This window comes from Rousettus aegyptiacus, unplaced genomic scaffold (genome assembly GCF_014176215.1).
Source record: "Rousettus aegyptiacus isolate mRouAeg1 unplaced genomic scaffold, mRouAeg1.p scaffold_m13_p_2, whole genome shotgun sequence".
Classification (NCBI taxonomy): Eukaryota; Metazoa; Chordata; class Mammalia; order Chiroptera; family Pteropodidae; genus Rousettus; species Rousettus aegyptiacus.
This window is the reverse complement of record NW_023416295.1, coordinates 141,999,953-142,569,723: the sequence shown is the minus strand read 5'-3', so window position 1 is coordinate 142,569,723 and position 569,771 is coordinate 141,999,953. Positions and strand designations below refer to the sequence as shown.

The 569,771-nt window shown below is 34.7% G+C and overlaps 2 protein-coding genes and 1 pseudogene across 19 annotated transcripts; 1 reads left to right on the top strand and 2 right to left on the bottom strand.

Moving 5' to 3' along the window:
- Positions 1 to 99,604: 99,604 nt before the first annotated feature.
- On the bottom strand, positions 99,605 to 110,477 carry PTHLH (parathyroid hormone like hormone). 3 transcript variants are annotated; one of them, XM_016132512.2, is made up of 4 exons: positions 110,229 to 110,477; positions 109,594 to 109,716; positions 103,585 to 104,007; positions 99,605 to 100,084 (listed from the first exon to the last, which is right to left on the bottom strand). In XM_016132512.2, the coding sequence occupies exons 2-4, from the start codon at positions 109,692 to 109,694 to the stop codon at positions 100,075 to 100,077; spliced, it is 534 nt and encodes a 177-aa protein (XP_015987998.2). In that variant the 5' UTR covers positions 109,695 to 109,716; positions 110,229 to 110,477; the 3' UTR covers positions 99,605 to 100,074. The 3 variants fall into 3 exon arrangements, with proteins under 3 accessions (XP_015987998.2, XP_015987997.2, XP_015987996.2); XM_016132511.2 differs by lacking the exon at positions 110,229 to 110,477 and adding an exon at positions 109,889 to 110,215; XM_016132510.2 differs by lacking the exons at positions 99,605 to 100,084; positions 110,229 to 110,477 and adding exons at positions 100,867 to 102,320; positions 109,889 to 110,215.
- A 182,069-nt stretch (positions 110,478 to 292,546) lies between these two features.
- On the top strand, positions 292,547 to 556,009 carry CCDC91 (coiled-coil domain containing 91). Of its 16 annotated transcripts, none has more exons than XM_036236755.1 (14): positions 292,547 to 292,741; positions 297,482 to 297,550; positions 340,560 to 340,602; positions 342,737 to 342,815; positions 371,042 to 371,202; positions 371,987 to 372,122; positions 372,865 to 372,969; positions 421,477 to 421,554; positions 441,622 to 441,729; positions 477,510 to 477,602; positions 477,690 to 477,758; positions 480,151 to 480,327; positions 502,899 to 503,012; positions 554,953 to 556,009. In XM_036236755.1, the coding sequence occupies exons 3-14, from the start codon at positions 340,577 to 340,579 to the stop codon at positions 555,061 to 555,063; spliced, it is 1,257 nt and encodes a 418-aa protein (XP_036092648.1). In that variant the 5' UTR covers positions 292,547 to 292,741; positions 297,482 to 297,550; positions 340,560 to 340,576; the 3' UTR covers positions 555,064 to 556,009. The 16 variants fall into 16 exon arrangements, with proteins under 16 accessions (XP_036092648.1, XP_036092638.1, XP_036092647.1 ...); XM_036236745.1 differs by having other exon boundaries at positions 371,042 to 371,208; positions 371,919 to 372,122; XM_036236754.1 differs by lacking the exon at positions 297,482 to 297,550.
- On the bottom strand, positions 347,898 to 348,013 carry LOC118613961 (annotated as a pseudogene).
- Positions 556,010 to 569,771: the final 13,762 nt, after the last annotated feature.

Here is a 569,771-nt window from a genome sequence, read left to right as displayed (position 1 = left end):
TTGAGTGGCAGCAAGATCTCTGCACCCAAAAGGAGTTGAGGCTTGTTACATATAGCCATGTGGCATGGTCTGACAAGGTGGGCTTGCAGCCACGTGGCATGTGCTTGTTAAGAGCTGTATAACCCAAAGCAGCAAACAACTTAATGGGCCAACTTGTCTATGCAAGATGATTATTTTCAAGTGATACAGACCCACTCCTGCCAGAGTGAACTGGCAGTCGGCTTGCTCTGTAAGATGGCATCAGTCACGTGAAGTACCAGGAATCATTTCACCTAATGATGAGGTAATCATTGTGGACAGTGGGGTGGAGGGGAAGCTCCAGCTCAACCACATGGAATGGAATCATCTCAGATAACAGGAGTTCTCAGATTCAGTAAGGCAGCGGTCCCCAACCTTTTTGGCACCAAGGCCCAGTGCTCCTGTGAGAATCTAATTCCAGACGATCTAATTCCTGAAGAAAATGGTGTCAACTGTTGAACCTCCAAAAGATCATCTGAACAACCTATTGATTGAGCAGAGCAAAGTTTGTTGTGTTTACTACAGTAAGAGAGGGCACCGCTTTGAAAGAGTCTTCATTGTCTTGCAAGGGGGAAGTTAGGTTTTGAGGCCTGGGCTGAGAGATTTTAAAACAGGTCTCAAGACTGAACTGAACTTATGATATAAGAGCTTTGGGCACAGTACTGTGTGGGCACAGTGTGGTGAGAGTGTTGAATGAGTCAGCTGTTAGTCTTGGTAAGTAAGCTGATTAGTTGGTGCATAGTGTAATGGAAGATAAAGCCTTATGAAAATACTTGTTCCTAGATACAGTTTCAGCTGTATCTCTCTCAGGCACATATATTTGTCTGACACAATAGTTCTTATGTACATTTCTTCTTCCTGTTCTGGATTGAAGTTTCCTTGATGATAAAAAGTTTTACCTTTTTATCGTCCTAAGTCAGGGTATACAGCAAAGCCTTGTACATGGTAGATTCTTAACATATTTGTTGAATTTGGAAGGTTTTGAAGCCTCTGTGGGTTTTCTAAAAAAGAAATGTAGGTTTTTGGTTTATGCAGCCGTAAAATTTCCTTATAGGAAATAACATAATATTTTCTCGATGAACAAGTTTTAGTAGGGAAACCTTGCAGTGTATTTTTCTATCAATGTACATCACCTGTCAAGCAGGTGGGAGAGGTTTCAGCTTCTGGTTGGGGCTGGACGGGAAATTTGCCTGCAAACAGGAGTGATGCCAGTGCCTCGGACCTCAGGAGCATTGCAGGTAAATGGGGATTGAGCTCTATCATTTCCTATTAGGGCCTGAGCGGTGTTATCATTGTCAGTTATGGAACTGTTCTTTTTACAAAATGCGTTGAATGTCTGGTAACATACAGTTACCAGAATTTGAATACCAAATGGAAAGAGAAGTAGAAAAATTAGAAGGATGTTCTTTCCCGAAACTCTGCTGGGTCAGTGACAGGGGGCCAGTTTCTAGACTGCGATCTGACCCTCTGTGGGCCTGGGAAGGGCTCCCCAAAAGGAAAGGAAGTCCACAGAGCAGAGAGAGCACCCTCATGTCACTTCCAGTTGGTGGATTTTGAGGTGGTGCTGGGTGGAAGCACAAGAAGTCAGAGGCGAAAGATCTAGAAAGAGACACGCTGATGTGAATGGTTTGTGATTGAAGGTGATTTTTCTCATAAAATCTGGTGTAGATGTATATGTTTGCCTGCTGGTCTTATTTTACCAAATTTTCTGCAGGTGAAGCCATGTCCTTTTGAAAGTCCAGGGGGGACTATTTTAGTTTTCCAAGGCTGCTGTAACAAAGTATCGCAAAGGGAATGACTTAAAACAGAAACATATTGTCTAATAGTTCTGGAGGGTAGAAGTCAAAAATCAGGGTTTCAAGGCCATGCTGTTTCTGAAACCTGTAGGGCAGTCCTTCCTTGCCTCTTCCTAGCTTGTGGTTTGGTAGCAGTTTGGTGTTCCTTGGCATATAGCTGCATCATTTCAGTCTCTCTCTTAGTCATCACGTGATGTTCTTGAGTGCATCTGTCTGCACATGGCTGCCTTCTTAGAAGGACACCACTCTTACTAGATTAGGAGCCCACCCCTACTCGAATATGGCATGATCTTAACTCATCGCATCTGCAACAACCTTGCTTCCAAATAAGGTCATCTTTGTTGGTACCGGGGATTAGAACTTCAACATATCTTTTTCTGGGGGTTGGGAGGGGAGGGCGGGGGACACAATTTAACTCATAATAAGTACTAGATTTTATTTTAAAGACTGTTAAAAATTTTTTGATATTTACTACATAATGCCATTCATTGAGAAGGGGTACATTGCATGACCTGAGGACTGCTCCTCTCAAATCCTCACCTCAGCAAAATGCAAGATCTTTTAATAATTATGACTCTAAAAGAATGGGATACATTAGTCTTATACTGTTAAACATGCTTCGATTTCTATTTTTAAAGGTGTCTTTTTTAGTTGAGTGCATGAGTTACCAGGTTTTTGTGTCAGTAAATGATGTTTATGAATTTAATGCCATCAGGGTACAGTGTCCCACAAAGGTTAATTTCTGCCACCCTTAGATACCTGGAAGGTATCTATCAGTCAAATTTTTTTTAAAGCACCAGACACTGGCTCTAACTAATTGGGGGGAAAAAAAAAAGAAGGAAAAAATTACTCAAAAGATATGGGTTAACTCAGTATTTAAAAGGAAATCCAAAGCAGAAACTGTGGCAGCCCCGGCAGTTGTGAACTCAAGGACAATCTCTTCAAGGTACCACTGATTAGATAAATGAACTCTAGTCAACTGAAGGCCTTGTGTCATCAGCTCAGAATGGAAATTCAAGGAGAAAGCATCCTAACTGTCCAGCTGGGGTCCTGCACCCACCCTTAGGACAGAGCAGAGAACCTTGATGGAAGGTCCCATCAAGACTCGCACCCAATGTGGGAGGTGACGCTCGGAGCAAAGCCAACGGGGAAGCCGTGCAGGAAAGGCAGTGCTGCCCCCATCCCAGGAACCATCCGACGCACTCATCTTGTTTCCGAATCCCAGAGTCATGGTAAACCTCCCGTGGTGGCACTCGTGGGCAAGGGAAGTCGCCAGAGGTCTGAACCATAACTGTTTTAAGAAAATATCAACAGCAGATCCATAATCAGGGCTTTAGCATATAGATATCATACAAAAGTGGCTGATTTGCTCAGCTCTCTCATCTGAATAGCCACTAAGGGGAGACAGAACAGCTGGGGAGGATTGATCAACACTATTTTTTATTATCGTCACTGGATATTGTACAGCCCAAACTCTTGACTACTCCATAATCCTTCAGAGACATTGACTTGGAACACACTTTAACCAAAAGTGCCTAATTATGATAGAACATTCTGATCTTTTTTCCATCTGGTTGATGTCCACAGGAATTCGACCTATTCCTACCACCTTAGTCTGGGCCACATGATAACGTTCATGGGTCCTTGGCACTTTTAAAGTGCCTTCATGAGCCCCTTTTATTCATAACAAATATTAAAAGTTGCATTTTATGACTGTGTTGCCATAAAGACATAATCCGTGATGGATTCATTGTATATTCCTGTTTTCCTTCTGATTTTAAAAGAATGAAGCCATATTTTTTTTCTGGGCCTCTAAAAGCACTGGGCCTACAGTGCCTTGCAGATAATTCAGCCCTGTGCTTGATCAGTCTGAGACACGCTCACCTTGTCACCCTGCCTCAGTATTGCTCCCTGAGGGATCCAGAATGCCATACCCAGAGGTCTCGTTCCCAAAGGCTGAAGTCAGACAGCCTGGCCACTTTCACTAGCTGGTGACCTGGATTTTACTCTTGAATTTGTGGCATGCTAGTAATAATACCAACTACTTCATTGGTTTCTTATGAAGTTACCTAAGAAAAGGTCTGTAAACACTTCTCACAGAATCTCACTTATAGTAGATAATTCCATACACAACAGCTGTGCTTATTTCTTGTGACCTCCATTGCTAGGTTATAAATACAATAACCCAGGAGAAGGTGCACCTGGAGAAAATTCAGTTGATTATTTAATGGCTTGACCTTTCCATGACCCGATGCACCTGCAGAAGGAGATTTGATGAGGAAACCTGGGTGGATCCCACGTACTCAAAGCCATTATTCTAAAACAGCTCACGCTGGGGAAGTAGAGGAGGTTGCCTCATGTACATTTTGTTGGAAGAGATGCTGGAATGAAGGGAGCTGAAGCAGCAAATGAAACTCTCGTGTTTCCTAGGATTGTCGGTGTCATTGCTGTGTTCCGGTTCAGGTAGGCACATCGAGCTGTTTTGTGAAAGAGGAGCTAATGCTCCTGGTACAGATTCCTGTTTATGGAGAAGGGATGCTACTTTCTGGCTAGCTATGACCTCCGGGCTAAATGGATGGGTAAATGGCCAGCCCCTCTGCTGTGGCAGATTCATGCAGTGATTCTGTGTCCCTAGAACCTAAAGAAAAAGGCATGGTCTGTGTGTTTTCCCAGCTCCATTTTCAGAGAGGTGAAATGGTGTTTTCTAGTAGTGCTGATGTTTATTTGTTCTGACGAATCTTCTGGTCTGTTATGGGTCTTGAAATTTAGCCATCTTCAGAGGCAACTTTGTAAAGTGGAGTTTTACCGGGAATTGTTGCATTGCTCCAAAATAGTTCTCATCATGGTGCCTGCCCAGGAGTCTCTGTAAAGTGTGGAGGTTATTGTTTCTTTGGCATAATCACCCTCTATTTCCTTCTGACTTTTGTAAAGTTGTTCAAGCTCTGCTGCTTAAGGAGTGGGGCGAATCTTACTGAGAGGAGGCTGGAATGTAACACCAGCTGCTGTGAATTCTGTGTAAAGCGAAACCTGGTATCATACACCCATTATCCCTCTTAGATCCTGACCCATCTAACACATAGAAAAGCCCAAGTAAAGAAAATTTTAATGTTGGTAGAAAAACCTGGAAAAAAGTTACCATGGGATTAGGTTTGTCTGCATGCAACAGAAACTCTAAAATGATAGAACCTTAAATAAGATAGATTTTAATTTTCCTCTGTTGGAACAAGCCTGGAGACAGGCAGTCCAGGGCCGGTATAGCCAGGGGGATGCTGAGCTGGCCTGCTTATTAGCATTTCTTCCAAACTCGATGTTCAGAGATGTCACGTTGGTAACTCAGAGTTGTCACGTTGGTAACTCAGAGTTGACCGGGGTGGAGTATTTACATCACAGAAATTGGCAAAAGCTACACATCAGGGTTTTTCCCTCCAGAGAGCCTGTTGTTTAACAGCACGCCACTGGTATAGCTCTCTACAGCATTAGGGACCCAAGCTCGCTCTATCCCACCATTCCTCCATCCTCGTACGTGGCTCCTATTCTTAAGGTCGTTCTTGTACAAAATTGCTGCAGACGTTCCAGCCATTTTCCGTTTAGAAAAAAAGAAGTGCAGCTCGCTGCCAGCATTGATTTAATTTTACATAAACACACTCTTTGAAGCCGAAGCAAATCTGACTGGTTTTCAATGTGAAAATAAAATATAAAAACTGTTCTTAGAGTTATTTCTAAGCAGAACTTCTCTAATCCTAATGCAACAGAAATATATACATAAATCGAATTCATCAAATGAATCTTTGGCTAACAACTGTTCAAGAACAATGTTAACATCATGCACAGGAATGCTATGTTTTCTAGGATTGATAATTACTATCAAAATAATTACTATATTTTGTAAATGGAAATACCACTACTCAAAACAGAATGCTATAAATAGAATGATGTCATTTGTTTCTGTAGATCAGGAGTCTGGGCATGGCTTAGTTAGGTTCTTCATTTAGGGACTCACAAAGCAAAGGCAAGATGTTGTCTGGGCTGCATTCTTACCTGAGGACTTGGCTGGAGAAGGATCTGCTTCTAAGGTCAGTCAAATTGTTAGTAGAATTCATTTTCTTATGGTTATAGGACTGAAAATCCTGGCTTATTGTTGGCTCAGCTTTTAGAGGCCATCCTCAGCTCCTTGCCATGTGTGCTTCCCAACATGGTCCTATAATTCTCTTGGCCTGGAAGCTTTAATAAGTCTCCCCACTCACACCCCACACAGATCTATTCATATCCTATACTTTCCTGGCCTAGGTCCTTTCAGCTTTGCAAAATCAAAACCAATTATATCATCACCAAATACCATCTCCCTTTCTTAACTACTTCACATTTATTGCCAGTGTAGGGTGATGGACAATCGCAGTCACTAACCACTATTTAGTTCTCCCTTTCCTCCTCTTTGCCTCGGTATTCCTGCTACATACACCTGCATGCTCACACACCTCACAACGCAGAGATACATATATCCTTTCCCTCTTGTAGGGATCCAGAAAGCTAAATTTATCTCTGTTCCATAAGCTGGAGGTCTGTAGCCAAGTAGCTCTCTAAGCTGTCTTTCTGCTGTTCTAGTTGTTTTACTAAGAGAACCACACAAGGGGAAGATACCCTGCCCCACTCAGTTGTGCAGGAGAGGAAGGGACAGAGTGTATCCAGAGAAGGGGAGGGAACTTTGTCCGCTGTGCTCCTCCAGCTGAGAGCCTGCCCTCAGTGTGTCTTTGCCATGTGTCCCTCTTTGTGTTGGAGTGAAGAGAGCAAGGGGGTGGCCAAAGGAGGACTTATTTCTTAAAGCTCATGTTTTGGGATTTCGTTTAGTCACAGGGTCCCTCTCCTCTTCATGTGATGAAATCTCCTTTAACTAGAACTATTATTCTAACTGCATTTACCAGGATGTTTTGGATTGTAAGAAAAACTCAAAATGAGCTGGTCTAAATAATAAAGGGAATAATTAAATAGAAGGTCAAAGAGAAGTCTAAGGACAGACTTTAGTTAAGAATGTATCCAGCAGCTTAACAATATCAACAAGTATTAAGTTTCCTCAGTGGTTTTAAGATGGCACATCCAGTGGGAAAAAGATCGTCTTTGTCAATGTATTTCCTGTATAAGTTCTGGGATTTACTCTGTTTGGACTGGCTTTGGTAACACTGAACTGATATTGTGTTGGGGGACAGAGGAGTGTGGAATGGGCTGATGGCTTTAGCAAAGGTCACTTCTCTACTTATTTCTTCAAAGCCAGCCAGGCAGAGAGAGAACCTCTAGAATGAGTCTTAGCAAGACAGAAGTGTACATAGTGTAACATAATCACAGAAGTGACATTTCATCACTTTGGTCATATTCTACTGTCTAGAAGCAAGTCAAGGTCCCGTTCACACTTAAGGAGAAAGAATTACACATGAGTGGCAACCAGAAGGTGGGGATCATTGGGGGTCACCTTAGAGTCTCTCTGCCATTCTGGGTCTCTGTGTGCCTAGTTCTAGATCATGGCTGATCTAAGCTAGCTGTGGTAGCTGTTTCCTGCTTTCTAGAGCAATCTCCCTTGCTGTAAGGAGGGGTCATATGAATCAGGTGTGACAATGTCAACTAAGCAGAGTCTCCTGAGAGATTCTGGGAAATCTTGGTCTCTTCTGACAAATGGGAAGGGACACAGATGACACTACTTTTTCTCCTTTTTAAGGCTTGAGTTTGTATGTGATAACTGAATTACAACAGCACAGGACCATGCGTGAGAGGCCAAGAGAATCACAGTGATATCAGCCTTAGCACTAATGAGTGAGCTGCTGAACTAATACTAGTAATACCTATAATCTTCTTTGTATGTCTGAATAGTTTTAATTTGTTTTAGCCACCATAGTATGTTTTGTGTTACTTGATGCCAAAAGCATTCCTAACTAATATAAATAGCCATGATTTTTCCACTGTCAGCCCTGAGTAATTATGTTTCTAACTAAAGCAGATAATTTTGAGGATATCCGCCAATCCTGGAATCTCTGTTCTATGACTGAACATTTTGGCATGTGGAAAGGACTAGCTTGGCCCTGGTTGTAGATGGTTGGACCAGGAATGCACTCTTGACCAAAGCTGGACCAATCAGATTCTTTTCTGCATTTAAATTGAGAGATGTAAAAATAGGCTACTGAGAGCTGAGTCGCATTAATTCCAGAGATTTGAAGTAAAGGTTTGTGAACATCTGTGGCTGAGGTCCTGGAACTTAGGTTCTAGCCCTTCCTGATGGATAGTTGTTCAATTTTTGATTGGATTCCCTGAAAGACATCTGTATCCTCATACTCAATTTCTCTTTGCTTGAGCAAGATAGATTCTAGTATTTATAAGGAGTATCTCATGGAGCCCTTAGCAATATGACTTTCATTTCTTTCTTGAGCCATATTCCCTGCACTCATCTTCAGTTATACCATTATATTCTCAGCAAAGTCTTTCCTGAACCCAACAGGGCAAGACAGTTGGTGTCTCTCCATTACACCTGTACATCGCCTATTATTACCTGACTTAGAAAGTAAACACTGTCTTTTTGTTTTTATATTTCCAGAATATAGCATAGTCGGCACATAATAGGTACTCAGGAAATGTTTTTTTGAGGAATGTAGACATAGGGGTATGAGTTTCTGTTAAAATAACAGTATGAACAGCCATGGGAGAATTGAAATGCATGGGATTCTGTGCTTCTGGAGGGTAGAGAACATGTTTTATTTAGCCTAGCATAGTATTTGACACATAATAGGTATTTAGTAAAAGTTTGATGAATTACCCTGCATTGTTTTTCAGCGAATGCTGAGTATCCCTATGGGGGTGGAGCATAAGAGCTGTGTGTGAGTGTGTAGGAGGCGATGGTGGGTGGGGGGCATAGTGGAGAGGAGATAAAGATAGAGATAAAAAGGGTCATAATATAAAAGGCTTTGCACACAAGGCTAGGGTTTTTGACTTTAATATACAACAAAGAAAAATAAAAGTATTTTATGCGTAATTGTAATTGGAGCAAGGGTAGGTTGACTAATTTATGAGCATCTAAATAATTCAGAAAATAAATATCACGGCTGAACTAGAGTGGTAGTAGTAGAAATAGAAATGCCAGCTCTCAAAAACATATTGTTAAATGATAAGTAATTTTGTGATCCAGATGTTAAATATTTGGTAGTTTTAAATTGGCCATAGTGAAATATTTACACCACAGAAATTGGCAAGCGCTACAAATTAGGGCTTTAAAAAAATCTCAATTTTTTTGGAAGCTATTTTAGCAGCACACCACTGAGAAAGATTTCAGAGAGACATTTGGGCAGAACTGACAGAACTTGATGATCATTTGGGGTGGGAGTGGGGATGGAAAGTTGTTAAAGATGATTCTGAAGTTTCTTATCTGAGTGGGAACACCAGTGGGAGACTCAGTTTTGGAGAAAAAATGATGAATGTGATTTGAGGTACAGCACATCAATGTGGCTCATCCAAAAAAGAAATTGAGGCCTGTGTTAGATGCTCAGATCTGTTTGACCTAGTCTGTAAATTTGGAATCAGTTATATAGAAATTGTTGAAGCTTTGTGAGTGGATACATTTTCCAAAGATGAGAATCAGAGGGAGAGACTAAGGCAACAGAGAGAACATTGTGAGCACCTTAACTCAAGGGGCAGGCAGGGGCAGCGGGCAGTTGAAGAAGGCCCTGAGAAGTCAAGCGATATCTCTATAGAACAGAAGCACATCTTCATTTTCAAGTCCTCATTTTCGTTTCTGCTGGACATTTGCTTGATCTTTGGCTCTCTTTTTGGATCTCAGTTTCCAGAAATATTGTCTATACTGATAGTCTCAAGCCTATTAGACTCAACACTCACTTTTTATTGAGTTTTGTAATGTTCCCTTTGCTACTTTGTGATGTAGTTTATAAATAATATGGCTTTCCTACACACTCGTTAAAAATCTATATTACGCCCTGGTGGTAAGAGAAATAAAAGGAAAATAATTTATGATGAACATATGTTCATCATTATGTAAATGTTTGGGCACAACTGTAAGAAAAGCGACAATGATATAATCAGATGTTTGTACCTTCAAGGACTCACCATGCATGGAACAGCTACAAATAGAGACTGATTAAGGTGTGTTATACCAGTGACTTAAATACCTGTGGTGGCCTTGCCATTGGTGGTGTGGATTTCCAGAATAGTAAACAGGTTTGGCAAGACTTTGAGTGAAAAAAAAGAACAAGTTTCTTTTGATTTACACAGTAGTTACATTCCTGAGAAATTCAGTGTACTACTTAATTACTATGCAAAAATTACTTGATGCCTACCTGTAAAATGAACTTAGATTCTAGGCAAGAAAATTTTTAAGTAGAATTTTTTTTTTACCTCTGAACGCCTTTGGAGCACAGATTTCATGGGATGCTGATAATTCATTGTATAATACTGGTAGGGTTATTGCAGAATATCTAACATCAGAACTACCACACACTAAATGTGGGAAATGGAACCAGAACACCCCTCCAGGTTCCCAAATGCCCTCTAGGGGGAAGTACTGTCTCTGTTGAGAATCTCTGGTCCTACTCAGTGCTCAATGGTTTTGGTGCTCAAAAGGCAGAGAAGAGATGGCATTAACCATGGTGTGTGCAGACACTTTCCATCTCTGGGGACCTTGGGAAGATGGATCTGTGAATCATCCTGGGTAAGAAGACTAGACAAAGGTTTGTAACTTGGGAGACGATTCGTTCCTTCAAAAATTAAGAGCCTTTGGTAGAGACAGTGTGAATTTGAGTTTAAAACACTCTTTTAAAAAATTATATAAAAAAAAATGCCCGATTATTATTTAAGTCCATCGACCCCTCCTCTGCCCATACACAGAGCTAAGAGGGCAGCAAAGGCACTTACTGAAGATGTCTCTCCTAACTTTTTCTCCTTCATTTAGCAAAACTTGAGAACACTGAAAAACATAATACTCTAATTCCTGTCATTACTTTTCTTATATGTGTTTTAATATTTTAAGACAGAGTTTCAAATAGGGATTCCAGAGTTGTTATCTCGACGAGGTAGCCAAGTCCCGCAGGTTGCTGTCCATAGTGTAGAGGAGGGCTGGAAATGTCTGCACAATTCCCTGTCACCCCTTCTCTCTCACCCTCCTTACCAATGAATTCCTTCCTCTCTCCCAAAGTTCAAAACTGTCAGCCCCAACTTAGCGGCAGCTCTGGAGAGAGGGCGGCAGCAGCTGTAGCCTTTTGTAAACCACCTCCTTCTCCGAGTCTTAGTTTCACAAACACATCCTTCCACGGCTGCCACAGACACGTTGCTTCTTGGCATCTAAAGAATGCGTTTTAGTGCTCCTCAGTGTTAATTAAGTATCTCAGATATTAAAGTAGTTTGCTGAGGTTGCTGATGACCTAGCGCTGAGATGATCTGGTAACTCAGGGGTTCCCACCCTCACCTTCTACATTTTCAAATTAAAGCACTGGGTATACACAGGAGTTGTCCAGAGGAACAAATGCCATTCATGACACATGACCACTTATGAGTAGGTCCTGCTTCATTTAATTATGAATTAATCTGAAAAGGAGACATAGTTGAATAACTTTGAATAGGTATCTTTGAAAAGAGGTACATTGCTGATGGTTAGGTAATATTTTGTCTATAGGGTTAAATATTTGAGGGAAACACTTCTTATTTTCTGATATTAATGTCATGCTTTCCTTTACTTTGGAACAAAGAGAATTATTTTACTCCAAGACAAAAAACTGTGGTTCTGCCTTCACTATTTATCACTGTGCAGTGGGGTTCCTTTTAGGGTACTAGCAGCATTTCATGAATGCCCCTTTTAGAATGCTAAATTGGCACGCCTGTGTCACTTATCAACTGCTTTTGGTCTTGCCACCACAGTTACCTAACACCTAACTCCTTAATCATGTGATTGTCTTCCTAATCAGATATATTGTGAAGGGCAGCACTTCTCAATAATGTACAGTTCACTTGGGCATCCTTGTGGAAATGCAGATTCTGATTCAGTTGGTTGAGATGGAGCCTGAGATTCTGCTTTTCTAATAAGCTCCTATTAATGCAGATGATGTGGGTCAGAGAACCATGCTTTTGAGTAGAAAGGTGGAATGAAGGATTGTTAGGTGAGGCTAAAATAAAAGGTTACCTTTTAGAGAGCTAGAAGCCACCCTGGCAAATAAGATACGAGGAAGAGGTGAGAAGAAAAGTGTATTATGTATTTATGTGATTGAATGTATAAGATATGTATGAATATATAAAATATTACTGTTTAAAAATGGCATTAATAGATATTTTGCAAAAATATTCAAAAAGGAAGTATGAGGCCATTTAGGGATATTTTATTGTTAATCTTTAACATTTGATGCATCATAGCTTAAAATGAGCTAAAATATATAATATACTTGGTAGAGTGGTGTATTTTAAGCACAGTATAAGCATCATAATGATTATTATTTTCTGCTGGTTTTAAGATTCAAAGATCTAGGAATTATAATGGAAAGGAGTTTCTTAGAGAAGAAATTGTTGTGATTGGTCAAAGACAGTCATGGGGATAGTCACCAGGAGATGGACAACTCAAAAGTTGTTCTGCCTCTGGATAGACCATGTAAGACTGAGGAGGGACTGGGAAGTAAGATCTTTCTGAGAGTTTGCAGGATGTGGCTTAGCTACAGCAGTAGAGGATATAGTGGCTTCCAACCTCAGTCACATTTGCAGTCTGAGACTCTCCTGACAACCGAAACTCCAATTATTAAAAAAAAAAAAAAAAAAAGGTAAAATTTGCCTCTTAAAAATAGAAAAAGCAAAACCAAGGTTAGATTCAGCAATAATCAGCAGTCATTGAATTTTAGTGAGAAAGACACTAAATTATAGCATACGAAAGGATTTCTCTTTGATGTAAATTAGATTAGTTCTTATGCTTATTTAAGAAGTTATTTTTTACAAAATAGCCTAATTAAGTGGGATTTGGTATTGTAAATGAGATTTTTTATACCACCTGGTTTTATTATTCTCTTGCCTCTTTTAAATTATAAAGTCTTGTGTTTCAGTGGAGCTCATGGTCTTTAATTAAAGCTCATATTACTGACTTTTATAAACTTAAATGTTTATCAGTTCCTGGGGAAAGCTTAATAGTTATTCAGCGAAACCATTAATATACAAAGCACTACCATCCACCTAGTGGTAAAGGTCTAAATTGCAAGCATTGTGCTTAAGTCAAGAGACTTCAAACCGCTTTTGAGGAGTTAGCTGGATAAATCCAAGCCTGTGTAACCACAGGGTCATGTGTGGTCATCTATGGCTCTATTATTATTACGGGGTTCACCAGATCTAAAGAAACATGGGCTACTCACACATTGCCTTTGAGGTTGAAGTTAATACAACTCTCGGAAAAGTTTGCTGCTTGCTTATTCTCTTCTTAAGAATTCACTAATATGTTAGACATCTGTGTATATGGGACAAAATAGATAATACTCTAAATATCATAACTGTACTCAAAATCATGTAGTACTTTCCCAAATTCTTGACTAGAATGGAAGAAATGAAATAAGTTTTTAAAAGCTAAATTCCTACCAATAGAGCTTTTTAAAACTGAAGTGAAAAAAATCATAGTAAAAGTCATACATACGAGGCTCACAGAATGTTTTACACCATTTTTATTCTTGCTAATTGCTTCTTATTGTGAGTCAGTGTAATATAATAGAAAAGGCACTGGTAATGTACAAACTTGGGGGCTTTGGCAAGCTTTCTGAGCCTCAGTTTCTTCATCTTTAAAATTGGACAATATAGAACATGTATACTGTTATGACATTGAATAACAAATGTAAAGCAATGACTACAGTGTGATCATAGTCTGGTTTAGGGAGCAGTAGTGAAAGTCATAAGTTTTTCCTTAGTTTTTGTATGTTTGCGAGGAGTCGGGCACCTCCAGGAACATGGTATCCCCCAACAGCACCTGGGCTCATGAGCTCAGCATTGAGTCAGAGGAAAGGAGGTTGCTTTCTGATTCATGGTTCCACTTCCTGAGGTTCCTTAGTCATCTGAACCGGTCCAGACAAGGCTTCCCCTACTGAGAAATGTTCATACTCTCTCTTGAGTCAAATTACATTATTTACTGATACTCCTGCATAGATGTAAATGGTGTTTGTGTATTGGTGCATCATGTGGCCAAGGTAACACACATGTTCTTCCAGAGCTGGCTTTTATTTTTTTTGGAGAGGGTTATGAATAGCCACAGAGAACTGGAAACCATCTTTCAGCTGGAGGAGCAGCGGAAGTTGGTGATAGGTGGAGCAGAAGCTGACTAACTTGCAAGGCAACTTCTGGAGAGGCACTCCATCGCCTCTGGGTTTGCCACCTGGACAGTGAAAGCCAAGCTTCCGGGGTTGCTGCCCTGCCGTTGGTGACGGGTGGCTTACAGAGTGATTGCCAAACATTAGCATTTCAATAATAATGATCACCACAATTATTATTGTCAGCACGATATAATTGGGGGTGGTGAATAACTTGAATTTTGCAAATTTTGATTTATGATTTGAGTGAAACGATTGCATATATACAAGAGTTATAACTAAACATATCTTTGTTTTAAAAAATGATGCACAAACCTTCCCTTCTGCTTATTGAAATGATCCATGCTCAAGGTAGAATATTTGCTAAATGCACAGCCTAATGAAAGTCAGCCACAGTAAGGCCATAGGCCATAGGATGCCCCGGACGGTCCCAGTTCAATTGGCACCTCCTTTCTCTCTCAAAAGTGCTCCTTTTGGATGATAGCTTATGTGTTTACTCTCTCCTATGACTCCCTCCCAGATCACTGCCATGCACTTGTTGATCAGTGTTTATACATTCATTTTCCTAACAAGAGATTCATAGCAGAGTGATGAAGGGTCCGATAAACTGGCTCTGGAGTTTGCTTAGGTCACTTACTAACTCCGTGAGTTTAAGCAAACTTTTTTTTAATGCAATTTTTTCCTCATTATTAAAAATGCATCAAATAATGAAATGTGGTAAATAATTTCTAACAGTATAAAAGATTGCAAAATGCCTTCCACTCCACCTCTACCTTTGTCCCCAGAGACTGTCATCTTCAATGGATCAGTTACCTTTTTGTGCCTCCCATCTGTAAAATGGGCATTACAAGCTCAGCTCATCTCACATGTACTCATCTACACTGACCTTATGTGCCCAGCACAGGTCCTGATGTATAGTAAGTACTAACAAATGGTTATTCATATTATGATTCCTGGCATGCTCTTTTGTAGCCTGCTTATTTTCACTTAGCAAGTATACAGAATGGTTTCTTAACCTCATTTGTAATAAACAAAAATCCCCCAGTAAATATGGAAATGTGAGGTTTCTGAGGGCCCTCTATTCAAATGTTGTTCTTAAGCAAATATTACCAGGCTCAATAAGCATAGAAATGGAACCATCATCTCCCTGCTAGAAACTGGTCCTTCCAGGTGGGGTCTGGGGCAGTCTGGGTGTGTGGGAGGCAGTGGGGTGGAACATTTACACTGCTGTTTGTGGTGTACCTGTTCAGTCATAAACAGAGAGCTTTAGTTTCCATCTGGCTCCTCTCACTGGCACTAGACACATTAAAAAAAGAGTAATGAAAAAGAAAGACATCTAACTGCTCCAGGGATGGGATCAAAAACAAATTTGGTCCCAAGATCCCAGGTTCTAATGTGGTCAGAATGAGGCAGGGACAGAGTTTTCTAAAATAAAAGAACCCAAGGAGGTGTATTTTGACTGTGAAGAAGATTAGTTCTTGTCAGCAATCAGTGACGAGTGCTACTCACTCTGTAGTCAAAACATCCCACTGAAACTGGGGATTGCTGACAAGAATGTCCTCTCTTTCCTGTCTCTCTATTTAGTTACAGTCAGTTACAGCTTGTTTTGTCACAGTCAGGCACTAGGGAGATTTTTCAGTTATCCTTAGTAGAATGGAAACTTTGGTTCACAGAATTTACTCTATTTAGGCTCTTCCAGCCCCCTGTCTCTCCTCTACCAGGCTCCACCCTGACTGGCCGTCTCACTGGGTTTGAAAACCCTTTGCTGAGGTTGGGGATTCGGAGTTGGAGCCTTGATAATTAGAATACGGATGCCTTGCTTTCACTCATTTCTGTGTCTTCTTGGACTCTTTTAAAGTGGATTAAAATTCGGTCTTCCCCTTACCCTCAGGTGGGGAATATGCAAACTAATAAACACTAGCATTTTTCTCCCTCAATTTATAGAGCAGTTCTGGTACCAAATGTATATCAATAGGAATTTATGCAGAAGCCATTCTTGGCACATTGTTAAAAGTAAAACATTTTTACCTACCTGAAGACTAATAGGATTTAGGTCTGTGCTTTCTCTAGAGATGATACATTGACTCTAGAGAGCATATTGGTATGTTTGTCTTTTACACATATACATAGGGTAACATGTAGCAAATGGGTCTTAATTATTATATTTTGTCTTTTAGTAAAATTCCCCTTTGGATAACAAACCCTTTTAACCTATATTTGTTGTTTGTAACTATATTAATGTAACACTTTAAAAAAGTTTTCTGTATTAGCTATCTATATTTCTTATCTATTACTGCATAACAAATTTGAAACTTAGCTTAAAGCAACAATTATTATTTATACACTTTCTGAGATTCAGGGATTTGGCAGCAACTTAGCTGGGTGATTTTGTCTCAGAATCTCTCATGAGGTTTCAGTCATGATGTCGGCTTTGGCTACAGTTGTCTAAAAAAGACTAGATTGAAGACTTCACTTGCAAGCTCGTTCACGTGACTGTTGGCCAGTGGTTTTGGTTTTTCACCATTTTGGCCTCTCCCTGAGGGCTATTCATGACTTGGAAGTTGGATTTCCCCAGAGTAAATGATCTGAGAGAGAGAGAGAGAGCAAGACAGAGGCCACAGCGTCCTTTATAAGCTAATCTCAGAAGTGATATAACACCACTTCTACCATATTCTATTGGTCACACACAGCAGTTCTGGTAAAGTGTAGAAGAGATTGACTATACATGGGTGTGAATCATGGGGTGCCATCTTGGAGGTTGGCTGCTGCAATCCTTCCTCTGGGTCATAATGATTCACATCCTTTCCACATGCAAAATACACACCCCTTCTCAAGGTCCTCCAAAGTCTCATCCCATTATAGCATCAGCTCAAAGTCTAGAATATTGTCATCTAAATCAGGTCTGGGTTCAGATGAGGCCTGTCAGGTGTAGTTTTCTATGCAGAGTTCATTGAGTATTCTCTCTCTCTCTCTTCAGACCTGTGGACTAAAAGTTCTCTGCCCCACACACTCAATGTGCAATGTTTCGAAAGACATAGGATAGCCACCATAGATATTTCTGCTCAAAAAATGGGGAAAGTGGGAGGCACATAGGAGTCCTTAGCAGTCCTGATCCAGCTGGGTGAACTTGAAAGTTCCTTGATTAGGATTCAGTCATACTCCTGATGATGAGTTCTACATTGTTCTTGGCTCTACCTCTTGGACTGCTGGTTCTGCCCTCAGAATCATCCTCCTTCTTTCATGAAAATTTTCATGAAATTTGCATGAAATATTTGCAGCTGAGTATTTTTCTCAAGCTGCTTCTTGTTAGTAGAATTTTTGGGGTTCAATGTCCTATTTTCATTTTGTCCTGTTACTTTTTAGCCGAAACTGAAATTGTTTTTAAAACATTTTATTGGCCTTTGTGAATCCTTTTGGGATTTACTCCATTAGATAAAAACTCATAAATCCCTTTGAGAGGAGCTCTTCTTTAAGCTTCTACTGAGGGACAGAGTCCCTATACATCTTAAAAGTGCTGTTTAAACAAATCTGAGTCAAATTCTTAAAACCTTTACAGGGCTTTTAGTCTAAATGGATAACACCCTTAGGCACAATGTTTTCTTGGAAGTGAGTGTCCTATATTTGGCTTAAAAGCCCTTTCTAAAATTTATCATTGTTTGCCATCTGGAAGGGCTGAGAATGTTCAAAACCATTGTTTTTCATGGTTTCTTTGTGTGTTCAATTGAACAGTCTTTCATATAACAGTTTTATCTCCTATAAGCAGCAAGCAGAAACCAATACCACTTTAACACTCCAGTTGGCAATATCATCAGCTAGATCACCTGGTTCACTGGGCACATTTTCTACTTCCCCTGTAACTGCAGGTAAAAGTGTTGCTAAGCTTTCTGCCACTACGTAATGACACTCTCATTTTGTTCCCAGTAAGATTTTCCTCGATTTCCTTTAAGCCCTCACTGAGAGTTCCGCAAAGTCCAAAACTATATGAACAGTGTAGTCAAGACGTTTTCACTAACACTCTTCAAAATCCATACTGCATTTCCAAGTTCCACCCACTGCTCAATTCCAAAGCTGTTCCCACATTTTAGGTTTTCGTTATGGTACTCCACTTCTAAGTAACAAAACCTTTACAATAGTTATTCCGGATGAACGTGTTTATTCCCAATTCCAGACTGGGAAATGAAGACTCAGGGATTGTGTCTTGCTGAAGGTCACACAGTCAATATGTTGAAGAGGCATGACTTAAACCTAAGAATAATCAACCCAAGGTGTATCTTTTTTTCCATTCACTATTATGCTCTTTTTGAAGGAAAAAAGGCAAACAGAATTTATAAACAACTTGGTATTTTGAAGTCTTGACAGGAATATCTAATTACACCATTCTAGGCACCATTTAAGTGTATTTTATTATTTCGTATTATCTAGTGCAGAGACTCTGAGTCTAGAGATGGCCTCATTTTATAAATGAATAAATTGAGAATTCTCAGGATAAGTACCAGCTAAGAAGTAGTAGAGTCAGGATTTAAACAAGGTTCCATTGATTTCCAAATACTTTCTTTCAATTGTCCACCCGTGAACATCTTGCTTTATTCATTCACATTCGAACAGAGTCAAAGTTATTACATTTACTAAGGAGGGACAAACTGGGATTAACTGTGTGACCTTAAATTCTCTGTGCTTGGGTTTTCTCATCCTTAAAAAGGGAAGTGGTAGTTCTCCCACAGGAGTATTGTCATGATCGAGTGAGGCAATGCATGTAAAGCTTAGCGATGTCCATCTTTCTATAAGCTTTTTGTAAATGTCCTTGTATTTACTCGGTACTCAGATTTTCATTTGAGCCCCAGTACTGACTGGTGACCTCAATCATTCAAGGCCCTGCTTCAGATCTTCAAAACAAAGATGGAAGTGATCCATTCTGGATATCACTAAGATTTGACAAAAAAAAAAAAAAAAAAAAATGAGTGAGTTGCCTGACACGTATTGAGTTCCTTAGCAGTAAGTTATTCCAGAGGCCTGGCCTTCTATATCACCATCGCAGAGGGTATGAAAGAACCTCATTCTGAGTCTGTAATGCCCCTTTGGCTCCAGCCAGGAGCCCGCGCTTCATTAAAAACTGTGAGCTGTGCCAATTTGTCTGGGGCTTTATGAGGTAGATGAAAGGGGGCCACGGAAGAGACTATCGGTTCCACCTGGCTTGGGTTGCGTGTTTGCCCCCAGACTCGTGTGGTGAAATGAGGGCACCAGCTCACCCACTTCGCTTCAGACTGGGCTACCCTCAAGGGCCAGGGCATTGATCTTGCCCCAAGGCTTGGAATGCGCCTCCAGCCGTATCCCCAGGCCTCGTGAGGCTCTGCAGTTGGCCTCACACTCTCGCAGGTTTATTCCTGGTGGCAACTGGTCTCACAAGGTAGGAAAGTATGAATTTGGAGCTTTGCGGTCATTTTTATGTAACAATGTTTTAATACATAAGATGTTGGAGTCAAGCTTTCTATGCTTTCCAAACGGTGTCTGTATTTTGATTTTTAATGTGCTCCTGAACAAGGCTGTCTGCCAGCACAGGCCAAATCTGGTTAAGAAGGGCTCCTGTACCTGGAAGGGGTCCCTTGAGAAAGCACTTCAAGTCATTTATCCAGTGCTGGCTGGTTTTGCTCTTGGCTTGGAGACTGTCAACTTTCCACCAGACCTGCCGCATAGTAGAGCACATCCTCTCTGAGAGGGCGAGAGAGCCAAGGAGGGAGCAGGTTGTAGGAATGACGGCTATAAAGCAGATGTTATTAGTGGGCATTGGGTGAGGTTGGGAGGCTGAGTACAGTAGCTTTATTTCAGCCTCCAAGGTGGGCCACAGGACTGTGGTCTAGAAGGAAAGCTGCTCCCATTTGGCTGAGCCTGGCATCCTGAGAATCCCCAGGCGAAGAAACACTTCTGCCTGGTATATAAATTCAGAGCTCAGGTCTGGAAGGAGTGATGTTGATGAAATGCAACATTTGGGGCACAGCCTTGAAAGCTGTCAAAAAGATATCTGTCGAGAGCTAAGAGCAAGGACTTTAAATGTCTCATGACCACCCAGGAAAAACTTTTGCTCTGATTATTCTTAAAGTGATAAGCCTGATTTAAAAAAAATAAATAAAAAATAAAAACGAGAAAATCAATTGGTGGAAACTGGTTTTCTGTCATTAGATCATTAGGTGGCGCTCAGCTGTGTGAATTATACATGTTGCTGGGTCTGGTGACAGGAAGCTCATTTGTCATTCGGGTTAGGATATATGCCCCACATTTGATACATGGAACTCTAGGTCTTCTGTCACTCTCATGTCTTCATTCTGAAAGGGAATCTAGTTCCCCCTGACCCACTTAGCGTCTGGAGAGACTCACTTAACATTTGGTGATAGAATTGGATGCCCACTGGAAGACTGAACACTTGCCTGGTAATTTGTATTTGGATTTCTTTTTTTTTTCCCCCTCTCAGAGGGAAAGATGTTCCTCATGGATTTATCTGTTGTGCAAATTGAATTAAAGATAATTATTTGACTTTGAATTTGACCAGCTGTAGATAACTTTGCTCCATATCACCAGGGGATCTGAACTTATTCTGAGTACTTTCTGACCAACCTCTTGGGTTAAAGCCCTTTCCTGAGACCTCACCTTGTTGTAGTCTCCCTCCTACCCCCTTAAGAAGATTCTAGTAAAATTCTCTGATGGTTATTTATAGAATCGGAAATAATGAAATGGAATAAAATGCGCAGAGACCAAACTTGTCTTAGAGTTGTATTTGAGCATTTCAAATTAAAATTATATGGGAGTGTATGTATAATGACCAACAAAACAGATAATCCCCAGAGATATTTATGCACTGTGCTGCATAGAATATACCACAGATGAAGATGTTTCTCATGGATTTGTCTGTTGTGCAAAATTGCCTTTCCAAAAATTAATTATATTTGTGATTCTTTGCCATGTTTTTGACCTCATGAAAATCAGGACCAGTTTATGAGGCTCCATTTTGTCTTTAAGGCCAGTGCATGGAAGGGAACTCTGTGAAATGGTATAACTAATTAGGCTAGATGGGGTGTTTGATTTGGAGAGGGTTAAAAGAAAATAGTTCCCACTTTCTATACCTTCTCAAGAAGAAGCTCAGCTGTTGTGTGCCAAAGCCTAAATGTGTAAAACGGGAAACACGGAGGCAGACTGGAAGCTTGGGCACATCCATTGTAAGTATTTTTAACCTCCCAGACTTGAAGTGTGTGGTGTCAAATCACGGATGCATTGCTCTCTGCAGTCATTCAGTAGTCCTTTATTTTCCTATTTAGTGTTGTCGGTATTCAAAATGGTTTCTCTTTTTTGTTGTGATTTGTGAAGAAACCTTATTAATTTCAGGTTTTTGTTGGTTCAAACTGAGGAGTGGACAGTTGACCCTTCCAAATATAAGTAGTGGAGATTAGCCTAGTACAATTAAGGTGGGAATTTAACATAGAGTTGCAGCATTGAACCCAGAACATTAGACATAAAGTTCAGCCTAGGAAAAAAAACTGTGAGCCCAGGATAGATGGTCTTTGGCTTCTTTATCCCTCCTTTCTGCATTGTTTCTCTCTCACTGAGTACAGTCTGTGCTCTCTCTCTCTGTCCTGCCACCATCTGAAACACAAGCCCACACAGAGTAGTGATTAAATGCGCTTTCCCTCCTAGGGGCTTCAGAGGTAGAGTTTTGAGTACAGAGAACAGGGCTTAGCTCCAGAAGTGAATGTCTAATGAATGACTTTGATTTTTGTGGTATTTGAGTAACGTAGGTCATTTGAAGTGCAGACGTTTACAGTAACCCCTAAAATCCACTACGAAATTTTCCACTCAGATCATTTATATACCACCTGACTCAAAGAGCTTCATAAGTTTCTCAGTGTGACATAAAGGTAGAGAATAGATTTACAGGTTCCCTCACTACTGAGCATGGAGGAAATTGAGGAACAGAGTTTAAAGAGACTTCAGGAAGAGAGACTAGAAACCACCAGTTTTTAAGCTTTTTTTCTATAGTGCGACCTCAACATAGGCTTGACGATTTCTAGGAAGTAGAGCTCAGACTCTATTGGATGAAAATTTTAGTGATATGTTGGCAAATTAATATTGAGTGATGATCACTGTCCACCTCTCTATACTCTCATTATGGTTACAAGAATTTTGAATTACTGCTTTCCCTAAGTAATTATAATCAGATTATCATATATTTTTTCTTTAAAATTTATATTCTGAGAATTCCTGATTATATTAGATATTTATACCAGATACAAACTGATATTTGTAAATTAGCTGTTGAAAAATTATTGTATTATGGATAAATGTGAACATTTCAAAAAATATTTTTTTACTAAACTGAAAACCAGTATGTAGAACATTTTGAATTTTTTTTTTTCAAAATAGGATTAACATTATCTATTTTTAGTATTCCAGTAGTCTGGTATACTGTACTATTTTTAAGTGCCAAGTCATCACATTTTACTTGGTGTAGTACTGTTATTATTTATAATATCTGAAATATGAATGAGTTATTTTTCAAATCAAGAGCAATGACTCAGTTTTTCAGTTGAAATGAAGACAATATGATGCACAGTCTACAAGTCTAGACAGATCTGTTCTGTGTAAGATGCTGTAAGCAACTGTATTGTGGTATTGCAAGCTTTTACTGTAAGAATATTTATTTTTGTTCAAAGATTTTTTGAACCAGTGGGATATGAACAAAAGTACTGAACTCTGAACAATATAAAATGAAGATGAAACAAGCCATAAATGCATTCTTTGAAATAAAAACTATAGGTTCCTATCAATAAAAGGTAGCTTGTGCAAAATAAAACTTCAAAAAGATCTCCTCAAAATTGTTAAACAAGAGATGGTATTATCTGAAAATATAAGAACTAAAGGAAAATATTAGAAATTGGCTCATAATTATTTTCTTACCAGTCATCAGATTATTAGAAGCTGAAAAAAGCTTATTTCAGCAGCTGGAAAATTTTATGTTAAAATTTTTGTGTTATTTAAAGATGGCACTCTTTGCTTTTTTGAATCTAGCATTTAAAAATATTAAATAATATTTCTTAACTTATTCTTATTCCTTACATATTTTCATTGTCATGTTAGTGACTGTTTTTGAACATTATTTTTATGAATATTATTTGTAAGCATTTTATTTTAGAAAGACAATGTATACTTAATGTTCACATTTATATAAATAATTTTTTACTGGAGATAATTTTAGCTGTACATATTTTATTTGAATGTATTATATAGTTTCACTGACATTTTATATGAAATTGTTTAAATTAAAAACACTTGGCATTAAGTAAAATGAGTATAATATGGCCTTGTCATTTTGCCCCATATTGCAATCCATTTCAATTTCTATTCAGAAATATACCAATTTTAATTTTTAAAAAGATGTTCAATTCCAGAATTATTTCATGCCTAATCCACTACCCAAATAATTTATATTCAAAGTTTAAAAAGATAGCTCTCAGTACAATATGTTCAAAGCATTTTTATCATCATCATATTATAGATTTGAAAACTGAGAGCTGTGTGATAAGTGTGATGCTACTGGTCACATTTATGCAATTATTGGTGTAATTTAACAGTTTATAGCTGCTGTTTCATAAAAATTCATTAGTGCTCATGACATTCTTCCGACTAATTCTAGCGGATTGAAAAAGTTAATTTAAATTTTTATTGATCTACGGGTGATTTAAAAACCAAATAATGTTTAATGGCTTGTTTTTCTTTGTCCTTGTCTCCCTAGAATTTTGAATTCTTTTTTGTGTATTTTTTAGCATTAACCTTATATTTCAGTCTTTTGATTTATCAGTTTTATATATTACATTTACTGGTTCCTCCAGTGCAGTCTACTCAGCCAAGTCGTATGCTATGGCTATTTTTTCCTTTTGTACAACTTTTTGTTCTACCTGGAGGTAATATTATTATAGTGGCTTAATTGTTTTCTAAGGACATCTGACAATCTTCCCATAACGTCCAACAGTTTCATAAAAAGCTTACTATATTTTTCTGCACAGTTAAAGCTGTCGGATACATTCTTCCATTCCTCTCATAATCACCTTCAGGGGAGGGAAGGATCTGAAGCATTGTCTGTTTACTTGGCAGAATATCACTCCTACCTTTCTCTGTGCTTCATGTCTGATCTTTCTGATTTCGTTTCTCTAGGGGAAACATTGCCCGAGAGAAAACCCTCTGTCTCTATGGGGTTGGTGAGTTACCACAACATGTAGGGTGGGAGTGGGCCCCAAGGCCCAAGTCTTCCTCATACAGACTTTCAGGCAGGTCTCTTCAATGCCTTGGCCTCATCTCTACCAGGTGCCCTGAGTTCTGGAGTTTTCCAGGATTTGCTTCTCAAAGCCATATATCCCCTCCACGCCCCCATTTCAGGTGCTGAGTTTGACCTCCGTCCTCTTAATTTACAGTTCTGTCATTTGTTACTGTTTTGATTCAGGGCTGTAAATGGTTTTAATTTCATCAAAAATACATAGTACTTTTTGTTTTATATTTTACCTGTTTTGAGATGATTTTTGAGAGGGGATTGGAGCTATCTTTGCTCTTCTAACTTGGAACTGGGTACCTCTTACAGATTTTTTAGAAGGCTATGTTTTTATTTTCTGGCTAGCAGTCTATGGCATAATGGTCCAAACGGTCTTCCACCCACAGGGATAAAATGCCTTTATTTTCAGGAGATGTTTTGATTAGGGCTCTTTGGTAGTAAACAACAGAGACCAGGTTTGGTTAACTTAAGCTCAGAAAATCCAAGGACAAGCTGAGAGGCCAGGTCTCAAAAAGGGTAGAGATCAGGGAAGCGCTAAGCATCTAAGTAGCAAGAGCTAGTGGGAAGTTTCTCCACTGGGCTGTTTTGAGAGGGTTGCACCTCACTATTCCTCTTCTTTTGGTACTTCAGAGCCAAATTCCAAAGAGAGAGAATCTGATTGTTCAAATTGAAATCACATGCCCCTTTTTGAGGATTCTTAGCCAAAAGAAAGGGGCAGGAATATTGGCAGGCAAAACAAAGCAAATAAATAAATAGATGTTTACCCAGGCGATAATTTTATAGGATTGGAAAGGTTAATGGAAGCTGGCTTTGCTTTTTTGAGATATTTCAGGCAAAATTCTCCTTGTGATGTGCCAATGCTACTGGCAGGTCACTTTTTATTACAATGTACCTGGCTGGTACAGGCTGTACACTTAGAGACAGAGTGCACTTGCCACCAAAAACTCATCTGAATTCTCTTAAATAGGACTTTTGAAATGGTTTCCATAGGATGTTTTGGGCTAGAATTCCTTGGAGTGGAATTAAAAAATCTTTCTAGGAAGAAAGTGACTTATTTATTTATTTTTCACTCAAGTTTGAACAGTTGTTTTTTTTTTTTTCCCTAGTCAGAGGCCCTGACGTAATCATGTAGTTTTCAGTGGGGAGAAAGTTTAGTTCTTTACTTCAGTTTCCTGTGAGGACTCAGGGTCAAACCTCTCAGATTTGCAGGGCAGTCAACAGGGCAATTTATGACCCATAGCTTCAGGAGTCAGCTTGACTCAAGTATTTGAGACAGGGAAGAACAATCAAATGTGTTTTCCTAAGTCCTTCTCTTTACAGATCAAATAGTAATCTTCATAGCCAAGCACCCATCTAAAATAACATCAATATTTCAGTCTCGAGGGGCAAACCAGTCTCAAAGTTTGTGAATTGTCAGCATAATTAAACCAAGACTCTGGCATAGCATAAAGACATTTCCCAGAAACTTAAGGCCCCAGAGAAGAGTTATGTCAAACAGATAGAGTAGTTTCAGATTTCTTGAGAAAAGGAAAATTACAGTAATATTTATAAGGGGAATCTTTACAAATCCAATGTTTTCCTAAAGTCATCAGTTCTCTGACTTCAGCATAAGAGTTCTTTTGAATAAATAATCTGGAGTTAGTGTGAATTTTTGGTGTTTGGAAAATTTATTAGCAAAGCAAACCTCAGAAACATTGCCCTCTTCTGGAATTACTGTTAAATATCTTTTCTGCAGGGCATAATAATACTATATAGATATAATAAGGTAATATATAGGTAATAAGTCCTTTTTCTAAATCTTGCCATTCAAATGAACATGTTTCAGTCAACTAGAAGTTGCCATGCAAATAGAAATATCACATTGGAAATGCTGGCAAAATTCGGGCCTGAGAATCGTAATACATGCTGACAAATTTAGTTGTTTTCAAAAGACTTGGCTATTTGCAAATTGCTGTAAAACAGCACTTAGTTCAAACAATCCATGGTGCCATCCTCATTTTCCAGAAGAGGATGTTGAACGAGAAAGGGAATATGAGAAAGGAGTATTGACTCTAAAGAGAGAACATGGCAGGCACTAAAATGACTTCAGTTTTTTGTTCTGACTGGATGTGAAAGTGGTACCTTAACCTCTACTTCTAAGAAGATAGAAATTGCATAAGATAATGTGGGCTGAAAGTAGTAGACGAAATTGAGCAAGGAACAAAAACAGATTGATAGTTGGGGAGGTTACCCAGTTAGCAAATTGTCTTACACACTTATAAGGATGATGTGAAATGATTTTTTTTTTCCTTTCTGGCATTTTAGAAGACAATGGCATTGAAATGGGATTTGGTCACTCTTGTCAGCTAAGTGACTACAAGAAGGAGGGTAATTATCTTGCATCACAACCAGCTGGAACAAAGCACCTTGCCTGTCGAGCTATAAAAAGTCCTTCGCAGGGAATTTGTCCTTTTCTGATGGTAGCCTCAACAATTTCATGATGACAGGATGAAGTCTGACAACTTCTAGATTTAAACAAATTCAAGTGAATTTTTCCTTCAACATTATCATGCTTTTATCTTTACTATCTCCTATTTAGTTCAATGAATATCTTTTGAGCACCTCCAACATTTTCGTTTTACTAACCCTAGTGTTAATATCAATGTTTCTAGAATATTTATAATAATGAATTTCTTGTGAAACATAGCAGGCAGGTCATTAATCCCTTTAAAGTACAATTTAATGCAATGCTTCATGACAGGAAGTGAGCAGGATAATAAAAACCTTTACTACTTAAAACCACACTTAATATTTTTATGGCCTAGTTGGCCTGACAAAATATTCTCTGTGAGTCATCACTTCAAAGTGAGGTCCTGGAGACTTATTAAAGACATAACAGCAGGTCTCATGTCCATTGTATAAAGCCCCCACAAACTTGAACTGCTCAGGCAAGACTTTTAAGTAAGAAAAAATGCAGCAGAGGGACACTGTGAAATGTCCTTGTGTATCTCACAGTATAGAAAATCATGTGACCGGGTGCCTGTATTTTAAATCTTTCAATTATATTTCTGACAGCTTAGCCTTGTATAGTTTTACATTTACTTATAACTGACCACATTCTGACTAAAGAGGCCATAAAGCCATACATGGTTCTATCTAGCTTGTTTAGAGTTGAAATAATCTGTCAAGTTCATTAAGATAAAGATTTAACTTGGACCCATTTGCGAAGTGTGGGTTGAGAGGAGAACCAGTTTGCAATGAACCAACCATTGCTCCAATCTCTGCAGACAGCCCTCCTACCACTTTTAAATCAAAATAAAAGCAAGAAGGGGAATGTAGAAGTCTCTTTGGCTTGTATATAGGACTTTCTAATTTTACTGCCACTATTATTAACGATAATATTTTAGACAGTCTCTTACAAAGTTCTCAGGGTTAGAAGTCCCCAGAGTTTACACTGATACCCTTGATAATGTTCTAAAGTGTCCACAATCAGAAATATTTTCTGTCTACTTATGTAAATCTTATAATGTGCAAGCCACTTCCCCCTCTCTTTAGATTTCAAAAGAAATGGATTCACTTATAATTTAAATATTATTTATTGAGCATGCTCCATGCACCAGACACTATCCAAGCTCAGGAGAGTCTGCAGGAGTCAGAGAGTGTCCTTGACCTCGTGGAGCTTCCATCCTCCTGAATGTTGTCTTAAATAGTATATTCCTTCTTACCATTGAATATAACCATCCAGTAGCCTCTGGTGCCCATTTGCAACCTTTCAAATTCCTCAAAGGAAGCTACTTATTAAAATTAAATGATTATCATCTGGCTTGTATATCCTCTCTCCACAACTTTTCAATCTCTTTTCTCCACTCTCTGCTATCCCAAATGTGTACATGGGGATAGCAGAGAGTTTTCATTCTCCAAATACCCTAAAGAAGAAAAAGTAGAAGGAAAACAAATACACAAAACTCACCGCAAGAGGTGCTTGGGGATGTTATTCATCCTATCTCTTTAGCAATAGAAGCATTTTGAAAACTGGAGCTAGACCTATTTTTAAGACCTACCAGGTTCGTTCTTTCATTCATTCATTCATTCACTCATCCATTCATTCAGTAATTAAAACTATTTATTTCTAGAAATGTCTAAACTGTAGAAAAGAGAAAACACTCACTTATACTCTTCCCCGCCTGATTAACCACAGTTAACATCTTGTTGTAATTACTTCCAGTCTTGTAAGCATTTAACGTGGAGTGTAAGAACAACCCTAAATAACAAGTGCTAACCCTGTTTAACAGCACTTAACCCAATAACAGTACTCATTAGGTGCTTAATTGTATTCATTTACTAAGAAGCAGAATGAATGTTTTTCGTGGAAGTATCTAAAAACATTTCTCTGAGATGCGGCTGAATGATTTGCTGTAGCTCTCATTGCAAAGTCCTCATATCCCAAGGCCCACTTTAGTGTCCTCACCACACTGTCACAAAGCTTGTCTGTGTACATACAAGTATGACCCGGCAATGGCTCTTCTGTTATCTACAAAATATTTGGGTGTGGGTTTGGCAGTTGGACTCAACTCAAAGGCTCTTGTGAATGCAGACTTAACCGCAAATGATTAAACACACACACACACACACACACACACACACACACACACGCATGCTCGTGCGCATACACACTTCTCTAACACACACACACATTCCATTGGCTAAAATAATTACAAAATGTTTAAAATAAATCAATTTTGACAGTGACTGCCCCTGGGGGAGGGGTAGCAAGTTACATTGGGAACTGACCCAATTTCTTTTCAAGTCATGTATCCACTGGCTGGGAGGAATTCCCAGCAAGCCTCTCCCATTTATTTGATCCCTTGGCAGCTTTATTTTAGAGATTGAGTGTGTCTGAGTTCAGTCCTTGATAAGTGACACAGAGAGAGAGGATTTTGGGGCTGCTTACACTTGCAGGGAAAGGGCTATTTTCCTGCCTGGGTTAGGGTTGTGGTAGGGTGTTAAGAAGGTCAGATTAGCTCCAGGTGCAGCTTGTTTTATTCCTTGCATTTCCATCTCAGCTCTGAACCAAGTATAGGACCAGACATGTTTGGTTTGCCCTCCCTGCTGCTCAAGTGGGAGATCAAGCTAGTGGAGCCGATGGGGCTGAAGGCAGTGAGAATTCTGATCTGAAGCCCTTGTTTGACTCTAGGCCAAGTATTTCAAACAGCAGGCCATTCATAGCCGGGGAAACCCTTGCTAGACCTGCTGGACACACCACACAACCACATATGGCTCAGCTCATGTCAACAGAACTGATAACCAAATTGGGCTTCTCGGCTTCCTGTTCCTGGTAGCCTTGCCAACCCGCTGTCCTCCAAGTCCCAATTAACAGGCGGCTATGCTAGAGCCATGAGGTGGGAGCTGAGGGTTTGTTTACCACATAGTTAACAGGCAAATACAACTTAATCACAAGGAAAACAGCTTTTATGAGAATCATCTTGAAGTCCTTCTATGGCCATAGTAAACCATCTAGAAAGCCAAAACCTAGAGTTCCCTCTGATTTCATTGCTTTTTTGGGTGGTGGTGGGGGGGTGGGGGTGGGTAGTAGAAACAGGTGGAGAGGCTTAGGGTTTTGCTTTTTGACAGATTACAGCCAGCAGGCTAAGTGAAAGTGTCTCCATATTCTTAAGTCCTCTCCAAGTGATCACCCTATGTGATCCTTCTGTGAGATGCAGGTTGCTTTGGAAAGAAACACAAGGTTGGAAAATAAAATATATTAATCAAAGACCACGGAGCACCAGGCAATTTTCACACATTTTTCCTGTCCTTATTCCATCACTGTGTGGAGGAGCCTTGTGTTATTCTCTTTTACAAAGGAGAAAAGCAGGACTGGGCGGGGTGAGCCTCTTCTGCAGATTACATAGTTTAAGTGCAAAAGTGTGGTTTGAACCCAGGTCAGGTGGGCTCTAAATTCAATTTCTTTATACTCTACCTCTTCTTCAATCTGTATTTTAGCTTTGAGCCAACTAGTCATTAGTCACAGAATGCTAGGCAAATCACTTAATAGCTTAGCATCAATTTCTTTATCAGTAAAATGTGGGAGAATCAGATTTGATAATGTGAAGTTGTAAAATATTATAGCAAGCCCAGGAGTATTACTCACATTGAAGAAAGGAGCTCTCTCGGGCCGGGAAATGGCCTCTTGGAGACACAACTTATTACTGCGAGACCGATTGGTTGAAAATGAAGAGTGTGGATATTTTATATGAAATTCTGACTTTTTAAATTAGTAAACATTTTATTAAATATCAAGAATATGTTTAAAGACATAGAGTACTTATGAATAGGAATAATGTCTGTCTTTAGAGTTTATAATATAATCTGTGGGAAATCAAATTTAAGTGTTCAAAAGAATGAGTCATGTGGGGGTTGGTTTGCAGAAATTCTTAGTTTCTCACTCTGCATCCATTCTCCTCTTTCTCTTTCTTAATAGGACCTTGGTTTTGTTCCTTTATTCTCTCACCTGCACACTGACACCATTCCTGGGTCCAGATACAGAGGTAATGTGAGGAGAGGTTTGCTGGGGTTTCTGGGGAAGTTCTGGGAGAGTTGGAATTTCAGCCCAGGTTGGAAGAAATCATTTCTCAAACCATGTGATCCATACCTACTGAAGTTTTATATATAGGTTTAAATCTCCTTCCCATATGAACAGTTATTTCTGTCTCCTTTTTAACTATATGAATAGAATTGTATTAATATTGTCACTTAAGATAATTTTTTAGCCTTATCAAAACATGAGAATACAAAGAAGGTCATGGTCTTGCAATTAGATTTTTTTTGGTTTTAATGAAGTAACATGCATAACCCCAAAGATGAATACCTTTACAGAGATGAGAGTCTATTTGATTAAGGGCAAAATGGGTGAGACTAGAGATTATTACCATGGGAGTTCTGAGATGAGAGCTTTGGAAGAATTGGGAGTGAGAAGGAAAGTCTTAATTGGGGTCTTGAAGAATGATTAGGATTTGTATAGTTGAAGAGTCAAGAAATATCTTTTTAGAATCAAGAAAGGAAAACAGCTCAAGAAAAATTACAAAGGTAGGAACAAGGAAGGTATTTCTGGAGAGTTGACTGCATTTTGGAAGATTGATTAGGTAGGGCCTTGAATAATGCATTAAGGAATGTAGATTTTTAACTCTGGCATTGGGGATCCATTGGAAGTTTCTGAGTGGGGACTTACATGATGAAACCATTGTCTTAGGTAAAATAATCTGAGGATATTGGGTGTTAATAGTTCCCCCAAAGAATATCAGTGTTATGCGCTGTTAATTACCTACATCATAATTTCTTTTAGGTTTGGGGTAATTGTTTTTCCAGGTCACTTGTGCTTTTGGAGCTGAGCATTCTGGCTAAGTCTAGTGATCATTTGCTCGTTTCTATTTCTCACTTTTTCTTACTTTATTTGTCTCTGCCTCTGCACATCTCCATAACACACCCACTGCTGGCTACACACACACACACACACACACACACACACACACACACACATCCCATGCTCCCTCCTTTCTCCTCTCTGTCAAACAGACTTGCTTCTCCTTATTGTTATTCACACCCTCATTTCCCTTGTTCTTTATTTTTCAAAAGGATCCTAAGAAAGCTCTGGAATTAATTTATCATTCTAATATTCTGTTTATTGAAAGCCTACTTTGTGCCAGCTGCTATGGTAGCTTCTGGGACACCAAGGTAAGATGTGGTACCTATCCTTTAGTGTCAGTATAGTGGGGAAGATGAAAATATACATGGTTATAGTACAACGTGAAAAGAATTCCATCGAGAAGTATGAACAAGAAGTAAAGCAGTAGTAACATCAGGCAGAGTTATTTTGATAGAAGGGACAGGTAGAGCCTGCTTTCCTTTGGGTGCTTCAAGGTTTCAACAACTCTGGCTCTGTAGTACAATTTATTCCTCAGGGATCTTCATCATCTTACTACCCTCAGCATCACCCTCAGCATCTATTGGTCTCCTGCATCGATTATACCATCTGATCATCCTGAAGGGAAGCAGATAGCAAGATACATTTCTGTTGCAGAGCAAGAGTCAACTCCCATGACAATACAGGGACTGCCACTCAGTGCCATTTCTGGAGTCCAGCGGTCTGTGGGCATGCTAGAATAGCTCCTCTGAAGTGGAGCCCAAGTAGATGTACTTTACGCCAGAGGCACAATCCTTGGTGGGGCTCTTTGGATTTGAGAGAGAACCTGTGCCACATTTGGATGTGTGGCTTACAACTATTTAGCAACTTTGAATGAAACAGAAAAGTTCTTTAGCTAGGCCATGGTACAGTACAAGCAGCCCTGTCACTTGACCCTTCTCCCTACACTGGATATCTGAGTATCAAGATGATGGAATGGTCAACCCTGTAGGAGGGTGACAGCAGGGACCCAAGTGATTTGAGCCATGCTTTCTTTAGTAAGTAACTTTTTCCTCTTGAGAAATAGCTTTAGGCCAGCTATTGAGATAGTAGGTCACCTTGCAGTTTGAGCTACCCTTTATGAGATGATCTTACTATCAGTTAGATGTACTGGAAGTATTCCATCAAATGGAGGTTCTATATGCAGGAATGGGCTTGAGCAAACTCTGAAGACAAAAGTAAGTAGCATTTGCAGGTTCTCATACTCATTGTGTGCCTGCTGCTGTCACATGGAAATCACTCCTCTAATCCAACCTCTAATTTTATGGTCTCCTAGGACCAGTTGGCTGAGGAGAAAATAATGTATATTTGTCTTTTTAGGCATCTTTATGCTGGCTGCAGGCAGAAGTAGACTGTTGAGGTATAGTAGTCCCACTGAGGCATGTCTCTTAAGGAAAGTGGGGAAGGAAGATGCTGAAATTCTCCCGGGAAGGAGGGAGTATTGAACAGTGTATCCTGAATTTGTCTGGAAGGATAGATGGCTTGAAGGAACTATCTGTGATGGTTAGGGAGGAAGGGAGGGCCGATGAACAGAGGTTGTTGATTTGACCAGACGGCAAGAAATTTGAAATGTTCAAGACTAGGGATTTATAGGCAGGAGTGATAGGAAAGATATTTAACAACCAGTGTTGTATATGGTAGAGACTTCAGCAGCCATGATCAGCCATACAAAGAAAATTCTAGAGAAAATCACCAGTGGTGAGCTGCCACAGTCTCAGGGGCCCAAGATGGGTGCCAGGCATTTACCCGCTAAGATGCCAGTTTCCCACCAGCAGCACCCTCCCCTGGCACCTGGCCCTGCTCTGTGGAGGGATGTATGCAGGGCTGAGGGCCACTCTGAGGAGCTGTGATGACCTGGCTATAGGGCCAGTAGCCTGGCAGGGGCCAGGGTAAGGCATTTCACTTGGTGTTGACCTAGGGCTTCTGGGATGGGGGAAATTAGGGCAAGGTATAGGGAGTGAGTGTGCTGGTGGCTCACAGTGGGTGCTATTTACCAACCAGTATGGAAATATTTTAATATTTTAATAATTCATCTAGATCTACTGGTATGTATTAGCTGAGTAGGAGCCCTAGGAAGAAGGATGTGAATGGATCTCTTGGAATAGGACCAGAGAGTGAGATCCATGTAAATGTTCTAAAACAAAAACAACAAAAACAAAAACAAAACAAAAAACCACCCTCAACTATTGAGCTGCTCTTAATAACCTGGTGAATCAAATGATCAATACTGTTATCAGTCAGCATCTCTTACCATTTCTAGTGCCAGTCCTATGGGCTCCTGAACAAAGTAGCCATAGACATAGTGATGGAGGCTAAGAATGGGTTATGGATTCAACAAAACGATCTTCCCTTCTGAGGGCAGAACTACTTATGCTGCCTTTGAACACTGAAGTTGACAGCATCAGAAACCAACCCTAAGTCTCTTAACTGAGGGAACCATCTGACTGGGAATTATGCCAGACTCTGACGTTGGCCAAGCTCATGTCTGCTGCACTAACACCTAAAGTAGGCCCAGTGGTGCAGTGAGGAATAAAAACACAAAAGCCTGTCACTGTGGTACAAAAAGAAAATTCCTTTATGAAGATAAGATAGGCTCTTGAGTGCTAAATGAGAACTGCCCCCAATACTGACTTTTGGGCAGGCACCTTTAAGAAGAATAAGTATCCTTCAGTATCTTGCCTGTGTCCACAGCACAGAGTGTGCTAGTTTAGTAGAAAAGTAATATCAAGTGAGAACAAGTTACTTGCTAATGTCAAACCTGAACCATCTCTACTGATCTGGCTTAACTCAGATTGATTCCAACATAGAAAGGGCAATAATTTGTCCTCACTGGAATAATCACTTATTCTGGATTTAGATTTGCTTCCATGGCTCATTATGTTTCTGGTACCACCCTTCAATTTACTTAATGCCTTATACACTGTCATGGTATCCCACATGACATTGCTTTTGACCAAGAAACTCACTCTACAGTGAAAGAAAGAAGACAGTGATTACTTGTCTTTTAATGATCCCTTTTACTCACACAGCAGCTTGGGCACAATTCCTTATGGGGTTGGGGGTTATTTCACAGGTTGTAGGATATATCCTGAGCCTGCTGGGCCAGTCTTGGGGTTCAAAGTTTGACAAGAGTGGCAACCGGGACTCATGTTTAAGGTACATTCACTTTAGCTCATCACTGCACTATCCACCAAGCATTGGTCTCAAAGGGTATGAATAAAATCAAGTATAGTGTGAATGGAGCAGCTCCTTGAAAAAGGGGCCATACCAGCATTCAAGGGTAAGCCATGCTATCATGTAAGAATTTCTTGGTGCTTTACAGTTACCACGGCCCACATTCTGTTTCTTATAACCTTAGCAGGTCCATGCAGGCCTAGCCATGACATACAAAAATATCTATTGAGCTGTTTATCCCATAGGTCAGGAAAACTAAGAGATGGAATTGGGAGTGGTGCTTTTCACTCTCATACCTAATAATCAACTTGAAAAATTTATGCATCTTGTTCTTGAAACTTTCCATTTTGCTCATTTAGAAGTTTTGTCACATATGGAAAAGACACTTTCATCAGGTGGTGCAAGTTGAACACTACACACTCTATGGACCATGAGCTTTGATGTACTACTATTAGATTCAGTACTAGTGTGACTTCAGGTTGTCTCCCTTTCCAGAGAGTCTGAATATCATTGAATGTAAATGTAGGAACAGTTGACTTATGTTAAAAGCACTGTTTTTGTAAAAGCACTATTTTATGTAAAAGCACTATTTTTGTTTTTGGTAGTTTAAAAATATAAAGTTCTATTTTCATTGACAGTTGTCATTTTTTTAGCAGCTACCCAGCATATAAATTCATGTTTTATTTTCTTCACGAAGCTTGATGGGAAGCTGAGTTCCATTACAAGGTTGAGAAAGGTACCTGCTTGTTGCTCTGACTCCTCTGGCAGTCAGAGGCTAGTAATGTGACCTCACATGGCAGCCAGTCAGACACATTCACTCACAGGGTATTTAATCTGGACCAAGTGATACAAATAAAAAGGATAGTAGGAAATTTATTCTGGAGGTAGCAGCAATGCCAGTAATATCCAGCTCGTGTGAGAGACAGTGATAGAGGAACCAGCAGCAGTGCCTGGTGCTCAAGGTTGTCTTGGATGCCAGCTACAGTGTCTAGTAATTTGCTGGAAGAGGTAGCTGTTCTCCATGGACTGGCTTGCTAGAATGGTTTTGGTTGTGGTTTTGGCTGCCTGGCCTCTCTTCATATCCTGCCTGTTTTCTGAGTTTGATTCTCCAGCCTTCCCTGAGATTCAGGAGCTCCCCAATATTCTCTCAGTAAATTATTTTGCTTCTTAAATTACCTAGAGTTGGTTTATGTTATTTGCAAGAAAGAACCTTCACTTGGAAGAGGGTAGAGAAAAAGATGAGGGTGGAGAGGTGAATTAGAATCAAGTCGTCAGGAGTTTTGCATAATTATTAAGAGGTTTGGGCTTTGTCCTGAAGGCAAAGGAAACTCACTCAAAAAAATTAAGGGGAGAAAATATTATCAGATGAGGGTTTTAAATGATCAGTTTGGTAGCAGCGTGTAGGATAGACTAGAGAGAGGGAGAAAATGAAGGTGTGGGGAACAATTAGGATATTGCAATAATTTTGGTAACAGAAGATGACATAGAAAAATCACAGTAGTAGAGTAGCTGTAGAGGGTAGGATGGATTAAAAGATGTTTAGGAAATAGACTATCCAGTAATTGATGACTGGATTCGTAGAAAATGGAGAGTGAAGATTTAAGATGACTCCAAAGTTTCTAGTAACTGAAGAGATGGATAGTGATGCCTTTGACTAAGGAAGGACGGGGAAAAATGGGTTTGAGGGAGAAGAGAATTTAAGGCATGTTGAGTTTGAGAAGCTCTTCTCCAGGTAGAGATACCCATTAAGCAGGTAGAGGCAGAGAACAGGAATTTAGCAGAGAATTACAGACCGCAGAAGCAGATTTGAGAGTCATTGTTGTATTGTTAGTCGATGCCAAGAAAGTAGAGGAGATTCTCAGGGAGAGAAAAAAAATACTAACCTAAAAAAATTTGAAGATCCTAAATGGATATGACTTACTCATTGATTATGACTTTATATATGATGCTCAAAGTATCCACAGGGTCTTCTCATGAATTTTGTGGGCTCTAGTTGCTTTTGAATGCCCACCAGGGCCCACCATATCTCCTCCTCTGATTCTTCCTGACCCTCTTGCTGGCCTCATAAATTATGTGCATGCAAATCTGGCTTTCAGTGAGGCAGGCCAAGTGGGGCAGGGTGTTAATGTATCAATCAGCAATGAAGGATGAGCATTGAAAGATGAATACTACAGATTCCTCACTCCTCATCTGGAATGTCTTTGAGGCACATTTCACCCCACAACCCAGAGTTACCCAGCAGGGCTGACCCTCAGTTTCCCACAGTGGTGAACTGCTTGATTACACACTATTAACTCTGGGCACTTCTCTGTCCTCTTCCCATTCCCCGCTGGCACTTCTTGGGATCACCTCCCAAATAAACTACTTACATGCAAATCCTTGTCTCAAGATCTGCTTCTGGGAGAATCCAAAATAAGGTAAGCTTCCTGTTCTTTCTGGTCTCCTGAGGGTGAACTTTTTGAAATATATAAACTGCTTATATCCTTTCTCATCTGCTGCTATACTTTCTGTCTTATCCTATGCCATATTCCCCCAATGCTATCTGTATGTAATCTTTCAAAACAGACATGGAAATATAAATAAACCTTGACCTAGAAGACACAAAGGGATAATAGACACCTGGATAAAAAGTCCCTCATCTATTCTAGGAAACAGGTGTAATGATAATCGCATTTTGTATTTACTAAAATCTTTCCATCCAAGGAGTTCAAAGTGTTTCTTATGAATCCCCCATGGTAAGAGCAGGACTGGCTTCTAGTACAGCTGTAAATTATGAAAAGCATAAATTATGTGAAGCTAGGTTTTAGAAACCATTCTGTTTCTTCAAGAGGCCTTCTCTACTCCCTTGTACCCTGACACTCGGGCCTCTTCCTGTTGCCCTATTTCTCTTTTCACTCTTACTTCATTTCCTCCCATACTGACTCGTGCTTAACTGTCTTTCAACCAATATCAGCTTAAGGGGTGATTATTATTATTATTAATGTGGTATAATTTTCTCAGGAATATTTTCATTTCAATAAGACACATTTACAAAATGAAAATCCAAAGAAATGAAATTGAAGGATCATAGGCAAATAAGAATTTTTAGTCAAAGATAATATTAAGCCATTCAGTAATCTATATGATCTCAAACTAATTGACTGGAAACTTTCAAAAGGAAAAACATGGGTCCATGGAGCTCCATTTCTGTTTCAGAGACAAGTTTAAAAAACTAAAATGGAAACAGAAATGATGAGGTTCCATTTAAAAAGTTCTATACGTTTGATTATCAAGAGTTATAAGTGTGTGTTTTAGTTTAAGCTTTCTTGGGTATTTCTTGAGTGCAAGACACTCCTGAGAGGCAGAGAGAATAGAATGTGAACTAATGAACATGTTTCCTGTCTTTGTGAAGCTTACTTGTGATATCTTCTCTTTATCTCTGGGTTGAAGAATGAAGATGTCATCTCTCAAAATGAGCTCCAAAATTGGCCAAAGAATATGGTGGGACTCTTGATCCAATTGGAATTTAGGTTGTCTGATAGTTAAATACTGCACTTCCAATTAGGAGGGTCTTAAAAAGGCATCTTTTTTTTTTTTTTTCTTAAACTCCACACTCAGGAAGAAAGAGAATAGTACTCATAGAGCATAGAAAAGGCACTCCCTTCCACAACTTCTTTTCAAAAATAATGGTGATGAGAGGATAGAAAATTCTCCCCAATAGTGTCTCGCTTAAAAGATGTGTTCCACCAAAGAAAGGTAATGATTGAAAAATAGCACCAATATATTGTTATTCTCTCTTCCTTCCAAATATGAAACATCAACTTCAGGGGGAAAAAAAATGTTATGCCAGTAACTTAGCAACACAAACAAGCAACTTCAAACCGAAAAGGAATTTCCCTGCCTGAGGGATGAGAGCTCCCTCTTTGCTGGGTATAGTCAGGTCTTTCTGTTAGAGACCACTGTTAAAGACCACTGTTAAACGCTACCTCTCAAGACTGTGGAACAAATGCTTTGTTAGTCCAATTCCCCAGAATGTACTCAGCAGAAGGCTTATTTTCAAAAGGTTTAAAGGCTGGAGAAGCAGCCACCCTGTGTTGGGGCTTTCTACACCCCCAGGCCTTCCCTGACCAGATTGATTCAAACTCTATAAAAAAAAATATATAATTTTTTTTTCCGGCAACCATAACAGCTATTTCCATAAAGAGGTCCAGATGTTTAATTTTTCCAAAAGAAATTTTAACAAAAACAAAATAAAAGTAACTGAGGAAGGATCATTTTTCCATTGACTTCTTAACCCAAGTGGGACTGGTTAGGCCAGTTAAAACCACAGATTCACTTCCCCTAAGCACTCATCCTTTCGTCTCTCTTAGTTTCTGCCTCCACACAGGTGCCTTCCCAGAATGCCTCTGGCCAGGCGCTTGCAGCCGCTGTATTTAATTATAAGAAGCTGTTTTTCAGGGGCCATCTGTGGACAGCCGTAGATTGTCACACTTTTTCTCCAGTGCTCTGGACGTAATAATAAGTAGTACATGGTTTCATCAGCTTGAGCTACATTTTCCTAAGTCAGTTAGGAAATCCCCTCATCCTGTGGCCTGTCAAAACAAACACAGACTCAGAAAGAACAGTTTTTCAAATAGGCATTGACCCATTTGTATCTCCCAAAGTAAGAAGGGTCAGTTTGGGGAGATGAGAATTAATTGGGTTAAGAGATCAGAGTAGGAAGCGGTCATTTAAAATAACATCAATCCAGCCATAAAGTCATGCCTTAGAGTTTTCATTTCTCTCCCAAGCAATTTTGATGTCTGGCCTTAGAAGGAGTCTCTCCTCCTGAAGATTCTAAACTTTCTTATGATTTTTGTTAGGATTAATTTCTGTGAGAACAGTAGAGGTTGCAGGCCTCTCTCTGAGCAGTAGGACACTTGAATATCTACCTGGACCTTTCTGCCATCCAGCACCGTGAAAATAAGAGATGCCTGTGGGTGTCCCATAGCTTGTTTGGTTAATGCAATGGCTCATAACTAAAATGCCAGTTTAACCACCAGTTTGTTTTGCTGGTGTTTGGTTTATACATAAACATGAGTGGGAAGGGACCAACATTTTTTTTTTAAGTATAAATTTTATTTTTATTACTGCTGCTTTGTTTTTTATTTCAAAGGAATGGCATGGACTCAGGGTACAACAGCTGTACTCAGACCAGCTGGAAGTCCCCTGATTTTGAACTTCTATTTCTTAAAAAGGGGTTATGTGTTGAACATTCAAGTGCTGTTAACCATCTCTATTTTATTTGCCCTACAGCTCCTTGTAGAGCAGAATCCAAGACCACCTCCTGCTAAGACAGATGGAAAGGGTTGGGACTGAAGAACTGCGAAGACAATTTAGAGAAGATGGGCTGCTACCCTTAGACTCTGCTCACTTGTTTTTATTATCCAGGGGCACGTTGAAGTTTTGTTTCTGTGTCCTACCTGTCCTCTCACTAGCTCATAGATTACATCCCCGAGGAATATAGTTTTGGTCCAGCCCGGCTTGTTGTCCTAATATGTTGTATGTATCAGAGGTGAAAATGGAGCAATTAGGACTGTAATACACACAAAGTAGATACTTAGTAAGTACTGACTGACTTACATTTTGGGTCACAAAATGATATAAATAATGAATGAGTGTTCCCAAGAAAAATACCCTCAGTCTCTACATTATTTCCCAAGGCCATTCAATGTTTTTCGAAAAGATCAGATACACAGGCCTAACCATCAAAATTTAACCCCAAGGCGGACCTGGAACAAGACGAGTTTGGGGAGCATTGAATTCTCTTCTTTATTTTGTGTTCATTAATTTTTTTTAATGTAAGATCTTTTATCAATTAAAATCCTGAGTCTTTTGAGTGACAGTGGACATTTAGTGATAAACTGTGGTTTATGAGGGTAAATTTGAACCCAGATGAAATAACTTAGTAACATTTTAGAAGATAAATTTTTCCAAATGATCTCATCATTTCTCCCAGACAAGGGGGAATTGAGCCTGATGTGTAGTTCCTGTGATCCAGAATGGTTTCCTACTGGGAAATCTGGCCTGTGCCAAGCATATTTTTTGGCCATATGTTATAGATGTGGAGTGAAAGGGGTTAAGGAAACCAATCCAATATGCAGCATCTTAGGCAGAAGACAAAGCTGAGGCTGACTTTCCAAATAAGTTGTTCATTTGAAGGGCCTGGGAAGTCAGTGAAAAAGATCTGTGCATAGGATAATAAGATGAAAACTGTGAGATCAGGCTACAGTGAAAGTCCAAAACAGAGACTAAGTGGCAAAGTTGAGAAATAGCCTGAATGGTGAGAAGGTAATGGCAGCAACTTTTTATGGGGTGGTAGTGGTTTTGGGTGTGGCCCCGGAGAGAGCTATTAAATGCCCGAACTTGGTGTGAACACATCTTAAATTTGTTTCTAGGAAAAACAGATTGGAAAATCAATTAACTTAGAATTGTGGGAAGATGAAAACAATGAGCAGGATCAAAAGAACAAGGGAAATAGAATACAGTTAGAAGGCTCATCCCACTGGAGTGAAAACATCTCATAGAAGGCAAGTGATTTTGTAGGAGCACAATCAAGTTTCCAGAATAAATAATTTCTAGTCTCCTATCAGTGCGCATAAGCGTAAGGCATAATCCTGAGTTAGTTGGAAGGAGTAGCAGTATTAGCAGCCTGAATGTAAGCTATTCAATAATTGCCCTGGAGGGGAAAGACTTGAATTTTTATTTTATTTTTATAGAGTTTTTCTCTAAGTTACTAAATGTAAACTGTATTCAAGATACTGGACACAGGAGGCATAGCGACCCAAATACCACTTTGTCTAATTTATGGTGAGCGATGATGCCTTGTAGGCAGGGCCCAGAAATGTGTTGCTTCAAGGTTGCATTTATGACAAGTTTCTGTATTTATAATGTCTATTGTTTCTGATATAAACAGTTTATTAATTTCAAATTATCCTACTCACCAGCACTTTTAATATAAATCTAAATCTGTTCCTTAAAAATGCATGTTTTACCTAAATTTATTCTCTCTCTATATATGTATGTGTGTGTATATAGAGAGAAAGAATAAATTTAAATGTGAATGAAAATCTCTTTCTGGTTAGAAATATACATGCTATTAAAAAAAACCTGCAAGTAATACAAAGGTATACATACTTAAAATTTTTCACTAATTATCTCCACACAAGATGATAATCATCATAGTTTGGGTCAATAAATGTCCACAGGACACCTATTATAGGTCAGGCTCTGGGCCAAGCTAGGGGCATAAAACAATGAATAGGGCATAGCTGCTCTCCTAAGGAAGTCACCATTCAGAACTGGTTTTCAACCGAAGGTTCTTATTGGAGTCATTTAGAAGTCTATTTAAAAATACAAACAACTCTGTTCCCCTAGAATACTGATAAGAATCCTTGATGAATACACCAAGCTAAGAATTACTTAGCTTTAGAGTGCCAAGAACACTTTCTTATCAAGTTTTACATACATGAGTGGTTTCTAGTACCCTACAGAGTTTTACAACTCTTATAACTGTGGCTATTGAAAAGTCTTGGAATGGCATGAGTTTGCCTATGTGAATGGCAAGTCAAAAACAGTAACGTCATTATTCTAGTGAGGTGGTAATGTTTTCATGTCTATTGTTCACTTACGGGGGCAGTGATCAGCATGAGTGTCATATGTAGGAAGAAAAGTTAATAAAGACCTGTATACACATTAAAATAATAATTTTAATAAACTATTATGAATAGTTTACATGTTTATGGGATTATATAATGAACTCTAATCTCTTTAAAGACTAAATTATTCATCTTTACTAGAGACCACTAACTTTTCTTGAATCTTATTTACAGTCCTTATAGGCAATTAACTATGTATAATATTACAGAGCAGTTGGAACATTTTACATGCTACTTTGGATTCTCATTCATTCATTTATTCATTCAACAAACATTATTTTGCATGCATCATATGCTAGGTACCATACCAGATGCTGAAGAAACAGACATGCTTCCTGCCTCTCAGCGCTTATTGTCTAGCAGCAAACAGACAATTAAGCAGTGTCTAATGGTGAAGTATAATGAAAGGACAAGGTGCTGGGAGGACATTTAGAAGGAGTCACTGTCTGGTCCTGTGTGGTGGGCAGAAAATATCCATGAGGAAATAACTTTTCACAGGAGATCTAAAGAATACAGGGTGTGGAGGGTGAGTTACGGAGGAGACAGTGTGTTCCACTTTGAGAGGAAATAGCTTCTGCAAAGGCCCAGAGGCGAGCGGTAACTCGATATACACACAAGAGGCAGAAAGAAGTACAGAAGTTCAGTAGGACTGGTTTGTAGAATGTGAAGTGGTAGATAGTAGCCTCATCCTGAAGAACCTGACTGGGCTGTTACTTTTGATTTTAAGAAAAATAAAAAAGCTATTGAAGGGTTTTAAACAGTGCAGTGACTTACTCATATTTCTGTTTTGGAAAGATCTTTGACTGCAGGGTAGAGAACGAGTTAGAGAAACACTCAACTGGACACAAGAGACCAGTTAAAAGTGTTGTCGCCGAAATTTAGATGAGAGATGCTGATCTTCCCCGCCAGCCATTAGCAGACTACAGCCTATGGGCCAGATCTGGCTTGCTTGCCTGTTCATTTGCTTGCAGATTTCTATGGCTGCTTTGGAGTTGAGAGAGAGACTGTTTGTCCCACAAAGCCTCAGATATTTATGATCTGGCCTTTTTCAGGGAGAGTGTGGTGACCCCTGGACTCCCCAAAGGTGATGGCAGTGGGGAGAACTCATAGAAATGAGAGTTATTTAAGCAGGTATACTCAATAGAAGTTGATGACCAATTGGGTGTGGCTTGCACAGCTGGGTGGATGAGAGTGCCATTTTCTGCGGTTGCTATTGTGGAATGATGTGTCTATGTATCCATCTATGTATGCACATGTGTGTGTGTGGCAGCTTCATCTTTGAGGAAAGTTAGAATTTATAATGTACTTTTGCTGAAAAATGGCTTTGGTGAGCTGTAGTGTATAACAATTTTTATGTACTTAAATACATGGAGGTCATTTTCAATATTTCTTCATAACTTCAAAAGGTGTAAGAGTTGTATTTTACATATTAAGTAAGGTGCATTAAGGAAAGAGGGTTTTGATTCTCTGTATATACAGTCAGTCTAAATATCTAACACAATTCTTATTTGATCTCAGAGGTCTTGTTAGGAAACAGGACATTTAAGTGAAACTAAAGCCTGCTCCTTTATCTTCTTCCCTGAAACCAACTGAGAGAGTTTCCTGTATTGGGAAGGATTTCACTCTGCAAGCTAGTGATTTATGATTCTGTTAGTTGCATCTGTTTCTTTTGCTTGCAGCCAATTCATGTTGGTTTTATAGAAATATAAGTGCAGCAGGAGAAGAAACATTGAAAAGACAGAAGAAGGAAGACTTCAGGATACGGTAAGGGTGAGAAGAATTTAGGAAAACAGAAGCTATCTGGATCTGAGAGAGGAAAAGGGCTGCTCAAAATACAAAGACCAGAAAGGTAAAGAAATAAGAGAAGAAGCGGACGAAAAGGTTTTGCAAAACTTTGTTGAACCGGGCCTGAATCCAGTCCAAATTGACCCCTGATCTCATCCAAGTACTGTCCGGCCCCTTTACAGTTTGTAAGATGTGATGGAACCGCAGGCCAAAGTGGTGTGGCCGGAGGCCATGGGCCTTGGGGAAGCATCTTGCCAGTGGGGCGATGTGGGAAGACAGAGTGCCGAGCTGGCTAAACGCTGGTCTCTAATGCTATGTAATGAAGGCTAAGTGACAGACGGATATCCACTTAACTGCTGATTCCATCTCTCCACACCCTGTTATCATCCTTTGACTGCTTTGAAGGCAAATTTTGCCAGAAAATATGTTTTAGCTTACTTGATTGTTTTTGGTTCTCAGTCATTAAACAGTTTCCTTTTTCCTCTTAGTGGATGTCAAGGTAAAAGCTTGATACAGTGCCATTCCGGAACTGTTCATCTTATCATCCTCCAGAAATTTCAGATGGTGTTTGAGGAGACTGCCAATAGGGAGCATTGACTCTGAAGACAAGGAGGTGATTTCCATATGGGGAGGCCATTTGAAGCCTGAGAGGCTTTTGTGTGTGTGTGGGGGGGGGGGGGTGTGATATTACAGAGCCACTGGGCACAAATGGCTTATCTGTGTGATCACTTGTCTTTCTTCGCGGGTAAGCTAGTGTTGCACTTGTTCCAATAATTTTGGCTTCTGTACTCTTGCTTCTGGGGGCTCAATAAATCTTCGGCCATTGGGGCTTGAGATTAGAGGGTTCCAAGAAATACAGGAAGCAATTGGTAGCTCAGAAGCTAAAAATTAGAAATAAATCCCTTCTCATGAACTCTCACACTTGTAGAAGAAGAAAAAATCTCTCTTTTCCAAAACAAAACAGAAACACCTCCACTTTGGGTTATTTTTTCCTTATTTATGGCCTTTTAAACATTGACTTTGTCTAACCCATGTAAATACAATCAAAATTAGAGAGAACTCTGGAAATCAAGAGCCAGGATATTCATATGCAGTCTTTAGGAAATTGCAGATAATTTCGAGGGATTCCATGCTGTGTAGGAAGAAACAAAAACAGAAACAGGCCAGAGAGTGGGAGCCTGGATGAGTGGTGGGTTTCCTGAGTCCACAGCCTCATTTTCCATCACTGTGAGACACAACCCCCATGTCAGTGAGAAGAATGCATCGAAGGCAAATGATCGAGATATTTTTCTAATAAGTTTCATTTGCTACTATGTTGAGCTCGGCCACCTTATGCCCTTTATTCTTTCTTTGCCTTTCTCTCTGCCTCCTCTTTTTTTCTGTCCTGTTGATTGAGTATTATTATAAGTCCAGCCTGAGTAAGTGTGGGGATTATAGCTATGCATCAGCAGACATGCCTTTATGGAACCTACTATTTACACTTCTGGAAATTTTTTTCTTATGTTCTTAATTCTTAAAAATGCTCTGTGTATAATGTCTCCTAATTAGATTAGTATTTCTTTGTGAATTATTATTTATTTTTTATGTGTACAGAGTGTATCCAGAGTAAACATTACAAAAAAAATAGCTGCCATAATAATGTTGATACTTCTCATAATATATAAATTTGAAATCTATGGAAAGTTCATTATAAGTAAAAATTGCTATCATATCAGGTCAACATAAAATTTTTTATTTAATATTATACAATGTGGAGATGCTTTGAGTAGTTTCCAAAATTCTTGGAGGACTGTCCAAAAAGTTTTGTTTGTGAAGGTTTGTCTTTCAGGGGTTCCAGCTGCAGAGGTTGTCAGCCCAAGGGGAGCTTACCAAGAGAGTCCTCCATCTTGGAGAAAGGAAAGCACAATTTCTGGGCGACACCCTGTCTATTTTAAATCATCGAAGAAGGGAAAAATATTTGTCTCCAAGACTGTAATTTTCCAGATGACGCCATATTGTTGCACAGTTGCCATACCATGAGAAAGAGCATTCTTGTGGTTTCTGTACTGAAAATCCTGTAGGAATGAGATTTCTGGCATCTCTTCATAATGAATCCAGGCAAGTATAGGGAAGAGAAAGGCCAACCAGATAGAGTTTGTGGTCTTTCGGCATTTTAGAAAAGTTCGTTTAATGCAGCATTTTTTTTTTTTTTTAGGACTTCTCAGTGTGTGAGGTGTTGAGTGGGATGGATGATGACGAGTAGGGGGCGGAAATATTAGTCCAGGTCAAATCCAAAAGCAGTGGTCTGGTCAGACATCCAGACTTTCATGTGATTATTCTCTCATAAAAATAATTTTGAACCTCCAATTTTGTCTTTTAGTACATGTATAAATATCTCTCTTCAAAATTAAATTTTGATAGCTAGGGACTACAACTAAGTATGCATTCTAATAAAAATAAGTGACTTCGATGAGTAGATAGGTTTTCAATAGTTCTTCAGATGGAGTTTGGTTCCTATGAAAACCTGCTTTCTGGATCTCAGCCGAATGTCATGTTTAAGTCAGTAATGCCCTGGTTTAAAAAAAAAAAAATTATGCAGAATTCTTTTTTTTTTAATAGGAAAATCAGAATAATTTTTAAAACTCTGGCATCATTTCATCCAAGTAACATTTTTTCTCTTTAATTTAGAAAATTACTTTACCTTCGAATAACACATTTTAGAAAAAATACTTATGTGAAGATTTTTCCTCTCAGGTGAAGACATTGATAAGGCAGTCACAATGTCTTAAAAGGTTGTTTAACACCAAAGCATATAAATACTTTGAGAGTAATACTTTTGGAATTAGGAAACATTTCCTGGGCATTTCTAACACCGAAGTGTAGAACCGAATTGATCTAATCAAACAACTGAATTACGAATGAGTTAAATCTCATTCATGGCAGTCTGTATGCCTTTTTGCCAAGTGTTCTTCAAATACAACTTCTCTCTTTCTGTCTCTCCCCTATCTCATTTTCTGTCCATCTCTCTTTCCTTCCTCCTCCTCTCTCCCGCCCTCCCCTTCGTCTCTCTTGATGGCGATTCACTAGCAGAAAAATAGAAACAACCCAAGCCCAGGCCCCAAGCTTGCTCTGCTTTCCTGCTCCACGCTGCTGTGGGTAGGTTGGGGAGATAATGAGCTTGGCCCCAAGGGGAGGGCGTGGAGAGAGCATATGGTTTCTCTGGCAGTTATGGGGAGCAGTGTTGACAGGCTTGGGAGACAGCCGAGGTCTGAGTCTCTTGTGCCAGTAGGAGGACCGCAGTGACTGACGCAAAGCTCTGGACAGCAACAGTGAAGGAGGGGGCCTTGGGAGTCTCTGGAAGGTCTGGGTTTAATGTGTAGCTAAACTGCTCAAGAAAATAACCTTTAAATGGAAAAATCCCTCTTTTTGTGCTACGGAGAGTAGTCTCTATCTTTTAGGCTATTCTTTGTAAATGAGAAAACGGTTGATTCCTTTCACTAGTATCATTAATGTAACTAAGGAGTTTTAAATGCCAAGAAGAGATCCTTTGCTGAGTCGTAACTTTTATTAGATTGATAGAAGAGGGAGGATGTTTACAGCTAGATCCTAGCTGTCATTTGAAAAATGTGGATATTTCTATAGCTATGGAGAGAAAAATGGCAAATTAAGAAGTAAAGGTATTAAACAGCTGGGGAAATGGAACCTGAGACTGTACTGCAGGGTTTTCACGCATAAATTAAGAAAGAGACTTCTGTTTTTGAGAAATAGTGACTTACCTAGGCTCTTCCAGGTAAGTTCTACCCTGAGGCTCTTGAGTAGGCTCTTCATCTGCTGCATGACTGTTGGAGAAAAGGCTGTCAGCAGCCGAGTTTCCTTCTAGAAGAAAGTGGCTCTTAGGGTGTCTCTAAGCAAAAGTAAGTTAGAAACTACTATTTAGTGATGCCATAATGCTGTGGCCTGACACCTGGCACTTTAAAGAGCCAGTGGGAAGAAGAGGTAGGTAAGGGGACTTTTCATGGGAAACTTTTGGTTCCCTCACGGGCCAATCAGGGTTACACACCATAGTCCATTCACGCTATGGGTCACTAAAGATAATTTGCTCCATCCTGTTTTCATTGTGCCACTTATTCTGCCTGTTCTGCTTTTTTCTTGGGTTATTATAAACCTGGAAGACAGATTCTCACAAAAAACTAAGAGAAAGGCAGCCAGAGACGAGGCAGAGGTTATTGTGTTTAGAATCATGGTCGGATTCCTTTAAGCCTCTGCCTGATTTTCTTTTGGGTTGGCCTGTTTCCTTTAATATCCTGGACAATATAATTATTTGCATGGCTGGTCAGAAAGAAATGGCAGACTTCAATAAAAGTACTACTTCAATTAAACTCACAGAAAGAAATAAGAGAGTATCACAATTATAAGTCATCTATTTGCCAGCTGGGCGAGCATATGTGCTATCTCTGCCTGTTGGCCATCCAAAGAGTTTTCAAGGATTAACAAGAAGAGTTAGTGAGAAGATCTGTGGTCACAGAGGAATTTGCTACATATCTTGTGGGCTTTTCTGGAACTAGGTTTGTTTTAGGGGAAAATGTGAGACTGGATCAATGCCACTTGCGGAATCTTGATACCTTGATCTCAGCTACATCTACAGGCCTGAATTTAAACCTATGTCAGATTGGACGTCGCTTCTGATGACAGCTTGACCAAAATATTATGAAATAATGGAAGAAAAAGTACAACTTAATGATAGAGAATTAGCCTCTGAATTTCTGGTTCACCTCTCAAAATGGAAAAACTAAGTACAATAGTTAATGATCTTTTTGTAGCTTGCAGGAGCAAAATCGTGAATGCAGTTTTACTCACTGCAATTTTGATGCAAAGATTTAAAAAAGTTATAATAAAAAAGCAACAACTAAAATTACGTATTACAGATAGTCTTTTTGATTCCTAGAAGTATTGATGTGGTCTTGGAATGTATCACATTTTCTTGAAATTGCTAAATTTCCAGGAAAGAGTCATCTCTTTCTGGGAAGGTCGGGTGCTGCATAATGTGGGATTTGACAAGGGTAGATCAATTCGTTAAGATTTAACAATCTGTGCTCATTTAACAAACAAAAAATGGCAAATTATGCAGAGTTTTCATTATAGTTATTAGAGTTAAAAAGCAGTCCCATTTTGCACCTGTGCACAGATTTTCTCCTTCGGGGGGGGGGGGTGGTGCTGATATGTTTGTTTCTAAACAATTTCATTCATTTCCTTAAGTTGAAAAGAAAAAAAGTCCAATATTGAAAAATTAGCTTCCTCATGTGACCTTTCACAAGCTGAAGAATATGCAAGGATTTAATTATAATGGACTGGGGAAAAATCGAGCCCTCCTTCTGTTACAGTGCAATTAAGTACCTGTCAAACTCAGGCAGCCCTTAATTTTCCTCGAGTGAAAGTACTTGATGAACTTAATATTAATTCTACCCTCTGGCTTTCTTTATGAAAGCCCTATAATTAGAAATAGAGGTTAATCCAAACTTAAAAGTTTTTTTTCTTCTTTTTTCTTTTCTGGAAACATTTTTACTTTGACAAAAGCTGTAAAATTTTGTACTTAGCATTAGGCAGAGCAACATCAGTTTTAATCAGCACCGAAGAGCAGACATTTTCGGAGCTGTGATTGCAGAGATGGGAGGGGATGCATATTATTAGCAGTTGTTATCCATGACCTTGCTTCTCAGATTTGGTCCAGGCACCAGCAGCTTTGGCCTCGCCTGGGAACTTGTTAGAAAAGCAGAACAGGTCTTGCTCCAGACCCACTGAATCAGCAGTTGCAAGTTGTTAAGAACTCCAGATGCCTTGAATGCATATTAATGAGTAAGAAACTGGTTTGTAATGCTGACTTGTTGTAGAAAAGATGAACTTCGAAGAAAATAAGTTCACTTTGTTCTTAGGTGAAGAAAAGTTTATAAGTTAAAGCGCAGTCAGTTTTATTTCTTGGATCTTAAAATCTAGGCAATTAGTGTTGCCAAAAGAAATTTTTGAAGCTTGCTCCTACCTCCAAGGGTTCTCATGGAAATGGCTTTGATTTAGATTCTGAAATATCTTTTATTGTTTCCTGATCTGGAGAAGGAGTGAAATTGCTGGTCCACAGGGCAGATCTGGCTCTTGGTTATATTTCTCACAGGAAATGTAATTTCCATGCAAGGGTGTCTGACTGAAAGTAGTTGCTCAGTAAGTATTTTTTGAATGAATCATTGAATACATTCAGGTCATAGCTAGTTTTGTAAAACAAAATTCACATAAGGCACCCTGTCCTTGACTCCCTGTCTCTTTCCTAGGCTACCAAAATATTTGTGAATACCTCCATTGCAGTGCCCGTTGTTTTGTGATAATTTAGTTTTTTACTCTCTCCTATCATATCATGAATTATCTGAAGTAGTCTGTGTTTCCCAGAGTCTTTTACAGGGCTGAGAATGTTCACTTACTCAAAAATGTGTATTTTTAAAATTGTGGTTAAATATGTGTAACATAATATTTACTGTTTTAGCCATTTTCAAGTATATGTTAAAATATACATTTCGAGCATACGTAAGTAGCATGAAGTACATTCACATCGTTCTGCATCTATCCCTGTTATCCATTCATAGGACTTTTTTTTTTTAACCTCGCTAAATCCCCATGTCCACTAAATAACTTCCCAATATCTTTTTCCCCCAGCCTTGACAGCCACCACTCTATTTTCTGTCTCTCTGAATTTTACTACTTTAGGTACCTCCTATAAGGCTCATACTCGAAGAATCACACAGGATTTCTCCTTTCGCAACTGGCTTATTTTCCTTAATATAACCTTCTCAAGGTTCATCCATGTCGTAACATGGATCAGAATTTCTTTCCTTTTGAAGGTGAATAATATGTATTTCATTGTGTTTATATACCACATTTTGTTTATCCATTCATCTGTCAGTGGACACTTGGATTGCTTCCCCCTTTTGGCTACTGTGAATAATGCTGCTATGAACATGAGTGTACAAATATCTGGTTGAGGCTATGCTTTCAATTCTTTTGGGAATGTACTCATTGGAGACATGCCTATTCAAATCCTTTGCCCATTTAAAAAATTTTTTGTCGCGTTGTAGAAGTATATACATATTATATATATAATGTATAATACATATATCCAGAACATGTATGTATGTATATATGTATATATATATATATATATATATATATATATATATATATATACTGGATGTGAATTAATAAATATATACATGTGTATATATAGTCTAGATATTAATCCCTTATCAAATATGTGATTTGCAAATATTTTCTCCTATTCCATGGGTTGCCTTTTCATTCTATTGATAGTGTTTTTGATGCACATAAGTTTTTATGTTGATGTAATCCAATTTATTCGTTTTTGTTATCTGTACATTTGATGTCATATCCAAGAAATCACTGCCAAATTCAACTTTTCTCCTGTTTTTTCCTGAGTTTTATGTCTTACATTTAGGTCTTCGATCCATTTAGACTTACTTTTAGAGTATGTATTTTGACTTAATTTTTGGTATATGATGTAGGGGTCGAATTTCATTCTTTCATTCTATGGATATCCAGTTTTCTCAGTACCACTATCCTTTCCCCATTGAAAGGCCTTTGTACCCTTGGCAAAATCATTTGACTATATATATGAAGGTTTATTTTAGGATCTTTATTCAATTGGTTTATATATCTGTTTATGCCAATACCATACTGTTTTGATTTCTGTAACTTTGCAGTAAATTTTGAAATCAGGAAATACAAGACCTCTAAGTTTCTTGTTTTTCAATATTGCTTTAGCTATTTGAGGTCCCTTGAAATTCCATATGAATTTTAAGATGATTTTCTCATTTCTTTAGAAAAATATCATTGGGATTTTTATAGGTCAACAATGTTTTTTGAATGCATGCACGAATGAATTAAAGAACAAATTTTAAAAGCTACTTACTCCTAAAATCTAGTTAAGAAAAGAATGTTAGTTACAAAAAGACCTTTAACAAAGATGACCTAAATAATGTGGGATATTTCTCCATGAAAAAGATACATTTTTCTCTACAAGTAAAATTTTGTTTAGATTTATCTTCCTATTTCTATTTTTCAAAAGGATTTGACACAAATCACAATAAAAGAATAAAAGTTGAGTGATTTAAAAAGGTGGTAGAGAAGAAATTAAATGGGAGGAAGGGACAACCATCCTATTTTGTGCATTAAGGTTAGTTTTAAGTTTCCTGGCAGCTGAGCAAAGAGGCAATGTAGCATTTCAATACGAAAGAAGAGCTAATCATCTCTTGTTTATCAAGAGAGAAATTGTGAGTGCATGCCTTTTATCTCCACCGTTCTACTTGTGCCAGCCCTGATGGCTGTGTGCGTGCGCGCGCGCGTAGTTTTTTTCACTTACTATGGACAACACTATATGTATTGTTCTGTAATTTGCTTTATTCAGTTAATATATAGCTTGGACATCTTTATCTTTGTATAGTCACATATATAGATATACATAAAAATTAAAGAGTAAAAAATATTATATGAGTATAGCATACTGTACAACATTCATGTTGTTTTACAGTTTTGTTCTTACTGTTTTCTCTGAACATCTTTGCATGTATAGTTTTAAGTCTGTGTGTGACAGCTGTCTTAGGGTAAATTCCTAGAAATAGAATTGCTGATTCATAGAATAAACACATATAAGATTTTTATTTATATTGCCAAACCACCCTCTGAAACATTGCATCAGTTTATACTCAGTCAGTAGTATACAAGAGTGTCAGTTTCTTTAAACTGCTGCCAATATTGGAGCTCATCAAATGTTTAAACTTTGCCAATTTGTTGGACAAAAAATTGTATTTTATAAATTTGATTTGTATATTGTAATTATAATTATGGCCGGGCATTCTTTTGTTCTTTTTTGGTCTTTTTATAACTTCTTTAGTGAACTATCTGGTTTTCTTTACCCATTTATATATTAGGTTGTTTACTATTTTTTTCTTTTTCTTTTTTTTTAATTTGTAAGGTCCATTTATAAAGGAAATGAATTTTTTGTCATAAATGTTACAATTTGTCTTGATGGTTTGTTTTTTTCAGCTTTCCATACTGCTCATTTAGGATTTGGCTATTTTTTGTCTGTTAAGTGAGATACCATTCATCTACTTGGTTTTAGATTCTAACTTATTTTTTATATTCTTCCTATTTGTACCAATTTATATACCTTCCCAGATTTGTTTATCTCCACATATCCTTTGAATATGACCTCATGCATAGTGTTTCAAACTCTAGGGAAATTTAATTCAGGATAGAACTTATTACTTTGCAATTGTTTTACCTGCAGCTTCTACGCTACAATTTAAATAATAATTATTATAAGTAAATAAAATGTTCAGTATTTGTTTCAAAGTTATGCCTTGTGTCCAGAGGAAGAACTTCTTTTAAAAAGTAAGTCTTGGTGCCATATTGAAATACAATAGTGAATTGTTTGTTTTTCCTCTAAAAGATTCCTGTGGAAATCTTCATAGATAAATATGAAGATACATACTGGTAAAGAGAGACAAATACACATATCATGGACACAGAGCCCAATTTTTGCTAGCATTCACATCACAAATTAAATGATGAATGGGAAAGGTGGAAAAAGGTAATGAAAGCACCATTCTTGTGCTGGACACTCTACCAGGCTATGCTGTGACGTTAGGTATATGGTTAAGTGTGTTCATGAACAAAAGTTATATATGCATACAATTTTTTTTTGAGGATAGGGAGGCTTCAAGAACCTACTCAAAGAAAAAGTGTTTTCCACAGCCAGTGAAAGTCACTTACGTGTTCACAAATGCATACTTTCCTTCAAGGACGCAGGAGAAGCCTTGAAAGAGCTAGACATTTTCTCTTTCAACTGTCACAAGCTAGTACTTTATTTTTGACAGAGAAATTGTGTTCTTCCTATATAATCCCTATGTCCATGAACGTACTTTTTCAATTTCTTATAAAAACAGAATATATCTATCTTTTCTTCAAATTAATGAAAATGTTATTTTCCTTCTTTTGCCCTTGAGTTGTCCAGTTTGGGAAATGACTTAATCTGGTGTTTTATTTTTATTTTAAAAATTTTGAGCATGCTGAATATGCCTTATTTTTATAATAGTCTTCACTCCTGAATCAATAAGACGTGGGTATTTTGTCCATAGTCGGGCATTAAAAAGTGGACTTTTACATTGTATGTAAAATTCTGGTGTGATATTTTAGCACTGTTTCATCAATGCTCGATAATTTAACCTATTTATTTCAATTTACAGTCTATTTTTCTGATTTAAAGAAAAATAGGAGCTTTTTCTGAGTTAGTTATGAAAAGAAAAGAAATGACATAAAAAATCTTCAGAAGACCTTAAGAGAACGGGACAATGTTCAGGTCAGTAGTGAATGAGAATTCCTAGTGTTCTGTGCTATTAGTGCTATTGTAAATTGTATAAATTTTAGCCCCGTTCTTTAAATGTAGATGTTTATGCACATGATACTTCTTAATATACTTGTTGATACTATTAGTTTCCAGGCAAATTTGGAAATTGAAAACTCCAAAAGCTAATTTAAAAGCTGGTGATAAAGCCAGAATTACAATCCTCCAACCCCAAATTCTAAACCTTTCCTATGAAAATGTTAAAACATTTTCAGGTGTGTCAGAATCATAGACTTCGAAGTGGGAAGCAGTTTCAGAGACCATCTAGTTTAATTTTTTCATTTCCTAAGAAATAAAACTTAGGTTCAAAAAAGTTTTAGTGGTTTTGCTAAGGGATAGTTAAGGCTAAAACACATTTCTCTGTGAACACATGTCTCCAGACAGGTGTTCTGTCTGCTGGTCCACTGTCCCTGAAATGTTCTGCATTAGTTGTACAATGCATGATATAAAATGAACAGTTGAGGTTAAATCCATACGTATTACTGTGAAATATTTCCCCCTGGAGTTATAATACCCTGTTCCAGTGGGAAAATTTCTTTTTAAAAACGTCTTAAAATCTAAATAAAGCATAGGCTTTAGTTCACAATAATGTATCAGCACTCACTGGGTCATTAGTTGTGACAAATCTATCACACGTAAGATCTTAACAAGAAAACTGGTCAGAGGATCTAAGGGAACCCTCTGTACCATCTTTGGAACTTTCCTATAAATCTAAAACTATTGTAAAATTAGAAGTCTATTGTAAAAATAAGTTTGATATCTTACTAAAATATTAGTGTGAAATCTTTATTTTTTTTATTAAGAGTTTACCGAGGAAGTGCTTTAGATGAATGTGAAGATGACCAGTAAAGAGGCGCTAAGTAGGCAATAGTGAAAGTGTTCATTTTCCTTCTCTTCTCAAGGAGTGTGTAGTCACAGGAGGTCTGGGTAACGGTGTTGGAAATGATTAAAAAATATTAGAGCAAGAGAGAGCCTTTCCAAATCGAATAGGCATTATGCTATGAAATAATACGTTAACTATTTTTCATCTTTAAAGCATAGAGATTGGGGAAATTCAAATATATTGATCCCTTTTGTTGTATCATTTATTTGAGAAGATTACATTGATGTAGATTATTTGATTTTATATTTGATTTATGGATAAGATCTAAATTATTTTTTTTTCAGTTTTTCTCCCCTAAACATTTAGAGTCCTTTCGTAATTTGAGATTTTTCAGGTGGTTCTTGCGATGTGTGGAAGTGGTTAGAGTAGCAGGGACAGTTAGTTATCCATCCATGAGTTGCAGGTTTTCTGCTACAAACGTCCCCAGGAAGCACGGTCCATTTATAAGATCAGTTGCTGTCATTTCGTTTTCATCTCCACCCTCTCCCCCTATGCACAGTTCTACGCCATGTTTACAGCTTTAAAAATATTTTAAAACATGGATTAATGTATATTTAGAATTCGAATACATCTTAGAGTAAGCATATGGCTTTATTTGTTTTTAACTGGTTCAAGTTCCTAACTGTGCCAAACAGTACAACCCGCCTTTCTTGTTTATCTCCTTGAATGATGTTTTTACTCCATCACTTCCCCAGAGCAAGCTACAGCATTACATACATGAGTGTTGTTTTTCATGTGACACTGGCTGTCAATACAGACTCTGAAATCATCAGCAACTTCCCCCTTTATGTTGTGGCAAAGGAAAATGTGAGTGGGAATGGATTTTCAGTCGCTTGCTCATATGTTGTACTTCATTCATGCATATTATGGCCTGAGAGACTGAAAACGTAGCGCAGGCTTTGTCAACATTGTGTGTGTGTGTATGTGTGTGTATGTATGTGTAAGTGTGTAGTGTGTGTGTGTGTGTTTTCTGGGGATTCATCATCTGCCTCTCTCTAAATGGATGAAAATACTTTGCTTCCTAATTCTAGGTATCCTACTTCCAGACTTAGGGGACCATCTGGAATGGACGTTACTTATATCAGACTAAAGTTTAAACTTAGTTTTAAACTACAGGATGGCTTGATCCCTGATAAATGATTTAGGTGTCCTACATATTCTGGAAAATGTAGGATATATATTAAAGGGACCAGGATCTGATTCACAGGGTTATTTATTTAACCATTTAAAAAATATTTCTTAAGCATTTTCTTAGGAACTCAGTGACTGATTTTGCGTGTTTAATAGTGTAGCCTCACAGATACTGTATTTGTGCTGATACCTTCTATTTGTTTGCCCCTTCACCCTTCTTTCTCTATACCTGAGCCCTGGGGGGCTGAACTGTATAGACTTACAAAGAAGGGCTTTTGCATTCTCTGGCCTTTCATTATGTTGGCCAATGAAATGCACCAGCAAGAGACTAGAGGGAGGGAGGAGAGTGAGGTGAAGTGTGTATTTCCCAGTTTTCCCCTTTGAGGGGAATTGCTGCTCCTGTTAGGCAGCCCCCTCCACACAGACTTCCCACTGTGTGATGCTTCAGGCTTGGGGCTTGGGGCTAACAGGTGTAGCCATTACCATCCCTGAGGTACTGCGCTGTCCTCCACGCTTTTGCTGCATGCTGGCCGATTGGCCTTTGTAGTAGGTCCCTTTTATTGACTCTCCTCAAATTGTACCTATTTCCTGCCAGATCCCTGGGAAGAATCTGATGATGATGATGATTACTGACATGGTAATAATAACTAATACTGAGCTTATACCACAGTTTAGGGATTATGACTTTTATATATTTTATTTAATTGTTTCCAAAACCCAAATAAGGTAAATGTTACTACCTTAATTTTGACAAATAAAGAAACTGAATTTTGGATAGATTACGCAGTTTCTCCAAGTCCGTACAGTGAATAAAAGGCAGAACCAAGTCCTATGGCTTGCAAGTCCATGTTGAGAACTGTCCCAGCTCTCTTCTTCATACGCCTGTGTGTTGCAGCTCTCCATCACTGTCACCCACACGCAGCCAGAGCAGGGCTGGCCATCACCCTCTGTTACAGCTCACAGCTCAGCACCAGGAACCTGCTATATTATATTTAGTCTTGAGATATGAAAATAAGAACATACAATTACTTTTGTTAATTATCATAACTTCTGGATTTTAAGCCATGGGACAAAATTATAGAAGACACCTTGATCATCATGACAAATTTAATTACATGGCTAATCAGTAACTATAAGGGCTCTTTTCCCCCTCTAAAATCAACACAGTTAGAAGAAATGGCCTGGTTCTAACCGTAAACATAAATCCAAGTATTAAATTGGCACACATTGGCTTGCATTTCACAGACTCAGGTGACGTTGGTAATCAGCATCCGATCTGCTACCGCAGTGTGTGACGGTGTCATCTTTCCCAGCAGAGGATTCGCCCAGGTGTCAATTTCCGTAATCTCATCCTATCCAATACTGTTCTCTAGACAGATGGACAGACGTTTTAAATGGTCACACACACACCTCCTTGTAGAAATTCAAACACTCTAGAAAATAAGGGTTATTTGTTACATGCTGGTGTAGCTTTGGCTCTTATAGATCATTCACACAGTTAAAACATTATTTAATCTTTAATATAGATTTGGACTCATTTAATCACACGTACCACTAATATTTACCCTTGTGAATGTGCATTCAAGTTTTTTTCCATTTTATTTTTTCTCTTTCTCCTCTCCTTTTTAAAATGTATTTCAATTCTAGGCTAAAACCTTCTGGGAAATCTCTTTGTTGTATTTCAGGAGCCTGGGTGCGTGAGCTGAGAGATTTGTTTTTTTACGTCTTTTAAATGGTTCTCTTCATGTTTAATTTGATTCATCAGTTATCTTTTGAATTCTACCGCAGGCATAAGTGGACATGGAAAGCAAAAGGATACAGAAGTCAGAACTCTGACACTAAAAACCAATTTTACCTATTGTACTATGAGTAATGTTCATTGAACATGAATGCTCTCTGGTTAGCTGGGTCATCTATTGACCTCGTATATTTTCTTAACTTTGTTAAAATGGCGTTATCTCCCATGACATTGGTGCTAATGAAAATATCAGACAATGAGTTTGGTAGAAAAGGGAGAAATATTTGGTAAGATGAATCATTCACAGAAAGGTGGGAAAAGTCCTCTCTCCCTTTATAGAGTCTGCTGACCAATGTCACCACAGCAAATTTAATTAAAAAAACAAAACAATGACAGTAATCAAAGAAGTCTCCTCTCTCTGGTTAAGAGTCATTCTGTGGGATCATTTCTCCCTGTACCATCTCCTCACTCATCTGTTACAGTTCTCTGTGTATCTGATTGATATTCAGCTTTCCCTCTTTATATCTTAATTAAACATAAATGAGTGAACATACTGTAGAGACCGGCTATCCTCGACTCCTTTTTACTCTTTTTTTTTTTCTCCTTTTTACTACTTGCTGCTTTTCAGTGCTACAGTCCTCAAGTTTATTCGCCCAAGTCACAGTTGGAGGTAATTTCTAAATAAAATTAACATTAGACTTTTGGCTTTCCAATAAGTTATTTTCCATTTTCCCTGGTGCTTTTCCCTCTGCCTGCCCCATCTTCATGTACAGTTTAGGTTTGATTTTTAAGGTTCATATTGGATGTTACTCCTTTGGGTTTTTTCCTTGGCCTTTTCAAAGGCAGGAAAGAATTTCTCACCTCTGGAGTTCTACTCTGCTGCAGGTAAAGAATTTAACAGCTATGGGGGTGATAATTAGAGCCAGTAATAATTTGACTGAACTACCCTAGGCACTAAATTGTACAGCAGATCTCTCTTTCATGTCGTAAGATGGTTATTTAGTTCTCTACGTATGTGGTTTAAATGATCCGCATTGCCTCATCGATAAGGCAGTTGAGTCCAGGACATGCAAGCGAACATTGCCCATATGGATTTATGTGAGCAAGCCTCAAAACTTATTTTGAAAAAATTTAAAAATGTGTTCCTTATTAAATATTGTGATGAAAGAGTGATTCAGAAGTTGGTGATCTGTTTTGCCTCTCATGTTTTAGGAGGAGGTGGGGACCCTTTGGCTGCTTGGGTTGGGCAGTAGCACTCACCAAAAAGTTACCAGGAAGAACACAGCCCTGGGTTCTACCGGCCCAAGACAGAAGCCTTAGGATCTTTCCTTAGTTTCTCCCTTTCTCCCACTCTCATATTCATTGAGATGTCTGTTCATTGTGGCCTCCTTTTTCATTCCTACAGCCATTACCTGAATACAGGTCTCATCATCTATTGATTAGGTTAATTATTGCACAGGAGTTTTGGCTGATCAACCTAGCTTTTCCGGCCGCAAGGAATAGAGTTATTTTTTAAAGTACAAATTTGGTCTTGTCTCCAACTCTTCCTGAAAACCCCCACATGCCGGCATGTGCATACATGCATCTTAACGTTCTTCTACTGCTTCTCTTCTTCAGTAGTGCACAGAGCCCCTATGGGAATATTTGTCCACCTGTTCCTCTCCCCAGACCCACGAGGGAAGTGACTTGCTCTCAATATCAATGGCGGAGAGGAGAAGAGAGAGAGGAAGTGTGTGGCAAAACTATGACCTGTGTGTAAAAACCTAGAGTACAATTTTGATACACCTCTTAAGGGGGAGGGTGAGAGAGGGCACGTTACCCCCAGCTCCCTGAGAACAAAGGCTCTAAGGTACCAGAAGGAGAGAGACCCTCGAACTCTATTCACCAAAACTCTGAATCACACCAGACAAAAATCTCTTTTTTGAAATACCTTCCTAAGTGCTAAGGAGCAAAGTAAAAGCTGTTTGATCCTTACTAGGCGTTTTGTGAGCTGTCCCTAGCTGGCCTCTCAAGCCTCACACTCATGTTCTCTCTCCAGCCACATGGAACTTACAGTAGCATCTCAAGCACCATGATCTTTTCTCTCCCTGTGCTCTTGGCTTTCACACACACTTTCCCCCTCACCTGAAATCTCTTCCCTCTTCTGATTAATTCTCACACGTCCTTCTAGTCTGGGTGGGGCGTCCATCCTATAAGTTTGTACTTCCCCATACCTTGGCACTTACTACACAATTTTAATTGCTTCGCAGCTTGCCTGTCTCAGCCTCTAGGGAGATATCTATATGTGTGATTGATACACACACACACATATATATACACATACATTTAGATTTTAAAACAAATATTGAGAGGATTAACCAATTAATTTTTTTTTTATCTGTAAGGAATAGGAGAGAATCAGTGGAGGAAAAAGGTATAGAAACCAGGCTTCTTTGAATATCCTTATTTTGTTTATTTTACTTTAAAACTTTAAACTGTTTTATATAATTACAAAACAAAATTAAATTAAAAAAGCATCCCTACACAGTAAGATTAAATGAAACAAAATTAAACTCACAGTGTATTCTGTTGTTGGCAGAAAGGAACTGTATTGCTTCAACCCAGTAATCTGACCAATACATCCCTAGTGGGCTATACCCATAGCAGAGGGAAGAACAAAAACCTTTCTATAAATAGTTTTCAAGAATCATATCATTTACCTGAAACAGTTATGTGTCTTTTATGGGGAAAAAACAAATGAGTAATTCTATGATGCTCTAAATTTCCAGGATTCTTGACTTAGGAGATACAAGGATAAATGAAAATACTCCTGGATTTAAATTAGAAGTATCAGTTGAATTCATGAGGAATTTTATCTTAAAAGATTTTTCTAGTTTTGTCCACTTAACTAAAAACGGTAGCTAATTTGTTAGCAACAAACACCCTCTGTACCCAGATTGTGGTTTCAAAATACCATTTCCCACTAAAACGAAACTCAGCCCCTCGTAGAAATGGCTATATCTAAGTCCTGGGGTAGGCAAAGTACAAAAATGAGCCTAGAACATTTCATTCTATCAGAAAGAATGGATGGAAGCTGTGGTATAATCTAAAATAAACATTTCATCTTTGTCCCTGGTTCCTGGTACAGAGATCCTGTGGTGGCTGGAGATTAAGTTCATTCACCAATGGCTAATGACTTAGTCAATCATACTCACATAAGGAAACTTAAAAACTCTGAATGGAGAGGCTGAGGGAGCTTTTGGGTTGGGAGGAGGGCATGCCCAGAGAGGGCATGAAAGCTCTGCACCACCCCTACCCCCCCACCCCCCACTCCCTGCCCTTTTATCTCTTTATCTGGTGGTTGTTCATCTGGATCCTTCATAATATTATGAGATAGACAGAAATTTGAATGCTACCGAAGGTCTGGTTCTCTGGAAAGCAGACTCTGAGACGCTAGGTAAGCGTGCAGGGAATTTACTAGGGAGTGCTCCTGGGATCGACACCTGTGGCGGAAGGGAAAGCAGCAGGATTGGGCAGAGGGAGCTGGGCTGAGATGTGGTTACAGCAAGTCCTCTGCCAAGCCCACAGGGGGCACTGCAGCTGCAGCGGCTCCTCGGAGTAGTCCTAAATTGGGGCGAGGGGTGTGGACCTTTAACCCTGCATTCACCAATCACTGGAAGGCGGCTGCTGGTGGTTGGGGGAGGTGGGGGGGTGGGAGGGGTAAGTGGGGGGGGGGGGTGGTAGTGGGGGTAGGTGTGTGGGGCGGAGTGGTGTGAGACCTTGAGGGAAAAGGCTAAAAAGCTGAGGGCTGCAGCCCGAGGAATAAGTCCTTCAAACCCTGAAGGGAGAGCTGAGCACAGTCTCCACCTCAAATGCTGGCGGGAGGTTTGATGCCGTTAGAAAGTTACTTTTAATTTTCCTTTAGGTGTGATGATTTTATTATGGTTATGTTTTAAAAATGAGTCCTTATATTTTAGAAATAGAGACTGAAGTATTTACTCATGAAATGATATCACAGATGGGATTTACTTCAAAGTAATATAGGGAGGGGGAGGATGTGGGAGTACAAATGAAATATGAGTTGATAATTGTTAAACTTTGGTGATGGATATATGGGCTTCATTATACTATTCTCTCTACTTTTGTATATTTTGACTTTCTGGAATTACAAAAAGTAGAACCATGATGATACATTTAAAAAATCATTTATAAAACAAATGTCAGTTGAAAGCTGACAGTTCTATGAATAGAATTTAATGCTTGTCTTAGTATTATTTCTTTCTACATAAAATGTTAGATGAAGATCTATATTATATTTTCATTTCACAGAGACAGTAGTAAGGAAATACAATGAGAGGGATAAATTTAGGTTCGAGTGAAGGACAATGAAGGTTTGAAAAGAAGTAGGGAATAAAAGGTTATTAAATATCAGATTACCAGAAAAAGTACTGTGGGCATCTTAAGAGTGGAACAGATGTGCATCTTTCTGAGAAGACTTGCTTGAAATCTGGCTGAAGGCAAGCAGGGGAATTGTAGCCAGTTCTGACTGTCTTTCATATTGTAGAATGTAGCTGTGCTCCCCAACCCCTTTCAACACATGGTAATTATTTCTCCCCTTCAAAGGAAAAAAATGGCTTTTATGTGCTCCCTGAATAAAAGGTAATTTTTGTTTTTGGTAATAAAATTATTTGTACATCCGGTTTAAGAACCTATGATAAATAAAGCCAGGTCAAAAATAACAGAGTTAACATCCAAGTGTTATATTTTTAAAGTGAAAATTCTTACATATAGCATATTTCCTGACTGTGCTGTATCTAATTTCTGTTTTAGTTCCTGTGCTCATTGTTAGAAGTGAGTCATAGGAGCTGCAGATAATGTTACCTTGAGCTCTATTCTATTATTATGATTCAGCAGGAAGCTGTGTGTGGGGGGCAGGGCGGGGGGGAGAGGGTGTGTTTAAGACACTGAAAAGCATTTGGGAAAAAAAGCTGAAGCTTATGGTTCACATCACTGTTTCAGTGGCACAATAAGGTGAATTTGTGGATGCCACGTGCATCATTAACAATTGGGAAATATACCACGTGGCCCAAGCTTCATGCCGTTCCGCATGGGGGACTTGTCTTCACACTAAAAGGATAAAAGAACATCTGTTCCTGGCAGCTTTGGCCTCCCTAGGGCCTAATTTGGCCCTCTCTGTTTGGACCCGATTCCTACGAAAATGGGATGTGGGCCCTGCATCCTCTAATTAATCTTGCTGTATTTCTTTCTCTCTGCATGGCTGCTTTTCTTCTAACCTTCACTTTGGGTCCTTGTGTCAGATGTTGTGCCAAGATAAGTTGACAGAACCTATTGGTAGGCCAGGAGAAAATCCAAAGGTCCCATGGGTTTTCTGAAACATTAAGGTTTTAGACAGCGCTAAGAAGAATAAAAGCAGAATATTAATGCTAATGCTTTAGAAATCTCCTCTGCACCAAGCATTGCTAATATTTCATTGCCATCATTATGAATACCTTGGTCATTCATTAATGGGGAGGTTTGTTCTCTCTAAGGCACGAATATATGAGGCTACATTCCACCAAAAGAGGCTCCTCACTCAGAAATGGGCCAGGAAGTACTGTGCGAGCAGGCGGTGTCTGGTCCTTTGTGGTGCTTTTGCCACTCTGATCCTTCTTTCCCTCCTTTGGTTCTTCATTCTTCTTTCTGCCATTTTCCTCTCTTTCACATTCTTTCCTCTGCCCACTTTCTCTTGTCGCATCATCTTTTGCCCACCACGCTTCAGTCACCTACAAGGCTACCCAAAGCCAAAGTGTCAAGTCAGAGGATTTGTCTTGAATCCACTTTCTTTCCCCTTTATATTCTTCCTGTCTGTCAGAAATGCTTTCCTCATCCTCCTTCCTATAGCAGCTTCCTGGCAGGTGAGGGGCTGCTGGACTCATGGGAACATTGAGACATAAATAACAATGCTGAGTTCATCCTCAGTGACATTTGGGTTTTAATAATTGACCCATTGCTTCCATTGTCACACTTCACTTTTCTTATCCATCCTTCCTACCTTTTCTTCTCTTCCTTCTTTCTTCCAGTTGTTTTTGCATTACCATTTCTACTAACTCTTGTCACCCAGTACCTGCCTGAGCAGTTTCTTCTCACTTTTGCCCACCACATGCTCCTAGCTCTTGTTTTCTTGCAACCTCACCCCTGCCAGAGTGCCAGGCAGCTCATCGCCTCTCCAGCATATCTTCCTTTGACCTTCATGGCATCCCGATGTCTGTCAGCTTTAAAAAAATGTATGCCTGACTAAAAGGAATAGGAGTATTTGCTTCCTTGTAACTAGTTTTTCAGCTACTTAGAACTCCCAAATCAACAGCAATGGCAAAAACAACAACAATATGATGTGCTTGCAGTAGAATGATATCAGTACAGCTCCTTAAAGACCACAGCCATCTAAGGACGGGAAAAAGAGCTGAATTATTTAGGGTTTTTGGTCATAAGAAAAGAGAGACACATCCCAGAAGGGAATTTATTGAAAGAATCTGCATTCGTTCAAAGGCAAAATGAAACAAAGGAACCAGGAAAGAGACAAGAATACGGGCAACTCTGAGGATCTGGGCAGCAGGAACTAAGGCACAATCTCCTTGAGGCACTGCAGCCTGATAAAACACCGTCAGCCATTTCCCATAATCCTTGATTCACTCTGCTCAAGATGCAAATGCTGAAGGAAGACAAAAAGATGAGCCACGCTCGGGTCATGGGCCCACCCTTGCACTGGTGAGAAGTGGCCGAGTGACAGGAGGGTGGTGTTTAAGCCCCATGATGGAAGCCCAAGCAGTAGGTATCTGGAAGCAGAAGAGCATTCTCCAAAGCAGCATCATGGAGCTGTGATCAAAAGAAGAGGCACTGGATGCTGAGTGGGCAAAACCCACAAGTGGCCACCAGGGTTGAGAAATAAATAGATTCATGTGAGGACAAGTAGATTCCATCATATTCTACAAATCATTTTGCTAAAGTCTGGTGGGAGTAGTGCCCCCCTTCTCCCATTCCCATACTTTTTTTAAATACAGAAAACCGAGATCCTAGGGTTAGTGTTCAAGTTTAGGCTATCAAGCGGATTCATCGATTAAGAATAGCAAACATAATACAGCCCTATGAGTAAGTCTATGCTAAGTACTTTCCATGTATTAATTAATTCAGTCTCCGCAACAACCCAAAGAGGTAGGCATTATTAGCAACTTCATTTTACAAAAGAGTAAACTGAGGCCCAGAGAAGTTAAGTAGCTTACCCAAGACTACACAGGCGGTACTATATACAGCAGAGTAAGGATTCATACCCAGGCAATGTGGGTTAGTCTGTGCTCTTATCCATCATGCTATCTACCTCTGAATCTGCATAAAACAAAATATTTAAAGAAAATTGGGGCCTCTGATAGTCTCTTTCAATAGTGTTGGAGAGAGGAAGCAACAGGGACAAAGATATTTTAAGTGATAGTTAATAATCCCTCCTATATGGACCCAACATGGGCATTTTGTCAACAAACACCTGTTCCCATTCAAGTGTACCACACCGAGACGGAGATCACTGACATGTGCAGACACATACTCACGGCCTGGGAAGCCAGCTACATGGTTTTATTTCCTAAGGGTAGTTATTCGAAAGTACGGGTTGTTTTATTTTTAGTTTCCTTCAGATTATACCCCAGAGCACATCTCTTCACTGTCTCTCTCAGACACTCCTCTGCTTTTCAAAAAGAGAAACACTGAACCTTCTCTCCTCCACACTAAAAGGCCTTTGTCCGAAACCACACATGTCGATTTTAAACAGAAAAATAATATTAAAGCACAGTGCTTCCTTTATGTGCCTCATGCAGCTTTCTGAGTTCCTGTGTCCCTGGATTTATGATGTGCTCTACACTTTCCACATTCTCAGTGCTGTTTTCCCACATTTGAAGGAGAAATGATCAAGAGATTTGTGCTAGAGTAAATTTATTCTGTCTTGAGCTGGGTGAAGTTTCCAAATTCACCACAGCATGGAAAATATAAATGTTGTAAGCATCGTGCTTCCTTCCCAGACAGGGGAACCCTGGGCCCACAGCAGAAATGAACATTGCATTCCTGTAATCACTCTTCTGCTCAGAGCTGTTTGGCTTTCCCAAACTCAGTGAGAGAAACCTGACCAGATTTCATGCCCCTGCTGCTCAGTTTCACAAGAGAGATGAAAATCTTCTGTGTCCTTTTTAACTCCCCCACTCTTCTGCGAGGTGAGAGAACCATGAGCTTGAGGGGCTGAACATGGAGCAAGGTCTTGGGACAGGACACTGGGGTGAGCGATAGAGTATGCGAGGTAGAAATTCATTTTCACCTTTCAAGAAATTAAACTGTTGACTTTCAGTCAGAGGTATTATCTATTTAAGAATGAGAAGTTTAGGCAAGGGGAACAGGAGTTTGGGAATAATGGTTTGCTGGGTGGAATTTCCTCCCAGTGTGTCTGCATATCTACTTTACTTTTTGCTTACTTTTGGATGTAAACCGTCCACTTACTCTTGTCACGTCAGAAGCCTTCCTAATCCAGTGGACTTGGCTCCTTAGTGACCAGAGGAGGTCAGTCATGGGGTTGGGTTGTGAATCAGTGGATATCTTAATTTTCAGAGTTAGGCAGACATATCAGCTATGTCCTTGTCGATGTCTTGAGTCAGGCAACTCCCACTACATCCTCCCCCTCCGCCCACCATCATAAAGCTTTTTTAAACTATGAATTTGGTTAGGTCCCATGGCCCCAGTTTTTAAGCTCTTCATGCTTTGCTTATTTCCTCCTTGCCCCTTTATTATAAAATAATCACTCATTCCATAGCCTTTTCTTTTTTCTTTTTCTTTCTTTTTTTTAAATCTAACTGGTAAGACAGCACTTCAAGTGCAGATGATATTCTGCCTTTTGGCTATCTGCTCAGTAAGACTAAGAATACCTGTGATCAAAAACTAGAGACAAATGAGAGAACAGCATTAGAAATCAATGGAGGAAGATATTGGCTGATCAATAAGGGATGCTGAAACTAATGATTACTCTTGTGGAAAAAAATAACAAGACCTTTGCTTTTTACCATCTTAAAATCTCAATTGCAGGCTTAAGATCTAAATGGGAAAAATCCAACATTTAAAACTTTAGAACAATAACATTTTTAAAGAAGACTTTCTTTGAAAGAGCACAAAAAACTACACACCACAAGCAACACTTCCGATAAGGGCCTAATATCCAAAATATACAAAGAACACATACAACTTAATAACAACAACAAAAAACCCCCCACAAATGATACGATCAAAAAATGGGCAGAGGACTTGAACAGACACTTCTCCCTAAAGGATACACAAATGACCAACATATATGAAAAGATGCTCAACATCGCTAGCTATTAGGGAAATGCAAATCAAAACCACAATGAGATACCATCTCATATCCATTAGAATGGCTATAATCAATAAGACAAGTAATAACAAATGTTAGGATGTGGAGAAATAGGAACCCTCATACACTGCTGGTGGGACTGCAAATTGGTACGGCCACTATGGAAAACAGTATGGAGATTCCTCAAAAAACTAAGGATTGATCTACCATATGATCCAGCAATCCCACTGCTGGGTATTTACCCCAAAGACTTGAAAACCTATATCCCAAAAGATATTTGTACACTGATGTTTATAGCAGCATTATTCACAGTAGCCAGGACATGGAAGCAACCAAAGTGTCCTACAATAGATGATTGGCTAAAGAAGCTGTAGTACATATATATAATGAAATATTACTCAGCCATAAGAAGAGATGAAATACTGCCATTTGCGACAACATGGATGGACCTCGAGATAATCATGCTAAGTGAAATAAGCCAGATGGAAAAAGTAGAAAATCACATGATATCACTTATATGTGGGATATAAACCTAAAAGCAACAAATGAACAGGACAAACAAACAGAAACTCATGGACATGGACTATAGACTAGTAGTTACCAGAGGGTAGGAAGTGGGAGGATGGGGAAGGTAGATGGGGTAAAAGGGGTCAAATACGTGGTGACAGAAATCTATGGGAGGTGAACACACAGTGTAAATATATATATGCCTTGTTAAAGTGTACAGCTGAAACTTATTGGATTTTGTTAACCAATGTCACTATAAAAAAAAACAAAAAACACAAAAACTACACACCAAGATGGAAAACTTGATATCTGACTATATTAAATTTAAATTTCTGTAAAACAAAGGTAAGTAAACTAATTGGGAAGATAAGCAATAGACTGGGGAAGGATATTTGCAATACACACACACATTCACACACACAAATACAACTAAAAGCAGAGACCTTTCATTGTCTCCTGACATGGATGCTATTTTTCTTCCTTAGCTTTCTTTTCTCCAGCCAGGCTGGCCTCCCTGCTATTTATGGAGCTCCCCCCCCCCCCCAGGTACTCTCCCACCTCAGGGTCTTTGCTGTAGCTGTTCTGACTACCTGGAATGCCCTCGCCCCAGGTATCTCCTTGGCTAATACCCTTACTCTCCAAATCTTTGCTCAATTCTCAGCAAGCCCTACCCTGACCATCCTATTTAACTCAGCAAACTGTCTAATCCCTTCACTCTGCTTCTTTATTCCATAGCACTTATGTTTTATTATTTATGCTTAATATGTGTTTATTATGTTTATTACGTTTCCTTCCATTAGAATCAAAGTTCGTGGAGGCAAGGATCTTTTTCTTTTTTTGTTCTCTGATGTATCCTAATTTCCTAGATCAGTGACTGGCACAATCACTTAAAATACTTTTACGAATCAAAAATATTTGGATGAGTAAATGAACGATCATTGTTGGAAGTCAGAGCTTACCAATCCTCTGTCACAACCCTCTGATGTGTCACTAATACGTTACAGATGTGCTGAGATATTGATACCCTTAACCCTTGGAGCAGCTGGTCAGGGTGTGGGGCAGCAGCAGAACTGGACAATGACATCCTGCTACAAATAGCCTTCTCCGTTTATCCCAGTGTCCCTTGCAGTATTGCATTTGTTAAGTGTGTCAGGACATTGAAAAGTTGAGGAAGCACTGTGATGGCTCAGTGGTGCCTTGTCTTGTAAAAACAGATCTCCTCTGCACTTTTCACCTGCTTAGGTAGAATGCCTGTGTCCCACCCTGGGAGTGTCCCTGTATTTCGACATCAGTATTCCCCAAGCTCAATCAAACATTAACTCAGTAACAATAAAATATTGGTTTTAAACAGGTGATTTCATGACATAAATTGCATAGTTTAGAACATGGAGAATGTATGTTAAACGATTAGAAAATTAATAAATATATATCAAGAGAGTGGGAGGACTATATAAAAATGTTAAAATTATTGGCGATGGTCGTAGAGAGTGGTGGTGAGAAAACTGGGAGGTCCGAAAGATGTAGGTAACGAATTTAATCCTAAAATTATGCCCGATTGCTTTGAGAGGGAGGAAGTGGGATGATGGGAGGCCTTTCCGACAAAGAGCTCACAGTCTGGGGATCTGCTTCCCAACATATTCCTTCTGAGCACTCCCCTGTTTTATCATAAAGAAAACTTCTAGCAACACCTCTAGGTTAATCCTAACCTGATTATAATAATGAAGGTCATGGTTCCAGATTTCTCCACAAGAGTTTTCTTAAAAAAAAAAAAAAATCACTGCATGACATATGCAAGGTCTCAGCTGCTGAGTGAGTGAGTATTCAACCAGAGCTATAAAAGACTGAGAGGCAATGGGCCAGAGATTGAGGCTCAAGACCAGAAGAGCCAGGGGAAGCCTGGGAGGAAAGCTCAGGGCCAGACAAGGCAGTTGGCTGGATTTGGGAGTGCCCAGAATCTGGCAAGCATGATAAAACTTGGAGCCAGAAGTTAGGCAGAAGCCAGGAATCTCTGGGTTCATGAGGTGAAGTCTAAATGGGTGAGAGAGAATTAGGAACAAGACAGCAGGAACCAACAGCAGGGATGTCTTGAAACCAAGACAACTACTTCTGCCAAGAAGCCTCATACATTCCTCTTGCCAAGGCAAAATGCAGGATCTGGAACAGCGTTCCCAGGACTGCATCTGGGAGAGGGTGAGGAGGTTAACATGGCCCAATGGCCAGCATGGAGCTACAGCCAAGGGAAGGTTCTGACGTTTAGCCTCTCTCTCTGGAAGGGCGACCTTGCCCTTCCCCTTTTTCTAGATCTTAGGCAGTATTAAAGAATGAAAGTGACATGTACTGTGATGACCTGTTAGGAATTTTAGGGACAGTCATTTTAAGGATTCCATCTCTTAATGGAAGTGGCCCTGTTTTTGTTTTTCTTCTGGCATCTCTCATGTTACCCTAGTCCCTTTGAACCCCACCGTTCACCTAGAAACGTTGGGACAGACAGATGAGGAAGTCAAACATGAGGATGTATAATCTCTGAGGTCCCTTCAAGAGTAGGGTCATGACCAGAAGAGTCACAATGGTCATCTTTGAGGAAGGTTGGTAATGTCAAAATGGGGAGAGTTCAGGATGGGGCACACCCAGGATCTAACCATCATACAAAGAGCCTCAGTTCTACATTTGTGATTTTAAGAATTAATGCTCATCAATTGATGTAATAAACATGATTCCTGACTCCATTTATCTAACAAATATTTGTTGGGTACCTGCTGTGTGCCAGACCTGTGCTGCTCTCTACCAACATTAACCTGACTCTACTGACCAGCCCCGGATATCCTTATTTTGTTATTGAACTCCTTTCTCTTTTTACTTGACACTTTGCTCTCTGAATGGAGTTTGCTATAACTTTATTTATGTTTCTCTTACCTGCTGCATATTTTTTCTGGTATCTGAATTTCCAAGCATTCTGTAGGCATTTAGAAGATGTCTGTTAGGCTTTTGCATGTTTTTATGCTATTACATATTCCAGAGCCATACAGAAAGAGAGTCACAATGAAGAGGAAAACTCAAGAAGTGAGCAGTCACAATATAGCCTTTATCTTTCTATCCAGTCCCAAACATGGTAAAACTTGGTATTCTAGGCCCTGTAAGCCATGTAACTATGTCATTTAGTTACGTGGTTGAGCACTGGGAACAGATGTGTTGGACAGTGTAGGTTTGATTTAGCAAAAGGCGAATGGAGAGATTAGTTGATAATAATGATGATAATTACATTAATAATAATAATTTGGAAGCCACTATATCATGGTCACAGAGGAGAACACAGACTGTGAAGCCAAGAAGACATGTGTTTAAATACCACCCATGACACTACCTATGTAATTCTGACCAAGTTACTTAGCTTTTTGGGCTTTAGTTCCTTCATCTTTGATGTAAAAATAAGAATATCTATTTCACAGTGAGGTTTGCTTAGAAGATTAAATTAACAAGGTATTGTATTTAAAGTGTCTAGAGGACAAATCCTGGTTGTGATGCAAAATAAATGCTTAATAATTATAGACAATAGTAGCTGCTGTGTATTGAGAGCTTATGAAATGCTAGATGCTGTAGCGGGCACAGTAATGTTTTCTCATTTACTATCACCTGTGAGTAAGAATTATCTCTATTTTATTTTGTTTGTTTGTTTGTTTATTTGTTATGGTGACATTGGTTAACGAAATCCAGTAATTTTAAGGTGTACAATTCAACACTAAGGCATATATATTGCATTGTGTGTTCACCATCTCTAATTAGATTTATTTCTGAATTATCCCCATTTTAGTGCTGAGGAGTCAGAGGCTTGGAGAAGTTAGATAAATTACTCAAGTTCACATATCTGATAAGAGATCTGGGCCAGGTAAGTAAGAAAAAGAGAAGCAAATTAATATTTATGGAAAGCTTAATGTATACTAGGTACTTTACTTGATGCATAGCAAGTATTAACTCATTGAATCATTATAATAACCCTAGGAAATAGAGGTCATCATCTCAATTTATAGGAAGAAATTGCAGTTTCTCAAGGTAGTGCAGATAGATGCCTATATGTGAAGCGTCAGGAGTTCAGCCTAGATCTGGCCATCCCCAAAGCTTAAGATCTTTTCATCTGCATATGAGGGAGGAAAGTTAGGGATCTGGGTTTTGTTCACCATTAGACAAAGTCTGGGTTTTTAGAATTAAAAAGAAATGGTTAATTTTAGGAATGGAGAACAGATTTGGATCATGGTTTTCAAACTAATGAATATTTTGAAATCCATATCTCCTCTGATGGTTTATATTGCCTTCATTCTCAGTCACCCCAACTGAATTCCAGTAAAAACAGAAGCTAGCTGGTCTCTTTCCTGGTGGATTAAACTTTGTGCACCTAGCCATTTAGAGAATCAATTGTCTCTGGCTTGTGAGGTCCAGGCAAATGTGTCAAATCACTCAGGGTAGAGGTCTTCAGATTGGACACAGGACCAAGCTTTAAGAATGGCAAAGAAATCTACTTTATTTTATGAAACAAAATATTGCTTTTTAGAAATAAAGCGAAACTAAACAAAAAGTAAAGGAATTGAAACTCAGGTCTGAAGAAGCCACTGACTCTGCAAGGTGCCAGTTTAGCTCACTCTATTTCTAGGAACCTTCAGAACCTTCTAGGGCAAGTCTGTAGACTAGGGAGATTGGACTGTTAAGGAAAGTAGATAGAGAAAGTGGAGTCTTCTCCACGTGGTGCACTGTGGCAAAAAGCAGGAGGGTGAGGAGGATGGGAGACAAACAAATACTCTTGGAAAGTCTTTGTCTAGTTTCCTTTCATGTCTGTCACAGTGACAGGACTGGATTCGTTGGTATGTTTAGAGGAAGGGGGTCCTACACTCCAGCTCTGTGCTGGGTACTTTATTTTTATTTATTCAACATTCAATAAATATTGAGTGCCCATTTTAGGGTGGATAGGAGGATACAGCAGTGAGTAAGTAATCAAAGTCACTGCCCACCTAGGGCTTAAATTCTAATGGAAGGTACATGTTCAAGTAATTAAACTAAATAAGTAAATAACAATATTTTAGAAGATAATTTTTTAAATTTATTTTTTTATGGTGACCAGTTAATGAAATCTAAGTTTCAGCTTATACTTTAACAGTAAGGCATATATATATATATATATATATATATATATATATATATATATATATATATATATATATTTATATGTATGTGTTCTTATTTATACTTATATTTATATGTTCATCTCTCATAGTTAGATTTTTTTTCTGTCACCACATACTTGACCTCCTTTACCCTGTCTACCTCCCCTCTTCCTCCATAGAAGGTAATTTTTATGGAGAAAAAGTTAAAAATACCGTGGGAATTGGGGGTGCTGACATAATCATTCCAAGAGGAAAGTATTTTTATTATATTAATATTTCAGGTGAGGAAACTGAGGCCAATAGGAGTTACTTTAAAAAATTTTTTCAATTACAGTTGACCTACAATATTACATTAGTTTCAGATGTACAACATAGTGATTATACATTTATATAACTTATGAAGTGATCACCCCAATAAGTCTAGTACCCTCCTGACATCACACAAAGTGATTATAATATTGTTGACTACATTCCTTATGTGGGGCCATACAACTGAGAGCTTCAACTGTAAATCAGGTCTGTTTGAGAGAAATTCAGTTTCTTTTTTTAAAGGTGCCAACTTTTTATTCAATGTAAAATATATTTTTTAAAAAAATACTACCTGTTACCATCATTCTATAAAATAAATGATTAAAATGAAAATATTTAACTGTTTATTGCTCATTCTTTTCTTTATTGCCCTCTGCCTTAGCTGTATATTGAATAAAAGGAAGACTGAAAAGTGCAAGGTGATCTCATATTTAGTTGCTATTGCTAATTGCCTGGTTGGCAGTTACAGAATTTTTCAGCATGTAGTAATGGAGAATTTACGTAGACTCTGTCTGAGATTCAGTTAAGAAATCCTCTTTCCCCTGTAAGGAGCAAAGATGTTTTTGAGATTAGCATCTCAGCCTTAGAGCTGAAGATGGGCCAGAATGAAAATTAAAAAAAAAAAAAAAAACTTTTAAGAAGGTAATTTGTGCTCCCACTGTGTGCAAAGCCACCAGAGAGCTTGCATTAAGTTTTGAAGTTTGCTGTTGACAACCATTGTTCCCGGTCTGCAGCAGCCTGCTTCCAGCATTGTGGTAATCATTTGATCTTTTATTAAAGAAAATTCTTCCAAAAATATTAATTTAAAAATTAATGTCAACACTTTCTGACATTCCATCCCTGAATGCCGAAGAAGAAAAAAATTTTAGAGTTTTTTAATAATCTTGGTAAATATTATTTGAACTTTGCTTCAAGCCAAAACAAGTTTCATGGGGTAAAAAAAAAAAATCCTTTCTTCGGCCATGGGCAATAAATTTGCCCAGGAGAGCCTGGAAGCAAGAAATTGAGCTTGCTAAATACTAAGTGGGCATTCATGCTCGCGGACACCATGATTTTCAGAGACATTGATTCCACTCCTCTAAAATAAGAAATGTTTTCAAGAAAACCTTCGATTCTTGTCCATCATCGTTTTATCTCTTGAGTGGATGTGTGGATATACCCCAGGGCCTTTAAAAATAAATATATATTCATGGTTAATAAAAAAAGGCCTCTGACTGAACACATTATTCAGTGTTCTTCATGTTTGGTGGAAAGCAGAAAGAAATAGGCTAATGATTCACTCAAAAACCAAATATCTCTCTCCAAGATCAAGGTTTTTTAAGGTTTGAGGACAGTGTGTGTATATGTGTCTGTGTTTGCCTGTGTTGTGGGTACACGTGTGTGTAAAGAGAAAAGTGTGTTAGCTAAACTTTCCCTCCTTTCCTGTAAATGAAGCTTTTTTTTTTTTTTTCATTTCTTTTCACTGTTGCTTATTAGGAAGATATCTCAAGGATTGAAGTAGGAGAGTGGATACCAAATGGTTCTTTCCCATTGAGAGCGTGTGTTTCCTACTTCTGTTGAGTAATTGCTTGAGTCAGTGGAGGAGAAGGGAAGACAGAGAAACAAAAGCAAGGAAGAAGGGAGGAAAAGAGAGCAGAAAAGTGGGAGAGGGTCCTAAGGAATCTGGATGCCTCAGAGGTAAAGAGAAGAATGAAAACTGCCTAAGGAACTAGAGAGTAATGCTCTCAGCCCCAGGCTCCACATAAAACCTATACCAAGAAAATAAGGTTGGAGTAGTGAAATAAATTTAGCTCAGTGATATTACCTGGTGATGGAAAAAACAAGCAACTTTTGTTTTCTCACATTAATAGAAGCTAAATCTATTCACTATAAAGCATGAGATGAGAAATCATTTAGCCTTGGCTGCCATCCTACTCGGCTGCTCCCTAGCTGGGAGACTTGGCCAAGCCTCTCGTAATAACATGCTGACAGTAATATTACTTTTCATTCCTAACTCATAGATAGAGTTGCCTGGAGGATCAAATGAAATACTTCATTACATATTCGTTCATTCATTCAACAAGGTTTATCAAGCACCTACTATGAAAAAATGGACAAACTACTATCTCATGAAGCTTATATTCTTATGAAGTATGATATTCTAGGTATAGTCTACATATATTTAAGTGTATATAGTTAAGTATATATTGTAAATGTATATATTATAATATATGAACAGATATACACACACATACCATTCAGTATATAATATACAAATCATTTTCTGTAAAAATCTACAAAAATAGTTATTATGCCATTCTCACATGTGGATCACATACTACATATATGTTTGTATACATGTGTGCATTAGAAGTTTAACTGGGCAGCCTTTGCGGATGGTTGGCATGACACCTCCCAGACAGTTGGTTCATTCCAGCTTCTCTCTATTCATTTAGGTTTTCCAACACAAAACTGGTGCTGCTGGAAAAAGAACACCTTAAAAGAAGAGTGGGAACGTTTGCAGGCATTCCCAAACCGAGGATATTAACTGCTTAAGTTGTTTTGAACAGACCATTAACCCCCAGCGGGTTCATTACTCTGAGATGCACTGAGTGGCACGTGGTAGACTGCTTTATTTTAGCTGGAACAATATGTCACCTATCTTAAAGATAAATCACTGCTGCAGTTGTGAATATCTAAATGTAATGCATGGAGGATTTTCTTTCGCAAAGTTTCTGGAAAAAGGTTAAGATTCTCTTCTAGCTTTTCCGCCTCCCATCCTTTCCCATTTTTCAGATAATTAACCATGAGATGGGGATAGTCAAAGTCAGGGTTAATGGAAGTTTATCTACCTCCAGAATAGTCACCCTGGACCCCAACTGGTGCCATCTGTTGAGAGGGTTGAGATTGGGGATGGGGGAAATGATAATGTTAGGGATGGAAATTTGTCAAATATAAAATAGGTCTGTAATTTCTTTTTACTTCTATTTTATAGAAAGAATCACAGTTAAAGATCTTATAAAAGTGATTGCTTAAATCACTCAGTTTGGTAGACACTGATGACTCGCTCTCTTCTCATTTACATGGGGAAAAATCTCAAAAGCAATCTGGTGACTGCCAGAGGGGAGGGAGTTGAGGGGCTGGGAGAATGGGGTGAAGGGTTAAAGAAGTACAAATTAATAGTTGATAGATGGTCTTAGGGATGGAGAGCATGGTACAGGGAATGCAGTCAGCATTAATGTAAGGGTTAGGTGGAGAGCCAGAGGAGAGAAAGAGCAATTAGGGGATCATTTTATGAACTATATAAATGTCTAACCAATGTACTGTATATTTGAAAGTATAATAAAGTAAAACTAAAAAAAGTGATTGCTTAAGAGAGATGTTCTTACAATCATTCATTTGCCACCTTCTATTCCTGGAAGTTGTGTGGCCACGTGGTATTTGTTGCACGACCTCATAGATTTCTTCTCTGAAAGCACCTTTCTACTCATCAAATTTCCACTATCACACCTCTCCCTCGACACCAGAGAGAAAAAAATCAACACGTACAGTTGTAGGAACAGAATGAATTAAATGAAGTACAGCATTGACTTTATTTCATTCAGTTTAATTCCATCTACATTACTGCTACTAATTGTGAGAATAATCTGTACCACTTAGAGATGCTCGCTGTGTGCCAGAGATTTGTTAATTGCTTTATGCGCGTTATTTTAATTAGTTGCTCCAACAACCCCAAGAAGTAGATTTGAGTAGTACTCCCATTTTACAATGGAGGGAACAAGCTTAAAGAATTGAGTGTCTTGTCCAAATCACCCAGCTGGAGATTGCCAGAGTCAGGATTCTAAGTCATGACTTAATTCCATGTCTTAATCACTCAGCCATTCCGCCTTGCATAAAATTTATCTTCAGCCTCTTGCCTGGCACCACATGACTCTTCTGCCTCTCTTTCCTTTTACTCCACTCTCCACTTCCAGTCCTTTACTCCAATCAGGTAGTTAAAGAAGCCAAATGGCAACATTAAATTAACAACAACAACCTAGGGGGTGGCTCCATAGTGTAGTGTTCAGCACATCTGCTTTACACACAGAAGGTCCTGGGGTTGTGCTCCAGGTGGAGCCACAGACCATTCCCCAGTGCGGCCTCCAGCGTGCGGGAGGAGACGCCCTGCCTTCTGAGATCCTGTTCTTAAGGGAGATGGCAACAACCATAGGTCAGAGCTAGAAGTAGAGGGAGGGGAGGAATTAAAAAGGCAGGAAAGAAAACAACCTAAAAAAGTAAAATCTAAAAACACACAGAACATTTTTTCTTTTCTATGTTTGGAAACATATGTGTTGTTTTTATAATAGCTTATGAATGGATCCTGCCTTCTAGTAGTCTCTACCAAACCTAGTGTGGGTTCAAATGATAACATTTCTTGGACATATTCAAAGCAAATTTCAGGCATAACAGAGAGCTTGCATTTTATTTGAGGGCTGGTTTCTAAAGGCTGTGCCCTTGCCAACAATGGCACTGTAAGATGATTACAAGCCGTCATTGGTCCATGGCAAGCAAACCTTGCTGCTCCCCAAGAATATCTGAAAGACTTGCATGAAGAAACTTTCAAACTTGATAAAATGAAGTAGAAAACAAGGAGGTAAGTTCGCAAGAATGAAAAGAACAAATACAAATAACTCTGAAGGAAAGCAATAAAGTTCCCTAGAGAAAACTCTCAGTGCTTATGTGTAGCATTTTGAGTATTTTTCCTAACGCAGTAACTCCATTGGGTTGGAGTGCTTCAGCTTGTTCCATTGGGTTGGGGTGGTCTAAGAAAGGGAAGGGTTCTATGTTTCAAAGTTGGATGGGGTTGTAAAAAGCATGGCTCCAGCTAAGGGAACAAGCAAAACCAACGTGGGTTTATAATGCGCTAATCCTGCATGTAGACCCTGTCCGGATGTCAGGCCTGAATTAAATTATGGTGGAAAATTTTGTTCTGGTCACTTCACTGCAGCTCATATGTGAGACATTTAAAGTGTATGTCTGGAAGATGTATTGGGACTATTACTAGGTTTTTCTTTTTTTTTCTTTTTTTGGTGAATATATAAAATCTATTTATAAAACACTAATACGTAATATTTTGCCAGTAATGTACATAATACCCACTAAACTGGAGCTGAGACATGGTATTATACTCTTTATGAGCACTTTCCCCTCATAGGCTCAGCCAAAGTTCTCTCTACAAGTACACAGTCATCTCCAGGTCCAACATCCGAGCTTGCTCCTCCTTGCCTGCCTCTTTGCTTTTGCTAACCTAACCTCCGGTTTTGATTCTTGCCTTGCTCTCTACCTTGGTGTTTATGCTTTGGCTTGTCTTCTGCTTTCTGAGCTATCTTCTCTTACAGAAAACATTTCAGTTACCATTTGCTCTGTGCCTTGCAGTTGAAGATCACCTCTACCCATTCCCAACATCAGATAAAGTTCTTTAGACTCAAACCTAAAGTAGAAACCTGGTCCTTCTCCCTGCTCAAATAGGGGAAGAAACCGTACCATTACACAATGCTTAACATGAGTAGTGTATGTAAAAAACCTGTGTATTGATGTATACCCAATTTTCACCTGTTCCTTACCTACAAATTCAGGATAGTAATCCTCTTACTCCCTAAAATCACTGATAGAGTTCTCTTTCCTTTCTTCCCCTTCATATTCCCTTTCCATTCCTACCTCATTATGAATTCCATTCACTTAGAACTCCTCTGAAGGGATGTCTGGTGTTGTGCCTTGTGTTTTTGAAGGGGAAAAAGTGTGAAAAACAGTTTCTTTCAAATGCAGCCCCCGCAGTGGTGGACTTTCTACACCAGGGGCAGGTGAGTGTACATACTATGTGCCTGAGAACCAGTATGTCCACGCATGCTCGAGTGTTAAAGAATTGTTCTAATGTATTGAGTCATCACCAGTAATAATAGTCCACTTCAAATGTGCCCTTCTTACCGATCCACACAGAGGGTGCTGAAGATTGTTTCCAAGTAGCTTCTGGCACTTCTCGTTGTATTCAACAGCTGGCACCCCCTTTCTCTCCTTTCATGTATCTTTTTCTTCTCATTCGTTTCGCCTCCTCTCCATCCGTTTTTCCTTCCTTCACTAGTTTTCATCTTTTCTCCTTTCCCTTCCATGCCTCCCTTTCTATTGATGGCTCTCTGGTTTGGAGAGGTTCCAGTGGTCTTCTATCTAGACCTGTGCCATCCACTACAGAAGCCACAATCCCCGTGTGGCTGTGGAGCACTGGACACATGGCTAGTTGGGACTGAGATGAGTCGTAAGTGTGAAGTGCCCACTAGATTTCAAAGATTTAGTATGAAAAAAGAATAAAAAACATATTGTTCATAACTTTTATAATGATTATATGTTGAAATGACAACATTTTACATATATTGGGTTAAATAATATATACTAAAATCTAATTTTGTCTATTTCTGTTTACTGTTTAAAATGTAACTACCAGAAAATTTAAAATTTTCTATATGTGCCTCGTTTTATTTCTATTATAAAGTGCTGATTTGTACAGTATGGGTGGAGGTAGTTCTGGGGGGACTAGGAGAGGGAGCCATATATGTGTAAGAGAACAGGTTGCATTGCCCCGTCACTGGCAAATGGCATAAATTTACAGAACACTTCTTTTGTCTTATATAGACTTAGAGCTGGAAAACGATGCAACATTACTCTCTAAAATAGTGTCTTCACTTTTAAGTTTTGGAAGAGGGGTAAATACATATCCACTACAATGTGTTCTCATTCTGTCTTTGGCATGTTCCCACACCTCCGAAGATTTTGTTGAGCTCTACTCACTGTAGTATACATTAGGAGAGCAATAGAAACATTGCTTTTCCTAAACAGCGTATATCTCCCCACTGCCTTGGGTTTTATATTGTCCATTCCCTGGGAATATTTCTTCTAAATCAAAACTAAAACAATTGGACACAATGACAGTTAGTGGCTCTTTTTTAAGTTGCAGCTGCTTTGACAAGGCAAAAAGTATCAAATTGTAAATCTATGGGGTGATAGACCAACGATAAACCAGTATGGAGAAAAAAATACGGCTAGATTGACAGAAATTTCAGTTTTTCTTAAAAATCTAGAGTCCTAGAGCAAAGTCATTAAAATTTAAATGTAAAGATTCTCAGAAATAAACTTTGTAAAAATTGAGATATTCAAATGTTTTTCTTTGCCCTTGTCTCTCGAGGTGAACTAGGCAAGCCACAGAATTTCCCTCTCTTGCGCTGTATGTTTATTTTAAACTTTTATTTAGTTCTTTAAATGGAGGTAATACTGTTCTATTTAAGGAGAACAGTGCATTGAGAAAAATAAACCATTAACAATAGCATTTCAAGGAGGAAGGAAATGTTAGCTAAGTAGAAATGTAAGCAATGAACCATAAAAATTAAATTTATTCTCTGAAAAAGCAAGTTTGTAAACTACTAATCTAGAATAATAAGTGGGTAAGAATCCAAAACAGAGAGAGAGAGTGTATGTGTATGTGTGTGTGTGTGTGGTAGGTGGAGTGATGAAGGTGGTTAATAAGGGACACTAGACCTATCAGGTGTTAACAGATTTACAGAAACATAATCAAAACATTGTGGACCTTCAAGGACATGAAGGTCACTGGAACAAATAAATGGCTCAGAAATTAGTCAACGATATTTCAGTGGAGAAAGAATTGTCTTTTCAGCCAATGCTGCTGTGACAATTGAATATAAATGTGCAAAAGAATAAAGTTGGACATCTACCTCACACCATATATAAAAATTAACTCAAAATGAAATTTAGATCTAAATGTAAGAACTAAAACTATAGAATTCTTAGAAAACATAGGAATAATCTTTGTCACCTTGGATAAGGCAATAGTTTTTAGAAATGACACCAAAGCACAAGCAACTAAAGGAAAAAGTAGATAAATTGGTCTTCATCAAACTGAAAATACCCCAAACTGTTGTGCTTCAAAGGACATCATTAAGAAGGTAAAAAGAAAACCTACAGATTGGGAGAATATATTGGCAAATCATATATCAGATAAGGACTTGTGTCCAGAATATGTAAATAAATCTTATGAGTAAAGTACAAAAAGACAACATGATTAAAAATTAGAGGATTTACATAGACATTTCTCCAAAGAAGATAAACAAATGGCCGATAAGCACATGAAAAGATGTTCAATGTCATTAAATCATTACTGAAATACAAATCTAAACCACAATTAAACACTACTTCGCACCCACTTGCATAGCTATAATAAAGAGACAGTGACAAATGATGAAGATGTGGAGAAATGGGAATCTTATACATTACTGGTGGGAATGTAAAATGATGCAATTGTTTTGGTATATAGTTTGGCAATTTTTAAAAAAGTTAAACAGAGTTACCGTACGAAACAACCCATATACCCATCAATGAATAAATGGAAAAACAAAGGTGATCTATCCATACACTACAATATTTTTCAGCCATAAAATGTAATAATGAAGTATTAATACATGTGAAACTATGGATGAACCTTGAAAATAAGTGAAAGAAATCAGTCATAAAAGGTCACATTTTGTATAATTCTACTTATAAGAAATATCCAGAATAGGCAGATTTTCATAGAGACAGAATGTAGGTAGATTAGTGGTTGCCAGAGGCTGAGAGAAGAGGAGGATCGAAGTGACTGCTGACGAGGGGGTGGTTTCTTTTGAGGGTGACGAAAACGCTCTGGAATTGGGTTGTGATGGTTGCACAACTCTGTGAATATACAAAAACCGCTGAATTGTACACTTTATTGAAAATCATGTCTCAATAATTTGTTATTAAAAATTCATAAATTTAATATATAATGGAGGCATTATAGGAACAGTGAGGAAGAGAAATATTCAATAAATGGTATTGGGGCTATCTACAATTTTGAAAAAGTAATTTACATCTATACTGTGCTTCAAATTAAGTTTCAGAGAGATTAAGTACTAAAATCGAATCAGAAAAAGCAAACAAAAAGGTAAAAATAAATATTTATCAGATATCAATTTGTATGCTTAGAAATAATAGAAGAAACCACAATTTAAATGATCAACATAAACATGACCACATTAAAAATAAATATGTAAAAATTAAGAGCTACATGTTGTAAATAAGAAAAACAACAATAAAAAGGACACTAGACTGTCAAAGAACATATTGTAAATAATATGACTAAACGGTAAATATATTTTAGAAAAGCTTAAATAATTTGATCACATTTAAAATAAAAATAGAGCCGAGGATACAAGTAGATAACTCACAAAAGAGAAAGTCACACAATTCAAGGCAGGATAAAAGTTATGTAATAACTTTTTCTTTGACTGAAAAGGTTATCTGCTGTGATCATTCAGAGGAGGGAAATAGTAAGGGGTAGTATAAGCAGAATGTGGGAAAATATTTGTTCATACATGTAATCCGATACTTCAATAATTTCCCTTTCTCCCTCTATCAAATTAGCAAACATAATTCTTAAAGATGGTGTGAAGAAGAGGAGCAAGCAGTGTGTTCTCATACATAAACAAGCAACGTGGTCTCATGAAATCACTCCTGGCTTGGGAGTCAGACAGAAATAACACCAAATGATAACTGTCATAAGCTATCATTAGCTGGGTAACTAATACAGTCTCTTAATCTATATTATTAATTACAAACTGGTGATAATTACTACCTGGTAGCATCAATATGACAATTAATGATATTATGTGTAAAAAAATCTAGCTGAGTACTTGGCACGCAGCAAGTGTTCAATAAACAGTAACTACTATAATGTTACTGTTGGTTATATAATTTAATAAGAAAAAAATATTGCAGTAAGTATCAAGAACCATAAAATGTTCTTGATATTAACTGATCTAGTAATTTTCTGGCAATATTTTCTAATAATCATTAAGAATGGGATAAAAAGCTATATGTACAAAACTATTTTATGGCATTATTTTGAATAGGAAGTAATGTCCTATGATAGAGGGATGGTTAAGTAAATTATGATGCTACCACTTACTGGGTGGAAGGATAATGTGGCTGCCACAAAGAATAATTGTGAAGATAATGTAGCTTCCTTTAAAAGAAAATTGATACTTGTATGCACCAGAGGACACAATCAACAAGTGAAAAGGTAGCCTGTGGAATGGGAGAAAATATTTGCAAATCACGTAATAATCATAATCCTGAAAAAGGATTAACACCCATAATATAAAAAGAACTACACCTCATCATCAGCAACAACAAAACCCCCATATAACCCAATTAAAAAATGGACAAATAATATGAAGAGACATTTCTCCAAAGATGACATATAGATGACCAACAAACGTATGAAAAGATGCTCATCATCACTAATTATTAGAGAAATGCAAATCAAAACCACAATGAGATACCACCTCACACACATTCAGACAGCTACTGTAAATCGATCTGAAACTAGACTAAAACAAGTGTTGGCGAGGATGTGGAGAACCCTGGTTCATTGTTGGTGGAAAAGTAAAATGGTGTAGCTGCTATGGAAAACAGCATAGAGGTTCCTCAAAAATTATGACCCAGCTATTCTGGTTCTGGGTACATAACCAAAAGAACTAAAAGCCGAATTTCAGATATTTGCACTTTCATATTTGTTGCAGCATTATTCACAATAGCTAAGATTTGAAATTAACCTAAATGTCCATTGATGGATGAATGGATAAAAAAATGTGATATACACACACATACATATACATATACATATAGACACAATAGAACATTACTCAGCTTTAAAACAGAAGAAATTTCTGTCACATGCTACAATGTGGATGAACACTGAGGACATTATTTTAAGTGAAATATGCCAGTCACAAAAAGGCAAATGCTAAATGGTTCTACTTATATAAAGTCTCTAAAGTTAGTCAAATTCATAGAAACGGAGTAAAATGATAGTTGCCAGTGTCTGTGGGGAGAGAGAAATAAGGAGTCGTTTAAAAAGTACAGAGTTTCAGTTTTTTAAGATGAAAAAGTTCAGGAGATCTGTTATACAACAATGTGAATGTATTTAATACTAGTGAACTCCACAGTTCAAATGGTTAAGATGGTAAATTTTATGCCACGAGGTTTTCACCACAATTAATACAAATTTTTAAAAGACTCAATAAATATGATCGAGTGCTTTTCACTGTGCTGGGTTGCTGCCGCCTGTGGGAGTGTAACTTCGGAGGGGTAAAGGCCAGATGGATCATGCAGGGACATTTGGGCAGAACAAGGAGAAGCCACTGGAAATTTTAAAGCAGGGAAATAGAATGATTCCATTTATATTTTGACAATAGCAGTCTTGCTACAGTGTGGAAAATGGATTAGACACATATAAAGATGCATGTTCACTACAACTACGCAAAAACATCCATATGACAGAAAAAACTAAAAGGAATAAGCTTATAGGTGACTCTTTTCCTTCATTAAAGTGAAATCTTGTTCTGTTTTTTCTAACCCATAAAAAAGAGTAGCAGGCAAAGCTATGTAATTTGAAGTTTATAACAGAAGGAGAAGCTTTTTAAATTCATTTCTATACCTTTCTCTCCTGGCTTATTCCTCTAAGTCATGCCAAGTAAAGTTTATTTCTTGGGCCGAGTGTCTCCTGTGCTGCCACCTAGTGGTAACTCCCAGGCTGTCAACGGAATTTATGATAACGCCAGGAACATTTTGTTTTATGTTAAATAATCACAACACGATCTAGGAATATGGTTCAAATTATTGTAGTAAATAACTTTAAAATATGTCTCTTCAATATTAGTCTTGATTGCAAGTGGTTGGAGGATGGACCTTGTGATCTTTTCAAACCTCTTCCAGCTCTCATTTATGTGGTTTAAATTGGAAGGGAAAAAAAAAAAAAAAACTTTTGAAACTGAAAATTTTATATTAACATGGCATAACTCACCATAAGAAATTCTGTTGGCTTGGGATTTTAAAAAATTTAATATTTAATAATGAAAAGACACTAGAGGTTTTATAAAAGAGTGATGATCTTTAGACATAGATATGGCTAAATTTTTTAAGTTCACAAATTCAATATTTTCTTTGCTAATTTGTTATTTTGCAATAAGAAACTTTCTAAATTAGATGATCAGATAATCCACAGGGACCAAAAATGGTACATTTAATTTAAAAGTATATAACATTCTAATATAAGAAAATCTGTAATGCTTGCTAATTAACAAATCTTAAATAAATATGATATAAAATAAGGCTTTTATCCCATAACTTGAAACTATTTTGTAATTAATGGGAAATATTAATATTTTTCAGAAATAAAAATAGACCATACACATCAAATCAATGTCAGATATTTCAAAATCTTATGCATCTAGAATTTTTCCCTTTGTTTTTCCTTTTTACTTATTGATTGTAAAGACTAGCAAAATTTTCTACTTTTTAAATTCTCAAATGATGTTCAAACTTATGAACAAATTCATATTTTATGAAAAACAGAGAAGGACTTTGAACTCAGATTGCCTGCTTCCAGTTCCAACTATGGCCTTTCTAGGTCCCTGTTTCTTGGACCAATGAGCCTAACAGTCCTCATCTGCAAAATGGGATAAAAACCCTATCAAGTTATAGAGGTTTTGAAAGATTAAATGAAATAATGCATACAAGGCACTTATAGCGCCAGGTACATAAGAAATGCTCAAATAATCTTAGCTAAAATTATTATAAGTGAAGAGAATCTATGCTAATGAAATTGGTGTAATAATTATCAAAGCACCATTACTCAAATTTAATCTCTCACCAGATCAGCGGTGTGTGATTTCTTTAAAGTGTGTGTGTGTGTGTGTGTGTGTGTGTGTAAAATGATTGACATCTACCTCTAATAATTTTTATTTAGGAGTTGGTATTTTGAAGAAGTGTTGAACACATATAAATGTCAGAATCTGTTCTTCCTTAGATATTGCTTTTGTACAGAGTGTTCAGAATAGAAACAAGAAATTGAGTTTGATCCAGTGTAAGACCTATTGTAAAGTTTAAGTTAAAAAGATATGTGTAAATCAAATTTTTCATAAAGTTTATACTTACTACAAAGTATTTAAAATCATTTCCTATACATCTATACCTGTTAAATAAAATTTTAATAACTCTTGAATTAACCATTTTTTTGGTTGAAATTTAACAATTCTTTTAATAAACAAGCCTTCTAAATACCAACTTAGGTTTTCTAAAGCATTGATTGCTGCCCACTAGATTGTTTAACTGGGGAAACAGAACAATCGAAGAATCTTTTATGATATGCTGTACCAGAAGAAAAGTTTATGTACAAATTAAGTACAAAAATCAGAGGGAGATAGAGAATAGCTCAGAATCAGGAGCAGAGTGAGGAAGTCATGTATGGAATGTTCCAGAAAGTGGTATGTTAGCGAAATTCTGGAATGTTGGAGAGACTGTCATGGACTGAGTGAAACTTTGACCCAGAGTCAGCCTGGTCAGAATAGGCTTGATGGATAGCAAAGATGATGTCTCTGCAGGACCCTGAGAACAGGGATGAGTGGTCAAGGTATCCAAGCAGGGGAGATGCAATGGGCAGAAATTCAGAATCTGACATACATATGGTGTCATTTGGCCAAAGGTTTGGGTGGTGCCTCTCCTAAACAGCAGAGTTGATTCAAGTTTTCTGACCTAGACTCAGTGCTCCTGAAGTCAGGGATGCACAGCTTATGGAGAGAGTTGCTGTGTTCCACTCATTTAGCCAACATATGTTTATTTAGCTTATTATGTAGCAGAAGCCATTCTACACACTAAGGAACGTCACATAGTCCTTGACTTAAGTTGCTTGGTGAGTTGCTTTATCTTTCTAAGCCTCAGGTCCCTTATCCATGAAAGGGAGACACTAACAAAGCCTATTTCATTTGCGTTATTATTTGATTTACATGATACGCCAGCCTAGTTCTCAGCATAATTTTGGCTCATGGGAAGTACACAGTTTTAGCTACTGGGAGGAAAACACAGGTATGGGATATATGAGTAATAGTCCAGTTATGGGGAAGCCAAAGAAGAAGCAATAGAAGATGCAACATAAGACAAGACCCAAAGAAGTTAGCTTGATAAAAGAGTAGAGGAGAAGTAGCTAGTTCTGGAGACGTCTAGAGGTAAATGAATAAAAGGCATGTTGAGTGAACTCAAAATAACAGATAAATGAGCATAAAATGGAGTCTGGGGTGATTGGCATGGCTTTGATTATGTGAGATCATATATGTTATAAAGTTCTTCAAACTCGCCAGGCATACCTGCCTCACAGGCATAGGCCCGATGTTCTCTCTACCTGGAATGCTGTTCCTCCAGATACGCACACGCCTCTTTCCCTTACTTCCTTCAGGCCTTTGCTCAGCTGTCTCCATGTCGGAGAGGTCTTCCTTGACCACCCTTTATAAAATGGGGTTTATGCAGTACAAGGCACTGGTAAGATACATAGATTCGGGAGTCAACTGCTGTGACTGGCATCCTAGCTCTGCCCCTTTCCTGTAGCAGGTTACTTAACCTCTTTCTGTTTTGTTTTCCACATGTGTAAAATGTGAATGATGATAGTACTGATGCAGAGGGTGTCATAAAGATTGAAAAGAAGATTACAATTATTCCAAATAATAATTGATACATGCAGTAGAGGCCATTCCACAGGTAAAGTCACGATCACTTTTGCTCTTCTCAATGCTTTTGGGAAACTGCTAGAACCGAGAGCTCCATGAGGGGGGTGGTTTTTTGTTTTGTAGTTAGGAAATATATAAGCACATCAAAAATATATATAGAATTATATGGTGAATACCTATTCACTCACCACCAGCTTAAGAACTAAAGTGTTACCAGTACAATTGAAGTATCTTATTTGGGTTTTGATTTGTTATTGTCTTACATCAGCTTCTTCCCAGTGAGTCACTTGGAAGGTGCTTTTGTGGTGTCATGTGGGGAAAAGGTGAGGGGATCAGATTCAAATTAGTTTGCAAAGTACCGTGGTTTAGTAATATCAAATAAAGCTATTTTCTGTAGGATTATTCAAAGCCTCCCAAATTGAACACAGGACACCCTTTTTATGCCACGTTTTTGGGAATATGTTTCATGTGAAATATTTTTAGAAATAGGAATCTGTGTTATACTACAGCATCAACTCCAAAAGGACTAGTAATCTGATCATTTTCTCGTTTTTCAAAGAGGATGGATTAACTTTAAAAACTGAGTTAAAAATAGGGCTTAATGATTAGAAATCTTGTTGCCAAGATCAGAGCTAAATGGGCAGTTCGACTTTGATAACCAGAGAGGACTCTATGGCCTGATTATTTACATTCCATTTTTCTCCATAGTCTTGGTATTTTTTTCTATCTACATTTAGCCTGGTCTTAATATTTTATTATATTTAATTGTCATTGTATGCCATGTGTTATTATAATCTCTCTCAAATCCCTTGTAGAACAAGGCATAGAATAAATTCGTTAAACTCAAATGAAGTATACCTAATTGTCTTCACCCCCAAATGCTAAATTTCACAATGCTGATTTAATGACTGTTGAACATTTATTTTGTTTCTTTCTGAATTTAACATTGATTAAGGCTGATATTAGGCCATTTGTATTGACGTAAGCCAAAAGCTGGACTATAGCCACACCATATTTATAAATTCAATCATTTTAAGATCATGTTGTGGTAGAAGTCAAGGTCAGTGATGATCTGATGGATTGGAAGATGGGTGGGAAAAAGTTTTTGGAGCAGTTGGTCCTTGAGCTGTGATTTAAACAGGAGAAACTTGTGGTTTAGTGGTTGTTCCATAGATATGGAAAAATTCAAGCAAAGGCTCACAGCCAGGAGAGGAAGACCAGTGGAAGGAACCACATGACAGTAAATTTAGTTGGTCTGGAAGGTGAAGGCTAGGTTAGAGTGGGAGATGAAAATAGAAAACGGGTTAAGCTAGGAGAAACTTTTGAAAGAAATACTTGAAAATTTGTGTTTGACTCAAAGTCTAACAGGAAATCAATATAAGGTTACAATTCATTAGGAGATATGGTCAAAATGATGAACAAGGGCAAGCCAAAGAGAAAGGGAGTGGCTTAAGAAATTGTAGCTTTATGAGCATAATTTGGATACTAGTAAACCTTTATTACCAAGTCTTTTTTGAAAACAAGTAAACTATTTGTTGAATGGGGAATGAACGAATGGTTATGCCAATAGGGGTAGGTAACTCAGCTTATAGAACTCAAATAACAAGATAACTTTCTAATCAGGAGGGTGGTTTCCTATGGGAAAGTCAAGAGGAACAATGAGGACAACAACAACAATAACAGTGTATATCTACACACACACACACACACACACGCACACACACTTTTTTTGTATTAGGCACTGCTCTGACAAATCTACAGTAAAGAGATGAGGTAAACAACATCTTTTCCAGTAGGGAAATTAAAATCTAGAGGTAACCATACTCACTCGATAAATTCTTACTGCATAGTACACCTCATGCTGGCCAGGCTATGCCATGTGCTAGGGGTGGAACAAAGGAGACAGTTCTCATGGAGTTTACAGTCTATTGGGATATAGAGAAATTGATGGGTAAATAAAATACACTGTAAAAAGAATGGCTAGCTTTGGCTGCCTGTACTTTCCCTACAGGCTTCTAGCTGTGCAGGGTGTTAAAACATCACTGAATGGAGCACGTTGTGTTTCCTAAACTCAGGGAAGTATGACTGTGATTGAAGGAGCATTTTGATAAGCAAGGGGCTTATCCATTAATAACAATAATGGATCAGTAAATTGCACTGTAAGCAGGCAGAGGCTGGTTATCTTCAGGGTTTTTCTTTTGCTTAACTGCAAGTGCGGATCTGTTGCTGTGGCAGAACTATTCACAGGCAACAGAAGAGAAACCAACTGCTGGCTACCTCAGCAGTTTTCCCCTCTCTGCTCTTTTCCCACAAAGCATACGGCTTCTCCTCTATATAAATAAAATACTTATTGATTCGAAGAGGTGCCTGTTGTTGATTCATTTTTCTTGATCTTGATTCCATTCTGCATTGTGATATAGGTGCATATGAGTGGGGCGCCGTGGTGGTTAATTTTATGTGACAACTTGGCTGGGCTATGAGGTTCCCGCATACTGTCTGTGAGAGTGCTTTTGGATAAGACTAACATTTGAATCGGTAGATTGAGTAAAGCAGATTGCCCTCCCCAGTGTGGGTGGGCCTCATCCAATCTATTGACAGCCTGAATAAAATAAAAGTCTGAGTAAGAAAGAATTCTTTCTCTTTGCTTGACTGTGTTCGATTTGGGATATTGGTCTTCTCCTGCCTTCAGTCTTGGACTAGAACTCACACTGTTAGCTTTCCTGGTTCCCAGGCCTTCGATCTCAGATTAGAGTTGCACCATCAGTTCTCTTGGGTCCCTAGGTTGCTGACTGTAGGTCTGAGACTTCGTTTCCATAATCATGTCATTCTACATAGTAAATCTCTCTCTCTGAGATCAGAAAAGTCAGGCCTATTTTTTCAGAACCCTTTTGGATCCAAGTGACAGAACCTAATCAAACTAGTTTAAGAAAAAGATTGCTCCTCCTCTATCCCCTCCCTCACCTCTGACCCCATATAACTAAAAACCTTAGGAATCTGGGGCACAAACCATGGTTTCGGGGTTATCTCTTTTTCTCTCTTGGTTTTGCATCTCTTTGTAACTTGTCTTATTTACCTCCTATATTGGACGTCTTCCTTCATACAGCTGGGAGTGAGGAAGATGATGAACACAAGAAAAATGTAGATATTTTTCTTACAACTCAAGACTGCAAAGGAAGTAAGAGCATCGTTCTCATAATGCTCAGTAGAAAGTCCAGTGAGAAAATCTGATTGGCAATTTTTGTTTATGTGCCCATCCATAAACCAGTCATTATGGTCAGAGATAATAAAGTTCTCTGTTTGACTAAGTTTGGGTCATTTGCCTACTTGGTGGACTAGAAGTTTGTGTTAACGCTCCTGTTTCCTCCTAAAACAAATGGAATGGGGAGAGGGTAAATCCTTCATATGGAAGATACTGGTGTTACGAGATAATCTTTTTAAAATGATAACTCTCGTAATGATATATAAATGAACATGTGTTAAAGATTTATTCTACTCATTAGTCAATGAGAGGACCAGACAGATGTTATAACATATTCAAAATAAATTTATCAGGGATACTGAAATAAATGTGCAAATGGAGGCAAAATTATTTTTCCAAGGGTTGGGAAAGAAGTCGATTGGACCTCTACTCCAAAGGACAAAATTATTATAGACAAGAATTATTTTGCCTCACTATCGGTTACCTACAATTCACACAACTATAAAACTCCCACAGAATCTGATAACCCAGAGGAGTTGCCTTTAGAACCTAGTTGCATAGTTTTCAACTGGAAGCACAAATATTTTCCCTACACTGGGCAGACAAGCAACATGTGTTCATTAAACAAGGGTTGCAGTATTAGAAGGGGAAATAGTTCTCCTTTGGATTCCAGGTGGTACCAGCAGAAAGCTTACTTAAGTTCATTGCAGTGGGTAACCTATTTGTTCCTTGAAATAGGGACTTTGCCTCAGTTGTCTCTGTGTCCTCTGGCCCTAACATGTGCGAAATGTTTATTAAGTGTGTGGAATGAATGTTGATAGGCCACCTGCTGTGTGGACTTCCTCTGGAAAAATAGAAAAGCATCCTGACCTTTATGTCTCTAACAGCTATTTCTAGAGCTCCTAGATCTCAGTTAGCAGAAGAGCCGTGAATTTTATTACTACAAAGTACATTGCATGTACTTAAAACATTAGAAGTTTGAGTTTTTATTATAGATTGCCCAAGGCTGACTTTGGTTTATCTCAGATATTGTTTCTGTAGTAGTTGGTAACACCAAAGAAGTGCGAGAGATTACTACTATTATTGCCATGGTAACTACAGTAACAGATAGTAGAAACCATCTGGGATTTGCTTTAAGCTACAGTCTATTTTGAATACAATGAAATGCAACTTCCAACTCAGATGAATAAAATGTTTCCAGGGGATCCCATCATTGCCAAATAACAAGATACAGATTTACTAGCCAATAGGCTGCTGCTAGGCTAACCCTCAAAGAAAAACAAACTAATAGAAAACCATGGCTAAAACACATACAGAATAAGATGAAATAAAGAGCTGTGGATTCAGCATGACATCAAGAAAGACCAAGTAGTATGTGAACTGCTACCCCAACGATTAAATCAGGTTAATGTAGTCTGTTTTGACATTTATTTTTCAAGCTAATTGCCTCTTGATTGTGACACTATAGGAGGAAGTGACATCAGGACAGTCAGACTACCAGCATGATACTCAATCCATGAGCGAAGATATAATTTAATCTCCCTTTAGGTTCACAGGGTAGCCTTCATTGCTTACACATATGAATCTCTGTGATTCTTGGAAAATGTGGGACAAGGAGAACTGTAAGGAAAACTATAGCCAATTGGAGGGACACGGTCTAATAGTCTAGCACAGTAAAAGGTAAAAATATCTTTTTTTCCCTTATTTGGTGAGTCAATAAAGTGTGTGCAGCCATTACCCTAAGACTTGTGTGTTCCTTTGGGCAATAAAATATATATTTAGTTGTATATTGCTTTAAAAAATTCTCTCAGTATAAAATGGAAAGACAACTTTGAGCAGGGCAGGATTCCTCATAATTACATTGAAAGCTATAAAAATGGAAGAATACATAATTGACGGAAAACGGCAGGGATTTTCAGGCTCAAGGGAAATGTGGGAGGAATTCGAAAGGCTCCAAGTCAAGCCAGCACGTCCAGGAGCTGGTGTGTTATCTTTACCTTGGAGCTAATTTTTTAAAAAGAGTTTTACACTCTTTATTAGTTAAAAGAAAATTTGAAATATTTTTCAATTAGTTGGCATTCAGTATTCTATTAGTTTCAGATGTGCAGCCTAATGGCCAGACATCTGTATAATTTAGGAAGTGATGCTCCCAGATAAGTCTAGTGCCCATGTGATGCCATACACAGTTATTACAATGTTATTGACTGTGTTTCCCATGCTGCACCCTCCGCTCCTGTGACTATTTTGTAACTGTCAATTTGTACTTCTCAATCCTTTCAAACCCCCTCACCCAACCCCACAGGGTGATTTCTAAATGGAAAGAAGCTGCAACTAAAGTCAGGCCTGGCTCATTCTTCCCATAGCGCCCTCCCATGATGAATGGCATTCATCTTCCCCAAATCAAATTGATCTCAATGGAAACCTTTTCTGTCTTCTTTTGCGTGCAGTTTAAAATAAATAAATAAATAACCGAAAAAGCAACCCGGAGGTGAAAACCCGTTGACAATAAATGATGGGCACACTCATTGTTCTGCACCTGTGTGGGCAGCGTGTCCACAGAGTGGGCACACACATCTGTTAGCTGGAGAAATAATTAACTGCTGAAATTATTTCTGACTGTTAAATGAAGGAGTAAAACCGCTCTGCCATGGGCCAAGTGTTCACACAGAAAATGAGCATTCTCCAGCGGAGCGGGGGCAGGGAGAGCGAGACCTGGAAAAACTGAATATTGGAGTTTTGGAGCAGGTTGAGAGGTAACAGGAGGGAAAAGATTTCATCTCTGAGGTGGTCCAATTTTAAATATGTTTTAGCCTTCTTACAGAAAGTGGCTCTCTGTATACGTTTACACACCCGCCTGCCAGCCAGCGCTCCCTCGCCCTCCTCTGCCACCTTCCTTTTAAAGCAACAGCTGCTTATTCATAGGACTGTGCAAACACCTGGGCTTCTTGGCTCTGTGTGTGTATGTGTGCACGTGCGTGTGTGTGCGTGTCTGTGAGAGAGAGAGAACGCGCGTGCGCAAGTGAGCACACGCTTTATGAGCTTTGTGTAGTCAGCCTTAGAAGATACCATGAAGGACAGAAGCTGGCAACATATTCTCATGGGAGAGTAGAGGGTGGAACAAAACAGGATTGTCTCAGACCTATGATTTCACTGAACTCACTTAAAGCAAGGCAAAATAGTTTTGTTTAAATGACATTTATTCTGAACCAAACTTTGCTGTGACAATTGTAGCTGTGGCCCGTGGAGTACAGATGCGGGAGGCAGATAAGGCTCGCCTTGAGCCCTGTCTCTGTTATGTGACCAGCTGTGTTATCTTGGGCAAATTTCTAATCTGTCTAAAACAAAGCCACATCATCTGTAGAATGAAGACAAATAATATCTACCTCACAGGGTATTTGTAAAGATTAAATGAGAGTGCAAATTAGATTAGTGCGATATGTATATAATAAGCTCAGAAAACAATAACTATCAACTATTATATGTGGGCTTGGTGTTATGCTAACTTATTCTTTTGATGTGTTAGTCGTTATAATGTTATCAAATGTTATGGAATAAAATTTACAGTTCTTTAGGAAGAGGCAAATTAAGAATTTCTTATTGTCGTCTGAAGAAGAAAAAAATTGTCCTTGAGAAAACATGCCTGCTTTCTAATTTTTTTTTGTTTATAGATAACCACTGCATGACTCTTCAATATGTTGTTTTGTATTCTACAGTGACTCAAAGGTTCTATTAAACTCATGACGAATGAAAGAATGATGTGAGTAGAGAATTACTGAATCTAGCATGGCATGATTTATCATTGCATTTATTTTGTAGAACAGGATACTCAACAGAGCCACTTCCCAGCAGTTATTAAATGACAATCCAGTGAGCTTTGACCGTCAGTTACCTTGCTCACATGAAAGACGGGTGAACGATTTTGCTTTTCAGACCCCAAAGCAATGCAGAGTTGGCAAAAAGTACAAGTCGCCATTAAAACAAATCTATTTTTCAAGGGCGACACATTTTGTATTTATCTCAATTTGTAAATGTCTTCTGGTTTAGAGAAAAACGTAAGGAAATTCCTGGGAAGATGCTTTAAAATTTAATTAAGATGCAGTTTGAAAACATATCCCTGTGCTTTGCACTTGTAAATATGAGCATATCAGGAACTTCCACAGAGATGTAAATGTTCTCTGATGTTGGGTAGCTCAGGCTGGGAACTGTGTATATTAATCTTCTGACAATATAGCAGTGTGCCTCTTTTGCACAACTGGGCCCTGTGGGTAACTTCTGTGCAGTGTATTCATAGGAAGAAAACCTGATATTTTAAATTCTCCTCCCTTCCTTTGGGAGATTGCTGCATACTCAACACAAACTCTTGCTTCTTTTACTTACAGGACTGGAAAAATTTCTATTAAACCAGAGTCTGAAAAACAAAGGGCAGTATGGTGAGCAGCTGATTACTTGGAGCTGTTATTCTCCAAGCTTCTTGTTATTGGAATAAGAGAATGGCCTGGCATGGGAGTCTGAAATGCTCAAAACACTGATCCATCTCCTACCTCTGGCAGACTTTTTGCTTAACTCTGCTTTTCAGTTGATTCATCCAGGAACTGAAAGAATTCCATTTAAATTCCATTCAGTGAATATTTATGGTGCACCTGCTATGTACTAATACTAGTGTTGGATGGTACATAGTAAATAAGAGAAAGTTCTTGCCCTTAAGACATTCACAAAATAATTAGGGGAGTAACACTGGCAACTTGGAAGGAATAGCACTTCTCTTAAGGAGTTAACCCCAGGATACATGATAATATAACCCATTGAAGTAATACCTTTAGCCTTTGGAATCTTAGTAGCTATTAGTATTTACCTCCTGTGAAATGTTTGAATCATTGAGAGTAACTTACCATGTGGCAGTGTTTTGCTTACTATAGAATCTTTGATATGAGTCTTGTGCTAAACACATTCTAGATTACTAAATAAAGGGAAGTGCTTGGAATGTCTTTTATCCTTTATTTAAGGAAGGATTGGTGGCGCTGCTGGGATCACTTCTTGGGAACACTTAGAACTCTCAGTAAAAGTACACACTGTTTACAGAAGATAAACCCTCTAAGCTTCAACATATTGTTTCTGTCCACAGCTGGTTCTGTTTTTTTCATGGACTTTGTGGCTAGAGGGGGAAAACAGCAATTAAACTCTAGGATACTCTAGAATTAAACTCTAGATTATCCTAAAGTTGATATCTTGTGATGAATGTATTTCAAAATTTCTTACAAAGAGCATTAACTGTGTTCTTTAAGCACTAATGCACATTTATTAAGCCACATTTCAGTATTTAATGAATTGCCTGTAAAATTGCAGTTGTACTTGATTTTGTTCTTTTTGTTGGGTTCATGATATAGTGTATTAGAAAGAGCTTTTTTATTTTAAAAAGGTTGATTCTCTTTGTCCTTGTATGGTAGATACAAAAATTTTAATAGTTGCTTTGTTCAACTGGTACTCAGAATGGGTAATGGAAAGTTAAAACTGACTTCTTAATCGTCAAGGTATATGATTATGCTTTCTCCCAAGAAAAGCTTCAGTATCTCCATATTTCTCTGATGCTGCCTGCATTCCAAACTAATTTTTGTAACAAGGAAGGGAGATGCCAAAATCGACTTTAAAATTTTTCAGGACCAATAATGTCAGCATTGATCTTGGTTCATAACTTCACGTTGCCCTAAATATGTTTGCCGCATTGTAAGCAGGAGGCTTTAGAATCCTCCTGTTTTACAAAGATGGCTGAGAAAATACAGAAGAAAGCAATGGGGGTTTCACACTTAAGTATCACTACTTATCTTTTGGAATTGGACTCCACAATAGCCTTCAATATATATTAGGTGTAATGAAATACCAAACTTCTGTCTGAATAAAATTTGAGGGAAGTAGTGGCAAGTTAGCAGATTACATTTTATTTTCTTAAAATTCCAGAATACTTAGCCCAACTTAGCTTTATTTAAATTGTTACTGCTTTATAAACATTACTTAAGTCAAGATGAACCATAGTCATTTAGACTGCGATTTGCTAAGGGTTTATTTACATTTAAACACATTATCTTACATCATGTATTTCAGTATTTCTTTTATAGAAAATGACAATGACATAAAAATGACAAATTTTCCAAAGTTATTTTGCTTCCTTCATCTTTCCAGTCTACTCCTTTTTCTGTGATTTTACTCTTTATCATTGCTAGAAGACTTAGGGTATGACTAAAGGCAATAATTGTATTAATAATACTTTGGTGAGAACTGGTAACTATTAAGCCCCACATTCCTTTGCCCCCTTTTTCTTTTCAGGGATGGGCTATTTGTGAAGAAAAACTTAAAAGATGGCTTGAATATGATGCTTCCTTGCCCTAATATATAAATATTTATTAAGCTAGTATTTAAAAAACATTTGTTTTTCATGTGAAAACTTGGGATTTGGTGTAATCTCATGATTTAGAATTTCAGATAGGGTCTTGCAAAATGTGGTTATATATTTTTAAGGTACTCTAGAGTCGGTGCTTTATACATGTTTAGTATATAAAGGTTTACTGTATTGGCCTTCTGAATATTCCTTAGGTATAAAAACCATCTCCAAAAAATTCATAAGTGAGGCTAAGAACAAATTCTCATATTTCTTACCATCACGGGTTCAGAATTATCAGAAAATAGAAAGATGGGTCTGATTTTGAAGGCTATAGGACTCAAGTAAAAATATGAATAAATTCCATATTCCTTCCCAGAACATTACCGTATTCACATCCAACTCAGACTAATCACTCCCTGTTTTTTTTTTCCTTTTTAAAACTATTGATAGACTTTTGTATTATTTCATAGTTTCTCGACAACAGTGTTTAGTTGTTTTAGGTATATGCATGTATAGTCTACCCACTGGAATGAGTGAGTCTTAAGGGCAGTTAAAACATTTTACTTTTTGTGCATTACCCAAACATCTGACAGGTATCTAACATGATATCAGGCATAAACAGAATACTTCCTAAATATGTGCTTGCTTGATTCATAGACTTTTTGTTTCATTGTGCTGTGTTTTTCTGATGTGTCTTAAGCTGAAGATAGTTAAAGAAAAAAATTTCTGTAGAAGGAAAGGTGCATGTATTTCATCTGAACATAGAGGTAGGAGCAAGTAGGATGATACTCAAAATGGAAAAGAGATCGCATATGGTGTTACCCCCATGCTATTTGCAACCGTAGTCCCCGGAACTGTGATATCACAGGAAAGCAATCTTCACCTTCCAAGGCTTTTTGAGTTGTCACATACCTCCCTGAGTCTCTCTTCTTTCTCTGGTAGGAAATGATAACAGGTAAAATTCTCAAGTAGCTCTTTTATGCTTATTATTGTTTCAAATAAGAGCAAGCTCTCTCACATTAAACTTTACATCGGTTAAAATTACCCTTGTCCTTAAAGTTCCTGATCTGTTTCTCTCCCTTTTTTTTCCCCCCTCCAGTTCTGGTTGACTCTCTGGATTGTTTTATTAATCTTTCTCCTGATTTCTCTCTCTCTTTTTTCTGCTTTCTTCTATCTTCACTTCAAATTGGATGTACTTCATAAAGTGGTATCTAAATAGTTCAGCCATTCTATTGAATTGAACTTAGATATTAGATAAAATACATTTTAAGTGATTTTTAACTAAAAGCCAAAGTGAAAATGTTGAAATATGTACCAATGTAAATTTATTAAACTTAAGACCATATGAAATACAGTTTAAAAAATTACATTGTATTCCACCTACTAGACATCTTAAAGGATGTAATTCACCTTTGAGTCATGATGTAATTTAGATTATATTTTATTAGACGTTCTTTACAAATTTAAAATACTGCTCTTTTACATGCACAGAGGAAAATCAGTTTGGATAATTATATTTAGGCATTCATTAAGATCGACCACAAAATAAAGACACTTTATTGTGTCATTTATCAACATACTTGATATGTATATCTAAAGTGCATTATGTTACAAAAAAATATAGAAATTCAGCAGCACCAAGATACATTTACAAAATAAATACATCAGTTGACAAAATAAATTATGGTAAATGTGATAATAATAATTGGATTAGCCTTGGAAAAAATATTCACAATGACCAATGTGCAGTTTCATAGAGCAATGAGGGAGACAGTTTTATTCCAATGCATTTACAGTATTTACAGATAATAAATATTTCTAATACTTCCCATATGTTCACTATTACAGAATCCTGTAATATGTCCTCTGAAGGTCTTTGCAAAAATTTCAATGCTTCCTGAAAAGAGAAGGAAGGAAAAGAAGAAAATAGGTTAATTATCCTTACAAACGAAGAGACTAAAATAAAGTATATAAATTAGGAAACATAGAATTACAATAGAAAGAGATCCGGGGGACTTCTTGTAAATATCTTTTACAAGAGGTTCCTACGGGATCCACCTGACTCTCTAGAACCTCTGCTACAGAATAGTTAATCTGATCAAATGGTCAATGTAGCCCAGCAAGAAGAAGGCTTGCATTTCTAAGTATACTCTGTCAGATAAAAGAGACCCTGTGAGAATTTTCCAAAGCTGCCAATTGGCAAGTTGGAGATGAGAAAAGACATATTTGAGAAGTTGGAAATAAGGCTCGGTTGTGCAATCCATCATCAAATACACCTTGTTTAGAAGTTTATTCCCCAGTGATGCCTGATGTACGTGATCTATGGGTCGTTTGTTTTTCCAGGTTCTCATTTCGCCAGTCTATTGCTAAGATAAAGGGTAGCCTAAAGTGTGTGAGTTGGGGATAAATGTTGGAAGGATGCATAATTAAACAGAGTATGTTTGGTTGCTGATTTAATGATACCTTTCATTTTCTTAATTGTCCTTAAACACTAATAAATGAAACTATCATTGGATTTTAGTTTTTGAAGCCAAAATTAAGATCCAATTACTTCTCACTCTGCTGGGTTTTTTTTTTTTTTTAATGGATCTTGCATTAGAAATTGGGAAAGGCCAATTTTAAATTAGAAAACAAAGGATCAATGGATTTAAAGGTGTAAAATAACACAACCAAGGAGAGAATGAATAGTATTTGAACAATTATTTTCTGAGAAGGAAAGAAAGAAAAAAGGAATAGATAAGAACCAAGGAAAAAATCATTTAATTATATTTCATGCTGCCCCACCAGCTTGCTCATTATCCTTCTTTCTGAGACTTTAACAAAGGGGTGTATTGGAATAGCCAAGCAAAAAATATAACATGGCCTAAAAGTATGTGTGTATGTTTATTACACGTGTGTATGATGTTTTAGAGTATTAGCTCTTCTGAAACGCTTGTATATTGTTTTTAAATAAATATTTACCAAGGCAAAATATATAGTCTCAACGAAATGAGTCCAACTGTATCTGGACATCTCATTTGCAACATGAAAAATTCCAAAGTGTAATTTCCAAAATTTAAAGCTATATATTTCACACCGAATGGTTTAAAAGAGAATCCTGACAGTTTTACTCTAGTAGCTTCTGTTTAGAACTACTATATATATTAGAATAAAGTTCATGCTTGTCATATCATCGGACCTCTCAGATCATCATATAATAATGCAAAGAGACTAAAGAGAACATTAATAAAAGTTTGGTTGCTTATAAAACTATAAAATAGTTATTCTGAAAAGATTTTATTTGTATTACACAAGTTGCATGGCCCCATATGTTCTCATCAACACACTTCTAAATTTCCCCACTCTTCCGTGCGCCTCTGCTGGGTTGTACTGGGAGAGTGCCAACATCTGGCTGCCAAACAAACAGTGCTTTCCATGAACGCTCCTCACAACCAGGGAATAGAGAGGAGAAGCAGAAACATTCTATTTCTTTCAGTCCTAGGTCTGGATTTGATTAGGCCACTGCCTAATTTTCACTAGATCTACTTTAACTTAGGGAAGCTTTGGATTAATAATTGGTGAGTGCTGATTTTTCATTAATTCTCCAGATACTTAAGCGCACTGAAAATTTTAAATGAATAAAATCCATACAAATTATGTATACTTCATACTTATGTTCTCTCTCTCTCAAAGAGAGAACAGATTAAAAATAGGTCTGGCAATAGAGTCCTTGCATTCATTATAAATAAATACAGTTAGGATCATACCTTAAAATACACTGACTATCTGCACTGAGCCAAAATTCATAAGGTTTATTACCCCTTATAGAGCCATTAAATACTTGCAGAATAGGACGTTCACTGTACTAGAGATTGCTCTAGTGCCATTGCCCATCGATTTCTGGAGCTGTACTACTTATCCAATATAATTATTTTATATGCTATTTAATGATGAGTTTTGTCAACTTAAAGAGACAAGTGATAGTAAATAGGTTCAAACTCCCCTTTGAAACATCACTCTGTAATCTTATTTCTAGTCAGAGGAGAGAACTGGAGAAGTAACAGAGGACTCCTTAAATAATGAGATCATTAGCTGCATGTGACGCATTCTTGTGTGGTTTTCCTCTTTCTTTCAAACCCCACAGAAGTGCTGTACTGAAAAGTAAAAAACAAAAAAGATCCTATCAGTGGAAATGCATAGATCAAGAGGCAGCACTAAAACGACACTGGTATAAGTGTCAGGAAATAGGGAAGTAATTACAGTCTGAGGACTACCTATCCCAGTTCCCAGGACTGCTCAGGTCCTTTAACCATGGAATGAATATCTTGTTTTTCTAGTTCAAACACCAGTACAGATAGATGGAATGAACAACCAGAATTATATATAAAAGCACCAAACAAGAAGTGAAAATTTATTGAGCATTTAGTATGTAACAGACATTTAACTCATGTATTCTCATTTAATCTTCACCCAACCCAATGAAGTTGGTACGATTATTATCTTCATTTCAGAGAAGGGAAAAGTGAATCTTAGACCAAGTAATGTGTCCAAGGTTGTGAACTTTAAAGTTCAGACCCAAAATTTGAACCTAAGGTATTTGTCTCCAAAGTCTGTGAATGTCATTACTACCTGCATCTGTGAGCTAAAGATAAACAGGCTCCATAAATGTGAAGTTTTATTATTCCTACTGCAATGCCCTAGAAAAATTACTTCAACTTGCCTGGGGACAAAAATATACATGAGAAAAACATATCCTTCTCAAGCCATTACTTAATAATTTTCAGAAATCATGATTTTTCTCATTAGCAAGTAGACACTAGAGTTAAATTTACTTAAATAAATTTAAAGTGTGCTTTTAAAATTTTTAATTTATTAAATTAAATCTATTTAAATTAAATATTTAAATACATTTACTTAAATAAAAATGTGAACAGCTGAGAACTGTTTATGGTAAGATATTGTTCTCTATTTGTAGATCATATCAAAGCCTTCTATGTTCTCCCCTGAAGTGAAAAAAAAAAAAAAAAAAAAGCTAAGAAATGAAAAATGATCAAGAAAGTTTGCCAAGGTGTGAGAGTGGGGGAATCACAAATCCACTTCTCTAGCCAATGATGAAGGTGGTCACTAGCTTCAGAAGGGTAAATAAGAAGTGAAATTATTTAGTGGAGGACTAAAGGATTGGCGTTGGGGCCTATAACAGAAGAGAAAGAGAAACAGCTTATTAAACCCCTGTGTGTGTTGAGAGAGTAAGAGGACAGAGCTTTAAGTCAGTCAATCTTGTGAGTCAACCTGGTTTTGTAATCTTTAAGGAGGGATTGATAGGGGGTTGGAAAAGTTGGTCCAAGCTAAGGCTGTAGTGAAGCTACACAACCCTGGCTACAGGGCCACGGACAGGCTCTGGGCCAGGAAGCCAATTACCGGAAATTGAGCTCCAGCGAAGTTCCGGAGATGTCAGACAGATGGTCCCCTTCTAGCCCACTCCCAGCCACGCCAGAGTTTAGCCAGGCCGATCGAGTCCGCCGTTTCTTCTTTTCCTGCTCCTTACGTTTACCAGGCTTGCCTTTCTTTTTCTTGCCGGGTGTCTTCAGTGGCTGCTCTTTGTATGTCTCCACCTTGTTGGTTTCCTGAGTTAGGCATCTGCCCTCATCGTCAGACCCAAATCGGACGGGGTGGTTCTTCGTGTTGGGAGCAGGCTTGGAGTTGGGGGAAACCTCCGAGGTAGTTCTGATTTCAGCTGTGTGGATTTCTGCAATCAGGTGGTGAAGGAAGAATCGTCGCCGTAAGTCTTGGATAGACTTTCCCTTGTCATGGAGGAGCTGATGCTCAGACACAGCTCTTTTGCTTTAATGAAAAAATAGCAGGAGAGAAGGAAAACAATGAAAGTTTAGTTGTTGGTACAGACCACAAAGATATAAGGAAAGCCCTTTAGTTTTCTAGTTGGTCTTATAAAGGGCACAAGCTGGAAGAGGAGCAAGCTCTCTGAGCAGGGAAGGGGAGATAGTGGGAAGGGCCATTAGCAGGCTCTAGCCTAGAGTCCCAGTTCTGCCACTCACTAGATCTGTGTCCTTGGTGACAACACAAACATTCTTGGGCCTAGTGGGGCCTACTTGCTTAAGAGGAATGGGTCAGATTCAGTGTTTTCTATGCTCCCTTCTCAATTTAAATATGATTCAGTTATTCTCAGAAATGGACAGAAACCACTAAATTGCTTTTCACGTTTTTCAGAGTTGTACTGGGGAAATAAATTCAGAAGTCCTAGCCTGGGAAATAAAAAGGAGGCTGCTTCTGCCTGAGTATTCATCCAAGGTGTGCGTGTTTATGTGTGTGCACACATGCCCACGTGCCCACACACACACACACATACACACACACAAACACACACTGCTCCGCCATTAAGAAAATAATACTGAATCTGAAGGAACAGCAAGCTGTAAAAGTAAAAGCAAACAAAGACTGAAGGATAAGGTGAGCAGTGAAGCCTGTCTAGGAAACCACCTAACAGACTGAATTTCAACACATTAGTCTACAGGCTACCAAGAACTTATATTGGAAGGCCAACTGTCAGAGAGAGCATGCATAATTTTCTGTAAAGTAGTGGGTGGTCTTTTTTAAAATGGGTTTCTTTATGTGTTTAGGTGAGATCATTCTATTTCTTCTGTACAACTTTTTTAAAAAAAATTTAAAATTTCAGAGGGTATTATCCTTAGTACTTAAGATATTCACTTTTTCTACTTATTCTTTGTCTTAAAACTATCTCTAGGGATAGAAATAAAATGACTTTTCTATTTAAACAACACGTAAAAATACAGTGAAAAAGAATAAATGGATTTGCTATCAATCATTTCAGATGATGCTCTGACTGTTGCTTAAATGTCCATGCATGAATTCTTTCATTAGTTTATGCGTACGATATTAACCATGTTTAAAGATTATATACATTAATCAGTCAGGCCTATTTCAACTCTGCCAATTTCTACCACTGAAAACCCTCCAAAGTGGCTCATTTTCAAAAGTATCTGAGGATATTTCATGGGGCAATACCATGCATTCTTATTTCCCTGACACAATGTTATCCAGGTTCTGTATTGCTTTCACCATTACAACTTCTTTAACTCCTCAGAGAAAGATGACAATAATAAGTGGCATTATCCTCATTTTATAGTTGGGGAAAGTAAGATTCAGAGAGATCGAATGCCTCTCCCTTGCCCACACGATGAAACCAGAAACCAGGCAGAACCAGTGCCTCACAAATGAGTTCTGATTCTAAAACCAAGATTGCTTTCACCTTCCTCAACCCTTTCTTCTGCTGAAGTTGAAGTGTATGTTGAGAAAACCAGAAAGGAAAGACACAGAGTAAAAAGCCTGTGGTGGGAACCATGACAATTAGCAAATGGACAGCAGTCTATCAGTTTCCTTGAAGACCAAGCTTATTGCCCCAAAGAGTCCATTTTCATCACCAAAATAAAGAACTAGGATACCTAAAGTTTGAATTATTACTGAGGGAATGAGAGATTGTCTAGTTATACTTTGAATCAAAGAACGGTAAAACACGAAAGAACGGTAACTATTTCCCTGGATCTTATAGCTGGAATGCCAGCTTCCTTTTAGTATTTTAGTTTGTGGACTGACTTTAAGCCATGTAGCTTGTTCAAAAAAGACATGACTTAATGGAAAGGAATTTAACAGGAGCCTGGTTTAAATGAGGCATGAAGGAGTCTCTCTTCCTTTTTAAAGGTGCCACATGTGACTAGATTAAAATTCACTTACTTTGCGGCAATACTTAGTATTCTGGAAACTTAGTAATCTACAAATTTGCGGCTTTTGTACAATATATTTATGTCCTTTAATGACATTTTAAAAGAATGGGACTGATATAATTGCATATTTCATAAGCACTGCAGTTTAATAAGTATCTTTTAGCAAAATGTCACATTAAAAAGTTCTTAACCAGTGATCATTTATAATATTTGGGGATTTTATTTTTTTCTCAATTCCTGGCAGATATCCACCCCCATCTGTATTGCCCTCCAAACATATAAAAAGCCCATTCTAGCTTAACCTGAAGCCAAAACTTTTAATGGTTGGTCTGTTCTAATCAAGCGACATTGCTCATGCCCCCTCTGACTGGCATATATGCCTCTCATGTTGGCCAGCCTGTCAACAGTGAGTCACAGTGCCTTCTTAACTCAAGCACTGCATTTTCCCAGGATGGTTCTCATGGGAAAAGGAGTGATCTTTCTATCTTATGGCACAACTTTGTCCATTTTAAAATAGTTCATCTCTTGTGATGTACAAACATCCTCTCTGCTTTTTAAGGGTAATTGCTAATATATTTAAAAACATGGATTTTTAAAATGCCAAATCCGAAATGCTATTTCATAATTTCCTTAATAGTTCAAGGCTTCTGCATTTAAACTATTGTGAAAAATGAATTTCTGATTGGGCAACTGCATTAGATGATCAGGAACATTATAGCATCTTTATTGTCAACAGGGAATAAGGTCCATAGAGTGTTCTCTTTATTTTCAGCATAAAACATGAACAGATTCAAGGATAGATAATGAGCATGTACAAACTATATATACACAGGTAATAAGTATTAAATTCAAATTAAGGTAGCTTTCAATTTAGATAATTCTGAAATATTAAAGTTGTAAATATGGCCTCAATAATAGACCATTGCTCTATATGTCTGTAAACATTATGACACAATGGTTCATGTGGCATTTATTACATACTTAAGCTCCAACATAGTAAAACAAGTATGTTATGTTCATGGTCTCCTTGGATTATCGTAAAAGGAATTGCAAAAATGTGGGGGAAATGATTAACATAGATAACTCTAAATTCAGTCAAAATATAGTTCTATCTTAAGGAAAAATCATTCTTAAGATAGTTTTCAGAGAAGATTAAATTTCTAACGATCTATCAAGGAACACAGGGAACAAACAGTGATAGAAATTCCTTTCAGCACAGGAAGAAGCAACATGCTTATGCTGATGCTAGGCTCCTAAGGAAGGAGCCTGGGTTTGAGAAGAAAAGTTCTGTGGTCCACAGAAGAGTCAGGGTTAGGGTGTTAGAGTTAAGATGACTCACCAGAAGTCTCTTCCAACCCAAATGACTCAGTAGAAAGTTATACTTTTCAGTAAGTAGAATAGCCCCAGTCTGGCTCCCCAACAAATCAGCCAATGATGTTTTAGGTTTCTGAATCTGCTTGGGTTCCCCCTCTAACTTAAACACAAATGTTGCCACCTGCCACAAGCCATGTTCATCTGGACAAGAACACTCAATCACATGTCCCACCTTCCAACTTATTCATGCTCTAGCTTCTTTTGGACTCGCGGGTCCAAAAGATTCACAAATCTGTATTGCCTCTTTTGCATGGCTTGATGGTTTTCTTCTTGCAGCAGTTTCCTCTCCTTTAAAAGTTAGCTCCTAGTTAGAAAAACATCTAAAGCACTTCCCCTGATACTTGGTGTAGAAAATAATTGGAGAGCGACATGGTTTGATTATGTGTTAAAGTTTCTTTCAAGAACCTAGGTCGATTTAGCATAATAGTAGAGTAATATTTTGTTTTACTGTTACTTGGCAGTAATGACTTATTTTTTAAAACTCCATTTTGCTACAGTGATTTGATGAGACATCTTCATCTACTGATAATTTCAGCCTCCATGAAAAACCATAGCTGTGAAGTGATGCTCTATTAGCCATTAACTATAAGAATGTTTTGTGGTAGTTTTATAACCATCTGTTGAGTGTGCATGTTTAACTACAATATTATATTTCACCCACAAACAAAACTATAACACTCTTTGGCTGCTAAATGGTTTTTTGATGTGTATTTTGCAAGGTGCAACAAAGAAAGAGTTAAAAATAGCCTTTACGACAATTGCTACATTTTTATGCATTACTGCGGATTTAATCATGGTCCATTTACTGTTTCTCAAAAGAGAAAACAGGTATTTCTTAAGCAACTTTCAAGAAAAATTTGGCTGTGTTCCAAGACAGTATTTCTTGGCCAAATAAATACAGCATTTAAGCATACTTTAAAAAATTCAGTCTTCATCTATATTTATATATGAATTTTAAATAATTGAATTTAATGCAAGTCTCAAAATGAGCAAAAAGTCTGAAGACAATTTTCAGAAATACATTAGCAATATGTTGATTTGAAGGGTACAATGCAGCTTTATCTTTAGTACAATGTTCTACACAATTTGCCTAAGGAAATTCATAATAGATTTTCATTTTAGTGCCAAGGCTCAAACATGTCTAAAGTAATTTCATTTAAAGATTTTCTGCTCTAATAATAGACCAAGGGCACATATAAAACTGTTGCCTTTTTGTACACCCTTGGGAAATTATAAGGAAGCACCATGGATTTGATTGTAAATATTAGATATTGCTATTTTTATTGTTAGAGTAAAAATTCTACTTAATTCCTTCTCCAGAGTCAAACTCTTCTCAGTTCTCAAACTTTATGGTTTTCTTCTCATCCTGAACACCGAGTCTGCAGCTTAAAGATCACCCGAAGACAGTGTTTCACACATTAATGAATTGCTGGGTCCAATGAATTAGGAAGATAGCATTACTCTATCACTCTTCCACCTTTTCTGTCACACAACACAGTGCTCTTTATCTGGTGTGCTTGAATGTACCATTACTTTTAAAGTCAAAATTATCCTTAAAAGAATCACTAAATGATAATTCCAAAATATAAGTTTTCAGTCTACAATGCAGACGTGGTTCCAGATTAAAGAACTGTTAGCCATAATTCCAAAGGAAAAAAGTTTCCACACTGATATTCATTTGGAATCAAGCTCTCCAGCGTTCCTGAACGGTATCAATACCAAAATTGGAATTGTGCCATTGCAAACTTGTTACTACTTTCTTATATAATATGCCTTTATTATATAATGTAGTCCCATTTTATATGCTTAAAATTATGTCACGCACAATAATTAGATGTAAGTTTTTTGCTTTTCACACACCAATTGCCACCCACATTTAGTATGTATACAAGCGCATACAGACATATGTTCCCTGGATCCCTGTGCTTCCTCCGAGTTCTCTAACTCTCTTGGAATCCTCAGGGTTTCAAAACCTTCCTAGGTCCTGAAAGTAACCGTTTTCTTTCACTAGAGGCAGATCTTTGCCTAGAAGAGGTTCTGTAAAAAATGCTCCCTCTTATGGAAACTCACATAAAATTGTCCCTTGCCTGTGTTCCCTGGAGGTTCAACCAGTTCTCCCGCCGGGTTTGAGGACTTGGGCCCAGCCCCCGGCAGGTAGCCGGATCTCCCCGCTCTCTAACCCGGGCGAGGAGCATCAGTGACCGCTCCGAGCCCTCGGCAGCGCCCCAGCCTGGCGGCCTCTCCCAGTGGCCTCCCCAGCCCTTTCCCGGCGCCGTGGGGAGGACGGGGCACTTACAGCCTGCGGCCGAGCTCCTCCACCGATCGCCCGCAGGAGGGCACCGAATAGCTCAGCAGGAACATCGCGACGCTCCACTGCTGAACCAGCCTCCGCAGCATCGTATCCTCTCGATCTCTGGACCTGCGACAGAGTGGAAAGGGGCCCGAAGTGTCAGTTCAGAATCTCCATCTCCCCGAACTACCCCGCGCCCCCTTTTAGCCTGCTTTCAAATAGCCTCTTCAACATCAAGGGCATCTCCCAAGTTGCAAAGAAAAAAAAAAAAAAACTTTCTCTGAAGCCTCTCAGCACTTACTTATTTAGGAACCAGCTACTCCAACTGTGCTTTTGCCAAGCCACACAGGCAAAAGGGACCAAAAAGGGGAAGAAACTCAGAGACGCTTTCTCTGAAATAATAACCAAAATGAAATGGTTTTATATATGCATCAATGATGAGCAGCGTGTTTACGCGTCTCCCACAGCAATGTCTAATCAGTCTGGCCGGGCGTTCTCCTGTGTTCGTGGAGCAGGGCTAACCCACTCCTAAAAAGAAGAAAGTTTCCTCCTCCGAAGTCAGCTTCTTTGCAAACTAGGCCGTCTTGTTCCAGATCCACTTGTAGGGAGACCCACATATATATACATAGCTGTCTGTCTACCTCCTCTGGTGGGCTGGTTGCTTCCGGAAAGTTGATTCCACACACCCTGAGAACAAGTTTCAAGTGCGTGTGTCGTCGATCAGGAGGGCCAGGTGGCAGCGAGGGCGGGCTAATAGCGGCGCGGAGGGGCGGTGGCAGCTGGGCTTCACGGGCGGGGAGGCATGCTGGCCGGCGGCGCAGGTTGGAGGCGAGTTGAAAGCCGAGCAGAGGAATGTTCACACGCTCCCAGGCAAACCTGCGGGAGAAGTGAGAGAGTCGCAAAGAGGTGGCGCCCAAGGAACGCGCGCTGGGCGAGCGAGGACGCGGGCGCGCGGGGGGTGGGGACGGCGACGCGCGGCCAGAGCGAGACCCGCCGGCCGGAGCGAGCGGAGGGGAGCCCAGAGCTGGAAATGCACAGCAAGCAAAGGAGCTCCCCGCCTCCTGTCCTGCCACCCCCGACGTTGCCCCGAGCTCCGCCGAGCCCCACCCCGAAGCGCCAGCCCTGCCTCGCCATCCTGGAGTCGGGGGCGTGGGCGGATTCACTCGCCCCGGATGAGTCTCGCCGACCCGGGACTGCCCGGCGGATCTGCTAGCCGAGGTCCCCGAGGGCGTGCGGACTGCCCGGGGCGGCCACAGTCCCCAGCACGCCGGAGTAGCCTCCGCGGGCCAGGCGCGCAGCTTCCCGGGCTGCCGGGGCGGACGGGCAAGGAGGAGGCCAAGAAGCCGGGGCCAGACGGCGCGGGTGCCTGGGATCCTCTGCGGGGAGGTCGCGGGCAGTGGACCCTGGCTTTAAGGAGCCCTCAGCCCTTGTGGGCATTTGGGGAGCGAGATGGGAACCCTCTTTTCTGGTCTTTTCCTGGGACAAGCTAAGTGGGGGAGAAATGGCTACGAAGGGGGAGATTCTTTGCTTAGAAGAGGAGAAAACGGTTTCAGACTTCAGGTCGAGATTACATTTTTTGCTGTCTCAGAACAGCTGAGGACATCTGGAGCAGGTCCAAGAAAACCCGCGCACATGACGGAGACTCGCTTTTGAATTGCAGAGGGGAACTGACACTATCGGGGAACGCACGCGGCCCTTTCGCCCATCAACGCGCGCCTGACCCACCCTTTCCCGGATAACCTACTCTGTTGCCCCCTCGCCCCCTAGTCCCTGGCTACATATTATAGAATGATTGTATCTGTGTCACTTTCGCCCTCGGATGCAGCCAAACTAGCGTTGTATGCTGCTTTTGTCTCGGAGAAGTAAAAGGAAAGCGGGGGGTTCTTCCCAAAGCTATTGGGCGGGGAAGAAAGACTGCTCTGAATTACTGGGCAGTATCATCTAGAAAGGATTGCAGCGGATTTAAACGCCTGCTCAGTGGGCTCCTCTATCTTTCTGAAATGAGCGCGGTGATTGGGAACTATTAAGGGATGTTTGTCTTCTAGATAGACACTCCTACTGGTAGATTTCATTACTCTGAAAGGTTAGTGCGATGTGGAGATCTCGGATCATTAAGGGAAGGTGATTTATCAAGCCTGGCTTTCTGGCTGATGCTCCACGGATTTACCAAGGGTGGGCGAAATAGCGCCCTCTCACCGACCCTCGTTCATCTCGGTTCCCTTTCCCCCTCTTTTAACTGCAGCTAGCCACCAGTTCACGTTTACTGCTTAGTTTGGGTTGGGAGGGGGTGGTTCACCTCATTCTCAGAAGCTGCTGTTTCTCTCACTTGATTACTTAAATCTCCATACTTTAAAAAACTTGGCTTCCTCCCACTAAAAAATATCTCTGGGAATTTCCACAATTTCCCTTGAAAGTTTAAGAATTTCTAAATGTTAGATGTTTGCATGGCATGAAAAGACAAAGTAACAGTACTCAAAAATGTCAACCTCTGAACCTCTAACACTTTCTGATTTATAGTAAATTTCCAAAAAGGCGCAGGAGCTTTAATGTAATTATTAGATCTGAAGTGGAAAAGCTGTTAAAAAGTAAATCACAGATGAGCCATTTAATACTTGCAAGTTGTTTAACATTGAAATGATAATATTTGCTTACACACACACACACACACACACACACACACACACACACACACACACACCCAAATGTCCTTAGCTGAGTTTCAAACTACCCAGACTTTAGAAAGTCAGCCCTCCCCAAATAAAGGTTAAAACACAAATCAGATTGAAAATATTGAATCACTTATACTGTTAGTAAATTTATTATACTCCCAGAACATTATAAAGACTGGCATCAATATAGACTGCTTTGATTTATGTTGCTTTTTTGACTAATTAAACACAATCGACCACCTCCACTCCTTCCCTTCTTTCTCCCCTATCTCCACTTTTCTGGTGTTAATGGCAAAACATCTATCAAATATTTTAAGAATTTCTTCTTCTCCACAAAATGAGAAAATATAGACACAGTAAAGACAAATAGTCTTTATATAGTTGGAATGCTGATGTTTCTTTATCATTTATTATTTTACCTTTTCCTTGATTTACAGTTTTCTCTGCTTTTCTAGCCAAAAGAGGGAGATCTTCTCAGCAGTCTCTTCCAAAAGTAATTTTATTTTGTTCTTTAAAAAGTAAAATAAAGTCTTATAGGAATTAAAAACTTCCTGTAAGGAGTCTTTTTCTGTTCCCACCAAAAACAATTATTAGAAAGCTAGAAAACAGGTCCCCCTTCTAATCTGTCTTGTTAATTACTTTCAGCAGAAATTCTCCTCAATATATACCCAAGACTCTGACTTTTTGAAAAGGATATTTTCTGACATCAAAATTTACTTCCCAATATAACTGAGTAACCACCATGATAATACTGAGGACATTTGAATGGGAATGAGATGACTTCACACTAGAAGACCCCCTGCCCTTTCTTTTTGGTTTAGTAATAGAACAATTGCCAATAGAAGCTGAATGTTTGCTTAGGCCCGGCTATCACATAAATGCACTTTAGCAAATAGAAGGATTTAAAGGCCTGTCTTTAATCTGAAGTATTCCATGTGAAGACAGATTAGCATTGTGAAATTTACACTTACATGAATTTATAGTCCAATTTTAAAAAAGATTTTCTAAAATTTTAAGTGCACCTTTAAAATTCATGTTTAAATATTCAGTTGATGCATATCTCTATGGATATCTCCTCTTGTAATTGAGAAAAAAAATTCTAGTATTTATGTTTAGCTTTTTCATCTTTCTTTTTTCTTCATCAGCCAAAACAACAAGAAAATAAGCATACAAACTAAAAAAAAGTACATATAGCACTTTAAACAGTGCACCTGGGCTCAGAAATTCCCTTATCTTATTACCAATGTGCATCCAGATTTAACATTTGCTAATCTGTAGCTAGCTCCAAGCGATCTCCCAAACAACTAAGTCATCTCTTTTCTCAACTTTTTCTTTGTTTATATAGAGAAGTTTGCATAATTAGCTCTAGTAAAGTTATTGTTTAATTCCATTACAATGTCATTCAAATCACTTGCTTGGACTAAGATTTGAGAGGAGGCTGACCTCAAGTTAACAAAATAGAGGTGCAATGCCTGTGAATCCCAGGTAGGCATAGGAAACGGTGTGTTTCATTATTAAATCTCTGTAGTTAGATGAGGATAAGACTTGAACTGGGGCTGTCTCCTCCAGGAACAAGACTGAGTTCTGACATCTGGAGGAACTGCCTTAGGGAGAAGCATCCAGACATGCATCTATCTGTCTATTGGAAAAGTGGGTCTCATACCAGCCTTACCTTTCCCTACTTCCTGGACAATGTTCAGCTAGCTTTCCCTAAATAGGGCCAGAACATTTAGCAGTGAGGCAGTTTTTCCAGAGGGGCCTAAGGCAACCTGAGATGAAAAGGTCTTTAGAAAACATGTCTCCAAGGGCCAATTCTCTAAGTTCAAGCACTTGTACCCCTCTGAAACCCATCACTATCAAAACACATTGGAGGGGTAGTCTTCTGGCTAGGGATGGAGTGAGTGCATTCATGTGCATGTGCGTGCGTGTGTGCGTGTGTGCGTGCGTGCGTGTGTGCGTGCGTGCGTGTGTGTGTGTGTGTGTGTGTGTGTGTGAAAGAGGGAAAATGGATGTGTGGTTCAGGAGCTGGATCTCCTGGACTGATGCCCACAAATGCCCTTGGCTGGGTCGAGTTCTTAGCTTCCTGAAAAAGGCAACTCTGGACTTGTGCGAGACCACAGGGAGAGTTTCAGGTCCCACCTGGCTCAGACGACAACTCCTCAACCTGAAACTGATCTTGGGCGGTGCCACACGGCCTTCTTGGCTGACGTCCCAGCTCCCCTGTGAGCGGAATCGTCCTTTCTTAAAATCTGAGCCCTGGATGTCTGAAAGAGGCTTCTCCCAGAGTCGCTGGGCCTTGGGAAGCTGTTACTTTCCTAAGACCATCCTCGGCCCCTGCAAACTCAGCCAGTTCACAGTCTGTTCCTAAGGCACCACCGGGACTAGGGTGCCCATCTTCTCAGGCAAAAAGACATCCAGACACACACGTGGATGAAGCGTAGTGTCTTTTTTTTTTTTTTTTTTGCATTGTGCTTCTGATTACTGTGTCTGCAAGCCCTGCCTGCCCCTTCCCAGGGTTCGTGTGGGAAATAAGGCCGCGGGAAAGCAAATGTGAAAAGCTTCACGCTCCCTCTCTGGGGTCTCCTGGACTCGTCGCGCGTCTGCCGCAGGAAGGAGAGCCGTGCGTCTCTTAGGGAAAGGGTCCTGGGGGTCTAAGGTTTCCAGTTCTAGCTACGTTCTTCAGATTGTCTCTAGGCTTCTCTTTTTACTAATCTGCCCCCACCCCACGCCCCATTGCTGCAAAGAACCCGTTCTGTCCTGAGAAGTAGAATCGAGGCCTTTGCGCTCCGCCCCATCCTGCCGGATTGAGTGAGCGGTTTTGCACCCGGTAGAGTCAAAGTCGCAGGCCCAGCTTGCTCCCTCCTCACGGGTGGGGCCCTGCTTCTGGCTGCAGGCTAAAGGAAGCTTCGGGAACAGTGTGACCTGAGGACAGGGTCCGAGGGCGCGAGCGAACTTCCTCTGAGCGGGGCTCTCCCCTTCCTTCTCCCTCCTGGTCAGTCTATGACTCATATGTGACATAAGTCCCTGGCAGACGGTGACAATAAGTTCCCAGTGTGGGTTGGGGGGGAGGGGGCAGAAGGGTGGGGCAGACGTTCGGCTCCCGGCCCTGTCGGGATCCCGGTCGCGGGACTGAGTAGGGTGTACTGGGACGACCCCTCCTCCCAGAGCCTGGGGGATCTTCTCTCCCAGCCTGCGGCCCTCAGGCCGGTGCGGATCGCGCTGTCGGAGCCTCAGACCTCATCTGTTTTATTTCATTTAACACGATCGGCAAAGCCAAGGCGGGGTGATGGGCGGCGCGGGCAAGGAGAGGAAATGAAGGGACGTGGAACAGTTTTCTTTGCCAATTTGCAGTCTAATTCTTAGAATTCCGTGGCACCTTGAAGACTGATGTGAGTGAGGGCAAGGAGACGCTTATTAACTCCTTAAGACCGCTCTCTCTTTATAGCTGCTCAGTGGTTGCAGTGGGTCATTGGGGGGAAGGCATGGTGGCGGGAGCAGGGAGGGGGGACGAGCGTGTAGACCGTGGAACACATGGCATCTCTCTAGGGTACAAAAATCAACCTCGTTGGTGGCTCCAGAGGAGTTTGCGAACCGCGCGGAGTTGGCTGGGGGAAGCCAGTGAGCTGTCCATGGTGGTTAAGACTCCTTAATGCGCGTGCTCCGGCTGTGCTGGCTGCCGAGCACCCCGCACCCCGCACCCCGCACCCCGCACCGCTGGGGGCCGCAACATCTTCTAGCCTGAGCCTGCCAGCGACCGAGCTTGAGTTCGCTCGGCACCAGGCTGGACGTGTTCGTCTGCGGGACATGGTCTCGCAGAAGCAGAATTCCTGAGACAGATGGAAAAAACTTCCGAGTCAAATTGTGGGTTTCCTATCAGCTCCTTCATGAAATTGTCTTTCTCCCGCAGGCAATATCTCACGTGCTTTAAGAAAAGTCCGTCCGTCCAGTCCGGTCGCCTACCTCCCTTCTCTATTTTAAGGCTCTGTTCTCTAATGTGGGAGAAGCAAGTTGATCTTGCTATGCTTCTCATTTGTTAAAAGCACCTACGAACCGAACTGCGAGCGTGGCATCGCTACTTTGCCTTTCAAATTATCATATTTTACCTTTTGTCTTTTGCCATCTCCATCTGAATAACGAATTCCCTTAAATACTACGAAATATTGTTCACATTTATAACTCTTATTTGTGTTTTGCGCCTTTATTTATGAGATGATATCTAATTAACATCTAGTACATAATAGAAACTTTCACACAGTTCTGTACAAGAAAGGCATCGGATTGGAATGCGTCAATACTTGCTGCTTTGACTCTTCTTTTTTATAGTGGTGTGGTACCTAAAAAAAAGCGTGTGTGTGTATTTATAAACAACTTTTAAAATGCTTGATAAAAATAAAGAGTTATGATTCAAAATTTTCATAGCTTTTCTCTCAGTTTTGGGGTCTATAAAATAATTAAAAGAGAAAAATGGAATATTTCTATATATTCTTCTAAATATTTTCCCAAGTCAATAAAATTAATATAAAACATTTTACTTTTCCCTCTCACTGACTCTAAATGAATGAAATGAGGCTTGAATGTGTACCTAGTTCCCTGAAAAGTATGAAATGCTTTATAATAATATTTTATTATTTTGCAAGTAGAAGTTTAGTTTTGTCCTATGGATTATTTTCTCTCATTTCTATGGAAGGAAAAAATTAAAATGATATAAATTAATTTTATTCTTTTATCCTTTCTCTGTTCATATATCTTAGGGAATTTCTCCCTCCTCCCCACCACCTTGGGAGCTTAGCATTTTTCACTCTTCCATGGTGATACCAATAGAAAAATTCCTCTTTAAAGTGAATCTAATTTTCTTCCATTTCTTTATTTAAAAGATTAGTTTTATCCAGCAGTGTGTTTATTAGTTTTAAAGTTCTCATCCATTTATCCATTATATTCCATAAATTTATGAGGAAGAATATTAATCCTTCCCACCAGCAGCTCAGTTAAAGCTACTAGACTGTTTTTTTCTGCTTTCAAGAGGTAAGCATCCAATTAGTATAATTGTCTATGAGCTAAAAAAAATTCTATTGGTCTCTTGTTTGTACTCTGCTTACCTTCACAGTGTGCACAACATTGCTATGAGCCCAGGGTAGATCTTCTGGATATATCTGTGGAATCAAATTGAATTGCAGTGCTTTCTATTTGTCTCCTTACTTTTGAGAAATGAAAGCATAGTTTAAATTATTTTAGGTCTGTTTTCAAAATCTTTATGTAAAGCTCTTTGATCTGGGAACCTTTCATAAAGCATATTCTTTTAAAAAATTGTGCTGGATTTGGGTGGCATCTGTGTCTTATTCAGTCTCAAAAGGCTCTTTTATATGTTTGCTGCATGGTGTTACATACTCTCCTAAATATATTTCTCCATTTCATTTGTGTTTCACTTCCCAGAGACTGGTAAATGAGGGGAGGAATGCATCATAATATACTGAGATCAATTATTATGTGGGAAGTACGTAAGAAAATTTAAACTGACCTTAGCAGAATTTTGTTGCTCTTTGCTCTTTTACTTCCCATCCTGTTAAACTGTTAATTATACACAGAACTATCAAGAGACTTCTAATGGTTAAAAATGAAGAAAGCTGGTATTTGTGGAAAGAATAATATTTTTTTTTGTCTTGTAAATATAGGTCACATTCTTTGTAAAGTTGTTCTTAATAAGCAAAAACGTACGTCTTTATCAGTTAAATTGCTCTTTAAAAGACCTATGATAACCTTAAATGAAGCAGCAACTCAAGTGTGATTGCTATGGTTCCAAAACCCCCTCGTTTGAAAAGAGTTTCATTGTTGAAGTGCACCAGGATGTACTTTTAGGTCTATAATACACAGTCTGGGCATCATAACCACATATTTCCCTCATCTCCTTCCAAAGAGACACAGGATTAAGGAGTGTCTGAGGATTTGCAGGATAAGGGCTGTATAAGTGCAGTGAGTACAGATCTCTAAGATCTTCCCCAGACTTTTAAAGTTGAGAAGGTAGTTTGTTTGCTGAGTAGTGCAAAGTGTCTCCAGGTCTATCGCTAGAACTGCTAACATAATTAAAGATTTTATTTGGAGCCTGAAAGAAGGTACTTTTATTCCCTCCAGCACGGGCAGGCCAAGTTCATGTCCAAACTCTAATACCTTGGGTTGATTTTAGCTAACAAGACCATTGGTCCTCTTGTTGCACACCCAAAACTTGAAAGCCAAATATTATATTAGGCTATGATACTTCCCAGTCCTGAGGAGGTTGACATGTCCTAAATGTATAAGCAGCCACTATTATTTAAAGATAGATTACATTCTGGTAAGAGATTCATTATTCCTAGGTCAAATTGAGAAAACTAATAACCATAGAATACCACCAAACACACAACAAATTTCTTTTAAAAATCAATATTTCCCACTAACCTTATATGCAAACATTCTTTATCCCATTTAACACAATGAGGTTAATGGAAATTCTTGAACATTAATTACGGCACTGAAAGGACTTTAATAACATTTCTGCTAAAAATAAACTGGAGGCAGAGTAGTGCCCTGGATTCATGATTGCTTACATCTGGTTTCTATTTCTGTGAGTTTCATTTGGTTCTCAGAGAGTTCATTCACAGTCATCACAGGTTTAGCTTCCTGTTCTTCAATGGGAGAACTTGTCTTGATGACCCTATATTTTTCATCTGAATGCTGCACTTTTCTACATTAGGAGATGTGGAAAAGAAGAATAAAAAACACACACTAATCCAAGCAAACTGAAACCTGAACATCTTTCAGTACCTGACTTATCTATCCAGAATGCAGTGGTAAATAACAGTGATGAAATCACTTCATCTTAGACCCTTATAGAATGAGGTAGGAGAGAAAGAGAAAATAGAAGAAAGGAAGGAAGAGAAGGAAAGATGGAATGTAAGGAAAAAAGAAAGCAGAAGAATAGAAGAAAGAAAGAATTAAAGGAAGGGCTCTTTGTCAATAAGAGGCCTCATGCCCACCTCATCATACTTACCATTGCTCATGACATGGAACGTATTTTTCTTTCTTAGCATGTTAACTTTCAGAACTTTTCCAAAGGAGATGAGCTGTACTGGCTGATATTTGAAATCAATCTCTTAAACTCCTTCTCACACTTAGAGAAAGAGGGGCAGGATGTCATAGAGCCTTAGTCCCTGATGAACTGGACTTGGGCGGACACTAAAGTTTAAATCTAGCTTATAAGTTATCTTATAAAATATCTTTTTTCACCTTCTAAAACTTCCTATGTTTTCCTCTGTGTAAGCAACACCTGCTCCTCTTTGGAGATGACTGTTTATATTTATTTATTTATTTATTTATTTATTTATTTATTTATCTATCTATTTATTTATTTATGTCTAAAGTTCCTATCGAGTCCACACTCCAAAGTTTCATGAAACCTATTCTTTTAACCTTACCATATGATTTTCCTAAATTCCCTACCTGCTGATATCACAGAAATCAAGTCTCTAAAATATCTTGGAAGCTATCCATATTTAATAACTATAATTACAAATATTATTGCACTCCTTTACCAAGGATTGCAATGACTTCAAATTGTATTATTTCATTCACAACAGATTGCTGCATTACTTTTCCCAAGTAGGGAATCACTACTAGAACTGAGATTTGAATTTGGTTTTGTCTAATACTACATCAAAGCTCTAGTATGATGCAGGCTCAGGATGCCACATCTCACACCCATTGATCTGTTAGGGTTGATTTGGCTGACATGGTTGACTAGGTAACTGCTGTCTTCTCTCATGCATTCATGTGGGTTCCTGAAAGCTATGTACTTAGTTGAAGAGATTGAGAAAAACTGAACATCTTCACCAGGAAGCACACCATAGGGTCTCTAACTCTACAGATCAAAATAAAAAGAGAAGTGTACTCTTTTCTGCTGAATGTATGATGTTATTACCACATTATAGAAATCGTCCAAGAATAAGCTTTATCTGATGGTCTTATGTCAAAATTTATTGAGATTCTACTTTATGCTAAGTTCTATTCTTGGAACTTTAAAAAAAGCCACAAACTTTGGATTATTGCCCTAGTGCCCATGACAGTGCCTCAACAGCATTAGTTTTTCTCCTTCTTTTCAAAATCATAGTTGGAGTTGCCCATCTCAGCTTTTATTAAGGGATATAGTATATTTTTGATACATCCATGTGAAAAAAAAGGTATGTGTATTCTGGGAAATTGCTATCAAATATACTTTCATTTAAGCAATTGATTACCCACTGTGTTTGAGCCCTGTATTAAAAAAAAAAAAAGCTATTCACCATGATTATATTTTTTCCTTCATTGCTGGCTACATTCTTTACTTTTTTGTTGTAAGTTACTTTAAATGTCTTTCAGAAGTAAGCAGGTAAAAAAAAACTAATATGAGGTTGAGATGTGAGGTATGAGGGCTATTTTCAGAAAATATAGAGTCTGTTCATTTGTTCATTTAGTGATTAAAGAAATATTTCTTGAAAGCCTCCTAGGCTAAGTATGGTGCTAAATGCTGAGTTACACTGATGATGTGGAATTGCAGTCTTTTCAGAACTTTGAATCTCTTAATTCTTGTTTACTAAATATTTGACTAATGTTATATATATATATTCAAATTTTGACATACTAAAAATTTTACTGGCATCATTTATTGTCTGTCTCCTACTACTGGAATGTAAGCAAAATCTGTGAAGGCCAAGATTTTTGTCTGTTTTTGTTGTATTTCCGGATCCTAGAGCAGTGCTTCAATTATGGTAGAAAGCTGATAAATATCTCAAATGATGCAAGAATAAATGAATGTCAAAAGGTGCAATTATTTTCCCTCTTCATACACATCCTAGCACATGTACATATATGCATATTTCTTTGATAAGACAGATTTCTACCCTGAGTTGACATTTTTCATGATTGCCACATATTCATTATTATCTTATATCAATAAACTAAAGGAAATGAATGAAAATAATATAAGGTTAAACATAAAAATCTTTAAAAATATCATATGTAATAATAAGTTAGACTTGCCCAGAAACGAATTATTTTTACTATCAAAGGCAAGTCCTATTTTCATTCCTGTGTGCATTCATTTTACCTCTCAATTTATAACACAATTTAAATAGTCTCTGTTATCAGATCATGCAGCCAAAGCAGAGAAAGTTATTTCGCCACACCCCAGTAAGAATTCCTGCTAATGGGAAAGGCTGACTGTTATCCTTTAGGTGGTTCTACCATAGCCAAATCATTAATCAATCAAAGATTTACGTATGTTGAATTTCTCTTTTTTTTCTTCTGTAAGTAAATACATTTTATTGTCATTGCAGATGAATTGGGCAGAATAATGTCATACCTGAGTCAGTTTCCCACTCCTTTCCCTGACCACTACATTCAACTGTATAATAATGCCAATGAATGCATTTTTCAGTTATTTTTTAAAACCACATTTTCCCCTCAAATGACCTGTTGTAGCTGTGGTTTAAGTGCTACATTTTCCTTACAATTGCTCTGAGCAATAACCTTCTACTTCACCATAGAGTTATGAGCTTAATGTATTTGCTTTGGTAATTCAGAAGAATGCAGAATTATATTAAAAACCTAAAATAAATTTGATCTACAAATCCTATCTCTTAGAATCCTGTCTATTACTTTTCATTTTGATTTTTCAGACATCTGTGACTGCCTGAAAACTTATCGAGTTCTTTTTCAGTTCTGTCAAGAAAGGCTATTTATTGCATAGCCGATAGTTTAAAACCTAAAATGCAAGCAACATTATATTGCCTGTTAAAATCACATCATTGGATAGGACTTGATAATCATAGTTGCTGTCTTGTTTAGTCATCATAGATCTTGGCCTAGAGTTCCTGGCAAGAATGGTGTTTGAATGGGGCCTATCTCAAGGTCTAATAGAAGCTGTTGGAAGAATAAAAGTTGGCAACATTTTCAGCAGAGAGCCAAGGGGAGTGGAAATTACTTTCATGTTATAAACTGGAGATAATAGAGCATGACTTTAAGTGTTGCTTTTAAAAGGAACATCAGACCCCCTATGTGTCATGCTCTTGATTTAAAGGATGAAGCTCAAATCATTAGAGCATTAGTAAATACATAAATAGTGAAAATCAGGGGAAAGTTGAGTGCTTTAACAATTTCAGTGGAGAATATTTCCTGGTATCACTCAGCCAGCCTTCAGCTCATTGAACTTTCCAAGACTCCTTGAGAATATTGCTCATTCAGTAGGTTCTTTCAAATACTCCTCAAAGAAACATCACTGTACATTAAGTCAAAGGTAAAGCCTCAGGGCTCTATGTAAAGGATGGAGCACCTAAACTGCAGCTTTTGGCTTCCAATTTTTGCTACATCTGTTTAGCCAATGAAGACTATATTTATCTATGTTTAGTCATGAATGTATATTGGCAATGTGGATAGTGAAAAGAGTGAGCCAAAGACATAGATTTTAGTCCTGTCTCTTCCTTTTACCATCTAGGTTTATAAACATAAAAAAGGAATAGAACCTCTCAAAATCAGATTTTGTTCACCTGTGAAATGGGGATAGTGTTAGCACATATTTCACAAGGCTGCCGTGATCAAATGAAATAATCCTTCATGGTTGCAAAACCTTGTTGAGAGAGTTAATTAAATGTATATATTACATTTGACCATTAATCTATACAGAAATACATAGCTCTTAGTCTAAATAATTCCCTCCTCAGGCATTCAGATGAGCATTTGAGAACACATTGGGACACTTAGATAATGAAAATGATCTTAAGATTGAGACTTTGTTTGGCTTTATATTCTCTAAATGCTTTCCTTCCTTTACCTGGTAAATATGGGAATTGTGTAAACTAGTTCAGGAAACACCATCCTCCTTGATTCTCAGCATTAATACCATACTGAATATCTTTTAAATCAAGGGTAGCTAATTGATTTGTAACAGGGGTTGGTCTTTTTCATTAGCTGCTATTATTGAAGCATCTTTGTTTGGATAGCTATTTTAGCTGTGGCTAGTACAATCCCTGTGGCATCCTATGAATCAGCAGTGTTCGTTTTGGGGGAGAGTCAGTGTGACTCTTTGGGTAACCATGATATCTACTGACATTTTAGATACAACAACAAACTTTGAGGCTTGAGTCAGAATAGAGAGATAAGAATTGGAAACCAAGGAATAAGAACTAAAGGGCATGAAACAGCATATTTGGAAAGTACACTGCTACAAGGAAAGGGGGAAAACTCAGACTTTAACTGGGGAGATTAAATAAGGGAGCAGGATGGTAAAGAGAAAAAGGGGAGAAACCTCAAATAATACAGAGAATTTCATTTAAACTATTTGTGTGTACATTTGTTAAAATTTTCATATTCTGTCATAGGGAAATTTTCAGCCCACTGGTTCTTAGAAGTAAGGATCCACCCAATGGGTGATGTTGATAGAACATGGATTAGTAAGGTCTGATGGAGGTCTGAATTTCTACAGATAATGCTTGTCCGAATCAGGGACTATAATTTTTTCTTACTTAAGCCTTCATCATGACCATAAATAGCATGAGATTTCCAGCATGAAGGTCCCTGCTTTGGGTAGATATTTGTGATTGGAGTCACAGAGAAAAAAGTATCCTGAAGCCAAAGCAATTTTGCTAATGTACACAGGTTGGATATGAATCACAACCTAAGCTGGAGTCTTAATTCTCCTTATCATAAAAGTTTCTGTTAAGTTTGGAAATAATTAATGTGATTAACAATCCAATTCATTATTTATTTATTGAATTGAGTTCCTATTCTATGAGATTAGTTCTATAGGATATATAAATATGAAAAAGACATCATCTATTCCCTTGTGTGTAAGGGGAGATTAGGCATATATAAAATAATTAAGCCCTCCATTTTTCTCCTTCTATATCTGAGGATTAACTTGAATAAAGACAACCATATACAAATATCATTTCTTCAATAAGAAAGAAAGGGCATATAAAATCCTCAACCCTCTTTTGATGGTACCAGGATTCTGAAGGAGCAGAAAAGAGCCCATTGCCATAGCACAATAATGCTTATTCCTAAAGTAGAGGGAACAACCTTGTCACTATGAGTATTCTTTCATCAATAATGATTAGAGTGTACAATTTCTAAGAAAGAGTAATATTTTAGAATGATTTACTAGAAATCATTGGTAACCTAATATCATTTCTCAAACATTCTTCCTCCTTTTTAATAGGACCCAAATTTTACTTAGGCAGCTACTCCTCTCTATATGACCACAGTCTTTGGAGATAGGCAGGCCCCACACATGACCCTCAGCCCTAAAGGTGGGTCCTGGATAGTCTAAATCAATCGTGGGGGCCTTATCCCTTTGTAGTGATTGGTTAGGTATAGGCATGTGATTTAATTCTGTTCAATAAAGTCTCGATGGAGGAATACTGGGAAGAGTTTCTTTGTTACTAAGAAAAATAGAGTCATCTCTACCTTATGTAGACAGTTTTATTTGGATAGGGTACCAGGATCTGTGGCAACCATTTGCTCTTGGTCTGATGATGAAGCTAACCCACGGAGGAAGGCAGACCCAAGAGGGTCTTAGAGAAGCAGAGTCAAGATCATTTATGTGATATCTGGAGATTCACCTACCTATGAAATTTGTGTTAGGAGAGATAATCAATGGCATAAATATTAAGCCACTTTGAGTTGAGTTTTCTGTTATTTGCAGCTGAGAAATTTCTAACAGATATAGTTACTTTGTGAAGGAACCAGGGGATTCATAGCTCTCACTGGTGTTCTGTAGTTTGGGTTAACCCATCGTCACCCTTGCCAATACCTATAGCCCATCTTTCTCCCAGACACCGTGAGATTGAACAGAGGTGAGGTCAGTGTTGAACTAACTGAAGCCCAGGAAATACCTTGAGATGGAGAACTCATAAAGCAACCAAATATCAGACTTTATCCTGTGGAAGTTGTGAAGTTTTCCTGAAGTAGGAGTTGGAGTTGGTTGCTCTGGGAGATCTGAGAGGTGTGATGTACATGGGAATCTAAGTTTTAAAGTACTTTCCCTGTGTGAGACAGTGAAGTTCAAATTAGCTAAAATTACATCTTTCATTCCTCCCTTCTGAGACTACTTATTATAGTTCCTTGGTAAAGTACTTCAAATATGTGTCATAGTCTTATGTGTTAGCCTGGTGGAAACTGTAGGATAGGTGATTAGGGGTTGAGGTATTTGCTTCATTTTATGGCCTTTTAGGTACTTCTACCAATTTTTTCATTGGATGGACTATAACATGTTATAATAATGGAGAGTAACCCACAATTTTGGGGGAGATAGAACGTACTTAATTTTTTAAAACATTTTTTTCTAACATACACATCCCTCTAAAACTGGACTGCATATCACAATCGCTGTCAGTAGAGTGGCGGTTATGATGTTGCTGTTGTTGCCTGTTCACATGCATCACCACTCATAGAATTGGCTCCCATGGTTTAGAAAAAAATCATAGAGACAATAGTGGAGCACTCTTTTAAGTAACGCTGCATCACTAACAGTCCTGATGGCATAAAGGCTGATGTTATGTGACAAAACATGGACATGGTTGATCCTGAGTCTGGAAGTCATTCAGAAAAATCAGACTGTGAATGTGAATAATAACCAACATGCTTTATGGAAAATACTATGTCTACATATCTAACAAGTTTTTCTATAAGTATAAAAGTTCGAAGTTATGAGACTACATCGTATCATAGCTTTATTGGCAGCATTAAAAATTATTTTGGAGGTGTGAGAAGTAATGGTGCACCTTTAGTTAATAATTTCTAGATTCAGTGAAAGACGGTATCTTGAAGCTCAGATCCCAAGAAGAACCAGAGGCTTCTTCTACAGTTGTCAGAAGATTCTTTCTCCTGAGCAGAGTCACCTCTTAGGTTGCTCTTTCTTAAAGCAATGCATCAAGTGGGTATTCCTGATTGTTTACACTGAATCTTATGACTCCATCCTTGCTTTAAGGGAATCTGGAGTGACTTCTAATTTCTGAGGTGAGGTGAGGAGATAAAACTCAGGACACAAGATTATCTGATATTGTAGAAAATTAGCCATGTTTCAATAAAAAAAATTACATTTGAGATGGACTTTAAAGGTTAGATATATTCTAACTAGTCGGGATGAGTGGTGAAGATGTTCTTAGCAGAAAAATTAATGTAGAGGCAGGAAATCATTGCCTGTGATTGGGGAAAAGGAAAGAGTGTTGCACATTAGTGGAGGTTAGTACATCAGAGCTTGGTAACGGAAGGTCTTGGGTTTCAGGTTTAGGAGTTTGTGTGTATTTTAAGGGCCAGATGGAACTATTAGCATAGGAAAGTGGAAGATGCCGTGGTTACTTTAATTCTTAAATAATTTATGAACTCCAGGATTGGTTAAGTATAATTCTGGAAACTTAGAAGTGATCTGCATTTAAACTTATTTTTTTCTTTGCATATAGATTTTCTAAGGTACTGAAAAATATATACTTAATTAGATACCTCAGCTTCTAGGCAACTTTCTTTATAAAATGCTCACATTGTCTGATCATTTTTTTAAAAAACAGTCATTGTGGGATTTGGTATGGACGTGGGGTCTATCACTTATCCATTCCTCTATCCTTTCTTCCACCCTCTAGCAAGAGAATTTGAGGTGGTTTGAGGTTTGTAAGAAAGATCGGAAGACACATGCTCAAGTATACCAGTCTTCAATATTGAATGAGTGTCGACAGAACAATTTTTCCCTTTTCTCTTTGTTCTTTTTTCTCTTGGCCTTCACACTATAATTCTTATTTCACAGTATAAAAACTGCAAGTGACATACCATTGTGATAGGAACTGCTCATAGATAAAAGGTTATATCTAAGCTTGAAAGGGCTGAATTCAATCTTTTCAAGAAGAGCTGCCTTATACATTCTCGTTACCACCTTAGCTTTCTATGAAGGAGGCACTGGGAGAAGTGATAAATCACAAGGTATTTGTTATCAGTAAATCATGTGGTTGATGCCTCTGTAGCTATTTGTAATTTTTCTGCTTGTATTTTCAAAAACAAGCCACTACAGATAAAATTTATTATGTGCCTTTTCTTCTTTTAAAAAAATACCTCTAATGGCAACTACTGACTCTTAGACTATGACATAAAAAGCTGATGTGATTAGCAATCACTATGCCATGCATTGTTTTTTTGTTATGTAGTTTGCTGCTACTTGCATGATCTCCTGACTCTTTTGCTTCCAGGGTCACTCATTGTATCAGTTAGCTTTCATTATAGACAAACTCCCTAAAACATAGCGATTTAAAACAACAAACACTTATTAGTGTACATGAGCTATGAGTCAATTTGGTGCTTCTGCTGATCTAAGGTAGACAGTTGAATAGCTAGGCTCACTCATGTTTGTAGTCAGCTGGAGACTTGACTGGAGACTGAATGTGAGTGAGGATGGCCTCCTTTGCATGTCTGGTGGTTGCTTCACTGTTTTTAGAGAAAATGAGGATGACCAGGCCACATACCTCTCACCATCCAACAATCTGAAAGCTGTTAGGCCTGTGGAGGCCTTCGTGCAAAACTCTTGGGTTACACCCTCCTTTGTTCTATCTATAATGGTGAGCCACAAGGCCAGCCCAAAGTTAAGGGGTGGGGAAATAGAGTCTACATCTTGATGGAGGAACTACAAAGTATTGTGGCCATTTTTGCCATTTATCACAGTCATTTTCTCTTATAGCATGTCCTCCTTTATAGTTTTCCAGTTGTAAAATCTATGCTATGTAGTTACATTTCCTTATTCACCTGGCTTATGGCTGAGAATCATCTCTCTGGTTATAGATTGGAAATTTTACTGTCTTGCCTTCTCCTTAAACATTCAAACAAGCATACCCTGACCCAGTAGGTTTGGGTAGTGGAAAGAGCACTAAGCTCTTGGTTTTATTGTAATATGTCAAGAGGTAATTGAAAGAGTTCTTGCAAGTAAAGCCTCTGCCACAATTTTAGAATTGCTCTGAGCAAGTTCACCTAGTTGCAGTGGAGAGGGCCCTCCAGTCACCAGATCAGCATCCTAGCTGCTTCCCTTTAGAGAAAGATTGTCTTTTCCTAATTCACACATGGGCAATATATAGGGCAATGGCATCCTGACTAAAAGTTCTCTGAGCCCCAATTTCATAAGCTGCAAATTAAGTTGGGAAAACTCTTAATACGACACTCTTTCATGATAAAGATTTTCAACAAATTAGATATAGAAGGAATTTACTTTAATATAATAAAGAGTATACATGATAAGTCCTTAGCTAATATGATATTCAATGGTGAACAGCTTAAATTTTTTTCACTAAGATCAGGAATAATGCAAAGATGCCCATTCTTACCACTTCTATTTGACATAGTACTGGAAGTCCTAGCCAGAGCAAACAGGCAACAAAAAGAAATTAAAGTAATCTAAATTGGAAGGAAGAAGAAAAAGAATCTCTGCTTGCAGATGATATGATCTTGTAGGTAGAAAACTCTAAGGGCTTAGAAATAAACAAACTTAAACCAAGGAAGTGAAAGACTTGTATAGTGCAAGCTAAAAAACATTGATGAAAGAAGTTAAATAAGGCACAAATAAGTGAAAAGACATTATGTGTTCATGGATTGAAAGGCTTCATACTGTTTAAATGTCTGTACTACCCAAAGTGATATACAGATTCAGTGCAATTTCTACCAAAATCCCCATGACATTTTCTAGAGGGATAGAAAAAAATTTCATAGGGAACCACAAAAGGCTCATTTAGCCAAAGTAGTCTTTAGCAAAAAGAACTAAACTGGTGGTGTCATACTTCATGGTTTCAAAGTATATTACAGAGCAGTAGTAATTAACATAGGCTGTTACTGGCACATGGACATATAGACCAATGTAATATAATTGAGATCCCAGAAATAAACCCATGCATACACAGCCAGCTGATCTTTGACATGGGAACCAAGAACATACAACGATTTAAAAATACCCTTTTCAATAAATAGTATTGGAAAAATTGGATATCCACATGAAAAATATGAAACTGGGCCCCTATATAGTACACAAAAATCAACTCAAAATAGATTAAAGATTTAAAAATAAGACTTGAAACTATAAAACTATTAGAAGGAAAGCTTTATGATGCTGGTCCTGACAATTACTTTTTTGATATGACACCAAAATACAAGCAATAAAAGCAAAAATAGACAAGTGGGATCACATCAGACTAAAAACTTTTGCACAGCCAGGAGACAATCAATAAAGTGAAAAGGAAACCTATAGGGAGATAATATTTTTAAACCACATTTGATAAAGGGTTAATTTCTAAAATATATAAGGCATTCCTAAACTCAATAGCTAAATAAATAAATGGCTAGAAAGATAATCCAATTAAAAATTAGGCAAAGGACCTGAGGGACATTTCTCTGAATAACATATACAAATAACCAACAGATATAGGACAAGATGATTGACATCACTAATCATCAGGAAAATGTAAATCAAAACCACAATGAGATAGTGCCTAATACCTGTTGGGATGGTTATTACAAAAAAAAAAAGTGTTGATAAGGATGTGAATAAATTGAAACTATTGTACACTTTTGATGGGAATGTATAATAGAGTGCAGTCAGCAAGGAAAACAGCATAGTGGTTCCTTAAAAAAAATAAAATACAATTACCATGTATTTTATTTCTGGGTACATATCCAAAAGAATTGAAATCAGTATTTTGAAGAGATATCTGCACTTCCATGTTTATTGCAGTCTTATTCACATAGTGAAGATACAGACATAACCTAAAATTCCACCTACAGATTAATGAATAATGCTGTATACATGCAATGGAATATTATTCAGCCTTTAAAAAGAAGGAAGCTCTACCATATGCGATAACATAGAGGAACTCGGAGAACATTGTGCTAAGTGAAATAAGCCAATCACAGAAGGAAAAATGCTACATGATTCCACCTATGTAAGGTATCTAAACTAGTCAAACTTGTAGAAAAAGAAAATAAAATGGTAGTTGCCAAGGATTGGGCGTTGGGGAAAATGGGGAGTTGCTCTTCAATGGGTATATAGTTTCAGTTATGTAAGATGAATGAGTTCTAGAGATCTGTTGGACAACTTGGTGCTTGTACTTAACACTTAAGTACTTAAGTGCTTGTACTGTGCACTTAAAAAATTGTTGAGAGGATATATCTCATGTTCTTACCACAATAATAATACTAAAAACCCTTCTTTTTCCATCCTCATCATAAGGTTGTCATGGGGATCCAATGATACAATTCCCATGAAATCTTTGAAAAATTATATAGTGTAGTAAAAACTTCTCGGTTGCTATTTTAACACTGTTTAATACCAACAGACAGCTTTTGGTTTTAAAATCTCCCAGTAATGACCATGCTGTTTGTCATTTTAAGGATCACTCATCATGACTAATGAAACTATTCAGGAGACTATATAATGTGTTAATTGCCATTATTCAACCAAAAAACTATTTGCTAAGTTTCTATTGTGTATTCAGTAACATTCTAAACACTGTGGGAAATAAAAATATTAGATGAACATTATTCTTGTCTTTAATCATTTTAAAATCTATTTAGGAAAATGAAACCATCTCATACAAAACTATTAGCAAGGAATGAAGTAGTAAAGAACCAGGAAATAAGCAGTTTTAGAGCCCATCTCAAGTTCAGTGGAGAAGAAGATGTCGGAGGTGTGAGTGCTTTTGGAAACAGTGGGACCTCAGAGAGGAAGAGCTGGCTAACTGGAGAGGAGAAAAGCAATTACAATTGCTAATGGCTATTTTATTGGTACCATCCTGCTTTTTAGGCTCTCCAAAACCATAAGAATCTTCCTGATTTAGTTGTAAGTCATGAGGCAGTGTGTTTGTGTCAATCATTAGACAGAATTCCTTCTCTAACTTGGAAAGAATTTTCTCCCTACATGTAAGGTTTTCTTGGTGCAGGCTTGTGCATGACCTTGGCCCTTTTTAAATTATAAAATGTTTTATAGAAACTTTACAGCCAGCATAATATTTGACAGGAGGATATATCTGATCTTGATGATAATCATCAGAAATCTACATTGTTTTTATTATGCTTTCAGAAGATATGCATTACTAGATTCACCCAGAGATACATATCAATCAGCAACCAAATTAATTTACATCCTCATTTCATAGTGTTTCTTTCTTTTTCCTTCAACAGTTCCTTAATGCAGTGTTTCCCAAAGTGTGATCTGTGGGCCACCCACACCAAAATCCAATAGCTGGTAAAAAATTAGGTTCCAGAAGCCCATCTGGGCCCTCCTGAATCAGGAGGGCTCAAGAATCTACATTTGTATGAGCCTTTTGCACATCAATGATTAATAATCATGCCTAATGCTTGCTAAACTTATAAAAATTTTGTTGTTCCCTCCATCTCGGCCTTCCAATCAAATCAGATTTCTGATATTCGAATCTTGGCATCAGTGTTTTTAAACCTCCAAGACAATTCCAATATGCAGTCAAGGTTGATGACCATTGGCTTACCTTTCAAGCTTTAATGTGCACATGAACCACATGCTGATCTTATTAAAATGTGATTCTGATTTAGGAAGTCTGGAGTAACGCCTTAAATTCTGCATATCCAATAAGTTCCCAGATGATGCAGCTGCTGCTGGTCTATGGACCACAATTTGAGTATTAAGAGCTTAGAGAAAAATACATTTTATTGTTTAGTTACCTCATTCTTCATTGGTACAATTTTCCACACAACTTATATACAATTGAAGCTAATTCTATATTAACTAATATATGGCAAAGCAAAAACTGTGTTTCAAAGGTTCCTTTTGTTAGCTTTTCATAAAAATAGTATTTCTTTTAAACTTCACACACTAGCCTCCATCCCATCTCAAACATATATTCTCTATTACATCATCATGTGTTTTTTTTTTTCTTCATAGGACTTACTGACTGAAATTCCTGTTGACTTATTTATTTCATTTTTGATTTGTCTGTCTCCCCAGTCTACCCCACCACCATGTAGGCCACATAAGGGTAAGGGCCTAGTTTATCCTGTTCACAGCTAGAAGCCTGGTGTCTAGAACAATGCCTTTTAGGTGATGCATGATTTACAAATATTGTGGAAGTAATGAGTGGTAGTCTAAAATTACCTGGAGAAGAATCAGAATCTATCAGGTGTTTGTTTAAAATGCTAATTTTGGGGTTCCAAATTAGAATATCTGTCTCAATAGTTTTGGTATGGGCTTTAAAGACTCTAGATTGAGAAACAAAGTCCTAAAGTGTATGTTCCTTTCTCGATTGATTGAATTTTCTCAGATAATAGCAATGGATCAGCTATAGCTATTAGAACTCCTTAATTCTTTTGGAAAGGGACTATTTCACAAATATAGAGTATATTTAACTCAGCTTATGAGCTAGGGTAGATCTCAATGCTCTCAAACCATGAGCACCATATCAAACTGCACCCCAGATCTACTGACACAATATTTTTGGGTATCAAAGTAAAATTCATTTCCTATAAGAACTCCAGGTGATTCTGATAAGTATTCAATTTTGTGCAGCATCAGATTGTGAGGGACTTATTATTAGCACAGATGGAACACAAAGCGAGCATTAATGTTGCTTCTCCAGATGCATATACACAAAAGCCTTTGAAAAACATGCAGTTTCTGACAGAAATACTTTCGGGGCAAGCAATAATAAAAAAAAATGATTAACAGATTAAACAATGGGTGCTTTTTCTCTCTCATAACAAGAAATTTGAAGTCAGGTGTTTGCCGGCACTGGGTCAGTAGCTCTGCAGTGCCATCCAGAATTCAGATGGTTTCTGCCTTTATCTTCTACCATCCTCTTATGCTTGCTTTCTTCCTCATGCTTGTAACTTTGTTTGCATGTAGCCAACACAGCTTCAGTCATCACGTTTGCATTTAAATCAAGATGTAGAGCAAAGGGCTCATCTTTTTATCTACAAAGAAAACTGTTTTCCAGGAGCTCTCTCACAAGACTTCTTTTTTTTCCCTCTTGGCCTGAACTTGGCATTCTACTCTAGCAGCAAAGAAGTCTGGGGATGTGAGTAGATAGCGCTCCAGAACATAGCTGGAGGTGGCCAGTGAGAAGGCTTTGGGAAAGGTTTTTAAGTAGCCAAGGAACAGCATCTGCCACACATGCCTCTTGTGGGAACACTGTTCAGCCCATGGTGGTGTCTAGGAGGGATACGTCTACCCTCATTTGCTCCCTTCTGTCTATGCTTTTATAGGCTTATATTTTTATTTGCCCAGAGAGTTTTCCCCAAGTGACTCATTCTCACTTCCAAATTATATTTTTAAGTGAGCTATAGTTGACATATAACTTTATATTAGTTTTAGCTGTACAACATAATGATTTGATATTTGTGTATATTGCAAAAATATATTTGATATTTGTATATATTGAATATAACAGTAAGTCTAGTTATTATCCATCACCTCATATAGTTACAATTTTTTTTTCTTGTGATGAGAACTTTTAAGATCCACTCTCTTAGTAACTTTCAGTATACTGTATATTAACTGTATACTGTATATTAACTGTAGTCTCCATGCTGTCCATTACCTCCCCGGGGAGGTGCTCCAGGGCAGGCTAAGGTCTGCCACTGCTTATGTCCTACCTGGGGCCACCTGGTAGGAACTAAAAAGTGATCTGTGGTTGGTAGCTGCCTGTGCTGAGTTTAGAGGTACCTGTGAGTGGTTATGCTGTGAATGGAGGACAGCTGCCACTAGTGCCAGGCTTGGGGCTATTAACAAGGTGTACAGGGCACGCCGAGGCCAATCACTGCTTGTCTGAGGTTTGTAGACTTTTGAGAGATTTTAGGAAAGTCTGCAAAGAGGGATCAGGCTGGCTGCTTCTGTGGATTAGTCTCCCAAAGAAGATTGGATAGGCATGTAAATTGGGTGGAGCAGGGTCTTTGAGAGTAACCAGGGTAGGTTGAGAACAATGTTCACTAAGTTAATGGAGATTTAGATTTGGCTCCCATCTGCTCCTCTAGGCTGTATGGGAGGAGGGCTCAAGAAAGGAACAATGACGCTCGCTGGCTGGCTCTTTGGTCTCAGAGAAAGCTGCCGCTTCAGCACTCGTCCTGGAGCCAGATATTTCAGTTCCTTTCTGTTTGTCCCTGGCACCTTTTAAGCCGCTTTCCTTTCTCTGGAGCTTAGGGCGAGTGTTTGTGGGGAGTGAGTCTGTGCTTGGGCCGTTGAAGAGGATGCCTAGGTCTGCAGCAGCCCTCCCTCTCACCTAGACTGAGTCCCTGCTGATTTTCGAAGCCAGCTGGAAGTTAAGTAACTTGCCCAAGGTCACATGGCTTGTGAGTAGCAGAGTGGGATTCAGATACAGGCAATTTGGTTCTCCAGTTCACGCTGTTAACCATAATAATACAGTGTATTTTCTTCCACATGTACTTAAAGTCCACTTACTGAAAAAACATAAATTAGCCAAATAAAGTTGGGCTTCATCAGTTGCTTCAGGAGGGAAAAGCACATGAAGGGACTAGTTAGGCACATCAGAAGGGAAGATCAATGAAGGGTACTTAAAGGATTTGGGGGGCAGGAGTTAGTTAGGGGAAGGTCTTAGCAGAGATAGCTCAAGAATTTGTAACTAGGTGAGTTACTAGAACATTTAGTGTTTTCATCTTTAGAACACATGATTCTACATGAAATTGTTATTAGAGCAATTGGGCCTGAGCTGGAATAAGAGAATTTGAGCTTGTTTTCATGTCATATTTTGGTACAGTTTGTCTGTTTTGTAAGTCATGTAGTTTTGCTAGTTTGGATTTATGTTTCAGTTTATAGTACCTTCCTTACTAGCTAGCTGCCGGCAGGGTCGTTTTTCATCTGTAACTTTCCCCTTCTGATCATTTTTCAGTCTCGGTGGAAGGATAGGCCATTATCTTTCAAGGAACTGATGAATGAAGATCCATGGCACTATTCAGTTATTTGTACTTATGTGTCGAGTGTTTGCAATCTTAGGTGATAGGCCTTCTAATTCTTTTTGTTGGATAATTATTTGTGGAACCTTCTGAAGCAAAAGTGGCTCTGGGGTTATTTACACTTAGTGACCGTGGCACAGAAACACTGAGACAAGAAATTAAGTGAAACATGATCCATATGTCCCTAAGGCTACTTAAATCTTTTAATAACCAAATGCTTTTTTCTTTGATTTGATATAGGTAGTTCAACTTTGTTAGAATCTGGAAGATGAGTCCTATTTCTAGTAATAGTTGGGAATATGGCTATCAGGAGTACCATGGTTAAAAAATAAGAGTGTCTACTAATAATTTAAATTCTTAAACCAGCAGAGTAGGAAGAAAATAATCAAAGGATAAAGAACAAAAACTTGCAATGAAGCATGTGACTTTGGGAATCTGGGGTCTTGGGCTTAAACCATCTACTTCACATTATCTTCTGTTTCTGGAGCAAAGTATCCCAGCGATTCTTGACTCAGTCATAAATGAATGTCCAAAGTGATGAGGGCAATGATATCCATTGATTTATTCTCTCTAGTATCATTGGTCCTTTACTGATATTCTTTAGATGTCCCCCCTCCCCAAAATCTCATTTCCCTAATATTTCAATCAGTATTAGTAACAATACTTTTTTTTTTTTTTTGGCTGAGAGAGGGGAACTCCCATCACAAATACCAAAAAAAAGTTCTGAGTTCATGTTCTGTGTACTTTAGGACAGAACTACATGAGTGCAAATGCATAACTGCCTATTTGAATATGTAACATAAAAGGGCATTTCATCATTAATTTCCCCTAAAACACTCTTGCACCTGCAGAGTTTCTTAAGGTTCTTTTTAGTTTTTTCTTTAGGGAGAGTATCTTGAAATACAGGGACTCTTAAGCACCCAGAGGCCAACAACTGCAGATGTCTGCCTGAAGGCAAAGATTTGATTGGATTGATGAAACCAGCATGGTATGTCCTAACAAAACAGTGATCTACAGAGATTACGATGCTTAAAGTAGTTTTAGTTCTAAACATATGCAAACTCTATGACTGCAAAAGGGATGGGAGGTTCTGTAAGGAAAGTATGGAATGATTTCCAAATGTGTACCATTAAGAACTAGAATTTTGGTTGACATTAAGGATTTGTTTTACATACATTAATTCTATGTTGTTGGACATAGTAAGAGAATCTGCAATAGTCTCAAATACAGCTTAAATAGAGGAGGAAAGAAGGTTCTTTATTGCCATGCATTTGAGATCTGTGTTATTGTTAATAATCCAACGTGGGACTCTTGGAACTTTTCCCAGAATTTAAACTAAGTATTAGTTTTTAAAATAAAACTGGTATCAACATTTACTTTTTAAAAATCTCTAAAAGCTTTTTGGCTACCTAAAATATATCAAAGCACAATATTTGGAATAAGAATGATTAAATAAATTTCCTTTGATTAATAAATTATCTTCCATGTAAAACAAAAGAAGAAAGCAAAACTGTTTTCTTAAGGTTAAATCAGCCAAGAAGCTTGTTTTAAAACTATTGGGTTTGCCTATCCCTGATTATTCTTTTCTGATTCACATAGAGGCCTATACTATTGCTAACAAACCTAATCATTTTGCTAAATTACTACAGTCACCCTGCTCCAAGTTAGATTCTTTATGGTACTACATAAAAATTAAACATTTAGCAGACTTAGTCACACCATATAATTGCAAAAGTTCTTAAGTCTAGGTCAACTTGAGCAAGTTTGTTCTTGATTTATGTGCTACCTCCTAAAATATGTCAAGGTATTTATCTGTTTTCAGAATATACCTTTCCTTTCACTGAGGAAAAGTGAGGCAAAAAGAGGTTGTGACTGGTGATTGCACACTTACCTAAGATAATATTTTGGTCATACCAATTTAAAAAGTTTACTCTTAGGATCTCTTATTATTTGCACATATTATCTCAAATATGTTCTAAATTATTTTCTTTCTTCTTTGAGCCTAAGAGCTATGAGGCCAAAACTTTCTACTCCTCTGACTCGCTAAATGCAGGCAATTGGGTGAAAAAGCCCCTTTAAATGCTGGGTCGAGCACACCAGGTATAATTCTCAGACTTCTCTAGATCTAAGGGTTATTCTCAAAAATTTCCAGACTCATGCTATAAAGTTTTCAGAAATATTTATTGGAAAAAGTATTCAAACTTTGTGCCAGCTATCACATAATCTGTCCTACCTTTTAAACTGTATACTTAGAAGCCATCATGCAGTTCAGAATAGTAGGGTGATACAATATAGAGCTGATAGATGATTGTTCGTGTTATTTAGCTTCAGGAGAACTTAGAAGTATCTCATATTGGAAGTCAAATTTTTTGTTGTTGTTGATTTCTAACATTATTTCAAACATATTTATTCAGCTATTGTCAATAGTGATTTCATTTCTGTTAACTCCAGATAATAAATATATATCTACCCAATAAATAAATCAGCATATTCAGAAAGAACTCTATTTTTAAAAAAACTTGATGTATTCTCTCAGATCTTGAAACTGATAAAATGTCCCATCATTAAAGTCAAAGATGCAAATTGAGATAATTAAATAATAATTCGAGGCTCTCTTTTCTCTTTTTGCTGTATTGATCAGCTGTTATTTCTCTGTGAGATAGAGTGGGACTGCCGTTTGCTCCTTCATTGTGCCTTGAGTTGAGAAGAAGCCAATTTTAGAAGGAAGGATGAGCTGATTAGATCACTTTTAAACCAGTGAAGAGAACATGTACCCTGCTCATCTCCCCAGAATATTAGAAAAGTCAGTCTCATATATGACTCACTCTTACCCATAGCGCTTTCATACCAACCCTGAAAACGAAACTAAGAAAATTTAAGAGTTAACTGCATATAACCAGTTGAAGCCATAAGTGGACTAAGTGTTCTTTAGGAATAGACAAAGCCTTTTTTTCCCCTGAATGTTTGATTACTGAGCAACCAGAAACAGAATGTTGTCAAGCTAGCTTTGAATAGTAGACTTGAAAAGCTTTAATTAGGATTTCGAGAAAATTGTTTTTTTAGCTTTATTTTTAAGTATGAATAATGATCTGACCAAATGGATCTGCCATGGAAGCAGCCTTTCACAAAGTCCCAGGAAATTTAGTGAGATGAACCTAACCCCCACCCATCTGCCATCCTCTTGTCTCCCCATTTTAGTGTACCCTCCACTTTTCTGCCAGAGTTATCTATTTAAAATTTCAATCTAACCATGCTATTTTTTGGCTTAAAAGTCTTTGCTGGGTCCTTAGAGGAAATGGGGTACGAAGTAAAGGGTAGAAGGGTAGAAAATAAAGTCCTATCTCCTCAGCTAGGAACTCATAATCTGGTCCCAAAGTTTCCAGACTCTTCTCTTCTGACCCAGTTTGTCCTCAGCCATGCTAAGCTTTTTACTTTCTCTTGAACAAGTTGACTGTTCTGCATGATTCTTTTTACTTGGAATGCCCTCTCCCCAGCAAGATCTATGTATTCCAGATAGCATTTCCTCTGAGGAGTCTGTCTCTCATTCTGATCAGGAAGAAGAAACAATGCCCTGATTCTGAACTTGTCACATAGCACTTTCGATAGTTAGTTATATATTCACGAGTCTGCCCTACCAAGTTGTGAATTCCTTAATTGAAAGGATAGTTTATTATCCAACTTTATTCTCTCAGTTTTTTTTTTTTTTGTACAGATGTGGTACATAACAAATATTCAAGAATTGTTGAATTTCAGAGTGTTTGTTGAACAAATGTGGGCAGAACATGATATAAATGTGTGATAATAATTTTAAAATAATGACTGATTTATTTTTGATTCCCATTACTTAGTCTGCTAGAGAAGTGATATCCAATATAAATATAATGTAAGCCACAGATGCAAGCCACATACATAATTTAAAATTTTCTAGTAGCCATGATAAAAAAGTAAAAAGAAACAGGTAAAATTGATTTTAGTAGTATTTTTTATTTAACCGAATCTAGCCAAGATATTATCATTTTTACATGGTATTAATAGAAAAGTGATTAATGAAATATTTTGCATTTTAAAAACTCTTTGAAACGCAGAATATATTTTTTACAACTCAATTTGGACTGGCCACATTCCAAGTACTCAGTAGCCTCATATAGCTTGCAGGTACCATATTGAATGGCACAACTCTAGAGATTTCTACTTCAATTTGGGAAGTTGCTGGGTGCTCTATAATAAATGCTTCAAGGGAGGCATGATAAATCAGAATGAGAGAAACAAAAATGTTTTTCCCTGACTTTTGAATTTCAAAAGTCTAGTCCTTTCAGAAAATGGAAAACTTCATGCAGAGGAAATAAAATAGATTTTGGGAGAAAGCTGATGACGCAAAAAGGAGGCTTCCCACAGAATTCTCCCACAAGTACACACACGAACAAAGAGTCCTGAGACCGGGGAGTGAGGGAAAACGTAAGGGAAAGCAGAAAGTGACCACTTGGTATAGGTCCTTGAGAAAGAAAGGTTTGTGCCTCTCTCTGTCAGGTTCACAGTAGGAGGAAAACTGAAATTTAATTGGTTTTGGAAATTTGAGAGTAGTGGAGGCCTGAGTTTCCTTTCTCAGGAAGAGCTTAGGGAGATGGCAAGTAGAAAAGCTGCTACGTAGTGTGTTCAGACTGGTGAACTTGAGATGGCCTCAAAGAATTTCCACGTGCCCTGGAGCTTTATAGTTACTGCCATGTACCCAAGAGTAGGTCAGACATGGTGATGGCATTTAATAGGCCCATTGAATTTCCTGTAAGAGAAGCAGAAGGATCCCTTGCCTCAGAAAGAGAGAAGCGTGGATATTAGCAGGGAGAGACATAAATAGACACATATAAACGGATATATACAGATGGACAGACAGATGGACTAAAAGCGTAGACGTGGTGGAGCCTTGTGGATAGGAAGGGAGAACAAGTGAGCAGTGACCTATATGGACGTGGAGTCAAAAACCAGATAGAAACAGTATAGCTGGCAAATGTCACCATGGAAAGGTGATGACTCTGATAAAGTGACACCTCTCTTAGGTTTTGGTTCCACATGAGACTTCCTGAAAATTAGACACAACTCCAGGGAGAGAACGACAGGCCAAAATTGACTGAGCTTAAGTTTCCCCTACCTGAAGCATGAGGATTTGTAATTAAAATTAAGTTATAAAAAATTATAGGAAGCTACATCTGAACCAGCTGATTTTGTGGACTGAGATTCATGACCACTATGTATAGGATTCTGGACTCCTGTCAACATGACCATATATTTTTAATAGGTTTTAGAATATAATCTTATTCTCACCTGTAAATATTTTTATTCAGGAAAGACTTAAAGTCACAAAAAGAATCTGAAAAATGTTTTCAGCTGTGCATTGTCATTAACTGTAACTAACTAAATGTCTACTAGATTCAGAGCATCTAAAAATTGGAAGACATGCCTCTGCATGTACTCAATAAAGGAGATTAAACTATAGATGGTCTTGAGTGTTGAGAAATAGGGACTTGGGGAAATTAATAATTGTCTCTATTGCTCTAGAGAGGTGTTGGCCATGAAGAGATGCCATCTTTCTTCAGCGCTTCAGTGTACCTGTTGCTCTTGCTACTTTGCTTCAGGAGTCATTGGCGAGAAATGAGAGGAAAATCCAAACTGTATGAAAATGAGAATCAGTTGTAAATTTCTTATAAGGAAGGAACTAGAGATTATTGGGCCTGAATTCAGAGGGAGTAGCTGAAAGCCCTTTCTATATATGTAAATCTGTGTTTTTTCTAGCTATTATGGGAGGTTAGATGTTGAGAGTTGGGGAAGAATGCAGATTAAGTGTAGATTAAGGTTAGAATATATTTAGAACCAATATTTTATGAGGTGTGACATAAACTCTAAAATTATGTTAGTCTCCAAAGACTTATGTCATATATGTTTGACATGTTCTCTTCTAAAACGGAAATAACGAAAAGCTCACTAGTTACAGAGTAAAGACCTTTAACCCACCACTTCTGGAAAAACTTTGATTCTAATCTTCCTGGAAGTTCACCTGACCCAATTTGTCATGAAGAAATAGAGATTCAAAACTTCCCAACAAGCTCAGAAAAGTGCACGAGAATTAGCAGGGAAGTGGCAAATTGAGGACATTCTGAGAAAAACTGCTTCAAAAGATGTGATTTCTCTGAGAATTAAATATATTACAAATGTTTAAAAGAGCTAGAAAAAGAGAGACTAAATTATCAAGAAAAGAATTGTCCCTAAATAATGGAATGCACTTTGCCTCACAGGACTTGCTTTCTCATTTCTACTGTTTCCCTAGGAAAGCCCATCTCCCACTCCTGTCCTCATGCCTTCAGGAGCTCGTTAAAGACTCTTTTTTTCTTTTTTCCTTAGATGAGATAAAGGAGAAGAGAACATAAGTGTTCACTTATGGAATGGGACAGAGGAATGCAGAATAGTAGACTGGCATTTTTCTTATTTTCCCATCAGAAATCTTTCAACAGATCTGGTTTAGTGATTACTGCTTGTGCTGGGAATGACAACTGTTCTCTGCTGTTTCTTGTTTCTTAAAAAGTGAAATAGTAATTTCAGTTTTTCTCAAACATTTCTTAAAAGCCAGTAGAGGAAAGTTTGGAAGCTAGAGTCTAAACAAGCACAGAACATTCCTGAAGATGTTCATTCTGTACCCATGTCAATATTCTCTCCCTGGAATTCAGTGATTTTTATGTTGTAGCAGTTGTTGTATTAACAGTGATAGTAATAGAAGTAAGTGGAGTATTGAATATTTATTGAGAGTTGATTAGATGTCAAGCACTGTAGCAAGCACTTAAACCTGGAACATCTAATTTGATTTTCATTATAACTATTATTATTTCATTTTTAGAGATGAAAAGACTGAGGCTTAGGGAGGTTAAATAACTTTACCAAAGTCACATAGATAGCAAAATGGCAGAGTGAAGAGGCAGTGCTTGAACCTGTGTTGTCTTTTATCCTGAACTGTAATACTGAGTGCCTGCTGCAACTAGGACTGGGTATATAATTGGCAGGGCCTATTGCAAAATAAAAATGTGGGGCCCCTAGTTAAAAAATTATTAAGAAAATCAAGATGGCAACATAGAGCATTAAACCAAATTTAGGGCCTGGTGTGACAGCACAGATCCCAGGCCCATGAAGCTGGTCCTGACTGCATCCTAAATTCTGAAAATACAAATATAAATAATATATAGTTCATGTCCTTAAGGGGCTACATTTTAGTCAGGAAAACAGACATATGGTCAGAGAATTGTTAGGTAAGATAAAGCTACAGGTGTCAAACACAGAGTACCTACCACTTACCCTGGGGCTTGAGACAATGCTTAGTAATTATTGTTTGTAGTTAACACAGTAATGGAATGACCTCTCTTGGCTAGCCTTTCTTTTTTCTCTCTTTCTTTCCTTCTCTGCTTGAGAAATATGACACAAGAGACTGAGAAATCAAGATAAAATGTGGCCTTATGACTGATAAACTGATGGAGAAGCAGCTTCAGGTGTGTGGCTGAATGGGCTTGCTCTGACACTACTCCAGCTACTCGGACCCAGGTTCTGCTGGATGATTGGTAGACCCACAGCCTATCCATGTAGGGAGACTTGCTCCACATAGCCTATTGCACATGGGGAGCAGAACAGATCCTTTCTGTAAGTGGCAGATCCAACAGAAGTTCTCAGGGTCTTCCGAAGGAGCAGAACTATGAGTGAGTGGGGCAAGCTGTCAGCAGTATTGTTCAGTGAGGTCCCTTTTAATGGAATCTCAGGGAGAGCAAAATGAGCATCTCTTCCAGCAGGTCTTATAATTTTTGTTTTAGGGTAGATTGACTCACATTTTAATCTGAGTACCAGATCATTATATTTTGGCATTTTGCAAGCCTATCAAGCAAAATGGGGGTGTATTTTACTAGATCTCATGATTTTTCTTATAATTCTATGATTTTTGAGAAATGGGAAAAGAGTCTGCAATCAGAATATCATTCTCCCAATTTCTTCAATCCTCAAGGAGTAAAGGATCTTCTCTCTAGATAGTGAGAAGCTTCTAGTTTATCCTTTTAAAGGCAAAAGTTTCTATTTTAGTGTTCTCAGTTAGATTAGAGAATAACAATGTTTAATAAATTGAGATTGTTTTGAGTGGTGATAAGTGGAGGCAGATCCTAAAGCCTTCTTTGTTAGAGATGTTTATTATACTAATAAATAGGAAATTGAAAACAAAGAAATGCTTTAAAAAATTGGCCTCCGTAGCGGGCTTTCTTTCCCTTCTCTTTCTAAAGTGATTTTATGAAAATGTTTCATTTTTATTTATTTGTTTACTAATGGTGTGAGAAAATTCCAAGGATAGTTTCGTGTGTGTGTGTGTGCGCTTGTGTATGTTTGTGCGTGCGCACGCGCGTGTTTGCGTGTATCTAGGACAGTGTCTTTCAAAGTGTGATTCTTGGACCAACTGTACCAGAATCCCTAGGGAAACATTAAAAATGTATATTCCTCGATTCCAGCATATTAAATCTGCAGATATCTACATCTATACCATACTCTTTAGGCGAATCTCTTGCAAAATAAGTATCAGAGGCCAATAAATCCATTTAAAATGACCTATCTCTACAATATTCAGTGATTGTGGTAGATGTGAAGTGGATGTAGAGCTAATCATAATGTAAGAGTTCAAAAGAGGAAGTACTCACTTGGGGCAGGGAGGATGTATGAGGCTTTGAGCAGAGGGAGGAAATAGAATTGAGCAGCGGGGAGGAAAGATATTTCAAATGGGAGAGTGGACAGACACTGGCGAAAGTCCTTTTCGGGAGACAGGAGATCTGTATTTCATTTGTGATTGGGGTGGGAGATAGAGTCAGGGAACATATGAATCACTGATCTCTTTTGTAGTTTTCTTCTTTCTAACATAGAGTGGAAAATAGTCACTCTCTCATGGACCTGCACAGTAGTCACTCACCTACATAGCTGATATATGGAGAAAGAAATGATAGATGTAGATGCTATCTAGGGAGAAAGGTACTACAATAAAGATGTTTACTGATTGCATGGAGAGAGAGAGAGAGGCCAGGCTTCATAATATCCATGACATGTTGATCATAAATTCTCATATGTTTGCAAGACCAAAGGAAATGAATGAATACATTTATCAGCCTTCTTTGAAGCCAAAATTTGGGTCTTTCAATAGTTTCTAATTTGGGGATCTAATTTTATTATTAATCTGCATCCCATGCTGACTCTCCTAATAAATCTTTACTCGTGTCCCCCCACCTGCAGCTGGAGCCCCTTTGCCTGGGAAATCAGAGCCAAGCCGGGGCCTGTCCAAGCCGATCTGTAAATCAATAAGCTGAAGGCTGGTAAAGTAAACCCATAAACCAGGAATTTGTTTTAGAAACACATTTTAAAGTGTATTTACAGGATTCTCTGACTCCCCCCATTTCATATTTTGCAGTTAGGGTGAACACTTTTTCTATTTAAGTTTATAGTATCATTAAAAAGAGAAGGGGTAAACCCACAATGAGAACTGTGTTTTTATTTTAATGTTATCTTTAAATATAACACATTATTAAATTTCTACAGACTGCGGTGTTGTTTTATTTATTTTCACGCTACATCGTGAGCCCAGAACTGAGCTCTAGCCACAAAGACTTATGAAGAATCTTAGCGCAGGAACACTGGGGTGGCCACTGATACTCAAGTTGGCATAACGAGCACCTGCACAGCTGCCCGGGGGTCGTCTTACTCCACCTGTCCCAAGCATCTTTTTTTATTCTCTTTTTTTCTTCTTTTTCTTCTTTTTATGTTTATTGGGGATGGAGAGGGGATGACATTTATTTGCTCTGTACTCCCAGGGATATAAGAAGAGAGTAGGATGAGAGTACCTCTTTCGATCCTGAGTGACTCAAGAAACCCTAAAAGGTATCTAATATTTGGATCCATACAAGACTTTTTCCACCATTTGATTCTGTCCCAGGGTCCTTTGAGACCAGATACACATTCAGTTTTCCCTTCCAAGGGCTGCCTTCACTGAATTTTACTCCCACCTCTACTTCTAGAAGTGCCAATACTTTGAGGTGAGTGTAGAGTAGTGGAAGGTAGAAAAAAGAATCAGAGGTTGGAGAACATGGGCAGCACATCTTTCAATAAAAGGAGAGACCTGTTTATTAAGATTTGAGTCTTCCAGGTGAATCATTCTGACTGTTGAGCTGCTGTGGTCAGCGGCAGTTCTGGCCTTAGGCAGAATTATGGTAAAAGAGGCGTTTGTTTGAGTATCCTCTATGTTGCTTTAGACACTCCCTGCTCTCCAGAGTTCTCTGTATTCTGTAATGTCTTTTCTTTCTGGCAGACATACTAAGAGATCTTATAGCCAACTAACTCAATGACATTTGCCTCGGATTCTATGATTTCCTGCCTTGAATGTTTCTCCTTAATGGCTGCAAGCCTCTTTTATTCCCCTATAACTTACAAGGCATATACCACACACTTAAGCATATCACTTAGTAAGTGCTGTGTAAGTATTTGTTCATTGAGAATAAGGTTTTGTTTGTTTGTTTGTTTTAAACCAAAGAATAAACTTTCTTATGGTGAGATTTTAGTTACTGTGACATGATGATGTACGATATTTTTCGGAAATAGAAACTTCTTTACACTTCCAGTAACATATGTGGTGCTCTTATAGGCTGTGGAAAACTAGAAGCTTCTCAGAGCTCTACAGATGTCTGTCAATGGCAGTAGCAAATATGAGGCCTAAAGATTAGGTGGAAAGTAAGGGGCAGGGAGTAGAGGGAATTTCAGGTCTTCTAAAGGTATCTGAATTTCTTCTTAAATCTGTTAAAAACTTCCTTCTTACTATCCAAAAAGAAACACCTTGCTTGGGATCAGAAAATTTATGAATATCTGTGGTCTTAGCCATCTGGACTGGTGAAAAGAAGCAGATACGTGAGACCTAATTAATAACAGCACATATCCCATTATTTAATTATATTAATTCTTCTTGGAAAAATATGACCTTTTTAATAATTTTTATACCACACTCTAAAATATTTGTTCAAGTGTCATAGTTTTTAAATCCTAATTAGTATAATTAATTATTAGCCAATTTTTCCATTGTTGAAGTATTATTTTGATTGCCAGCTAAAATAACTATTTTAATTTGCATCACAAAACTTTTAAGTGGTTAGGTAAAATATAAAAACATCACAAAATTTCCCTTGAGATACACTGGATACATATTGGAATAATTTTTATTCCTCTCAGTAAAAAGATGGAGAATTTGGCTCTTCTATTAATTCTTACCTCAGTAGATAGTTTTGCACAAGGGTAATTGCCATAACACAAATTATTTTTCTTTATTTTTTAAATATTTCTTTTTAAAAAAATTTTTAAATTTTATTTATTTATTATTTTCTTTTTTATTTTTTAGGCGAAGCAACCCTTGGTTGACCTCACAGATTGCAAGGACCTTGTCAGCTTACAATCCCTTATTTTATTTTTTTATTTTTTATATCTCCCAACCAAGTACTAACTAGGCCCGACCCTGCTTAGCTTCCAAGATCAGATGGGATCAGGCTTGTTCAGGGTAGCATGGCCATAGACACAAACTATTTTTCTCATTTTATAAGGGGCAGTTTTTAGTTCAGAGTTCATTCCAGTGTTATTTCTGCTTTATAAAATGCATAAGAAATAGAGCTGGAGCTCTTTGGAAATTTCCATATGGTATAGTAGTTATTTTCTCAAAAATTTGTGGAGTCTTATATGTCACTGCTGGAGAGAAAATGCTATTTTATAAGCTAGAATTATTAAATATATTTTTGTAGGTATGGGATGTTAATTAAAAAACTGAAGAATTTTAATTTTTAGTTATTTTCCATGGTTTCTAGGTTAAATTTCAATTTACAGATGGTTCCTGACTTATGATGGCTTGTCTTATAATTTTTTCTTAATTTATGATGGTGCAAAAGCAATATGAATTCTGTAGAAAACTACACTCGAGTTTTGATCTTTTCCTGGGCTAGCTTTAAGTGATATGATACTTTCTTGTGAAGCTGGGCATTATAAAATCGGCTTTTTATTAGATGACTTTACCTAAATGTAGGCTAATGTAAGGCACATTTAAGGTAGGCTAGGCTAAGCTATGATGTTCAACAGGTTAGGTGTATTAAATATGTTTTCAACTTAACAATATTTTCAACTTATGATAGGTTTATTGGGATGTAACCCCAGTGTACGTCAAAGGGCATCTGTACAAGAAGTTCCTTGTTTTGATTTGTAGCTCTTCATGGAATGGAACATGTTTTAATTAGAAAGAGGAAAAGTAGGTCAAGTTAAATAAGAGTCAACAATGCCTGATTCAAAGCCTTGAGGCCAATTTATCCCACTGTGCCTCTCATTCCTATCATCCTTTGCCAAGATTCAACTGCGGGACTTATCGTCTATCTCCTAAATGCACAACCTGATGTGGCACTGTGTTTTTTCCTCCTGACTCATTCTATTCCCACTGTGTCTTCTGGAAACCCATTTAGTATATACCAAAATGAATAAATCTTATTTTTTTTTCTCTTAGCAGTACCCTCATGAAGTGTTTTGTGGGGTGAATGCTCTGATGAGCTCGCTCAGAGGCTGGGTCTCCTGAACCTGTGGACAAATTAATACCCCAAGAGAACAGGGTCAGAACTAAATTGCTCTGGATAAGAGCCATGCAAGAGAAATATCTAGGAACAGAGAATGAGACTTAAAAGCTGGTGACCCGATAAGTGACTTGAAAACTTATCTAATGAGGATTTTTGGAAAGAAATGCTATAGTACTGAGTGACATATCTACCCATGCTCAATCTCAAATTCTTAAGCAAACTTTGTATGTTTATATGATGCTCTCTGTAATAGTTTTTCTTTGGTGGGAGAAGGTGAAGAAGTACAGAATATTACTTCAGATCTGACATGAGTCAAAAAATAAAGTTGATCTAATGTTCCCACTAATTCTCTCTTCTTGATCCCAGAAAATTTCTTGAAAAAATGGTCTTCTGTCTCTACCACTCTAGTTTGCTTGATGTCCTCTCCCTGGTCAACTTAACCCCTGCCCATGCCTTGAACTACTATTAATAGCTGTAGATGATTCTCAAGGTTGTTCTCTAATCCATTCTTCTCTCCAGAACTTCAGGCTTATATATCCATTTCTACTTGGATGTTATGTAGGCCTGAACTTCATGGTCAGACTTCTAGGTTCCTCATCAAAGTCAACATGTCAACTGTGAACTCTGTCTTCTCTTTTTTCTTAAATCTCTGCCTCTCAGGCTTTCTGCAACCTACTGTTACCAGTATTAAGTAAACATTCAAAGCTAAACATCATACTAGACTCCTTCTTCAACTACCCTATTCAATTATGAAACCTTATTGAATTTATCTTCACTGCCTTGATTTAGTGCCTTATGATTTCTCACTTAGAAAACTTGCATGAAATTTATGACTCTATTTCTTAAAGGATAGCTTTTGTGTTTGTATTTACCACTAGTCTGTGAGTTTTTGATGGCAATGACTGTCTTTTCATTTCTTTCTTTGGCTCTTTCTCTAGAGGCTAGCACTTAATATAGTGCATCAGTTATCTATTGCTACACAACAAACCACCCCAGAACTTGGAGGCTACAGACATGCTCATGATTCTGTGGGTCAACAAAATGTGCAGGGCTCATCTGCTATGTCTGGTCTCTGCACTACAGGGTATTGGCCAAGCTCATTCATGCATTTATGGTCAGCTGGCACATCAGCTGGGGACTGGCTAGTCTTATTTGGCTTCATGTACATGTCTGGCAGTTGACCAGGGCTGCTGGCTTGGGTATCTTGTTTCTCTGCCACATGGCTTCTCATCTTTAAGGTGGCTCACCTAGACTGCCTTTTACAGCAGTCTCAGAGCAACAAGACGAGGAGAGATGAAGCTGCAAGGTCTCTTGAGGTCTAGACTTTGAAGTTGTTTAATGTCACATCTGCTCATTTTTATAAAGTTAAAGCAAGTGCCAAGGCCAGTCCAGATTTGATGGGTGGGGAAAAAAACACTATCTCCTGACAGGACAAACAACAAAGTTACACTACATGCACATGCACAGAGGAAGGAATGATTCATTGGGGCCACACACCACTTCTGGCACATAGTTAAGCTTCACAAATAACCGTAGAATAAGTCTACTGGATGTCTGGGTGGTTTGGCAGATAGAAGGATGAAGGAAAGGCAGTACCGTGTGGCAGCTAGAACACTGCATTAGAATCCTGGTCCCGATATTGCTTATCACTAATGACTTGACCCTGGGCAAGCTGCTTTACCGGTCCCATGTTTTCTCACCTCTACAGTAAAGGTAGGGGACTAGAGGTAATCTAAGGCCTTCACTGAACTGTTCATTATTAGGTAGCTGTTAATATTATTATGCCATAAGTAGTAATAGTTGCTTACTACTTGCTTTCTCAAGATTGCTTGATTCATTCTTGGGTGCATATTGTTAAGGAAAAATCATGTTGGTGCTCATTTCATGGTAACATCCCAAATGGTGTTTCTATTGTTAGTCAGCCAGCTAGAAGCAAGGACATGCCCATAATAGGCATTCTCTCAGCTATATATTTTTTTGTATTAGTGGTTCCTTTGAAATGACTATCAAGACTTTCCATTTAACATTAAAAATGTAATTCCTGTTTTTGAAATACAATGTAGAATCTATGGGCTTCCTCTTTGTTCATCCCTCTTAATGAAAGCAGTTGGGAAAATATTGTTGGGTACTTAGAAAAGATTAGATTTGCTTAGAATTGTGCTTACTTTGCAAAATATATTCTTTCAACTCTTTTCAACTTTGACTCGTTTGGTATAAATCAAATAAGACATGTCAACCTGTGAGTCTGCTAAAGTTTAATTGCCAGGTATCAAGAAAATTATTTCCTTTGCACACTGAAAATAATATTTAATCTTTCAAACCCCTGAAAGATCTTCAGATTATACAGTAAGACAGAGTTGAATTATATAAATATTGTTTGGGTTTTACTTTTCCAATTCCTTCTTTGATATGAAATAGTGTAATGTGGTATTGATATTTTTCAATTTTCTATTCAATATCGATTCATACCAATGGCGGTGGGATTAATGGGGAGGGTAAAAAGCAGGGGCGATAATAGTTCTACGTGTTCAAGATCATTGTTATTTGCCTTAGTTCATTCAGAAAGTTAGTCTTTTGATATCTTACTGGAAATAGTCTCTTTTTACATGTTTTCAGGCTAGTTTTATTTAAATGACATTTCTCTTAAAGGAAGCTACATGGAAAGCGGTGTTAATAATCCTTGATAGAGAATCAGATACAATGAATTCACATGTACTCATTTTAGCTGAGTCTAAGAGCTGTGTTAAAATGAACAACCTGGTTCGGTTCTGTAAGTGGAATTGCTTATAAAATGAACAACTGAGTTATGTGAGTCTTGCTTTTAGTGAATGATGAAACAGCTAAAAATACAAAGCATTGAAATGGTGCAAGAAGGATTAAAGTATGGGTCACATCCTGAGAGAAAAAGGGCTATGGAGGAGGAAGGGGGCGGTAGCATGGAAGGGAACCGGGTAATGTTCAGCTGGAAGCAGAGATGCCATGTGGTTCAGCTGGCCATGAATACTTGCAGTACATCCTGTGCCGAGGTAGCTACTGTTGTTACAAGTTTAAAATAAAAAGACATCATGGGTAAGTAATGCAGTAGAGTTAAATGTAAGGGTGTAAGGTCTTTTTGTGGGAAGGGAGGGGAGGTGAAGGTTGAGAGTAAAGGAGTTAACTTTAATTAGCATTTGAATGGTTTTTCTAGACAGCTAATGGCATCTGCCTAATTCCTTGAATAATGTCTTTGTATTATGTATGACTAACTTATTATGTGGTAATCTTTTTTTTATTTATTTATAATCATTCTATTTCCAAAATGGATCGAAAAAGATTATACTAAAAGTCACAGATGTAATAAACCCCTCATACCATTAACAGAAGAGTAAAAGGTAAGAATTAACTATTAATAGCTCTATAAGTGGAGGAAGATAATTATATTAGAAACAAATGGCTGATGGCTGAGGAAGTTACTACAGCTCTAAACTTCTAATTGGTTAAGACAGGAAGTTTTGATACCTTGAAAAAAACCCCTTTCTTTTCCTCCAAATAATCTTATGAGCTATTTAGATCATTTTTTTTTTTTTGGAACGAATATAAGCAATTTAATAACCACATTAAAGAAAATATGAGAAATAATTTTTAAAAATCTAATCCCATCACTCTCACAGAACCATTAACGTCTACTTTTTAAATACTAACTTCTAGCTTTTGTCCTTATGGGAACACATTTTAATAGTAGGGCAGTCACACAGGATTTTGCTTTCAGGTTTTTTCCCCATAATGGCTAAATATTCTTTAGGCTTCATGGATGACTGCACATTATCGTTTTTAGATTGTGAAAGAGTCAATCCTGTTGTTGCCCTTTTCTTCACCATTTCAGTTTTGTGGACCTTGTTTCTCATATTTTACTATTGTAAAGAATGCCTCCACGTATATAACCCTTTCCCTCTTCTGTTGAATTATTTCTTTATTCAGTCAACAAATATGTATTGATAATTTTTTATGTGTGCCAGTAACTTGCTGTGCACTGGGGGCACAGAGATAAATATTTTAAACTACAGAGGAAAGGTGCATAACTGCCTGGGCAAGGAGACGCAAGGGAAAGCTTCACAGTGAATGCGATATTCGGATAGTCCTTACGAATAATTAAAAAAACAGTGCTTGCCAAATTTTCTTCCAGATATGTTTTATCAAATTATGTCAGTATTGTAAAAACTTTCTTTCCCACATTTTCAAAAACAATACTGGTATTTGCGTTGTTATAAAATTCAAAAATATTTTAGAATATTTAAATTTTACCTCAGTTTTCCATAGGTTACTTAGATTATAGTGAGGATAATATAGTATCTATTTAGATTCCGTTCATGGTCTTCATGCTTTCACTTAAGACCATGAACAGAATCTAAATAGATACTATATTATCCGCAGGACGAGGCAGAACAAAATGAGATTTTGGAGTTCTATTTATAAGATAGCTTTGTCACTTATTAGTGATGTAAGCCTGGGTAAATTACTTAATCGTGCTAAGCTACAGTTTTACTAACAGCAAAATTAGAATAACAGTTCTTTATCTTGCATGATTATAGAAACAATTAAATGAGAGAATGAATAAAGCATCTGGACTATAATAGGTGTTTTAGGATGAGCTGTTATTGCTCATTGGAATATTGATGTTCTCATAGGATTCAGGAGTTCTTTATACAAATTAACCCCATGCCCTATTGGCTGTAAATAACTGCCCCAACATGTTGCTCTTCTATTTTTACTTTACAGTATATATAGAAATTTAATGTTTGACATAGAAAATATTCCTTAGACTTTTATACAAAGTTTTCTACAATCAAAACTACTGTCTCAAGGCATGAGAGTTCAACATGGCTAGTGTTTTCTTTTCAGTACCTAAAATCATAGATTCCCCAAGTAGGTTACAGTAGATCTGCAGCTTGTTGAGATAGGTTTTTAAGATGAAACCACACATTTGATGTGCCATCAATGAAATCATAAAGATATTATTTACAGAATCATTCATGTTGACACTTTATTCATTATATATTTACTTGTCATAGAGCATTATAGGAAAAGGTAAATAATACTTAGAACTGTCTCTATTATAGTCTAAAACTTTAAACAAAAATTCTGGGCAGTTGCAATGTCTAACTTCCATAGTCTATAAACTTAAATTCTATTTTTGACATGATTTTGAATTTTTTTTTATGATTTTGAATTTTATTATGATGAACAATAAAGGAAGAGTAACCCATTTAAAATTAGTGTTTTGTTAATGGAAGAAAACTCTTTTGCTGTCTGATCTTATCAATTTATCCAGCCTCAACTCACACATTTTTAAAATTTATACAGTTCTTAAATCTGAAGAGCTTTTTCTATCTGATATAACTTAGCATGTGAGACTTTATACCTATAATAAACTTTCAATTTTTAGAGGTCTGAACACTTTCTTATCCTTGTAGATCCAACATAAATACAAAAATATCTCTAAAACCTCCAAGCATCATTGCTGACTGTCTCCCTTGATCATATCTGGGGTTTTTATGTACTTTCACTGTTGACTGTGTCTGGGAGGCAGTATTCATCAGTTTTGGAACAAGAACTTTTAAATTAGACATGGGCTTGAGTTCTTGTTCCTCCATTTACTAGCCATATAGCCTTATAGCAAATTAAGTGACCTCACTATGTCTCAGTTTTCTCATCTGTGCAATGGAGATAAAATAGAACCTCTTAAAGTTATGGTGAAAAATAAATGAGATGATGCATGTTAAAAGTCTATTAGTCTATTTTATGACACATAATAGAGATAATGCATATGTTGGTTACTTTTTGTTTATATAACTATTCCCCGCCCCACCCCCTGCCCTGTTATCTATAACTTCATAACAATCTGGGTGCAGCTAAGTCGGGTGCTTGTTCCACAAGGTTTCTTATAAGACTGCACTTAAGATACCAGCTGGGGCTGCAGTCATTTTAAGCCTCAACTGGGGAGGTTATACTTCCAAGCTCACTAATGTGACTGTTGGCAGGTATTAGGTCCTTGCTGCTGTTGGCCGGAGACATCAGTTTCTTGTCACATGGGCCACTCCATAGGGCAGCTCACAATATAGCAGTTAGAACATCTTTCACAGAGAGCCCATGAGAGAATGAGAGAGGATACCCAAGACATGAGTTAATCTTTTTTTTTTTTTTTTTGATAATTTAATCTTGGAAGTAATAGCCCATCGTTTTTTATTTATTCTGTTTGTTAGAAGTGAGTCACTAGGTCCAGCCCACACTCAAGGAGGCAAGGAAATGATACAGAGCTGTGAATACCAGGAGGAGGAGATCACTGGGGCCAACCTCAGAAGCTGTATAGCTCAAGGGGGGCTACAGCTTATGAATTTTTGTGTTTTTAGGTTCAATGCCTGATACGGTATCTGGCTCAATAAATCCTTACCCCTATGGCTAAGAACTTTTCTGACTTCTGGAAAGTATGAGACAGTCTTATTTATCAGCTGCCCAAACTTTGCTTTTGTCGTTCCTCTTTAAGGGACTAGCTATTACCAAAGCATGACACCCACGACGAGTGGAAGGATGTTGGTGGCACTGTCCACACCTTCGTAATGGGAGAGATGGAGTGAGAGATAGCATGCATGAAGAGAGATTGAAAAAAATGGGAGAAATTTACACATACCAGTTATTTATATAAAAAAGTGTCATAGTGTATTCCCTCTTTAGACCATGGAAAGAAGAGAATGAACTCTGTGTTCCTTCTAAAAATTATTAGATGTTGCTGCCTTTTAGAGAAAGAGAAATCAAATTATAATTAACCAATTAAGACAAATATTTTTTATGATACAGCACCTGATTGTACATCTGATTGTAACCATGGTTGGTGTTGATCAACCACTTTCCAGGTGGCTAAATAAATTCCTAACATGCCAGGCTCCTGGGATGAACCTTCCTCAGAGAAGCCTTGGATTTATGACTCCATAGAAGGAAACTTGTTTCATCTGTTCTTCAGTGTGAAGGGATGCTGATGGAAAGATGGTACTTCGCAGCCAGCTACTTATTTTCTTTATTTTAGTCTTCCTACAGGGTAACCACAAAGTCAGGCTGCTTAAAAACTATCCATGTGCTCCCCTTCAGTCTCAAATTTAAAATTTTCACCATGTTCTTTTGAATATATTCTTCCACATTGATGGCTAGAAGTTATTAAAGCAATGTCTGATAGATATTTTTAAATATTCAACCACCGATAAATAGAATTGAGGAATTATTTTCTTTCACAATCTTAGCCATAGAAATGGTACAGAATAGATCCCTAATTAATGACAGCTACTGTCATAATATTATTACATTACTCTTCTCAAAATTATCTTTGCATGTGATTGTTTCACAGCAGCTAATGATTATGCCATTTTATTTCTGTATTTATATGGACAGAGAATCCCAGAATAATAAGCAGTAGGCCTATGAAAGCCCCTCATTCAAAGGGCCACCCCGCATGGGGTGCAGGCCTTTTTTTCTGTCCATTATTGTTTTCTTCTCTAAACATAGGCTCTCGTCCTTCTGCTAGACTAGCCACTGATGGATTAGAGAACTTCTTACCATCCATCTTACTCTACAATTTCACAGTGGTATTCTTTGCTCCTCCAGTGGAATAACTTTAGATGTGGGGCTGCTAAGACTACTCCTTCCTCTTTGGAATCATGAGGCAACTATTTCCATTCATCTACTTATCCATACATTTGTATATTAATTCATTATTTTAAACAAAAAAGGTAGAGTTCCTGGTAAAGAGTTTGCAGTCTAGTAGGGGTGATGAGACCTGAGCAAAACTACGATGCAGAGCAGGATGGGAGAGACGGTGTGAGGGAGGAGTGTGCCCTTAGGGTTTGGTAGAGGGCAGGCCACTGTTGCTTAAAGAGATTGGAAAGGGCTTTGCAGAGAATGAGTGATGGAGAAGATTTGACAGATTGAAACGATAAAGAAGAGATGAAGATTAGCGGGACTAAGCCATTAACAGAAGATGACAAGGGGTCCAGTTCGATTGGAAGCAAGGAATGGCGGAAAGAGCACTAGGTGTGGCACGTGGAGACTAGGTTCGTGTCTCAGGCCTTCTGGGTGAAGAATGAAACAAAGTGAGATTGTTTCTGTCACAGAACTGTTGTGAGAATCAAATAAGGTAATGAGCATATCATGACAAGATAATTTTAAATATTAATTGATATCCACCCCACCCCCATCAGTAATTTCCTACTCCTGCCCCCTTCTCCCTGCAGCGGCTTGTCCTGCTTCTTACCTCAGGGTAAGGATGTGGCACAGCATGAAGGAGACAAAAAAGGAGCTTCTTCCTGTTTCAAAATTCTACACCCTTAAAGGAGTGAAAAAGACGATGAAATCGTTTAAATTGTTGAGTCTAATGAACATTAGGACCGTCCAGATGATTACCTGGATTCCCCCCGGGAGAGGTGGTGAGGCACTAGTTCTAGATAGCAGGGCTCATCACATGGCCTTTTGACAGGTGAACTATCAAGCCCAAGAGAAGAGGAGGCCACAGAGCTTTCAAAGGAATAGCTTTGTAGTGACTTGGTGAACAGAGCCCCACAAAGAATCCTACACTCAAACAGAGCAAGGAAGCTACAGAATGATGATGCTGCTCCATAAGGTGACAAAGGGTGGCACCTGAAGTGGTCAGGAGATAAGAACTAGGGCTGTCTCATGGCTGAGCTGGGGGATCAATGCATGAAGGTCCATAGATAACTCCAGAAGGACAGAGCACATGGACGACCAGGTATATTCCCTGACCCCACAATAGCTTGACAATGTGTGAACTCTTGGATCTCCCATGCAACTCTTGAGAAAAAGTGGTTCCAGCTAAACTAATAATTACATTTCTGTAGCCCCCAAGAAATAAGAATTCAAAATAGAAATAAATTTGTTATAGGCATAACAACTAAATATAACATTTTCCTTACCCATCAAGGTTGTGGGCTGAGCTGTATATTCATTATAGTAAATTTGAAAACTAAATCGACATGCAATGCTAAGAACTGAAACAAAAACGAAGCTGGGAAGCCATGTGTGAACTAGAGTGTGACCTGCCCTGGAATAGCATCTGCGAAGGCTCGGAAATGGAGCCTGGCTATCGGGTTCCTTAATTCCCTGTTCTCAGCCTCACTACAGTAAAAACTGGCACAGCTGTTCTGGTTGTAAAGGGCAGCAATCTAGGGCAGTATTCCCAGAAGCTTCCCGTGCTTCCAAATCAACTACATAAAATAGCTAGTGTTCTAAATATCAGGCATGTTGATATTGACAACCACAGCAAATTCAGTGCCAATAGTTTTTATCTTTGCAGCAGATGGTGGCCTGTTTGTGAAACAGCACTTCACAGAGCAAGGATGCCCTTCGACATTTAGAATAGCTGAGCCCACTTATAATTCTTAAAATCAGAGGAAGCATCGGGCTCTGAGCAAACCTTCAGGGCAACTTAACTATTAGCACCAGCTACCCTGTGGAAGATCATCATTCCATATCTGGCATTTTCCTCCACTTCATAGCTGAGCGTTGTTCATTGGTTCAATTCATTAATATTTTTTGAACACCCTCTTGGCCAGAGAGCATGATAAGGGCTGGTGATACCACAGTCAAAAGGCAGGACATCTTTCCTCAAAAAACTTAAATAACAACAACAACACATTAGTAACAATAAACCATAAGGCAAGTAGTAGTATAACCCTCATTGTACAGATAAAGGAACTTATATTCAGATAAGTTCAGGAACTAACCCAAGGTTACATAGCCAGAAAAAGACAGATCAGAATCCAGATCATCTGGATCCAAAGTGCATGATCTCTACCTAGCATCTAATGAAGAATGAAGATGGTTAGAAGACAGAGTGATGGGAGCTCTGATAGGGTGCTATGTAAGAACTTGGAAGGGCCCCTTATTTGTCACAGAAAGGCAAGGCAGGATTCCTAGAGGAAGTCATGTGTAACAGAAGGATTGTCAAACTGAGCATCTAAACCAGAAGATTTGCTCTGAGTCCCAGGTCATAGATGTTAGGATTTGTTCTTCAGTCTCCTATCTACAAAATTTATATTCAAAGCATATATTTTGTCATATTTTTCTTCTGTGGAACAAGGATAGTTGCTTTTTCTGGAGTCCTAGATGCTTTATTATCCCTCTCTGTAAAAATAAAAATGGAATATTCCTGATCACTGGCTGTGGATACTACCTAATGTGTGAGGCAGTATCCATAGCCAGTGGGCAGGGGGCAAAATGGCCAGGGTCAGCTGGTCTTGCTGGCAGCACTATGGCCATGGTCGTCCAGCCCCCATCCTGTGCTATAACCTCTTGTCCTGAACAAGACTGAGCCGGAGGACCAGCCGTCAGTGGCAGCCAGCATCCAGAAGCGTCATGAGATGAGTCTGTGTGAGGCCATGCTGACCCTGCCTAACCCATGGCCAGTAAGTGACCTCACTGAGCATCTATGAGGACTTGAGACACAGTGAAGGAGGAAGCTTGTGAGGCAGTAAATAACCATTACTGACTTGCTTCTGAAAGGGAGGAAAAGGAGAGCCTCTGTTGTAAAGTAAAATTTGACACAAAAAACCGATGCTCTCACCTTATAGTCTTAAACCTTTGAAAATTCCCAGAAGTTCCACTCACTATTTCATCTTTTCTAATTAGATCTGCATTTCCTCAGGCATCAGAATTAAAGGTAACTAAGACCAGTTTTTTAGTTATATTTTCAACATCATTTAGCTATAAATGTTCCAACATATTTCAGAAATTACCATATGTATTTATTTTTAAAGTATATTTATAAGATAAAGGTTTAAATATACATCTAATATTTTGAGGCCAATAATTCTATAATAAAATCATTTTATTTATTGAAAATATACTGTGTTTCAGCTACATGTGCATCAAATACATTCTGGAAAGAAGATAGCCTGGGAATCTTACCACCATTTGTAATTTTTCTTTGGAAAATATTAGAAATTAAAGTAACCACTTTATAATCAAATTTTAATACAGTAAGTAGGGAATGGCATGCATTTTAAAATGATTGTGATTTCCATTAGTCTTTTTTTTAGGTATATATGATAGGTAATCCAATAATATGTACCAAATTGTCAATCGTTCTTTCTCTGTAGCTATGGATAAAAAGTGGAGTATCTGGAGCTCTCTAGAAGTTAACAGAGTTGTTTAATGCTCAGAGAGCAATGGGCCACCCTCTGGGCTTTTGCGGCTTGCTTATGATGTTTGAAAGCAGCCTGCCAGGAACAAAACAGGCAATATTTGTGTAATTGTGAACAGATCCTTTATAGCTGAGATAATCTATACAAGGAAAGAAGCTGCCTTTATTCTTTATAATGGAAACAGGATTTCATTTACTTGCTCTGTAACTACCCGTTAAGGCTGTGTGTCCTGTGTATAGCTCTGTGCTCCACTGAGCAAATGGTCATAAAGGGATAAATCACTAATTAGTAAAGTCTTCTTCCCAAACTAGTGACACGAGACAGGTAGCACAGTAACCTGTTATTAATGTCTGTGCAACTTGGGTTAGGCAGAGTACTCTGAGAAGAACAAGGTGTGGTAGAGAAAAGTGGACATCAGGGAGGCAGGTTCCAGAACTTCTACCCTTTACAAATTGCATGGCCTTGGCCTAGTCTCTTACCTTTTAAGAAGTAGGTTTTCTGGGCCTATAAAATACACCAGAGCAGGGTTTTTAAACTGAAGTGACTGGTAAAATTTGATGGCTGAGAACAGATCAGAATTAGCCTGTCTGAGCTCAAGCCTGGATGTCACTTGATAGCTCTGTGACTTTCTGCAAATCACTTATCCCACCCAACATCTCAGTTTTCGTAAAATGGGATAAATATGAGTGTTAAATGAGTTAATATTTGGAGCCTGGCACACAATAAACTCTATAGAGAAATGTTCCCTATTATGGTTACTGTTGTGTTTTCTGGAACCCAGTCCTGATTTGAATATCATATTAAAGTGTATTTTTGATTGTTAAAAATAACATGCAAACAAAAATATGTTACATGTGACAATGATAAACTTTTAATTTGTGCTACCAGTTTTATGTTTTTTTTTCTATGTAGACACTGGGACAAAGTTTTTCCTGGCAGATCCTGTGACTGCATTAATGTCGATTGAGAATGCTACTGTTTCTGAAATCCAGGCCCGCACATGTACCCCCAGTGCAGAATTGTATAGGATACTGCACTATCATGGTGCATGTGCAGAACCTCAGTTAAATGACAAGAAAGCCAGCCAGGTCCAGGCATGTTTGTGAGCAAACGGACTTCTTGCATGTCATGTTGTAATGCATATGCTATGACAGAGAGTTTTTATATTTTGGATGCTTCTGATAGGACTTTCATGTTTGTCATAAAAATGTATTAGATATTGTTAGTGATTTGACACTGAAACAAACATTCTGCTTTGGTTCTTATAAGCTTTGGATCAGTTGAGTTAGAAAGAATCCTGAGCTCCTAAAGATGACTATTAAATAGCAAACTATCATTCAAAAGTTCTGTGAATCAGAACTTACTCAATGCTGTGAAATCACAACAAATTGAGAAATAAACTGGATTTTGAGGCTCATGTGAAATGAAACTATTACCCTCAATATTTTTACTCTCTTTTGTGTTTAGTAAAATAACCTCAAATTTTTTTGATTGGCTTAATAATAAATTAATATTATGAATTTTTACTTATAAAAACATTTATATTGGCAAAACAGAGTTTTTCTTATTTTATAATAGGGTGACCACTGTCTTGGTTGGCCTGGGACTTTCCCAGTGTTAGTATTCAATGTCTTTCATCCAAAAAACACTTCATTGTTCTGGTTAAACTGCAATGTCTAATATATAGACAGCTGGTCACCCTGTCTATGTATCAGAACTATGTAAGATTTAGTTTTTAAAAAGGATTCTGTGGCTAAAATAGTTTTAAAATCATTGTGATAGATGATCTAGTACGATAAACAAATAGTTTGTTACCAAACCTTGGCAAGAACTGGACAAAAAGTAAATCCCATCTCTAATTCTAAAAAGCTGATACTCTCTTTGTAAATTAACTAAAAACTTTTTAGTAGAAATCATTCTGAATATTTCACACCACTCTATGCTTAAGCATCATTGTTCTGAGCATAAATTCACACTATTTGATCATAAATATGAAAGATGAACAAGATGAGCCAGAAAAGAATCTTTATTAATATCTTGGTTACACCTTAGAGATGGTTAGTTAAAAAGGGAAATCCCTCATGTCCAATTACTTTCTTGCGATTCGCTTTATTTCTCATTGAAGCTAAATGCAAAGAAAATATTATGTTAATTACAGTTTGTAGTAAGTTAGGCTCCAGATGACTAAGGCTTTGTTTTGTTTAAACTAATCTCTAGGGCGAATTAACATTAACGATTCCATGAATGGACAAAGTTCATGTGGTCTGTTACCTCTGGATAATCTCAAGGAAAAATACTTTAAGAGCCCAGTAACTTTCTCATCCCCAGAAGGATTTGTGGTGGGAGAAATGCTTGACACCCCTGCCCCTCATGTCCACACCAGCTGCTTATAAGGCAAAAGGTAGCATCTAGTCAGTCAGCTAATGTCCTTTATATGATCCTGTTCACATATATTTGACTCTTCACCTACCTTTCTTAAATTGTTTTATTTCAGTGGTTACTATCTTAGCTCTGAATCAGGAAACTCATTTCCTGCCTACCCACTCCTCACCCTTTTTTTCTGGAAGGATGCTAAAAGATAATCCAGCCCACTTCTGTTAAAGTAAAAATAATGGCATGATGGCAGTGGGTCTGGTGCTGTCACGTCAAATCAGGTGAAACACCCTTGATGATTTTGGCAAGGTGTGTTCTCTCCCACCTTTAATCTGTCTCCCTAAATGTTACTAGAAGACTTTTTAGGTTGTAAAGAGAAATTCTTGCCTTGTACTACTTAAGAATTACATTCTATTTGGGGGGGGGGGAGGAGGGGTGAGGGGCGTGTATCTCTGCATCTGCCTATTGTCTTTAAATATATTTAGGAACAAGGAATCTTTTTTTGGTGAATTACACATTCATGTCATCATTTTGGGTAGATTCTACATTTTAATCTCTCTTTTTTTGGTTTGTGATGAACATCTGAAAGTTCTATAAATGATGACAAATGAGCATTGCATTCAAGCCCTTTCCTTAGTGTTCATTGCTGTCAGCATTTTCATGGATCTGCATCATCACTCTGACTCACCAGCTGAATAATCTATTCTGTCTGTTCCCCCCCCCCCCATCTTTCCAACAACCTACTTAGGACTGTTTTAAGTGATTCCAAGACTCATTGTATACTCTATGGAGAAAGCACTTTTGTGAAATTCCTGAATTGTCTCTGAGCTGTGGATTTGAACAATGTATATGTAGTTTATATGTGGATTTAAATATATGAATTTAAGTGACTGATCTACAGATTAATATAAAAATATAATATTTAAATGATTGATCAATAAATTAATATAAAAATGGCTAGCTTCATTTTTTTATGGCTTGTAATTCAGCTATTGGGAGGATCATGACATACGTAGAAGAACTGCTATGTTACCTAAGGTTACATTGCTTACTACGTAGAGCTTGATCACAGATAATAATAAAAAAAAAACCCTCCTGTTTACTGAACATAAACACGTATAGATACTGTTTTATGTACTTTATATTTATTATTCACTTTATCCTTACAGTACTGTTGAGGTGGGTACTTTTATTGCTCCTCCAGAATATAGGCAAGTCTTCCCAGCTGGCCAGCTGTTGAACTAGAGTCACTAAATGTCCCAGTTTGCTCAGAACTGAGGGGGCTTTGAAGAAATGGGACTTTCACTTCTAAAATCAGAAGAGTCTCTGACAAACAAGGACAAATTGGTCTCACTCTTGGTACGACCAGGAATGAAGCCCAGAAAGTGGGCCCCAGAGAGTGCACTGCCTGCCCACTAAAAAGAGAAGCAGGGAAGCCTTGTCAGTGGAGATGCTACCAAGTCCACCCTAATATTTATGGCTTAGTCAAGTTCTTGAATATTTTCTTTAGGAAAAAGCTGAGACATGCCCATTGCAAACTGTGACTTGGCAGGGTGTAATTTCTAAAATCTCTTCTCTTGTTTTCCTACCATACCAACCTGATTCCTGAAGCTTAGTGTTTCCAAGCACCACTTTATCCCACATAAGGAGAGATCTTTTCTAAAGTTACTCTGCATGGTAGAGCTCTGCTGTATCAGGCAGAACATTCTGGTTATATGTGACTTTAATCTCTTGGTTTACATGATTAAGCGTGCAGAAAACTCAAGGGTTTTCTCTCAAATCTCTAAAAGAGGAGGGCCAACATGCTTACTTTCTTTTCAAAGTGTTGTTCCTCCTTGAATGCTGAACTTTGGAGTTCATCTTTTCTTTCCAAAGGAGGGTGCCCTGTACAGAACTTAAAAACCCAACCTTTGCCTGAAGATCTCCCTTGCCAAGGTTGCTGGGAGTTCCAGGGGCAACCCTTTACTTTTAGGAAGAACTAATTGTGGAAAAGCTTTTTCTTATATTGTGCTAAGATTTGTTCATCTGAAAAACTATTGATTTATTCTCCCGGTTTCTTCAGCAGCTAGCGAAAACTACTTCTTTTTCAGATACGTGAAGGCAGATTGAATGTCTCCCTTTAAAGTTTTTTTCTCCTCCAGACTAAAGATCGCAGTTCTTTCATTTATTCTCCCATGCCAGTGGTTTTCATGTGTTTTTTTTTTTTCAAATGAAATCTTAGAGAGATAAAGGGTGAAAGAAGTGATTAATTAGTGTATAATTATTTTATAAGTTTACGTTCATAATATTTCTTTACTATAAAGTCAGTTAAAGATAGTAATGAGATAACATTAAAAACCAAAATAGTGAGAGAGGCTTATAAAACATTGCTGCAAATTTGCATCAGCATCTAATTATAGTCTATAGAAAGGTAATCTTGAGTCACAAATAGTATCAGTTTTTAAAATCTGTTCTTGCAATCTGAGGGTTCTTTTTCAACTGATGCAAATGTTTGAAAGAAGAGCAACAGTACAATTTTGTTTGAAAATTTAACTGCTAATAATACGTATTAACCGCTTCCTTTTCTCAAGAAGCACACATATGTCAAATAGAAGGCTGACAATATGCGCCAAAACCATCTCTAACATGACATCACCACAACTTGACAGATCATGGTAGTCTCTTCTTTCTGTACTATTGATTATTACGTATACCATGACATGGACACACACTGAAAGGATGTGCTGGAGCCATGTCTGACATTTATTTGAATGCAGCACATTTGTACACAACTCTCTGTACAAAAATAATATACTCATAACTTTGTACAAAGTAGATATATGCAGGATGGTCATTTGGTTGGGGCTTCTGAGTGATTTTTATTCTCTTATTTTCTGCATTTTTGGAATGTTTTATAATAAGGATGTGATACATCAACTTCAAGAAATTATATATTTCTTCTTTTTAGTTATCAATATACACATGGTCTCAGTACTCTAATAATATAAAAATAATTGTACAACAAGAAACCACAGAGAAATCGCTGATATAATTATGGACTGAGAATTTGGAAATGGTCCTACCACTTTTAGGTTTTCTTATAAGAGTATGTCATTTTTTGACAATTCATTAATCTTTACTTAATGGGATAAAATTAAAGAATTATTACAAAACATAGATATTTTGTTCAGGACTGCATTAAAAAAAGATTAGTGCAAACTTGCAGCATTTCTGATAATGTTTACAGGTAATTAAAACATGCAGAATGATGTGAATAAAAGCTTCATTCTGAGCACTATATGATGATGATGTAACATGGCAGTGCAAGTTAATGGAATGAGGACTGCAATGGGTCGAATTTTGATATCTAATATATTCAAGTACTTTTATTAGAGCTTAGAAATATTTAAAATATAATTCAAGGTAAAATTCATATTAAGAACTTCAAAATATTATTATATAACCCATTTTGAAAACTCATTATCTGTCAATATAGTTTAAAAGATCTATTGTATCAAACGACCTGAATTATATTTGATACTCCTAGACATAATTTTAGGTTATGGAGTATATTATCTAGGGCTATAACAAAGTTCCACAGACTGGGTGGCTTAAACAGTACAAATCATTTTCTCACAGTTCTGGAATGTAGAAGTCCAAGATTAAGATGTTGGCAGGGTTGGTTTCTCCTGAGGCCTTTCTCCTTGGCTTGTAGAGGTCTGCCTTCTTGCATGTCCACACGGTCTTCCCTCCATTCGTGTGTCTGTGTCCAAATTTCCTCTTCATACAAGGACATCAGTCATGTTGGATTAGGGGTCACTCTAATGATCTAATTTTAACTTAATCACCTCTTTAAAGCCTCTATTTTCAAATATTATCACATTCTGAGATACTAGGGTTCAGGGCTTCATCATGCGAATTTTGCAGGGGACATGATTCAGCCCATATCATGAAGTCTTCATAATTTTCTATATTCTCATTATAGAAACTTCTTCCCTTCACAGAAAGCAATATACAACTTCTCAATTTTTATTTAGTTATGTATTTGTGTATAGATACATTTATAGAAGTAAAATGAACATGTATTTATGCATCATTTATTCAGCACTCATAGAAATTTGTTAAACATCTTTAAAGAACCATTTGACATTTTAAGAAAAAAACTGTTTTGGGAGTTCTGGAATGACTTCACCTTTGGCTATTTGCAATTATCACATGGGCTTGTGTAAACCAACCAGTATCAAGTTAAAAGAAAATCAGATCAATGGTTAGAAAAATCAAAACAGATGCTCATTAGATTCGTCTAAGTCTGAATTAACTCCACCTTTCAAATTTTGTGGGAATTGTGTTTAACATCTGCAGAACAAAGCAAATACATTTAATTCACCACAGCCTCGAGTTTATAGTTCAAATTTGGCCTCTCTGATCTATTATATTTGTGCTAAAAAGCTAAGGAAGTAAGTTATAAAAACAGAAAAACTAGAAATATTAATTTTTCTAGTCCAAGATAATCATCCTCCTTAGGTTTCAGTTTGTGTAATGGGGAAGTTTCTGGTATTCAAATGGAATACTGTTCATTCTCAACTTACAAACTAGCTATGTTCCAAAAATTCATTTGGAAGTCAGTTATTAGGCACTCTCAAGAAATTTTCCCATAGAAATAATGTTATTTATGATGATTATACTCCTAGGCCAGCCTATAAAACTCTATTTAACTCCCATCACACAAAGTATGATATTGATAGTATAGCGCTATGAAACCTCCTTACCAACTAAAATACTGCCTTGATGGAAAAAGAAATAGTGTCATGAGGATAATATATATTTTTAAATCTATCAGTGTGCTTTTCTTGTTTCTATTTCTCTCTAATTTGCCAGAGGCATCCATTTGTATCAGGGGGGTTTAGAATTGTTACCGCAGGAATGCAGAGTCTGTATTCAGCTTTCGACAACTAGAATAGAATTTTTGAGACTATTGTCTTGAAATCTAGAATTGATCCAGAAAGGAAGGATTTTTAAATTTCTTAACCACTCATTATACAGCCACATGTCTACAAAGAATTAGATCTTCAAGGTACTATAAGCCAGGGCTAGAGAGACCTCAGAATGCTATGAAAGAGGTACTATTTCTGCAGGAAGGGTGGAGTACAGAGTAGGAGAGACAGACAGGAGAGAGGGCAAGTTGTTAGGTTTAGATGTTAAAGACCAAGGAGGAATTTAGATGGATTAAAGCAAAAGCCAGGAGAAGGGAGGCCGTTTCACTCCAGTCTCTGTTATGAACACCAACAAGGAGACAACTATGCAAGGCAGCCTGCCACAATGTGAGACAACCATCACTGGTCCTTGATCAACAGTCCCTCAGCAAACTCCAGCATGACTGTTTCAGGGACTTGATCCAACGTTTTGTGGTGGAGAGTAGTGAAAACCGAGGAGCTGGTCACAGAAGGCACAAAGTTACTGTCACTTGAAAAAAATGTATCCTATTTGTTTTACTTCATTTCACCCCACCCCCAGGAGAATGGGAACTTAGGGTATTAGATTAGTTACATGAAATAAAGAAACTTTATTTTCTTTGCATATCTCATAAAATTCATACATTTATAAATCATTTATTATTTTAAAAGTACCTACTGTGTCCTAAACCTCAAATTATCTTTAAAAGAGTCCTATGAGATAAAGATTATACCCTTATGACTGAGGAAATTGAAGCGATTGTGCCCCAAATTATATACCTTCTGAAGGGGAGAGTTGGGATTTGAATTAAGATGGGTCACTCTCTGAAATTCATGCTCTTTCAAAGAATTCTGAGTTATAGTTTAGAGTATTCGGATCACATATTCCCTTTATTTCCTTTTTTTTTTTTTTTTTTTTTCTAGGCTGGGCAAAAAGGGTGGCCTTGGATGATAGCTCTCAGGGCCTGGGGCTAGGAATGGATGAAGGTCAAGGTATATAGAGTGAAGGGTAATGCTGAGTAAACCAAAGAAACCAAGCCCACAGGGTGATGTAATTTCGCAGTGATGTTTCTTGGTTCTAGGCTGCTTTCGAGTTGCCTTCATTATCTTTTCAGAGAGTCACTAACCTGCTTCTTTTTTCCACTGCCACTGCCTGACCAGGGCCTCTCTCTTCTGTTATTCTCTACATTCATAAATTCATTTTCCTTAATCTGCTTCTGCAGTGTGGCAGTGTCTCGTAGTGTATATGATGTCACAGGACAATTTGATGTATCTTCCTGGAGATTCAATTTTACTTAATGATAATTGAAACATTTAAAATATTTCCATAAGGTACCTATATAAGAAGCGAGAAAAGGTGACTTAGAAATTTTAAGGTATAGTACAAAGCTGCCAGTGAGTACTGCTTTGGGCTAAAACCTAGACGCCTGGGGTATGCACTTAATTAACTTTGCTGTTTACGATAGTGTACTTGGATGGAACTTAGAGAATAAGTGTGTTAAAGGAAGCATTTTTGATGTTTTTTTAGAGTCTTTTCTGCTAAGAATAGTAAGCAAGCCAGGCTTCTCCCCAGAAAAGCAGCTAGGGCAAGGATTTATCCCAGGAAAACAAAATATAGAGGAAGGGTGACCAAAAAAAAAAAAATAGGAAAGAAAATTAAACAATAATTTTAAAAGCTTAGCACTTACTTACCAAGAATAATTAGCTAAAATCGGAAGCTACCAGATGGCTCAGCCTTGTTATTAAATCCCATCTGGGAGCCATATTATGAATTGGGTTGCTTATTTGAGGAAGCTCTGTCCTCATGTCAGTCTCCCTGCTCGACTTCAGAACTACCGACGAAGACTGATCCCTCCATCCCCCTGGGTCCTAGATCTCATCCTTTCTCCTCCTCTACCCACCTCCTACCCAACCTGGTTTGCTTAAAAAGGTTTGTCAAGAGAGGCTAAATTTAGGACTTTGTAATACAAAAAGAAATTAAGCCGTTAAGTTATTCAGCTTTCACATGAATGATGGCTTATCTTGATTATTTCTGGATGGTTAGGGAAAATGGTCTGGGGAAGAAGAGTAGTGGGTGTGGGAAGGTGGTAAATAAAATGGAGGCCACGGTAATAATACTTTAACAGAATTGTGGTGGGAGGGTAACAAGAACAAAGTGGCTTTGTGTGGGTTTACACACCCTTCCTCACTCTCTCCCCTTCTTTGGCAGACCTTCTGCACTCATAGGGTGGAAGTGGACAGTTTATAGATGATCGCTCAGCCAGACAGCCATGTTGGGATGACTATGTGAAGTGACACATGGTAGGTGATTGTTACTATTAGATCTTCCTCCAACTCATATAGGGCGTGAATCCTATTATGGATCTACCATATATTAATTTGTCTTCATTTAAATCAGGATTCTGGGAATTCTGAAAAATTGATAACTCCTACAGTTTTAGGCCCTACATTGCCTGAAATAGGCAAGCACCTGTTGCATTCTTGCCTATATCATCTCTCTCTCTCTCTCTTTTTTTTTTTTCTGATTACAGCATATACATTGTGGTTCAGAGAACAGCCTCACTCCCATGGGTTTTAGCCTTGCTGGTATAGTCACACAAAGTATTTTGATCTTCCTTGGCCAACAAAAATGACCAGTAGCACCTGCTTCCTGGAGCCAAAGAGATACCCTGGCTCCTGTGGATTCTGAAATCTGATTTTTCAATTTCCATTTTCATTCTCAGGATTATTCATATTTTTCTGATAAATTTTTATCATTGCTTATGTTAGCTAGATTTCCTCCATTGGTATGTTTGGATGTCCCCTTTGCTCAGAATCTGCTCTAGAATCTTTGAGGCTATTCATATAGGAGATATCAATGTGAGTGTTTTAATGTAGTTGGAAAAATGAGCAGCCAGACATTGCCCCCAATCTCTAAAACAGTTATTTCTGTTCTAAATAGAAGGAGATGAGCTATTCATTGCCTAAGGTGAGGTGTATTTCTTTTGCTAAAAAGATGATATACATAGTCAAGTGTATGGACTGAGTTCAAATCCTGCCTCTGCAACTTACTATGTGTGTGAGCTTGGGAAAGTTAATTAATTTCTCTCTGCCTCTGTGGGATTGGTAATAGTATGTACCAGAAAGGCTGTTGTAGAGAGTATATGAGAAGACATGACAAGTGCTGGGGACAGGATCTGGCACATAGTATAGCAGTCAATAAAATACCAGCTCTTGTTATTTAAATAAAAATTGCTTTAACTTGGAATTTTTTAAAAATTAAAAAGGTTAAATACTTCTAATGACTCATCAGAAAATTAATGTGCAAGCTAGTTTGAAATATTAATTATTATATTTGTGAGCATCTTATTCTCTCTGTCAGATTATAAACTCTCCTCAAGCAAGTCCTCAATGTTGTAAGAAGACACATGGGCCTGTGTCTTACACATGTATCAGTCATCCAGTTATATTTGCTGAATGAATTAGTTTAAATCTCTCACTTTAATATCATCATGTGCTACAAATGGAAGACACAGAGGAGCAGAGCATGGTCCCTGCTGACAAGAAGTTTGGTGGGGAAGACACACACACGTATAATGGTAACACAAATTAGACTTGGCACAAGCCACCATGGACATTTGTTCACTCATTCTTTCATCACAATTGATTATTCAGCAAATGTTTGTTTAGTGCTGAGTTGGCACAAGGCATTGTGCTAGGAATGGGATATGTTGGTGAAGAAGAGGGATGAAGTCCTGGATGTACTTTCTAGATGTTAAGTGTTATGAGAGTACAGATAAGGGAGTCCTCAATTCTGGCTTTGGTGTCAGAGAAGGGGTCCCAGAGCGCTGGCATTGATATGTAGAATTCCTGCCACCAGGAGAAAGGAGGAAAGGGCATTTCAGGAAGGAAGAGCAGTCCACAGTGGTGTGAGAAGGTACAACATCTTCAAGAAGCAGTTAACAGCTTGGCGTTGCTAGTGCTCAGGATATTTGGAAAGAGCTCCCATGAGGTTCTTGAAGTTCAAGAAACTGTGTTTTTTGATCTCTGTAGTGTCAGCGTTTACTGCAGTGCCCAACAGATATAGAGGTTTAATGTATTTGTTGAATAAATGGTTGAAGTGGGGATTGGAAGTAGATTTGGGTGAAAAAATGAGATGTAGATTGTGAAGTTCCGAGAGTGACATGCTAAGGCATTTGGATTTGTTCTGAAGCCACTAGAGGGTAATGACTGTTTTGTGTAGGGAAGAAAAACAATCACATGAATGAAAATACAGAGAGGAAGACAACTGGATGATATTTACACAAACTTCAACTTTGGAGCTGTTGAAAAGAGAAATGAGCCATTCTGCAAATATGTGGGTTGTATGTCTTACACGCTGAAAATATTAAAGTGAAGATTAGCCATTTGCTGGGGACAAGGTATATAAGATTCACTTACTCCACTGAGTAGGAGTTTGGATCCAATGGCATTTTTTCACACCACACTAAAGACTTCAGTTAGCTTCTGAAGAACTAACTCTTTTCTTAGATCCACTGGCAACTCATTACTCTGTCATGTTATGCACCTTTCTGATCTAATCAGGAGGCATTGATCTTTTTAAAGAGCAGTGTCCTTTAAAAATAACATAACTAATGAATTTAAGGAAGAGTTAGATAACAGATCCTCCCTTTATTTTTTTGCAAATTAATAGAAATGCCAATAACTGTTGGATGCTATATGTAGGCAGTGAAATTGGGTAATTTTTTCAAGATACCAGGAAGCAGAGTGACTTTAACTCCAAGGATGACACTTTTGTATCAGGATCCTTGAGTGAGGTCTGGCCAGATAGATGGATGGGACAATGAGCTTTATTGTGCTTTATTGTTAAGCCTTTTTATGCCTCACCTATGTAGGGCCTAGCCCAGAAACTCTGAGGATGAGGGACTAGCAGTGGTGATAACTGTTTTAAGTTCCCCTTCTTTTTCTCTCTCATCCTAATTTCTCTTTCTTCCAATTAACAATAAAACTCAGAGAAAATCCTCAAGAATCTCTCTTCTCCACATGCCTTTTCTTTGTCCTAGCAAGATGTCATTGTAGATATTTGCTTTTCACAGAAGGTACAGCATGCCAAAAATATCTCATAAGTAGAGCTGAGGCAAACCACATGGTTTGTTCAGAACAGAAATGTAGCTCCAATGCAGAGCTCCCTTTCTAGAATAGAAAGGCATCTTATGTTGATGTATTCGTTTACTGGGAAATTGTGAAAATTAATATCAATTCCCTGTTACAACTTTTCTGTATTTAAAAATTGTATGAAAAGAAACACGCATCAATGGTAGAAAAGGTAAATAGCAATGAAAACTGATTCAATACAGATTGGAAAATAACCTCCAAAACATTCTTTTTCTAATTTACTTTCATTTATAATGTTGAATAAGAGATAGACAAATGCGAAAATAGAAACAAATTTTGCAGCATTCAATTTAAAACTAAAATAACACTTGTTTTCCAAGATAAATCCTTCGATTTTACCATTATGTATAATATACAAAAACTGAATAGTATATAAAAATTGTAGCTTTAGAAATTATCCAATCTGGATTAATTCAGAAGAACCATACTATATGATTATGAATACATGTCTCTTGGTCTAAAGTGCTATGTTAACGGAAGGCTTAATGCAGATGTTATTATCTTTTTGGCTAAGATTTTTCTTTAAATGGATTATTTAGGTCTGTGTTGGCGGTACTTCCAAACTGATTAATGTCACAACGAAAACTGTAAAGTGTGGCAATTCAAGACTCACAGGAGTCCTAGTTTAAAACTGTGGCCTCAGTTGTTGCCTTCTTGTTTGAGAGTAAAGAAGAAGTCAATGTAGTCCACTCCAGAGCTTTATGTCCTCTTTGCCTCTTTTGTGGTCCACTACCCCTAAGCTGTTCCCCACCCCTTTCCCACTCCCTGGGCAGGAGGAAGGCTCCTCTTGGAACAATCCTCACAAGAATTCCCTTCCCAGGGTGCACTGCTTTCTACCTTGGCCACATTCTTATTCTTGCAAGAGCATGCTGGCTTTATTCCTCTTTAGGCTGAGAGCCTTGTCTCATCACCAAGCAACCTGGTAAACCAATGTGATCATGAGTGTTCATATGTCATCCTCCCAAGTAACTGTATTGGCATTTTAACATGTACCTCCTGGAAACTTGTCTTAACTCTGAAGAGTGACTAATGGAGGTGGAGGGAGGGTGCTCAGCATCAGTCACTGTGGGAAGATATTTTGGATTGAAAGCCTTCAAAACTAATGTTTCTGTCTCTTTTACCTAGTTTTAGACCTATTATTGACCAAAACCAGCCTGAAAAGGAAGCTTCTATACTAGAAAATATACCTTCTCATAACTTTTCTGTATCTTTGGTCTTTCCATAGAGAAAGTTTATCCACTATCATTCTCAACTTTTATGATGGTGGTTATACCTCGCCTTCTGTCTACCACAAAAAGGATTTACTAACCAACTTATTGAATAGGTGTCAACTTATAACCAGCTGGGGTAACTGCTTTTCATTAACATTCTGGGATAGCTTTATGTTAGGCTTTTAATGAAATAAAACAAAAACAAAAACAAAAACCAGCCTCTGATTACCTATCTCCTGGTTTAACTCTTCCACCTTAGATGGATTTTTCCTGGGGTTTTATTAAAATTGTTTCAGTTGTATGACAGCTGATAATTCTAGTTTGTGGGAAGGAATTAAGTGGCTTATGTTGTACCTTGGCAGTAATACATTGGGAAATAAAAGCAGACTCAAAGCACTGTGATTAATCTAGGAAAATGAACCCTCCTTCCCCAGTGGGTATGCCTTCCGCTTTGGCAGACCAGTTCCTGATGCCAGAACCTGATCTTAGGGATTTTTTTTTTTCTCCTTTTGTTGTTGTTGTCTTGGAAGAATGAACTAAGCACTACAGTCATGGCAATTTTCCTGTATTGAATTAGGGTTGTGCCTTCATTCTTTCTGAGCTCCCTTTGATCTGGATGTTTTGGCTGCCCTTGGGGTAAGGGCTGAGCAGCTGCAATATACTGAACAATGCTATGTGGGATGCTACCTGTTCCTATGCCTCCTTGCTCACTCTTCCTGGAATATGAATGTACACTTAGATGGGACTCATGCTCATAAGCTGGCTATGACAAAAAAGACGTTGTCATCAAAGAGCAGTGCACCATAAGCCTGAGCAGCCTGGTAATTTGGATTGCAGCTGCTATAGTTACAGCTAAATTTTGCCAGATGACATGAGAACAACTGAGTTAAAATAAATTGACTAGTGCCCATGAGCCCATAATTCTTGCTGAGAATAATGGATGACATAAGGGATGCTATTTATAGACTCGAAATGATAAAATTTCAGTGGTACCATCATCTCTTCTATAAATGTGGTACTTCCTTAATTCATTTCTGTTGTTAATATGTATTCTTTGCAAATCTTCATATAAATTATAATAAATAGAAAGGTCAGTTCTTAAGAGAGCAACATTGCATGCCATACCAGGAGACTTAGAGATTAGCTGAGCTTCTGTTTAGGAAATAACTTGGTAGGTTGGAAAACAGACACCAAGGGTTTCATGAATAGGTCATCAGCATTAATTCAACACAGCCAGTGGTGGGTAAATGTCACTACCCATATGGCTTGAGTCTTTTGCAGATGCCTTTTACTTCTGGCCTTATGAAGCAAGTATGTATTGGCTGTGCTGTAGTACCAAGTTTGAGAGGAATAGAAAGGGAAAGGCTAACTTTCATCCTGGTAATCTAGCTTCCTTACCTTCATATTTATTATATGATTTAAGAATTACATTTGCATCATTAGATTTTTATCATCACCCCTTTACAGGTGAAAGAAAGATAGCCCAAAGGGATAAAGCAACATGCCCAAGTTCATATAGCCACATGGCACAGACACAGTCAAATTTAAAGTCTCCAGATGCCTACCCCTGTTTTGGTCCAAATCAAGGAGGATAGTGTTGTTGTTGTTTTTTCCCAACTCCAAACTTTTCGACTTGTGGGTTGATCCAAATCCTTGAAAATCCTGGTGCTATTCCCAGGAATCTATAAATCCATTGGTATACTAAACATGCCTGTGGCTTAAAAACATCTTCTACATATATGCACTGTTATTTTTCAAATATATATAGATGCTCTTATGGTTAATTAAAATAGAAATTTATTTAAATGTTTCTTAATACGTTTGTAGTAGCATCTGATTATATATTTTCCTAAACAACACACACCAAATGTACAACCACAATAGTGGGAGAGGGGATAACGTGTTTGTGCCTATTTTTTAAAATAAAAAGTGGTCTTCATATGCAACAGTATTGAGAGTTCTGATCTTGTGTGAGAATGCTAGAATTAGATATTAGTTTATTTTGTTGCATTTTTTTTCTCTTTGTTGCTCATACTAGTGAATTATATACTGCAAGGAAGAAATTGCATTTTATTTATCTTCCTTCCATATAAGCTCCCTGCCTCCCAAACAACAGCAAGTCAGTCATTCCACAGTGTGGGAGAAGAACTGGGGTACAGACAATAAAAGAGAAGATTCTCCATGTCCATTGTTAGCGACTAGAAACGTCTGCTGGAGAAAAAAGATGCCAGACAAAAATTCACAGTGCCTTTCAACATTCTAATCACCAAATGTCTTCATACCTGAGCATCAAGTCCCACCCTGCAACCTCTGCTCACAAACAGAAAAAAGAGGACAGGCCCAACAGTGATGCAAACAAATAAATGGAAATTCAATGGGTGTGGAAACAAATTATTTATAAATATGCATCTATGTGACATGGTGATACTGGTTTTCCTAAATCGAAGTTTTATAACTTGTCCACATTGGGCAGTCATAAAGGGGGGAAAAAAGCAAATATTAGAAGGCCAAAGAGATTTCTCTTCAAAAAGGCATCTAACTTTTTGAAGCCAAGAACTCTGTATAGTAATTTAGGTGTGTTGTATTGGAAAAGAATGGGAGAAACCTGCTACACCCAGAAATCAGCTTAAACCACGCCTAAGAACACCTACAGATATAAAAGTCATTGGGAAAGTCTCCATGGAAAACAAGACAGCGTTCTCCAAGGCTGTTGGGGAAAATAGTCATACTTTATTTGGATATCACTTCAAATCCATAAGTGCGTGAGAGGGAGAAAACTAGTCAACCAAGCTTGGCACCAATCACTGACCTTGGGTTTAAACTACTTTCCAACCTCAGGCCTCTTTTTACTTGAATGTCACTCTAATTTAAACCTGCTTCCTCTATGATGTGAGTTTTCTTATCTCAACACACTATTTCACTGGACGTTGACTTTCAGCAAAAAAAAAAAAGAAAAGAAAAGAAAAAGAAAAGGCAGAGTGGTTTGTTCCTCTACTTCTGGTATAACTCTAGAAAGCCTGAAAGTTCTTTTGGAAAATTCAGACACAAGAACTTTGGTCCTTTAAAAACATTTCTCATTTGTTTTCCTTTAAGAGCAGGATTTTGTCTGTCTTGCTCACTGCTAAATCCTCAGCATTTAGAAGACTTGCCAGGCCCTGGCATATAGTAGGTACTCAATAAATATTTGTTGAGTGGATGAATGAATCTCTGGCAACAGTTGTTAGGCTGGGCTGACTACCACTGGCATCCTCCTCAGCTGCAGAAAGGATAACTAATTGCTACCGCCGCTTGATTTATGTTAGCCTTTCATCGTGAACACTGTCATTTTGCCCCTTTGCCAGGGATCAAATTAGGTGAGATTAATTAATCAAATACTTATTAAGTGAATATTATGTTTCTGATATTAGGCTCCCATGAGTTTTATGTCTAGTATCTTGCTTTGGTGGGCTTGAAGAGCCACCCTAGAGAAATTTGAATTTTGTTCTATACTGAAAACATTTGTGTAGAATAAAAATGTTTTAATAATTTTCTTTTTGTATTTAACTGTATTATTCAAATAAAACCATCACATCAATTATGGATGACTTAATTTATTCTTATACATTGTTATATTTTCTAAGTTATTATATCATGGGTATAATTTTCTAATCAGTAAAAAAAGTGAAAACATTTACCCACCCTACCTGACACTTCAAATACATTGTAGCATTTAGAAGACACCACCTAACTTTCTTTCTTGAGAGTCTGAATATCTGGCTGTACAGAAGGGAAATAAAACAGCATGCCTTGTGAATGAATGCGAGAACTGTGATCATTTCAGCAATTGGTGTGAATTGTCATCTATAACAGTTGTTTTGGCTTCCAAACTTGTCAGGGTCTATGGCCACACTGGCCATTCTGGTAAAATTAAAAATGCTGTATTTTATAGAAATTTTAGGTTCTAGAGAAAACACCTGAGACCAGATAAAGTGCAATACCCAGCTATATAATAGAGCATAGTTCCAAGGAATCATGGTATGAGTGAAAGCAGTGGGGGTTCTGGGAGTATGCATTTAAATCTTAACTTTTTAATTTACTGCCCTGTGGCGTTAGGGCAATTTAGTTACTTTAGATTAAATGTAATCATCTGAAGAGAAGACAGCTATACCCTTACAAAATGTGTATTGTAAGTAATAAGACTTGAAAGTCAAAATTACTCCTTGATCCATGGGCTGTGGAATGGATACTGTGTTAGCAGGCATGAAAACGTGAATCTCGTTGAACATCTCCATCACAGCTCTTGGATGACCAGGTGCATTATCAATGAGAAGTAATATTTTGATAGGAATATTTTTATCCTGAGCAGTAATTCTCAACAGTGGGCTTAAAATATTCAGGAAATCATGTTGTAAACAGATGTGCTGTCCTTCAGGCTCTCTTGTTCTATTTAGAGAGAACAGGCAGAGTAGATTCAGCATAATTCTTAAGGGCCCTAGAATTTTCAGAATAGTAAATGAGCATTGGCTTCAAGTTAAAGTCACCAGCTGCATTAGTCCCTAAAAGGAGAGTCAGCCTTTCCTTTGAAGCTTTGAAGCAAGGCATTGACTTCTCTCTAACTATGAAAGAGCATTTCTTTCAATAGAAGGCTGTTTCATCTACATTGAAAATCTATTGTTTAGTGTAGTGTATCTTCTGGATAACTTGCTGCAGCTTCTATATCAGCAGTTGCTGCTTCACCTTGTGCTTTTGTGTTACAGAGACGGCTTCTTTCTTTAAACCTCATGAACTAACCTTGATCGTTTCACACTCTTCTCTGCAACTTCCTCACGTCTCTCAGTCTTCTCAGAATTGAAGAGAGTTAGGGCCTTGCTCTGTATTGGGCTTTGGCTTAAGCCAGGATTGCTGTGGTTGGTTTGATCTCTTATCCAGACCACTAAAACTTTCTCCATATTAGCAATAAGGCTGTTTTACTTTCTTATCATTCATGTGTTCACTGGAGTAGCATGTTTAATTTCCTTCAAGAACTTTTCCTTTGTATCTGCGACCTGGCTATTTGGCACACGGAGCCTAGCTTTTGGCCTATCTTAGCTTTCAACATGCCTTCTTCACTAAGCTTAATCATTTCTAGATTTTGATTTAAAGTGAGAGACATGTAACTCTTCCTTTCCCTTGAACACTTAGAAGCTATTGTAGAATTATGAATTGTCCTAGCTTTGTTGTATCTCAGGGAAGAGGGAGAGAAATGGGAAACAGCCAGTCAGTGAAGCAGGTAGAACACATAGAACATTTAAGTTTATCATCTTATATGGGCACGGTTTGTGGAACCCCAAAACAATTACAATAGTAAATCACAACCCCTAGTCACACATCTCCATATTAATATGATAATAATGAAAAAGTTTGAAATACTGTGAGAATTACCAAAATTCGATGCAAGACATGATGTGAGCAAATGCTGTTGGAAAAATGGCACTGATGGACTTTGCTCAATGCAGGTTTCTAGCCTCAGACCTTCAATTTGAGAAAAATAAACTTCTGTGAAGCACAATAAAATGAGGTATGCCTGTATCCTAAAATCTCTGCCTTTATTTAAGAACTTAAAAACCAGTACTTGAAAGCTTACTAAGGTATTTTGAAGCCTTATCTATATGTATGTGAAAGAGATTCTATGCCAGTTTAAAAGGTATACATTAGTTTATTTCTCTTCAAGAATTATTATGAACTTTTAATTACAGGAGAAGGACCAGCTCTCACCCCTACTTGTCAGAGGTGGAGATACCTTAAAAAACTTGATAATATTGCTCCCTCTGCCCAAAGAAATGCAAAAGAAAAGGTCAGTTAACTTTATTTCTGATTAGATACATTTATTTCTGCTCTTTAGCCCATTGAGATGATGATAAATGGATGAAAATTAGGTACATTTATTCCTATTCTTTTGAGTGATGAAAAATGGACAAAAATTTGCAAATATTTTAGTAAGCTAAGAACAAGGACCTGAACTCGATTTCTCCCTTATTTAGATTTAATGCAGAAGAGAATAAAGGATATTACAGAGACAAGGGGATCAAGAGAATAAATCTAGTGTGTTAAAAATAAAAGTTTTTGAGAGACTTCAATCAAGGGGACAATTGTTTAAAATAAGATTTTCTAAATTACAAATGATTTAAAAATAAAATTTCTCAATTTTAGTACCCTTGAAGTTTTTAAATATGTTGGCATTTGTTTTGTTCCTGAGAATCTGAACCCTTTTCAGTTAGGGTAGAGATTACTATGGTTGAAGCATATGACCTAGACTCAGCCATCTGATTGTAGAGCCACATGGGACTCTGAATTTGGAGAGAGTGGTGCAAACAGATCAATATGGTTCAGAAATTATTCCCAGGGCAGCTGTTGCTGTTGTCTAGTGTAGTGGTGTCCGGCTGTGGTCATGGTGGATGTGTCCATGGCAATCTTCTACACAAATTTTTTTCATGTGAATTAATCCATGGTTCCAATCTTCCTTGGTTTTAACCTTTCCCCCCTAAGCTTTTGTTCTCTAGCCCTTCAGTTGATTGTATGATCTAAATTATAGATCTAATTTCTTTTCTGCTTAAATAAATCAGAATGTATTTCCATTGCTTGCAACCAAGACCTGTTTGGAAACATATTGGTTTTTAAAAATTACACTTACATTCAACTTTTCAAGAATACACGTCTTGCGAGGAAAGATATGCCTATGTTTTAAGTATTGAGGGGAGAAAAAGGAATGTATTGGACAGAATTAAGTGAAGTTCATTTGTAGAGACTTCCCAGAAATATGTTTTAAAAGGTTTTGGAAGGCACCAATAAATATAGGCAAGCTTGGAGAAGGAGGGAAGGCAGGGCAGGGGTTAGGCATATCAGTTAAATCTAGTTTGGTGGCTCATGAAGATCTGGACATTCTTTAAAAGAAGCTATTCTTTAAAGAGAGAAATAGATCTTCAGTCTGACTGGTTGGGCGCCATTTCCTATCCAACTCTTATTGCAGTAACCGCACCAACTACCAGTCACTTTCAAACCTTCTATTCCGGGGGAACACAATGGAGAAGGCGGAAGTTGGCCAACTCAAAGAAACACCTGGAGAACAACAACATCTTTTTTCAATTATGCTTTTGACTTGGACAGGGAGTGGAAATTTCACTGAGGGCTCAACAGGTGATCTCCTTTGGGCTATGAACAAAGGCCACATGCTCATGCTACTAGTTAAGCTACCTGTTTTTGTGCCTCAGCCAAACATAATATACTGCCTATCTGAATAGAAGACAATGAGTCATGCAGCCTCAGAAACTCACTTTTGTGAGAGGATGTGTATCTGTGCCTGTGTGTGTAATCTGCCCATGACCACAAAATACTATTACTAGCTTTCTGAAAGGTAATTATGTGTCAGGTCCCTAAGGGCTTGGGAGAATCCTTCAAAACTGCTAGGAGAAATGATAAAGTATCAGCTTGTAGTGCCACTGGTGAATGAGAATTTCTGTAGCTCACTAAAAAATTGGACTCTCCTGGCCTCTTCAATACATATAGCCACCTGGAGAGCACTAGGCTTACTTCCTCCTTGTCTTTGTTTTGTGGTCCTCAGTAGCTGTCAATACCTTGAGTCAAGCTTGTTAGGACTGGTAACAAAAGATTTTTGTTTGAATCTTAAGATTTTTCAGATATAGAAATGGCAACCTCAAGTGATGACAGGGTACGCAATTGCTGTTGAAAGTCGACAGGAAACTTAAAGAGCATACACTAGAGTCTTTGCCTTCCTGTTTCTCTTACTACATATCCTGTTAATGGGGGGATGAAAGCTTTGAAGTCAGGGCATTCAGGAGTGTTTAAGCATACAATAGGCTCTGTGTTTAAGAAATTGGTTAGCTCTCTTACTCTGTTAACTTTTTTTAACTTTTTAATTTGTTATAATTTCAACATTATAGAAAGTTGCAAGAAATAGCACAAGGAACTCATATATACCCTTTATTCAGATTCATTGATTATTAACATTTTTTCCTATTTGGTTTATCATTTTCTCTATGTCTCTGTATGTACCTATCTCTACATATATATGGAAAGTAATAAATACATACATATCTCTCTATAGAAAAAAATAAATTTGAAGGCATTGTGCCTCTTTATGCCTAAATATTTCAGTGTTGTAGAACAATAACCTATGTTATATAACCGTAGTACAATTATCAAGTTCAGGAAAGTTAACACTTACATTAAACTTTTATCTCATATACTATCCATATTCCAGTTTTTACTTGTAAAGTATTCTTTATAGCATTTTCCCCACATAGTCCACAGTCCAGTCCAAGATCATGTATAGCACTTACTTTTCTTGTCTCTTTAGCCTCTTTCAATATGTAATAGTTTTTCAGGCTTTCTTTATTTTGCTCGACTTTGATATAGCTGAAGACTGTATTATTCATAGAAGTAGGGTGCCCCTGCTTTTGTCCTCTTAACTGCTCTAATTCTTCTCATTGGTAAGTGTCTGCAAAATATTTCAACCACTGACTTTTTGGCTTCCTTATCTCTATAGTCTTTCTGATTTCCTATCTCATTCCTCTCTTCATCCTGTAATCAGGTTTTCTGCACTCCTTATAGAAAGAGAGAATACAATAGCAGGCTACAAAACAGTCTCTGCGCTTAGTGTACACTTAACTGTCTTACTCTCTTTTAATCTGTCAAATGACTTAAAGGTACCTCTTTCTTTAAAGTACAGAAGTTTCTGAAGAAAGCCTAGTATAGTTATGTACAGCAGCTTAGATTTCTCTATGACAACTAAAGATTGGGCCCATTTGGAAAGATTTCAGCAATTAGTCATGTCAGAGATGTGTGTTCCAAAAATTATTTAGGGATTTGAATTCAATTGGGATAAATTCTTAAAAATCAGGTAAATGCAACCATCCAGATGTTCTCAATCTTCTCACTTCTTTACACTGAATAAAGCAAGTCTTCTGACTTGTTTCCCATGCGTTTTCTCCTCAAGCAATTTATCTTCTTGGAAACACTTGAGAGAAGGGGCAGCTCATCTCATCAGGGTCCAAATCATTGGTACCTGGCATTCCCTATCCTCGCTCCATGTGCAATAGTGACTCTGGCAATTGGTTCTTGACAATACACAAGATCAACTCACCACGCCAAGGTGAGTAAACAGGAGAAGCCTTCATAGAGATAAACTCTTAATAATTACCCCTGTTTATATGAAATTTACGTGAGGTCAAGATGTTCAGAGTCAAGTAAAAACTTCAGCATTCACCGTGGTCTCCGTGAGAACTGGGACTCAGTATTTTGTGTAGGGAGCCCTGATTTCTAACTAAGGCCTAAACTTTCTGGGTAGTTTGGGAAAGTTACTTTTCCCCTTAATTTCTTCCTTTGTAAAATGGGAATAATTATTTCACAGAGATTATGAAACTTCTAGATAAGTGGTAGCAAGCATAGCAGTCATAAATATTCAGTCAGAGCTATGATCATTTATGAGGTTTTCTGTGAACCTCTGACCCTGTTTCACACAAAAGGTGCCTTACTAATAGAGCAATATTCACTTCAATTTATTTAAAGCAACCTCTAAAAGAGTTTAAGATGGACAATGTCTCTAGGTTTTGCTGTCAAACAACCTGAATTAAGCAGCATTATTCAATGTACAGACTGACATTGTGATGAAAGTGGCATTTGTGGTGGCTGATAAAAAGATGAGACTTAACGAGTGCTCTGAAATGTAGCAGAGCTTTGTCTGGGCTTGATATAGATTGTCTTCTGCTTTCCCCATCCCTCAAATGCAGAGTCTTGGTTGCACTGCACATGGTGGAAGGGCACATATGTGCATCCATGTTATATACACACACTTCATAAGTCATGTACCAAATATTGCCATTCATTCCCTCATTGCTTCTCCTTTCAACTGCCCCACCCCTGCCTCCACTTGTCTGCCTCTCCTGAACTCTCCCTCTCCCATAAGCCAGCTTTTCTAGTAGCAACCCTGTGTGGACTTTATCATCCTTTCCTTCTCTCCAATAAACTATGTCCAGCTCTGGTCTTAGCCCTGAAGAATCTTCTTCCAGGTGACAGCCACCTAAACTGATAAACTAACTTGTTCTAATGAGATAAAGAACACTATTGGCTTTATGTTTCCCCTTCTCTTGCTTTATTTCACAGAAATCTTCTTGCCGTCAGTGCCATAAAGTACCATGGCAGACCAATAAAAAAATGCTTTTGGCAGATGAAACTTTCTTTTGCCTTTAAATCACACTGTTTAGGTTGTTAGTTTGTAAGGAACAAGCTCCAGGTCACTGCATGTGTTTGCTGATTAAGGAAGCATTCTGACTAAAGTCACTTCCTGAAATAGGGTATCAAGCAAGTACTTCTCAGCAAAAGAAAAGTTGGAATTCAAGGATAAAACAATGAAGAGTGACTAACTCTGTTCCTGAGCTCCTGTGTCTGGAAGTTTTAGAAGATGCTCTATTACTCATCTAGGAAGATGTTCATGTCTAACTAGAGCAAAATAACCTACTAAGCCAGACACTTACTACAGTGTCAGTAAGATCCTCTCCATTAGGCCAGAACGAATTGCTATTTTGGTGTTGTAAAATAGCCAATTTGAACTGTTGAGGGTTTTATAATTCCTATATACAGTGATGAACATTAGTGTTTGATTTTCAGGCTTAGTAGGTGGAAGAGTTTTCATCATCCATTAACCTTTCCTCGTATCTTCTTAATAATTCACTTTCCCATCTCATTTTTGCTTATTGCATTTTCCCTGTATTCCCTTTTCCTTCCAATTTTCCTTTCCACAGTCATCCTTTTCCTTTTTAAGAATGCATGCCCACCTTTTGAGCTGATTTCCCAATTCATTTTTCTTGCAGCACTGGCTCATCTTATCTAATTTAAATGTATCTTCCAAACCCTTCTCTGGAAGTACCCTTCTCTGCCTCATTATAACAAGTTGTCATTAAGACACAAAAAGGAACTATTGGTCCTCTATTGACATGAGCCTTACCTTCCCAGCCTCTTTGGGCCCATCACTGAACATACCCTTCTAGAATAAAGTCATCGTGGTCAGCGCACTGGCCATGAAGGACATTCCTAATTCACACCATGATTACCTCCCTGCCTTTGTGCAACCATGTAGAGTCACTTATCCACACACACACATATCTATACTTATAAATGGGATTTGATATAGCCTTTAATTTGCAGTTTGCCTTCAAGAGATTTAGTTACAGTGCTTTTAGATATGCTCCCTCCACTGAATCAGTTTTAATAAAACATGAATTAGTGGATGGGGGCTTAAATTTGCCAATCCAGATAAAGCGTACAGGATCATTGTAATGTGAGCTTTCTAAATAAGAATTTGTTGGAATAAATATGATGCCTTGGGGAAAAGTTGGCAATATCGTCAACTAATTAAGGAGGAAAAAAAAAAACAGCAACACCACCTTTGGAAGGAATCTAAGATGCTGTATAATTCCACTTTATTCTTAGGAAACCTTGATTACTATGACATAGGTGATCCAGAAAAAACATTAATTTCAAGACCTTGAGAGAGGAAGAAATTGACTTGTTTCCAGTCTCAGAGCCTATCGGGGGAGGCATCAAGACTTGATTCCAGTTCTTGGCAGTTTGCAATACAAAAATTTGGATTTTTTACCCCATTAGAATGTTACCTTAAAGTTACTATGAAATTTTTTATTCTTAAAAAAAATTATTCATGCAGTCGCATGAAGCATCTTTATGGTCGCTCTCTGGCTGCCCAAACCCTAGTATTCTTTGAGAATAACTCATATGAAAGCATACAATAGAAAGCAAAATGCTTGGAACCATTTGATCTGACATTATTAGCATTACTGATGACATAGCCTTCTTTTATCCCTCTGGTAACTCATTCTCATTGGACTTGATATATTCTAAACTTTTGTTGAAGGGAGAGTAACAACTTTATTTTGGAATTTGGCAACAGTTCACTGGGCTGGAAATTATTAAGTGGTTTGTCTCCTACTTACATGTTGAGCAATCGTTTATATAAAGGTAGCAATAATAGGAAGTTTCCTACAGCAGTGTATGGTATACTATAATTTAGATTTATGAGTTCATATATGTGTACCTTTAAAGGTTTGGGGCAAATTCAGGCAGATTACAGCAAGCCTTATGTTGACTCATTAGCCTACCCTAACAATTCCCTGAGTGTTAATCATAAATATGAGAGTGAAAATCAGAATTTAGAGCAAAAAAGGAACTTCTAGTTCATGTGACCCAATCCTTCATAATGGCACTGAAGCTCAGAGAGCTGATTCTTGAGACTTGCACTCTTTTCTATGTTGCCTGGTAAGAAGAGGCTGCTGAATAAATTAAATTTCCCTGATATCAGGAGGATACTAGTAATTGCTTTTTCAGAGCTGAGCAGTTTTTCTTCTCAGGATTTCTTTGAAAGGGAATTAATATTTGTTGGCAAATTAGCTAGGACAAGATACACAGGATGTGGCTGTAGAATAAGGAGTATTTCCTGTGCAGAATTAACTGGCTCAACTAGAAATTGCATCCTTGATTTCATACTAAGTTGAGAGTTAAATCTTCCCACAACTTGGCATGCGGGGCGAGATATCTATGAAACACTTGATATCCATGAAAATGGTCGAGAGAGAGATACTTCAGGAAATGGAGAAACACAAATAACTTAGTGTTTGGCTTTTAAATGCACTGAATCCATGGGATTAGACTGATTTTCAGGCCCAAGGAAAATCTTTACACTATTCTATTTTTAAACATAGATGGAACCATATGAAATCACATTTTTTTGTAGTTCAAAAATTGTCAAATATCAGCAATGTCTTATAGTCCAACTTATTATTATGTAATAAGATCTGTAGGTAACTACAATGTGTCCATACATTTCCAATGACTGTGGTTTTTGCATTCATATTGGTCTCTTTAAAATTAATTAGATTATTATAGGTTTTACTTGGCTGCAGTGAATTGCCATTGATCCTAAAAAATAGGGATGAATGGACAAGCCATGTCCTGGTTTGTCCTTCACCCTGATCCCTATAACTGCACTGCATGTTTTATGCCCACCAAAGCTTCCATTTCTTCAGGATGACTTCATGGCACTGCCAGGAAACTTGCCTACTTCACAAGGAACCATGCCACTATTTCTGGGCAATGTGCCCCCTTCATGCCTTGACTTACTGCCCTATCTTTCCTTCTTTGCTCTCTCATTGACATGCTCCTAGAAATGGTCCTTTGTCTCTTTGTTCTCCTGCATGCTCCAACATTTCTACTCAGCTACATGATGGCTAATAGCAGTAGGATAGGCTGCCAGCTATTATGAGTACTTTGTGTGGAGCCTATTTGACCTTTTTATTATATAAAATTGTTAAGCCAGTTATTAAGGGAAGAGAATCTGAAAAGAAACTATGTGGAAAAAAAGTGGCAAAGCAAACCTACTTATAAGTCTGCCAACCTTTAATTATCTCGGAAGCAAGAACTTCCTCATTATGAATGATGGAAGAAAATCAAGTTGAAGGTTTATCATCTAATGATAACCCTGTGTTGCATCAATTACAGGTTTTCCGGATTAATGTATTGGGATGTTGATTTCAAGAGCTTAGACCAGACTTTAGTGGTCAAGAAAGCAGGTTACTCATAGAGTGATACAAAAAAGCTGATTCAAATGAAGACTTTGTTGAAAAGGGCAATGCTGTAACTCAGGTTTTGGTCTTAAATCAAACAGGTGATATAACCTCAAACAGTACAAGAGCTGACGTGTATTTGAAATGTCTAGCTTCTACTTCTTAAGTGCTTTAAGTTTTACCCTAAAAAGTTAAACTCTAAACTTTGGTCACCTTTATCTTTTTCCCTTTCCTTTACTTATTCAATATGTAGGAAAAATTTTGTTTGAAAAAATATCAACCTTGTTTCAGCAAAGGATAAAAAACTTATTTGGATTTTCAAAAGGTATCTTGCTCCCACCGTTTGAGAGCTCACCCAAAGCACTCCCTACATCAAACATTTTTTGAGGTTTGAAAGTGTCAGGTTCAGTTTTTTTTATTATTATTTTTCCTTTGGACTCACCTCTGCTTTTCAAGATATATTATTATAAATACTATCACTTCCAGGCCAAACACAGGCAAAAAGTTCCAGAAGAACACAATTTTGCAGACTAAAGATTTTCAGAAAAAATTGGATAAACTGTGTATAAGCATCTAAATTTTGGGGTGCTTAAAATAGAAAGTATCAAAATGTATCACTAGCCCAAATCCTCATTTGACCCAGATATTTTTGTGGTACAGACCTTGAAGGTTGCCCTCTATTAGTCTGTCACAGACCCCCATATTCTCTTCAGGATTGATTTCTTGGTTTTTATAAAACACAAGAGTCAATTTCTCTAAGGAAGCTTCTGTTTATTTGGTAAGCCTTACTAATCTTTTTCCATTATAACAAAAAGACAATGCAGTTTATCAAAGAAGTAAAAACAGATTGTTGCCAGATATTTTCACATGCTGATTGGCACTAGAATCTTGTACATTTTGTTTTTATGCGATATCTAGGTTACATAAATAACACACTGGGAGGTTTGGGTGATTTCTCAAACATTATTTTTGGTAGTTAAAGAAACCAAACCTGAGAGGAATGTATATGTTTGTGAACATTTCGTTACATTTCTGTGGGAATAGGAAAGGAAACATCATTTAATCAGTACTTAAAAGCACGTTCGGTTCATAGGATCAAACTAAATTGTGGCCTGCATGTATTGAATCCAGTTTTTGTTAAGCGTTTTAACCTTTCTGATACTGTCATTCAAAAATATTTTGTATTCTTTTCTTTTTCTATTTATCTGATTTGACTCCAATCCATTTTGTGGTATTGGCTGTATTTCTGGTTTGAGTCAAATTTTCCATACAACCCTAAACTCCTTTGCTCTCACTCTGAGAATTCCTTAAGTCAAGAATACAGAGCTAAGGAAGAACTTGTATTAACCTGTCTGGGAAGCAAGTTTGTCTTTTTCTCCCCTCCACCCCCCACCCTTCTTTTAATAAAACTAATAACCAGAGGTCTTAGTTGAAATAATGGAGATGTTAAAACTGGATATGAAAATGCATGGTAGCTACTAATCATGCTGAACTTTCTAATGGCTTACTTTCCCACTGCTTTTTAATTGATGGAGCAGATGTACTGGGTGTTTGGAGATGAATTGATGTGTGCCTAGATTTATGTGGCCTGGAGGCTAAGTCTGTACTTGTTAGCTAGAGGGAGAGCAGAGGGGTCTCCTTCAGCTGTGGTTAGGGCTGAATTGCTGTTGTGAAGTTCATTCAAGGAGAAAAGTCAGTTTCCAAAGGGCAGGTCAGTCTGTAGCAGAACCACAAGTTTTTGGTCTTCTGGTACCCCAAATGCAGAACCAATGTAATTACTTGGGTAACTCAAACCACAGAGTGTTTCATACTCTAAGGTCATCATGAAAAGTTATTGACGGTGAGCTCTTGCATTTCCCTTTTCTTGCCATAAGCTTTCTGTAAACAGTAAACTTCATCTTTGCCAGTTTTCCCCTTTTCCTAAAAAAATGTACATTCTCCTTATAAGTCCTTTCCTGCAGCCTTTTGTGGACATGTGAATTTGGTGGATTTATCGCTTTGTTCTTCTCTCCACATGACATTCAGTTTTCCTTAAAATAACATTAAATTGATCTATGTATTTTAATTTATTAATGTAGGAGAGGTGTAACTGATAGAAGAGAATGAAAAGAGGAAGGGGAACTAATATTTATTGAGGGAATGCCATGAGCCAGGCATCCTGCTAGATATTTTATAACATCCTCTCCTAAACTTCTGTAATATCATTAAGATATTATAGGTTTAAATTATTAGGATAACTGTTTTCTATCTCAATTTAGTAATTAGATACAGTTTGTGCTTTTGATCTCCCTCTGGATGGCATTCTATGGATCACGGTCCTTTCTGAGACAAGCAAATATTAAATTTACTTGCTATCACAAGTAAAGCAAGTCTTTAAACTACTTTGTATACACAAATTTAGAAACTTAATTGTGGAGGCACACTATATCATGGTGTATAGTAGGGAGAAAGGTCTGAATTCAGTTTAGACCTTTGATACTGACTAGCTATGTGAATTGTTCAACTTCTCACTCTTTTATTTCTCATCAATACCTCGTGGGGTTATTGTAAAATTTAATGGTACCCCCCAAAGGTAGGCATTTTTATTATTAATTCTCCAAACTCAATGGCATAAGAAGATACTATGTCTTAGAATATAAAGCTAAAAGTGGTTGTAAGCAGTTATAAAATTGAGCAATGTGTGTTGGGAAAGACTATATGTAGAAGGGACAAATATGTTACAGATTTTCCTTTAAAAGCCTTTCAGACTTCTCCTTTCCTTCCTACTCCCACAGTGAACCAAAGGCCTACCACGTCGTAGCTATTCTAATGATTTTTGAATTTTATCCACTTGTCTTTTATTTTTGTTGTATCATTCTCCTTGCTAAAAATCTCATATACCATTTCCCTTCTGCCTTTCTGTTGAAGCCACGTTCCTCTGTATAGTGATAAAAACTCCCAGGATCTGATCCTATTCACTAATTATAATTCTGCTTCCCATTATCTTTAGCACAAAGGCCTATTTCATTTGGCTTGTAGTTTTAATATGCCAACTTCATCCTTCTCTCAGCCCTCCAACATACATTGAAAACCTTACATTATTCTCTTGCTTGAAATTCTTTTTCTTTCCTCTTCATCTGTTCAAACATTATTCATCTTCCAAGGCCATATCTTTTACATTATTCTCTGGTGGACTAAATACTGAGATGATAGAATGTGGGCAGGACCTGCGAATATGAGGGGATAATCACTTTTTTGATTAGGTTATATTATATGCAAAAGTAATGGGATAGTCATTCCTTTGATAATGATATATCAGTTAAGACTTCGTAATAGACTGGCTTGAAAGGTTTAAAGCAAAAGAAATGCTAACTGCTGGCCTCGAAGAAGCAAATTGCCACGTTGTAGAGAGGGCTGTGTGACAACAAACCAAAGGTGGCTTCTAGGATCTGAGAGCAGCCCCTTGGCTGGTAGCCAGCAAGAAAGAGAGGACCTCAGTCCTGGAACTGCAAGGAATTGAATTCTGTTAACCAGTGAGCTCAGAAGAGGACCCTGAGCCTTAGATGTGACTACAGTCTCAGCAGACATCTTGATTTCAGCCTCATGAAACTGAGCAGAGAAGCCAGTACCAGACTCTTGCCCTACAGAGGCAGAACGATAATAAATTGTGTTGGTTTAAACTACTAAGTTTATGGTAATTTGGTACAGAGCAATAGAACACTAATATAGTGGATAGTTAAAGGTTCCCTAGACCATGATAGTGAGTTTTGATGTTTAGTTCCTAGAAGCAAAAATAGCGCAGTAACTCTTGAACATTTTTTCATCAGTAACATGAATGCTTTCTATCTAGGAAACTGTTTGGAGCAGCAACTGTTTGGAGCACATTATTTTATAAATGTTATAAAATAAGGGTTTTATTATAGGAATCAGTCCTCAGACAATTTTGAAGAGCTGAGAAAGTTAACTTCAGAAGGGAGACTTAGAGAATTAGGTAACTACCACTCCTGAAGCTCTGCCAGGGGTGGACCTCTTTCTTAATGATAAGAAGGGCCAAAGAGTGGAACCTGTTCTTCACGTCGGACCTGTAATAATTTTCCCAAGATGGTAGGCTCAGATTTTTTTAAAAAGGAAAATTTATTGAAGTATAATTAAGTATAATAAAATATACCCATTTTAATGTACAGTTTGGTGAGTTTTGACAAATGTGTACACCTGAATAGCCACCTCCACAATCAAAATATAGAACATATTCATCACCCTAAAAAATTCCCTTGTATCCTTTTACAGTTGATAATTCCTCACCCCTGGAACCAGGCAACTGAAATCTTTCAGGCACTATAAATTAGTTTTCCCTATCTCAGAATTTCACATAAGTGCAATCATAGGCTATGCCCTCTTTTGTAACTGACTTCTTTCTCTCATCAGAATTTGATTTTCTTCTATGCTATTGCTTGTATCAATAGGCTGTTCCTTTTTTTATTGCCGAGTAATATTTCATTGTATAAATATATCATGGTTGATTTATTCTTTTATCATTTGACAAACACCTGGGTTTCAAATATTTGGATATTATAAATAAAGCTTCTATGAACATTTGTGTATATGTTTTTGGTAAGTAAATACTTAGATGAAATGGCTGAGTATTATGAAAAATGTTTGTTTAACTTTATAAGAAACAAGAAACTGTCAAACATTCTAAAGTGATTGTGCATTTTTACACTTTTATCAGCAACATATGAGCATTCCATATGCTCCATTTGCTAGCCAAAATTTGCTATTTCCAGTCTCTTTAGTTTTTACATTAGTAAAATAAAATGGTTTTTCATGGTTTTCATTTTTATTTCCCTAATGACTAATGATATTAAATATCTTTTCATGTATTTACTGACCATTTATATGACTTCTTATGTGATGCAGTTTTGTTTTGTTTTGTTTTACAAATCTTTTGACTATTTAAAAAATTAGATTATCTTATTTTGAGTTGCAAGAATTCCTAGTACATTCTGGACATAAGTCCTTTGCACTGCAAGTAGTTTCTCCCAATAGTGGTTTGACTTCAATTTCTGTTTTTCTGTTTGTTTGTTTGTCTTCATTTTTAAATTTTATCATTAGTTTCAAGTATACAGTACATTGGTTCTATAGTTACATAATTTACAAAACATTCCCACTGATTGCTCTTTCTTTCCTATGGCTCTATACCTAGCCATTACATTAATGCTAACTGCATTCTCTATGCCATGATCCCCATCCCCATGACCATCTATCAGCTACTAATTTGTACTTCTTTAACCCTTCACCTATTTTTTTCCAGCCCTCTAACCCCCTTCTCTCTGGCTGCCACCAGATTGTCCTCTATATTTGTCTTCTATATCTGTTTTTGATTAGTTTGTTCTTTTCATTCCTTAGATTCTGCTTATAAGTAAAATGATGTGATATTTATCTTTGTCTGATTTATTTCACTCAGCATAATAACCTCCTGGTTCATTCATGTTGTTGCAAATGGTAGGATGTAATTTTTTTTTAATGGCTGAGTAATATTCCATTATATATATGAACTATAACTTTTTTTATCCAATCACTGGTTGATGGACATTTAGGTTGTTTCCATATCTTGGCTATTGTACATTGTGTTGCCATGAACATAGGGGTGCACAGATCTTTATGAATTATTGTTTTTTTGGTTTTCTTTGGATAAATATCCAGAAGTGCAATTTCTTAATAGTGTCTTTCCAAGGCACATTTTAAAATTTTATGAAGTATAATTTTTTAGTAATTTTTTATTTTTAGTGTTTGTGTGACTTCCCTGAGAAATCTCTGCCTATTCCAAGGTAGGAGAGGCTTTTTATGATTTGTTTTAAAACTTTTCTTAGTTTTAGTTTTTATAATTTGACTTATGATCTATTTTGAGTTAATTCTGTATATGGTGAAAGCAAAAGATGAAGAAAATACCCTTTTTTGTTGTTGTTGTTGAATTACTGAACCATAAATATTTGGATCCATTTCTGGACTTTTTATTCTGTCCCAATCTGTAGGTTTCACCATCTACCAATACCATACTTTCTTGAGTACTTTAGTTTTACAGTGAATCTTGAAATCATGTAGTGTGATTCCTCCAGCTTAGTTCTTCCTTTTCAAAACTGCTTTGGCTAGTATAGGTTCTTTTTATTTTCTATAAATTTTAAAACCATATCAATAATATCTAAAAATAAAAAAAGCCTTCCATCTGTGATTTTCATTTGGATTAGGTTGTACCTGAAAAATTTGGTGACCACTACATCTTAACAATATTGATTTCCCAACTCATGAAAATGATATATCTCTCCATTTATTTAGTTCTCCTTTAATTCCTCACAACACTGTTTTACAGTGTTCAGTGTGCAACTAATCTACACATTTTGTTAAATGTATCCTAGGTATTTAATGTCTTGGATGCTATAATAAATAAAATTTTTATTTTAATTGCATAATTAAGTCATATTTAAGTAATTTGTTTACTCTTAGTATATAGAAATGAATTGGTTTTGTACATTAACTTTGTATACTGAAGCCTTGCTAAACACTTATAACTTTTTTTATTTCTTATAATGTCTACATACACAGTCATTCAAATAAGACATTTTAAAGTTTTCATTTCAATATTTATGACTTTTACTTATTTTTCTTGCATTATTGTATTGCTAGGACCTCTAATATAATGCTGAATAGAAATGGCAGGAATGCACATTCTTCTCTTCTTGTTTCACCATTGTTATAAAGTTAGCAGTAGGTTTTTTGTAGAATCCTTTTATGAGATGGAAGAAGTTGGCTTCTGCTTATAACTTGGTGAGAGCTATTGTCATGAATGGATGTTAATTTTTTTTCTAAATGCTCCTCTGTATCTCCTTTATTCTGTTAAAAAGGTGAACTACATTAATTAAATTTCAAAAGTTAAATCAACCTTACACTCTTGAGATATACCCCAACTAGTCATGATGTATTATTCTTTTTCAATATTACCTTGCTATATTTATTAATAATTGATTATAAAGCTTTTTGTCTGTGTTCATGAAGAATATGAGACTTTAATTTTTATTTTTATAATGACTTTGGTTTTGGAATCAGAGAATTCTGGCCTCATACAATATGGAAGATGTTTCCTCCTTCTCTATTTTCTAAAAGAGTTTGTGTGGAACTGTTATTATTTCTCCCTTATATATTTGATAGAAGTAACCACTGAAACAAGTTGGGCTTAGAATTTTTCATGTCAAAAAGTTTTAATTTTAAATTCAATTTCTCTAATAGACCCGGGACTATCCTTTCTGTTATCAATTTCTAATGTATTGTAGTGAAAGAACACATGATTTCAATAATTTTAATTACATTGAGATGTGATTAATGTCCCAGAATATGGCCTATCTTAGTAATTACTCCATGTCTACTTGTTATGAGTATGCATTCTGCCACTATCGGATATAGCGTTATATAAGTGGTAATTATGTCAAATTGATTGGTTGTATTATTCAGGTTTTATATAATCTTACTTGTTTTCTGTCTATGTGTTTTATCAGTTGCTGAGAGATGAGGTATAATTGTTGTTTTATCTATTTCAGTTGTCAGATTTTGCTTCATGTATTTTAAAGTTCAAAAATCACTTACACATGTATTGGGATTGTCGTACGTTCTTTATAGATTGGCTCATTTATTATCATTAAATATCATTCTTTGTCTCTATTTCACGTCTAATTCATGTCTAATTTAGCTGATGCAATCAGTACAACTTTCTTATGATTAATGCTTTCATAGCATAACATTTTTTTTACTTTAAATCTACCTACGTCTTTATGTTTTAAGTGAGTTTCTTATAAACAACATATAGTTGTGTCTTGCTTTTTTATTTTGAAAACCTCTGCTTTTCACTTGCTACTTTTAGTACATTTACATTTAACATAATTAATAATATAGTTAGGTTTAAATCTATCATCTTGTAATCTCTTTTTCATTTACTTACTTTTTTTCATATTTCCTGCCTTCTTTTGAATTAATATTTTGGGTATTTTTAAAATTTCTTTTATTGGTGTATCAGCTATTTCTCTTTGCTTTATTTGTTTGTGATTGCCCAAGGGTTTAAAATGTGTCTTTAAATTATCACAATCTGATTTTAAATATTATACTACTTCATATATAATTTAAGAAACTTAAAAAATATTTTCATTTCTCCCATATTTTTGTATTATTTTTGTGATACATTTCACTTATCTGTATGTTATCATCACCCTATATATTGCTAATTTTTTAAATTCAAATTACTTTCAATTAATTTCTAAAAGTGAAAAATGAGAAAATATTTTTTATATTTACTCATATGTTTACAATTTTGGCTCTCTTTTTTTCCACTGTATAAATCTGAGTTTCCAAATTATTTCGTTTTCTTTAGGCTAAAAAACTCCTTTCAATACTTCTTATGTTACAGTTCTCCTGATGACCAGTTCTCCCGACTTCACTGAAAAATTTTATTTTCCTTTCATTTTTAATAGATGTTTTCACAAAATATGGGATTGACTTATTTTATTTCTTGGGATTTTTATTTTTTTGAGAGGTCATTTGTTTGTCTCTGGGCTTTTTTTTTTTTTTTTTTTTTTTTAATGAGACAGCAACACAAATTATTATCTTTGATCCTCTGCATGTAATATGTCTTTTTCCCTTGGCTCTGGCTGCTTTTAACATTTTATCACTGGTTTTCACTGATTTGATTATGTTATGTCTTGATGTGGTTTTCTTTGTATTTATCTTGTTTGAACTTGTTGAGCTTCTTAGATCTGTGGGTTTATAGTTCACAGTAAATTTGGACAAATTTTGGCCATTATGTCTTCAGATACTTTTTCTGTCCCTTTCTCTCTTCTCTTTCTGGGACTTGAACTAAACATATGTTCAATCACCTGATACTATCTCACATACTGAGGCTTTGTTAATTTTTTTCTTCACTGTGCTTAGGTTAAGGTAATTTCTATTCTCCAGTTGATAATATGGTACAGTTATTATTAAAATTATAGTTACAATCTGATAATCCAATTGTATTAGTTTCCTATGGCTGTCATAACAAAGTTCCACAAATTGGATGGTTAAAAACAACAGAAATTTGTTGTCTCAGTTGTGGAGACTAGAAATCTGAAATAAAGTATCAACAGGGCTATGCTCCCTCTGAAACCTGTTGGGGAGAATCTTTCTTTGTCTTTTCTAGTTTCTGGTGTTTACTGACAATCCTTGGCATTGTTTGTCTTGTAGATATATTTCTCTGATCTCTGCTTCCACTGTCACATGGCCATCTTCTCCCTTTATTTCTCTTGCCTTTTCTTATAGAAACACCAGTTACATTAAATTATGGACCAATTCTACTCCAATATGATCTCATCTTAATTAATTACATGTGCAAGGACCTTATTTCAAAATTACATAACATTTAGAGGTACTAGGGGGTTAGGACTTCAACACGTATTTTTGACACAAAAATTTAACCCATTAAGTTTTCACTTAGATTTTTATATTTTTTCCCCCTAAAAGTTTTCTTTAAAACAAACAAATATATTTTCCGTTTCTCTCCTTAGATTTATGATAGCTCTTTTGAAGTCATTGCTTATTAATTCCATCAGCTCTAACATTTCTGGTTCTATTTCTCTTGACTGATTTTTTTTTCTTAATGATAGGCAATGTTTTTGTACTTCTTCTGGGCAGGATGCCAGACACTGCAAATATTCTGTTGTTGAGGGCTGAGTATGGTTGTCTTTCTTTATGGTTTATTAGGCTTTGTTTAGGTAGGCAGGTAAGTTACTTATGAACTAGCTCAATCCTTTTTAGGTACCATTTTAAAATACTTTTTAGGATAGACCTAAAATAGCCATTTCTCTAGAGCTGGTTTAACCCTACAACAAACAAGTGCCTCTTCTAAAGTCTCTATTGATCACTCCCAGTATTCAGTGAGGTCCCTCTCCTCTGACTGGTCAGAACATAAATGTCTCTTTACCCTGTGTGAGCACTGGGAATTGTTCATCCCACAGCTCTCCAATAGTTTCTAGTTGCCTGGTGTCATGCAGATTTACTCTATACATGTGTAGCTTATTAATCAGTAGAAGGCTTAGGGGACCTGTAGTCAGTTTTCTAGAGCTCTCCCCCTGTCTCTCTGCATGGCTCCCTTGTCTTTGGTACTCAGTCCCACAGATTCCAGCTGCCTCATCCTCTTCATGTTTAGATTTCTGTCTCTTAAACTCAGCAAGACCACTCTTCTTTGTGTTGCAGGCTGGAAAGTGTTTCCAGGCAGAAATCCAGGGTGAATCTAGGTCTTCCCTTGGTTGTTCCCTTCTCTTAGAGATCACACAGTCTTTGCTGCCTGCTGTCTTGATGTCTGAACACTGGCTGTTGTTTCATGTATTTTGTCTAGTTTTATAATTGTTTAGGGTAGCAGAAGATTGAGCCCTATACCAGTGATGCTGTCATGGGTCCCGAAGATTTTGTGGGATTTATTTCCCATCTTCTGGCTCATATGTGTCTAGAATAATTGCCACTTCTTGCTCACCATATTCAATCAGCACATCTTTAATATATTTGGAAAGTGTTTGTTTTATGGAATGGAGAGGTGACCAAAGTCCTAGGGACTAAGTTATAATCGAGTATAGAGAATTAATAGAGCCCTGAATAGTGATAAAACAGTTAGTGCGTGTTGGTGACCCTTCAAGTTGAAATCAAAAAGCTTCTGGTAGTCTTTACTAACAAGCTAAAAACAAAACAAAAAAACAAACAAATAACTATATACCAGGTGCCAGAGAATATATTGATTTGTTTCAGCAATGAAACTGCATTTGTAACATCAGGTGCAATTTGAGTTACTACCTGATTAAGTTTATTATCATATACTGTTATTCTTCAGAACCCATCTGTCTTATGCACATGCTTATGGGGTTATTGGAATAGGAACGTATTAGGAATTACCACCTATGCATCATTTAACTCCTTGATGATAGAACTAATATCAAAAGTATTCCAGGAATGTGGTATTGCTTTTGGTTTATTATTCTGGTATGTAGAGAAAAAATTCTATGGGTTTCCATCCAGCCTTTCATCACCCCCCTGCCCCACCACCACAATAGCTCTCAGTTTATCAGTCAGAGAACCAATATGGAGGTTCTGCCATTTACTGAATATGTATATTCCAACTATGCCTTCTGGAATTTTGATAATAACCATGGGGTGATTTGGGGAATCCACTGACCCACTGTGAGACAGACCTGAGCCAAAACTACATTGATCATCTGACCTTCCTTAGCTCCTAATCTAACTGGTGAGCCACAGTGTCTTTGAGTCTCAAAAAATACTGTCAGTTCAGAGTCAGCGTCCAATAATTTCTCCTTCAGACTTGGTTATTTCCCCTTCTTCAATGCAGTCACTATGATACATGGCATGGCTATGGTCCCTTTGGGGAAGTCCAGGAAAAAAGAATTATAGTATAAATTATTGGCAGCATATAAAGATTCTTCTACAAGCTGAATGCTGACTTCTCCTAGAGGAATGTAATATTTCTAAGTTATCCCTGATGTCTTCATACCTATATTGATATTTCAATATACCCTACCCAAACCAAGCCTCTTTTTTTCAAGGTGGGAGATAGAAGTGAAATGCAATTATGTGAGTCTGACCTCTTCCTGTTCCATCATCATTTTTTCTCCTCATAATCCTCCAAGCTAGATGATGCAAACTTTCTGCATTTTTTTCCTCTATAAAAAGGGTTTTTTTTTTTTTTCTTTTCCCTAGAGTGTATCCATTTCTAGGTGGCATCTAATCCTTTTTCTCTTTTTGATCTGTAAAGGTTGATGAGAAACTGTTAGGAAAGATGCAAAATAATATCCCAAATACGACTTCATTAAAGCATTTATTATGCTTTATTTTGATTTTTAACTAAACTATGTACTTCTTAGGAGCAAGGACTTGTTATTTCATCCTATATCCTTACAGCTTTTATAATTTTGGCACACGATAGGCACTAATTAAATTTTGTTGAACAGAGAGCATGGATGCTTGAGTGCAAATGTAAACTAGTGTTATTATTGACAAAAAACCTGAGTCTTAATTGCAAAATTAGAATGATTATCCTTGTTTTATACTAACTGTCCAAGGGGCCACTGCGTTGAAAAGTTTTTCTAGGAAGCTGACCAAATTAGGAATCCTTTAAGACAGCCTAAGAAAGTCTTAATACACCGAAATCAATTATATGAAGAGTTACCAGAGCTATTAAAACTAAGGTAGCCTGACATTCCCAGCTTTTGGAGGATAGAACTTTAAACACTAATAGTTTTAATGATTCCATGTTTGAAGTCTGAAGTTCTATGAATGATTCACCTTTAGCCTATTTAAACTCATCAACTTTTTTGCTTCTGGCGATTTATTTTTAGAGATGGTCTTCCTTATGTCCAGTTGGGGAGCATGGCAAGTAAATATAAGCCAAGTCAGAGTTCAAGGATTGGAGGGAAATGTAAGAAAAAAGTGAATTTCCCTTCTTTTATTTTCCAAGCATTCTATACACCTTCTGTGGGCAGTTTAATTCCTACTGAGGAAACCCAAAGTTTCTTTTCAGGAAAGAAAAAAGGAACATGGGAAGAATGTGGTGGGATATCTGGTAGACCAGGCACAATTTGCCTATATATAGTTATAAACATATCTTCCAATTGGGGATGTTTATTTCCTTTCTTCACTTTAATCCAAGGCAGAGGAATGAGGCACTAGTAGGAAAGAGATCTACATTTCTCTCCCAAAAGGAAAAAAATTTTTTACTTTAGTTTCTCCTTTATTGTACCTCAGATATTTTACTCTTCCCTTGCTTCAGGGTGTCTGAATCAACAGCTTCTATGATAGCAGGGAGCATACACATCTTATTCACAATTCATTTCCAGAGCATTGTTCATCTAAATAAAATTTTAATATACTTATTCAATTAAACATTTTAAATATATATACATGCATTTTTTTTTTTCAAAAAAGCAAGCAGTACAAGAGAGTGTAAATTTAAGGTAATTTGTTCCTACTTCCTAACCTCCTCTTCATTCTCATGCCCCCTAAAACCACCTTAAACAATATTTGTCTTTAGTTCTTCTGCTGATTGACTTCATATTTATTGAGTTATCAGTTTCATGTAATATCTTTGACTCTCCTTTATGAAAGATGAAAAATTTATTCCACTTATACCATCTTCCCACTCACCCTATCAGGTCTCAGTTTTTATAATTATGTTATTATTTTTGAACAACTAATGCTGGTTCAATAGGTGAATGTACAATCCAGTTCCCCCCTTCATTTCTTTAGCCAAACAATGATACCCTCATTTCTAAACCACTGGAAGCCAGTCTTCTGCCAAACAGTAAAAGAGCTTCCTATGTCATGCCATTTGTTTTTTTGTTGGTAAATCCTCTCTAACACACTTGGTTATCTCCTCATTAACTGTAAAACATAACCCTTTTTAGAGACATTTCAGTTTTAACATATCTCAAAGCCATTAGCTGAAGGAGGAAGTCCTCATGCTATAACTTTAGAAATTGTTTAGGCTTGTTCTTCAAATCCTCCAGGATATCTCTGTAGCTTCTGAGCTAGCTGCCGATTTGGGCCGGGCAAGAGACTGAGACAGTGGAACTTACACTTAGTGACTATGGATCCATTGTTTTTATTATGTCTGTTTTTTGAGGCTTTCTCTTTGGCTGTTGTTGCATGTATCAAAACAAAACATCTCCAGGAAAAAAAAAAATCAAAGAACCTAAAATTGATGTGTTATTTCAGATTTCTTCTAAGCCAGCAAAAGAACGTCTTTCTCTAACAAACGTCTGATAATACAAAGTTCTCAGGCTAGCCCCTTTAACGTGCTGACTTAGGGCTCATGCCCGTTTTCCTCTCTCCTCTTTTCATCTTGGTCTCTTTGATGTAATCAGCATGCTGGCCTTAGGCTCACCTCGGTTTTGTTTTATGTATGTATGTATGTATGTATGTATGTATGTATGTGTATGTATATGTATGTATGTATTTTAAAAACCTCCTGGTTTTTCAAGTTAAGATTAAACTCTTCCCCCCTTTTACAAGATTCTCTAAATCTTGGAGTTTGAAAGATTTTATTTAAATCTTGCCTTAGAGCGGGTCACAGAAAAGTGAATTCTCATAAGTGATCTATTTGGCAGCAGTTTGGTTCTCAGCTGCAGTGTCCTGGGAAAAGCATTCCACTCAGAATTGAGAAACCCTGTTTGTGTCCTTGACGAGCTGCACTTGCTGTGTGACTATGGATAGGCTACCTCAGTTCTCTGAGCTATAATTGTCTCACTGAAAAGAATCCACCTTTAGTTTTTTCTATCCCACTTGATGGCTATCCCAATTTTCTAGTTCCTCATGTCATGCTTGACTCTGTCACTTCAGATTCAATACATCAGCAAATCTCTTGCTCTGCCTTAAGAATATATTCTCAATCTTTTATGTTCCACCATTTTCCCCATTGTCTCCTCTGTTCAAGTCACCATCATCTCTTGCCTAATTACTACAATAGCCATCTAACTGGTCTCTGTTTTCACTCTTGCCTCTCTATGACCTATTCTTACTTTAGCCAGAGCAATCCTTTCAAATGTGAGTCCAATCATGTTATTCCTCCCCTCAGATCCAGCCACGTTTTCTTGTTGCTGATCTCCAACTATTTCATACAGTAACTGGTGTACCAGTTGTTAAAATGTCCTCCTGTCCCTATTGGTAGATAACTCCCCTCCAAAGTCCCCTTCCCCTGAAATTCCCCTGGAATCCACCAGAGGGTTTCCCGACAATGCATCAACTCAAGGGGTAATGCTTGGCACTTCAGGGGGTCTGCTAGGGTGCTGCTGCCACGCTGTGTTAAACATTTTGAATAGCTCCTGTGTTTGTCATCTCAAAGTAAAAGACCAGTCCTCACATCAATGGGATTCTTTTCTACGTTTTTCATTGTGTCTCCTCCTACTCCCCAACTAATTCATTCTATACAAGTCATGGATGGCTGTTGGCAGTTTCTCAATCAAGAGACATATGCTTCTGCCTCAGGCCTTTGTTCTGCTCTCTTCTCCCAGTAATGCTCCTGCAATGGATGTCCACCTGACCTGCTCTTTTACCTCTTACAGTTGTTTGCTCAAATGTCAACTTCTTAACAAGGCACTTCCTGTCTATCCAATATAAGATGGAAACCCTTTCTCTTTCTCCAATGGTATACCCTAGTCATTGTTCTCAATCATAATCTTTTCTTTGTAGCATTTATCCACATCCGACATGCTATATATTTCACCTGTGCATTGATTTATTGTCCATCTCCTTTCTCCCTACCAACTATGTAGAATGCAAGTTTTCTCAGAGCAGGGAAGATCCTCCAACACCACTACCCATAATAGTTTCCATATCTAGAGGAATCTCTAAATATTCTGCCCTGGTGTCCTGGGTGCCACAACCCTGAATGGCCCATGGTACTGTTTGTTCCCTGAATCCTGAGCGAACCAGAGATGTTTCTCAAGGTGTCAGGACAAGATGTATGGGTTAGCAGCCATGGCAAGTGCATGGCACGTTTTTACTAGCTTTTTAATGCTTGTTCTGTGGGCACATGCAGGGGCAGGCTGGTGTCAGTAGTCATTTGTGCTCTGGTACTTGCATCAGCAAGCTCTATAAGTGGAAGATACAGCAAAAGAGGAAGGAGTAGACACCTGTTTTATTTTCCATGTCTGGGAAGCAAAGTCCAAGAGTAATGTTACAGTAATGTTTTTAAAATTTAAATATTTACTTCAGGAGACCTTTTGGAGACATGACTAAGGGTCTTAGGAAAGGCAAGGAAAAGCCTACAGGTAGCTTTGGGTTGAAAAACATCAAAAGCTACTGAATCCCCCAATTTTTAATTTCATTGAACTCTATTACCTATTCTCATCTCTTAAAAAAAAATACTCACACACAATGAGGTATACTGTGTGTTTGGAATCTAGACTGTAGGTCTTGCTCTCAAGGTGAATCTACTCAAAACCTGTGAAGATGTGCAGCTTATTCCACTGAAAGATCACCCTTCTCTAAAACCTCACATCCCCTTTAATTCGCAAAAGAGAGTTGGTGTCTTTACTATCCTCTTAGACTAAAAAAGGAAAAGATAAACCACTCTTACTGAAATTATCAAGAGTAGCCTGTCATATTATAGAATCTCTATTGGTTCTGTGCCTAAGAAAATGAGGGATTTTGGCATCCACCCTGGATCAATCATGACAATTTGCCAAAACAATGTGATTCTGGAGATTCAAAGGTGAGTCCTGCTTCCTCAAGCATCACTACTGGGACTACACCCCATCACTATCATGCACGCTTGTACATTTGAGATAGGCATCCTCTCGCCAGTTATAAGATAAATGTTTGACTCTGCAAGGGTAGCAGTGTTTAGGTTTGCACAGTGATACATAACTTTAAGTTAGTGGAAAATAATTTTGGAAAGCAGATCTTAGTTTCCATGTCATAAAAATATTTCTCTCTAGTATTTTGTCCTGACAGCTCAAACAAATATAATATGAGAATACTACCTGTGGCTTATTTTTTTTTTCTTTTGGTTTCTAATGCTGAATTTATAATCTTCTCTAACTTTGTGTGACCACACATATTTTAAATTCCTGTATCAATTTGATTCACTGTCACATTTCCTTCTGTGTAGAAGAGGAAGTTACAGACCTCAGATGGCTTTTACATTGTCTGTGTGATAAGTGTACTGTACATATGGAATATCAGATGCCTCATTTCAAGGCTGCTCTTGACATTGCTGATGGTAACGATTCTTCCATTTGGGAATATTTCTATTCTGTACCAAAAACCTATCTAAGGGATGAGGTTAAGTGGTGAAAACGGGCACGACACAGATGCCAGCAAATTTTCTAGTTAGTTATGATCACCACATATTCTGAAAAGGATGACTGGGGTTGGGGTGATGAGGGAGAGAAATAAAAACAAATTTTGGCAGACCTGAGCTTAGAAGAAAAACAATACTTTCGCCGAATTTAGCCTCTGCTCTCTGTCACAGAAAATTATAACAAGTACAAGAGAATTGCATTCAATTTTGGTCAAGTATTATTCTTGGAATATGCATTAGTCAGAATTGGCCTCATTAGGAGTGCGCTTTTTGAGCAGCTATGTAGTGGTTCACAAAGCATGCAGACTCCCGAGAGGGTGTGATTCGAAGTTTAACAAGCTTATTTCAAGTTTGATATCATTTGCATTTCAAACCAGGACTCAAACCAAGGATTCTTATACTGAAATTTAAATAATAAAAAGTGGAGCGAGACACGTTTACATATAACCATTCAATAACAGTGTCAGAATTGTCACATCTCATCAATTACAAATAAAGACCTACCTCCTGACACTATAGCATGGGTGGTGGACTTTTTGTTTTTCTCTTTCTTATAAGTTGACATTTTCCATTGAACCCACAAATGCATTGAATGCACATACCAGTCTATACTGAAGCACATGTTTTTATTTTGCTTCCCTATTTATAATCTTTATTTTGAAAACAACAGTTGTGGTTTGGATTTACCGTGGGGCTAAGTTTTACACATGTAAAGGCTCATAATATATATATATATATATTTTTTTTTTTTCTGGAGGCTCTTAAATCATTTTTGGTTACATTATCTGATTTGCCATCATCCCATCAGTATAAAGTAGGTACAAATATATTTCCAAAGACATTTAATAGATGAGTAAAATGAAGGTAGATTAATTAGCTTGCCTAAGCGAACAGTAAAATTTTCTGGGTATTTGATGGAGCTAAAACTAGGCTAAGGAGTAGATCCAAAGGGGCTTTGAGGAAAATCTTACTTTTTTCCCAACCAGAAAGATAGAGCAAATTTAACCTTCAATGTACCCTGTATCTTGATATTAATGTCAGTTCAGAAATTTAGCAACCCAGAGTTGAAAAGCCAAAAGCACAGAAAATATCAACTCTATTTACCTGGTCTTCCAGGTACTCTGGGGGAGGAGTCTGGGGCCCTCACATAAGAGCAAAGTTCTTTCTAGCTGGTTTGGGAATCTCTCTAAAAAAATGTTGCTGCATTTTATTTCTTTTACAAGGTAAACAAAGAAACACTCCAGGAGCTGCCAAAACTGTTTATGTTTTCAAAACTGGTGCTGATTCCAACCCTAGCATCAAGGGACTTTTTCAATGACTTCTTACAGGAAAAAAGATTGACCTAGTTGAAACCACTTGAGCTTTTGTTCAGATCTGAGAAGTGTATGTAAGCTTTCTTAAAGCTTTTTGGGTCTTCCCGAGGTAGGAGAGAGAGCATATCATTGAAGCTTGGTTACTTCACTGGTGCTGTCTTCCAAATCAGTCTTTCTTACAGGATTCTAGCGTTCTTACTTCTGGCATAAGCCAGGAAGTGTCCAGGTGTGTGTAACAGTACTCAAATTAAAATCTATGAACTTTTTCAGACCTCACATGTTCAGATTCAATTTTATTTTGGCAACTAGTTTTCAAGCAGGTTCTTATTTCTTTTGAACCAGGTCACCTAGCCCCAATTTTTTTATCAAAGAATCTCGGTTAACTTTGATTTCTAATTCTCAGACACCCAATTTACTGAACCACCCACCCTGCCTCAATGCCCTGCTATTTTATTCCATATAAGGTCTTGAAATGTACTCACCTTACTCATTGAAAATCCTTCTGGGATGGGGAGCTGCCAGCACATTAGAAATGTGATCTAAAGTCGCTCTGCTCGAGGTTGGTCATATCCAGGTTAGAAGATATCAGGTATAACTGAGAAAAAAAATATTATCTCACAGCACTTATCAGACCATCTTCTTATAAGACTTTTTCTTGTTTAGTTTTTTAGTTCGTTTCTTGGTTTTTCTGGAAAAAATGTTGCAGTTATGTTGCTCACGCAGCCAAAAATCTGCACTTAATTGGGCACATAAAAAAATAGCAGACAGGAAGTCTATTTCCTCACAGAGATATTGTGGTTTATGGACTCTGCTTTTGTACTGCAAAGCCAGTGCATTATTTTATTTTTTAGTACACTCCTTGTAAGCCGTCCCTGGCAACCAAAAAGCTATTTAAGTTCTCACTAGAATCAGTATCGGCCCAGGTAGAAGTACTTGATTACAAAATATTAGTTTAATCTGGGTTTGATTTTGAATCGGTCTTAAGTTCTTGAATTTTCCTGGATGCTAGAAAAATAGAGAATAAAATAGTTGTGTATGCACTGAAAATGTTATACGTATTCATCAGAGAGACAAGCAGCATCCCACAAGTAGGACTGCATTGATTCTCCACAGGTTCTGGGAAAACAGTTAAGTTGTTGTCTGTGTAACTTGCCCTTCTCGCACCCTCAGTTCACTCCCTGGGGTGGAGCCAGAGATTTTCCTGAGGGCTATGAGGTTACAAAGTGGAAGGAAGTCTTTATCAAAAGAATGAAGATGCTTACTTTTCCAGTTGTCTCTCCGTCTCTTTAGCTCTATCTTTAACATTCTTCCTTTTTTCATCTATACCTCCTGTTGGAGTCATAGTAATTAAATTCCCAAGAATACAAACTCAGAGGTTTACATGAGGAAATTGAATCCAAGAGCAGTTCCGTGATTTTTTCCCCCAAGGACATAGAACTCCAGTAGCATGACAGATTCTTCTCTGACACCACACTGCCTTTCTGTGTGCATGGAAAAACAAAAATGAAACTACTGTTCTGTCACTTGGTCTGAGCTGGAAGACTGGGTATATTCAGTTCTAGGCCCTTTCTGCTTGTCTTGGGCACAATACCTTCTAATCTGGAAAAATTATATAAGCCCCAAATTTTTCCTAGGGCATGTGAGAAACTGCCATTTGTTTTTCACAACCGAGGGTGATAAAGTTAGTGTGGGCCTAATCCCACTTAAAAGTTAAATAAGAGCTTTTGTGTAATTGCTTTGCTTTTTAATTCAGACTAAGCCACAGGTAATCAAGTCGTTCCCTAATACCCAGAGTTTCATAGAAACTAAAACCCATCCGGTCTGTAAGGGTCTCTGCAGCCTCAAACTGGAATTCTCTAAAACTCAGGGTCAACTCAATCCGTGGAGGGAATTTACCTCATACTAGTGTTTTTTATATAGCCCTTTGAACTAATTTTGATGAGAGAAGATAAAATTTAGGGTCTTTCTCTAGTTGCTGCCCAATCCAGACTCTCTGGGTTGGGAACTTAATCCAGGGGATCATCAGAGAGCTCAGACTCAGTCTCAGTTTCTCAAACTTGTCTCTGATTCTTTGGCTCAGCCTTCAAAGGAATAAAACCTATCAGGAAACAAACGAGTGCATATGGTCACAGATGGCTGTATTTTGATTTGAGAAACAATTCCCATCCTTTGGTTGTTATGTAGGGGCACGTGTGGGGCTGAATGTCTCTGCTGCTGATTAGAAGGTTTGAAGGTGAGAAGTAGGTGCTCTGTTCTACAGGAATGACTATTCTGGATTTTTTTGGCACTGGCTTTGTACCAACTACCTCATACAGAAAGGGAAAAATAATGAACATTGTTATCATTTATTATAATGTTTCTACTATGTATCAGGACTGGACCTATATTATTTTTCAAATCATTGTATAAGATAGGTTTTCATTATCTTAATTTTATAGGTGATGGGAGAAAACCAAGTTCTAAGCCTCTTTACAGGAAGAATCGGGAAAGGGTAGTGACTAGTGGTACACTCTGTACAGCTAGGCTGCCTGGCTGCGAATCCCTTGTTCGCCACTTATTAGTAATAGTGATTTATGCAAGTTCCTTAAATTTTCTGTGCATCATTTTCTGTATCTGTAAATGGCGACTCAACTTTATGTGGCTGTTAGAGAAGTAAACATTTAGTAAATTTAAGGTGCTTAGAGCAATGCCTGTCACAGTTTTCTATGTTAGCTGATATTGCTGTTGTTATTACGGCAACAGAATGTTTAATGAGACTTTTAACTCAGATTTCAGCTAAAGCCTCAAAGTTGGGAACATAAGATGATAAGTACCCCACATTTTAAAGAGGAGCTGCTAGGTACCTTTCTGAAGAATTTACTGAAATGTAGCTGAGTGGTCCTGGTTCCATCACCCCGTGCCACTTAGATAGAGAAAAGACTAGAAATTCAAGAATCCTTTGAAGTAGAAAATTCACAGGACCAGAATATTTCCAATCTAGTGGGTAGTGCTATATTATTTTTCCAAAACAAATAATTGGCTCTAAACATTGTGAGGTCTCTGAAAGAAGACAGGGACTACTTTCTTACCTGGAGGCTTATCGTGCCGGGACACTGGTAGGATGTGGTCCCTGGAACAGAATGTGGAGAAAGGATTGTGGGAAGTCTGGCTGCCTGGTGAATAGAGGGATTCCTGCTTGCTTCTTCTCTGGTAGGTTCTTTAGGAAAAGCCTTCAATAATAGGTGAGGGAAGAGAACTAGAATGGCACAGCTTGCACTCCTTCTGTTTCATGTGAATAAAGTCCTGAGAGTTTTCTGTGAGCCAGGTATGGACGCCTTGAAAACCATGTGGGCTTGGGCCATCTTAAGGTGTTTGGTCTAGTCAACAGTGGGATACTACTGGTGGTGTATGGCAAAGTTCAAGGAGAAGGTGAATGGAAATAGGCTGGACAGCTCATTAGACATGTGAACTGTGGCTTGTGGAGTATCATGAAGAACCTACATCTGTGCCCTGTGAGAGAATTGGCCAGCATCTGAATGCACATAACAGCCAGCTAGTCAGCACTAGTGTTCACTCAGAAGAAGCTACATCAGCAGGACCAGTTCAGTTCAAATATATGCTCTCATCTATATTCCTCTGTACTCTTCTTCCTCTTCCTGGGAGGGGAACAGACAAAAAGAAAAAGAAAAAGAAAAAGAAAAGACCATGATGCTTTATCCAATACAGATCCCCAAGCCACAGCTCCTGCCACTTTGAGATTGAAATATTAACTTAGATTTAATAAGGCTTTTTCCTATCTAAAAGTGAATTCTAATTATTGAAATTAGACTGTTCTTTCAGCTATAAGTAATCTAAATGCTACAGACTCTGTTTAAAATATCATTAAGGAGAAGGGAAGGAATATTCAACAGAATGTATTTGAATTCTTAATGTGATCAATTAAATATTTTTAATAACTTGTCCAAGACTACACAACTTAAATGGCAGAGTTTGAAAGTGAACCTATGTCTGATTACCAATGCCCTGGTATTTTTCCTACATGGAATTTCCCCTGAAATGTTATGGTGAATTAACCAGAATAATTCTATTAAAATGTGCTACAACTCTTGTAAAGGACTTGCAAAGTTTGCATAACATTAAAAATGCCTTATAGAAATACAGGACCAATTAGAGAGTATTTTGGCAGTTTCTTTCCATTTAGGCAATGTACCTTGAAAAGGAGTATCTAACCATAGAAGAAGAATTATAAGGATACCAGAACTATATATATATATATATATCTCATACATATATCTCATACATATATGTGTGTATATGTTTGTATATGTATGTATTTATATACATTTAGAAAAGCTGTAAAACAAAAACTGTAGGGACTTTGAGGTAATTTAGTCAAACTCATTCATTTTAATGATGACTCTAGACCTAAAAAGGTGAAGCTGTTTCCTTAAAGTCTCACGAGATTAAGTGGTAAAGCTGCTTTATCCAAGGTCAATTACTACCCTGGTTCCTGAAGCTTAGGTGTTGGGCAGAGCCAGAGATGTGTTTCTGGGCCATAAACCGCAACAGAACCCCTTTCTGAAGTGCTGGTGTGACCTCTGTATCCTCATGTGGTTGGTGGACAACCTCAAGAGAGGATGCCTGTATTTGGAGGCTTAGTGAAAAGAAGCTGACTTTGCTGAAGAGTTGGGCTGAAAAAGTGATAATTCTTGGCCAGCTCAGGCTAAGAGCTAACAGATGCTTGTGGGCCTAAGGACAGCTTGGAAGACCGTAGCCCTACAGCCAGAAGCTGGGGCTGCGGCTAAAATGAAGTGTATTACCCACAAGCACTCTTTTGACAGATGAGGGGGCTATAATTTAACACCCTTGTCAGTACTGGGCAGAAAATTGGAAAAGAGTCTCCACTATCAATGAATCTTTCCTTTGAGAATCTAAGTGACACTTATGTCCTTATGAAGACCAGATCCTTAGTCTTAAAATCTGTAAGACCAGAGCCTTTGCTGTGATTACTCACACATAGAACTGAGCAGAAACAAATGGCCTGTAAGGCATTTTTACAATTATAAAGGAATTGTATTGCCAAATAAGCCCGAAGATCAGCCTGCCAAAACTTGTGACAAATCAACCCAACTCCTGGAGCTATAAATCAACATCAGTAAGAAGCAGAGTGTTGAAGTTGTAGAAGCTCCAAGAAAGTGTATTCCTCAGTGTCTGCTTCAGATGTGGCCAAAGGAGACAATAGGCAAAAAAATGTCCTCCCAGAAAGCTAAAGCCACAGCTGCCAGTTGGGCTGACTGAAGGTCTCACACCACTGGCGAGGTGGGAATTTCCATAGTTCCTTTCCAACACGACTTAACCATTCTGGTAGTTTGGTGACAACTGTGTTTCCCATCTTCTCTTTTCCTATGGGAGTTTTTATTTCAGTTATCCTGTCCCCACTCCTTCATTTTATATTGATTCTTCAGGGGAACATTACTTACGTAATTCGTAAGCCACTGTATTACAAAGAGCCACATGGGAACTGATGTAGAGGGCTGATCTCACCCAGAGAATCCCGAGCTTGGTCTAGATGCAGGAACCGGATGAAGATATGAGACTGGATTCCTTGGGAAGAGAATGAGGGTATTGTCTGTGCAGAATGAGTAATGCGAACTCAACCAAAAGGATAAAATGTGGCCAGACTACAAGCTGTCCCTCGAGATTTCTTTTCTGTTTCTCATCGATTTCAGGTGGGCATAAGGACACTCAAAAACATTCCCCAGGCTCCCTTGTAAATGGGGTGGCTACGTGAAGCTCCCTCTAATGGTTAATTCATAGAAGCAAACATAATTTCTTTTCTAAGCCTCCCTTAGTAGAGGGGAACTAGTCTCCTTCCTCCAACTCATGGTTTGGAAGGTGGACGTGGTGAGGATCTTGCAGGCAGAGGATACCCTAGTGGTAGTGGACCCGTAAGACAGAAGGACCCAACTCCCTGGACAGTTTTGGACTGCCTGCCTTTGGACAGTTATATGAGAAAGAATTTTCTGTCTTCTTTATGAAACAAGCTATGTCGGACCTCTGTAACCTATAGCCAAACATTTATCATTTCATTCGTGCTGTCTTTAATGCAATCTTTAATGTATACTGTAAGGGAGTTTACAGTCCAGACCCTTCTTTTAATACCTAAACATTAAAATCAGCTCCCTATACATTTTGGGCAAAAGAATATAGTCCTGAAATAGAAACTTTAAGAGATCGGAGACCTTGCTTATCTTGTTCATCACTGTATTTCTGGTATTCAATGGGCACTCAGTTTTTGTTTCTTTGTTCCATGCTAGTAACTGGTTATTTAATTAACCAATTCAGAAATGTTTATTAAGTACTCAGTATGTATAAGATTCTGTGCTTAGAGATAATAATAAGAAGCATTTATCAAACACTACCAGACACCACACCAAGTGTTTTACATACACAGTATTTATGTGTTTAATCCTCTCCATAAACCTATAAAGGAGGTTCTATTATCATCCTTAATGTACATATGAGGAAACTGAGACACTAAGAAGTGACTTTCCTAAGGTGACACAGTTTGTAAAGGGAGTATCTGGGAATAGAACCCAGGCAGTTAGCCCTAGAGTCTCTTCCTAAGCACTTTACTGCCTTTCCAGAGTATTAGGCATCATTCTTCTCATTGAACTTCAAAAGGCCATAGTCTCTACAGTGCATGTTCCAGAAAATGAAAGTTCATATTTGAAAATTACAAAGCCCATTTTAGACAAGTACTATGCAATTGATTAAAATAACAATTATTTTGTCAGACAATAATAGAACTCCCCAAAAAGGCTAATCTTAATGCATGGAATTAACTTTCTAGTACACAAGCTTATTTTCTAATCCTACAAACCAGACAATTTAATTTCCTGGTCACCAAAAAAAAGGAATTTCAGAGTCTTTACCAATTGTTTAATAATCTTTTTGTCAAAAATGGAATAGTACCTTTTCCCTTAATAAATTCTGTTTATACAAACCAAGTAAAGGAATAATTAAGTGTTATCCCAAAATGATTCTTCAAAATTATATAAAAAGGCATCTATAACACAATCGATTTTCTTTAATAAATTAAAAAGGATTTTTTAAAAAAAGATAAATACGATTATTCAGAGGACGGTTCTCACATGAAAGACTAGCTGCTAAATATAATACAACTTATAAGACAGATCAAATAAAAAGGAAGTAGAAGACACAATGCTTATATTCAGAACTCTTAAAACCAACTAGACAGTTTCCATCATGTAAATGTTCTCACTATGGTCTATTTCAAGCTACCTAGGTAAAGTTAGTGAATGTGAGCTGGGAAGAGATGTGTACAATCTGTTCTCTGGAGGTCATATGAGCAGCCTTCATCATACCATTGGTGCATAAGTCAACCAAACACATTTCCAGATGTGAAAACTCTGTGTCTGGTGTTATGCTAGACATTTTAATAAGGACTACATGCAGAGGGTACTCAGAACTATAAGGGTGAGATTGTCTTGTGCAAGTTCATGGAAGCATCTCCTGAGCAGAGAGATGTAGAAGAAAAGTAGTCTTTGCCCTCCAGGAATTCAAGAAGACAAGACGAGTATACACAAAACACAAGTGTCACTTACAGAGAACATTAATTAGTAGTGACGATTGTCTGTTTTAGGTGCTTGATCGTATGTATTTTAGTCCAAAATAAATATGAAATTCAAGCCCCCATCCTTTCTACATGGAAATGCCAACCATCTTGGGCATTAAAAATAAAAATGCGTAATTTTAATCTTTGGATTCTATAAGTGCCAGTTTTAATTAGTTTAGTCTATTTGCCCTTGCATTGTTAGAACTTGTGTTACCATTTATTTCATCTAACTTCTCCCACTCCAGAGGTGGCAAAACTAATTGGAAGAAGCTTCTTGATCCTGATTTGGAGAAACAATCTAGATATGTATGCCCTATACTTGGGAGTGGCCATGAGAGTTAACCCTGGCACTTTGCAGTTATATAATCTATCTTCAATGTAAGAACTGAGGTGGAAACTACTGACAGACTCAAAAGATGACAATTGTGATTTGCAAAAGGTTTTCTGAGATTATTTAAACATTATGTTTGGATTTCTGTATAGAAGTAACTACTACACTTAGTTGAGCGATGTAATTTTTTCATGTGCAGCAAACAGGAAAGGAGTAATATGTCACAGCTGTCCCCATCTATAAGCACCCTGAGGTTTCCCCAAATCTCTTTTTGCTCCATCCAGTTCTATAGAATTTCCTTTGGCTCTACAGAAAAGAATGATGAGAAGACAAAAACAACAGCAGCAACAACCTACCTCTTTTATTAAAACAAGACTCAGAACTTCTGCCCCTAACCTTTTAGTTGGCCTTGCATCAGAGCAGTTCATGGGATCAATTACCATACCCTTTGAAATGATATCCATGTTTTAGTGGAAAGGAGTATTTGGTTCTACAGGGCTTTGTTGGCCCTGGCAATAGTTCGTCTGATATTTTGAAAATGTAATAGTACTCTAAGTGAGAGACTCGCAGAGGAAGAGTGAAAGCCAGGGAGAAAGAGTAGAAGCTGTTTGATCAGCTGCCTCTGTCCACCTGAGAACTTCCTTCCAGTGTTAAACTTGGAGATACATAGATACAGTATCACTTAAAGGTGACTACTACCATCATAATATTATCCAACAGTAGGAACCTTCAATTCTTTTCTACTATCTTCTCAGTTCATTAGAGACAATATCAAACTTTTTTTAAAAAAGTACTTGCAGAGTAACCTTTTGCACACTCCAGTAGGAAATCTATTAGAATATTTAAAATACATCAAAACATGAGTTTACCAGTACGGATTTCTTATCAAAACATATTTAACATTCGTTTCACTTTTGTTTGACTGGAATACCTAATAGGGCACTTAGGCTTTATCTTCATTTCTCAATTTGAATTTACCAGAAGTTTGGACATTAGATGACCTTACACACACCAGTGCAGTGAGGAAATTTCCAAAATATCACCACTGTGTATAGGTTTGGTGAGCTCCTCCTTCCTGCCAATAGCAGTTCTTAATCTTTCTCTTCTCAGCATTTCACCTCCCAGCTGGTTGCTTCTATTCCCAGGATTTTCTGCACTTTTGCCTTCTATCTTCTCAGGGGTCTATGAGAGCTTCTGGCTCACTGAGTGCAGAAGGAATTTCTGGATCTTCCCCAAAGATTTCTCTCCTGGGCTTTAGTCTACTCTTATCCCATACTGGGGATCTTTACTTTGCTATTCCCTGCTAACTCCTTTCACCTCCCCTATCTCCTGCAAAACATTCTTTTCTTTGGCTCTTGAAAACATTTTTAAGTTTATTTGGAGGAATATGACTTTTGATTTGAAAAATATAGAAAGCATTTATGAGAGAATTCAGTATCAGGTGTGGTGTGTTGCTTATAAAATTATAGAACAACCTTGCAGTGCCCTTCTCTGTAGCCAGAGGTCTAAAGAAGTATGTTCTAGAACCACAGTAGGGGAAAGTTCTTATTCTTTTTAGTGTGTCTTTGTAATTGTTATTCTACTTCAGCTACTCAGTGATCCTATGAAGACAGATAAGTACTCTACAGTTTTACAGATGAGAAAATTGAGGTATAAAGAGGTCGAGTGACTTGTTCAAGATTAAATGGGCTCTTAATTCTGGAGCATGTTATTGCCTTTAAAGCATTCTTCTTATCACTGACTATCTCTCTGTGCTATTCACAAACTTTATATCCAAGCTGGTTCTATTATTGGTCAAGCCAGTCTAGACTCTGGGACTGGTCTCTTTACCATCCAAATGGTATTAAAAGCTGACACCATTTTTCAGGATCCTGTTTATTTCACACTACTGCCCTTCTAGGATCAGCAAAAGACCATTAACTCTACATATCTCAAAGGCAGCATCCCAGTGAGTCTTCCATTTAATTATCTTTTTAGTTCCTGTTTCCAGTTCATTTTTTGAACTTCACAGCTCAGGCTACCAGCTTTATTGATCATACCAGTACTCAAATTATTGTATTATTTGTCTTTTTTTTTTTGCATATTATTTTCTTATAGCAGGAAGAAAATTAAAAATAGAGAAAAAAAATCTCATACAGTGTTGGCAATATGTTAGTTATATAATTATATGTGCCGCTTTCACAATGGGTGGAATAATTTCAATTTTTCAACATGGTATATTTCAAAATTTTGGTGGTTCCTTGTAAGCCTGAAAATATAATCTGATAACAGAATAAATGGTTAGGTCTCAGAATGTAGATCTGGAAGCAATGCCTACGAGAGTGTCTAACAGTTATTAGTATTTAATAAATAATAGATACCATATTAAAGGATACCTAATGATTTAAATTTTTGTAGTTCAGATCTATGTGAATGGTTTTCAAGACTTTTTGTTCTATCATCCTTTACTTCGTTGTTTACTATAAGTCAAGTTCCTATTAAAATGAGTGGTCTGGGGAAGAGGACAAAATCAAACATATCATTATTTCCCAACTTCCGTTAGTCAGATGGTCATGCTGAATTGTTCAAGTGATTTTCAGTCTTCTAGAGGATTAAGACTCATACTCATTGATATTTTTATAGCATGTTAACTATGGTATACTTTGTTTATATTCCTTTCAAAAACATGAATATTAAGGTAGTATTTAAATACAAATTTTGGTTAATACTGTAAATTACTAATAATTTATACTTTTGTTTAATATTTGTTAGGAATAATACATGACTAGAGTTAATTGTTTCACCTTCCTAAAAATTGAAGAATTAACACATTAAGAGGCACTTATTCTTGTACTTGGAAGCTGGATATATCCTTCCAAAATATGAATCTATAATTATTTCCTAAGTGTGGTAAGTATAGACAAACGATATGAGTAGTTTAGTTTTCAATTCGGGTGGCAGGATGGTGGAATAAAAAGAAAGTAGATGTAGTAGGCATTTTAAAGTTGTAGGTATTAATCAGTTTTTCCTTGCCTAAATAATTCAAAATGGCTTTCTACACTGGAAATATTTATTTCAATATGTTCCTCTAGTTACAAATTCAATGACTGAAAAATCAAAAATGCAATACTCATCCTTGAAAGTAGGTACTCTCTCATTCTCTAAGAACATGTGATGTTTTGTGCTGGGTGAGAAAAATGCTGACTTGATTTGCTAACGCTTATGCATCTCCTGAGAGGAGAAAAATACTGGGCAAAACTTTGGGATAACAATAGACATATGAAACTCCTTTTTTAAAGGAGTTATTGCCAGTTCCTTATGGAATAGTTTTCTCAATTACTGTATTTGAGCATGATAGCACTCTCTTCAGGCCTCATGCCACAGTGTCATAGATGGAACCCTGTTATAGTATTTTCTTCTAACATTTACAATAACTGAATCTCTTTGGATGGGATCCAAGAATAAAATGTTGCTATACCAAACTTCACATCATGGTGGTTTGTGTTATATTGAGACTCTGATGTGCATGTAATGTTTTTCTTTGATGATGGTTTATGAGAGGATCTTGATCTCTTGAAAGTAAATTAATTGTCAGATCATTTCCCCTTTGAAAGATTCACAATTTATTTCTTGCCTCAGAGGATAATTTCTGACCTCAAAGGTAAGTTTTTACATGGTTATTTGAAAGTTAAAATAATCTTTTTTCTCCCTGCCCCACTCCATGTAAATAGGAAAAACTGATTCTCAGAGAATTTTCAGGTCTTAGGATCACTAGTTTATTATACCTTCTGAAACATAAAGTCGTGTTAGTACTATCGTTTCCATTTTGAAGGAAGGAGGGGAAAGCAGGAGCTAAGAAAGATAAACAGGTGGGCAAAATATTATCCCTCAAAGTAATATGTTGTGTTGGTCATCATGGTAGCTTTTTTCAGACAAGCTGTTGTTCAATGTTTGACGTTGCTAGGTTGCTCCTTTTAAATCTAATTTATACCTAAAATGAGCCACAGGATAATTGTTTTTATTTTGAATTTTTATATTTTAAAAAAGAACAAATTATCCATTAATCTCTAGTGGCTTCTTAGTATATTGTACTCCTCCAAAACTGTCCACATTGGATCAGAATTCTAGCTGATTTTTTTTTTTTTTTTTTGGTCCTAAAACAGTGATGTGAACATGTCAAATGACTTAGTGGTTCATCTGGCATAAGTAACTGAAAATTTGAATGCTTATCTGAACTTTATCTGAACTATCCTGAGTTTTCTTGGGTCTATAAAATTGGAACTGAAATCTCATGGAAACTGGCTTTCTCAAAAAATTTTTGGTGAGCCAGAAATACTGTGAGAGCAGCCCTTCCCGTGGTGTTTTGGCAATTTTTACTTTGGCCTCAGACAGAACCAGGAAGTTCAGAGGTGAATGAGAATGAAAAATAATGAAATAGTAACTGATCTTTTTTTTTTTTTTTTTTTTTTTTTGGTACTTCAGAAAGGTTCAGTTCAAAAAAAAATTTTAAGAACATATCAAGGCAGTCTTAACAACTATAGGCCTTACAATATGCATTAAGAGGGATTTAGGATACTTTTAATAATTCAGCCCATCTGTGGTAAAGCAGAAACTGAAAATTACCATTTCCTCATTTTCATATGATTCTAAAATCATTGATGGAATTTCAGATTCTATAGAATTTTTGGTCAGTTTAATTAGAATATTTTCCCCCAGCATTAGCAATGACATGGCAGCTATCTCAATGAATTAATATCAACTTATTTTATCATCCCTTAATTAAAATTCTTACCATCAAATCTAATGCATTTCTATAGATTTTCATGTTTACAGGTTTAGAATCTATCATTATAGTTTACTAGAGTTTTTAGCAGATGGATAATTAGATTGTCCTGGAAATCAAATTTTATTTGTAAGCCAAATCCATCTAGAAGATGCATAAATTATATTCACAGAAACATCCTGAAGGAGAAGGGGATTCTTATATATTAAGGCAGTAGTATTCAAACCTTGGTCAACTTGTGGCATCTTTAAGTAGACGTGCCCTGGATCAGCCCGAGTTATCCCTACCATATTGGTGATGGTGGAACCCATAGAGCTACATTTTTATCAAATTCCACTGGTGATTTTGATGTGTCCCAAAGTTTGCACTGTGTATCACGTAGGTGTCATGAGCTTTTTACTACGTAGTGAAAGCCAATTCAAAATGATAAATTATTTTTACATACGGCTTGACTACTTCATTTCATACATTATTCTTTCAATCTGAAAATTACATGTGGAGGCCATTACTATCATCATCATTTTATGGTTGACGGGACTGAGGCTCAGAGTTTCAATAATTTTCCTAGTTTTTAAGTAATGGAGTTGAAACTCAACTCCTGCTCTTTTGCTTTGAAATTTTAGATGTTTCCCACTATAACACCAACGTACTACCGGCAGAGAAAGGAGGAATACCTGTTTGTACTACTATTTTTAAAAGGGATGTTAAAAAGGGATATATTGTCCAACAAAGATACACCATTATAAACAATAATAACACCAAGTATTTGACAGACATTTATTTTTAAATAACTTAGGCTCTGAAAGAGACAGATGGATAATTTATACAGTCTACAGATAACTTCTCTTACCTATTCCAAATCGTTAGTGCTTAATAAATGCTTCATGATAGACTGTTAACTTGATGTTTTTGTCCTCTTTGAGAAACTGCAATCATAGCATTGAAAGTGCAAATTGCTAGTTCCCAAAGCTGTGTTGTCAGCCATTGATAAGTGGTCATCTCTTTTATTAGCCACCCTATTAATTCTGTGTTCCTTTCTGTACAGAGACTTGGACAAAAAAATATATCAGAATCCATGTTGAGTTGATCTATTTTAAGTTAAGAATATATAATTACTGTAGTGTTCTATAAAGCCAAAGTTTACAAATGTCTGAAAATTTCCCAAAATTTTGTGAAATTAATGCCCCCAAAGATTCTTACTTCATTGTTTTTGCTGGCCATATTTTAAAAGCCATTTGCCTTCACCGAACGAAAGGACTGGACTTTGAATAAGTGATACCCTTTGGATCAGTTGTATTTGCTCTGTGATTTGTGCAGGATTGGCATCCTCAACCTGGCCTTCATCCCAGGCATTCATTTGAAATGCAGTCACATAGGACAGTGCGGGGGCAAAGAGACATAAGGGCAGTGACAAATGATGTCCAAGCTCAAGGACAGTCAGGGGGAGAACTTGATCCCAAGAGGAAAAAAACAAGTGAAATTGCATGTAACAAAAATGAAAAGGGGATACGTTTTCTGAAAAACACGAAAGTGTGTACAAGTTAATCTGCCCTTAAGCAGACTTAGCAAGTGTATTTGGCACTCAGACAAAAGATAACCTAACCTGACACTAACCCTGCCAGTAGTTGAGGGATAATATTTTCACTAGGATGAACTGCTCTTGAACTGTTTCTGTAATTTATTTGGTGCAAAAAGGCTTTCCTTCGACATCAGACATGCATGTCTTATGGCCACCCATTTGTTTATTGTAAAAACATATTTATTATAGCCAATGCAAGCAAAACCCTTCTTTCCACTGGTGTTTGAATTCCCCTGAAGCCTTCTCATACTGTGTACCACAGCTCTGATGATGAAGTATACGCAAACTTGTTCCAAACCATGTCCCATGTTTTTTTTGGACTTATCTTCAAAGTCTCTTGCTAACGAGCAACTCCTAGTGTTTTATGACCTTTTACCATGATGGTGCTTATCCTTTGGACTTGAAATGATTTTCTTTCTCTTGATGAAAATGTCAAGTGTGTCTGAGGATCCAGTCAGAATGTGAGCATTCTCTAAATGGAAAGAAGGGAGAACAGCTGACTAGATATAATTGAACAGGCATGTTCTGGAAAACCACAGGAGTATAGTAAAGATGGGTTGCTAGACTCTATGTAAAGTACTACAGTGGGTTATCAGTTTCATCATCATTATTGCTATCAGTATTATTTATCATACATGAAATTGCCAATACTTACCTTCTAGAGTCATCCTGAAAATAAAAAAGGCCTTGGATGGTTCTAGAGATGATAGCTTCTGTGGACATTAATTCATTCCAGAACAATTTTCTTGATTAGCTACTATGTTCTAGGCAGTGAACAATCCATAATATATATATATATATATATATATATATATATATATATATCCAAATCCAAGTATTCTTTATATGTTTGAAACTACTCAGTTCTCATCTTGTATTAGTAAAGCAAATTTTGGGGCAGGGGTTATTTTCAAGCTTTTGGATCCCAAGCATCTTTTAGGATGTCAAGAGTACAAAGATCTAATGAGCATTTTAGACTTCATTTACAAGTGTGATAAGAAAAGAAAATGAGGACTGATCCATCTCTTCTCCTGGCCAAAGAACAACTTGGATAGAGGAGAAGTGATTCTACAGAAGAATTGACACATCTTAATATATAGTAGCACTGTTGCTAGCGCATACAACACCTTTGTACAAATTAGAAAAAAAATTACCTATTATATACTGTTCATATATATAGTTCAGTCATGATGACACATTACTTCAATAGGGAATAATGTTATAATAAATATTCAAATCCATGACTTCTATGTCACCCTCTTAGATATGCTTTCTTGTGCAGTGCACAACTTGCTCAACCATACGCAGTGGCTCTGTATAGTGGCTATTTTAGACAGTTTTAGAACTGCGAACAAATTGGAACAGTGCAATAATATTAATATGTATCCTCCTAACAAAAGACATATGCTAATAATGTTCCATTACCAAATTCTAATAACTCTTTCCTTCTATGTAATTCGTCCCAAGCACATATTTAGCACGCAATCATGCTTTTCTTTTTAAATTTTCCTAGAATTTTTTCTCAGTTGAAGTTCTGCTCCTCTGATTAATCTAACTTCACTTTACTACTCATGGATTATAAACCATCCATATTCTGGCTAACTTTTTTTTTTTTAGGTATATTTCTCAAAATCAAATGGATGCGAAAGCTCTGAGTTACCTAATTATCTGAAGTGCGTCATGGGAATTCTATAGAGACCCCCATAATCTCAAAGTAAAAAGTGCAAATTTATTTTCCTGCCCTTTTTCTGAGTGTACTTTCAATCACATTTGTTATATTCTTACATGTCAAAAAAGAAAAGTGAATGAAAAATAAATTAGTAAGGATCTCATCTTTTTTCTAGTTTTAACATCTCATTACTAGAAAACCTCAATATCTAAAACTTCAAGTTGATTTTATACTCAGGCACCTACCTCACACATTTTGGTAAGACAAAATTGAACCAGTCTCTCAGAATTTAGTTGATTTCAGAGTATCATCTTCTTAAAACATTAGCTTACCTCATATATATCTTCATGTAAGGCATATCTGGAATGCTCTACTAGGCACAGATCTGCTAAATGCATGGATCCTTCGATGTCCGGAGACATTTACGCATTATCTCATAGTACCCGCCAGTTGACATAGTCATTTGGTGAAGTTTAAGTGACAAAATTGGCACTCATTCTTCTAAAATTTTATCCATGGACATTTGGATTTGAAAAGTGTATGTTTGTTTGTTTTTTTAAATCAACCATCAATTCGTTAGTTCTGTAATATGAGAAACTTTACCAACTGCCATCCCTCACTTCTTTTTTACGTATTTTCTATCTCCCATTTATTTCTTCTTTAAATTATACTCTAGTCTGTGGCATGGCCATTCTGACACATATAGCAAGAAATTTCTACCTGTTAAAAGCTAGTGTATATTAAATACATACATCTTCAATTATTTGGACAAAATGAATGTATGTATGTATGTATGTAGCAGGAATTAGAAGAGTTTCTTTGTTAAAATTTCCTTGTGCTGTATTCCTAAAACCTCAAGAGCTTCCATAGAAGAAATTAAGGGTTTTGAGAAGTTAAGACAAGGGACTAGCAGGATAGATTTATGGTATCCCATTTTCATTTCAATCAAAAGAGTTCTGCTTTTATGTGACTAATAGCTTTGACTTACATATAAGATTTTATCTGAGGAAAGATTCAACACCTGAAACAAATTTAGAACCCATTGGCTTTGGAAATGTTTTGGCATATATTCCTTAAGTAATTACTATATATCTTCTCCAGTCTAACCTTTGCTTCCATCTAAATACTCATCTCCTTAAGGGCAAGCATTGTGTCATAATCAACTATGGCTGGTATAATACTTCTTAAATAAACAGGTCACAATAAAGCCCTTAATATAATTTTTTAAAAATACACTGAAAATAAACTAGCCATCACATTTTTTAGATGTTTTAAATTTAAATTAGATTTTTTTTCAATTACAGTTGACATATAATATTATATTAGTTTCAGGTGTACAACATGGGGATTAGAAATTTATGTAACTTACAAAGTGATTACCCTGATAAATCTAGTACTCATCTGACACCAAACATAGTTATTATGATATCATTGACTATATATTGCTGTAGTTTACATCCCTGTGACTGTTTTTATAATTGTCAATTTGTACATCTTAAACTCTTCCTTTTTTCATCTATCTTCCCAACCCCCCTCCCACTTGGCAACCATCAATTTGTTCTCTGTATCCAAGCATTTGTTTTTATCTCATTTGTTTATTTTGCTTTTTAGAGTCCACATATAAGTGAGATCATATGCTATGTGTCTTTCTCTGTCTGACTTATTTCACTTAGTATAGTACCCTCTAGGTCCATCCATGTTGTCATAAATAGGAAGCTTTCAATTTTTTTATGGTTGAGTAATATTTCATTGTCTATATGTACCAAATCTTCTCTATTCATTTGTCTATTAATGAAAACTTGCTAGTTAGCTGTTGTAAATAATGCTGCAATGAACATAGGGGTGCATATGTCTTTTCAAATTAGTGTTTTGGATTTCTTTGAATAAATACCCAGAAGTGAAATTGCTGGATCATAAGGTGGTTCTATTTTAAATTTTTTGAGAAACCTCCATACTGTTTTCCTTAGTGGCTACACCAATTTACAATCCCACCAATAACACATGAGGGTTCCATTTCCTCTACATTCTTGCCAACACTTGTATGTTGATTTACTGATGATAGTCATTCTGACAGATGTGAGATAATTTAATATAATTATTAGGGATATTGGTTATATTTAGACTAATAAAGACTAGTCAGGGAAAAATAGGGTAATTATAATTTTGAATAAATGATTTTGAAAGAAGAACAAGTGTTGTAAAAAGTTTTGATGTATGCCTGGTAACCCTTTATGACAATGTCTTAAAATGGCATTTCATATTCTGAAACACTAGATGAACCAAAAAGCAGTAAGATTTTGAGAGATTTTTTTACTACTTAAATATATTTTGATTTTCTTTTACATTGGTCCAGGTGAGCTTATTTTTCATCTATGGGAAGAAGGAAACAGCTTTGCTTTTCATGTTTTGTAGAACAGAGACTGAAAAAAAAATGTTCTTACACATCAAATGTTCAGCCCTGTTACAAAAAGATAAAATGGTAGATTATACTACTGATCTACAATATCCATCCCCTTGAAGCCAGGCAGAGGCCTGTGACTTGCTTTTACTGATGAAATGACACAGAGAGTCTCCTGTGCCCCTTCCACGTGAAAGCTTTAAGAGACACTGTGCGCCTCGCCTCCCCCTTCTCTTTTCCTTCTGTAGCAGTTAGTAGTGCTGCAAGCCCCCAAGTGAGGTTACTGGTGAGGAGCAGAGACCCAGCTGACTACCAGGGGGCATGTAGTATGAGAGGGAAACACAAACAATAACAACAAAACAGCAACAACAACTTTGGTGTTCTAAGCATAGGAGTGAGAATGAAAAAGTGGTTTTTGGATGTATATTTTTATTTTTGCATGTGGAGTCTGAGTCCAAATGTGTTATCAGACTCTTTTGTGGTCTTCCTGTGATCTGGGCCAAGTCACTATGCACAAAAACAAACCACACTGGTTTCCGTCCCCCCAAAAATCAGAGAGGGAGAGGTAGAACTGGTGCAGCTGTGGCAACAAACTTATTATTAGGGAACAAGGGTATCTAATTTATAAGTGCCTAGGAAGTTCGAATACAAAAAAAGAAGCCGTGCATATCACAACACGAAGTTTTTCATTGAGTAGGAAGCTGTTCTTATGTACATTTGATAATTAGTTATTTAATCTTCAAAAATCTAGATGTAAACTTCTCATTTTTACTAATTTAACTTGAATCATTGAGTTCTAGAGTCTAGATTTAATGTTACATTGAGCCAAGTTGCTTTAATCATCAGGGGACCTAGCATTCAACCCTTTCCAGCCCACAGATTACGGGTGGGCCTAAGATGGAGAATATCTAAGTATTCTTCTTGGTAAGCATTAATTGCACCCCTATTGCCTCCTGTGGAAAAGTTGCCAAGAGCCCAAGCCAATATTTAGACTATTGATATTAATTCTGTCCCTCTCCCTCTCTAAGGTGGTATATAGTAACTTCTAAGATCAAATTGTTAGACAAGCAAAAACATTTTCAGATTTCCGATAATTTTATCTTTCATTTTATGCCAAAGATATAAGTTTACATCCAGCATTTGCTATAATCACATGACCTTCACAGCTACCCAAGCAAGCAGCCAGCAGAAAGTTTAATAAAACCCGATACTTCCATAAAATATAGCCTGAAGTGTGTTATGGACCTGGGCCTCCCCCTACCAAACTGATAAACTCTTTTATTTTTAAAAGTTGCCTATTAAGCTAAATATGTTGTATTCTTTAAGTGACTAAAGGAAAAGACATTTCCAACAGTTGAAGTCTTTGATAGGAAAATGTATGTGTATGTACTTTTTCATCATTAATTGCCATGCTATTTCCGAATAATACTTCATTACATCAGCTTACCAATTTTAAATAAAACTTCTTTTTTAATGAGCTTGATGGTAATGTGTACATTTTGGAATGAACTGTTACATTTTGTCTGTAGATTATTTATCACCATGTTTTCTGGTTATCAGAGAGAGAAAAAAATATTTTTATAGTTTCATTATGAACTTTTTATCAAACATAATTAAAATTTTCTTAACTGTAATTCTATACCAGAAGTGATAATTTAGAAAAAAAGTTGATCATGAAATAGATACCAGAAGTTGTAGGCAAGGCTCTAGAGTATACTGTTGTTTATGTTTTACAAGGACTATGCTGTTATTTCTAAAATTTAATTGAACAGGATTGAAAATAAGTTTTAGTTAGTCACAAAGAAAGGAAGGAATGTGACTAAAGAGTTATAAATAAAAGCAGTGAAGAAATTCAAAGGGAGTAATAAAATGTTTTGGTCATAGAAGTTCCTTAAAATTTAAACATAGAATTTGCAGTTTTATAATGCAAATTATAAAATACCAAGAAGGTATTTTCATCCTTGTCTCCTAGAAGTTACACAAATAAACAAAAAGGACAAGATACAAAAACCTAAGTCATGTTGTATGACACTAAGAGCTACCTTTAAGCCTGAACTCTGACATATGAAGAAGGCTGCCAAATCTTTTGGAGTAAAACAGTGACACAAGATGATGCTGAGGGAGGGCTCCAGAATCTGCAGATCTAAGTCAAGGCTGGAAAAGCCCAACTATTCTTTGTCTGGGACAACATAGTTAAATTGTCTAATAGCAAAAGCTTCCTTAGGCAGAGTTTGATAAAAAGGAGAAGGTAGAACTGAATGAGAAAATAAAAACACAAAGATAAGCCGTGTCATCAGAAGCAATCTGTTGATGAGACAGAGTAGTAGAGGAGAAAGAACACATTGTGAGAAGCACTGAAATAGCAATTCTATTAGCTAGGGAGAAGTGACTCGTTAATACTCACAAACTTATATCATAAAGAGAATTCTTGATGGTCTGGAATATAGTCCTAGCCTCTCTCTAACACATGACCCCACATATAGCTAAGAAGTATTAAAAAAAAAAACTACGATAGAACTATCCAAATATATTATGAGAAAACAGAGGAAAAAAATAGCAGGTAATAAACCTCGCTAGATAAGTATTTCTATAGTTGTTTAAAAACAGAGAACAAGAATTTTTAAATGTTAAGAACTTATTGCATCTATTAAATAGGAATTCTAAGTGTAGATGTGAGAGTGTAGGGAAAATAGGGAGAAGCAAGAGAATGCAATAAAACTTGCATTGGAAAACTCAAAAGAAATGGAACAGAAAACAAAACCATCACAGAAGTAAAGGCCACAGTTGAAGCAGCACAAAGAAGAATAGATTGTACTAAAAACACGGTAAGGAATGTGGAATATTGTAAATGGGGCAAAATAGAATGGGAAATTAAAAGGAAATTAGAAGGATTAGAGAGAAAATAATGGACCTGGAAAACTAATATGAAAGATCCAATAGATAGAATATCAAAACTGTAAATTATGTTGTCCTCAAAAATAGAATATAAAATTTGAAAAAAGAAAAATATTTAAAGATAAAATTAAAGAGAAGTTTGTAACAATTAGAAGTAGCCTCAAATATGTATATTTAAGAACACATATATCATGACCTAGGATAAACTGACTTAGAACAATGAATACGAAAGCTCATCCTAGTAGAGTTTCTGGACATTAAAAATAAATGTAAAAAATTACTTAAATTTCGAATAAAAATATAAATAAGGTGAATCACAAAAAGTTTATAGAAAGAGTGAATGCTAGAACACACAAAAAAATACTTTCAACAACCTGAAAATAATATGTAGGTAAGAATTTTATATTTATTCAAGTTGTTCAAGAATGGGAAAGGTAAACCTCTAGAGAAAAACTTTCAGTCAACCGAGAACTGAATGGAGAAAGAAAAGTACTGAAATGATGCATTAAATCCATTTAATTGTCAAAAACAAAGTTAAAAAAGAAGATAGAGTATATTTTTCAGGATATAAATATTTTATCTGGTGATGTAGCAAAACAGAAATTAACAGAAAACAAAAGACAAATATGCTCAAACACAGGAAAATATGCTCATTCTCATGTATAAGAAAAAAAAAAGGAAAATTTGTATGGAACCACAAAAGTAACCTTGAGAGAGAAGAACATAGCTGGAGTGATCACATTTCCTAATTTTAAACTATGTTACAAAGATATAGTAATCAAACGGTATGGTACTGGCATGCAAGCAGTCACATAGTCACAACGGCACAGAATTAGAGCCCAGAAATAAATCCACACATATAAAGACAACTAGTATTTGACAAGAGAGCCAAGAATACTAAATAGAGAAAGAATAGTCTCTTTAATAAATGGTGTTGGTAAAAGTGGATACTCACGTGCAAAAGAATAAATTGGACCCATATGTTATACCACTCTTAAAAATTAACTTGAAATATATTAAAGACTTAATTGTTGGGCTTGAAGCCATAAAACTCCTTGAAGAAAATATAGGGAAAAAGTTCCTTGACATTGGTCTTGGCAACAGTTTTTTGGATATGACGCCAAAAGCATAAGCAACAAGAGAAAAAAATAAGGGTACTACAATAAACTGCAAAGCTTCTGCGCAGCCAAAGGAAACAACAAAGTGAAAGGGCAACCATAGAATGGGAGGAAATATCTTTAAATTATATATCTGATAAGTGGTTAATATCTAAAACATATGAAGAACTTAGACAACTTAGCAACAAACAATCTGATTTAAAAATGGACAGAATTGAATACATTATTCTAAAGAAGACAGAGAAACGGCTAACAGACACATGGAATGGTACCCAACATCACTAATCAGCAGGAAAATGCAAATTAAAGCCACAATGAGAAATTGCCTGACACCTGTTAGACTCACTGCCATCAAAAAGACAAGAGTTAACAAGTGTTGGCAAAGACGTAGTGAAAAGGAAACACTGGTACACTGTTGGTGGGAATGTAAATTGGTATAGCTAGTATGAAAAATAGTATGGAGGTTTCCCAAAAAATGAGAATATAGAACTACTATACGATTTAGCAATTCCTCTTCTGGAAATATATCTTAAGGAAATGAAAAGAAAATATTGAAGTTATCTATGCACCCATGTTCATTGCAGCATTCGCAATAGCTAAGACATGAAACAACCTAAATGTCAGTAGATGGATGAATGGATAAAGATTATACATATATATATAAAATCATATATGCATAATATTGTTCAGCCAAAAAAATAAAGAAATCTTATCATTTGTGGCACTATGGATGAACCTTGAGGACATTATGTTAAACAAAATAAATAGAAAAAACATACTACATGATCTCTTTCATATGTGGAATCTAAAAACATGCTGAACTCAGAAACAGACTTGATTGGTGGTTTCCAGGAGGTAGGAAGAGGAAGAAATGGGGAAATGTTGGTCAAAGGGCACAAACTTTGAGTTTTAAGATGAGTAAGTCCTGGAGATCTAAGGTAGAGCATGATGACTACAGTTAACAGTACTGTATTGTGTACTTGAAAGTTGCTAAAAGAGTACATTTAAATGTTCTCACTGCACATATATACAAAAGGTATGATGTGATGGATGTTATAAACCTATTGTAATCAATTAACAACACGTGTATATCAAATTATCACCTTAAACTTCTATAATGTTATATGTTAACTATACCTCAATAAAGCTGGAAAAACCTAAATAAGTTAGTTGCAATGCCAAAAAGAGAAAAATGAAAATCAAAACAAGGATGTATCTTTTTTTACTTATTAGGTTTACAAAGATCAAAGTTTGCAACTATACAATTGGTGAGACTGTCTGGAGAACTGAAACTCCCATACACTGTCTTTGGGAGGATAACTTATCCAACTTCTGTGGAAAGCAATTGTGCAGTAGCTATTCATAAATTGGGTTATATATATAATCTTTGGTCCAGTAATTCCTGCAATATTTCAAACTACTTATGTACAAGTTTGTTTATTTCAGCATTATCGGTAATAACGAAATATTGAAAATATACTAAATGCCACATTTATGGGACTAATTAAATAAACATTTACATATATAATAAAATACAATGCAGCCATTAAACATAATGAAGCATCTCTGTATGCAATAATATGAAACCATCTCCAAGAATATTGTTAAACAATATGAAACCATCTCCAAGAATATTGTTAAACAAGATATAGAGCAGGTCAAAAAGTACATGGCAATGATGCATAAATAACAAAATGAGAAAAATAAAAAATATCTATAGAGTATTAAACATAGGATAAATATCTCTGTGAAAAAGATGTTCAATAGAATAAGAAGTGTGAAGACATGGGCTTACTTGGCTCCAAGATTGGAAGCACATTCCAGGAGGTAGCACATTTTAGCAAATAAGGATGTGAGTTTGGGTGAAAGATTGCCTGGGTTCAAATATTAGTATTTCTGCATGTTAGCTGCAAGACCTAAAGCAAGTCTCATAACATCTTAGTGCTATTAATTAAAGATATGGTAAAAGATATAGAGATTAAGCAAAAGTTTCTTCATTAATATTAATATCAGACAATTTAAAGCAAAAAAATATTAATAGGAATGAATATTACATCATATGACAAAAAATAATGATCCATGAAGAATGTATATCATGAACTTCTATATACTTAGCAATATAACTTCAAATTATATTTCATAGACAAAAACAAAAGGGAAATAGAAGCTTCAAATAAAGAAATTTACATAGCTCTGTATCCTTCCAAATAAAAGCATGCATTCCTTTTAAGTACATGTGGAATATATATTTTTAAAACGACCATGTGTTAGTCCTCTAAAGACATTTCAATAAATTACAGAAATTTATATTATATAGACCATATTTTTCTGACCACAATGCAATTAAATAAGGAATCAACACACGAAAAGTAGTCTTAAAGAACCCACATATGTCTGGATTTTAAAATATATTTTATGTGTTAGGAAAACATTTTAATATAAATAACAATAAAAGATTTTATATAGAACATTTGAAGGATACAGCAAAATGGGTACACGGTGACAGAAGTAGAGCCTTTAACATATCTAGAATACAGATTTAAGACAGATTTCTTAAGTGTTAGGAAGCTAAAGAAAGGAAAAAGAAAACAAGTAATACACATAATCTGAGGAAATAATAAAAATAAGAGGCAAATTAATAAGTAAAAAATAAATAAAAACTCAATAGCCCTAAAAGTTAGAGCTTTGATAAAAAAAAATAAAAAAAAATAAAGAGCACATATTAGTATTAATAAAAAAAGAGACATAAATATAGACATAGTACAGATCTTAAAAATAATAGAAACATACAAAATCAATTGAAATTTTAGATGAAATGGTAATTTTTTGCCAAAATATCAATTACCAAAATTGACTGGAAAAAATAGAACACATGAAAAAACCAATAACTATTAAAGAAATTGAAAGTTTCCTTCTCCAATGATACCAAGCCAGGATATTTTTATTGTTGCATTTTAACAAACTTTCTAAAAATAAATATCTGCCATTTTATATAAATTATTTATGATAAGAGTAAAAGAAGATAAGCTGGCTGTCTCATTTTGTAAGACTAAAACACTATTGATACACAAACTAGGCAAGGGCATTATAAAAAATAGAAAACTACAGAACAATTCCTACATGAACATAAAAATAAAAATTCTAATTAAAATCTTACAAATTGAATTCTTCAGTGTATTAAATGTATTAAAAATACACACCCATCATATTGAAGTAGTGTTTATTTCTGGAGTGTGGAACTGTTTCAGTATCAGAAAGTCTATTAATCACATTAGCACATAATCAGGTAACAGATGGCATGAAAAAGTAATAATATTGACAACTTTATTAATTAACAATATTGATTTAGCATGTACTGTGTGTCGGGCATTGCTCCAGGCAGTGGGATATAATAGACAAATAAACAGGAAATTTCTCTGCTTCATGGGTTTTACATTCAAGTGGTTGAATTGGAAAATAGTCAGATAGCTAATCTATATAATGTCTTGATGCAATAATTGCAACAACAAAAAAAATCAGGATAATGAGATAGAATGTGATAAAGGGTGCTATTTTGAGCAGATACCTGGATGAAGTGAGGAAGTAAGACAAAATTTTAGTGAGCAAGCACATCAGGCAGAGGTAACTGTGAGTACAGATGCTCTGAGGCAGGAGCCTATTTGGACCAATGATCAAGGAGGGGCATTTAGGAGCATGCTCAGCAGGCATAAGGGGCAATAAGGTGGATGGAGGGACTGAGAAAAAGATAGGAGATGAGACTGGAGAGATTGCTAGAACTCAGATCATATATGATTTTGTACGCCAAAAAGAAGGACTTTGGGTTTTAATTTACATGGGATGAAAAAACCTTGGAAGGAGTTCAGAAGAGGAGTGACAAGATCTGCTTTGTTTTTTGAATAACTTCCCTGGCTGCTCTGTATAGAATAAACTGTAATAGGGCAAATATAGTTGGTATCAAAACCAGTCAAAGGGGAAGACCTGTTAATTAAGAGGAAGTGGCAGTACCCCAGATGTAACAATTTGGTGGCTTGTACTAGAGCAGTGGTAGTGGTGAGAGTGATTAAATTCAATTGGCTTGCATAGTTATGGAGGCTGACAAGTTCCAAGATCTTCAGTCAGCAAGTTAGAGACCCAGGATGGCTAATGGTGTAGTTCTAGTCCAAGTTCAAAAGCCAGAGAACTATGAGGGTGTATTGTGTAGTTCTAACCTGAAGGCCGAGAGGCCTGAGAGACAGAAAAAGCCTAAGTTTCAGTTTGCAACTAAAGGCAGGAAAAAAAGCAGTGTCCGTTCTTGAAGGCAATCAAGCAGGAAGAGTTCCCTTTTACTTACAGGAGGGTTAGCCTTTTGTTCTATTCTGGCCTTTACTTAATTAGATGGGGTCACTCACATTAGGGAAGGCAATCTGCTTTACTCATTCTACTTATTCAAATGTTAGTCTCCTCCAGAAACTCTGTCACAGACATACCCAGAATAATGCTTGACCAAAATGTCTAAGCACCGCATGGCTCAGGTAAGTTGACACTAAAATGAACTCTCACAGCTAGGAGTGGTCCTTAGTACAGAGTATCTTTGTTCTCAGCAGCAAGACAAGGATATCAGCATACCCACTTGTAGTCAACAGTTTGTTGAAGGTCTCATCCAATGCAGTACAAAAAGAAAAAGATGAAATGGTAAACAATTTTCAAAAGAAACAATAAAACTGTCTTTAATTTGTAGAAGGTGTGATTTTAAACAAAGAAAATCCAAGAGCTTTTCAAGCTACTAGAACTAATAAGAAACTTCCATAAGTTTAGTGGATTCAAATCAGCATACAAAAATTATTGTCACTTCAACAAAGCTATAATAACCAGCTAGAAAATTAAATAAAAACAAAATGTACAAACTACATAGTAATTAAACTAGTACATGGTGGTTAAGACCTCTAACAGGGAAATAAAATATATTTGAAGAACAAATGAGATTTGAATACAGACATACACTACCACATTCAAGAATTGTAAAGATGTCAATTTCTCTTCAAAATGCTCTATAAACTTAATAAAATTCTAACCAAAATCCAAAAGAGACTTTATGAAGCTTGACAAGAAAATCTTAAAATAGAAACACAAAGAATTAAGAATAGCCAAGATAAATTTGAAGAAGAATAAGTTAGGGGGAGGGGGAAATTTTCCTGACCAAATATATCAAGAATTTATAGAGTTGTAGAAAATGAGACAGTGTGGTATTGGCATAGGAAGAGTCAAATAAACCAAAGGAACATAATAGCCCAGAAACAGATACTTGCATGTGTGGAAACTTGAAATATGACCAAGGTGGCACTACAAATCAATGAGGAGAGGCAGGACTATTCAACAAATGGTACTGGGACAACTGGTTAACCATATGGAAAAAAATAAAATTGGATCCCATTCTCACACCATATACAAAAATAAATTCCAGATGGATTAAGGATACAAATGTTAAAATGAGCTTTTGATAAAAAATATGGAATATCTTCATAACACGTAGATGTGGAAAAATTTCTTAGACGAGACAAAAAATATTGCAAAGGATTGGTACATTTAATGACACTAAGACAAATTTTAAAAACTTTACATTTAACAAGGACACAAAAACTGAAAAAACGCAGCTTATGAAAAGATATTCATAAATCATAAAAATGGTAAATTAATTTTTCTAAATAACTATATAGAAGAATGAGTCAAATCTGTTAACAGGCAATTCAAAGAAAAAAGAAAAAAGTAATCTAAGCAAATATTAAACAAGTGAAAAGATGCTCATTCTACTAATAATTAGGGAAATGAAAAAACACAATAAGATATTACATCAGTAAATATTAAATTATGACAGTTCCAAGAGTTGTCATGGTTGCAGAGTAACTCTCATATGCTGTTAGTAAGCATGAGAATTTAATAACTGAAGGAAGTGTTTGAGTTGTATATTAATATTTGAATAGTTACATAGTATGTGGCACTACTGTGGCTTGAAATCAGGTTTTACGACTCCAAAGCCAGAGTATTTGAAAAATATATAATATATACACATATATATTGCATCTTAGCACCCTAGGATGGTTTCAAGAAATTAAGAACTAAATTTTCAGTGTAAATGCCACAAAGAATCCCTATCTTCATCTGGCATTTTGACAGCCAGAACCATTTCATGTTTGTCTTTTTATCCTCAGCATCTGAACAAATGTTTGATGAGTAAATGAACATAGTAACACTTTTTAAGTATTCTTGATATATAGAAAAAAATTGTCTTCAGTCTATAATATGTTTCTAGGGTAAATGTAAGAGTACTTTTGAAAAACCTGAACTATTTTTATGGAAGATGACATATTAGAGAATCAGATACTACAGTTTTCAAATTAAATATATTTCAATTAAAATTATTTAAGCTGGAAGTACCAAAGTCATAAAACAACTTCCTATAATGGCTATTTCCCTCTCAGTTGGGAATAAACTTGGAAGGTGAGGCTTATACTTAAACGAAGGGCTGTGAAGAAATTTTAGAGTCTGAAAATAAATGAGCTGAACAGATTTCCCATTCCCTCAACTTCTTAAGACAAGCTCCAGCAAACGCAATGCTGGAATTCACTGAGCTGGTTCTTTTTGCTCCTGTTTACTGTGTGGCGTCAACTTCAGAAGCTTTATTAAAACAGTTGTGTCAGAGGCCTTGATAAGTTAATGCCCAACTGGGTTTTAAAGTCTTAATTCTTCATTCAAATAGTAATTAAACTCCAAAGCTTAACTCAGTTAAGACTTTTTTTCTTCCATTGAACAAGTAAAATGCTTGTCGTGGCAGGGGGTTCCTTAGCTCTCCAAGCCCTGATTAAAATATTTTTTACAAACATAGTACACAATCACCTGATAGTGTGCAGTATTTTCTCTTTTTTTTTTATCTCATGGTAAAAATTTAAGCTGATAAGAACAAAAATTTTTTCCACTAATTTAAGTCTACCAATTAATTTTACTGAAGATTCATTTGAAAAAGTAATTCATTCTTCAGAAAATATGGAAAATACAGAGAAGTAGAAAGTGAAAAATAAATAAAATAGCCATAGGCCCTCACTTCAGGGTAACTCCTATTTAAAGACAGTGCATTTTCTTTATTTCCATTTAGTCTTTTCTGCCTGCAGTTTTTGGTTTGGGTTTTCCATCAATGTAACACAACACAGTTAGCATCAGATTTTGGTTTTTGTTTTGTTTTGTTTTGTTTTTAAGAAAGTGTTACAAGCTAAAAACTTTCAAGCCAGTAGCGCTGACCTATGTATATATTTATTTTTTTAGCAGGATCAAATAAATCAAACTTTGGTTGCCTTTATTTTGGCATAATTCTTAATTAGTTTCTTTTGTTCATTCTGATGTAGAATTTAGAAGCCGAGTGTTGTAGCAGAAAGAACAGGGACTTTGGAGTCTTATCGCCAATCTGGATTTGAATTCTAGTTTCACCTTCTAGTAGCTGTGTGTCTTAGGCATATTCAATTCAACAGATATGTACATGGTCAATTTTTTTCTTTGGTATGACAGGCACTATTATTCAATCTGAAGCAATGCATTTAACCCGTGGGAACCTCTGTTTCTCACTTTGTGAAATAAGAATAATGCACCCTTCCTGGCAGGGCCGATGAAAATACTAGAAAAAAGTACACGAAAAGTATGTACCATCGAGTACAAATTCACTGAGTTTTATTTTAGTTACTAGAAAAGATCCTCATAGATTTTAAACACACTGGATTAAAATTTCACAAATGAGAAATAAAAGTAGTTAGTCCAAAGGTGTAAATTCACTCTAAAGAAGGTGTCTTAAGTAAAACAGCAAAAGGGTTTCTGAAAGATTTCACATAGCTGCTCTTTGCTCAGATCTGTAGAAGACCAGAAAGCTGAGATAAAAGAAAAGGAATGAGGAGAAGGAGAAGAAAGAAGAGAGGAAGGGGAGGAAGAAAGAAAGGGAAGAAAAATGGATTTGACTCTGACAGGAAGACGAAAGAGCTGACTCTATTAGAAAAAATGCCAAGTGTCTGTAAATAACCAAAGGATAAAGATTTTAAGAGGAACTCTGCTATGAATATCTAATAAGAAGGAAATATTAGAGTATTGTATGGCCAGTGGCAGTAAAGGAAGAATTTGTTCCACAGGTGGGTGTGGTGGTCACTGTGATTGTATTCCAATTAGGAACAAAAGCAGACCACTACTAATTGCCCTCTCCTGACACAGAAATGAGATTTGTGTTACCTCAATCGTTGGGTTAGTTACCTTCTGAGAATAGCCTGACCTGTGACAGTGTATCTTTCCAAGGAGTCCTAATGTTGGCCAAACTGTCATACCACCACTACTCTACCTGATTTTTACCCACAGAGCACCTCTGAAAGGAAAATGAATTGAGAACAAGTGAGGAAGGTTAGCAGTAGTAAGTATGCCTTCTCCCCACTGAGGTAACTACTGATTGTGATGAAATAAATAACCCCATTGTTGGGTTTGCCTTTCTAATCTTTTAGATAAATACCAACAAAAGAGGAGTACACATTTTATAACAAAATTGACTTGTATGTGTTATATTAAATATATTTTGTTACGTATTTAAGTGACATTAACTTGGAATTTTATTTTCTTTGTTACATTTTAAAAAAACATTTTAAAATGTATTTGTAAAATGCACATAGTGTGTAAAAGCTAATGAAGAAATGAAACTATGAACATGGTTTTGGAGGCAGAGGGCTGCATGGATAGAATGATGTGATAATCAGTGGCCAGATAGCCAGGATACTTCAGCAACCTCTGATCCTTCCTCATTAAGGAAATGCCACTTTTATTATAATGAAGTGGAAATTCTTTTGATAAGTTTTTCAACACAATTACTGAAACTCGTATGTTATATTCCTTCCCTTATTCTCTAGTTTATGTCCTCCCCCCCACCCCCCATTTAAGAGAATTCCTAGATTAGGGTATTGCCTACCAAATCAAATATAAGGACATTTTGATAGTGCATTTAAATGTTTTATACATCTTTTCTTTTCCTTGCCCTTCTAAGATATAACTTGATCCATGTAAAGAATAAACCAAAATTATTAGTTTTTTCATTCCTTATCAGCTATAATCAGTACCGCTTTTAACAAATTTTAAATTCAGTTTTTACTTTTTTTCTGGTGTGAAAAGCACCATCTTAACTCTGAGAATGTTAACCTAAGGTACTGCTTTTATGCATTATAAATTATTTCTTTTTATGAAATTTGAAAAAGAGCTTAAAAATTGGCAATAAAATGCAAAGATATAAAATAAATATACTAAACCTTTAACTGTATTTAAGATTAAATTAGATTAGTAAGAAAGTAACATCAAAACAAAAAAGCAATTTCTACATGAAGCCAAAATAATTTATATATTTAAATACAAAAATTTAAGTAGATATAGAAACAAAAATAGAATTGTATGAGTTGAATATATTTAGAGAACAATGAATTTTTAAAAGAAATATATGCAAAAAGAGGCAGATATCATAACAGTAGTTCTTTGTGATACCCTATTTCTAAGCATTTCTTTAAGAATGATGTTTTAATTATCAAAGGAATGTTTAAAATGAATTACTACATACATATATTATTTTAAACAATGTATTTTGAATACCATGTATCAATCATTTTATACCTTTGAAGTTTATACTTTGACATCCTCAAAGCAATGAAGAAAAATCAAATTCAAGCCCCAGGGTATAAACAGTTACAGGGAAAGGTCAGGTTGAAGTTTTTTCCATATTTAATGATAGTGAGAGTCAATTTAATTCTTTATCAAATAAAGTGGACCTTTATTTGATACAGTTTCTCTCCTTAGAAAATTGAATGAAAACAGCCAACTTACAGCGACAAGAGAATTTCTTGTTGTAAGAAACAAATGTAATGCTTAATCAAATTTCTCATAGCTTGAGAAGTGCCACAGAAATCCACAGATGCGATCGAATGCCAACTGGCTTGGGCACAAAATTTTCAGCTTTGTTGAAAACATCCACATGCAGTGAAAATGTAACATTTCTTTAAATATCCTCCTCTCTTTTTTTTTGGTGTACTGCAAACATTTTGATTACGGGTTTCCCCCCACGTTCTTCCCAATTTACTAATAACATCACAAATATTATAGTTCTAAATTCCTTGGCTTGTTATAACTGGCAGGACTTGTTTATTCTTCTTCCAAAAAATATTTTATGCCTAACACTTTTTTATATTCTGATGCATATTGATAACAAAAGGGTCTCTAGTACTTTTCATGTTTCAGACTAGAAAAGAAAAAAAGATACCACACATCACGCGCAGTCCAAAATAAACAAAACTGAAATACTTTCAAGCATCTGGTCTACTGTAGCTTTCAAAGTGCTGGGACTTTAAAGGAGATTATTTTAAAAAGGAGTTTAACAATGAAGTAAATTAAAGGAAAAAAAGATTTCTATTATGAGAAAAAAAAGCTACTAACCATTTATGAGCATTTACCCCTGTTAGTCACCTATGCTCAGTAATGTTGTTCTCCATTCTTATTTAAAAACTTGTGAACAGGAAGTTCTTATTTTAAATAGTTGCAGTAATGTTTTTCCTTTATTTATTAAAATGGTCCTCTAGATTAGAAAATGATGGTAGAGTTTATTTATCTAACACTATGTTTAGCTTTCAATAGAAAAATAATATAGCATTAGTCTTAATTAATATGTGGCTCAGAGAAGTAACACAGGCATTGTTTTCCTTTTTTTTTTAATTTCCAAAATATGTTACTGTTTTAATTATGAAACACTTATAAAATTGTTTCTTTCATGAATAGAAAGAGTTGCAATATCCAGTTTCAAGATTTAGAGATTTATCACTTTTAGCAGAGATAATTTTGCAATAAAAACTGAAATAATCTAGATCTCATTGTAGATAGATGAAATAAAAGATAAATAACTATGTATCAAGAGATCCTCAAATGTTTTTTATTAAAAAAACTAATCACTAAATAACAGGACTATCTTGGTAATTATGGGTTCTTTAGATTTTAGTTGTTGATTACTCTTTTTTTTTTAAGGGTTATGTATCTCTAATGTTGTGATAAGGCATTTAATTAAAAAGGAGAAAATTGAATAGCTTTTATCTCCTAAACATCTTGTACATGAATTATCATCATTAACTAATCCCCAAATATGTCTCTACTGAATTTTAATGCTACAATAAATGTTTTCTTTGATGATAATTATATATATACATTATACACACACAAACACACACACACACACACACGGCTTTGGTTGATAGTTTATTAGATACACTACATTTGTACCTTATTCTGCAGTTATTTAAATCATTCATACATGAACTTACTATATTTTTATATGTAGAACAATTTTATCTTCCTAGTTTACAGACACCTTGATAATTTTAATGCCGATATTATCTTTGCATTCACTATAACATGTAGATGCAGCCCTGTGTGTAGTAGGTGCTATGTACATAATAGGTGCTCAATAAATACTTGTTCTTTGACAGGATATAAAGCTAATATCATTTCACATAAAATAATCTCATGCAAACTTTCTTGTTCACTTCCCAGAAAAAAAGATTTTATTGAATAACTTTGTCTCTGTCTGGCCTTCTTTTAAGCATAAACACTTCCTTTGGCAGGCTTCCATGTAGATTTTTCTCCAACTTCAATGTTTATTTGCTAATTAATTTACTGATACTTAATATTTCATTTATTCCTGCCACCATGCATTCATTTTCTATTTCCCCTCAGAGACCAACATGCAGGCAATCTAATGACGAATATCTTTTATTTTCCTCTGCTTCATTAGTTCTGGAAAAAATTAAAACAAGTATCTTTCAAATGTGATAAAGGCGAAAGTTACATAACTATACTTCTTTCAACTTAATATCTCATTTCTCTCAGAAATGACTGTGTCATTTCAAGCATAGAAAAGCAATGAATGCCTTGTATCACATCTTTTTTTATATAACACCCTTCATTCTAAAGGCCTCTAGAATTCTCATTCTAGAATGCACACACAGCAAAATTAAAATTTCATGATCATGGAAAAGAATCCCTGAATACCCCATCAGTTTTCTTCTGTAGTACTCTATCTGCACAAATGAAAAACTGAGCGATTATGGAAGCCAGCAGTTGGGACAACTACCTATTCTTGCTTTGATCATGAGGAGAGTACTGGTAGGATTCTCATTTTTTAAGAAGCGTGAAAGTTTTCCCATTAATTTCCACTTTGTTTTTCACCTCTAAGGAAACGTTTTCCATGGAAATTTCTGGTCACTTCCTCTCTACTAGTATTAGGCTCAGGGGATTGGCATACGAAACGTATGATCACAAAAGATATAGGGGTGCAAAGTCTTGTAATCTCAGACTCAACCATCCTTACTTTCTAAACACCTACACAATGAAAAACAGACCTTTAATAGCTACACAGCTGATAGCATGCTGATTTGGAAAAGGCCAACAAGACAGAATAAGGTATTCATATGTTCCCATGTCCACTTTTTACCCCAGTCCCTGACTCACTGGTACCTTAGGTTATGTCATTAGCTATTTTGGGCATAATGTTAGTCAAATAAAACTGCTAAGCAAGGTATTTGCTGATTACCTACCTCACAGAAGTATTGTGAGGCTCAGTTATGAAGCTTTTGTAAAGCAATCTAAAGGCATAAAGTGCTAAATAAGCTTTAAGTAATTGAGGAAAGGGAGCATGCTGTACATTGAATCACCAGCTTTGTTTCCTTCTTATAGTCTTTCATGGTCATTTTCTGGAAAAATATAAGTGCTATTCCAGGGTGACCAAGTCTGGGACTGCTCCCTGAAGGTAACTTAAGGGACTAGATGTAAAGTCTGTAAAGCCATGGGCCGTATTATTTTTTTATGAAGAAAAATTGATTTTTTTTAAAAAGAAATTTTTCCAGAGCAGTTTTAAACTCAGAAAAAACTGATCAGAAAGGACACAGAATTCTACCCCTCCCACACAAACACACACATACAGAGTTTCTCCTCTTATTTACACTTAATATTAATGTAGTATGTTTGTGACAATCGATGAACCAATATTGATAAAAACTAAATTTCATAGTTTATATTAGGGTTCACTCTTTATGTTGTACATAGGTCTGAAAATCTATTTTTTCAATGAGCAAAATAGAGGCATGGGAAGTGCAATTGAAAACAAACATACAATATGTATATATAAGAGGAAACTATCTAAAGAGACCACAGTTAGTTCTTAAAATAGAGGACACTTTACATCATTCACCTATACTGTACGTAATTGGATATGTTGCAGAAGAGGGGAAGAGACTGGAATAGAAATGCATATCATCCTGATTATATAAAAAAGAAGCAAAAACAGATAGAAATTTATAATAAAATAATATTCTTCTGGGGAGCCCAGAGTGATGCAAGATATACTTCTAACAAATGAGATAGGAGAAGTCCTTAAAATTCTTTCCTGCAATGGGTGGATAAAATCCTAAAATTAAACTGGTGGTGGGAATTGGAAAAGTATAAGGGTCAAAGAAAAGGAAATCTAAAACAAAGAATATAGTAGGGGAATTTTGAGAGTAATCAGAATCTTTCAAAATTAAGAGTTTGAAAATGTTTTGAACTGTGACTTCATGAAGCCAAAGGAAATCTTTGAGAAGAGAAATGTACAACCAGCATGCCAACTTTCTCATGTGGTTACCATTTTTCTTGTACAGAATCAGCCTAAATCTGTCCAGGGAAATCCCTTCACATATTTCCCTCCATGAAGTATCAACTTGTGATTTATTGTAATTACCAATGAAATATGGAGCATTATGAATGAAAAGGTGTTTTTGTAAGAGTTCTCATTCCTTACTTAAACCCAAGTAAGGAGCTTGCTTGCTATTAAATAAAAAAACTATTTCGAAGTCTATAATAATGAGATTGTAAACTACAGAACAAATATACAAAATACCAGACTTCATTGAAACTTAACAAGTCATCGAACATAATAATATTATTTATGTATTAGTAAGAAAACTTTTCCAATTATTAATAAGAATTTTAATTTCAGATCTTAAAATTTGAAAAAGTGTGTTTTAGAGTTGATGAAAAATAGCTGATAGGGTAATCTAGAGGAGGAAGCATTTGAGTCTTTCAGACTTCATTTAGAAATGTATTAAATTGTAGGTAACCTATTAAAGAGAGACTAAATTTTTTTCACATTTAATCCTCCATTAGAGAAATTTTTTTACCATTATGTTTTGTTCCATTAAATAGAAATTATTTGCCAAAAACGCTACTGAGTTTGTTCAGTTCTAACCTTTTAATTTTAAAATACTCCTATCAGAAAAATTTTATAGTTTTATCAGTATTTGCTTGCTAATTTTAAGGGGTTATTATGAGCGACAAAAGAACCCAGTACCTGGCATCTCATAAGTATTAAATAAATATCAGCTATTGCTATTATTATTTTGCATACATGAATCAATTTGATCTAAGTTTACCTTCTATCTCTACCATTTTCTAGCCATATTAACTTAAGTAAATTGATTATTTTCTATGCCTCGATTTCTTCATGCTAAATAGGGATAATCACATGGGTCTTTCAGGTTCTTATTAGGGTTTGGTGAACTAATTAAAACATAATATATCACCTTCCCTACATTATGCCAGCCATATTCTGCTGCTTAACTCAAAATGTGATACTAGTGTATGACATGCATTGAGCACTTATGTGCTCAAGCCCATTAACTTATTTAATCCTCACGACAATCCTAGGAGGGATTTAAAATTGTCTTCATTTTCTAAACAAGAAAATGGAGGCATAAAATAACTAAGTAATATTCATACAGCTTTGGCAGAGCCAACCATTGAGGCCAGATAGCATGGCCCCACAGCTCATGTGCTGCTCAAGGTCCTTCTTTACCATTAGTTCACCTTTAGAAATAATACGAGGCAGGCTTACAGAAAGAACATGGCCTGCTGCTAATTTAAAATATTGGAGAAATAACAACAATCCAAGGTGTGACTGACCACCATGGATGTGATTTTCAGCAAAAGACAAAGGCAGGACATACGATCTGCAGTTAAACAGGAGGATTGCTCATAGCTACCATATTTGGCACACAGCTAAAGTTGAGTCATTGAGAACCTTGTGCCACATAATCTGGGGAGTAACATGGAAGGTATTTACCAATCTGTATGAACACGTAAACTCAGTGTAATAATGAGCAATCTGTCTCTTAAACCAACAAAATGAGAAATAGTTCTAAGCAAATTTGAACATTTGCGAAGACGACCATGTTTAAGGATGAAAGGAATGTAATACTTGTACTTGGAAATATTTAGTAGACAAGTCAAATAAAGTTCAAGGAAAAGCAAGCAGATTGACTAAGATGGTATAGGGAAATGGAAAGATTTAATGATACGAGGCTCAGAAAATGACCAGACAGCTGGTAAGAATAGAAGTAGTATGAAAACTACTTGAAAAATCACTTTAGCTCATGAACTCTTACATTGTTCTTGTAAGTAGTTGTGTAGAGTTTTAAGATTTAAGTTTTCTTTGTTTAAGTAAATCATAAACTCTGGCAATGGCTGTAGTGCACTAGAAAACACCAAATTCAGGATCAGTGGAGAGATGTCTAAGGCCTGGCCTGTCTCCCCAACCAATAGCCCACAGACAAACCATCTCCCCAATGTCAAGATTTCCTCATCTGTGAAATAAAGGTAAGAGTATCTACTTAAAATAAGGTTGTATGTGGAAGACCTTTATAAACTGTGTACTGCTACATAAATATAAGGTATTCAGAGGCAGGAAATAAAAAGCCAACAATAGGAGATCAGAAGAAAAAAACTTAAGATCTGAAGACCTGAGATCAAGACTTTGCCACTTAATAGCTTCAAGACTTTAGAATAATTTACTGATGCCACTTAACATCTCTAACTTTAGTTTCCTCATCTACGGAACAAGTTAATGGTGCTTAACCATTTTAGTGGACTTCTGTACACAACACATCAATCCTGTAAGGTAGGTAGCTCATAGCTACCACATTTTATAAATAAGGAGATTGTGATAAAATGTTTTCCCTGTCACTGTTATAATAATTCTCGTAAAGTCTATAATAATTCTCATAAAGTCTATAACAATTCTGGACATGAAATAAAAAAGAAATACTTGTTGGTTAATGAATTTCAGCACATAATTATCTTACTGGAAGAGACTATTTGTCAAATAGAGTATCTCTTATCTGTCTATGAAGTGTATGTTATAAGATGTCATCATGGGGTGGTTTATCCAGATGATCTCTCAATGTTCCCTTTAGTTATATGGTTTGGGGAAGTCAAGTAGAAACAGAACAAAGAACATAACCAGCAGAAATGAAATTACTGCTTTTCTGGAGACAGTGCTATTTGTATGAAAATTATAAAATGTAGATGGGAAGAAGGAAATAACAGGTCTGTGATTCATGATACTAAAAGCTAAGAAAAGGTAGGTTTTGTTTGTGACTATAAAACAAACAGAAAAGTATATAAACCCAGTGTTTAAATGTTAATTTGCTATAACACATCATATGTTTACAGCAAGAACTCGATGGAAGCATCAGATTCAAAAAACAAACAAACAAATTCTTTCCCATTGTGCCTTGCTTATAAAGAAGATATCCAACTGTCTCCAGCAATGCATATTTACATTTCTGTAGAGATTATCCTGACCTTCTTTGCTGTAACAACCATGAAACAACACTTCTATGGTGAATAATATGAACTATTTCAGAACAAAAGAAAACCTGTGGTTTCTGAGATAAAGAAAAGGCTATCCTATCTTGCATTTCTTGTCCTTGCTGCTATGTTCCTGGTTTATTTGGTAGCCAGTGAACCCTGAGTGCTTTGTAACTAGCCTTCAGACTCTTCAATTCTCCACATTTTAAAGCAGAACTTTGAAAATAAAAAATTGTTATCCTGGTGTCTTGTATGTTACAGATTTTAGAAGAAGTTTGGCAAACAATTAAATTAATAAGGAATTGAATGATGGGCTTTACAAAATCAGAGACTGAAAGAAACCACATAGGATAGTCTGAACACAAAAATTCCTAACTAAAAGGGAGTCATGGCAGGCAGTCATGTCCTAGGCCTGTAGATTCCTTGACAAAAGTCAATCTTTACCTTAAGTGAGTATGTGTAGTCTATTGTCTTTTTGCATCTAAGATAATATGCATTTGAAATGTCAGAATAAGCTCCTTTCAGACCACTAAGACACAACCACTGGCACCAGAGCACAAGACCACAGAACCCCCTCATTGTTATCTGGTTCCCTGCATACCATTGCTATGTGCTGTAAATGTTCATTATTAACTATCCCATACCCACCAATGTAAAGGAAGCGTGTGTCTCTCTGTTTTACTTTTTGTCTAATCCTAGAGATTATCCTGCTTTGCTTTCTCTTGCCTCCTTAATCTACCACTAAAGAATTTCAAGTGACCCTCTTTATATCTTCTCCTTTGATTCCTGTATAAAATAAGCTGCAAAACTGCCATTCTCTGGAGCATTTTCGCAATCTGCTGAGATTTTGATTCCCAGCAGTTATCATTTTGATTCAAATCAACACATAAAAATTTTTTTTTTTAAAAAAGGAATTGATTATTCATCTGAAATAGTATTCAGGCACAGGACATGTTTCTCCCCAATCTTTCATTCTCTAAACAGACTTTTATCCACTTCAAGCTTATCTTATATTGCAGCATAAATCAGCGAGGAAGAAAGAAGTCACAAAATTTCATTTCATTCCATTTTGCGAACTGTAATAACTAGACTGTTCTGTAAAATGGCTGGTCAGAGAGAGCGCTGAGACTACTGACTAAAATGAGGTCAGAGTTTCTTAGAATTAGAATTCCTTGTGCTCTTCCAAGTCCTAGATGACACAGATAATGGAAAATTAATTTTAATGCTAATGATATGCTTAAATTGGCAAAGATCACTAGTCATTACGAACTGGTTTTTGTTCATTTCTTAAGTTTGCCATTCTAAACCTTTGAGCAGGTTTTAAAACACTTAATACATCACTTCCCAGACTCTAGTGTTTACCTTCCTCCAAAATCCATCTTTCATTATTTCACTTTCCTTCCACATAGAGAAGTTAATAAGTAAAAGAGGTTTGGAGCAAGACTGTGACTGGATTAAATCCCAAGGTTTTTGCTAAATGGTGCACAAGTTTTTAACCCGTCTGGGAAATGGGGATAATATCTCATAAGACTGTCTTTTTACAAATGAATGAGGATTAAATGAGATAGACCATGTAAAGTACTCCGAAGAGTATCTGGATCAATTTAAGGCTTCTAATAAACATCGGTTGCTATTATTCTATCTCATAAAGTACATGAATATTTAAATTTTTTTCTAGTCAATGTTAAAAGTACTACTTTTGAGTTTTCTCATTTCTGGGCTATAATAAAAGCAGGCCTTTTATAACTATGTGAAATTGATAAACTCCACCCAAAATAGATTATATATGCAAACTGAAAAATTTTTACTGAAATGCAAACCTGAATAACCTCAGTAAACTGTTAGATGTTTTTATTTTTTTTATTCCATACTCTTCTGTAACTCTATAAAGCATGCCTTTAAAACTCGTGTAGATACATGAGTGTGGAATTGATTTTGGTAGTGGTAATACGGAGGACACTTTAGAGTAAAACAAAAACTTAAAACTGAAAAGGGCTTTAGTCATGTAAATGTATCATGGACTCTGAACTCAACTGCCTGGGTAAAAACCCTTACTCAGCTTTGAGGCCTCAGGCGAGTTATTCGACCCTTCGTCCCTTAGCTTTCTCATTTGAAAAAATGAAGATATTATTAGGACTAACCTCATAATGCTACTATAAAGGTTAAATAAGTTAATACATTTGAGAGTAGAACAATGAATGGTATCTCCAGTGAGTTCTCATTAAATGTTAGCTATTATTATTATTTTACTAATGAGGAGATCAAGGTCAAGAGAGGAAGTGAATTTCCCAATGTCATATGTTAGTACTGGTAAGGGAAAGGATTGTGTACTTCTGGTTCTCAGTCTGCTATACTTTCCAATCTAACACCAATTTACTCTCTTTATCGTGGGCTTGCCTCTAGATATGCTTCACTTCTCCCACCATAGGCAAGAGCTTTACCTTGTTCATTTACAGGTTAGCCAGTAAAGATGTGAGTTCTAGGCATTGAGCTTCATTACTGGTGTTGTAGAAAGACTGACTTTTGACAGCGAAAAGGTTAAGTTCTACACTAGATGAGGCTTGACATTTCTGCTCAGTTACTATCTATATCCTGTTCCTTGCTTAATCATCAAGTAAAAAACAAAACAAAACATAAAACAACTGTAGCAAAGCAAGAAAAATTGCCAAGGAGAAATAAAAACTGTAGCTACTCCTCAAAGAATTCATGAGATACTTGAGCAGGTTATTTAAGACTTTTTCCCTAAACCTGCTAAGCATGGGCACACAATAAGAGCATTTTTGGTGTAGATGAACTAGAGAAGGGACCTGTTTGCATAGTTTCCCCTGAGGAATCTTCCTTGCAGGAAGTAAGCAGCAATGAGAAAGAGAAGCAAACTTGTGTGAGGAATATGGTAAACTTCATTTTCTGTTTATCTCTTTGCACATCCTAACTTCACCACCCACCGTAGCCCCTACCTGCTTAATCTCATGTGTCACAATTCCAGGTGCACTCATCAGCATGCAAAAAACACACATGAAGGGGGATATATTTGCATACGAAGATGGATAAATCAAATCTGAAATTGGATAATGACATGAGCAAGTCACCAGTGCATGCTTATAAATAACTTTTCAATTAGACCTTAGGAACAAGGAACGTGATAGACTTTCTACAAACTAGTGTGGCTTTCTTATTTGAAGTAAGTTTTTTAGTTTTGTTTTAAGGAAATTTTCTACATCTCTTTTGAATGTTAGAAGTTGAGTATCTGCTAAAAGGAAGTTTCCTGAATTTGAATGTTTGTGCTTAGATTTATTCAGGCTTAACTTCTCCAACTTTTTCACCAAAGTAGACCTAACCACAGCCAAAAGCAAGTACCGAGATTGAAAAGCAAAATCCAAAGAGAATTTTTTGTTGTTGTTGTTGTTTCCCAAATATATAGAGGTTAATTACATAATTTCTTGAAGCCAAATGATCTGCTTTTGAATCCCTTGCCATCACTTACTAGCTGGGAGACATCGAATAAGTAGCCTATTCTTCTTCTGCCTCAATTACTTTAACTGTTATGTGGGGATAGTAATAGTTCCCCTTTATGGGGCTGTTGTGAGGGTAGAATGAGTTAATTCAAGTAAAGTACTCACAAGAGGGCCTGGCATACAGTGTACACTCAATAAATGCTAGCTGTGAATATTTTGAAGATAATCATTTGCATTCTATGCTACAATATCCCGATTCCTTTAAAATAAAAATAGTTCATCCTTACCCCTAGCAAAATCATCAAGTAATTTATTAATTTACATAAGAATATTTTGAGGGCATATTGAAGACATACTGTGATAGGCATTGTGAGAGATACAAAGATAAATAAAACACACAGCTCTTAGGAAACATAAGGTCTTCTAGAGGAAGTGCATGAGGTAGAGAATAGTCTCAATAATAAAAATAAGTATTTATCAAGCAAGTGCTATGTACCAAGTTTTATGTAAATTAGCTAGACTCCAAACAATTCTGCAAAGCAGACATTGGTTTCACCATGTTTTAGCTGTGGAAATAGAGATCAGGGAGGTCAGGTAACATTTCCAAGTCACATAATTTGCAAGTAATGAAGCAAGGATTTGAACCCACATCTGAGTTCACAGTTCATGCCTTTTCTATTACACTTTCATAATCCCAGTTTGTTAAATTTGTCATCTGGGTTTGGAACTTGGAAGCCCCAGATAATGACTGGTAACCAAGGAGGAGCAGAAATATGAAAAATTGTGTAGGGATATTTAGAAAATGAGAGGAAAAAACGATTTCAAAAAGAAAAATTCCAAATCATTGGCTTCATTTTAGAGAATCAGCGTAGGCAAGGAAAATGAAGAGAGGTGGATTTCATCTTATCTGCCAGTTCTCTTGGTGGTCGCTGCTGGGAACACAAGGTAGGGAAGTTTTATTGATCACCTGGATTTAGTGGGGGGAGAATCTTGTCTCATCAGCAATGTCTTCTGTGGGCAAAGGAGTGGGGTGTGCCAGTGTGGTATCTGCAAGCCCCAGCCTGGTGTAAACAGTGAGCTAGAAAAGCAATTAAAGCAGAAACAGATGAGGATAATTAGAAGGGATAGCTCTGAAGGGTACAAGGAGGCAGTGAAACTAAAACAGAGGATTTAGCTATTTCTGTTCGTCCCTTGATGTCTGGAAAAACATTCTTTTTGGTCCAGACTATGTTACCACACCCTGAATAAGACAGAAACTGTTCTCAGCACTGTACCCCCGGTTTGTATTCAATGGCTTCTCTTGGATTCTGCTACCTAATTGCCCCAAATAGGACAAAGGCCTTTTGGATATCTCCATTTGGATGTGCTGCAGATTCCTAACTCTACTTCATCAAAATGGAACTCATCTTCCTGCAAAAAGCCTGGGTTTTTTTTTTTTTTTTTTTGTCCAGTATTCACCATTAGAGTTTAATAGTACCAAATTCATTTAGTTTTCTAAATTAGAAACTGGTCCTATTTTTTAATGATAAAATGCTTTCCTCAAGCCTTCTATTTATACATATTTGTGGGGTTGCCAGGGTTAGTTTTTCATAACCTTAAAACAATCTGGGAGGAAATACTGGAAAAAAGATGGACATCTTTTATGAGAGAATAGATAGTCAGAAAAATTGGGACATCCAAAACCCATGGGAAGGCACTAAAAAAAATTAGAATGGAAGGACACTGAAAGTATTAATATTCCCCACTTTTTAATTCTACTTGGAGAAGTTGGTCATAAGGAAATGGACATAGAGCTTTTCAAAACCGGCTGGAAAAGGGTGAAGACAGAAAAAGCAAATTGGGTAGTTCACTTTCTTCTTTCATTCTCCTATCCTACTCCTCTGACCTCTTAGATGTGTATCTTCATTAGACATGGCAGAGAGATGAAAATTGCATCATTTGACTTTTCACCAAAGCCCTTATAAATGTGAACTTTTATTGATGGGGCCCCAAAGCCTCAGTGTCATATTTACATTATGAAATCACTGACATCATATCATATAATTTAGTGTTCCTGGCTTACTCAATTCAGAGGAGACCAAAACCTTGGGTACCTCAGGTCATGCCTGTGGTGCATTGGCAGGGCTGTCTGTGAGAGACTTCTTGGGTATCCAATCAGGCATAGATTAAAAGTGCTACAAATTTCTAAACTGCATTTACATGAAGTTAACTGGAATTTTTAAAAGGTGAATCATATTCACAGGTCAGACTAAGGAAACCCTGTCATGTAAATCAATAAATGAGTGACTCTTCCGAATTATGTTGCTTTACTGAATTTTTCTTAACTTGCCATGCAATCTTGGGCAAGTTATGTAAGCTGCTCTAAGCTTTAGTTTTCTCATCTATACAGTAGGGTTAAAAATACTGCCTAATTCACTGGACGATTTTGAGCATTAAATAGTCCTGGCACGTAGTGAGTGTTCAAATAATGTTAGTTGTCTAAAAACAATAACTCTACCAATGGACTATTAATTTTGAGACCAGGGAATAAAACCTTTTAAACTTCCTCTACAGCTCCTGCAGGCAGAGATAGGGAAAGAATATTTGCAAAACACCCTTAATAGACAAGGTTTAAATTTATTTTTTCTTAGCCACTCTTTTTTCTATTCCTTTTAAATCATAAATCAAAGTACTGTAGCAACACAATCTAAAAAGTTAAAGAGTACTGTAGGAATAATGATGGAAAATAGTAGCTACCTACTACCCTAATCCTGCCCCCTAAAGATAATCCTTTAACTCTTTAGCTATTTCTTCTGATATGTCTAAATACCATGCTTATGGTGATATCCTTTCTTTTATATTTCAATATTGGAATGTATCCATGGACTTCCAAATGTGGGAGATAAGAATGCTGCTCTTTTATTACACACACACACACACACACACACACACACATACACATACATGCACACACACACACACACACACACATGCATGCACACTTCACAATTTCCTCCTCCTCTTCTGGGAGAATTACAGTATATTCAACGTCTATGTTTTTCCATTTTGTTCACCACCAAGCCCTTTATTGGGCCGTGATTACATTTCCTTTATTGGGGGACATTGGTTTTCCTTAGAGTTAACACATACCATATTTGGTTTTCCTTCAGTTTTTTGTTTGTTTGTTTGTTTTCTAGGTACTTATTATTAATGTATACTCAAATTTGCTGTCTATAAAAGTGCTATGAATACAATCAGAAACATATTAGATAATTTACCAGTCCCCGCCCCCTCCCCACTTTGTGTCACATCCCTGTCATTTTGCTCTGATTGAAACCGGTTACTACTCTGCTCCGGTTGAAACCGGTTACTCTCCAGGTTCCATTATCTTGGAAATTTCTCTCTTCTATTAGAGCTCCTGTCCTGGATCACATATCTTCCCTTTTTTCTGGCTTATTGCCCAGTTTTAGTGGTATAGATATTCGAGTAGCTGCCTAAGAAAGATGCAGACAAGGTGCGTAATGTTTTTCCATGGTAGAGGTTGCTGGTTGCTACCAATACTACTATTCCTCTTCTCTCAGAGTGTTTGCTTAGCCCATGGCTAACTACCCAGAATAAAGACTACATTTACTAGCCCCTTGAGCAGTTATGTGGGGTTACTGAGACTGCATTTTGTGGAATGGACTAGGAACTAAAGTACCAAGTGGTAACTTCTGTGGACCTTTCATGAGAGAGAGCTTTAGTGCACCCTTTTCATCTCTAGAATGTGGATGCCACCTTTGATTATGAGGACATGAGCTAAACCTGAGGATGATGGAGCAAAGTGTTTGTAACAGGCCTGGATCCCCGAGGGCATCATGGAATAAGGCCTTCATGCCAGTTCTGAACTGCATAATCCTGTACTTTTACATAAGAGGGAAGAAACTTCTATTCTAAGGAATACCTTGGTCCTCACTATTATGCCTTTCATGTCTAAAGTTTTTTTACCTTCACATTTGAGTGATAATTTGGTTGAGTTTAGAATTCTAGGTCAGAAACAATTTATCCCTCAGACTTTTGAAGTCTTTTCTAGTTGCCTTCTGGCTTCTAGTATTGTTGAGAAATCTGTTGCAGTTTTTATGTGTAATACTTTAGATATGACCTTCTTAATTTTAGTGTCTCTCTCTGAAAGCTTTTCTGGTCATTCTCATATTCCATAATGGACTGCTTTGATGTGGATTATTTTTTATTTATTGAGGAGAAAATTTGAGGGGCCACTTCAAAATAGAATTTCATATACCTCAGTACCAGAAGACTTTTTAAAGTTTATTTCCTAGATAATATCTTCTTTCCTTTGTATCTATTTTGATATTTCCAAAGACAAAACTTCTACTCTTTCTCCAAGCCTGAAAAGAGCAGATCACCTGATTATATGAAGTTAGAGAGGATACTAGGGATCTAATTTCATTTATAGAAATTTCAACCGATCCTCTCCATTTTACTTTCAAAATCTGTCATCTACTCCCTTCTTGTGAAGTACCTGGGTGCTCCAAGTTCTGAGCCTTCTAAGGTTCTGCAGTATGACTTGACTGGTTTCTGCTGACATTCTACCTTCAGACCCTTAGGTTTCAGCTTTCTCTTCTCTTAAGTATTTACCTCTCATGTATGTGTTTTCTTTTTTTAAAGTTTATTGGGGGTAACATTGGTTAATACAATAATATAAGTTTCAGGTGTACATTATAATATGACATCTATATATTCTATTGTGTGATGTGTTTTCTATTTTAAAATTTTTACTAACATTTCTTGATCCATTGATTGATAACTAATTAACATTACCTTACCCCTGCCCTCTTAAAGCTTATGTTCTAGGAGAGCAGACAGAAAATAAACAAAAACATAAAATATCTCTAATGGCAATACTTGCCATGACCCAAATGCATCTGCTTCCTTAGATGTATTATTTACATATGGAGGTAGCTACAACCCTTGTAGCATATATTGGATTGTTAAATGATATCTACTGTTAAATTTAAAGTCTTCACCCTCTCTGATACAGACTATAAGCTTCTTAAGGAAAAACAAGTCAGTCTTGTATTCACCACAATTGTGGACGCATAGTAGTTTCTAAATAAATGCTTATGGATAAAACTAAGTTCTGATACTGATTTTGCCATTGAGGCAGTATTTGTGGAGCATGGATGTTTAACTTTGCCAAGTCAGACTTCTATAAATTAACTTTTCTAATGATAAATTAATATGGTACATATTACTATTACTCAAATGTAGTAATAAAACTTATGTTTATTTCCAAAATTCTGTAAGAGATAATTGCCATATGAGGACAAAGAACCCTGAGAGTCTGAAATATTATGTAAGGAGGTGAGGTAGGTTATTATTACACAATGCAGTTCTCCTATGATGGCTGGGCTGCAATGTGGAAGACCTTGGATATGAGCCGCAGAGTGCAGACTGTGTCATCAGCACACATCAACTCTGAAAAATGAATACTTACCACTTAGAATCGTAGATACAGCTGAGCCCACAGGAAATACCTAACCTACAATCAGTCTCCTCTTCACTGTGGTCTGGCAGGACAAATGATACCTGTCTTCATGAATTTTTGCATGGGAAATTCATTTTTACTTCAAAATCACAATCATAAACCTTAATTAACCAGTTGGAAACAGGCTGATGGTCCATCATGCTTTTATTTATTTTTATAACAGCAACAGACCATTTGTGACCATTGCTGTTTGACAGCATTTTTCACGTAAGAAGTGATTTTCTTTCAGAGTACTTTTGGAATAGGTATTTTGTTAATCATCCAACAATCTTTTGAAGACAATAGTAAAAATGACTAGACTCCTATGAGAAATGAAGATCAGAAATCCCAGGGTGTTAAATAATGTGCTTACCAATATGATGAGAAAGTGAGTAAATGAATGGTTAATGACCCCATGCTGAACATCAGTAATAACATCACATTCTTTGTGAGATTATAGTGCCATTCCTTTGCTATAATATAAATATCTGGTTTGGCTTGTCGGTCTAGCCATTCCAAAAATCTTTATCAAGGGCCTATGCTGTGTCAGGCACTATGGAAAACAGGGATGTGGTTTATGCTATATTTTAAATTACTCTTGAAATAACCAGACAACCCCTGCAGTTATATAGAGTATATAATAGCAGAATAAATTAATACTTTCATGTTTAAAAAATATTTTGTTTATAATTAATAACACTAGCTCACAGTTAATAACAAAAAGAAGAGGAAAACTGCATGAGAAGGAATGAGTAAAAAACTATAATACCATTAAACAAATAAAAATAGTAAATGTGAAATGACTTGTTTTAGTATTAATGCAATGCTCATTTGAACTTTGTTGAATTCAGAAATTGAGGTCAATTGTTACAGAATAATGTTTACTTAAAAAGGAAACAAGAATGCCAAAATAAGTACCAGATGGTTTAAAGATTTAAATGCATATAAGAAATGATAATATTAACAGAAATAAATTGTTTTATAGTTTTGAGTTATAATTCTAATTTAACTATAATTTTAGTTTAACTTTTGAGTAATGATTTTGAGGGAAGCCAACAATTGTAGGAGAGGATAAACAGATAAATGGATAAGCATTATAAACCTCTATAATCAAAAGAAAGCCTATGCAGACTAATGGCAAATGGCACATAAATTTCATGTTGGCATATACCAATCATTAATATACCTATGATATTATAAACATTTACAAATTAATAGTAAAAATATGTATACCTCAAGAGAAATGTGAACAAAGATCTTATACAGGCAATTCATCAAAGAAGAAATACGTATGTTCGGTAAATGCATCAAGAGATATTCTCCCTCATTCATAATGAAAGAAATGCAAACTTAAAGGACATTGGTGACATATTAGATTTACAAAGATGAAACAAATTGAAAATATCTAATATAGATGAAGTTGTGAGAAAATGGACATGCTCACTGGTGGAACCAAATTCATACAGACAGAAATCTGACAACAGATGCCAAATATTAAATGCATTCCCTTTACCCCATCCGTTATTAGGAATTCGGTTTTAAAACAAAGAAGTGCACTAAGAGATAGATACATTAATATTCAAAGCAGCACTATTTATGTTTTTAAAAGAGAAAAGTCAAGCAAAGGGACCTACTTTAACAATTATAGTTGATCTCCAAAGTATTAAGTAGCCATTAAAATGGTTTTCTATATCTAAATCAGTTTTTTTTCAAGATGCAATCTCTTTTTTACACAAAATTCTTTGTATTCTCAAACAATAGAAAAATGAAAATACCCTTAACATTCAAATACTCAAAAACTCCAGAGATAACTTCTACTAATAGACAAATGTCCTTTCAAAAGATTTTATGTATGTATAAATATATCATTAACATAAATGACAACATATTGAACACTCTATCCTGTAATTTTTTTTCACTTAAAATATGTCGTAGACATGTTTCTTTGGCTGAATAGTTGATACATGGTCACTGGCACAGCAAAATGTTACATAAAGTAAATGAAAAAAAGAAACAATACAAAATGGCATTATAGCAGTGATTCTTGAATGGAGAGGTAGGATGCTTGGGAAAAGGGATATACCCTTCACTATTCTCTTCGTTCCCTTAAAAATTTGATTCATCTTTGTAGGACTCATGTTTGAGTAAGGTAGGGTACCAGGTGTACTTTGAGAAAGATCCCCAGTGGTTTTGAGTCACCAACTGCACCCCTCTTTTCCTTCCAGACTTTTTCCAGGTTGAGAATTATGGTTGTATTTTTTTTTCCTTTTAGTAAAATGATATATAAGAATATGAGCATAGAGTAAAATGTCCAGAAGAATGTGTACTACAATTACCTTTGAAGGAAGACATTTAGGTGATCTTTATTTTCTTTTTATGTGCTTGGATTTTTTTTTGCTGGAATTTTTATTAATAAAAAACCTTATTTTCATTTTAAAAGATGAAATAAACAAGAAACTTGAAGTCCTTGGAAAAAAATACTGCTGGGGAAATCAGGTGACAGCAGCCCAATATGCAACCACAATCAAAACAAGCTAAAAAAGTTTATAACAATGAATATCTTTTGTACTAAGCCATAATTACATGTTTTAATCTAAGAAGCTAGATAAAGCCAAATGCATGGCATAAATGATCTAGAGAAGCAAAAAGTGTTTAAGATTCGACAGCTGAAAAATGATGGTTAAATGTAAAAGTGTCCAAGTTTCTAAAATTATGATGTATACTGATAATTCTATAAAAACTTTTAAACAGGAATTTAGAAGAAACACATGCATTTTATGTGATGGGCAGAAAACTTCCAGATAATGAAAACTGATGGAATTCATTATGTCAAGAAGAGAAGGGAAACTATATATAATGAATTCTTGCATTAAAAAAATTAACACTACATTTAAAAAAAAAAAAATGGAGAATTTGAGAGTGTAATTTTATACACATTGGTTTGGCATTAGGAAGTTCAACTGCCTATTTCCCCCATAAAACATCTCTTTATTACTTCTACCAGAGGCAGAGACCTGACTTGGATAAATCTGGGTCTGACAAAAAGGCTTTTTTTCATTGTAAATTCCAAATTAATAAAAAACTAATGATAGTTTACCATTTATGATTCATACTCAAAATTGATAATGTAAGGATTTCAGTGGAAATATTAATGAAATAGATTGTTGTAACTTTGCTAAGAAGATTCAAAAATAACACAAAGGTAATGCTACCCTACTTTTTGTTTTCTCTGCACTTGTTTGTTCAAGTTTGACTTGTATTTGAGCAGAATTCAACTATGCTTATGCCTTCTGGTTTCTGATACAGATAAACTTACCCCTCCCTGCAAATAAAAACAGAGAAATTATTAGAGAAGATATGAACAATTCCTACAGATAAAAAAAAATGAAAGTTGTAAGGTTAAAAGTGAGGTAGGGCAAAGGAGGAGGTAGGAACAGTATAAAAAGTATTTAAGAGCAAAAGATTCTGGCCAGGACTGTGGCTCATGGAAGTCTTTTTATTTCTATTTTCTATTCAGGGAAATATCCTTCTAGCTTATCATTCTCATTTCAATCTGATGTCACATATCATCCAAAGAAAGACATTTCTTCATTTCTTCATTTAAATGGAAATGTCTTTTGCAAACTGATCTTAATCTCTACTTTTGATTATTCTTCACTCCATTCTCATCCAAGAATCAGTAGAAATCTTCTTTCTGAAAAGCTGTATCTGTCTTTACAATTATCTAAGTATTTGGATTGTTAAGGTTCATAATTCTTTGTTCCAATAGTTCCCAGAATTATGACAAGCCATTCTTTTGTTAACATGCCTCTTTCCTTGTTCCCTTTCCGCATGACCACACAAATGCCTTTTCTATTTAGAAGTTCACCCGATCTAGGCTCTGTTCCCCCACAATCTCCACCCCATTGAAGTCATAAGTTTCTGAATATGACCTCGTAGTCTAGACACACTGTTGATGTGTTTATTGTCACGTACAGGATCTTATAAAATCAGAGACGTGCATGTAGATGCAGGCCTGCTAGAGAATTTTGCAAGGTAGATGGTGACGCACACGTCCGTGTTTTGTTCACTGGGCAGAATTGACCCTACAGGCTATAAGATTGGTTACTATTTTCCAAATATTTTTAGAGAAAGAATTAACAGTGAGAAAGCCAGACCTAATTGCTCTCATATCATCAGTTACTAACAACAGACAAAAGTTCGGTCTCTTAGTTCGCTTACTTGTCTTGAGTTAAGAAACCACTTCTTTTGTTATAAAGGAGTTTGATTTTCAAACTTTTGTTTTATCATACAGTTTTGTTTCTCTGAAACTTAGCTTTTAACAGATTTTAAAAAATTGTTGCATAATATTATATATAGTCTAGGTGACACAGGAAAGTAGTACCAAACACCTTCAACCACTACTCTTTCTCTCTTTTATTTTTTGTTTATTCATTTGTCATTCACTCAATCAACATGCATTGAGCATGTATTTTGTGTCAAGCATATTTTTAAAACACTGAAATAAAGATGAATAAAGCATCTCTCGGGATTTTTGAGGGTTGATGAAGTCTCTCTCATTTTATAAACTACCACACTGGGAGAAAAATGCTAGTGGGGACATATACCTCCATGACAATGGGTGAGAATGGTCGAAGGAAGCTGCACATGGGGGTGATGTTCATGAGATTTTAAAATACTGAGCAGGAATGTGTGAGATGCACAAGAAGCGAAGAAATGTGTTGAGTGCACATACCAGGAAAATGCATCAGCCTGTCTGAAAACTTGAAAATGTGAAATAGATTGGCATCTTCAGGAAACTGCGAGGAGACAGTCAAGCCAGAACCATTGGGAATGATGAGTAAGGGAAAGTAGGGAGACAAAATGAACCAGTGAGGAAGGAGACAAATCATGAAATCCTTCTATGTTCATTAAGGAAAGGACCTGCTTTTTTAAAATAGATGATGAAAAGTCACAGAAAGGTGTTAAGCAGAGAAGTGCTCTGACTAGCTTTGTGCTATAGGTACCAGAGACAACAATATAGACTACAGATTCAAGAGGAAATAAAGGTGGGAAAGCCTGCATGCAGGAAGATCTGGTCAGAAGCTACTGCAACAGAAACAGCATGAAACAATGAGAGTCTGAAGGAAGACAAAAACAGTGGTCATGGAGTAGATTCTAGAGATATCTGTAGACTCAGTCAGACTTAATGACTGGTTAGATAAATGAGTAACAAAGCAGAAGTGATTCTGACTTCAATACTAAGCTCTATTGGAGACGAATTGGAAAGAGGAGAGAAGAGAATTTAATTTTGGATATATTAAGTTTAAGGTGTTTGTGATATATCTAGTAGAGCCTAAAAATATGAATCTGAAGTTCAACAGAAGGGTGTGAACAAAAGGTAAAAGTCAAGACTCATAAATGCATGGTATCTGAGATTATAGAATCGGATGAGCATGCCATGGGAGAGTGTATAGAGGAGAATAGGCAAGTGTAAGAACAGCATCTTGGTGGGAAAACAGAGTGTAGAAGGACCTAATGTAGAAATAAGAAGCCAAAGAAGCAGAGGGAGATAGAGCAAATGGAAGTAGAAGAATGAAATAATTGCCACATAAAGTAAGAAAGGCAAGCATTTCAAATAGAATTAAGTAAATATTTTGAAGACTATTAAAAATCTGTTGCAATAATAATTGATAAGTGCTCATCAGATTTCGCAGCTACAAAGTCTTTGGAGACCAGCCCAAGAACCATTTTCCAGGACTGAAGGAGAGAGAAGCTAAAATGTAATGGATTCAAGAGAGAAAAGGAAGAGAGGAAGTGACAACATCAGGGTGGATTACTCTTTTAAAAAGTTTAGGTATAAATAGAGGTAGAAAAAGACAAGCTTTCATCCTTTCTTCCTGTCTTTTTCGTTCCCCTCTTCCTCCTCCTTTCTTTTTCTTTTTCACTCTCTTTCTAAGAAACAAACAAAAGATAGGCTAAAATAAAAAAGAGAGGTGCTATCCCAAAGAGATGCTCTGATTTGAGAAGCTACTACAAATATCTGCTTTTGGGGAGAATACTTTCATATTAGGTTTTTCTTCTCTATAGTTCTGTTTCCAGGAGCATAATACTATGTGTAATAGACCAACCTCTATGTTAATAGTTCTTTGTCCAACAACAAGATTCTACTGTACTTACACAGAAGAGTATGTAGAATGAAGCCACCAGCCAGAAATTCTAAGAATACTGAAATTGAAATACAGTAAAATTAAGTCCTTTGAGCTCAATGTTTAAGGGCATTTACCTACCATAGTATTTGAATTATTTTCTCTTTATACAGTCCATTTGATAGAGAAAACAATAATATTTTTAAAAACTACTCAATAAACATTTATTTTATACAAAGTTGAAAATATTGTGGGTAATTTTATGACAACTGTGTACTAACATACTTGAGTCTCTCTCCTCAGCTTCCTTATATATGTAAAAGTAAATCAAATGTATATTCTGCTTTACATCCATATGATTCTGATATTTGAGAAAATTAAAATCTCTTTCAGATATTATCTTAGTGATCCTCACAGCTTTTAACTTTTTTTTCTGAACTCCATATCATTACCTAAGGCGGAAAGTAAGATATATGTCATAGGACAAATTCTGCCTTGTATCCTGGGAAGTATAGCTTTTCATACAGGTTTGGCTTGTTACATGGTTTTGTGAGTTCTACTAAAATGAACTACTCAGTTAACTGCTTTTCCACGCACAGCTTTCTTTTTATAGATGAGAAAACTTAAATGTATATCTTCACAGAATTTTAGGACAGAGAGGAATCTTGAAAATTAGGACCACTTGTCACTAATAACTAAAAGCAGAATGACCGGAACTTATAGCAGGAAGGGTCTCTTGAACTCAGGCTGATTAGATTCCATCACTTATCTCTAGTCCCTCTTTGTCCTTCTCTGTTTTTCCAATACTATTTCCTCTATATCCTGGGCAGTAAGGTAGAACATGGCCCAGGTATGTATGCTACATCATTAAATATACCCAGCAATGTTACATACTACATCTCTCTCTCCACCACAGTTCCAAAGGCCTGGAGGAGAGACATTGATCGATGCTCACTCATAATCCAATTAGCTGTGGTCCAGAAATGAGGATTACATTGTCTAACTGTGGCCTCCAGAAATATATTCCTGTAGTTTGGGGTATTTTGTGGAGGATAGTTGATGGAATCATTGTAGGCTAAGCAGATATTCCTAAATCTCTCTATCAGGAAAGCTACTTACAGGTTGCCCACCTCCCATGCACCAGGCACATAATTTTATAAGTAAGGAAACATTCTCCAAAATATTAAATTATTTGGTCAAACTATAAAGTGAGAATTCCCAATCAGTGCTCTTTTGGTGTGCGATTTAACTTTCTTAACAGTAGACTGATAAGCATTAAGTAAGCTATACTAAAATACCTGCTTGCTTTGCTTTATGTCATTCTAGATCCCATCGTCCCCTTCCCCTTATTTGTCTCTAAGAAACTAGAGAAAATGCAAGATATAAGTTAGACAGTTTTACAGAAGATCTTACCCTGGTAATATATAGATTTATCGATTATGCTCAACAAGCATGTTTTTATATATGCAAGCAGAGGGCAGTCATCTCTACAACATGAGGAGAAAAATAATCAAAACATATGACTTCTGCTTTTCCCAAATGTTTCCCCAAAATTTGAGAAAATAACATATCCATAGATGAGTGAAATAGATAGTGAAAGCAAATATATAGTAATGTTAGCCAACTATATATAAATTAATGATGGAATAGACAATAAGTGCAAAAGACAGAAATTTTCAGGGAGATTTTCCAAAGGCAAAATTTTAACCGATCTTAAAGAAGCTAATGGTGATTATACCTTAGAGAAGCTAATGATGATTATACCTTAGAAGCAGCAAATTCATGACCCATAAGCCAAATGAGTTCTAGTTAACATTTTGTTGGGCCAGCTTGATCCATACTTAAAAAAATTACTTATATTCAAGTGCCTTTACATGCGGCCCACTCTTTCAAGTTTAGCCATACTCTGTACCAGTCCTTAGTGTTTTATCTCATCATTTACTCTACCATGAGTATGTTGCCTGCCTTAACCCTGAAGACATTAAGTTTGCAGTCACTGGATGTAGATTGTCAATATGAGAGAGTGGACTATCATTCCTTCTTGGGAGACCAGTATGTACAAAGGCGAAGAGATGTGAGTTGTGAATGTGTGTGTATAAAATAGGGATGTGATGGAAACTAGCTTGTATGAAGCTAAGTGACTCTATTGGTGGAATTATAAAAATAAAAATGGATAGTTTTAGAAGAACTCATAGTATTAGGTCAAAGAATTTAGATTTTCTTCATTAAACAGTTGTCTGTCACTCTAAGTTCTTGCATTTGAGAGTTATTTGAGAAAAGATACTTAACTACTATACAGTCATATGTTGCGTAATGATGTTTTGGTCAGTGGTAGACCACATATACAGCAGTGGTGTTCCCTGTAGCCAAGGCATGCAGTAGGCTACACCATCTCATTAGAGTTGTATAAGTGCACTCTGTGATGTTTGCATAAGGACAAAATCTCCTGACAATGCATTTCTCACAACTATCTTCCTCATTAAGTGGCTTGTGACTGTATAATGGTTAAACTTGAATGAAGAAAATGGTATGGACTCAAAACCTTTTCAGTAATCTAGATAGGAGATGACCATTTGGATTAAAGTAGCAATTCTGACTATGGAGAGACATTGAAAAGAGAACTGACAGGTAAGAAAAAATGGAATTAGGCAAGAACGATGAACGAAAAAGTTATGAGACTGCTGTTTCCACTGAGAATAAGAAAATTGAAGAGAAATAGCAGAATATACTGTTGTTACAAAGGTGATGAAATGAATCAAAGCTGGTTTCATATTAGCACACGACAGCTCTCAGTGCCGTTCAGGGGTTTGCTTCTTGCCAGCAGCTCCTCATGGCTCTAGCCACTTTACCACGCTGCTTGTCAAGAAAAGAACAGGCAGCTGCATGGGGTCTTCTGTATTTTATTTTATTCATTACAGCTTCTTTTATTTGTTGTTTTAATGTATTTAATTTACTAAATTATTACAGATGTTTTGTATTACAATACTAATAAGAAAAATATGAAAAGATGCCCAACTTCTTTTAAGTCTGGTAGAAGTGGAAACATTTTTCCTTCTGCCTGTTCAAGTTTCAGTTGATTCTTTTTGAAAATGCTGACTTAAAATGGATGGTCCATACTAATTTTAAGTAGAGGGGAAGGGGAACAAATTTTAAGTGACATCTTGAAGAAATCATTTTATATTCTACTGTGAGAAAGTTCGAGACATTGAGAATTTGGAAGCCTCACGAAGATTATCACAAAGTACTTAACTTTTCTTTTCTACTATTTTTATTACTATTTATTTTGTACAAAGTTGAAAATATTATGGGTAATTTTATGACAACTGTGTACTAACATACTTGAGTTTCTCTCCTCAGCTTCCTTATATATGTAAAAGTAAATGACATGTATATTCTGCTTTAAATCCATATGATTCTGATATTTGAGAAAATTAAAATCTCTTTCAGATATTATCTTAGTGATCCTCACAGCTTTTAACCTTTTTTTCTGAACTCCATATCATTACCTAAGGCAGAAAGTAAGATATATGTCATTAGGACAAATTCTGCCTTGTATCCTGGGAAGTGTAGGAAATGCTTATAGCAAACCGGCATTATTTGGTGTTAGTGTTTGTTGGAGAAAATCTTAGGCCCAGCTTTTGTGGATGACTTTTGTGGGAAGCGCACTTCATTTTGAATGAAGGGAAATAGTCTCCCCGAGAACTGTATTTATGTGTGATTCATGTATGTGGATTAGAACACTTAGGAAAAAACTCAACAAAGAAAAGAAACATTCCCTCCAGGCTTCATGATTTATATGAATTAAATTTGTCACTGCTAAGATAGATACAGAAGGCTCGCTTAAGACTGTACTCTCTAAATCCTGCACTGCATTAAAGCTTATGATATAGCCACAGGTAACTATGTTAGATTTTCTTTGAACTCATTCTCTAATTGGAGCCCTGTCACTGCAGAAAGCAGTTGAAATTTAATTAAGGGGCAGGAAACTCCCAAGTCTAATTTTGTCCCTGAGCTGCTCTGTGGGTAGTCTCTCCGGACTTCAGCAGCTGTTGAGCGAAGGTTTTAGTGCAGATGCTGAAGCCTACCCTGATGAGGCTCTTCACAGTTGTGATATAGCATACTGGCTGGCTTCCTTCTAAGCAGACTACTCCTCTGTCTATGTAGACACATTAGGTTACATTGTTAGACTTTTGTTTGCTTTGATGTCATTTTTAAAGGTACTTTCAAATATGGTCCAAATTGAATCATATGAAAGTAAATACTTCAACAAAGAACTCAATTTTTCTTTCTTGTATTCTAGTTGTAAATTTCTTAGTTGTTTTTGGTACCGAATACTATCAAAATAATCAGTTCATCTGAACCTAGTGAAGAAAACTGAAATGCAATTAAGTGAGAAAATACATGTAAAAAAAATCTGTGCAAAGAGTCAGGAAAATGTAAGATATTATCAAAATACTGTTTCAATAAAAACAAACTTCCCAAAGACACTTTTATAAATTTCTGTAAGATTCGTGCCAAGAGGATAGCAGAACTCTACTTCCTCCATGAGCTCCTCGGAGTAGGCCCAGTGGATTTCTTCCATTCTCGCATGCATAAGGAGGACCCTTAATTACCTCGATGGCTTAGATTATATAGAACATACTTGATTTTTTAGCCATCCAGTATACTAATCTGCAAAGCAATGCACTGTGTAAATACCATACCTATTGTGCAATGCCTCCAGGTAACAATAAAACTGTTGTTTATTTTTTCATAAGGTGAAAAAATATTGCTGATGAGTGATTTTTACTTTATTATATGGTCTAATATGTGTATGACTACCTCCAAGTTGAACTAGACTGAAGTTTTGGAATTGGCTAAAATCCTGAAGATTCAATTCAAGATGAAAGAATCATTCAGTGGGCAAAACCTGGGTCTCAGGCTGAACAACGTCAGGACTACTAGTCAGGTATAAAGCAAAGATCCACAGTGCTGCTCATGTTTGCTTGCCTTCGTATGTATGTACTTATGGCTATCAAATGGAGCAGAGGATAAGTATGGTATATTATCTCGAACATACAATTAGAAGTCAGACTATGTACGGAAAGGCATTTTGAGTTCCAGTGTTGAACTTCTTTAGCTGCTTCATTCTTTGGTGAAATATGAGGGTGGGGGGAACTCAAATAGAAATCATTTTGACCAGACTGACTGTGCAGGCTAGAAATTCACAATGTGCTGACGTGGATGATTTGCACTACCCATGGATGTTCAGCTTTTTTTCAGTGGAAAGCATATTTGCATATGGAGGAGGTATAATTAGTAAACACCCCCAAATCACCCATTCTGCCTTTTCAACACTACAGACACTTTAAAAACTGGAAAATGAATAATGAATAAACATTGGGATAATTCAATGGATCTTTCACTCTTCTTCAAAATATGTTGCTTTGAGTAATTACAGCTTAAGAATCTCCCTGACATATTGTTGCCATGTTTCTGTACGCTGTAAATACAAAGGATGAGTTAAAGACAAAGTTCAAACCACAATCATGTATTTCCTTTGTTTTACATATTTGGGTCAGACTCTAAACATGGCTTTAACATATTTTCTTTGTGGTTTAATTTCCTTCATAATTATTTCTTTTATTTAATGGGAGTGTAAAAATGTCCCAAGGACTAAAAACCACTTGCAGCTCATTTTTAACATAGGCATTAAGAAGTACTCTGTTAGTTTGCTTTTGGCCCAAAATTAAACTTTCAGGATCATTTCAGGTTAAAAATGCAACAGTGAGACGTTTACATTTTCTTAATAAAACATAGGGGACTACATTAACGTGGCCTTCTTTCATACCCCCTTGGGCCTAAGTCTTATAACAAACAAGGAATGAGAAAATGTGGGCTCTACAGTGACTCTCAGTGTGTCTCCGGTCTGTGCCTCCCTAGAGATACCTGGGAGGCGCCTGCATGCAGCACCACCCCGCAGCTCATGATGAGTCCCCGGAGATGTGGAGGGATTCTTGGATATATAAGAAGGAAAGGCAAACTAAGTCATCAGGGTTATCAGCCCAGGACCACCATGAACTTCATAGCAGTGCAAAGAGTGATATGTATCCATCTCCTAAGTGTTAAAGCTGCAAAGAGGGTTCTCATTTTAAATTTACTATCCAGACTATTAATGTATGTTTGCTTCTGGCACTTCATTCAGTTTATACCCTGATAGTGAACATCTTAGTTTTAACGGGACATGTAATAATCATTTCTCAATATAGGTGTTGAAATGTTTGCTTCTTAAATAAGACAGGAGATTTCGTTTTAAATATTCACTTACATGTTTATTTAGTGAGTAGCAGAAATACATTTTCTTATACTTTGGTCTTATGAATATAATGTATTCATCAAATCTTAAAACGTGTCTCTAGTAGAATTTTCTTTGATTTTATCCAGGACTTAATATATTTAACACCTGGATAAATTCAGACTTCTTTTGAACTAAATGAAATTACCAAAAATCTAAGAGTTACCAGACAGCTGTTAATAGTTTTAACTTCTTGCAGTCGCCCAGAGGGAGGAAAATGTGGTCCATTGCAGGTCTTTATATAATATACAGTGAATTATAGTGGAAACAATAGTTTAATAAAGGGGAGTGTGTTTATTTTAATTGGACTAGCATTTCAGTTAGCTAAAAATTAAGACATCAGTTTCTTTGCATTTAAAATAAGAATCCCCTAAAAAACAGACCCATTGAAAAAATTAGTAATGCTTTCCTTCCTATTCCTATTCTTCTATGGATAGAGAATATATTTTTATGTGACATAGAAAAGTTTTTTCTAATATTTATTTAATCCCAAAGTATAATTTTTCTAAAATGTACTGAAAGTCAATATTATGGTAAATTAATGGCAAAAATAAACATACCCAGACAATTTTAAATAGTCACTGTCTTTTTACAAAGGCTATTTAAGAAAAGGAAGGCAAAATTATTAAATAAATATTATTTTAGGAATACATAAAATTATTAAACAAAATCGACAAATAGCTAACTTTTAATTTTAATATTAATAAAACTTTCATAAATGCTCATTTTCTTCACCCAAGAAAGGTATAATCATTGTACCACTTACTTGTGAAGATGTGTTTTACTATACAAACAAATAATTGCATACACACATGATCATCCAAATTTAGTTCACAGTGTTTAAGATTAACCATGCTAATTTTAATAAAAATATTTCACTAATAAATTCTTATTAGCTTTTTTTTTTTTTTCCTGAAACATGTGTTTCCACTACTTCCAAAGATCTGGTACTCGTTCATGCAAATAAAAAAGTGTATGTTTTCCATACATGCATAAGTTGTTCCACAAACATCTGGTAACGAAACTTTGAAAGCTGCTAGGTTTTGAGCCAGCCCAGGTGTTCACTACAACATCTCTAGAACTCAGCAATTGCCTGCAGTAATTTGTTGCAACTCGTATGGGCATTTTTACGGTATGATGAAGCAAAGGGCGATGACATCATGTACTCATGTTACGAAGGTGCTGTGAATTCAGTGTGAAAATTCCATCAATGAGTGATTGTTACTGAAACTGACTACATTGGTGGCCATCACATTTTGCCAACTGAAACATCTGGGCACAAGTTAGTAGTGGCACACCTTGTAAATAACTTAATTGAAATTAATTACCAGAAGTTTGCAGCACCCTAGGTAGTTTATAAGTACATTTTTTTTTATTCTGCAATGTTTTGGCCTTAGGAAGCTTGTATTCTCAGATTGTTTTAGCAGCTTGTGAGGAAAGTGAAAAGTGTAGAAAATATACAATGATACAGAAGAATACAAAGAAATAAAAAATATCATTATTTATATATAAGGAAGAAAACATTGCTATCTCCGATACCTATGTTTACAGATGAAATATTTTCCTCTCAGAAATAATTTTAAAGTTAATGTATAAAGCAGTTTAGAAAAAGAGGAAAGTTAAATAATTAGATATAGATCTCTACTTCTCCAGAGAGAAATATCTAGTATTTTGTTGTAAATAGTAAATGCTTATCACACTGATAAAAATATTTGAAATTATTGCATACTGTAAAATGACATATTTGAATAGGCCAAGGAAATCCTAGGAGACTGACTAGGAAATAATGTGTCCTATTTTTGCTGTATAGATTCTAAAACATGTAGAATAACTTTCTAAATTATTCATACCTTCATGGCTCCTCATAAGTCTAGTGAGATGGTAACCAAAAAATTACTGTAAGGATGCCGTAGTCAACAAAAATGAATTTGTGTTCAATGTCAGTTCTTTGCTTCTTTCTTTCCTAACTCCCCTTACATTTGAATTTTTGTTTCTTAAGAAAAGTTTTACAAATGTAAAGATGTTTAAAGCTATTAAGTGTTGATACTTAAAAATTCACGTGAAAACCCAATTAATAAATTAAAGTTCGTATTTGCTTTGAAAGTACCACAATTTATTTTTAATACTATAATATAAACTTCCATAATGCCCTGGATATTTCAGAAACTTTTATATAATCTCTATTTTAAAAAATAACTATTATTTGTTCTATATATGAATACGAAGATCCATATAACTAATATTTTTTAGAGTTTAATGCTGGAAAGAATTTTTTCTAACTAGTATGATTCTTTTTTACTTTTTTACTTTCTTGGCTTGGCCACCAAGAAGATTGAAGCTAATTTTTTTGTTAAATCAGTACTTATCCTGAGCCCAGGCTTTCTGATGCAGTCAAGTTGCTGTTTCTGCTCTTTCCTGCCAGCACCCTTTTTTCCCCTTGCATTTTTTGGTTTTATACTTGCTTCAATAGTCAGTTATATCTGTTTTCTGTGTAAATTAAAGTAGATGGGGCTTAAATAATAAATACTCTAGTTTAGAATACCTAGGACTATCATTTGGTATATTTCCATATAGAATATTTACAATTCAAAAAATCTTTTCTTCCTCAGTCTGTGGGATATTTCATATCTAAAGTTTTCCTCTTTATAGCTCACTATAGCAAAAATAGCACTTTATAACAATGTTTTGTTTTGTTTTTGATAACAGAGACCCCTATGTTCACAAACGAGCTTTTAATATAATAATACAACCTGTTACAAAAAAGGGATTTGAATCCTTTTACTGAACAGGAAAAAGACATGTATCTCTATACTCATTCATAAAAGTAATCTTGGTGCTTTGCCATAATGGACATATTGTTCAGGCAAAGTGAGCTAAATGTACTATCCAAATGAAAGAAAGGGTTCTATTTAATCTTTGCTTTTGTTAGAAACAAGTGTGGGGAGTATGGGAAAAGAAGCAGCTTTAACTTATGGTTTTAATCTTAAATATTTGAATCCCTGTACATTTCCTTGAAGTTAATATTTTAATAGTATCAGATTAAATTAAATAGAGAGTATGTGGAAGAAATGGAAGGCATTTAACAGAGCCGTATGAAATCAGGACAGTTGCTTTTTAATCAAATTTCCACTCAGCTGTTTTTCACTACAAATAAGTGTATTTTACAAAAAAATACATAAATATTTGGAGTTGTAGATAGGGTTACATGATTTAGGTTATATCCTTATGACTTAAGGAATAAAACAAGTCTTACTTTTTAAGGATCTTGCTATTAATAACAACAGCTACATTTATTGAATCTGTAAAAGAGCCTGAAGTAGAAAAATGAATCAGGGATTTTGCTAACGAGTTGCAGAGTTGACTATTGGAGAAAGTTTAGTTGGTAGTCTTGAACAGTGCTACAAATAATGAACAGGATATGATACAAACAACTAAAGGAAGAGGCAAGCTCAAAGGTGTCTCTCAACTATAAATAAATGGTTTTAGTTCTTTGATTAAGCATTTTTTTTTGCCATATTCCTTTATTTGTCCCATACATTCTAGTGAGAGTGATTTCAACCCAAAGCAGTTGTGATGGCCTTGAGAAAGTCATGTAAAGTTTGGGGAGTAAATAGGTTCAGTAGCATAGCAACCGATTATGAAAATCTATTCTTTCATTCAAATAATTTGGTAGCACCTATGCTTCAGGCCCTCCATCAGGCTTTTGGGATGTGGAGGCCAATAGGGCTACTGCTTTATCCTGTAATGTATACTCATAATAACTATCCTGATTTTTGAAAACATGTTAAATTAGATTAGTTACATTTTATTTTAAAAGAGCATTACAGAGACAACAATACCGATCTCTTGGTATTAGATGTTAAGATAATGGTTAAACTTAGAGGAGATTGGGGGATGGGTAGAAAAAAAGAAGGGAACACAAAACAGGTGGTTGAGATTCGGGTAGTTTGTTTCTTGATCTGTGTGTTGGTTACATGAATGTATTTACTTTGTGAATATTCAATGAGCTGTACACTATGATGTGTACTTTCCTGAATTTATACTGTAGTAATGATTTACATAAAATTAAAGAGAAGAAAAGACAGGAAATTTTTTGATACATACTTAAAAGCTATGTTTTCCTTTCCTTTTACAACCAAGTGTCCTCAGTTTTTCGTTACTACCCTATTCGATACAACAGTCTAATAAACTTCATGCAACAGTTCAATCATCCATCTCTCTGTAAGATTTCTAGTGACAGAATAACTATCCCTCATGCCCACTCTTCAGTCTTTACTTCCTGTTATAGTTCTTTTCTTTGATTCTTTGAGTATTTTTTTCTTTTAAAATTTTCTCTAAATTAGGATAATACAAAAAACGTTTTTTTCTCCTAATTTGGTTTTTGTGACATAACACTCTCCTGGTTCTAATTCTAATTATTAGATTATTCTCTCTCAGCCCACTTCACAAGATTTTCTGTCATTTTTCTTCAATTAAAATCTCTCGAATATTATGACAGGTTAATGGTACCCTTCCTAAAAGCACAGGTAATAAAATTAAAGATAGATAAAATGAACTACATAAAAATTAAAAACTGTTTACTGAAAGGCATGGCCAATGGAGTGAAAAGGTAACTCACAAAATGGTAGAAATTTTCAAATCATATATCTCATAAGAAATTTAGTTTTAGAATGTATATAGAACTACGACTCAACAACAGAAAACAAACAACCCAATTGAAAAATGGGCAAAAGACTTGAATAGATTTTTCTCCAAAGAAGTTATACAAATAAGCACATGAAACAATGTTCAACATTGTTAATCGTTAGGGAAATATAAACCAAAACCACATGAGATACCACCTCACACCCATTAGGATGGTTGTTATCAAAAACAGGAAATAACAAGTGTTAATGAAGATGTTGGAGAAATTGGAAACCTTATGCAATTGTGAAAATGTAAAATGGTAGTCATATGAAAAACAGTATGATACTTCCTTTAAAATTTAAAAATAGAATTATCATATGATCAAGAAATTTTACTTCTGGATATATACCCAAAAGAAAGAAAAGCAGCATCTTGAAGAGATATTTGTATACTATGTTCATAGCATTCTTAGTCACAATATCCAAATAGTGGAAGCAAATCAAGTGCCTACTGACAGATGAATGGAGAAACAAAATGTAGTATTTACATACAACAAAGTGTTACTCAGCCTTAAAAAAAAAAAGAATGAAATTCTGACACATGCTAAAACATAAATAAACCTTAAGGATATCATGCTAAGTGAAATAAGCCACTCACAAAGAAAGATACTTTGATTTCACTTATATGAATTACCTATAGTGGTCAAACTCATATAGACAGGAAGTAGAATGGTGGTTACTAGGTGCTGGGAGCTGGGTGGAAATTTATTTTTCAATAGGTACAGAATTTCATTTTTGCAAGATGAAAAGAGATGAGATGGATTATAGTAATCATTGCATAACAATGTGAATGTGTTTATGTCACTGAATTGTACACCTAAAATGGTTAAGATAGTAAATTTTATGTGTATTTTACCACAATTAAATTATATATATATATAGATACACACACACACACACACACACACACACACACACACAAATAAAGATATAGAGATATCTACGAAAAGAAAGACCAGAGATTTTAAATTTTATTATGCTTTCTGATCCTTGGATAGTAACTATAATCTCATTTCCTAGAACCTCCCTTTCCCCCCTTTAGCAGAATACCAGCCAATATTGTGACCTTTCCACGGCCAGAAATCTTGGCACTAGCTGACTCTTTTATTCCCTCCATGTTTCCTAACAGTAGGTGCACTCAGAAGCCTTCTTAAACTGACACCATTTTCCCCCTTAGGTGGTTTATATTCCAGTAGGGGTATATAAACAAGAGAAGGGGCAACCACAGCACAATGTGCTGATGTCTATTTCTGGAAAGTTCACCTAAAGTTATGATGGTGCTGAATTCAAGAGGGCTTCCTATAGTACCTTAGCACATCTAGGTGACTAAGAAAGTGGTGTTAATAACAGCAGAAAGCTTGGAAATTTTAATTTGATAAGACGTACACTAAGAAATATCATGTACAATAGCCTGTTAAAATGAAAGGCTTATTTTTATTCTAAATAATTATATAAGTATAAAGGCAGGGTGGAGAGGACATGATTGACATGTAGAAGACTCCTTTGTGGTTTACACAGAAAAAAATAATTCAGACTATAGGGTCCACAAGTATGGATGGACAAGAGTTGTTTGATTAGTAGGTGTTTCAAGGGTCAAGAGTGAAAAAATTATAGAACTCAAATAAGTACAAAAAATTTACTACTAGATTTTTTTTAGTGGCCAAGAAATAAATCCATGCCACTTGTGATGTCATTTATTTAATTTGAGTAGAAAGTTAACAGATGAATTCAAGGCAACTCCAAAGCTTTCAATATGATTGATTGAAAAATTTTGTCACAAAAGCAGATGCTTCAACTGGAAGAATTTCCTTCGCAGCTTGGTTTCTGGGTTTTGTAACTGTCAATCAAATTGGGGAAAAATATTACAATGTGTTTGAGAAAATGGGATTCTATTACAGACTTTTCCAGCTAAGACATAAAAGATGTTTAAAAATATTAAAAGAAGTAATGTTTTTATTTTTTCATTACCAAGAGTCTTATTGGTTCTTTTAAATGTTTTATTATATTTTTGTTAAAAAAATGCATAGAACATGGTTACATCAGTGAAAGGTTGTAATTCTTTCTTTTTTATTAATCATAAATTCACCATTTGGTAAAATTAAGATATTCTTAAATGTTTAACATCACTAAAATTAACAAACCTATTTTCCTCAGTGGTGGGAGAACACCTTGCAGTTCTTCTCATTTAATTTAATTATTTGACCTTGAGTGCACAATAAAGCCCTTTTAGATTTTCACATTTAAAAATTTTAAAACATTTTAATAAACAAAAATTTTTTGTTTGAGTAGACTTTTGGGGCTATCAAGACTAACAAGGCCTTCAAATTCATCTGAATGAAGTTGGGGGAACAAAGAGGAGTATTTAACTTCATAAAAATTTTGACTAGTGTTTTTCTATTTAAGTTTTTTTTTTTTTGGTAAACATATCAATTTCTTTCCCAAACCCACTTCTCCTGGGTCTTATATTTTAATAAATGAAGTTGTCACTCTCCCACTTCAGCTCACAACCTCAAACTATGTTTTGATGTTTTTCTCTCTTTACTGCACCTACACTTAGTTTTTATTCACGCCAATGCTACTTTTACAGTCCCTCTTGCTTGCCTGTTTTTCTTTTCAATCTTAAAGCCTACACTACAGGCTTTATTGGACTAGCCTTTTAACTCACTCCCTACCTTCAGATTCTTACTTATCCATTACTGCCACACAATGCTGCCAGATCAATTTTCATAGTATGCAATAACACTGATCTTTTCCTCCTACAACTTCCCATTGTCAGTTCAGGTTTTGGAGCATGTCTGTTATTCAATACTTTCTAGGAATTATTCACAATATAGAGCTCTCTAGCGTTATTTCCCTCTACTGCTTTTTACATATTCCAAGCTCCTAGCTCCTTTAACTTTCCATATCTGTGACGTTTTCTTTATGGAGGATGTGCTTTATCATTCTCAATTTGTTTGCAAGAATGTTGCCTCAGGCACAAGAGTCAGCTCAGATTCTGAATGCTTCCCAAAAGCCTTCATTTCTCCATCCTCTGAATTCTCATAGTACTATACTTTGTATGTATCTCCCACTTTGTATAATTTTGATCATGCATTTAATTTTTCATTTCTACTTTAATCCTTTGATAGATTTCAAGCTCCTTTTGAATAAAATTTATAGGCACTTTATCTTGATATAGTCCATACTTCAATTGTTTGATAAATATTCACTGAATTATTTAAACTGGTTGTAAGATTGAAAACCTTGAAATCTCAGGTGTGTGATATGTAAAGGCAATTTACCCACCTTGGGATAATATTGTGCATTTGCAAGTATAAAGAGAAGAACCGAATTCAATTATCCCAAAATTATTGTTATAAATTTGAAACTGTAACACAGGACTTACTACAAACGCATTACCTTGTATTTCATGTGGTGATTAATTTCTCACTATTAAGAATTCCATTTAGGGGACACAGATACAATAAATCGAATAAAACAACTTTTATAACCTATTTTCTTGCCTGTTGTCTGCTTCTGATGATTTGACCTTGGCTTTTCCATAGGAGACATCCAATGTATGAAGCAGTAGAACCAATTACTGCACACTGCCCTCTGGTGAGCCACCAAGGGTTTCTAGAGGGGAAAATTCAGGGTTGAGAGTGTAACTTACTCTCCATGCCCAGAACACCCGCTGGTGCCAAAGAATGATGTCACATTTTGTGATGTGATCACTTCTCTCGATTGTGTTCTTTTAAGTCTACCAATTCTTTCCATGCAGGTCATCAAACGGCCATCAGCTGGTAAAACTTTCCTCTTCATTTAGCCAAAAATGGATCTGGAATAGTTGTAATGAGTCTAACTAACTCATACTTAAAAAAATATATATTACTATTACTTCTACCATGACATTTCCCTACGTCTTCAAATATCTTCAGAGTATTGTATGAAGACAATGGCAAAAAATATTCTCCTCAGTCAGTAAGGAAAACATACACTTAGTAATTGACACGCTAAATTCTCCTTTATCTACATTAACAAGAACTATTTCATATATAAAAAAATATAGAGCTTTCTCATTCTTAAAGAGAATGCCAAAAACCAAATAACCAACCTAATAATATTAGAAGTACTGTTTGAGTTGGAAGGACCACAAGTATATCTGGCTTTTGACCATATTAAAACTGCCATATTTCTGGGTGATATTATTCATTTATTCATTACCACCTGACCAAATACCATCCATTACTAAATAACTAAAAGTTTCAGAATAAACATGGACCTCCTCAAAACTCATATTTTAGGAGAGATACAAATAATTCAGTTTTCAGCGAGGTGTTTCCTTGGCTTCTGTAATCAACTCTACTGTCTGTACACAAGGACATTTGTTATTTTCTTATGCTATTCCTAACTTTGGGAAACTACATTTTGTAAGAGTGATACCAGTCATGAATGATCTTCAAATAAGTGGAAATTTCCTTTCTGAACAAAAAAGACTTGTAGAAACATGGAATAAGTGCCTTCTTGTTGTTTAATGGAATGCTAATGTAAAAAAAAAAAGTCAACTTTTATCAAAATTTTGACTCTCTTAAAACTCCAAGCACCTAATCTTGCTTTAGAAAGTTCTAGACTTCTAAAACAGAAATGTAATTTTTCTTTATGTTCTTTATTATGTAGGTGAAAGTTTAAATTATACTAGAACTAAAGTCCTTTGTTAACTCTCAATCTTTTAATTTTCTAAGGCTGTCTACATGCAAACTCAGTAAACTGTTTTTTACTTATTGTGAATTTATTTTACTTTAAAATAAGAAAAATTTGTGTGAGAGGTTTAACACTGGTTTCCGCTGACTTGTTGCTTAAACGTGGGTAAAGAGATCCTGAATTCGGAGAAAAGTTTAAATAAAAAGACATCTAAGGTCCTTGAACCTCCAAAATTCCATTTCCAGTGATATCATACATTAGTGAATAATTATTTTAAAACTTTAAATATTAACTATATAAATAATATGATTTTAAATTCAATCTTTGTATTGTTATATATTGTATAACTGTAAAAGAGGAAAAATAATATAAATCAAATTTGTTTTGTACCTCAGAAATGTTACTCACACTTTGATTAAATATCTGCGAACTCTATGTCTAGTCACAATTTATCCAAATAGAATATATCTCTATTTTGTATTATAGTAAACCCTTTTAAGTAAATATTTATAAACCAAATAGGGAAATTGATAGCGTTGTATGTGATACAATATTATTATGTGATATACAGTTATTTTTCTTTTTCTTATATATAATTTAAATTATGGATACCAGTCAAAAAGTTAAAGACAACCACCAAGGTCATAGGATTTAAATGACTTATTTAAAAATAACTTTGATCATTGATTAATTATTTAATTTGTGACCTTATCTTCATATAGCATTTTTCAATTTTTAAAAATTAATATACTCATTTTTAGAGCAGTTTTAGGTTCATAGCAAAATTGTGTGGAATGTATAGAAAATTATCATGTCCCCCTATCTCCACATATGCACTACCTCCCCCACTATCAACAGTTCACACCAGAGTGGTACATTTGTTACAAAAAATGAACTTACATTGACATATTATTACACTCAAAGTCTATAGTTTACATTAGGGGTCACTCTTGGTATTATACATTAAATGGGTTTTGACAAATGTATATTGACATGTAGCCACCATTATAGTAACTTACAGAGTATGTTTACTGCCCAGAAACTCCTCTGTGCTCCGCCTATTCATCTCTTCCTCTCTTCTAACCCCTAACAACCACTAATTTTTTTAATGTCTCTATAGTTTTGCCTTTTCCATTATGTCATTTAATTAGGATCATTCAGTACATAGCCTTTTCAAATTAGATTCTTTCACTTAGAAATCTCATTTACATTTTCTCCATATCTTTTCATGGCTTTTCATAGCTCATTTCTTTTTAGCACTACATAATATTCTATTGACTGAACGTACTACTGTTTATTTATCTACTCACCCTCTGCAGGACATTGTGGTTGCTTTAAAGTTTTAGCAATTATCGATACAGTTACTATAAACATCTCTATGCAAGTTTTTGTGTGTGGACAGAAGCTTTCAATTCATTTGGGTAAATACTAAGGAGCGCAGTTAATGGAATGAATATGTGGTAAGAGTATATTTATTTTGTAAGAAATTGCCAAACTGTCCTCCAACATGGCTATATCATTTTACATTTTCACCAGCAATGAATGAGAGTTCCTTTTGCTCCACATTCTTGCCAACATTTAGTATCATTAGTGTCTTGGATTTTGGTTATTCTAATAGGTGCATTGGGAAGTACCTTATTATTGTTTTAATTTACAGCTCCCTAAATGACATATGATATTGATCCTCTTTTCATTAGCTTAGTTGCCATTTGTACATTTTCTTTGGTGAGGTATTGGTAAAAATCTTGCCTGTTTTTGTTTTTCATTTTATTATTGTTGTTTTAAGAGTTTTTGTGTATTTTGGTTAGGTTAACAGTCCTTTGTCAGAAGTGTGTTTTGCAAATATTTTCTCCCAGACTGTGGCTTCTCTTATCATTTTCTTCACAATAAAATGTCTTTTGCAGAGCAGAAGTTTTTAATTTTCATCAAGTCTGGCTTCTCAATTATTTCTTTCATGAATTGTGCCTTTGGTGTTTTGCCTGAAGTCATCAGCCTGAGGTCACCTATGTTATCTTCTAGAAGTTTTATAGTTTTGTACTTTATATTTAAGTATGTGACTTATTTTGAGTTAATTTTTTGTGAATGGTATAAGGTCTATGTCTCAATTCATTTTTTTTTTGCATGAGGATATCTAGTTATCCCAGTATTATTTACCAAAAAGACTCTTTGCCCTGTTCTATTGCTTTTCCGCCTGAGATCAGTTGACTATATTTAAGTGAGTCTATTTCTGGGCTCTCTATTTTGTTATATTGACCTATTTTTCTCATCTTTTATCAATACTATGTTGTTTTGGTTATTATAGCTTTATAGGTAAGTCTTGAAAATGGGTAATGTCAGTCCTCTGACTTTCTTCTATATTTGTCTCTCTCTATATTTTTTTGCCTCTCCATATGTATCTTTATTTACAAAAATAACTAGCTGTGATTTAATTGGAATTGCATTGACTCTATAGGTAAAGTTGAGAAGGACCGACATCTTGAGAATATTGAGTCTTTCCATCCATAAACATGTAATCTCTCTCCATTTATTTAGTTTTTATTTGATATCTTTTATCAGAGTTTTGGAGTTTTCTTCATATAGATTTTATACATATTTTGTTAGATTAATAACTAAATACTTTATATTTGGTGGTGCTAATGTAAATGGCAATATATTTTCAATATCAAATTCTACTTGTTCCTTACTGGGATATAGGAAAGCAAGGGACATTTGTATATTTGCTTTATATCTTATAATCTCGTTAAAATCACTTATTGATTCCAGGAGTTTTTTGATTAATTCTTTCAGATTTTCATAGACATGTCATTTGCAAAGAAGGACATTTTTATTTCTTCTTTTTTAATCTGTATAACATTTATTTCCTTTTCTTGTTTTATTGCATTAGCTAGGACTTCTAGTATGATATTGAAAAATAGTGGTGGAAGGGGTCATCCTTGCCATGTTTCTAATATTATTGGGAAAGTTTTGAGTCTCTCATCATTCAATGTTATTTGGGAAAGTGTGGCAAAGCACGAATTTTAAGAAAATAAAACCTAAGTTAGGGAGATCACTTAATAATTTGTCCAGAAAGTTAACTGAGTACCTGAATTGGCCGTAAGCATTAGGAGAAAGGAGAACACAGAGAGGAGAAGACATAGCTGAAATCGTTTAGAAAGTTAAGTGATCAGGATTTGGTGAACATACACAATGAAGCCAAAAATGTTTAGGGAGGATCTCAGTTTTCTAGCTTGGGTGATTAAGTAGCACCATTAAGGGAGACAGAGAATACGGATGAAAGAGCAGGTCAGGAGATAGAAAATGATGCATGTCCTGTAAGATATGTTGATATGTTGAATCTGAGATGTCTTGAGACTTTCAGAAGAAAATATCCATCAGGCAGTAAGATATATGAATGCAGGCTTGAGAAGTACTGTGAAATGACTGTATAGATTCCAATGTTACTATCTAATTTGTGATTAATTTAAAATTGTATAAAAATGCAATAAGAGAAAGAATAGTTATTTCAGAAATCTTCAGGGGTCTGATTTTTATGTAGGAGATAGAGTAAAGATAAACAAGTTTATTCATTTATTTAGAAAATATTTAATGTTTCTTATGTGAAAGACATTGTTTTAGATGTTTTGAATACAAAAATAAGTAATCCATGTTTTCAAGGAGTTCACAATATATTGTGCAATAGGCATAAGTAAATTATTACAACATAGCTTGAGAATGGCTATAATAATGACATAAATAATTTGCATTTAGGCTTTAGAGAATGGGCAACTGATAAAGCTTGGAAATTTCAGATTTTCCAAGAGAAAAAAGTATGCCTGGAAGAGGTGACAGCACATTCAGATGCGCAAAGATGAGAATGCTTCCGCCATTGGAGAAAATTGCAAGCGGTTTGACGTGCTAGATATAGAGATACCCCACCAGAATCTCCTTCAGGGAGGACTTTCTATCCAGCTGCAGGAAGGATAGCCAACATTTTATAGTGGTCAACTCTTTTAGGACCTGCTCAGGTGCAGAGAACTTTCTTTCCAAAGGTCGTAACCTTCTGAAGGTAATCTGTTTCTGGTGACTGAAAGAAGTGGTAATACAAAGGTCTGGTCATTGTGACCTGATGCAGGACTCTGAAAAGCATAGTTGTTTTAGAGCTTTCTGCTGGATTAGCTGAAACTGTTCTGTCTGTATCACAGTTCAACTTATCTTTTGGCCCAATCCTGCTTCCTTTTCCTTTCCTATAAAAAGTTAAATCCCTAATAAGCATCCTGCACCCCAATTCTGTTTCAGCTTCTGCTTCCTGAAGATGCAGTTTATGCCATTTAGTACAAAGTGTGCTCCAGGAGAATAGGTGATCAGATAGCATGTTGGCCCAAGTCATTCATTGCTCGCTGGCTTTATTACTGTACATAGAGGACAGACAGCTCCTGGCACAAGGTAGTGGTCCAATTGTTAAAATTTTCATTGTTGGTTAAATAGCCAAATAGTTCAGATATTCACGATACATAGACACTCTGGTAGCTGTAAAGTTAATAGGATTGGATGGCCATTGCTAAGCAGCATCGATGCTCCATAGAAGAATAATGAATATTTAGGAGTGAGTAACAAGCAATTAAAAGCCAAGTGCAAAGCTGAGGGGGCCTTTCAGCTGTACGCAAAGAAGCTCTCATCTTCTGCCAAGGAAGACTAGAGAAAGCTGAGGACCCAAACCAAGGCTTTATGGTCAGAATGGTGTGAATTTCAAAGATGGCTAAATGCCAACCAAAACAGGTAGACCATGCTAAGTAGAGTTGAAATGCTAGAATTATCGTGGCAGAAAGATAAAGAAGGGAGCAGCTCAGGAAAATAGGCATACCAGAATGGATATTCAAATATAACTGGCAGACTGTGAGATGAATATGTTCTATGGCAAGGCCCTAAGGACATGCAATTTACTATGTCCATAAGGAATGTGCTGATGAGAGGAGCACCAGCATCATTAACCAATAGATTGGTGTTGCTCTCCTTTAAGCCCGAGATGACAGTAGGAGAGGTCACTATAGATCTTGACTCATTGGTAGCAAGGAAAATGGTAGAACCCTGAAAATATAGAGGCCAGGAAATGGCACTTAACTGCCAGAAGCCAGGATTTTCAATTATTTCAGTGATCAACAAGGTCAGAATGGCATCCAAGATTCACAAAGTTATGGAAAGGTTAATAGAATGTGATGATCTCAGGGGCAAAATAGATGGACAATGAAAAAAATCATTCAGCATGTACCAGCAGAAGAAATTAAGGATGGATAACTTGGAGATCGAGTAAACACAGCAATAAAAATGTCATAATCCCTTGCCACTTTATGGAACCAATTTTCAGATCAGATCAATTAATCAATTAATTGAAGTGGAGATGGATCCATAGAGATGGACCTTGTGATGCCATGGCAGGTGTACCTGTTATGATTCTCACAATCCTTCCCAAAAGAGACCAAAGGCTATTTACTTAAGTACCAAAGCATTTCAAAAATTGTTGAGCACTGAGCCTTCGTTGACACTGATACCAGGAATTCTAATACATTATCAAGGTTCCTAGTTAAAATGGGAGCATATGAAAGGCAATTGAAAAATGGAATTCTATTCAAGGTTTAGTTTATGGTGGATCCACTGGTTGCAACAAAGACTACATGGTTTGCAGAACCTAAAATATTAACTATCTGGTCCTTTGTATAAAACATTTGCTGACCCTGGATCTAAAGGATGCTGGCGGTGGTCCCCATCATATCTCCATTTGACTCACTTATCCAGCTCCTGCAGAAACTAGATGGATCCTTGAAGAAGACTAGAGACTATCAACTTACGTAAGCTCACCAACTAATATTTCTGGTCACAGCTACTGATGATGTCAGATGTGATATTTTTGTTAATTTACTTTGTTAGAGTGAATTAATACAGTCTTAGGTATATATTATGTAGCCATTGGTTTGGTGAATGCATTCCTTTTCATCCCATTCAGGTTACAGGATCAAACGCTGTCCAGTGTATGTTCCCATCAAAAGAGTACATAAACATTAACAAAGCAGTAGCAGAAATGAAGTAGAGGAAAAGAGTCAAAGACTTTCTTATGGAACTAGATGTGAGAAGGATTGATGGTTGTTCCCCAGTATATAGCATCCCTTTCCTCTTTTGTAATAAAATCCCTGAGTTTTAGTAGTCCATAAAGTCACCCAGCTGAAGACATTTCCCAGCTTCCCTTGTAGCGAGGCATGGGTACCTGGCAAAGTGAATTAAAGTGAAATGTGTATCTTCTATACTCTGAACTTAAAAAAAAAAACAAAACAAAACAGGTATTAATTTTTTTTCGTCCCTTCCCTTTTTCTGCTACTTAGAATGCAGATATAATGCTAGGAGTTGGAGCATGTATATTAGACCATGCAAAGGAAGCCATGTGTTAAAAATGGAAGAGTGACAAGATGTAAGGAGGATGGGTTGGGTCTCCATGAAGCCACCATATTAACCCTGGACTGCTTATGCTTATGTTTTTATGTGAGATAGGAATCAAGACTTATTTTGTTTAGGCTACTATTATTTTTGAGCCCTTATTAAGGTGAAACTAGTGTGCTAACTAATGCAGATGCTTACAAAAGCAAGTAAGTGAGGTTGAATAGAAAGGTTTTGTGGAAGGTGAATAATGAATTTGTTCTGGAATATGTAAGTTGCCTGTGGAGATGTAGATGCATATCTAGTAGGCAGATACAAAATCTATTCTGAGCTAAAGAGATAATTCTGGGCTGGATAGTTAAAAAGACTTCTATGGGATCATAAAAGGTAGATAGGGTGGATGGGTTTTGGGTGGCCTTGTAGAATGTATGAAGGTAGGTTGAGAGAGATTTTATACAGAAGACACCTGTGTATTTCAGTATCATTTGCATTGTGATAAGGTCTGCAGTGAGCAGAAAAAAATTACTCATATAGAATAGCTAAATCTAAGTGAGAAGAGAAAACAGGATGAAAACTTGCAGTATAGGGTGGAGTAAGGGGACCCTATTAATTGGATAAAGAATATGAAAATTCAGAGAATCAGGAGAATCATTTCATTGAGATTGATCAGGGAGTAAATTGCCATAAGGAGACAGTGACAGTCTCAAATGCATGCATATTTTAGTGAATACATATAATTGAGTGCTACATATATCTTATATATAATGATTGAGAAGCATATTCATATCACTATAGATGGTTAATAATTAATATTTATGCTACTATTATAAGCTTGGGAGAAATATTGCCTATACAAGAGGTAATCACATAGTGATCAGGGTTCATAGCATTTTACTGGAAAGCAAAGAGCATACCATTGTTCTAGTAACAGAAATTATATAATTCATATTTTACTCAGGAGATTGATTACCAAATATTTCCATAAGAGCCTATATTTTGAGCATCTCATAAACCGAATTTTAAAAATAACTTCATTAAGGTAAAAGCTAATTTTATTGTCATAGTCTCTAGGCATATTATTATTTAAAGGCATTATTAACATTTGTTACATGGTAACTTTTGGTAGAAAATTTAGGCAAATTAGTATATGATAAAAGGTTTAAGATACACTTAAGCAAAGATTCTGATAAATGTATTAAAATAATATTAAAACTTATAATTTGAATAATAGGCAAAACAATACTTTAGCTGTTAGTGAATTCCCAACCACCTCACCCTCCCCCCCACCCCCAAAAAAGCAATGAGTTTGTGGCTTATTGCCAGGAACAGATTTGGACCCTGTGGATTCGATACACTGTGACTTTATATTCTCATAACTATACTTTCAAACTTAGAAAATTGTTATTAAAAAATTGGCTAGGTTTTATTTATAATTTAAATTGAAAGCCAGTTACTCCTGAATTGACAATACAACAAATGCACAGGAAGAGTTGGTCTCCAACTCTTTCAGATGTTTGGATGATTTTTTTTATGCCATTTAACTTAGACTAAGGATACAAAATTCTCTTTATCATTAGAATTATTTAATATCCAAAACTTAAAAAGAAATAAATGGAATGGCCTTTCATTGTTCATGTGTAATACCTCACTTTTTCTTGTCAACTTAAGAGGGTGATCAGATTCTCAGGAGAATGTTGCTTGGGGTTTGACCATGTTCTCTCAAACTCTATTTTTCAAACTTCAGAGTTTTCTCATGATATGTTAATTTTGTGGTGCACCAACATTTTTTTTTAAATTTAATTCAAACTCAATTTATCTTAATTGTAGAAGCTCTTGCATGGCTTTCTGCCCACAGTACTATTTTCTCCATCTGCAAAAGTGGTAGAGTAGAGTAAATTCTATGGAAGCAATGTGATAATTTAATATAAATGCTATACCTGGCTTACTTTTGGATTTTTTCAATGTGCATCACAAAAAATAGTGTTTAGCAGCCAGAGATATGTCATTTAATTAAACATTGAGAATTGTGTAAATAATTTAGGTGTTAGAATTAACTGAGAATATAAAAAATATTCCAGCATTTGTTTTTAATGTTTTTAGAAAGTTTAATTTCAGAGACACAGGTTAATATTATTTTTTTCTTGAATATAATGAGGAGTAAAGGAACTAGAATAGGCATATGTGCTTTCTATCTACAGTCACCACATTTCTGAGTAATTATTTGGAGATCTTAGTAAAAGGCAACTGATCATGTAAATAAGTTTTCAGTAATTTATTGTAATGATTAAATGATGACATAATGGCTTCTCTTGTTTCTCTTTCTGGCTTAGGCCATCTTTTGTGTATTAGACCCTAAGGCAATAATAGAAGTGGTTAATATTTTTAAACATCAAGGAAGTGATTCTTACCCAGTTATGTATCAAGCTAAACTATGCAAACCAAATGGTGGCCAATGACAATTTACAAAAGAGTGAGAAGTTAGGGATCGCGTATCTCCTAATGGAGATTTCATAAATGGGTTACATGTGGCACAGAATTCAAAGGAGACCTGATTGCAGGAGGGGCCAGAAGGTGCTTATTTAAAACTTTCACATTTTACTCTTTACATCCTTTATATATAAAGTTCAAGTCAATGTTTGAAATAGATTTCCATTCTTTTAATGTGAAAGCTGAGTATCATACAAATCTGAAAGAACTGCTCTCAGGGACAATATCTCATTTTCAGTCTTACTCTACCATGATCATGGACAGAGGGAAGATGGTAGATAAGGCTCTTTTCCATTTTAAGAAATGACAGTTCATTTTCTGACATTTAATATGAATCTGGAGATAGAGAATCCTTCTACCAGTTAAAGATTTTGAGATTAAAAGTAATAGGTAATAAATAAAAATTATTTACATAAATGAATAGCCCCATGAAGGCGAAGGAAGCTTTAGAACTGATTTGATCAAAGCTCCAGTTCCATTTCTCTGAATTATATCAGCTTTGTTCTACCAGCTGTATCTGTTTTGTCTCAGACTGGTTTCCTTCATGGTCATAGGATGATTATTAAAAGCAATAGCGATTACATACTTTATCACTTATATCCCCAGGTAAAAAGTTATTTCCAACAACCATTGGACAATTGTCCTGAGCTTTGTATTTTTTGGATGATCACTGAGACAATCCATATGGTTAGAGTAAGACCGTGATTGACTGAAGACTGGGTTTCCCCTAATAACTGTGGCAAGGGGTTTGAGAGTAACTTCTGATTTACGCAAATCAGAACTAGCCTTGAAAAAGGTTAAGGTTAGTCTCATTCAGTATACCTGAATGCTACACAATGGAGGAAAGAGTGAAATGCATGCTTTCATAACAACTACCAGGTCCACTGTAGTATACCCTTTTGCTGTAATTAGCAAACATCTATAATTAGCAAATATCATCCTTCTATCTCTCCAAAGAGTGTTAGCTTCACCTGGAGTTCCTATGGTCTACAAATTAATGACAAGTTATCTATTTCCAATAAATAAAAAATGCAATGGAAGAGAAAGGACAAAGTAATTGCATTAAAAATTACCAGTCAAAAATAAGATATTTGGAAACATTACACAGTGGTCATTCATCCCTGTCACATTCTGTAGACAGGAATAGTGAGGACTCCTTGTTGGCAGTGGTGTGTGTTCTTTGCACAGCTACTGTTTTTCTGTATCATTTATGACCCCATCTGATATGATCATTGGAAAGGATGCTCTTTTCAGAAGGTTACACTATTTTGGCAGCTCATTTCCTATGTTTAGTATAGAAATCTGAGGATTCTCCAAAGATTAAAAAGTCACAGGCAATTATTTATCAGGTTTGAAGTTTGTATACCAACATATTTTCCCTTTAATATTAGCCTTTGTAAAAAAAAAATTTGCTTCTTGTTATTTCAGTAGGCAAGTAACAATGGCCAGAGACCATGTGGAGTCCAGGTTTTTATATCTTGGAATTTCTATTTCCTTCGTGCTCTATCGTTCTAAATTTACTTAACAGACCATGCTGAAATCTCAAGCAACTGAGTCTGATGGCATCTGCATCAGGGAAATTCCAAAGTGAACATGGAGGGAGGAGGGAATGGTACCAATGATTTATTCCTTGTCTTTGTAATAAGATGTCTCTAGTCATCTCCATAATGAGCATGATTCTCCCTTTAGTCAAGCAGAAATTAAACCATTGTACCTTTGCATGCTTAAGATAATTAAGATTTTAGACATTTAGTTTTGAGGCCAGAAGGGTGCCATTCCTAAAAGTGTAGACGACAAAGCTTGCTAGCTTCTTATAATGTTGGCCATACAAAGTAGGGACTGTCTCTGAAATATTTTGTCTAATCTATGTATCATGAAGACCATCGGTTCATCAATGAGAGCCTATTTATAACATGTGTTATGATAAATCCCTATTTTCATCTATGAAAACCCATTTATAACATTTCTTTATTGATTAGTAAAATCTCAGGTGTTAACAAAATATAATGATAGCTGAAGTACTTTTTGTGGTTATGTTTGGAATGCAGACTTTCTGATGAAATACTCGCTGAACACTTCTATAGGGTGAATTCTAGATTACCACAACTGAGGACCTTTAGAGGATAAAGTAAATTAAGCATCACACATGAGCACATTTATAGCACATTAAGTACACTAAAGTACTGTGAGATAAAGTGTGAAAATAACAAATTCAAACCGACTTAAACAATATTCAATACCAGTGAGGACTAGTTGAAGAAAAATCAAAATATGTGCTGATTTGATTCGAAGGCTCACATAACTCAACAATCCAGTACAGAAAAAAGAAGGAGCTAGAAAGGTGCTTATATAAAACTTTAGTTTGTTCTTTATATCCTTTTGCTTTTCTATAACGTTATAAATCTTTGTTTATTTAATCAGGGTTTCAGCACCAGTCTCTTTCATTTGCTTGGTCACAAGATTACTGCCTTCAGAGACGAGGACCACATGTTTTCTCACTCACGTTCAGGGGTAGAAAGGGAGCCAATTTTGGGGCAAAAGTCCTATTATCACTGCTCAATCCAAAACCATTTCTTGTAACTAGAGAAACACCATAGGTTGGAATTAGGTTATCCTAATTCGAGGATAAGAGTGAGATAATTCCACCCAAACTTTTCAGATATGTGCTGTATAATGTATGAAGAATGAAATAAATGTCAGAAAGGCAAGTGTCCACTGTAATCATTTTCAAAGCTTGCAAATGTATAAAAACTAAATGTAATAGAGGCTCTGACTCCATGTTTGATGGTTGACTATGGACAACTTTCAAGCCCCGCCCCTCTCCATTCCCTCTTGCCCAACATCTGGGCTAGAGGTTAAAGAAGTCCGGGTGCTCCTTTCTTTAGTGCTAGTGAGAAATTCAAACACACAAGCCCTGTAGGAATTTTCACTCCTAGCTCCATTCCCTAGCTACCATAAAACCTAAAAATCTAGTCTCTCCTCCACACCCTACCCCCTGTCTCAAGCCATTTTGGACACGTTAGAGAAGCCTGCCCTGCTCTTCCTAGAAAGCTTCATTATGTGAGCAATAAACTTTTGTACATCCGGTGCATGTGTGGCATCAGGAGTCTTGAAATCTGAATCACATTTTGGATGGATATCCATCTCATGTTTGCGGGTGATGATAACAGCAAACGAACTACACAGTAAGTCTAGTTAACACCCATCAACACACATAGTTACCATTCTTTTCTTGTAACGAGAACTCTTTCCCCTCAGTTTTATTGAGAAATATTTGGCATATATTGCTCTATAAGTTTAAGGTATACAGCATGAAGGTTTGATTTACATATATAATATATAAATGATTATCACAATAGGTTCAGCTAACATTCATCTTCTCAAACAGATAAAAATAAAGACAAATTTTTTTTTTCTCCTGATGATGAAACTTCTTAGGATTTACTTTCAACAACTTTCCTATATGTCATACGGCGGTACTAGCTCTAGCCATATTGTACATTACATCCCTAATGCTTATTTATCTTAAAACTGGGAGTTTGCATATTTTGATCACTTCTCTCTAATTGCCTCTCTCCTCAACCTCTGGTCTTTTTAAGATTTTCTTTATTTTGCTTATGCCTTCAAGGTCCATTCATGCAGTCACAAGTGGTATGGTTTCCTCTTTTTATGGTTGAATAATAGTCCACTATATATCACAACTTCCTTATCCATTCATCCACTGACAGACACTTAAATTGTTTTCATGTCTTGGCATTGTAAATAACGTTGATCTGAACACGTAACTTTTCAATTTACTGTTTTCCTTTGGATACCGATTCCAAGAAGTGGAATTGCTGGATCATGTATTGGTTCTATTTTTAATTTTTTGAGGATTCTCTATACTGTTTCCCATAGTGGCTGTATCAATTTGCAATCCCACCGACAGTGCACAAAGTTTCCCTTTTCTCCACAACCATGCCAGCATTTGTTATTTCTTGTTTTTTTGTTTGTTTGTTTGTTTGTTTGTTTGGCGATGACCATTTTAACAGGTGTGAAGTGACATGTCATTGTGCCTTAGATTTGCATTTCCTAAAGACTATTGATGTTGAACATCTGTTCATGTATGTGTTAGTCTTTGGTATACCTTCTTTGGAGAAATGTCTATTCAGGTCCTTTGTCCATTTTTAAATTTATTTATTTGTTTTTTTTTTGCTGTTAATTATTTGTATGAGTTTTTTATATATATTGGATATTAACCCTTATCAGGTATATGGTTTGCAATTTTTTTTCCAGTTCTTATAGGGTGTCTCTTTACTTATTTAATGGTTTCTTTTCCTGTGTACACACTTTTTAGTTTGAAGTAATCTCACTTGTTTATTTTTTATTTCCTTGCTTGTGCTTTAGGTCATGTCCAAAAAATCATTACTGAGACCCATATCAAGGAGCTTTGTTCCAAGGTTATTTTCCCCCTAGGAGTTGTATAATTTAAGGTCTTACATTTAAGTCATTAATCCATTTTGAGATAATTTTTTTATGGGCAGTATGAAATATGGATCTAGTGTCATTATTTTACATGTGAATATCCAATTATCCCAGCACCATTTATTGAAGAGACTGTCTTTTCTCTACTGTGTATTCTTTGCTCCCTTGACAACTATTAGTTCACCATATATGCTTGTGTTTATTTCTGGGTTCTCTATTCTATTCCACTAATCTATTTGTTTCTATGCCAGTATCATTCTGTCTTAATGACTATACCTTTATAGAATAGCTTAAAATCAGGAAGTATCATGCCTCCTGCTTTGATCTTCTTTCTCAGAATTTCTTTAGCTGTTTGAGGCCTTTTGTGGTTCTATATGACTTTTAAGAATTTTTTTCTACTTTGATAAAGAATGTCATTGGAATCTTGATAGAGATTGCATTGAATCTATAGATGGCTTTTGGTAGTACTGACATTTTAGCACTATTAATTCTTCTAGTCCATGAACACAGGATACCTTTCCATTTATTTATGTCTTCTATTTATTATTTCAGTGTCTTTTCAGAGTTGAGATATTTCACCTTCTTAAAATTATTCCTAAGTATTTTATTGTTTTTCATTTTATTGTGAATGGGATTGATTTCTTCATTGTCTTTTTCAGAAAATTTGTTGTTAATGTATAGAAACTCTACTATTTTTTGTATGTTAAGTTAATAACCTGCAACTTAATTGAATTTGTTGACTAGATCTAGTAATCTTTTGGTTGTCTTTAGGGTTTTCTATAGAAAGAATCATGTCGGCTGTAAGTAGAGACAATTTTACTTCTTCCTTTCCAATTGCGATACCTTTTATTTCTTTATTTTGCCTGATGCTCTAGGTAGGACTTCCTGTACTATGTTGAGTAGGAGAAGTAAGAGTGAGCACCCCTGTCTTGCTCCTGATTTTAGAGGAAAACCTTCCAACATTTTACCTGTAAGTATATTGTTAGTTTTGGCTTTGTCATATATGGCTTTTATTATGTTGAGATATGTTCCTTTGATGCCTAATTTGTTAAGAGTTTTTATCATGAAAGGATGTTAAATTTTATCAAACACATTTTTTCTTTGTCTCTTGAGAAGATCATATGACTTTCTCCTTGCATTCTATTAATGTGGTGTATCACATTAATTGATTTGCATGTGCTAAATCATCTGTCCATCCTAAGGATAAATCCCACTTGATCATGATGAATAACCCTTATGATGTACTGCTGAATTTGGTTAGCTAGTATTTTATTCAGAATTTTTGTATCTATATCTGTCAGGCCTGTAGTTTTCCTGTATAGTAGTATCCTTTCCTGGTTTTGGTATCAGGATAATGCTGGCTGCACAAAATGAGTTTGGGAGTGTTCTTCCCTCTTTGATTTTTTCAAAGAATTTGAGAAGGACTGGTGTTAATACTTCTCTAAATGTTTGATAAAATTCACCAGTAAGACTATATGGTCTTAGACTTTAATTTGTTGGAAGATGTTTGATTACCGATTCAATTCTTCATTCTAGTGATGTGTCTATTCAGATTTTCTATTTCTCCCCAATTCAATCTTGTTAAGTTGTATGTTCCTAAGAATTTTTCTATTTCTTCTAGGTTGTCTGGTTTATTGGTATATAGTTGTTCATAGTAACCTTTTATGATACTTTTGAATTTCTGTGGAATCATTTGTAATATCAGTTCTTTCTGATTTGATTTTTTGCTGCCTACATGCCTTTCAAATCCTCTTTGCCAACTTCACAGCTACCATCTAAACTTAGGCCTTGAAAATTTCTCATTCCAGTTATTTCGTCAGTCTCTGTTTGTCTAGTCTTGACTACCTCTTTCTTACCTAATAATTCATCTGCCACACTGCTCCTGAAGTAATTCTCCCCTAACCTTGCTTAAATAGTCCATTAGTTTTCCAGTACTTTAAAAAGAGTTCAAACATCTTAGCAGTTTACAAAACTCTCTATCATTTTGCCCCATCTATATTTTTCATCTCCGACCCACATTTCCACACACCATCACCTTTGCTTCCACTGTACTTACCCACACACTCTACTTACCCTCCATAGTCATAGGCAAGGAAATACATACAAAGGTACATTTTACTTTTTCTGGAGTATACTTTTATCTCTTCTTAGCTTGATGAATTCCTACTAATTCTTCAAGACTCATCTTGAGCTTTACATTGTATGAGAAGTACTTCCTGTTTAATGTGGTTGAGTAAGGTCTCCTTCCTCCATATTTTAACAATAAATTTGATTTCACTGCTTATTATTACTTAAAATATATGTTTTGATTATGTCTGTCTCCAAAACTTGATCCTCTTGATCCCCATGTTTCTCATTGTAGAAGGTCACAACGTATTAGGGTAATTGGCCTGCCAATACATACATAACAAAGGTAAATAATAAAATAAGATGGCTTATGAAAAGTACCCTGAAAAGTAATAGAGTCAAAAGTTCTAGAGGAGAAAAGAAGAGCCACTGTGGAGAAATTAGGACCTTTATACATTGTTGGTGGAAATGTCACTTTGGAAAATGGTCTGGTAGTTTCTCAAAAGGCAAAACATAGAGTTACCACATGACCCAGCAATTCTACTCCCAGATATACACCCACATGTTGACACTTGAACTTGTGTGTAAATGTCCATAGAAGCATTATTCATAATAGTCAAAAAATGGAACAACTCAAATGTCCATCAAATGTCCATTAACTAATAAATGTATAAATGAACTTTGAAAACACATGAAGTGAAAGAAGCCAGTTACAGAAGACAGCATATTGCATGATTCCCTTCACATGGAATGTTCAGAACAGGCAAATCTAAGAGACATAAAATAGATTAGTGGTTGCCTAGGAAAAAAGAAGGGGAATGGAAGGGATAGGGGGTGACTCACAGAAGGTATGTTGTTTCTTTCTGGGGTAATGAAAGTGTTCTAAAATTGATTGTGGTGATATTTATACAACTCCATGAACATGCTAAAAGCCATTGACTTGTATACTTAATAAAAACGAAAAAAATTATCATGGATGATGGGAGAAAGACTTCATGGAGATGGCAGAATTTGGATTTACTGATAAATAAGTGATGTTAAATGTAGAGGCAGTGTGTTATAGTAAATAAACAAATCTGTTGGGTGGACCTCGCTCTGAATCCTGCTCTGCAACTTGGTCGTGTTATCCTAAGTTTGTATCCTCGTCTAAAAAGTGAATATATTAACATACTTACTTTGGAGGATTATTGTGATGACACAAAGATTCCTATGCCAATGCTGGACTCATGGCAACTGCTCAATAAATATTAGTTTCTATTATTATTAGAAATATGTTTAATAGTATTAAATATTGGATTAGGTGAGACAAAGTGAACATGTAGGTGTATCAGTGGGAACACCCAGAAACTCATCTGAAATTTCCAGAAGAAAGCATTAGGAGACACAGAATGATACAAAGGTAATTGACTCGGTTTAAGGAAAATTTATTTCCTACCTTTCGGAAGACATTGTATTATACTGCTGGATATACAAAGACAAATGAGGAGTAGATTGCCGAATATACAAAAGAGAAGTGGTCCTTAACTTGGTTGTCTAGTAGACAGGTAAAGAAATATATGTAAGAAAGCCTTAATTTCCTATAATAAAAATCTGTTTGCTGAGTACACAGAGTTGTAGGTAGGAAGGAAAAAGGGGTTTAGAAGAGGTGACATTTGTGCTCAACATTGAAACTGCTTACTAACCACTTGATCCTGCACTTACTGGAGGATCGTCAGGATTCCTGGCTGACATTTGCCACCTCCAGTACAAATCAGAGATTATTACAAGTTTAAGCCAATTTAGTTCAATGGAAAGATGAGAAAATAACATTGCCAAAATATTAAATGCTTGTTAAACGATGAATGTGAATATTCTAGAACTTATGGTCAAAGTTCACAAATTCCTTGTCTTCCTCACTAGACTCTAAACTCTAGAAGGCAGAGATCTTGAGTGTAACTTGTTCACTCTTAGATTGTTACAACTTGGCCCAGTGCAGGACATATAGTATTCACTCAATTAAAAATTGTTAAGTAAATGTTCTCCAGATTCCTTCCATGTAAAAAAAGGAAAAATTATTAACAAATGTCCTGCTAGTTGACTGTTTCTAACAGCTGTTGACAGTCTGAAATGAACCAAAAAAAAAAAAAAATGCTTTCTTTCAAATAAAACTCTATCAGTTATGTCATTCTTTTTTCTTTTTCTCCTTGCAGAAACTATTTGCCTAAAGTCTTGGGAAAAAGAGGGTGGCTTGACAGCTGAAAATAAACTGACTTTGAAACAGAGATGACATGTATAAATTGCTATGCTCTGGAGTTGAAGATAAGCAGTAAATCTAGAGCAGAGTTCTTTGAAGTCATATAGCAGTGGTCTGGCGAGGCTTTCGGGCTTGGTGTACCATGGTGGTTCTGAGTTCAGATATGCAAAGGTGAGATAGGTTAGTGGCTAGTCAACTGTTTCTTGAGCATTTACTAGTCAGGCATTTAGCTCACCTTGAATTTTTACTGAACTCTGCTTGGAGGTGGTGAAGACTTTAGTCCCAGATCTTCTTAAGAACAATCCTACAGAGTCCCAGACGGGAGTGTCATTTTGGGAATAGTTTTATTTGCATGGATTAGTCATAGGAACTGGACTTGTCACTCAAGCTGTAACTAACAAGAGGCAGCTTTTGAGTCATTCCCTTTCCGGGGAAACCCTGACAGGACCACTAACACCAAGGGTGCCCTGGTTCTGAGAATGGGGACCTCAGCTTAGGGCCACGTGACGTGCGTGTTTGCGTTGAGTGACGGGCGCAGCGTTGGGCGGGCCTTTGGTGGAAATCAACTTCCGGGGGCAAAGGGTTCCGAAGCCGGGTGGTGTGTGGGCTACCCCTACTTGTGTTACTGGGGCCGCCGGCCTGGGGTCGTGCCCTGGGTGTATACGTGCGGGTCCGTCTGTGTGCTGGGGGTGGCTCCCCTAGTAGCGTGGGTGAGCAGCGCAGCAGCGGCGGCGGCAGCGGTGAGCGGGAGCAGGGAGCAGGTAAATCGACGCTCGCCTTCCGGGCCTGGGTACCGCGGCCGCGCGAGGCGGGCGGCACGCCCGGAGGGGCCTGGGCGCGCGCTCGCAGCGCCCCACGCGGGCGGGGAGAGCGTCCCGCCTCGCCCCCCGAGGTCGCCCGGGCCGGAGTCGGGGGGCGTGACCGCCTCCCGCTGGAACCCAGCCTCGCTCCTTTGGCAGCGAATGCCCACCTGCACTTGCTCTCGCCGGCGGGTTTCGGCCCCGGAGGGTTTCACCCCATCCACGTTCCAGAAAAGACTATTTTCGAAAGTTTACGCACAAGTACATGTGATTATTGTGTCACGGAAAGTCCCACTGAACGGAGACTGATTCTTGTAAAGTTTTCACCGATCGCGCCCCGGTATATGTTTCTCCTTCTACTTTGCCAAGTACATCGGGGCAGAAACTGCTGTGCCCGTCAGTCACATTTCCTTATAGTTACTTTGGGTCACATGTTGCGATAAAAGTGGCATTTTGGGGTTAAGACAAGAGGCAGTAACTTTCCAAGTGGTGAGGCATCCTTTACCCCCGTAAGTGCGCCCGCATAGTGCACTATAAAGATGTTCCATTTGCCCGTTTTGTGTACTGCGGAGAAAAGCTTTGGACGGGGAACCAATATTGGCTTCACTTTACGGAATGACAACTCTATTAAAAGCTCGCTGAGTGTTTTTCTGGTAGGATGATACTGTTGCTGCTGCTCTCACTTGCTTCCCTGATGAGAGTTGGGGCAGAGCCTGATTTCCTGGAGGGTAAAGTTCTGGCCACAGCTGTAGGTGATTCAGCCGCCCCTTAAGAATTCCGATTCTTTTCCTTCCCTTTCGCTCCGAACTGGGCAGATGCCACCTTCTCCAAATATTTATCAGAGAGGTAGTTGGATGATGACTTTTGGAAATAGTTTATATGTTGCGTGGTGGAGTAATTGGGGTGGGCTAACATTTCACCCCACAGTTTAAGGCGAAATACCCAGAATATTTAGTTGGGTGGAGTGACAGGGACTGACAATAAATTTGCTTTATTTTGTGCCATCGGAGAGCTCTACACTTGAAATCATCCCATTTGCCCTCTGCTACAATTTCCGTTGCATTAGCTGTACTCTACCTGTTAGGTAAGTGGAGCAGGGGGAATGCCAGAGAGAGTGCACCTGTGTGACGCTGCTTAGCCCGTAAATTATGTGCTAGAGAATTGCTCTGGTTATAACGTGTGGTATCCTCCAGGCAGGCTAGGAGGTTGTTCTGTGGGCTGGGAAATCTTATTATGAACTGGTTTCTTAGCAACCGTCTAAGCCAAATGGAATAAACAAAAGAAACAAAAGCCATGAAAGTTACAACTTACCTTTTATCGTTTCTTAATTGAGAAATGTATGTTATTGGAGTGATCAACTCAAAACTTGAGAGCTTTTTGTTTTTTATTTTAATCATTTTAATACCAGATAAAAAGAAATTACAGAAAGTCACCAGAGGGGACAGCACAGTTTTTTTGTTTTGTTTTTCAGTATAAAAAGGAAGAAAGATGGTTACCAGTTTAGCTGGTCTGGAGTTTAAATGGACAAATAGGAATTTGCCTAGTAAGAGGCATTTTATTTGTGCCCCTATCTGTAGATATAAGATTTGTTATTAATAAATAAGCTATCTGAAGATTTATCATCTTTCTCTTTATAGCAGAAGTTGGAGTAGGGACACATTGGTGTGGATGAGACCTTTTCCATTACTAAATTGAAAGAGGAGTGTTTAGGGTATGTTTCCAAATTTTAGCTCATAATCACGGTGCTTCTGTATCAACCTGTTCCTTGTGACTTCTGGTCTTTCTTGAGAGCTCATCAAATTTTGTTATTTTCCGTCCAAATAATGGCAACGCTCTTTAGGTCAACTCTTTGTATCAGTATATGTTTCTTCTTCTTTACTACTAATAATTCTTTTTTCGATTTGCAATATTTCTAAGGATTTTTGGTTTCCTCACTGCCTCTCCCCCACCCGCATACCCAGTAAGTTCAATGTAGCTCATTTAATTTGATGCATATTTTTCAAAAGGGCATGTCCTCTTTCTTTTAAAAATTAGGTTTACTGAGGTATGATTTACAAGTTAAAAATCACTTGTAACTTATAAATATAAACTCTGACAAATGCATAGAGTCCTGTAACCACCACAATCCAGGCAAAGAACTCCATTTCAGAAAGTTTCTTCATGCCCTCTCCCTTTTCCCCCTCCCCTCACCCATAGGTCCTGGCAACCACTGGTCTGTTCTCTGTCCCTATAGCTTTGTCTTTTCTGGAATGTTATATAAGTGGAATCCTACTGTATGTAGAATTTGTTTCTGGTTTCTTAATGCTTTTTTTGACTCATCCACGTTGATGTATTTATCACTTTTTTTTTATTGCTGAGTACTAGTTCGTTCTATGAATATTATCACAGTTTATGTACCAGTCTATCACTTAGGTTTTTTTCCCCAGTGTTTTCCATTTAGGAATGCAGCTGCTATAAACATTCTTGTACAGTTTTTTTTGTATGTTCATGTACAGGTCTTTGTGTAGACATGTTTCATTTCTTTTGGTTAAATGTGTAGGAGTGATATTCCTGGATCATGTGGCAGATGTTTGACTTTATAAGAGATTACCATACTGTTTTCTGAGATAGCTGTTTCATTTTGCTTTCCTTACCAAAGATGTTTGATGGTTCCAGTTATTCCACATCTTGGTTAGCATTTGTCATTTTTTTATTTTAGCTATTCTGATAGATACTTAGTGATATATCATTGATAGTTGCATTTTCCTTTTGACTATCCATGTATTTTCTTTGGGGAAGTGTCTGTTCAAATCTTTCTTTCTTTCTTTCTTTCTTTCTTTCTTTCTTTCTTTCTTTTTTTTTTTTTGCTTCGGCATTTTTTCCAGCTTTTTTGAGATATTACTGACATATAACGTGTAATTTTAAGGTGTACAGTGTGATGATTTGATACACTATATATTGCAAAATAATTACCATGATAAGGTTAATTACACCTCCATTCCGTCACAAAATTACCTTATTTTTTTCGTTATTGTGATGATGTTTAAGATCTATTCTCTAAACTTTCAAGTATCTAATACAGTATTGGTAATTATAGTCACCATGCTATACAGTAGACCCCGAGAACTTATTTATCTTTTAGCTGTAAGTTTTAACCCTTTGACCAATATCCTTCCCATTACCCCTATTTTCCAGTTTCTGGCAACCCTAACTCTACACTCTATTTCTATGAGTTTGGATTTTTTTAGATTCCACCTCTAAGTGATATCATACAGTATTTGTCTTTTTCCATCTGACTTATTTCACTTAGCATAATGCCCTCAAGGTCCATTCATGCTGTTTTTATATGGCTGAATAATTTTTTTCTATCACCCTATCTACTTACATATAAATGTACATATCTACATATTACATTTTCTTTATCCGGTCATTTGTTTGATGGGCACTAGGTTGTTTTTGTGTCTTGGCTTTTGTGAATAATGTTGCTATGAACACGAGGTACAAATATCTCTTTGAGATAGCGATTTAATTTCCTTCAGCTACGTACCCCAAAATGGGATTCTTGAATCATATTGTAGTTAATTTCTCTCTTTGAGTCTGTTAATAATTTGCTTTTTATATTTATATATTTAGGTGCTCCTGTGTTGGGTACATAAATATTTATAAATGTTATTGGATTGACCACTTTGTCATTATATAATACCCTTCTTTGTCTTTCATTACAATATTTTTTAAAGTCTGTTTTGTCTGATAGAAATATTGTTATCCCAGCTTTCTCGTTGTTTACTTTTGTATAGAATATCTTTTTTTTTATCTTTTCACTTTCAGAGTGTGTGTTTCTTTAGATCCGAAGTGAATCTCTTGTAGGCAGCACATAGACAGGTCAGGTTTTTATTTATTCAGCCACCCTATGTCTTTTGTTTGGAGAATTTTGTTCATTTAAATTGAAAAAATTAATGATAGGTATGTACATATTGCTGTTTGGTTAATTGTTTTCTGGTTGTTTTTGTAGTTCTCCTATTTTCCTGTTTTCTCTTGTTGTCTTTGTCAAAAATTAATTAACTATGTATATGTGGATCTATTTCTGGATTCTCAATTTTGTTACAGTGCCTCTCTCCTTTGGCTAAAACCACATTGTCTTCATTAGTGTAGCCTGATAGTGTGTCTTGAAATTAGAAAGTCTGAGTCTTCCTACTTTGTTGTTGTTTTTCAAAATTATTTTAGGTATCCTAGCTCCTTTTCTTTCTATGTAAATTTTTAATCGACTTGTCTATCTATGCAAAACATTGTGGGATTTTGATTGGGCAAGCTTTACAGTTATAGATAAACTCGGAGAGAATTGACATCTTAATATCGTTTTCTAATCTATTAGTAAAGTATCTTTGTTTAGGTTTCTGATTTTCTTCATTAATGTTTTGTAGTTTTCAACATAAAAATTTTGCACATATTTTGTTATAGCAATGTCCTGATATTTCATGTTATTTGGTACTGTTATAAATGGTAATTTAAAAAAAATTGAATTACCGGTTGCTTACATTGGTGAGTTAATATTTTGTATTGATGAATCATCAACCTTATTAAATTCACTTATTAGTTTTGGTAGCTTTGTAGACTCATTGAGATTTTCTGTGTAGACAGTCTTGTCTGTCAATAGAGACAGTTTTATATAATATATTTTCCACCTGTTTGCCTTTTGTTTTCTTGTCTCATTACATTGGCTAGGACCTCTAGTATGATGTCGAATAGGACAAGTCACAGCACACATCCTTGCCTTGTTTCTCATCTTAGCAGGTAAGGCATATTATATTTTGCTGTTAAGTAGTCGACTGTAGATTTTTTGTAAATACAATTTTTATCATTTGTAAGTTCTTGATTTGTAGTTAAGATAGTTATGTTTTCCTCACTAAAATTAACACACAGTGCAGTATACATATGATATATTATTGAATTGTACACTTGAAACCTATATAATTTAATTAACCAATTTCACTCTAATAAATTTAATAAAAATAGAAAAAAATCTCTGCGTAACTTTGATAAAATTTTTAATTGATTTTTTTAAATGTGGTTTTCACTCAGTATATAAAAATTTTTTTTCAGATTTTTAATTAACATTGCCTCTTTGTTTTATTCGCTGTTATTGGAATTTGTCCTCTAGACAGTTTATTTTGATAAATTTTGGAGAGAAATTGACTTTTGGAGAGAAAAGCCAATGTCATTGATGATTTGGCTATCACTTTAAAGTAGAATTTTAGAATTTCAGGAAGTCAGAGTTCTTTAAATTTTATCTAGTTCAGACCATTCATTTTACAGATTTAGAGTCTGGAATAATTAAATAACTTTTGACTCACAGTATTATTTTGCTGCCGTTGATCTAAATGGAATTCCTCATGCATTCTGTTTAATGTAATATACTATCTATGTTCTTCTTTCAATAAGAATTAGATAAATAATCTTTGTATCTAGAATCATGCAGAAATCTTTATGTATGTTGTTTAATTGAATTCCAGTGCGTACCTTTTGGGGTAGGTAGTATTTCCAATTCCATAGACAAGAAAACTGAGACTCAGAGAAGTGAGCGTACTTATCCAAGGTTGCATTAATAGTAAGTGATAGAGCTGGGATTTGTTCACAAATATACCTGAATCTGTGTTTTTATTGATAGACTTCACTACCAATATTGAATTCTTAAAATCATATTATATGTATTGTGCTTATTCTGAATCTGTCTATTAATCTTAATGCTTAGAATAAACTCATTAAGCAAATTAATAAACCAATATGAGACAATATCAGTTCCTTCTAAAATATTTACACAAATTTGTCTTTTTATATTTTGTAATTTTAAATTATTTTAGACCTTGCTTGACCTGTACTTTTTTCCCACCTCATCAATCCCTAATAAGTGGTACAAAGACTATTGTTGGCTGTATGCCACAGACTCCTATTTAAAGAATTAGGGATACATTTACTGTCACTAGTAGAGAATACAGCGATTTAAAAAAAAATTTGAAAAGAGAATTTTTTAATTGATGAAGACCAGAGATAATGGTAGCTGCTTTAAAATGTAACATGTTATAATTCTAATTAAACTCTTTTCCTTCGAACAGTATGTACATTTTGGTATTTACCTACTGCAGTCCAACACATATAGTCATATGGACTAACTATATGAATAAAATAACTACTGTCTTGTAAAGTGTGAAATCACTTTTTCCTGCTCTTCAGAGAAGATTGGCTTTCTTTTCCCTTTGCCAGCCTTGCTAACATAGACCATGTGCATCTTCTACCAAAAGTAGGCCTAGATAAAGGAGAGGCCAGCCAAATTGCCTTTTATGTTGTGTCCAACCTTGTGGTAAAACAGGATCTACATGATCATTTCAAGATGCTTTACTTTTGTATTATGAGAATTAAGAACTTCTGCAATTGTAGTGAAGACAGTTCTGCAGATCCGTTAATTTATGAACACGCTTCAGTGGTAGACAGGGGCTTACATGAATATTATTTAAAAAATTACATGCTTAGACATCAATAAAAATAGTGATTAAAGATGAGATTAAATATTTTAATTATGAACTTAATAAAAACAACTTAAAATGAGGTTATACCTTTTATTCAGTTTGTCCAATTTGGGCATGAAAAATTGAAAATAAGCCTATGAAAACTGAATGGCATTAAATGGGCCACCCCGATTCAGAAGACAAGTTGAAATGAATACATATTTTTTTATTTTGCTGAATGGGAAAAGTGTTTAATAACTGGTTTTCATAAGGCATTTAAATATTTTAAGTTTTTCTCTTGTCTGTCATATAGAACAGACGTATTTTGTTAATTTCTTTGTAGAACTAGCTTTGCTTAAAGTGAATGGTGTTTAAAATGTCACTGCTCATTTAGTACATGTGATTTTTTTAGTTATTATGTTAATTAAGACTACATGTACTTTTTGTTGCAAGAATAATAATACTCTTTGTTGCAAGAACCTTTTATAGAAGACTTTATTTTCATTGGCGTACTGAGTTAATTTTCTATATTTCCAAAGTCGATCTTGCTTCAGTTGTTATCAATAGAAGAAGAAAGGAATGCCACAGGGTTATCATTCTCAGTGTCACAGTGGTGAACATAAAAGATGACTACCGTACGATCGATGAGAAATGCTCTGACCACTCAAAGTCTGTTCAGATTGCAAAATGTTGTTTTGGTATACAATTCCTACAAAATACTTAGGAGGAGAAAAATCTTATGAACAAATGAAATTATATATACATTGAATTTTTTGATTTTTTTTCTCTCACATAGAAGGGTCATGGATATTATAGTTACTTTCGTCTAAGCAAAATAATTCAGTACATAGTTCACATCAGCATATACTTCTTTATCAGCATATACTTCTTCCCTACTTTAAAAAACATTCCAGAGTGTATCTGTTGAAGTGTGTGTGTGTGTTTATGTGTATGTACATACTTTGGGAAGTAAACTTTGGGTAATTTTTGTTCATTATTTCTTCAGATATTCTTTCTGTCCCTTTCTTCTGGGACTCATTTAGTACATATATCAACATATATTATGCTTTCTTACAGGTGTTTGAAGCTCTGCTTCATTTTCTTCATTCTATTTTCTTTCTGTTCCTCAGACTGGCTATTACCAATTAAAGAAATCCAAACATTGGACTGTCAACCAACCAACCAAGCAATCAATCATCTATTGAGTATATATTGAGTGTATAACACACCATATTAGACATATGGAAAAGAAATAGTCATTTAGAAGGGCAAAGAACAATTAAGGAAGAAACTGGAGAGTTATATGACAAAATCTTTAAGTAACAACGTAGTGACAAAGTTATGAGTTAGATAGGAGGAGTTATTGATAGACTTAAGAATAAAGAGGGGTTGTGATACTGGAAATTTCAATAAGGGTGAGTGGATGGTTCAGTGGGAGTGACAGAGTAGTGGAAATAGAAGGATACAAAGGTGTCATAAGAAAGTGAAATTTCAGAACTTATGATTCTGGAATTGAAGCAGTTATGTCAATATCGCAAATATAACAATGACTACCTGTGTTGATGGCCCAATTATTGCAAACATATATTCCGGTATACATAACAGTATATAGTAGTGGCAATAATAGTAGCAGGGACAGCACTGGATACTTTTCAAACATTAAAACTTTTTTTTTAACTTTTTAAAAAATTGAGGTAAAATTTACATAACATAAAAGTAATTATTTTAAAGTGTACAGTTAGTGGCATTTAGTACAGTCACAATGTTGTGGAACTCTTTCTAGTTCCAAAACATTTTCATCACCTTAGAAGGAAACCGTGCACCCATTAAGCAGTCACTCCCTCTTTCCCCTTTTCCCCAGCCTCTAGCAAATACCAGTCCGCTTTCGGTCTCTATGGATTCACCTGTTCTGTATATTTTCATGTAAATGGAATCATACAGTGCGCTATCTTTTGTGTCTGCCTTAATTAGTATAATGTTTTTGATGCTTATCTATGTTGTATCAATACTCCATTCCTTTTTAAGGCTGAGTAATAGTCCGTTGTATACATATATACATATATATGTATATATACCATATTTTTCATACTTTGTTTATCCATTCATCTGTTGATGGACATTTGGATTTTCCCATCTTTTTTGCTGTTGTAATTAGTGTTGCTATGAACATTTGTGCAACTATTGCTCTGGCAAATATCTTTTTCTCTGTCCTTGTCAATAAGGTCTAATAGAAATGTGGTAGTCTTTCACTGTCTGTAGGGGATTGGTTCCAGGACCCCTGCGGATACCAAAATCTGTAGATGCACAAGTCCCTTATTTAAAAAAGTGTTTTTTTGTTGTTGTTGTTTTTTTGCACATAACCTATATTTGCATATAGGTTATAGCAGGGTATGCCTACACATTATGTCATTTGGATGCATTCGGTGTAGTGTGCTCAAATTCATTTTGCTTTTTGGAACTTTCTAGGATTTTTTTTTTCCCAAATATTTTTTTATCCATGGTTGTTTGAATCCATGGATACAAAACCCATGGATATGGAGGGCTGACTGTAGTTTGCTTTCATCTGGCAAGATCAGCAATATACCTTCACCATCCTACCTCGGGGGTATATCTGCTCTCCAGGCCTATGTCATAATTTAGTTTGAGTGGGTCTGTATCACCTTTCTCTTTCACAAGGTACCACACTTGTTCATTACATTGATGCCATTGTGTTGATTGGAGTTAGTAAGACATTTGAGTGTCAGAGAGTAGGAAATAAATCTGACAAAAGTTCAGGAGTCTTCTAACCTCAGTGAAATTTCTAGTGGTCCAGTGGTGTGGAGTATATCAAGATATATCTCCTAAGGTAAAGGATAAATTATTGCATCTGGCTCTTCCTACAACCAAAATGCCTAGTGGATCTTTTTGGATTTTGGCAGCAATATATTCCTGACTGGATGTGTTACTCTGGCCTGTTTACTGAGTGACTCAAAAGCTTCTAGTTTTGAATGGGACCTAGAATAAGAGAAGGCTCTGCAACATGTCTAGGTTGTTGTGCAAGCAGCTCTGCCACTTGTCTCATATGATCCAGCAGATCCAACGGTGCTTGAAATGTCAGCGGCAGATGGGGATGCTCGTTGGAGTCTTTGGCAGGTCCCTTTAGGTGAATCACAGTGCATGCCCTTAGGCCCTGGGGCCACAGCCTGGCCATTTTCTGTGAATAATTGTGCCTCTTTTGAGAAACAGCCATTGGCCTGTTACTGGGCCTTAGAAACTGATTGATTAACCATGGGCCACCAAGTTACCATACTACCTGAACTGTCCATCATGAAATGAGTAATATCTGATCCACCAAGCCATAAAACTAGGCACACACTAGCACTACATTATCAAATGGAAGTTGTATATATCTGATCAGACCTGAGTCATTCCTGAGGGTGCAAGTAAGTTACATGAGAAGTGGCTCAAATGTCCATGATCCCTACTCTGCTACCATGTCTTCTCTTTCTTAGGCTGCACCTATGGCCTTATGGGAAGTTCCCTAAGATCAGTTGACAGAGGAAGAGCAGTCTCATTCCTGGTTTACAGATGGTTCTGCAGGATATGCAGGCACCACCTGAACACGAGTAGCTGCAGCACTACAGCACCTTTGGGGGATATTAGGGAAGGGCACTGGTGAAAGGAAAATCCTCCCCGTGGGCAGAACTTCAGGCAGTGCAACTGTTTGTTCACTTTACCTAGAAGGAGAAGCGGCCACATGGGCTATTGTATACTGATTCATGGGCTATGACCCATGGTTTGGTTGGGTGATCAAGGGATTTGGGAGGAACATGTTTGGAAAATTGATGACAAGGAAATTTGGGAAGAGATATGGAGATACATCTCTCTGAATGGGCAAAAAAGTGAAGATATTTGTGTTACATGTGAATGTTCACCAAAGAGTGACCTCAGCAGAGGAGGATTGTAATAATCAAGTAGATAGGATGACCTGTGCTATGGATACTAGCCAGCCTTTTCCCCCACCCATCCCTGTCACTGTCCATTGAGCTTATGAACAAAGTGGCCATGCTGTCAGGGATAGAAGTTACAGATGGGCTCAGCAACATAGACTTCAACTCATTAAGACCTACTTGGGTATGACCACTGCTGAGTACCTAATTTGCTATTGTCAGAGACTAACACTAAATCCCTGATATGACACTCCCTGAGGTAATCAGAAGCTACCTAGAGGCAGGTTGATTACATTGGACTGCTACCATCATGGAAGTAGCAGCTGTTTGTTCTTACTGGAAAAGATACATATTCTGAATATGGTTTTGCATTCCTCACATGAAATGTTTCTGCCAAAACTACTATTCGTGGACTTACAGAATGCCTTATCTACCACTATGATATTCTACACAGCACTGCTTTCTGATCAGGGAACTCACTTCACAGCAAAAGAAATGAACAGTGGACTCATACTCATGGAATTCACTGGTCTTATCTTCCCTACCATCTTGAAGCAGCTGGCCTGATAGAATGGTGGAATGGCCTTTTGAAGATGAAGTTACAGGACCAGCTAGGTGTCAGTGCCTTGCAGGACTGGGGCAAGGTTCTCTAGAAGAAGGTTGTATATGCTCTTAATTAGTATTCAATATATGGTACTCTTTCTCCCATAGCCAGGATTCACAGGTCCAGGAATTAAGGGATGGAAGTGGGAATGGCGCCATTCACTGTTACCCCCTAGTGACCCACTAGCAAAATTTTGGGTTTCTGTTTCCATGACCTTATGCTCTCCTGGGGTAGAGGTCTTAGTTCCAAAGGAGGAATGCTTCCACCAGGAGACACAACAGTGATTCCAGGAAGTTAAGACTGCTGCTCAGCCAGTTTGGACTACTCATGCTTCTGAATCAATAGGCAAAGAAGGGAGTTACTGCGCTTGCTCAGAAGACTGATCTCAACTACCAAGGGCAAATTGGACTGCTGTTCCCCAATGGAGGTGAGGAAGAGTATGTCTGAAATACAGGAGATCCCTTAGGGCATCTCTTAATATAACCATGCCTTGTGATTAAGGTCAATGCAGAACTACAACAACCCAATTTAGAGAGGACTGCTAATGGCCCAGACCCTTCAAGAATGAAGTTTGGGTCACCTTACCAGGTAAAGAACCATGACCAGCCAAAGTACTTGCTATAGACAAAAGGAATACAAAATGGGTAGTGCAAGAAGAGAGCTATAAATAACAGCTTATAACCATGTTATCATTATAGAAAGGACTGTGTCATGAGTATTTCCTCATTTTGTTGTAAAGACATATATTTATTCCTTGAACTGAGATATTGGTCTTCTGTACTTGGACTGAGACATACCATCAGCTTTCCTAGTTCTCCGGCTTTCAGACTTGACCTGGAACTATACCATCTGTTCTCCTGGGTCTTCAGCTTGCCAACTGCAGGTTTTGGAACGTCTCAGCCATAATTTCGCAAGCTAATTCTTCTCTCTCTCTTTCTGTATATATATCTGGAGGACCCTGACTAATAATACAGTCACCATAGTGGTAAAAATGAGTATTTCCTTTCTGAGGTACAACCAACAAGTTGTCTTTGTTATGGTGGAATGCCAAATATGGAGCTAATAAATTTTTTAAAGAATGTATGGTCATCTTACCATTGTGTCTATCAAGAAGAGTGGCCTTGTAGTTTATGAATTGCCTTAATTTCTTACATCCTTAATTTCTTTCCTAAAGCCAACTTGGTAAAGAAATGACTATATACTATATAGAAGGGGGATGAAGTAAATAATAAAATGCTTAAGAAGCTGAGTCCTACTGTAAGGAGAATTTACAGTAAAGCTCTTAGAAATCAAAGCTAAGACCTCGGAATTAGATCAGTCATAGACACATTCGAACAGCATACCTATATTACCAAGTATATTGACATTTAACAACAGTCTGTAAAGATTACTGACAAATACTGGCTTTTCGCTTAAATGCATTTGATAAAACTCAGGTACTGTTATAGCTATTGTTCTTTGACCTTTTATTTTTGACATAATCTCATTTTAGATTATGGAAAATAGCCATTATGCCTCTGTTTTCCCCGTTGAAAGCTAAGACATTAGTTAGGTACATTGAGGAAAAATTTAATGAGTGTAGTAAAATGGAATCCTATGTGGAATAAGGTACTGCTTAAATAAATAATAAAAAAAAAAAACAACTGGAGAAACCCATGCATAGCACTACTCAGTACTTAGTTTGTTTTCATTTTTTAAAAAAGTAAAATAAACTGAAGGAGTAATGATGAAGACTATAGGATTTCCTCTTTTATAGAAAAAGTTTTTAGGGAAAAAGAATGATTGGATACTTTCAGCATTTAAAGCTGGTTAATTACCACACATTCTTTCCATTGTGATTGTGTAGCAATGCTGAGGTCTGGAATCATGCAGATTGTTTCTTAACTTTTTTTCCCCCTCAACACTCTGTGTCGCTGATGTCAAATTATATAGCAAGCTTTTCTTGGTTCTCAGGCTTAGAAAATGTATAGTGATTTTCTTAGCAGAGCAAATTCTCATTCCTCCTGCAAGTTAGTTACTTTAACATGTTTCAGGTAATTAAAAGAAAATATATATTGTGCCTCAAGAATAGCCCAGAACTCAGTAATTCTAATCAAGAAAAAGTGTGCCATCTTTTGGGGGGCTTATATATAATGAATCGCCATCATTTTCAACTGTCTAGGAGGAAGGTAACCATAACAATTGAGTACAACACCACTAATTAGTTATATGTGGAGAAGCTGGGGCGTGTGTTTGTGTGTGTAGAGACTGTAACATTCTCTTATGCAGTTAAATAGTCTCATCCATTGTTAAAATTACATAATGGACAATTGGTTAGAGCAATACTATTTTAATTACTCTTCATCAATGAAACTGATAAAGCTGAAATGTATTGATGACTTCCAGTGTATATGTGTGTTCAGAGAGTCATAATGAGGGATGTTACTTCCATTTCAAGAGATTCTTAGTTTTAGCCTTTTAGAATATCATGAAGGTAATATCATAAGCATCAGAGAATCTGTTGTAATGATAGTGAAGGAACCAATACTTAGGAGAATGACAGTTTTATTCACATTACTACCATTGTTTCATAGTTGATATACCTTTCTCTCATAAGAAAATTATGGCCAAGATTAAATTCTTAACATATTACCAAGAAACATGCAGAATGATCTGGGTGGTAATATTGTGATACTGACAGCAGAGATGTTAGTTAGCACTGAATAGGATACATAAATGAATACATGTATATATAAACACGGATATGTCCATATGTATATGTTTCAAATTAAATTGGGAATATCGAATCCTCCAATTTATTGTGTCATTTAAATATCCTAGTGTTGAAGTGGTTGCTCATCAACCAAGTTTGTGCATATTTAAATTGTTTGTAGGTCTTAGAAAATTTTTAGGAAATTTTCTGAAAGAGCAATTTTGAACTGACTACCTAATCTTATATTCCTAGTTACAAGTATGCTTCATTTTATTTACCATGCATTTGAGAAGTCAAATTAAGTCAATCAAAACAAGTGTTTCATAACGAACTATTATTATTTGTGATAATGAACTATATTAATATTACAGATGTTATTAATGAACTTAATGTATTTATTGATGTATTAATAACTTTATTATTGTGCATAAAAAAATGGCATACTTTTCAGAATGGCTGGAAGGGACAGAAGATAAGGCTGGAAATGTTGTAAATTTGAGCCAGATCATTAAGGGTCTCTAGGATCTCTAGGGATAGATTACCAGCAGAAGACTGGGAAGCGATAAGCATGGGCATGATGAAGGCAATGCTGGGCAGGCTGGGTTAATATCTGAGAAGAAATCAAAACAGTATGTAATCATTCTGTCATGTGACAACTGAAAAAAATAAAGCTTTTGGGGGAACAAAAGATGGTGGTATGACAGAAACTTTAAAAGTAAGGCATATTTACTAAGCAAAAAGTTGATTATAATTTGGGCGTGCCTGATAACTTTCCCAGTTTCTGGCAGCCTAGTTTACTGATAATTTTTAAGTGTACAGTTCAGTGGCATTAAATACATTCATATTGTTGTGCAACTGTCACCACTGTCAATCTCCAGAACTTCATTTTCCTAAACTGAGACTATGTACCCATTTACCAACTCCCCATTTCCCCTCCCCCTAGTTCCTGGTAACCACTATTCTGCTTTTTCTTTCTATGAATTTGACTGTTTCAGTATCTTATGTAAGTGGAATCAGGTGATATTTGTCCTTTTTATTTTGGCTTATTTCATTTAGCCTAATGTCTTTGGGTTCATCCGTTTAGCATGTATCAGAATTTCATTCTTTGTCAAGGCTGAATTATATTCTAGTGTGTGTGTGTACACACACACACACACACACATATATACACACACACATTATTTTGTTTATCCATTTGTCTATCGATGGACATTTGGGTTATTTTCACATTTTGGCTATTGTGAATAATGAAGCTATGAACATGATGTACAATTATCTGCTCAGTCTCTATTTTCAGTTCTTTTGTATATATACCCAGAAGTGGAATTGCTGAATTTATGACACTTCTATGTTTAATCTTTTGAAGAACCACCATATTGCTTTCCTAGACTCATAGTATTTTAAAGTCCATTTCCTTTACGCCTTGATTCTAGGAATAGGCTTAGTCATTTTAGGCAATGCATCCCTGGGAAAGAGCACTAGTATAAGCAAGAGTAGTAACTAAAAAAGATGCAGCCTTGCATACTTCCTCCCTTAATTCCATAAGAGCCATCACCTTTGTTAATGCATTGGACAGTAAATTAGTGTTTCCCTGAAGGTGGTCCAGCAACCGCTGGCATCAAAAAACGTTATACATGCAGATTTCCAAATGTCACCCCATCTACTGATTTAGACTCTGGAAGTAAGGACAGGCAAACATGTTTTTTAAAAGACGTGTTTAATTTTAATGGCACATTTTTCTTTCTTTCTTTTCTTTTTTTTTTTTTTTTTATGGTTTGTCCTCTTCTGTTCTGCTTAAGAAATCTTTGCTTAACCCATGGTCTCAAAATATTTTCTCCAGTGTTTTCTTCTAGAAGTTGTGTAGTTTAAATGGTTTTATTTTTAGGCTTCTTATTTGTTTCAGGTTAAAATTTTTTGTATGATACAATGTCAGTGTCAAGTTTCATTTTGTAACTGCTCAAAAAACTATTCTTTCCCCATTGTATTATCTCGGGAGTTTTGTGGCATATATGTGTGTCTATTTCGGGACTCTGTTGTTACCACATTGCATTGATTTACTCTAGCTTTACAGTAAAATTCATAATCATGTAGTGTGAGTCAACTTTGTTCTTGATTTTCAAAATAGTTTTGGCTAGAGTCTCCTTTTTCATGTGCATTTTAGAAATGGCTTGACAAATGCCTGCAATAAAGCCTGCTGGGATTTTAATTAGGATTATAGTAAATCTTTACATCAATTTGGAGAGAATTAGCAAAATATTTAATTGTCTGACTTGTGTATATGTCTTGCACATATTTTGTTAAATTTGTCCCAAAGTATTTCAAACTTTTGATGCTATTATAGTTGGTATTGCTTATTTTAATTTTCAATCATCGGCTTCTAGTATATAAAATACAATTTATTTTTTATATTGACATTGTATTCTTCAAATAAGTTTTTAGCAGATTTCTTGGAATTTTTTTACATAGGTAGTCACATTAACTGTGACTAAAGACAGTTTTAATTCTTTTCCAGTCTGTATGCCTTTTATATCTATTTCTTGTCTTATTACACTAGCTAGGTCCTCTGGTGAGACCATGCATCTTTGACTTTAAGATTTTAAGGTAAAGGCGTTCTATCTTTGACCATTAAATGTGATGTTAGCTGTGAATTTCTTTCCTTTTGTACAGTCTTTATCAGATTAAAGACATTTTCTTCTGTTCTTTGCTGAGAATTTTTTTCATGAATAGGTTTTGAGTCTTGTCAGTTTTTTTTCTGCATTTATTGAGACGATCATATTGTTTTTTTTAAAGGGTGAATTATATTGATTTATTTTCAGAAATTCAACCAAGCTTGCATTTGTGGGATAAAACTTAACTTTAATGATGCATTGTCCTTCTTGTATATTTCTAGATTTGATTCATTACAATTTTGTTAAGGTTTTTTGCATTTTATTGATATAGGATATTATTTTGTATTTTCTTGTAATGTGCCTGTTTTTGGTGTCATGAGAAAACCAAATACCAGTCACTTCTCTATTTTCTGAAAGAGTTTGTAAAAAATTCATATTTCTTTCTTGACTCTCATAGAATTCTCTAGTAAAGCCTTCTGTGTCTTAAGTTTTGTGTGTGTGTGTGTGTGTGTGTGTGTGTGTGTGTATGTAAAGGTTTTAACTATGAAATCAACTTTTTTTTATAGATCTAGGTCTAGTAAGTTTATTCATTTTTCTAGCATGACTTTTAGAAATTTTTTTATCTTCTAAGGGATCTGAACATTTAATGTAAATATTTAAAATTATTGCCAAAAAGTTTTTCATAATGTTCCATTATTATACTTTTAATGTCTGTATGATTTCTAGAAATGTGCTGATATTGAAGCTTTTCTGTTTCTGATATTGGTAAATTGTATTATTTCCCTTTTTTTGTTGCCTTTTTGGGTGGAGGTTTATTAGTTGTATTGATATTTGGGAATAATCATCTTTTGTTCTGTCTATACATTTCTTATTTTAGTGATTTCTTTTCTTATATTTTATTCCTTCTGCTTCCTTTGGGTGTGATATGCTCTATATTTTCGGGTTTCTTAATGAGAAATCTTAAGTCATTTATTTGAGCCCTGTTGACCTATATCTGAAAACCATTGTTTCATATATTTTGTCAAGATTTTTAGTTGTTTCAGTTGGAAGATTAAATCTGGTCCTTTTGTCTCCATTTTGATTATAAGTAGGATGCTATGTGTATACTGGAGTTTAAACTATCCTCCACCCTTGATCATATTTTCACTTGAAGTAATCAGAGTGAAGAAGATAATTGATGCTCTAGGAGTGGGTGGTAGTGAAGATGTCTGTGAGTAAACTATTGGTGATATTAAGGAAATGAGTGTTTTATTTTTTGTTTATTTTTAAATCGTTTATTCTTCTTTTACTTTATCAAGTATACTTTATAATCTGCTTATAAAATAAGTCCCTACTCTTAACTTGCCATTAAATCTTTGCATAAAATTTACACATTTGGAATATGAACCATATTTTATGGTTGTGTCCTATATGTTAAACAAGTCACTGCCTACTCTTAGTAAACCTTGAGAAATCAGATATTTCTCATTTCTGTATTTTTAATAGATCATTGTACTCAGCAGCTATTTAGAAAACCTTTTACAATAATGTATAGAATTTTTGGTATACAAATTATATGCTTTTTGGTTAATTAGAGATTCTCAGTATACTTGAGAGTTTTCCTGTTCATTTTCTGAATTGAGTCTTATCTGATCCTACTTCAGATCTGTATTCTTTCTGGCTAGATGGCAATCCCAGGGCTTTTCATCTTTGCCATCATTATCCTTTCCATTGTATTGAAACTGTAGTTTATAACATAGTTACAGTTGCACTTGGATGGCTCCAGTGCTTTGGTATTTTTAGGATTCATCCATGTGGTAACAAATACCACCAGTAACATCATCTCTAAAGGACAGGGACTATAGATACGCACAATTTAAAATTGTTTCTCTTGGAAGCTCATCTATTTTTCCATTCATCATTTCTTCTGGAAATTATATGTGTTCATCAAGCTTATGCAAGTTTTGAGAAGCTGAGTTTTGTCAGCCTATTCAAGATAAAAGTAGAGGGAGAAAATCCCCAATTTTTACGGCACTGTTAGGGAAATGAACGTGTGGTGAAGAGTGTGTGCAGATTTGTGTAAACTTGTAGCTTTTCAATGCCGCTGAGTTCTTATTTTGTTCTTTTTATGTATTGTAGAGATAATATAGGCCATGGCAAAAAAAAAAAAATTCTTTTTCCACTCAAAGGATTGGGTAGGTTTTTTTTGTGTGTGTATGATATTGAGGGTCAAGATAAACTTTCTGTTTTCTGTTAATATATCTGGTACCTAGCTAATGTTTCTGTACATAAATGAAATTTTTGAGTCTTTGCATTTTTCCCTAGGAAACGCTCTGTGTTAGACTGTGTTTGGCTCTGGTTTCAGTTGGCTTTCATTTTCTGGGCCTCTTTACCTATTAATTTACCCACCCCAGCTTCTAGTGTTCTAGTGCAACTGTATGATACCCATCTCCTGCCTTCTTCTTTTGCCTGTCTCCTGAACACTATCCCTTTCTCTATATTTATTACTTCTCTTGTGAAGCTAACCTTTCAGGTATACCATTTCAATAGGGTATTATTGTATACTTTGATAAATTGAGTGTCCTTAGGTATTAATGATGCCACTACTGATAGTAGGGAGTTTTGGATTTTAACTTGAGAATTCCGGGAGATTTTAACTTATATGTCGTATACGTCATTAATATTCTAATGTTAAGCACTTTGAGATTTATTTTATTTTTAGAGTTTTCAAACTTTATTTAGATTCTTACTATGAGGAAAAGAAACGCCTTCTTAAAACAAATAATTAGTTTTAAAACTGCAAGGATCTCCTTGGAGAAAATTATTTCTCTTGAACCTTAGACCAGTGGAGGTATGTTTGCACTGTTTTCTTGGTAGCTCCAAATCAAGTATTTTCATGGATCTTCTGCTTGTCCCAGAAATAGAGCCTAAAGCTGAATCTTTTACTTGAGGAGTGCTTAAATGCTCCACAAATCAGTGACCAGATTCGTTTCATTTTGTGCCCATGTGGTTTCTGTGGGTGGTTTGTTGTTTTAAAAACTGTTTCAAAGAAGTGCATTTTTTTCCTGGCAATCATTCGTATCCTGTGTAAGTATTTTTCATTATTAATAATTTTGAGAAGAACCAACTCCAGGTCATAATGCAGTTGGCTGAAGTGTTGGAGTTTTATCCAGAGTCATCCCATATGATTTGTGTCTAGTTTGCCAAAATCCATTAATTCGAGGTTCTCAAGGGCAGGGTATTGGTTTCCTTTCTTATTGTCACCAACCTGTTTTTGGAAGTTATTTCTATCAATTTAGTATAAATTAACAGCCTTTAAGAGAAATTCATGAAACATTTAGATTTAATTTTTTCTAGGAGAATATTCTGGTTTTACTTTTGGCGGGTATTTCCCCCCATTTTTTACTCTATAAAGAAATTTCTGATTGTGACTTGAATTCCAGCTTTCTCATTGGGTTTTGATTCCCATCTTCTTCCTCATTTATGCTTAGTGGTTAGAAATCTTGTCTTTAATTTCATTTTAAAGTGGTTAGGTTTCTGTCATTTTCCGTTCCCTTGTCCAACAGTAAGGGTTTGCTTCTGTAGGTACACTGTAACCTTTTAATAATTTGGGTTTAAAGAGCAATTGAATTAAATTCTTGGGTTATTTCAGAAGTTATAACATTATGCTATTTATATTTCTGGCCACAGTGAAAGTTTTCGTGAAACTGAACTTTTGTTGGAAAAATTTCGTGTCACCAGCTTGTAGTCTTGGAAGGCATCTTTAGGATTTGGTTAGTTCAGAATTACAAATTTAAATAGTCTGCATAAATCTCTAATTAATAAATGAACAATATTTTATAATTAGGAATTAACTAGAATAAAAACGTGAAGATTACCTCTCTGAACTTTTCAACAGAGGCGGAAACTGAAACCTAGATAGATGAGGTGACAATCTGTGATAACACTGTAATTTATGGGAATATTTTATACTAGAGCCCAGTGATCTAATGCCAAATCTAGTATACTTTCAACTATATTGGCATTTCTCACCATCTTATTCCCAACAAAATAACCTTGAGTGATAACGTTACGAATTGATACCACAGTTTTTCTCTTGGTATGTAAAACAGCACTGATCTTCTATGTGTCACTTGGTTATTTGCAGAAGGAAGTTGGCATTTATATTGTTCAAGCCTGTTCTTCATTGTATTAAATTGATTTTTAAAATTTCCCCAAAGTTAGGAAAACCTGCCAATAAGAATATCCTATGTTCGTTACTGTTGATTGCCTGTTATCATTACTTTTCTCCTGTGTACTTTTCTAAAAGAACCTCTTTTGTTTGGACATCTAACCCTTCTTCACATGACTCAGAGAAAGGGGTCCTCATTCCTATTTCCAGAGTTGATTGTAGTATGTCTAATTGGTATTGTATTCTCTTTCTTTGCTAGTGACAGATTCCAAGATGGGCAGATCACAATCTTAAACTATTTTGATCATCTTGCTTCTAGCCCGTGGACGAAGTTACATATAGGAGGTCAGATTCAAGGGAATTCAGAGAATTTCTGAATCTCTGATTTGCAGTGCTTAGCCTGCTCTACCATTTACTTCTTATTGTAGGATAGTGGTTATACATTTCCTATTGTTTAAGGCAGTTGGCTTTTGGAATATTTTGTTACTTTCACATGAAAGTATGTTATCTGATGCATCTCTTAATACTTTACACTGTGAAAGAATATTCAATAAGTGTTAGGTTTTGGCAACTAAACTGATGTGAATTCAAGGGAGAGGGAAGACTTTCAATAGATTTGAAACTAGGAGAATCTTTTAAGAGATTTGTGACTGAGAGAATGCATAAAATCATAGCTCATAAAGCATCATAAACCACTGTAACTTACCTTTCATCCTTTCAGCTCCACTGAAGTTTTATTTCTTCTACTGTGAACTCCGAAATCCAATGGTTTCTATTTATTCCTTATCTTCTTAGACCTCTCTCATATTACACCTATTTCCATCCTTGTATACGTTTTCCTTATGATTTCTAAGGTATCATTCTATCTTTCTACATTTATAATTCCTTTTCAGTTTTGTTTAATGACATTTTCTTTTGCCTATTCCTTGAATAGTAATGTTCTTTTGTTCTACTTGGCATAATTTAAAAAATATTATTATTTAGAATAGGTTTAGATTTACAAAAGAATTTTGAAGATAGTAAAGAGAGTTCTCATATACCCTACTCAGTTTTTCTATTATTAAGACCTTATATTTGCGTGGTACCTTTGTTAAAATTAATGAACCAGTATCTATACGTAGTTATTAATAAAATCCATACTTTATTCAAATTTCTATAGTTTTTATGTACTGTCTTTTTTTCTATTCCAAACTCTCATACAGGATACCATTTTACATTTAGTGATCATGTGTTCTTACTTTCCTCTTGGCTATGACAGTTTTTTGAACTTTATTTGTTACTGATGACCATGACAGTTTGTTTTGAGGAGTACTGGTTAGCTGTTTTGTTGTTTGTCCCGTAATTGTATCTGGTCTGATGTTTTTTTGTGTGTGTGTTTAGAATGGAGTTATGAGTTTTTGGAAGACCACAGGGGTAAAGTGCCATTTTCATCACATTGCATCCAGTGGACATACTATCAACATGATTTATAGTTGATGTCGACTTGGATCATTTGACTACAGTGGTTTTCATCAGATTTTTCTTCTTCGAAGTTATTTTTATTACCCCCCTTTCCATACTGTATTATTTGGAAGGGAGGCACTATGTGCAACCTGCCCTTAAGGAGGGGGAAGTTCTACCTCCTTGGGGGTAGATTATCTATATATATTATTTGGAATTCTTCTGTATGGAAAATTTATTCATTATTCCACATTTATTTATTCATTTATTTAATCATTTACATCAGGGCTCATAGATATTTATTTCTACTTTGCTTGGCTCAGTTTTTAAATTACTATATATGTATTGATGATTTCTAAATATTTTTATCCCACCAAGTTTTCCCATCTCTCTTTTAGAAAGAACTCTTTCTGGTCAACTTCTTATTGCACCTTTTCCCTTTGGTCTTTTATTAAGACCTCAAACTATATTGCCTGAGATTAAACTAATCACTTTATACTTCATCTCCTTCATCTTATACCTCAATTCTTCTATGTAAACTGGCTTTTCCACCTGCTTGTTCAAGCTAGAAAACAGCGAAATCTTTTAATTTTCATTTCTTTTATTCTCACTCCCTCAATAGCTTTCATTTGGATTATATTTGTCTGTAGTATTTCCCTAAACCAAATCTATTCTGCTTCCACACTATTATCCACATTGTCTGATAGCCATTTTCTAAATACATGTCACTTATTGTAAGTACTCCTATCTCACATCCCTTCTCAGAATTCTTTAATGAGTTCTGTTTTTGACACTAATTATTATTTTAGGCAAATTACTTATTTTTTATGTAGTCTACATTTATTTAAAAAGTGTGGATATAATGATACGGGTCTTCTGAGGATTAAAAGTGATAGTGTGTCTTAAGAGCTCAGGTATGTGTCTGGTACAAAGCACAACACCATAAAAGATAGTTATTTTTATTATTCTATGGCTGTTTCCAAAATTCTTAGCACGGCCCTTCCTAATTTGGCTCAGTACTTGTTCAGTACTTTTATTTGTGGTTTTTTTCCTACCATAGGCACCTTATCATTGAACGATTCTCTTTTTTTGTTGTTGTATTTTAGGTTTGCCATGCTAGGTGCTTTATGAACCTGCCCTTTCTCATTTATTCTTTTGTCAGGAATGCCCTTATCTTTCTTGCCTAACAGGAAAACTAGCTTTTACTTATTCCTCAATATTCAACTTAAATATTCCCTCCCATGCAGAGTTAATCTCCACCCTTCTCTGTTGTCACTGTACCATGTGTAGAACTCTATTATGTATATGGTATATAAGTTTGCAATTTTGTCTTTTGGTCCGTTAAACTGTGATCTCCAAAAGACAAAGACTAAACATAATTTATCATTACATTACTAGCATTTAGTATCACTTAGTTAACTTTTGTTACGTAGGTTACCTTACAAGTATGACATCATGTCTTCTACTTGAACCTGTCCAGGAGTGGGAAATTAGTAATTGGAGAGGTAGTGATTACTTTTGGATAGGTCTAAATTTTAGAAAGTTATTTTTATGTAGATTTGAAATCTATCTACCTTTTGCTTTCAGTCGATTGTTCTCTGTAGACATAAAGTATTAAGGAAGAGCATTCTAGGCAATAGCTTAGGCAGAATATCTAAAGTGGGACTGAACTCACATGCTGAGAAAGTTAAGATAAGGCAGTTGGATTCAGAACTTACTAGATGAGGACAGTTTTGCTATCAGAAAGAAAAGGTCCTTTCCTCCTTCTATCTCTGGTTGGAATCATAATGAGGGAAGATTGATTGATCCAGCTGGAGTCAGTTTCTTATCCTTAGGTAATTATTATGACTGAGACTTGTGTTATTTTAGTTAGCTCAGTGTGGGTTAATGGCCCACTCTTACATACAGCTAGAAGAAGCTTAGAAAGAAGGGTATTGGGCTGGCAAAATAAAGATATGCCATTTACTGTAGGCTTTGTGGATCAAAAACATTTTATTCTGTTAGCTAATTGTTCTGTTTTAACATTATTTGAAGATACCTATTAATTCTTGTCTTTGTTGACTTTTTAATCAAGGCTGAACTTTTGTAGTTTTTTTCCAATTTCTCTTTATTCTTCTATGAAATAAATCTTAAATATATTATTTAAACATTGCATGAGGGAGAAAAGTGGAACAAGAAGTTGAAAATCTCGGGGCATCCTATGAATATATCCATTCTATTCTTTGAATAACTATCAATGTGTAAAGGATATATGTAATTTGGGGACTCTCTGAACTTTATTTCCTAAAGCACAGGAATTGGCCAGTGTATTTTAGAAAGCATTTCTTAACTTGAAAGCAAAAAGGGTTTCCAAATGTCTCTGCATAACTGAAACCACTTTCTTAACCCATATTGTTTCATCTTCCAAATATTCTGGGTAAACATTATTGAGTGTTTTTGCTTATTGATTTTTGGTAGTGTTAAAAACTTTGATCTCATATGGTAATGAGGGTTGCATATTTAAATTCCGTATAGCAGTAAGTGGACATAATATTAACTCACAGTGGTTTCACTATAACGGTCAAAAGTAGGTACTAGATTTTGATGTTTCTGAAGTGAGGCAATTGCAGAATATATGATATTAAGTGACAATCTTAATTCTCGAAGTCATATGGAATAGGTGCCTGTAAAGAAGCATGAGGCTAATTTCCATAAAGAATTGAATATGAGCTATACTGTTAAATTGTGCAATAATTATTACAATTTGATATCAATCTCTTTTTAAGGAATCATGCCATTAGTTATTCAATTTACAGTGTTTGAGCTAGGTTAGGTTTGATTCCTAACATAGACGGAACTCTTACATTAGACTTTCAAGGTGAGCCTTTTGTGTTTGAGTACTTAGTTTAGATGTTGAAATGTTGTGTATTATGGGTACTAGAAGCTTAAAAAAATTCTCAAGAAATAGAGCTCTATGGTGAATTCCTTTGCTTACTATTATTACAGAATTTTAACAATGCTTTTCTATGTTGTAATTTTGGGTTTTGTACATGTGGGTTGTGAGAAATAAACTAGAAATCCTGTCTCCGTGGGTTGGAATGTGGTGTGGCTTCAAAAGGCAAACAAAATATTTTAACTTGTGTGTGCCAGGTAAAATTTTAAATGAACTTTCCATAGGGTACAAACTTTTGAAGCCAAATAATGTAAAGTGATTTTATAGTTGCAGACAGACTACTATTGACTTACATTTGGTTTTGTTAACTTGGTGGGAAATCAGTAGCTGATTAAGCAAACAACTATAAAGAAATTTCTTTGTACATCCTAGTACAGCTTGTTCCTGCTCATTTTGTGACAAGTTGTTTGGGGAAGAGTTCTGAGATCTCATGCCAAGGCTTGATATCCTAACAGTGTAGTGTTTTTTCCCCCCCCTTCTTGATGTTTTTGAAATAACAGGTGTATTTTCGAGATCTAGACTATATTGATTTATTTAAAGGACATGTCATAGAAGAATTGTAATGAGTAATTTTATATTTTTAATTGTACTTAAATGAAGATATGTATGCTTTCCTTTTAATTTATTTGAGAATTTTAAAAAGAATATTGTAGTACTATTAGGGTGGCCAAATTTAGAAAGGTTTAGATGAATTTATTGTTTTTCAGCTTCTATTATGCTTATTTATATGACTGGCTGGAGATGTCACTTGTAATTTGAGGTCTACATCTGGTTTTATGTTAAGCGAATCTGATCTGGACTCAGCTATCTTCAATGGTGATTTTCCCAGCTGTAAATTCGGAACTTGGCATTGAAAACCGTGTGGTTTTATGTAAGTAGAATTCAGATTGTGATGTTTTCTGTCACTTCATAATTCTAATTTTAGAGTTTCAGATTTTAAAGCAGAATAATTCACTCCAGAAAAGTCTGAAATCTATGATTTTCCACACATTGCCAGGAACATTGATGGTCAATGGTTTGAATCATAATGAATATCCTTTATTAGAAATACGGTGTAGCCTTTTACTCACCCACTCATAGAATTGTAACCATGAATTTTCTATCTTTTATTTACAAAACTACAGGAGACCCTTTGTATTTTCATTCTTAAATTTCTTGGAAACACATAGATATTTATGGAATTTTCCTGCACTGGTAATAAAAAGGGGAGAGTGAGAATTAAGCATAGAGCATGAACCACTTACTGCTCTTTTGCCTTAGTTAAAAAATTTTACCTTTCAAAATATTGCTCTGAATTGCACAGAGTTGCAATTTGACTATTGCAGGTCCTGCTAAGTCTTTTCTTGTAGCTATTATCTACTCGTGTAATACCCTCTATCAGATTATAAATGCCTCGAGGGTAGAAATTACTATATATTCATCTTTATATTTTGTTATACTTAGTTCCTCACAGAATAATTTACACAGAGTAAGTATAATGGGTTTGTTGAATTACATTGGACTGACTTGAATTAGATAGGAGGAATTAGGCAGATGGGAAAACAGGGCTAGCTTGAGGAAAGTAAATTTTGTAGTCTTTCTAGATATCTTTTTTTAGTTTAAGTAATCGATGAATGGTGATATTTTACTCACCTTTAAAACCGTTATAATCGACTAGTCAGAAATTCTAGCATCTATTTATTCTTACCAACAAGCAATTTACCTTGCAATAAGTCATTTTGTGTAATAATTCTTGTGGTTAAAAAATACTATTATTTTGTTTCAGGTCATAACTCTCTGAAATAATTTCTATACTAATTTCTTTAGTCCTCCCCCCATTAAAAAATTAATGTGTAATTTGCATCTATTATGTAATATACAGATTGGAGGTTTATAGTTTGTGGAATTCTAGCAGCTATCTAGCTGAGTAACTATACTTCAATCAAGATATAAAACATTTCCACTTCCTTAGAAAGTTCTCTAGTTCCCCTTGCAATCAGTTTCTCTCTACACCCACCCATTCTATCCCTTCCCCTGCTTCATTCTTTTGATTTCTTTTACATACATTAGTTTTACCTGTTCTTGTACTTCATATAAATGGAATTATATAATATGTACCCTGTGAATGACTTACTTTCCTCAATCTAATGTTTTTGATTTTTCTGATTATTGTAAAGTCTGTTTCCTTCAATATTTTCGAGCCATAACACAAAACTTACAATTTCAAAGTATACAATTTAGTGGCATGAAGTACAGTCACATTGTTCTGCCACTATCATCACCAGCAGTTCACACAACTCTTTTTGTTTTGCTAAACTGAAAATTCATCCTTATTTCTTAATTTAGAAGACATTTTTTTAAAAAAGAACTGATAATGCAAGCTCTTTTATACAGTTGAATTTGGTTTGGTAATAAGTTTATAAAAAAATTTTTGGCTAGGGAGGTAGTCATAAAAATACGTTCATACCTTAAAACATAGTATATATTTATAGCTATGTCTTCATACTGGGCCAACATCTTTTCTATGAATATGTTTCTGATTGGACTTCATCATGACATTTTTCAGTCACTTTCTTAAATCTTTATTATCTTTAGTTTATAGTTTTGGCTTGCTTTTAAGTGTAATGCGATAGTTGAAAATAGTCCCAGTAGTCATCGTATACTAAATTTTATAGTCTTTCCTCTTGACAGTATTTTTTTTAAAGCAATTAACCTTTATCAAGTTGCTATGAAGTATTCAACCTAGTCATGAAAACAACTACTTCCAGTTCTTATATTTAATAATATTTAATCAAATTTTAAAACTATATTAACAGATAAAACAGACAAAATGTTTAATACAAAAATGACTAATAGTATACAATTCAGCTGATGGAAGTATAAGTGCAGAGTCTTGTCTTCGTAACCTCAACACTTTTCTTCATACTGTGAGAATCAAAAATTTTGGGGAACTTTGGTTTGTCTCATGATTAACTCGTGAGTTAGATAATGGAAAACAAAAAAACTTCTATAGGTAGTAAATTGATAATTTAAAATTTTTTAAAAGTTTAATTACCTTATAATTACAAACTGGCAGTCTGCTTTCTTTCCTATTGTTGCAGTGAGTTTATTCATGCCATAAAATGAAATTACAGTTTTTGTTTGAGTTAGTTATCTGTTGTGTAGCAAACAACCTCAAAACTCAATGGCTCAAACAACTGTTTTATTTTGCTCACAGTTTTGTAGGTCAGGATTTTGGGGGGATGGTTTCACTGGTCTTACACTGTTATAGTCAGGAAGTGGCTAAGGGCTGGAGTCATCTGAAGGCCTCTTCATTCACATATCCAGCACCAAGGCTGTGATTACTGAGAGTGGGAGATTCATTGGATGTTTTCTCTTCATATAGTCTCTCCACATGGCTAATTTGAATCACCTTACGGCATGGTGGTTTCAGGATAGTCAAATTTCTTCTATGGAGGGTAGCTTCCTCCAGAACAGGTATTCCAAAAGACAGTAAGTGGAAGCTGTCCGTTTCTTAAGGCCCAGGCCCTGAAAATGTTACAGTGTCATTTCTGCCACATACTACTACTGGCCAAAGCAATCACAGAGCTGATCCACATTCAAGGGGAGGAGACATGGACTCTGCTTCTCCATAAGAGGCATACCAAAGAATTTGTAGTTATTTTTAATCTGCCACAGGTTTAAATGGTGTACATAATTAATGACATTTTATTTTAAAAAGCTTGAGAATATTTCTGGTGGATGTGAGCATTGAAGTCTATGGAAGAACACATGGGTTTATGTTTAACTGATTTGGATTATAAATGAATATGAAACATCTGGAGAGAGTAAAACTGACAAGGAATAGAATGCTGTTGGTAACTTCATTATAGTAACGACTACTGTAAAATTCTTATTTATCAATCCAGCTCCTGTCCCATTGTTAGGTTAGAGTTACAGTGCCTCACAGTGTTAAAAAATAAAATAAAATAAAGAAAAAAGACCGAGAGGAAAACAGCTCAGGAATGACTATAGATTAATTTGGGTTTTAATCTTTTGGCAAGCTGCAAATCCCATTTGGTATCCTGGTAACACGTTTTAGACAACAATGGGAGTTGATTTTAAGTGGACCGGGTCTGAGTTTCATGTTTTAGAAGGCAGAATTTTAAAATAAATTTAACATTTATAAGTAACTTTTATCTTCTTTGTCACTTAAACTAGATGTAATATCATTTTTGCATATAATTTGGTAAAATTTACCTTTGACTTTAAATGTAGCCTCTTTTATCATCTGTAATGATGAAGGACAGTCAGATCTTCTGAGTAATGTTTTTTCAATGAGATGCTTACTGTAATCTTTTTTGATGATAAATGAAGAAACAGTGAAGAATTTCTAAAATTGTCATTGGAAATAATTTATTAGGTTTTGCTATGCTTCGCTATTGGAAGTAAATCACTTTTATTAAGATTAGACAACATTTGAGTGTTATGTTTTCATCAGATGCTGAGAATACATAGATCAAAGAAATTTCTTTGTTCTCTATATTCTTATTTAATTTATGTCAAATGAATATAATTAATAATGGTATTGAATTGTCTTTTGAATAAAGCAGGAATGGAAATGCTCTTTCTTTCCTTTTGGTTGTGTGGTACTGGCACCTGTTTTCCTGATGGTGCCAAGAGGAATTACTTTCAGATGTTAATACCACTATAATTTTAAGAGATTCTTCTCTTTAGGCAAAAACTGGTTATTTCCAGTGACTTGTAAAAGATTGTTTTTGGAAATGACTCATTAAATTGCTTATGTACTTTTCTGTTACGTAATTTATAGAAATAAATTAATAATTTTTTTGTAGTCATTTAACTTTTTTCCCGTATCGTATATAAATATTACATATTAGAAGGTTGAGGTAATTTTCTGTGGAAGAGTATTCCATTTGGTTTTATGCTATTTTATTTATAATATAGCAGTATAATTGCATTTATAAGTTTAATGTTACTGTTGTATTATAATATTTTTTTCTCTTTCACTCAATCTTTTTTGGCTTGAATTATTCTATTCTTAAATTAGTATTGTATCTTATTTTTATGTTGAGGTATAATTTCTTCATATGCATCAAAACACTTTGAGACTTCTGTATCTAAAACACTAGCTATGAGAGTTTAGATATTACATTAAAATATGGCTCAGATCATAAAACGATGTGTGTCTTTGTTATCGTAAAATTAGCCACTTGGTGAAATATGAGAATGATTCTTTAGTAACTAGGGTATCTTTAAAAGCTGTAAAATATGGGTAAAGCCACAATTTAGGACTACATGAAATAGGAAAATCTGATTTATGGAAACAGATTAAAATTCATTTTCATTATAAAATTTTTTTTCCCTCAAAGTTTGTTGCAAAAGATATGCTTCATGGATAATATAGGTGTATAATATATATAATGTTTGTGCAGTTTCTTTTCAGTACTTAAGAATACTTTTTACTTTTGTATAAATAAACCATAATAATAATGTTTTAAATAAAAAATTATTCACAGCTCCACCTCCCTTATAAAGCTGAACCTTTATCTCCTTGAGTCTCTTTCATTTGAATATGGTAGGTATGGTTTTTAAAGACTTCTTTCATAGAAAAGCAGTAGGTAGAAGTATATGCAACTAAGGTATTATCTGGTTTTGTTGATTTCTTTATCTCTTGACAGTTGTTTTTGTTTGTCACATAATTTTAGTCATCATTTGTAAAAAACAGAAAAATTGTATATATGCCACAAAATGGGCGTGGCTTTTCTTATGTCAGGTAATTGGTATTGATGTTTCTAAAACATATTAAATTAATGCATTACAAAACTAAGGCAGATGTGTCATCAGGATACATACTTAGCAACTACTTTAAAAGACATAGCTAAAATATCAAGATGGAGATAAAATGATATGAGATAAAATGAAAAAGAAGATATTACTCTAAAGAAGGCAGGAAAGGAGGATAAAGGAGATATAGGACAGAAAAAATACAAGTAGCAAGATGATTTTCTTATATACATCATATAAAAAATTAAATGCAGAATGAATGAAACTCCAAAGACAGATTGTCAGAGTGGATTTAAAAATGCAAGATCCAATTATATGTTGTTTTCAGGAGATGCTCTTAATAGGTAAAATGTAAGGGAGTGGGAAAGGGTATACCTGCAAATATCAGTCATAAGAAAGCTGGATTATTGTTATCAATGCCAGATAATTTAAACTTCATGACAAAGAATTATACTATAGATAAAAAAAGAACACTTCATAGTGATTGACGTGTCAATCAAGAAGATATAATTTTAAATATGTATATACCTGATAATAGAGCTTCAAAATTCATGAAGGAAAATGTGAGAGAAAAAGACAAATTTGTGATGGTAGTTAAAATATTTTAAACCTCTGTCAATATTAGAAGTAGTCAGAAAATAATAGAGGTATAAAAATTTTTAATAACATTTTCAACTAATGTGACGTAGATGACATTCGTAGACTGCTATACCCAGTAGTTTCAGAATATACATGCTTTTCATATGCATATGGAACTTTGACCAAGATAGACCACATTCTTGGCCATAAAACAAATTTTAATAAGTTGAGAAATATTCCTTTTTCTTTTTTCCTGAAAAGTTTTTATAGAATAAGTGTCCTCTCTATTGGGTTCTCTTGGCTTCTGCCTGGGTTTAGAGAGTGAGAGGGTTTTCTGCCTTCTCCCAAGGGGCAGCTTTCTTTCATTTTGTATGAAGAATGGTTCTGGGATGTGGGTAGCCAATGACTTCCTTCATGCTTGTACAATTAGAAAGACACTTTCTGGTAGTTGGCCACACCCCAGTCTTTGAGTACCTAGTAGAGGTCTTCTTAAAGGGTATTTGGACTATTATTATTTACACTGAAAATTACAGGGATTGGGATATAAAGTATCATCTTATTGTTTTAAAATTTGTATTTTCATGATGATCTTTGAGGTTGAGAGTCTTATTCATTCATTGAACAAGAATACATTGAGCACCACCTGTGTGCCAGGCACTTCTGGGTGATGGAGATACATTGCTGACCAAACTGATGATGATATCCATCCTTGTGGAGCTTGTATTTAGAGTGTGTGTGGGGAAGACAGACAATAAACATAACAATTAAAGAAGTAGATTAATATAGTATGTTAGAGAATGGTGAGTGTTATGGGGAAAAAAAGCCAGGAAAGAGGAATCAAGAATGCTGGAGTGGGTGAGCTTTATTATTTGAAGTTGGGTAGTTACAGTGGAATTGATATTTGAATCTAGACTTGGTAGAGCTGAGAAAGTTAGTTAAGCAGCTATCTGAGGAAACATTATTCTATGTAGAGAGAATAGTTGATGCAAAGCCTCAAAGCATTTTTTTAAAAAGCTGACTACCTATATTAATATTATTCAAAATCAATTTTAAAAAATTATATTAGGACTTGATCACTTTATAATGGTAAAAGGTTAAATTCGTAAAGAATATATTGAATCAAATATGCAGCAAAAGATGAATAGAGTTGTAGGGAGAAATAGGTACCTCTGCTATTATAGTGGAAGACTTCAACTCACCTCTTGTGATTATTGCTAGGTGAAGAAAAAAATTAATAAGGATACGGATCTAAATAACACACTTCATGGACACACTTCATAGAACTTAGTATGTATAGAATGAAAAAAGACATAACCACAGATAAATCAGAGATTTAAAAGATAATGGGAAATAAACAGCCTTCTAAATTGGAAAGGAAGAATTAAAATTATCTTTGTTCACAGATGATATGATGTTATATATAAAAAATCCTAAAGATTCCACATAAAAAAAAATCTGTCGGAACTGATAAATGAATCTAGCAAGGTAGCTGGACACAAAGTTGACACACAAAAAACAGTTGCATTTCTATATACTAACTGAACAATCTGAGGAGAAAATTAAGAAAACAATTTCATTTATAATAGCATCAAAAAGAATAAAATACTTACCAATTAACTAGGGAAGTGAAAGACATGTACAAAGAAAACTACAGAACATTTCTGAAAGAAAGAAAAAAGAAATAAATGGAAAGACATCTCATGTTCATATAACGGAAGACTTAATGTTATTAAGACGTCAGTACTAATCCTAAGTGATTGACATATTTAATGAAATCCTTATCGATAATCCCAATAATTTTTTTTTGAAGAAATGTAAAAACCAATTCTAAAATTTGTATGGACTCTCAAGTGACCCCAAATAGCCAAATTCATTCTGAAAAGAAGAAAGCTGGAAGACTCACACTGTCTAATTTCAAGTTACTACAAAGATACAGTAATCAAAACAGTGTGGTACTGGCGTAAGGACAGGTATATAGACCAATGGAATGGAATAGAAAATTTAGAAATAAACCCTTGAATATATAGTAAAATGATTTTCAACAAGGTTCAAGACCATTCTATGAGGAAAAGACAGTCTTTGAACAAATGGTGCTGGGAAAACTGAATATCCACATGCAACAGAATGAAATTGGACTCCTACTTTATACCATATACAAAAACGAACTCAAAATCGATCCATTACCTACGTGTAAGACTTAAAACTATCAAACTTTTAGAAGAAAACACAGGGCATAACTTTATGACATTGGATTTGACACTGATATCTTGGACATGACACCGAAGGCACAGGCAACAAAAGAAAAGATAGAGAAATTGGACTTAATAAAAATTAAAAAAAAATTGTGCCACAAAAAATGGAGGCTATCAACAAATTAAAATGGCACACAGAATGGGAGAAAATATTACAAATCATATATCTGATAAGGAATTACTATTCATAATATATAGAAAGCTCCTAAAACTTAACAACAACAAAAGCAACTAGATTCAAAAATAGGCAAAGGACTTGAATAGACGTTTTTGTCAAGAAGATATGCAAATGGCCAATAAGTTCATGAAAAGATGTTTAACATCATTAATGATTAGGGAAATGCAGATTAAAACTATGAGATACCACCTCACATCCATTAGAAAGCTACTATTAAAAAAACAAAATAACTTGTTGATGAGGATGTAGAGAACACTTGTGCACTACTGGTGGGAATGCAAAATGGTGCAGGTGTTGTGTAAAACAGTATGACAGTTCCTCAAAAAATTAAACTTAGAATTACTATGTAGTCCAGCAATTCCACTTCAGGATATACATATCCAAAAGAATTAAAAGCAATGTTTAAAAGAGATATTTGTATACCCATGTTTATAGTAGTATCATTCACAATAGCTAAACATGGAAACAGCCCAAGTGTTCATTGGGCTGAATGGATAAGCAAAATGTGGTATATACTTACAATGGAATATTATTCATCCTTAAAAAGGAAGGAAATTCTGACATATACTACAACATGGAAGAACTCTGAGGACATTATGCTGTGTGAAATAAGCCAGCACAAAAAGATACCTACTGTATTATTCCACTTAAGTGAGGTACTTAGAATAGGCAAAATTATAGAGACAGAAAGTAGAGTAGTATAGTTTGGAACTGGGGAGGGTAGAATGGCGAAATACTGTGTAATGGGTTCAGAGTTTCAGTTTTGAAGGTGAAAAGAGTTCTGAAGATGGATGGTGGTGATTGCACAACAATGTAGATATACTTAATACTACTGAATTATAAACTAAAAAGATAATTTTTATTATCCACAATAAAAAAAATAATGACAAGACTGTTAGCAACTATATGCCAACTACTTTTTAAAAACTTAGAAGTGATAGACACATTTTTAGAAAAATATTACTTACAAAAACTGGGGGAGAAATTAAAATTCTGAGTCATCCTATAATTATGTGAAATTGAATCTTCCCACAAAGAATGCAACAAGCTCAGACAATTTTGCTAAGCAAATTTCTAAAAATTTTAAGAAACAAATTATTTATTCCAACTCATGCAGTCTCTCTTAAATAATAGAAAAAGATCATCTTCTCAACTAATTTTGAAATCCCCACATAACCCTGATATCTAAACTAGATAAAGACATAACCAAAAATGAAAATTACAGATGTATTTCATTCATGAATATAGATGTAGAAATCTCAAACAAAATATTAGCATATTGAAACCAACATTGTATAACAAGGTAAATATTACCAAGTAGGATTTATTTCAGGTATGTAAGGATGATTTACTATTATATGACCCATACATGTAAATGATGACATTAATATATTAAAAGAGAAAAATATTACAACCATTTCAGTAGCAAAAAAAAAAGCATTTGATAATCAGTGTAAATTCATGATAAAAATGCTTAGTAAATTAGGAAAAGAGAGAAATTCTGTAACCTGTCATCATGCTTAAATACACCTCCACTAATAATCCTCAGCAGACATCTTTTAAAATAGGGAAATATTAAAAACAGGAATGATATAGGTATGGTTGTTATCACCCATTCTAGTTGTTATTGCTACATAAAAAATCATGCCAAACTTAATGGCATAAAATAACTATTTTATTACTGCTTATGGGTTCTGAAGGTCGGGCACTTGGGTGCAGTGCACAGTAGGATGGTTTGTTACTGTTACACTCATGTTTTCCAAGTAGGATGACTTGAACACTGGATTGACTTATTGGCTAGGGACTGGAATCATCTGGAAGTATCTTCATTTTTTTCTGGTGATTTGATTCCAGCTGTTGTCTAGGAACTCATGTGGTTTCCCCAGGTAGTCTCACCAAGTGTGCTGGTTTGGCCTTTCTCCCATCATGGCAGCTAGGTTCCAAATGCAAGCAATACAAGAGCGCAAGGCAGAAGTGCCTTAGATTTTTATGATCTAGGTGGGGGAGTCATACAATGTTAATTCGGCTATATTGTATTGGTTGTGGAAGTCATAATAATCTACATAGGTTCAAAGGGAGAGGACAGATACCCTACAACTTATTGGGAGGAAGAACAGTGATACATTCTTAGCAGAATATGTAGTTAGAGAGATATTTTTGATACCATCTTTGGAAAGTCATCACATTACCTCTTGTATTTAGCATTGTATTGGGAGACATAGCCATGCTTTAAGACAAGAAAAATAGAAGTATAAGAATTGGAAAAGGGGAAATGAAACTGTTGTTATCTGGAGGCAATATGATCATTTACATGTAAAATCAAAAGATTATAGACAAATTATTAGATACAAGAATTTGGCAAAGATGAATGGATATAAGATTAAAATACTGAAGTCAATTGCATTGTTATACAACAGCAACGAATGACTAGAAAATGTAATTAAAGGAAGACATTAAAGTAGTATTATAGAATATCAGCGTCCAGGAATAAACCTAGCAGGATATATGCAAGACTTCTTTAGAGAAAATTATAAGACTTTGTTAATAGGCAATAAAAAAGGTCTTAACTATGGTATATCTTAATAATAAGATATACCATGTTTATGGACAGGATGGCTCCATATCATAAAGATTTCATTTTCACTGAAATAATTCTATAGCCAGAGACAGATTAACACATTTATGAAACTTTGATATATTATAAATTTGGCATATCAGATTAGTAAGGACAGAAGTTAGTATTCAATAAATGAAATTAGAAAAAATTATCCATATTGGCAAAAAAAAGTTGAGTTTTGTCTCCACTGTATGCAAAAATTAAATTGCAGATGAGTTAAGTATTCATATGTCAAAACAAATATTTTAACTTTTTTTGGCAAAAAATACAGATGCATATTTTTTAAATCTAGGGATAGGGAAGGATTTAAAAAATAAAACTAATATAAACTAGAGGATGTTTGCAGTATACACAGCTGACAATGATTAATAGAAGAATATTTTTTAAAAATCATACAAATCAAAAGCACAGATACAGTAGAAAAATAACGAAAGATATAAATAGATGTTTCACAAAAGAGGAACCATATATTAATCATATGAAGATTTAAATTTCATTAATGATTAGGAAAATCAAATTAAGTATGCAATGAGATACCACTTAAAATCAAGTGTTGGAAAGGATGAAGATTTACAGTATTTCTATACATTGCTTTCACAAGCAACCATTTTGGAAAATAATTTTTTTTATTATCCTGTGAAGTTAAACATAGACAAACCTTACAATCCAGTGATTTCACCTGTAAGTGTATACCCAAGGGAAATTCTGTATATATGTAAAGGTAGATGTGTTGGGGAATATTAAGGGCAGTTCTTTCCTCAATAACAAGATGTTGTAAGTTATCCAAGTGTCTATTGACAGGAAAGTGATTGAATAAACTGTGGTATATTATAGTAGTCAAAAGAATGAATAGTAGGTACAAAAATATTAGCAACATAATTTTATGTGAAAATTTTTAAGTCCCTCCAATTTATGTTATAGGATATCCTTTAAAAAGATCTAAATAAAAATAATGTTTTTTGGTGGTAGATGTAAATAAAACTTCATTAATTTGAAAGCAGGGGGATGATGTAAACTAATTTGGGATTGTGAGTCCAGGGAGGTACAGAGAGCGATTACATGGAATTTATTGTAAGGATCTTTAGTTTTAAGCTGGGTGGTAGGTTTCCATATGCTGATTTTATTTAAAAACAAACAAACAAACAAACAAAACAACCAGATGCCTTGAGGGTGGAGTATGATTGGTAGAGATGCTATGTAGCTAGAACAAAGTGAGTCAGGGAGTTATAGATGAGGTCAAAGGGGTACTGGGAGTCTCTAATTAAATCTAATAGAAGAGTAAATAAAATGTCAACAGGGATTTAAAGCTATCTATGATTAAAGTATTTGAATACTGAGGCTTCGAGTTTATTATTTCACTCTTGTCTACCTAAAAGAATGTTGTACTTATTTTATCAGAATAGCCATGTTCTAGGTAGATGAGATTATTGGATGTATCTGTCCAGATAAATGAGGCTTCACTATAAATAGAAAGTAATATAGTTGAGAGCAGATAATACCATGAAAGGTATGAAACACTTTCTTATTAGAGAGGAAGGACATTAAACGTGTGATCATCTGTACTTCATAATGTTATTGACACTTATTTTACTGTGTTGTTATCTAACACTTTATTATTTGTTGTATAGAATACCTTAATATTGTGATATAATTATAGGCTTCTTAAGGATATATTTTTACTTTCAATCACTAGTGCCACTGCAATTCACAACTTTGTCTTCACGCTTCTTTTGCTTATATGTGTGGCTCCAAAGCTCATGTCTCATAGAGGTATGTATTTTTCATTATTTTTTGGAAAGATTTGGATTTGAGATTGACATGTTGGTTTTAGAGTTTAAAACTTCTTTGCTTTATAAAGAGTTATCCACTGTGATGAATATGTTGGAGAGCAGAATGCCCAGAAGTAGGTTCTAGTAATTTTCAGGAAATAGAAATCTGAATCATAATACAGGATAGAATGGCATACCTTGCTATGGTGTAAAGTATAAAGTGAAGATTAAAAGGTAACACCTAGTTTCTGCATTCTGAATAGATTAAAGAATGATACTATTATTGTGTGAAATAACAGATTCAGGATTGAAAGTATTTACAAAGTCATTTGTGAAGAAAGCAATTTGATTTTAGTCATAGAAAAATATACTTAGAGGATTTTATAATGCAGTGTCTTAGTGGTCATTTGATCCACCTGTTCATTTTACATATGAGGACATTGTGGTCAAGGGAGGTGTGGTGCTTTGGCCAGAGTTGTATGGTTCAGATACAAATTCCTATATGATTGTAGGATATGGATGTGCTAGAGATGATGATGTAGCGACAGTTAGGTTACAAAGGTCCATAAATCCATGTTAAGAATTTTGACTTAATTCATAAGATGATGAGGAGCTGTCGAAAGGTTTTAAATCAGTGGGTTTTTAGAAGGATCACTTGGGTAGCAGAGTGGAGAGTAGAGTAGAAAGGAACAAACCAGAAGCAGAGAACTATTCTGGAGGCTGATGGTATAAATAAACTACATAAAAGTAATGGTGGCCTTAACTAAGGTGAAGGTATATTAGGGATTAAGTGGAGTAGATGGATTCTAGAGGTATTTAGGACAGGATTTGTTGATTGATTGGATGTATGGAGAAAGAGAGAGGAAGGAGGCAAAGATGACTCCAGGTTTTTGTCTTGGCCAACTGTGTTGTAGATGATGGTACCAATTTTGGGGCAAAGGAATCCTGGAGGAAGAGTAAATTTGAGGATGATAAAAGGTATCGTGAGTTCAGTTTTGGTTGTATTGAATTTGAGATACTAGTTAGATCGAAAGAGAAATTTCAGATGTCTGTTGGGAATATGGATCTGGAGCTCAGAATATGAATCTGAACTAGAGGTTCCTTAGTGTATGTTTGTAAATGAATCCAAAGGAGTGAATGAGGTAGTCCACGGAGTGTATTTGAAGTGAGAGCAAAAGAAGGGCAATGTCGAAATGCTTAGGAATACCAACATTTAAAGAGTAGGTAGAAGAACCTGCAAGGGAGTCTGGGAGGAAGCAGTCAGAAATAGGAAGAAAGACAGAGGGAAGAAGTATGGATGTCTTGCAAAACATGAAGTGAAAGTGTTTTGAGAAGGAAAAGACTGGTCAGATGCTGTTAGTGTTCAAATAAGACAAGGAATTGAAAGTGTCTTTTTGCATTTAGTGAAAAGGAGGTAATTGGTTGCAGGCATGAGCAGTAAGAATAGAGCATTTATGAAGTTGAGTTGTGAAAAGGAGAGCTGTGGTTTGAAAAGACTATGTAGTTGAGGATGGTTTTGCTTTTGTTTTTGCTTAGTTTCATTTTTAAAGATGTAGCACTTGGAGACTGTTTAAGTGTTAATATGAAGGAGCCAAGTAAGGGGGAAGTGGGATATTTAAATATTTAAGGAGCCAGATAAGAGGGAGAAGTTGAACAATTGGGAGAGCCAAGTCAGAGAGTACAGATGGAGGAGATGGCCTTAAGTAAGTAAAGGGATCCCTCTTTTTTTTTTGAGTGAAATAAAGTGGAATAGTTGGGCACAGATGCTGATAACTATAGCTTTGGTAGAAAGAAGTTAAGGGACTTCTCTTAAAATGGACTTTCTGTTTTCTCTCTTTAGCAGGAGGGTTGGTAATGTCCTTTGATTACCAAAAGGAATAGAAAAGTTGGAAGTCTGGGGAGAGTTGAGATTCTTTGAAATTGCTTCTGGAGAATGAGAGAAAGAGGCTTAACTAGAAAAAATAAACAGGTGTGGTAGGCAGCACTGTGAATCAAGTCAAAGATGGGAAACATGAATTTTATAGTGAATTGTCTGATAGCTCCTGACAGGGAACAGGTAACTGGATATTGTTGGTGATCCTTAGTGGGAACCATTAGCTGTTCCAGATTCTGAATTGAGAAATAGAACCAAGAGTCATAGGAATCAGAAAAGTGACTCTATTGTTAGGGTTTAATGTAATGTGGCTTAGACCAAGGCTAAATGAGGTCTTCTACCTGTTATCTTCTGAATTATATTTACCTATCTAGTCACAGGCTAAAAGACATGTCACCATACGAAGAAAATGAACGTTTTCTCTGTTGAGGTTCTCTTATGGGAGCTGGACTAGCAGAAAAATATGTTGTTTATGGGCACAGAGTTCCCAGTGAGGAGCCCAAAGAACTTGTATTGTGAATACATGCTAACCTCTTATGTATTAAATCTCATCCAGCAGAGAACCTGTGGATGTCCTGCTCTCATCATTATTATTATTTTTTCTCTTGGAGAGAAGTAAAGGAGGTAGAGAAAGGGACTATAGTATTTCTTCAGTCTTGTTTCCTTCTATTCAGAGAAGGCCTGGATTTTTTAAAAATGTGAGAAGAAGGCATATATCAACTCCCTATCATTCTTTGAGGGTTGAGATTTTGCCAGATAAGAGTACAATTCATATAGTGAGAATTTTTAGTTGACAGCAGGATAACCATATAAACATATTAATTATTTTGTTGGCAATAAATGATGGACTTTAGTGAGGAGATTAATTCTGGAAAATTTGGGCATAGCATTAAGATTATGAGAGTGAATTCATTCTTTGAAGGAGAAGATAATGAGATAAGATCAGTGGCCCATCAGTTAAGGCAGAGTTCTATTAAGGAGTTGGAGGTGGTAGAAGAATTAACTAAAGAGCTTGGAAAGCATATAAATTTTGGAGAGTCCGAGTGCTTTGCATTTCTCTTTTTCTCCTTATCTGCTGGGACATGTAAATTTTCTGAACGAAGACTGGTAAAGACAAAAACTTAATTGATAGCACAGACGAAAACTATGTAAAGCACTATGTAAAGCAAAATGTTTAGTTATTAGAATTATTAGTGATTGGGTTGTTTTCCTATATGATCATTTATGAATGGAATATTTTCACAGACTGAATATATGTTTTAGTTATTTTTTAACTTCTCATAATATTTTGCCATTGGCAATAGTGTTTACAGTATAGCAATAGTTCTTTAATTCAGCTTCTTATCGGAAGTTCAAAATTATCATTAGCCCCAATTATAATTGGATATTAAAGAGTATAGCACTGTAATTTCTTTTAAGATGTAGGCCTTCAAGCTCATGTCTTAATATGGGTAGAGCTGTTTTAGTGTTAGCAACATGGTCTTTTACTGCTCAAGGTCCAATGTGTTTTTCTTGGAAAAATAAGAGGGAAAGGGAAGTCATGTGGGAACTATTAGCAATGCATTTGCTTTCATTCAGTAATGTATTCCAAAAGCATTGATTCAAAATAGTCTTTGAGCTCCTACTATGTGTTAGAAGTGGCTCAGTTCAAGGTGCCAGGAAGTAGAAAACAGTTAAAAAAATTTGTTTCCTATTCTACCTCAGAAGAGCTTATACAAATTTAGATAAACAATTTCCTTGAACAGATAAACCTGAAATTCCGATCTTATATAATTAGACTCTTCAAATTAGTTAAGTCTTAATGGCTGTTCATTTTTAACTTTAAGTAAGGGTGTGTGGTATGTGTGCGTGTGCGTGTGCGTCTTTCTGTTTCTTCTTACCAATTTATGTTTGGGACAGTCAGAAAAAAAAACTCACTTGTCTATTGTTTCTAGGAAACATGGCAAGAAACATCAAATGGAAAAATATTGTGATTATGAGAATGTTGGTTAGCCAGTAGTTTTCCAGATGGGATAGAGATTGAGTTAAGTGCTAAGTGGACAGTGTTAACAGGTAGGGCACTTTGGATTGATTGAATAATCTGGATGATCTCTGGAGATTGTGTTTTGAAGTCAGTTACCTTAGTGTCTTTTTTTACTGTTAAGCATTTTGTTTTTCATTTTGTTTTGAACAACTTTGGTGTCCGAGATGCATTTTTACTTTTTGTATAAATACTTGTCATATGGGAAAGTGTTATGAAGAATACTAATGTGAAAATTTTGCATTTATTCACTAGTTAATTGCTAATTTAAAATGTTTAAGCCTTTTATAGTTTTTGTAAAAACAAAAAATTTTTATTGACTTTTTTTCAGTGTATTTTGATGGAAATAATAGGTTGTTGGCTCATTGTGCCATATGTTTTTTATACTATCATTAAAAATAAATCAGTTATGTTTGTTCATAATTTAAAGTTGTAAAAAGCTTGATATGACACACAAAATCTCCTATACGTATCCTTCTTTTCTAGCCTCTCCATTTCTTGTTTTCTTGAGGTAACATGTTTAGCTCATATAGCTGATTCTGTTAGTGTTTCCCAGTACATCTCTAAATAACGTGTTTATTGTGCTACTTCTTGAGTTTTCAGTTTCATATCTGTCAGCTTTCCTACATGGAAGATGGAGCTTTAGCTGTCTTTTATGACCCCTTCTACTCCATACCATATACTTCATCTTTCTCTTACCTTTCCCAAATGGTTGTAATTTTGAAGCAGTTAATTATTCATTGTTTACATTATGATGACTAAATAATATTCGCAGATGAGAAATATAGCCTATCATGTTTACTTTTTCTGTCTATAATATTATTTTCTCTCTTTTCGTTTGGTTAATTCGCTAGTCATTAATTCAACCCTAAATATTCTCCTGGTTGTTTGAAATCACTCTCATAATGGTAAAACACAATTCAGTCTATTGATTTCATTTGTCTAAATACATCTTCCAGGAGCTTTCTGATATGTTCCAATGTAGATTGGTTGCTTTCTATTCTTGCTACATAGATAACTTGGGAACTTACTTCACCATTATTTTGAGAGAATTCATTTTCTTTTTACTTTAGATGGATCTCCTGTTTCGTAATCTCATGTTTTCCTGTGTCTTATTTCCTTGGCTTACTCTATAGCTTTTTAAGAAAGAATGTTTGGGAAATATTTTTTTGAGACTTTGAGGGTATGATTATGACTATTCTTTCCTTACCATAGTATTTGTTAGTTTGGCTGATTGTATAATTCTGTGTTGCAGATCATTTTCTCTCACAATTTTAAAAGCATCAGTCCATTGTTTTTCATCTTCCAGTGACACTGTTGTGAAATCTAATGCCATTATATTCTTTATCCTTTGTATGAAACCTATTTATTTCTCTAGAAGCTTGTAGGATTTTCCGTCTGTCTCTAGTGTGACTTAAAGTGGTTTTTTTCCTATTTTCTTGACTACTTGAAGATCCATTATATCTGAAAATCCTATCCTTTGGTTTTAGAGAATTTTCTTGAATTATTTTGTTTTGTTTTTTTTCTGTTCTGTCTTTGTAGAATTTTTAATAATTAGAAGATATCTATTCTGGACTAGATCTTGTAATTTTGTTATGCTTTCACTCTGTTCATTTCATTTTATACTTTTTAAAGGAGATTTCCTCAGCTTTATTTCCCACTCTGCAGTTTTTCATTTCCGTAATTATATTTATTTTCAAGACCTTAGTCTTGTGATATACCCCTGCTTCACCTTCTGTACTCCCCCCAAAATTAGGTCTTCCCATTCTTATTTCATAGATATACTATCTTCTGTTAACTCTCTAAAAGCATTATAGTTTTTATTTTTTGAATATTTTTTTTTTCTTTGCAGTCTCCATTTCTTCCATCTTCTTCCTTTTTTTTTTGCTTCGTCTCTATTTTTCATATTATAAATTTTACTTATATGTTTAATTGTCCATGGCAAGTCTGCTCATATGTAAGGATGAAGCTCTAAGGTAGCAAACACATATAATGCTTAGAATGTGCCAGGCATTCTGAGTGCTTCATCTATTTTAACTTATTTAATCCTCTTAATGACTTCAGGAGTTAGTTACCATTAATATTAATTGTTATCATCATCATCATCATCTGTTTTTGACAGATGAGGAAACTGAGTCACAAAATGTTTAGTAATTTTCCCAGTGTAACACAGTTAGTAAGTGGCAGAGCTAGAATTTGAATCCAGGTAGCCTGACTCTTTGCCTCTTCTTTTAACCTTTAGAATTGGAAATTTTCTACATGTGGGTAGGGTTTGTCAAAGTAGTGTTAACTGAATGAGCTGTTTGTGAAACCTCTCATGAGGTCCTTTTTTCAGGGGTTGATTAGATTCACCAGAGAAGTCTTCTAAACTGGTGACTGGAGGTTGAAATCCAGCCGCTGGCAGTTTGGTCTTTGAGTGGTGAAAGAGGACCTGGAGTATGGGTCTCAACATTTGATACAACTTTGACTTAGCCCACCTGTCTTAGTGTCTTCCAATTCAGAGACCCTCGGTTTTACTCTGTCTAGGGGATAAACCTTTTCAGTCTTCTGCTGTGATGAGGAACTGTAAGTTGCCCAGTTGTGCAGATTCTGAAAGGGGGTCTTGGGACATACCTGTGACTCTTTATGTTGAGTCTCCCCTTTACCCAACTCTCGGTGCCCCCTATTCCATAGCCTTTTGTGGATTCTATGATGTAAATGTAATTGATTCTCATTTTTTTCTCACTGGTAGTTTAAGGTTCACCTTCCTCGTGTTTGCTGTCAAATTTTTTGCAGTTTTCTCATTTCACATTTTCTTTGACCCTGTCTTTATGAGGAAACAAACAATCAAAATAAATCTTTGCTATCTTTTAAGAAAAGGCCTTTAGGAAAAAGCTTGACCAAATGGCATGTTCTTAATGTGCCATTTAAAATCTCTATTAGGTCAGTTGAAATAGATCTCAAATGTGTCCTACCTGAAGCATTTCATGATGCTACAACTAAATATATCACCTTCTAAAAATCTTTCCTCCCACCTTGGACATATTTTCTTTTTTCTTAAGACTCTTTTTTATTTAATATTATTGTATTTACATGATTTTCATACACTCTTCCCTCCCGCTCCCGTACCTGACCATAACTCCTTAAGGACTTTGAGTGGTCTTCTTCATAGATGCTCAATAAAAATTTGTTACATTAAGTGTTGCATATATGTTTTTCTTGAAAAATGTTAGCAACATATTAAATATTGAGGATAGTAAAGGAGGGAATTAATACAGTAGTGCAATAAAAGATTGAATTCATATATAAAGAAGTGTGTATATTATTAAACCTAGATATTATGAGATCTTTCAATGTCGATACCTAATCAGAGAAAAGTACACATCTTTCCCCCTTCCAGGACAGAAAAGAAAAAAACTACATGCTCTGTCAATTTTTTGCCCATGCTCAAGATTCTATAACTTAGATACGAGTTATATTTGGTGTTGCTATATTTGTAGTGTAATGAGATACAGTGTTATGTGCTAGAAATATTCTAAAAAGTTTATAAGTGGACTTTATATAAACTAATGTTTTAAATGTATTAGAGAGGCTAAATCCATAAAGAAGCCCACACTTGTAATATTTCCTTTTAAAAATTAATTTTTAGTTTTTATATTTTGTAAAATTGATTCAGTGCTACAATTTTCTTTCCTCCTGATCTTTAAAATGCTCAGAAGGGAACAAAAACTGTTTCAAGACTTGAAACTAAATTATTCAGAGAATGATTATTGCTTTAGAATAAAGTTTGTTTTTTCTAATACTGTATTTTAAGAAACTCAGGACACATTTGTCTTTTAAAATGTATTAATATTTCTTTGATGATAAAGTAGAGGAAGACTATCATCTGCATTTTAATACGAAAAATTGCTGAGATACGGAAGACGTCAGTAGTCACCAGTATGTTCTTTTGTAGAGCTAAATCAGTACTTAGGGACCCGATATTTGTTTCATTACGCAAAGCCGAAATGATTGTCAGACATGGGTATTTGTTTTTGTTTTCAAATTTTCTGGCACTTTACAAATAATTTATTGGGATATGACTTATGAAAACACATAGAAGTATTACTCTAATAAAAATTCCATTCTTTCGAAACCATATTATTTGGGTACAGTGTTTGTAGATGCTAAAAATATTTTTTAATTGTCTCCTGAGATTTGTGGGATACATGTGGAAATGACAAACTTGGTGTTTATAGTTTGACTTGGTTAATTCTCAGTATCCATATCACTCTTCTTTCCTAATTTCTTCATGAAAAAATGTAATCACATACAGATTTCTATTCAGTTGCAACACAAAATTAATGTGAATTCCATTTCAAACTAACCACCATCAAAAGTTTCTGAAAGTCTGGTTTATATTTTTTAAGTGCAGTATGTGGATAACTGGCTTCGTTTTGATTTTTGGAGAAATACAGCTTTAAAATTTTTTCATTAGATTTTTAAAATATGGGTAATGGTGACAATACTTGTATCATATTCAGTTTAATTTAATGTCTTACCTTTTTGTAATATATTTTTGTCTACGTATGTTTCTTTTAATATCACTACCTACTGAGTTTCTGTGAAAATAAATTTTCTTTGCTTATTAAAGCAAAAAAGATCCTTGAGATTGTTTTTTACTGTTTGTTTATTTACCTTTTTTTTCTTCCAAAGGCATTAGTATTAATTTCAGAGAAAAGACAAAGCACAGCTATAGATGACTAATTGCTCAAAGCAAAATGCCATAGAAAATGCCTTTAGAATTATTACTTAAGATGCGTTTTAATTTGTTTAGCTGTTTTATTTTTAAGAAGTTGGCGAAGACTGTTTTCCTATAATTAAGTCCTTCTTGTATTAGCGAGTCAAGGAAACTGTAATTAATGTATGGATATGTTCACTTTTGAAATATAGAAAACTAAACCAGTTATTATTTAGTAGAATATCACTTACAGCTACTGATTCACAAATTATTGTGAATTTATTTTTCACTTTAATGTATACCACCTATTTCTTGTTTTACTTCTCCAGGTTTTTTAGTTATTTCTTGATTTATTAGATCAAAGCTTCTGTTTTTCTTCCTTTTTAGAAAGCCCAAGTACTCATGGTTTTTCCTTTTATTTTTATGAAATACATTTAGGACAAAATAAACCATGTGTTGTCCTACTGCCTCTTTTTTACATACTTTAAGGGTAAAGTTAGAGAGGAATTCTGGATATTCGCTTGTGTTTTTCTCTCCCCTGCTCTCCCATGAATACATGACTTGATTTATCTTGATCAGCCTAGTAACTTGCTCCACATTTTTCCAAAAGTGCAAAGCAGTTTTAGCTAAAAATACACATATCAAAATGCTCCAGAAGTTGTGGCCACAGCTCAAAAATGCTGATCAATTTTGAAAATCTAAATCAACCTCGGCCATGAAACCAAGGGAAGAACCTTTGTGGTGGAGGACAGATTTCCAAAAATTCACCACAGTCCTGTTCTTTGCTAGAGTTTGTGCTGATGTTGCCAGACAACTGAAGAATAGATGCAAAAAGCAGGAAGCATTATTGAATTGAGCCCTAGCGCCAATTTGGGAAAAGCAAATTAAAATGTAAAAGAATATTTTTCCACTCCTGGAGTCTCAACATAAAATGGCAAAATACATGGTCGCTGAAAAAGTCACAGAAATTGCTAATGTTGCCAGAATGGCTAATTTTGCCAGAAAAAAAATCCAGTCTTTTTGAGTTAAAAATGCATACACACATAGTTTAAAAAAAAAAAAAGATTGTTTTTAAAACCCAAATGAAATAATTTTAATTTACAAATCACAATGTATATACATTTAAGTTAGAGAGTGTTTTGAAATAAATGACTGTGTGTGGACTTTTCAGTATCTTCTGTTATTTTTCAGGTGCACTTGAAGAATGGATGATGATGATTTTGGTGGTTTTGAGGTATGCAGTATTATTTATCTTATTTTGCTTATGTTTTAACTTTGTTCACATTCTAACTTCGAAAATGTTTTATTTATCATCGGTGTTCATGATCTCTTTCTCGATAATTTTAAATGTAACTTTTGAATAACAAATAAAATCAAGAAAAATTAAAATATATCCTCTTTGAAAGTTAAACTGATTTATTATTATTGAACATTTCGTCCTGCCCATAGGAATGGTTTAAATTAAGGTAATTAAGTGCTACTAGTGGAAGCACTAAAGAAGAGGTTTTAAAAATTGTCAGCAGATGATTTTGTTGGGATATGTGTCAATTAGGAAATACTTGTGAGATGAGAGATGAGCATTGAAGATCTGTTACGTATTTTCTTGTTTACACCTGTAATGAGTTGATTTAGTCTATTAACTATGTAGCCTTTTGGTGGCTTAAAGAGCTAATTATTATGTTTATGTTGTTAGATTATTCTCTCAGGTTTGAGTTGGATATTTTTTAAGTGGAAATTGTTAGATGAAGAAACACTGTCTTTTCCTTAATCCTTTTCAGTGAGTGTTCATTTTATTGAAATATTTTGTAACCCACTTATTTTTATGGAGCCAGTATAGTCTTGCAGGAAAATCTCTGGATTAGGAGTCAGGATGCATGAGCTCAAGTCCTGGAACTACCATCAGATGAGCTCTGTGATTTTTCTTTTTTAGTAAGATTTAACATAGTTTGGAATTTGGCAAAAGGAGATTGTTAAAAATATGGAGTATAATTAATGACATTAATAGGAGATATAAGATATTAAGTATATATTCAGTGTTCTGAATATCATGAAAGAATGGTGTGAGTTGAGTTTTTTAATGTTACGATCTTTTTCTGTTGATCTTTAATTCCGTAAATATGGAGATATTTAGAATATTAGCATCTCTTTTCTACATTTCATCTAAAATTGTTTTTGGTTTAACACATTTGTATGTTTTCTATATATTTTTTAATATTTTGGGTTTTATTGGGTGATTGAATCTTCTTTATGTTACTGAAATATATCAATTAAAATTTTGTTAAAATTGCTTATATTTTGAGGAAATGCACGTTTTAGATGTAATCTTAGTTTATTGTTTAGAAGCTGTTCATTATTTGAAGGTTAAAACTTAGCATAGTCTTATTTAAATCATGCTTGATTTATTATATTAAGAAAAAAATGAGTGGGTAGTGCTCCTAAGAGGAACAATTATACTTCGATGTTATAGTCAGTGGATCTATTACTTTTAATATTGCATAGGTACAGTGTTAACCAACCATTCCAATTTAATCGCGGTTATTAGGTTTCATTCTTTCCATATCCTATTGTAGAAACATAGAAGCTCTTTATCCTTAGTTGTATAAACCATGTTCATTTTTCATAGTTTGTAGAGAGTAGCTACTGTGCTCTATATCACTTAGCCCCTGTGGTAGATTTCCCCAACTTCTCCTTGGCTGACACTCAATGCAGAATGTGAATCGAAATTGTGATATTTTTTCTATAATAATTTTACTTTGACCTGCATGCTTACGAGACAGAAAACTGCACTTTACCCACATCTCAACATTAAGTAATTGTCCCATAGTCATAAAAGTGTTGAACAGGAGGGTTTGTTAGTTTAAAATGTCAGCTTTAGGAATTCTAAAAATTGAATACTAGTAAATCCAGCTGGTGGATTATTCAAGAATTTAGATGAATCCTATTTCTTTAGATTGATCTCTAATGAGGTCTTATGCTATTATTGAAAAAGATTTGCTCCCAAGAATTTTAAAGAAAAAGGATCTTCTTTTTTATATACATGGGTAAAGGTGGTTAGTTAGTTTAGAGTACTTAGACATAAAATTTACAACTGAAAATGTGGTTAAGGATAGGTAAAATAAAAATTTTTTTGGCAGGAGATATATCTGAGTAAGGAAGGAACGTTTTACTTAAAGATCATAGAGCAGGAGAACGGGTGGTAAGTAATGCTGGGGTGATAGCAATGAAGACTGAAAAGCAATTACGCATTCAGAGGGAATTTGAAAATGTGTGGTGTATTACAAAGAATATGCTTGTAGAAATGGAAGTTTGATTGCTTACGTAACATTTCTACCTTTCAGATATAAAATAATTATGCCTTTATTTTCTAGGCTGCAGAGATTTTTGATGGTGGAAGCGGTGAAAACCAAGCTACCTCTCCTGCTATTCCTTGGGCTGCTTTTCCTACAGGTACTGGTATACCATAACTAGGAATTTTTTTCTTATTTAATACTTTTGCCTTTTCTTTGAAGTCCTCTCTGTCTTTGCATGTGACCTTCTAGGATCTGAAAAATGAAATGACCCAAATTTAACCTAGATTTTTTTTTATACCAAATTATGACTCACATAATAAATTCTGCAATGGTGACTTGAGGCATGATTCAAAACATGATAACACGAAAATTAGATGCAATTAAAGTACAATATACATTTCCTTATATGTCTTAGTTTTAGGAAGGCACGGTTTAAATAATCTTTTTAGGTTGTCCAGTTCATTAATTAAAGACTTTCTTTTTATGTCTATAAATATTCTCAAATTTTATGAGAGATTCTATAAATATCTCATAATTTATCTCCACCAGTATTTATCTTTACTGGTATATAAATTTAGAATTTTTTATAGGACAGTCATTCAAAAATATTAAAAATTAAAATTAAGCCATCCAAAAATTAAATAAAAAATAAATTCCATTATTGAGAGATTTTTGGAAGTCCGAGTGCTAATATAATTTATGTCTAAATAATATCTTGAGTTTCTAGACTTTTTGTTCTGACAAGTCATTGTAAGGTCAGAGGTAGAAGATGAAAATATTCTTTAACAACTCTGCTTAGTCTTAAATTATTAGAGGTATTTGTCCTACAAATATTTTCTCAGTGTTCGCTATACAGTTGGCACTATCGGAATATGTCCTTTATTTCAAGGGAAGATAGGGCAGGCGCATACATATTTGTGATTTGGGCAGAATGATTTCATCATCCATTTGTTTAGCAAATGGTTCATGCATTTTAGGAGCCAAATATTATTCTTGAAACAGGGTTTATATTGTTGATCTGGACTTTGAAGGATGCATTTGCTTTCAGTGGCAGAGATGGGAGGATGGGGAAAGATTTTAAAGGGAGAAAAATAAATGGAACAAAGCTATAAATAAATGTGGGCGAGAATATAGCATAATTAGGAGGCTTATTCTTATTCGAGGGCATTATATACATTGTTTTCTTTGCCTGGAATTTTCCACCTTGATTTCCACTTCCACCCTCCCCCACTTCCTTACCATACTAATTCCTATTTGTTTATGTGTTGTTTCTTGCTTTAATCGTTTTTTTTCTGGAAAGCTTCTCAGAGAACCTACTTACAACGGTATGCACCTGTGTTGACTTTCATGTTACACTGTAAGTTTTTTGGGTTAGACACTATGTCTGTTTGTCCTGTCGTTACGTCTTAAATGCCAAGCATAGTGGTGAGGGTATAGTTGGCTCTCTATAAATATGTGAAAGAATTCACTGAAAGACTAATTAAAGAAGAATGAATGGATAAATAACTGAATGAATGACTAGACTAAGGTAACAATGGAAATTAATAGGGAGATTTGGGATATGATATTTATTGTAAAGTAAGTAGGGAAACACCACTGTTGTATAGATGATGAAATGATGGTTTATAAAAGTTTTAGAGTTTGATACAGATAAATATAATAAGGAATAAAATCTAGTCTTTCAAATTCCATCCCAGTTCTTTTTCAGTAACTCTGTTTTTCGAAAGAAACATCAGCAGGACTGTCTGACTGACTGGATGTCAGGGTGAAAGAGGCATCAAAACTGACTTTTGAGGTTTCAAGCCTTGGTTCCAAAAGAATTGTATTACCATGAACAGAAAGAAAAAAGTTTAAAAGAGTTAGTGTGGGACAGTGTGAGGCCATAATGGGTTTGTCTTAAACATACGTGTTTAAGACATATGTTTAGGGGAAAGGTCAAGGTTGGGGTTCTTGGTTTGGGAGTTTTTCCACTGATATGGCAGTCAAAGTTGTAGAAGATTGCTGTGGGAAACAGTATGTAGAGAGAATAGGGTTAAATAGAGAAATCTGGTTATCCCTACTTAGGGAACAGGAATAAGAAAAAGAAGACTTGAGAGATGAGAGTATGGGCTGGTGCTGCAACACAGACATCAGTAGAAAATTTCAGAGAAGGTGTAGGCACTGGGGTCAGAGGCTATAGAGATGTCAGTGAAATTTGAGACTGGGAGAAAACCCACAGACAGTTATCAGTGGCTTTTAAGGAGATGGCTTCAGTAGATTGGAAGTTGAAGCCAAATTGCACTTCTTTACTTTATGTGACAGCAGGAACTGAGTCTATTTTCCTCTAATTATTGTATCAGTGCATTAAAGAATTGTGTGTTTTGGGCAAATTATCTAGTTCCTGTTTTTCTAGAGTGAATATTATGTCACACTTTTCTCTCTCTTTGTGTGTGTGTGTGTATGTGTGTGTGTGTGTCTAGTCCTCAAAGCCTAATTAAATGAGCATTCAGGAACAATACCTCTAATGCACTAGTGTGCACGTGCAAACACACACACACACACACACACACACAGAGTGTCTCTTCTTCACTATCTTAAATAAAAGAATAGATTTGAAGGAAATCTGCTCTCTAATTTTCCATAGTGACTTAAAGAAGTGGAGGAAAACAAACCTGGCCAAGAGCTAAAGTTAAAGGTAGGGTAGGTGTTTGCTCAGCCAAAACAATCTTTCTCCTTTGTAGAAGATGTTTGTCTTCCTGTGGCTGCTGGAAAAGTCAGCCTCTGATTCAGGTATCTGGAAGTTGTTTAGACAAGAGTGATGTGAACAACCTAATTAGCATAGCAATTTAATCATTTCCATACTAAAGACCAGAGAAGATGGGAAACTTTAAGAGATCTAAAGCAGATTCTTTTCAGTTTAAGAAAAGACTAATATTCTCCTTTTATCTTTTTCTCCATCTATATCCTAGCTGTCTGTAATATATGTGAAAACTATTTTTAAGAGAGATGAATATTAAGCTCTAGCACAGCTTAAAATCGTAGAAGATTGCTCAGAAACATTTGGTTTAAGTTTTTAAAGTACTTAGGGAGAATAGGATTTTCATTCTTGGGGTTAGGATAAAGGATTTTGTTAAGTAAAGAGTATAGTGGGCTTAGTGTGCCTGGTGATTATCCTGCATCAGGATTGGCGCTTAGTTGGAGGTTGATTTCATAATAGCAACTGGAATAATGAATCTGTCTCTTAAAAGTGTTTGTAGCCTGCAATGCTTACTGTCAATGAATCGAGTTACCTCAGGACATGCATCTTACTGTGATAGTACCATCATTTACAGAGTGGGACCTTTTAAAATACTAGTTTTATGTGCAATACCGATGATGAAATTAATAATTTGCCAGTCAGAACAAATGAGATGTGCATTTTGGTTCTTTACACAAACTATTATCTCTTGGCCTACATCTCGTTAAGGTATGGCATCTAACTTTTAAAATGTGTCTCTCCACTTCCATTATCATAGAGTTGTAGTATGTAAATAAGAGATGCATCTATGGAATTTTCAATTTCCAGTTTTCCTCTTATCTTACTATCATTAGTAAGTGTGGCTATCATTTATTTCAGTGAAAGCTACTCAATGAGAAGAATTGTCTCTATTGAAGCATCTTCTCCCTATTTCATAGCCTTACCCTCTAGCTTGTCCTCCACGGCTGTTCTGTTTGAAGCCTGTGGGGTAGTCAAACTATGGTCTACATTGCGTTCCTAGATGATATCTGTTCCTGTCTCTTTGCCATTGCTCTTGAGTATGGTACCTTCCTTCATCTCCTATCTGCATACTTGAGTCTTTTTTCTTTTAAGAAAAGGTATAGAGTATTTACTGAATTTCTTCCACATGTCTTAACTGCTCCTTCTTCTTAACTACTGTCTCTTCTCCTGCACCACTTGCTTGGCACTTAGGTTATGCCAATTAGTATTTTTTTTTAAATTGTGGTAAAATGCATGTAACATAAAATTTACGATTTTATCCATTTTTAAGTGTACAGTTCACTGTTCAGTATATTCACATTTTTGTGCAACCAATTTCTAGAACTTTTTCATCTTATAAAACTGAATCTCTATAACCATGAAATAATAACTACCATTTTCTCCTCCCCTTAGCCCCTGGCAACTACCACACTACTTTCTATTTCTATGAATATGATTACTCTAGATATGTCATATAAATAGAATCATATAATATTTCTATTTTTGTGACTGATTTATTTCATTTAGCAGTGTCATCAAAGTTCATCCATGTTGTAACTTGTAACAGAGTTTCTTAGTTTTTTTTTAACTGAATAATATTATACCATATGTATAGACCACATTTTGTTTATCCATTCATCTTGTTAATGGACACTTGGGTTCCTTCCTTCAGCTATTGTAAATAATGCTGCTATGAACATGAGTGTATTAATTTGTATTTTTAAAATATATTTTTATCAGTACAACTCCCATCTCTACATCTATTTTTGTCTAAGCCTTTGAGGGAAGAGACTATGTTTTAGTCCTTTTTGAATCCTAAGTACCTAGGATATCATTGTGCCTCATTAATAAACAATACTCAGTAACTGTTTCTAGATTGTTAGAAGAGCAGTTTTACTTTAAAGTAATTATTTTTTATTTTTAAAATTCTTTTGGGTAAATAGTCTTTCAATTATAAGTTGGAGGAAGGCACACCTAAATTTTCCAGAAAAAGTATAACTTTGGAAGTCTTAATTACTTAATGATGGCTAAGAAGCTACTTCCTCTAGGTCTCAGTTACCTTTCCTGGTCATTCCCAATGTAGATGATCTGGAAATAATGATTAACAAGAGTAGTCACAGATTCTTGGAAAGAGAGAATAGCTATTTTGCTATTTTACTGTTCTTTTTTTTTTTTTTTTTAATTTTCTTTCCTGATCCTACTGCATTTTAGCAGGGAACACCAAAGCACAGGAAAATCTAGACTAAATTTTAGTTCACAATATTAGGGGGTCTAGAAGCAATAATAATAGTATCCATTTCTTTTAACTGCCCCTTTTAAAAAACTTTTTTTTCTAAACATTTTTCCAAAGGAAAATCATTACACGTTTTGCATAGCATATAATATCAGAATGTTTTTGAATTAGCTACTCATGGAACTGTATGTTTTAGAATTTTTTTTTTTGGCTAAGAAATCCTTTTTTTTTTTTTTGACATCATTGTCAAACAGTTCACTGTTTTATAATTTTTTAAAAATTATTATTTATGCCTACAGCACCTGGTCTTCCTAGGTGGTCTTCCATCCAAGTACTAACCAGGCCCGACCCTGCTTAGCTTCCAAGATCAGACATTGGGCTTGTTCAGGGTAGCATGGCCATAAACCACCAACCATGGCTCTATTGGGGCATGAACCCAGGACCTTCTGCGTGTAAAGCAGACATGCTAACTGCTACACTATGGAACCACATCCTCTTTTGTAAATTTATTATGGGACTTATAATGCTCTACTTTTTGGTAAACTAACTTCAAAATGAATGTCTATCTTTTGATATATACACATACATGTATATACATATAAATGCAAATATATGCGTGTATATATACATATATATGTGTGTGTGTGTGTATATGTGTGTGTGTGTGTGTGTGTGTGTATCAGAATATAGACATATATATGGAGAGAGATAGATATTCTGATTTCTTCCCCGTTCTCTACTTTTATTTCCTGGTGCAAATTCTCTTCCCTGTCATTCCCTTTTGAGGGAAAGACTTTATCTTTCCTGACCTTCCAAGTTTTAAGATCATTATACCGTTAGTCTTGGTTTGACTTCAGTATATTTCTGATTGTTTCCTGATTACAGCAGACCCAAAGTTTCAGAATCCATGGGATTTATTTAAATTAATTTTTACCGTGTTTGTTCATGTGACACAGCAATCCGTCTTTTGGGTATCTACCCCAGAAATTTGAAAACATTTATCTATAAAGATATATGTACCCTTGTGTTCATTGCAGCATTATTCATGGTGGCCAAGACATGAAAACAACCGAAGTGTCCTTCGATAGATGATTGGATAAAGAAGATGTGAAACATATATACTGTGGAATACTATCAGCCACAAGAAAAGATGAAATATTGCCATTTGCAACAAGATAGATGGATCTTGAGATTATCATGGCTAAGCAAAATAAGTCAGATGGAAAAAGTCAGGAACCATATGATTTTAGTCATATGTGGGATATAAAACAAAGCAACAAACCAACAAGACAAACAGAAACTCAAACACAGAAATGATTTATTGGTTGCTGGATGGAAAGAGAGGGAGGGAGAGGTAGAAATGGGTAAAGGGGTTCAAATATATGATGACGGAAGATTTGACTTTGTGTGGTGAACACAGCATGTAATAGATGATGTATTATAGAATTGTACACTTGAAACCTATATAATTTTGTGAACCTATGTCACCCCAATACATTTAATAAAAAAAAAGAGAAAAAGATTTAAAAAATTGTGTTCATTCATTCATTTACTGATTTGCTCATTATCACATGTTTAAAAGTATACTGTGGTATCAGATACCACATACCACGTGCTGTGTGTCTTATTCTGATTTCAGTGATGCCATATGAAAATTGTTGCAAATGATGGATGTTTCATGAAATGTACTAATATTGGCAAACACTTTTTTCAATAACTTTATCTTCAAATCTTTGCTAGAGGTTGCGTGAAAAATATGAAGTCAGAAAGTGTTGTCTTGTTGCCATTGTGTACAATGTGGGTGGTGCTGTTTTAGAGGCAAATGACTGTTCACTTTTTGCTTTTAACTGTATAAATGTAAATTGTCCTGAAGGCGAGGTGGGAGGCAAAACCTTGAATACTGTCCTTTCCAATATGTTTTTAAGTTCCTCGTAGCACTACACAGACCACATTAGAATGCATTGACCATCAAAGGGAAAAACAAGTGGTCCAGATAGATACTTTAATCCAAATTAGCTCGTTCAAAACAGCTTATATAGAAGGCAAACTAAACTGTCTGTCACAAGCCAACCCTTTAGAAGGAATAATGGGAATTGGACCAGCAGATGTTGAACCAAATAACTTAGATGTGGTTCACTTTGCATCTGGAGCTATTTGCATACAAAGCCAACAGGAAAGTTCAAACATTTTTCTCAAGACATTGGCAGAGAGAAACCTGGAAGACAGATGCCTTTTTGATTTCATGGTTCAGTTTTTCCATTCTCCGTTCTCCTGGCCAGGAAAACCTAGGACAACAAATCGGTCATTTTATTAATATCCCATTACTCTCCTTGCTAACACTGTTTTTCCAGTAGAATCTGTGTTACACATCTACAAGAATTCAGAACCTGAGTCTACACATTTTTGTTTGAGAAAAAGTTTTGATATTCTTTTTTAGATTAATATGAAGAATAATAAACATTAACTGAATTTTATTCTGTTCTATATTTGAGATAAAATTTTAAGGTGAGTTATTACATAGTCACATGCTGGAAGGCAGTATATACCTATACGACTGTTTAAAATTTTTCCAATGTTTGTACTTTGTATCCATATTAGACATATTTGCCAGCACATAAACTGGATTTCCCTTGTAGAATAATTTTATAATATCTTTATACCAATTATTTGATAGAAGATTGCCAGATAGCTTCTTTTTGCTACTTCTGGTATTTTTTTTTTTTTCTTAACTCCCAGGTTATTAACTTTTCTTTGTTTTTTTCTGGAGCCAGATTTTATAAATGGCGACTAGGCTGATAGCTTCTATAAAGCTGTGAGTTATTACCGTGCATATGTTAGTATTAGTCTTTATGTGGATTTTTCAGTAATTTATGTCAGTTGCTGTCTTCATTAATGCATATAACAGGAAATACATCAATGATTTTTGTTATGACTTTGAAGATAAGGTTTATAGTGTTTAGAATTAAATATCTCTGGTGTAAAGAGTTCTGCCTTTGCCTTCAACTAGCTGTAACTTCTCTGAAACTCAATTATTTAATCTATAAATTGAAGGACTAGATGATATCTAAGTGTTCTTCCAGATTTTGAGATCTAAGTTTGTTTTAACATTTATTTTCTGGTTATAATGTCTGTAATATGAGTAGCTTCCATCAGGTGAATTATGGTACCTGATTTCAACTGCATGGTTCAACTCTCACAGTACTATTCTAATAAATTACATCTTTTCTCTGAAAACATAGCTGTAAATGTAGAACACAAATACTAATGTGAAGGACTATAATATTGAAGACACACTTGGTCCTCTTCTATATTTTTAATTATTATCAGTTACTGTTTAAACTGATTTTTCTTATAGTATTTTATACTACAACCTTTAATTCTGAACTTGCTTTATAAAAAGTGGTTTTGATTTTAGGATACTATAGAATACATTTTAAAAGATAAAGATAAAACAATTTTAAAACGGCTTTGCAGGTATTTTTTTCATATTACTAAAAAATGAAATGTTGGCTGCTAATCATTTTTTTATAAGATGAACATCGTGCTCTATCATCATGATCCTGATTTAGCCAAAAAATAAATCTTAGGATCTACTTGTTTCAGTAACAGTAGAAATCATTGCCCAGTGTTCATATACCAATATATAAATTTCTACATAGTTATCTCTCTGAATTATGTTTGGCCTCAGAAAATAATTTTTATTGTTTTTGACAGACAGGCAGACACACATATATAGTACAAAAGGCATGAAAGAAAAGAGAAATATTAATAAGGTAAAATGAAAGTGTTTTTTATCTTAGTCCCCTGTTTGCACTTTCTCGATTTAACTTGTTTTATATTTTCTTTTGTAACCCCTCAGATATCTTCCAGGCACATAAAAATGTGCATGTATCCTTTTTTTTTTGCTTTGTTTTTACACATATGTCACATATTATACATACCTACTAATAACTCTTGCTCTTTTTCTCCCACAATAAGAGCTATTTCTGCAGGAGTACTTAGAGAACTTTGAAATTCATTTTAGTGCTTGCATAGTACTCTTTCACATGGATGTACCGTTTTTCATGTAACCAATTATTTCCCTCCTAGTTTCTTGTTGCTTACAAACACCCCTACAGTGAATGTTCTTATATCGACGTTCAGCGACACTATTTTAATTTACATGATAATTTATGTTTCTGTGACATACTAGAAAGATCAATAGAAATTACCAAATAGTTCACTTACTGACTTTATTAATGTAACTATGGGGCAAACATGCTCTCTAACTCTAAATAATGTTAGATTTCACATTTACATGGTCACACATAAGAACTATTGATTACATTGAATGTGATGGTAATTTTATGAGTACATTGAAAATAGTCTTTTTAGCTGATCCTGGGCAAATTAGTGGTAGCATGATAGGTTGACATGGTCTTTAGTTGTCACATTGTATTTTTTAATGTATCAAATAATGTTTATTGCAACATTGTTTAGAATAATCCTAAACTAGAAACAACCCAACTGTCCATCAAAAGTAAAAAGTTTAATATTTTGGGGCATATTTATATAATAAAACACTATACACTTGGAAAATTAACAATCTACAGTTACACATAACAACAAGAAAGAATCATGAACATATATACTGTCCTCACACTATCTTTAAGGAATCAATATGAGGTCTTAGGTGATAAACTGTTTTATAATTCAGATTCTAGTGTTGGAATCCTTGAAATCTACTAAGTCAGCCTCCCTTTGGAGTCCTGGAATTTTTTAAAATTCCCATTCCCCACCCCCACCCCTTTGGCAACCATTAGCTTGTTTTCTATATCTATGGGCCTGTTTCTATTTTGTTTATTTATTTATTATTATTATTTTTTAGTTTTCACGTTTAAGAGGATCATATGGTCTTTGTCTTTGACTTATTTCACTTAGCATCATACCTTCTAGATCCATCCATGTTGTTGCAAATGGCAAGATTTTATCTTTTTATTGCTGAACGATATTCCATCTTCTCTGTCCATTCATTTATTGTCGGTTGTTACTAGTAATGCTACAGTAAGCACAGGGACACATTTCTCTTTTGGAAATATTGTTTTTGTTTTTGTTCAGATAAGACTCAAGTGGGATTGCTAGATTGTATGGTAGCTCTATTTTTAATTTTCTGAGGAATCTCCATACTGTTTCCATAGTGGCTATACTCATTTATAATTCTGCCAATAGTTCATGAGGATTCCCTTTTCTTTACATGCTCACCAGCACTTGTTGATTTATTGATGATAGCTACTCTGACAGGTGTGAAGTAATATCTTATTGTGGTGGACCTCCTTAGATGGATTGGTTTGGATAAAGTACCTGTAATAATGGACAAGTATTTTAGGATAAACAACACAGAGACCACCTAAAGTATTTAGAAATTGTAACAGAAAGATACTTCAGGATATACTTTAGAACTGTGAAGAAATAGTGGAGTTTTTACCAAATCTTAATCCTGTAGAAAGTTTGCTTGATATAAAGGATTTGATCATTTTGTATTTGTCAGGTCTGAGGTCAGGATAAAGGAAGTGGGTAAAAGGTGATTCAGCTAATTTAGATGGAAACTTTAATTCAGTTTGGCAGACATCACAGAGTTGGCAAAACACTGCAATCAAGTATTACATATAGTTTGGTTATTATGAAACCCAACTAAATTTAGCCAACTAAATCAACTGTTACTTTTCTTCTTCAACCATCTGCTTAACATTTAGGGACACATAGCAAGTAAAACAAAGGAAAATTTTGGTGATATATTTGTTCATTTATCCAACAGGTAAACATTTATTGAACTTATTAATCCATTAGCTTCCTAAAGGGACATTCTTATATTATTTTAAATCCTTGGTCTTTTGATCTAAACACAAATACTTAGTTTTGATGGAATGTTTGATGAGATTTATGCATTTTATTTCTCCTGAAAGTTGAAGATAGATTACCCCGCACATTGGTTATGATCCTGTTTGAAGCCAGGGGGTAAGACTCTTTATTTTCTACCTTCTCTTTTTTTTTTTTCCCCCTCCCTTTTCAATAAGCATTAGTTATGTATTGAGTACAGGGGGAATAATGGAAAACAACAAGATAGACAATGCTATGAATTTGTTAAATTAACATTTGTTAAGTGGAGCATGGTAGGCTGCCAGATAGTTGCATTTCAACTGCAGACTGCAAGAAAATTGAAATACAGAAGTTTATAATTCACAGGTCTTGAAGAAAGTACCACATGGGGAAGTCAAGGCAGAGTGCAGACAGAGAGACAGGACCTGGGACACATGCCTTTATTAGGGTCCCTGGGGAGTGCTTTAAGGTTCCTGGGCTAAAGCTAGATTAATCAATTCAAACCAAAAGAGCTAGGTTTTTGTAAGCTCCATGGGGATATTATTTTATCTAAGGGATGCAGAGGGGGAAGGCCCTGGGAGGCAGGGAGAGATTGTTGATCTCAAGGGCTGTTGGAAAAGTCATATCATATTTTCTTGTGACTCTATAAGCTGTTATATAAGGAGTGTACTTGCACGAGAGGGCTAGTGTCAGTTTAAGGTCTCTGCAGACCACTTGGCCAAACAAAATGGATGCTCAGGCAGCAAAACCATGGAGTAGCTTAGCTAAACTCTTGACATACAAGATATCTGCCTTCATGAGTCTTATAAACTAGAAAGATGCACAGAAATTAAATAATTATAGATAATGAATTATAACTAGGATTTTTTGAGGTAGATACAGGTGTCATTGTGAACAGAGAGAGTGAGGTGGGCACTGCATTATAGCCAGGAAGGATATCGGACCACTGCCCGAGTCCACATAGGGGTACACACGGCAAAGGACTATAATGTTTAGGAAGGCAAGACTTATGTGAAAGACCTCAAAGCTTTGCAGCAGAGAGGATATTGATCTTTTTGCTTTCCAAATACTAACTTCAGTCAATGTCGACACTCTAATTTTATTTTGGTTTTCTGGTTTATTAATTTCTCTTTGATGATTGTTACTTGCTCTATTTTGTTGGGTTTATTCTTGTATTTTTCCTAATGTAAAACATTTTGATCTTTCTCTCTTTAACTTTTACCTTTCTTTTGAAATATAGGTATTCAGAGTTATAGCTTCTGTATCCTATCGTCTTTAACCAATCAGCATTAGGTTGCTTCCAATCTTGGCTATTATGAATAGCGCTGCCAAGAACATAGAGATGCATAGATCTTTATGTATTATTGCTTTGGTTTTCTCTGGATAAATACCCAGAATTGCAATTGCTGGGTCAAAAGGTAGATCTATTTTTAATTTTTTGAAGAACCTCTAGGCTAATTCCATAGTGACTGTACCAATTTGCAATCCTACCAACAGTGTATGAGGGTTCCCTTTTCTCCACATCCTCACCAACACTTGTTATTTTTTGATTTATTCATGATAGCCATTCTGACAGGTGTGAGGGTGATATCTCATTGTGGTTTTAATTTGCATTTCTCTGATGATTAGTATACACGTCTTTATTTAATTGTCTACTGAAGGTAAAGAGATTAAGAAGTATAAATTGGCAGTTTCAAAAGTCACAGGGATGTAAAGTACAGCAGAGGGAATATAGTCAGTGATATTGCAATGATTATCTATGGTGCCAGGTGGGTACTAGACTTTTCGGGGGTGAGGATCATTTCATAAGTGATAGAAATATCTAACCACTATGCTGGACACCTGAAATGAATATAATATTGAATATCAACTGTAATGGAAAAATAAAAAAAATTAAAAAGAACAAGGATAAGCACTTTCAAACAATTATAGTGAGTTTGCCAACAATGACCCTCTCTTTCTGGAAAATTCTCAAAGATGAACATCCAGCAGAAGGAAAAAGATTTGTGATGAAGAGTCCCAGTTGCAAGAAGAAATAAAGAAAAAAAGTAGTAACTATGCAGGTAGTCCAATATACTTTATCTGTATAAAAGATAATAATAGCAATGCCTTGTGGAGTTAAATACATATTTAACTATATAAATATATATGCAGATTTTAGGAATATATATGTAAAAAATACTGGACTACAATAGCATAATAACCAAAGAGGAAATTATTCAAGTTTAAATGTTCCACAGTCATTGTATTTTTCAAGAGGAGAATAAAGATACTGATTTGCTTCAGTCTTTAATAAATTAAGAATGCTTGTTAAAATTTCTAGGAAAACTACCAAAAGAAGAGGACTAGTGTATTTAACTTCCAAACTGATAGAGCATAGGAAATAGGAAACAAGAAAATCAATTCCAAAAGGTAAAAAAAATGAAAAAGAAACAGAATGGCAGTATGAATAGAAAACCAAAACTAAGATGATGGAGAAAAAGTGCCATATATGTACCTCAGTAATTACATTAAAATATAAATGGACTAAGTGTTCCAATTCAAAGACACTGATTGTCAGACTGGATAAACATATAAAACCTAGCTTTATGCTGGATATGTATGTATGGAAAGGAGTTGTAAACCTTTTAATTAGAAGCTATGTTTTAAGATACAGTAAGAACCATCTGAATATCATAATTTAAAACTTAAAATGTATGTATAGCCAAGTAAGAGATAACTAAGACAATGAAAAATAACTTTATTGAGAATATTTACAATGAATTGAAGAAAGCCTTATATACTACCATTAGGTTTTTTTTTTTTTCTGTCTTAGATAATTTTTAGCATCCTATCCTTGTAACGAGTTTTTTAAATTCCAAATTAAATCTAATGTGATTTAAAGAGAACTATGAGATAATCATGCTATTCACCATAGAAGCTGAAATATATGAAAGAATTATTGTAGAATTATTGATAACTTTACTAATCTATAAGATTATTTTGAGTTGCTTATAACTCTAAAACTTGAAATAACAGAATATCATCTTTATTGCCACTTTTGCTTAGATTTTAAATTTGAAATATACTTATATGGTACATTATTGTTTCATGGAATTACTGTTTATTAGTAAAGATATGTCTCTCTAGGGTAAAATATACTCTTTGTTGTATATAGGATAGAGACTTTAAAGGAGGCACATTTTGACAACCTCCATTTTAGTAGTCAAGGAAGCTGCATGTCAATTGTTTATTTCCTCTAGGAATACTGTTGTGAGTAGATTTAAGTCTCTAGCCTCTTTAGATTCTTATAGTCTATAGATTTCCCACTATTTTCATTTGGATGTCTATTAGATATTCAAAATCAACATGTCCTTTTTTTTTTTTTTTGGCCTGTTGTTTGTACTACTATCTATGAAATAGTATATGTTAACTCCTCCTATAAATAGTTTCTTCAAAGGACATGTTGGGTTATTTGACATTGGATTAACTTTCTGGCTGTCTTCCCTTCAAAACATGATCAAGTAGAATGCCGTCCTTGTTACAAGGCAGCAGCGCTTATGGATGAAAAAATGACCCTGATAAATTCTGTCTTGTCTAGAAGCTCTGTGAATTAGTTGTATATGCCTCTTTGGAAGCCATAGTTTTGGAGTTTAGTAAAGTGTGTTAAAACTGGTAACTGAATGTGTGTTTTGAGACCATGGTAGCTTTGCCTAGGTTGTTTGAAGAGATAGTGACTTTTGTGGAACATATGGCAGGCTTCTAAGCCAAGGTGGGTCTCACCAACACCTGCGAAGACCTTGTCTGCTTGCATATCAGTTGTGACTTGGGTTGATGGCAGAGACTAGCCCCTTTATTGCTACAAGGACTTGTGAAAGAGAAACTTTTGACATTGCTTGTGTGCTTTGTTTCTATCCCATATTTTGTAAATGAATCTGATGCCCCTTGTGGTCTAGGATAGTTTTAAAGAGTCCAAGTTTCTAGTTGGAAATGAAAGACCCTCTTGTGAGCATTGCAAAGTTCAGATATGAACTTTTCTGCCCCTAACCTTCTCCACCAGCAGCCTTCCCCATCTTAGTTGTTGGCAACTCTATCCTTCCATTATTACTTAATCAAAATATTGGAATCATCCTTGATTCTTGTTTTTTTTTTTTTTTCTTTCTCATACCCTGTATCCAATCTGCCAGGGAGTCTTGGTACCTGTACTTTCAAAATATATACAGTATTTTGTCACTTTTTATTTTTCCACTCTCGCCATCTTGGTTTGAGCCATCATCATCTCTTGACTGGATTGCTGAAAAGGCATACTGAATAGATCTCATATTTTCTACTCTTGTCCACAGCAATCTGTTCTCAAAACAGCTACCATGGTGATTGATGCTTTAATACATAGGTCATCTCTGCTCATAAACCTAAATTGACTAACAGAAGTTTCTCAAACTTTCCGGGTAGCAGAAAATTTATTTCTGAGACAGACGTTTCTCTCAAATTTTAGGGTATTTTAGGGTATTTTCTAGGCACATATTTGTTGCAGTACAAATAAACTGTTTTCTTGATAAAAAATTTAGTGTATGCAGAAAACTTTGAGGCTGTCTGATTCAGTTAGGTTTTCTGGACTTTCTGACACTCCCTGCTTTCACCCTTTGTGATATGTACATTTTTGAATTTAATATTTATTTATAGAAATAGTGAATGTCAGCCTATCCTTCTCCATCTCCATAAACATGGCTAGGCTTTACTTAGTTTTTTTGAATTCTCTATGTTAGGATTAAAGTAGCACAGTTTTATTCATGGTCAGCAGTGGGGATTAAATAGAAATAAAAGTTTGTTATTTACTCTAAAATGTTTTTTTGGGTGGAGGGGATCTGGTCTTTTCATTACTCTGTGGAATACTATATATTAACTATCTCCTATAAATAGCTCCTAAAGAAGGACTTTTTATCTCTGAAATATAACTCTGTTTTCATGAACTTGAAAAGTTTCAAGGAATATTCCTCCAAGTAGTATTATATTATGGATAATGGGTAGAAACGACTGTTATTAGGAATTAGAAAAGGTCCATTGTAGTCTTAATCTGTAACTGTTTAGTAGAATGATATAGGTAAGACATTTGAATTTTTTAGACCTCATTAACTGTTAAAATGTAAAATTTCTTCTTTATGCTGTTTTAGTTACAGACACTGGTTTGTTGTAACCAGGTGAGAAGTCTAGGGTACTTTCTCCAAAGAGGCCTTAGAGATGGACAGTCATTTCCTTATTAAATTTGCCTCTGTTCAGTTTTGGGAATTGGTCCTTGCAGACTCAGTAAACTAATTTTGTTAATATATTGAGATTAGATTCATCTCTCAGAGACAAACTAAATTTATGAAATTTAAATATAAAAACAGAATGTCAGTTTATTAACTTATAGTGATGAATTTCTCTGCCAGAGAATGGAATATTCAGAATCCATTCTCTTCCTATAGACAGAATAAATGGTCAACTACATTATGATCAAAAGAGGTGTGGTGAACTTGGAATTAGAATAGAGTTAAATAAATTGATTTTAATGACATCATGGTGAGATAGCATGTTTTTTTTCACATTATAGAAATGGATTTGCCAAAAGGACAGAAATAATTTAAAATGCTGGCTTGTGTCTTTTTTCCTTGGATAATATTTAGATGAACTCTGCCAATATTTGTCTGTATGTCTTTCCTTTTAAGTTTCTGGAGTGGCTAAACAATATTTTTTCTAATTGTATTATTTCTTTATGTTACCTAGAAAAATTAATATTTTCTACTTCAATCTTTCTGTCTTTGGAATAGTTTTATTTAGAGATTTTGTATATTTGTATGTTTAGATCACTCATGTGATTATTCTTATTTTTAAAGCAGTTCTCCAGTCGTTATATTATTTGGTTATCATAAATTTTTTTGAGGACAATAGTGTTATTTTGTTCATTTTTCAAATAAAGAAGTGAAAGTCCAGTAACTTGTCCTAAGTTATTGAGTTTTAAGTGTAGAACTAGGATGTGACTATTAAAGTTCAGTTTTTCCTTGCTATTCTATGTTTTCTCTTGAGGAGTGGCTTGAGTTTCCTTACAGGGTACAATGAGGAAGTAAACATATATTTGAGGTATTGATGTCCCTCTGATCTCAACCTTTTTTTTCTTTTCTAAATTGTACCTTCATAGACAATCAAATAAGTTTTCATCAAGGCAATGTAAGTCACTTGTGTTTTATTTTTTGTTAATTGTAGACGTAGGATCACAGTGCAGTTGACTATCACTTTTTTTTTTTTTTGGTGCGTTGAATACTGAATATTTTAAACCTCAGGCTGATATTTCCCTTAAATGAACAATTTGTAAGGCTTCGCACCCATTCATGAGTTTGTTTTGTTTTGTTTTTTAAAGCATAGTGTTTTTCAGTATTGGTGTTACTTATTAAATTTTTTATTTTTTTTTGTTTATTTTAGTCTTTTATGCGTCCAAGAAGTATAGCTTTGGCATTTTATTGCACATTTTTGTGACAAACATTCTTTAGATGAAGTCTAATTCCTTAGTTGAATTTTTACTTTGAGAACTGCAAGTTGCACACCTCTTTCAATTTACTTCAGCCATGTGGTTCATTAAGTTTAATGAATATAATGGTCATAGAACTTTATTCAAACTACCAACTTCTGGATTTGGGCATATAAAATTTTTTGGAGGTAATTCTAGGATTTTAGTTGTCTAATAGCTGCTATTAGCTATTAGGTTTCTAATAGCTGCTTTTAAATTTTTGGGAAAGAGTACATAATGACATCCAGTAAAGTTAAGAGTTTTATGATATGTAGCACACTCAAATTTTGCTTTTGAGTCCCTGCTTTGGGTTGATTGGTATATGGCTTTACATATCTAGTTCTAAGAATATGTTGGTATGCTGACTTAAATTTTTTTAAGAATGGTATTTTCATCATATTGATTAAAAAAAAAAGTAGGCTGGTTTGTTGGTGTTGAAAAACGTTATGATTATAAAGTGTACAAAGCCACATAAATGTATTATATATATAGTCCTGTAGTTGCTGCTTTACTTTGATGAGAATGCTTAAATGTAGCACTCTATTTGGGTAGTATAGATGCTTCAGACATAAATGTGGGCAAAATATCCCCAAGGCTCTAAAGTGAAGAGTACCGTTTGTAAAAAGTAATACTCTTGTGTAAGTCAGAGTCAGCTTCTGGCAAATGGAAGTTATGTTGTAATCTACCGATACCTGTCAGTATGTTGCTATCAGACATTTTTATTGATACTTCTATTTTTTATTTTGATAACAGGGAAAAGAAGTTTAACTTCAAGTTTACTTAGAAGAAAGAGAGAATAGAAAATAATCTCCGTAGCTTAGAGAGGAAATTGTGGTAAACTTTATATTGAAGGTTTAAAGAAAGGGGAAAGAAGAAATAATTGTGTATTATGTTTTGCTAATATTCACACACTATACCTAGATTTCCTTTGCCATTTGATTAACTGGAAGAGCAGAAGTGGCCTTTTGTTTTACTTCATTAGTTTTGCTTTCCATTGGCAGTAGGATACATTGAAGTTCATTTGAGGACTAATGGTTTTACTTTATTTTTTTAATTGGCATTGTTAAATTACTGTATATATGCTAGCTAGGCATGTTTTTCTTTCTTTTTAGGTTTTTTAACAACAGAAGTAACTTGTTGGTATCATTGAAATGCACACTTAACTGAGAAAGTTAGTTTCATTAAATTATTCTGAAGTTTTCATCTTTTATTTTTACTTGATGTTTTTATTATTAGGTGGTCTACATTTTGTTTCCTTGTTTTGTATTTTTCATTGTTTGTTTACATAATAGAAAACACACACTCTCTCTCACACACACACAAATACAAAATCCTACATGATTTTAACTTGCATTTTTAGTCATTGCGGAGTGGAGAAGCTTTGGAGTCAAACAGACATGAATTCTGATTATGACTGACAATCTTCTAGCTGTAAGATCATGAATATAATAGTTAAGCCTAAAATCTTAGTTTCTTCATTTATAAAATGGTTGTTATTGTAAGGATTGAATCAGTTGACACACAGAAAAATATTTTGCACAATACCTGGTGCGATGTATATATATTCAGTCGATGACAGTTCTTTCTCTTTTCTTCAGCTTACCAGAAATTTGAGCTATTCTTTTCATTTATGGAGTAAAAATTGTTTTTTAATGAAAACTACGCATTGTCTAAATTCAGCAGAAGTTTCAAGTTTTTCTGATTCTGGCTCTTCATTATTTTTGAATTATTTTATATTTTATAGCTTTCTATATATTTAAGGTTACTGATAGACATCTAAATTCTGTGATGTCTACTTGAGTTTTGATTATTTTCTTCTCTTCTTTTGAAACATGTTTCACTTCCAATTGCAATTTATTTTAGTATTGTTTAGTCCCCATAAATTAATGCTATTTTGACTTTTCCTTTGAATTGGTTATAACATTTACCTGGTTTCCTCATTGTTTGAATAGAATAAAATCTTTCACATGTATTCCTTTATATCTCTATGAGAGTCAAATTTGACCTTTAGGGAGATTATCTTATATTTCAAATATTCAGGTTTTAAAATAATCTAAGAAATGTATAAATAAATTTTCAGGAGTAGATTAGTTTATTAAATGCCTATTATGTGCAGCACATTATTCAAGTTCCATGTGTACAAAGTAATGATCCAATATTTGTAAATATTGCAAAATAATCACAAGTATTCTAGTGAACATCCTTCACCATACATAGTTACAGTTGTTTTTTTCTTGTAATGAGAACTATAAAAATTTACTCTCTTAGTAACTTTCAAATGTGAAATACAGTATTATTATATTCCCATGACTTAATAATTTTATAACTGGGCATTTGTATCTTTTGACCCTGTTCACCAATTTCATCCACACCCACCCTCTACCTCTGGCAACCACCAATCTGTTCTTTGTATCTGTGAGCTAGTATCTTTGTTTGTTTGTTTGTTTGTTTGTTTGTTTTATTCCACATATGAGATTATATGGTATTTATCTTTCTCTGTCTCATTTCACTTAGTATAGTGGCCTCAAGATGCAACCATGTTGTCACAAATGGCAAGATTTTCTTCTTTTTATGGCTGAATAATATATGTAATATATAATATAATATTTAACAATATGTATAATGTATCATATATAATACATAATATGTATGTTATAATATTATGTAATATATTATGTAACATATGTCCCACATTTTTTGTATTCATCCAATGATGTTTACTGAGGTTATTTTCATATCTTGGCTATTGTAAATAATGCTGCAGTGATCATGAGGGTGCATATATTTTTTTAAGTTAGTGTTTTTGTTTCGTTTGGATAAATACCGAGAAGCAGAAATGCTGGATCATATGGTAGTTCTATTTTAAAAATTTCGAGAAACCTTCAAACTGTTTTCCGTAGTGACTGTACTAATATACACTCCTACCTACAGTTCTCAAGGGTTCCTTTTTCTCTATATCCTCACCAACACTTTTTATTTCTTGTCTTTTTGATAATAATCATTCTAACAGGTGTGAAGTGTTATCTATTTGTGGTTTTCATTTGCATTTCCCTGAGGATTAGTTATGATGGGCACTTTTTTATATATCAGTTGACCATCTGTATGTCTTTGGAAAAATGACTATTCAGATTCTCTGCCCAGTTTTTAATTGGATTTTTTTTTTTTTTACATTGATTGCATGAAGTTTTAAAAATATATTTTGGATACTAATCTCTACTCATATATATGATTTGCAAACATTTTCTCCCATTTAGTAGGTTGCCTTTTTATTTTGTTGATGGTGTTCTTTGCTGTGCAGAAGCTTTTTTGTTTGATGTAGTTCCAATTGTTCATTTTTGCTTTTGTTGTCTTTGCTTTTGATGTCTGAAGGAAACTTTTAAAGGTCCAGTTTCCATAGACAGGAGCCCAAAACTGCCTTACATATCACTCTGCATATTACTTTAACTTAAGTTTTGATATATTTTTTTTACCCTTTGGAAAATTGCTTAGAATTTGTCTATGTTTGGTCACTTCATGTGAGCAAGACTTTAAAGGAAAGCAAACCTAACATTTTAGATGGTAGCTTGGCTTAAAGATGTTTATGATTTTGAATTTTTTTTTCTGTATTCTTCAGACTTTCTAGACTCATTAGGTAGTACTCCTTGGATTTTATTAGTTTCTCTTCTTATTTTTATTTATATTTTGGATGCTGTGGAGTTTTCTTCTTGTTATAATAATAAATAAGCAGTGTTGAATTAAGTAGATTTTTAAAAATTTTCCTTTTCAAAAAGTTATATGAATATGTATTTTGTGTTGGTCGTGCTAGCAATCGATTATGAAGACTCCATTGCACGTCTTGTTTAGAAATTAAAACAATTTTTTTAGTCATTTGCATAATTCTAAAAATCACTTATTACAAATTTGTGATATGTAGTATTGCCTACCCAGTCCTTATGAACACACTATTATTCCTCAAAGAAACAAGTAGAAGTGGAGCTGTCATTAATAGAACACTCTGGAAAATAATGAAAGATAATGGTAGAAGTTTCATCAATTATATAATCTCTCTTTTATTAAAAAAGTAACCATTAGTGTTTCTTGTGTTCCTGCCTATTGTCCTTTTTAAAGCTATTATATATTTTTTCTTAAGTCTCTAACCTGGATATACTAGATGAATCTTGAAATCCATTAAATTATCCATTAAGTTATAAATCAAGGGGCATGTCCTGTAGAGAATCCTTGTACAGAGTTAATACTTTTCTAAACACTAACTTTTATTCTGTTTTCTGTCAATTTAAAAAAAAAAAGTCTCCTTATTTTATATTTACTAAGGAATCTTCAGATTTAGGTATACTATTTGGATCTTCCAGTTTTCACATATTTCTTTTCCATACATGTGTGATTTTGCTATCTATGTGATATTGAAAATTCTCAACAATGAGCATCAAACAGGAAAGAGTGGGTTCATACTTAGACTTGAAAATAAATCATTGGATTAGAGGACTTGAGAAGACAATTTGTAAAAGATAATTACTAGCCTCTAATGTAACTGTGAGATGAAAGAATGGTGAAAAAGAAGCACCTGGACTGGGTAAGAGAGTATTTGAAAGACAATTAAAGACCAAGAATATTTTAACTTAAAAGCTATAAAAAACATTATTTTATTAGTATTTTCCTCCTGCATTATTTAACTGTTGACAAAGATAAACAGATTTCTCTGGGTATAGTTAAAAATGCATGGATACTTACACCTGTTTCTTGTTTAGACTTTATAAAAGTTATGCTTATGGAAACAAAACAGAGCTGACCACAGGCAGAATTACTGGAAAAAAAATTTGCATACTATTTGGAAACTTAGTGTCTTTCGCTTGTGTGATGTTCTGACGTAGTGAGCTTTTTTTTTGTGTTTCAGAAGAGGTCCATCAATGAAAAATAATATACCCAGTGAATTTGCTAATTATCATTACAAAGTTAAAGATAAAGAGCTGCCATTAATTGTACTTTTGATTAGCTTTATAAACTATAATGGAGTGTATGCTTACCTTGTATCCTCTAAGTCATAGGGTAGAAAGATTTTACATTTGAAATGAAACAAATTGTCTCTGTACTCTTACAACTTAAAATCAAGGAAACAAACAAAATATCTAAAGAAACAAATTATATATATTTCTACTTCTTAAAAATTTTTTGGCTGAGTGTGCTGCTGTGGTACACGTGACCTGAATTTAAATGTTTTAAACATGAAGACTTGACACCAGTCAACTGTTAACAGACCAAAGAATATTGTACAGTTTGAAGCTTTAAAAATTGTATCTTTCTGACTAGGTGAGAAGGTAGTAAAATTTTATATACTGGAAATTGTAATTTTCTATTATTAAGCTTAAAAATTCCCATTAAGCAAAAATATATAAAATATGTATTTCACAAAAATTATAATATTTTGAATCTACAGATGTGGACATTATTTACCAATGCAAATTTTTAGGGTGAGTTATTCTTATTGAATAGTCACCTGAAATTCAGTGAAGATGTATGTATTCTAGCATAGTAAAAAACTTAGAGATTAACTGAAAAAATTCTAGTTTCCCTTTAGAGGTTAATATCTTTATATGTTCCCTTTTCTTTCACAACACTACTCATTTGTTTTCTCATTTTGTTTTTAAAAGAGAATGTGGATTATGATATATTCAGTGAACATAAATATTATCAAGTTAAGCAAATTTCAGAAAATCCCACTAATGTCTCATGTAAATTATAGTCATTTTAGGTTCAACTATCTTTATGTTCGGAGTAAGTATCGATGTGATTGATTAGCAGGATATCAGAAAGGCTTGCAACTTCAAATCTTGTGTTTATTTGTCTGTTATTGATTCTTGACATCTTTTCACAGAAGCATAATTTTTTGAGTAAACTTATTGGTATTATCTTTATTTTGAATTAGGGTTCCACCCCCCTTATCTATGCAGAGCATTTTAAAATGTGGGGATAATGTATCTCATGGGAGTTGAGTATTACAACCAGGAAGGGCATCGAAACAAGAATGCTTCAGCATTATATTCTTTAGCATGTGTAATTATTTTTTTTTGTTATATTTAAGAATTACACTCATGTATCTAACATTTAACTTAAGAAAGAGAACATTATCATTTCTAGTGCTCTTCTTCTGTTCTATTCTGTGCTTTCCCCCAGAGGAAACCACGATAATAAATATTTGCTATCATTTCCTTGTTTTTGTAAGAAACATTTTTGTGTGTGTGTATATATGTATGTGTATACATAAATATTATATATACATATGTATGTGTGTCTGTGTGTGTGTGTGTGTGTGTATATGGAGTTTTGCTTGTTTATGTGCCTTATAAAAATGGGTTAATAATTGTGTGAACATTCCTGCAATTTGTTTTCACGCAAGTTTATATTTCTAAAACTCATAATTGTTTTTGCATATACCTGTCCTTCTGCATATACCTGTAGTTCCTTTATTTTCACTGAAAAAAATATTCTAGTGCATGAATTATTGCACTGCTTATTTAACCTTTTGACTGTCAGTGGGTATTTCTGCTGTTGTCACTTATTTGCTGTTGTGAACAGTACTTCTAGGGCTCTTCTTAACACATGTTTTTGGTGATATCAAGTCTTTATTTAGCACTTTTGAATAGGGAAGACTTCTGTTGAGACCAAGTATTTTTCCCCTTATGAGTAATTCTTTGGATCTCTTGTTTCTTTTCTATTATATACTTTATTTTTTTGCTCTTTCCTTTTGGGTTTTATTTTTACTTACAGAAAAACTGCAAGAAATGGACAAATAATTCTCATATACCCTTCATCCATTTTCTTCAAATGTTAACATTTTACATTTGCTTTATCTTTATTCTTCTTTTCCCTTATCCTCATTATCTTCTTTTTTCCCCCCTCTTCTTCTCAATGTTTGTTTTAGCATCCTTTCTGTTCTTATGTTGAGCCTATATAGTCAAAATATTGGGTCCCAAAGTAACTTCGGTTAGTTCTTACCTTTCTACCTTGTAATGTGATTAGATTATTTATTTAAAATATGGTTTAGTTCATTCATTGCTCTTTGTATTCCATTTTAGAGTTTAATCCCCATATTCCCCTAGCAGTTGATTTTATTTTTATTTTATCGAGTATGGGAAACATTGACATGGGTCTGAAACTCAGAATCCTTAAAAATACTAATATAAATATTTGTTTTTACCAAAAGTATTTTCAGTCTTGGAGATAAACATCATTTTTCTCTTCAAGTCTGTCACTATGGAATATTATATTACTGAATTTCCTAATTGTGAAACAGCCTTTTATTCCTGGAACAAGACTTTTCATTGTATATCACTCTTTCAGTATGGTTTTGGATTCTATTTACTAATATTTTATTTAGAACTTTACCTCATTATTTTTAAGTGATGCTCTAATGATCTCTGATTATTTTTGTACTGTCTTAATCTGAATTAGCCTTTAATGTTATATTATTGTTCTGTAAGCTAATGAAGGTTTTCCTCATTTTTAATTCTCTAGAATAATTTTAGAGCATTGGTATTACCCATTTTTTGAATTTTCATAGAAATCCTTTTGAAATGCTTTCTCAGTGGGTTGGTTACCTGATAACTTTATTTTTTCCCAAGGTAATAGATCTGTTTTTAAACATATATATTTAGTTGTAATCAGATCAACTTTTATAGACTATATTTCTGTGACAAATTGTTCATTTATCTGGATTCGAAAATTTATTAGAAGTTTACAGAGGAGTTTTATGATTTTTTAAAAAAATTTCTTGTTTTAATTATGTTCTTCTTGTCATTTAATTTGTGTATTTGTACTTTTGTCCTTTCATTCTTACTAAGTTCACTACTATTTTGTTTTTTTAGAAATTTGGTATTTTGATTAATTAGATCTTTTTTTCTTAATGCATCACTATCTGCATTATCTTTATATTTTTATTGTGCTCATTCAGTTCTTTTTGTTTCTACTTTAGTTTATGAGCTGGAAATTTAATTCACTTATTTTTAAATTGATTTTAGCGTTCAAGGCTATAGGTTTTTTTCTAAACACTTTTAAATGTATCCTATAGATTGATATGTAATGTTTTAAGATTATTTCTTTAAAAGTTGTAATAAATTGACAGTGGGAAATTAAAATTATATTATGATTAGGTAGGTAGTGGAGTAGGTGAAAATATTCTCAGAAAAACTTTTTTTGAATGTTGTCAAATGATAAAAATTTCCATGACAATTGCCATTTGCTAAATGTTTACCATGAATCTATCTGGTACAGCCAGTTTATTTATTTACATTAGCTAATATAAGTGGTGTAATATTTTGAGGTACATATTATATCCTCATTTTCAGAAGAAACAGTTGTGGTTTAGAGGGCTTTGTGTAATTTACCCATGGCTGCATAACAGGTAAGTGGTTACTGTTGAAATTTGAATCCATTTTTAACTCCCTAGCTATAGCTTTTACTTAAGCAGTAATATTATGAGGTCACAGAGGTATTGAACAGTATGGCATAATCAGGGAACTGTTAGTAACACAGCATGACTGGAATGAAGGCAGCACTTAATCGCATCATTTCTGGCTTGGGCAAATAATTCTTTGAGATACTAACTAAAATGGAAAATATGAAGCAAAGCAGATTTATATAAGACAATGGGTAAGTTTGATGTATTTACTAGACTGCTAAATGGGACTGTCTGGTAGTTAGATGAGAATATGCATCTGGAAGTCTGCAGAGTGGTTAGTGTTAGAGATATGAATTTAGGTGTCATTAGCTTATAGGTGATAATTTAAATAATGGGTTTCAAAAGTGGTAAGAATATGTAAATATTGATAAGACCAGAGTGTGTAGGAAACTGAATCTTAAGATCGAATGGGGAAAGACCCTGAAAAGGAAACAAGAAAAAGTAGTTAAAATAGGAAGAGGAAATCTAGTAATAGTGGTTCTCAGATTCCAGGGGAAGAGTTTCAAGGTAAAGGGAGGGTCCTTGGTATTATGTGCTGTGGAGAACTAAAAAAGAATAAAATGAGAAGTATTCACTTGATTTAATAGTAACTGAAGGGGAAATTAATGTCTTAATTGATGGGTCCAGTGGAGCGGTGAGAGTTGGGTGAAGAAGAAAATTGAGACGGGAGTCATTTGGAGATAGGACATTGGCTACGAAGGGAATGTGTGATAGGTGGTGATAGCTAGTGGAAAGTGTGAGGTCGAGTACCTCCCTTGTCCTCTTTCTACTCTCCTCCCTCAACCTCTCCCTTCGCCTTCTCTTTATTTAGCTTATTTCTACTTTCCCTTCCTCCCTTCCTTTATTTTACCCACTTTCCCTCCTTTTTTCCATGATGTGATATACTTGAACATTTAATTTTGCAGATTGAGAATTTAACTTTGGTCAGCATGATATTTTGTCTTAGATTTTGGCTATAAACGTAAAGACATAAAGAGATCTTAAAATGTTCTGTACTAGATCAGAACTATATTTTTAAGTTTCTCGAACCCAGGCTTATAGTGACACATACCCTTTATGCCCAGAAATAAACATACTTGTCCAACAAATTTTAATCTTTGAAATAATAATGAAAATAATATCGACACAATGCCTAAAGCTTTACATATTTTAGTCAATTTAAACCTCATCAGGAATTCTATGCTGATTTTACGGATGTGGAAACTGAGGAAAGTTAATAAGCTTGCCAGTTGTTCTATACCTGCTACGTCAGTATGGTTCCAGAGTCTATACTCTTAATAATGCTTTTTCTATACTATAGTACTTATTTTCATGCCTTTAAAATTAGTTAGTAATATTTATGCTATAAATTATAACTTAGAAGTTAGAACATTTTGACACTTTATAGTAAAGATCAGGGAAAAAAAGTAATTTCTAAAAAAAGATATATCAAGTACAAACATGAGTTGAAATTCCAGTTTTCTGCATTAAAACAGTGAAATTTATGGGAGAAGCTAAAATACCTTATCCAGTATGGCACATGGTATTTTAAAAAACACAATGTTGCTATAAAAGTATGTATAAGATAATTAAATGATCTTATAGGGTGCCAATCAGAAATTAATATAGTCTTTAGTTTATTGATACCTAATGACTGTGTAAATGTCTTTCTTTAGGCAAAAATGCAATTTCCATTGTGAGCTGCCTTCCAGAATTTATGGTAGACCTTCGCTGACGTTGCCACTGATGCCAATGTGGAATAAAGGTCTTTGTAATTTAGAAAGTCAAAATATACAAATGGATTAATGCTAAATATTTACCCTTCTGAAACTTTAAACACATAACACAAATAAATGTATTTGAATTTTTAGAAAGAACATTTGAAAATAAAGAAATATAATTTGTTTATTTTTTCTTCAATATTTTTGTCTTATTTCATGTTTGGCAATTGACTTTCCTTACATGACCTTTGTATCGAACCCTAATCACAATCTAATAATATTTTGTTGTGAAACAAATTACTGAATTGTATTTCAACATAATTGTTTTTATAGAAACAATTCAGCAATCTAAAATTGACTTTAATATGAAAAATCTCTTGTTGAAAAAGAAGTTAACAGACACAGTTAATTATTTTAAGTAATTGTTCTTCTCCTTAGCTCACTTTATTGTAATAAATAATTGATTTGACTTGCCTACTGGGTCATAAGGTCATTGAGTCTGTAGATTCTTGTCTTGCTTACTGCTGTCTTCTCAATGCCTAGCGCCTGTGCCAGGCAATAGCGGGCATCCTAGTGCTTTTTCTTAACTAACTTGATAGATATTATGTTTAAATACTTTCTCTAAGTTGGAAATGTACTTCTTACGGTAATGTGTCAGTATGTAAATACTAAAACATTATTAAATTGCTTTATTTGCCTGGATTTCATGTGGAAATGTCATGTTAAATTTAGAAATACTAGTTTTAGATTTCCGGTAATGGTCCTTGAGGAATGCTCATGGAATCTTCACTTTCAGTATTTTTGCTTTTATTTCCTATATCTTCTCCCTTTTCCTTTTCTCTACTCTCTTCCCTTCAATCTGTTCTTTATTTTCTCTTTAACAATCTTTTTGTTTGTTTTTCTTAGTATCTGGAGTCCATCTTTCTCCAGCTTCTCCTGCAATTGTCCTGGACCATGACCACTCTCCTCCTCCAGTTGATTGCCTCTCTTCTGAGCCCATCATTTCATCACCAGAGATTACACATGCAGACAACAGCATTGTCAGTCAAACTGTTCCTAAAGCACAGGTAAAGGCAAGTGTATTTTTATAGGAAATTTGCATATTTAACACAATTTACACTGATTTTAATTAAAGCTTTGAAGATTTTCTGATTTCTTTTTTTGAGCCCTCTGAAATATTTCAGTAGATATTCTAACTTTGAAGATAATATATAAAATTAGAAAAACTGAATAATATGTTTGTTTTATGGCACAACTGCAAGGTAATTAATGTTTCTTGGTTCAAATATTTATTGATCCAGGTATTGTGCAAGATTCTGGAGTTAGTCTAGATTTCCAAAGTGCTATACACAATCTCAAATCACCTGTTATTTTTACTAGAAAGTTTTGATCAGTTTTAGGTTATTGATAACTTTAAAATTCTGATTTACAGTTTAAAATATTAGCAATTTCTGAGTGTGTGTGTAAATTCAGGAACTGGTATCAGATGTGTCTATACTTAATTATACAATTTCAAGCATAAGAAAAAGTTTTTTTAGTGCTTTCCTGCAAAATAATAAATGCTTTAAACTCTAAAGTTTAGAGGAAGTTTCGTTCCTTACTACAAAGATCAGGTTGTTGTTAACAGTTAGAGGTCTGTTGATTTACTTAAAGGGTGAAATAATTTCAGAACCCTTGCTACAATTTAATTTCCAAATGTGGTTTCTGTTGCCCTTTGGACGTTTTCATTATTGGTACAGTGTAAACTTTCTCCTCTGTATATTTTTTTTTTAATGTGGTTTAGATTCAGCAATCAACACACACTGATCTGGATATCTCACTTTTTCCATTGGGTTTAACTGATGAGAAAAGTAATGGAACAATTGCTCTTGTGGATGATTCTGAGGATCCTGGTGCCAATGTATCAAACATTCAACTTCAGCAGAAAATTTCAAGTCTAGAGATTAAACTCAAAGTTTCTGAAGAAGAAAAACAGAGAATTAAAAAGGTATATTTACATTTTTTCTAAAAAAATAAATGTTTGAATTGCACATGCTGGAAATTCGATATAATCCCAATCTCTGATTAAAAACTCATTAGTGGAAAAAGGTATTGTCTTCCCTTGGGTTTAAGTTTAAGTCAGTCATATAAATTTACCACTTACAAGTCTTTGCTAGGAAATCTCTAGTCTTAAATGTGTACTTTTTTTTAAAAAAAAATGAACATCTTTTACTAGATGTTTTTTTTTCCCTCTAACTAATGCTTTCCTTTTGGTTTACTTTTATGTACCTTGAAAGCAAGTAGTCTTGTATTTGTTGTACTGATTAGGAGATTTGTAACATTGCCTTTTCCCTATGAGAAGTCAGGCATTATGTAATATTTGACAATGTACTTATTTGTACTTAAGTATAAAGCTGTTTTAGTAAATTGTTTATGTTCTCATTTCTGTTCCCTACAAATAGATCTATGAAAAGACCTTAGCAAATTTATAGAAAGTATATGTAGAGGTAGATTGTGTTGATTTAAGTTAGTCTAATTAGATGCTTTTATTCATTTATTAGAATGAATAATTTTAGTGTTTTATCAATGTTCGATATTGGACTGGAGAGTGAACCATAGCTCTCTAACATAGTTGAAATACTGCCTATGAGTTCTTACTTTACCAAATATTTTTTGGTATGCTCATTGAAAAAACTAAATATTTTATGCTATTAAGTATTACATAATTTGTGCTTGAATTTTTCTTTTAGGATGTGGAATCATTGATGGAAAAGCATAGTCTCTTGGAAAAAGATTTCCTTAAAGAAAAGGAGCAAGAGGCCATTTCTTTTCAAGATAGATACAAAGAACTTCAGGTAAACTGAGTGTATTTAAAATTTAATCTGTGAACCTTTGGTGAAGCATGCAACATAACTTCAGAAATGCTCAATAAATATATTATGAATGAGGGATCAGATACTTAAATATGTAAAACATTTACCAACATGTTTGAAATCAGTGATAAATGCCATTTCGAAAGGTATAAATCTGCAAGAAGCTGTGAGGGTTAGTTCAAGACTCAATTTGGTGAAAAATATTGTTTGATAAAATTTGGAAACTGGACATTCTGATTTTTCTTATTTGTGATTACATTTGAACAGAGTTTAGAATCCTTTAAATCCCAAATGGAGATATTTAACCTTTTTCATAAAATGTCTCCTTTTCATCCTCAAATTTTCTTATTAAACTTCTTTTTTTTCTTTTTTGTAGGCTTCCCCATCTTTGTAAATGGTGACTATCTTTTCTAGTTGCTAAGGCTGAAACCCACATTTGTTCCTTTTTGTACTACTTGTCTGTTCCTTCAGGAAAACCTGTTGGTTCTACCTTTAAAATACCCAATTTTTACTCTTTATTATTATGGTCAGTACTACCAATCCATCCTTATTTCTCCCTTGGAACACTAAAATATCTTATAACTAGTCTTTATGCCTCTGTCATTGCCTTCTTACAGATCATTGTCCACATTGCAGCCACTGGATCTGTTTAATATTTAAAGAAGATTATGTCATTTCTCTGCTTTGAAACATTTAGTGGCTTTTCTTTTCACCCAAGTTAAAAGTCCAGCGAGTCCTTAAAATGGTTTGCAAGGCTCTATGTTCTTTTATCCTTTTTCCTGTCTTTTCCGTGCCTCTTTCTCCTTAGTCATTTTGCTTTATCCCCATATCTGGAACACTTTTCCTTTAATTTCCTGCACATTTTCTTTTTTATATTCAGGTGCCATGCAGATTTTTCTAGACAATGCTGACATCTCTTACCAACCTTTCCATATTATATTGTTTTTATTCATAGCACTTCTTTGTCTGACCTACTATATATTTACATGTTTATTTGCCTAGATCATTTTAATAGTCTCCTAAGTGGTCTTCTAACTTTTATTCTTGCTCTTCTCCTTCACGAGTTTTTATTTCAGTAGGTAGAGTAGTGTTTTTAAAAGTGTAAACCAGATCACTTTCCAGCCTCAGTTCTCATTCTCCTTCCAATGTAAATCTTCTTCCTTCTCCACCTTTTCTAGCTTTCCCACAGCTATTTACTTACAACAGACTTCATAATAAGGTCCAGGTGTATGTGTGAGCCTGTCGCATTCCTTGACTGTTGGAGTGGTGAGTGGAGGGAAATGGCTTATGATTTAGTCACAGTCTCTCTACCAGAAATGCCCTTCTTCCAGATATCTGCATGGCTCTGTTAAAAATTATGCAAAACATAACAGGACAAACAAACAGAGACTCATAGGCATGGACAATAAAACATGAAAACAAGAAAAAGGCTGAGCAGTGTGTTCTTTCAGTGTTCTATGGGGACATTGTTTAACAGACCTACCCAAGGATTATTTAGGAGAATGTACTTTACTTGACTGATGGTTTGCTATTGATTAAAAGTCTCAGATGTTTTGATGTTACATGTTAACAATTTTTTTCCCCAGAGGAGATGCAAATAATTTCTGTCTGTTAGAAAAGATAACTTCAAAGAATATAGTTTATTGCCCTATAGAACATTCACCAGTTTTGTCTTTAATGTGGCACTCTTTCTTAGTCTAACAATCCATTATTTAAATGTGTATATATATGTACACACACATATATATATCTTCAAATGCTCTTTGAACCAGTCTTAACTTCTGATTCACTTAGTCTAAAATGATTTATTTATTAATAAAGAAGTAGAATAAATCTTTGGCATACGTTCGATTTATATGAATCACATTTTAGCTTTTCAAAAACTGTTCATTAACAACTCTCAGTGAACCCTTACTTCGTTCAGATACCTGCTCCAATGTGACCTTCTTGTAGAGGCTTTCTTTTACCATGCTATAGAAAATAAGAAACATACATATGCTCGGTATTCCGTAGTCCCCTTTCTTTACTTCTTTGCCCCTCCTCATAACATTAATCTCCACCTGTTATTTCATTTTGATATGTTTATATTTTGTTTTCCTCTCACCAGCATGTAAGCTCCATGAGATTAAGAACTTTCCAGTACCGAGAGCAATACTTGGCATGTAGCATGGGCTTAATTAACATCCTTGAATGAATGAATGAGCTGATATAATATACCCTGCTCACTAAGGGCTAATTACATTGTGGAAGGCCACACTTACCAGCCCCATATTTGGAATTATGGTGCCTGTTAAAAGGTACAGTACTGAATACTGATAGAACTTTGTATGAGAACAGTAACATACCTGAGAGATCATCTAGAACCTGACCATGTAGCCTTTGAGCTTTTCACAGTGAAGACCAATTTAAATGCCAAAGGGCATTATCATTGTCTTACTGCTTTTACTCTTAGTAGTGATAATTTAAGAGTAACAACTTGTTAAATTTTAAAAGATCTTCCCTTTTTACAAGATGCAGTACTTCCAAAGAAATCTTTTTCCCCCCAGATGATCTTACTGTAACACCAAGAAGGGTCTTTCCCCTTTTTATACCATGTGAATAAATGAATAAACTAACTTATGAAGTATTTTATCACCTTGGCTGAATAAGTGATAGAAAAATATATTAGAAAGTCTAATACCAAACTGAACTCAAGGGCAGGCATCCTGTTTAGCTTATACAGATTTGCCTTACATCACTTTTCGAAAGTTCACCTTACACCACTCACCCTTATGAAAGACCTACATTAATACCTGTTTCTGCGAGCTGAAAGAAATTCAAAGAGGATTTTCTTTTTTTATTTAAAAAAAGGCAAAATGGGAAAATAGTGGTCAGCGTTCATTTTGCAGCAGCCGATATGATGGCAGCACACACCCCAAGCATGAGAGGGCCCCCTCCAAGCTCCTTCCTGGGAACCACACTGGCTTTGAACTGTGTGTGTGAGCATCTGTGCATTATCTCCATCTATTCTGTGCGTCTGTTAGCGAGATGTGTCCTACGGTATCAGAAAAGCCTAAGAGATCTCGTAAGGTGTTAAACTTAGCATGAAACTGAGCATAATTAATTACATTTAGATTGTGGTGAATGAAATAAAAATATTGTGTGTGCATTGAATTTTTGGTCTGGGAACATTCAGAAAAATTCCACATAAATTAATGGTAATTGCTTCTTCCCTTAATGCCTTTCAGACTTAGGAAAGGTTTCATAGGAATGTCCTAATTTCAGATAGTGGGGGAAGCCTGTATGTCACTGCGCCATCTCTGAGAGCATTTCCTGTTGTTGTGGACTTCTTATTTTGTTTGTTTTTCAGCCTGTTTTCTCTCGTTCAGACTAATTTTTATTCTTCTGTCTTTTAGGTTCCTGATTTTTTCCTCTGTCCCTTCCATTCTGCTGTTGAGCCAGTTCTTTGTTGTTTATTTGGTTATCGTATTTTTTAGTTCTTAAATTCCCATTTGGTTCTGTATATCTTTTATCCTTTACTGAAACTTTCTGGTTTTTTCCATGTTTCAGTCATGTTCGTAATTTCTTGTCGAAGCATTTTTGTAACGGTTGCTTTAAAATCCTTGTCAGATGATTCTAACATTAATGTCATCTCAGTATTGCTGTCTGTTCATGGCCCTACCCAGGTTCAGATTTTTCTGATTTGTGGTATGATGAGTGATTTTTAATTATATCCTATGCATCTTGGTATTTTGTATGACACCTTGTTTAAATCTTGTATTTTAACAGGCCTCCTCTGAACTGCACAGGTTGGGGAAAGGTGGGTGTCACTTCGTTAATGTGGGATAAAATGACAGGTTTCCCACTCAAGACGCCTTTGGCACATTGGGCTGAAGGGCTGCCTCCTTATTTCTGGGAAAAAATGGAATTTCAGGATCCCCCCCCCCCCCGAGACCTTGGCTGATAACCACCCTGATGGGGAGGAGGAGAGGGCCTGGGTAGCTGTGCCCCATGTGCTTGTCCTAACACCACAGAGTCAGGAGGCTTTGTTACCTCTGAATGGTTGTAAAAGTTCCAACTCCCCACTCAGCTTCTTCTGACACAGGAAAGAAGGGGGAGAGGGAGCCGCCTTACCTCTGGGGACGCAAGTCCTGAAAACGCCTCCAAACCACACGGTTTTTTTTTGTTGCCACTTCACAGGGCAGCCAGGGTGGCACTTTAGAACTGGGTGGGGGTGGAAGTCCGAGCTCAGCACTTCCCTTTGCTCACAGAGCTGGAGGTGGGGTCATATTGTTTTCCGTGGGACATGGCTATCGTAGGGTGTTTATTATCTAAAAGTTTTCTCTTTTACCCCTTTCACGGTACTTTTGCTAGAGAGGGATGGCTTTTCTTATTCAATCATCAAGTCTTTGGGGTAAATACTCAGTAGAGGAATTGCTGGATCATATGGTAGGTCAATTCTTAGTTTTTTGAGGAACCTCCATACTATTTTCCATAGTGGCTGTACCAATTTGCAATCCCACCAGCTGTGTATGAGGGTTCCTTTTTCTCTGCATCCTCTCCAACACTTGTTATTACTTTTCTTGTTGATTATAGCCATTCTAACAGGTGTGAGATGGTATCTCATTGTGGTTTTGATTTGCATTTCTCTCATAGCTAGTGATATTGAACATCTTTTCATATATTTGTTGGCCATTTATATGTCCTCTAGAGAGAAGTGTCTGTTCAGGTCCTCTGCCCATTTTTCGATTGGATCATTTGTTTTTTGTTGTTATTGAGTTGTATGAGTTCTTCATGTATTTTGGATTTTAGGACCTTATTGGAGGTGTTGCTCGCAAATATATTTTCCCATTTGGATGGTTGTCTCTTTACCTTGTTGATGGCTTCTTTCGCTAAGCAGAAGCTTTTTAGTTTGATGTAGTCCCATTCATTTATTTTAGCTTTTAATTCTCTTGCTTTTGAGGCCAAATTCATAAAATCCTCTTTAAGTCCAAGGTCCTTGAGTTTAGTCCCTGTGTTTTTTTTCTATGCATTTTATTGTTTCAGGCCTAATATTCAGGTCCTTAATCCATTTTGAGTTAATTTTGGTGCACGGTGATAGACAACAGTCAAGTTTCGTTCTTTTGCAGGTGGCTTTCCAGTTTTCCCAGCACCATTTATTGAAGAGGCTTTTCTTTCTCCACTGTATGTTTTTGGCTTTTTTGCCAAAAATTTTTTGCCTATATAAATATGGGTTTACTTCTGGACTCTCTATTCTCTTCCCCTGGTCAGTGTGTCTATTTTGCTGCGAATACCGTGCCATTTTGATTATTGTTGCTTTGTAGTATAATTCGAAGTTGGGCAGAGTGATGCCTCCAGCCTCGTTCTTTTTTGTTGGGATGGCTTTGGATCTTTTAGGATCTTTTATACTTCCATACAAATCTGATGGTTTTTTTTGTTGTTGTTGTTCTATCTCTTTAAAAAATGCCAATGAGATTTTGATGGGGATTGTATTACATCTGTATAATGCTTTAGGTAATATGGTCATTTTAATTGTGTTGATTCTTCCAGTCCAAGAACATGGAATATCTTTCCATTTCTCTGTATCTTCCTTGATTTCTCTTAATACGTTCTTGTAGTTTTCATTATATAGGTCCTTCACTTGTTTCATTAAATTTATTACTCGGTATTTTATTCTTTTTGTTGCAATTGCGAAAGAAATTTATTTTTTCCACTTATTTTTCTGACACTTCATTATTAGAGTATAGGAACGCTATAGATTTTTGAACATTGATTTTGTATCCAGAGAGTTTACTGTATTTGCTTGTTGTTTCTAATAGTGTTGTTGTGGAGTCTTTCGAGTTTTCTCTATATAGAGAATCATGTCATCTGCAAATAGTGACAGTTTGACTTCTTTATTTCCTATTTGGATGCCTTTTATATCTTTCTCTTGCCTGATTGCACTTGCTAGGACCTCCAATGTTATATTGAATAACAGTGGCTATAGTGGACAGCCTTGACTTGTTCCTGATCTTAGAGGGAAGGTTTTTAGTTTTTCACTGTTAAGTATAATCTTGGCTGAGGGCTTGTCATAAATGACCTTTATTATATTAAGGTACTTTCCTTCTATACCAATTTTGTTAAGTGTTTTGATCATAAATAGGTGCTGTAGCTTGTCCAAGTTTTTTTCTGCATCTATTGATATGATCATATGATTCTTATTTTTCTTCTTACATTTTTAGAAAATATAATGCACAGGCCTTTTAGCTGTATTTATTGTGAAAAAATAGGGGAAGAGTGCATGTACTTCATTTTAGTCTGGAAGTGAGATAACAAGGAACATTTTAAATTTTAAACATTCTATTTTTATAGCTATAGCAGGAAATTAATTTCAAACATAAAATATATTAATTTAAAGCAGGTATTTTTGAGTAATTTTTTTAAGGAACACAGATTGAGTAATCAGTTCATAGAATCATTGATAGAGGAGAGTAAATTTATAGATAACTCAAGGTGAGTGATAATCTGTAAATCTTTATCTGCTTTATATTTACCTAGTTTGTGCAAACATAGGTATATGCATTAGACTTTCTGGAAATACATTTTTGGGAAAAATATTTAAATTGTGTTCTAAAGACCTGATTCAGCAAGAATTTAGAAAAACTTGGTCTTTACTATATGACCTCCTTTCTATAATCCATTTCTTTCTGGAGATACAGCCTTTTTTTCAAACTGGTGCAAAGTTCTGTCTAATAATTTCTTAGAAATATAAGATGTGATTAAATTTGTGAGCGTCAAAGGAGGCCACTGTATGCTAAATATGTAGAGGATGAAAAATTAGCAAAAGTGAGGTTTCGAATAGTGGATATTAAATTTCTTGCTTGAATTTGCGAGTCATCTCTCAGAGAGTAAAATATATTTGTTATATATTTCCTGTAGAGGATAGCAATCCATATATTTTTTATGTTAAGGCATATATGACATATAGGTCTTCTAAATATTTATGGAGTTTAATAAAATAGAAAGAGTTTTATTTTCTGATATTTATGTTGACAGTGATGGAATATTGGTGCCTGCCTCTCTTGGTATCCTAAGTACCAAGAAGATAGTACTGACAAGACTAGATTAAATTAGTTGAGAAAACTTTCACCTTAAATAACATTTGTATATATATGTATTTATAAGAATATGCTTCTTGTGGAGAACGTGGACAATACAGAAAAAAAACAAAATTTATATATATTTATTACAATGAAAAATCCAAGTATTTTCATGTTATCTCAAAATATCGGGCCTGAATTTTCAATTTTGTAAATTAACCTACCTCCACTTAGGCTGGTGTTGGGTGTGTCTTTGTCAAGATTTTAGTCTGACCAGAGAAAGAGTACTTAACGAATGGAATGTTTGTCGAACCGTTAAACAAACTTTTAAAGAAAAACACATGAGCTATTACAGAGAATTCTCACAGGGTTGTTTTATGCGATATGGAGTAATTACCGGGTTAGGTGGAGGTTTGTGAACGCGCCCGTAGCAGAAGGAAATAATGAGTGGGGTGAACTCTGCAGCACAATGGGGCCATGCACTACCTCTCCTATCCTGTTCCGTCCAGGGTGTGTGACGAACCAGAGGAAGCAGAGTGAGTCATGCTGCATTTGTCAGAGGTAGCTATTTAGAGGACTTTTAATAAGTAGAGAACTCATCTTAGTGAAGCTTGGATTCATTTCTTTTGTCGTCTTTCTCACACTCCCATAGCAGGTCGGTTCACACTGGTGATGAGTGTTGAAGAAACTTGGCATCTTATCAAATCACACATCGCACAATGTTACCATATTTTAAAAAAATCGATGAACAGAGCCAGCTAGTTATTAAATTATCATCTCTGATAGTTATCGCTGTTGGTAGCTTTGGCTAATGTTGGGAATTTATCTGTATAAACTTTTAAAAGACTAGGCCGGTTCTTCCCAATGCTGTTTCCTGCTTAAATACCTCTTGATTATTGTATGTTGATTATTTTGTTTGAGAATTTAATTTTTAAAAAAGTTATGTGAAAATTCAGTGTTTCAGAAGACTTTAAAATTGACTTCACAAATGAATTTATACTGCTTCAGATTACTCCCTATGTTCTATTGTTTTCACTGATTGCATTATTTAAATATGAATAGTCTCACTATTTTTGTGTAGTATTTTTTTTTTTTTTTGATCTGAAGAATTCATTAAAGTATCGAAAGTCTGAACTACATTTTGAGAAACAACACTTTAAACATTCCAAAGAATTTTGGGAAAAACTGTGTTTAGTTAATTGAATCATTTGTGTGTGTATGCGTATGTGTGATAGCCAGGTGCCTTTTATTTTTTATTTTATTTTTTAATTAGTTAATTTATTTTTAGTTCTTTTATGTCACCATATATTTGACCCCTTTTCCCCCATCTCCCTCCCCCACTCCCCTACCCTCTAGTAACCACTAGTCTGTTGTCCATGTCCATGAGTCTCTGTCCTGTTTATTTGTTGCTTTAAGTGATATCATGTGGTTTTCAACTTTTCTGTCTAGTTTATTTCACAGCATGATTATCTTGAGGTCCATCCACATTGTCGCAAATAGCATTATTTCATCTCTTCTTATGGCTGAGAAATATTCCACTGTATATATGTAATACAGCTTCTTTATCCAGGTATTTATCATAGGACACTTCGGTTGCTTCCATGTCCTGGCCACCGTTAATAAGGCTGCTATGAGCATTGGTGTGCAAATATCTTTTCAGATAAAAAGTTTTCAAGTCTTTGGGTTAAATATCCAGTAGAGGGATTGCTGGATCATATGCTAGGTCAATTCTTAGGTTTTTGAGGAATCTCCATACTGTTTTCCATAGTGGCTGTACCAATTTGCAATCCCACCAGTAGTGTATGAGAGTTCCTTTTTCTTTGCATCCTCTCTAGCACTTGTTATTACTTGTCCTGTTTTAAAGTGAATGCTAGTCAAGTGTTGGACACTTGGGCCCTTAGCCAGATGCTGCTGTGATAATTGGTCTTTATGACATTTGGTTAAAAGTAGATTAGAGCAGTGGCTTGATATTCCAGAATATTTAGCTTGATTACCTTGTATGTGAGGAAGTAACCAGTTCTTCATAGGTAATCCAAAATGTAGTTGCAGTCCTACTTAGAAGTAGAGAATGCTGAAGGGAATACAAATTAAACATAATTTGAAGACATCCTGTTTAGCTATCTTTAAGAATAGCAACATTCCGAAGAAGAGAAAAAAAATGAGAGGAAAATAAGATTTTATGTTCTGGTTGATCTCATATGCCTTTCATTTAGTACTGTATCTTAGATTTAATTAGATATTGGGAAATGAATGAATTTCGGTTACTAGGAAACCCATTGTCTTTACAACCTCTGTAAAGGGAGAGTCATTATGGAGGAGAGCCGTGGCGAAATGCATGAAATATTTTCTTATTACAGAATGAATTGAATGATTTCATTATCAAATCAGTTTAAATACAGATATTTGGAAGACTTCTTTTTCAAAAGTTAGAACAATAAACATAGGAACAATAGGTTTATATGTTCTAAAAAAGTATTCAAAATAAACTGATAGACTTATTTATATAAAAAAGAGCTACATTTTAAGGGTATTTAATGTGTCAGTTGTACATTTCTTAAAAATAAGACTTTTAGGTCAAAGTAATACGTTTTAAAATATTGCTTTATGTGGTCGTTTTTACTAATTTTTTCATTTTATGTGTTTTGCTTCACTGTTTTGAACTTCTTTAAATTTTAAAACAGTAGTCTTTAATCTGGCTTACATTAGAATCTTCAGGGAATGCTCTAAAAATTTTTCACTTACAATATGTTCAAGTGGTTCAAACATCAAAAGTACATTTAGTAAAAAAGGTGTACAAAGCTCATCTTAAGCTCTATCCACCTAGTCCATATTCCTTTCAGTAGGTAACCACTGCTGGTTTATTTCTATCCTTCTAGAGTCTTTTATAACTCATACAAAAGCCAACTATAACTAACTAACTAACTAACCAACCAACCAACCAACCAACCAACTGACCAATTTACCAACCAACCAACCAACCAACCAACCAACCCATTCCTCTGTCCTCTTTTTGATGCAGATGGTAGTGTATTAAATAAACACTCTTTCATTATTTATTTTAAAGTAATTTCTCCCCTTCCTCTCATTTAAGAATATTTCTTAGAAGCCCATTCATAGTGATCCGTTAAAAGATTCCTTATTTTTTTTTCTTTTCATGGGTATCTGAATATATTATTTCATTTTCTTCTATTATAAATATTGCTGTCAAAAGTAATTTCAGTCTAATTCTTCCAATTTCTTGTTCTTTGAAGTCAAATAATTTTACTAGAATACGTTCTGGTATTTTGTCATTCTGGGTTGATTTCCCTAGATTTATAGTGTGTTCTCTTTTTATATATAGTTCTAATTCCTTTTTTTAGATTTCAAGGAGTTTTAATTAAATTGAAAGTTTAATACTTGTTTTATATCCTTCTGCTAACTCTTATTCTGTGTATTGGATAGTCTTTATATTCTATATTGGCCTTTACTCTTGAATCTTTCATCTCTTCATTTCTTTTTAATCTAAAACATGCTTGCCTTTTTATTCTATTTCTCTTAAGGTATTTTCAATTTAACTTATTCAATCTTATATTCTTTTTAGTTTAAATCATTTCATTTATTCTGTTATAATTTTTTTCTTAAATTTCTCACATCTTTTCTTTTTCTTATTGTTATTTGTTTTGTCCTTTAATCTACTTTATCACTTTTCTAATTTCTTTTAGCTTACTTTGAAATATAAATGTAAAGTTTTAAATTTCTTTTTAATATATATTTCTGCTGTGCTTTTATTTTAGAGGGCTGTCATTCTGTTCCTTTTTAAAAATATAATAACATAGTATGAGGTTTGACTTTAATACTCTTCTGTTATTTGTTTTTATTAAAATTAGTTTTCTTGAACTTTTTAAATGGAGGGGTGATTTAAGACAGTTTTTTACCCTTGTGATTTTATAGTGCTCTCATGTTTTTGTCGGATTAAAAAATGTGGCAACATTTGTAGGTTTTTATGACTCTCTTCCCTTTTCCACTTTCATCTTGACCTTGTTTTTCTTCTCTCTCTATTGTCTCTGGCTTGGTGAACTTGGATTCTATTTTCAGCTATTTTACCTCAGTGTGGGACTTTCTCCTGGAGCTATTTAGTTTATTGGACCCAGTATATCCTAGGCCATTGATACCTCATGGAGGACTATTTGTACTTACTTGCTACTGAAATGTATAGGTTCCTCAATTTTAGCTACTGTCCTCATAGTAAACTGCTGACCTCTCCAGTATCTGTTAGATGCTTTGGAGTTCTCATGTCAGTCTGATATCCTGTTGCTTTCATCTTTGCTCTTGGACAGTTCTGATGCCATGCAAGTCTTGGGACTGTTCATGGTTTCTCTTTAATGCTCATATTTTAGCATTCAGAGAGAGACTATGATATCTGTTTTTGTAATAAATATTGAATATGAGTTGTTAGTTTATTTTCAGGTGCCCTATATGTTTCTGTGAGTGAATTTTCAGAGGTCTGAAAATTATACCACCACTATTGCCATATTCCCAGTATCCTCTCACTGATAATTATTATTAAAGAAAATTATTTGTTATCGTAAGGGTTAAATATATGTGTTTGGAGGTCTTAATCTTGCTTAATAAAATTTGAGGGAAAAGAACATATTTTATTCATCTTTATATACTACTGTTTGGTACTTGTAGGTGCCCATTGAGAATTGTCGAAATTAAGAAGAATATGTCTGTAGAATAAAAACACTACTTGGGAAAAATACTGCTCTATGCTTTGTTTTCATCTTCAGTTTTATAGAAAATCAATTATATCATGTTTACCTGAGAGTCACTAAATTTCACACACTTTATTCCAGGCTTATTCTACTTTTTAAAGTGAAGATACAAAAATTTTAAACTAATTTGAGGAAGAGGATATTTACAAGCATACCTGTAGGACTACTTTGTCCTACAACATATAACTTGTATTTTCGCACCTTTTTACCTGCATTCACAAATACAGATCACATCATGTTCCCGATAAGGATCTTAAGTCATCTTCCCCACAAATATTAATTATCTTGAAAATAACACTTTGGTTTGATACTGCTTTTCCTCATTCACCATCATTATTCCCTAACTTAATGGTTACCAACATTTTCCTAACTTGGTTGTTAGTAACTTTTTTTAAAAAATGATCATTTTAGAAAATAAAAATTATATATTTTTTTTCAGAATGAAAATAGCTTAACCTCTTGTTTATAAAAACACTAGCTTGTTGGAAACAGTTTAAACAATGACAGAATTATAAACATTTCAAGAAAGCACTCCTACAATTTTATCACCAAAAAAGGCAGTTTTTAAACTAAACAAAAACAAATTTTTAAGTACTTTTCTAACCAATGGGAAAAATGTATACTTTCAAAATTGAATTTATTTCTTATTAAATAGCAGTAGCAATGAGAAAATTGACCTTTTAGTTTTAAAAATATGCCAAGATTGGAGACATTTTTGAGAACTGAAAATATAAGTATAGTGCTTTTTTTAAAAAATTTAATTTGGTTCATATTTTGAAGGCATTATGTAATTTTTTATTCCTGTTCTAATCAGATAATAAAGTTCTTTTATTTATCAAAATGAAACTGAACAATTTTGAAGTCATTAGAAGAAGACTGCCATCTTTAATTCTGTAGACTAATTGACTATTAAGGATGTTTTTCTCCTTCACACAATAATAGAAATTTAAAGTTTTTGCTAGTACCTCTTCAAATTTAGGATGACATAGATTTTTTAAGACATACAATCAATTTAATAATGGATGTTGAAGAGAAAGAAAAGACAACATTCAGTGTATATTTCAAGACATAATTTCAGAAATCTTAAAATGTGATGAAGTATGTGTCTTAGATTTAATTCATTATGTAAAATAAGTTTTTGTGTTACAATTACTTTTCAACATATTTAGAATTTTTAAGTAGCTCAGTTAGAAATGTAAAGTGTTTAAAAACAAATCGGATGACCTATTTTGGCTAGTTTAAACAAAACTAAATAGTGAATAGGAAATAAAGGTTTGTGTCCTCTTTTAAAATTTAAAAACAACCCCTCAATTTAAATGAATTAGCTTCATTAAAGAGAAGATCTCCTACAGAAAAATGAATTAATCCTAAAAAGTGCACGAAGAGTCTACTTTACATTTAAGTACTTAAGTTTTCATAATGTGATTTTGCATAAAATCTCTTCAGCAAGCATGTATTACATCTATAGATTCACGTGGTCTTAAATTTTTACTCATTTTTCATTGTGAGTGATTCAAGGCTAATTTCATAACTATAATTTCTTTAAAGGTTAGGTAGTACGTGATCACTTGTGATTTATGCTAATGGAAAGATTTATATGAACGCATTTCAGAAATGCTGTGGAATTGTCATTATGATACTTATTCTATGACATTGAGTTTGATCATAAACTTGTCTTATAAATTTAAATAACTTAAAATTGTCTTTCAGAAGCATATAATTTGGTAAAATATAATTTAATGTTTATTTACAGTCATCTTTTGTGTTATTAAGATGTTTGTAAGCTCATTTATCACTTTAGAGGTGGGTGTTTTATCTTCTTTAGTAGTTTGTAAATCACCCAAGGATAACTTTTAGAGTGCACACAGATTTTTTCGTACCCAGTAAACGTTTTGAGAAGTGCTTAGTGAAAGATTTTTGTGTGTATGTGTGTGCGCATAATGGTATTGCCAAAAAATAGGAAAACATGGACTTCTAATGTGGCTAAGCCTCATTCTCATCCAGTGGTGAGGCAAACCTGTTATTTTTGAATACTCTAGCTTACAATCTCAAGGGATGTATTTACTGTATTTCCCTACTTACTGAGGTCAAACTCTGACCTCAACCATTCTAGAACAAAGCCACAGACCTCAGCAGTAAATGAAGACTGGTTTGAAGCAGGTTCTTCTAAAATCATGTACTTTATTTGGTAGGTAAGTCATGGAGCCTTTGCCTTCACCAGACAGTATGTATAAAGGAGAAAGGATGCATTTGCACTCACAGTAGCCAGATGAATTTTGAAGGCCAAGACACACCCAAAGCCTCCAAAATCAGAAATTCGAGGTCATGGTTATGTGGCTCCCAGGGTCTATGTTTTCTGTATATTTGATGGATATTTACTTTGGACTTTTCTCAGGTAGAAATACTTAATATGAAAAGAGGTAACATGATGTAAAGGATATTTGCTATGTGTTAGTAGTTGCTTTGAAGAACTCTCTTTTCCTCTTTGAATGTCTACTTGTTGAGAAGCATGTGTGTGTCTTTATATAGTCTATCTGAGGGAGGAAAGATATTATGATTTTGAAGAGAATAGGCAAGGAATGTACTACTTAAAACCTTTTCACAGTAGAGGTTAGTGTCTTAAGACCAAAACTTTGGAAAGGTGATTATGTAGAATCGGTGCTTTCTGAGCATTTTGTGATTGCTTTAGTTTGTTCATTGCTACTTCATCTTCCTGATTTAACTCTCAACTGAAAGACCACTTCCTGTGGCAGCCTTTTTCCAATTTCTCTGGCTTAAGTAGTTCATTCTCCGCCCCCCCCCCCCCCCATCTCATTCCTCCTTTATTTTGCTCAAAGTTGTTAGCGGAATCTTGTTCATATTTGTATTGCTTGATTATTCCTCCTTTCTCCTAGAATATAAGTTCCTGGAGGGAGACATTTTTTGGTCTTACTTAATCATTACATTATCAGCTTCTAGAATAATGCCTGGCACATAAAGAAGTATATATATATATATATATATATATATATATATATATATATATATTGGTTGGTTGATTGAATTATGTAGCTTGTAGAGGTGCTATGGATTGAATGTGTCTCCTCCCACCCCCATGCCCAAATTCATATGTCAAAGTCCTAATCCTTAACCCCCTCTCCCCAATGTGATGGTATCTGGAGATAGAGCCTTTGTGAGATAATTAGATTTTAATGAGGTCATGAGGACAGCACCCTCATGAGGGGATTAGTGCTCTTTAGGAAGAGAAACCACAGAGCTCTCTTACTCTCTCTTCTCTACCATGTGAGGACACAGCTGGAAGGCAGCCTTCTTTAAGCCAGAAAGAGAGCTCTTATCTGAAACCGACCGTACTGGCAACTTGGTCTTGGGTTTCTAGTGTCCACAACTGTGAGAAAATAAATTTCTGGGTTTAACCCTCCCAGTCTGTGATTTCTGTCATGGCAGCCTAAGCACACTAAGATGGGGAGTGTAGGTCTTTAATATTTAAAGCAATAGTGTATTTCGTCTTCCATTTAATGCTCCCTGTTATGATCCATTTCCATACTAATATTTAGTTGTATTCAATTTTTAAACAGATAAAAGTAAAATATTTTTTAGTTCATATTATAAAGGTACTAAAGGAATTTATGGTTTTTGAAGGTTGTTTTTGTGCTAAAAGTATTAGGAAATATAAACTTTCTTTCAAATGAATACATACGTTATCTTTATATTCTATTGGAATAACATAAGAACATACTGAATTTGGTTTCAGCTGTAGATACAGAGTAGAGATCATTTTAATAATGAAAAAAATAGATGTAAATATGCTACCTACTTTATCTGCTTCTAAAATTACAGACTAGCTGCCAAGGAGTTTCACAAGTTACAACAGTATCTGAAATCACAGAAAAGCACGAAATCTGCAAAATCTGAAAAAGCCTGCTCTTTACTGCATAGGAATTTATGGATGTGGCAACAGATCCAATCCTGCTTCTGCTTTAAGACTTTCCCAAGGACCTCACACATTTTTAAAATCGTTGACTCCTCTTTGCTTTCAGTTTCGTGAGACTTTTTTTCCTTTATCATTTCTGACTTGTTCCCCACTTGTTTTTTTTGTCTCTCCTATTTTGTTTTAGGTTTTTTTCCCCTCTAAATAATGTGCTTCCTAGATAGTTATGTTTTTTTGCTATGCATACATTTTACATGTGTCTCAATATACCTTCTCTGCCTTCTTTATTATTTCTTTTATCTTATAAATTTTCTTTTGCACTTTGTCTTAAAATATAAATAATTTTTCTAGCAACATCGTCTAGTAAGAAAGTCAAATTTATAGAAATATTTAACTCAGTGCAAATTACCTGTAATTTCACACCTTACAGATAACAACTTTTAGACGTATATTATCAATGTGTCATCTAGCATTTTATACAAATTTATACTTTTACCAAGAAATAAATAAGAGCACCTATTTTACCACATCCTAGCCTACATTAGGTATTGCCAGCCATTTTAATATTTGCCAGTTAGAGAAGTAAAATGTGTCTCTTGCTCTTTTAATTTTTTCCTTATTAGTATGTATAATTTTTATATGGCTATCCATGTCTATTTTCATATTTAAAGTATATTTCAAATTTCATATATCTCTTTATTTTAATTAAAAAAATTCCATTCATCTTATTTTTAAAGATTTATAGGTATGAGGGTTGTTTATACTTGCCATATCTTACAAGGACTTTTTTTCTGGTTTATTTAGCTTTTATGTTAATGGTATCTTCTATAGCAAATAAGAAAAGGAGTTTAGTCTATATTGAGTTAGAAAATATTCTGCCTTGTTTTATTCCAGTCATTTTATAATTTCATTTTGCATTTAATTTTTGATCCGTCTGGACCTTCTATTGATAAAATGAGATAGGGTCTAATTATGACTTTCTCCGAATGTCTAGCTTGTTGCCCTGGCAATATTTATAGAATAATCCTTTCTCCTACTCATTTGGAATGCACCTACAGTCTGATGAGGTTTAGAGTAGAGATAGTATACAGGTATGGAAAGTCACAGAGAAGGGAAAGTCATTAAAAGCTCTTGCTTCTTTTCCTCAGTCTCTTTCAAACCCTGAGTGCTTTTTCACTCAGTGAAGCGATTATGCTAGCCTACGGAGCAGTCATCTTTCACTCAGATTACATCATTTCATTTTGCTTTGCTCCAAATCAGTATCTATGTTGGCCCAAAATAATTCCTCTGGTCTGATCATTTTATCCTCTGTCTTAAAATCCTCTAGTGGCTCTCTATATTCTTTAGGATCAAGGCCAAACTTTCAAAAAGTCTTACTAAGTCTCATTTGCCTAACTTGTAAAATGGGAGTAGTAATTGTGATACTTCCTCTTTGGGCTATTGTGAAGATTAAATGAGTTCATGTTCTGAAGTGTTTAAGAACAATGCCTGGCACACAGCACTATATAAATGTTTATTCATGTTATTTTTATTACTTATTTAGTATCTTAACTTTCCATCTAACCGTAGAACTGTGAGGTTTGAGGTGATGTCTGTCTGTCTTTAGTATTCTGTTTTATGCTTAGCACAAAATGTAGTAATAGTGCCTAATACATAGTCATTTTATATAAGAATGAATGAACGTTATCTGGAAGCATGATAATGAAGCATTCAAAAACTTTAAAGCATGTGTTGAATGGTCATATTCGTTATAATGTAATGGAAGAGTGAATGTTCATGATATCCTGAGTTACTGAGAAGAGGACCAATTGCACTTAGTTTCTTCTGCTGTAAGACAACGGCTCTGAAATGCTTTTTAGTGTTTGACGAAAGATATGAGATATAAATAGAAAGTAAAATAAAGTTATTGATTATGTGCAAACCAGAAAAGGAGAATGTTGGCAACATTGGGTTACTAACTAAAATTAATAGGTATCTTCACATATGGTTTTCTTATGTAAGAAAACACCGGTAAGGAAAAATTAACCTACAATGAGATTTGAATGTACTTTTTCTCCTAAATTGATTGAGAAGTAAGTTTGTTCATGTGTTCATTTATCTGTGACATTTATTATGTGTCTCCTATGTGCCAGGTAGTATTTTGGATGCAGCAGTGAGTCTCTGCTCATGAGCTTACATTTTAGCTTATGAGAGAGAATACTTAAGAAACATAAAAATAAGTTAATTTTGAGGTAAAAAGTAAATAAGTGATGAAAAAATTGAGCAGGATAAGGGAGTTGGAGCTACAGAGGGAAGGAAGAGGTGGATCACAATTTTAAATGCAGTGATCAAGATTTCATTTAAAAGATGACTTTTGAGCACAGACTTGAACTAGGTGTGGAGCAGATTATTTTAGGCCTAGAGAACAGCCATTGAAAATGCTCTAAAGTAGAAACCTACAAGAAGACTAGTGAGGCTGGAGCAGAATGAATGAGGGGGCAATGAAGGAGGAGATGAAGTCACCTAACAATAGAGGTCAGGTGGGGGATGAGGAGGGCCTAATAACTAAGACTTTTATATAGGAAAATTTGTTTTATTTCTCTAAAAGTGTGTTCAGTTTTACATTTGAAAATGTATAGATATAGTGAAGTCGTGTTTGAAGAGTGTGCCACAGTAAGAAGTAACAGTAAAGTCTGTAAGAAATAAACTTTATGTTCTGCAAGATAGGATGTCTGCTGTCATTCAATAGCATGTATAGTCTTCTTTGCAAATGAAACCCGGTCAGCAGTAGAAACATTCTTTTATTGCTTTATGGGCACCTCAAACATGGTTTAGCATATTCTTCACTTAAGCTTTTTTATGTCTAAAATATTTTCATGGCACTCTGTTATTTTTCCCTCCAAATGGCTCTCTCATTTTTCTGTGTACCGTTACAAACATGATGCTTACATTCTGCTTAAAAGTAAAACACAAGTTCATCTTTATTCCTCTACAATTGTGAGACATGGCTGTGATTCAAACTAAGGTTCATTTTTAAGCAAGATTAAATGTGATAGGCTCTTACAGATATTTCTTATGTAATACATCCTTTGTAGACCTTTAGCAGATTAGCAGGTTTAATGTTTTAATGATTTTTAAATCCATTTTCTAAGAATTTAAAATCTCCATTGTATCTGTAGAAATTTTCAGTTTTTTAAAAAAGAAACGAGCGCTGATAAATGGAACAAGTTTTATTGTATGTAGAATTCATATGATCTTTGATAATTTAGAGACATGGTTAATTTGAACAATGTAATTTTACTTTAAAATTTTTATACCTTTCAAAGGCATCACTAATTTAATTGATGTTTCTATTTCTATCGACCTTTCAAAGAATACAGGAAAAATGAATCTTAAAGATTTATTTCCATTTACCTTACATCATTATCTAGAGAAATATATCGGGACTGCATTTCCACTCAAATTTCCATTTTAGCTATTTGTAGATTTGGTGGTTGTTTGTTTTCTGTGGGTAAAAACAATTTACTTTGGTTTTCACATTTACGTATTTGCAGTTCATTTCTCTCCATCAAAGTTTTGAGTGTCTTCCTTGATATTAAATGTAGAAAACTGTAAGTAGAAAACAATTGAAAATAAATCAAGATCAGGGAATATGAAAATAGAATGAAATATTAAGGCCAAGAGAAAAATCAAGACATATATTGTTATTCCTAAGCATTTATAAAAATGAAGCTACAGGCTTCAGTCTTAGATTATTAATTTTACTAAACAGAAAGGATGACATCATAATATGTAAATAAAAGCTTACAACTTCCTTAGTGGAAGTTGCACAGAAATTGAGTAGATTTTGTAGCAATGAGGCCTTAGAATTTGGGTGATGGGCTTTGCTTAAAAGGAGCATAATTGTAGTGAGTAAAAAATGTAGTCAAAGACACTCAGCTGTAGGATAATTTTATTGAAAATAGATGCTTAAAATAGGAAACTCTCTTTCAGTTGGTAGCTTGGTAGAGACAAATGATAAGCTTCAGACAATGGAAAAGAAAAGAAAAATGATGGTGTTTGGGAAAAATTGTATCCATTTACTTTCCACTAACCTCATAAAATTTGTCTTTTCAAAAATAAAAATGCATTTTTCATACCTGGACTCTGCATATGGTATTGAATGGAAAATAAAGAAGTCTTCCTGAAATAATACTGAAGAAAGCAAGTTAAATTGTGAATCAGTTCCCTGTTATGCAAATAATGATTCAGTTTAGTGTTGGACTTCAAGGGCCAATATTTTTTATGAAAGTATTACTAAAGCAAGGTGTTTGGGTTGGATTTTATAGTCTATGTCCTTTGGTTGACTTTCTTTCATTTTATTCGTTTTAGAGTGCTTGTTTATAGTATTGTGGTATTTATTTCATTCCCACTAAATTCTTCCTTTTGCATCCCTGGCACAAATGTGGACATGCAGGATCTAAAACCCAAAGATATAGTCCATAAGCTAAACTGTTTTTCCTATTCTCTAAACTCTATTGCATATACTTAAATGTATTGTATTTATTTTATATCACTGAATCCGCATATGCTTGGCACACTTTTTAATTGTATAAGAGCTAAATCTGTAATTAGTGGGCAAATGACAGTTATAGAAAGTATATATAGGTAGCATAAATTATCAGACATTATTAAGAACATTAGCCTAAAATTGAGATAGCTGCTGAAACAATTTAATAGAATGTCTTGATGGGCACACTGCAAGGTGTTACAGCTAGTTTGGTGATAAAGACAGCCAAGGTTATTGCTTTTGTGGTGCTTAGTACAATCTAATGGGTTATAGGTATTTAGCTACTACCACTGCTATGCTTCAAAGTTTTGCCCTTTAAAACAAAAACAACATAGTTATAGGAGAAAGTCCTGAAAAGAGAATATTAGTCATCACTATGAAGGATGATAAAGTTGATTTTTTTTATTTCAGCAAAAAAAGTTAATATTCCCCGATTAGAATTTATTTTTGTGTTTCCAATTAAGTATCCAAGTCAGAGTCATCTGTCAAATCTGTGATCTGATGTTTTAAATTTATTCAAAAGATCGGGAAATATTCTGAGGCAAAGGCAGTCATTCGTAGATTTCTCCTTGTATTTATTTCACCTTGGTTATATAAAAACTGATGAACTACAGGCTAACTACTACTTTCTAACCCCAAAGGCATGTTTAAATACTATCTTAACTCCATGCTTGTGGTTTTTGAGTTGTCACTAATCTCCAGGATGAATACTGTGGACTGGTTATTTGCAGCCAACACAGAGTCCTCCTGACAGAGGTTCAAGTGAGGAAAAAAAAGTCAGACTGGGCTAAATTACAGGACAAAAGAGAAGCAAAAGTATTGTATTCTATGAAAATGGTGATGGTGTTGTAGTTTTTGCCATAAGACATTTTGGAAAATCATTTTTAAAATACTGTGGAAATGCCACAGATCTTGAAATGTAATTTTTTCCCCTTGTTTTGAAGCCTAGAACATTATGAGGATGATAGTCATAACAAATTAGTCTATTTTTGGAAAGATTACTTTGTGTGCCACAGTTCTTTACCCTGAGCAAGGAGACAGTTCACTGTTTTTGTGTAATTATATTTACCCTGATACACTTATTTTAGTAACCATAAGAGAGGTGAAGATAGAACCAAATGATCATTCTATTAAGTCAAAAGTTAAATTTTTTCATTAGAATAATGCCTTTAAGATCAGGATTAGAAATTCTGCCCTTTAAAGTGTGCCTCTTCTGGAACAGATTCCTTAGGGCTTGAAAAGAAATGAATTCTTACCAACTGAATTCCTACTTTGTTATAGGAATGGGTTATGAAGGATATAAAAATGTATAAGAAATGGTACCTTCGTTAAAATCTAAAATTAGAGAAAATATTATGTATACAAGACAAGACAATATGTGATGAATTTTATAAAATAGTGGTAGAGCTCAATAATTATTTTAGACGGAGGTTGCATTTTAAGCCCCAGTCCTTCCTTAAAGGAATTATTTTTTCATAATTAAAAAATACTTAATGTAATTGAACGTTTTATTAAAGTTTATATAAACTATTATTATTATATAAATTTATATCCTTCATCCAGAAAGGACTTATTGTGGTTGATTTTACTTATTAGGGAATTACAAATTCAAGATATATAATTAAACCGTACAGATAGTGTAAGAAAATATTGACAGAGGTATAGTCAAACCAGATGAAACTTATTCCTTCAGTAATTACAAAAATAATAAGTAAATAAATATTCCACATTGTAAGATGAGAAACATTAGCTTGAGTTAAGATACATTTAACATCTGTTGAGTATTTTAAGAATGACTTTTCTAGTTTTTACAGTTTTTATTTTAGGAAAGACATTGAAAAACCTGGTGGTGGTGGAGAGAATTCAGAAAAGAGCATCCTAAAAAATTAAAGGGAAAAATATGACCTAAAAGTGTGGTGAATTTTATCTTAAATTTTTCAAAATATCTTTTTTAATAATGATTAAATTACTACTTTTATATACCTGTTTATTACCTTTTTTAAGGAATAAATTAACAAATGAAAAATATACTTGTTTGGACTATTTGTCTTGGTTTTTCATTGAGAAATTGTGTTCTATTAACTTGTGAAAGTTAATAAAGATTGGGGAGTATTCATATTTAAGAATATTAGTGAGAATTCTCAGGAATTCCCCAATGGGGCTTACGTGGATAGGGTTGAGAGCAACGCCATGACATGCTTCTCTCTGTCCCTCTAAAGTTTCCGTTCTGCTTATTTTCAATACTAAGTTATATTATTTTTAAAAATATCATTAGATATTGGGAGAAAATATGATATAATTTATTTTACCATCTTGTTATTTTTATTTATATATATATATCAATTTGGTATTGTTGAATAACTTTACCTCAAAATTAGTAGATTAAAGCAGTAAACATTTATTATTGTTCATGAGCATAAGCATCAGCTGGTTCTACTAATCTAGGCCAGATTCAGCTGATTTTAGCTCTTATGTCATGTATCTATGGTCAGTTGATTGTGTAGGCTGAGGACAGGGATATCGAGATTGGCCTTGCTTACATGTGTGGTGGTTGGTTAGCTGTTGTCTAGGGTGACAGGGTGAACAGGCCACATGTCTCTCATTATCTAGTAGGCTAGTGTGAGTGTGTTCTTGTGGTGGCTGGGAAGGGTTCCAAGAATATCAAAAGGGCAAGCTCTACTGTGCAAGCCCTTTTTGAGCTTTTGCCTGCATCATGTTTGCTCACAACCCATTGACCCAAGTAGATCTCATGACTATGTCCAGAGCCAGCATGGAAAGGCATTACCAAAAGCATGGATCTTGGGAGATATGAACAGTTAAAGCTATGATCTGAACCAGCATGTAATTAAAAAAGTTTTATATTGTCAGTTTCATTTCCCTTTATTGGTTTTTTTTTTTCCTTTGATGTTGGAAAAAGCCTCTTGTTGGTGCCCCCCTTTTTAAGTGGATTTTTTTTCAGTTTTAGAGTAGAGTTCTTAAATTTCTTCTTCTTCATCCTCCTCCTCCCCATTCATATTCTCTCTCTCTCTCTCTCTCTCTCTCTCTCTCTCTCTCTCTCTCTCGTTCTGGAATTCTTATTCTAAAAGATGATTGCCTAGTTCATGGTAATTATTTTCTATAAAATCACTGCACACACTGAATATTGGACCATGGCTCTTAAGGGGAAATATAGGGTTAGGTTTTTGAGAGCCTCTCATTACAACATTTTCATTAAGGGATCAATCTATAACCTCATTTTATATGTGTTTCTATTACAGTGATCTTATTTTAATATATGTTTTTGATTCATTACCATTGACCACATGACCAACAGCACTGTAACTCATGCTTGAATGAAGCTTATCTAATACAGGTATTTTCTCCATCAGTCAGATCACAACCTTCTTGCACTTAGAAACATTAGAAAGCACTTCAGCACTATGCTTAGGGACCATTTTAAACAATGAAATCACCAAAAATAAGCACAAAAATTACAAAAATCATGATGGTGAGTAGACTGTGAAAAAGATACTTGTTTATAGAAGAAGAGCTGGAACAAACATCACCTTGTTTGACCTTACCTGGGAATGTGTGTTTTGGGGAGTTCAAAATTTTAACCACTCTGTGCGTGTCTACAAATGGCCATGAAAGTTCCTCTAAAGTATTGATTTTGGGGTTATAAGTAAATTTTAGTAGGTGAATTTACATATATGGAATCTGTAAATATTGTGATTAACTCTATTTTAGAACAAATACCTATGGATGTCTCATCATTTGCTTTTTATTTTTTACTCTATCTTTTTGTGTTTCTGGAGACATTCTTCAAAGAATCTAATATTTCATTTTTTTTATTGCTTACATTTTAAAATCTATTTCTTATTGCCTCTGTTCCAGCTTTAAATTTAGAAATCATTGGAATAATGTTTGTACAGTCTTTCCTTACCTCATAGTATATATAGACTGTATCACTGTTAAGTCCAGTTTCCATATATATCTCTACCCTGTTAAGTTTTAATGTGAAGTGACATAAAATTTCCAAAATCTTATCCTGTTTTTTTTTTTTTTTGTAGTAATGTTTCTGAAGAACACCTTTTCTCTAATTACCTAGGTATACCATTTAAAAAATATACCTGATGATTTATTTTGTTTTTGTTTCTATACTTATTTTTAAGATGGACTTTTGTGTTTGACCTTTATTTGAAATTGAAATGACTTCTGGCAGAGAGAGAGAGAGAGAGAGAGAGAGAGAGAGAGAGAGAGAATGTGTGTGTGTGTGTGTCTTTTAGTCTTAAGGTCTCAAGGAGAATGAAGTGTTTACTAGTTTTATTTTGTCAGAAATCTAATAGCCTAAGGAACGTGAGGTGCTGAAGGTAGCAGGGAAGTCTTCTTCTGTATGGAACAGCTGCTTTTCCACATTTAGTGTGGGAGTCAGTGCGTTGGTGTATTTCTGTTGTCTTTACCTCAATTGATTGCCTCAAGCAATTTAAAAGAATGGATTTGAAGAGGAAGATGGTTTTTGGAGAGGTTAATATAGTTCCTTTTCTCTAAAGAGATCAGTTGGCTTGAAATCACCTATTTTTATTTCTTTTCTATCCCTGCACACAGTATTCTCTTTTATTCTTGCCCCTTCTAATCTGTTGAAGACTTAGAACCCAGATAACTAGCCTTGGTAGAGTAGCTTAAAGAGAAGGGTAGGCGGCTTCTGCATTAGGCTTTGAGGGCATTCTCTTTTTTTAAAGAACATAAATTCTAGAGCACAAATTTTTGTCACCTGTATTTGCTTTTTAGCATGCATTTATTTTATCTCCTACTTAAAAAAGAATGTTTTTCTGGTTTGCCTAAATAGGTAAGGAAAACAGTGGCATGGCATCATATATATTTAGCTTATAGGAAATTTTGATCTATGTTCTGGCAAAAGCCAAAACACTTGGGACCTAAAGTAAATTAACAAACATAATAATAACAACCCTCTCTCCAAATAAACAAAATTAACTTCTGTCCTGTAATGTGAAGTGGCAGGTATAGCTGTGTTATGCCCTCAGTCAGTCTATTTCAAGTATCTCTCTTATACTGTTAGCATTTCACATAATATATTTGATTTTAGTGTTCATTGTTTTTCTCCCATACAGCATGACTCCTTAATGCAAGTCAATTAGTTCATCTGATGATTAGCCAGAGAGAGGGATTTGTCTTTAGTGTTAGAGAAGCTAGCTATATTGGATAAAGAGAGAAGATAACACTGTGCGTGCTGGGTTCCCTGGAAAGGGAACTGCCAGGAGTAACTGTTGGTGTATGATTTTCTCCATGTATTCTGACTACAGCACAATTTCCCTATAAAGTACCAAACACCAGATACTATACTAATTATTTGACATGCTTTCTTCCACCTAATTCTTACTGCAAGACAGTGTGGTTGGCATTAATAATCCCATTTTACAATTGAAGAAAGTGATAGAAATAGTAAATTGCTTGTCCTCAGTCACATAACTATGAAGTTACATTCCCCAAATTTAAAATTAGGTTGACCTGATCATATGTGCTCTTTTTACTACAATGAGATTGGAGGTGAAATTATACTGTAATTATTTACTTAGAGGAGATATCAACTATTACTATTTTGTTCAGGGTTTAATTTTAAAAGTATTTTATTTAAATACTTTAAGCATTTTGAATAGAACTCTAACATATAGTCAACATATTCCTGTCCCTGTTTCTTTCTTTTTGTTTTTATTTGTTCTTAGAGATTATATTAAATATCTGTTACCATTTGTTTGGTGGAAGCACAGCTTTCTGAGCACCAGTTCGTATACTGACATGTAAATAGTGTTGCTACCATGGTCTGTAGAGGAGTCAGGATTCTTTGTCCCTACAAAACCCTCTTCCCCCCTAAAAAAAATTACATAAATATTTTTTCTTTGTCTCATATATAGCATATATTTGCATAGATTTTAATTTTCTCAGAAATGATTATCGTTTGTTATTAGAGTAATGTTTGAGCTACCTCGAGTGGTAGAATAAAAAACAAAAAGCAGCCTCTCTTGCTTTTTTCTTACCCTAATTTCCTTCTCAAAGAATCACAAATAGATCATTTTATCTAATTTCTTAGTAATAAATGGAAAAATTAAATAGGCAACTCCCAGTCACTGGAGCCTTTATTCAAAAGAACAGGATACTCCCAGAGTGGAATTGGTTGGAATATTTTATTCTCGTCTAGCCTGGTTAGCTGGGAGCATAAAATAATTAGTAATTGATGTCAGGGCAGGAAGAGAATCTGATTCATAGATACACTAATCAAAATAATAATTATTGGAAAATTGGGACATATCCATATTATACTACTAAATGTGATTTTTGAAAGTATTCCTTAAGTCTTATTAGAACAAACAAGATTTATATTGCATATTATTACACATATTGGACATCTTAGTAGTGGTTACAATGTGGTGATTTTTGTAGTTGCGGTTACATTATCTCTTAAGGAAAACTTGTAAAGGGCTTAATAATTCAACTTTAAAATTTAGTTTTAGGCTAATATTTGGCAGCGTTAGGCTTAGTCCATTGGTGACTAATTTATTTCCTAAAGTTTGAAGAGTTTTGTTTAAATCCTAATCAATTATATTTATAGTATGCATGATCCTTTTTGGTCTTAGAAAATGAACAAGCATTTTGGGAATGATTACAAATGTAAAAGTAGACAGGAGAATAAGATGATATGTCATTGCTTGTACTTTTATGACCATAGGTAATCATTTTATCACTTTAAAGAAGAAAAAACAATAGTCCTTGACAGAATGCTTTGTGGGAATTTTTTTTAAAACTAAAATTTGATAACTAATTTTTCTATTTATATGGATCATTGCATATAATTTTCCATTTTTAAAAGGAGTTGCCACTAACTGAAGAAGATATTTTTCATTTTCAATGTATTTATTTAAATTAATCTCTTCTGTAAGAAAATCTTTGTTTTAATAGTGAAGTGTTTCATCTGGATGATACAAAAGATACTTTTCCAGCATCACTGTTGATTCGGGTTACTGAGTGCCTGCCTACTAAAGCTTTGGTATCAACTAGCATTTCCAGGTCACTTGTTCTCAATTTGAAATGATTACTTTTACTATGTTTTTTTTTAATTTATGGAATAATTTTGAAGTTAATCGCTGTTCCTTGGAGATAAATGCCTTTTATGCCAATAATTATACAATTATTTATAATACTTCCACCAGACAACATGCAGTTGATATGCTTTTTTAATGAATATTTTGAATGTGGTTGAATTCATATTCGTTCGCTATGATCCATCTAACATAACTTGAACATTTTCCATATTCTTATAAATAATTTACAAACATAACTTCATAATCTGTCATAGGAATGAATCATAACTTTCAAAATTATCTCATTATTATTATACATCAAGATTGTTATTATTTTTGTTTTCTTTACTATTTTAAAATAATGCTATCCATAAATATCTTTACAAAGAAAAGACTGTCTTGATTTATTATTTTCTTTGTAGTGTAAATTATTAGAAGAGGAATTATTGGATTGGAGGATGAAAATATAAACTTAAATTGGTTTCATGAAAGGTAGAGAGGGCCAAGTTACATGGTCAGTACTTGTCTAATATTTGATTTATAGTCAACTTAAATTACATTTAAAAAGAACTTTGTTATTCACAATTTATAAAATAGTATCACCTTTAAATTTGAATTTTTAAAAATTATACATTGTGTTGTACTTAAACATATTTTCATGAATTACTTTTTTTTGTTGTTTTTACTAATTGCCTATTCTCATATTTTGAACAATTTCCTTTCAGGATTGTAATATTTCTTATGAACTTCTATAGATTCTTTCTAGGCATTAACTATTATTTTTATTGTGAATATTTTCCTAGGTTAATCACTAAATGAATAACTAATAAATAATGAGCACCAATTCACCAGATGTTATTAGGGGGGAAAGCCCAGAACCCAAGATACAAAGTCCAGAATTTATAGAGACTGCCTTTTAGTGGAGGTAAAAAAGATATATTTGCAGTTTGGCAGGCCATGATAAGTACTAAAGAAAAATGGCTCAGAATAAATGAGCTGGAAAATTATAGGCTGTGATTGGGTGATATTGGAAAGCATCTCTGATAAAAAACCTTATAGAAGGAAAGGTATAGGCCTTATGGATCTTGGATTTGTGTGGGAGTGAGGGAGCAGGCAGAGGTAAGGTCGTATTTGATGTGTTTTTGCATAGGGCAAGGAAGAGATAATCATAACAAATAATATTATAAAGATACCATGGAACCAGATTATATAAGGCCTTCTAGGTTAAGGTAAGGATTTTGAATTTTCCTCTAATTGACATGGGAAGCTAGTTTGAGCAAAAGAATGATTGGCTCTTATTTAAAAAAAAAAAAAAAAAAAAAAAAAAAAAACGCCTTTGCTTCTTTGGGGGAAAATATGCTATATAGGTAGAGGAAGACTGGGAGGAGGCTATCACTGTGTCCCAAAGAGAAGATGGCTTGCTTGTGCTAGGGTAGTAGCCCATGGATGTGGTAAGTGGTGGGATTTTGGTATATTTTAAGGCAGAGCTGACCAGAATTTCTAATACACTAATGTGAAACATGAAGGAAAGAGCTCTTCAGATCTTTGGTCTGAGAAACTTGAACAATTTTCATTTACTGACATGGGTGATTTGAGGTGAGATATGTTTGAGAAGGAGAGGGAATCAGTTCAGCTTGGAGAAGGTTAAATTTGAGATGACACTTAGTCATCCAGTTAGACTCAGTGAACAGACAATAGTTTAAGAGTCCGGAGTTAGAGGCTTGGGACTGGAGCATTTAAACATGCTACTGAGTGAGATCACCTTTAGAGTAAATGTCAACAGAGAAGTTCGAACCCTAGGAGGCTGTGATTAACCACAGACTGGAGCCAGACTGCTGAGTTTGAATCTTACCTCAGCTATTTAGTGTGATTTGTGGTATGTTGCTTATTTCTAATGAACTTCGAATTTTTCATTTGTAAAACAAGGAAAAACATAGTCTTTATCTGTTAAGTTTATTGTGAGAATTCAATCACACATATACACACTACTTAGAGCTATGTTTGGCACTTAGTAAGCTCTGTCATTATCAGTAGCTTTACATTTTGTATTGAGGACAGTTTTATACTCGTAATAGTTATTGTGGATCCCGAAGGATTTTCAAATATGTGGGTCATATCTATTGATATTTACCATATAAAATAAATTTAAGATATTTATTAACTCATTTAAGAAACAATAATAAACTTATTACATGTAAAATAAGTATTTTTTAATGAAAATATAACTACATTTTCCAAAGTAAAACCAAATTTAGTGAAAAGAATAGCATTGTTTTATATTTTTGCACATCTCTACTCTAGTTTTGTTGAAGACTCCTAGATCCTCATATTTCCTTTTTTATTCAGTCTTTAATGATATCATAGGTCCTTCCACCTCTGAAAAAAACCCACCACATATTCATAAGAGAATGAGAGTGAAAAAGACAAATAACATCTTAGTAGTTTTATTAAAATAGTTTTGAGTTTATAAATTTTCTGAAAGGGTTGCAGGAACACCCTGAATTAGATTTTTATTGCTGTTGTAACAGCCTGCATTCCTTGGCTCATGGCCCTCTTCCATCTTCAAAGCCAGAAATGGCTAGCTGTGGCTTTCTCCTGTTGCATCACTCTAACACAGACTATTCTGCCTCCGTCTTCCACATTCAAGGACTCTTGTGATGACCTTGGACTGGCCAGGATAATCTCCCTATCTTAAAGCCAGCTGGTTAGTAGTGTTAATTCCATTTGCTATCTTAATTCTCCTTTTCTACATAATCTGGTATATTCACAGGTTTCAGGAATTAAGTTGCGTTATCTTTGGGAGGCCATTATTCTGTCTGTTGCACTTAGGATTCCTTGATCACATTTTGGAAACTGCAGTTCTGTGTAGACATTTTTTGTAATTATTTCACCACCCTCATTTATCATCACTTCTGAAATTTGAGATATTTCAATATTTGGGGAGAAAATGAAGAGAGACCAGAAAAGGAGATTTGAGAATAAGTGGCCAGTGGGATCACTGAGAGTTGGTTGTCCAGGCCAAGGGAAGACAAGACAGCATTTCAAAAATGAGAGTGGTCAGGTGTATCTAACGCTACTGAAAGGTTACCTAAAATGAGGACTGAGAAATGAATTATATAGGTATAGCCGGCCAAATAATGTACCCCCCTCCATCCATGTTCACACCCTTCTCTAGAACCTGGAAATATGGCAAAATGGACTTTGCAGATATTAAGGTTCTGGGCTTTGAGGTGGAGAGATTATTTTATAATACCTTGGTGGGCCCAAATAGTCCTTAAATGCGGAGAACCTTTTCTGACTGTGGTGTGTGTATAAGAGAGAGAGGGAGAGAGACAGACAGAGACAGGCAGGCATAAGAAGAATTTGATGTCCTATTACTGGTTCTGAGATGTAGGAACTGTGTGCAGGGAACTGAACGTTGCCAATAGCAAGGAAGAGGATCTCCGCTAGAGCCTCCAGAAAGGAACATAGCCCTGCCAGCACCTTGATTTTAACGCAGTGAGATCATGTTGATTCATGACTTACAGACTGTAAGATAATAAATTTCTGCTGTTCTAAGCCATTAAGTTTGTAGTAGTTTGTAGTAATTTGTATGGCAGCTGTGGAAAACCAACACGATAGATGGTTAACGTGCGGAACAGTTTTGGCCTAGTGGTGAAATAAAGGCCTGTTGGAGAGGATTTAAGAGAATGAAAGGAAGTAGACGCACAATAAGTAGAGGTAATTTCAGTGGATGTAGGGCAAGGGAGGTTTTATTTGATGGAAAATATTAAAGCTTGGTTATATCATTGTAGGATCGATTCATTGAATGGAAAAGTTGATGATCAAGTGAGGGAGATGCCAGAGGGACATCAAAGACCCTGAATAGATGAGTATAGGATATGTAGATGAGTAAAAAGTGTTATATTTAGATGAAACCATTGTCTTCAGTTCTTTTATAATGACAATAGGGAAGACTGCATACGTGGGTGCAGATACAGATTGTCTAGTAGATGTACTAGTAGGAACATGTGGAAAGTCTTTTCAGTTAGTTTTCATTTTATGAGAATAAAGACAGCTGAGGTACTTATTGGAGGTTCGAGAGTGAAGAGAAGGTGGGAAGTAATAGGATTACATTTGTGGAAAGACAAGATTATTCATATTACAGGTCTGAATTTGACAGACTTACTTGCTTTTTTATTTTGTGTAGTTGGGCAACTTTAGATATTTTGCTTAGGAGCCTGGCCCTACAAATTTAAGGTATTGAAGAGTAGAAACTGTAATCAATTGAAACAGGGTGGAGGGAGAGGGTAAGAGAGGGAGAGAGGAAGAAATTGACAGCGATACTGATACACACAGTGATACTCACACAAGCATGTAGCATAATGTGCATATGTATAAAACATACATTTATATCCCCTCCATTAATATCCCTATCAATTTCTCATATACAATATGTAACATATATGCATGTGTTTGTGGATGCCTATACCCATATGCATACATACATAACATACATAAATACATATATGTATACATACACATCTATCTACATCTGGAGGTGGGAAAGGAAAGGTTAAAAGAAAGAGATTGGAGGGTAGAGTGAGGGTGCTGAGCCACACCTGTGCCATATTTTCTTACCAACTCAAGGAGTACACAAATTACCTCACATTCTTTGTGTAAGGAAGGAGGGAGTTCGTGTGTGGGTGGAGCAAGAGGCTAAAAGAGTAACTGAGTTTCCTATAACAGAATGAGTTTAGGGGAAAGTTTTTCCCAACAGTAGTTTATTTGTATCATTACCTATAGTTTCATCCTTTATGAAAAAGAGAGTAGGGAGAACGAATGTCTTTTTCATCATTATGGTATTTTTTTTTTTTTTTAGTATGAAATTATAAAATGAAATAGTTCACTACTAGGACAATTTTTAAAATATAGCAAATATTCGTGGAATATTTTTTTCCTCATTTTATCAAATAGCTTCTCTGGAAATATGTATTATTTGACCTTTTTGTGCACCAAGGATTTTATAGCCCTGTCAAGGCTGATGCCTCTGTTTCTTGACACATAGTATGCATTATTCTAACATTCATATCAGGAAAATTGACATGACTTTCCTCAGTGAGGTAATGTATTTGCCGTTGCCAGCTACTTTTGCTGTAATAGAAGAGACAGAAAAATAATTTAGCATCCGAATGGTGTAATTCATATTTTGTAAGTCACAGTTACTTTCTTCTGGTATTTTAAATTGATATCTAAAATAATTATTGTTTTTATACTTTGGAACTAATAGGTATTTTGACAAAAGTATTAAAGTACAGTGTGAAATTTTAGTCAAAGTTATTGTAAGAAGGTAACATTCATGGAAGAATTAAGACTTGGGACTTTTGCAAATCTTAAAAGGATATATTTAATTTGGAGTTAATAAAATCAAATGCTCATCATCATGTGACTATTTTTATAAGAAAATAACAAATTTAGGTGGTGCATTTGCCTGTTCTTTGTTTCCTTTTTGACACCATTGAACTCCAATAAATGAATATATTAGAATAGATACCATCTTTGTGGTCACATATAGAGAATAGAAGAAATATTCTTGTAGTATGGGCTTTCTTCCCATTTCTATGAATGTCTTCTTCCCTCATTTGAAAAAAATAGATTTCTTCCATAAGTGTAATATGCTTATTTGTATTTAGTGTCAAACCTTGTCAGTGTATATAGTGTTTGCTGTGAGACAGAAATTTTCAATAAAATCTCTGTGATTTATTTTCCTCTCAATTTTATTCAGAAGTGAAAGGAAGATGATGATGATGTAGAAAACATTACTGGCTACTATGTGCAAGTCACTATACAATGGACTTTATGTGCATATTTATTCTCACAATAATCATGTGAGTTTATTATCTCCTTTTTACAGATGAGAATTCAAGTTTTGGTATTTGAATTAGATCTTTCTCCTAGCTCTTGTCTCTTCCTCAGTAAATATTTAGTAAACACTTACTTGCAAATATCCTTTGCTTATTGCTAGCGAGGTGTCAATAAACAGAGAAGGCACATACCTACATGGAGTTGCAGGAAAGCTAGAATTATTGTTTCCTCCCTCAAAATGTCAACTATTAGTCCACAGCTTTGGTATCAGAAATTGTAACATTAGTAATTTATTTCTTAAGTTTAGATTTCTAAGATACTTCATATTTTACTATTTTAAAGGTTAATAATTTATTTTTTGAAATGGCAGTATATTCATATAGTTCAATATTTTAAAAAGTACAAAAAAAATGACAGTAAAAAGTTTCCTTTTATAATATCTGCTGCCCAATTTCCCTTCCTGGTTTTAGCCAGTATGAGCAGTTTCTTATATATCCTTTAAAGGTATTTTGGGTATATACAAATATACTGTGTGTATATGCTTATATAGGTGTGTGTGTATATATACACACACACACACATATATATACACACGTATATATGTATGTGTATATGTGTGTGTGTATGCACATAAACATATATACATATGCATACATATGCATATATACATACGCATACTTATTTTTTCTTTTTCTAAAAAAAAGATAAAAAGGGTAGTAGCCATGGCGGCCACGAGTTTACTGCAGCGAGCTTTGTTCACTGTGGTGGCTGCTCTTTCTGGCCACTGTCTTGGCACTCGCCCTGGATTAGGGGACTTCCTCATGTGAGGCTTTCTGAAGACCGCTCCTGTGTGACCCAGTGGAGACTATGGGAAAAGACCATCATCAAACCTTCTGGATTCAATGCCAAGATATGGGAGCAATCCAAGGGTCCATCGATAGATGAATGGATAAAGTTGCCCCCCCCCCCACACACACACTGGAATATTACTCAGCCATAAAAAAGAAAATCTTGCCATTTGTGACAACATGGATGGACCTAGAGACTGTTATATTAGGTGAAATAAGTTAGAGAAAGATAAGTACTGTATGATTTCATTTAGATGTGAAATCTAAAAAACAAAACAAATGTACAAATGAAACATGAATAAGCTCATAGATATAGAGAACAAACTGATAGTTCCCAGGGGGGAAGGGGCTGGGGAGGATATGTGTTAAAGGGAAAGAGATCAAGAAGTATAAACTTATTATAAAATAAGTCAGGGAGATAGAATGTAGAGTATAAGGAATATAGTTAATAATATCATAGTAACTATATATGGTGACAGATGGTTACTAGACTTATTGTAGTGATCACTTTGTAAGATATATAAATATTGAATCACTATGTTGTACACCTGAAACTCATATAACATTGTATGTCAAGTATAATTAAAAATAAATTTATAAAAACTAACAACAAAAACAAACATGGGCAGAGGAACCAAATAGACATTATTTTCAAAGAATACATACAGATGGCCAATAGGAACATGAAAAGATGCTTAACATCACTAATCATCAGGGAAATGGAAATCTAAACCATAATTACGTATTATTTCACATCTGTTAGTATGGTTGTCATCAAAAAGACGTCAAATAACAAGTTTTAGTAAGGATATGGAGAAAAAGGAGCTCTTCTGCACTATTGATAGGAAGGTAAATTAGTGTGGTGACTATGGAAATTAGTATGGATGTTCCTTTAAAAATTAAAAATAAAATTACCAAATGATTCAGCAGTTTCACTTCTTGATATTTATTTGAAGAAAATACAAACGCTAACTTGAATAGCTATATGCACCCTCATGATAGTTGCAGCATTATTTAATATAGCCAAAAAATATATATATAAAATATATATTCTAAAATATATGATATATTATAACATATATAATATACATTATTTGTAAACTACATTTATTATTCAGCCATAAAAAAGGCTATCTTGCCATTTGTGGCATCATGGATGGACCTCGAGAGCATCATGCTAAGTGAAATAAGTCAGGCAGAGAAAGACAAATATCATATGATCTCACTTATATGTGTAGTCTAAAAACAAACAAACAAAATACTCAATAGATACATAAAACTGATGCTTGCCAGAAGTGGTGGGTTGGACTGGGAAAAATTGGTGAATGGGATCAAAAGGGACAATTCTAATTTAAAAAGGAATAAGTTCTGGAGATGTAATGTACAGCATGGTAACAATTACATATTGTGAAAGTTGCTAAGAGTTAATTTTTTTTTAAATTTATTTTTCAGTTATAGTTGACATACAATATTATATTAGGTTCAGATGTACAACATAGTGATTAGACATGTATATACCTTAAAGTGATCACCCCAATAAGTCTAGTTCCCATCTGGCAACATATACGTAGTTATTACAGCATATTGAATATATTCCTAGTGCTGTACTTTACATTATATGACTATTTTTGCAACTGGCAAATTTGTACTTCTTAATCCTTTTCACCTTTTTGGCGTATCACCCCAACCTTCTCCCATCTGGCGACCATCAGTTTGTTATCTCTATGTATGAGATTGTTTCTGTTTTGTTTGTTCATTTTGTTTTTTTTTAGATCCCACATTAAGTGAAATCATAAAGCATTTTTCTTTATCTGACTTATTTCACTTAGTATAATAACCCTCTAGGTCCATGCATGTTGTTACACTTGGCAAGATTTCAAGTCTTAAAAATTCTCATCACAAGAAAAAAAAATTGTGACTATGTATGGTGGTGGATATTAACTAGACTTAGTGCGATGATCATTTTGCAATATATACAAATATCAAATCATCCTGTTGTGTACCTGAAACTAATATGTTAACGTTAATTATACCTCAAAAAAAAAAAAGTGAGAGAAACTAGTTATTGGATATTAAAGGACATATCCTAAATCCAAGATGACCTCATGTTGCAACCTTTCACCGAGTGATATCTGCAAAGTTATCTATTTTCCAAATAAAGTTATATTCATAGGTACTAGAAATTAGTACTAGCCACATATCTTTTTAAAAATTTTTAATAAAATTTTTTGGGGTAATGTTAGTTGATAACATATAAATTTCAGGTGTACAGTTTTATAATACAATATCTGTATACTCCATTGGGTAGTCAGCACTCAAAGTCTAGTCTCCTTCCATCAGCATATACTTGACCTCCTTCCCCTTCTCCCTCTCCACAACCCTTTTCCCGTCTGGTAACCATCATTTTGTAGCCTGTATCTATGAGTTTGTTTGTTGCTTTTTGTTTTATATCCCACATAGTGAAATCATATGGTTCTTATTCTTTTCTGTCCTACGTATTTCACTTAGCATGATATTTTCAAGATCCATTCGTGTCGCAAATGGCAGTATTTCATCCTTTCTTATGGCTGAGTATTATTCCAGTGTATATATATACCATACCTTCTTTATCCATTCAACAGTCAGAGGACACTTAGGTTGTTTCCATGTCTTGGCTATTGTGAATAATGTGTCAGTGAACATAGAGGTACATATATCTTTACGAATAGCGTTTGAAAAATTTTCAAGGCAATACCTAAAAGAGGGATTGCTGAGTCATATGGTAGTTCTAGTCTTAATTTTTTGAGAACCTCCATACTGTTTTCTATTATCCTTTTTAAAAATGTAGTGTCTTCCCCCTTGCCCCTCCCAATTTCTGTTCTTCCAAAGTATAATATACATTCACCCTATTACAGTATCTCCAGAAATTTCAACCAATTTCAGCCTCAGCTTTAAGTTCAAAGTCTCATCTAAATATCATTAGCTAAAAAATCACAAATGTCATTATCTAAATATGGGTGAGATTCTGGATATGATCCCTTCTGCGGAAGAATTTCTCTTTGTTGGGGCACCTGTCAAACTAGAAAATAAATCATCTGCTTCTAGAATACAATGATGGGAACAGGTGTGGGATAGATGCTCCCAGTCTCAAAGGGAAGCATTGGAAAAAATAAAGGGATCACTAGTCCTAAGCAAGTTTGAAACACAGAAGGGCAAAGTCCATCAGGTTTCAGGGCCTAAAAATAATCCTCTGTAGCCTCTGGAACTATGGCTCTGGCTTGGTCAGTATCTGGGCTCATGACTGCAGCTCACTTACCTTCTGTGCTCATGATTCTGGCTTGTTCACTCTCTACACTTGACTCTAAACCCTCTGTCTGACTTCTCTCTCTGCACACCTAACTCAAGATTCTGCATCTGAGCCAGTGGCTCTAGCCTCTGCATCAAGGTTCTGCCTTCAGAGTCATTCCTTCTTTTTCTTGAATATTAGTGCATGTCTGTGGCCTATTTTCTCTCTGAGGAATCCAAGAAGTCCAACCACCTTCCTTCATTTCATCCTATTTCTTTCTTTTTCTTTCCAAGCTTGCTGTTTTTCTGCCAGTGTATTCTCATAAACCTGTGGATCTCTGTAACTCAAGGTCGTTTATGCCATTAAACAAGTTGTTTCTCCATATATACTTTCTGCGTAATCCTGTTTCTTTCTGGGCTTCTGCTGAGATGGTTGATTGGATCCATGAGTCACATACCTAATCTCTTGAACAGAAAGTTGTACAGTCACATCCTTGGCCTCTCAGAGCATGTTTTCACAAAAATGAGTTTTAAAATTTACTTTTAATTTTAATATTCTTTGTAATCTAGATCGACTGAGAAACCTCTACCCTGCAAATCATCATGTTCTGTTTCCTTTCTCCATTTATCTTTTTCCTCTTTCATTTTACTATGACCAGTGAGAAGAAACCAGAGCACACCTTCAATAGTTTGCTTAGAAATCTCCTCAAGTCAGTAGGTTCATCGCTTATAAGTTCTGTTGTCCATCCAACAGTAGAACACAGTTTAGCTAAATTTTCTACTACTTTATAACAAAAACCACTTATCTTTTAGTTTCCAATAACATGTTCCTCATTTCTTTCTGAGACCTCATCAAAAATACCTTTAACATTCATATTTTTACCACTATATCATGATGATATATCTATTCTATAAAATGATAGATTTCTCTACCATGCTATTCACTGCTTCCTGAGCCCTGAGCAGAATCACCTTTAACATCCATATTTCTACCAACCATCTCTTCATAGTAATCTAAGCTATTTCCTGTCTTCCAGCCTTAAAATTCTAACAGTTTCTACACACTATCCAGTTCTCAAACCACCTCCATACTTTTAGGTATTTGTTACAATAGTAACCCTGTTCTTAGCACCAAAATCTGTATTAGTTTCCTAATGCTGCTATAACAAAGTTTTATAAACTTGATGGCTTAAAACAGAAATGTATTCTTTTACAGCTATGGCAGTCAGAATTCTAAAATGAACATGTTGGCAGGGTTATGCTTCCTCCAGAGATTCTAGTGGAGAATCTTCCTAGCTTGTTTATCCTTCTGTTGACATATGATGTTCTTCGGCTTGTTGGCAGCGTACCTTCTCTTCTGCCTTCATCTTTACATGGCCTTCTCCCCTGTAGCTCTGTATTTCAAGTCTTATTATTATTATTATTATTATTATTATTATTATTATTTTTATTTTTATGTGGAAACTAATCCTAGAACTTAAGGCCCACTCTAAATCCAAGATGATATTATCTTTCAATACTTAATTACATAAGCGAAACTCTACTTCCAAAAAAGTTTGCATTTATAGATACCAAGGATTGGAATTAGGGATTAGATACCAGAGGTTAGGATTTGAACATACCTTTTTGAGGGATTACAAATCAACCTGGTACAAGTACCAAAGATGAATTTCAGTATATTTAAAAATGTGAAGACAAATTATAATACTGTTGGCAGTAATACTCAGAATATAAAGACAAATGACCAAAACATTAAAAAGTGATTTTTTATCATTCAGCCATTTTTTTTTAAATCAAAATAATAAATATTTTGAGAAACTGTGCTATTAGAATACCCTTTCTGTTATCAGAGTTAAAATACAATTAAACTTTGGAGAGTAGCCTTAAAATGGGAAAAGACATAAAAAATTAGAAGACTTTTGGAGAGGTTTACATACTTATTGATTATGATAGGTTTGTAGATTTATTGTATTCATAAGGCATAAGTGTTCTTTAACATTAGCAAGCTGGAAATTGTTCCTTGATACTCTCAATATAGAGAACCTCAAAGTAAAGATGATTTCTTGTAACTATCCTAGAAGGTACAGCCCTTTTAATGATTGCGAACTGTCTGCTCTTCCCTGCTTTTCTCTCTGGTCCCTGGTTCTCCTTTTTGCCTTCCTCTCTCTTTTCCTTAATTTTTTTTTTCTTTTCTCCTTTCCATTCCCTTTTATTTTTCCCGTGCTTGGCTTATGTTCATTCTCAAAGGCACTTGGCCTTTGAAGACTCTAACAAAGTCAAAGATAAATAATAATTTCTTTTAAATCTGGTGCAGAGTAGAGTCTCTGCCCTTCCTATTGGAGCAAATAATAAGGTGACATTGAAGTAGCAGTCAGAACAGGTCCAATCCAATCAACAAATTAGCCAGGAATTTAGCCAGGGTTATACAAGAGGCCATATTCACAGGCTATGAAAAATTTGGCTTTTATTCTCTAACAGATTGTAGTTGGTAGAGGAGAGATTGTGCTAATGGAGAAATTATAATGACAACAATAATGGCACTGTTGTAAACATATCTTCTCTTAGGAATTTCACTTGAATAGTTGTTTTCATCTTCAGAGTGATGAATTGTGTGTGACCTGCTTATTCATTCCTCACTTGTTAACTACTAATTCCTTTCCTTCAGGTTTTGGTTTTGACAGAGATGTGACATTGTCATGGCTGGTTTTTTTAAGTTAACATATAGGAAAATCAATTACTTATGTGTTGGTGTGGACAAATTATGGAGTTCTCTGCATACATTTATCGTTGTATCTGTTAGGAAAGGTCCAGAAGGAGTTTGTTTTATTATCTTGTTTTTGATCGAGAAGATTCAGCAAAGCTGATGATTTTGGAGTCTGTGTATAAATGAAATCCATTCACTATATTAAAGGCAGCTGTAAATAGAATAGGGCCAGAGATGAAAGTAAACCCTTTGAAAGATCTTGAAAATATTATGCTAAAGGGACAGAGTTATTAAGGGTATCTGTTTCAGTATTTGGTATAGTTTACTCTATGACATAAATGCTTTATTTCCATGTGTAATATTACTTTATACCTTTCTACTGATTCTTACATGCTTGTGTTATGTTTTCTCTCATTTTATATTAGGCTAAATATTTGAACTAACCTGTGAGACTGACTTGGTAAGATTTTGATAGGTTCTCTCATGTGTTGTTATTTATTACTGATTGTATAGAAAGACTAAGAAATGACGTAGAATGAGGAGGCAGAGAATAAACATTCAGTGAAAGACTTCTTGTTGCATAATGCTGCGTCATGACTTTGAAAGTTACTTTTAGAAACCAACTAGTCTTGTTGCAGCTGCCACGTATGGGGTCAATGAGAGATGGAGAGAGGTGGTGTTTTGTTGTTTTTGTTCTGTTTTGACAAAGTAGGTACATATGGGATAATCTAATCTTCCTTTTTCTCTGACATTTACATTTGGGCTACTTTGGTGCATTGGATTCTTCAGATTTCGGTGGGGGGATTTTATACTATTTCTTAGTTAAAACATTTCAGTGCAATGGTTGGATGTTATTCCACTATCTTTATTTTGATTTCTTGCTCTGCAGTTTTCCTTTTGGAATATCTGGAGGTGTTTATGGCTGCCTTATCCAATATAGTTGATTAGTTGTTGCGAAAGGGATGTAATCTTGTGGCTTCAGAGAGAGAGTGGTGGTGGTAAAATCTGTGTTGGAAAACGTTTCTCAGTCAGACGATACTAGTTAATTATGTTCTGCTAATTATGTTCAGTCTAATTATAGATTTGTCTTGACCAAAGAATTCAGAAAGTGAGAAGCAAATGCTTTCTAATAGGGGGACTATAATGATTTTTTGGTCTTTGGAGTTTCTGCCCTCCCTGTATTCCTCCCTCTCTCTCCCTCTTCCTTTCTCCTTTTTTCTCTCTTTTAAGTACTGTTATAATTCATTCCAAATACATCAATCACATGTTAGCTTTTAACCATCTATGTGGCAGAAGATCCTGTTACTATGTGTTGATTAATTTATTGGTGGTGATTAGTATGGTTAGTGATTAGGGTTTTACTTGGTTTGGTATTTAAACCATCTTAAAGTGTACAATTCAGTGGTTTTTTAGTATAGTCACAATACTGTTGAACCATCACTATCTCATCTAATCATTAGTATTTAATGCCAGACATTTTTATCACTTAAAGAAGAAACCCCTGTATATATTAAGCAGTCACTCCCTATTTCTCTCTCCCTTAGCACCTAGCAACTGCTAACCTATTTTCTGTCTCTGGATTTGCCTTTTTTGGATATTTCATTTCAAATGGAATTGTGTAACATGTGGCCTTTTGCATCTGGCTACTTCTACTTAGCATAATGTTTTCAAGGATCATCCATGTTGTAGCATTCTTTTGATGGATGAATAATATTCTACTGTATGAATAATGTTGCATTTTGTTTATCCATTTATTAGTTGATGAACATTTTCATTGTCCTTTTTGGCTATTATTAATAATACTGATATGAACATTCATGTAGAAGTTGTGTAAATGTATGTTTTTAGTGCTCCTATACATATAAGTAGGAGTGAAGTTACTGGGATATTTGGTAACTCTTATGTTTAATTTTTTGAGGAAATGCTAAACTGTGTTGCATAATGGATGTACCATTTTACGTTTCTACCAAAAATGTGTGGGGGTTTCATTTTCTCCACCTCCTTGCCACATCTATTTTCTGTGTGTGTTTTTAAAATTTTATTATAGCCATCCTAATGGATGTGAATGGTTTTGACTTCAATTTCCACAATTGCTTATGATAGTGAACCATTTGTCTCTTTGGAGAAATATCCAAAGAGATATCTCTATCTTTATGCCAGTACCACACTGTTATAGTTATTGTATCTTTCTGCTAAATGTCGAAGTTGGGACATATAAGTCCTCTAACTTTGCTCTTCTTTTTCGAGATTGAGTTATTCATAATCTCTGCAATTCCATATACATTTAAGGATCAGTTTACCTGTTTCCCACTGGAGAAATAGCAATTGGAATTTTGATAGGGATTGCATTGAATCTGTAGATAAATTTGGGGAATAGTGACATCTTAACATAGTAAGTCTAATCCATAAAATGTCTTTCCATTTATTAAGTCTCTACAGTGTTTTGTATTTTTTAGTGTAAAAGTTTTACACTTTGGTAAAATGTTTTCCATAGTATTCTTTTTGATGTTATTATGAATGGAATTGTTTTTCTTAATTTCATATTTGGATTTTTATTTAAAATGTATAGAAAGACAACTGATTTTTGTGTGTCAACTTTGTATTTTTTAACTTTGCTGAACTTACTTATTAGATCCAATCATGTTTTGTTGATTTAGATCCAATAATTCTATAGTGTGTCCAATATGTAAATTATGTCTTCTGCAAATAAGGTTAGTTTTATTTCTTCACTTCTGATCTAATAATTTCTAAGGATGCCTTTTATTTATTTTTCTTGCCTAATGCCCATGCTAGAACTTCAGTACGATGTGAAATTAAAGTGGCAAGAGTGGATATCTTTGTCTTGTTCATGATAGTAGGGGAAAAGCTTTTAGTCTTTTGCCTGTAATATGATGTTAGTTATGGGTTTTCCACAAATGCCCTTTAGCAGGTTTAAGATGTTTCTTTCTAATCCAGTTTGTTAAGTATTTTTATCATGAAAATGTATTTGATTTTGTCATTCTTTTTCCATATACTGTGATGATCACGTTTATTTTTTTCCTCCATTATTCTAATATGGTATGTTAAATGGATTGCTTTTTGTATGTTGAACTACTTTTGTATTCCTGAGATAAATTTCACTTGGTCCTACGATTAATCCTTTTAATATCCTATTGGATTCTGTTCATTGCGATTCTTTATTTATAAGGCACACTGCTTTGGACTTTTCTTATCTTTGGCTGGCTTCGAAATAGTATAATGCTGGTTTCATAGGATTAGTCAGGACGTAGTGTCTCTTCTATTTTTAGGAAAAGTACAAGAAGAATCAGCGTTAATCCTTCTTTAAACATTTGTTGGAATTTCTTAGAAGTCACCAGTTGATGCTGGGATTTCTTTGTTTAAGGCATTTTGATTGCTCATTCAATCACTTGTTATAGGTCTATTTGATTTTCTGTTTATTCTTGAGCCAATTTTGGTAGCTTGCAATTTCTAGGAATTCATCCATTATAACCTGGTTATCTAATTAGTTGTCATACACTTATTCATTAAAATCTCATATTTTTTTTTTGTTTAAGTTCAGTAGTAAGTCTTTTCATCCTTCCTAATTTTAGTAATTTGAGTCTTTTTTTAAAAAATTTCTTGTTAATCTAGCTAAGGCTTATTAATATTATTGGTTTATTAAAAGAATCAACTTTGGTTTGATTTTCTCTATCTTTATTTTCTCTAGTCTCTTATTTTATTAAATATTTTTTCTAATATTTTTATTTCTTTAATTATGCTTGCTTTAGGTTGTTAGCACTCGCTTTTTCCAGTTTTTAAGGTGAAAGATTAGGTTATTTGAGATTTTTCTTCTTTTTTTAATATAGTCAATTAATTTTCCTTGTTATTTCTTCTTTGACTTATTAGTTATTTAGGAGTGTGTTTAATATTCTCACATTTATGAATTTCTCAATTTCACACTATTATTTAAAATTTAATTTTCTTAATGTCAAAGAGCATATTTTGTATGATTTCATTATTTTAAAATTGTTCGAGCTTTGCTTTGTGGCCTAACATATAGTCTATTCTGGAGAATGTTTGGTGTCCACTTGAGAATAATGTGTATTCTGGTGTTGCTGGGTGTAGTCTATAGCTATTTGTTTCTTCTAGTTGGTTTATGTGTTGTTTAGTCTTCGGTTTTTTTTGTTTGCCAATCTTTTGTCTAATGTTTCTGTTCATTATTTGAAAGCAGTTAGTAACAAATGTGATACTAGTAGCAGTAGGAATAATATCTTATTTGTCTTTATTAACAATTAGTTTATACACATGATCACTTTCATAAGTAAATTCAATCTTCAGTGTTACCAGACTGAAGATAACTATTATATTTTTCTTATCTTTTTATCCTCAGAGCGAGGCAGACTGTAGCACATAGTAATTGTTTAAATTAAATACAATGCTTACTGAGAAAATTCAGTATGAAATAATGGCATCTGGGAAAATTTTACATGATCAGTAACTAAATTTCATAGTACTTGGAGAGTTTACATTTTCTTCTTTGATTTGTGTTGAATATTACTAAATATATCTATATCATTTGTAAATTTTTATGAAGTATATATTGACTATAACAGTCAAAATTTTAGTTCTAATATCTCAAATGATTATAGAAATCCATTATGTAATGAAAATTTCAACATAATCCAACAAATATTTGTTGACAGCTACTGTGTTCTAAGGCACTATGGAAAGCACTAAATTGCTGTTCCTTCTAGGTGAATAGATGAGCCATTGATATTGTGTTCAATTTCAATTATAATAAAATGTCATAGAACATTTTGATCATTTGTAAAATGTCTCTAAGACCTTTTATATGAATTACTTAATGCCTTATACTCTGTGTTCTTCTTTAATACTTTTAATGCACTAATACTTTTAACACTTTTGATACACCAGTACTTTTCAACGATATATGCCATTATTCAGGACCATGGCTCGAATGATCAAATGTTATAATTGAAATGGTGCATATTCATCTTCAATTACTAATTAGGTAAAATAGAATACATTCTCAGTTTCATTTAGTTGATCTAAGGCACTTTGCTTAGCTTTAACCTAATTAACTCTGAAAAGCTGTTAACCTGTTTTCATCTCAGTTTCTTTAATCCTAAACTGAAGAGATTACTTAGTAATAGGTATTGTCAAGAGAAAAAAACAAACCAGTGAATATTTAATTAGTTAAATTTAAATAATTCTGGTTTTAGAAAAGTTTAATGTGTTTCTGGGTTTTTCAGGTTTTATATTAATATGTTATTAATTTCCACAATGTATCACCATAATAACCTATTTTATATGAACTTCTCATATATCACTGGTCCCAAGGTGGATATATGAATCCCAAGAACTGCCTAAGATGTCCCATTATGATAAAGAAATATCATAAGACCTATTTCTATTTACTTTTTTAATGTTGAAAAGTAAGAAGAAAAAAGAAAAAAATATATAATATTTAGCACAGGGATCCATGCTTTTGCCTTCTTTAGGTCCCTGTATGAGGATTCACATACCATTTGTGACATAACCTGATATAAATGGAAGTTCCAAAGTGATGAGTTGGTAGTGATGCCCTCATTTATTTGCTTGATTTTAATGTAATGTAATGCATGGGCTTGTTTAACCAAGTAATTGGATTTAGCTGCAGTATTATTTAATTTTTATTCAAATAACTCTCACAGAAATAGGAAAATGACTTTAAAAAGATTACTACCATGAGCCGTAGATTGGTAATCATACCAATAAAAATCAGTGTTGTATTGAGTTCTCCTGGTGGTTCTTTATGTTTAGGCAGTTTGGAAAAAGAGTAATTTAACTATAATTATATATGTTAAAGGACATACCAGAAAGAGAAATTAGATGCTGATAATGAAACAAGAACCTGTCGAGTCAATAAGGCATAATAAATGAGGGCCGTGAAAGAATAAGCAAGCATAGCCAGCAGTAAATGGGTGAGAACTATTGACATTTTTTAAATCCTAAATATAGTTGAAGTTTAATTTTCTCTCAAGGTACATTAGGGTATTGGTGCACTCATTCCTTGCAGTCATTCAGGGTCCCAGACTAGCAGCACTTGGCTTTCATTGTCTTCTTGGGCATTGACGTCTAGCATGTGAATAGAGGAAGAACGGGAACATGTGGAGAATTGTGTGGGAGGTTTTGTACTTTAAGCCTGAAATTATGTACAGAACTTGTACCAACCTGACATTCCTAAAATAAATCCCACTTGACTGAGGTGTATTATCCTATTTATATTCGGCTACATTCAGTCCACTGATATTTTGTTTAGAATTTTAGTTTCTATGTTCATAAAAGACTGGTCTATAATTTTCTTCTCTTTAAATAATGTCTGCAGATTTTAGTTTAAGAGATATGGTGTCCTAATGAAGTATATGAAATATTCCCTCTTTTCTTATTCTTGGGAAGATGCTGTGTAAGATTTCTGTTACCTCTTTCTTAAGTGTTTATTAAAATTCACCTGTTAAGTCATCTGGGCTTAGAGATTCCTTGGTTGGAAGTTTTTTGTGTTTGTTTTTTAAATTAATATTACTTCAATTTCTTTAACACATATAGGACCGTTCATATTTTTAATTTTATCTTTCAGTTTTGGTAAATTGTATTTTTTCCTAGGAGCATTTTCATTTCATCTAAAACATCATATTTATGGATATAATATTTTGTAATATATAATCTCTTTTAGATATATATAAATTATGTACTATCTTGAATTCGTGCATGGTGTTGGATATTTGTGGTTTTTATTTTGTTTCATTATTTTTATCATCTTACTACATTTGGTTTTTGTTTTCCTTTCTTTTGGAATATTTTTAAAAGATTCTTCTGTTACATGCCTGTTTGATCTTTTTACTCTGTTTCATATCTTTTTAAATTTTTTCTTTTTTTGGTATTTTCCATATTTTTTTTTCCTTTTTTGTTGTAATCTCTATTTTTTCCCCCACTATCTTTTGGTTCTCTAATGCAAATATATATGGTAAATAGTCCTTTTTTCCCTATTTTTGGGAAGATTTTGTCTAAGATTTCTGTTAGTTCTTTCTTAAATGTTTATTAAAATTCACCCGTTAAATCATCTGGGCTTAGAGAGTCCTTGGTTGGAAGTTTTTTTGTTTGTTTGTTTTTTCAGTTAATTTTTGTTGTGCTTCATCTACTGTTTATCTCATCCTTTGAGATGCTAATGTTACATATTTCTCAGCTATAGAATTTCTATTTTATGAATTCCAGTTCTCTAAATGAAAATATTCTATCCATATTCCCTATTTCTCTCTTTTTCTTTAAACATATTAATTATTCACATTTTAAACTCTTTGATAACTAATATCTGAATCTCCTATGGGCCTTTTCTTTGATGTCATCTATTGTCATCTCTGATAATTTTGTATTGAAAGCTGTACATTGTTCTTGGAAAATTTGAGACTCTGTAGAATGTTAACATTCTCCAAAGAGTTCATCATTTCCTTTTCTAGGAAGGTGAATTGGGATCACCTTAATCCAATGGTTCTCTAACCTTTTTATGTATTTAACTATTGGTATGTATGTGTAAACCAAAATTAATTTTAGACTGTAATAAGAATAAAAAGCATTTATTTGAGCAAAAGGAGCTACAGACTGAGAGACACAAAACCAGGTCGCAAATTAAATTGTGTTCTCCCTAGACAAAGCGGAGGCCACTTTTTATAGTGAAAGTTCCCACCCAAGTTTCTAATTAGGTCTGTTTTATGAAAATGAGCTATCCAAATTGTGCATTTCTGATTGGACAAGGCAGGTCTCATTGGTAGAAAGATGAAACCAGGGTTTCCTTTGCAGTGGTTAACTCAGATGGCATAAACATAGGAAAACAAATGGGGCATAAGAGTACAGGGAGTTGAGAGTGCAGTCTGAATTCTTCCCAGTTATACAGTGTGCGAGGATCCCATGTCAACTAATGGCCCCTAGGCTCTTATTATTCATAAAATTGTTGGCCTTTGATTGACCATTGTGGAGTCCATCTCAGCTGATAGATTTTTTTCTCAGGGTTCACATCAAATGTATGTTTCTTCTTGGGATCCACATATGTGTTACTAGAAAAGTAATAAAATAATTTATAGCCATAGGCTTGTTGAAGTAACAACAAGGGCCTCTGTCTCTTCATCCAGTGCCAGAATTGCCAAATGACCCAAGGGATAACACCATCACCTTGAGTGATCTCATCTCTCAGTGTTGTTTTCCTTTCTTAGTTATTGTTTCTCTTTAACTTCTAATCAACACAGTCCTTCCTAATGCTTTTAGATAGAGTATTTTTTTTAAAAAAAACAGCTTTTCTCTGTTTTCAGCTGCAGCATTGGTGTTTTCACAAACCACTCAATTATTTATGGTAGCAAAAGTCAATGGTTTATTATTTTGTAAACAAAAGAACGTGTCATGGTTTAATTTCTTTCTCTTTCTTTCTTTTCTTTTCTTTCTTTTCTTTCTTTCTTTTCAGGAAAAACATAAACAAGAATTGGAAGACATGAGGAAAGCTGGTCATGAAGCCCTCAGCATTATTGTGGATGAATATAAGGTAGAGGATTGAGAGTCTGTTTCCTTTATTCTTTTAAACTTCAGCAAACTTTATTTAAAAAATTATATATAGGTATATGCAAACGTGCACAAATTATAAAATTATAGTATATTCTTATTTTGGTACAGAATTTCTTTCAATTGACCAAGAAGTGTTCATTGAAAGCATACTTGGTAAATTTTAGAGGTAATGCTAGATGCTGCTCTGAATTTGAGAAGTTATAGAATATTTGAGAATATAGGATTGGCAGCAGAAGTTCAAAAATTATATCACATCTCGTGATATAGTTTTAATTTATTTTTATAAAAATGTTTTTCTACTCAGTCTATTCCTTTGTTTCTTGCTATATTTGCTCAGTATGACTTGGAGATATTTTCATGTTAGAATATATAAACTCACCCTGTTTTTGTCACTGTTCTATGTAGTATTTCACCATAATTGATTTAAGCATACCTGTATAAATAAGCATTTAGTTTCTTTTTGATTGTTTATTATTATACTAAATTTAAAAAAAAATCCTTCTACCATATATGGAATGTAGCAATTTTTTGTTGAATAAACTTTATTACTAGACTTGATAGAAATTAATGTAATTTTAGTTAGGTGGTAATTTAATGTCAGAAAGCTTCCAGTAACATCATTTGTATAAAAGTAGGAAAAAAAGTAGATCCAAAATTAATTTAAGTAAAAATCCCCCATCTCCCCAACAGTATGGTATTAAAATAGTATGGTATTTGTCTGAAAGGACTGGAAATTAAATCAAATAGCCTGCAAAGCTATATTTCATTAGTCATATTATACTTATAGTCAGTTTTATGCAAACTACATAAATTCCTTTACAGCAGGGAACTTTGATTTAAATACATTTTATATAGCTTTCCATATTGATTTAGTGATTGATTTAGTGATGCACAATATTTCAGTACTCTGAGGAAAAATAACATCTAATATGTTAATTATCACATAAAATTTTATAATCCAGGCATTCTGAAAACATACTGAGAATCAACTTCATAGTAGTATGTGAAAAAAAATAAAGTAATTTAGATAGGGAAAATAGGCAGTGTTTCCCCGATATATTAGATTTCTTTATAATTTAAGAGTTGATGACCTGTGTCCCATTATGGAACAAGAAAGAATTTTTTTTCCATTGTAAAATTCATGCATGAGAAGTTTATGTCATCATTATTTTATTATGCTCCTATTTTTTAAGACAGCAACTTTTCATTAATATCTTTGAAAGCTTTATTTTGTTACAGTATATAAACATTTAGATGGATGATCCATTAATCATTAGGTAACTCAAAAACAAACCAAAACAGAACTTCTAATTACTATTGCTAACTGAAGTTGTGTGAATATGCTCTTTGCATTTATTCATTTCTTAATCAAGAAATATTGACATCCTTCTTTATGCCAGGGACTGTAGATACAGCACTGAACAGAATAGACAATAAAGTAAATATCTCATACACACACACCTGTGCATGCACACATACTTAAAGTGTGCATGCATAGACAGGAAGTAAGGAACTTAAAACCATAGCTCTCCTTGATGCTTTGGTTTTCAGGACTTCACACTTTTACCTCTTCTACCTGTACAGATATTTCCTCAAATATGGAACTGGACTAGAGAAATTTACCTTGCTGTCATCATTCTAAAAATCTAGAGATCTGACATATCCTGGACTAGATATGATCAATCATTTTTCCGCCTCCAAGTTGAGCTGAAACATTATTGAGGAGTCTGAAAAAAGATTTCATTAGTAAAGATAGCAAAACATACCAAATAAAACAAAAATGACAAAAGCCTAAAAAACAATGTACAGGAAGATGCAATATTTGTTCCTTAGCCCCTGTTTGCAGATGTGTGAAGTAGACATTTTCTCCCCATTCTTCCTACTAAATGCCCCTAAAAAAAAAAAAAAAAAAAAAGAAGAGGAGAAAAGAAAGAAAAAAACCCTCGGCATTTTGTATAAAACAGATAAAAGACTTTGAAAGTTTGTCAGAAGAAGGCAGATTGGCTAGGGACCTTGGGATCCAAGTAAGTAACTACATGACCTGGATTCCTGAATTTTCTTTTGCTTCATTTGTCCTAGATTTGGCACTGGAGAAGTGAAAAATCCAAGCATACCAAATGGGCACAGACAACAAAGCCCAAGAAAAGCCTGTTCTCTCTACCCATCTAATGAGACAGAAAACTACTGTATAAAAACCATTCTACTACCACCAAACAGTATAATAAACTGCAGCCCCACCCCCAGCCCTGCCAACGTAGGCTAGTTAGAAAACCTAGGCTTTCATCCTCATCAGGCTGTAATGAGGTACTCTTCTTCTCCACTGGAGCAATGTCAAAAGGGCTGACTTTAGATCCCACTGGGCAGTAAATCCCCTCCTCCTTGAATGTCAAGTAGACTATATGGGAAACCTAAACTTCCACCCCACCCTGGGGGTAATAAGACACTTTCCCCTATCCCTGTTGGTAGGTTTGAAGGAATACATAATGGAGAGTCAGGTCTTTCGTTGCTGCTCAGAAGTAATAAGGTCACCCTCCTGCAGTAACAGTGTAGGCCATTTAGGGAACAATAAAGTGGCACCCTTGGTCCTCCTAGCCAGAGTGATATCAATAATGTTCTAGTGGGGTGCTGAAATGCCAACCACGTCTAACAATAGTGAGAAGGTCCTTGTTCTCCCTGCCCTGTGTGACAATAGAGAATGAGTCAGGTACCTGGACCTCTGTACCTGGCCGTTCCCCTCTTTCCCTCCTAGAGTAATGTCATATCAGAGGAAGCCTGCTTAAACAAGATTTAAAATATCCGGGTTTCAACTAAAAATTACTGCCCTTACCAAGAACCAACAAAATCTTATCTTGAGTGAAAACAGACAACGAGGAGAAACCAACACTGAGATGACACCAGTGTTAGATTTCTCTGACAAGGCTTTTAAAGCATCCATCAGAACAGTGCTTTAACAAGCAATTAGAAACATGTTTGAAATAAATGAAAAAGTAGGAGAATTCAGCAAAGGAATAGAAAGTTTTAGCAAAGTAATAGATTATATAAAGAAGAACCAAATGGAAATTTTAGAGCTAAAAAAATACAACCACCAAAATAAAATACTCAGTGTGGGCTCAAAAGCATACTGGAAAAACATAGGAAAGAGTCAGTGAACTTGAAAATAGTGCAATATAAATCATTAAGTTTGAACAATAGAGAGAAAATAGACTGACATCTAATAAACAGGGATTTAGGGACTTGTTGGATTATAACAAAAGATCTAAAATTCATGTCATCAGAATCATGAAAAGAGAGGAGAAGAGTCGACCGGAAAAAATATTTAAAGAAGTAGTGGGTGAAAATTTCCCAAATTTGGCCAAAGAAATGAAAATACATATTCAAGAAACTGAGCAAAGTCTAAATATGATAACAAACCAAAATATTATACACTAAGACCCATTGTGATGGTTAATTTTATGTGTCAGCTTGGGTGGGTGATGATGCCCAGATATTTGGTCAAACATTGTTCTGGATGTTTTTGTGACGGTGTATTTTGGATAAGATTAACATTTAAATCTGTTGACTTCGAGTTAAGCAGATTGTCCTCTTAAACTGGATGGACCTCATCTAATCAGTAGAAGGTCTTCATAAAACAAAGACTTACCTCTCCTGAGCAAGAAGATATTCTGCTGGCCGATAGCCTTTAGACTTGAAACTGCAGCATTGACTTCCTGAGTCTTTGGTCTGCCAGCCTACTGATATTAAATTTGACAGCCTCCATAATTGTGTGAGTTAATTCCTTAAAAAAAAATTATCTCTTTTTATATAAACACATGCATCTTATTGGTTATATTTCTTTAGAGGCCCTGACTACTGTCATACACATGCCATAGTCAAACTTTTAAAAAAGTAAAGACAAAAAAGTAGTGAAAAGTGGCATTTAACCTACAGGAGAAAAACAATTAGAATGACAGGGATTTTTCATTAAAAACCATAGAGAACAGAAGGAAATAGAACAGGTGCTGAAAGAAAACACCCCTCAACCCAGATTTATATATCCAGTGACAAAATACTTCAGGGAGGAAAGCAATATGTTCTCAGGTGAAAGAAAACTAAGAAAATTTGTCATTGCAAACCTATACAAAACAATGGCTAAAGAAGTTAAACAAAAGAAAATGATGACGGGAGGAATTTTGGAACACTATAAAGGACAAAGGAAAGAGCAAAAATATGGATAAATACAATAGACTCTGTTTTTAAGTTTTCTAAATTATGTTTGACTGTTAAATAAAAACATTATAGCATAGTCTGATGTGGTTCTCAGTGTATGTAAAGGAAATTTTTAAGAAAATTATATCGTAAACAAAGGAGAATAAAGGATATAAAGAAAAGTAAGGCTCTACACTTAACTTGAATGGGTAAAATGCCAACGCCAGTAACAGTATAATTTTTAAATTATGATTATTCCAAATTTATTTTCATTGTCTATGTTCTATCCCATGATAACGCTTAGGAATTTCTTCATTAATCAAAGTTGATTGCAGGACATTAAACTATTAAAATAATTTGGAGCTAGTTTACATTTGTACATATGTATTTCAGAAACTATAATCACTTTAAAATGTAATAGAGAAGGCTTTTCTGCAGTTGTTGTTGTGATTTCTAAGAACCCAAAGAAATAATCCAATAAGGATAACTACAGAGGGAAGTTTATTAGTCATATATTTTGATTTAGAGTAGGCCAGTGATACTATTTTATGTTAATATTTTATGATTTTCTTGAACAGCTTTATTGAAATATAATTCAAGTACTGTAAAATTCACCTATTTCAAGTTCATAATCCAGTAGTGTTTAGTATTCACAGAATTGTATGACCATCAGCACAGTCTAATTTTAGAGCATTTTCATGACTCCCAATGTGAAACCTTGTACATATTAGCAGTCACTCTTCACTCCCCTCCAACCATCCCACCCCTCAGCCTTTGGTAACCACTAATCTACATCACGTCACACTGTAGATTTGCATCTTCTGGACATTTCATATAAATAGAATCATTAATTTATGGTCTTTTGTGACTGGCTTCTTTCACCTGGCATGATGTTTTCAAAGTTCATCCATGTTGCTCCATGTTAGCACTCTGTTTTTCTAAAATGTGGGGCTATTCTTTTGTATGAATAAATTCTGATGTTGTACCTCTTATGAATTTTAGAGTATGTTTTGGGGTTTTGTTTCAGCAGATTACTATGACTTCAAATATTAGTTTTAAGCATTTTAATTTAAATGCCAATCTAATTTTTTACAATGACAATAAGATTTTTAGAAACACCCTAAAGTTCTGGTACATTTTGGTTACCTTATCTTGTGTACCTATCACCATTCAAATGAAACAGCACTTTTTAAAGTTACCAAATGGTGTGATCATCAGTTTCTGATTTAAAAATAGAAATAAACGTTTTTATGACTTAAACTTTTCACAAAGAATTGAAAATTCGGATTCACCTTATATTAGTCCTGTATTTAAGGTGTTAGCTGACCTCATCAAACTGGAATTTAGTTCTTTTAGTAACTCTATTCATATCACTTAAAATCATCTGCTGTAGGAACTGGGTAAAAAAAAAAAATCTGCAACCTAATCCATATTTGAACAACTTTAAATTCCAAAGTTTTTTTTTTGTCCTGTTATGTCATAAAAATTTCAATACCTTGTCATTATCTTACAGCTGATTATTAATTAACTTTTCAAAAATCATACAATGTGGATTCTTGTTTCAGTCTTTTTAGAAATATTCACTTAAGGGAAAGAATTCATAATAGCCCTGCCCTTCCTAGTCCTAGACTCCTAAAATTCCAGCATTCTTTTGTTCATTTGGAAAATAGCTTACTCCAGATTGATGAAAAGGATGTGAAATTCTGTTAAAGTACAGTAGGAAATGCCAACTTTTCCCATAATGTTTACTTAATTTTGTTTACTTTTGTTCTTTCATGTCATGATTTTTAAAATCTTTTATCCTGATAATTAACAACAGTAAAGTAAATGTAGACCTTGCAAAGCTTTCCATAGGCGCATGCCACATCTAAGTTTGTTTACTACAGGCAACATAAGAATTTTCCTTTACTTGTTTAATTGGGCTTTTGGTTCTTGAAGCTGTCATTCTTTATTATATACACTGGCTCAGACTTCACAGTTTATGTCTGTAGTTTTCTCTATCAAAGATTACTATCTATGATATAGCATATCTTTGTTTTTTAAAAGATGATTAGAAGTTATATTAATGTGACGCTTGCTTGTTTAAGACGCCCTCAACAGTTGTCATTGATCAGGGTATCTTAACCCCTTGGTTCTCACCTGTTGCAACATGTAAAAAATTACTTGTGTATTTTTTTAAAGATACATATGCCAAGGCATATGTCTTCTCTAAAAATTCTAAATTAGTTGATGTAGATGGGATCTAGGTGTCTGTATTTTCTTCAGAGTTCTAGAAGTCATTCTGCTACACCAAAAGAGTTCATATTCATTATAATTTCCCTTTATATTTATTTATCTGTGATTATATTCTATCTATTTCAGCCTGTTGCTGTATTTTCCCAATTTTATCAGCTAATATCAAACCTGTCAAGGTTGTGTGTGTGTGCATGTGTGTGTGTCTGTATGTGTGATATTAGTGGGAAATTTTTCCATACAAGTAAGGTAAGAGATACTATAACTAAGAAACTAGAATTTATTCTACATTAAGATTTTTTAACATGTTTTGCTTTCATTAATATGGGATAAGTGATCACAGTAAGAAAAAATTTCTTTATAATAGAGGATTGATGTAATAGTACAGCAGGACTATCAAAGTCATACATGGAAAAACATAGGCATTCTTCTTAAAATGGATATAATTCTATAACTTAAAGAATAAGATGCTTGTCTTAAAGAGAAAGTATTCTGCTATTTTCACATCTTGCATAGATGTTTGATTCTTTTTTCTTTTTTAGAATTATGTCTGTATACATATATTTGGTTAATATATTTTGTATAAGTGCTTGAGGTAAAGCCATTTTAGATGCTGATACATTCTCAAAATGACTTTTCTTTTTATCCTAAACAACTTTTAGAAAGAATTTTCCAAAGGAAGTACTAGTTGATTCAGTATATCAAAGCTCAAAGCTGAAACTTTTGCTAATGTGCTATAATAGTGAGTGGAAATTGCTCAAGAAATTAAGTTCAGCATGTTGTTTTTATTTTATCTTACTTTGAGCCCAGTTCATTAAAAAATCCAGTTTGACACAAATAAGATACAAATGTAATTTTTGGTTAGCATTTTTTTTTTCTGCTACTGTATACAGAGTCTTCTTGTTCAAGACAATGACAACAGACTCCCCTGCTTTTTTTTTTAATGTGGTATTTGCTTTAAGGTAGACCAGTTAGAAAAAGAACTTTCCCTTTTGAAACTCTTCTATACAAAGTTTTTGATTTCATCCAGAAGTTACAGTTACAAGTTATTTTCTTTGTTCTGGCTCAACTTGTTTATTTTTTTAAATTAAATTACACTCTTTTTTTCTTTAAACTTAAGGGATTTAAACATTTTTTTAAATCATAGCAGATAGGAGAAATATTGAAACATTATTGAATTTTGACAGTGATAGATTAGTAAAAAATGGTGATTAGAAATATAACCTGGAAAGAGCAAAAAAGAAAATGCAGTTCGCGTCAATATTTATATGCAAACACCAAATAAATTATAATTATGATGATTAAAGATACATTGTATGTCTCTTGGCCCTCTTTTAGTGCCTAACCTAAACATTTTTCTGTGTTAGTTTTTTGATAATGCGGAAATCAGTTTCTGGTCATCACATTCATCTTGAAACTAAAAGGGATTTTTTACCTTCTTCTCCCACTCTAAGAGCTTTCTGGGCTTTGTGTACATGCATTTGGCCAAGCATAGTACATTTACAGAAGTCATCCTTACTTACCCATATTTACGCATCTCAAGATGTCCAAACTGAACTAGACATATAGACATATACACCCATTTTTCTTTTACAGTCTTTGTTTCCAAAGCTTGACTGAATTGATGATCTTTAATTCTGTGTATTACAACCCAGATGCCAAAAGCCAATGAATGCTGGTCATATGAATAGTGCTTATAAATACTTGACTATTTTAATGAGAAAACAAGAAATGGTTAGATTTTTTTTTTTTCTAAAGTCTTGGAACATTTTATGAAGAGAATTTTCTGATATAAATTTTTTCTCTTTTTGTTTTAAGTATCTGAGTATTGAGTCAGATACACTAGAGTTTTATTAGGCACACAAATTTTCTGCTGTTCATAGTGAAAAATGATGCAAAATTGCTACATAAACTTGTTATCCTGAAATTGTCTTGATTAAAATTCTTGATAGATTCATTTCTCATGTTACCCAGCCTTGATTTTATTGAGTGTGTTGGTCCTCTGTGCATTTTCTGTAAAGGTTAAGTATTCCTTAAATACCTTTGGTAAGGATTGCTTTGAATTTTAGTAATGTACCATATGTTAAATGCCAGCATGGAGTCACATGCCTGCTGTATTCCATTTTTCAAAAGCACCCACTTGCTAGTGTTTTATTTGAACTCTTGGGTTGTTTGTACAATTTTATAAGGGAGAACATATTACATTTAGGAGACCAATTTTTCCCAGGGTGTAGAATTACTTGTATTGTATAAAGTTCTGCTTCAAGGAGAGGGAAACAACTTTGTTTTTCCTTCTTTTGATGTTTTCTCTTGATTAGAGATTGCTGACTTTTTGTGCAGCAAAGAGTAGAGAAGTATAAATTAAGATATGTGGGACCTGTCATATCTTTTTTTTTTTTAAATTTCACTGTTTTGTTAATCCAACAGTATGAAATAAATTTATAGTTTTAGTTATTTAATCGAACAGGGATTCTCATAAATTCCAGCTTTTATCATATGATCAGATTTTTCCTGGACAAATAAAGATGTTTGCTGTTGCCAATAGAGTTTGGCCTAACGGCATGCTAGATACTGGTGATTGGTTTGGAACTAACGACTTGGCTTGTTCATTCTTATCCCTCCCACCAAACTTGACCTCAGCAAAGGCTTGAGAAAGGTCTGGTAGTTGAGAATAGTTCGTGTGTGCCTCTGTGTTTCCTGGGCCAAGCCAGAATTTTGCATGCAAGGCTATTCTTGTGGTTGTGTCAACCAGGCCAAAACCAAATGGCATTGGAAACCTGTCAAGAAAACTTGTTCTAATATAGATTTAAGGTTTGTCTTTATATTGGGACTGGATCATTAGCCTGGTAGTTAAAAGAATGAAGGGCAAGACTTTACTGTGTATTGAGGATATAAATTTTAAATTTCTGCTGCAGAGCAGACCTTGAAAAATACCTCCAGTGATAAAAAAAAAAAAAGGTTAAATGAATAAGGTTTATTTAGTTAGCTGTTTCTTAAGACATGTAAAACTTGCCTTTCCCCTGTTAGTTATTTTTGGCTCACCTTCTAAAATGCACTTTAAATATTATGGGTTACTTTTTATATCATGTCAGGTTAATATTATGACTAATATTGATCAGACTTGAAAATGTTATCAATAGCAATCCTATACCACCCAGATGTTATTAATTAATTGTCAATTACTTCTTATTATCATAAAAATTCAGGCTACTTTATCATAACTATCTTCCATTCATAATAATGTTGTCTCTCCATATTGACCAGAATGAGATTTGACCTATTCTGATGGGGTTGAAAGTTATTTCAAATCTTCCTTTTATCTAAGCTTATTCAACATTTTTTTCCCTCTAGTAATAATGCTGGAAGAGTGATGATATAGTAGCATGTGTAAAGACTATCATTTATGTAACTAATCCAGTTACTGTAATATATAAATTATATTGATCATAATATTTTTTTTTATTCTAATGAACTGAATTCTCAGCAAAGTCTATCTGGATGCAACATTTTCAATTTTAGATATTGCCCGAAAAGCGTTTCATCATTAGACTGTAGAAAAAAAGCTGAGTTGTGTGTTACGAATTTATTTTTATACATTTTTTATTGGCCAACAAAATTCTGTTTAGTGAAAGAATGCAAACCGTAGTTCATAAGGCAGAAAAGATAAACTAATGAAAGTTATTCTTATACTCAATTAATTTTCTAAGTCAAAATGAAGATATGTATGCAAAAGCTACTTTTAATTTTTAAAATTTATTTCCTGTTTGAAAGGATGTAAGAAAGGAATGGTTAACTTTATTCTTTTCTCTGAATTATAAAACAGACTCTAAAGAAGGAAAGCAGATATGTGAAAACCAGAATAGTATCTTAAAATATCTGTCACATTTCTAATTAGTGTGCAGTCTAGTATCAAAATAGAAGGCTGGTTTTGATTTTATCCTTAAGTTCTATTTAATCAGCTTTGGAGAAACTTGATATATGAGAATATAACTTTTATACCAAGGATAAACTATTAGAGAATAGAATTATTTGCCCTACTATTTTAAAAATACCTTATTTTTTGACAAGGCAACATATTTATGCAATATAAATTTTAAAAGACATGGAAGAATGCATAATAAAAACTAAATTTTGCTTCCATTGCTGTCTGGGTATCACTTACCTTCTACTACTCCCCTGGCTTTATTTTTTCCCAGAGATGGGATAAATTATTTAAAATTGTCATGTGTCTGATTTGCAATGACTTGTCAAATTGCTTTATAGCAGTGAGAAAGGAATTCTATTGGAGGAATAGTCCATATACAGGCTGATTTAGTTCACATAATCAGAAGCGCTAAGTTCAAAGATTAGCCTGTGTTAGGGTTTAGTAGGATATTTAGCCAAATTTGAGGGTAATTAAGTATAACAACCTAATCTGGGCTAATGTTCAGCCAGCAAGCAGCACTTTGTGTCATCTTAGAATAGTGAGATACTTCTATACCAATTAGTATATTAACAATTCCTCTGAGCCACTTTGATAACTTTGACCCTTCTCCTGGGGCTTTTCCCTAACTCTTCACAGTCAGGCTAGAGCTTAGCACTGCAGTGGGACTTCGGTACCTGCTCCGGTCCTGGAAATGACACTTCTAATAGTTTGGTGTCCAATCCAATGGATTTAAATATTTTACATATTACCCTGAACATTAATACTTCTGTAATATATGATTAACTTTTAACTGGAAAAGAACCTAGTTAAAGTATCTTATATTATCATCTAAGTTCACAATGTTATTTTCTTTATGATCAAAAAGAAATAGAGATAAATTTAAGCTTTGCCAATATATTTCCTAATAAAATTGAGTTAAATGAGGTCTCTGATTTCTCTTAATACTGATGGCTTTTCAGTGTGAAAAAAAGTTTTTTTCAAATCTTCGAGATCTCTCTTTGATGAATGGATCTCAATTAATTTGGAAAATTCTTCACTTTAATGGTCTTAAATCTAGTAATTTAAAAGATAGTGTTGATCCTAACTTGAACCCACAGAGTATAAGTTTCATTTATCACAAAAAAAAAATGAGGAATTTAGTTCTCAAAAATCAGCAAATGATTAGAATAACCTAATTTTTAAATTTTATCAATATAAAGAATTAAATAACTGTTATAATTTCACAGAATTCATTCCTTCATCTCTGGCAGAGAAGAAACTGTATCAGTGATTAGATAAGGAAGCTGAGACATAAAGAAACAAAATGCCTTAATCAAACACATATAAGCAGAAGAGTTTTAAATAAAAGCCAGGTCACTCAAACTTGATGCAGGGCCCTGTTCAACAAATTATACTGCCTCTTTGGAATGTTAATGCATGTGTATTTAGGCCAACTGTTTGACATCTAGATGGGTTTCTTTCATGGGCTCTGATATTTCAAAAAATGAGATGCATGGGTCTTTAGTATTTCATAAGCAGGTACTTCACTTAATCCTATCAAAGATTGTGAAGAAATTGTTTTAGTCAGAATTCTTTTGTTCTCATTCTCCCTCCCTCCCTCCCTCCCTCTCTCAAACAAAACTGCAGCACTTACTCAAGTCACACGGAACAAGATTGTGGCATTTGAGGGAGAGACATATCCATATGGCAGCTTTTCAGAAGTTTAAAGTATCTGGAAGGCAGACATACAGAGTCTCTGTGCTGTACTTAATTTTAGAAACTTCTTAATTTTAATGTGTTGTCCATGGCACAAAAGAAATTTTCGCTGGGAGACTTTTGTGGTGTTTGAGGTAACAACTCTTATGTTACTAGAATCCCTTAACAACAAGGCCAACAGGAATGATTCCCTCAGTCTTGAAGATTTTCTTTGGCTTTCACAGCCTCCAAAACACTTTATAGCATGGCTAGACTATATTGAATTTCCATGTTTAGATCTACACCCATAATTTAACATTTTTCTTTTTGAATTGTATAGTACCTCTGCACTGTAATTCAAATACATAGAAAAACCTGAGGATCACAGTAATTCCAAATTCTTGAGATCTATAACAGGATACATTTTCAGCAGCCTCAACATGACCTTGTTAATTCAACTTCTTTTTTAAATTAAGGAAAAAGAAAGGGAGAAAGCTTTTGTTTTTGAATCCATTCCCCCCCCCCCCAACACACACACACTTTTAGGTCATAATTCTGTATTGCTGTCTAAAAAGAAATATGGCCAAATCTGTCACTATCGTTTCTCAGACATCTGGAGTTTACTCTTGAGAAAATGCATCATTCTCCCCAAAGTATTGAACTTACACGATCTGAGTGTTGCCTAACTTCTACCAATCCGAGTAGCAGGAGACCATGACCCTAAACTTGAATTTAGAGCCAATTTTGAGTAAATGAAAACCTTAAGTCCAGATCGAAGTTTTACCCCTATGAAATTATACTGCCTAGTACTTTTTATGATTTACTTTTTAATCACCTCTCAATGATAGGTTTTAATTATATTATTTCTTTTTGTAGCTCAACAAAATTTTCTAATATGTCTAAACATGTTTTCAGAGATGGCCTATCATTTCTCTTCTAACATAACCATATCTATATCTCAGTTGCATTATTAGCTCTCTAATCAGAGCCCTTTAAAATATGTATATACACCCACTAACAGACACACACTTACATACATGTATATATATATACACATACATACGGATACATATATATATACATACATACATATATGGATATCATTTTGTATATTTGTATGATATATGCTATATCAAACTATCAGTTTCTCCCCCTGAACTATAAGTCAACAGACTTATTGATTGATGTTTTAGACCCTCAAATTGGAAAAATGTATCTTTCATTAGCCAGGAGTCATTAATCATTAAGACCAGTTGGAAACCAAGTATACCATTCAGATCCGAACCTAGTTAGCTTTCATCATTTGGACACCACATCATTTTCATAGTCCTTGTTGTCAGTCTGTTCAGGATAAAATGGAGAACGTAAGTATAATAGACAGTGTCTAGATGAAGTTCAAGTTAAGTGTGGCAGATATACATGTAGTATGTCTATGGCACATTTTTGTTTGAACATGAAAAACACGGAGCTGTTTCTTATTATGATTAACTCCTTCATTACCAGAGAATATAATGTGTTACCCTTAATTCTACTGAATAAAAGTGTTCACACTTTTCCCAAGAAGATATACAAATGGTCAACAGATATATGAAAAGATGTGTAACTTCACTAGCTATAAGGGAAATGCAAATCAAAACCACAGTGAGATATCACCTCACACCTGTTAGAATGGCTATTATCAATAAAACAAGAAGTAAGTATTGGAGAGGACGTGGAGATAAGGAACCCCCCTACACTACTGATGGGAGTATAAACTGGTATAGCCACTATGAAAAATAGTATTGATGTTCCTCAAAAAATTAAGAATAGATCTACTATATGACCCAGCAATTTCTCTTCTGGGTATCTACCCAAAAAATTTGAAAACATTTGTTTGTAAAGATATACATATACATATACATATACATATATACATACACATACATATACACATACATATTCATATACATATACACATACATATACATACATACATACATACATACATACATACATACATATACATATATGTTTATTGCAGCATTATTTGCAGTACCCAAGATATGGGAACAACTTAAGAGTCCTTTCATGGATGATTGGATAAAGAAGATGTGGTATATATATATGATGGAATATTACTCAGCCATAAGAAAGGATGAAATACTGCCATTTGTGACAACATGGATGGATTTTGAGAGCATTGTGCTGAGTGAAAAATCAGTTAGAAGAGGATAAGAACCATATGGTTTTGCTTCTATGTGGGATATAAAACAGAAAGCAACAAACAAAATAAGCTTGTGGACACAGATAACAGTATATTCGTTACCAGAGGGGAAGGGAGATGAAGGGAGGATAAAGAAAGTAAAAAAAGGTCAAATATGTGGTGATAGAAAGAGACTAGACTTTGGGTGGTGAGCACACAATGTGAGCAAATGATATAGTATAGAATTGTACACTTGAAACTCATATAATGTTATTAACCAGTGCCATCCCAATAAATTAAAAAAATATTCATGGTACCTTAATTGTAAGTTTCTAACATATATTCGTAGCCCACAAAAACATTACTACATATTTTTGTTCTCACAAATTATCCATTGATAAAGTTTTGATAGCATTTGAATGCTTTTGCTCCTTTGAACAGTGTTCGAAGATGATAAAAAATATATATATGATTATAAGAACTTTCTTGTGTAAAGCCCTTAGAGATTTCTCATTGCAACTAAAATAGAATTTAAATGCATTTCCATGGTTCTACATGATTTTGGTCCTCTGTCTCCTTGTTTGATCTCTGATTTACTTTCAGGCATAGGGCTCAGCAACACCACACACCTGGTGGCAACAAATTTGACCTGTTGAAAGATGAAAAGAAGTCTGGTGTAGCTAAAGCATCTGATGGAATTCCCTGGTTCATATGATCTATGCTGGCCTTTTTTCTAGTTCTCGAACTCATCAGCCTTATTCCCTCCCTAAGGTGTTGCACTTTTCCTTTTGATGGAAATAGTCTTCTTACAGACTTTATTTATGGTTGAGTTTTTTTTTTTTTCACTTGTGACACGTCAACTATATTTAAGCTTCTCCAGACAGCTCTTGACCATCCTCTCTGAAAATTTTCTTCTCCATCAGTGTTTTCCTTTTTATCCTTTTACATTTTCTTCATAATGTGTAGTGTGCAACACCATCAGAAATGGTTCGTTTATTGTCTACTTTCCAGTCTTTCTTGTCCTTCCCACTCTCCTGTTCCCTTGCCAATAATGTAAATTCAGGAGTCAGGATCATGTCTATTTTGTTAACTCTCTATCCCCAGTATCTAGAATGGTGTCTGGAAGAAAGTATGCATTCATTATATATTAGATAAATAAATGAAGAATGAATAAATAATAAATAGGCTATAAAAATATAATAAATGCTTAGCATATGAAGAAAAATCTGCTTTACTGGGTTGGAACAGCTAAGACAAACAGGGAACCAAGTGGGTAGTTCTGAATTCAGTTCTAGGTTCTCTTGAGTCTTTATGTGTGATTTGGAGCACATCTCTTAACCTAGTGTCTATTTCTTTATCTGTAAAACAAATATGTAGAGGTCGTGGAAAAAAATGAATGATTCAGTAAAATGAGTGATATTCATCATTTTTCAAATGTATCTCAGTTAAGTGGGCTCTTCTTTTGAATAACAAGTTAACATGATATGTTCAAAATTTTCAGAGGATATAAAACATGATAACAGTTTAATAGCCTTGCAAAATTTGAAGTATATTTTGCTCAAAAAGAGCACTTATGCCAGAAAAAATATAAAAGTCTTTCTTCAGAGCTTTAACTTACTCATTTTGCAGATACCTTTTGGTTTTGATTTTTTATTAAATAAAAATAGTTTTTTATTTAGTTCAAAATTAGAAAAGATAAGAGATACATTTTTGAAAAGCAAATGAATGTTTTTTCCAAGAAAGGTAAAATTGTGCTTAATTTTAAATAACCTTTTATAATAATTTGTTTATGCTACTATAGTCAAAAAGCTAAACTTATGCATATAATTAACATCCAAGTTTTATTAGTTTGTACTCCATGAATAGACAAGTAATCAAGCTTGGACATGCCAAAATCAGGATTTATTTCTTCAGTTCATTCAACACATATTTATCGAATGTCTTCTATGTGTTAGGTACTGTATATTAGGTAGATCAGTGAATTAGACATGGATTTCTATTCTACTAGGGCTTGAATTTTACTGGGGCTATTTATTATATGTTTTGCCTCTAGCTTGCTCCACAGCTTTTTATTTTTCTCCATTTATAAAGTATGACTTAGAGGATTAATAGATAAATTTTTGTGACTTATATTCTAATTACTTTCCTCCAACATGCGCTATGATTTTTTTTTAAGATTATATGCTAAATACAACATGATATTAATGTTTTTTAGACCATCTGGGCTCTTAGGCGTGTCTGCTCTACAAATCTGAACAAGTCATTTAATTCGATGAGACTAGAATCAGATCTGTAAGAATTGGGCTATTTTAAGGGAGAAGAAAAACTTGGTGGAATTTGTGGGACAATGGACTATAGTTTTTTTTCAGTAGTCCTTTCCAGCAATACTTCTCTACTCATTTAAATTCCAGCATATATTCAGTGCCATTAAAATATATATGAACTGTTTATGGATGTTGCTTGGTTTGGGGTGGTTTTGGATTTAAAATCTTGTTTTCTATGAGTATAATAGTTGTAGAATTTATAACCTACTTTTCCTTCTCAGAAGTTTATAGTTCTTCACACACTCCATTTTATTTACTGAAAATTTATCCTGTTGAGTACAAAGAATGGACATTTCTAGTCTAAAATAATAACATAAAAAGTTGAGATTCCCAGTACAGATTCCTGGTAGAGATTCCTAGTAGATACTCAGGAACGAATTTGAAGCTTACCGAACTCTTCAGTGAATATTGGTACCATTTGTGCTATGATTTTTTAAAAATATTCATCTTAATACAAGTATCATTACTAACTAATTAGCTATTGCATGGGTCTACTATATACAAGGAATTCTGTAAGAAGTTATTAAGTTATACATGGCATATAAACATGAGTAAGATACAGTTCCTGTACTAAAGGAACCCACAGTCTCTTTCACACCTTTAAAATTATCCTGAAATATCAGTACGTTAAATTCCTTGGAGTGATAAAGAAAATCTCTGATAGGACTGAGGCTAAAACCTAAATATGTTGAAAGTTAACAAAACATTCTCTGCCTTTGGTAGCATTTTTTTTCTTTATAGAATGTTTGTATACATCTTCATTTTTCTGCCTCTACATGCTATGAGAATCTTAATGCTATATATGTGTTGAGAGTAGTTTTTAAAAAAGCGTATAAAGGAAATTATTATTTCATATATTTTTCTATAGTTTTGTATAAGCCCAAAGGAAGCCTTCCTTGTGTCTTTGTTACCTGTGGAAACAGTTACAGAGAACAAAAATGGATAAAGTGCAGGGAAATGTTAAGATTAATGTTCATTTTTATACTTAAACAATGTATGAGAAATTTAAAGGCAATTATTATGTTATATTACATTGGAAAATAAATACCCAGTTGTATAATGATATATCGAACCATAAGAGCATATTGCTAGTACCAGTGTGTATCTGTAATGGTTAATATTCTAGTTGTAAGGAAAACTTTTGGAAATCCCTCTTTCGTGTAGTGTATGGCACGAATAATCCCACCGTTGGGTAATATAGGCCACCTTTAAAACAGTCTCGGTGTGGCATACAAGGTAGTTTAATATCTGGGACCTGCCTAGTTTTCTACCTTCCTGCCTTACTATTTGCTTCCACTCTGGACTCAAACTATTCTTATCTATTTAATGTTCTCTGTGTATAGCAGATTTTCAAAGCAGGCTTTGAATATCTTTTCTTTCTCTGATACCTATGTGGTTACCTTGCATATACCTATGTGTTTGGTCATCTAGAGAACATTTCTCTTCAACAATAGAAGAAACTCAGTGAGGACAGACTTTTTTATAATATTAATGTTCTCAGTACTTACCTTTATGTCTCTCTTGTGGATAGGCAGGTTTAAATAACTGGATGGGGCTAAGATGAGAGATTTAAACTGTGTGAAAGGCTGGTTATATTTGCATAGCTTTTCTCAGTGCTTTATAACCACAGCTTTGGCTTTTACTTGACTTGTTATCCTTAGTCCTCACCTCCTTGAAGTTTGGAAGAAAATGAATATATGGTATACATATCAATCACTAGAGGAAAAAAAAAATGCTATTTAATTGTTTCTTAATTATGGTGAGAAAATATTTTATTTCATGAACTTACCTGTCCCTCTAAAGGATATAATTTCCTAAAAATCATAATTGGGTATTTAAACTGTGGGATTCTTTGAAACCATGACAGATAGGTAAATAAAAACAATTTTTTTTCATTAAGCAAAACCAATTCTGTCATATCCTGAGTCCTAAAAAAGAATGGCATTTTTCTCTCTACAAATTATGTGGTGGAAATACCCAAGAGAATTGTCTATATACCATTTTTAAAATTTTCTGAAGTCCAACAAACAATATGTTATATTTTACCAAAAGTTACCAAAAGTAAACTAGAGTTTGGCCTTATCTAGTCAGAGCTTAAGAGATTACATTTTGGTGTCTTATGTAGATGAGCCTTATGAAATCTTCAGGGACATGAAGTGTATGCATGAAAGTTAAAAACAGTTCTATTAAGCAGTTCTTTATATTTGGTAAACATCAGTTAGAGCTCTGTTTTCCTTTACTAATTTACTAGTAATTCTGCAGCTTCAGAGTGATGACTGTTGAATTATAGGAGGAGTAGCATTGTCTAACATTTATTTGCAAGAGAAAATTATCTGAAAATTTGAGGCTTATCCAGAGATTTAAAAGATATTTTTATCTTAGTTTTTTTTTTTAATATGTGCATATTTAGCTTCTTAATGCATGTTATTTCCAACCAAGTAAATCTATTTTCATAACAGAGACTATTTAAGAGATTTGGCTTATTTTTCCTTTTTTTTTGGTAAATGAGCCAAACGTCTGTTTTCTATAAGACATGTGTCTGTTTCAACTTACTATTTTGATTATGAGTAGTTTATTACCCAGATAGACCTTCAAAAATAGAATTTTTGCTATTGCTGAAGAGTTCTTCTGTATATGGTTGAATGCATATTTTAGAATGATTTGGGATTTATAAATAGCATGTAAGATAATATTGGGAACATGTTAAGTATAACATATAATGCTTTAAAAAAGGAAAGAAAAAAAGATGATAATATTCTAAGCATCTCCAATAAGGAAGTGAGTGGGTGGAACATCTTCAAATGCTGATTTGGCTTCCCTTAGAACAATGTTAATGTCTTTGTGTTTAACTGAAGATATTAACATTGTCTTCACTTAAGTTAGTCTCCCAGGTTTTATTACTTTTTACAAATACTGCCTTCAGATTTCTACGTCCACACTTTGAGTTATACCTTTTTGCTTTAGGGGCGTGGACTTCCTGGGGGGCAGTTCTTTTATGTTTGAAATTGCTCAGAGTTTCCATCTGCTTTTACTTGACTTGTGGTCTTGAAGATCATGCTTGGCCCATGGGATATTGCAGTGTGCCGAGAGGATGTGGAGTTTTGTCAGCCAGTGAAATATGTCTGGGTTTTTTTTTCTTTCTTTCTTTTTCTTTTTTCTTTTTTTTTTTTTTTTTCAGCAGCTTTATACGCTTCTCATCCTGTGTGGTCTTCATGAAAATGAATTTATATTTAACAGAACTACTCACCCTCTTTATCATCTATGACTTGGCCTTTTTTTAAGGAGAGGTGTGTGGAAGGAACATCTGAGCCAAAAAACTGTAGTCTTGGCAATAGGAAAACCTAAACCCAAAAGCTTAAAGTAGTGTTATATATGAATGTGCTTCAATATTCACAAATGTGCATTTTCTAATGCAGAAGAGTATCATATTTCAGATATGTACAACTGTCAAAAAAATTCTCATGCCAACAGTAGACTCAAAGTTTTGTCTGTGATCCAAATCACTTTTTTTTTGCTTGTTTTTAGGCACTACTACAGTCTTCAGTTAAGCAACAAGTAGAAGCTATTGAAAAACAGTACATTTCTGCAATTGAGAAACAAGCACACAAGTGTGAGGAGTTGTTAAATACTCAGGTAATAAAATTACACATCCATTACATATTTATACTTTTCTTCTGACTCTCCTCCCCTGAGAGCTTTAGAAATGTTTATTCAGTTTCACACCATTTACTTTCCTTGGTGTATCTTGGAGAAAAAAAATAAGCTTTTATAAACTCAATGTTAAAATTTGGGAATTGTATGATAGTCTAAAAGTAGCTAAAGGGCTAAAATATGTGTGACTCCCTGAAATTAATGATGATTCTTATATTAATTTCTGGGTTATAATATTTATCAAATAGCAAGCAGTTAGATGATTATAAATGTGTTATGACATGTATAATGATTTTTAGTGGTATAAATTTATAAATAATATTTGAATTTTTAGAAGTATTTTTGCTTGAGTTACCTTTCATTGCATATAGACATTGGTTTTTATTTGAATTTTTATTGACTTTTTTCCTTTTCATGATTCGATGTGTTAGAAGGCATTAAAGATATGATTAGCTCATTTACATTAACCAGTCTCTCGAAGAGCATTTATGGATGTGTCATAGTCTAAATAATATATGCAGGAAATCCTCAGCAACTCTTTTCAGTAACAAAACTTGGTAGGTGAAAATAAAATTAACTTTATTTAAGGGACCTATTTTATATCATAGGAAGAAAATATACTAAGAATTAGGAAAATAGAATTAAGCGTAGAATTTAAATGGTGATTTATAAATATGCTGACAAGATTGGGGTCACTTCCATTAAAAATTTTCAATGTACTTTTGATAAATGGCTTTGAAGAGGAAATACACAGGGAATGTTATAAATTTGTTATAATAATTACACTCATTTGGGTGGTGAAAGACCAGGATTTCAAAGGTATGAGGTTTTATGACTTCATAATATAACAGAAAATTCACAAAGAGCTAATATCATAGAATCATGAAGCAGAACAAGGCATACATTAGCCATGACAGACTAGGTTATACCCTAAACTCTCGCTTCAGACAGCAAATGTCCATACCTTACTTGTGCTATTTATACATTGAGGATTATCTCAGAATTTGGTCTCATGTTGTCCTTAACCTAGGAAATAGCCTGATATGTAGTTCCTACGCAAAACATTTTCTGTTATTGTGGCAGAATAAAAACAAGCCCAGTCAGATTACCAGTAATTCAGTATTCTGGGCTGGAAATGACACTTCCATTCCTAATTTATATTCACAGTGCCTTCCTCAATTATAATGGAGCCAGGTAGTGAGATCTTAAATGAACCTGGAAGGGACGGAGCAGGAAATATTTGATAAACAGCAGTAATATACCAGTCTGCTCTTTTAGTCATCAAATATTCTGTCTCCGTCTCACAGGCAAATTTGCTTATCCTGTCCCCACTGGTGAAAATCTGAAAGTTCAATCCAGCTATCTCTAGGCGATAGGTGGGGAATGATGTACTGCAGTTTCTAAAATTTCAGTTTAGATATATAGTTCTTTTTGACCGAAAGAACTAGACACTAAAATATATGTTACTAACCCCCAACAAATCTAGTTTACAGTTGTGAGACAAAGATAGGGTTTTTACTGCCATCACTCTCATTAGGAAATAAAATGAATCAGAGATGCACAGCTGTCATTAGTATGTAGTGTGTTAAAATTCCAGTGGACACATTAAATAAGAATTGCTGCGCTGGAGGTAGGACTGCTCTTTAATTTACAATGATTCTATTCTCAGGTTTTAGGAGTAGAGTCTCTAGTCTATTGTTGTTTATGATTTTCTAGGTTTTAAATTTTTCAGTAACTTTGTTGGCTGCATCTAATGTAGTATTGAAGACTATCCCATTTTTCAGCCTACTTCCTGTCTATGGAAAATTGGGATCCATGGATCATTTTGGGTAGCAAACATTCACAGTTCACAGTAATGATTCTTTTAGCTGCTTATGTGTTTGATTACAATCAACTTTGTTTATCAAAGGCAAACCAAACCCATAGTTATTTTAGAGACCTCCTTCCTAGACTTAATATGCTTTCCACCCTCATGCTTGTTTGTCTGTCTGTGTCTCTCTTTTTCTGATTAAAAATAACTTAATTTATAAAATCTTAGTTGAAGAAATCCCAGTGATCCCTTTTTCCTGAACCGTTTGATCCAAGCGAAAGTGTAAATGGGACAATCATAGGCCTTATCTTATCTTATAATGCCTCCTCAAAAATAGCCAACAGAAGAGCTAATAAATGAACTTAGAGAAGTCGTGGGTTAAAAAATTAACATGTAATAATCAGCTGTGTTTCCACACACCAACACTGAAAAGTCAAAAAGGAAATTAAGAAACCAATCCAATTTTCAATGGCATCTTAAGGAATAAAATACCTAAGAATAAATTTAGCCAAGGAGGTGAAAGTCTTATACACTGAAAACTACTAAACATTGCTGAAAGAAATTAAAGGTAACCTAAAGAAAGAGAAAGACATCTCATATTCATTAATTGGAAATATTTGGTGATGAGTATTCAAGACTACCACAAGATATTTAGAGGACCAAAGGGCAGTTTGTTTAATGAAATGCTATTTAAAAAGCCAAACACTGAAAGGGGACGTTTTTAGATTTCTAATCTAGCTATAATTTCTGTCAGCATTTGGCAGTTTTATTTTTTTTAATATGTCATTTTCCTATAAAATTTGGAGAATTCATTGATTTTGAAACTTCAAATATTACATATTTTAGTTATAGTTTTTGTAATTAAATAGAGCAAACACAAAAATAATATAACAGACGCAATATCAAGATAAAACATATGGTTTTGTAGGGGAGGAAAAGTTTTTTCTACTGCCTTCCTGGGTTCTCTGACTAGAGCCCTGTAAATTAGACTAATAAAAGGCAGATTAAGAAAAAACAATACCAGTTTATTTAATATAATTTTACATGACATGGGAGTCTTTATAAGGAAATAAAGATGCAAAGAAACAGTTAAATCTGTGTATTCTTATAGTAGGATTGATGCAGAGTGGAAAGTCATGGAAGAATGTGGTAGGAGGAAAGGGTAGGAGCTAAGGGTAGTAAACTGGGGGAGAGTTAGCAATTCATGTTCATTTGGATTCCTCTTGGCATCTCTTTGTCTTCAGAGATAAGGATGCTCCTTTTCTCTAGGTATTGGGTGTACACTTCTGACAAGAGAATCTTAAGACCTGTTTTAGGTAGGAAGGAGCTGATTAGAGAGTCCTTCCTAAACCTGCCATTTCTCAAGGTCCATATTGATCTTAAAATACTCAATATGTAAAGGTGCCATGTTTGGGGGTGGTATATTCTGAACCCAATCAGGTTCATTAAGATATATTTGCTTCAGGTCTTTTAAATTGGCAGGGGAGGGGGGAGGAGAAGGTTATAAATAAATCTCAACTTGTCTATCATATCTCCCTTCTCCTTCCTTAAAGGACCAATATTATACAGAGTTCACCATGTTTTTACTCTTGACTTCAAGTACCCATAATTGTTTAGTATTTAGTTCTAGTTCTTAAATCCTCCAAAGTGGTGTTGTTGTTACTTACCTTACTTATTGCGATATACTCACATATTTATACAAATCATCGTTCCCTTTTTTTGCTTTCTCTTCTTCCTCATCTGTTCAGTTTACTTCCTATATTATAATCTTTACTTATTGTAAAGTATAAATTTTATTAATATTTGTTTCTGTCTGAAAAGGTTTGTTACACTATAATTTAATGATATTTCAGCGCTATGCAAAATTCTCTGACAGTTATTTTTACTGAAGATATTTTTCCATTGTCATTAAATCTCTCCCGTTGCTTATGAAATATCTAATGTTAGTTTGACTTAATATTTTGTAGGCAATTTATCTTTCCTCTTTAGTTGTTTTTAATGGTTTCTCTTTATCTTTGATATTCTATAATTTTACTCTAATGAGCTTATAATTTATTTTTGAATTCATTTTTTTTGTGCATCCTATGCAGGCATGGCTATGGTGGCTAACTGCCCACCAAAATTTGTTCTTCTTCTTAGTATAGAGTTTTTGATATAGAGAGCTACTGTTCCCCAGGGAAACTTTTCCCTTGCTTTTATGCCATTGATGCAATTTGTAAAAGCCTGTTTTTGCCTATGTCCTCCTATGAAATAACTGTCAAATAAGACAATTGTCATGAAATAATCCCATTCAAATTTACCTAGTTTAATTTATGTTACACTTTTCCTGGACAGAAAGCAAAGTTCGAGTAGCTTAGTTTTCACCAATGATTTGTGAGTAAAAGTGATGTGTGTCACTAGATGGACTCTATCTCCCATCTCTTTCCCCTTTTGCTTGTGAAAGAAATGGTAAGATAATTTTTCAGTGACCATGGGTGTGAGGAGTTAGGGCCTGTGAATAATGTGTCATTCAGGAACATTTCCATGAATGGGAAAACTTGCGTTAAGTCACTGAAAATTTTAGAATTATTTGTTAATAGTAGCCATCATTACCGTAATACATCAAGACTCATCTAGCTTCATTATCTTTCAAAAACTTATATACTGTTAATCCAATATATTTTTTTAGAATCCAAACTTAATTACAGAAGTATATACACCTAGCAACCTTTTAAAAGTTTAAAAAACTGAGAAATACTATCATAACAAATACACATAGGCAAGAAGTCAGACAGTTTGTATCCCAAGCAAGTAAAAGTCCCTGTTTTACCTCTGTGTAAGGCTAAGTGGAAGGTGAGAGTTCATTTCAGTTGAAAAGTGGGTAATACTTAGATATTAATGTGTGAAAGTATACAAAAATACAATTGAAAAGAAAAAAGTACCCCCACATTTAAAGAATTGGTTTAACTTTTAAAATTTACTTTGAACTGTAATACATTTAAAGTGAAGGAAAATTTTATCTGGGTTCAATTAAGATTAAGAAATGGGTGATTTATGTCTAGTCTCCTGTATATCACATGATTTTTTTCTGTATGGTGCAATCATTTGATCACACTTGGCTTTTTATTTGAGTATCAGTGTATTACATCTCCAGATCACAGGGATATTTTAAAATATTCCCTGTATTCATTTAGAGGAAAATTGGTAATGATAGATTGTTACAAGACACTCACTCTCATTCTGCTTGGGCAGAGCAGAAAAATATTGTGGTCTTGGCACCTTAAATATAGAAAAAAAGAAACAGGGAAAAGTACATGGAGAAAAGAACTTAGAGCAAAAGAGTAGAAATAAAGCAAGCGGCATATTGTTAAGTCACATAAGTGAGATACTCCACATGTGAATCCCTTAGAAACAATGAGAAAACCATTTTTCGTTGTTTAAAGCATTAATTAATGCTTTAGAACTGAAAATCAAAACGTTGTATTAGCAGGCGTTAAAGAGTAATTTTTCTTACTGGCCAGATAGTACAAAAAACAATTAAATAGGGATAACCCAAGGGCTTCAAGTATAAGTAGTTAGCATTTTGGTAATATTATGTGCTAGGATACTCAAATCATTTTTCATAGTCTGAGGTTTATTTATTTTTTATAGTCTGTGGTTTATTTATTTTAATCATTTCTCATCCAGTTTCCTTTAAGGCTCATCTCTTGACATCCAGTTTATGAGTTAATTTAAAGTGTTAATTATTTGTTTGTAAAGTGAATTTTAAAATGAATATTTTAATCTAGAATTTATTGTTAATGAGGATATATCTAGAAATCCTGGTATAAAACATGTGAAATGTGATTTTATGTGTAACATTGTAATTTGCATATAACCTTTTAAAAACGAGTACATCGCATTAAGAAAGCACTATTTTTATTTGAATTTCTAAGAGAGACCTTAAATGTTCTCATCACAAGAAAGTATTTTATAATAATGTGTGGTGATGGATGTTTACTAACTTACTGTGGTGATCATTTTACAGTATATGCAAATAGCAAATCAGGTTGTACACCTAAAACTAACACAATGTTATATGCCAATTATATCTCAATAAATAAATAAGTACAGAACATAAAAGCAAATCAAACAAAGTTCAAAGGTCAAAATGAAATAAGATTACTAAATAATTATAATATTTAATAAAGATTAATTATGTTCTTGTTATTTGTCAAAATGCTTAATATACATTATCTTGTTTATCTGAATGCTTAATATACATTATCTTGTTTATCTGTTTATTTATTTATTTACTCTTCGTTTTTCAGATATTCTATAAGAACAACAAACGTTTTTGCAGGTTTACACCAAACCCTAAAGTGGGTCCTGGGGATATAAAACAACAAAAAAGTCTATGTCCCCAAAAGCATATAGCCCAGTGTAGAATGTCAAAGTGATACCAGCAATTTCGATGAAATAGGAGAAATGGATAAGCACAGGATGCTGTAGATATGTTTGGAGGACCATCTCATTTCACTTTATCCTAATACATCTGGGTAGGAACAGCATGAGTCCCTACAATAGGTAAAACTATCATGACAGCACATATATATGGTTTCATTTTTCTTACATTATGAGCGTTTTAGATCAGATTAGATTTAAGAGCAAAATTCAATATTGACTACTTATAAGAGACTCATAAAAAAAAGCAACACAAGCTAAATATGAACAAATGAATATTGCTTTTTCAATCCAATAAAAACTAAACAGAGTTAATAGTATGAACAAAGTATATACTTTTGTCCAAGTAGAATTTTGGGCAGAATTTATTAAAAGGCATTTTATAAGTCCATTTTTATTGATAAGAATCAATAAAAGAGAAATAATAATCAGGAATTATTACTTAATCACGACAGTATCATCAGCTAAGTATTTACTGTGCGTCAAGTACTACACTATTCCCTTCTGTGTGCTATTTTAGTTTTTTTCTAAAAATACTGTGAGGTTGCAGCAGTGATAGCCAGTAAGTCAGCACAATTTAGTAACTTGACTAATTTCACACATCTAATAGATAACAAAATTTGGGTTTGATTCTAGATCTAATGTAAAGCAAAAAATGTCAGAGAATGTAATAAAAACTCATTGGAGATAATTAAACATACCAATATATCGATGTCAGATAATGTTTTTAAAGGTAATTTTATAATTGCTATTAATAAGAGTGCCAATGAAAGAGGGAGATAAAAAGTTCATTGGTCATATTACATTTCATAGATTAGGCTTTTATTTCTGTTGTAAAGAAACTTTATCATTTCCCCCACATCATTCACAAACACACTTTTTAGAACAGTGTTTTTATCTGTGGAATACTAGTACTCCACTGAATATAATTTTTGGAATTATTAAATCAAGGTATAGAGTATTTGAACATAATAGTTTACAAAATATCAAGAATATGTGATAATGGAGCTTCTCTTTGTCAGATGTCTAGGGAATACTCATAAAAATTAAATGACATGAAATCTTAATAAATAATTTAAATTAGAAATATACAGTATGAATTGAAAGAGACACTCTTCTCATAATTTTAATAAGTTTGAATTTTAAAAGTTCTTATAAACTTAATAACAGTTATTTATTGTGTACTATTTATACTGTATTAATTGCTTTACAGCCAGGTAACTTTACCCCTACAGTACCCTCCTGAGATGGACTTTATTTCTTCCATGTTACAGATAACAGAACTAAAGCTTAAAGACTTTAAATATCTCGCCCAACATTACACAGCTAGCAAACAGAAGAGCTCAGATCTGTGACTTCAAATACCATATTCCTGTTTTTATATTGTATTCTTTGCACTGCATGCATTTAAAAATAAACAAAAGAGATGCCTATTTGACCACACTTTTTTGGCACTCTGCTTCAACTTTACCATCCAGGTAAATTACAAGTTTAACTTACAACTACCTAACATATTGGTGTTGTTATTTTTACTTTGGAATTTGGCTTTATGAAACTCAGGTGGGTCATAGTCTTTCTGTCAGAAGCAAATGTACCCTGAACACTTGTCAGCCCTCTTATTGCATTTCACTATCTTTATCAACAAATCTTATAAGTTTTATTATAAGAAATAATATTAAATTCTGTGATATTATTTTACTTATAATGATTTTTTTCTTTTTACTAAATTTTATATTTTTATGCAGTTCTTGAAAGAAATGTCAACAAGTCAAGTATAAATTAGGCAGATTATTGCAATAAATATTTGACTCTCTTCAAATAATGAAGCTAATTTGCTCCATAAGATTGGCATGTATATTTTTACATCAGCTTAAAATTGCCTGTACCCTCTTCTTATACATTGTGTTATCTGGAAAATATAAAGAAAATTTGATATATTTACAATTTGATTTTAGTTGAAATATTTCTGATTTTTTGTGTGTATGTGAAACTCGAAACTATTTTAGATAGGTTTAGATCAAATGGATATATTTTAGCACTGGGCATTGATGCCTAAATAGTTCTAAATGAAAATGATATAGAAAAAAATGTATTTTTTTCTTTAGTTCTGATATCTTGAAGTGAATATGGAAAGAACCTGTTATTATTACTCTTAATATTAATATTGACAGTTTAAGGTTTTGTAATATATGTTGGAGAAATTCTGTGTGTACAAATTAATAAATAACAAGCAATACAAGAAGGCACTCATTCACTGAGCTTTTACCAACAAATTTTTAAACTTGTAATTTGATAAGTAAAACCTGTCAGGTTTGTGTGATGGTTAATTTTATGTCTCAGCTTTGCTAGGCAATATGCTCAATCGTTTGGTCAGGCAGTAGTCTAGATATTACTGTGCAGATATTTTGTAGATTTTATTAACATTTATAATAAGTTGACTTAAATAAGGGTTATTACTTTAGATAATGTAGATGGACCTCATCCAATCAATTGAGGCCTTGAGAGCAAATACTATGGTTTCTCAAAAAAAAAAAAAAAAAAAAAAGAAAGAAGGAAAGAAATTCTTACTCAATATTGTAACATAGAAATCCTGTCTGAGTTTCCAGCCTACCTTAAAAATTTCCTACTTGCTAGCCCCTACTATATAGCAAGAGCTAATTTCTTAAAATTAATAAATCTCAATTCCTCTCTCTCCCCTCCTTCCTCTCTCTCCCTCACATTTCTCCTCTCTCCCTCACCACATATCCCATTGGTTCTGTTTCTGTGAAAAATACTGTCTAATGCACTTTGTAACTTTGTATTTATTTGCTTATCTTTGAGATTGCCATGACTTTTTAAGGATGCTTAAGCACTTTATCATGCTTTTCTATACATACTCTGTGCTGTTTGTCTGCAGGGTTTTGTTTAGCTTTTAATACAGTATCTGAGTGCTGGAAACCTGTATTTGCATCAATGACACATCACTTCTGTTGTTTTAGGACATGCCAAATCCTTACTTTAAATATTTAATTCACATGTTATATGCATGTATGTATGAATTATGTATATATGTATAAAAGTAGGTATGTATTTGTGTAGGTATTCTGTATGCCTGTATGTATGTATTTATTTATGTAGGTATTCTGTCCATCTTTGCCACATATATTCAAAAGTATGTACTATAATTACCTCAAAATAGTCAAAAGTAGTTTGTTCTTAAATTCAAATAGAATTCATTCTTATTATGTTAATTTATCAATTTGTTGGTAATTTTTATACTGCTATTTATATGGTCAATAGGTTAAAAAGTAGTTTCAGAATCCAAATTTCACAAAAATTAATGACAGATATTACTAGCTCTGAATTTTACTTAATTTTCTATGTAATGGTTATAAAACAATAACAATACTAATTTTATTACTTGTATAAGAGTTATGGTATTATTATTCTAATCCATTCTTAGCATACCATTAGGATCACTTGAGTCTTATTCTCATGAAATAGGCAGAAAAAGTGCGCCTTGAGACCATTTATCTGCCAGAAAAAACAGATTTTATTACCTGCTAATTATTGTCCCAAATGTATATAGTGATATGTTGGCAGAATGTGGCTAGCCATAAAATTATTTTTCTCTCTTACCACATACTTTACTTTTCTTTATTCTCTACTATAGTAAATTTAAGAGAGTGAATAAAGAAGTAAAACTTTAAATAGAAATCTACACAGAAAATAATAAAAAGTTACTTTCTCTTTCTCTTGAATATATTCTTTGAAAGATTAAGCAAATCATCATTCTCATTGAAAATAATATAAGTAATGTTCATATTAAGAAGAAAACTACAGAAAAAATAGTCCTATTCATTGCTTGGGGAAAATAATATGATTATAGGAGAAATTAGAACTTAATTCCTGTGTAATTTTCTCCAATTCCTGTTTTTTTTTTTTCTTTCTTTCACTACTCTCTCTCAGTACAAAGAACAGTCTTTTTGACAGAGGACATTGTTAGAAGAGAAGAGAAGCTCTAGAGTAGTTGGAAAATTGCTGTTATGCACCAGCCAGCCTGCTGATAATATGTACATAATTGCCTGTCCAGGTGAATTGTGATCAAGGAATTTACAAATGAAAACAGTGGAATTTTGACTGTGATCTTTTGAAGCATTAAAATAAAATAATAAGCTAAGTACCCTAGACTGCCGATGGAAAAGTATTTTTAAATTTAAAAAAGAATATTTCACAAACTGGTGAATATCATGATAGTTCCTGGCAGGGATCCAGATGGCTTGCTAAAGGATGGTAACTTCTGGAACTAAGATTAATTCACTATGAAAGTAAACTTATCCATTTGAGGGACGTATTTACTGGGCTAGTCAGTCAGGTAAAGATTATCTAAATTTTAATAAAATAAGTCTCACACAAGGTCATTGTGAATGGAAGTATGAAATATATCAGGAAAAGGGCATTAGATAAATAAGTGGCTGAGTGGCCATACCAAATATATAAATATATAAAATAATATCTACTTAAAGGAATGATCTATAGTGAATTACCATAGAGTGTTATCATCATCCTTTTTCTGCTCTGTATTGTTACTAGTGATCTGGATGAAAATATTGAAAGCATTTTTTCATATTTGTATATGACACGAAGTTGTATTAAGACTCTAGAGTAGTGGGGCTATATCCAAATTGAAATTCAAAAGGAATAGATATTAGTGTCTTGTTCTTAAAACTTCAACATTAGTAGAGGAATAGTAGCAAACAACAATGTATTTAACATTTTGGGGTTTTATGTAACAGTAAGTTTTAAAAGCAAGTTTTAGAAACATGTAATTTTAGTTTCATATGATTGAAATTAACTTTATAAAGGGGATAAAAAGAGAAGAGGTGAGATCACACTCTTTGAACTTACATCACATAATTCCTTTTAGTACAAGGTATCATACTTTTAAGAGATTATATTCAAATTGAAATATATTTAAAGGACAGTAGATACAGGATTGAAGGGACATAAAGTCATATAGTATAAAGAACAATTGAAGATACTACTTGAAATAAGTTACCTATTTGGAAAATTGCTATATGAAAAAAATTAGAATTATTTTGATCATTATAGAACTGTGGCAGTATATTGAAATTAGAGGGAAACATTTTAACTCAAAAAGAAAATACAAAGTTATATTAGGGTTCACCTGACTGTATTATATTGATATGAAATCAACTATATTAGGCCATTTTTACCTCTAAAAATAGCTATTTCATATGTTTAACCTTATATAAAAGGATAGTGAGTAAGTAGTGTTCCCTTGAGGTAACGCATTTCCTTTTTCTTGAGTAACCTTGTAATAACATGGACAATCTTTAAATGGATAATTTGTGGAGGGACTTAAAGCATTGGATGAATAGTCGGTTAAGTTCATGTCTGGTGCCAAGATTTATGATTCTAGAAACTGAATTGAATTTTCTGTTCTTTGGGCATTTGCTGAATGGAGATCCAGATAGACTGGATATGTGTGTAACTGACATGATTATTCTTGACTTAGAATGTCCTCATTTGTTTGGATACGTAAATGTTCTTTACTGTATATAAGGACATGATAAGAGAATATTTATGTAGTGTTAAACTGCTCCAATTCTTAAAGGGAATATTTTTTAAAACTACTTGTCTTTACATCGACAACTTTAAAGAAAAAAACATGATTTTATTTTTATAAACCAATATCTTAGATATTTTCCTTCGGAAAGGTTAATGTTTTTTTTTTTTTTTTTTTTTTAATATCTACTCTGGATAGAGTTAATTCCTGGGTAGAAGTAATTTTTTATGAAATACTTTTTATTAGCTTATAGAAAATAAAGTATTGAAAGTAGATTTCTGATTTTAGTAAAATGGCAGTTTATTGTAGAAAAGTTATCTTGAAAACTAGTTTCAATCTGCTGAATTTCTTTTCTTTGCTCTGAGATTTTTAAAATAATGTATGTTCTGTTTCAAATGATAACAATTTTGATGAAAAGGAGATGTTAGAAAGATCTTTATACATAATGGAATCTCTATCATATAAGCAATTTAATAATTCATATTGAAATTCATATTGGTGTCTTACGGTTAAAGCTCATGAATCATGTTTGATGTTAGATGAACTATAGTTTTATTACTTGAATACTCAAAGCATTGTTTCAATGGTCATAAGGATTATTACAATCAAACTCTGAATTATTCTGCTTTTAAACTCTCATCATTTGAACTATTTTCAAAGTCTGTTTTAGGAAATGGTGACCTATTAGTTATATTAAAAGAATTTTTTATAGATAATTATGAGTTTTTCATTTACCCTATTGTATCTTAACCATTATTATAAAGCCTGTAACACTTGATAGTATGAATGGCAGTGAAAGAGGTGAAGCGAGGATTGGAGTTCAGATTATGAAATTACCAGATTTACCATAAGTAGCATGCCTGAAAAAGCATGTACAGTTACATTATATAATAGGTACATGCTCTAATCATTTTAGTGTATAACTCATTTAACATTTGTATTTCACTTTAAATGTTACTGGAATAAAACAAATAGATTAGACTACCTAGAACAGAGCTATAGGAAGAGTTTGCAGTTGTGTTGAAAATAGTAATCCTGTCAATTCTTCTCAGAGTAAAGACTGACCTGGAGTAAATGGAAAGCTTTATAGTGCCAGTAGCCTCCAGCTTCTCCAGGGCAGCTTCTGTATATTTTAATTTTACCCTACAATGCTGTACTATTAAAGCCCATAAGTCAAAGGCCACCAGGAACCCACCTGTAGACTAACAAAGTTTGGTTTTATAAGGTTGGTGCAGCAAGGGATAATACATACCCAGGGAACTATGAATGTCTCTAAAAGGGAGAGTAGGGAAGACTAATTTTAGGATTTAGGGGCTAGAATTAGTCGTAGAATGGTCTTGCAGAGATTTGTCAGAATTTATATAAAAAAAAGTATGCTGGAACAGTCTCTGATTTTAGAACACATGAGTCTGTCTAGAGTTACTGTTAGATTAGTTTTGTTTTGTTTTGTTTTGTTTTTTTCCTATGGTCCTATCTTGAAATACATGGGTCTGAGTGAAGTATTGTTAAAAGATTTGACCTCAGATAGTCTGTTATGCACATCATGGCCAGGTCTGACACAATTAATTTTGTGACTCGAGGGTGTTTTGTAAAAGGTTGTTTTTGTTTCAACTCACAGTTCTCCCTCTTGGGTCTAGTTTTCAGTAATATTGTGTTTTAACTTTATCAGGATAATTGTAACCTTTTTGTGTTTTAAACTTAAGTAAAGGGAGTTAGCATACTCCTCAGTTCATCAGTTCATGGAATATTATCCTATTGAGTCTTATAAGGTCCATGTGTGGTGTGCGCGTGTGTGTTTATGTATGTGCACATATATGAAATTTTTATCCTCATTCCTCATTCTCAATGTTTTCCCTCTCATTGGAGGGACCATTTTAATATGTGTCCTTATTTTGCAATCTCTGTGTTATTATTTTGTGCACATGCATTTTTATTTTACACAAATGGTATTACATATAAAACTCATTCTGTTTCCTACTTTTTTTCACTAAGGGCTGTGCTTCTAAGGTTGACTATATATTATGTTTTTAACATTCAAAACTTGCTATGTGTACATATAATTTCTATGTTTTAATACCCTTCTGTTACTGTATGTAAATCTAATTCATTTTTCTAAATTGTAGAATTTGTGGTATGAATCCCCGTTTTTTCTATTCATTCTTCCCATAATGGATATCAAGGTTGTCTCTTAACTCTTCACAAACCTCAAACTTTTGTGTGTCCTTAAAGTTCAATGCAAGAAAAAAAAGGTTCATCCATCCATCAATTGTTTATAATCATCTTTATCCAAGAGTGTAATTGCTGTATGATAGACTATGTCTGTATTTAAATACTGCCAATTTGTTGCCACTCCAGAATGGCGGTGACAAGCTATAGTTCTACAGTAATGCACAAATTTCTCCATCCCTATTTTCCCCAGAAGACCTGGAATTATCTAGCTTCTAATTTTTATTCTTTTAATAAGTGATACCTCAGTCCTAATTTGTATTTCTCATTATAAATTTGTTAATATGGGAGATTACTTTTTCAATAAATTGCATAGTCACTAGCCTTTTTTTAAATTGAGGTCGATCTATTTTTCTTGTCAATTTACAGGGGTTCTTTGTAAATTTAAATATTAGTCATAAAGGGTTTTAGATAAAATAAGTTTATCAGTAAATGGAATACTAACTTTTCCTTAATGTTATTGCTAAACAAAATCTCTAATTTAATGTAATCCAATTCATCAATCTTTACCTTGTTGTTTGTATGTTTAAGAATTCCTTTACTGTTCTTAAAGCCAAAGGCTTACCTGCGCATTTTTTTCTAACTTTATCATTTTATCGTTCACATTTTGGTATTTTATTCCCAAAGAGTTCAGTTTTGCCTGCAATATTAGATAAAAGTTCAGTATACATTTATTCATGTGTCCCTCCTTAAAATGAGTAGCATATACTTTCTTCCAGCTTCTGGTTAAAAACCTATATGTGATTTTTCAGGCCTGACCACAGGCAGGTACAAGGGCTTTTACCACAGGGCAAACTTATTCTCCCCTCACTAGACTTGGTGCACAATCAATGGATTGTGTAGTCTGAAGGAAGTTGCATTCAAGTACTTGGGCTCCACTGGCTGGCTGTGCTCTTCACATGGTTACATTCCTAGCTCAGGGGTCTTTATTCCTACGTCTTTATTTGAGGCCTTCTTCAGTCACTTCTGAGGACTTTTTCTTGGGAGGTGGAGGGAGAAAACTTAAAGACACCTTTCCCTACTCTTGATTCAGTATTCAGTATTCATTATTCAGTACTTTTCCACCCTTCCTCCTGCCTTTTCAGCCCCCATCCTAGGATCCTTAAAACTGCCAGAGACTTTTGTTCAGAGTTCCTACAACAGTGAGATGACACCCCTTTCTGTGCTACTTCACATGACCTGCCATCTTGTGCTCAGTTCCATGAGGAGAAATGGAATAGGGAGGAGTAAGTGCTTCCTCAGGTTTTAGCCACTTGCTTACAGTGGTTAAAGGCTTCTCTGTTACTTTCATTTTGGCTCACTCTTGCTCATTCAGCAACACCCATACCTGAGAACTTACTCTCTCCAATTCAGCTGAGCTCCTAATAACACTCAGGTGGTGGTTCTGAGAGTACAGTTTTGGGACCATCAGCTTTAATATAAGCATCACTTCGGAGTTTGTTAGAAATGTGAGTGCAGCACTTACCCCAGACTAATAAAACTCTGCTCTTAGGCCTATCAATCTCATTTAAATACTCCAGCTGATTCTGATTCATGCAAAAGTTTGAGAACCACTGAACTTATAAATAATTTACCTTTTACACATTATTTTATGGTGCAGCTTTATCATATATTAAGTTCTCATATATAATGCAACATGTTCTGTTGCATTAATTCCATCTCTTTATTTCTGTGTAAATGCCATACCATTTTTATTACTGTTTTACGACAAGGTGATATATCTTATTAAATGGTTTGGCAGATCTCTGCTCTTCTTGGTGGTGTTTTCCTTCTTTCAGCACTTTTAATATTTCACTCCATTCTTTTTTAGCTTGCATGGTTTCTGAAGAGGTCTTCTGTAATCTATATCCTTTTTCTCTTATAAGTAAAATGTCTCTCCCCCAAGGCTTCTTTCAAGATTTTCTCTTTTTCTTTGATTTTCTATTTTTTGAATACAATACACATAGGTATAGATTTTTAAAATTATTTATCTTGCTTGATGTTTTCCATGCTTCCTAGTCTGTGATTTGGTGTTCATTATTAATTTTAGAAAATTCTTGGCCATTAGTATTTCAAATATGCCTAATGTCTTAGTCAACTATTTCTGTTATTACTTCAAATATTACACATATGTTATACCTTTTCTCACAGTTCTTGCTGATTTGTTGTTTGTTTTTTTCTCTTGGACTTCATTCTAGGAAGTTTTTATTGGCCTATCTTCATGCACATGGTATTTTCCTTGTGTAGGCTGACTCTGCTGATGAGCCCATCAAAGGCATTCTTCCTTCATTATAATTTCTAAAATTTTCTCTTGATTATTTCTTAGAGTTAACATCTGTATATCACACATGTATTTTTGCATGTAATATCTTTGCATTAGATTATTCAACATATTAATAATTTTAATTTTAAATTTCCAGGCTACTAATTCCAAAATGTTTGTCATATCTGAAATTGATTCTGATGCTTTCTTTGTTCTTTCAGACTTTTTATCCTTTTAACATGCCTTATAATTTTTTGTAAAAGATGATTTTGTAACTATGTATGGTGACTGCTGTTATGAGTTTTATTGTGACTGTTTTGCAATATATATACAAATATTGATTCATTTTATTGTACACCTGAATCTAATATAATGTTATATGTCAATTATATTTAAATTTTTTTAAAAATGAACATATCATATCATGTAATAGGAACTGAGGTACATAGACTTAGTGGGGGGTTTCGTTAATTTGGCGAGGAGTGAACAGCTGCGCTTGATGTTTTCTGTTGTTCTAAGTTGCCAGAAGATTCAGATTCATTAATTTTTTTGTCTCCCTTATTGTCTTTGGCTTCCCTAAGATCTCCTCCTTACCTGGAGTCTGCATCTTACAGCTCTTTCAGCTATTGGCCACTGTTATACTAGTGTCTGTTGGTTTGGTGATACAGGGTTGAGGAGGGGAAGCATTTTATCATTTTATAATTAAGCCTTTGTCTTTTAGTGGACCTGAAACCTTCACAAATGTTCGTTAGCTTTCCCCCACTCCCACCTCTTTTATATGAGACAGAAGGGCTAGAGGGAGCTAGAATCTTGGTAATGCCTTTTCTCCAGGTAGAAGGGCTTATAAAGTTTTAATAGTCTTTTCGACTAAAGAATACTCCTTTGTTATGGAGAATGATCTGGGCACAATTCACAGTGGTTGCTTTTTCTACTCCCCTTGCTAGAGCCATGAGGAGAAATTTGTTGCCTCTTCACACTGAAACCCTAATAGGATTTCAGGGAGGGGGAGGTAGACCCATAAAAGTGTGGGGAAACCCTTCAGACATCAGCTCCCAAGGGTTCTCACTCTCATACTCATCCTCACTCAGCCTCCAGCAGTTCCTCAAATTTACCATTTAAGTATTGCTACCAGTTTGTCTCCAGCAGCTTCTGCTCTAGGTAAGAAGATCTTAGCTGTGTCTCACTGGATTTACATATCTCTGTAGATTTTGGAGGTAGTGATTTGCCCTGTGATAATTCTCTATTGGATCGAAGGCACATCGTTGATCTTAGTTGTTCAACTTTTTATCTGTTTTAAGAATAGGAGTGATCTTCTAAGCTCTTTACATGTCAAAATTGAAAGCAAAAATACAAATATATGTTTTTATTATCTACTTCAGCAAATTTCTTTTCATCAAACCTTTTCTTAGATTAAAAGCTTCCATTGAAGACTTGCCTCATGAATAAGAACAATAAAGGCATAGTGGCTCTAGTTGAAGGTGAGGATGGGGATTAAGCAAAAAGGACAGAATATGAAACTGTTGGTCCCTTCTATAAACTGATCAGGACCAGGACTAAACCCTTATGAACATTCAATTGTGTTGTTATCAAAGATTCTATCTTTTACTTATGTTAGTACTTAATATTTTATTTTGCATTATATAATATGCTCACTCATTCATAGTGTTCACTGTGTGTCTTCATATACTTTATACAAATGTAATTTAGGGAGAAAAGAATGAAATATATTGCATATTAAAATACATAATTTATGCAACTATAGAAAATAAAATGTTCTGTTTGAAGAAATTCCTCTTCTCATCTAGGGAATATATTTTTCTCACATATGGAAGAGAAAAAGTTGTTGTCTTTTTATTTTCTACATTTTTTTTTCTAGATAGATGTATAGTATTTTTGAAAAATTTGTTAAAGGTATTCGATGTGATTATTTCCTAGCTAAAAGATACTAAATATGTGATAATCTTTTCTAAGGTGTTAGTCATCAAATCTGCATTTCATGATAATTATATAGTTTGTATGAGAAAATTGTTAGGCCTTTTTTCAGTCTTCTAACAACTTCAGAGTCTTAAAACTCAGCTAAATTTTGAGGAGTGGGGCTGGGAGTCTGATATATAATTCTTTTTATTGACTTTCCAATTTCTGTCATGTTATATATGCTTCTGACCTGTTTTTCAACTGAACCAGTAATTTAGTCCATTACTGGTCTGTGCAAATCTTAGCCACAGCTATTTCCCAAGGTGGTTTTGGGTCTAACGAGTGGTTGGTGTTGATGTCCAGCAGGAAATCTTGCAAACCAGATGATTAGTGTGGTTCAAACTGTAACCTTGTTAAAGCATTGGTCAGGTTGCACTTAGGAGAGTTATTTAATTAGTTTCCCAATAATATTTGTGTACAATTTTTAGGTGACCACTACTTTTTTTTTTCTTTCATCATAGTTGCTTGTTGTTATCAGAGTCATATATTAATCCAATACTCTCTTTTTTTAAAGTTACCTTTAGACAGCCATTTTAATGACTAGTAGAACTTCTCTTAAACACTAGTATCTACAATGTTGCCATAAACTTAAATTGAGAACATTCAACAATTCAGGCATTGTACTTGAAAGGTTTTTTTTAAATATAAGAACATTTTCTGCCTTCAAGAAACTGATAGTCATTATGAGAGACAAATATAAAATGAATTATAATACTATGTAATAAATAGCACACTAGTGATAGAAATAAAATAGCCTGGGATTGTAGATAAGAGAACAGGAAGTTCTTCCTGAGTTTTCAGGAAATAATTCAAAAGAGGTAACATTTTAATGGGACTCGAATGATTGACTTTTGTCTTAAAGAAATGTAAGTAGACAGAAATAATATGAGTTCAGAAATAACTTATATGTGTATTTTTTTCTTCAAGTTTATTGAAACATAAATCGTACATAGTAAAATCCACTCATTTTTAGGTGTACCTTTTTATTTTATTTTGACACTCAATTTTGCAACTAACACCAAAATCAATATTTAAAAAAAAATACATTTCAACACCTCCCTAAAATTCCCTCATGTCCTTTTGTAGTCATTTTATACATGTATTTTTAATATATCAAGTAGAATTCTTGAGTGGAAATTTGTTTTGCTTTACTTTTCAGATATTGAATAATTTTATCTTGTATGGTATATATTACCAGGGATTTTTTTTCTAGCTTTCCAAATTTTGATTATTTAGATATGTGCCTTAGTAAGTTGATTTAGCAAAGACTTACAAAAGCTAATTGCTTAATAATTTACAGGTATGTTTTATTTTAATCTTAAATTACAATATCTGTTTTTATTAGAAAAGTTAAATGATGTGATTTAAAAACCATAATGTTAAATGCACAGTTTTGTTTTGTGATTTTTATAAAAGCATGACAAAAAGACAAACCGATTGTTTTAAAAAGGAGAAAAGGAGAGGATGGAAATAGAACAAAAGGAGGAAATAGTTAAAATGAGTGTTTTGACATAATGCAGTTATTGAAAAAAGTACTCTAATATTTGGGGTTCATTCTATTTTGTCATTCTCAGCTCATCCTTATATAATTTGTAAAAGCAGGTATATTTACTGCCCTAAAGAAGCTCATAGCTTGAAATAGGAATCTGATTTTTAATATTGTATTTATTTACATAGAGCATTATTAGAAAAAATAGACATTCCATTAAATTTCCTGTAAAGAAATAGTTGATATATTTGAAAGAAACAAAAAGTTGTATATAGATTTAATTAAATTTTTTTTACGTGAAAATATCATTAAAGATTACTGTTTAAGAGAAAACGAACTCCATTACAGGATGAATATTCCATCAGAATGAATTCCTCTATAATGAAGTTCACACTTATGTGTTATGGTAAAACTTAAGACATAGCCCCCTGTTTCCCCGTGAAAGAGAAATGCTTGCTCATGCCAGGCATGTCCTGTAGTTGCTCAGTCCTGTGGCTGACTGTGACAAATAAGTATATCTAATTCAGTATAAAATTATTTATAATGTTTAAGATTCTAAGTATGACATTTTTTAATCTCTCTTAAATATTGATTCCTAATTATTACATGGTGGTCAAGAATAATATTTAAATGACACTGAATCTTTAAATGTAAAAATGACCCTATAGTTTGTACAATTTCAGAAAGGCTCCATTTTGATATAAGAAACATTCAAACCCGTAGAGTATTTTTATGAGTTTATTTCAGCTAAACTGACAATTGCTGGGAAGGAAAATCTTAATAGTTTGAGAGTGTGCTCTGGAGAATGGCAATTTTGAAGCTTATTTTATACATTAGAATAAAAGGAAGAAGTGAGGAGGGTTACATCAAATCCATTGGTGGTAGATTAAGAGGCAGGAGAAAGCAAAACAGGGAAATAAATCTCTGGGATCAGATGAGAAGTAAAATGGAAAAACACATACTTCTTTTACATTGGCGAGTACAGGATAGTTAATAACGAACATTTACAGCACTTAGCTTTGATATGTGGGCAACAAGATAATAGTGAGGGGTTCTCTGGTCTTGGGCTCTTGTGAGGTCCGAAAAAGGAGGTTACTCTGGCATTTCAATATGTTATTTTGGATACAAAAAGACAATAGACAGACTCACTTAAGGTAAAGATTGACCTTTGTTAAGGAAGCTAAGGGCCTCGGACCTGATTGCCCGCCATGGCTCCCTTTTAGTTAGGAATTTTTATGTTCAGACCATCCTTTGTGCTTACTTTTGGTTTCTGAGTTTGTAGGGCCCACCATGCTGGCCTCTCCTGAGCTTGTCAGGTTTAGTAGTGGCCCCTTTTTCATCATACTTGTGAAAAAGAATGTAGATTGAAAAGAATGTAGATTCCACTGTTGCATAGTGTAACATATATATCTATTAATCAAGCCTGTGAATTGCATTCAAATTTTAAGTTACTGTACTGGTTTTTCCACTGCTTGATCTGATTATTGAGAGAAATGTGTTAAAATTTCTTATTTTAATAATGAAACTATAAGTTCCCTCTGCAGTTCTGTCAAATTTTGCTTCAAATATATGGAGCTGTGTTATAATGTGCATACAAATTTAAATATGTTCTATCTTCCTGGTATCATTTTTCAGTAATGTCTTTATTCTAAGAATGCCTTTTACCTAAAGTCTGTTGTTGATATTAATATGAATAAGTTTTATCTTGGTTAGAATTTGCCTAAAACTCTTTCCCATTGATTAATTATCAGTATTTCTGGGTTGAGGTACATACACTATAAAGAGCACATAGATGAATTTTTAATTTGGCCTGATAATCTTTTTCTTTTCTTAAATAAACTTTATTATTTATAACAGCTTTAGATTCACAATGGAACTGAGCGGTAGGTACAGAATTCCCATATAGCCCCTGCCCATACATCACAACCTCCCTCACCATCAACATCGTACACCACGGTAGTACCTATATTGATACATCATTATCATCAAAAGTGTGTAATTTACATTAGGATTTTTTCTTGGTGTTGCCTGTTCTATGAGACAAATGTGTAATGACATATAGTCACCATTTCAGTATCATTCAGCACAGTTTCACCACCCTAAAAATGCTCTGTGCTCCACCTTTTCATACCTCCTTTCACCCTGGCCCTCACAACCACTAATCTTTTTGCTGTCTCCATAGTTTTACCTTTTTCAGAGTATCATATAGTTAGAATCATACAGTATGTAACCTTTTTAGATTAACTTTTTTCCACTTAGCTATATGTATTTGGTTTTCCTCCATTTCTTTTCATGGTTTGATAATGCATTTCCTTTTAGCATTGAATAATACTCTACTGTTTGAATATACCACAGTTTATTTTTACATTCATTTACTAAAAAACATTTTGTTTGTTTCCATGTTTTGGCTATTATGGATAAAGCTACTATAAATATCTGTGTGCTAGTTTTTGTGTGGATGTACATTTTCAACTTATTTGGACAACTACCAAGAGCTAGATTGCTAGATCAATTAGTAAGAGTATATGTAGTTTTATAAAAAACTGCCAAACTGTTTGCCAAAGAGGCTGTAATAATTTGCATTTCCGCCATCAGCGAAAGAGAGGCACTGTTGCTCCACTTCCTCACCAGCATTTGGTCTGGTCAGCGTTTTAGATGTTGACCTTTCAAATAGGTGTGCATTTGTATGTTATTATTTTAATTCATGATTCCCTAATGAAATATGATATTGAGTATCTTTACATAGGCTCATTTGCCATCTGTGTATTTTCTTCAGTGAGGTGTTTGTTTTGGTGTGTTACCCATTTTTCAATCACTTTATTCATTATTTATTTTTTTAAGCAATCTTCATATATTTTGATAAATAAGCTTTTATAAAATATGTCTTTTACAAATATGTGCTCCAATCTGTCGCTTGTCTTCTCATTTTCTAGACATTATCTTTCTCAGAGCAGAAGTTTTTGATTTTAATGAAGTCCAGCTTATCCATTATGTCTTTCATGGATTGTGCCTATGGTGTTTTATTAAAAAAGTCATCGGCTTACCCAAAGTCATCTAGATTGTCTCCTTTGTCATCCTCTAGCAGTTTTATAAGTTTTGCATTTACATTTAGGTTTGCGATCCATTTTGAGTTAATTTTTGTGAAGTGGGTAAGATCTGTTTCTTGATTTGTGTTTTTGCATGTGGATATCTGGTTCTAGCCACATTTGTTGGAAAGTTTGTCTTTGTTCCATTATATTGCCTTTGCTCCTTTGTGATTTATTTTATATATTTTTTTATTTAATTTATTAATATTTTATTGAGGGTTTTTGTATGTGTTTATGATAGTCATTAATTCTTAGTTTTCTTTTAATCTCTGTCTGATTTTGGTATGAAGTTAGTACTTACCTCATAGAATTCATTAAGAATTATTCTCACGTCTTGTTTTTATCTTCTGGAAGAGATCATAGAGGAGAGAGATAGTAGAGAAGCAAGTATTCTTGCTTATATCTTCTGGAAGAGATTGTAAAGAATTGGAATAATTTCTTAAATGTTTGGTAAACTTCAGCATAAACCAATCAGGGCTTGTTCATTTCTATTTTGGAAGGCTATTACTATTGATTCCCTTTTTTTAATAGATATTAGGACTGTTCAAATTGTCTGTTTTTTCTTGTTGGAGTTTTGGCAGGTTTTAGCTCTCAAGGAATTGGCCCATTTTATCTAGGTTATCAAATTTGTGGACATAGAGTTGTTTTTAGTATTCCACTATTATCCTTTAATTATTTATGAAATCCATTTTGATGTTGCCCCTTTTATTTCTGTTATTAGTAAATTGTATCCTCTCTCTTTTATCTTAGTTAACCTGTCTAGAGGTTTATATATTACATAAATCTTCTCAAATAACCAGCTTTTGTTTATTTTCTCCATTGATTCATGGGGAGAAAAAAATCTTCTCTGACTACAATTAATATTAGTAGTGTTAGCACGTTATAGTTTTCTCCATCTCTTTATTTTTATCTACTGTGTCTTTAATTTAAAGTCAGTTTCTTTACAACAACATGTATTGTGTTTCTTATTTTGATCCACTTTATCAATGTCTGTATTTTAATTGGTGTATCTTGACCATTCACGTTTAAGATGATTATTGATATGGTTGGATTAATGTCTACAGTATTGGCTACTGTTTTCTATTTGTTGCCCTTGTTCTTCGTTTTTGTTTTTGTCTTTGTCTCCATGACTTTTTCCGCTTTTCATTACTTTATTTGATCATTTTATATGATTATATATTCTTTTCTTCTTCTCATATCAATTTTACTTCTTTAAAATTTTTTTTTATTGGTTGCCTTAGACTGTGTAATCATTTACAACTAATTCATGTCCATTTTTAAATACTACTTGACGTGCAGACCAATAACTTATAATAACAAAATATTTCTTATTCTTTTACCCTCCCTGTCTTATGTTTCATTACTGCCATTTATTTTACTTTTGTATAAGAATATATAGCATATATGTGTGCATGATATATGAATTTATGTATGCATTTTATGTGTATATATATACAAATATATATAGGCGCTATATATGTGTATGTATAGATAGATAAAAGTATATGTAATCGAATACATTGTTGCTGTACTGGGTTGAACAAACTTATCTGTTTTTTGTTGGATCAGTTAATAATAAGAAAAATAAGCTTTTATTTTTCCTTTACTTATTTCTTCTCTGATACTCTTCCTTTATGTCCTTTTCCTATTGAATAGTCTTAGCAACATTGTAAAATATTAGTTGACTCTACATGCATGGGTTAATTTTTGTGGGGCTTTTGATTCTCTTTCATTGGTCTATGTACCTATTTTTATATCAGTACCATATTCTTTTGATTACTATAGCTTTGTAATATACTTAGTACATAGAAGACAGCTGACTTTCGCATGTTTGTTTTATATTCTGATTCTTTATTGAATTTATTAGTTCTAACAGTTTGGGGTGAAACCTGGGATTTTCTATATGTAAGTTTATATCATCTGCAAACAATGATAATTTTTCTTCATTTCCCGTATTTGAACGTCTTTCCTTTTTTTTTTTTTTTTTTTCCTTGCCTAATTGCTCTGGCTAGATCTTCCAGTAGTATGTTAAATAGAAGTGGTGAGAGTGGGCGCCCTTGTCTTGTTCCTGATCTTAGAGGAAAAGCTTTCAACATTTCACCATTGGATATAATGTTAACTGTTGACTTGCTATATATGGCCATTATTATGTTGAGATACATTCCATTTATATCCAAACTGAGAATTTTTATCATGAAAGGGTGTTGAATTTTGTCAAATGCTTTTTCTGTATCTATTGAGATAAAATTTAAAGTGCTGTTAGAGAGCACTTAATAGTCCTTTAGTGAAAGTGTGTTATTGGTAAACTCTTGATTTTTGTTTTTATCATGATAAATTTATTTCTTCCTCATTCTTCTAAAGTAGTTTAACTACATATATAATTCTGGGTTAATACCACTTTTTATAGTTAATCAACCTTTTCTCTATGGTCGATGATATATAATCTCTTTTGTCTTCGAGTTCTGCCATTTCACCATATTATTTGGTGGTTTTTATTATTATTATTATTATTATTATTATTTATTATGTATTGGTCTTTAAATCTGAGTATGTATGTGCTTTTTCATTCTGTTTCTACCTCATTCTCTCTGTTACTTTCCTCTAGAACTCTCATTTATTATGTTATACCTTCATGAATGATTCTTAATATCTCTCATACTTCTCGAGCATATTTTAAAATTCTTTATCTGAATTCTGTGTTTTGTATAATCTCTTCAGATCTGCCTTTTTCTGTTCATAGCTTTCTATTCTGCCTGAACTGAAGTTTAAGTCAAACATACAGCTTCAATTTTCAATTGATACATATTTTATTTCCATATTTTTTCTACTTCCAAGTATATATGCTCATTTTTATCTCTTACACATACATTTGACATTTGAAAAATATATTAAATGAACTTTTTACAAATACTCTATTTTAGTCATTCTTGTGTCTGCCCTTTTTTTTTTTTATAAGATCTGGTTCTGCACATCTGTCTTTTCACATTCATAGTAGCTTGTTTCCTCTGGTATTTTGTTTTATGATTTTGAGATTATCTTCATTGAGATTTTAATTGTGATGATTCTTCAGTGTTTGTTGTTAAGGTCTTTTCTTTCATGAAGAATTGTTTTTGCTTCTAACAAACAGCCTTTCAGGGCAAAAATTTTAGTCTGAGGTTTTTGAAAACCATAGTTTGTGGGCATTTTAGCCCAAAACTGCAAAAAAGGTAGCATGTGATTATTAATTGTCTGGGAAACTCACCCCACCCCTTCCCATCAAACTCAAAACAAAAAACCTAGTTTGCTTTTAGATTCTCTTTGCTGGGTAGGTATTTTTCTAGTTCATCCGCTTAGGGTGTCACCTTTCAGTCATCTTGGCTTTATGCAAGTGTCTCCTAACTACTTCCTTTTCAGCCCCTAGGGTTTGATTTCTGTTGGGAAGCATGCTCCATTAAAACCCAAATTCCAATATTTCAGGATTCTTTAGATCTCCTAAGAACAACCACTAGATTCAAAACGCTTACCTCTATGAATTTGTGCTTTTTATCATTTTTGCCTATTTAGTTAACTTTCTTGCCAGCTCAGCAATATTTAAAGGGATGTTTTGTTTTCTCCATTCAACATTTTTGTACTAGGCTTTTCATGATATATTTTATGTCATATAACCAGAAAAATATAAAATTCACTTTTTATTTATCCCCCTCTGTTTTATGTAAATGTAAACATTATAGAAATGTTTTTAGTAAGCTTGTATTACATTCGTAATTATTTCAAAGTTGCTAAAATCGCTTAATAAATAAACAGCCCGGCAAGATAATAATGGTTTAAACCACCACTTCTCAAACCACATCTCAGAGTAAAAATCTACGATGTTCTATGGAAAAAGCATGATAATAAAATACTTTCAGGAAGTCATGTATACTCTATTCCTGTCTAGTGGTTGAAAATGTTCACTAGCTTATTAAAGGTTCTATGTGAAAAACACACAGCTTTCATTTAGTCTTCTTTGATCCATGAAATATTTTTCGTGGGGAGAATCTACTAAATGTCTAGAGAATTGTGGACATTGTGGTATAGCAAATAAATGTAGAAGAAAATAAGTTAGCCAAAATATGTTGAAATGACTTTAAAGACAAATTAGATTGAAAAAAGGTATATTAGGTTTGTTTATGGAAAGTTTTAAGTTCCAAATGGCTGTATTATACTATAGGCCAATAGGGTGAGATTTGAGAAGTGACACCTATATCTATCCCAGGAAAATACACATAACCCTAACTTTCTTCTGTGCCTGTATTTCCCTGTACCTTGAAAAATTTAACCAAAAAGAGTAAATTGCTTATAGACATTCTTTATTTTAACAGTTTTTTTTCTAAAATGTAGACAAAACATATATTTGATTATTCAATTATTATCAAGTATTTTAAGCACGTTAGTGTATTCACCTTTATTTTTCACTGTAGTTCAGTCCTGATACTCCTACTGCCTTTTTCTACGAAGTTGTTCTATACTTTGTCTTTTGAATTTTTATAAAAACAATATTAAATTTAAAAAACTATAGTCCATTTACCAGTTCCCCAATAAAAGTGTTCTTTTATGATCTTTTCAATATTTATTCAGACACATATATTATACATAGTTATAATATACATAGTTATATAATATGCATAATAACATACATAGTTATGATGATGGTTTTAAATAAGTTCATGGCTACATGTAATTTTATTTTATAAACATAACTTCATATTGATGTATATTTTTATACTGATTTTAATAGCAACATTGTACTTCTTTTGTTTGCATACTAATGTTTATTGTACTGTATCCTCTTGTTGGATGTTTAAAATGTTTTGGGCTTTGCATTTTTAAAAGAAATGTTGCTGTATACATCTTCATAATACTGTTTTTATCTTTTTGTATTTTAGGCAGCCCCTTACCTTTGTACAGAATGCTCTTTCGAAAGTATGCTAATACTAATTAATAAACTTACATAATATGAGTGTTTTCATTTCCTAAACAGCTAAAGATTATATCAGTAATTATACCTTACCTTTTCAGATAGATCTTCAATTATGTTACTTCGGTATGATAGGCCTTAGCTTAGGTAAACTGTCCTTAGTTGAGTGAGTAACACTTTCCTTTTTATTTTACATATATATATGGACAAAATTATATTTCTGAACTGATTTTAGAAAAAAGTCTGATTCTAACTGACATAAGGATATTATTGTGCAGTTTGTAAGCGGAGTTTATAAAATCGATAAAGCATGAAAATTTGAGAGCTATCTACATAGTATTTCCTAATGATAAATTCTTAGGAGTAGGAAGCAGACTAGGAACATTTATATGATAGTTAAGTGTAGTGTCCAATTGTTTTCTGAAAAGTACTACACCAATTATGTTACACTTTTGGGGCAGTGTACTTTAGTCTATTTCTTTTCTTTTTTTCTTACTAAAGACATTATCTAATGTATATCAGTCATTTATTTCGCATACCCGTTCGAAGGCTAGTAATATGTTAAAATAAATTAACTATGTTGTGCTTAGGCAAATAGAAGGAATAAAAGAACTGAGGTGCGTTTTCAAAAGCTATTTCACTTAAAAATGGTTGAAGCAGAAATACTCCTCTGCTTAAATTCAGGATCGTGACATATCTTTGTCATTTAACAAAATATACACTATACAAATATATAAATTCATTACAGAAATATAAACTAGCCCTGCCTTTTTTTTAAAGCTGATGTATCTCCCAATTTTCTTCATTCCTTTATATTACTTTCTTAAGGCAAAGGCCTGTTTAAAAAGGGTGAATAACTTATTTTCTCTATTTTTTTTATAACTATTACAAATATGTTTGAGTGAAGTAAATCTAGTATAGCTTCTATTATAGTTTATTTTATTCACTTTAAGAAGTTTATTGATATTTTTGGGCTTGTGGTAACTGCTTTAAGTAGATTTAATCTCATAGTTTATCTTTTTTAGGTTTTCCTTCCAAACCATACTTAATAAGTTTGGCTCATGAATGGGTAAAATGCCTGTGACTCACTTTATATTAAGATGTTTATTAAATTTATTTAGGTTTTTCATGTCATGTTAAATGGAAACATGTATGAACATGTGCTTTAAGGCTATCCTACCAGATCAGTTGATGTTGCTCAATGTTTGCACTTTATAGAAAGTGTAAGAAGATTCTTGTTGAGTTTGCATTGTAGAATATATACCACACACACACACACACACCCCACATATAGTCATATAGTCTGAAGTTTGTGGACCTGTGGTAATTGAATAGCTGTATACCTGAACATGAGCTTCCACGATTGCTTAGTCTTAAATTTAATACCCCAAAACTATCCATGTGTGATTGTGATTAAATCTGTTTATAGTATCTCTTGTGACTCACATTCCAGGAAAGAAGAGAATTTTTTTGTATTTTTTCTTTCTTTCTTTTTTTTTACAGGAATCAAGTAAAAACCACAGAACCTCTATATTTATATTTATAGTCTGCATCAAACATTTTTCACTTTGGAATTTCTTCCAAAGGGGTAAAAAAACCATAAGTTATTTATGAGTGCTTTTTGTTTTAGTCTAAATTTCAAAAGACTGTCCTTGATAATTTTTCATTAAACATCTACACTTCAAGATTAATGGAACTCTATAGTTTGCATTTAGTTTTTCAATTTGCTTTAAAAAATTACAAAAATTTCAATATAATTTTAAGAAGCAATCAGTAGAATATTTTAGATAAGTAAAATGTAATAAAGTCCTACTGTTTTTGGATGAGATTTACTTGAATAGATTTCAATTAATTTTCGTAATGACTTTTTAAATTTTTTAAGTCTTTGTCTTGCAAAGTCCGTAGAAAGTCTCTCTTTGTTTAGAAATTATAAATATTTGAAAGAGTTATGATTGAATGTTGCCACTGGTTCAATTTCAGCTTCTATGTAACAAAAGCTGTTCAGAACATCCCCTGCTTGGAATGATCAGTTAGTAAGGTACAAAAGAATGTATCGAACATCCCTAATACCATCAAAAACCACAGGAACCATTTCCAGGTACTGGACCATTTGGGCAATTAAGAAATTATATATTGAGGACGAAGAGAGAAGTAATACAGGCAATCTCCAAATATGCTTTGTAGTTTATCGTAGATAAAGGAAGATTGAAAATTTGAGGGCTAAGCTCTCTCTTGATACTTTATAATTTCTAGTTTATTACGATTAAATAACTAAAATAATTTCTGTCCCAGAGAGGAAAGGCATTTCTACTTCTGGCAGAATCTCAGACAATGAGCAAATCTCAAATTCAGTACACACTCTACTATGGTTCTTTACAAAAAGACTGCAAAAAGAGCTCTAATGATTTTCCTTTTTGTGCAGATAATACTAGTAATAGTTGAAAGGATTAGTAGTAGTTAGTATCGGGAGTAGAAGTAGCATTTGTAAAGATGCTCAAATACGCTTAAAAAAACCATAGCGAGATACCATTTCATAACTACTAGGATGACAATAGTTTTTTTTTTTTCAAGCACAAAGTAAATATTGTAGAAGATATGGAGAGATTGTGTATTGAAAACAGTTTGATGGTTTCTTAAAAAGCTAAATGTAGAATTATTATGTGGCCCAGCAGTTTTACTTCTAGATATATATACCCAAAAGAATTGAAAACAGGGACTCAGATAGTTACTTGTATGTGAATGTTTATAGCAGCATTATTCACAATAGCCAAAAAGTAGAAACAACCAAAATGGCCATCAACAGATGAACAGATAAACAAAATGTGGTATATATGCACAAGGGAATATTACCCAATCATTAAAAAGGGATGATGTTTAGATACATACAACAGAGATGAACCTCAAAAACATCATGCTGAGTGAAGTAAGCCAGCCACAAAAAAACAATTGTTTGATTCCATGTATATGAAATATCTAGAATATGCAAATTCATAGAGACAGAAAGTAGAAAGTAGATTAGAGGTTACCAGAGACCTGGGTAAAAGGAATGAGAAATTATTGTTTAACATGCACAGAATTTCTGTTGGAGATTATGAAAAAAATCGGAAATAGTGGTGATGGTCACACAGCATTGTGAATATAATGTCACTTGGCCACTTAAAATGGTTGAAATAAAAAAAGAAATAGAAGTAGTAGTTATAGCAGTGTAATAATAGCATTTAACATTTAAGTCCTTAACTATTTAACAGGTGCTGTTCTAAGGTGTTTATATGTCTTAACTGTATCACAATAGTGTTTCACACTATTGACGTTTTTTATCCATAAAAAGTTAATACTAGTAAGTTAAAGATAAGAAAATTGTATTTTGATTTGGGGGGTGGTCTTAATTATAATGGCTACTTTGTGTTTTATTGCCATCTGTTCCTCTAAAAGCACTTATAGTTATGTTTTTATTATAACTTTTTATTTAAAATCTGTATTGTATTTTTTTAAGCTGATTTCTAGTTGCTTATTTCCAAAACATTTTTGGTACTTGCTACTTGAAGAAAATTTATTTTATAAAATAGTTCTGCAAGTCTAATGCAAGAAATTGTATTTGTTTTATGGATTGTCTGTAGACATTAATGTCCTTAAAGGCAGCTTCTATAGAAACTAATACAGTGTCCGGCATTGGTAGACACCAAACAAATATTTCTTGTACATATGGTTAAAAAAATGAATTAATTTATAAATTAATATATAATTAAAATTTATAATTATAAATTAATAATTTATTAATAATTTCTAAATTTAGAGAAATTATGTGTAATAATTTATAAGTGAATATACAAGGGCAAACTTTCATTTAAGATAATTTAACATAAAAATAAGATTAAAATATATAGTTGAATTTCTACCATGAAGGTTTATAATTTAAAGAATTTTAAGAAATAAAAGACTAATAGAAAGTGAACAGTCATAGAATATTGTTCAAATCATATCTATAGAAGAATTTTAAAAGTTTCAAAATAGAATGTCTGGAACTACTCCTTTTACTCTTTGACTTTTCCCCCTGGACTCAGGTATTCTGTGAAAGGCATAAAGCCCAGATCATAAGGTCTACTACTTAATAATATACAGTAAATATACACTAAAATAAAATTGGTATGCTTATAAAAGATAACACTTTTAATGAGAGATATTTTCAAAATTATTATTTTCAAAAAAGTATATGGATGCTTCTTCTAAGACCTTTAATTTTGAATGGCAACTAATATTTTTCTTTATATGTGAAAAAAGAGAAGATTCTCATAGACCAAACATTTGAGAATCTCCACCACAACCATGAAAGAGCTTTTTGTGCCTACTATGAAACTCACCCGCAAATACAGATTTTTATACCAGTATTTGGTGTCTGGGATTTCAAAAGGAATGGATGGAAAAGATTATCAAACATTGGAGAAACATTTCAAATGAGAAAATTACTGACTCAAACAAATAAAAAGGAACTTTGAAGAAAGAGAGATAATGAAGTAGCAGAACCTTTCTGCCCTGCACCCCCCCCCAAAAAAAAACTATAATTAGTACATTCAAAAAGAAAAGAAAAAGAACAATATAATTGACCCTTGAACAAAATGAGGTTGACTGAACAGGTCCATGTATACATGGATCTTTTTCAATGCATACAGAGTTGGCCCTCAGTATTGCTGGGTTTCACATCCATGCATTCAGCTAGTCAAGAAAACAGTATTTTCCATCTGCAGTTAGGAATCTGGGGATGAAGAGGGCTAACTGTATGCATAGTTCTATGCCATTTATAAAAGGGACTTGAGCATCCATTGATTTTCTTATCCTTGCAGAATCATGGAACCAATTCTCCACAGGTACCAAGGGACAGCAGTTAAGTTTTGAGGGAGTCAAAAATTATACATGGACCTTTGACTGCATGGGGATGGGTGCCCCTAACTCCTGCATTGTTCAAGGGTCAACTGTGACTACAACAGAAATTCTCATTTTGGAAAGGTGAGAATGATGAAATGAACAGCAATGATTGGTCCACAGCAGATACCAAATATTGCTGGGCAAGGAATCTGTGTTCCAACAGTGGAACAATTTCTTTGGTTGCTGCTCTTTCAGCTCATGTGATTCTGCTATAGAGGATAATCTCCCTATGTCCATTGTTCTGTTATTGTTAGTGAAGGTGTAATTTGGTATTTTCTTTTGGAGTACAGTTTGAGAGAATGTATCAAAATTTAAAACATGTTCCATCTTCAATCTGTTAATACCACCCCTGGGAATTTTTTGTAAGGCTACAATTCTACAAGTTCACAAAGGTGCATGCACAAAAATCAAGATTTTTAAGAAGTGAAATATTGCAAACAAAATAAATTAAATGTGTGTAGACAGGACAAGGGTAGAACGTATAATAAATTTAATGAAAGTAGCATAGTTATATTTATACAGAAATAAATGAGTACTGCTATTGAATACAAAAAGATTACAGAACACTATATAAACTGATTGTATAAAACGTATATGTATATCCACGTATTTAAGTACACAAAGAGCTCTACAGATGAATGTTTGCCTAAAAGGATTTTCTTTGGATAATTGAGTCTGGACAGTTTTCACTTTTTTACATTCTTCATAATAAGCATATGTGACTTTTACAAAAACAGTATATTTTACTAAACAATACGATTCTTGACTAGCTACTGTGGATTATTCACTAAAAAATTGACTGTTTAACTTTAAGACTTAAATTTTTCCCATACCATTCAGCATTATTCTGAATCCTCTCTCCTAATATCAGTTGATGTTTGTTCAGGAAATTATATTACTTTCAAAAGAACAAAATCAAAAGTATTGATTAGTCAAATTCTCTAAAGCCAGGTGGAAGTGAGGCCTTAGTTGACATAATACTACCTGTATTAAGTCGTTTTAGTTACTAGTTAATAATTTGTTAATACTGGGGTTCCTTTTAGCTAACAGGTAATTACTACTGCCTATAATGTATACAGATATGGTTATTGATGAAGTTATTTATTTGAGATCTAGCAAGTTAGCCTCTCTAAGCCTGAGATCAGTCATCTGAAAATGAAGAATATTGCTTGACTTAGCAGCTTTTGTTGTGAGGATTTAATGTCATACAACTACATGTAAAACACTTTAACAATATTTGAAACCTAAATGTACTCAAAAAATGTTATCTCTTATCTGTCTGTCATCTATCTATCTATCTATCTATCTATCAATCAGAAAAGTCAGTAACCTAATTATGTTTCTCAAGTAGATCAATGGTTTTAGATAGATTGTATTTTATGTAGGATGCTTCTTTCAAATGATAATTTTGAGTTTATTTTTGTACAAGAATGCCCCCAAATAATCTTCTATTATATAATGCTGTCAGAATTAAGTAGTGACATGTAGGAGTGAATTTTCTGAAGATTATATTGTCATGTTAGCTTATATACCCTTTTTGACTAGCTCTTGGTTGGACCATGGAAGAAACTAGGCCTAACAATAATTAATTACTTAATGATTTTCATTAAACTGACTTATCAACAGCTCCCTTTAAGGAGAAATCCTTTTCAAAATTATTAATGACTCTGAAAAGTTTATTTTGTAGTTTAATTTCAATAAATTTTACTCATTCTATTTTTGTTATGTTTACCTCTACCTCAAAGCCTAAATTGCATGTTTTTGGTCTTATATTAGAATTGTACTTGTCATTTTTAAATCTAATTATTTAGCTAGTATAATATCTTTACATATTTTCTCATGTGTGTGTTTTAAATAAGATTAGATATTGTTTCTAATTCTATGAAATCTTCATTTATCTAGGCTTACATGGAATATAAAATTAAAATCTCAGTTATTATATCATGTGCTAGATCTACTGATTTGTTAGTCAACTGTCTTGTACCAATTCCCATGTTACCAATAATTTCTCATAATCATCCTGATTTATATCAGAGTTTGGATTTGTTATTAAAGAAAATATACATCTTTCTTGTGATTTTTCTTATTTTCTTGAAAAATAAAAATAACAAGTGACAGAATTAAAACCAAGAATAATAGATTATCTTTACTAGACATGACTGTTTGGTCACTTGCTCCAAATGTAGACTTCCTCCCTAAAAAAAATGTTTTAAATAAGAACTTTGAAAGACATAGATCTGTTTTTAAATGTTGGGTACCAGAATAAGTTTATATTTAAAGGAGGCTTCTATATAAATAGCATTCTAAATCTGAGAAAAATTTTTTTTTGCCTTTATAATTGATTGAGAAATCTATGTAAATAGGAATATATATTTTCTTTTTAGTTGTATTTCCCCATTAAAAAAAAAAAAAAAACTTCCAGAACAAATATCTGTCTCATCAACATTGAAGATATTGAAGCTGTAAAAGTAATGGAGTTTTTACTTTAAAAACTCCATTCAAAATTCAAGTGCGTAGTTCATGTAATGGGCTGATGGATCTGTGTGTTTTTTCACTGGGACATTGGAATAAAAGCAAATACGAGCATTCTGTATTCTTTAACATTAGCTATTGTATAATATTCCTTTGATTATTTTTATAGATTCATTTTTTGAATCTGTAGTAAAATCTTGGGGTAAGAATAATAATAAATCTTTCAATTTCTATAAGTTTTATTAGAAAGACAAAGAATCTGTTAAGATAGTTGTTCATGAAGCAAACATCAATCATTATCCGATTACTCTTTTACTACAAGCTAATAATAATTTTAGTAATTTTTTCAAAGTTAATTTTGGGAAAAGAAATTTTATCAATTTATGATTCACTTTCCTATTTAAAAAAGTTGTTCTTGAGTCTCATGTCGTACTTTGTTGAGTTTCATGGGTAAAAAAATGTTATGTTGGCTGATTAGAGAAAGATGAATTCAGTGTTTTTGGCTCTTATTAACCACTTCTGCATTTTGGGGCAAATGAATTTCACCAGCTGTGCTCCTTGTTAATACATTATAGGTCTAAGAGTGTAATTATAATTCACTTATCTTTCTCTGTAGCATCAGAGACTCCTTGAAATGCTAGATACAGAGAAGGATTTGCTAAAAGAAAAAATAAAAGAAGCTTTGATTCAGCAGTCTCAAGAACAGAAGGTAATACTTTATGTTTGATCAATGTGTGGAAATAATGTATTCTGTTACCTCATATAATACATTTAGTGTATGTCTTATTATTTATAGGAAATATTGGAGAAGTGTTTGGAGGAAGAAAGGCAAAGAAATAAGGAGGCATTAGTATCTGCTGCAAAGGTATTTCCATCTGAAAAGTTTATTCTGTAGTTTAATTTCAATAATTTTTATTTGTTGTATTTTTATTATGTTTATCCTCACCTCAAAGCCTAAAATGAATATTTTTTGTCTCATATAAGAACTGTATTTATCATTTGAAAGTCTAATTATTTGCCTGGTATAAACCCATTTGTAATAATTGGTTTCTTTGTATGTAGGTGGAATTTAAAAATTGAGTTCATTAATAGTACAACCAATCTACTTTTGTAAAATATTTCATTCCAGAAAAATAAAAAAAGAATGTTTTTCTTTCTTATTTTTCCTCTTAAACTTAGGCTACTATTGTTCATATTCTTGTTAAATTCACATTACACAGGATTATCAGGAGTTGAAATGCTTTACATTTAAAATTGTGATTGTTTAAAAAGAATTTTAAAAAGAATATACATATGCACACTAATATCCATTTGATATTTAATAGGCATCATACAAGTAATATGTGTGTGTGTGTTGGGGTACATGTGCATGTATAGGTATGTATATATATGTATTTGTATGTATATTTAATTATGAAAATATATAATTTTTGAAAACTGACTTTGAAATAGCTCATCTGAGTAGTGATTCATAGATATTAAATGTGTATACCAACGAATACATATATAGTACTGACTTTTGAGGTTTGGATGTCAATTTAAATTTAATAAATAAATATTGAAAATCTTATATGTGCAAATAACTATACCAAGGTAGAAATTCAAGGATGACTATGATTTAATCTTTTTCTTAAATAATTTACAGTCAGGTAAGAAAAATATTACTTATATACCAATAAGGCAAGGAGGAATGCATTAAATTATTATGAGTGTATAGACAGTATTTCCATGTCATAGGAGTTTTTAACAAGAAAACAGAAATAGGCAACTATGTCGAATGTTGCTTTGAGGCCAACAAAAATAAGTATTAAAATAACAAAAGTATCACTTGGATCAGCAACATGGAAGGCATAGATGAGCATAGTAAGAGTAGTTTAAAAGAAGAATGGTAGAATAAAATAAGAGTTCAGAAAATGGTAACTGTCAGCTTCAATAACATTTGTCAAATTGGTTGTAACCTGGAAGCAATAGAAAAAGTGGTAACTCTGGGGACAAAGAATGAGAGGTCTGTGGACTTTAGTGCATACCAAAGTATGATGATTTCCTTGAGGAAAATTCTTATGCAGTTGTTTGAGTTGAAACTGAAGTGTAGGCACTTTTTTTATGCCACTCCATTTCACTGAATAACTAGGGTTATAGAGACTTTAATATTTGGCAGACATTTTCTCCAAAATAAGAGGAGTGAGCCCAGTCATATTAAGAAAAAACTGACAATTTTTGTTGCTAATGATAAAATTCGTGCTTTAAAGCAAAAAGTAGAATTTTGGAAAATTCGTATCTGATTTTTAATTCTTAAGACATTTCTGATGAGATTGATGGTGGTACAAACAAATGTGACTTTTTTTAATGATATAATGAAAAATGTCAATATCTAGAGGATGAAACGTAACTCGTCGAACCAATGTTTTCCAAATAAAAAATGTTTTTAAAAATCATGCATAGATAAAGGATTCATTTAAAGTTCAAGAAAGGATTGTAATGGAATAGGGTACAAATCGCATTGAGATTATTTGATTTTCCTTATTGCAACTAACTTTTAAGAACTACTTCTTGTGAAGTTTTGGTGTGGAATCATCAAGAATATCTACAATAATCTCAACTGGCTACTAAATACTCCTCCCTTCTCTACTACCTATCCGTGTGAGACTGAGTTGTTTTTTTTTAATATACTTCAACCAAATAATATCATTACATATTTAATACAGAAGGCAGATCTGAGTATCTAGTTGTCTTCTATTATGTCAGATATTAAGAAGGTTTACAAACATACTTCTCACTTTTTAATTTTGGAAAATACAGTTATTTTTCATTAAATGTAGTGCTTGTTAATATACAATGTATTTAATGTTATTAGTTTTAAATGAATTAATATTTTAATTTTGTCTTGATTTGAATTTCTAATATAAATTTTAATCTATACATATAAGCGATATAAACAAAAGCTTTTTGAAATCCTCAATAATTTTTAAGAGTATAAGAAAATCTTAAGGCCAAATAGTTTGGCAGCTGCTACTTTAAGCTAAGGTTTGGTTCCTTTGAAGTTTAGAAATGCCATAAAAATAAGTAGATAATTTGCAAAAACAAATAATTGATTTTATTTTATAGTATTTATTAAATATGCATAAAAACATCAGAATTAAACCCTATGGAATCAAAGTTTAATGTTTTTTAGATTAATTCAAGCCTGTTTTACTCAAAGAATTATTGTGCAGTTATCCTTTCAAATATTTTTCTTTTGGCCATTATTTTTTTTGAAGCTTGAGAAAGAAGCAATGAAGGATGCATTATTAAAAGCCATAGAAGAAGAAAGAAAAAATTTGGAAAAAGCCCATGCTGAAGAAAGGGAGTTATGGAAGACCGAGCATGCAAAAGATCAAGAAGAAGTATCTCAGGCGATTCAAAAAGCTTTACAAGAACAAAGAAAAATTAGTCAGGTTAGTAAAATTAACTTTTTGTAAATATTTTCTTTTTTTCATATTTTTTCTCAAAATGAAATATCTTTACTATTATTTTATCTTACTCAAAATCACCTTAGCAGACATATCAGTATTTAATTATTTTGCTGTTGATATTAATACTTGAAACAAATAATTTTTAATATTTCTATATTTTTACTCTATTTTTAGAAAAGTCAGAATCCAAGTTTATTTAGTCATTGCAATTACATTAAGCCTCCTGTTTGTTTTTTCTTTTTTGCAAACACACACATGCACACATATTACACAAAGTAATATGCATATGTAGAAAACAATTTGATTCAATTAATTTATGTCTTATTTGTATATCTATATACCTGTAGTTCACAGTAGTACTTAATAGAACCTCACAAATAATTCCTATGGTTTCATAAGAGATATATACATATCAACAAATGTGGCCTACATACAATATAACTTTTGTTTGCTTATAGGAAGAATTAAAAACTTTATTAGTTTTTTTAAATAATTGAATTTACATGGTTTCATTTTACTTGTATTTAGTCTTTTCTTTTTATAGGCAATAAGATACCTGAATAAATCTTTCCTTAAACAAGTATAAAAAGCAAAAAATAACATTCATAGAAGTCTTTTCTTTTATGTGATCATAGTGTTACATTACTACCATTATTTATTCAACCATGCATTATAAATATAGCTAAAATGACTACCTTTTGAGAATAAATAATCTAGGATATTTTCTAATGACTTACAAATGAATCATACTGAAGCCTTAAAAACTCAATCCTTCTAATATCCAGGATAAACGTAATACATTTTTAAAAGATGTGACTTGTTTATTCTTAAGAACACAGTTACCCATTTACTGTAAAAATTAAACATCTATAAGAGGCATTGATGGTAAGATAACTAGTATAGTAACAGATCTTACCTCTTTTTTTCTTACTTTTTTCCATTGGAGTAATGATTACTTTCTAATTCTTTCTGTAACTTACTGTTAGTATCAACAAATATATATTGAGTACCTATGGTTTTTAAGATGCTTAATTGTCTGTCAGTTGATTGGAATTCCATGCCAGGAAGGTCTTCATTCATTCATTAAATCCTGATATGGGAGAGGTTGCTTAAAATGTTTTTGTGACTACAGACCATTCCTTTAATCTCACATAGAAATGGGCTTAGTCACCATTAAGTTAGGCAAGACGGCATGAGTAAATCAGCACATATTCATCACTCAGAGAGAAAAATATATATCTTAAAGAGTGCCCTTCTCTGCCAGTTTGTCAGAAACATTCTCGTCTATAAGAAACACTACAATATCTGATATACTTTAAAATTTGTTCTCTCTAGTTTCAAAGTACTGTGAAGATAATATAATCATGTCATGAATACATTTTGTTTGCTTTCTTACCAATAGTTGTATAGTTTGGGCAGGGAGGAGGGAGAAATCAGAGGGAGTGGGGAGAGCGAGTGAGAGCAAGTGAGAGAGAGTGAGAGAGAACGAGAGCAAGAGAGAGAGGGAGAGAGAGAAAAGAGAGAGGGAGAAGGAGAGGGAGAGGGGAGAGAAGATGAAGGAGAGGGAGAGAGGGTTTTTGTTTTGTTTTGCTTTGTTTTGTGGTTGACAGAGTTGAACAGAGAACATCTAGCAGAGAAAACAGTGTTGCCAGGTAACTCTCAGGTTTTCAAAACTGAGGTGGTAGTATTAAATGTATTACAAGTCTTCGTTACACAGTTCACTGCTTTCATTGTCACATGGTTGTAGTAAAAACTACAAACAGCTGTTGTTCCATTAGCCCCTTAAAGCTTAATAGACCTATTATAGAAAATAATTATAGAAATTTATTATAGAAAATTGACAAATTACTTTTCATGTGAGCCAGATTAGCTTATATGTCTTTTATTTATTTAGCCCAGCAGGATAAGCAAATAAATTGCCATGGTCAAACTTACTTTTTGGTGTTTTACATTAATAATTGAAAAGACTGCCTGCTTTGTTTCAGGGACTATACTTGTTTCTGGGGATACAGTAGTGAAAAAAAATTCCTGCCATCTTGTGAATAAAACAGGAAACTATTAAAGGTATAATAAAATGTGAAGTAGTGATCAGTGTCATGAAGAACACTGAAATAAGGGACAAGAGAGTGAAGGAACCAATACATATATAAGGTAGTCAGGTAAGGACTCTCTAAAGTGGTAGCAGTTGAGCTGAAGCCTGCATTGAAATGAGGAGTTTACCTTGTGAACGTCTGGGGGAATAGCAAAGGCTCTGAGGCAGAAAGATGCTTGGTATAATTAAAAGTGTATAGTATTGTTATAGATACAGACATACAAGCAGACCAATGGAATTGGCTAGAATACGGAAAGAGCCATGAAATTTTTCTGCAATTTATAAATCCATAAAGATGTCGTTAGAAATTGGATAAAATAAGTTACCTTAACAAATCAGGTGTTTTATCTGAGTTCCGTGAAGGGGGCCTAGAGCTGTGAATTTACTGAATTTACGCAAAACTGTATATGTGCAGATTTTTCTGCAGAGATAGGTTCATAACTTTTATTCGATTCTCAAAATTATCTTACTAATTAATCCAGAAAAGATTAAATATAATTGCAACTGGCTGTCCATTTCCTTCTGAATTCTGCATACTAAAATGAGTTTCAAACAGATTAAATATTTAAATTTATAAATTTAATGTACTGAAAAGAAATTAGGAAAACACTGAGGCTGTTTGAGAGGGAGAGTCCAAGCAGGGCTTCTAAAATGATACACTAAGCACTTTTGCAAATTATCTTCTCCATGATGATAGTGAGAATATTAGCAAAAGTGATCAAAAGCAACTTATTCAGAAGTCTGGATATTAACCAAAATCTCCAACAACTCGAGGAGTATTTATTTAAGAAAAATAATTATATCTCAGTAAGAACTGCAAGCTTCATAGAGTTTTAACTTGCCTTATTTCCAATCCATCTGTTCTCTTCAGCTCTATGGTACCTTTAAAAACTGGCTGCCTCACAACCAAGGTAGCTGTGAAAACCAGCAATGTAGAAGCCACTGGAGGGGCCAGCCCAGGTTTGGAGCTCCCCCAAAACTCCATCTCCAGAGAATTGTTACTGTTTGGCCTGATCGGCAGCTCACTGAGCAGTCCCCATTGGAAGGGCTTGTTATCTGACCTGACTCAGAGCTTGCTCAGTGGGAAAAGCCTATTCCCAGCATGTTTGTCGAAAACCATAAGTGATAATTGTTTGACTTCTCAGCTGGTTGGGACAAAAATACAAGTTAGGCCAAACAAAAGGCTGGCCAAAATATTTAAAAGAGAAATCTGGGAAATGTGATTGCCAAAGATGATTTCGGAAAGCTCTGATTTTTTAAAAACATATTCCTAGAGTTCTTGAAGGTGACACAAATGTACAAAGTTGCATACATACCCAGGAACGACCTGAGAGGGCCTAATCTCTCTCCTCTGGCTTGCTTTGATTTTATGTAAGCAGAAAGTGAAGTCTAAGATAGAGTTGTAAGCTGTCAGTGTTGAAGGTGTACCCCAACACATAGAGGGCCTTGGCAAATGATAAACTGGTTCAAAGTTTTATATGACATATGGCTATATTAATAAAATGAAGCAATAATATACTTCCCCCAGAATATCTATTTTGAAATTTATATGAGTTGAAATTGTTATGTTGGAAACCTCCTGAATTTGACAGTGTTAAATCAGGTATATTATTTCACCAAGGGACTGTTACATATCTCTTAATCAAAAGGATATAAAGACTGAGAGATCCAAAAGATTATGTATTTGCAGTAGAGTATGTCAGAATTGTCCATTTTGAGACATATGTCATGTAGGTGGTCAGTAAAGTTTATATAATAAACCTTCGTATTCAAAGACCTTTACATTTTGTTTATGTAAGAAATCTAAAAGAATTTACAGAAAATATATTATGTATAATAGTATTTGGAAAGTTTCCTGATATAAAATCAATATACAAAAATTACTTGTGTTTTTATTCCTGCATCAGACAGAACATGAAATTTTAGAAAATACCACCTGTGATATCATATTTTTCTGTCTAGTAGCATGAACCTGTATGTTTATTATTTGGTGGTGACCCTAGAAATTGCAGGCTGTTATCTCCCACTTATTAAAGTAATATTAGTATTTTTATCCTCTTCTAGACGATATAAAGACCTCAAAATTCTTCAACTCAATTTACTTTCTCCCGTGATTTATGCAATTGTTATGAATTTTAATTTTACATTTTTAAACCTTGTACTTATTATGCAGTATATTCTTGTTTATCCTTTTTATAAATAATGAAGTACTCTTTTTTTTTTTTTTTTTTAACTACGTCTCCGTTCTTTCTGGGATCATTTTGCTTCTACTGAAATACATCCTTCAGAATTTCTTTTAATGTCATTTTGCTAATGCAGGGGCCAGCCAACATTTTCTATAAAGGTTTAGATAGTAAATATTATAGCTTTGGGGCCACATGGTCTCTGTCACAGCTCTTCAGCTCTGCCATGGTAGTGTAAAAGCAGCCATAGACAGTATGTACAGAATAGAGATGATTTTGTTCATTTGAAAATGACTTTATTTTACCTTCATTTTTGGAAAAAAAATTTTTTTGCTGGGTATAGTTTTCGAGGTTGCCAGATATTTTCTTTTAGTATTTAAAATTTCTTTCTACTGTCTTTTAGCTTTCATTATTGCTATTAAGAACCCAGAATTTAGTCTCTAATTGCTGCTCCGTTGAATGTGATCTCCCTTTTTTGCATCTGCATTTTCTTATAAAGTACATAGGCATTTATTTATTTATACTTTTCCTGCTCAGGTTCAGTGATTGTCTTCTATCTACAACTACATGGGCTTCACCAGCTCTGGAAAGTTTGACGCTATTACATTTTCAAGTATTACCCTCTTTTATTGTCTCCTTTTTTCTCCTCCTTGGACATCAGTTTTATACAGTAGATAGATGATTGATTGATAGATAGATAGATAGATAGATAGATAGACAGACAGATAGATGATGGATAGATGGAGGGAGAAAGGGAGACAGGGAGAAAGAGAAAGAGAAGGAGGGAGGGAGGTATAGAAATAAGTATATAGATATACATATAAAAATGGATGGATTTTTAAAAGCAAAGTAGAGTGAGTATTAATAAATTAAGGGATGAGACAGAATACAGTGAAAATATACATATATGTACATATGTGCTTTATGTTTTGTGTACATTGTACATTTTGTTATATATTATATATACATATAAGAAATCAATATACATCCTTTACATTTTGTGTATGTAGTACATTTTCACTGTATAGTCTACATCTCTAAGGATCACTTCTTTATTTTCCATTCATTCATTGTTCTCTCTGTTCTGCTTATGGATAATTTCTTATACTATATATTCAAATTCATTAAATCTCAGCCTTTTTTGCTTTTAAACTCCATCCACTGCATTCTTAATTTTGGCCCTTTTATTTTTTAATTTTTGAGAATTTTTGTCTTTCTTTTAATTCAAATACGCTTTTTTGTTCAGTTCTAATGCTTAATCTCAGAATAGGCAAATACCTTCGTGACAACTTAGCTTTAAGTGGCTGGGCTTATTTCTCTGTCTTCTTCCAGATCTTGAACTACTAGCTTTTTAGTATCAAATAAGGTCTTTGATGCTTTTAAAACATTTATGTTTATTTTCTTCTATTTGGATCAGCTTCTTCAGTTTTTAAAGCAAAAGTGTTGGTGTTAATTACATAGTATGCCAGTATTAGGAGTCCCATATTTATCATAACACAAAGGATAAAGAAATACAAATGAGACAGAAAATATAGTATTTTGGATTATTAGTTAGTTTTAAATTTTAATGGCAGTATTTCTTGGCAAGAAGTGCACATGGTTTGGGCTTCACCTTTGAAAAGGCAGTGCTAAGTTTAAGACTTAATTGAGCATGTCTGTATGAAATTGGTATATGTGGTCATAGTTTTTAAAACCCTCTCTCATACATAGCTTGTTTTCAAGTTTTGTTCTCACCCTTGGATCCAGGAGGGCTAAAATTTGGTACGCCTTTCACATACCAAGTTTTTTTAGGATCAACCTTGATGATAAAGCCTTACCTCAGTCTACTCAGATTGTCATTGTAAGGTAGCCAAAATTTCATGCCCGGTAGACCTGGAATCTTTCACCAGTAGTAAAATTTGCTACCTTTCTCCCCTCCCCACACATACCCCAGTTCTACCTGTGACTAATATGCCTACAATAGAGTCAAGGCATCTGGGCATATCAGTATGTAAAGTTTAATCAAGCTTGTCTTGATTTCTTGGTTGAAGACATTTGCTAATAGTATTCAAAAGAAAAAACTGATCCTGAGCACAAAATTTTACATATCTCCTACCTTTAAGAAACCAGTAATTTTGTTTTCCTCACATTTGAAGAAAATGATCCTCAATCTTAATGTTGATGAGTTTGTATCTGATATAATTTCCATATGGGTTATTAGACAAATTTAATATTATAATAGATAAATAGGTAAGTAGGTGAGGAGTTAGGTATGTAGGTTGATTTATCATAAAAAGTGTGCTTATTACAAAATAAACCACAATATGTATATTCTTAGCTTTGGTCTATGTCTCATTTTTTCTAGAGGGACACTTTTGATAGAAAACCTCAAGTCTGAGAAACACCGTATTAGCATTTTAATACTGCCATTTTAGGGGATCACCAATTTATAGACATTTATAGATACCACTTCATTTGTTAATCATATTCCCTAGAAAAGCAAATTGGAAAAAGCTGTGAACTATTAGAATTTGCTTTGTAAAAATCCCACGGAGTTAATTAAATATCTTAAGTTACATAACTTGCAGGACTAGAAATATAATTTGTAAATATCCTTTACCCTTGGGCTACTAATAATGGGAATCTAAAATCCTGCCTCTTGAACTTGTTCATAAGCTTGAGGATTTTAACTGAGTTTCAGAATTATAATTAACATCCTGTTACTCTTTTTAGGAAAATACTGGGAATATTAGACATCACAAAGTTGACAGAATGTTATCATCACTTATTACAATAAGGCAAATAATAATAGTTCTTCATGTTCAAGTTTCATTTACTTGGCTTTATTTATTATAAACAAATATTTTAGGTTTCTGCTAAAAAGCTATTTTTATTGAATTTTTACTTCAGTTTTGGCTACAGAAAATAGTAAGATAATAGTAGTTGTGGTGGTGGTAGTGGTGGTAAGGATGGCAATAATTTAACAATATTGGCTATCATTAATTTATTTCTAAGTATCAGGTACTTTTCTAATTGTTTTACATGTTTGATCTCATTTAATTCCCAACCACCTGATGAGGCAGAAACTGTTATTATCCCCCTTTTTACAATAGTGGAAATTAAAGCTTAGAAAGATTATATAACTTGCTCAAGGCCATAATAACTCCTTGGAAAAGGCAAAAAGTCAGATTTAAAATCAGGAAACTTCATTCCAGAGGCCTTGCAAGTCGCCACTATGCTATTTTCCCTCCCAATGTTCTCATCTTGGAATAAAGTACAAATTTTCACCTTATCAATCATTTAATATAGAGATAATTTCAATAGGAAAAACTTGAAGGATTATTTAATTTCTTTATTCAGTAATGTTTATGATGCATCTACCAAGTGTTGTTGGAAGATTTAGGTGTATAGCATCAGACAAGATAGATAAGGGCCCTAGGCACTGGAGTTTATATTCAAGTTGAAAAATACCCTTACAAAATAAGGTAATTCCATTTAATGATTTAGGCTATGAAGAAAAAATCAGGGTTATATGTCTAGGTGAGAATAGGTGGTAGGGGACTCGTTTAGATAAGGAAGTTAAGAAAGAAGACAGACTTAAAAAAAATGTATGCTGCATGATTCTATTTGTATGAAATTCTAGAGAAGGCAAAACTAATTTGAGAAGAAAGAAATTAGCCATTGCCTGTGAAGGTGATGGGAATGTTTTCATCATAATCGTGGTGATTACCTTTGACAAAACTTATCAAATTATATATTTCATGTAAATGAATTTTATTATACACAAATAATATTTTAATAAACTAAATTTTTTAAAACAAATGCCTACCAGAGTAAATTATTGGATAGGTGGCAATTTCGGATGGTGATTTCATTTACAATGGTGAGGAAGGGTTGAGTTTCATGGGGATAAAAAATCCAGTTTGTGCGTATTCATGATCCTAGGTAGAGGATTATTGAGTAGGCATTTAGAAATGTGGGTCTGAAGTTCTGGTGAATTGTCAGAGCTAGAGATCAAAATCTGGGATTGGCAAGTATATAGATGATATTTAAAGTCAAATATATTAAAAAGAAAATTTTCTTGGCAGGACTGTACATGACATTGTTTTATGGAATGTGGCCATCTTCTACATAGGAAGAATATGGCCACCTCAGATTAACTGTGTCATAGCAGAAATAGTCTCACACTTAAAATTGATGCATTTCAGATGAAATTGTGAAGATGTTAAAGTTATTAGTGCTTTCGGTGTCACATTAATACCCAGGATTGAGTGGCCACGACTTCATCTACATTTTCCAGGAGGCTCAGAGTCACCAGTATGAACAAACAACAGCTTCTGCCACATTACGTCCATCTCCTGTCTAGTTTCAGAGGCCAACACTCATGTGTCCTCTAGTTCTGTGGCAGAGAGTTAGGACCCTTAGAGCCTGCAGAGCCACATTCCAAAGAACTACAAAGTGCTCGAGTACTGACTGAAGGGACTGACTTTAAAAAGACTTGAAGCTGTTTTTTTGTTGTTGTTTGTTTTGTTTTGTTTTGTTTTAATTATAAGGTTTAGGTCGTCTCACAACACTTAAATGTTTCTTTAATAAAAAAGAATTCTGAAAACTTTTAATAAAGAGCAGTTGGCATCTTTGGCCACTACGTTACTCTAGAAATTAGGAAAGGATAGAATGTAGCAAAGAAAAAAAAAAAAAAAAAAAAAAGAAAAAAAATCAGTGTAAAGTTAAGCAACTAAAATTACTCCAGATAAATGTAAGGAAAAGAAACAACTTGTGCTTTATAATTTACCTCTAGATTTTCTCTGGGCTAATACTATCATTAACTGAGCAGATAAATGTTAAACTCTGAGACAGAACACAATACATAAGGATTGTAACCCATATTTCTCCAAACTTATTTGAGAGATAATTTTGTTTGGCTTTGGTCATAAATTAAAACTAAGTCTTAGTGTTGATTGTAGATGTATACTTTTTTTTTTTTTTTTGAGATATTAAATAGAAAGTTTGACTCTGGCTTATTTGATTTTCACATTAAATTAATTCTGTGTTCGTTGAAGATCTTTGTTAAAGAAAAAAAATGTACATTTGTTACTGACACCAACATGCGTAAAAAGAAGAGAGAGTCATTAATTTTGCTGTCCTAGCAAAGTTCTGTAAAAGGACTCCAGTGCATACAGACACAAACTATGTCTGACGTTGGAAGCTCTTTATAATAGTTTATAACCACAGCCACTGTAATTTAGGGTTATATTTTCCCCAAAAGCCACAGACATTAAAATCAGTGGTTAAATTTTCTTTAGGAAATTTAGCGTTACCACCTGACCCTTCTTTTCAAAAAGGAAATAGCATTTCTATTTTAGTTTAGCAGACCAAATAATTTCATGGCATTGAAATAATTTTTCTGAATCACTTATTTAGTTTTGATTCATTAGTGTGTTTTAAATTTTTATTTACAAAATTTTGATAGTAACCTAATTATTAATTTAATTAAATCTAAATTACATTTTAATGTCAAAATATTGTATCTAAGGACAGATGAACAAATAGTACATCAACTTCCCTTCTCATTTCTTGAGACCTTTTTCTCCTGTTGTGTTTCCTGTTTTGTTTAAAGAGATAACCAACTGCAAGTTATCCAGTCCAGAAAACCGGAATTTCTCATAGACTCTCCTCCTTTCATCTCCATTTTATACCTTTTAAATCATTAAAACTTTCCAATTTTACCTGTTAAATAATCCCTAAACATATATACTTCCTTCCTATCTGCTATCATTGTCTTAATTATGGTTCTTATTGCTTACCTTGACCTCCTACATCGACTTCTTTGCTCCCAGTTTTGTCTCCTTTCAGTTTGGAATTAAAAATAAATGTCATTTTCCCACTTTAAATTCTAAAGTGCTGCCCTGTTAGCCTGTAGGATAACATTCAGGCTACTTAGCATAAACTATAAATCTTTCAGAGCACGAAATACAAATACTTCAGTGACGTGGTCCATCCCTCTACAGATCATCTGCCACTCTACTTCAAACTGCTGGTACACATACCATGCTATTTTATGGTGTTGGGCCTTCAGTCATACTATGACATTAGTGTAGAATGTTATTGCTTTCCTAACTTAGAAAACCCACTCTTTTGAATAATTTAGCCTTTTTTTTAATCCAAAAATCTTTTTCCACTCTTCAGATTAAATCAAGTGGCATTCTTCCTTGGCGTTCAGTATATAACCAGCCCAACCATATTATATTAAAAGACTCTGTTTGTGTCTTTTCCACTAGATTATAAGCATCGTGAAAGTAGGAGCTGAATCTTGAACAAACCGCAGTAGATTATAAAATGTACATGATCAGCACTGGTTTAATGAGACAGACATATTAATCTTTAAAAAATGGACTTGACAACACAATTTGACTCTTCTTGAGTTCTGGTTGTTATTAGATGAAATGTTTTAACAAAAATCGAGTCATTAAAAATAGTGTTTTGTGTTATGATCCCTTTAAAGAAAATATTCATCAAAGTTTCTATTGGGTGCCACACTGAGATGATTCTTATTATTAATGCTTTTCAAATACTTATGAAGTAATCTGGGAGAAACAAGGATAATTACTTTCAGCTTCAGAAAAATGTTTACCTTGAACAACTAGTATGGATTTGCTCTAAGGTGATAGGGTGATGGCTGCATGAGTCTGAGTAGAATTTTTTAGTCACGGTAAAGTAGTACCCTGTCATTCACCGATCAGATGGAAGCATCACATTCATTTTCATATACTATGTTTTAAGAGAGACATTTCCAAATTAGAAAGGGACTATTTTAGACGTTTATTGGTGCTTCCTCAGCATCTATTCCTTTGTTCCCAAAGTGATACTTTTTATTTCTTAGCTATATGGTTTAGGTAAGATTTAACCTACTTTCTAACGTAGTCATAAACCCTTATTAACTTAGGCTAATGACTATATCCTATTCCTATGTTAGCAGGTTCCAAGAGTTCACACATTTTCTGAGTGAAGCCTATGACTTCATTTTGGGATGCAGGTGTACATATACTTGCTCAGAATAAGCACATGAGAAACCCCCTTTGGAACTGTTAGCAACCATCTTGGGACAGTGTGCTTAGAACTTTGGTAGAAATCAAGCCAAGACAAAAGATGAGCTAAGAACTGGAGAGGGAGGAACTCGCATCCTGATCACATTCTTTGAATACAGATGAAGCCTATTCTTAATTCTTTTATGTTCTCTATTGTGAGGCTGTTAATTATCTTTGAAGTCAGTTTATGCTGTTTTTTACCTGTCATCAAAAGAATTTTAACTGATTGCCAAACAAATGTACTCAAAAGTAGGGTTAGATTTCAGTCCTACTTTGTGACTCACTTAACCTCAACTAAGTTTTTAAAACGTGTGCGACTCTATTAACAGATCTGTAATTTGAGATTAATAACTTCTGTTTTACGGAGTTGTCAGACCCTTGGAAACATGTTTTAAAAAACAAAGGAAAACAGATTTGTGAATAGCTTTAATTCTATAAAATATTGCAAATATCAGTTATATTGTGATCAAACCAGTGACAAAGCAGGAAACATCATCACATACTATTGAAGGAATTGGAGTATTTAGCTTGAGAGAAATAAAGATATGGCAATACTCTTCACATATCTGAAGGGCTGCCATAAAAGGATATTTTTTCCTACATAGCTGAAAGGGACAAATTAGAAAAGTTACATGAAAAATTTTAGTGCGGTACAATATGGAGCTATCAAATCACAAGTTATCTAGCAAAAAGTGGATCATTTTTATCCAGGATGATGAAGAATAGATTGGGTGGGAGATTGAAGAATGTATGTATTGAGAATGTAATTTCTGCTGTCATTTTTTGCTCTAAGGATCTCTTTCTATTCCTGTACCATTTTAGGTACATGGCAATGTCTAACTCCACAGATTTAACTCAGTTACTAACATTCCAAAAAGCTATCACACTTAAAACTGAATTGTAGAAAATTGTTTTTCAGAAGTGGTACTATAGAATTCCTTTAAAATACATTTAGAATATTTATATTGCCACTTTTTAAATATATAACATTAGTTAAGTTGCTCGACTGCTCTAAACCTCAGGGTATACTTGCCTATCAAAATGGTTTTCAGGATTGAATGAAAATACACATAATTATTTTATTAACTTTAAATACCAACTATCATTGCTTATATATTTTTATTTTAATACTTTTTATATTATATCTTGCTTAACTTTGCTGTTTTTCATACAGATCTCTAGTCCATAGAATCTTTAATTGTAAGTACAAGTAACAAGCTTATAACCCAGATACATTTGTTTAACTTACCTCCCACAGTGCCTGGAACATACTATATATTATTGTTGCTGAGATACCCACTGCTGTTGTTGATACTATTATTATTACCACCATCTTAATTACCTTTGTAATTTTAACATTTAGCATAGCACCGTGCATAATAAACAGTGAACAAATGGATGATTACTGTAATTACTTAAGGCTGCAGTTTTCAGTCTGCATCAAGACACTCTGGGATGCTGCAATGAATTCACAAAAGTGCTGCAGTGTATTTTAAATATTAGTGTGCAATGCAGAGATATTTGAGATCACTTAGAAACCAAGTAAACTATTAGCTTGTCCATACTAATCTGTCTTAAATTCCTTTCTGTTATATCATATCTTAGTCAAACTGTGTTTGGTTTAGGGATTGCTGTGCTAAAAAGCAAATGCCATGCGAATATCAGTGTGAAACAGGAAATGAGAGTGTTATTGTCTAATCTAATGCCAAAATTTAAGAAGTTGTGCAATGCCTAGTGTGGACAAAATTCTCACGAATAAGTAACTGTGGATCAGGATGAAATATAAGTATTTTTCTTTCAACATTTGTGTATCATCTTTTCAAATAGCTGCTAAGTTATGATCCAATTAATTACTTAATTGAATGATTAGGTGTTTCTTTTGGCTTAAAGGGCAACAATGAAGCCGTGAACTGAGGAAGTTTGGGAAGCTTTAACCTAGTGTGTACTCTCCCTATCAGGTGTTCTGGGGCACACAGGAAATATAAGACATAGTCCCTACCCTTAAGAAGACATTCTTTAAATTGGAGAAACAAATTCATTCATTCACTGAAGATGAATTATGCATCTACTCTCTGTACCAGATACTGTTTTGGATTCTAGTCATAATATGAACTGTGATAAATATAATCCCTCACTTCAAAAGGATCTCAGCTTGCTAAACTGGACAAGTAAAGCACTTATTACAATTCTGAGTTATGGAGTGCTTTTAGAGATAAAATATAGGGTGCTCTTTGAGCAGATACAGACAGTACATGAGGAGATGTGGAAAATCTGGTACATTTCAGGGAAGGCTTGTAGAGATGGTGATGCTTAAACTGAATTGTGCAGAAGGAGGAGTAGGCCTGCTCATCAGCAGAAGAGGATAGAGGAAATCATTCCAAATTGAGAAACCATGGCATGTCCAGGAAACTGCAGATTGAGTACTTACTGTATACATGACAAAGTGGTAGTTTCTACAGAGGTTACAAACACTAATGAGACTTTGTCATTGTCTTCAGGATCTTACAGTGAACTTAACAGTGAATATGTCAAATCCATAAATTGCCCTAATGAGAGGCAGAATAAAAAAAAGCACATCTTGTTGAAATGTCTGAAAACACAAGGGAATAAGCATAGTGGGTGATAGATATTGATTTGACAGAAATTGAAATTTTTGAGAGGGAAAGTAGTATAAAACAAAGATGGGAATGATATGCTTGTACAGATTATGAGAACCTTGAAGTTAATTAGTTGAAATCACATTTACTACCAGAAACAGAATACACCGAAGACTTCATTGGCACAAGAGAGACAAAGGCTAAATATCCCTTATGGAAGATTGTGTTGCAGCCTTAAATGGGGTGCACTGAAGTAGGGGAGATGCTGACATTACTGATGCCCTGTCAGTTGCTGGGATACTTGGGCAGCTTATCCCAAATGACAGCAGTTGAAATGGCAAAAAGAAGAAGAAAGCTGAACCTGGTGACTAGAAATAGGATATGAAATCAAACACGACTCTAAGGCATTAAATTTTTCTGACTAACCCTGTATCTGGGGTGAACAATAAGTAATTGACCATTTTCAGTGTGATCCTGTTCTGAGTAATAGTGAATAAACAAAAGTAATATATTTTACCAAACTGGCAAGATTAAAGTGCCTTATAGTTCTTTAGTTATATCATATGTCGCTAATGATTTTGTTTTCATGTAACAAAATATTATTTCTTTCACATATTTACAGAAAGCAGAATATTTAAGTATTTCTATTTTTCCTCTTTTTATCAGCTTAATTTTTTTATATTTATCTAAGGAGGTGTGGTTAAGGACCATTCTGTCCCATAGATATATTATCTGTCTTTTACCAGTTTCAGTATAAGTTGTGTTAGCACACTAATACAAATTTTTACTGAATTCTTTGTGCAATGATATCTTTATTCCTGTCTACAACAAAGTATCATGTGAGAGGAAAAAAAGCATATGGAATGATAAAAGGAATAAATGTGTCAGATTATATAGAATTAAAAGATTAATATTTTATAGAATTGTTTAAAGGGAAAAAAATCTTTAATTTGTAAATCTTTGTATAAGGAAGAAGACATGAGACTAAAAACATGACTAGATAAATTTTTTTTATAAAATCAAAGATGATTTCTAGAAATGAAAGATAAATTTACAATGTAAAACAGTGAATAAAACTTCTCCTAGCCATCACAACATAGCCTGTTTGGGGCTAACCTTTTCACCAAAAACAAACAAAATAAAACAAAACAACTATAAACACAGGACAAAGTATATAAAACAGCTTTCAGAAGGCATTGGGGAGCAGCTAATGCAGATGGTATTGGAGGAGTTTCCATACTTGAGAAAATGGAAGTATTAAAAGCGAATTTTACAGTCAGGCTTTAAGAAGTATTTTCTATTTAGCATTATGTGGAATTAAAGCTCAAGCAGAAAACATCGGTCTTACAGAGATGATGAAGCAGAAGGCAGAGTTCAGGCCTACCAAGAGGCAGTTTTAGAACAAAATCTAGAACAACAACAAATCACTATTAAGATTCCTCTCTTCACACGTCATTGGCCAAATCCTGAATTACTTATGCAGAGGGAAGACTCTTAAAATTCTCCAACGAAAAAGGAGTAGTTGGGAGGCTAAATTGCTGACCAGACACTTTGGTGAAAGTAAAGTTGGTGGTTAAGTCCTGCTAAGGCCGAAGGGCTTTGGTGAATCAAAGACTTTCTTTTAAGACTCCAGAAGGCCTTACCTTACTCTTAGAATAAAAGTGACCTAGAAGTATGGACACTTTACAAAAATATGTGTAAAAGTGGCCAATAAGCGTGTGAAAGGTGCTCAATATCATTATTCTTCCAGGAAGTATGAATAAAACCAAATGAGATACCAGTATCTCCCTGCCTTGGATATGAGTTTAATTAAAGGGACTGACTACACTAAATGCTGCTGCTGCTGATGATATGGAGTAACTAGACTTCTCATACATTCTTGGTGGAAATGTAAATTTGTCTACTGACTTTAAAAAAGTCTGTGGCAATACCTACTAGTTAGCTAAATGCATATGTACCCTGATACCTCCATTTCCACAATTATGTTATGCAGGCATAACTTCAGAGATATCACGAGTTTAGTTCCAGACCACCACAACAAAGCAAAAATCGCAATAAAGTGAGTCGCTCAATTTTTTTGGTTTTCTAGTACATACAAAAAGAAAGTTATGTTTATGGTACATTGTAGTCTATTAAGTATGTAATAGCATTATGTCTCAGAAACAGTGTACATACCTTAATTAAAAATACTTTCTTGCTAAAAGATATCAGCCATCATCTGAACCTTTAGTGAGTTGTAATCATTTTGTTGTTGGAGGGTTTTGCCCTCATGTTGATAAAAATGCAATAATATAAAACAAAGTGCAATAAAGTGAGGTATGCTTGTACACTCAACAGAAGCTAGTGTTTATATCCACTAATAGATGTGTAAAGATAAAAGGTGCTTTATTTGTAATAATCCCAAATGGAAACATTCCAAATATTCATTAGTTTTAGAATGGATAAGTTGTGGTATATTCATACTAAGAGCACTACACCAAAATAAAAAAGACAAACTAATGATATTCTCCATAATATAAATGAATCTCAAATATATTATGTGGAACAAAAGCCAGCCACAAAAGCATAAATATTGTAATTTAAGTTTTACGCCCTTTAAGAACACAAAAATTATCTATGGAGATAGAAATCATAATAGTGATTATTTATAATTAGGAGTCATGCGAGCGAACTTTCTGAGGCGTATAAATCTTTTTTTTCTTGATCTTGGTAGTGTGTAAACAGCTATATGTGTATGTAAAATTTATTGAGCCATACATTTAAAGTTTGTGTGTTTCACTATGTATAAAATTTTTTTTAAAGCTAAGCATGAAGGAAAAACAATGCAGTCATTAAAATAGTTATTTAGAAATTTTAAGAAGCATCTAAAGTGGTACTTCATAGAAAAATTGTAGTTTTAAATGCTTATATTAGGAAGTAGAAAAGACTGGAAAATAATGGACAAAGACTTCAAGTTTATTAAGGAAATTAGAAAGAATAGGAGAATCCAAAGAAAATAGAAAAATAACAAAGGTTATGATAGATATTCAAGATGATAGGAAAATTTCAAAATATAGTACTTCATTTTTTAAAAAACAAAATTCACAAATCTTAATGAAGAAGGTAGGATGTTATTAATACACATTATTAGGGGAATGAGTAAATGAATACTTAATGTAGAGACTATACAAATTTAAAGATAATATAAGCAGTATAAATAATACCAATCAATTATACAGCTTAGATGAAATGAGAAATTACCAAGAAAAATATAAATCCCCAAACTGATGAAGAATTAGAAAAGCTGAATAGTTCTATAGCAATATAATAAATCATATCTGTAGTTTATCTCTATAAAAAATAAATGTAGATACCCCCCTCTCCAGTACATGGAGCTTAATTCACCACCCCTTGAGTGTTGGCTGCACTTGGTTGTTCATTTCAAATTAATAGATTATAGAAAGGGGAAATATGTTAATTTATGCTTGAGATACCTGGCAGATACCATTTTAACCAAATGATTAAGATTAATATCGCTAGTGGTAAATTATGTTTAATGCCATGTACCCCCTGATATGATATAATGAGAAGCATGCTTAATCTCTGATATTCTTCCCCAAAATCCATAACCTTAGTCCATTGATGAGGAAAAGAGAGACAAATTTAAATTTCCTCAGATACCTGAAAAATACTCTTCAAAAGTGTCAATGTCTTAATAAAGAAAGACTGAAAATCTGTCACAGATTAGAGGAGATTAATGAGGTATGATGTCTGAATGCAATGTTTTACCCTGGATCAATCCTGGAACAGAAAAATATATTAGGGAAAACATTATGAAATACAAATAAAATCTGTAATCTGTTTAATATTATTATGTGATGTTAATTTCTTAGCTTGATAGATGTACCATAATTATGTAAGATGTTACTAAGTAGGAGAAGCTAGATTATAGGTATATGAGCACTCTTGTACTATCTTTGCAATTTTTATGTAAGTCTAAAATTGTTAAAAATAAAATTTGAATATATTTTTCTCACATATATCTAGTTTTAAAAAAGCAGATAGAATACTCATTTTTATATACTCCCTTCTAAAATCTTTCTAAAATAAAACTTGACTGAAATGGAACACTAAGATAAAAGTGGAGACAACTGAGAATACTATGTACATTGTAGAAACTCCAACAGCTCACTAACTGATACCTCTGGAAGTGAGAATGAAGATGAAGCTTCAAATAGAAGAAAAGTTTTGAAAGTCTGTTTAATAATCAGTTAGATCTCTATTTTTTTCTAGTCCTAGCAGAAAACTGGGATTATTTCTCTGGAAAAAAAAATAAAATACAAGCACTCTGGACCAAGAGTCACCAAGCACAATTGAAGGTCTAGGTGCTATAATGAAAGGGGGCTGGGAGAAGAGCAGGGTGGAAAGTTTTATGCTGTTTATTGAGAACTTTGGCTATTTTTCCCATTCCAGCTCTTAGAATGCTGACGACCAGACAGAAAATTGGAAGATTTTTTCCTAAGGAATCTTGACAGCTCAAGATAAAAGACCTAACTATATTGGTATCAGAAACTGCCCCTAGGAAACAACAGTCAGATTACTGTGTTATTAAGATCACAGTCCATAAACCACAACTCCAAGCACAGAGATGTTACTCAGCATTTTACTGCTCTACTCTTGAAACATGAGCAAATAGTCAAGTATGAATAGGCAAGTTCTCATGAAAAACAGGGAATAAAACAGATGCTGTGGAGACATAAGAAGTTAAAAAAAATTACCAGTTTTTTCAGAGTTAAGAGAGGTTTTGTGTCTGTGAAACAGGAAAAGGATGTTATTTTTTTAAGTCAAAGATTAGACATTTAAAATACAGTAGAAAGTACAAAAGAAAAGAAACATGATTCAACAGAAGTTATAGAAGTCCTTCAGAAAAAAGGGTGTAAAAATACGAAGAAATAGAAAACAGGAGTGAAAAGACCAGAAAATCAGGCAACCAACTCAGGAGGTTTATTTGCTAAATCATAGGATTTTGAAGAATAAAAAATAAAATAAAATAGAATGCAGAAAATTATTAGTAGTAGTAATGATAATAGTAATATAGTAGTAATAATATTATGAAGCTTCTGAAATAATACATAATTAAATAATATACATACACTGTGTATAGAGACAAAAAATAATTAAAGCATACAATTGCCTCCAAAAATTTTCAATACAAAGATGTATAGCTCCCAGACCAGAACTGGACTGAGATTTGTTCCATAAATAATTTGATTATGTTTACAATCCCAAACGCAACTGCAATCCTTAATTAAATTGCACTGATAAAGAACAAACAACCACAGACCATTTATTCGTTCATGACCCGCCGATTACTGAAATATACGGTAAATGTAATGGGGACTAAAACATAACTATACTTTTAAGCAATAAAGAGAAATTTTAAAATCTTGTGTAAATATGTCACATAAACTTCTAGCCCTAAATGACATTCATCATGACTTATTTAATTGTAACAGTACAGAAATTGATTCCAGTCATTAATTTTTTTTAAACTATTATATAGAATTCTTTCTTTCACACTTAAAAACTAGTTATATAACCATTCGGATATGATTTATTGCATATATTTTTCGATAAAAATTAAGATATGATGACAAATGTAACTGATATATTTTGACAAACCATAACATATATGCAAATGGATGTCTTTCCCTCTGAACTATTTACTTCAGAGCAGTGACTCTCAGCTGGAGGTGATCTGCTGAGTAGACACCAAATTTGCTGTTTGTCATGACACCCCATCCCCACACCTAGTAAAGAATTGTCAATAGTGCCAAAGTTGAGTAACCTTCCCTTAGAGAATATACCATGGTCTAATGGTGTGGCCTTTACTAAAATATTCTGGAAAATCATCTTTTAGAATTGCATATTTGAATATACTGATTGTGGCAAGCCTTCATTCTTTGTGAGGTATATTTTAATTTGGGCTAAGTCTCATGGCTCATAGGGATGATACAGTTTATTTGTGGAACTCAGTGAAACATGTAGGTGGGTATTCGCAGGCACTTTCATACATGCACACAAAATTCATTAATCATGTCCAACTAATTCAGAATTTAGTTAGAAAAGAGAAGATTTAAACTTTACTTCTGTGTCATATTGAAAGGAATTTGTTTATTGATAAGTAATTTTTAAGGATAGATTTTAGAACCTTGACTGTCACCTAACTCCTGACTAGAAGGGGAGAATCAAGGAAAACTTTCTTTATAAATGATTCTTTGTTTGCTCAAAAATTAATAGAGGAAGATTCTCAAAAATGTGGAATGAGCACATAATATAAAGTCTCAACCCCCAAAAAAATGCCAACTGAAAAACATATTAACTAACTCTTCATGTGTTTTCTGGATATATTCCTTTTATTTAATTGACGCTTTTGCTTTCAACCAAATAGGTCTAGTCAAATTTACCAATATGACCCTTGCGAGATAGAAATTCTGATTGATGTTAAATATGGGGCAAGTTTATCTTTTACGTTCAAATAATCTGGGTCTACAACCCTTATCTGCAGTTTTAAAATTACAAAACTTCTGAAAACTAAGGATTTTTGTAACTCACCTGTTGGCAGAATCTGATCTGAACTGATATGATATTTATATTTTTAATGTACCCACATAGTATGAGACTATTCATACTCTTCACTGGAAAACTTTTAATATGTTGTATTTCAAGGAGCTTAGTAATATGTGAAGTATTTTCTGCCTTTCTAAAATCTGAAAATTTTTAAATTCCAAATTAGTAAGAGTGAAATCAATAGGACTTGAAATAGTAGATGCTTATATTTTAAATCTTATTTGCCATTTTTAAAAATTACTATAGTTCTCCAACTTTAAGTTTTTAAAATAATTATGAAAGAACTTAGTGCTCTATTATTTTATGATTGAAACTAAAGCATAATATACTCAGTGACTGAAAATATAAGAGTAACAGTTTTCAAAGTCACCATTCTGGGGATTTTCAGATTTGTGACTTTTATGTATTAGGAAAGAAATCCTCAAAATTAACAGTATGCCAATATTAAAATGGAAAGAAGACATGATCAAGCAAATGATAAGAGATTAGAGGTACATTGCTAATATTTCTATGAAAAATGATGAATATCATATAATCTTTTTTTTTAAAGCAGCATAAATTGGATGTCCTTTTCTAAAAACTGGTAAGACTAAATATAATCAAGGATGTAAGAAAGCAGCCATTTTCATGCATTGCTTATGGGGAACATGTGTACAAAATGTCCAAATCTATAACAGAGCTCGAAAATTATATCCTTTATCCAAAGCGATTCTACTTCTTGAATTGATCCTAAGGAAACATATAACATGCATTACAAAGATACATATATGAATGCTTATTACTTCTTTATTCTATTAATAAAAATACCCATGAATAAGGATTAGTAAAATGAATTATTATATATCCCTGTAATGGAATAGAAATTATATGATAAAAGAATATTTAATGGCTTAAAAATATTCAAAATATGTTTTAATTGAAAAATGCCAGACTTAGAAAATAGTATATACAGTTTGAACCCCATCTTCTTTTTTATAACCAAGTATGTGGTATGTTTGTATATTGTTTTGTGTTCACATTTTTCTATATTTCAAATCTTCTGCAGTAAATATATTCAAAATAGAAAACTCTTAATATTATTTTATATTTTCCAAATTGTATACATACTTAAAATTAATTGGGAAAAACTAAATACACATATACACTACAAAGATGAGAGTCCTCAAGAATAACAGAATGAAAAGAATACTCCTGAGAAATTTCAAGGCATTTTATAATTGATTGCCTGTCTAAAAAAAGGATCCTACCTATATAGATAAGTAGAAATTAAAGAAATTTGTTTTGTGGCATTCATCTAATCCACGAAACACTGTTTTAGCAGAAAATATTACTACTACTTTTTTGAGAAGTGTTATATTTCTTTTTCAGAACTTTAGCCTTCATTCTCCTCATCTGAAATTCTGAAATCTCTTAGGTACTTGATTACTATTTCAGTAAAATGGGGAGTACCATTTTTCTTCCTAGATTTCTCATTTCAAATATTAGCACACAGGGTGGAATTTTTACTTCTTATTCATGGTGTCCAGCTCTCAACATCTTAACCTGGCAGGAGGACCAAACTAGTTGTAAATCTTACTACCCAGACCACACTTGATTATTGTATGATGGGAAAATTAAACGTGAATAAAACAGCTAGAGCATTAGGGTGTTCTTGGAAGAATAAACACAAGTTGGAAGTCTTATGTGGATAGTGCAAAGTACAGGAAGGCAATCAATCATGTAAACATCAAATGAAAGGTTAGTAAGGAAGCCATTGGAGTCTGTCAGGCGCTCCCTGCAATAAATGGCTTATTCCATTTCTTTTCCCTTTCACTCACAGTTTAGAAAAGTGAATTCTGTGGAATCTCTAAAGGTTCCCAAAAGGTTTATAAGTTCTTATTCCTGTTTAAAGATATGCTTTGAACAGAATGAGCTCAAACCATTAAAGAGGATTTTTAGCTTGCATAAAATGGACACAAATATGTCACAGTGCATACCTCCCTGATTTTCCCCCTCTTCCCTCAAACAGGAAACTGTTAAGGCAGCAATAATAGAAGAGCAGAAGCGAAGTGAAAAAGCTGTGGAAGAGGCCGTGAAAAGAACAAGAGATGAATTGATAGAGTACATAAAAGAACAGAAAAGGGTAAGTACCTCCTGAAGCATTTTAATTTGTGCTTCCATAAACTGAAGCACTGGCTTCCATACATAACATGAAATTTAAAAATATTTAAAACGTCCTTTGTCATATAATTTAGGAATATCTAAGATTATTTTTCTGAGACGATCAAATATTCTAATAGATCTATAGATCTAAATACCATTTGTCAACAGAAAAGCAACACTGAATACTTTTTTGCTAGACTCCTAGAAATGACCTATACCATTTCCAATTCAACTTTACACTCATGAAGAAAGGAAACAGTTCCAGATTTTTTTTTTTTTTTTTGAGGTAACATTGGTTTATAAAATGTTAGTTTCAGGTGTACAACATTATAATTATGTAATACATTGTGCTTACCACAAAAGCCTAATTTCCATCTATCACCATATAATTGGCCCCCTTAACCCATTTCATTGTCCCTCCACCCCGCCTCCCTTCTGATAACCACCAATCAATCCATAGTCTGCCTCTGTGAGTTTGTTTTTGTTTTGTTTGTTCTTTTTTTTCTTATTCCACATGAGTAAAATCATATGGTATTTGTATTTCTTTGTCTGACTTATTTCACTTAGCATAATCCCCTCAAGGTCCATGCATGTTGATACAAATGGTAAGATTTTATTTTTTTCTTTGTGGCTAAGTAGTATTGCATTGTGACGGAGTAGTATATGACCCTTGAACAACATAGGGACTAGGGTCACTGATATCCCATACAAATTTATGTATACTTTTGGCTCTCCCAAAACTTAACTACTACTAATAACCTGGTGTTGACTGTAAGCCTGATAACTGATAATATAAATGGTTGACTAACATATTTTGTATGTCATAAGTATTATATACTATATTCTTATAATAAAGTAAGCTAAAGAAAAGAAAATGTTATTAAGGAAATTGTAAGGAAGAGAAAATACATTTACAGTATTTATTGAAAAACAATTTTGTGTAAGTGGACACACACAGTTCAAACCTATATTATTCAACGGTCAACTGTACATATCACATCTCCGTTATCCATTAATTCCTCAATGGACACTTAGGTTGTTTCTATATCCTGCCTATTGAAAATGATGCTGCAGTGAACATGGCATGCATATATCTTTTCAAATTACTGTTTCTGTATTCTTAAGATAAATATCCAGAAGTAAAATAGCCAGATCTTACGGTAGTTCCTTTCTTAGTCTTTTGAGGAATGTTCATAGTGTTTTCATAATGGCTGTACCAATTTAAATTCCCTCAACAGCACATGAAGTTTCTCTTTTTTTCACATCCTCTTCAACACTTATTTCCTGTCTTTTCAATGATAGTTATTCTTACAGGTGTGAGGTGATATCTCATTGTGGTTTTTATTTGCATTTCCCTAACATTTAGTGATGCTGAAGATCTTTTTGTATGTCTGTTGGCCACCTTATGTCTTTTTTGGGACACTATCTATTCAGATCATCTACACACTTTTTAATCAGATTGTTTTGTTTTGTGGAGTTGTATGAGTTCTTTGTATGGTTTGGATATTAATCCCTTCTCAGATATATGATTCGCAAATACCTTTTCCCATTTGGCAGGTTGTCTTTTCATTTTGTTGATGCTTTCCTTTGCTGTCCAGAAGTTTCTTTGTTTGATGTAGTCCCGTTTGTTTATTTTTGCATTTATCTTGCTGTTGGAGTGAAAGCCACAGAAAACATCACTAAGACTTATGTCAAGCAGCTTACCACCTATATTTTCTATATATTTTATGGTTTCAGATCTTATGTTCATGTCTTTAATCTATTTTAACTATCAATATATGGTATAAGATCATGATCTAGTTTCATTCTTTAGCATGTGACTGTTCAGTTTTCCAGCACCATTTTTTGAAGACTTTTCTTTCTCCATTGTGTGTTCTTGGCTCTTTTGATGTAAATTAGTTATCCATATATGACTGGATTTATTTCTGGGCTCCCAATTCTGTTCCACTAGTCATCATGTCTGTTCTACCTATACTATATTGTTTCAATTACTATAGCTTTGTACATTGGTTTGAAATCAAAATGTGTGATACCTCCAGGTTGGTTCTTTTTTTCCCAGGATTGCTTTGACTATTCAGGGTCTTCTGTGGTTCTATAGAGATTTGAGGATTTTTTTTTGTTCTATTTATGTGAAAATGCCATTGGGATTTTAATAGGAATTGAATTGGGTCTATAGATTGCTTTAGGTAATATGGACATTTTAACAATGTTAATACTTTCAGTCCGTGAGCATAGAATATTTTTACATTTATTTGTGCCCATTTTAGTTTTTTTTCAACAGTCCCTTACACTTTTCAGTGTATAGGTCTTTCAGCTCCTTGGTTAAATTTATCCCTAGATGTTTTATTCTTTTTGTTGTAATTATAAATGGGAGGTTTTAAATTTTTTCTCCTTCTTATAGCTCATTGTTAGTGTATAGAACACAACAGATTTTTGTACATTGATTTTGTACCTTGTAGCTTTACTGTATTTGTTTATTATTTGTAATAATTTTTGGTGGTGTCTTTGGGATTTTCTATATATAAAATCGTGTCATTGGCAAAAAAGTGACAACTTAACTTATCCCCTTCTAATTTGGATGCCTTTTATTTCTTTTTCTTGTCCGATTGCTCTGATTAGAGCTTTCAGTCCCATGTTGAATAGAATTGGTAAGAATGTACATCGTTGTTTTGTTCCTGATCTTAAAGGGGAAAAGCTTCCAGTTTTTCACCATTAAGATGTTAGCTGTGGGTTTGTCATATGTGACCTTTATTATGTTGAGATACTTACCTTCTAATCCCATTTTGTCGAGATTTTTTTATCATAAATTAATATTGGATCTTGTAAAATTCTTTTTCTGTATCTACTTAGATGATCATATGATTTTTGTCCTTCATTTTGTTAATGTGGTATATCATGTTGATACATTTGTGGATGTCAAATCTTTGCATCCTGGAATAATTCTCAGTTGACTGTAGTCTTTGATTCTTTTAATATATTATTATATTTGGTTTGCTAATACTTTTTAAAGAATTTTTGCAACTGTTCATCAAAGATTTTGGCTTGTAATTTTTCTTGTGTGTTGTTTTTTTATGGTTTTTGATACCAGGGTTGTATTGGCCACATAAAATAAATTAAGAAGACTTCTCTTCAAGTTTTTGGAAGAGTTTGAGAAGGAACGATATTAAATCTTCTTTGATTTCTTGGTAGAATTCACCAATGAAACCATCTGGTCATGGACTTTGTATTCTGTTTTTGAGTGCCATTTTAACCTCCTTACTAGTGTTTGGTCTATTCAGATTTATATTTCTTCATGGTTCAGTCTAGGAAGATTGTATGATTCTAAATATTTATCAGTTTTCTTTAGATTTTCTAATTATTTGGCTTATACTATTTATAGAAGTCAAATATGACTGTATTTTTGTAGTATCTGTTGTGACTTCCCTTTTGTTTTTGATTTTTATTTGAGCCTTCTTTTTTTCTTAGCTAAAGCTTTGTCAATTTTGTTTATCTTTTTTTAAAAAAACCCAGGTCTTATTTCATTGATCTTTTGTATTATCTTTTTAGTCTCTATTTCCTTTGATTTATTCCTTGAGCTAATATATTTTTTCAGTGGCGTGTTATTTAAACTTCATCTATTTGTGACTTTTCCAGTTTTCTTCCTTTTTTAAATAATTTTTATTTTCCAATTACAGTTGGCATTCAATATTATAGTAGTTTCAAGTGTACAACATACTGATTAGACATTTATGTAAGTGATCACCCTGATAAATTAAGTACCCATCTGACACCATAGATTTTTATTACAACATTATTGACTACATTTCTTATGCTATATTTTACATACCCATGACTGTTTTCTAACTATTAATTTGTACTTCTTAATCCCTTCTGCTTTTCACCCACCCTTCCAACCCCCTTCCCATCTGATAACCATCAAAATGTTCTCTGTACCTATGAGTTTGTTTCTGTTTATTTTGTTCTTTAAATTCCACATGTAACTGAAATCATATAGCATTTGTCTTTCTCTGTTGGACATACTCCACTCAGCACAATACCCACTAGGTCCAACCATGTTGTTGAAGGGGCAAGATTTCTTTTTTTTTTTTTTTTTTATGGCTGAGTAATAGTTCATTGTATATATGTATCACTTCTTTTTTATCCATTCATCCATTGATGGAACCCCAGGTTGCCTCTATATTTCGACAATTGTAAATTATGCTAGAATGAAAATAATGTATTCACATATCCTTTTGAAGTAATGTTTTGGGTTTCTTTGAATAAATACCCAAAAGCAAGCAGGATTACTGGGTCCTTCTTTGTCTCTTGTTATAACCTTTGTTTTAAAGTCTGTTTTGTCTAGTGTAAGTATTACTACCCTAGCTTTCTTTCTTTTTTTTTATTTCTATTTTCATGAAATGTCTTTTCTATCTCTTAACTTTCAGTCTGTGTATGTCTTTTGTTCTGAAGTGAGTCTCTTGTCTGGAAAGCTCTTTATCTGTCCTTCAATTCTGAATGATAGCTTTGCTGGGTGGAGAAATCTTGATTGTAGGTCCTTGCTTTTCATCACTTTGATATTTCGTGCCAATCCCTTCTGGCCTACAATTTCTGTTGAGGAATTAGCTGACAGTTTTATGGGAGCTCCCTTGTAGGTGACGAATTGCTTTTCTCTTGCTGCTTGTAAAATTCTCTCGTTGTCTTTAACCTTTGATATTTTAATGTTGAAGTGTCTTGGTGTGGGCCTCTTCAGGTTCATCTTGTTTGGGACTCTATGCTTCCCAGGCTTTTATGTCTATTTCCTTCATCAGGATAAGGAAGTTTTCAGTCATTATTTCTTTAAATATATTCTCAATCTCTTGCTCTCTCTTTTCTCCTTCTAGTACCCCTAAGTTCTTTGAGCATTCTCATAAACAGTATTTTGAACTCTGCATTGGATAGATTGCTTGTCTGTGTTTTGTTTTGTTCTTTTTGTGGAGCTCTGTTCTGTTCTTTCATTTAGAACATGTTTCTTTGTCTCCCCATTTTGGCTGCCTCCCTGTGTTTGTTACTATGTATTAGGTAGGGCTGCTCTATCTCCTGGTCTTAGCAGAGTGGCCTTATGTAGTAGGTGTCCTATAGCGCCTAGTGGCACCAGTCTCCCAGGTCACCTGATCTAGATGTTTCAGGTGTATTCCTTGTATAGATTGTGTGTGCCCTCCTGCTGTAGTTGAGGCTTGATTTCTATTTGCACGTCATGGGAGAGATTGACCCTTTGACTGATTGGTTATGAAAACTGGCGAATGACCACAGTGAAGAAGGTGTTGTGGATGGGCTGACCCAATGGAGCAGGATTTGCTTTAGCAGGGCTCTGGTGCTTGCCCAGTCTGCCCTTTGGGTATGTCATCCTCAGATGTGGCCCCAGCTGGTTCTCTGGGTTGGTCCAAAGCTGGCCACTAGACATGTGGGTTCTGGGCCTCAGCACAAGCCAAGTTCAGCTGTAGCCTGTACCCTGCCTGGGGCCACTTGGCAGGAGCCACCAAGCAATTCTCAGATGGTCACCACCGACGCTGAGCTTTTTCTTGTCTGGGGAGCTCTTTATCTATTCTTCAATTCTAAATGATAGCTTTGCTAGGTAGAGTAATCTTGGTTGTAGGTCCTTGCTTTTCATCACTTCAAATATTTTGTGCCAGTCCCTTCTGGCCTGCAAATTTTCTGTTAAGAAATCAGCTGACAGTTCTTTGGTACTCCCTCATCAGTAACTATTCATTGATGTAAACAGAATGTTAAAGTCCTGTTTAATTTTGTGTTGTTGTCAATTTCTCCCTTTAGGTCTGTTAATAGTTGCTTTATGTATTTTGTTACTCCTGTGTTGGGTGCATATATATTAATAAATATTATATCTTCCTGATGGATTATTCCCCTTATCATTCATTATACAATGCCCATCTTTGTCTTTTGTTATCTTTTTTGTCTTTTGTTATCTTTTTTGTCTTAAAGACTGTTTTGTCTTTGATAAGTATGACTACACCTACTTTCTTTTGGCTACCATATGTTTCCAGTATTATCTTCCACCCATTCACTTTAAGCCTGTATTTGTCTTTAGAGCTCATATAAATCTCCTGAAAGCATCATATAGTTGAGTCTTGTTTTATAATCCATCCAACCACTCTATGCCATTTTATGAGTGAGTCCTAACCATTTGTACTTAGGGCAATTATTGATATGTGAGAACTATCTACTACCTTTTGTTTTCTGATTGCTGTATAGCAGCATCATTTTTTTCTTGTGTTTTTACCTCCAATTTTTATTTTGATGGTTTTCTATGATATTTTTCTGTTTCTTTTTTAATTTTTCATGTCTCTACCCTAGATTTTTGTTTCGTGATTACCAAGAGGTTTATATAGAACATCTTACAGATAAAATAGTCCTTTTTTCACTTATAGCACCTTAACTACATTTGCCTATACAAGTTTTGTCCTTTTTCTCTTCCCATTTTATATTTATGTTTTCACAAATACTCCTTTTAATATCATGAGGTCATTACTGAATTGAAATAGCCATAGTTATTTTTAGTGTTTTTTCCCCTTTAACCTTTATGCTATAATTTATTGTTTATATCATATTATGAGATAGCTTTATAATTTTCTAACTCTGTCATCTTACTCAAATTTGTATATTTTTGCCTTTTTGTTTCAGGTAGGAAGAGTTCCTTTCAACAGTACTTATAAGGCAGGTCTAATTATTGTGGACTCCCTCAGCTTTATTTGTTTTGGAAAGCCTTTATTTCCCATTCATATTCTCTACTTTGCAGGGTAGAGAATTCTTGGCTGACAGTTTTTATCTTTTTATATTTTGAATATATCATTCCATACTCTCCTAGCCTATAGAGTTTCTGCTGAGAAATGTGTTGATAGCCCTAATGGGGGTTACTTTATAGGTTGCTCTCTTTTTCCCTGGCTTCCTTTAAAATTCTTTATCATTGCCTTTGACAGTTTAAATGGCTTAGAGAAGGTCTTTTTGTGTTGAGACAATGTAGGTGTTCTATTAGCTTCATTGGCTGATATATCCAGTCCCTTCCCCAACTTGGGAAGTTCTCAGCTATTATTTCTTTAAGCTCTCTGCTTCCTTCTCCCTCTCTTTTCCTTCTGTGATACCCATTATTCTTATGTTGCCTTTTCCAGTGGAGTTGGACGGTTCTTGTAGAACTTTTTCATATTTTTTTAGTTTTAGTTTTCTCTTTTCTTCTACCCGAAATTCTTGTAGATTTCTATCTTTAAGCTCACTAACACTAACTCTCTCTTCCATGTTGTCTGCTCTGTTTCCATTACTTTCTACTGCATTCTTCATCTCATTTATTTTTTTCTGCTGCAGAATTTCTGTTTGGTTCTTTTTTACGGTTTCAATTTCTGTTGTACAGTATTCTTTCTGTTCATTAATTTTATTCCTGAGTTCATTGAATTGTTGTTCTGTTTTTGTTTTTGTTTTTTATAGCTCATTAATTTCTTTATGATAGTGCCTGGTAGGTGCCTAACCTCCTAAAGAGAAAATTCTGAACTAGAAATAGTCAATTGGCTTTTCAGGAAGTAATATATTCTCGGAAAACTCCTGTTTTCATATATATATCTCCAAAGAGTTTATTTGAAATCAATCTGTATATTTTTAAATCAACTTTTCTTAGTAACATATGATCAGTCCTTATTTGAGCTTTACATTTAAACAAGAGATTATAAAAGAAAGCAAATCCATTTATATTATTTTATATTAATATTTCTTTGATCAAAATGTAAGATTTTCTTTTAAACATTTAAAAATCACATTTTTCCCATCAAAAGGAATCATTTGGCTGCCATAAGAAATATTTAAAATGAGAGCAAGAAACGCTATGTTAGGAGTTGTCTAGTCCCCTTGTATGAGATAAATTGACCCTTTGAAGGGAATTAACAATGAACTCTGCCATTTAATCTGTGTATTCTTGCAAATCACTTTAAAAGGTTAGAATTGATTTGTATTAGTTAGGTAAAACAGTTATCACATGTAGGAATGCTCATTAAAAAACAATAACAAAATCATGATATTAGATTCCATTTGTACCAAAGTTCCACTAATCAATGCTTGTTTCTTTATCTACGAAGAAAAATAAATCTAATATCTACCTTACAGAATTGTTTCGAGTTAATGTATGTATAAAAATCAAAAAGATGGAGTCAGGATTCAATACATATGTGCTATGATCATCATCATTTTTATATTATTTTAAAAAAATTTAGAAACTCCTAGTAATATTCTTTTTGCTAATTAAATATATGCTTTTTAGGTTAATGTTTGACATTCTATTTCCACAGAAGTTTACAGTGTGAGTCTAAAAATTTATTTTACTCTTGCTACTTGATTGACAGATTAAAACTGATTTAATCAGTATGCTAGTAGGAAGTTTATTACTTCTACTTGGGAATTTGGAAGTTTTTAAAATAACATATTGTGGAATACTTTTAATATTTGAATGTTTCTATCTCTCCAAACAGAAAAGTTATTAAAAGAAAAAAAGGAAAGTGTTTAGATAAAATGTCTAATGAAAGCACTAATTACTAGACCTCTTTTTTATACAAAATTTTAAAAATTAAGATCTTACTCTCTTCTTTCCAAAATTTGATATCCGTATTTCAAATTAATTTTTATGAATATCTTTTGGGTTGTAAATTTTTCACAAAAAAATAAGACATCTAAAAGCTTACAAGATAATATTTAGAAGAAATAAATGTTTTTAGCAAATTCATAATCTTCTCGTCTCTTTCCAAAAGACTAAACTAGGGCAACTCATCTCAGCTTCTTCCCTTGTAAGATGGATTTCTATTTGCATCAGAGAAGGAAACTTTTCCAGAATAAAAATTTCCTTTCTCCTCTCCAACTTTTTTTTTTTTTCATAGATTGTCAACTTGAGATTTTTCAACACTAGATGCCTCAAAAGCCCAATAGACCTTGGGTCCAACTGAGCTTAAATTCCAGTCTGTGAAGTAATCTTCTCCTATTAAAGTTTTCAAAATTCTTTAAAGGAGGAAATCTTAATGCTGTGTCAGTTCCTGTCTTTATATGTCTTTTGTCCCTAACCATCTTTCCTTTGACATCATCTTATCCTTAACAAATTTACTAAAAGATTGAAATAAAGACTGTTTTTCCCTGCATTTTTTCCTTCAGTCTTTTAAAAAAACAGAGCAACACAGAAGAAAAATCAAAAATGTTTAACCTTTTGAATAATTTACAACCCACTATACGATATAAAATGCAATGAAATCACAAATTACCATAGAGGATAACATTGCTTTTTTTTGTTTATTGGCAATCAATCAACTGTTTTTTAATCAGCTATCTAGTCCTTTTTTATATTAGAATTATGATTATACCAGTTAAAATTAGAATTATACTGGAAAGGAAAAGTTTTACTTTTAAATGCCACTTCCTAGTTTGTTTTTTTCTATCAGATCAATAGGGATGTCACCAATCTTTATAAATATTCACTATTCATCTGATCTAAACATCTTGGACAGGTCATATTGGCTACCTATACATGAACTAATTAAGGGGATTGTAATTTACCTTCAAATTGTACCCTAAGTTTTTTATTAATTTGAATTAATTGTACTTATACTGTTCATTCAAATCATGATAACAACCAAAAATTAGTATCTAAGCAATATATAACAAGAAGAACTTTTTAAATGATTGAGCAGAAAAATAATTTAAATTAATAATGGATCAGTTCCAGTGGTATCAAAGTACCTTTGTTATAAGTATTCTAAATTATAGTTTAAAAAAAAATATTCCTCTGTAAAATCTACCTTATTAAGCCTGGGGAAAAAAAATTATATTGGATTCACAAATTTAGTATGAAATCGAAAAGCTAATGCTTTGCAGGTTTAGCTCATAAACTTTTAATATTATTTAATATAAATTGTATAACTTTTAAATGAATTTAGAAATCTCCAAAATAATTTGTACAATAGAAAAAAAAAAACAGGAAAATTTAACAAGATTTAAAGATGTATTTAATTTGTCTGAAAATCACCTGTGCACCCCAAATGTAGTTATTTTGGTTTAAACTCTCTTGAATCATTTCAAATTCTAGATAAGGAAGGGGTTGCAAACTACAACCCATGGGTCAAATCTGGCTTGCTGCTTGTTTTTTTAAATAAAGTTTTATTGAAACATACAGCTACATCCATTCATTTATATGTTTTTCTGAGGCTGGTTTCATGATGTAACAGCAGAATTGAATAATTGAGAGAGACCATGGGGCCCATATAACCTAAAATGTTTACTATCTTTACAGAAAAAAAAGTTTGTCAACCCCTGTTTTAGATCTTCGAAATCATCTTTTAGTACAATTTTCTTCCTGTCGGCCCTTTAAATTTTCATTCTTTCATTATGCCTCATTATAACTATACAATTGAAACTCCTCAGGTGCTATTCTGGATGAGATTTCTCTCTTGATAGTAATTGCCAGATAAGGTATTATAACATATTAGAGCTGGTCAGTAGCGCCATAAACTTTATTTTATACTAAAAGAGATTGTAGAAAAGAAAATGGTATGGGTAGGACCATGTTCCTTGACACTTCTCTACTGAGGAAGAATGTGTGGTTTATAATGACCTATGGCCCTTGAATTAGAATAAAGTGTAGCAACCCATTCAACAAATTAAGACTGTTACACACATGAGCTTCCTATGAAGGAGGAAATATGAATAACATTCAGCAAGTAACAACTACTCACAGCCAAGCACTGATTCCTAAAAAATAAAATCTCATCCAAATGTAATAAAAGATTATTTTTTTTCCTCTTAAGAACCTGAATTATGGCCTATGTTTTCTAAATCACCTCCAGGAAAATAATCTTCATTTTAGAGGATCCTTTTAATTTAGATTTTTAGAGAAAAAAAAGGAGTAATTATCACTTTGAAGGTTTTGTGGTCAAGGCATTGTCAGAATTTTCTAATTATAACAGGACTCATTTAATCCAGTTTCGCTGCAATATTCTTGAGTGTTTCATCTCAAACTTTATTAAAAGGCAACATTTGGCCAAAATTAACTCTCTAGTTTCTATTAAGTTCTACAGTTAAATTGAATTAATCATGATTTCAAGACAAGTTATTTAATATCTTGTGGCACCTTACTTTTCTCATTTTAGTAATATGAAAGCTGGACTAGCTGTTCTCTAATATCTCTTATCGTTTTAAAATCTACTAAGACTATGAGTTACATTTTTCTTGGCAACTGATAAATGAATCCCTTGAGGGGCTTTAAGTTTTGGTATAAATCGACTGCATCATAGTAGTTGCTTTATACATTATTTATATGTTAGTGTAGAGAAATGGCACTTTTCTTACATTCCCAGCCTCCTACCCCATTCTTATGATAATTATTTATCCTTTCTTTTATTTATCTTGGGGCTGTATAGTTGCCTATGCAAAAAGTATCACAGTAGCAATTCTGCATCTGCCTTTATAAGTCTTGATTTGGGTCTCATATTAGACAATGTATTTATCTGATCAAAGCACATTAAAATGTATAAGGTACCCTAACATTCAGTTGTCTGTGCTTTCAATTGTACTTCATTTTTCAGTGACAAAGGGATTTTAACCTACTTCACGTAAATTATATTTTAATTCAAACCATCAAAAATTTACCTTACAAATTTGTAAAGTTTTACCCATTTTAAGTGGCACAATAACAAATAAATGGAAAGATATTTGGATTTCGAAATAGCCAGTGCAAATCACTTTGCCAAAAAGATGTTACAGTAAGTCAGAAATATATCTTCCTCTCTAAATTTAAAGAATAGAAAATTTGATTTGGAAAGGGGTTAGTAAAACAAATGAGGTGAATAGCTTTTTTAAAGGTTCTATAGTTTTTAAAAGTTAATATAGGTAATCTAAAAAACTTAACACTAACTTACACTCTTCTTTGAAATCTAATTTTATATAATATACTTTAAGATCAAATGTATTACTATCCTCCACTTTACATTTTAAGGCTTTTTTATCTTTCTTATTTTGCTGGACTCACATAAAGGATAACTTTGAAAGAACTTACATATGAACCATTGTGAACTTTGATGAGATGAATCTGTTGATCATTTCCGTTTCAGTAGTGGGGTAATTTAGAAGATATTATAGATATAGCTTAATGCTTAGATTAAATCTCATTTCTGTTGCAGAAAATACTACATATATTCCAACTTAAAATTTTAAATTTAAATTTATGCATGTGCACATAAAAACTAGTTTGGTATAGCAATTAATGTACTTTTCTCTAGCTGATTTTTGGGGCAGCATTTTTGCTAAACCAAAATAAAACTTATAAATGAAAGTATTGTTAATATAAATACTTATGTTAGGGTCATTTCATATTTAAAAATATTTATCTCTTTTTTGTTTAATAATTTAAAATGTTCATCTAAATAATTACCTTTTGAGTTATATCAGTGACAATTAGCTGATATTCTTTGGTGAAAGGCTTTAACTTCTTAAATATTCAGATGACTCTTCTCCATTTGTGCACTAAACCGAAGTTCTTTAAATTTAGATATTGATAAGAATTGATTCAAATCAAAATAAAACAAAGTCAAAGTGTCAACTTTGAGTCATAGGCCATAACAGTTAAAAATTGACATACTGGATGGATATATTATTATTGAGTGTCTGTGGTTAGTTATAGTCTGTTAGCATGGGTCGAACCAAGTGAAGATTTTAGTCAGCATGGCTAGATATAATATAAATGGTGAACAAGTCAAGAAGGAAAAATGGAGGTAAGACCTAGAGGAAGAAGTAGCTATGAAAGGCCCAAAAACTGAAATAATGATGGCAATAATGATGAGAGCTAATATTTATATAGTATTTACTATGATCCTATGCACTGTCTAAGGTTATTAAATAAGTGTGTGCATGTGTGTGTGTGTGTGTATATGTATGTATGCGTATGTGTATTTATTGCTCAGAATATTATTAGCTAACAAATCACAAAGCTGGAAAGTGAGAGTCTGGACCTGAAATCTGAGCTGTTAGGCATACCATCTGTGTAGGCAAGATGCAGCAGTAAAGAATATGGACAAAGATTCATGAATAGGTCGGAAATGAAAATTTCAGGCTGAAAGCCAAGAAGGACAAGAGGATAACAGAGACCCATTTGTGTTTTGTTAGCTGTATGGGCACTGTGCAGCACAGTAGTGTCTACCAGATCAAAGCAGCTATGGAGAACCAGGAGCACTATGTCTTTCAAAAGGTTAAAGTCTTGATTTTGGAGGAAAATATAAGAGCATATTTCCTTAAGTAACTATGTAAGGTCAAAGTAATGACTTGAAGCCATAATAGACATCATAACTCATGGCAATGTTTGAACAAAGGGGAAAAGCATTATGCCAATAATTAATAATAGAATTTCAAAAGTATTTAAGATTATGGTGATCGTGCTGTTTTTTGGTTTATTTGTTTTATTTTTAATTTCAATCAAATGAAAACTGAAATATGGTCTAGGCTATAGACCATAGCCTAGTAAATAGAGGATGGATAAAAGCTTATGAGAAACCAAAGGATTTGGTCTCTTATAGAAATCGGCAGATTTATAAAGATTTTTGTAAAGGTTATCTCTAGATTCTTGTTATACCTTTCAGTTGTAATTCCAGAATGTTTTGATTCATAAAGCTCAGATTATTGGGAGTAGTGGAAATGGAGGTTTTGTTTTTGTTTTTGTTTATATTGATTTACCCTTCAACCTTACAAGTTAAAAAAACATACATGTATATATACCTTTATTTATTTATGAACCGTTTATCAAGGGCCCACAATTACCTTCATTATGTTGCTCCTGCCATAGCTATTAAACTTTTTAGAAGGGAATGAAGAATAAAATGGTATTCCAAATTGCCAGCATTTTAATCTGTCTGTATACCTACACAGCATGCATCATCAGTCTGTGCCTTTCCATGTTCCAGCCTAGGCTATGTACTGAGAAGCTTCATTATAAATGTTTTTCTACAATCTGTAAAGAAATGTTGAGCAACTTTAATAGTTTGAGCACTGTGCTCAGGACACAGGATAAATGAAATACCAGGAATGAGAGCCTACACCCTAGTATCCATAATAACAATATGTATCTCTTTAACAACTAAAACGTAAAAAGAATTTTACATATATTATTTGACTGTTAATAATCTGCATGATTACCATTCTTATTTTGCAAACCAGAAAATCAAAGATGATAGAAATATTGATTTTTCCAAGGTTACTTCTAATAAATAACATAGCCGAGACTTGATCCTGTCTGTACTCTTTACATTACACCAACTGGCCTTGCCAACTCTAAGTATACTAGCAGTTTCACTGTACTGTTTAGGAGGAAAGCAATATGTGAAGATGATTATCAAAGCCCACAGCAGTTAAAACCAGTGAAGTGGTACATCCCTAACATGAACAGTGAGGAGAACTAGAAGGTCACAAGGTACTCAGTGATACAGAAAAGGACTCGTCACAAGAACAGAAGCCTGCATGTTATCACTGTCTTCTCTTATGGTGCTTTAACTATAGAACGGTGCCCAGTTTTGAGTTTCATATTTATGAAAAGATGTTGATATTTTCATTGAAATCAGACTTTTCAGAGTGAACTATTAAAGATATAACCTAGAAGAAAAGTTTGAAAATTCTGAGCTTGTTTGACTAAAGAAAAAGTTACTGTAAAAATTCAGCAATATATATACCCAGAAAATGTTATCTTAGTATGATCTTAAAGCTAAAGGAATACCTAGAAATGTTTGACTTAAAAGGAATCTTAAGTTGTTTAAAGTGAAGCGTTCTATATCAGAAAAATATCCAAACCACCATTTATTGAGTGCTAAATTTGTCCAAGATGCTATGGTAGCTGCTTTATATATACTATTTCACTTAATCCTCAAAACAATCCTAAAATAAGATCTGCATTTTACATATAAGGAAAACTGAGAGTCAGCGATATTAGATAACTACCCAAGATCAGTAAGAGTCAAGATTTTAATTTAGTAGTTTCTGACTGCAAACCATATAGGGAGATTTCTTAGCAACTCTTTAAGTGTGGTTGGATAATTTACACATTCTTTTTCACATGATATTCTAGGATTGTCAATTTCTCCACTAATCTTTAAATATATTTTTCTACTTTTCAGGCTTCATGTAAATAAATTTTACAGGTTTTATCTGAATAAATTAGATAAATCAGCTCTGGAAAGATAAATAAGGAAGGAAAGTAGAAAGACATGGATAATGTACACCACACACCCCCTCACTTGAGAAGTTGTTGAAATTATATATTACAAACAATTTATAAATTATGTTTAAATAGCTTTATCACCTATGTGAACTTTTGAGTATACTACCAAAGACTATTGTTTTAAATACTTTAAGTATTATTTCATTTCTGCATAGTTTGAAGGTTTTGATTTATGTAAAAGATGTGTTTTCCTAGTTGCCATGACTGTATTAGATGGTGGTAAAGACTGACAAAGTCTTAGTATGAGGTTTATATAAAATGCACAACATAAATAGGGCTGCGAAGTTGAAAGCACCAGAAGCTTATGTAGCAGTGATAAGTGAACAGTAATTTTTTAAACCCAATGTAGTTGAGCTATTCTAGGCAGTATTATCTGTACCTTGTGTCCAGTGCAGCCCATCAATCTATTCTCTCTAGTTCTCATAAAAGTCTTCATAGGTATATCTTTGAAATTAATGTACATTTCTGCTGACATGTAGGGTAATGCCAAAATCCCTTAAAATTATACTTTCTCTAGGAATTAAAAAACAAAACTAATATGTAAGAATTATTTAGTCTTTCAAAATATATCCAAATATACAAGCTTTTTATGTAGCAAATTTAGAAAACTGAGTCATGATCACAACATATTCTGTTGAAAACAACCCATTTTAAGTTTTGAAGTCATGTTGGCTTGGAGAATATTTTTTTAAACTTAATTTTATTCTATTTTAGCAAAGAGTTAAACAGTATAACCTTAGTATTTAATCTAGTCTAACAGTTCTCTCTAATGGCTCTCAATTCTTAATTCTATCTGCTAAGGAGAGAGAAAACGTTATTTATAAGAAAGATGCAATGATTGAACAACAGAAGTTCAAGCTTTGCACTAGTATCTACAAGAAATTCTTATGAAATATTTAGAAATATAACAGATTCCTCTTGGACTGTAGAAATTTTGTCTATAAGATTGTAGGTTTACTCCATAAGAGGTTAATATTCTTTTAAACTATCCTGAATACTCATGATGATCTGATGCTTTCCATTCTTTGACTTATTTTTCAAATCTATAAATAGTTAAGAGGCGAGTTATTTTGCATGTGCTTCTTTTTAAATGAAATTCCTAAAATGACTATTTTCTTATTTTCTTCCATTATCAAAATCTTTCAATAGAAGGGAGGTGGTGTCATTACTCAAAGACACTTGATAGTTTTTAAAATTTAATCTATTTGATTTATTGTATAGTTGTTTTTCATCATATGTATCTCTTCAGCCATCAATTCTTTCCTTTGAAAAAATAGAAAAAATAACAATTTGGTTTGTAACTAATAGTGCCTTGGAAACAGCATGAAAAAAAACATTTTCTAAGAGATGCGGTATTTTTCTTTCCATATGAAAACAGAGAAAACCTTGTTGACATTCTGTTCAGTGCTGATTCATATGCACCAGCATGACCTCTCTGTGCTCCTGTCTCACTTTGGATGCTTTGTGCTCATTCTTCAAAGGCCAATTATTTAATATACAGGAACTCTAGTCTATAACAGAGGAAGAAGACATACCATTTATTATCATCACATTATTTTTAAATGAAATTCATTAGATTATGAGTGAATTACATGTCTGATTTAGTCTTTGACTAAATTGTCAGACTATTTTTGGTGTGTTTTTTTTTTTGCCTTTTTTTTTTTAACAAGGGATACTAAATGGATAATCAAGACAATGATTTTGCTAACACTTCTTTTTCTTCTCTGGAATTGATGGACCAAAGTATATCTATTCTTTTTCTTTTTAAAGGTATTTAATATCTTATATTCTTTAACTGGTAATTTTTCATTCATTGCTCTCATCGATTGGTTCAATTGAGATTTCATATGTGAGATTCCATAATCCTCAATTTTATTCATAAAGCTCTAACATTCACATTGGTTTACCTCCAAGAACTAATTATTATCATTGCATCCCTTTATCAGAGAATTCGAGATTAACTTCATATTAAGATCCTATAAATATTTGACGGGTTGTCGATCTTTGAAAACTATAGATTTTTTAAAATTCAGATTGAATTCCTAACATTAAGCAATAGAATCTGATTTTAGTTAAGCAGAAAAGGGGAATATATATTAAAAGTTTATTTAGATGAGAGAAACAGGCTTTGAAATTCAGCTTCCAGAAGCAAAGCTCAAAACCATGACATAGAACTGACCTAATGAGAAAATCCTAGTGTTACTGCTTCCCCATCAAGCACTAGAGGAAACTATGGTTGCTTCCATTTCCCCACTTATGTCACTTGTGTATCACTAACTCTCTCTCACAACCTCTGCTTCTCTTGAAAGCCAAAGTTATGCCACTACCCTCACCAGCAAAGAAGGTCCCACATGGAGTTTCGTTCTTCTATTTTGGGGTAAAATTAGTCACATGCCTGTTTATTGGGTACAAAAGAAGCTAAAAAAAAAAAAAATCCTTGTTGTGCATTCTTCCTTACAGTGACAGAACTTCTAAGTATAGGATTTCCCCTGATATATTAAGAATTTTCAAAAAGTGCCAAAACAAGAAAATATGACAAACATACTACCATACATTACTTGGCTGTTCAACATCCATATACACCTATTGCCAATTCTTAAACCTAAACTCTAAAATATACCCTTATTCCAAACTTAAACATAATAACAGTAACATCAACTAAAATAGCAAAAAATACTCTACTTATTCTTTATAAAAACAAAATATGCTCACAAAGGGAATAGCTTGAAGTCTCTTGTGACATCCAATCACAAGGCAAGTATTGCTGAATGTGTGAGTGATCTGATCATGCAATTTCTGCTGTCAGAACCTTCTCAAATCTCACTCCATACATATCACAGTCACTTAGTATGGCTCACTACTGAGCATGTCTGATTTAATAGTTGGGTGAATCAGCTAAACCAAGTTCATTTTGGACAGATTCAGTCACATTTGTTGTTTTACATTCAAGTATAGAAATTATAGTGGCACTTAGTGTGCTAAATGCTGCTTTTCAAATGGACCAGAGTTTCATGTCTGATGATTTTCTTCCAAAACCTTAGAGATCTCTTCTATCAGAACTTGCCACAAATACTATGTAGATATTGATAAGCTATTGACAGTTCTAACAGCCATTGAATTGTTGGTCCATGTAGGTGAGGCTAGGAAGCCTCCTTTTTTCCTCTGGGGCCCATTCACAGCTAAAGGCTTTCATGTCACTTCATAAATAGGTCAAAGAAAGTTTGCTATGGTGATGTATATTATCTTCAAAAAGACACATCTAGCACTATGCCTCTTTCTTAATTGTAGGAGGGACGAGGAACAGGAAGTTACCTTTAACTTTGTAGAGGCCATCTTGATATGCTCAAGGTCACCGGACCCTCATAAACTTCACTGAACTGAGGCGTAACTCTTATATTTCCATGTAATGTATCTCCCATCTTACTGCCCTCATGCTGGACTCATACATATGTTTTACATACCTTTTCTTTATGAAAAATCTTGAGTACTTACTACTTGCTGCTTTCCAGGTCTTGGAGACATATGTCATCAATGTAGTTGCCCTGTGTGGTGGTGAGACAGTATGGTCTTTGTGAAATATATGTGGTGGTTCAGTGCCAAATAATTTCTATGACCCTAGGATAAAATGGTTTATTGTTGTACCTGTCATGAAAACAGCTGTCAAAAGTATTCTCCATCTATTGGGATAGAGGGAAAAAAGCAATTGCCGAATTAATAGTTGTATACCTGTGGCTAAGAGCTCTAGTAAAGAATGTACATCAGCTATAGCAGCTGCATCTGAAGTTACTATCTGAATAATTCTTTAGTAATCTACTCTCCTTCTCCAGTGCCAGCTGTATATTCCATGTGTGTTTAGGGCCCTACCAAGCAGGATATGAGGCAGATTCATCATTTGATTCCCACAGACATGCTTTCTGATTACTAGTCCACGGTGGTATTCTAGGTCCCTGTTTTTCGTGTTTATTCAGAGTTGTTATACAACAGTACCTAAAAGACTTGGTGATTCCCTTTCTCTATTACAGTTACTTTGATGAGGAAGGCCAAGCTGACAGTTTAAAGTTTACATCACCTATGATGTCTTCACAATATACATCTTCAAGTACTTGCATTCTCTCCTTCACTCATAAAACTCTACATCTGGGAAATGACATAAGACCAGAAGTTGGAAAAGAGATTTCAAATTTTTGGTATAATTACTCAAGTCAGACCTCTGGTTATTAAACCTACATATCTTATCATTTTATTGAGTTGGAATTTTTTGCATGCCTGTGTGTTGGTCCATACAGATCACCTGATTAAGTAGCCAAAGACGATAATGATAGTAGGTCAAAGAATTCTGATCACAGCTCAGCTCTGCTAGCAATAACAGTAACCATTTCCCCCTGCCTATTGCACTGTAAGTGCTTCTAGCTAAGGTCTGCCACCTCAGCATCCCATTATCTACGTTGAAAATACTGTTACCCATTAGTGCCCCTGGCCCATAAAAGAGTGTTCACTGATGCTGACTGACTGGCTGGCTTTTCCCTCCCAGGAAACATATTAGGGAGTAACTCTTGGCCGTGAGTCTTGCCTTAAACTAAGAATTTAGGATTGTGGGCATTTCATTATCTTTTCAAAAGCCGTGCTGTGGAATTAGTAGCAACTAATTTTGTTTTCGAATTCTTCATACTCTTCATATTGTTGTTCCATGTTACTAGCCACTGGATCTCCCAAAGTCTTGCTTTCACTGGTCACTTAGTTTCAAGTAACTATAGTGAATAATTTGTAACTTCACTACTGCAAGTGATGAGTTGCCAGAATTTACTTTTTTCCCCAGAACCAGTTGAATTTTTAGAACCGTCAGCTTTTACAGAGCCAGATAACTAATCGCGTAGATCTTCCTGATTTTCCTAAGGTTATGTTGCTTTTGTACCCATTTAGTATCAACCACGGTTCTTCTTTTAAGCAACAGAAGCTGCCTTCAGCTAGCTGTGCAGCAGAAAAATTTATTAAAAAGAAATTGAGTAGTTGACTAAACTGGTGAGATCTAGAAAACCAGGGTCAAGGTTAAGGGTGCAGAGACAATAGCAAAAACTACACCTCAAAACTCGCTTAAAGATAAGTCTCCTTTTGCTGCAGCATTCCCATGAAACGCCGTGAGAACCCACTGCTTAATTCAACCACTGTGATGCCCAACAGTTGAATGCTTTTCATCCTTATGAGCAAAATGGATGCTATTCAGAGCTATCTTTCCTCTAATTATTCACTTCTGATTCAAAATCTTCCACAGTTGGCTGATTAGTGGAGCCTTGGGAGTAGAGAGGTCTAGATAACTGAGTTTTCTACCTAGGGAAGTGATACCCATAAGGCTAGAAATTCATCAAACATAGGAAGGTTATTGAAAGTCAGGGAACATTTCAAATGGCCACTGCATACTTTGGGAATTTTTTTCCAAGTTGCTGTGGTTACTATAGAAATACTTTTCCAACTTTTAGTCTCTTGGATAATTCTAAAACTAATCTTTTGAAGTCAACCTAGGTAGGTTTCATTCTTACTAAAACAGGTTTTTAGCGATCACCAGATTCATCTGATGTCTTATAGAAAGTTTGCCACGTGGCCACCACAATTTGATTCTTTTTCAAATAATCTGAGATTTCTATAGTTTATGACTAAATTATGTGATGCTCTTCAAAGGGAGTCAATATTTTAAATAGGTAAGATTTCTGTTTCCATGTACACATGCTAAAAATAGAAAATTTAGAAGGTTCGTATAGATTTTTTTTTTTTAAGTTTTAGTGACTAAATCTTTCTTGAGTTAACCAATAATTTTCCCCTTGGTAATTCAGGGACATCTTGTATGTAGCACTTGTTTTCATAGAATGATGGCCATTAAGGTTACTAAAGTAAAAAGAGCTTGATTAACTTGTCTTTCTACTGAATTTGCCTAAATTAAATTTTAGTTGTATTTTGCGTCCTTGGCACCCTCTTCGTTCTCTGTATTTATTTCACACTCATCAGTAGGTCTGTTTCTTCTACCCTCCTCTCCATTTTCTTGCTATCGGCTTGTTATCCTTGGCCTCTGCTATTTTTTCAACTCCAATTATAAGTGTAAAACTGAAGAAAACAATGAGAAACTAGACAGCAAAACACTGGTTATCAAATTAAGTCACGTATATTCTAAGCCTGAAAAATAAGTTTCAGCCCTTAAGTATTTAATAAGTATATAGGTTTTGTTGTGACTGTTTTCACTGGTCCATTTCACTCCTATCTTCCTTTGAGATAATGAGTTGTTAAAGAAGATTGTAGCTGCTCAAAACCTAGCTGCCAGTCTAGAACATTATAATACTAGTAAGTTGCAATGACAGGTCCCTGTAGTCCATTTGAGTCTTTTCAGATGTTTTCTAATGTAGATGACTTTCCGAACATTTGATATTTGAAGTACAACTTGGATTGATTCATTAAATAATTCCACTTTCTTGTCACCATGGTTTTTGAAATTTTCATTTTTTGCATGTATAATGTGATTATTACCTTATACCAGCAATATATTAATCATAGTTTTTTTGCCATGTTACAAGAATTTTAATGTCTTCCTTTTATTTATCTGTGGAGATATTTGGCATATAGAATACCTTTGTTGCTTAGTTTGTCTTTGTATTCATTTAAGATTTAATGTGACTATAATATATTCAACACTTTGCTTTTGCCCTCAATATTTATTTCATTCCTGTGGTTCAAATTTCCCTTTTCTTATGTATCATGTGTTGAAAATGAAAATATCTTGTCTTGCCTGGGGTTTAGCCACTGGACTAAACAAACATGCTCTCCTTCTGCTCTTAGTTGATTTTAGTAGTTAAATTACTAAAAAATCCTGTTAATAAAAAATGTTTTACATCTACAATTTTTATTTTGTACTTTCATAGTTGGTTAAAAAAAAAAATTTCTTCCTTTCACTTCTCCTACCAAGATGCAACTTGTTCACTCTTATTTCTTTTATATTTAAGACTCCACATCAGTAGTCATGAGATAGTGAAAGTAGCACAGATATTCCAAGATTCAACATCCTTGAATTTGGTGGAAAAATTTAAACTACTTTAGCAGAGTTTCCAAAACTCAGAAGGAATCAATGATAGGCTATCCAAGACATGTTCTTCTCATGTCAATGGCAGAAGGAAAAGAGGGAAAACCCAAACACATAAAACCCCACAAGTTTCTGATTGTGTCATATCTCTGACATCCGTTGGTCAAAAGCAACTCATATGGTCAAACCCAAGGTCAAAAGGCAGAGAAGTACATTCCACGCACCATGAGGCCAAGCATGTTGCACCATCAAATTCAACATTAGTAGGGTGGAAAAATCTATTCCACTCTACTGGAGAGAAATAATGGATAAATGTTAGCCAAACAATAATTTACTCTATCACACCATCCAATCTAGGTTAACTACCCTCTTTTGTACCTTTACTTTTCATATCACTACCCTGTTTTATTTTCTTCCTAGCACATAAGATTATCTGAAACTATGTAAATAGTTTATATTACATTTTTATTCAATCAAAATATCAAATACCTAATACATGCCAGGCAGTACTCTAAGTACTAGGGATACATCAGTAAATAAAAAAGGCAAAAATTCATATTAATTGTCTGTCTCCTTTATTAAAATATAATCTCCGAGAGAGAAAAGACCTTGTCTATTTTGTTTGCTACTGTATTCTCAGTATCTAGAATAAACCTGGCATACACCAGAGGTTAAATAAATTTGTTTCATGAATGAAAGAACATCATTAAACATTTATGCACTATAACCCTATTTGCTCAGACCCCATGCTCATTAGGCAACCTTCTGATTGTGACTTGTTTACAACATAGAGAAGTTTTTATAGTCTGTCTTATAAACCTGAGTTATTCCAAGCTTTCTCTTAAGACAAAGATCTATGCTTAATATTTTGGCAAATCTGAGATTGATACTTGCACAGCTGAAAACCAGTCCTTGAATGTAGTAAACTCACCAAGGTAAAACCATCCTGAGGAACTACTTAAGAGGTAGACAGCATTGACTAAGTATACTTTTAATTCCCTTCTAAACAGATACAGCATATTAAAGACAATGCAAAGGGATTTTTACATGGAATATATGACCCCCAGAGTCTCATGAGGGTTCTGGTTACTTTAGATACATTACCATCTTTGCTTCAAAGTTTCTATCAAATATAGTTTTAATAAGAAAGTATTAGTCTTTTTTTGTTAGGCTTATACATGGCAAATACAAAGGGTATAGTGAAGAGCTAAATTAATTAATAGGTGTCATTACCAAGTTTTGCATCATGAAAGGCCATGCTAGTCATTTACTTTGGGCTTTTAAAGCCCTATGTCAAGAAGCCCTATGTCAAGAGGATGTATGTACTGTACAGAACCAATAGAAAATTTAACAAAAGATTGTCAGAGTAGATCTGTTCCATAGAGATTTGAACTGCATTGTCAATGGTCAACACAAGAATTTTCCCCATCACCACCTCTGAAGCTATAGTTGTTTTATTTTTATGCTCAACCTATTAGTATCTGATAGTATATGGTCTGACCAATCTCACCTTTCAAAACAAACCAGTCAAAGCAATTCTTGTATATATTTTAGGTTCTTAGGATACTTTCATGCATTAGGCTTTGAAAAATATTAGATGTCATTGATGTAGTCATCTAAGGGCTACCATCACTTGCTGAAGAATGTGCTATTATTTAACTATACTGGTTCATAATAAAATATAAGTGATTTTGAACTATTTTGTAGAATTGGTGATATAGCACTATTAAAAAAAATGAGGATTTTATCCAATTCAACACCAAAAACATCTTTCCCAATATTTTTAGTGCCAATAGAATGTTGAGTTCTATTATGTAGATTTTACTTATTTTATTCATTTATTAACATGCTTGCTGAATATTTATATAGTAAGTATATACTATAAATAAGGTAGACATCATTCTATACTTTCATGGCTTAAGGTCTAATTAGAATATGGGGGAAAAAACAGGACATTGCCACACACATAATAGTTTTATGAAGTAAGTAGGACAGGGTGCTGTAGAAGCACATGTAATTAGGACTTAATGAAGTCCTAGCAGATAAGGGAACTCATTACAATATAGTGATGTGTAAGCTAAAACTTCAAGAACGACGTCTCTCCCCATGTATCTAATATGCAAGGAAATATATCTCTTAAATATTACCAGATTCTGACTACCCTGATTGTTATCACCACTGTCAAAGCCACTATTACCTTTTGCCTAGACTTATGCTAGAGCCTCCTACCTGACTTCTTTACTTCTACTCTTGAGCTCCAAAGTCTATTTTTAATACAAGATGCAATGTCAATTTTTTTTGAAATTTAAGTCAGATTATGTTACTTCTCTGCATAAAGCCTTGAAATGGCTTCATCTTACTCAGAATAAAAGTAATCCCATTGTCCTACAGAGCCCCACATGATCTAGCCTCCTATTTCTTCTATCAACTCCAAATACTCCAAATGTAACAGTAAAATATTACAACTTTTTCACAGGTTTTCATTGTCATATAATACACAATTTAATGTTTTTAAAATTTCACTAAACTTAATCTGTGGGTGAAACTGAAAAATGAGAATCATGATTTAATAAGTACAGTTAACTATACACAGGTTCAGATTGACTTACATATCATTTTGAGATATCTTTTTTCAGCTATGACAGCCATTAAAATCAAATGTTAAAATAAACTATCTAGAACCAAATAATTCTATTACAAAGTACTCAACCAAAGTATTAATTCATATTAATTCATAATGTGTATCAGTAGAAAAATAAAATAAATATTCATAAACTAATAAATAAGCATTTCTTTGGGATACAAAGTTTCTATTTTAGACAATGGTTTTATTCATACTTATGTCTAAAAATAGATACCTGTGAAGAGACAGTGTAGAGAAGGGTAACATTTTTATACATTTGTTGAGAAAGTTTTACTTTCTTTTTGAAGACTCTATAACTATTCAGTCTGTTCTCCCATTTCTCTGAGTTGGAAGATAATGTTTGAGGGGGGAAATCTAGATGGAAAGAGATGGAAAATAGTTGTCATAATTTAATTTCACTATAGTTATTTCAATACTAGATGTAAAGCTATTTTAAAATATACTTCACTCCCTAAGACCTTCAATATAATACAAGACAGTGTTTGTTTCATTTGTTTTGTTTTATTGTTATATTGTTGATAGGAAAGCTATAAGTTTAGAGAATATAGTAGAGAGCCAGTTATGGCTTATGACTTTAGAGAACAGCTACATTGCTTAGGAAGTAGTCAAGAATATTCTTTTAAAGCAACAGTGATAGGCTATTATTTAGTTCTCTAAAGAATAGGATAGAGATGTAATTGAGTAAATTCATCAGTAAGTTGAAGAGATTTCTGTGATACAGGAGTAATATAAAACTTGACTTTCATTTTCAAGGACTTATGAGATGATGAGTCTAAATATATATTTTAAAATTATTGAGTAAGGTAGTACATAATTGTTGTAATACGTGACTCAGCTTATCATTGCTTTGAGCATCCAGAGAATGGAACATCAAGGAAGACTGAAATATAACAGGAAAGGCTGTGTATAGACCATAATTCTTCATCTAGCATTGAAGAATTGTGGCAAACAGTGCTAATTACCTATATAATATAAAGTCTCCTCTTTTGCCCTACTATAGAACCCCAGGATTATTAAAGGTAGCACTGTCCACAGTTACAAATATACAACTCCTCAAATCCTTATGTAGCCTTGAGTGGCCATGTAGCATTGTTCTAGCCACTATGGTACCAAAGACAATGTATTGAGTGGGGCTTTTTAGAAAGCTGTTGTTTTCCTGGTAAAGAGAAACAGACTCCTTTGGTAAGTATGTCTTACCTGTCCTTCCTCTTCTTTCCTATCTTGAGCATAGACTGATGCCTAAAGGTACAACATCCATCTTATGACCAAATAAAAAAGAGTGTGTGTGTGTGTGTGTGCGCGCGCGCACGCACGCGCATGTGCTACAGATACCCATCTAGGAAAATAATTTTATTCCTGGAGTGCTTACTATCTCTGGACTGCTTACCCCCAGAAGCAATGGTGAATTACTGTACTCACAGCTGAATCCATTTCCGACTGATAAGAATGATTCAGATTTGGATAAGTAAAAGAGTAAAAGAAAAAAAGAAACAAGCATCAGGTCACAAGTGACATAAACAATGTGAGCGCACAATTCAAAGCCAGAAATGGTTGTTACTTGTCTGAGTAGAATGTAGAGACTTAAGACCCTGGAGTGAAGTTTGTATTCACTCAGCTACTTTCAAATATATAAATGGCCTTAATTATTTTAGGGTGGTATTTTAAATTTTTTGTCATCTATGAATTATCTGAAAGAGCATAGCATTTTTCTGTCCAGTTTTCTTGAATGAAGGGCAAAATTCCATAGGTCCGTACATTTAAAAGTATTCAATAGCTCATCTGTCAATTGTAGACTTCTTCAAGCTTCGCCCCTTATTTAAAATCTGTAATCTGTCATTAAGGATAAGCCATTACAGTGATTCTCCCTTTCTTTCCAACAAATTTACACCACAGAAATGGTCTATTCTGACAAGAATATAATTTGTCAGCAGCATTATGACAGAAGTACAATCTATATAAAGGATTGACACCCAACATTATTTCAAAGGATTACATTTTTAAAGTGTTATATCATCTGATAGTTTTCTTAGGTACAATATAGTGATCTATGATTTAAACTAAGGAAAAAGAAAATTATCAAAAGTAATAAAATATATAAGGCTTCGAGTACATTAGCTTAATTGCGTTTGAACTGAAAAACGTCAATTTTATAAAAGCTTAAAAATCCTATAGTTTAATAAAAGTGTCTAGTATTCAGTTTGTCTCTGGTGAGAAAGGGCTAGTAGAGTTTCAAGCAGGGAATTCTGATAGCCACTGTGATGCCTCGTCCTCCTCTTCCCCCTGGGGGTAGAAGAATAAATAGGTGCAGCTACACATTAAAGAACATTCACTCTGCTTTCATGGTTCAAATTAATGTGTTCTAAACCTCATATCATGCTTTGAACCTGGCTGTAAATTACAAAATTAGATTATGGTTTAATAAGTACCTGCTGAAATAATTTATGACACTTGAATTTTCATTATGAATACGGTTATTACCATAAGACATGATGTTGAAAATGTCACGTTAGGAATTATAAAGACCTTTAATTGATGAGTTCTGTTATGTGTTTAGTACAAAATAATCCTTAATATTTTGAAATCTCTTATTACCAGGGAACTTATATTTCTCACAAAATGTAGAATTGCTAACTGGTAGGTTGAGAAAAGAGGGCACACAGCTAAGAAGAAATCATAATCAAAGGACCACCCTGAATCAATTGCTTCCTTACCACGGGAGGAGGAAGGGAGGCAAAATATTTCCTATGAAAAGGGATATATTATATAATAACTAAATATTTCCATGTCTTTTTTTTTTAGGAAAGTTTTGAACCAGTTATTAAATTGTATGCATGCAAATGCTTGTGTCACTTAAAAGATTCTATGCATATATTTCACTCACATAAGATCAAGAAAAAATGACCTGTCTGGCAGGTAACTAACTTATGTGAAATTTAGCAGAACAAAAGCTTCTCTGTAGCTATAAATTAATTTGTGGAGATCCTTTAGGAATTGCTATTTCAGTTTAGAAACTTGCTACAAAATGACAGATGGGTAACGGTGCTATAGAACAACCTAAGCTTTATGTTTTATAACTGGTAAAAGCTACTTCAGTAATAGTGAAAATAAGAATTGTTACCCATTGTAGTATCTGCTCATGGACTTTTCTCCTTAAATTTTTTAACAAAAATCTGATGTTTGGCATAATTATTCAGCAAGAACCAGGGATTCTTTGACCATCTTAACTATGTTTTTAGTTTTTCCAAATTTTCCTGCTCAAAAAATTGTTACTGTTTGCCTTTTGAATCATCTAATCTGGAATGTGGGAAAACTAATGGAGCACTGAATTTTCTATACCAAGTGATGGGAAAGAACATATTTCTGTACCATGCACTGAAATGCCATCTTTCTGGCTTCTTCATCTTGCAACCCACCCACCTGACAGAGCCATAATATTCTATGGCCTTGAAAAAGTTATTCTAGGAAGTGAATACTTAAGTAACTCGGGGAATTGCTATTCTATCTTCCCACAGTGAAAAAGCGAAGTGGATCAAAGCATCTGTAAAGCAAAACCAAAGTGATTATTCATTTTTTTCCTTGTTTAAGAAACATGCAGTTACACTACTGCTACACTCCTTTCCTCCAACTCCGATGCCAGTAATTGCAGATTCAGATTTACCACACAGAGTCTGACCCGTAGCTATACCCAAAGAGCAACCACATCCAAGAGGCAGAAAGAAAGCCAAAAATAATGAAAGCTTCTGTATCTGAAAAAAATTCTTATTTAAGATCTCAGGTGAGCCTATAGAATTGTGGACCCAGGCAATCAGACATCAATCAGACATTCAGTTTCTTTTCATTTGCCTTGTATTTCTTGAAGTCCTACCAAGAACTGCTCTAACAGAGAGCAAACAAAGATGACTGCTTATACAGCACCTTTGCTCTACCGGAAAATTTTCTTTTAGGTAAACAGTCTTCAGTTCCTATGTAGATTTCACTGTGTGTAGCTATGAATTAGTGCTAAAACCAAAAGACAAATCAGTGATTAAAGATATTTCTGAAAGTAGAAGTCGCTAAATCTCATTCATACTTAATTTAATGAAATACTAATTAGATTAAACGATTGATGCTTATGTAAGATATAATTAATGTGTATCTGTAGGGTTCTTTAGTTACAAGCAATAGAAACTGGATCAGGCTAACTTTAGGAAAAGGGATTTTGTTAAAAGAATAACAGAGACATACAGAATTGATGAGAGGCTGTATACCAGACTTGGAAATTGGCAAAAGAAGCAAGTTATCTTTGGAAATTCAGAGAACAGTGCTGTCATAATGGGGGAAAAAAAAAACTGATCAAGATACCATTGCTAGGGGTGGACAAAACTAACTATTTTCTGTCTTTTTGTTTCTCCACACAGTATATATATTTCAGGGAGGGAGCATCTGATTGGATTAATTGGGGTTACATGGCTGCCCTTTGATTAGGGGAGGTCCAAGTTTCTAATTACAACCTATCAGACTATATCTAATGGGGAAGAATTTATTCCCCAAATGGAACTGAAGTTGGCATTAAAGAGGAGAAAGAGAAAGAGATGCTGGGAGCCAAAAAGCAAGGAATATTTAATACAGATACCATTTATTCCTTGTATATGGTTTATCAGTCACTGTATTTCATGTGCCTTATTTTGTTTAATCCTTACAACAAGCCTCATAATCAGTTACTATTTTACAGGTAAGAAAACTTAAGCTTTGAGATAAGATAGTCTTATCTCTCAGGAGTAAAAGACAAAACAAAAAAAAAAAAAGATTTTTTGAATGCTCTACATAGGTACATTAAATCCTCCAGGAGACCTGTTTAATGTAGAAATTCTTCATTAGAATCCAGCTTTGGGAATAAATGTTATGTAAATGCTGGATGCATAAATTTGCGAATTATTTTTTGTTCTCTGATGCAAATCAGGGGTTTGGTTTCTTAATATAATGAAGTTTTTGAATTTATCAATGAATGACAGTCTTGAGCCTGCAGATAAGTTTTAGAAATAGGCTCGTAGCCTCTTGGTTTGTAGGGATGAGATTAAGGCGTGGAGATGAGGGATGTAAGGGTTTCCAGTGCTATTCAATTTAGATAGTGACTTCCATCTGGGCCAGAAAAAAAAAAAAACTGTATAAAATGTAATGAACTACTAGCTCCTTTTTTTACTGGTAGCTTTCTTTTTGACCTTTGGCAAATTAGTTTCTTTTGCTGAGCTCTATTTCCCTATCTGTAATGAAGAGGTGCTAATAATCCCCGTAATCCCATGAATAGAATGAGATGATAAGCATAATATGCTCGGTGACCTCTAAACTAGGGGTTCTCAAAATGGCACTGTTAATATTTGGGCCATATAATTCTTTGTCGTGTGGGGCTGTACCGTTATTGTTAGATATTTAGCGGCATCCCAAGCTCTACCCAGTAGATGACAGTAGCACTCACACCCTAGTTGTGACGACCAAAACAACTGACTCCAAAAGCACTACCAATTTTCTCAATGTTATTCTTCTATTTACTAAAATAGGCATCCTAAATTATACAGATATTTTTCTAAGACACTCACAAACTGTTTAGAATGTTTTTCAGTTATCTTCCCTCCCAACACATTTTTGAATTCATCTTTTAGGAGAAAAAAAAAAATGCTTACCACTAAACATGTTCTTCCTTGTATCTTCCATTCCAGGAAACAATTAGTGTCTTTATGCCACAGTCAGATCTAATAATCAGCTGATTCTATCACAACCTTACAAATTGGTTTTAAGTCAGATCGCTCAAAGAGACTGAGATTGATATTTATGTGTGGGAAATTTATCGGGAAATGCCCTTCGGATGAACCTACGGGGAAAATGAGGTAGTATTGGACAAAAGGAAGAGTTACAAAACAGTAGCACAAGGACTTCAGCCAGTTCTATCTACTCTTGATCCAGAACTCTCATGCATAATTTCCCTGCCTCCTGCTGGTATGTGTTGGCAAGTCCTACAGTTCCTTTGAGGTATAGTCCCTTTCTAAGCACAGCACTTCCCAGGCTGGATTATGATGTAGCATTGGTCTGGGATCCAGGTCTTGAAGATGTAAGTACAAATCTTAGTGGCAGGGTGTGGGTGGGGTGGTGGAGATGCATATGTCATATTACAAGACAGAAGGCTATTATTTTCTTCAAGCAACAGGTATGGATAAGTCTCTCAGTAGAAATATAATGTACATCACAGTTTAATAGAGCTTAGTTCTGGATGGTGAAACAAGTGACTTAAAGGTTTTTCATTTCTTTTTGTTTTATTAAGTTCACTTCAAAATTCATTATATAATTAAACATACATGATATTTAAAGAGCTATATATAGGCTGTACACTCTATAAAAAGATACATGTGATAGCTAGGTACTATCCATATGAAAATATTTGGATTGCTTTTTAAAGTTGATAATTATGGGAACTAGGAGGGGGAAAAAAAGGCTCTGAAGCACCCAGTTACATAATTTCTGTTTCTTATAAATAGGCATTAATATAGTATTGTCATGTTTCAAAGTTAATTATAATCTAAAATGTTGGTTAAAGACTATTATTTTTACTTAGATGTAAAATCCATATATTTTCATCCAAAAACTCTTCTCCTATTTCTGGATCAGTAATAGTTTTACAGGCTCTAGTAATGCATCAATAATTGTTCTTGTACTCTTTCTAGAAGAGGATGGTTATACCAGCAGGGGTTATATCAGTGTAGAAGGGCATATAGCCACAAAGGGTTGAATCTTAAAATTAGAAATGGTGGGGAATCTTGGTTTTTAGATAAGAGATGGAAACAAGGAATAGTTTCCCTGAAAGCCTTTCACACTCCTTATTCAACTTGTCAATTCTTTTCACATAAATGAACTTTGAAAAATAGTTGGATAATAACTTGTTTTACAAATTCTTTTATTGTGTATTTATTGAACCTCTAATATAGGCTTAATCTTTTGGACAACATAAAGAAATATGAGGTTATTTTTTTCCTAGAGGAACACAACACCCAGATTTCCTATCTTGTAACATCAACCTTAGGGCTTAGGCTAGGGAGAAAGACTTAATATGTTTAAAGCAGAATTCTTGATTTCCACCACCCATCCTCTGCCAGATTTTCTCTTTCAGAAGTCTTTCTTCTTTTCATTGATAGCACGAGTCCCTCAAACCAAAATGCTAGAAGTCATCCCCTTTGCATAACTCACATAGTCTTCCAACAAGACTGACAATCATACTCGAAAACAATGCTGAATTCATCAATTTATTACCATCTTGCCATTGTATCCTCTCTAGCCCAAGCCAACACTGTCTGGATTCAGCAGATCAATAATGCCTTCAGAATATCTCATGAATATGTCATTTTATCTCTATCTCCACTACTATGTCATAAGACCAAGCTACCATCATCTTTAGCAGGACTACTTGCTTCCAGTCGTGTGCCTCTTCCCCCACTGCAGTGCATTTTCCATACAAAAGCCAGTGATCTAGCTTCTCAAGACATAAATCAGATCATCACATTACTGTAATCAAAATCTTGCAAAGGTTTCCCAACTATTCCCTTTTCAGAAAAGCCACCCCTAGCCATCTTATCTAAAAGCACTCTATGCTTTTCTCCTCTGACTTGCCATATTCTACCACCAAAGCCTTATTTTTTTTCCTATTATTTATTAGTAACTAAAATTATTTTATTTACTATTTTAAATGGTTATCATCTGTTTCCCCCCAAGAAGAATGTCATGTCTTAAAAGATAAAAAGACATGTATCCCCAGTATATACACCAGTGCCTGATGGTTCATAGGCATTCAATAACTATTTGCTGAACAAATGAGGGTGGAGGTCATAACAAGGACTGAGCCTGGGGTGATTCCGCTTGCTAAAATAGTTGTTCTATTCAGGAGAGTCTGAGAGGAAGCCGTACTTATTTTTGTTGCATTGTTTTGTGAAGGACCCCCTATACGGTGTCTGTGTCTCATATGTCAATTTCATGTTAGAAAAAAAAAATGTGTTGATGTGGTCCCTTGCTGTCATCTCAGGCTATCAGGCTTCTGTCTCCACCATAACCATGAGCATTACTTGTCACTGGCAGATGAATATGATTTTCAGCCATGAGAAAATAATAAAAGGTTCTTAGTTCTAGTGTACTCTAGGATTTTTCATAATGTTTTCAATGAAATCAAATAACTCTGTTCTTTTATTTTATGGAAATGGCTCTGAATGTCATTAAAAACACACATTTGTGACTAGATGGATTTTAGTACTTAACATCTTGTATTAATCTTATTTTTTAAATCCCCCTGCTAACCACTTTTGGCTGGTTGGACCACCCATATTTGAGTTTCTATGCATCCTTTGAGGAATAGGTTGTTTTTCCAGTGGATTTTTCTACCTTATTTACAAATGTCTGTTTTATACCTGCAAGGAGAAAGATACCACACTGAGCACCAAGTTTATGCTTCCCCAGCAATTTAAATTTGTCAGATTTTTTTTTCTTTTCCCAGTATGGGAAAACTCCTTAAATCAGTAGAGAGTGTGTTCTCTATAGCTCTAGAATCTGATTTAAGAGAGGAAGAAGTATATTCCAGGTTAGAAGCAGAAAGAATATGGTTATGTTCTCTTAGAGAACTCAGATTCAATGCCACTTCCCTCCCCATTTCCTGCATTTCGTGTTGTTGAGTCTGTCAAGCAAGATGTAGTTACTGAGCCCACCTGTCTGTCTAGCACTATAAAAGGTATTATGGGATAAAGCAGGGGTTGCCAAATGTGACTAATGGGCCAAAGCCAGCTTGCTTCCTGCTTTTTTAAAATAAAGTTTTATTGGAACACATATTATGTATAGCTGCTTACATGCTACAAGAGCAGAGTTGAGTAATTATGGCAGAAACTTTATGACCCAAAAAGCCTAAAATATTTACTATCTGGCATGTACAAAAAAAGTTTGCCAACCCTTGGTATAAAAAGCATGACTCCCATTCTCATAGAATTTATGAATTAATCGGATTGGTTGTTAAAACATGGAGTAACTAATGAATCAATAAATGCCAAATTATATGATAATGAAGAGAAAAGATATCACAAAATGATAATTTGCTAGAAAATAAAACCCATTTCCAGAGGAGCTTATTCAGTATGTTGAATTGCAGAAAGGTTCCTTGTACTGCCGTCTCCCTCATTCTGTGCTTATCTTTGTCAAGTCCCAGATATATTATAAAATGAAAAGCTATTCAAAACTTTGTTAACAAAGCTTTTCCCAGCTCTACATCCTTCATAACTCCCTCAAAGTGATGCATTGGAGAAGTAGGACAGAATTTTTAAGATTGTAACATTGTTCAGCTATGTTGGAATAAGTAAAAGAACATGGGAACTATAAAGGAAGGGAAATTCTGTGCAAATAATAGCTAATGTTACTGAATATGCAAAATATGCCACCTTAGAATGGTGTAGTTTAGTGGGAAAGATACTGGCTCTTTAAAGGTTAAATGGTAGTGAGTATGTAAACCACTTAGCACAGTGCCTGACACATGGCATATTATAAGCATTTAATGAGTCTTTACTGTCATTATTTAGAGGAATTTTTTTTTTCAGATATAGTACTAATTACACTAATATGCATGAAAGTAAAAAAAAAAAGCATATATATATTAATCCCTGATTGCATCACTCTTAAGTATTAAGAAAACATTTGTATTTAGGAAATACATGACAGAGTGATTCACAGTAATTAATATCCCATTAATATATTTTAAATATCAAGAGGTTAACTATAGTGTATGAGGCTATATCCACTCAGCTGCTTCCTCTTATAAAATCTTTTTGTTCTAGTTTAACATAAGTTCTAAGAACACCACTCAGCAGATTTTCACAAAGAAAGTACAGTTGTGTAACTAGCATTGTGATCAAGCAGAATATTACCAACATCCCAGACCACCCCTCTCCCCAGGCCTTCTTCCAATCACGATTACCCCCTAAAGGGAACCACTCTCCTACCACAGGAACATATATTTTAAAAACTAATTGAGGAAATGTTAACATACTCTTTTAATAAGTCCACAGACTCCATTAGGCCTTTGAGAACAATCTGACATTTTAAGAAGAGAACAGTCTTCTGACACTGAAGTATTTCATGCTAAACATGTCAGAGTGCTTTTTACATCATCAATAATGTGCTTTGACATGTTTGATATGAAAGCCTTGAGGGGCAGACAGTTATTTTCCTCTTCTTAAAATAGAGTGAAGTAGGGTTTAACTACATGAAAAAGTTCATGACTAAAAACAACAACAATCAATCTTTGAGGTTTCACTAGAATGACCATTAGTCAGTCATGCAAACTAGCTAAACAGGGAGATGTGGAAAGTGAATTTGAATGAATCTTTTTTTCTGCCCTTAGCTTATGCATTTGGATAATTTTATTTTGTGTGTGTGTTTCTCACTCACATCTATGAGGGAATTCATATCTCAGCATCCTTCTCTGCTCTAAAGGCCAACCTAATTTACACTGGCAATTTCTTATCTATTCTGAATAATGCGTGACTATCCAAGAAAGTGCTTTGAAAGATAAATTTCCTGTTTATTAAGAGTTATTTACCAATCTTAATTTTTCTTTGTTTTACGTCATGATATATGTTACCTAAAACAAACAAACAAAAAAGGAGGTCATTATAATTTTCATTCCCAAATGCTTAGTTTGGCCTCTGTTGCGAGACCTCAATTGCAGGCCGAAGTGCCAGAAGCTCAAGCTGAAAACAAGAACGTGGCGGGCAGGCTTGAGACTTGAATTCAGGAGGAGGGTTTATATTTTCCCAAAGGCCTCATTAATGAGAATCCAAACCCTAAATGTTACTACCAACCCATTTTTACTGACTTTTCTGTTTTATGAAATAGAGTATCATCTTATATGTGTACATCTTTAAACAACTTTCTCTTCCCTTTCAACTGCCCTTTAAGCAACTAAAGAAATTCTAACAGTAAATCCTTATCAAATTTGATATTACGTTTTTGGTCAAATCCTACGGAACCTATTCACACAATAACATTTTATTTTTTGAGATTTTCACAATTAGAAACAACCTAAATGTCCATCAATAGGGGACTAGTTAAATGAATTATGTTACAATGGAATACTGTGCAGCCATTAAAAAGGATGATATTTATCTGCATTTGTTGATTATCATTATAAAACCTTCTGAATCTTATGATCCCATATATTTAAATGCATTTTGCTATGTATCTCTTTGTGTATGTTGTATTACAAAATATATTTAAACACAAGACAAAAGTAATTGTCTTTGGCAGGTGGGATGGAAAAGATTTGGCTTCCTGCTTTATGATATATTGATTATGTCTTAGCTTTAAAAAGAGAAAATCAATTGAAATAGATTGCTATGTTGTTTTGTGTCTGTTTTTTATGTCCAATATTTCAATCCTTATTATTTATATTTTAAAAGTACATGCAGAATCCCCTTCAGAGCTTTGGCTAGAAGTGCAAAGAGTAGGCTGGAGTGCTGGTATCCCATCTGAGCCGTGCCATGCTTAAGGGGAAGTGCTGACCAATGAAGTCGGTGCTAAGACTGACAGTGGTATCAGGGTCAGGGAGAGTTCTTTAGCTCAGTTACTTACTCATTCATCTGAGTCTGTTTTGTGGCTTTAATTGGATTAGGGAAACATTTACATCAAGGCTTTAGGAACATTTTCGTACTGCTGAACTCTCAGAGCAATATAAACCCATAGCATTAAGAATGGGATTTATGTAAAGTCACTAGGGGCATATATTTTCAGGGAGACACAGTGTGATACATTTTTAAGGAAGTTTACCTTTTCAAGAAGTAAAGCAAGTCCAGTTGCAAGTGGTTTTGTTGAAAATAAGATTTATCTGGAAGTAATTTGTCCCATAAATATATTATCTCCATCATTATTTTCTAGATCTTCCATATCTGTTATTTCTCAACCTTGCTTTTTCCTACATTTTAAGTCTCATAAAGATTGAAGTTATTCTTCCTGACTACAAGTCGAGATCCATATTATCTCTTATAATTTAGCTGAATTTAAAAGTAAGGTGGCGACTTCCTACAACAATATCTGAACCGGAGATAGGACTAACAGTCTCAGGAAATGAGAATGTCATGAAATAGTATCTAATTAGGACCTATGGAAGGTTACATTTTCCAAAAATTGCCACAGTAGTGTTCCCAGTCTAACATTTTCTTGCCATTCCCCAGCAATAAACAGAGCCTGTTTCCCCTTCCCTTGAATCTGGGGCTAGGCTTTGTGACTACCTCGACAGATAGAATATAATGGATATGATGCTGTGTGGCTTTGAAGCTAGATCATAAAAGGCACTAAGATTCCCACTTACCTCTTTTTCTCTCTTGAAACACTCGTGGAATCTATCCACCACCCTGTGGTGAAATTCAAACTAGCCTATGTGGGGGGACGACTTGGGGAGGCCCAAATGCAGAGGAACTGAAGCCTCCAGCCAGCATCAACCAACAGGTATAAAAGCAAATGAGCTTGCAGACATCATGGAACAAAAACAAACTGTCATGACTGTGCAGTGTTCAGATTCCTAAACCACAGTTTTCATGAGCAATAAATAGTTGTTTTATAACACTGAGTTTTGGGGTCATTTGTTTTGTATCCATAGTAACTGGTTCAGGGACACCTCTCCTCCACTCAAAGACAGATAAGGAAGTATCTGCAGACAAGGGCAGAATTCTTTCTAATAATTTTACATCTCCATGATGTGGCTTGGATTCAAAGATTAATTTTTAAAATGAACACATAGCTTATATTTTATTCAAAATGTACAATGAAGAGTGACCAGAGGACTGGTTTTAAAAAACTGCCTAGACAAGCAGGGATTACACATCTAGAAACCACTGAAAGGAATCTTCTTTAGTTCCAGCGAAGCACTGTTTTAGGAGTTGGGGTATTATCTGTACGTGATTATAGTAAGAAAGCTGTGAGTTTGTCACCTTAAATATGATGTTAGCTTTAGGTTTTTTGTAACAAAAAATTATCAGGTTGAAAAAGTTCTGCATTATTTCTAGTTTGCTGAGAGTTTTTATCATGAATGGGTGTTAGGTTTTGTCAAACACTTTTTCTTCATCTGTTGACGTGATCAATGTTGATATCAACAGCCTGTGATGTGATGATTGCATTAATTGATTTTTGAATGTTAAAACAGCCTTGCATATCTTGGATAAATCCAACTTGGTCAGTCATGTTTAATTATTTTTATAATTTTTTGGATTTTATTTGCTAATATTTCGTCGAGGATTTTCGCATCTATGTTCATGAAGGATAATAGGCTGTCGTTCTTTTTTCTTGTGATGTCTTTATCTGGTTTTGGTATTTGGGTAATGCTGGCATTACAGAATGAGTTAGGAAGTAGTCCTATTCTCTGAATCTGTTTTTGATGGCTAGATTTTCACAGGAAAGTAGGTAGGATCTCCACGTGTTCAGAGAATATGATTAGATTTTAGTTTGACATACTGACATTTAACAGAATTTAAACTCCATAGTGTTTTTTATTTGGAGATATCTAAATATACATCAGCAAAACTATCATCATTTTTCATCCAAGTGTAGTAATATCTGTAAAGTAAATGAGGTGGTAAATCATTTGGATAGGTCATATCCATGAAAGTTCTATATAATTGTATGTATTTGATTTACCACACACCATTTAGATTGCTTGAATTTTTCATTCCCTTGCATAATATCATTTGTTTACATTAAAACAGAAGAAGAAAAGGTTTCAATGCTTTGGCTGCATTGCCTTGATTAATTGGGTCCTCAGGTAATACAGTGTGCAGCAGAGAAAGAGCAGATGTCTTGAGATTGTGTTGCTACTATCTATGCTATTTTAGGGGCATCTCAGCTGCACTGTGCACTTATGGATAACATTTTTTTTTTTTAAAGAAAACTCTCTCAACTTTCATTCTTCTTACTTCCTAGATCCATTTCATTTATAATGTTGCTTAGTAAAAATTAGTTACATAAAACATTTTAAGTAACTTTGCCAGATTTTCTTCTGAGCCATCCTAACCTATAAATGTGGGTGGGAAATTGGAGTTTTAAATGAGAATTTATATCAATTGAGATTGCTGTTTCTGTAGGAATTACAGTTTACCATTTGCTTCTTTTGGTTACATAAAAATCAAATACAGAAGGTCAGTGTTGCTTAGTTGACAAGAAAAGTGAATGACTAAAATAGAAACAAGTCATATAATAGCTTTTATACTGGCCTCATAAATGTCTCTGGCCCATGGACCATCAATTTATGAAATTTCTACCCAAAATTCCACCAATTCTGCATTACTAGATTGTCCCATTTTATGGAAAAGCCCTTTATTAACATTATAGCAAGGCATAGGTAAAATTTTTGTCTTAGTGAGAGAAGCATAGTATATAATTAGGAGTGTGGGTTTTTGAATCCAATTTCCTGGATTAAAACCATGCTTTATTGTTTGTTATATATGTAAACTTAGGAAAGTACTTTAATTTCTCTTGGCCACATTTTGTTCATCTGAAAATGGAGATTAAAAATAGTGCCTACTTCACATACGATTATTGCGAGAATTAAATGGGTTAGCACATGTAAAGTGCTTACAATATTGCCTAGCATATAAAATATTCACTTCCAGTGTTAGCTATTAATGCTGTTATTTTATTGTTGAGAGGAGTTTTCTTATCTCTGTGGTTTAGATCAGAATGTCTTTTGTTCTTCCCACTTTGTATTGAAGTATTTATTAAATACCTCTTTGTTCCAGAAGTGATTTGTGACAACTTAAAATATATGTACTGTTAAAAATCACAGTGAATAGAAAATGAGTATCACGTTAATGAGTGTGAAAGTGAGGAGATTCAGTATAAATATATACATGCCATAAGATCCTGTCTGCTTATCAAAGTTAATCTGAAAATCAAGTTGAGTTTCCCAGGGATAAATTTACAGTCATATTTTACACAATATTAATAATTTTTCATTGATTAGCAACTTTATATTTCTTTCTAGATCTCACAAGTTAACTTATTTGGGCAGGCAAAATTTCATTGCTACAGTTTTAAATCCATCCCCATTATGTGTTGTTTTAAACATTTGTAGGGTTTTTTTTTTTTTTTCTGTTTTACTTTTCTAGCTCATGGAATGCAAATACTCTATGTAGCAGAGAAAAGGGGGAAAAAGCACTTACCAATGCAAGCTGCATACACATACATTCATGTGATCATTATGATTATTTTATTTTTACTTTTTACAATTTTTATACTCTTTAGTTATTACGGGATATTTCATTCATTAGTTGTTTGCTTTTCAGCCCCAAATTTAAACTCTCAACTCTCCCAAAATATCTGTCTCATTCACTTAACATTTTGAGCTTATCCTCTAGTTCTTAAGCTTGTACTCTAAAATGTAAATTTTTGTTTGATGTTATTGTACACATGTACAGTAAAATCTTAGTACCTTTATCGCTGGGATTTATATTTGCTCATAGTAACAGGAACTAAAAATAGCAATGACTTAAGGTGAGAAGTTCAGAGCTAGTGTGGAAGCTGAATCTTGACAAAGTCATAAAGGATTCAGGATCCTTCTGTCTTTGCACTTTTTGTATCTTTAGCACTAGTTTGCATTACTAATGCTACAGAATGGCAATTCGTGATGGAGGAGAAAGGAAGAATGAAACAACCAAAACCAGAAAAAGGATTTGGGAGAGGCATCTGTCCCACTTTAAAGGAGCTCTCCTGGGATCCTACCTAACAGTTTCCCTTCATATCTCTTTAGCTGTCCCTAGCTGGAAAGGAGTGTTAGGAATTATGGCTTGAGGATTATTGCATTGTTCCTAGAAATAAACTTGAATTTTATTGGTAAGTAAGAAAAGAAGAATGGATATTCAGAGAGAATTTGCAGGCTTTGCCATAATCCCTGATTTCTCATAACTTGTGTTTGGTAGGTATTTAAATGTTAATCATTTTTCAGCATCTTCTAAATGTGCAGGTGCTGTTGCCATTTTTAGGCAAGGATAACCAATTTTAGCTTTCTTAATTGAAAGCAAACCTCCTTTACTTATTTACAAGGAGGAAGGTTAAGAGTTTTCTTACATTCTTCTGTCCAGCTGGGAGGCAGCAATGGACTTTAAGAGGACTGACAGAGTGTTTTCCCTCAGTAGGATAAATCTGTTTTAAAATGTGCCAGACAGATGGTAGTTTTTTAAATTCTTCAGTGATCAAGCACACACCATTAAATTCTGAATGGCAAAGAAGAGCAATTGTATTTATGTAAAACAAGAAGAAAAAAGGTAGTCACACTGACTTCCATTTGATTAAATGGTACTTTGTTCCATTGGTTCAATTTGGGGTATTAAGGGTTTTCTAATGGGAATCACGTATGTATCACAGCTGCGAAACAGCTGACACATGAACTTAGCAAGTTTTAGCAACAGTGGACATGTGAAGGTAAGCAAGCAAAGATTGTCTAAGCCTCATAAAGGTACCATAAGGTGAGACCTGCACCACACATCGCCTTTATGAGTGTTTCCCTTTTCTTGTATGGACCTAAAAGGAAGTGGTCTATTGTTTTCATATACAGCCACTGATGTTTAAAGATTCTTTAAGGTAGTGATTTCGTATATGATGTATTTAATGCGCCAGTTTTTCTTTAAATGGTTCTTTTGCATTTCAGGGAACCATTTGTATGTTAATATAACAGAAACCTTCCTAAACCTACTGTTTAGGAAGAGAAGATAATTACATGTTTCAATGACTTGTATCTCTAGGGCTTTGGCATCCTGACAGGTTTTTGTACTAATATATGCAATGCAAGAAACCTCTACATATTTATAGCAAAACAGATCTTGTGCCAAGGCCCCCAGCCATAACTGAAGTCTTATCTGAGAAGGCAATGTAGTATTGTGGTTTATTGAATAGGTTTGGAGTCATGCACACCTGGATTTGAATCCTGGCCTTGCCACTCAGGCAAGTTATAACACCTCCAAGCCTCAGTGGCCTCATTCACAGAGTTTCAAGAGAATAAAAATTAGATAATATATAGTAGTTTCCCAGTGAAGCCCTGTACTTATGTAATCTCTTGCCCTTGAGCTTGAGCTGGGCTGAATGACATTGGGTTATAAAAAGACAGTGACTTCTGTGTTGGGGCTCTCTCACTGTCTTGGCGTGCTCGAGCTCTTTTGGATTGCTTGGTTTAGGTGAAGTCAACTGGCATATTATTAGGCAGACTTGTGGAACGGCTCTCGTGAGCTCTGTTGGAAGTGGATGTTTTGAGGCCTGTCGACAGCCACTGAATGAGCTTGTAAGCAAAACTTTCCCCTGTTGCACTTTGAGTTGACTACAGCCCATCTGACAACTTGATTGCAACTCCTCAAGAAAGACCATGAGCCAGCGACACTGAATTAAACAGCACCCAGTTTCCTGACCCACAAACACTGAGACGATAAATATTTGTTGTTGTTTTTTTTTGTTTTAAAGCACTGAGTTTGGAGTGTTTTGTTACACAGTAAATAGATAACTATTCTCTTAAGGAGCCTAAAAAAAATTAGTAACGCTATTCTCAAAACAAGAAAAGATCAGACCTTAATCCAGCATTACCGGATTATTCATCATGCACTATAAATCAATTTCAATATATGTGTGCAGACCTAAAGAATATGCCCAGTGGACTATCCCTTTCCTATTTTTGTAGATTGAGACATGTAAGGAAAAATATACCAAGCATTTGAAAATTTCAAAATAGCATAGACAGACAACAACCCAAGATATTATGTAATTCTCCTACCTCAGAGTAAGATAATATTTATGTTGCTGAAGATCAAAATAAAAGGAAATAGATAGTAATTGGCAGATAACATTCCTTAGATGGACACAAGATGTACTAAAATCTTTAAAAGCCAAATTGTTAAAAATACAACAAAAGTTTGTGTTTGTTACTTGAACAGTATGTTACTTAACAGTATTTGTTTGGGATCTTTGTGTTCATTTAATTTATAAAACCGCATCCTACATACTGTAATATTTTCACTAAACAAAATATCAAAACAGTATAGAAAAACCTGGTTCATATTTTGGGAGCGTGTAACAAATTCCATTAAAAACTTTATGTGTAGTTTCTTATTAAAATCAGTTAGTCTCACTTGCCACAGTCAATCCATCTTAGGTTTGCGATAAATTCTTAACTTGCCATTGAATTCTAGAAAGTAGGATATGGAACTTATTAATAGGTAAATATAACCCTTGGATCAGAGCCCTAAGATAGGATTTCTGTGTAACTACTATACAATTTCATCTACCTTCACTTTTTTTTTCTAAAATTACCCTCAATCTAAGCCTTTCTTTTTTTAAGCGTTTTGGATATTTTTAGATTTTCTTTGGAAATTATCTTATTAGGACTAAGGCAGTTGTTACCAAAATTCTTTTCAAATTCATTAAACTTCACATAGAAAAGCTTATACTAGAAAGTCTAGTGCCAGCTATCAGGTAAGTAAAAGTAAGATCTTTACTCACTACTACAGTGAATCATTTCCTGGCCAACTGCTGTTTTTTAACTTGTAATATTGAATAAAAGTGTATTCCAAGGTGGTGTGCCTGCACTTTAGAATCTGGAATACATATTGGTTTATTCTGCCCAGATGATTTAGTTAAGAGCAAAAATGAGTATTCCCGTTTCCCAATGGATTCTTTGGTATAAAAAGGCAGAGCTGCCCAAGTATGTAGAACTTATTTTAAATGATCCAAAAGCAGAGAATTTACTTACCCTGAGACATCTTAAAACAAAACAAGATTTAAAAAAAAAAAAGAAAAGAAAAGAAAAAAGAACAGATTTTAAGTTGTGGCCAGTACAATTTAAGACTCTTTGTACCCGTTTTTCATTTACTCCAAAAGAGCATCTGTAATTCATCTTATGAGTGCTAGAAAGTTACAAAACTCCTTTATGTGTTGACATTTTTTAACTATATAGTCAGATAGACTTGAAATACACTTTAAAGTTGAAAAGTATTCTCAGAGAAAAGGAGACATGAACTCTGAATTGAAAAATCATCATGGGACCTGAACGATGGCCTGTAAACATTCTGATAAAGAGGTTAAGCCTACATTTTCTGAAGTTCAGGTTGAGGCAACTGGCACTGCCTTAGTTCAAACCACTGCCCTGACGATATTGAATCTTTTAATTAGAGTCATTCTAAAAAACCTGTATTTTTAAGTGACACTGTTATCCTGAAGTTGGTTCAAAGTCTCTTTCAACATGATTTACAATAATGGCATAGTTATATTCCCAGAGAAGGGGTTTCATTCCTAAACTTCAGTTTTATGTACAATGTATCCCTCTTGTAATCAAATTTACTGATCTGAAAACATAAAGAAAAGGCTGTTTAAAAGAGAAGCTCTTTATGGTTAGTATACCAGTAATTAAACATACTGTAGAAACTTCATTAATGAAACCAGTAATGTTACAGCTAAATCTAGAATTCGAGGATACAGGAGAAAGTAAAGACAGTGGCATGTAAATAAAAAATGTTTAAATATTACAATAAAAAAATCACCACTTAAGAATGACTTGCTCTTCAAGTCTATCAGCCCTTATTGTGATGATTTCATAAAACGAACCAGGCTGTTACAATTGTGTTTATTTAATAAGTTCTAAAATTGATCCATAATCCACTTCCTTCCTATCTACATCAAAAGTAAAGACAGTCTTATCATCTCACCCAGAATAGTTTTCAGCCATAATGCTGGTATCCAAGGATGTCTTATCTTTTCATCGTCAAAAACTTTGTGAGGCCATAGAATCTACTTGATACATAGTAGAGTTTCTTAAGCAAAGATAAACTCAGGTTAATACATGTAAATTCAATTTAAAAGAGTATATTTTTTGTAAGTGTAGGAGGATATATTAGGTTTGTGAAAGCCACCTCTTAACCACTCAGAGCATCAGCTTTCCACAAGTGTAAAATACAGATGTTCAACTAAGAAGTCTCAAAATCTCTTACTATTAAAATTTCATAATTACTTCTTATTAAAGGGAAACCTAATTAGTGTGGTCTTCTCCCTATGTTTACAGTTTGTTTTGAGCCTAGAGAAGTTCTCAAGAGAAATCGATTTGTGGGGCATTTTCCAAAGTATGTTTTACACACACCAGCACACACGATTCCAAGGTTTAAAAGTCTGAGAAATATCACCTATACTATATAGCCATTTTGGCAATTCACAGTGCTTACTAGTACAAAAGCTCTGAAAAGAAACCTTTTAATCCTGCATTCTTCAAATTTTCTTGACTAAAAAGCCTTTAATTTATTTTAAACAGAACACCTGCTACAGAGAAATCATGTTTTGTACATTGTGGGAAACACTACACTGCTATATGAGGACCTCAACAATCTGGAAAAGTCACTGTTAGTTTCCTCAAGCTGTTACAAAGCACCGCAAACTAGATAGCTTAAAACAACGGAAATATATTCTTACAGTTCTTGAGGTTAGAAGTCCAAAATCAAGGTGTTGGCAGGGCCATGCTCTCTCTGAAGGCTCTAGGGCACAATCTGTTCCCAGCCTCTCTCCAGTTTCTGGTGTTGCTGGCAATCCTTTGCATTCCTTGGTTTATAGACGCATCTCTCTGCCTCAGGCTTCACATAATGTTCTTCCCTGTGTCTCTGTTTCTGAGTCTCTTTTTATGCCGCTCTGATCCATATGAACTCATCTTAACTGTACATCTTAATCATATCTGCAAAGACCTTATTTGCAAACAAGGTCACATGCACAAGTTCGGGGGCTAAGACTTGAACAGGACACAATTCAACCCGTTACAATAATTATCTGTCGGACCTCATATCCCACTGCTTCTTTGCCAGATCATGTGTTAGAGCGCCCCGAAACTTAGTCTTCTGACCTTTCCTCTTTTTTCTACTTTCATTCCCTTAGTAATCTCATCTATGTTTAAATGCCTTCTATATGTAGATGATTTCCAAATTCTTATCTCTAGTCCTGATCTCTTCCCTGATCTCTTATATCCGATAACCCTGATACATTTAATAGGATTAGACAGATTAACCTAGCCCAAAACAAAATTCCAAATTTCCCCTGGCCAACTCACTCCAGCTGCAGTTCATCATATTGCTGTAAATAGCACCATCATTCTAAGAATCACCTTTTATTTTTCCTTTTCTTTCATCCACACTTTTAATCCATCAGCAAACCTGACCTGCTATTACGGCTCTGGCCAGTGGTCTAGTTAACTTTATATCTTTCCCAGACCAAAAGTCTCCTGTTCTTTTTTTTCTTTCTTTCTTTCATGCTTGTGTCCCTACAGTCGGTTGTTCCCAGTATCAGGTGTGATAGTTTTCAAAATAGGTCACACTCTTGCTGAAAACTCTCTATAGTACCCTATGTGCCCTACCCACCATCCACTTCTCTGATCCTGTCTCTTACCAGCCCTCCTCTTGCCCATTTCGCTCCATTATATTTATTGCCAGTCCTCAGTCAAATCATGTCCAACCCACATTTTGGACTTTTCTCTTGCAGTATCATCAGCTTTGACATTTTCTTTCCTGATTTTTTGAATAATTCGTTTCCTCCCTCACATTTTTCAAGTCTCTTAATTCTCTCATTGGTTTTCTCTAATCATTCTACCCAAAAGAAATCTCCTCAATTTGTCAGATCCTTTACCCTACTTTATTTTTGTATGGTACTGCTATCCACCTGAAGAATATTAATGTCTCCTCAAACTAAAATATAAATTAAGAGCAGAGAATTGTCTTATTCACCACTATATTTCCAGTGCCTAAAACAGTGCCTGGCACATAGTAGGTACTAAATTAATAGTGAATAAATAGACCAAAAAAAGAATGTATAAAGACTAGCAGACTTTCTCCAAAAGATTCAAGCCTTCTTCCTCAATATCTCTAACAGTGTTTCTTTCCTCGGTGTGTCTATCTTTAGTCCTACTATCTACTTTCCTAAATTTTCTTCCACATATTGTTGTTCTTTGATGAAATGCCCTGGTACTCTAAAAGCCTGTTCAAGTTCCACTTTTGTAAGTTTTCTCTGCTATACATTCTCACCATGATCTTCTCCAACTCTCTGATCTCCCATTGGACTCTGTCTTTACTGTACATGTCAGCACCGAATTATTCTTTAATTATTGCATGTATGTCTCTCAAGACTGCAAACCTCTTAGGGACAAGGACATTATATACTCTTTTTTTTTTTTTTCTCATATGTCAGAGCACAAATAGTGGGCAGTTTTGATTATTTTATTGAGCAACTGATTGACTAATTGATTAATTGATTGTCTCAATCTCAAACATGTAAACGAAACAACAGCTTAAGTGTATATGGGAATGGGTGTATGAAAAAGTCAGAAAAAGAGACATTTATATGCAAATAACAATGTTAAAAGGACATCAGTGTAGTAAGAAACTGAAGAACAATTTCATTTTCATTTCTTATCAGAAGGTAAACAATCCTTCTTACCCAATATGGTGATGTTAACTGGAAATCTGCCTGAGTAATTGCATTTCCAGATCATCAACTTGACCTTCCTTCAATCCCCGTGAAAGAGTTTGTTAGGGAATGTGAAAATTGAATTCACAAAACATTATTATTATTATTATTATTATTATTATTATTAAGCTGATAACATTTACTATGAGTCACTTCCAATCCATGGTTTTTTGGATATCCATTCTTTTTGAAAAATTAGGTCATTTTTTAATTATGTTTAAAATTTACAGGAAGGTAAGTTATAAAAGTAACATTGATAAAGGCAAACCTATTTTCACATCTCTTCTTATACCTTGTTAGAATAAAATACATATATATATATATTCAAAAACAATGTATTAGATTTTCAGATTTTAAAGAATATAAACAGTATTCTTAACAGTTCCACTAAAATAAACCATATTTCTTTGTAATTGACTTTGAATTTTGCTTTTTAGACCAGTATAAATTCATCATCCCTCATTTTGTGTTTTAGTGACTAGGAAATAAAAGAAAGCTAAGGTCTACAGAAGTTTTGGTTTTCTTTTGCTATGACATGAAGTACCAATGGAAAGGTAAATGTAATATAGGCAATTATTGGGAAGTCATCTGTTCTTTTTTTCCTTTAACCTTAAAAGTATCAACTTTTAGCAAGTAGTATGTTTCTAAATTGTTTTCAGCAGCATACCAGCAAACTAAAGAGATAACAAAGAGGGGTGGGGAGATTTATAACGCCACAGTATCAATTTCAGAGACCTCAGAAATTCCAGCTTTTTTAGGTATCTACAAGCTGAATAGCAGCTGCAGCAACAAAATGGAAGGGAAAACAAAGCAGTTAGAGCTACACTATTATGAAGCGATTATAAACTTCATATCCAAAAATATTTGCCACTACTACTCTGGATATAATACTGTCAGCATGAAGTCACAGAATACAAATCTTCGATTCACTTTGAAATGAAAACCATAAATACAGAACTAAACCCCACTCTTCAAGGGGCAAAAAGAGTTGAATATTATGCCAAAATTCTTCTTGCTTCAATAAAAGATACTAAGGTAATGCCTAATAAAACAGAAACTGTTGAAATTCAGAAATTTGCCAAGATCATCAGTTTGATGTACTTGTTTCACAGAGAGGAATTCACCATCTAAGAGCAAGGTCTCAAGTGATCCCCCTCACTGACCAGGAGGGAAGGACCCACCGAATTGGAAGCTCAGCACTGAGGGGGCCCAGTTGATATTACTCTTCACATTGTCAGTGTCACCTTGTTGCTTCTTAAAGTGTTGAGCTCCTGTTTATTAAATGGATTCTTGCCTTAAGATATTTCTGGGGAGGCATGGTGAAAAAAGTGAAGTGAGCCTCGCCTCTGCCTAAACCCAAAACTAGTATGTCCATCATCTTAGAGTCACTAATTAGAAGGTGACCCCTAACACAAGGAAGAGAAAAGTGCTTGATGTGTTTAAATATAATTCTGTCAAACTTTTTTATCCTTATGCATATCTTTGCTTTAAAAAAAAAAATTACACGGTATTCATTCTGAATGCATAAATCCAGATGATTATTATTACTTAGCAACAATCACAGATTGAATGCTAGTTACACATTGTTTGTGCTATGTACCTTCAAAAGGAGAAAAGTGTCTCCTTTAACATCCATAAACTTCTAAGATATTATGTTAAAATTGTTTTTAATGGGACTCCTAATTGTTCTAGGAGGCCTCTAAAAGACTTTGAATTATTAGCTAAAACATATACGTCATGAAACATAATAGTAAAAAAATCACCCATGAAGCTACCACCAAAATAAATCTATATATTTTGTCTTACGTGACTCCACCCTCCCAATACAACTCTGGGTACAATAATCCTCAGTTTTGATTGCATAATTCCCTTGCCTTAGAAATGATCACCTATTGGTATAACTCAAAAGAATATACCTTTGAACTTTGCTTGTTTTTTGTGCTTTATGAAAAAAAAAAAAGTATCTGTCTAGTCCAATCACTTTTTTAAAAAATTCTATTTTATTATGTGTTAACTAATTTATATTTATCTGAAATATTTGATGGTGTGGTAGTTCATATGGTTGTTTATATGTGATATATTAAGATTTATTGTAAAATTGTAGTAGTTAAGACAACATTATATTTCTGTAGGGATAGATGAATTGTCTATGGGAACAGATTAAGGAGCCCAAAGACAGATTCATGCATATGTGGAAACCTGATTTATCATAGAAGTAACATTGGAGGTGATATTTTTTGACTCAGTAATTTCTATAAGAATATCAGCATAAGTATACAGAGGTCTATGTTGAAGGATGCTCAATATAGTGTTGATTAAAATAGCAAAAGATTAGGAACAATCCAAATGTCTATAAATAGAAAAACTTTTAAATAAATAATAAAATATTTATTATAAATATATACTAGAAAACTATACTACCATTTAAAAGAAGAAAACAGGGCAAACTGGTCCTCTCCAATGCAGCAGATGGGCCTTATAAATTGGTATCCTCACTCTGGAAAGCAATTTGGTAATATCTATCACAATTTAAGATATGCAAATCTTATGACTTAGAAATTCCATGTATTAGAATCTGTCCAAGAGAAACTCTTGAACATCTTTTGAAGGGAGTTTCCTCAGGCTGTAAATTTCTTTGGTGCTTCAAAATCAACCAAACAAAATTTCACTAACCTTGCATGTCTATCAGTTGGAGTGTATAACTAAATAAATTGTGGAGTACAGTTAAGCAATTTCTTAAAAATGAGATAGGGAAATTTTTCAGTAATGGCAATGGAACTGATTGTGTGAACCTTCCCAAAGTTACCAATTATAAGATCTGGACAAAATATTGTTTAAAACCTATCTTTAAATGCTTGAAAACACCCAAAAGGAGACCGAAACCAGTGGAAATGGTATGTGGCTCGGCGTTGGTATACTCTTCTGTGTTGTTTGAATTTGGACCAAGTGCAGAATAATTTTTAAAACTGCATATATTTAGATTTCAATCTGTTTTATGTATTTTAAAATAAAACTTTTAAAAATCCAACTTTAATCCCTACATATCTTTTAGATTAAGTTAAGCATGTTTTCACTATTAGAATTAAAACCCCATCTGTCATTTTCTAGTAGATTGCCTTGCTCTATTGGAGTTAAATATTTATTGATTCATTCAATTTCAGCAAATATTTTATGAGTGTCTAATATGTGTCAGACCTTCTTCTAGATGCTGGGGTACACTAGTTAGCAAGACAGACAAGATTTCTGCTCACCTGGAGTTTATAATGCAATGACCTATCTTATTTAATAGAGACTTCTAAGCAGAAAGTATATACTCATCTAAAGGTATTATCTGAGAGAAGAAGAAAAACAATGAGGAAAAGGATAAACAGAAATTCTATTCCTATGCATCTATTAAAATCCTAAAATATTAGAATTTAAGGGACTCTTACTAGTGTTCAATCTTTTTACATGATCATTTTTCTAAATATGATGGATTCTTTTTTATTAATTCTTAGGATACTTCAAAGTTGTAATCTTCCAGTTTTTCAGTCACTTTGAATGTCAGTGGATTATAGAAGTTTAGTTTAATTCAGAATTTTTGTTTGGATTTGTCTTTATATATATATATATATTTGCAGGAACTTGTGGGAAAAAATATGTCAACTCTTACATAAATGACAGATATAGATTCTGAAATGGACTTTTTTTGGCTTTCTTTTGAGTTCCTTGATAGTTCTGTAACCTGTAGGCAATGTGCTATCATTGTTATTTTTATACCATGGGCAAATTTTTTAGAGCAGGAAAGTTAGAAAACTTTTCTTGATATATTCAATAATCGTTATAATCCAGAATGTTTGTTATTATATATGACTTTGATTATCAAACCTCCTTTATTTATTAATTTTCTGTTGAAACATTTAAACAATCCTTGTAAAATATCTCTAACTCAGCAGGAAAACCAAGTCAAATAAGTTTCAACAATATCAAATATTTCTTAAAGTACACTTTTCCCAAGAACTTTCTCTAAATCAGAAAATTGATTATCCCATTTATCCTTTGTCCTACTAAACCCTATGCATGGTATAATTATGCTGTTTTTCTGTACTGTGTATTTCTTTTGTTTGTTCCACCTATTATATTTAGATGATCTTTATGGGTGTTTGACCTGTATTTTCATTAAGAACTGGAATTTTTTAGTACTGTATATATTTTTTAAATCACTCTGATCAAATTTTATATTATTTTTTCCAATAACTGAATACTAACATCAATTATTGTAATGATTATCATCTCACCTTAGACAATAGCCCAGAAATAGTGACTACATTGTCTCTGAGTTTAAAGCACTATTCGATTTTCTAAATCATCATCTGAAAAGGTTTCTATAGTGGGCTTCAGTGGCATAATATTCTTTATCCCTCAACTAAGTATATTTTTTTCTATTTCTCTTTCTCTTAAAAAAAAAAAAAATTCAACAGCTTGATCAAGTCATCCGCCAAAGAAGCCTGTCCAGTTTGGAACTGTTCCTCTCCTGTGCTCAGAAACAGTTAAGTGCTTTGATAGCTACGGAACCAGCTGACATTGAATAAAGAGAACATGACAAGCTAACCCACACTGGCAATGGATAAATCATTAGACCTCTAAAATACATGCTGTGAATTATAAGGATGCTTTTGTTTTCTTTTCAAACCTTGGAGAATTGATTTCCACTTCAAGGATAAACCAAAACAATATTTAGAACTATCAAGAAATCTAATTTATTTTCTTTTGTTTTCTTCTTTACATTTACCATTATTTTAGTAGTTGTTGTAGTTATAGTAGTAACATCAGCAACAGAAAGTATGATGTGACCCGAAAGGTATTGAAAATTGCCACATTACCAAAAGTTAATTAAGTAAACTTTATAGCTTCTGGTGGCCTATTATATTGTATTCAGCAAAAGTAAATCTCTTTACTTGTTGTTTACTTCACAATGACTCTTGGTAAGATTCTAGAATGTAATCATATTTTTTTGATTTTGAGGATAAAAACAGCATGGATTTCAACATCTCATTCTGATAATAGGAAACTTCTTTTCTGTAGTGGGATCTATTTTCATTGGTAACAATAGAAAACACTAAAGATTATTTTATTAATTCATCTTTGATCTGATGTACCACTTAAAGGGGTGTGTGATATATATGATATATGCTTATTTCCTATTTCTGTTCTTCAAAGTCACTATGAATTAATAAAGCCATTTTTTAAGTAAATCATACCATGAACTTAATCTCTGGAAAAAGAATATAACTTAATAATTTATACGAATCAAGGTTCAAATATAAGAGATGAAATTCTTTTTCTTGTACTGCAAAATGTACTTAATTTATGAGCAGTGTGCTTCATTGGGAAATGATGAGTTTTTTTAACATCACAATTAAATGTCATTAAAATGTATGCACATGCCTTGTCTGGTTTCCTGAGATGCTTCTACTTTCATGGGCTTTGTACTTTTCTGGGATTTCTCAGTGTAATAAAAAGAGTTCCAAAAACTTATTTGGTTATTATTATTTCTTTTTTTTTTAATCCTTTCTTTTTAAATTTACTCTTCTTTTAAAAAATACTCTCAAACTTATATTTTCATGAAAAATGATGTTTTTAACATATACCTCTCCCTAAGTAGTTATAATACCATTTACTAAGAATCTTTAAATGTAAATAACTAGTTTTCTCTTACAAAGTTATATAAGAAATTAAAGCAGGCCGGCCACTGACTTGAAATGCAGCTTAGTATGAAAAGGGGAGAGAGTTAAGGAACAAGCCAATAACACAATGTTATGGTCATATTTAAAATCACTGACTCTGTCATCAAATTTAAAATGATATTTTACAAGTCACTCAGATATGGTTGATGTGAAAATGAAGCATAGAAGGTCACAAACTAAGATCCAGAGAGAGTGGATCTATCAAGAGAAAATAATAGTCTACACCTCTCTTTCACCTCTACCACCACAGAAAGATTCTTCTTCCATTTAGGGTTCCAACTTTGTTGTTGACATAAACTAATAGTCGTTTGAAGTAATTTCAAACAAATTGATACCAGTCTATGAGTATTTGCAGAACACTCACCATGTGTGATGATAAACTCTTGGATTGTTGTGGTGCTTTTTTCCCCACAGAGCTACCCTTAAAGATAACAGAATAATCGTCTGGGCTTAGAATTTATTCTTTGAATACAATAATCATTCCAAACTGAATTAGCTAATATGTTTCAGTGCTCTTCAAATAATAGATTTCCACATGCAGGACTGTATTCTGTTTTTGCTCTGGTTATCAGAAGGACAGTGACCATTTCTGGTAGTCTTCACTGAGAGACTTAGATGATTATGTATTGTGCTGTGACCAAAGGTAAGAGTTTTTCCCTGAAATGTGAGCCAGAAGTCTCAAAGAAGTAGTCAAATGTTTTGTATCTAAAACTTTCTTTGCCTATTGTATGATTTCCTTAACTCTTTTTATATAACATTTTATACCTTTATGTTTAGGTGAATAAGGAACCATCTCGAAAGGCTGACCATAAGAGAGACATTTGATTTTTTTGAACGACAAAGCCAAACAGTGATGCCGTTTTTAGTAGCATGCTTGAGCATGCGTTCATAGAAAAGTTCTTCCCCTCACCATAAAAATGAGAATCTGCTTTGTGCAATTTTTAAATCTATCTGGGATCCAGTGTTTAAAAAAGTCTCAGAGAAAAAGCTATTGTAAAGATCTGGTCCCAACTGGGCCTCCTGCCATATAGTGAGATAGTTCAACTACATTCCCTAGGGAGACAGACATGAACACTACTTCTGAGGTCAGAAGTCTCCTGATCACTGTCTTTACTGAATTGTGGATGCTTCTAATATGCCAGCACCACTTACTTTTTTTCCCTTAAGCTAGCCAAAGCCAGTTTCTATTACTTGCAAACAAAAAAATATTAACCAAGGCAATCCAGCACAGAGCCCAGTTCATAATCCCTGGATACTCGGAACTTACAAGTTCTTCATTTCCTGCACCATACTAATCCACATCCAGAATGGGAACACTGATTTATTTTAAGGAATGTTAAAAATATAACTGAACCAAAGCCCCTATTGTCTAACAAAGCCAAGTAAATCACAGATACCTAAAACTATGAACAAACAGTGCCCTATTTAGAAGTTTTCTGTCACTCAAAATCTGGAGTAGAGGCTTAAACTCAGCTTTGCTAAATGCTGATTCATGTTCCAATTGAAAAGAATCTTGCTCAAGATGGCTTTGAAATCAAAACCAGGACAATGTCTTTATGATTGGTGGCATTCTGCACTGAGTCAGGTATCTATAATTATCACTTTTTCTTTAATCTGACAAACAGTGGAATCAGGGAATGCTATCTAGGTTTTAAATAACAATAAAAACAAAAGCATTATTCATTCACTGAATTGAAAAAGCTAGTCTTTGAATAATCCTAAATAAGAAAAAAAAAAAAGCACCATATGTAAGAACCTGGAAAACATTTATAAAAAACTACAAGAGAAAAAGAGGAGTTGGATCAAAACACTGAGCCCCTAGTCTTCTGTTTACATGTCAGTTAAACCCTCTACTGTGTTGCCCAGTCCACTAAAGAAGCAGAGCTCAACTGTTCTGAACCCACAGGCCATTTACTGGCAGGCGGAAACAATGTATGAGAACTCACAGCTGTGATTGCCAACATTTTTTTTTTTTAAGCTGCCATAATGCAGGGGCTACTTGGGCTTCAATCATTGGTGTATATAAATAGAAAAGAAAAACACTGGTTGATTTTTCTTTTCTCTCATCTTGTTTTGTTTCCTTTTTTCCTAAAACATCCACTCTCAACAAGTCCATACCCTTTATATTCCACTTTCCCTGACCTGAGGCATTACATTCTGGATGTTTTCAATGGAGCACTTATAGAATTAAATAATACTTTGTGTTAATTGTCTTTTATAATTAATCACATGTTCTTATTTGTTTATATCTATCTCGTGAAGGAAGAGCCCACCTCCGTTTTGTTTATTGTATCCTGAAGGCATTCCATGGTGCCTAGCCCATGGTGTGGACTTAATACATAAACATGAGTTCATAAATAATCAAATTAACCAATCATTGCACTTGTAATATAATAAATCAATTAACAGCAAGCTGATAGATTCTATTAACTGCCGTGTTTCTAGACGAGGTCCTATAACAACTCATTTAAACAGTATTCTCAGAAAAAAAAACTCATAAAACAGTAACCAGCCTTCTATGAATCAACAGAACTTCTGAACACTCAAATGAATTCTGCATTTCCAAATGCTAATAGAATGACTACATCACTAAATCATAGCTACTAAAATGCTACTAAATTGATAGAAACGTGCTATTCAAATTTAGAAGATCCTCTAAGAGTATAAGTATGGAAGAACATATAGAAAATTATATGCCAAATAATTTCTTGTGGTGCCAAGAGATGACTGGCCATAAGAGTAAGAAAGTCTCCCGTTAAGTGAGCTGTAGGGTATTCGACTTACTGGTCCTGCTTCATCAGGTTTTAGTTACAAAAAGGAAGGATGAGGAAAGTTTGGAGAAGAAATTGCATGCATAGGGTTTTGTGATCAGGAGTAGGAGATTCAGAGGGTGCAGTAGTAGTTGTGGGTGAGGAGAGGATTGGTACTTGGGAGTGGGTCAGGTCAGAGAACACCCAGAGTAAGGTGGTATGAGAGTCCTAGTGGTAAAGGATGCCAAAAAAATATCTGAGAGTCTTTTTAAATGCACCTTCTGACTTCCAATTGTGATTTCAACTGGTCTTTTTTTTTTTTTAATATACAATATACACAGAAATCAAGAAACACTCATTCAAAAGGTAGGAAAACTTGACTCGTCCTGGCAAACATTCATTTCTCAGAAGTCTGGGAGCTGATTTAAATAGGAAAAAAAGCCACAATATACGAACTACTGATTGCAACACTGCTCTGATACTGAAACATATGGAAAATTCCTGGTGACAACATGTTTAGGTAGTGACTTTTGAGCTCTTGCTCTTTTGCGTCAGTATTTTCTGAAAATATTAATAACTAGTGGACAACATGGAAAGCACTTCCCTTCATCAAACATTTTTTCTGTAACCTTTCTTTTGTCTGCTTTTCATAACTGTCAAAACTGTGTTTAAACTATAAAAATTTTAAACAGTGATTCAATTAGTAAAATTTTAGTTATTGTCTTAGTGAACTATTCATTCTTTAAAATTCATTCTATGTTATAATTTTACAGGAAAACCACAATGTTTTTAGGTTTGTGGCTTTTTAGATAGGTAAAGATAACCAACATATTTTTCTAGTAATTTCCTCTTTTTTTTTCATAAAGCAAGGAAAAGATTTTTATGCTTTGTAGCAAATCAAAACTGGCATTTCGATAACAGTTATGTAAAATGAGGTAAAATAGGTAGAAATATGAAAATCAGATTTTTTTTTAGAAAACTATGGTCTGTAGTTTCCAAGCAATCCAGATAAATAGCCAACTATGGTTACTGAAGAGTAAGATGTATTTACTTTTATATGAATGCAATTCTTTCAACATGTCGCAGTGATTCTACCTAATATAAACCCTTTGTTATGCTGACAGTTCCTCACATGAAGAATTCTTGTGTTCAGAGATGTGTTTTATCTCTATTCCTTAGAATCCGAGATGCATATTCTCTTATGCATATTAAGTAGTCTACAAAGGAAGCCTAAAATTCTATATAACTAATAATGCAATTATATAGACCTTAACCTTAAATGTGACAGAGCTGGTACCTTCATTTTCTTACTCTCTCTGTGATTTCACCTGATTCCATTATTTTATATACTCTGTATGCTAAAGACCACCAAATTTGTATCTCTTTTTGTCAGTCCAGAGTCTTATATTCAGCTGCCTACTTAGTATTTCCAGTTAGATGTGGTACTTAAAATATCAAAAACAGTACTATTCCTCATCACTCCATCTCTGCCACCCAGAGATTTTCTGTCTTTTTGAGTATTCCCCAGCTCACCGAATGTCAGTATCATCTCTTCATTTCTTTTTTCACTCGCTCTCTACTTCAAATTCAGTCCTGTTAGTTTTACTCCAGGATTTGTCCTAAACCCATCTACTTTTTTCCATTTCTTGTCACTACTACCTCCCTAATCAAAGCCTTTATCATCTCTTGCCTAGACTTTTGAGATAGTCTCCCAAGCAAGCCTTTGCTTCCGTTCTTTCTTCTAAATAATCGGTTCTCCACATTACAACTAATGATCTCCTAAGACCTAAATTTATGAACCAACTAATGTCTCTGGGAAAATGCATTCATAATTTCACTTTAGATGCTAAGAACATATACAATGTGGTAGGAATAGATTCAAGTTATCAATGGTGGTTTCTGTCCTTAGGACGGGATACTAATGGAACAAGTCCAGATGGTAAAAGTACAACTGAGTTGAAGAAAAGGAGAAAGTTGGTAAATGAATGGCTAAGAGGCCTGCTTGTCTTTTCTAGTACCTACTTTTCAAGCAAGAGTGCCACCTCTTCAAGGTTTACTGTGGAGCAGAATCCAACATCATAAATATCCACAGTCTCTTAGACAGTCCTTTCAAGATTGGTTAGGAATTTTATTTATGATGGTGGAAAAAGTGGAAGTAAAAAATGTACCCCGTTTTTCTCCCTTAGCCATTGAGCTAATGGTGAATCTTTCATACAGAAATATATATACTGCAAAAGAATAGGCAGCTTCAGGCTATTCTGGGCATTTTCTGACTGAATGAGAAAGTAAATAGAGCTAGGTACAGGTAATGAAGGAATAGCACTAGCTTGGGGCAAGAAGGACCAATATTTTCTTAACTTTCATTAGCCACTGTCTAGGAAGGAGAAACAGGAGCCTCCCAGCCCTCATGAAAAGTTTATTCTCTCCTTGCCATGTGGCACCACCTGTCCTGCCGTTACAGCGAATGCTGACAAATAACAAGGTGTGAAACATAAATAAGATGGGGGTGGGGTTGTGAGGAAGGGAAAATAGCAAAATTCGAGTGGTTCCAAACAAGAGCAGTAAGAAAGAAGGCCATCTCATTGTCTGCCTGGCTTAGGTAACAGTTCCAGCCTGTCTTTTTCTGAATAGCTGTTTAATTATTATATATTCAATTGACTAAGAGAAACACTTGAGAGGTGGAATGTGTCAGATAACCCTTGAGCAATAAGCTTGCTTCAACAAGCTAGATTATTGTCGGGCAGCCATTGGAACATGAGGACCACATGGACTACGAGGTCGGAACAATTCCATTCCCGTGAAATAAGTTTACATCAAAACAAGGATTAGGAAGAAAGGTATGAAATGGTCTTTAGCCTTACGCTTTGTGCTATAAGTATTTTTGCATCTTTCTTTCTCTCAAAGAATAGAAGAAAATAAGAGGAAGTCTGTAGCTAAGTATGCTCAGTGAAAAATAAAAATTATAATTGGATACCTTCGCTTTTAATCATTTAGCAGTGCTTACTGATAGAACTTTCATAGATAATGGAAACTTTCTATATATACATTGTCTAATATGGTAGTCATTAGTACTGTGTGGCTATTGAACACTTGAAATATGACTAATGTGACTGAAGAAGCTAAACTTTTAATTTTATTCAATTTTAATTAATTTTAATTTAGATAGCCACCTGTTGCTTGTAGCATCCGTACTTGAGAGTGTGAAGTAAAAATTCCCTTGCCAGGGGGAAAGAAGTGACCAGGTAATTTCCTCTGACCTTTAACACAAATTTGTTTCCTCCTACCTTTCTTAGGATTAATGTGGGAGTAGGTACATCGAGAGTACAAATGCATGTGAAACACTTTAACGAAATGTATCTCACCAGCAGAAGATACTGAGAAACCAGTGTTGTAGGTAGATTACTAAATTTTATCATATATAAAGAGTAAAAGGGATCTTATTGAAAAACCCTTCTGACTAATGTATGTCTCTTGAAACTAGGCACTTTCTAGTTTAGTGCCTTCAACAAGAAGGGATTTCTCTGATTTCTGGCCAAAATTATCCTAAAAATCAGAAGCCTGTCTTAAATTTGAAGAAATACTATGGATTTAGTGTTGGCCTGCTTTTGAGAGTTACCTAGAGAATCAATACAACTAATTTTTTTAATTAAACAGAAATTGAATAACTTCATTAGTTCAGAATAATTCAAATTATTCATTATTCAGAAACAATAAGAAATGAGACATAAAATGGATTTTTGATTAATGAAAAATGTCTAATTAGTTATGAGTCTTCAAAAATATTTTATTTATATCCCTCCTCCAATAATTAAATTTGTTCTGAAGTCATTTTTCATTTAAAAAGTTTTTTGAAGCTTCTATTAAGTGTCATGCATTGTGGTAGACATATTTCAGCTAGTTAATGCTTTTAGTATGTGTTTTTTTTATTTTTGTTTTTGTTTTTGTTTTTAAGAAGAAATTAAGGCTTAGAGAGTACAGTAACTCACCTGTGATCACTGCTCTTAAGGTGTGAAGTTAGGTACCCAGTCCAGGTCCTCCTGATGCCAAAGCCCGTGCTTTCCAGAAAGGGAAATGTTCCCCCTTTGCCAGCTACGTTCACCTATTTTTTTTAACCTAGTTACTCATTCTGTTCAGATTTATTTGTAATATATCTCCCGCCAAAAGATGCTGACAATCTTCTTCAGTAGAAGCTCCAGGCATAACCTCATGGCATCTAGGTCATACTGAGTGGTGCATCACTAAAGCCTACACTAAACTTTGTGGTTTATTGGAATATTAAAATTTATGCTGACTGAACAAATTTTGGGGAAAATCCTTTCTCTTCTGAGCTAAATTCCATTTAATTGCTATTGTTTACCTGATGGGAAAAGATTTATGTTTCACAGCTTAAGCAAGTTAATACCACTTAATACTGTGGTTTAACTTGGACTTATATTACTAAATGTCAGGAAAACCTGACCAGAATATAAAGTCAAGACATCAACTACTACAACATCAGCTCATAAAATGTAAGAATAAAACTTCTTCCAGAAGACTAATCTTCTCCCAAGCTTTAATCAATTCTTAAGGGAAATCATCAGTCCAAATCAATAACCTGCTGGTGTAATGAGCATTAAAACTTACATTTTCAAAGAAGAAAATGGAAATTGTTGAATAAAGTAATTTAATTCTGTTCTAAATCTTAGTCATAGAGCGCAAAACAGAGCCAAGAACCACTAGCTGCTTGTCTCAAATTTTACCTATTAATTGAAATTGATATAGCCCACCAGTGAGATTAATACCAGCAATTACATCACATATTAAGTAATTTGGAAATACATGATATTGTTCTCATTGCAAAACCTTACTCAGAGTAAATATGTATTCTTCCCTTTTATGATTTATCACAGATTATACAGGATGGAGCCAGACTGTCTGGTTTCAAGTCTCATGTCCTTTACCAGCTTAATATTTAACCTCTCCCGTGCCTCAGTTTCCTCAGTTTTAGAAAAACAATAGAACTCACATCGTAAGATTATTAGAAGATTAATACACGTTACAACAATGTCTGGCCCATAGTTAAGAGTTTATGTTCTGTATTCATAAATAAAAACAATTTCTGTTTACATCTTTAAGTCAAATGTTTCATTATCATTATTTTTGTTAATATTTTTAGTATCGATAAAATGTTAATTGGCATTTAAAAATACTTTTTTATATTGGTTCATTTGTTCTGATTGACAGTTTTCTGTTAAACCCTGTCTTAATTCATTTGAAAAACATTTATGACCTGTGTTCTTTCATCCAGACATCCCATCAGTTTCTAGGTAAGAAGCTTAGAATTCTGTAAAACATTTTCAGAGAGGGTGTATAATAATGCTTTACTGAAAGACTTTTTCTTCCAGTGGCAGCAAATATTTTGAGAATTCTAAAATGCTCTTTCCTTCAGCTATTATCTAAAATTTGTTAAACGGTGGGCATATTTCACTGTTGTGATTGTCCCAGATATATTTACTTTCAACACTTCTTCCCTCAATCTCTTCCTCCTTCGCCTCCTCCTCCACCTCCCCCAGTCTGCCGCATGCCTGTCTGCTGTGAAGAGTGGTGACATACTAATCTGAACTAGACCACAGTTATATGAAGTCGGATGGAGGACTTGGCCTTGTATCAAACCTAAAGCAGTGGGGAAGGGTGGAAACTGCTGTCTTGTAAATAGTGAGCCACCCAGGGAGTAAGCCCTGAAAACATGTAAATAGCACTGTGTCCCATATGCTTTATTTCTCAATTTTGCCATGCTACCTTTGCCAGCTAGTTTAACTGAGTATGATTTGCAATGTTATTTTACTGAACATTTTTTGACAATTTGAGTACAGTTCTGAATGTAATATTAAATCCTCTTCTGGCTCAGTGTATTACAAAATTGCACGCTCTGTCTACATATCAAATCCTAGGTCTGGAGGGGAATTCAGACTTTACCTGGTCCAGCACATCCAGAAAGTATTACATTTGAGCTCTCCATTAGCAGATGGTGTTTCAAGTTATCCTAAATGACGTCCAAACAAGGTTAATTATATGACTAAAAACTCTTTCACACAAAAATCAAAAGTAAGCTTGACTTTTATTTCTTACAAATTCGTACATTTTTTTCTTCCTGTTCAGAGATCTTTAGCCAACTCCGATGGCTAGACCAGAAAATTTAATCACACCTCTGTGACTGAGGAGGAAACTAAATATCATAAATTATGTTAACAATTTTGTTCTAAATTCTTGATGTCAGCTTTATACGTCAAGTTTGAGACTGGTCGATTTTTAAATCCCTCTGGGATCCAGTGTTGAAAAAGTCCCAGAGAAAAAGTTATTGTAAAGAATTCTCAGAGAATCAACTCAATTCTAGCAATTCTTTTTACAGAGATTTAGGGATGACCAAACATTATACTGGCACAATCTTCAAGCTTCGGCCTAGCATGAATTTATATTATAGTTACATTACATTATATTTTTCTAAGAATTCCTTATAAAAAATACATATGATCACAGGAAGGAAAAAATTCTTTAATCAAACTCCCAGTTCAATCATTGGGATTGAATACCATTTACTTAGTGACAGAATGAAGATTTGCCTTAGAACAATTTATTTTAATCAGCTTCCCAGTGGGTCTTCTATCATCACAATTTCTACTATTAGAATTGTTTATTCAGCTACACATTGACAAGAAAAGATTGTCTTAAAATATTAGATGCATTGCATTTAAAAGTTGTTTTAAAATAAATTCACATTGATTTTAAAGTTAACTTTAGATTTTAAAAAATATATTCAAACTATTGAATTCTCCTTAATCAGCATCTAAGATCTATTAATTTTATTTATGAATAGTTTTTTCATCAACTTAGTTATTTTTTATGATTTCTCACTTAAAAGAAGCTTACTACTCTGTTACATATTTCACTGAAAACCATTTAAACTGTATGGTAGAGACTTCTGGACTTATCCTATCCAGTTCTCCTCTGTTCCTGGGACATAGGATGGAGCGTATTTTCCTAGGTTTTGACGGTTAGGTGAAGCAATGAAGCAATGCTACTAGTACTTAGGGGCTGCGATCAGAGTGATGAGTATCACTCCAAACCAAACACTTGATTACAGATGCCAGACCTGCCAGCCCAAACTCTCTCTACTTATGGGTGATAGTGGAAGAGATTGACGAGACACGAGATCGAAACAGCCTATACCACTGAGTTGCCACGTGAAGGACAGACAGACAGTTGGCTTGCAGGATCTCTTATATCTACAAGTCGTTTTCGTTGAATGAGAAATTAACCTTTTTTGTATGTAAGTCACTGAAATCTAGGAGTTTGCTATTATTGTAGCATAATCTGATCTATCTTAATATAACTAGACAAGATAAAACAAAACCCAGGAGAAAATCTGATCTGTTTGCATTATCACTTCTTTGAGAATCTCACTGAAACCTACCTAGATCTTATTGTTCCAAGGAAGATCACATCAATAACAATGAATGAACATTATTTAGTGTCTATAGGCGTGACATAAGATACCTGGTATACAAAGATGATGAGATACAACTTTTGCCTTCAGATCGCTATTAAAGTACTTCCCAGAGTTATGTTGAGCCACTCAATGTTGGGAAATTTTACTGAAAGCTTTTTCTCTTGCCGTAAAATTTCTTAATCTGAAAATGATACGCACATACATACACACACACATTGTGTGTATATGTTATGCATTATTATGCATTCAGTCTGTATGACTGTTATAAAATATATATATATACACATTTGCAGGGTAGAGGGAGAGAGAGAAAGATACAAGACACCACATTCTGTAGCTGGTCATTCACTAAATTCCAAAATACAGACAAAATAAATTTGTAATCAGTATAGTTGGAGTATATCTGACACCACCTTAAACAGAATAAAAAATGGCTCCTATATAACCGGACAATCACATAATTCTCTTCCAGCCAGTCTATAACTAGTAATTTTCTTTATTTTTTCTTTCTTTTGTTGTCTGAAATAATTATTAGTGCAATAAGAAAAATTTTTGCTGTGACATTGTATTTACACTTAGTAGCAGTTATTTATAAATCAAATGCAGATTTTATTGAATTACTGTTAATGCCAGATAACTGCCATTCAAATAGCTGTTTTGTGGTTGCACCTTAGCCTGCCTCTAGCCTAAGTATGCCATCAAAGTGCTGATAAACACACCCCTCATACTTCATCTGGGTGAACACAGTATATGGGGAAAAGGAGTGTATGGAAAATCTGGCTTGAACTTTCATTTAGTTGAGTAATCTAGTTCTTGAAATTATCAGTACTAAAGAGGTAATTATTAATGTCTCTATCCTACTTGTCATGACTAAGTTGTTTTTTCTTTACATGTGTTTCATTCTTACAATACCTCTTTGACGTGGTGACTGGTTTTTCATCATGTTTCGTATTAGGAAAGTAAGACAAACTTTTCTAAGACACACAGGTATTAAGAGAACAAACTAACATCCAAACTCCAGTCTGTGCTTTGACGACATATTCCATCCCATTTTTTAATGTAAAAAATTCTTTGGTTAATATTTCTCTTTATAAAATATTTGTTTTAAACCACAAAGATTCAAAACTTTGGATTATACCGGGAATTGCCAAAATTATCTTTAATACAATTTCTGGAAGGGTAGTCTGTAGGCCACCTGTGTCAGAATAACCTGGGGTGCTCGTTAAATGGCGCCCTACCTAAACTTTCCACATCATTATCTTCTGAAGAAGGCTTCAGAAATTTTCATTTTATAGTAAAGTTTGAGAGCTGATGAAACAATTACAATCATTTACCCAGACAGTTGGGGAAATATCACTAAACCATCACAGAGGCGACTGTGACTTTATCAGTGACATACCTCCCCAAGCCCCTTTGTGTTTGACCACTTCACGTATATAAAGAATGTGAACAAAGTTTAGCTAACAAGAGTTGAGGAGATGTAATGCCAATTGAAGAACAAATGAGAGAAATATCTTTTTCCTTAATTTGCAGTGGAACTTAAAGAAACACTGAATATAAATATACTAATGGGTTAATTTTAAAATATGGTGTTGAATGCTGGCTTTCGGAAATATTTTAAAAAACAAAATTTGTAAACTAGGAAGCTTAAGCTAATAAAGAATTTCGATATAAAAATGAAAATGGAGAGGGTGGCTGCTGGAGAAGTTAGACAGGAGGTTCTCTATCACTGTGCAGAGAGAAGAGGAACAAAGGCAAATAGAGGGGTGTGGAGAGCAGCATTCAAAAACAGAAAATAACCTTAACGTGCATTCTTTCAACTCAAGGTTAAGTGGTAGTATCCTGTTTTGCAGTTTCAAAGTTTGAGTCAGAGAAGTTCCATGAATTGCCAAAGGTCAATCGGTTAGTCAATGGCAGAACTGACCATACACCAATCACTCCAAACCCACGGCTTTTTCCACCTAATTATATTGCATTTTCTTTTGTTTTAAGCCTTCCAACTAGTTTTCAGCCCATCTGAGGATATCTGTCCAAGTCAATTTTAATTAACGTGGCAGGGCCTTGGGTAACCACATTTATTTGGGGACCTTACTTATAATTTTTTTTCCCTTTAGGATAATTACAAACTGTTGTGTTTTAATTACAGTGACTTTCAGGATGGTCCAAATTTCTTCCAAACACTTGGCTTTTGTATTCTCTTCCTCTACATTTTCATCAAGAATTCTAAATTCTCTTGCACCCCAGTGGAATTTTCTATTAAGAAGAAACGCTAGCTGATATAGCCCATCTGAAGGGCATGATAGAGCTCAAAAATACCTTCTACTGAATATTAAGTGTAAATGATTTCAAGTAGCTCTTCTTAGTTGAAAGCACTAGAAAAAAATATTCTTTCCAAGCCATTTGGAGGCAATTGACAGGCAAAACCCATGGTCTACAAAAAAGTCATAATTCTGATTTCCCTGTGTCATCTGCATGTTGCACAACTCTGTAAATTACTTATAGAAACTAAAATTAGGAAAACAAAGCAGTTCTACAATATGCTGTGATTAAACAATCACCAAGCTTCCCTTATGAAGCCGATGGTTAGTATCTATGTGAATTTATTTAAAAATATGCAGATGTAATGGACTGGTTTTTTCCATAATGTGTGAAGAATTGTATTATTAAGGCAGCTGTAACTTTTCCATAAATACGTAAAGGCCAGGTTTTCTCCTCATTAAGAGTCACCTCCCTATGATATATTTGGGGAAAAAAAAGATGATTTAAGTTTATATTTGTTTCCGAATCATCACTGACTGTGACTCATATGAACTATACAGTTCTTCCCTCTCCTCCTCGATGTGTCACTGCTACCTCTTCAAAGGGTTCCACGGAATAGTTCACGGTCAAAGGGGTGTTGGTTGAACACACAGGATGAGCTTTACTTCTACAGATAGTTTTGTCATTTCTGTCTTTTTTTTTAATACTTTTTTTTTAGTTTTTAATTAACTTATACAATATTATATTAGTTTCAGGTGTATAACGTAGTGATTAGACATTTACATAATTTACAAAGTTAATCTAGTACCCATCTGACACCATACATAGTTATTACTATATTACAGACTGTATTCTCTGTGCTCTACTTTAAATCCGCATGACTGTTTTGTAACTACCAATTGGTACTTCTTAATCCCTTCCACTTTTTCACCTACTCCCCCACCAGCCTTCCTCCCATCTGGCAACCATCAAAATATTCTCCGTATCAATGAGTTTGTTTCTGTTTGGTTTATTTTGTTCTTTAGAGTCCACATGTAAGTGAAATCACACGGCACTTG

What these genes read in the sequence shown, in the direction of transcription:
- CCDC91 (XM_036236744.1), top strand. Translation starts at nt 340,573, where the DNA reads ATGGATGATGATGATTTTGGTGGTTTTGAG. An exon ending in AGCAGTCTCAAGAACAGAAG is followed by an intron (nt 477,603 to 477,689) that starts GTAATACTTTAT and finishes TATTATTTATAG; the next exon opens with GAAATATTGGAGAAGTGTTT. An exon ending in CATTAGTATCTGCTGCAAAG is followed by an intron (nt 477,759 to 480,150) that starts GTATTTCCATCT and finishes TTTTTTTTGAAG; the next exon opens with CTTGAGAAAGAAGCAATGAA.
- PTHLH (XM_016132510.2), bottom strand. Translation starts at nt 109,694, where the DNA reads ATGCTGCGGAGGCTGGTTCAGCAGTGGAGCGTCGCGATGTTCCTGCTG. An exon ending in GAGGAGCTCGGCCGCAGGCT is followed by an intron (nt 104,008 to 109,593) that starts GTAAGTGCCCCG and finishes TTTTCATTAAAG; the next exon opens with CAAAAGAGCTGTGTCTGAGC. An exon ending in TCGCTGGAGCTCAATTTCCG is followed by an intron (nt 102,321 to 103,584) that starts GTAATTGGCTTC and finishes TTTACTTTTCAG; the next exon opens with TACAGCACTTCTGTGGGGTT.